This window comes from Ovis aries, chromosome 6 (genome assembly GCF_016772045.2).
Source record: "Ovis aries strain OAR_USU_Benz2616 breed Rambouillet chromosome 6, ARS-UI_Ramb_v3.0, whole genome shotgun sequence".
NCBI classification, from domain to species: domain Eukaryota; kingdom Metazoa; phylum Chordata; class Mammalia; order Artiodactyla; family Bovidae; genus Ovis; species Ovis aries.
Genome location: NC_056059.1, coordinates 81,490,942 through 82,067,657, shown reverse-complemented (window position 1 = coordinate 82,067,657; position 576,716 = coordinate 81,490,942). Strand labels below are relative to the sequence as shown.

The window sequence follows — 576,716 nt, the reverse complement described above, 5'->3', positions numbered from 1 at the left end:
GCTGATGGACATCTAGGTTGTTTCCATGTCCTGGCTATTATAAAAATTGCTGCAATGAACATTGGGGTACATGTGTCTCTTTCAATTCTGATTTCCTCGGTGTGTACGCCCAGCAGTGGGATTGCTGGGTCATATGGCAGTGTCATTTGCAATTTTTTAAGGAATCTCCACACTGTTTTCCATAGTGGCTATACTAGTTTGCATTCCCACCAACAGTGTAGGAGGGTTCCCTTTTCTCCGCACCCTCTCCAGCCTTTTCCAGTCCTGTGGCCATTGCTGAGTTTTCCAAATTTGCTGGCATATTGAGTGCAGCACTTTCACAGCATCATCTTTCAGGATTTGAAACGGCTCAACTGGAATTCCATCACCTCCACTAGCTTTGTTCATAGTGATGCTTTCTAAGGCCCACTTGACTTCATATTCCAAGATGTCTGGCTCTAGATTAGTGATCACGTTATCATGATTATCTGGGTCCTGAAGATCTTTTTTGTACAGTTCTTCTTTGTATTCTTGCCACCTCTTCTTAATATCTTCTGCCTCTGTTAGGTCCATTCCATTTCTATCCTTTATCGAGCCCATCTTTGCATGAAATGTTCTCTTGGTATCTCTAATGTTCTTAAAGTGATCTCTACTCTTTCCCATTCTGTTGTTTTCCTCTATTTCTTTGCATTGATCCCTGAAGAAGGCTTTCTTATCTCTCCTTGCTATTCTTTGGAACTCTGCATTCAGATGCTTATATCTTTCCTTTCTCCTTTGCTTTTTGCCTCTCTTCTCTCCACAGCTATATATAAGCCCTCCCCAGACAGCCATATTGCTTTTTTGCATTTCTTTTCCGGGGGATGGTCTTGATCCCTGTCTCCTGTACAGTGTCACGAACCTCATGCCATAGTTCATCAGGCACTCTCTCAGATCTAGGCCCTTAAATCTATTTCTCACTTCCACTGTATAATCATAAGGGATCTGATTTAGGTCATACCTGAATGGTCTATAATCTTATTTAGAGCATTGAAAACAGTCACCAAAAAATAAGAGTTTAAAAGGGGATAAACAGAAATATACTCTGCTAAACTATGACCAACCTAGACAACATATTCAAAAGCAGAGACATTACTTTGCCAACAAAGGTCCATCTAGTCAAGGCTATGGTCTTTCCAGTGGTTATTTATGGATGTGAGAGTTGGACTATAAAGAAAGCTGAGTGCTGAAGAATTCAAGCTTTTGAACTGTGGTGTTGGAGAAGACTCTTGAGAGTCCTTTGGACTGCAAGGAGATCCAACCAGGCCATTCTAAAGGAGATCAGCCCTGGGTGTTCTTTGGAAGGACTGATGCTAAAGCTGAAACTCCAATACTTTGGCCACCTCATGCAAAGAGTTGACTCATTGGAAAAGATTCTAATGCTGGGAGGGATTGAGGGCAGGAGGAGAAGGGAACGACAGTGGATGAGATGGCTGGATGACATCATCAACTCGATGCACATGAGTTTGAATGAACTCAGGGAGTTGGTGATGGACACGAAGGCCTGGAGTACTGCGATTCATAGGGTCACAAAGAGTCGGACATGACTGGGTGACTGAACTGACTGAAACTGATTTCATATTTTTAACCTTTGTATTTATTATTTATTGTTTTATTTCACTATTTTTAAATCTGAATTTTCTCATCTGTTCCTAGTCAAATTTCATTTCTGATACAAAGGCAGAAATGAAGGATTTATGTTGAGTTGGATATATTGGTTGCACCACTGTTGATTTGTAAGACTCTGTGTGTTCATATGTGCATGTGTGAGTGAGTGAATGTGCATGTGTGTGCGCTTGTGAAGAGAGGGGAGGGGTAGAGAAGACAAAACATATCAAGACATTATCTCAAGGAATTATGAAAACAATGAAAATTTACATTTATAAATCATTGTCTTCCAATACAATTATGGACCACAAGAAGGAAACCACCTAGAAGTCATGAATTAATGCTTGGTTTAACTAGATTTTTTTTAAATTATCTGTCATTCTGCACTCCTATCCATAGACCATAACAACTGACAATGATGTTAATGTTAGGTTTTTTATATCATTTTATTCCTATCTTTTTGCTATGATTAACTATGTAGAAATTTACTTGTAGCGTCATTTCCAAATTTCCTTTCATCTTTAAACTAGTTTTTAAATCAAAATAAAAGTAAATATTACTAATCTTCCATATCAGCAGAAATCTCAGTTCCAATACATATAGCTATATAAAATGCTTGTAGACCAACCTGAAAAGAAATATCTGAAATCTTTAGTTTTTCATAATAACCTTCAAAAAGAGAATAAGCTGTTCAGCATGCTAGGTCAACCTATATCATCAAAGTCAAATCATTGCTTTCTAATCCAAGTGTAGATATTAATGATTGATGTGTTATCATCATGTACTATGAAAAATTATTATTTACATTTCAAAGTTTAAAAAATAGTTTTCATAAAATTTTCATATTGTCTATCAATAGATAATAAATGGAATATGGTTATAATAAGACTGAAAAAGCTTATTCAGTGTTTTCATACTTTTAAATGCTATTTTTTAAAAGTTATTCAAAGTGTTGTTGAAGCCTTCAGTTGTGCAACATATATTTAACTCTTCCTTATTGTATGAATTGACTTTAGACCATCACATAATCCTTTAAGTGTGCATATCAAGATATTAACCCATGCTGCTTTGGTAAATCCCAATTCTAAGCTCTTTGAAGAAAAGAAAATTATGTTTCTTGTGGTCTCAAATGCTGGTTATAGTCAGTATTTTTCTTCAAATCTGTAGTAAAGAAAAATATAATTAATTGTCAGTTGTCACTTTTGATGAACTCAGCTGTCAAATAATTTCCAATAAGCAGTAGCAAGTGCCAAAAAATTGGTTTTGTGAAAATTCTTTTGATGATTTACAATTCTTGAAACATTGTGTTATAAGTCGTCAAGCTGCTGAAAATCTGTCAGTGCCACAGAGTGTGATTGTATCAACAAATAGAATTTTAGTTTTAAAAGAGAAACAAAGTTCATCTCTAATCACATTATAAGTGTTAGAATTTAGGTCAAATGATTTTGTAAAATTATACAGTTAATGATACAGCCAAGAAAAACGCTATTTCATTCATTTTTTTTACACCGCTGCATCACAAATTTAACTATTTTCAATAATATAAACTTCTAGACCTCCACTTTCTATAAAAACTCCAATAAATGTATGAATCACTGACCAAAAAAAAAAAAGATAGAATAGAGTTAGAACCTTGAACTGATTTCTTTGTTTTATTTTTCAGAAATAATTCTGATTTCAAACCGAAAGATAGATTAAAGAGAACAATGTAAACAGAAGCCATGTAAAATGTTCAATAAATTGCTTACAATTAAAAAAAAACACATTATTTAAGGATTTGTTTTTACAGCCCATGTGAATAAATCATATAAATGATTGGTATACTTCCAAATGCTGTTCCTACCTATAAAAAACTGAGATTAGAGACTACATAAAGTATGTTCTTTGAGGGAAAAGATTTCTTATCTACCTTGGAAAATGGCATTAGGCAATTTTATTTTTCACTCTTTGCCGATTGATTTGTGTCAGTACTCTGACATTTACACAACTGTGAACTGATCAATAGAAGTTTAATTATTTTGCATTATATTTGTATATAGTTTGTATGTTGTTGTTGTTCAGTCACTAAATCGTGCCTGACACTTTGTAACCCCAATGATTACAACATGCCAGCCTTGCCTGTCCTTCACTATCTCTCGGAGTTTGCTCAAACTCATGTCCATTGAGTTGGTGATGCAATCCAACTATCTCATCCTCTGTTGCCTCCTTCTCCTGCTACTGCTATTATTTTGCACTATTAATAATTAAGAAACCTATTCTGAAACAATCATTGATATGCAATTGATACAATCTATTGATTTTGCTGTTTTTGTTATTGCCAGTAAAGCCCAAGTTACTTGGATATTTTTTACCATTACATTTTTATCCTACACTGTAAGTAGTGATGCATAGCAGATAACGTGAAGCGTGAAGTCGCTCAGTCGTGTCCAACTATTTGCAACTCCATGGACTGTAGCCTACCAGGTTCCTCAGTCCATGGGATTGTCCAGGCAGTAGTACTGGAGTGGATTGCCATTTCCTTGTAAAATGATATTAAATCAATGTGACTTGTTAGCAGTAATTGCAACTTCAAATGCTCTCTGAATGGACTGTCATATCTTTCCGTAAAACTGAGACTATTGCCATTTCAGAAAACTTATTTTACATTAGAATAAATATATATTGTATATTTAATGATTGTTTTCAACTTGGCCTTTTCAAACTAACCTATAGCACCTTCCAGAAGAGAGTTAACTGGTGGTACGTAACAGAGTAGTACATCTATTCTAAGAATGAATGCAGTGTTCCTTTTGGGGGCATCAAGTTTAGTCAGTGCCAATTTTGAAATAATTTTATATTAAAACTACAATAATATAACATCCGTTTGGAAATATTTTCATGTTTTATATTCAGTTCAGTTCAGTTCAGTCATTCAGTCATGTCCGACTCTTTGTGACCCCATGAACCACAGCACGCCAGGCCTCCCTGTCCATCACCAACTCCTAATTTCAAAAAATGTATTTTGCCCACTAAGGATACTTAGGACATGCCTTCAAGACAGCAGAAAGTAAGCATTCCTTCTCTTCTATCTAAGCAATTACTTCAGTGAAAGTATTTGAGAAAGTGTTAGTCACTCAATTGTGTCCAACTCTTTACAATCCCATGGACTGTAGCCCGCCAGGCTCCTCTGTCCATTGAATTCTCCAGGCAAGAATATTGGAGTGGGTTACTATTCCTTTCCCCAGGGGATCTTCCTGACTCAATGATTGAACCTAGGTCTCCTGCATTTCAGGCAGATTCTTTACCATCTGAGCCACCAGGGAAGTTCCAGTATTTGAGAAACATTGTAGTATTATAATCTCAGAGCCCCAGTAGTCTTAGGATTTATAGTAAAATTTTCTCCCAAATTGATCACCAGAAAACTTTACATGGCATAGGAATATTAAAAGTAGACACTGGCAGAACTTTCAAGGAAGACAGCAGCATTTCTCCTAATTCCTACATTTTTATGAAAATAGATATTCTAAAATTAGGAAAAAACTGCATCTGTAATATAAGCCAGGAAAATCTGTTAGACAATATTATACTGAACACAGTATTGAAAGAAATGTGAAATTGAGACATTTTACTTCTTATGAAATAGAACATATTAAGAGTAGAAGAGAATGATGAAAAGCAGGGATACCCAGTAGTTCAGAGAAAAGGAGAGACTGAGCCAGAGCTTAATGAGGTTTCCCCATGACTTGAAAATTCTGTCAGGAGGAAGCACAGACATCACTGGGCCTTGAAACCCATGCAAATGGCCATGTTAGAGAAGAAAATATACTCTTTTTGCATAGAAGTGAACATGTTTATTGTGACTGTCTGAAAATCTACCATCATCCACACTCTATTTTAGCCATTCTAAAATGGAATGGAATGGAAACTATGGTTTATCTCAATATCAAGCACACTGTTGGGAAAAGTGCTGAGGATTTCAACTCAGGGGAAGCTCACTACAACTGATTAGCAATGTGGCCATTGGGAAACTTGCATGATACCACTACACCAGTGGTGCGGCTACCAATGCAGCTGTTGGAACAATGCTGGAAAATGACACCACGTGATCCTTGCGTGGATTTTACGATTTTGACTTAAATTATTAGACTTCTAGGACTTTCTCAATCTAAAATATTTTTTTTTTCATTTTTTTCTTCTAAACATTGCCTTATTGCTATACTTTGTAAGGTACTTTACTCTTTGTTTTAGGTCTTTTTAGGATTTTTTCTTTTTTTTTTTCTTACTACTTTTTTTACATTCACTAACTTGTATGGTGGTGCTGGTGAGAAAGAACCTGACTGCCAATATAGGAGACATAAGAGAATCATGTTCTAACCCTGAGTGGGGAAGACCCCTGGAGAAGGGCATGTCAATCCACTCCAATATTCTTACCTGGAGAAACCCATGGACAGAAGAGCCTCTCAGGCTATAGTCCATAGGGTCTCAAAGAGTTGGATGAAACTGAAGTGGCTTAGCAAACACACAGCACACACACAACTTGTATTGAGCTGTGGATCTCTTAATTATTAATGTTTCACCTGGCACTCAGTAGGGAGAGGCAATTTGAAAAGTTGGATCTTCTATTTTGAAAAAACAAAAAAACAAAAACAAACTGTTTTCAATTTGAGTCTTGCTTTTTCTCAGTTCCCCCTATTCTTTCTTTCTAGAAAGCTAACTTAGTTTTTTGAGCTCCTCATTCTATCCTTTATGCCTCCTAACTTCCTTCACATTCTTTTTAATCACTGTGTGCTGGACAAGACGTTTCCTTCTGTTTTGTCATTACTATTTCAATCCTCTACTTGACCACAGACATAGAAATAACTAAAAGAACAGCTAAAAATTTGTACTCAAATAATAATTTATTATATTTTGATCACCTTTTTATTTTGATCACTTTTAACAATTAAAGATATTGCTTAAATATGTATCTTGAGAGTAAGTTCCTGTCTCTTAATTTGCCTCTGATTACCCTGTATAAAGTACATGCATACACACTTAGTTTAAGTAATCTGAACATACAAACTATGCAGATGTTATTATCACATAACAATTGCAGATTCCAGTTATCACATTTTTAATGTTGAGAAATTACCATCCTCAGCATCCTGTCCCCTGCTTCTATGCTAGATAGACTGTATAAAAGAGTAGTAGACTTAGAAGTAAATTAGTTTTTCCTATTTGTTCATGAACAATGCTTCTTTTGATTTTCTTTCTCTCTTCTCTTTCATCTTCTTTATTTTCCCTCTTTTTGTTAACTTGTAAAAAGAATAGAATAGGCTTTAGACAGAAAAAATATAATGTGTATACATGTTTGGGAAGAGTAAAATATAATGTGTATATATATTGGATAATATATTTAGAAGATGAGATGATGTGAGCCAGTGGTCCAGGGATTTATTTAATCAGGCCAGCAGGTCTGTCTGATATATTGACTTTTTGGTTATATTTAATTTTTAATAAAATTAATTGTCAAATTTAAAAACTAAAAGAGTTCACATTTTAACTGCATTTTTACCCTTCCTTGAAATATCAGAATACCCCCCAAAAAGTCAAACTTGGGCTCATTGCCCTTTGTTCTATAAAACAAAAGTATAAACATGTTGAATAAGCATCAAATTTAGATGATTAATTTCCAGTTTTTATCAGTGTATGCTTCATTTATTTACATTGTCTACTCGGCATCTGTGCCATTCACCTCTGTAAGCCCTCACAGGTATTTCTTGGGGCCTATCTCAAGGTCTCTTTTTCTTCTTCCTTTATCTTTCTCCTTTAACTGTCACATCTATTACCAGGATTTTCCATTTCTACCCAAATTGAAACCGTCTTCTCCCACCTGGTGTATTAATTAAGATAGGCTAAATTATCAAACATCACCCAAAGCCCAGTGACTTGACACAACAGAGATTTTTTTCTTGCTCATGTAAAATAGGCTCCAGCTTTAGATATTCTGTCAGACAACTGTCCTGTGCTACAAATTAATGATTCAGGAGGCTTTAGTCTTGTGGTTGCACCATCTTAATAATTGGATTTTGTGGTTCTTTATTTTAGGTGCCAAATTGACTGGGCTAAGGGGTGCCCTGCTGCTGCTGCTAAGTCGCTGCAGTTGTGTCCGATTCTGTGCAACTCCATAGACGGCAGCCAACCAGGCTCCCCCATCCCTGGGATTCTCCAGGCAAGAACACTGTAGTGGGTTGCCATTTCCTTCTCCAAATTATGAAAGTGAAAAGTGAAAGTGAAGTCACTCATTTGTCTCTGGCTCTTAGCGACCCCATGGACTGCAGACTACCAGGCCCCTCCATCTATGGGATTTGCCAGACAAGAGTACTGGAGTGGGTTGTCATTTCCTTCTCCAAAGGGGTGCCCAGATAGCTTGTAAAAGATTCCTGAGTATGTCTGTGAAGGTGCTTCTGGAAGAGATTCTCTTGTGAATAAGTTGACTTAGTAAAGAAGATCTCCTTTATCAGTGTGGGTAGACCTCATCCAATCCTTTGAAAACCCAAATAGAAAAAAAAGACAGAGGAAGGACAGATTCTCTCTATGCTTGTGTTGGGACATCCATATTCCCCTGCCCTTGAACATCAGAGCTCCTGGTTTTCAGAACTTCATGACTTTGGATTTAATATCATTGTGCCCAGTCGCGTCTGACTCTGTGCAACCCCATGGACTATAGCCTGCCAGGCCCCTCTGTCCATGGGATTCTCCAGGCAAGAATACTAGAGTGGGTTGCCATTTCCTCCTCCATGGGATTTTCCCAACCCATGTTTCCTGCATCACCTGCATTGACATGCATATTCTGTGCCACCTGAGAAGCCCTTGATATCTTTGGTGCTGCTCTTTATCCTTCAAGATTGGATGAGGACTACAATCCCATTTTCCCTGAGTCTCCACTTTGCAGAAAGCAAACCATAGGGCTCCTGAACTTCACAATTTTTGAGCCAATCTCTCAACAAAATTTTCCTTCCATACTCTGTCTATATCCTATTATTTCTGTTTCTCTAGATAACTCTAATAACAGTCTTTTTCCATCACTAAGGTGACTTCCCTGGTGGCTCAGACAGAAAAGCATCTGTCTACAATGTGGGAGACCTGGGTTTGATCCCTGGGTCAGGAAGATCCCCTGGAGAAGGAAATGGCAATCCACTCCAGTACTATTACCTGGAAAATCCCATGGACAGAGGAGCCTGGTAGGTTATAGTCCATGGGGTTGGAAAGAGTTGGACATGACTGAGTGATTTCACTTTCACTTTTCAAGGTAAGAAAAAGATACTAGAAAATTTCAAGCTATCAATAGAAATCAAATGCATCTCCCTAGAAGGGAGATATGCACCTATATATGGCCCAGAAATAGTCAACTGCAGAAAATGGAAAATTACAGTCTTCCATGCAGATGGTGATTGCAGCCATGAAATTAAAAGATGCTTACTCCTTGGAAAGAAAGTTATGACCAACCTGGACAGCATATTAATGGTGAAGGCAATGACAACCCACTCCAGTACTCTTGCCTCGAAAAATCCCATGGATGGAGGAGCCTGGTGGGCTGCCATCTATGGGGTCACACAGAGTCAGACACAACTGAAGTGACTTAGCAGCAGACAGTATATTAAAAAGCAGAGACATTACTTGGTCAACAAAGGTCCGTCTAGTCAAAACTATGGTTTTTCCAGTGGTCATGTATGGTTGTGAGAGTTGGACTATAAAGAAAGCTGAGTGCCAAAGAATTGATGCTTTTGAACTGTGATGTTGGAGAAGACACTTGAGAGTCCCTTGGACTGCAAGGAGATCCAACCAGTCCATCCTAAAGGAGATCAGTACTGGGTGTTCATTGGTAGGGCTGATCTTGAAGCTGAAACTCCAATACTTTGGCCACCTCATGTGAAGAGCTGATTCATTTGAAAAGACCCTGATCCTAGGAAAAATTGAGGGCAGCAGGAGAAGAGGATGACAGAGGATGAGATGGTTGGATGGCATCACCGACTCAGTGGACATAGGTTTGGGTGGACTCTGGGAATTGGTGATGGACAAGGAGGTCTGGCTTGCTGAAGTTCATGGGATCGCAAAGAGTCAGGCATAACTGAGAGACTGAACTGAACTGAACTGTTGTATGACCATGACCAAGGGAAAACAGGTGAAAAAAATGATGCCTATACTCTTAGAAAACTGTATCATGCTATTCCTGGCATCCTTTAACCCTCCCTTCCACCTTCTACTATTTATTTTCTTCACAGGAACAGGAATAACACTTGAAAAGGGAAAGTTTTATTTAATAATCCCCTGGTTAAAAATTCTTTAAGGGCCTCTCATTGCTCTTTGGATAAATTCCAGTGCTTTAAAATGGATTATAAACCCTGCATGATTGCTTTCATTTTACAACACTCTTCCCATTGAATGCTATTTCCCAGCTACTCTGGACTTGTTTGATTTCTGAAACATAGGAAGTTTATTTTCACCTGAGAACTGCTGTTCTTTGTATTGATATAATTTTTACCTAATACCACCCATAACAGGGTATGTTAGAAATTTGATTTTATTATTTCCTAGTTTCTTAAAATATTTCAATGAACATTATTTTGTACATAGTAATTTCTACATTTCTTAAATTTTCTTAAGTTCAAATCTCGAATTCTAAATGATTTTACATTCTACACTTTAATTCTACATTTTAACTACCTTTAATAAGGAATCTAAAATGTGTATGCTATTAAATTCATTAATTCATTAATTTGTCCTGTCAGGCAATGATATTTTATATTTCACACCCATTATGTTCTCTGTGAAAAAGGAAATTATCATTGAAAAATAAAAAGTTTGCTAATATGATGTTTTAAATGCCTATTGGTATTTATAATTCCTCTTTTTTATTCTTTGTTAATTAAAATAAATACTTAAATACTTGGAAGGAATTTGTTTTCACATTTTTAATATCTTTGTTATTTCTGTATTAACATTTGTGTTTTTCATAGATTGTTGAAGTAAAATGAGGACTTGAATTAACTGCTGCACTTATCAGAGAGACTATTCATACCCTTAATAACAGTGATTTTGGTAAAATACTGACAATATAAATTTGATAGAAATTATCCAAAAAGTCTGAAAAGAATAAAAGAACAGTAACTATAGAAAAATAGAGATTTCTATTGCAAGATCTTTTGTTCTAAAGAGAAACAGAAATAAGATAATATGTGAAGGAGAATAGTCAACTCTCTCCTTTCTCTTTCTCTTTCTCTGTGTCTCTCTCTCTCTCTCTCTCTCTCTATATATATATATATATATATATATATGGGCTTCCCTGGTGGCTCAGTGGTAAAGAATCCTCCTGCCAATGCAGGAGATGCCTGTTTGATCTCTGGTCTGGGAAGATCCCCTGAAGAAAGAAACAGCATGCCTCTTCAGTGTTCTTGCCTGAAAAATTCCATGGAGAGAGGAACCTGGTGGGGCTACAGTCCTTGGGGTCGCAAAAGAGTCAGACATAACTTAGAAACAAACAAAAACAACATTATATAGATAGATAGATAGATAATCTCTATTTTAAGTGACTTTATAAAGTGAGGGGTTTCCCAGGTGGCGCTAGTGGTAAAGAACCCACCAGTCAGTGCAAGAGATATAAGACACATGGTTCAATCCCCAGGTTGGGAAGATCCCTGGAGGAGGGCATGACAATACCCACTCCAGCATTCTTGCCTGGAGAATTCCACGGACTGAGGAGCCTGTTGGGCTATGGTCTATGAGGTCGCAAAGAGACATGACTGAAGCAACCTAGCATGCACACACATATGAAGTGAACTTGAAATACATGGTACGTTTGCAAGCTGTATGCATTTAGACATATTTGAGTTGCAATTTGCCTTGTTGCCATAAAATAATTACACAGATGATACAGAAGGTGATAGATAAAAGGAACGAAGACAAATGTTAAGATTGAGCCAGTTTTTAATGGTGGCTCAGTGGATTGTGAGTTCAGTTTCTCTTAGATATATTTCTTAGTAAGTATTTAATTGAGCTCTATTTCACACAGGTAATTTATTGTATAACATAATAAGTAGAAATGCTCCACAAGTGCATCAAAAATGGTCCAACCAGATGAACAATACCAGTAGAAGATACAGATTTAGAGATTTATTGCAAGGAACTGGCTTATACAATTTTGAGGCTTGTCTAGGCAACTCCAGTCTCCCTAGGCCAGGCCATGAGGAAAGGCAGGCTGAAACTCCTGGGGATAAAAAATTGCTACCCACAGGTAGAATTTCTTCCTCATCAGAGAAGCCTCAACTCTGCTTTTTAAGACTTTTCAACTAACTAAATCAGGCTCATCTAGTTTATTTAGGATAATTTCCCTATTTCAAGTATATTTATTATGCACATTAATCGCATATACAAAATACTTTCAGAGTAATTGCATATATTAGCTTTTGATTTCACAATTGGGACTATAGCATAGCCAAATTGACACATCAAAAAGCCATCACTGCAGGTCAGATTATTTTTAACTGATTAAGACAATATTTTCTCTCTATAGGAAAATTTGGGAAACAAATTAATATTGTAAGGTTATTTTGACTATAAAACAGTGTAAAGCTGATGAGATGGATGAAACTGGAGCCAATTATACAGAGTGAAGTAAGCCAGAAAGAAAAAACACCAATACAGTATACTAACACATATATATGGAATTTAGGAAGATGGCAATGACGACCCTGTATGCAAGACAGGAAAAGACACAGATGTGTATAACAGACTTTTGGACTCAGAGGAGAGGAGGGTGGGATGATTTGGGAGAATGGGAATTCTAACATGTATACTATCATGTAAGAATTGAATCGACAGTCCATGTCTGACGTAGGGTGCAGCATGCTTGGGGCTGGTGCATGGGGATGACCCAGAGAGATGTTGTGGGGAGGGAGGTGGGAGGGGGTTCATGTTTGGGAACGCATGTAAGAATTAAAGATTTTAAAATTAAAAAAAAATAATAAAATAAAAAATCATAGGGATGGTGTCACAAAGAACAAGACTACTCATAATAACTATTCAGGAGAGATTCCTTTAAACTATACTAAAGTCATGGGAAATAGATGGGGAAACAGTGGAAACTGTGTCAGACTTTATTTTTCTGGGCTCCAAAATCACTACAGATGGTGACTGCACCCGTGAAATTAAAAGACGCTTACTCCTTGGAAGAAAAGTTATGACCAACCTAGATAGCATATTCAAAAGCAGAGACATTACTTTGCCAACAAAGATCTATCTAGTCAAGGCCATGATTTTCCAGTGGTCATGTATGGATGCGAGAGTTGGACTGTGAAGAAAGCTGAGAGCCGCAGAATTGATGCTTTTGAACTGTGGTTTTGTAGAAGACTCTTGAGAGTCCCTTGGACTGCAAGGAGATCCAACAGTCCATTCTGAAGGAGATCAGCTCTGGGATTTCTTTGGAAGGAATGATGCTAAAGCTGAAACTTGAGTACTTTGGCCACCTCATGCGAAGAGTTGACTCATTGGAAAAGACTCTGATGCTGGGAAGGATTGGGGAGGGAGGAGAAGGGGACGACAGAGGATGAGATGGCTGGACGGCATCACTGACTCAATGGACGTGAGTCTGAGTGAACTCCGGGAGTTGGTGATGGACAGGGAGGCCTGGCATGCTGCGAATCATGGGGTCGCAAACAGTCAGACACAACTGAGCGACTGAACTGAACTGAACTGAACTGAAAGTCTCACTGACATGGTTCTTTTCCTTTCCTTCCTTTCTTTGATAGTGATGTTACCTTCCTCCTCCTCCTCTTTGTCTCCTCTTTCACCTTCTCTTTCTCCTCCTTGTCCTCCTGCATCTTCTCTTCCACAATTTAATGAGTAGAGCATGAATTTTGTGCTAGTATATGTTTTTTAGTACCTATCACAATAAATTAGAAAATAAGTGGTTAAAAGTATATCATTATAAAGAGTACTTCCTTGATGATGGCTTGAATCATACTTTGGGATTCTTCATGATCACTTGGGAGATGGCCCTATTTCTATTACTATCCTCTTTGTTAGAGTGAACTTTTCTGTAAATGGCTAAATCAATATTTTCTTTTTGAAAATCTTGGCATCCTTTCATATCTTAAAGAAATGCCTTAAAATATGAATATTTATAAGCAAATAATTATCTTAGTAAATTTGTATGCAAAATTAATTTCACAGCTGGGAAAATGTCTTTAAGAGGGCATTTTTATAAGAAACATCAAAATATTCATTACAAAGTAGATTTTTCTACTTATTCAACAAGCCCTACAGGAACAATGTTGGTAATAATAATACTCAGTAATTAAAGCTATTTAACATGATGATCCAGGTACTTTGCTAAGGTCTACACATTCCTCACTTTATGGAATCTTAACATCTCACATTGTCAATAAGCAATTTCAGATAAAATAGTAAAAATTTTAACACACACACACATTAAAAACATTTATAGGGCTATACTGAGTCCAGTTAAGTTTCAGAGATGAAATGTATCTTCTATTATTTTCCCCATTTATATAGAAAGGCACTGAAGCACAGAGGTAGTGAAAAAAATTAAAAACCTCAAGTTTTATATATTTAAAATATGTTCAAATTAGATATATTCTAAATCTAACAGCAGACTCAAATTTTTCACATTATCCAGGACCAAGTTCCACTCAAGGCAAGATATATTTTATTGTCTCTTGTCCCAAAAATCGTAGTTCCAATAACAAGATGACTTTACTGCTAATTTATCTTGGTAACTTAGTCCTAAATACAAAATTTTTGTAATCTGGATTCCAATAGAGCTACATTTCTTATACTTTAATTCAACTCATTTCAGCATATCAATATTTTTTACTTGATCTCAATTAAGCTTAAATTTTCCAAATTAAATGTGTATATGAAGAAGATTCATATAATCAAAAATAGCTTAGAAAATGTGAGTTTTTTCACATTTACAGCAACAAATAAAAACACTTTTTGAATGTATTTTATTGAAATATAGTTGATTTACAAAGTGTTCATTTCTGCTGTACAGTACATTTAGCTTTATTATATATATATATTCATTTTCATATTCTATTTTATTATGATTTATACAGGAAATTGAATATAATTCCCTGTGCTACAGAGTAGGATCTTGTTGTTTATCCATCTTACATATACTAGTTTGCATCTGCTAATCCCAGACCCCTAATCCATCCCTTCCACAGCATTCTCCCTTTGACAAGTCTGTTCTCTCTGTGAATCTGTTTCTGTTTCATAGATAAATTCATTTCTGTCATATTTCAAGTTCCACATATAAGTGACATACAATATTTGTATTTCTGTTTCTGACTTACTTCACCTAATATGATAATCTCTAGGTCTATCCATGTTGTTGCAAATGACATTATTTATGTCTTTTTTATGGCTGAGTAGTAGGTCAGTCTAGTCAAGGCTATGTATTTTCCTGTGATCATGTACCGATGTGAGAGTTGGACTGTGAAGAAGGCTGAGCGCTGAAGAACTGATGCTTTTAAACTGTGGTGTTGGAGAAGACTCTTGAGAGTCCCTTGGACTGCAAGGAGATCCAACCAGTCCATTCTGAAGGAGATCAACCCTGGGATTTCTTTGGAAGGAATGATGCTAAAGCTGAAGCTCCAGTCCTTTGGCCACCTCATGCGAAGAGCTGACTCATTGGAAAAGACTCTGACGCTGGGAGGGATTGGAGGCAGGAGGAGAAGGGGACGACCGAGGATGAGATGGCTGGATGGCATCACGGACTCGATGGATGTGAGTCTGAGTGATCTCCGGGAGTTGGTGATGGACAGGGAGGCCTGGCGTGCTGCGATTCATGGGGTCACAAAGATTCGGACGCGACTGAGCGACTGAACTGAACTGAACTGAACTGAGTATCCCATTGTGTGTGTGTGTATACTTGTGTGTGTGTGTGTGTGTGTGTGTGTCACATGCAATATATATATGTCACACCTTCTTTAACCAGGAATCTGTCCATGGACACTTAGGTAGTTTCTATGTTTTGACTGTTTTTGACTGTTACCAATAGTGCCGCTAGGAACATAGGGGTACATTTATCCTTTTGAATTATATTTTGCAGGGATATATGCCTAGGAGTGGGATTGCTGGATCATATGGCATGGCAACTTTATTGTTAGTTTTTTGAGGAACTTCCATACTGTTTTCCATAGTGCAAAAGTACTTTTGAACAAGCAACTAGGGAATAAGAATGAATCCATATCACAAATGATGCATTTGTCCTCTTTATCTCTAATTTTAATGTGTGTTAATGCCTTTGATAAGTAGTGAAAATATGTTTTTCTTTGGATTTAGTAGTAAAGAAAATAATCGCTTTAATTTTTTAAAAATTAAGAAAAATCTGCTCCATTATTTTCAAATGTATCAGCACTTCAGATTTTCTATAGCTAGGAAAAAATATTTGAACCTTAAAGTTGTAGGGGATTAACATAATATAGAATTCTATTTCTTATAATACCAAAATTGTTATATATACCTTGAGACACACAGTGAAATGCTATCAAATTAAAACTAAAGATTTTATCAAGAGGTCAAAATTATCACTAGATTGACCTGGTGGAATCAACCAAATCTTCCACAGCCTAACTGGCTCATAGTGTTTGAAATGTGAAAAGATATGATTGATTAAAAAATTAACTTCAGATAATACAGGAGCAAATAAATTAGTAATAAGAAATGTCATCTAAAATAGCAAAACCCCTTACAAAAGCATACAACTTAGCATTAAGTCATCTTGAAAGGACAATTCAAGTTTCAGAAACTGGGTATCCTATAAAAGGCTAATAAGGTTCCATTTTGTAATATGGATAAAAGCAAAATACGTTCTCAATACTTTCAGAGAATAACTCACCAATGGAAGTGTACTGGTTCAGGTAAAGGATGTCTCTTCAACAGAAGAAAATCATTAAGTATCATAGCCCATAGAAATACGTCACTCCTCTATTCTTAATATCACAAATGATACTCAAGACTTGACCAGCAGCAAAGCAATTTGCTGAGCCTAAAGGTTTTATGTTATGTGGCAGGAGCTGAAAGTCTTGAGTCTTAAGGAGAAGATAAGATGATTCCTGCTATGGTGAGAATAATAAATTAAAATATGTGTCTAGACAAAGCTTAAAACATCTTGTAGAGAAGGTTGGTAATAATATTTATCTTTAATGATGAGAACAGATAACTTCTTCAGTTACATAGCCCATGCTTCATTAGGCAAGTTGTTAAGACTCTTTGATATTTGAGATACATCTGAAAAGAGAAAATAGATTCAAATCTTCTAAAATAAGAAGTGTTTTTCAGTAAACTATAGTTCTCATTCAACTGAATGAGATGAATTTAATGATGAGTCCTTACTCTCAGGGAATTCATAGTCTAGTGTAGAAAACAGTCTAATGACAAAAATTCTAAGGCTCAAATAACTTATAAATTTTAAATTCTCTCTCTAGTCACTAAATCGTGTCCAACTCTTGCAATCCCATGGACTGTAGCCTGCCAGGCTCCTCTAACCTTTGGAATTCTCTAGACAAGATTACTAGAGTGAGTTGCCATTTCCTTCTACAGGGGATCTTCCTGACCCAGGAATTGAACCCGGGTCTCTTGTATTGCAGGCAGATTCTTTACCAACTGAGCTATATTTTACATTAGCATATATAAAAACATCTGTCTTCATATTATATATTTAAATGCTCTACATATCAGAGACCAATAGGCTATAGCTCACAAGCTAAATTGAGCCCTCCAGTTGTTTTTGTAAATACAGTTTTATTGGAACACAGCCATGCTCAACCATTTATGTTTTGTTTATGATTGCTCTTGTGTCCAGTGACAAATTTTAGATGTTGTAACAGAGACCCAATAACCTGAAAAACCTAACATATTTACAATTTTTCACTTTACAGAAAAATTGTGCCAACTTATGCTGTAGATTATGACTATAAATAATAAGGTATAAACCAAGAATATTTAAAACTCTTCTGTTTTTCAAGAAAGATCCTCAAAGCCAGTCAAAGCCAGTGGGAAACAGATAAACTGGTCTTAGGAAATATTTTAAGGGATCACAATGATTAAATTATATGTGGTTTTTATTTTGAATCAGCAAAGGCCATCAGAAAGTATTTAAAAAGTAGTACAGAAAACCAAGTTTTCTACAAATAGAATGAAAAAAATTAGTTCCATGTATGATTCCTCTATTAAAAGTAGTTCTTATTAGATAACAGTTTTGTTAGTTTGAATGTGCTTCTGCAAAATTTCTATATATCTCACTAACAAAATTAGGAACAAAATGAACAAAGTAGTTACTAATTGTCTGAATTCACCATTTTCAACAGAGTGATGATTCTTAATGCATGTCCTTTTGATGTATGTATATGTGTTCAAGGGAGTTTTCTATAATTAAGTGATTTATCAAACTGAAAGAGAAAATAAGCAAAAGGTATTTGAGATTGTCATTCACTGTATCACCTCTAAGGAGTTCAATAGGGATCAGAGTGATTCATTCTACAATGAATAGTCAAATGAATGAATCTCTAATGTCAGTGACATAGAAGGTCATTGCAAATGAGGTGGAGAATGCTTAGTAGGAGGTTATTATGGACAGGTTCTTGGGAAATGTTAAGTTTGTGCTCAGATAAGCAACTCTTCATAATTGCCACATTGTGTCACATAATTGTCACAAAAATACTGTTTTCCCCACCAAGTGTCTATTTCTTTTAACTGTTATATTTATAAATTCTCCCAGTTAGTTAATATTTATTAAGTAATTAGTAAAGAATTGTATCACACATGGAAGAATGAAAAACAAAAATCATAGAATTCAATAAAACATTACATTCTTCTGAATCCAACTTTGTTTACATTGAATTATATTTCAGTTGGAAGAGGGCATTGAGGAGATGGGACAATTGGTTGACCCATAAACTGGATTGAGGCAACTGGAGGCTCCTTACCCACCCCCTGCACCTGTCCCTGAAATGTTCTTTCTGCCCACTATTCCCATACTGGGAGCCACTTCAAGGATGCAGCTCTGAGAGAGTACTGTGTTACTGAGATGATCCAGACTGTATAAATGATCAAATTTCATTATGATTTTTAAAAAAGCACTTAAAACGCTGTGGATGGGTGCAGAGATGTACTCATTGTGCAGTTGCACAAGAGAAGCCTCCTATGTGAGCTCTCTGCTTATTAAGTCTGCCACCTATCAATTCGGAGTGATCTGCTTCTTTCTTCATCTCTTCTTGCCCTTATGGGGACAGTTTTGAATTTTACCTGAACTCCCAAGGCTTCAAACAACTGTTGTTGAACCAGTCAGGAGACTGAAGGAATGAGTCTTGGGGAAAGAGGCATCTTTGGAGGAAATCTCAGGATGGCCTTCCATCTCAGCCTATGGAGAAGTGGCACATGTGTCAGATGCTTGTGAACTTCTGCATGACAACATTTGATTGAGAAACTGCACATGGGATACTCCAGCAAAATAAAGAAACACAACTGGTTGTCACAGGGAGCTGTCCTCTACAATGGACAGTTCCCTCAGTCACTGATGCCAACTAGAGGCTGACTCTAGAGTTAGATTGTAGGAAGGGCCAAGGTTAGAGAAGGACATGAGGATGTCCACTACTGTTAGCAGACAAGGTACAAAAACAGGATAATAAATTGGAAACTTTAGCATGGTTGCCTTTTTTGCAAAGCTAGGAGAGTCTAAACCACTGTGAATTAAGATCCAAATGCATGTGACAAAGATTGATTGGAATGTTAAGAGGGGGAATCCCTGGGAAAGTATAGAGAAAGAAGAGGATGTTGTGATTGACAGTGAAACAAATGAAATGCTTGGTGCCATCCAACCCCTAATAAAAGAGAAAGCAAAAGCACAGGAACAACAATCCCAGCCAGTAGAGTAGTCCCTGATTCAAGAAAAGTTCTTAATGAGAGAATATATGCCTGCTGAACTTACTGACATAGCTGCCAAGTTCCAACAAAAGGCCAGAGAAAGTATCCAGAAATGCAGCTATGGGATTCAAGAAGTGATGGCATTCTCCTGACCAAGCAGGAGGCAGGAAAAATGAGCAACATCACCACATACCCTGCCCTCCTGTAGCTCCTGCATGATGATTAAGTGGTTCAAGAGACTCATTCCCTTATCAGTTGGGCTACTATATCCTATAGAGAGGCTTGGCTCAATGACAGAGACATACTGGACACTGGAAATCTATATAGGAACTGCAACCAATCCTTCAGTTCACTTCAGTCACTCAGTCATGTCCAACTTTTCGTGAGCTCATGGACTGCAGCACACCAGGCCTCCCTGTCCATCACCAACTCCCAGAGTTTACTCAAACTCATGTCCATTGTGTTGGTAAAGCCATCCAGGCAACTCATCTTCTGTTGTCCCCTTCTCCTCCCATCTCAATCTTTCCCAGGATCAAGGTTTTCCCCAATGAGTCAGTTTTTCATATCAGGAGGCCAAAGTATTGGAGTATCAGCTTCAGCATCAGTGCTTCCAATGAATATTCAGGACTGATTTCCTTTAGGATGGCCTGGCTGGATTTCCTTGCAGTCCAAGGAACACTGTAGAGTCTTCTCCAACACCACAGTTCCAAAGCATCAATTATTTGGCACTCAGCTTTCTTTATAGTCCAACTCTCATATCCATACATGACTACTGGAAAAACGATAGCTTTGACTAGACAGACCTTTGTTGGCCAAGCAATGTCTCTGCCTTTTAATATGCTATCTACTTTGGTCATAGCTTTTCTTCCAAGGAGCAAGCATCTTTTAATTTCATGGCTTCATTCAGCATCTACAGTGATTTTGGAGCCCCCCCAAAAAAGACTTTCACTGTTTCCCCATCTATTTGCCATGAAATGATGGGACCAGATGTCATGATCTTACTTTTCTGAATGTTGAGTTCTGAATATTGAGTTCATTCAAATAATATATCCATTTGAATGCAGCATTCCAAAGAATAGCAAGGAGAGATAAGAAAGCCTTCCTAGTGATCAATGCAAAGAAATAGAAGAAAACAGTAGAATAAGAAAGACTAGAGATATCTTCAAGAAAATCAGAGATACCAAGGGAACATTTCATGCACAGATGGGCACAATAAAGGACAGAAATGATAAAGACCTAACAGAAGCAGAAGATATTAAGAAGAACTGGAAAGAATACATAGAAGAACTATACAAAAAAGATCTTCACAACCCAGATAATCACAATGGTGTGATCACTCACCTAGAGCCAGAAATCCTGGAATGTGAAATCAAATGGGCCTTAGGAAGCATCACTACGAACAAAGCTAATGGAGGTGATGGAATTCCAGTTGAGCTATATCAAATCCTGAAAGATGATGCTGTGAAAGCACTGCACTCAATATGCCAGCAAATTTGGAGGACTCCGCAGTGGCCACAGGACTGGAAAAGGTCATTTTCATTCTAATCCCAAGAAAGCCAATGCCTAAGAATGTTCAAACTGCTGCATAATTGCACTCATCTCATACACTAGTAAAATAATACTCAAAACTCTCCAAGCCAGGTTTCCAGATGTTCAAGCTGGATTTAGAAAAGGCAGAGGAAAAGAGATCAAATTGCCAGCATCCATTGGATCATCAAAAAAAGCATGAGAGTTCCAGAAAAAATCTACTTCTCCTTTATTCACTGTGCTAAAGCCTTTGATTCTGTTCATAACCACAAACTTTGGAAAATTCTTAGAGAGATGCGAATACCAGACCACCTCACCTTCCTCTTGAGATATCTGTATGCAGGTCAAGAAGCAACAATTAGAACTGGACATGGAACAGCAGACTGTTCCAAATAGGGAACTGAGTACAAGGCTGTATATTGTCACCCTGCTTATTTCACTTATATACAGAGTATGTCATCAGAAACCCTTGGCTGGATGAGGCACAAGCTGGAATCAAGCTTGCTGGGGGAAATATCAATAACCTCAGATATGCAGAGGACATCACCCTTATGGCAGAAAGTGAAGAGCCTCTTGATGAAAATTAAAAAGAGTGAAAACAAATTCTAAGAAAGTTTGGCAAGAGGTCCGCCATCCACACCCATCCTTGAAGGCCCTGATAGAGTCACATTCACTTGCATCAATGAAAGCCAAGATATTCTAGGCCCTACCCAGTACCTAATGTGAGACATTGATATCCATGCTGAGCCAAGTCATGGGACACAACATTTATGATGCTGGGAAGTCCATAGCTGATCTAGGGAAAAGTAACAAATCCCAGAAGAGGTACAGGCTGTGGGAAAGACCTGAAACAAACAGGAAGCACAAGAAGCCCAAGGCCATCCCAGCTTATTTGCTTGTGTTCTCCAGGGCTTTCCCTATTTGCTCTGCTTGCTTTGACAGCAAACTACCTAATTTTGATGTCCTATATATTAAAACTTCTTTTTTTTCCTTTGGATTTCAAAATCACAATTATGAATTAAAATGTTAAACATGTGGTACATGTTTTATTAGAAACCAAACCTTAGAAACATCCCTTTATTCAGCAATTTCAAACATGGTTATGATTAACCTAGTAAATGTTGCTTGTATTGTCATAGCCAGAAGGATCATTTTTAAATAGTTATCATACTGCTACTTCAGTATTCAATATTTCTTAAATATTTTACTATCATGTGGGAACAACTATTTATTATTTTTTCCTATGTAGGCTGATTAGCATGAAGGTGACAGGAAATTTATTTCAGAGATGGTTCTTTATAGACTACATTTTATTCATGTGAGATAGCGCTCTTAAATTGTGTGTCTTACTCAAGGGTCAGTATGAAATGCTTCATGTAAAATTACTAAAGCACTTTTAGAAGCCTTGAAATTGATTGAATCATAAATATATGAGGAACCTCAGTTCGTAAAACATCGGTGGACTGTTAAATCTATAAGGATTCAAACTTTGACTGTGTCTGTGCTAATTAGGGCTGTCCATGATAACCAAATGCAATTCTAGCTTGTTTTCCTGAGAATGCAAGATGTCTCAGCACTACAGAAGAAATAATGTAAAACATACTAGTGTTTAATTAGTAAAATATAGCATAATCATAATATAAATTATCTGATTTTTTATTCTCTGCAGCAGTATAGAATACATGTTTAATTTTGAAATTTAAAAATATCATGAAATATAGACACAACAGATATTCAGAGACAATAAAATATTTTCCCAAAGAAATAGAATTTGCATCAAAGCTCCTCTTAACATGCGACTGTGTTTCATATTGTTGTTGTTCAGTTGCTAAGTCATGTCTGACTCTGCAACCCCATGGACTGCAGCATGCCAGGCTTCCTTGTTCTTCACTATCTCCTGGAGTTTGGTCAGACTCATGTCCATTGTGTCAGTGATATCATTCAACCATCTCATCTTTTGTTGCCTCCTTCTGCTCCTGCCCTCAATCTTTCCCAACATCAGGGTCTTTTCCAGTGAGTCAGCTCTTTGCATCAGGTGGCCAAAATGTTGGAGCTTCTGCTTCAGTATCAGTCCTTCCAGTGAATGTTCAAAGTTGATCTCCCTGCTGTCCAAGGGACTTTCATATATAAAGCTTCTAGTAAAATCTAGTATGATACAATGGTAATTTAAAATACTATCATATAACAAATATAATGCAATATAATATATTTAATACTATGCAATAACCAAAACTATTTGAAGAATAGTATTCCTGCAGATGGGAAAGGCAAGCTTTTTACCACAAAGAAAGTAGAAATGCTGCAACTGTCATAGAGTACAGCATGAAGCCTTTATAACTTTTCCTGGAATCCAGGGAGCTGATGAACCTCTCTGATTCTATGAAAGGAAGGAAGAATAACAGCTGAATAGTTAGAGGCAGCTTGTGTTCATTGTTATAGCTGCTAAGAAGGAAAAAAGAATTGCTTGGTGTTTTAGGTAGAAAAACTAGTTTCTGTTATAGCTCACAGGTAGGTACAAAATATTTCTACAGTTTTTATCTATGTGGCCTTCCCAGGCCATGATATACGCAAGACTCTCCCAAGTTACTGAGCTCAAATAACCCTACAATAGTTCTAAGTGAATTGGATTGACAAGTTGTCTGAAGCCATAGTAATAAACATATTCCTAATACATCTATAAACTATAACAAAATGACCATTAATGTTATTTTAAATGCTCTATATGTTTGTGTCAAGAATACAGTCTCAGATAGTGACTTTTATTGTTATAATTTTATGCCTATCATTTGCTAATTTTAATATTAACATTAGTGAATGTTAAAAATGAGGGAGGTTCCAGCTAGTTTCTGATTGAGAGGCTGAATGAAATTCATTCACTAGAGCAATCAAATATATTTACACAAATCCCTCAGGCCATAGATTCATGAATTTAAAAAAAGTATATTAGTATAATATGTCGAAACATTTGATATATATAGGCATTCAAATAAATTGAAGATACATTTTATATGCTGCTACATGTTATAAATTGGATAAGAGATACTGGTTTGTAATATTTTTCTCAAGATGATGATAAATGAGGGAAGATTCTTCTTAGAATCTGTCTGTACCATCTGAACAAGACCATCATCTTCTTGATTGATATACTGAATTTTCTGCAATGAATAATGATTGATGCCTACCAAATTATTGTTCCACAGGAAGTACGTTTGGCAGCCAAAAACTATACAACCCAGCTTCATAAATATATCCCATAGTCTTATAAAGATGAAAGTAGCAACAGTTTAATGAAAAATGCTAAATATCATGGAATCAATGAAGCTTCAATCCAAAATGTCAACTAGAAAAAAGAACACTTTGAGTTCAAAACCAAAAAAGTACAATTAAAACTAACCTTGCATTTTGGTATGTAGATTTCTCGAAATATCAACTTAATACCCTTTTAAAACCATTTCAAGTGAAAGTAACAGAACATCTGAAAACCATGCTGAAAATTTGTAAGATGCCACGCAAAAGCCAAATATATAAAGAATTTTTTCATAATAACATATCTGTGGGTTAACAATCTCCAGTTTAGTGTGACAGAGAAATATCTAAGAAGTATGTTAAAATCTGGGCCTATAATCCAGGGTTAGTGATTAACTTGGTCAACAATGGAACTTAGCAAAAAAAAAAAAAAAAACTAGTTATTCCAGTGCAATGAATCTATAGATCAGAATTTTTAAAAGTATCTGTTACTGATAATATATACTCATGAAAAATATTTGAGTAAGTAAAAATAAAATTACAAGATATTAACCTAAATTTTCCTTACATTGACTAAGAGACAGGAATAGAGTCTGTTAGGTCACATCAAGCAAAATGGGTTAAACTCAGCAGGATTCTCATCCTACTCTACCAAGTTGCTGCTGTTGTTGTTCAGTCACCAAGCTGTGTCCAACTCTTTGCAATCCCATGGACTGCAGCATGCCAGGCTTCCCTGTCTCTTACCATCTCCAGAAGTTTGCCCAGGTTCATGTCCATTGCATCGGTGATGTCATGCAGCCATCTCATTCTCTGATGCCCCCTTTTCTTTCTGCCTTTAATCTTTCCCAGCATCAGGGACTTTTCCAAAGAGTCATCTGTTCGCATCAGATGACCAAAACACTGGAGTTTCAGCTTCAGCATCAGTCCTTCCAACGAGTGCTCAGCGTTGATTTTCCTTAAGATTAACTGATTTGACTCCTTACTGTTCAAGGGATTTTCAGGAGTCTTCTCCAGCACCACAGTTTGAAAGCATCAATTCTTTGGGGTTCTGCCTTCATTACAGCCCAGCTCCCACAACTCTACATGACCACTGGGAAGACCATACCCTTGACTATATGGATCTGTGTTGGCAGAATAATGTCTCCGCTTTTCAACACACTGTCTACGTTTGTCATAGTTTTCCTATTGAGAAGCAATCATCTATTTCATGGCTGCAGTCACCATCTGCAGTGATCTTAAAGACCAAGAAGAAGAAATCTGTCACTGCTTCCACATTTTCCCCTCTATCTGCCATGAAGTAATGTAGCCAGATGCCAAGATCTTAGTTTTGTTTTTTAATATTTATCTTTAAGCCAGCTTTTTCACTCTCCTCCTTCACTCTGATCAAGGGGCTCTTTATTCCTTTTCACTTTCTGCCATTAGAGTGGTATCATTCTCATATCTGAGGCTGTTGATGTTTCTCCCACCTGATTACAGCTTGTAACTCATCCAGGCAGCATTTCTCATGATGTGCACAGCATATAGGTTAAACAAACAGGGTGACAACAGACAGCCCTGTCATACTCCTTTCTCAAGTTGCTATGATCACCTTAAAGGATAAAGAGAAAAGTTACACAAGTAACACAGAGGAAACCATTCATCTGTGCTTCCTTCCCACAAAGAAGTCAGATTATATATGAATAGAGAGATAGGAAAAACAAACAAGATAAACTAAAACAACCAAAAAAGTCAAAAGGAAAATTCATATAATTAAAACCAGAAGTCAGTTAGTGGCAAGGAGGAACAACCGTATGCACCTGACCAGTGTACCATTGATCCCATTGCAAAGCCAGGAAGCAGATAATGTACTTTCCTTGAAGTCAGGTCTAAGTAAACCAGGCTAGCAAATTACAAATTTTCTGAAGCAACTTCAAAGGAAATTTTTTCAAGGTGTAAAAAATCAGAATCAACGTTTCTGGGTCTACCTCAGGCCAAGTAGAAATTTAACTTGAGCTCTGCTGGTCCTATAAACAGACATGCCTACACATGTGTGGAGGGTCTGTGAGTCAAATGCCTAGCTTCTTTATGTTATGTGTCCCATGGAAACCTCAACCAAAGATAAGAGTTAGTCAAAGCTTAGAAGGTTGAACCTAGGCAGTAGTGTAATACTGGAAAAGATACACTGAATGTCTTAATATATTCTGAATGTCTTCAATATATTCTGGAGTCAGATAATATCCTGGAGAGCTCTGATGGAATTCACTCAGTGAAGCTTTTTATCCATCACATATTTACTGCATGACGTGTATTTTTCAGGCACCAGAGCAGGTACTAGAAATGCACCAGCAAATTTTTTAAGAGTATCTACTCTGAAGAAGCTTGAGGGGCACATACAGTTATAAACTTTATATATATATATATATATACACACACTGATTTTTATATTTATATATATATATATATATATATATATATATTGGAGAAGGCAATGGCAACCCACTCCAGTACTCTTGCCTGGAAAATCCCAAGGACTGAGGAGCCTGGAAGGCTGCAGTCCATGAGGTCGCCAGGAGTCGGACACGACTGAGCAACTTCAATTTCACTTTTCACTTTGATGCATTGGAGAAGGAAATGGCAACCCACTCCAGTGTTCTTGCCTGGAGAATCCCAGGGACAGGGTAGCCTGGTGAGCTGCCATCTCTGGGGTCGCACAGAGTTGGACACGACTGAAGCTACTTAGCAGCATTTATATATATACTGATTTTTAAAAATCAGATATATATATATATATATATATATGTTCAGGTAGTAATCAGGTAGTAATAATTTCTATAAAAGAACATAAAGCAGGATGAAAGGATAGATTAGTGATTTGGTGATTAGAATAAAGTTGACTTGAAATGCTTTTGGAAGAATTGACAGTTGAACAGGACTTCAGTTTATTTAGACAGAGAGGGGGAAAAAAGCAAAGGATTGCAGTGCAGAATTTGTTAGGGGGAGAATGAATGATGCAGCCAAGAGCCTGATGGTAAAGAAGCTCTTAGTCCACTGCAGAGAATTTGGAGTTTGATCTTAGATAGGAAGATTAAAATCAATGGAAGAAGACAAGAACTAATGACAAAATGAGATCAAATCAGCACTGCTTTAAAACATGATTAAGAGAGATTGAGGCCTTTCATGGAGAAAAAAAGTAGTGCAATGTTGGTCTCTGGGATGATGTTTTCTGGAATCATACTATGAATTTGCCGCTCAACAGACATGACTGAGTGACTTCACTTTCACTTTTCACTTTCATGCATTGGAGAAGGAAATGGCAACCCACTCCAGTGTTCTTGCCTGGAGAATCCCAGGGACGGGGGAGCCTGGTGGGTTGCCATCTATGGGGTCGCGCAGAGTCGGACACGACTGAAGCGACTTAGCAGCAGCAGCAGCTGTGTCATTGGGTAGGTTATTCTAACTCATTGATCTCACCTATAGAGTTAGGATAATAACAGTTTATTATAAACAGTAAGGGGCTCAAGATTTCTAATGTTTTACTAGGCATATATTAAGCATTATATTAGTGCTATTTTACATACTGTTATTGCTTATTTACTAACTTTTTAAAAAGTTTTGGTATGAAATGATATTCTTAAGACAATTTATTCATAGTTTCAGGTGATCGAATATAAAGCAAAGGCTAATATTATCTATAAGATTCAACTCTGGTTTTAGCTTTATCCACATCCATAAAACTTTTAGTTTTAAAATCTATAAAACAAGACCTCTCAGCAGTTTCTGCATCCAGTGAAGAATTATAAAGAGTTAAGACACAGCAGATAGTTCTCTCAATATGAAAACATATCAGATACACAAGTAGTATACAGTAGCACAGTTCTCCTAGCCAAAAGCTTGGAACAACCCAAATGTCCAACAACAAAATGAATTAACAAAATGTGTATAGTCATATGAGGAAATACCCAGACATGAAAAGTATTGAAGTATTGACACATTATGGATCGACATGAATGAAACTTGAAAATATGGTTCCAAGTGAAAGAAGCCAAAAGTAAAATATATAATTTAATGTACATTAAACATACAGACTGGATAAACCTATAGAGAAAAAAAAAAGCAGATTAGTGGTTGGCAGTGGCTGGAGGAAAAGAGAATGGGTAGTGACCATTTAATGCGTGTGAGGTTTCCTTTAAGGGATGAAATAATTTAAAAGTAGAGAGAGGGAATGGTTGCACAACATTTGGAATGTACTGAATACCACTGAATTGTACACTAAAATGGTTAAATTCAGGTTATATATATTTTACCAAATAAAAAGTCTTAGAATGTACAATACAAAAGTCAGATTTAAGTTGTTGTTTAGAAAAAATAAATTTTTTAAAATCAGGAACTATGATTGGTAACTATTGGGGCAGAAATAACTGGCTATATGTAACAAGAAACTGTGCCTTGACAAGAAGTAGCAACTCAAGACATTCAGGGTCAAGCACAAAACTTTCATAACTGTGAATTTTGAAACAAATTTCTGGATGTCAAGAGATTTAGCTGGAGGTCATATTAAAGAGTCAGAAATAAAATTAAAAAGAAATTGGCCAACTTAAAGGAGTGGCAGAGAGGACATAGCATTAACCAGAGTGTAATAGAGGGAGAAATAGAGAATACTCTTGTTATGGGCTGAATATGATTATACAGTGGAGGTGACAAATAGACTCTAGGGATGATATCTGATAGACAGAGTACATAAAGAACTATGGATGAAGGTTCATAACATTGTACAGGAGGTGGTGACTGAAACCATCCGAAAGTAAAAGAAGTGCAGGGAGGCAAAGTAGTTGTCTGAGGAGGCCTTACTTAGCTAAGAAAAGAAGAGAAGCGAAAGGCAAAGGAGAAAGGGAAAGACATACCCAACTGAATGCAGAGTTCCAGAGAAGAGCAAGGAGAGATAAGAAGCCCTTCTTAAATGAACAATGCTAAGAAATGGAGGAAAACAGTACAATGGGAAAGACTAGAGATCTCTTCAAGATTAAAGATATCAGGGGAATATTTCATGTAGGGATGGGCACAATAAAGGACAGAAACAGTATGTACCTAACAGAGCAGAAAAGATTAAGAAGAAGTGGCAGGAATACACAGAAGAACTATATGAAAAGGGTTTTAATTACTCGGATAACTACAATGGTGTGGTCATTCACCTAGAACTAGACATCTGTGAGTGTAATGTCAAGTTGTCCTTAGGAAGTAGTACTACAAACAATCTAATAGAGGTGATGGAATTCCAGTTGAGCTATTTCAAATCCAAAAAGATGCTGCTGTTCAAGTGCTGGACTCAATATGCTAGAAAATTTGGAAGACTCAGCAGTGGCCACAGGACTGGTAAAGGTCAGTTTTCATTCCGATCCCAAAGAAGATCAATGCCAAAGAAAGTTCAAGCTACCATATTATTGCACTCATTTCACATGTTAGCAAGGTTATGTTCAAAATCCTGCAAGTTAGGCTTCCGTCGTACATGAACCAAGAAATTCCAGATGTACAAGATGGATTTAGAAAAGGGAGAGGAACCAGAGATAAAATTGCCAAGATTCATTGGATCATTGAGAAACCAAGGGAATTCCAGAAACATATCTATTAATACCTCTGCTTCATTGACCACTAAGCCTTTTACTATGTGGATCACAACAAACTGAAAAATTCTCAGAGATGGGAGTATCAAATTACCTAACCTGTCTACTGAGAAACTATGCTTGTCAATAAGCAACAATTAAAACCAGACATGGAAAAATGAACTAGTTCAAAATTGAGAAAAGAGAATGACAAGTCTGTATATCGTTAGCTGGTTTATTTAACTTTATTGCAGAGTACTTCATGCACAATGTCAGGCTGGATGATTCACAAGCTGGAATCAAGATTGCCAGGAGAAATATCAATAACCTCAGATATGCAGATGATACCACTCTAATGGCAGGAAGTGAAGAGGAACTAAAAAAACTCTTGAAAAGGATAAAAGAAGAGAGTGAAAAAGCTGGCTTAAAACTCGACATTCAAAAAATTAAGATCATCACATCCAGTCCCATCACTTTGTGACAAATACAAGGAGAAAAAGTGAAAACAGTGACAGATTTGATTTTCTTCGCCTCCAAAATTACTTCTGATGCTGACTGCAGCCAAGAAATTAAGACACTTGCTCCATGACATGAAAGCTATGCCAAACCTAGACAGTGTATTTAAAAGGAGAAACATCATTTACCCAACAAACATTCATATAGTCAAAACTATGGTTTTTCCACAAGTCATGTATGGATGTAAGAGTTGGATTATAAAGACTGAACATCAAAAACTTGATGCTTTCAAATTGTGGAACTGGAGGAGATGCTTGAGACTCCCTTGGACTGCAAGAAGATCAAATCAGTCAATCCTACAGGAAATCAACCTGGATATTCATTGGAAGGACTGGTGCTAAAGCTCTAATACTTTGGCCACCTGATAAGAAGAGCCAACTCATTGGAAAAGACTCTGATGCTGGGAAAGATTGAGAGCAGGAGGAGAAGGGGCCAACAGAGAATGAGATGGTTGGATAGCATGACAAACACAGTGGACACGAGTTTGAGCAAACTCCAGAGGTAGTGAAGAACAAGGAAGCCTGGCATGTTGCAGTTCATGGGATGCAAAGAGTGTCTTAGCGAATGAACAAGAGCAGCAGAGGTTGAGGCTGCAATAGCCACAAGTTTTGTGTCAAAGTCAAGGCATTTCTTGGCAAATCAACTTCCTTAATGCTCTAGGGAGCTATGCTCAGTTCAGTTCAATTCAGTCGCTCAGTTGTGTCCGACTCTTTGAGACCCCGTGAATCGCAGCACGCCAGGCCTCCCTGTTCATCACCATCTCCCACAGTTCACTCAGACTCACGTTCATCGAGTCCGTGATGCCATCCAGACATCTCATCCTCGGTCATCCCCTTCTCCTCCTGCCCCCAATCCCTCCCAGCATCAGAGTTTTTTCCAATGAGTCAACTCTTCGCATGAGGGGGCCAAAGTACTGGAGCTTCAGCTTCAGCATCATTCCTTCCAAAGAAATCCCAGGGCTGATCTCCTTCAGAATGGACTGGTTGGATCTCCTTGCAGTCCAAGGGACTCTCAAGAGTCTTCTGCAACACCACAGTTCAAAAGCATCAATTCTTCAGCACTCAGCTTTCTTCACAGTCCAACTCTCACATCCATATATGACCACAGGAAAAACCATAGCCTTAACTAGATGGACCTTAGTCAGCAAAATAATGTCTCTGCTTTTGAATATGCTATCTAGGTTGGTCATAACTTTTCTTCCAAGGAGTAAGTGTCTTTTAATTTCATGGCTGCAGTCACCATCTGCAGTGATTCTGGAGCCCCCCAAAATAAAGTCTGACAGTTTCCACTGTTTCCGCATCTATTTCCCATGAAGTGATGGGACCGGAAGCTATGATCTTCGTTTTCTGAATGTTGAGCTTTAGGCCAACTTTTTCGCTCTCATCTTTCACTTTCATCAAGAGGCTTTTTAGGTCCTCTTCACTTTCTGCCATAAGGGTGGTGTCATCTGCATATCTGAGGTTATTGATACTTCTCCAGGCAATCTTGATTCCAGCTTGTGCTTCTTCCACCCCAGCGTTTCTCATGATTTACTCAGCATAGAAGTTAAATAAGCAGGGTGACAATATACAGCCTTGACATACTCCTTTTCCTATTTGGAACCAGTCTGTTGTTCCATGTCCAGTTCTAACTGTTGCTTCCTAACCTGCATACAGGTTTCTCAAAAGGCAGGTCAGATGGTCTGGTATTCCCATCTCTTTCAGAATTTTCCACAGTTTATTGCAATCCACACAGTCAAAGGCTTTGGCATAGTCAATAAAGCAGAAATAGACGTTTTTCTGGAAATGTCTTGCTTTTTCCATGATCTAGCGGATGTTGGCAATTTGATCTCTGGTTCCTCTGCCTTTTCTAAAACCAGCTTGAACATCTGGAAGTTGATGGTTCACGTACTGCTGAAGCCTGGCTTGGAGAATTTGAGCATTACTTTATTAGCATGTGAGATGAGTGCAATTGTGCGGTAGTTTGAACATTCTTTGGCATTGCCTTTCTTTGGGATTGGAATGAAAATTGACCTTTTCCAGTCCTGTGGCCACTGCTGAGCTATACTCATTGGGATAAATTTCTGCTATTCTCTGAATTTTCTTAATTCTCCAAAAGCTATGAATGAACCTGAAATCTGGTGGAGATTTTCCTGATCATTTCATTATTCATCTCTTTCGATGATTTTCCAAGCACCTAACTTGCCATTTCATTTCATTCCATTTCATTCCTGCTTACAGTATATGCAGTGGTTTCTGTTTTCCTGATGAAACATTCTACATTTAAAATGTCTAAGTTTAACATTTGTTAAGTATGTATTTCAGACATAATATATTTTTGCTATTGCAAATGTGAATATTTTCATGAATATTTTGAGTTGCAAGTCTAGGTCTTCCAATATACAAAAACATGCAGAATTTGACTTATTGATAAAACAAGTACTTATTAAAACAATGGGTAAATCATACAATTTCTGTCAGAAAAGTCTCGCTTCCCTAATCAATTCCATTAAGTACATTAATATAGCTATTTATTGTGCTCTCTAACTTCTGAGTATTGAGATAGCAATGGAAGAGAGATTATAAATATAAATAAATACATGCACACACACATATATGTACATATATATGTATATACACATACATACATAAAGCACAGGTTTGTAACCATGTGAAAATTTTGACAGAACATGTCATAATGTGCTCACTTTAACAAATCTTACAGGGACTTTATGATCACAGGGCTCTCAGTGTCTCATTCTTTTATCAATCATCTCTATGTTTGCTTCTTTAGAAATTTTTGTGTTTTCTGTTCTACGGCAATGCCTCACTGGTGGATGAAAGGTATTCCTTTTTATTGCAAAAGGGAAAACAGGTTATTGTGAAAGGAGAGTTTAGAAAAGAAAATGAGGACCAGAAGTAGGTTGCTGTTAGGAAATGGTACATGTAAAGTTGAGGGTCTGGACGATTATTCTCTTCAAATTATTCATGCCAACATACTTTCTGTAAAACCAGAGGTTTATTTCAGCTTTGAAGACTATTGCTATAACAGCAGATATTCTCTACCATCTTTGCCTCCAAAATTAGAGGTTCTTGGAGACTTAATAATTATAATTTAACATGATATAGGTTTTTCTATTTCATATAACAACCATAAAATATTTGTGATTTTTTACTACATGAATGAATGTGCTTGTGTGCTTACCATGGAGTAACATTCATTTAATATGGTTTATTCTCCATCATAATGCCATAATTTAAACATGTTGAGGGTAGCTATTGTATCTTAGAAGCTATTCTGCCTTTTGACTCTTCTATATGTTTGTTAATATTAAATACTATTTATTAGTCATTTACTGTAAGATGACATTATCATTATCATAAATGAAAGACATGTAAGTGAACTAGGTTCACTCATGAAGTACTGAGGCCAGTGATTTAATCTATTGCAAAGTGTCTAGTGTTCATTCCAAGTACACAGATCTATTGATCTCATTCTCAAACAGCCTTTCTATCTATCATCAAAAAACACCATTCCACTCCTATCCAAAGAAAAAAATATGGGTGGACAGTTTCAACCACTACAGTACAGAAGAAAGTACATTATAAAAATAATAAGTGATGACATCTTCTATTATCTGCTGCTGCTAAATCTCTTTAGTTGTGTCCAACTGTGCGACCCCATAGACGGCAGCCGACCAGGCTCCCCCATCCCTGAGATTCTCTAGGCAAGAATACTGGAGTGGGTTGCCATTTCCTTCTATGATCTAACATTTGCTAAATAGTAAATTGAACTCTTAACAAAAATTACCTAACAATACTCAGAATACACATACGAAATCTATATTATTTTCTTCATGTTCGTTATCGATGGGTTGTAGATTAGATCATTTCAGTACCTTATACAAAGTTCCACATTTATTCATTGCACAAACTCAGTCGACTTTATTACAGGTTCCAGTTTGTTGCCACCACTAACTCTAGTCTTCTCATGTAAATTCTTCCAATAAGAGAATCCGCTTTCTCTCTCCATCATGTACAGCTTCACATAGACTAGTGTGTTTATTATCTATCCCACAGTTCAAATATATGTGCTGAATTTTGTCACTCTTGGATGTTACTACATTATTTCATACTGGCTAGAATATCCATTTCACATCCAAATCCCAAATATGACCCAGATAAATTCTGTTTTTTCTTTAAAAGCTAATATAAAATCCCCACTCTTAGTCACTCTGTATTGTCACTCAATACAGAGAAGTCACTCTGTAATAACTTCCCCCCTTAATCGTTGGCATGTTCTGTATAAATCAGATGTAGCCTATATTGCATTCTTTTATCAAAGTAGGTTCTAATATAAATGGATGTATTAATCCAACTCCATTAATTTCTATTAATGATACAATTATATTGAATTTTACTTTGTAGCTTCTATTTACCAAAATTTCCTTTGCATTAATTTTCTGAATATTTGCTTTTTATTCATTTCTACTTCCTAAGGTGTGTGTCTATATGTGTGTATGTTTGTCCTTCATTAATTTCAAAATTATATTTATTTTATTCTATTTACTTGATTGAATATAAAATTTTGACATTATATTTAACTGAATAATTTCAAAACAGCTAATATTTCTATTCTGTCCCTAAGCAATAAGAGTAGTGCAGATATTCCTATATTCTCCAAGGCACTATTGATTATTAATTTTAATAACCAGTAATAAATAGTACTTATCATTATATTTGGAGAAGGCAATGGCACCCCACTCCAATGCTCTTGCCTAGAAAATCCCATGGATGGAGGAGCCTGGCAGGCTGCAGTCCATGGGGTGGCTATGAGTTGGACCCGACTGATCGACTTCACTTTCGCTTTTCACTTTCATGTATTGGAGAAGGAAACGGCAACCCACTCCAGTGTTCTTGCCTGGAGAATCCCAGGGACGGGAGAGCCAGGTTGGCTGCCGTCTATGGGGTGGCACAGAGTTGTACATGACTGAAGCGACTTAGCAGCAGCAGCATAATTATATTACTACTACTAAAACTCATAGTAAAAAACTAGATTTAGAAAACATCTTATTTATTTATTTACCCTTTTTGTATGCCATCCTTCTTTTTGTCTTTGATTCTCTTCTTGCAGACAGATATCCCTTAGTGCTTTATTCAAAGAAGATCAGAGATTTAAAAATTTTATTAGTTTTTGTAAATCTGATAATTCACCCTTCTTTTCAATAAAAGCTTAATTCATAACAGAATTCTGGGCCGACTCCTATCTTCAGACACTTCTGGTCCCTGTTGGTCATGATAAGCCTGCAGTTAGTCAGAAATTTTCATTTTAGGAATTCTGTTTCCTCCATATGATAATATATATATATATGTATATATATATATATATATATATATATTAACTTTGATGTCATGAAGATTTACTGCTCTGTATTCTGCCATGCGTTTGGTTTCATTACCTCTGATTTGAATTAGAAATGATTTTTCAGCATAAGAGTTTGTCTTTTCTCTATAATAAAATTATTTCAGTCCGTATAGTTTTCAAATAAGCCTCTTTTCCATTTTTCCTCTTTCTTGAATTCCTATAAAGTGTAAGTTAAAATGTTTATTTATAGATACCTTATCTTCTTATGTTATATTTTGGTAATTTTCCAAAGGAGATCTTTATGAGAATGAAGTATTTTTTCTGTAAAGATAGTTCATTCTTTTATCTATTTTTAAATAACTGTTTTTCATTTCTAGAATTTTAATTTGATATGTTTTCCTTTCAAATCTTTTTTCCACAGACCATCTTATTTTTGTTTAATTGATTTTTTAACAGATACAGATTGACTGTCTATTCTCTGGGGTGAACTGGAAAGGCTCTTGTAGGTCTTCATAGAACCTTTCAACTTCAGCTTCTTCAGCATTACTGGTTGGGGCATAGACTTGGATTACTGTGATATTGAATGGTTTCCTTGGAAACAAACAGTGATCATTCTGTCGTTTTTGAGAATGCATCCAAGTACTGCATTTCAGACTCTTTTGTTGACCATGATGGCTACTCCATTTTTTCTAAGGGCTTCCTGCCTGCAGTAGTAGATATAATGGTCATCTGAGTTAATTTCACCCATTCCAGTCCATTTTAGCTCACTAGTTCCTAGAATGTCGACATTCATTCTTGCCATCTCCTATTTGACCGCTTCCAATTTGCCTTAATTCATGGACCTGACATTCCAGGTTTTTATGCAATATTGCTCTTTACAGCATTGGACCTTGCTTGTATCACCAGTCACATCCACAGTTGGGTATTGTTTTTGCTTTGGCTCCATCCCTTCATTCATTCTGGAGTTATTTCTTCACTAATTCCAATAGCATATTGGGCACCTACTGACCTGGAGAGTTCCTCTTTCAGTATCCTATCATTTTGCCTTTTCATGCTGTTCATGGGGTTCTCAAGGAAAGAATATTGAAGTGCTTTGCCATTCCCTTCCCCAGTGGACCACATTCTGTCAGACCTGTCCACCATGCCCACCTGTTTTGGGTAGCCCCACAGGGCATGTCTTAGTTTCATTGAGTTAGACAAGGCTGTGGTCCTAGTGTGATTAAAAACAGGACCTTTTAGAACTAACACCCCCCAAAAATGTCCTTTTCATTATAAGGGACTGGAATGCAAAAGTAGGAAGTCAAAAAACTCCTGGATTAACAGGCAAATTTGGCCTTGGAAAACGGAATGAAGCAGGGCAAAGACTAATAGAGTTTAGCCAAGAAAATGCACTGGTCATAGCAAACACCCTCTTCCAACAACACAAGAGAAACTCTACACATGGACATCACCAGATGGCCAACACTGAAATCAGATTGATTATATTCTTTGCAGCCAAAGATGGAGAAGCTCTATACAGTCAACAAAAACAAGACCAGGAGCTGACTGTGGCTCAGATCATGAACTCCTTATTGCCAAATTCAGACTTAAATTGAAGAAAGTAGGGAACACCGCTAAACCATTCAGGTATGACCTAAATCAAATCCCTTATGATTATACAGTGGAAATGAGAAATAGATTTAAGGGCCTCGATCTGATAGAGAGAGTGCCTGATGAACTATGGATGGAGGTTCATGACATTGTACAGGAGACAGAGATCAAGAAGACCCAATGGAAAAGAAATCAAGAAAGCAAAATGGCTGTCTGGGAGGCCTTACAAATAGCTCTGAAAAGAAGAGAAGTGAAAAGCAAAGGAGAAAAGGAAAGATATAAGCATCTGAATGCAGAGATCCAAAGAATAGGAAGGAGAGATAAGAAAGCCTTCCTCAACGATCAACGCAAAGAAATAGAGGAAAAGAACAGAATGGGAAAGACTAGAGATCTCTTCAAGAAAATTAGAGATACCAAGGGAACATTTCATGCAATGATGGGCTCGATAAAGGACAGAAAAGGTATGGACCTAACAGAAGCAGAAGATATTAAGAAGAGGTGGCAAGAATACACAGAAGAACTGCACAAAAAGATCCTCAAAACCAAGATAATCCCAATGGTGTGATCACTCACCTAGAGCCGAACATCCTGGAATGTGAAGTCAAGTGGGCCTTAGAAAACATCACTATGAACAAAGCTATTGGAGGTGATGGAATTCCAGTTGAGCTATTTCAAATCCTGAAAGATAATGCTGTGAAAGTGCTGCACTCAAAACACCAGCAAATTTGGAAAACGCAGCAGTGGCCACAGGACTGGAAAAGGTCAGTTTTCATTCCAATCCCATAGAAAGGCAATGCCAAAGAATGCTCAAACTTCTGCACAATTTCACTCATCTTACATGCTAGTAAAGTAATGCTCAAAATTCTCCAAGCCAGGCTTCAGCAATATGTGAACCGTGAACTTCCAAATGTTCAACCTGGTTTAAAAAAGGCAGGGGAACCAGAGATCAAATTGCCAACATCCACTGGATCAAGGGAAAAGCAAGAGAGTTCCAGAAAAACATCTATTTCTGCTTTATTGACTATGCCAAAGCCTTTGACTGTGTGGATCACAATAAACTGTGGAAAATTCTGAAAGAGATGGGAATACCAGACCACCTGACCTGCCTCTTGAGAAACCTATATACAAGTCAAGAAGCAACAGTTAGAACTGGACATGGAACAACAGACTGGTTCCAAATAGGAAAAGGAGTACGTCAAGGCTGTATATTGTTACCCTGCGTATTTAACTTCTATGCAGAGTACATCCTGAGAAACGCTCGGCTGGAAGAAGCACAAGCTAGAATCAAGATTGCCGGGAGAAATATCAATAACCTCAGATATGCAGATGACACCAGCCTTTTGGCAGAAAGTGAAGAGGACCTAAAAAGCCTCCTGATGAAAGTGAAAGTGGAGAGCGAAAAGTTGGCTTAAAGCTCGACATTCAGAAAACGAAGATCACGGCATCTGGTCCCATCACTTCATGGGAAATAGATGGGAAACAGTGGAAACAGTGTCAGACTTTTTTTTTGGGGGGGGGGGATGCTCCAAAATCACTGCAGATGGTGACTGCAGCCATGAAATTAAAAGATGCTTACTCCTTGGAAGAACAGCTATGACCAACCTAGACAGCATATTAAAAAGCAGAGATATTACTTTGCCAACAAAGGTCCATCTGGTCAAGGCTATGGTTTTTCCAGTGGTCATGTTTGGATGTGAGAGTTGGACTGTGAATGAAGAAAGCTGAGCACCAAAGAACCGATGCTTTTGAACTATGCTGTTGGAGAAGACTCCTGAGCGTCCCTTGGATTGCAAGGAGATCCAACCAGTCCTTTCTGAAAGAGATCAGCCCTGGGATTTCTTTGGAGGGAATGATGCTAAAGCTGAAACTCCAATACTCTGACCACCTCATGAGAAGAGTTGACTCATTGGAAAAGACTCTGATACTGGGAAGGATTGGGGAGGGAGGAGAAGGGGACGACAGAGAATGAGATGGCTGGATGGCATCACTGACTCAATGGACATGAGTCTGAGTGAACTCTGGTAGTTGGTGATGGACAGGGAGGCCTGGTGTGCTGTGATTCATGGGGTCGCAAAGAGTCGGACACAAGCGACTGAGCAACTGAACTGAACTCAACTGTCTCAGTTTACCTTACTGACCAAGGTTTCCTATTGGTGTGTGTTAATTTTCTTCATCATAACAGAAGCAGATTTCCCTGTAGCTCAAATGGTAAAAAAAAAAAAAAAAAAAAAAAAATCTGCCTGCAATGCAGGTGACCAGGGCTCTATCCCTGGGTCAGAGAGATCCTTGGAGAAGGGAACTGCAGTCCACTCCAGTATTCTTGCCTGAAGTGTCCCATGGACAGAGAAGCCTGGTGGGCTATAGTCCTTGGGGTCCCAAAGAGCTGGACATGACAGAGCAACTAACATACACACAGAAAGAACAATCTTTTCAAATTTTATTTTTCTGTCTGTGTCTTATGTATTAAAGATACCAAAAAAGTATATTTTCTTAAAAAAATGTATCAGTTAGTGACTAAACATCATTCAGTCTGAATACAAAAGAAATTAATAGCATGAAACTAAAGTCACAAGAACTGATGATGCTTTGGAACTGTGGTATTGGAGACATTCTTGAGCATCCCTTGGACTGCAAGGAGATCCAACCATCCTAAAAGAAATCAGTCTTGAATATTCATTGGAAGGACTGATGCTGAAGCTGAAACTCTAATACTTTGGCCACCTGATGCAAAGAACTGACTCATTTGAAAAGACCCTGATGCTGGGAAAGACTGAAGGCAGGAGGAGAAGGAGATGACAGAGGATGAGATGGTTTTATGGCATCACTGACTCAAGCTGTGGGAATTGGTGATGGACAGGGAAGCCTGGCGTGCTGCAGTCCATGGGACTGCAAAGAGTTGGACATGACTGAGCTACTGAACTGAACTGAAAGTCACAAGAACCCATGATATATGTTGCAAATGTTATTAACTAAATAATATTGAAATAAATAGGCTTAAATTAGAAGTCAAAATTCTGCCATATTTTTAATCTGTGTTTTCTCTCATACAAATAGAGAAAATATACTTGCATTAAAGCCTCACAGTTAAATTATTTTTCAGGTAGAGTGGTTTTGTTCTCTCAAGCTCTCATGCAAATATTTGTTTCTCAAGAAAGCCATTATCTGCTACTCTCTAATAAAAAAACAATAAGCTTTTATTGAAGGGAAAAGAAAATTCGTAAAGTAGCAGGTAAATTCTAGGTACATTAATTATAAAAACAGTTCTAAATGTTAATCTATGTGCAAAACAAGATTCAAAAATTAAACTTCTCTTTCATACGCTTAATGGTAGAATAATACAAGATGTTAGGAGGATATCACACTGTTGCTCATAAAGTCCCCCCAAAAAAGGATGACATTTCTACATTTTAGGTCATTTAAAACATTTGTCATAGACAAAGGAGACAGGGATCTTATTTAAATATTTTATTTTTGCTATAGAAAAGGCTTCCTTCATAGTTCAGTTGGTAAAAAAAAAAAAAAAAATCTGCCTGCAATGCAGGAGACCCTGGTTCGACTCCTGGGTCAAGAAGATCCTCTAGAGAAGAAAATAGCAACCCAGTCCAGTATTCTTGCCTGGAGAACCCCATGGACAGAGGAGCCTGGCAGGCTACAGTCCATAGGATTGCAAGTCGGACAGGACTTAGCAACCAAACCACCACAATGTAGGCATGTTTGCAACACGGTAATAAGAGCTGTGCTGAAATTCTTTATAGGAAATCCATCCATCTAGAGAAGAACTGGATCCTCTGCTATAAAGATGGGAATTTAAATTCAAAGAAGTTTTTTTATCATAATAATTTCAGAGAAATTATGATACAAATTTCAGAGGACTTGTGACACAAATACTGTATCATATTAAAAATCTGATATTTTAAATAAGCAGGTTTTATTTTAGACCCAGAGGGAGTTTAATTACAAAATTATTTGATTTGATTTTAATACAGAGAAGCTATTAGATGAGTTCCACATGTAATTTAATCTAAAACCACAATATATCTTATTTAAAGAAAATAATTAGGCATTATACTCTTTGCACTATAATGAGTATTTAACTTAGAAAATCTATCAAATTCTCTCTCTCTCTTTCTCTCATTGCTTCATGTAACTAGAAAATTAAAGAGTTCCTCCTCTAAGATATAAATATAACAAATTTGCATAAAATTAGGAACCACTTCAAGTATGAAACTGAAACTGTTAGTTGCTCAGTTGTGTTGGACTCTTTGTGACCCCATGGACTATAGCCCACCAGGCTCCTCTATCCATGAAATTCCCCAGGCCAGATTACTGGAGTTGGTTCCCATTCCCTTCTCCAGGGGATCTTCCAGATCGAGAGATTGAACCCAGGTCTCCTGCATTGCAGGCAGATACTTTACCATCTCAGTCACCAAGGAAGCCATTTCAGGTATGGACAAAATAAATAATTGCCCTGGATTACTGTCATAGCTCAAACTCTTGGGCCAGGTTTCATCATTCACTCACTATTACCACTATAGACTTTGGGGAATTTCACATTTTCCCTCAGTTTTCTCATCTATATAAGGGTACCCATAGAAATGGGTACATTCAGTTAGGAGAAATACTGAAAGAGAGAGACAGACAGACAGACAGACAGAGACCATTTCTTCTAATGCCTGGTCCAAAGCAATCACTCAAATATCTTTGTTATATTTCATCAAATGATCATTCAGTTCACTTCAGTTCAGTTCAGTCGCTCAGTCGCGTCCCACTCTTTGCGACCCTATGAAACACAGCACCCCAGCCCCCCTGTCCACCACCAACTCCTGGAGATCACTCAGACTCACATCCATCGAGTCAGTGATGCCATCCAGCCATCTCATCCTCGGTGGTCCCCTTTTCCTCCCTCCCCCAATCCCTCCAAGCATCACAGTCTTTTCCAATGAGTCAACTGTTCCAATGAGGTGGCTAAAGTACTGGAGTTTCAGCTTCAGCAGCATTCCCTCCAAAGAAATCCCAGGGCTGATCTCTTTCAGAAAGGACTGGTTGGATCTCCTTGCAGTCCAAGGGACTCTCAAGAGTCTTCTCCAACACCACAGTTCAAACGCATCAGTTCTTCATTGCTCAGCTTTCTTCACAGTCCAACTCTCACATCCAAACATGACCACTGGAAAAACCATAGCCTTGACTACATGGACCTTTGTTGGCAAAGCAACATCTCTGCTTTTCAATATACTATCTAGGTTGGTCATAACTTTTCTTCCAAGGAGTAAGCGTCTTTTAATTTCATGGCTGCAGTCACCATCTGCAGTGATTCTGGAGCCCCAAAAAATAAAGTCTGACACTGTTTCCACCGTTTCCCCATCTATTGCCCATTAAGTGATGGGACCAGATGCCATGATCTTCGTTTCCTGAATGTTGAGCTTTAAGTCAACATTTTCACTCTCCACTTTCACTTTCATCAGGAGGCTTTTTAGGTCCTCTTCACTTTCTGCCATAAGGGTGGTGTCATCTGCATATCTGAGGTTATTGATATTTCTCCCGGCAATCTTGATTCTAGCTTGTGCTTCTTCCAGCCGAGCGTTTCTCATGATGTACTCTGCATATAAGTTAAATAAGCAGGGTGACAATATACAGCCTTGACGGACTCCATTTCCTATTTGGAACGAGTCTGTTGTTCCATGTCCAGTTCTAACTGTTGCTTCCTGACCTACATATAGGTTTCTCAAGAGGCAAGTCAGGTGCTCTGATATTCCCATCTCTTTCAGAATTTTCCACAGTTTATTGTGATCCACACAGTCAAAGGCTTTGGCATAGTCAATAAAGCAGAAATAGATGTTTTTCTGGAACTCTCTTGCTTTTTCCATGATCCAGCAGACGTTGTCAATTTGATCTCTGGTTCCTCTGCCTTTTCTAAAACCAGGTTGAACATTTGGAAGTTCACGGTTCACGTATTGCTGAAGCCTGGCTTGGAGAATTTTGAGCATTACTTTACTAGCATATGAGATGAGTGTAGTTGTGCAGTAGTTTGAGCATTCTTTGGCATTGCCTTTTTTGGGGGGATTCGAATGAAAACTGATCTTTTCCAGTTGTTTAAATTATTGTTCTGTGAAGAAATTAATGGATTTTCAGATTCAGCATTGTGAAGGAATACATTTTTATATACATAAGGTCCAATTCAAATTTCTTTATTTTTTAGGTAGAAATACATTAATAAACATCAGTAATTTTCCTGTAACCTGAGTAACTTACTTCTGAGAGCTATAGCTAAGGGATTAGTCATTCATTTGGTCGGTACTTATTGAAACAATTGCTTGCTTAAATTTCTTGTGTGCCAGGTCCTGGTCTGATCCTGACGATACAGTGGAGACCAAAACATTTTAAACACCTGCCATGATAGAGCTTATATTATTAGAAAGGGAGAGTGGATAGAGAAAAATATGTTATTAGTATATACAGATGTACACACATACACATACATAATTTTTTACTATATCCATTATGTACATCTATTTTAGACAGTTAAAATGTAGAAAAGTAATTGCATAGAGAGTATTCAAAAGTGAGGAGATAAATTAATTTAATAGTGTAATCAGAAGAATTCTGACCCAAATGAAATGAGAGAGAAAGCCATAAGAATATAATGAGGGAGAGCTGGTAGAGTGATGACTGAGTCTAGCTGTCTGACTGCCTAGTTACATGAATTGCATTAGTACACAAATGCAAAAAGTTATTGCCTGGAAAATCCCATGGCTGGAGAAGCCTGGAGGGCTACAGTCCATAGTGTTGCTAAAAGTCAGACATGACTGAGCGACTTCACTTTCACTTTCATTTTCATGCGCCACAGAAGGAAATGGCAACCCACTCCAGTGTTCTTGCCTGGAGATTGCCAGGAACCCAGGAGCCTGGTGGGCTGCCATCTATGGGGTCGCACAGAGTCGGACATGACTGAAGCGACTTAGCAGCAGCAGCAGCAGCATTGTAGGTGAAAAAAGTAGGTGAGTTTGTTTTGTGTTTTTTTTTCCCCTGGTCGAGCTTGGCCTTGTTTCTTTTAACTCTAAAAACCTACCATTTTATAGATAAAGGAGATTATATTATTGAGCACATCGATTCTTCTGTCCTGCTTCTGAACCTCATATGAGAAGTAAATAATTCTCAGAAACCTTGTGAGCTTTGTTTGCCCAGTTTTATAGACAGAGTTCGATAGAGAAAGGGAAACTGAATGGTCTAAGGTCACATTGGAAATCTGAATGAGACTGTCATTACAACCTGAGTGTATCTGCAGACAAGCCTGTGTCCAAAACAGGAGCCCGTGTACATCCATGTGTCAGTTGTAATCACTGTGTTTTAACTACAGAAGGCACTTTTAACTAAAGTAATTTCACGCAAGTCAAAAGAAAATCACATTTCCTGATAAAAAGTATGAATGATATAAAAAAATGTTTTAAAATTCATTCAGAATTGATTTTAAGAGAATTGTATCAAATTACAGTGAGTGAGTAAAAGTTGCCCAGTTGAGTCTGACTGCAACTCCATGGTCTGTAGCCCACCAGGCACCTCTATCCATAGAATTCTCTAGGCAAGAATACTAGAATGGGTTGCAATTTCCTTCTCCAACTGATCTTCCCAACCGAGGGATTGAACCCAGGTCTCCCACATTACAGGGGGATTCTTTACCAGCTGAGCCACCAGGGAAGCCCAGCCACTAAGGCAAGCTATCAAATTAGAATTAAGCCGCACACACACAAAAAAGAGAAAAATGCACTTTTTTATACACTCAGTCAGCCAGCATTGTTCATTTTCCACATTATAATTTTAAGTTCTGAGCAGGATTCAAGCTTGAGTCAAAGCAGGAAAGATATTCTAGGAACAGTTGTGGCAGGTGGTCTGGGACCACTCATCCTTAGCAAAAACAGAGCCAGCCAGGGAGTTAGACTCAAGATTTTATCTCTGGTTCCTCTCCCTTTTCTAAATCCATCTTGTACATCTGGAATTTCTTGGTTCATGTACAACGGAAGCCTAACTTGCAGGATTTTGAACATAACCTTGCTAACATGTGAAATGAGTGCAATAATATGGTAGCTTGAACTTTCTTTGGCATTGATCTTCTTTCGATGCATGAGACAAGGTGCTCAGGGCTGCTGCACTGGGATGACCCTGAGGGATGGGATGGGGAGGGAGGTCAGAGTGGGATTCAGGACGGGGAACACATGTACACCCACGGCTGATTCATGTCAGTGTATGGCAAAAACCACCACAATGTTGTAAAGTAATTAGCCTCCAATTAAAATAAACTAATTAATTTAAAAAAAGAAAGAGACACATGTATCCCATTGTTAGTTGCAGCACTATTTACAATAGCTAGAACATGGAAGCAACCTAGATGCAATTACTTTTGAAGTAAATGCGGAGATCCAGTGGTTCCTTCATTGACTTACCCTTGCTGCACTATCAAACTCATGCCACATTTCTATTCCCATACATTTCTACATTCGCCATGTCCAAGTTGTCATTAAAATCATCAAAATGTCATTAAAATATTTTAATGACAGTCGGAGATCTCAGTCGTGTCCAACTCTTTGCAATCCCATGGATTGTAGACTACCAGGCTCCTCCATCCATGGGATTTTCCAGGCAAAAGTACTTGAGTGGGTTGCCATTGCCTTCTCCCGAAGATCTTCCTGACCCAGGGATCAAACCCGGGGCTCCCACATTGTAGGCAGACACTTTTACCATCTGAGCCACCAGGGAAGTCCCTAAAATATTTTAAATGGCAATTAAACTTAACAAATGTAAAGCAAAAAAAATGCACATAGCTTTACAATTTAGTGTTTTGGATGGTAAAGAATCTGCCTGCAATTCAGGAGACCCAGGTTCAATCCCTGGGTCAGGAAGACCCACTGGAGAAGGGAATGGGAGCCTGGTGGATTATAGTCCATGGGGACACAAAGAGTCTGAGTTACTAACACTAACACTTTACAATTTGCAAGATTATTTTAGAGTGATAAGCCTGCAAAGGTGGCAGAAAATTATTTAAGAAGTCAGCAAGGAAACCAGAGATTAAAAGATTTTACAGTGTTAAAAACTACTGAGATATCAATATAGAAAGGATATTTTTTTCAAATCTCATCATGTTCAGTGACAAAAAGGCAATGATGATGAACCTAGAAGTAAAATCTTCAGGAGGAGTTGTAGCTGCATTTTACAGATTGGAATTTGTATGGAGAATACATATCTACAAGGCAGTAGGGTTAATTAGTATAGACAATTCTCTTAAAAAGTTTGGCTTTAAAGATAATGAAAGAATGTGGCAGTTGGGATGGAAGCAATTGTATTCTTAAGATTTGGGAAGCTTAAATGCATCCAAGTGCCATTAAAGAAGGATCTAATAAATTGGGAAAGTGGCAAAAAACAAAAAGGGATGATCGATATTGTATAGTGCCCGAGAAAGCTGTAGGCAATGGAGTTGGTCTGAGAAGTCATTGAGGGATCTATCCTTCCATTTCAGATTAAACACTAATGGTTAAGATCACAGACTCTGGAATCAGATAGCCTTTGTGAAAATACATAACCTCTTAGTTCTAGGCAGCCTTGAGCAATTTAGTTCACCATTCTGTAGCTCAGTTTCCTCATCTGAAAAATACACAAAGATACTAATTTCACAAGATTGTTGTAAGGGTTACATAAATAGATATTTGTAAAGTCCTTAGAATAATATACTTTCACTTTAGAATAATACATAACACACATTAAGCATTTATTAGTCTTTGTCATTATTGTCATCTCATTAAGTACCTTTCAATTACTTGCACTGGCAAAACTCAGTACTTCAAATTAATAACTACTGTTTAGAGATAAGTGGATAAAAGTATGTTGTCATGTGAAATGTGTGGCAAATGAGCTAAAGTTTGCCTTACTTCTCCCTCACAAAACTAGTACAAATCAGAACAAAACAAGCAGTTTAATACAAAGGTAGTTTAATAGGCAGACAGTCAACTCCAGCCCTCATTTTTGACCTCTCCTCCTATAAAATGTGTATTTCCAAAAATAATTTACTCTTTGTGATTTGTAAGATGAATTTATATAAAAATTAAGAGATGCGTTATACACTGAGGTTTAATTTGTTTTGAAGGAGCTTAGTGTAGTGATAGAATCATGCATTTCTCATCCAATAGATGGTGACTTTGGTCACTTGTTACCTTGAGACACTGAGCAAATTACTGAAAGCCCTTAGTCTCTACTTCTTCACTTACAAAACTAATGTGAAAATACATGTGAAGTCCTTAATAGAGAACTTAGAACATTTTATGTGCTCAATAATGTTAACTGAGGTTAGCTTGTATTAATTCATTGGCAAAGTTTTAATGAATAGACACTGTAAAATATAACTAAATAACATCTGCATTTGAATATAAAAGGAATTCAAATAATATGATACTCTTTGCAAATAACAGGCACATAATAGTTGTGGAATAAATGGCAATGGAAATACAATGTCACCACATAAAATTTTCCCAGTGACTTTCTGAAATATAATCCATTAGATATGCTTGAAAAAATTAAAGCTCAGAAAGAAAACCTTATCACTGATTAACTTCATAGATCATGTGCATTTCTCCTAAATGCATTTTTAATTTATTCAAGTTTTTGAAACATTATATACTTGTCTACCCTTTTTCATTTGCAAAGAAAAACTAAAATTTCCTCTTGTAATATTTCCTCAGACCAATCATTATATAAACATAAAAAAACAGAAAAATATTCAAATATTAATATCTACATTTTCTATTATCAAAATAATATAATGCCACTTGAACTTATTACCACATTAATTTCTTCAGCTCTCAAAGAAAACTCAATCTTTGAACTATACAGTAAGATACAAAGATGTGCATTATTTATAATTAAGGTGAACATTTCAAAATAAATGGTCTCAAAGTTTCTCATAAAATTTAAAAGGCTGTGGTTTTGTAATAATATAAAAATTTATAACAATAGTAAAATAATATAATTTATTTGTAACAACCTGATTTTTCTTAAGTTTTAAATGTATCCATTAAGGCAGGTTTTAAAATTTCTAGCACTGGGTATCCTCAAAACTCAGGTTAAAAAATTCGTATTTGTTAGCTCAGTTGTGGCACTAGCCTGAGAGATAAGACTCTCTGTAGTCTCTTTCTGCTGGGAGATTTAATAATATTTATGGATTCTCACTAGGTTGAATTTTGCCAGTTCTACCTTAAAATATCTGTTAAATGAATCTCTCTACTCCCTAATTGTAGTCTCACTGTCATTGCCCTCTTTACAGATTACAAAGTGAAGTCTTTCAGTCATGTCCAACTCTTTGTGTTCCCATGGACTGTAGCCTATCAGGCTCTTCCATCTACGGAATTTCCAGGCAAGTGTACTGGAGTGGGTTGCCATTTCCTTCTTCAGGGGTTCTTCCCAACCAAAGGATTGAACCCTGGTCTCTCACATTGCAGGCAGACAATTTACCCTCTAAGCTACCGGGGAAGCCTAAAGTATATTGCCCTCTTTCCTTCCATATAATTTCTCAAAACAATAACATCAGCAAACAAACCAGCAAACAACCAACCAACAAACAACAACAAAAATAAAAGCAGTGAATTTATCATAAGGACACAAGGATACAATACTGAATACAAAGAAAAGGATTCAGCCAGTCCTTGGGAACAGGAAGTGAAAATGTAAAGAGATTCCAGGAAGAACATTTTCTCTTCCCTCTTCCTCTTATGTCCCTATTTGTTTATCACATTCTTCTCTCTTTCCAACATCTCACTTCCTCTTCCCTCTCTCCCTCTCACTCATACTGCTCTCTCTTTCTTTCCCTGTCTCCTCTCTAGCCAGCATAATATTAGTAGCTTACAGTGATCCAGGATTTCCCCTGGTTTACATGTTAAAGACCCATCTGCACAAGGAGGCTTCTCAAGCACAATAAATTTACAAGAAAATCTGATTGTTGTCTTGATCCAGGTAGATACGTTGGATCCAATTATTTTTGGTCAAGGAGCAGCATCATTTGTGTCATTTACCAAAGACCATGCTGGGGCAGACATGTAACCCCAGGGAAAGAGGATGAGTTTCCCAAGAGGGCAGTGTTATTATGAATAACACAAGGAACCCACTATTGTCTCACAGCATGGTATCTTTATCCAAAACCTTTGCATTTTAGCTGAAACCCAATTTTGTTTTTTTGGTATTTTTTATGGCTTAAAAAACTCTAAAAATCCTTTAGTACTCACAGTTTTTAAGTCATAAGTTATAGGGCTTTAGAAAGCCCTGAGATCCTGTTTCCACGTTATCCTGACTTTATAGTGGATGTAGGATTTAAATTCATTCTTTAACTTCTAGGCTAATCCTTTGCATTCTTGCCACATTATTTCTTGACATAACTATATCAACTCTTATTAGATAACTGGCAAGCTTAAAAATATCTCTGTTGAATGAGATCATATTCTCCGCCTTTAATTTTCATTTTATTGCAATAGAAATATACAACTTTATTGCATCATTTTCTCAAAGGATTTTAAAGTATCTTAAAATCCTAATCTTTCCAGTCACATTCTGAAAACATGTGGCTAGTGTTATTTGTTCATTATTTCACTTTCAGCTTGCATGTGATCCAGAGAATAAATTGTTTTATTAAAGCTCCACATTGATTCTTTGGCCATAGCTAGAAACAAAAGAGCTGACACTAATTAATCAATAGACAAATTTTCAGATGTCTCTGTTAATACATACACTGCTAAAGGAATAATTCCAAAGGCAACAGTATTTAGTAGTATGCCACCATATACATACTAAATTTTGTATGTATATGTCTGGGTTTCTTTTCAGAATCCCACTTACAGCTGAATTTCTGAACAGTTTGATAATGAGGTAATGTTCTTTATTGGCAGTCACAGTTAAAAAAGAGTTTTCAAAGACTGAATATTTCATAGAAAAATTTTGGCAAAGATTGGCTAAAAATAAATACAGTTTTCAAATGATATTATACTTTTGAGAATTTAATTATATGCATACTTCAATGTACAGTTTGAGCGTATAATAGCCACTGATAATACCTAACAGAAGCAGAAGATATTAAGAAGAGGTGGCAATACACAGAAGAACTGTACAAAAAGATCTTCACAACCCAGATGATAATGATGGTGTGATCACTCAAATAGAGCAGATATCCTGGAATGTGAAGTCAAGTGGGCCTTAAATGTATCACTATGAACAAAGCTAGTGGAGGTGATGGAATACCAGTTGAGCTATTTCAAATCCTGAATGATGATGCTGTGAAAGTGCTGCACTCAATATACCATCAAATTTGGAAAAATCAGCAGTGGCCACAGGACTGGAAAAGGTCAGTTTTCATTCCAATCCCAATGAAACACAATGCCAAAGAATGCTTAAACTACTGCACAATTGCACTCATCTCACATGCTAGTAAAGTAATGCTCAAAATTCTCCAAGCCAGGCTTCAACAATACATGAACCGTGAACTTCCAGATGTTCTGGTTGGTTTTAGAAAAGGCAGAGGAACCAGAGATCCAATTGCCAACATCTGTTGCATTATTGAAAAAGCAAGAGAGTTCTAGAAAAACATCTATTTCTGCTTTATTGACTATGCCAAAGCCTTTGACTGTGTGGATCATCACAAACTGTGGAAAATTCTGAAAGAGGTGGGAACACCAGAACATCTGACCTGCCTCTTGAGAAATCTGTATGTAGGTCAGGAAGCAACAGTTAGAACTGGACACTGACAGCAGACTGGTTCCAAATAGGAAAAGGAGTACATCAAGGCTGTATATTGTCACCCTGCTTATTTAACTTCTATGCAGAGTACAACATGAGAAATGCTGGGCTGGATGAAGCACAAGCTGGAATCAAGATTGCCAGGAAAAATATCAATAACCTCAGATATGCATATGACACCACACTTATGACAGAAAGTGAAGAGGAACTAAAAATCCTCTTGATGAAAGTGAAAGAGGAGAGTGAAAAAGTTGACTTAAAGCTCAACATTCAGAAAACGAAGATCATGGCATCTGGTCCCATCACTTCATGGGAAATAAATGGGGAAACAGTGGAAATAGTGACAGACTTTATATTTCAGGGCTCCAAAATTACTCTAGAAGGTGATTGCAGCCTTGAAATTAAAAGATGCTTCCTCCTTAGAAGGAAAGTCATGGCTAACCTAGACAGCACATTAAAAAGCAGAGATATTGCTTTGCCAACAAAGATCTGTCTAGTCAAGGCTATGGTTTTTCCAGTAGTCATATATACATGTGAGAGTTAGATTATAAAGAAATCTGAGCCCCAAAGAATTGATCCTTTAGAGCTGTGGTCATGGAGAAGACTCTTGAGATTTCCTTGGACTGCAAGGAGATTCAACCAGTCCACCCTAAAGAAGATCAGTCCTGAGTGTTCATTGTAAGGATTGATGTTGAAGCTGAAACTCCAATACTTTGGCCACCTGATACGAATACCTGACTCATTGGAAAAGACACTGATGCTGGGAAAGATTGAAGGCGGGAGGAGAAGAGGACATCAGAGGATGAGGTGATTGGATGGCATCACTGACTCGATGGACATGAGTTTGGATAAACTCTGGGAGCTGGCGGTGGACAGGGAGGCATAGTGTGCTGCAATCCTGGGTTCACAAAGATTTGAGTATGACTGAGTGACTGAACTGAACTGAACTCAATATCCATTGAAATCCCTCAATATGCCAGGATATGAGTTGTTATAGTAGTTGTCTTTTACTATAAAATAGTAAAAGAATCACAGCCTGCCTTCAAGTATGCTACATTAGTAATTAGTGAATTTACAATTTGATTTATGGGGTATGTTTTTAGGTGGAATTTGCAAAAGATACAAATTAAACTTTTTCAGCTTGGGTGGAAAAAGATCCCAAATGCATTTGATAGCACTCATTACTATATTCAGGCTTCCCTGGTGGCTCAGATGAGGTGGCTTAGATGAAAAAGAATCTGCCTGCAATGCAGAAGACCTGGTTTCCATTTCTGGGTTTAGAAGATCTCTGCAGGAGGGTATGGCAACCCACTCCAGTATTCTCCATGGGAGAATCCCCATGGACAGAGTACCTGGAAGGCTACAGGCCACGGTGTCACAAAGAGTCAGACATGACTGAGCAACTAAGCACACTCACACATTACTATATTTACTACCATTTTTGCTGTTGCTCTCTTCTTGGAGTAAATGTTTGTTTTCCTTGTTGATTTGATACCGAAAAATTATCAATTGAAATAAGAAAACACCACTAACAACAAAAAAGTCTTCTCATTATCGTTCCCCACACAAAGCCTGGATGTATCTAGCATTCATTTGCAATATCCTGTGTTCTGGATATCATTTGCAATATCCACTCCAGTATTCTTGGGATTCCCTGGTGGCTCAGAAGGTAAAGAATCCACCTGCAATGCAGTAGACCTGAGTTCAGTCCCTGGGTTGGGGGATCTGCTGGAGGAGGGCAAGACAACCCACTCCAGTATTCTTGCCTGAAGAATCCCCATGGACAAAGGAGCCTGGCAGGCTACTATCCATGGGATCCCAAAGACAGAGAATGTTGGAAAATGCATTAGTCATATACTTTATTGTGCATTTCTTGATTATAAATATCACTCTCATGTCATTTGAAATCATAGTTTATAGATATTATTCTAATACAATATGATAAATATATACAGATATATATTTATACAGATATATATACAATATGATAAATATATAACTACATATAAATGTTTATAATGGATGATGCTGATATGTATAACAAGTTTAAAATCAATTTTCTCAGATTATATGATTATTTTTACTTATATAGATATTTAATATGACATTTAAAATGAAAATATTTATTATATATAAGAAATAAATTTAACATGCAGTTGAATGGATTGACTTATTGATATAAGCTTATTTCCAGTGGAAGAGGCAAATAATTTTCACAAAAAAAAGAGTGAATTTTAATGAGTATTCAAGTGAAAGTGAAAGTGAAGTCGCTCAGCCATGTCCGACTCTTTGTGACCCCATGGACTGTAGCCTACCAGGCTCCTCTGTCCATGGGATTTCCCAGGCAATATTCCTGGAGTGGATTCCCATTTCCTTCTCCAGGGGATCTCCCAACCCAGGGATTGAACCCGGGCCTCCTGCATTGTAGACAGACGCTTTACCATCTGAGCCACCAGGGAAGTTCAAAATGAGTATTAAAAACAGTGACCAATTAACATACTTAAATCTATAGCATCTAAGACAATTTAAACATCTGTTTTTTTCAATTCTATGTGACGTTTAAGTTTCTGCATTTTTAATCATCTCTTGATCCAACATGGCAAATATTGAAAAAAAAATATTCTATGTATCTCTTTGACTCTATAGATTTACATAAAGTAAAAAGAGAAAGGATAATTAATTTCACTCTTTGTCTTAAACATTTTAAGAATTTTTTGAGGTGTAATTCATATGCCATAAATTTGAACGGGTATGTATACAGTTCAGTGTTTGCAGGAACTTCCTGTACAATGTTGAAAAGTATCAAAAGCAGGCATATTACTCTTTTTCTTGGTCTTATAAGGAAAACAATCTTTCACCATTGTGTGTGACATGAACTGTAAGTTTTATGTAGACACTCTTTATGATGTTGATGAAATTCCTTTATATTCCTAATCTGTTGAATTATTAGGAAAGAAAGCTTGGATTTTGTCAAGTTATGTTCCTAAATCTGTTGAGGAAACGTGGTATATTGCATTAAATGATATTCAAAAATTAAAACAACCTTGCTTCGCCTAAAATAAATTCCACTTGGTAGTGGTTAATAATAATTTCTACATATCACTAGACTTCACTTGCTATTACTTTGTTAAAAATTTTTGCATCTATATTCAGCAAAGACATTTGCCTGATTTTATTTCTCTCTTTTTTTTCTTTCTCTTTTTCTTTTTTTCTTTCTTTCTTTATCTGTCTGGCTTTCTTGTTAGAATAAAACTTGCCTTACAGAATGAGAAAGTATTTCTTCTTTCTCAATACTTTGTGAAGGATTAGTTTCATTTCTTCCTTAAATGGTTGATAAAATTTACCAGTGAATGGTATTTTTTTAAGAAGTGAATGGTATTTTTCAGGACAGCAAATAAACCAATTACATTAGAGCTAAGATAAAGTAGCAAGTGGAGAAGGCAATGGCAACCCACTCCAGTACTCTTGCCTGGCAAATCCCATGGACTGAGGAGCCTGGTAGGCTGCAGTCCTTGGGGTCGCTAGGAGTCGGACACGACTGAACGATTTCGCTTTCACTTTTCACTTTCATGCATTGGAGAAGGAAATGGCAACCCCACTCCAGTGTTCTTGCCTGGAGAATTCCAGGGATGGGGGAGCCTGGAGGGCTGCCATCTCTGGGGTCGCGCAGAGTCGGACACGACTGAAGCGACTTAGCAGCAGCAGCAGCAGCAGCAAAGTAGCAAGTATCTGAAATGGCATTAAAGACAGTTATTAGGGAGCTCATTTTAATTGAATTAAAACCTTCAGAAAATAACTATTACATCACCCCAAGTAACTTCTAGTTCTGATAATGTGCACCACAGAAATAAAAAATGCCTTTTATAAGAGTTGTGTATTATTGTTCACATCATGTTATGTGTGGTGTGTGTGTGTGCATAGAAATGTGTACTTTATACAAATTATATCATCTTTTTCGTGACCATGAAGAGTTGTAAAACCCACAGATTCTCCTCCTCACTACAAGATACTTCATGTACGCCTTCTGTGTCTCCATTGTAATGTTCTTATATTTGCTAATTCTTTAAATTTTTATTCATTATTTTATGGAGTCTCATTTTCACTAGATATCTGCCATACATCCCTAAAGAAATTTAATATAGTTCACTTGATTCATTATAACTTTTTTTATAACTTTTTTTTCATATTATGAAAAGTATGTAGTGTAATATATTTTTAAGGATGGATAAGGCAAGAAATGTTTCAAACATTAGAGTTTCTGTTCAGCCCTAAAAATTATGACTAAATCAGAAATCCAGTACTGCTGTATGTTTATTACAAAAGATAAAACTGAACTTCATTATTTAAGATATTGCAGGGTGTATCAACAAATGATACATGTGCTACAATAGTATTCTCACAAATTTAAGACTTCTCAATTTTATGCTAAATAATAGCTCAGAAGCCTTTTTTATAATGTGCTTCCTTAGTAACATTCCTCAAGTCTTCAGAATTACAGCTTCAGTATCAGAACAAATTTCTTCACTCTTGGACCCCCAGTTTTGCTAAATATGCATGATCATCAAAATCTTCTTAAATTACAGATAACTTTACTGCTTCTGCAGTAGTTAAGGGAGTCACTATACTTGCAAAATTATTCTAAACCTACAGATTTTAATGCTCTAAGAACGGACATAAAAGATATTTTCTCCTACATATTAGGGAGAGAACCTCCTCCTGTTTAAAATTACAAATATATACCCTTGATTCTCACAAGCTCTAGGTCTCATTTTCTCAACTGAAAGTTCTTCACACAGATTTGTCTTTGAAACCTCACTTCTACTGTAGATTTTGAATAAGCCTGTAGAATAAGCCTTTCTGTAACACTTACTTGATGCTAATAATAAAAGTAGCTTCAATTTGTTTAGTGCCAAATATATACAAAGCAAAATTTTTCAAGGCTTGCAATTGTAATGAAGAGTGGGCTATGAAAGAAAGAAAGAAAAGCAAAATTTCTTTTAACATTTATTCAGTTTCATGCAACGTAGTAAATGCTTACAATATATTAATGTTGCCAAATTCTCACCACCACCTTTTGAGTTAGAGATAATTAATCTCATTTTAGAGTTGAATAAACTGAAACTCAGAAAGGTTAATTGCTTTGCACAAAGTAACAAAGCTAATATAGAAGAACAAAAATGTAAACTTGAGTCTCACTAATACATAAATCTCTCAGCCTTCTTGCTCGCACATCGATGCTCCTCCTGATTAGAGTGCTATATTAAAAGAAGAAGTAATAATTTTTATGATCTTTTTTCTTAAGGTTTCCAGTTTTATTCTACATAAAGCACCCATTTTTAGCCTTGACTTCCTGTAGTAATTATTATGGCCACCCAGTTCCCCCAAAAAATCACACATACTCTTCCTAGTGGGACTCATAAGTTTTAATCTTTTTAAACATTTTAACATGGAGAACTTTTCAATTACAGTATAATGAATCACGATGCATTCATCACCCAGTTCCAAAAAGCATCAATATTTGTGATAAATATTTTTGTTTAATCTATGCTTCCAGCCACTCCTCACTATCTCATTCAATTTTTCAGATAAAATTTACATAAATTAAAATATATATGTTAAATATATATTTTTGATAAATGGATATTTATTCCACATTTCCTATAAAAATATAGAATAGTTCCATTAGACCAGATATTTCCTCATGCTCCTGCCAATCATTTGCTCTCAACTCCAGAGATAACTATAGTTCTGATTTTTTAACCATATATTAGTATGTCAGTCTTTTCCTTTCTAGAACTTCATATATATGGAATCACATCGATGAACTAGTCTCTGTCCAGATTCCTTATCTCATCTCAATGTCAGTGAGGTTCATCCACATTGTTGTGTGTATCAATAATTTGGGCTGTTGTTTTTGGCTTTTTGGTATAATATTGAGGCATGATATGAATATTTCCTTTAGTTGCTAAGTCTTGCCCAACTCTTTTTGTGACCCCATGGGCTGCTGTAGGCCATCAGGCTCCTTTGTCCATGAGATTTTCCAGATAAGAATACTGGAGTGGGTTGCCGTTTCTATCTCCAGGGGATCTTCCAGACCCAGGGATCAAACCTGTACCTTCTGCTCTGGCAGGTGGATTTTCTACCACTGAGCCACCAGGGAAGCCCAACAGTTGCATGATATGAATATTCCACATGTAATTTATCAATTTGATGATTGGCATTACTGTTATGTATAGTTCTTGGCTGTTTCTATAACGTTTGGGAAAAAAATATTTCTGTAGACAACTGTACTTTTGTTGTTGTTGTTAGATATCTGGAAATGAGATTGCTGGATTAAATGTTTGAAGTGAAGTGAAGTGAAGTGAAGTCACTCAGTCGTGTCTGACTCTTTGCGACCCCGTGGACTGTAGCCTACCAGGCTTCTCCATCCATGGGATTCTCCAGGCAAGAATACTGGAGTGGGTTACCATTTCCTTCTCCAGGGAATCTTCCCAACCCAGAGATCGAACCCGTGCCTCCCGCATTGGAGGCAGACACTTTAACCTCTGAGCCACCAGGGATTAATGTTTCCTTTTTAGTATTTCCAAACCTCTGTTTCCAAAGTGATGATACCATTAACATTCCCAGCTCCCTGTCTTTACTGACATTTGACTCCTGTCAGCCTTTATCAGTTTAGCCTCTTTGGTGGATATCTAGCAATATCTCATTGTAATTTTAATTTGTAGTATTTCTCTGATGCTAATGATAGAAGATCATGAAGATATTATTGTGGTTTTTATTCTCAAAGCTTTATCATTTTACTCTTAACAGTTAAGGTTATTATCTACCTTGAATTAATTTATGTGTATTGTGTAAGACAAGGGTTATCGTTGATTTCATTTCCACTTGGGTACATCCAGTGAGTCCAGCACCACTTGTTAAAAAGATCCATATAAGGGTAAATTTATGGTTTCTCACAGCTCAACTTAAAAAAAGAATGAACAAAGTGAGTATTGTAAGTTAAGTTTTATTGGGAGCCAAATGAAGACTGCACCCTGGAAGACAGCATCTCAGGTAGCTCTGAGAAACTGTTCCAAAGAGGCAGGGGGTGAAGGTCAGTATATATGTGATTTTGGTAAAAGGGGAATAGATGTATTCAAGCACACACACAAACACACACATATATATTGCTATTCTTCTGAAGCTTTTGCTAGTCACAAGAAACAGTAATCACCGTGAAGAATGTTAGTAATTTTCTAGATATGAGGAGATATAAGAATGAGGCTTATAAAATTAGCTCCAGGAAATATCTATCTGAAGACTTGTCCTGCCAGTTTTAGTCCCAAACACAAAGTGCCTGCTTCTGCTCTCCACCCTGAACTCTTTTCAGAGGGTGTTGAAAATCAGCAACTGCAGGAGCACGTGATTTAATTCTTGTAGAGGTAGATGGTAAGTGCCCATGAAAGTGAAAGTAAAAGTGAAGTCTCGCTCAGTCGTGTCCGACTCCTTGTGACCCCATGGACTGTAGCCTACCAGGTTCCTCCCTCCATGGGATTCTCCAGGCAAGAGTACTAGAGTGGGTTGCCATTTCTTTCCCCAGGGGATCTTCCCGGCCCAGGGATTGAACCCTGGTCTCCTGCATTCCAGGCAGACACTTTAACCTCTGAGCCACCATGGTAAGTGCCAATTTGTAGTTGACACAAATCACTAACACTATCATTGCTTTACAATCTATTTTTAAGATAATTCCACACTTTCTTTTTGCCTTTATCACTGAACTGCTTTCTATAATTTTTGCTCTTTATTGTAGTGATGATAATTAACACCTTCTATAAACACAATGTGTGTTTCAAGTTAGGGACTTCCCTGGTGACTCAGACAGCAAAGAATCTGCCTGCATTGCAGGAGTCTTGGGTTTGATACCCGAGTCAGGAAGATCCCTCTGGAGAAGGAAATGACAATCCACTCCAGTAATCTTGCCTGAAGAATTCCATGGACAGAGAAGCCTGGTGGGCCCCAGTATTTACTATTTAGAGTAAAAATTATATTACTCTGCATGAAATACAGGAATCTTGCAAATGGTTCTTGTACACTGTATATTGTGTGATTTACGTTATATATCTATGGCGTCAAATAATGTCATAAACTTCAAGGTAGTGCTACTTTTCAAATAATTAACTTTAAATAATCATATATATTTTTTAAGAGTTATATTTTATTTGGCAGGAATTTTTTAGGACTTCAAGCCTGGGAGGTAGCATCTCAAATAACCATGAGAGAATTGCTCTGAGGAGGCAAGAGGGGAGCTAGGATATATAGAATTTTTGCAACAAAGACTAGGCATTGGGAACATAAAAAAATTACTGTTAATTAAAGAAAGCCAGATCTGTCTAGTTGAGGAATTTAATTCTTTTCTATATATGGGAAGACACAAGAGTCTATGCTCACTGAAATCATTTCTCTGAAATGTTCCTCAGCTATCTGGGGCTGGTATCCTGTGTCTTTCACATCCTTAGTTTCCTCAGAGCTCACTCTAGGGAGTGGCTATAATCTGATGGCTGTTAAATGGCAAGTATTTTTCTTCCTGAATTCCCTCAGGGCTTAACAGCTCACCATAAGCTATAGCTACAACTGTGGATGACTGTGACACCTTTTGTTTATTGATATGGCAAGAAATATTCCATTTCTTAGATCCTCTTCTTGGTCTGGAATTTGGCCAATATTTGGGAGATATTTCATGACCAATTTTTGTCCCATGTTGCTGGGAGGCTTATACCAAATCAGGCAAAAATTCATGTTGATATGCAACTCCAGGTGTTAGTTTCCAGATTAGGCCCTGTTGATAATTAAAGGTTCTCTGGATGGATCCTCTCTCTTACTAGTGGTCAGTTATGCTCCAGGAGATATTTCCCCTTATTGCTCTTTTCCATACCTAGCATCACACTATTATAATTATTCAATGGATTTATTAATGTGATGTTTCCTTAAAATGTTTAACCATCAGTTTTGTTGGAGGCCTGATTGCATATCCAGTACTATAAGAGAAAACAACCTTATAAAATAGACAGGATATAAGTAGGTAATGATATTGACAAAGTCATAGCACATCAGGAAAACACAATTCATAAATAATTCAGGAAAAAGAATGAATTTAAAAAAACGATTAATATAGCTAGTTGTAATTCAGTTGCATTAAACCATCAAGTCCACAGGAGAGCCAGCTGGAGAAGCCAAATTCTGGAAGGATCAGGTAGAGAGAAAAAAGATAAATATTTCATCTTTGTTTATAAAGGTATATTTTATCAACATGTTTTAGGTCATAGCATAAGAGGAAATTTTTTTTCTGGAAAGCAAAGATTAAAGCTAGTGTATTTTTCAAAAAGTCATAAAGTTATAAACTATACTCATTAGTTCATTCAGTCACAGGTAATTAATTCCTGTTGATTTCAATGAAGTAAGCAGGTTTTCCATTAGTTCTGTCATTTGTTACCCAGTTCAGTGCTATTATCTAAAGGCTATATTTAGAAACTTATATTTATTTTTTTTAAGTAGTTTTTATGAGTCTTCTTGAAAATCTTCATTTTGTAAAAACATCGGTATAAAATAATGATTGAAAGGACAAAACTTAAAAAAGCATGGTTAAAGATTTGAGTACAATACAATTAGTAGGAAACTTGGATATTTCTGGACGTATAACATTTTAAGTTAATAACTAGAACAACCACTGATAATATATAGTATTAACAGTGACAGACTTCATTTGCTTAGGGTACAAAATCACTGCAGATGGTGACTGCAGCCATGAAATTAAAAGACACTTGCTCCTTGGAAGAAAAGCTAGACAAACCTAGACAGCATGTTAAAAGAGCAGAGACATTACTTTGAAGACAAAGATCCATCTAGCCAAAGCTATGGTTTTTCCAGTAGTCATGTATGGATGTTAGAGTTGGACCATAAAGAAAGCTGAGCACAGAAGAATTGATGCTTTTGAACTGTGGTATTGTATAAGACTCTTGATAGTCCCTTGGAAGGCAAGGAGATCAAATCAGTCCATCCTAAAGGAAATCAGTCCTGCATATTCATTGGAAGGACTGATGTTAAAGCTGAAATGCCAATACTTTGGCCACCTGATGTGAATAACTGACTCATTGGAAAAGACACTGATGATGAGAAAGACTGAAGGCAGGAGGAGAAGGGGACGTCAGAGGATAAGATGGTTGGATGGCATCACCGACTTGATGGACATAAGTTTGAGTAAGCTTCAGGAGTTGGTAATGGATAGGGAAGCCTGGAGTGCTGCAGTTCGTGGAGTCACAAAGAGTCAGACATGACTGAGCGACTGAACTGAACTGAACTGAACTGAATGGAATATACTGTCAGGGCTATTCTTGGTCTTTGGTTTGGTTTCACCATATTTATTGATGTACAATTAATATACAAAACAGCTCATGCTTAAGATATACAATCTCATAAGCTTTGACATGTGTGTACTCATGAAACCATTAAGAAAATCAACATAATAAACATGTCCAACACTTCCACAGGTTTCCTTTTGCTCTTTAGTATTTCTACAGTCATATGTGCTGCCATCTCCAGACAACCTTTGATCTTCTTGTGACTATAGAAGTCTCACTATACATTTTAAAAAATTTTGTATAAAAGAATTCATACAGAATTTTCTATATTGTTCGGCTTCTCACTGAAACTGTTATTTTAATATTCATCCACATTGCTCTATATATCAATTTTATTTTATCATTCTTATGTTATACTGAGTAGCATTCTATTGTTTGACCAATCCATTTTTGGTGGGTGTTAGAGCTGTTCCAAGTTTTTGGCTATGGCAAATAACATATGTGTCAAACCTAGGATTATTTTAATTGATTTTTTTTTCTTTTTTCAATGGGCAAATTTTTCTGCTTTTGGGGTGCATGATAATTTTTTATTATATGGTACACATTGTATGTTTGTCCTTGTTGGATGATGGATAATTTTGTATTCCTATAAATACTGAGCTTTCTTCCAGGGTACAATTAACTTACTCAAAACCATTTGATCTTCGTGGATATTGTCTTTAAACTTTATTAGGTGGAAGCAGATCAGTGTTTAGAGTAGTGTTAATTTTACAAATCATTAAGTAAGATCTTTTTTAGTAGTCCATCTGTTTCTTCATGAATTATGAGGTTTTCCACACTGTTTCTTTTTACAACAAACACCATTCTTTACTGTGAAATTTTCAGGTTGCTATTTCTAATCATTTTTGGTGATTCTTTCTCTGAACTTAGGTATTTTCCGTGTACATACTCACCACTTAGTATTATGCAGACACTGCAGAAATCCAGACCTCTCCCTCTCTCTCTCTCCTCCTTCTCCTCCTCCTTTCTTGTGCTATGCACTGTGAACTTTGGCTGTCTTAGCCTCCTAGGCTCCCAGACCCCTCTCCTCTCCTGAGAGATAGTTGAATTCTGCCTTCGGTTATGTTTTCCAGACAGTACTCTGAGACAGTTATGTGGCACATCTTATTTCTTTCCCATCGCTCGGAGATTACATTGCTGGGTGTTATTGTTTCATTTATTTTGTCTGGATATTTGTTGTTTTGGATGGGAAAGTAAATCTGGTCCCTTTTGCTCCATCATGGCTGAAAATAAAATTGGCTTTTATTTACTCACATTTAACACCTGTACCTTTTTATTTGTATTGAAGCTACCATCTGAAGGTATTTTCCTTCATCCTGAGTTATTTCCTTAACATTTTTTGTATACAAATTTGAATACAATGAATTCTGTCAGTTTTGGTTTACAATAAAATGTTTTTCTCCTATCATTTTTGAATGCTTATTTTTCTAGATATCACATTCCCATTGATAATAGCTTTTGTTTAGCACATTGGACTGATTGTTCTGTTGTAGTTTAAACCCATTTTTTTTCTAATAAGTCAGCAGTTATTTTAATTCCTTTTTGTGTGTTTGTGATGGATCATTTCTTCTGCCTCTTTTAGTTTTTTTATCTTTATCTTTTGATATCCATAGTTTTGCAGTGATGTGATTTTTTTAAAGTATGTGCATCTGTAGTTTATGTTTTGTCTTCAGATTTATGAGTTTGGGGCTATATTTCTGAATAATTTTCTGCCCCATTCTTGTTCTCCTTTCTCATAATACTTCAATTACATATTTTTCAGAGTACTTAATATTTATATTATTCAAATTGGATATTTTCAACTGATTTATCTCCAAGTTCACTGATGTTTTCATGTACAGCTTCCTATTTTTTATTAATTTCATTATTTAAAATCTTTATTTCAGCTATACTTCTTAGGCTCACTGTATTGATTTGGGTCTTTTTTATAGTTCTATTTCTTTATTGATTTCTCATCTTATTATACATGAGTGTATTTTCCTCTAATGCATTAAACATATTTTAATAGCTATTTTACTCATAGGCTGCTAATTTTAATATACTGATAATTTCATGAAGATTTTCTAATGGCTACATTTTTTCCTGTATAAATTCTATATTTTAATGTTCTTTGAATTTTCATTGTTTCTGACTAGATATTATGTTTATATTTATATTTATTCATGTCATTGTAGAGATTCTATATTTTCTTATAATTCTATTCAGAGGGTTGATTTTTTTTTTTTTTTCCAGGCAGGTATTTCACTTGGCTGAACTCAAATCATGTCCCCCTTATATGGGCAGCAACTGAAACAGTAACCTAAATCTTTCACATTTGAGTTACTACCTTTTGAGAGTTTTCCTTATTTTCTTCTTTGAAAAATTTAGTGTTTTATTAGGATTCTTGCAGTTTTTAAACATTCTTTGTTCCCATCTTCTATCCAAATCCCTCTTTTCAGAGTTTCCTCCATAAATTTTCAAATATGTCCCCAACCCCAAACTCTGTTCTCTGACACATTTCTATCTTATATTTCTATCTGCAGGAGGGTTAGAATTAAACTTCAAAATCTTGGACTCCATATATCTTTAAAATATTTATTTGCATAAAAACTACTCTACATAGTTTTGTAAAGTAATCAGACTTAAGATAAGAAATAAGAAAATATCCTAACTTGTTACTAATCTCTTGCAATCATTTCCTTTTCTCCCAAACCTTTTGAGCGCCCCTCATTTAGTGAGGACACAAATCAGTGCTATTTATTATAAAATATTTCCAAGATCAATTGAACTAAGATGTACCTGTCAACCTTTTCCCTGAAAAACAATTACATGCCATGTTCAGTTCACTTCAGTCCCTCAGTCATGTCCAACTCTGTGATGACATGGACTGCATCATGCCAGTCTTCCCTGTCCATCACCAACTCCCAGAGCTTACTTAAATTCATGTCCATCAAGTCAGGGATGCCAACCAAACATCTCATCATCTGTCATCCCTTCTCTTCCTGCCTTCACACTTTCCCAGCTTCAAGGTCTTTTCCAGTGAGTCATTTCTTGGCATCAGGTAGCCAAAGTATTGGAGTTTCAGCTTCAACATCAGTCCTTCCAACAAATATGCAGGACTGATTTCCTTTAGGATTGACTGGTTGGACCTCATTGTAGTCCAAGGAACTCTCAAGAGTCTTCTCCAACACCACAGTCCAAAAGCATCAGTTTTCAGTGCCCAGCTTTCTTTATGGTCCAACCCTCACATCCATACATGACTACTGGAAAATGTGTAGCCTTGACTAGAGGAACCTTTGTTGGCAATGTAATGTCTCTGCTTTTCGATATGCTGTATAATTTGGTCAAAGCTTTTCTTCAAAGAAACAAGAGTTTTAATTTCATGGCTGCAGTCACCATCTGCAGTAAATTTGGACCTCAAGAAAATGAAGTTTGTCACTGTTTCCACTGTTTTCCCATCTATTTGCCATGAAGTGATGGGACCAGATGCCATGATCTTCATTTTTTGAATGTTGACTTTTAAGCCAACTTTTCACTCCATTATTTCACTTTCTTCAAGAAGTTCTTCTGTTTCTCTTCACTTTCTGCCATATGGGTGGTGTAATCTGCATATCCGAGGTTATTGATATTTCTCTCAGCAATCTTGATTCCAGCTTGTGCTTCACTGAACCTGGCATTTCACATGATGTACTCTGTATATAATTTAAATGAGCAAGGTGACAATATACTGCCTTGATATACCTCTTTCCCAATTTGGAACTAGTCTACTGTTCCATGTCCAGTTCTAAGAGTTTTTTCTTGACCTACATACAGATTTCTCAAGAGGCAGGTCAGGTGGCCTGATAGTCCCATTTTTTGAAGAATTTTCCACAGTTTGTGGTGATCCACACACTCAAAGGCTTTGGCGTTGTCAATAAAGCAGAAGTAGATGTGTTTCTGGAATTATCTTGCTTTTTCTTTGATCCAGCAGATCTCTGGTTTGATCTCTGGTTCCTCTGCCCTTTCTGAATTCAGCTTGAACATGGGCAAGTTTTCAGTTCACGTGTTCTTGACATGTTGCTTGGAGAATTTTGAGCATTACTTTGGTAGCCTGTGAAGAAGTGAAGTGAAGTCGCTCAGTCGTGTCCGACTCTTTGCAACCCCATGGACTGTACCCTACCAGGCTTCTCAGTCTATGGGATTTTCCAGGCAAGAGTGCTAGAGTGGGGTGCCATTTCCTTCTCCAGGGGATCTTCCCAACCCAGGGATTTAACCTCCGTCTCCCGCATTGCAGGCAGTCGCCTTACCCTCTGAGCCAACAGGGTAGCGTGTGAGAATAGTGCAATTGTGTAGTAGTTGGAACATTCCTTGCCACGCCTTTCTTTGGAATTTGTATAAAAACTGACCTATTCTAGTCCTGTGGCCACGGCTGAGTTTTCCAAATTTGTTGGCATATTGAGGGAAGCACTTTCACAGCATCATCTTTTAGGATTTGAAATAACACAACTGGAATTTCATCACCTCCACTAGCTTCATTTGTAGTGATGCTTCTTGGCGCACTTGATTTCTTATTCCAGGATGTCTGGTTCTAGGTGAGTGATCATACCACCCTGGTAATCTGGATCATGAAGATCCTTTTTGTATAGTTCTTCTGTGTATCCTTGTCACCTCTTCTTAATATCTTCTGCTTCTGTTAGGTCCATACCATTTCTGTCCTTTATTGCACCCAATTTGCACGAAATATTCCCTTGGTACCTCTAATTTTCTTGAACAGATCTCTAGTCTTTCCCATTCTTTTTTTTTTTTTTCCCTCTATTTCTTTACACTGGTCACTGAGGAAGGCTTTCTTATCTCTCCTTGCTCTTCTTTGGAACTCTGCATTCAGATGGGTATATATTTCCCTTTCTCATTTGACTTCAGCTTCTCTTCTTTTCTCAGCTATTTGTAAGGCCTTCTCAGACAACCATTTTGCCTTATTGCATTTCTTTCTGAGGGTGATGATCTTGATCACTGCCCAGTGGAAGTGATGAGAAGCCCAGTCTGTTGGAAACAGGGACATCAAAAGCAAATTCAGCAGAAAGTTCATGCAGCTCAGTCTCAGATTTCAGAAGACTTTCAGTTAAGATCAACAAGCTACAAAATGCACTGCTAGTTCAATGAGAATACATAAAACTGCACCTGATCATGGAAAATATATATCACTCACCCTTAGATGGACACTTCTATCAGGACTCTGACACTTGAGACTAGCAAGAGAGGGAGGCCCAATGCCCCTTGCAGTGCCAGTTCAGCAGGAAGTAGCCAGAGAGACCTCACTGCCCATACTTTTAAAGAATTGGACCTTGCATCTCTTGAGGGGGTAATATTAGGTAGCTAGAATAGGAAAAATGAGTCCAAAATGGTGGTGGCTAAAAGACAAAGAAAGGGAAAAGCCTGCAATAATGGAACAAAAGAAAATCCATGGACCAGGTCAGAATCAGGTAAAACAAACAAGTCCCCTTCCTGGCTAGCCCAGTTTGCAAAGGTCAGGCTCAGAATGGCAGAGTAGAAGGACATGAGCTCATTTTTTCCTGCAAGAACTCCAAAATTGAAACTCACTGCTGAACCATGTTGGATCCCAAGAGCAACGGAGAAGTCCCAACAGGACGGTAGGAAGGGAGAAATCACATTTAGAACAAAACCCCATACTTGCCAGAAATGTTCAGGGGGCTGAAACAAAACCTTGTGTGCACCAAGACTCATAGTCCCCACAGAGACTAAGCCAGATCTACCTTTGAGTGTTTTCGTGTCTCCTGTGGAGGAACTGGTCAGCAGTGGACTTTTGTGAGGACAGGGGCTCTGGCTGTAGCAGACTTTTACTGTGCAACACGTGGCATAAACCCTCCTGAAGGAGGTCGCCATTTGCTCCACCAGAGAGCCGCCAAGCAGATGACCCACAACCTGCAGAACAATTATACCAAAGAAATTCTCACACTGTTAAGAAGCTTCTAGGGCCCACAACAGATTTCCCAACCTGGCGATCTGGCAAAAGGACTGAGAACCCCCAGGGAACTTGACTTTGGAGGCCAGTGGGATGCCATGTACCTGATTTTATAGGTTCACATAAATGCAACTAACTTTGGTTAGGAACATTTTCCAACATGTAATGGAAACTTTTTGCTCCACCTATTTGCTTGAATGAGTCACTTCCCTTTAAAACTTTCTTTAGTTGACTTTTTCTAGGAATATTTCTTCAAATTATCCAACTTTTATAAAAAATTGAGTTTGGGTCCCTTCTTTTATGGACTTTTATGTTATTTCTTCCTTTCTTTTAAGCCATTTATTGCACTGTAATATATTGGTTGGTTTAACTTGTCTTTCTGATAAATCAAATTCCCTGAGGTCAAGCACTGAATGTTTATTTCTAAATTCTCATCAATTAGCATATTATTTTTGAAAAGCAGGTTCTTAAATCAGTTTATGTAATTAAATTGAATTTTTACTATGTAGAATAATGTCATCTGTTTTATCATTTCTCCTTATATTTTTTTAGGTCAGTGGGAATATATGACTATTTGGACACTTTCAGGCTTGATACCAAGGGAACATTTCTTGCAAAGATTAGCACAATAAAGAGGAGAAATGGTATGGACGTAACTGAACCAGAACATGCTAAGATGAGGTGGCAAGAATACATAAAACAAAAATGCTAAAAAGACTTTAATAACCCAGATAACCACGATGGTGTGATCACTTAACTAGAGTCAGACATTCTGAAGTGCTAAGTCAAGTGGGCCATAGGAAGCATTGCTATGAACAAAGCTAGTGCAGGTGATGGAATTCCAGTTTACCTATGTCAAATCTTAAAAGATGATGCTGTGAAAGTGCTGCACTCGATATGCCAGCAAATCAGGAAAACTCAGCCGTGGACATAGGACTGGAAAAGGTCTATTTTCATTCCAATCCCAAAGAAAGGCAATGTCAAAGAATGTTCAATTTCAGTTCAGTCAGTCATGTCCAACTCTTTGTGACCCCATGGACTGCAGCATGCCAGGTTTCTTTGTCCATCACCAACTCCTGGACTTACTCAAACTCATGTCCACTGAGTCGCTGATGCCATCCAGCCATCTCATCCTCTGTCGTCCTCTTCTCCTCCTGCCTTCAATCATTCCCAACATCAGGGTCTTTTCAAATGAGTCAGAACTTTGCATCAGGTGACCAAAATACTGGTGTTTCAGCTTTAGCATCAGTCCTTCCAAGGAACTCAGGACTGATCTCCTTTAGGGTGGACTGGTTGGACCTCCTTGCAGTCCAAGGGACTCTGAAGACCTTCTGCAACACCACAGTTCAAAGGCATCAATTCTTCAGCATTCAGCTTTCTTTATAGTCCAACTCTCACATTCATGCATGACTACTGGAAAAACCATAGCCTGACTAGATGGACCTTTGTTGGCAAAGTAATATCTCTGCTTTTTAATATGCTGTCTAGGTTGGTCATAGCTTTTCTTCTTTTAATCTCATGGCTGAAGTCACCATCTGCAGTGATTTTGAAGCCCCCCAAAATAAAGTTTGTCACTGTTTCCACTGTTTCCCCAACTATTTGACATAAAGTGATGGGATCAGATTCCATTAACTTAGTTTTCTAAATGTTAAGTTTTAGGCCAAATTTTTCGCTCTCCTCTTTCACTTTTATCAAGAGGCTCTTCAGGTCTTCTCTGCATTCTGCAGTAAGGGTGGTGTCATCTGCAAATGTGAGGTTATTGATATTTCTCCTGGCAATCTTGATTCCAGCTTACGCTTCATCCAGACCAGCGTTTCTCATGATGTACTCTGCATGTAAGTTAAATAAGCAGGATGACAATATATAGCCTTGATGTTCTCCTTTTCCTATGTGGAAACAGTCTGCTGTTCTATGTCCAGTTCTAACTGTTGCTTCTTGACCTGAATACAGATTTCTCAAGAAGCAGGTGAGGTGGTCTGGTATTCCCAATTTGTTAAAAATTTTCCACATTTTGTGGGAATCCAGAGTCAAAGGGTTTGGCATAGTTCAAAAAGGAGAAATATATGTTTTTCTGGAACTATCTGGCTTTTTCAATAATCCAGTGGGTGTTGGCAATTTGATCTCTTGTTCCTCTGCCTTTTCTAAAACCACCTGGAGCATTGGGAAGTCCACAGTTCACGTGTTGCTTAAGCCTGGCTTGGAGAATTTTGAGCATTACTTTACTAGAGTGTGAGATGAGTGAAATTATGTGGTAGTCAGAGAATTCTTTGGCATTGCTTTTCCTCAGATTGGAATTTAAACTGACCTTTTCAAGTCCTGTGGCCACTGCTATGTTTTCCAAATTTGCTGACATATTGAGTGCAACACTTTCACAGCATCATCTTTTAGGATTTAGAATAGCTCAACTGCTATTTGAAATAGCTCAACTTCATCACCTCCACTGGCTTTGTTCACAGTGATACTTCCTAAGGCCCACTTGCCTTCACATTCCAGGATGTCTGTCTCTAGATGAGTGATCACAACATCATGATTATCTGGGTCGTGAAGATTTTTTTGTATAGTTCCTCTGTGTATTCTTGCACCTCTTCTTAATATATTCTGCTTCTGTTAGGTCCATACCATTTCTGTCCTTTATTGAGCCCGCCTTTATGTGAAATTCTCCCTTGGTACCTCTAATTTTCTTGAAGAGATCTCTAGTCTTTCCCATTCTATTGTGTTCCTCTATTCCTTTGCACTGATCACTGAGGAAGGCTTTCTTATCTCCCCTTGCTATTCTTTGAAACTCTGCATTCAAATGGGTATATCTTTCCTTTTCTCTTTTGCTTTTCACTTCTCTTCTTTTCTCAGCTATTTGAAAGGCTTCCTCAGACAGCCATTTTCCTCTTTTGCATTTTTTTTCCCCTTGGGGATTATATTGAGTCCTGCCTCCTGTACAATGTCATGAACTTTCGTCCATAGTTCTACAGGCACTCTGTCTATCAGATCTATTCCCTTGAATCTATTTCTCACTTTCACTGTATAATCATAAGGGATTTGATTTAGGTCATAAATGGCACCTTACTCCAGTACTCTTGCCTGGAAAATTAATGGATGGAGGAACCTAGTGGGCTACAGCCCATGGAGTCGCAAAATTTGGACACGACTGAGCAACTTCACTTTGAATGGTCTAGTGGTTTTCCTACTTTCTTCAACTTAAGTCTGAATTTGGCAATAAGAATTTCACTATTCAAGCCACGGTCAGCTCCCAGTCTCGTTTTTGCTGACTGTATAGAGCCTCTCCATCTTATACAAAGAATATAATCAATCTGATTTCAGCATTGACCATCTGGTGATGCCCATATGTAGTGTCTTCTCTTGTGTTGTTGGAAAAAGGTGTTTGCTATGACCTGTGCATTCTCTTTGCAGTGTGTCTCTTCATTCTTCCTGGAGTTATTTCTCCACTGATCTCCAGTAGCATATTGGGCACCTACCACCCTGGGGAGTTCATCTTTCAGTGTCCTATCTTTTTGTCTTTTCCTACTGTTCATGGGGTTCTCAAGGCAAGAATACTGAAGCAGTTTGAAGTGGTCCCTTCTTGAATGGACCACATTTTCTCAGAACTCTCCACCGTGACCTGTCCATTTTGGGTGGCCCTATATGCTGCTGCTGCTGCTGCTACTAAGTCGCTTCAGTCATGTCCGACTCTGTGCAACCCCATAGATGGCAGCCCACCAGGCTCCCCCATCCCTGGGATTCTCCAGGCAAGAACTCTGGCCCTACATGGCATGGCTCATATTTTCATTGAGTTAGACACAGCTGTGTTGCACTGGAGTGGTGGTTGTGAGGTGCTGGAGTGACTGTAAGGAGATACCCCATGCCCAAGTGCAAAGAAGAAACCCCAGCAAGATGGTACGAGGGGAAAATTCACATTTGGAATCAAACCCCATTCCCACCAGGGATGCTCACAGGGATGCTCAAACAAACCTTTTGCACACCAGGACCCAGGGACCCCACAGACCCCAGGGACCCCCCACTGTATTTGAGCATCTCCTGTGGAGGTATGGGTCAGCAGTGGACTGCCACAGGGATGGGGCTCTGGGTGCTGCAGACTTGGGTATGGCATAAGCCCTCTTGGAGGAGGTTGCCATTAATCCCACCATAGAGCTACCAGAACTTAAACAGGACTGGGAAATAGACTTTTGGAGGGCACAAACAGAATCTTATGTGTACCAGGACCCAGGAGAAAGGAGCAATGACCCCACAAAAGACTAACCCAGACTTGCCCAGGAATGTCCAAGAGTCTCCAGTGGAGGCGTTGGGTCGATAGTGGCCTGTTGCAAGATTAGGGTCAGTGAGTGTAGCAGTACATGCATGGGTCTTTTGAAGGACGTCACCACTATCTTCATTACCTTCACCATAGTTTGGATCCAGGTAAATAACAGGGAGAGAACACAGCCCTACCCATCACAGAAAATTGGACTAAAGATTTACTGAACATGGCCCTGCCCATCAGAACAAGAAGGCAGGAAATAACATAAAAGTACATAAAAGAGGGGGCCCAAACTCAATTTTCAGTTACTTTTATTTTCTAAATAATTCCCTTACAATTATACAGAAGTGAGAAATAGATTTAAGGGACTAGATCTGATAGACAGAGTCCCTGATGAAATATAAACAAAGGTTTATGACATTATACAGGGAACAGGGATCAAGACCATCCCCAAGAAAAATAAATGTAAAAAAGCAAAATGGCTGTTTGAGGAGGCCTTACAAATAACTGAGAAGAGAAGTGAAAAGCAAAGGAGAAAAGGAAATATATACCCATTTAAATGCAGAGTTCCAAAAAATAGAAAGCAGAGATAAGAAAACCTTCCTCAGTGATCAGTGCAAAGAAATAGAGGAAAACAATATAGTAGGAAAGATCAGCGATCTCTTCAAGAAAATTAGAGATACAGAGGGAGCATTTTTTGCAAAGATGGGCACAATAAAGGACAGATATGGTTTGGCTCTAACAGAAGCAGAGATAATAAAAAGAGGTACAAGAATACATAGAAGAACTATACAAAAAAGATCTTCAGGACCCAGATAATCATGATGATGTGATCACTCACCTAGAGACAGACATCTTGGAATAATAAGTCAAGTGGGCCTTAAGAAGCATCACTATGAACAAAGCTAGTGGAGGTGATGGAATTCCAGTTGAGCTATTTCAAATCCTGAAAGATGATGCTGTGAAAGTGCTGCGCTCGATATGCCAGCAAATTTGGAAAACTCGGCAGTGGCCATGGGACTTGAAAAGGTCAGTTTTCATTCTAATCTGAAAGAAAGGCAATGCCAAAGAATGCTCAAACTACCACACAGTTGCACTCATCTCACACACTAGCAAAGTAATGCTCAAAATTCTCCAAGGCAGGCTTCAACAGTACCTGAACAGTGAACTTCCAGATGTTCAAGCTGGTTTTAGAAAAGGCAGAGGAACCAGAGATCAAACTGACAACATCCACAGGATCATTGAAAAAGCAAGAGAGTTCCAGAAAATCATCTACTTTTGCTTTATTGACTATGCCAAAGCCTTTGACTGCGTGAATCACAATAAGAGTATATGCAGAGTGTATCATGCTAAATGCTGGGCTGGATGAAGCACAAACTGGAATCAAGATTGCTGGGAGAAATATCAATAACCTCAGATATGCAGATGACACTACCCTTATGGCAGAAAGCAAAGAAGAACTAAAGAGCTTCTTGATGAAAGTGAAAGAGGAGAGTGAAAAATTTGGCTTAAAACTAAACTTCAGAAAATGAAAATCAAGGCATCTGGTCCCATCACTTAATGGCAAATAGATGGAAAAACAATGGAAACAGTGATAGACTTTATTTTGGGGGCTCCAAAATCACTGCAGATGGTGACTACAGCCATGAAATTAAAAGATACTTGCTCCTTGGAAGAAAAGTTATGACCAATCTAGACAGCATATTAAAAGCCAGAGACATTACTTTACCAAAAAAGTCCATCTTGTCAAAGCTATGGTTTTTCCAGTAGTCATATATGGATGTGAGAATTGTACTATAAAGAAAACTGAGCCTCGAAGAATTGATGCTTTTGAGTTGAACAGGACTGAGTGACAACTGAACTGAACTGATGCTTCCCTTCGTAAATGTATTTCTTTTTACTGTTCTTCATCCCAAAATACTGAAGCAATATAGTGTAGTGCTTTACATTCTTAGTTAATTCAAGTTTTTACTTCATTATAGTAGAATTCAAAAAAAAATAATGAAACCTACCCACATGGTTTATTTTTAAAATTGCAAGTGAACATTGTCCTCCTTGGACCAGTCTGTATTCTTTTTAGGTAATATGAACACTTATATGTTTAGATCTTTAAAACTGCATGAGCATTAATTTCATGTATTTCTTCAGTAGTGTAAAAATCAATTAAAATATTTCATCTGGCTTTATATTTTGATTAAAGCAATACTTTTTGCTCATTTTTAAAGTTAAATCAGGAGTTTTGCCTTCCTTTGAAATGCAAAATTATAACTATATACAAGACATCAATAATATAGAAAGTCATGAATACATTTTTTGCCAACAATTTATTCTAAGTATTTTGTTTAAACAGACTCGTGTTCAATATAATTGTTAAATTGAGTATTATTTGCTTTTGCTCCTTACAAAATGTTTACATATTATCAAATTTTCTAGTAACTAGTAAAAGTTTTTCATTTGAAGCAAAAGAACATAAATACTGAGGATCACTTTCTGCTATAGGCTGAAAGTTTGTGCACCCAGAATTTCAAATGTTGAAATCTTAACCCCCAGTGTGATGGTATTAGGCGATACCACCTCTGAGAGTTGATTAGGTCAAGAGAGCAGAGCCTTATGGATGGAATTAGTGCCTTTGTAACAGAGATCCAAAGGCATCTCTTGTCCCTTATGTGATGTTAGGATACAGCTATCTATGAAGCAGGAAGAAAATCCTTACTAGACCGTGCATCTGCTGGCACCTTCATCTTGGACTTCTCAGCCTCCAGAACTGTGAGAAGTAAATTGCTTTGTTGTAAGCCACCCAGTGTATGGTATAAGTTAGAACAGCCTGAACACTTTCCATCTGGAAAAAAAGAACATTTGTTGACAGGAGGAAAAAATAATAAGAAAACCAGGAACCATAAAATAATGCCAAAGAAGGAAAGATAAATATTGATATCAGAGAACCGATTCAACAAATATAGACTAAGAGATATTTAATTATATTTTTAATCTGATTTTTAAAATTATACTCCTATATGTTCACATGTACTCCCTAAATAGAGTTGTAAATCACCTTCACAATCCAGTTTTTGAACATTAAAGAGGATTGGAACAGTGGAAATAAAGGGATAAAAAGCATTTTCATAGTCTTTAAAGCTTTGTCTTATTATGAATCATCTGAATAGCTACCATTTTGGAGGACACTCTACTGTCTGCTGAGATCACTGTTGTTTTGTTGCCTAAAACATGGCTAGCAGGTGGTAAAGATGAGGAAAGGACAGAAAATGGAACATGTGCCTCTTGAGAGGAAATGGCTTGCACTAGCTAGTTCTAAAAATTGTTAAATGGCAATTCTGCAATATGTTGTGTTAGAAATTGATAGCCAGCTCTTCAATGCCCTAAAAAAAATCAAATACATCACCAAGAAGCTGTAAGAACTGGTGTTTTTATTCGCTACAACACTAAGCTAGTAATATTTAATAATAATTAATGTTATTACTGAGAACCTTTCACTCTCAAAAGCTGTATAAATTGGCAAGGTGGGTTAGTGACCCATATCTCATTTTTGTTATATATGGAGACCCTATAAAATGACACATTCAGTTCCTCCCTGAGTCAACTCAGCTTTTCACTTTAATGTAAATAAAATTGCTTACTTTGATGCTTACTGAGGGTTCTCCTTTGAACGATTCTTTAAATACTCAATTGCTGTCTAATGTCATGGATATTTTTTTTTCCTGCTCAGGAATTCCTCCAGCAAGGCTGACTTTGACTCTGAGTTAAAGCTTATTTAAAGTAGAAATTAATCAAACTGCTACTTCATGGACAGTGATATCAAAATGTCTTAAAAAGAGTGATAAAAACAGATGGAAAATCGAATTCCAGTGGTCACCATTGTTTCATATTGTCAATCAGTAAATCAATTGCTCCATGTACTTCATCATCCAGGATATTTTTTACTACTATCGTCTTACTCAGAGTTAAATTTTTAATCATAAAAATTTTAAATGTAATATGTTTTGGGTAAAAGTTTGACAAAGGATACAACAGTAACTGTAAGATGTCTTCCATCAGCAAAATTTTCTGTGTGGTATTATAAAGAGAGTAAATATTAAGGAAAACATGGATTTGGTTTACAAACCTCTATTGGAAAGATCTTTAATAGCTCTCAGGTGTTAGGTACTCAAAAAATAGTCATTAGATGCCTATCATGTGCCAGGACTCTTATATTAATATTTGCTCTCAGAATTTGACAGCAAACAATGATGTGTTTTCTTTAAATTACAAAGTCTCAGTTCCACCTGGTTCTTGAACCAATTTTTTTCTTTTCTTTTCTTTTGTTTAGTTGCATCACATGGCTTATGGGATCCTAGTTCCCTAACGAGGGATGAGAATACTGAATCTCATCCCATGGCCCTGGCAAGTGAGAATACTGAATCGTAACCCCTGGACTGGCAGGGAATTCCACTGAAGCAATTTCTGAACAGGCTTGTTGATTAGTATATGGTTTTAGCAGGAGATAGTATCTGAAATAAACTTAACTCTAGTTATCATAGTGTACCTCTCTTCTCACTATGAGCCACTGTGCTCAGTGTATTCTAGTAAGTTCACTGTGTTCTTTATTTGTCCTTGACATGATCTTTTTATTTTGATGATTTTGTTCCTAACTGGGGTTAGAGTCTTCCCTGGTGTCTTGGATGGTAAAGAATCCGCCTACAATGCAGGAGACCCTGGTTCAGTCCCTGAGTTGGGAAGATCGTTTTTGGAGAAGGAAATGGCTATCCAATCCAGTATTCTTGCCTGGAGAATTCCAAGGACAGAGGAGCCTGGTGGACTACAGTCCATGAGGTTGCAAAGATTAGGACATGACTGAGTGACTGAGCACAGGGGTTAGAGTCTAATCCTAAATTTTAGCCTATCGTTTTCATCTCTGATTTAGAAAACCTCCCTGGCCAAACCTGATAGTTGGTTCACCCAGAATTAAGATCTATCTGATTCTGAAAATCATTACTGCCTAGGCAATTTGACCACTTACTACAATGGCTTGCTTACCTTTCTGACTCTTACTTCTATTTTGGATAGAGCTCATATTCATCTAAATCATTTAAAGCAAACATTGTCAAACTAAGGTATGAAGTCTAAATCTAACTCTCCCTGTTTTTATGAATAAAGTTTTCTGTAGCACAGCCACACCCATTTATTCACATGTGAGTGTTTTCATGCTACAGTAGAATACTTGAGTAGTATGGACCCCAAAGCTGGAATTATTTTTGTCTGACTTTTTACAGAAAAGTTAGCTGAGCCTTGCTTTAAGGCTTCTATTTAACAGTTGTTGTCTGTGAACATAACCTTTCTGACAAGAGATTAGCATTTTTACTACCAATCTAAACATTTTCTTTGTTTTACCTGCCTAATGTCTTCCTGTAGTTCCAAAATATCTCCAGAAAAGCTTGCCTGACATATAACATTAAATTATCTCCTTATTGTTCACTGTGTAATGTTTTCTGATAGGTACTCACAGGCATGATGATGGTAAGAACAGTGAGGTCCACAGAGAGACCTCACTACTCTTTTCATAGGAATTAATCCTATTTCTTTCATTTCTCAGTGAAATAGAAACCATAAAATCTAATTAGCTAATCATATTAGACTAATAAATATTCTAACAGAAATAACTTTGTTCCTTTTGTTACCCTCTTTAGTTTGGTTTCTTTTTTGTTCTTTTTTCCTAAACAGAGTTGACTTGAAATTGAAGATTCTAGAATTTGGACCTGAGAAGTCATAGATAAAGGGCTTAGGTATTAGAAACCAATGAGACTAGGTTTGGCTCCCAGCTCCCCTGCTAGTATCTGTAAATATATTATCATACTACATTCTTAAATGGTAAATTACTAAAAATAATTTCAAATAGATAAATAGAATGTTTTCTATGTGATCCATAACTTGGGCTTCAGGGAGGCTATTCAGCTTTTAGTTTACATTTTCCAAAGCTTATCTGAAAAACATGATTTTATATTTTAAATACACACACAAATAGATTTCATATACATAACATTTCAAAGGCTGTAAATCATCAGAACACACTTGCCATAATCTGTAACATTAATATTGACCAGCGCCACAGGGCCTGGCACAGTGTATGTATCAAAAATAACAAATACTTTAAATTTTCCAGAGAGTCCATTTCTTTCATTATTCCATGAATTTGTCACTGGTTTTCTCTGAGTTTTGTCTTCTGTTTTCTCACCCTTCAAGCCAGTGTTCATAAATGTTGTCTCGCCAACTCAACCTATGTGAGAGTCAATTCAGAGCTCAGAGAATCTAAGCAAGCCAAGTATAAAAAGTAATATTGATTCTTCAGCATCACTATTTTCTCAATTGTATATTGCTACATCTCTCTCATTCTCTAGGTCTAAATTCTGAAGATTAGATCTAAATCAAGTATAGATTTAAGTTTGTTTTTATCTTTCTTCTCTTTGGTGTAATATCTCTTTGGATATACAGCCAAGTGGATAAAACAGATGAACAACCAAACAAGCAAAAGTAACTTTTGGCCATGGCCTGATAATTACTTTCCCTTTGAGTAGAACTGGACTATCTCCTTTCCTGTTAAATTTCACCAATCTCCTTACTTCAATTAATATGGGCACAGCAATACAGAATATATTGAATCAAAGCATTTTATCAATTTCAAGACAAATTAATTCCTACAATATCTCTGGAATTGGAGATTTATCTTAATGTAAATGGAATCATAGTCTAGCATTGTGGCATAGTTTGAAAATATGTTTTAATTTCCTGGTGTTACATAAAATAATTCCGTAGTTTACAATCAATGGTATCTTAGAACTGAATACATGTATGTATATGTGTATGACAATTTTTGGCCAAGTCCTATAGAATGTAAACTTTGTAATGAGACTGAACCCTATGTCTCTAGCATACTTGGCACTTACTAACTATTCTATATCATTAGTAAAATGATTAAATAAATGCTACCCATAGTAACATATGTGTATGCATGTGGTCTCTTTGGAATGCCAATACCTGTACTTGAATAGTCTAGTAAATCTTGGAACGTGTTCCAACCTCTGCATCTTAAGAATATAGGCAAGTCTCCAAAGCTGAGTATGAACAGAGGAAACTAAGGTCAGTCTATAAATTCTAGGCTTAAAATTTTTTGTGTGTGTGAAAATGAGAGAAATCTTCAGCTAGCTAAATTTGGATCTGCCAAGAATTTTGCTGAGAAGTATGATCAGTATTATCAGGAAGCTTATGTATAATGTCTAATAGCAGTTGTATGAAAAGTACTCTGTTGTAAGTTACCACATTTGGTTAATAGGGCAAAAGTGTCTTTTTTTTTTTCTTTTTCTCTGGCTTCCATTTATCATTAGTCTTCATAAAGAACATATCTTAATTCATAAATTTATGTGTTGATGTGTGTTGCAGGCTGAATAACTGTCTCCCCAAGATATCAACACATGAATCCCCAGAATATGAATATGTTACCTTATATAGTAAAAGGATCTTTGCAGATATTATTAGTTAAGAACTTTGAGATGTGGCTATTGCTTGGATTATTTGGGTAGGTTAAATGTCATTACAAGAGTCTATGTAAGTAGGCAGAGGGAAATTTAACTACAGAAGAAGCATGTCAGAGAACAAAGAGATAACATGATAAGGGAAGCAGAGATTGCAGTGATGCTGCCACAATCCAAGGGATATAAGTGTCCCTCAAGGATATTCTTCCTTGGAACCTCCAGAAGGAACCAGCCCTGCAGGCAACTTTACTTTAATCTTATAAATCTCATTTCAGACATCTGACCTCCAGAACTGTAAGAGAATAAACTGGTGCTGTTTCAAGCCACTAAATTTATGACAATTCTTTATAGCAGCAACAAGTAAACTAATACAACATGCTACAAAGTTTTGTTGTTAGCCCTCTTCCAGTTCTATTTACCCCTGGAAGATTCCATCCTCACCTGAACTTGTAGCCACCATCTATAAGCAGTTGATGCCTACCTTCTGTCTGTGGCATCTCCACCTTGGTTTCACACAAACAATTTTAGCACTAAAGTCCCAAATGGAGATTATCTTTCACTATGTCAATGCCATCCTCTGTATTTTTTTTCAGTGGCTGGCACAATTCTAGGATGTTTGAGTCAGTGTTTCTTCAAAAATCACTTTTAATTAAGCACCAATCTAGGATGTCACATCTTCAGGTTCTTATTGATGGTCTTTTTGCAGGTCTACACCTACTGTTAGCTCTTAAAAACAATTTTACAGTAAAAGCTGTGAGCAGAGATTGTATTCTTCTATGAGAGTAAAAGTGGGACTCTTCTTCAGAAAAATTCTTGACTAAACCTTATTTTCCATAGAATAACATTGGGTTTTAGAATTTTGAATACCAGAAAGGCACAGAACCCCCCACTCAGTCTTTGTTTCCAGTCTCTACATGTAAGAGATGTGTTTCTAGGAAGGCTAATATAAACTTTCAGAAAAGTAGAAAATGTATAGCCTCCCTGAGATAGAGATTCCCTGACTGTAAGTCAAATCATTGTTTCAGTTCATTCATTGAGTTCCTTTGTATGTGCTAAGTCGCTTCAGACATGTCCACCTCTTTGCGAGACTATGTACTATAGCCCACCAGGCTCCTCTGTCTATGGGATTCTCCAGACAAGAATATTGGAGTGGGTTGCCATTCCCTTCTTCAAGGGATCTTCCAGACACAAGGATCAAACCTTGGGTCTCTTACACTGCAGGCAGATTCTTTACCCTCTGAGCCACTAGGGAAGCCCCATTGCATTTCTAAACAATCTCAAACATCTAAAATCCCCATATTCTTTCATGATTGTTTAGAATATTCCAAATTTTTCATTTCAGTTCTTTAATTTTTAAGATGATGCATCAGCAAGTTCAAAAACTAAAAAAAGCAAGTGGTTAGCCCTGTATGTTCTTTCTTGCCTGTGGTCCAGGGGCCACTTCACTTAATCTTGACCTATTCTAATTATTTCCTAATTATATCCTGTTGTATCTCACCTATAACCTGGACAGTTTTGTATTTTTACTTTAAGTTTGTAACTCTGACCCTCAGACTATAACTCAGACTCAGTGCTTTCACTTTACTTGGTTTAAGTAGAATTGTTTTAGCTCTTTAAGATTTAATTTTGAGTGGCAGATCACTTGGCTGGCATGTTTGAGTCTCTTTCAGTTCTTGGCATATGCACTTTAGAAACAAGATTTGTTTTAAAAATAATATAACATTCCATGTGAACTGACAACGATAAGAAAGGGATCACCTGGACATGTCCCATCTGTAACAGAAATTCATGCCTCTAATGTATTTTTAGGAACTACTGATAATTTTTCAAAACTTCTATAAGTTTGGGTCATTTGATTGGAAGATTTGGCATTGTTTACAAAAAGTGATTTTCCTGTTGATCACGAGGAACATAGAAAGAATGTATTCAGCAGTCACTTTTTTCTTTAATTTTTTTATTATTAGAAGAAAAGAGAAATGAAGTACTGTGACTCAGTAAATTTGTACCTGTTATTGAAAAGGATTTGATGGCATTACCTGTTTGGCTTCGCCTCTGACCTTCAGTATATCCTAGTTCCAGTAGTCTTTCTCTAAAAATGAATAAAACTGAAGCACAGAATTTCAAGGAAGAGCTTGAGGCCTCAAGGGATAGGCTTGTATACAGATTAGCATGACTGAAAGTTGAACAAAGGGGCAGCCCCAAGCTTACTGCTGACCTTTTCCCTTCACTCGGTGGCATTTATATGAGCTTAGACTGCAAGTATTCCAGAGATGGCAGAAAGCAGATTTGGACACAGTTCAAGCTATACTGATTCTTTTCTGCTCCAAAGAAATTAGCAAGTTATGTTTTTCTTTTTTCCCTGACCCCTGACATAACAACAACAACAACAACAAAACACACACACACAGGAAAAAGAAAAAAAGAACTGTCTCAAGGTAAATATGGGAAACTAAAGATACATTATAAATTCTATATTGGCAAATAAAAATCTAGTTTTTGATGATAAGCTACAAGCAGTTAAGTTAATTTGAATTTAACCCTCTTCATTTTATAAAAGAGAAATTCCTTATGGAAAATTCTAGGAAAAAAAAAAAATTAAGAAACACCAGAACAAAAACTATTAAATGAAAGCCACCTTTACATTCAGTGATGATGTTTCCAATGAAACTCAATTATTAAGAGACCTTTCCATACAAGTATTGTAGTTCTATAATATAAAGTGTGAAAGTGTTAGTTGCTCAGTAGTGCCTGACTCTTTGCAAATCCATGAACTTAAGCCTGCTAGGCTCCTCTTTCCATGGATTTATCCTAGCAAGAGTACTAGAAAGGGTGGCCATTCCTTTCTCCTGGGGGCCTTCCTGACCCAGGGATCAAATCTGTGTCTCCTGCGTTGCAGGCAGATTCTTTATTGTCTGAGCCACTAATATAATGTTAATAGTAGCAAAATTAACATATCAAGAGTTAGTCATATGCTACCATTTGTGTTGAAGTCATTAATTTCTGGACTCACTAGCAATTATTTTTAAGTCTTCAAGTTTTCAACAAATGTTTGTATTAGAGCAAAATTAAATTATACACAAATATACAGATATCATAACACATACATTCACTCACACACAGAGTCATTATTCTTGATGCATGACAGAAAAACATGGAAACCTCTATAGTAGATGCCACTGATTCCCTGTCCTACATTTTTTCACCTTGACTGAGTTCTGCAGCAGTTTTAAGATCTTTCCTTTTGTCTTCTGAGGACTGTTTTTATTAATTTATTTTTAATCACTCGATTGAGATATGTTTGACATATAAAAACCTGTACATATTTAATGCTTGCAACACCTTCAGTTTAGGAATAAATACATACCCATGAAATCATCAAAGATGACTGTCAATGCCATAGATACGTCCATTACTTTGCAAAGTTTCCTCCCATCCCCTAGATGATGATGATGATGATGATGATTTTGTATGTGCATCACAGTGAGAATGTTTAACATAAGATCTACCATCTTAGTAAACTTTAAGAATATAATACAGTATTGTTGAAGACTTTAGTGGTATATAAGAATGTACTTGGACACAGTTAGGAACAACTTGTAAATTTTAGGGAGTTAATTTCTCTCTGTTAACACTGAAGCAATGGGAAATGGAATTGTCAATGAATAATAATATTTTCCTTCCCTGAAGGGATGATTCGGAGCCTGTTTTCCGGAGGGTCCTTAGGGGGTTAAGTGCACGTAGCTTCCAGCAATAATGTCATTAACCCAGGCTTCTCTTTCCTGCCTCTCACTTTCTTATCTGCACTTTCTGATCCTCTCTCATGCATTCTGTACTCAAGTACTTGTCTTGTGTTTAGAGCCATCCAAACTTGACATAGGCTGCCCTGCTAGCCCAGATGGTAAAAAAATCTTCCTGCAGTGCAGGAGACTCATGTTTGATCCTTGGGTCGGGAAGATCCCCTGGAGAAGGAAATGGTAACAGCTCCAGTATTCTCGCCTGAAGAATTCCACGGACAGAGGAGCCTGGCAGGCTATAGTCCATAGGATCGAAAAGAAAATGGACATGCCTGAGGGACTATTACTCACAAAACTTGACATAATGGAACAGGGCAAAGACAATTTGTTCATTTAAGTTACCTCTGTTGCTGAAACAATCAATAATAGAAAATCTGGTAAAATTGAATTCTGGCAGGACTGCAAGATGACCATAATAGATTGACTGATTTTCAATTTAATTGTTTTACATATGCAGATTCAAAAGTGTTCTATGTAGAATACCTCTACATTCAAACTAAAATTACTTTACGTTAAATACACATTCATGTTCAGCGATGTAGAGTAACTACTCACTAAAAAATAACTGGAGATTCCCTCCAATTAATTTTAACAGGATTTCAATGGTTCATATTTGTAAGTTTTCAAAAAAAGGGAAAATAATCTTAGAAAATATACTTCTGACTCATAACTAATATTTATTGAAAACATGTGTTCTTGGTTTAATCTTCAAAGTTATTCAACTATCTCCAATGAATTCTGTTCAGAGTAAATTTTATTTTTAGTTTCTCTCTTCTTGCCATAGAGGATAAAGCACTTTCCTAAGGCAGGGCAGGTGAGGGGGGACAAAAAACTGAGGTGATCCATACACCTGCCTTGAAATACATTTTTCATTAATTCTTTATATTAGTTTTGGATATTTATTATATCCACAACACGAGATCACTTACAGCATATGAGAGTCAGATTGTGCTGTTGGGATTGCCCACAGCCCAGCTCATTTGAGTAACTGTTAAGTAGTGTAACACCCATACTTTTTATTGGCTAATGCTATAAGGTGGCATCTGTCATTGGCATCCACATATAAACTCACCATTGCTATAGCATCTGTTCCATCACACAGTGTTCTATTTCTGTGTCTCGCACATCTAACTAGAGAACAAACAGGCTATTTTAAAATAGGTTGCCAGTGTTTCTAAATGAGAACTCAAATCGCCTATGCAAGAAATGTATGTGACAGGACAGGAATAAACTATGATGTGTGACTTTAAAAAATATTTCAAAATGAGTCAATTGATTTGTTTATATTTAAAGTTTAAGATTCTAAATTAAGTAATTGGAGAACGGGTTTATCATCTTTTATATCAGTTTTTTTTAATATGTGTAACAGCTTTTATTTTGGATTGAAATAGGATAAAAATGTGATGAATCTTTTTGAAACTTGGTAGATTCAACATAGTTAATTCTCTGTGCCAAATACTTCTGAAACACAGTGAATTAGAAATGAAACTTGAATTCATCTCTGTATTCATCCATTCATTCAAGAAATGTTGATGGATCATACTATGTGCTGGGACATGGATATAAAATAGTATTTTCAAGAAAACAGTGACAAAAGTGCCTGGTTTCAGGCAGCATATCATTCTAGAAGAGGAAGTCAGAGAAATAAGAAAAATAAAAGAGTTAATATATATCAAATGGCCATGTGAAGGGAAATAAAGGAGGATGTGGGGATGAAACTTAAAAAACTGACCTGCTGGTAAGTTTCTAATTCATTGGAAAACTGTTTCTCAAGTGCAATTGATCATTGAAATCAAAGATTAAAGATAAATATAGTCATTTTTTCCATTTAGAAAAGATGATTAGAAAACATCTTGAATGGTTACAGTTTTAGTGCTATCCTGGCAAAATCTAGTTAGAGAAATCATTCCTAAGAATCAAAATACACATGACTCTGCAATCCAAAAGCAGAGTGTAAAAGTATGTCAAATATCTCAAACAGGCCAATCCCTACGAAAGCTTTCTGTTGTGCTTCAATGCAAGCATTATATTTTGATGTAAACCGTATACATAGCTTACAGGACTTAATGGAGAAAAGCATGTTTTCTTTGTTTAAGAAGTGCAGCATAAATTATTACCATGATGTTAAATTATTCCTCTTACTACTTTACAAATATTTGAGAACATTTTGCATGAGATAAAATATGTCTAAATATAAATGAAAGCCACTCAATGTGTGAAAGGTAGCAGCATCTCGCGGCACATGGTGTGTCGCTCAAGAAACGGCATGACAAAATTCCATTTAGTTATGCAGCATTCATTTCAAACTAAGTAAATATGCCAGAGAACAAGAGCTTTCAGTTTGTGTTGTTGTCCACTGAATGTAAAACACTGTCATTGTTTTCTTATGTGTGTATTTTAACTAAACAGTAGGGCTAAAAATAGTTCTTATAGAACATATATCATGTAATCAAGGAATAATGTTATAGGTAAAGCAAAAAAATTAAATAACATTATATTAAGCCATAGGGAATGTATTCTCTGAAACAATAAATTGGTAAGTGAATCAATCAACGGAAATATTTGAGCAAATGCCACCTCTTACTATAATGTTTAGATATGATCTTTTCTTTCAGCAGGGTTATAATGTAGTTATAAAGAAGCAAAGTACATTAACATAATGGGGAAATACTAGAGAGATAATAACAGGTATTATATTTAGGACTGAATCTGCATACTCTCTGATGGTGTGTGTATATCCTTGTAGTAGTCATTAAGGGTCCAGAGTCAAAAGTCATGGATTCTACCACTGCATTTCATAACAGGGTAATTTTGAGTTTCATCTCTAAATAATCTAATATATAAAAGAGAAATCAAATATATGAAAGAGAAATGAGGCTTCCTGGTAGCTCAGCTGGTAAAGAATCTGCTTGCAAGGCAGGATTCCCAGTTTGATTCCTCGGGTACTCCTGGGGTATCTTTTGATTCCTAGGGGTCTGACTGTTTGTGACTCTATGGACTGTAGCCCTCCAGACTCTTCTGTTTATGGGATTTCCCAGACAAGAATACTGGAGTGGGCTGTCATGTCCTTCCCCATGTGTTCTTTCTGACCCAGGGATTAAACCCTCATCTCTTATATCTCCTCCATTTGTAGGTGGGTTCTTTACCACTAACCGCCTGGGAAGCCCCAACATGTTGTATTATCCAGGACAGATTAATTTAAAAAGCAAACCACTAAAACTCACTAGTTTTATGGAACTAGTTTATTTTTCACTTAAGAAAGGGACAGACCCTCATGGGAGTCCTGCTCTACGTAGTCATCGGGACTCCCTGAATCCTTCCAAACGGTGGTCTTGCTTGAAGGATTTAGGTCCTCTAAATCCTTGAATTTCTCTCCATTCAGTCAATTGATGGTAAGAGCATAGCCTGGGCATTGAGAACTCAGGAAAAGTGAAAGTAAAAGTCACTCAATCGCATCCCACTCTCTGCAATCCCATGGACTATACAGTCCATGGTATTCTCCAGGCCAGAATACAGGAGTGGGTAGCCGTTCCCCAACCCAGGGATCAAACCCAGGTCTCCCACATTGAGGGCGGATTCTTTACCAGCTGAGTCACAAGGGAAGCTCCTGACTGTTGGATTGGGTAGCCTACCTATCCCTTCTCCAGCTGATCCCTTCAGGGATCAAATTGGGGTCTCCTGCATTGTACATGGATTCTTTACCAACTGAGCTATCAGGGAAGCCCAAGAACACAGGGGAAAGTGTTTATTGTTTGTTCCCAAAAGGAGAGCTAATTACTTCTTATTCAATTAGCTGGACCTAAGTCAAGTGGCCATGCATCACTGAAAAGGAGCCTGGAAAATATAGTCCAGTTGTGTAAGGAGGAAGAAAGTTAAAACAGAGAAAATATGTTCAAAGATACATTTCACACTAGATATAAATAGATAGTATTAATACAAAGAAAATTTATTCAAAAGAATATACACATTAGAAAGAATAATAACATATATAAATAGTATAAAGAAAACATAAAACATGCAATGTCATCAATGCTATTGTTCTTATTTTTGTATCTTTATTAAAAGAAATACAAAAATTGTCATTATTATAAAAAAGTTTTTCAGTAGACATCATCAGGGCACTGTCTTCATAACAAAATATTCTATCTTCTATTAAAGTATTACCTTGAGTTGAATTTCATATTTTCTGGTTTGCTACCCACTCACAGAGTATAGCAATGTAGACCATGGCATTTGGATAATGGGATTATTTTTAATCATTTATTTTTTTCCATGTTCTCTTAGTGAATAATTCTGGTTCATTATGTCCTCATTCAAAAATGCAATATGTGTATGCATCTGTGTGATTTCTATTTATTGAAAACTTTCCTTTCTTACTAATTAGAAATAATGAGAACTTAAAATGAGGTTCTTCTTTTAATTTAAGGCAGAAGTGTTATGAAAATAGCAACTTGCTACCTGGAATTATATGGAAGCATCAGTGATAAAAGCAAGATTTACAATAAAATAATGTTCTTTAAAGATGATGTAGTAGTTGTTAGGATAGCCAGAATGAATTCAAACATCACATACAAATTTGACTTACGGTTGTTATTTAGTTCTCAGTCATGTCTGACTCTTTAGTGACCCCATGACATGTACCCCTCCAGGTTCCTCTGTCCATGGGATTCTCCAGGCAAGACTACTGGAGTGGATTGCCATTTCTTTCTCCAGGGGATCTTCTCAACCCAGGGATCGAACCTAGGTTTCCTGCATTGGCAGGAAGGTTGTTTACCACTGAGCCAGGGACTGTGGCCTATAACGACCCATGAAAAATCAGTCAACAGTCCTATGCCCTAAACATTAATGAAGTAACAGTAACAGTAGTAGTAATAATATAATAAAACAACTACATTAAAATCACTCTGACACAGAAGACTCCTCAAACACATGATTCATTAGGAAGATCTACGAAATACTGCACAGAATTACTATTGATTGCATTCAGTAATTAAAACTAAATAACTATTGGTTTTATATCAAAAATGTTAATTTTCAGTGTAGGCTGATGCTATAATGACAGGGCCTGGTTAAAGCAGTGTCTTAATAGTATTTTTCCCTCTTCATCCCCTATGACAATTTAGAATAAAACAAGTATTTTCAAGAAAATTTCAGGTTGACAATTAAATACTAACAGTTTGAATAGCTAAAAGTTTTGAAATTTTGCTCACTAAATATTGCCATTTTATTTTTTCTTTATTTTTGAAAAAATTTATTGGGATATAATTGGGGTATAATTTAAAATGTTTTAGTTTCAGTTGTGCAGTTAAATGAACCTCTTATACATATATATATACATGCATATATATATACACATATATACACACATATACACATATATACATATACATATGTACACATATATATGTATTTATACATATATATATACATATGTATATGTATATATATTCACTCTTTTTAGCTTCTTTTCCTATATAGGCCATTACAGAATATTAATAGAGTATTGATCCTTTTAATGTATTGTTAGATTAGGTTTGTTAGAAATTTGCTCAGTATTTTTGCATCTATGTCATTATTGATATTGACCTACAATTTTCATTTTTTGTGGTATCTATCAAGGGAAAAGACTCTGTTGCTGGGAAGGATTGGGGGCAGGAGGAGAAGGGGACGACCGACAATGAGATGGCTGGATGGCATCACTGACTTGATGGATGTGAGTCTGAGTGAACTCGGAGTTGGTGATGGACAGGGAGGCCTGGCATGCTGTGATTCATGGGGTCGCAAAGAGTCAGACACGACTGAGAGACTGAACTGAACTGATATGTATTTGGTTTTGGTATCAAGGTGATGGTGGCCTCATAGAATGAGTTGGAGAGTGTTCCCTGCAGTTTTACGAAAGTTTCAGAGGGGCTAAGTGTTAACTCTTCTCTAAATGTTTGATAGAATTCACCTTTGAAGCCACCTGGTTCTGGATATTTGTTTATTGGGAGATTTTTTTTTTTAATTTTTATTTTTACTTGTATTGTAAAGTAAAATAAAGTAAAAATAAAAATTAAAAAAAACACATGTACCCCAATGTTCATCGCAGCACTGTTTATAATAGCCAGGACATGCAAACTACCTAGATGTCCATCAGCAGATGAATGGATAAGAAAGCTGTGGTACATATACACAATGAAGTATTACTCAGCCATTATTGGGAGACTTTTAATCACAGTTTCAATTTCATCACTTGTGATTGACCTGTTCATATTTTATGTTTTTTCCTGATTCAGTCTTGGAAGTTTGTGACTTTCTGAGAATTTGTCCATTTCTTCTAGGTTGTCCATTTTATTGGCATGCAGTTTCATATAGTAATCTCTTATGATCCTTTATATTCTTGTGGTGCCTGCTGCAATTTCTTTCATTTATAATTTTATTGATTTGAATCATTTCCTTTTTATTCTTGATGGTTTGGAAAAAAGTTTATCAATTTTGTTTATCCTCTCAAAGAACCAGAATTTAGGATCTTTGCTGCTGTTTACTTCATCTCTATTTTATTTCTGCTCTGATCTTTATGAGCTCTTTCCTTCTATTACCTTTGGGTTTTGTTTGTTAGTCTTTGTCTAGTTGCTTTAGGTGAAAGAATACACGGTTTATTTGAGATTTTTCTTGTTTCCTGAGGTAAAACTGTATTGCTATAAATTTCCTTCTTAGAACTTAGAACTGCTTTTGCTGTGACCATTATATTTTGGATTATTGTGTTTTCATTATCACTTGTTTCTAGGGTATTTTTAAAATTTTCTCTTTATTTCTTCAGTGATCCATTGATCATTTGTAATATATTGTTTAACCTCCATGTGCTTGAATTTTTTTACAGTTTTTTTTTTCTTTTCCTGTAATTGATTTCCAATAGCATAGCATTGTGGTGGGAAAAGATATTTAATATGACTTTAAATTTCTTAAATTTACTGAGGCTTGATTTGTAGTACATCTTAGGTCACAAATATAGAGAATGTTCCATGTGTACTTGAGAAGAAAGAGTATAATATTACCATTCCACAATGGATGGGCTATGCCAATCTTTTGTTTTGTTTTTTAATCTCTTGGATGCCCTGAGCAGCACATGGGATCTTAATTCCCTACCTGGGAATGAATCTTTACCCCCTGCACTGGCAGCGTGGAGTTTTAACTACTGGATCACCAAGGCAATCTCTATGTCAGTCTTTTAATTACATCCAATGAGATCTAAATATAATGATGATTTGAAACACATTACTAATTTAAAAGAAACAATCAACAAGTACAATACTGTATAGTCATTACTTCTTTAGATTATGTTTAATCCTAATTCCTCCATAGTTTTATTCAAATGTATCCTTTTTATATAAGAGGTAGATAAATGTACTAGTGAAAGGAGTTATAGGAAAGAAGCTGTTTGACTCAAGAACCTTATCCATCTTAGGAAAGAATCCATATGGAAGTGAGGATCAGGAAATTAATTTCCTTCAAACCATCTGAGCTTGTATCTTATAACCCCAGGCTACGTGTACCCCAGTTGGAAAACAAATGGTCTAAGAAGACTGCCTGAAAACTGGGGACAGTCCATAGAGAGTTTGAATATGCAGACTGATACTGGTGGCTTGCTTAGTCCCCCTTTTTTTGGAGGGGGAGTCATATGTCAGAGAAAGCATGCAAGAGTGTCCTGTGTAAAGAGTAGAAGTTCCACATCCTGGATAGACAGAGTCACACTTAATTTTCTATTTGCTGAGCATTTTCTGACATTTTGATGTTTGTATGTGCACAGTAGAATGGACTTATACATTGTGTATTTTATAGTTTTAATTAATTAATATAATACTCAGTTCAGTTCAGTTCACTTCAGTCTCTCCGTCGTGTCTGACTCTTTGCGATCCCATGAATCACAGCACACCAGGTCTCCCTGTCCATCACCAACTCCCGGAGTTCACTCAGACACATGTCCATTGAGTCCGTGATGCCATCCAGCCATCTCATTCTCTGTCATCCCCTTCTCCTCCTGCCCCCAATCCCTCCCAGCATCACAGTCTTTTCCAATGAGTCAACTCTTCGCATGAGGTGGCCAAAGGACTGGAGTTTCAGCTTTAGCATCATTCCTTCCAAAGAAATCCCAGGACTGATCTCCTTCAGAATGGACTGATTGGATCTCCTTGCAGTCCAAGGGACTCACAAAATAGCAAACTGGCCTAAAAAGATTTCTTCTAAGTAAGATTAATAATTCAAACATGAGCAAATATCAGAACATGGAAGAACTGATACTTATCAGTCAGGTTCAATCTTCTGGTTGGCCACCTCACATGACAAAAGCTTTGATGGTCTAAATAATATGACAAAAAATTTGCAAAACACTTCTAAATCATCAAAAAGACCGTTTTAAGTATAAACATAAGTCTATAATTATAAAATAAATTTAATTATTTATACATATCTGTATTTTGTGATGGTTTACAATATAGTATATTTTGAATCAGTAAAGAAGTATGTATAAGCAATTTTAAAACAAATATGTTGAGGATATTTGTCCAAAATTATTTTAATGGTGGGTTGTATTGTCAAAAAACTTTTAGGGACTAACTGTCTAGAGAAAGCTCTAGTGTTAAATTTTCTGTATGATAGAAAGAACAATAGCTTAGTACCTACTTATTTAGAAATTGTGTCGGCATTATTTCTTCTACATTTTTCACTGAAAGACAAATAGAAGAAACAGTGGGATTCTGGGGATAGTCAATAACCAGTAATGCTTAAGATAACATAATTGTGCTACTCTATATGTATAAATAGCATAAATAATACTTTGAATTTCAAATGATTCATACATAAATAACTAAAGACAATGATTTGCTTGAACAATAGAACATAAAGATTGGGAGAGGTACATAATTAAACACAATTTTCTTTAAGGATGAGTCATTTCCTCACACCATCTTAGCTAATGTAAGTTCCAACAGAACTTCCAAAATATTTCAGTCATGAGCTGAATACATCTTTGTCTTAAGCTGATATTCCACAGAGAAGCAGGGGCCTCTGAGGAAACAAACAAATCTTCACCAGTTTTACAAGTTGACTTTGGCTATATTCATCAACTCTTTCAAAGATACAGAGTTTACACTTGAGAATTTTTTATGTCTGTGTCCTATAGCTCTGGTGTTCAGAGCTAAGGATAACATAACCATCAATTTATTTGCTTCAGGGTAACAAATATGGAACAATTAATATTTTCTTTTCACTGCTGATCAAATTATAGAAACTTTATTTCTGTAAGATGCATGATCTGAAATACCGCTGTGCTTTAATATAATCCATAGGTACCTAAAATGTCTTCTAATTGAGTTTCTTATTTCAGATCTGACAACTACAGTTCTGACAGAAAGAACAGAAAGAAAGTGCTTTATAACTTTATAACTCAAAGTAAAATTCACACAACTTAGAACACCTAAATACCTGAAAAAGACCCAAAATGAATAAATTAATTTGTCTGCACTTATTAGCAATTCCCAAACTAGGGTGTATGTGAACAGACCGGACTATAAGGTTGAAGCTGAAACTAACTTAAAAACAATGAAAAATTCAATTCCAGAAATGGCTATAAGAAAGAATTGTAAAAATGGATTTCTACTAGGCATTGAGCTGCTTTAGCCACACTTGCAGTCAGTTACAGTAATTTTATTAGCAGTTGTGTGCAAATTTGAATATTAATTATACACATGCACTGTTTCGTTAGAATTTAATGGATATCTTTCTAAAATACATTATTAACTAAAAATTAACTGCTTTTTGCTTTTTTAAGTAAAATTTGAGATGATTTCAATTTCTTATAGGGATCTAACCCAGGTCTCCTGTGTTATAGTCAAACACTTTACCCTCTGAGCCAGCAGGGAAGCCCAACTAAAACAAGGTTCATTTTTTCTTCTCTGCTTTTTACTTTTGGCTTCTATTTAAAATTGATACTCAGGATACCATCAAACATTTTTCAATAAGCTAAAAGGAAAAATGTATTCCACTCAAAACAAATATAAACCAAGGTCCAAGTATTAATGCAGGTTTTGATTTTTAGATTTACTCTTTGATATTACAGTTATTTAGCTATTCTTCCAAAATATAACTCATTAAATATTGTTTAGCAGAAGAAGACAAGAAAAAGTAAAGAGTAGAGAGAAAGCACATCATGTTTTTATTAATAAAATCTGTGTTATTTTAATATATTTTTGTGTTGCGTGATTGAAAAACGTTAGGTCTTCTAAATGCAAAGATACTTATAAATTGGCATCATTTTCAGAATTTTGCAAGTACATACAGAGGAGTCCAGCAAGCTACAATCATGGAGTCACAAGAGTCAGACATGACTTAGTGCCTAAATAACAACAATAATACCAAGATCTTAAGAGTTTGAAAACATTCCTAACACATCCAAAGATATATGAATTAGACATAATTCTAACACAGCAATTATCACAATATCCCCAAGTTTATTTATGAAAATATATTCCTATGAATAAGAAGGCTAAGACCATTTTGAAAAATCAATTTAACTCAATTCATAGTTTTAATATATATGCTCCTCAGATATTAGCAGACATTAGGCAACAAAACTTACTAGTGCATGTTTCCTGCCACTAGAGACTTTATATGGTGCAACCAAATCTAAATGCTACCTTAAAAGTAACACAGAAATTCAATAATAAAATTTCAAGAAGAGAGTCATTCATTCTTCAAGGTTGTGGCCTACTGGTAAATAATTGAATAAGTGACAAATGTGTGCAGATCATTATAAAATGAGAAGAGTTCACAGGCAGGGAAGCCAGAAGGATATTGCATTCAATCACATCACTAAGTTCACCTATATTTTGTCATTTCCTCTTATATTTCCATCCTTTAAAATGTTTTCAAAATCATTTTCAAGCATTCTTATTTGGAAGGTAATTTTTTATAAAAGAACATTCATGAACCAACACTTTCCTTAACCAACAACATTAAATAGTTTTCCTTATATTCAGTTTGAGTATCTTAAATTTCAATAAAATAATTTAAGCTCCACATATTTATTTAAATAACATTATATTTGGTCCAATGTATGATTTTATTTTATGCTTTCTGGGGGTTCCTTTCCATTCCATCTTTGTTTTACTAACATTTCTTTCTTCAGCGATTTAAAACTTAAGGTGCTAATTTCAATTCAATGAAAAAATTTTGACAAAAATAAACTCAAGGTATAGTAATATTAAAATTAAACTGTGTTTAGTCTCTCTAACTCATTTTCCTTACTTTTCTTCCTTGACATTTTCCTCAGTTCATATTTATCTTGAAGTCACAAGCAACATGTTTAAAAAATAGATTTGTCTTTTAAGACCATGAGATTGCAACACGACTTAGTGACGGAAAAACAACAAAAACAAACAAAAAGGTCTACATTTACCATTTGTATTATTCTTCCTATGTGACTGCTATCATTCAATAGTTATCATATAATTACTTAAGTGAGTGAAGTGAAGTCGCTCAGTTGTGTCCGACTCTTTGCGACCCCATGGACTGTAGCCTACCAGGCTCCTCAGTGCATGGAATTTTCCAGGCAGGAGTACTGGAGTGGGTTGCCATTTCCTTCTCCAGGGGATCTTCCATATAATTACTTATCTTTTCCTTAAACCTATGTTTTCCCTGAATAACTGTCCTGTTCTTTCTACCTATCAGTAAAATACCTCCAAAAAATTTGTGAATTATATTACTCTTCTCCTTGCACTAAAATGTATCTGGCATTCTATCAGTTTTATCTTCTGAAAGAAATCTTTCTTCTTGGAACTTGTAAAAATAAGGTAGCTAATTAATTTTTTCACCTGTTGATTTATGATTCAACTATCTTGGGCCTCTTATTTATCATTAAGCCACTTGTCTATCTTTCAACAAAATTTTCTGTTGTCTCTTTTCCTGTTCGCTTGCTCATTATGACTTTGTGTTTCTTTTTTTTAATCTCTGTATAAGTAATTTTAGTAGAGCTTTAGAAGTAATCTAAAGCAGATATATGCTATCTATCTGCTACCTTTATACAATGCACAACTTCATTGGAATTTTTAATTTGACTTTAAGCAAATCTGGGAGCTGTAAAAGTTTATTCACATGGAATTAAGGGTACATGAATATTTCATGCAGTTGTTTTGTAGTTTTTAAAAGTAGTTTTAATGCCAAATTTAGGTTTCAGAAATCCTATTAAGATGTTTGATCTATATCATGGAGCTCTTGAATTTTCATAGTGCTGTATTTCTACATGATAATGAAAGTTTTAACCCACTTGAAACAATTAGAAAATTCCAAGTGGGAAGATGGACTTCAATTAAAATTCCTAATACAAAATAATTAAGATAGTTGATTTTTGCTTTTGTAGTGCTTTGCCCACAAATAAATATGAATATTTCCATAGTGTGCATGGAGAAACTAAGTCATAATCCTATGCTCACATGTATGATGATGTTTAAAAAGAGACCTGGTTTCCCTTTTCCTCAGACCAACCACCTGACATTTCAAAAGATAAGAAGTACTGCTCAGCTTGAATGAACTCAAAAATATCTCTGCACAGGTATTTGAACTCATCTTTTGAAATGTCAGTATGGGACAAAGTGATATGATTTACTCATTCAGGTACTGGAATATGTATTGAGAGTATAAAATTTTTTTAAAAGAATTGAAGAATGTATTTTGAATAATCAAGGAAGTAAACCTTTGTGTGACTATTACTTCATTAAAATAGTTATCTATTATTATAATACTTAAAGTTTAAATAGAGGAAAGTTATTGTAGAATTTGTACATCGAGATATTCATATAATTTTCTAAAAATTTTCCTACAAGTATACTTTTATATTTCATATTCTAGTGACTATTTCACTTGCTGTTTTGTCTACATGTTGAATATAATTTTTAATAGAGATTTATTATACAATCACCTATAATTTATCTTGTATTTGTTGAATAAGTTGGAGGTGCAGTGGGAGTGGCTTTAAACTACATATCTTTAAAAATTAATGATAAACATAGCATAGCATATGGCTCAACAATTACATTCATGAGCATTTACTCCAAAGATGTAAAACTTATTTTCACACAGGAACTTGTAAACGAATTTTCACAGCAGCTTTATTTGTTGCGGCCCAAACCTGGAAACTACTCATCTGTCCTTCAATGACTGAATGGTTAAAGAAACTGTGGTATATCCATACCACAGAATAGTACTAAGCATTCAAAAGGAATGAGCTATTGAAATACTAACAACTTGGATGAATCTCAGGGAAATGATGCCAAATGAATAAATATACCTATTTTCATATTTTTATTAATTTTGATTTAATAAACAAATTCAGTCTTAAGAGTAAAAACTATTGATGAATTCTAAACCAAGGTTTTGATTTGTGATTTATGCTCCTGCTTAGTCCTTTCGGTGAGTCATCTGCTTTCTCAGAGGCTATCGGTACTGACAGTTAAGCCTATTTTCAATTTTAGCCAAAAAGGCCTGATAGTATCTTTAGAGTAATCAACTAGTTTTACTACAAACTATCACGAACATTTCCATATTTACCTTATGTTCTTTTGTCACTTTAAAATAGATAGTAATAGGTATTATTCTTCATAGCTTAATGTTTTTATAAAAGTTTATAAAACTAACATGAAGGAAATGTGAAGGAACACAGTTACTTCAAAAGTTGGCTCCATTTAGAGCCAATATAACTAGGGAAAGCTCTTGAGGGATTTTTTTGAGTTATGTTTTTTTCAGAATCGTGGCATAAATTGGCTGAAGAAAATGACTTTGGGAATATTCTCCTAGGCTGAAAGAATGCCCACCTTAGCTGAAAAAAAAAAAAAAAAAGGAAGTTTAGGTGCTTGAAAAAGGGAAAGATGAAGCGGAGTAGAAAGAAGGAAGCCAGCAAAATAGACACACAGAAAACATATGATGAAAAGTATAGCTCTATAGAAATTTTGTGATATTTCAGACCATAAAAATTTAGGACCTTGAAGTAAAATACCAATTTTATATTGATTCTGTGAAAAATCATTACTTTTCACATATTTTAAGAAAATTAGCTATTCAAAGCCACACATTTTGTAGCACAGTTAGAGTGATGTTGCCAATAGTGAAGCAAGTTCAGTTCAGTTCAGTTGCTCAGTTATGTCCAACTCTTTGAGACCCCATAGACTGCAGCACGCCAGGCCTCCCTGTCCATCACCAACTCCCAGAGTTTACTCAAGCTCATGTCCATTGAGTCGGTGATGCCATCCAATCATCTCATCCTCTGTCATCCCCTTCTCCTCCCACCTTCAATCTTTCCCAGCATCAGGGTCTTTTCAAATGAGTCAGTTCTTGCATCAGGTGGCAAAAGTATTGGAGCTTCATCTTCAGCATCAGTCCTTTCAATGAATATTCAGGACTGATTTCCTTTAGGATGGACTAGAGTATGAGAGTGAGTCCTTGAGGTATCAATACCCATTTTACCTAGGAGCCTCTTCCATGGACAGTAAACAAAAGCCTGGTTGCAAAGGTACCCCTTATTTACTTCTGCTATTGAGCAAATATATCAAGTTCCCCCCAGTAAACTATAGCTAGTTATATTATAAAATCTCCTTGCAGTCCAAGGGACTCTCAAAAGTATTCGCCAATACCACAGTTCAAAAGCATCAATTCTTCGGCACTCAGCTTTCTTTATAGTTTAGCTCTCACAGCCATACACAACTACTAGAAAAACCATAGCTTTGACTAGATGCACATCTGTTGGCAAAGTAATGTCTCTGCTTTTTAATATGCTGTCTAAGTTGGTCAACTTTTTTTCCAAGGAGCGAACATCTTTTAATTTCATAGCTGCTGTCACCATCTGCAATGAATTTGGAGCCCCCCAAAATAAAGCCTGTCACTGTTCCCACTGTTCCCCCATCTATTTCCCATGAAGTGATGGGACCAGATGCCATGATCTTAGTTTTCTGAATGTTGAGCTTTATGCCAACATTTTCGCTCTTCTCTTTTACTTTCATCAAGAGGCTCTTTAGTTCTTCTTCACATTCTGCCATAGGGTGGTGTCATCTGCATATAAGGTATTGATCCTGGCAATCTAGATTCCAGCTTGTGTTTCATCCAGCTCAGCATGTCTCATGATATACTCTGCATATAAGTTAAATCAGCAGAGTGACAAAATACACCCTTGACCTACTCCTTTCCTTATTTGGAACCAGTCTGTTGTTCCATGTCCAGTTCTAACCTCTAATGAAGTAAACCAGGTAGAAAGAAAAGAGGAACAAAACTGCCATCAACCAAGTGGGGGCTCTGGAGATTCAGTCAGGAAATACATTGAAACAGCTTGCATCATGGAAATTATGCCTTTCAGAATTCTCAGAATACTTGGAAATATTGTGGACATGCCAGAGAATAATTAAATCAAACAAATGATCATCCTTAACTAGAATAGAATAGGGGTAGGGGCTAACTGAAATAACTTTATTATATAATTTATGGTATTGTAGTATACATTTATTCATTATCACCATCTTTCAATTATTTTCTATTCCTGTTTCTCCTCTTTTATTTTTTCTTTCTGTGTGTGTGTTCATGTGTGTGTGTATATAAGTGCATATACATTTTCTTCTGGAATGTATTACTTTAATTTTTCACTTGTTACATAGTAGTAAATGCTATTTGTACAAAATACAAAATTAAAAGGTAGAAATTATCTCACCAGTCATATACAAATATCATTAATGGGACATACCGTATCATATTGAAAAAATACTTTGTATATGCCTTTATAATTTCAACTATACTATCTTTTTGATGTGCATAGATATTCTTCCAATCATTTAAATGGTTCCATAGTATTTTATTATACAGATGCATTTAGCTTTTTTTATTGAATGTAGTTTTTAAATTTTTATACATTAAGAATAACTTTGTTTAATCTTTTATTCCATTTAAATTAATATATTTCCTTAAATTTTAAGAAGTATAATTGTTGAATGTAAAGCTACCCAGATTTTAAAGGCCACAGTAAAATTGTGTAACCATCCTATAAAAGATATTCTGGATTCACTTCTCACCAGTAAAGCATGAGAGTGAGTACTTGAGGTTATCAATACCCATTTCACCTAGGAGCCTCTTCCATGGACAGTCAACAAGAGCCTGGTTGCAGAGGTACCCCTTATTTACTTCTGCTATTGACCAAATACATCAATTTCCCCCTAGTAAACTATAGCTAGTTATATTATAAAATATGTTCTCATATGAGTGGATTATTATGAATTTAAATTCAGTATATGCATTGAATTTAATAAAAACATTTCTCTGAATATGAAAAATAATACAGCTTATTTTTCACATATCAGCAAAGACTTTTGGAGTCCAGAAGGTAATTAGAAAAGTGGAATTTTCAATCTTGTAACTTTCCTGAGCACATCTTTCCTACTTCTTCAGCCCCCGAGAGTCCTTGTTATTTCAGCATCTATGTCTTCATATGACGCCAGTTATCCAAGATGCTGGAGGCAATCAGTGTGGGTCCTCGTCGACTTCAGCAGCCCCGGCTTCCCTAGTACACTGAAGTCTGGGTACTTGTAGCACATTGATACAGGGACCTTAGAGAAAAAGCCAACCACCAACAAAAAGAATTGGTAGCTCTTTGGAATCACTATAATTTATTTCAATATCTTGTTCCTTATTCTTCATTACAAGACCCTCTGTTGACACTCAAAAATACTGGAAAATTTTCTGTTCTCCACGTTCATTTTTCTATGGGAAAATAATGAGCACTGATTATTATTTGAACCTGTATAATAAGTGAAGTTTCTGAAGAGCGATGATTTAATGTAGTGCTAAGAAAAGAAATAACATATATTTACACTTTAATGAATTAAAATACTATTAATTCCTTTCAAAAACTAAACACTCAACTGATAATCAAAGAGATTTAAATAATATTAATCTTGTTAGATAAAAATTTGGGTCACTAATAGAGAAAAGAGATTCTAGGACCTTAAAAAAATCTTAAAAAAATAATAAAAATTGCTCTTATGTTAATTAAATTAAAATATAACATAAAATACTGAATATATTAGCATTAATTTGGTTGTGAATTTCAAGAGATACTATTCATTGCCTAAATACATTTTAATCAAGCTTTATCTTTGGAATCAAAATAACTGACATCACCATATATCTACCCTTTTCAGGAATTCATGGATCTGAAAAAGCAACTTCATTAGAGTATCTTATAGTTTCATTAGAGTTTCTAATATGTTTCTAAATCTTAGAATATGTTTATAAATCTTATAATTTCATACTTAAAATCTACCAAGGGTTAAATTTTACTTTGCCTTTTTCCCCCCAAATTGTCCAAAGAAATGATGTAGCTAAGTGATAAAAATATTTTAAAGATTATGTAAAAAATTGCTAAGATTACATAATATTTTAGGAAACACATTCTTTGGTTTATGAAATTTTGTTTAGATTATTTTTATAAACACTGCTGCTTGTGTTTTCTACCAATTACATGAGCTTCCTGCCATTTGGCAAAGATGGCATATCTCAGTCTTCTTATTTTCTTGATTTGGTCCATTCTCTCCACTGTACACATACAAGTTGTATATATGTTTTTCTGTACATGAGACAGTCTTTTTCTCCACGTAGTGCTCATTTAGGATCCTTCCTTTCTTGTTTTCTCTTATTTATCTATCTGACCTATTTGGTTAATTCATTTTAGATTCAAATAAACCTGAAAACTGGAATATTTTTATATATTAATTGTTTCCATTAATGCAAAATTCATGGGTAGTCGTCTTTTTTCCCTGATCAAATGGTTATCAAATTGATATGACATTACATTTTTCTCACACAGAGTCAGTGCCGTGAGTTAAAATTTCCACATCTTACCAGTTGTTAGACTGCCTAGGTTGCTTACCTCATTCTGTTAGTTTTGACATCATCAACATGGGACTAACATAGGCATGATGGAGTGTTAGTATTAAGTAAAATAGTTAATGCAAAACATCACATGATGCTTTATCATAATAAATTATCAGTAAATACTAGCAAGTCTAATTATTTCTGTTGTTCTACCTTGAATTCAGTGAAGATATATTCAGGTTTATTAATACATTGAATTTAACTATAGAACCTTCACCTATAGTAACTATAGGCTTCACTAGCTCAGTTGGTAAAAATTCAGCCGGCAATGCAGGAGGTTCCTGTTTGATTCCTGGGTCACGAAGATCCACTGGTAAAGGGATAGTCTACCCACTCCAATATTCTTGGGCTTCCCTGGTGGCTCAGCTGGTAAAGAATCCACCTGCAAGGGAGGAGACCTGGGTTCCATCTCTGGGTTGCGAAGATCCCATGGAGAAGAGAAAGGCTGTTCACTCCAGTATTCTGGCCTGGAGAATTCCATGGACTGTATTGTCCATGGGGTCACAAAGTATCAGATGCGACTTTCAGTTTCAGGCAATTCCAAAGAATGCTCAAACTACTGCACAATTACACTCATCTCACACACTAGTAAAGTGATGCTTAAAATCTTCCAAGCCAGGATTCAGCAATATGTGAACTGTGAACTTCCAGATGTTCAAGCTGGTTTTAGAAAAAGCAGAGGAACCATAGATCAAATTGCCAACATCTGCTGGATCATCGAAAAAGCAAGAGAGTTCCAGAAAAACATCTATTTCTGCTTTATTGACTATGCCAAAGCCTTTGACTGTGTGGATCACAATAAACTGTGGAAAATTCTGAGAGAGATGGGAATACCAGACCACCTGACCTGCCTCTTGAGAAACCTATATGCAGGTCAGGAAGCAGCGATTAGAACTGGGAACAACAGACTGGTTCTAAATAGGAAAAGCAGTACGTCAAGGCTGTACATTGTCACCCTGCTTATTTAACTTCTATGCAGAGTACATCATGAGAAACGCTGGACTGGAAGAAACACAAGCTGGAATCACTATTGCCGAGAGAAATATCAATAACCTCAGATATGCAGATGACACCACCCTTATGGCAGAAAGTGAAGAAGAACTAAAGAGCCTCTTGATGAAACTGAAAGTGGAGAGTGAAAAAGTTGGCTTAAAGCTGAACATTCAGAAAATGAAGATCATGGCATCCGGTCCCATCACTTCATGGGAAATAGATGGGAAACAGTGAAAACAGTGTCAGATTTTATTTTTTTGGGCTCCAAAATCACTGCAGATGGTGATTGCACCCGTGAAATTAAAAGACGCTTACTCCTTGGAAGGAAAGTTATGACCAACCTAGATAGTATATTCTAAAGCAGAGACATTACTTTGCCAACAAAGGTCCATCTAGTCAACGCTATGCTTTTTCCAGTGGTCATGTATGGATGTGAGAGTTGGACTCTGAAGAAAGCTGAGCACCAAAGAATTGATGCTTTTGAACTGTGGTGTTGGAGAAGACTCTGAGAGTCCCTTGGACTGCAAGGACACCCAACCAGTCCATCCTAAAAGAGATTAGTCCTGTGTCCTGTGTGTTCATTGGAAGGACTGATGTTGAAGCTGAAACTCCAGTACTTTGGCCATCTGATGCAGAGAGCTGACTCATTGGAAAAGACCCTGATGCTGGGAAAGATTGAGGGCAGGAGGAGAAGGGGACAACAGAGAATAAGATGGTTGGATGGCATCACTGACTCAATGGACATGGGTTTGTGTGGACTCCTGGAGTTGGTGATGAACTGGGAGGCCTGGCGTGCTGCGGCTCATGGGGTCGCAAAGAGTCAGACACAACTGAGCGACTGAACTGAACTGAACTGAACCACTCAGCATGTCACGTTAAGGTAATTTTGGACATCTTTTCTTTTTTTGTTGTTTTCATGAAAGCTCAGAACAAAAGCCAGATCCAAGCAGGGATCTGGGTTGATATCAGTTACCTTCACAATATAGAGGCCATAGCAGTTATCCAGAACAATGAGAAATACAAATATCATTGCCATTTTGTGCAAAGCAGTAGTATGAAGTAAAAAAACAAACAAACAAAACTAAACTAATTTTCATGCAATGTCATCATTCAGTGTAAGCATGCTGAATATTTCTAACGGAAGAATTCCAACACATGGTCAAATATAAGATTTCCTTTGAGATTGAGGCCCAAGACAAAGCACTCTTATTGTCTTCTCTGATTAACCTTCATTAGACAAAAAAATGGCTTTCATTTCTGTCACTGGGGTTCATGTTACAGCTGTTCATTCTTTCAAAGATATGTAATAAATATTATTAAACAACCATGAGAATGATGGCTGCTATTTAAGATAGAGAATGAAAAGACTTTGCATTCTCTATTTTTAGCCCCTTAAGGAGAAGATAGCACAATTCCCACCTTAGGGAACAGTGTCCCAGGTTTTCTTTGGCATACCTAGTCTAAACTCTCTTTATCCCAATATATATATTGAATATATAAGTTAGATAATTTATAAATTATAATATATGTTAGATAATTTATTCCAGTTTTTCATTCAGGAAGTATTGCCACTGTGTTGACTGATATAAAACATAAGCTATGGATACTTGGGGGAGGAAAACCAAATCATTTCTTTCTTAGAAGAGAAAACATCAGTCTTGAATGCCTGACTCTCCTCAGACACTGAGTAGGGTTTTACATGAGAGATGTGTGTGAGGGGAAGTGGTGGGGGAAGTGTTAAACATTTTTAGGAGGTGAAACTTCTGTAGAATGGAGTGCCAGATGTAAAAGCAGAGAAGTATGAGACATCTTAGGGAATACTGAATTGAGAATTTTAGTGTAAAAAAAAATAGAAAGTTTGTTTAAGCTCTTTGGAGTAGAAGGTTTTCAAAGAAAGGCTGAATAAATTTGGTAATTTTGCAGTCAAAGGTAAATAATTGGAGATAGATGAACAGAGTAGTAACAGAAATGCCGAGAACAGAGGAAGAGAAGAGAACTTGAAGATCTTCTCCAAATCCCTCATTTTACTGGATACAAGTCCTGAAGAAGTAAAACAAGCTCAAAGGCCCATTAAAGTGCCTATGTTTCACATACAGCATTATTATGTGTTCATAGACTTTAGATAACTTCCTTGATAGTCTGTTTGGATATTTTTAAATGGCTCAACTATAAATTTAGGGGGAGGAGCTTACATTTTGAGTGGTCTTCAAATAAAACATCCACTTTAACTTTGCATCTCACTGTGAAGCTTTTGGCCCAACTGAAAGACTGATTTACTGACATTCCTCTAAATTTGCTTCAATCATTTGGAGCACGTTTTAATAGAAAGAAGCTGCTTTTAGATTTCTGGTGCCAAAACATTTCAGGGGAAAAAATAAAGATGAGCATCCACCTCTTTTCAAAATTGCATCACTGCCACTTTATTCTTTCATTTTTATTTCAAATATTTAAACAAAAACCAAATGTCATCAGCTAATCATTATGAGAAATTTATTGTGAATACAAACAAGGCGCTGGATATTAAAATTATTAAAGTTGATGAGCAGACCTGCCTTTTTTGGGTGTGGGTGAAAATCTAGTCTTTACAGTAGTTACTACGCACCAAATTAAATGAGATACCTTTCATTCTAAAATCACACTTTTTTGTAGAAGTTTTATTTGCAGTCTTTTTTTTTAATGCTAGTATACTAGAACTGCCCTTCAGATGGACCTCTTTGAAAAAAAAAAAGAATGAGAAAATTGAAGAAAAATAAAACAAGAGTAGACATAATAGAGATGAAATATGGAAAGTTGATTGTTTTCAACAGTTTTTCTAAATTATTTCTCAATGCAGCAGAACACAAGAAATTAAAATAATTTTAATTTAAAATATCCTGAAATTAATTTCACTGGAATTTCATATATCTGCATATCATATAATTTCTAAAACATAAAACATTCCATCAGTGAGATTGAGGAATTAAATCATCACTTCTTAAAGTATGCGACAATTCTCAATCGCCAAATTCCTTGACTCCCTGAAATCTCAGTCGTAGCTGCCTTCTCTGTGTTTGGACAGTCTGCCGTTTACTTAGAAGAAAACGTTGACAAATTATCTTATTCCAGCCGCCAAAGTATTGAAAGAATAGAGCGGGTTAGTAGCAGTAAGCGGTTAAAGGGTGTTAAATAAACTAGCCACAGACTCGCACAGCTTAGGAATGCTGGGCGGTGTAACAAGGTTGTTAATGCCACAAGCCTGAGGTGGGCAGCAGGCAGTCGGCCAAACCCACGGCCCCGCTCCTCTGAAGGCTGCCTGCTGAATTGGGGCTGGTTTCCCTCAGCCTCCCGGGAGCCCAGGTCTTGGCAGGCGTCATCAGGAGAATTCTTCGCCCTAATTATCCGCGGAGGAAGACTCGCCTCTCCGGACACTGTTAAGGAGCACTCACCGCGGCAGCCGCCCTCACCGCGGCAGCCGCCAGATTACTTCCCTCCGCGGGTGTGGGACTCCGTTTAAGCAGCTCACACTTACAGTAGACTCTCACTGGTGAGGCTGCGAGCAGCCGAGGGAGGGGGAGCCGGGAGGAGGAGGAGGGAGAAGGGTGGTAGGCGCAGAGCGGGAGGCTGAGGAGACGCCGGAGCTCCAGACTCAGCAGGAGCGCGCTGTGGCGGTGCAGTTCCGAGCTCGCCAGCCTGGCCGCGCACACACCGCCTCTTCCCCGAGCCGCGGGAGCCTCCGGGCTCCGGGCCGCCGCTGCCGCCGGTCCCTCCCTCGTCAGTGCTCAGCCCTGAGCTCTTTCCTTCTGCTGGCGTCTTTGAACTCTCCGGATCTTTTCCTCCGCTCGCCTTGCTTGTCTTTCTTTCTCCTACCCTGTTGCCCCCCCCCCCCCCCAACATCTTCCTTTTTCCTTAGCCACCCTGCTTTTTTCTCCTCTTTTTATCGAGAATTTCTTCTTAAGATGACTTGTCGTCTTCACCTTCGCCCATTTCAGCCCTGAAGACTGAAAAGGAGCTTTTATCTCCCCCTCCTCTCCCTCCAGTGGCATTTCAAAGACCTCCATCCTTAAAAGTCTATAAAGAGGCACAGAACGGGACGCGGGACCTTCTCGACACCCTCGAGTCCAGTCCCGAACTACACTGTCCGCCGTCACTAGTATTTCATTTAACCCCAGTGGAGAGGAGGGTGTGGGGCTCTGGAAGCAAACTTCAGCCGTACGAGAAGCCCCGCGGTCCCCGCAAAGGGGCGAGCCGCGGGCCCGAAGGTGAAGGAGCCTACCGGGAACGGGGAGGAACCGCGAGCCTCTCTCGCCCCCTCCGCGAGGCGAGAGCTGTGGACTGAGCGGCGCGGGACAGCGGCGGCGGAGGCGGCGAGGACAAGATGTGGGGCTCGGGGCCCCGGGGTGCGGGACGCCGGCGGCCCCCCAGCACCCCTGCGTCCCTGGCCGGCTGCTCCTCCGCACCTCGCAGGGCGCCCCTCTGGACCTGCGTTTTCCTGTGCGCCGCGCTCCGGACCCTCCTGGCCAGCCCCAGCAACGAAGGTAAAGCCGTGGGGGTGGGGACCGCTGCGACCCGGGGCGGAGGAGCGAGGCGGGGCCTGGCCGCGCGGGTCCTGGCGAGCTAGACGCGGCCGCCGCGGCCGAAATAGCACCCCTCTTTCGGAACTAACATGGGTCGTCCGCTCTCGCTAGCCTTTTCCCTCCGGTTCTCAGCCGTCTCCACGCGTATTGTTTGACTTTAGCCGCGGAGCGCTCGGCGCGGAACCTGGCTGTGGACCTAGGCTGACTGAGGGGGCTGGGAAGTTGGAAGCCAGGAGGATAGAAGGCTCCGAGACCCGCGCCGGGAGGCTGGGTGCGGCTGGGTCCCAGTTGAAGCGCGTGGGGAAGTGGCGTTTCGGGCTTTAAAGAGTGGGGACTGTTTGAAGCGCAGTGACGGGGATCTCGGGAGCGGTGGGGCTTTTAGAAACCGTTATTTGGGGCTGGGGCTGGGGAACGTGGTGGGGGTGGCTGGATGCTTTTATTTTGGGGTAAAGTGCCTTCTGGGAGCTGCTATTTAGGACATCGCCAGCTGCTATTCTAGGGTGGGTGGTAAGAGCTTTTATTTCTCGCCGGAGGGGGGATGGAGAAGGACGGACAGCGCCTCACACCGTGGAGGTGTGCCGCACTTTGGGGGTCGTATGATCACCCAGACGAAATGGAAGTCTGGAAGGTGGGATGCCGCGGGAGGCGGAGGGTTCGGGGGAGGGGAATGTCGCCGCTTGGAAGGTGATGCTGGAACCCACCGAATCGGGTCTCCCCCACGTTTCCGAAAGGGAAAAGCTCCGCTCAGAATCCTAGAGTCCCCAGCTCTCTCCCCTATTCCTTATCCCGCGCTCCGGACCGAGAAGACTGTCCCTGCCTTGCACCCGGAGAGGAGGGCCGGCACGGGAGCGGCACCTGAGCCGCGCTCCTGGCTCCCGGATCTAGGCTCAAACCGCTCCGCTCGCCGCCCTCGGCCTCCGGGTCAGCTCCGCCACATTCGCTCTTCTCCCGCGCCCGGACCGCGCAGCCCTCCAAGGTGGGGGCAGCATCTTAGATCCCATGTAGGTTACGAGAAGATGGGGTCTGGGTGGTCAGCTCCACCACGAAAACATCAAAAACCTTCCCACCTCGGCGGGAAGGTTGGGGTTTCGATTTGGAGCCCTGGGTGCCTCGAGTGAGGCACAGAACCTTAAAAATGCCCTTACATTCGTGGAGCATGGGACGCGGGACCAGAAAGATGAAGCAGCAGCGGCGGAGTCGTGTGTGTCCTCGTGACTTGCACGGGTCGTGTCTTGGCTGTAGGGGAAGGGGCTGAGCTGGTCTCGGAGCGCTGCCAGCTTCCTAGGAACCGTGTGAAAAACAGGAAGGATCAATACTCCTCTCCGCACCCCATGAGCTGTCTTTACCCTCCAAATTTGTTTTTAGAAATCTGATTTAGGGGTTATATGTAGCTCGATCTATCTGTCCATCTATCTATCTGCCTACCTACACGTCTGCTTACCTGCCTACAATACCCCATGCTTAACACAAGCAGTCTGCATTTTTAACCTCCCTGGTAAAGTTGAAAAAGTGTTTTCTGAAGTCGTGTCCTTTTTTTAGTATGTTAGAAGTCCGGAGAATTATGACAGGGTTAGGAGTCCTTTTATGAACTGTCTTACTCTATTGAAAGGGGCAACCTGGTTTGGATTTAAAGAGTGATAGTAGTATCATTTTATTCTTTCGTGTGTTCCCGTTATGTTTCTTTCTTCCTTTTTTCCCCTGGGTATTATGAGGGAAAGGGCTTATGCAGAGGTGTGAAGGAGTAGTAGCTCTTGGCTAGAGAAAGGGAAGAAATGAAGTCTCAGGGAGGGTGGCGCTAAATGGGAATAAGGGTCCAGACTACGGAGAGAAGAGGTAAAAGGAAATGGAGGGAAGCAGGGAAGTAGAATAGGTCTCCTGTGGTGTTGTAAGAAGACCTGGAGTCTTGTGGAAGGTAGACTGGCTGACATCACGGACTTAATACCCACAGGTTGTGCTGTCCTTACCTAGCGAGTGGAACAGTAAAATTTGGGCTTCAGTGAGATGAGGATTGTAGGGGTCTAACCAACAGTGAGTGGTACTTTACCAGCCAGTGTTCTGAAAACAGTAGAAATAAAAGCATGTCTGTTGTTTGGGGCACATTTTGTAACTACACTATTTTACATAATTAGAAATAAAATGTTACAATTTTACATGTACATATATATGTGTATGTATTTGTATATTTCATCTGCTTCATCCCTTCTCTGCCCAACAGTTTTCTGTTAGTGTTATGCCAGACTTCTTATTAATATGTTCTTTTTGTTTCTCCATGATACTGCTAGTCTAATCAAAGAACAAGAATATAAGATATTTATAACAGCAATTTATTTATTTAAAGATTCAGATTGGAGTTTTCAAGTTTGCCTTTGATTGTTTTTGAAGGAACTTTGAAAGAAAGATTTTATGTATGCACTAACGCTTTTAAAAACTTGTTCTATACTTTGCTTTCTGCAACCTATAGATGCTTTGTGACTTCTCAGACTGTAGTGTATCTATCCATTATATATGTGTATGTTATTAATGCTCCCGTTATGCGATGAAAAGAAATCAAGTCAGGTAGAAATAAATGGAAGTTTACTTTTATAATTGGTACTCAGTCATGTTTAATATTTAAGTTTGGTTGACATAAATAAACAAAATTGAACAAAAAAAGTCAAATTTATATCTAGAATCTTGGACTGATATGAAATAAATGTTAAAATACACTGGGTAATAGAAATAAGAGGAAAATTTACCCTTTAGCCTGAACTCTATGATAGGGTAAATATATCTTTAGTTGTCTTACTACACATTTTAGGCATGAATACATATGGAAGAAGCCTTTGAGCTACAGTATAACACACACGACTTTTATTGTAGAATAATGCAGAGGCATATAAAAGGCAAAACATTTCTCTAAGATTGATCAGGCAGGACAAATATTAGCAAGTGTATCAACAAGTGAAAAATTTAATAGATTTAGTAAGTAAAGGAAGCGTGTCCACTGTTATGAATATTAGAGGTGGCCCTGAACTTATTCAGTAACTGCCACTTTTTGCTGTTGAGAGATATATTTGTAAACAAGCATTATTTGACAAGTGCTTTTCGCAGCAGGGATTCTTGGCCAATTACTGCTGAACAGCTCTGCATTGAAAATGATTCACCCGCAGTGAATCAAGCTTGATTCATTGAAGCTACAGTTAGTAATGTCCCAGTAAAGTGCTTCTGACAGTTGTCAGCAGTTTGTATTTGAAAAGTCCAGTTTCTTGTCTCTGAATGTTTTGTATGTTTGAGGAAGTGGGATGGAGGGACTCTGAGGGAGAAAAAAAAAAAAAACACCACATGAGGGGAAAAATTGAGGAGGGGTGCTGAACTGTTTGAAAAACAGTCATAAAATTGTAGATGCTTTCAGTGGAAATAAAGAAAAGGAAGAAAGTTTGTTTTAGGGTTTTTTCTTGGTTTATAATAGGACCAGGCCCATAAAACGATTGGACGACATAATAGATTTGTAAAACTAAATGGCTTTGTTGTGTGGCCTTGTCATCCGGTTGTAATTCATTTCCTTTTAGATAAAGAGGCAGGACCCCACAGAAAAACGACAGTAAAATTATTCCCTCACCAGGATGCTACTGAAGGAAAAAAGAGCCATTACCCCTGTTTGAATCGTAGATTGTTGGAACTAGGAAGGCACCGTGTAGAGTTTTGGCTTTTTGCTTTATAAACCTTGAATAGGGAGCAGAAGGTTGGGTCTTGAAATTTTAAGCCTTTTTTTGAGGTAGACAAAGATCTTCTTGGGTGTCAGGGTGACATGTAAGAGGATTTCATATCCTCATATAAGGCGGGGAAAAGGTTGAACAATTTCTGCATTTCTAATGGTTGCTCTCCTTTGATTGAAACTATTTTTATTAAAATATTGTCATTTGTAAATATTATTAGTTCTTTATCTAAGTCCACATAGGATATAGATAGTATGGGAAGAGGATTCTTTTTTTTTTTTTTAATGCTTAGAAATGTGTTAGTTGCCATTATTTTATATTATTAACATTCTGCTTTACAAAATGTGATCCTTTGGCGTTTTCTACATGAAATATCAAAATGAGATGATATAGCTATTTATAGACAAAACAATCCCAAAACATTTAATTAAACATTAGACTTTATTCATTGTTGCTACTGCAGAGAAAATGTCAGTTCTTTAGTTATTTTCACTACAGTTTTGTTGATTGACTTGACCACTTAAATCTCCTTTGTTTGGTGTGCTTTTTTTAGGTATTTTCTTGAGTGACCAATTTATTTCTCTTTCATTTAGAAGAAACCTTTTTACCTTTGACTATAAAAATAGGATATGATGTACATGATTAACGATAACAAAACATGATTAACATGATAACATGATTAACAAAAATAACGATAGTTATTTTACCTTTTATGAGTCAAATGTTCTTTTTCAAAAAATATGTTCTTATTATCTTAAAGAAAAAACTGTTGTAAAAATTGATTCTTTATGCTTTATTTTTTCAAATTAAATTAGCAGATATATTTTATTTTATTAAAGAATAACTTAAACTTAAGTTAGCAAAGGTATGTAATCATTCAAAGATGATTATGATATTTTTAACAATCTTAAAATAACTTTTACTATAGTTTTCACGAAGCAACAAAATTAACTGAAGTTCCAATATTCAGCCTTGCTTGTAAATCATTAAAAATTGATTGCAGTCTTTGTCCTTTTGTTTTCTTTCCAGAAACAGTGATATTAACTATAAAAGCAGTATGAGAAATGTAAATTGTTACAATAGAGATTCAGTGATTCTTGCTGTTCTAGTATCTCTGGCGGGTAGGTGTTTATAGAGAGTAGTTCCTACTGTTATGTTTTACTGGGTAAATGCATATTTAGTTATTTAATCAAAATGTATATAATCAGTTGGATTGGTAGTGATTTCTTCAAAGGTGTTATCCTAATCTATTGTATGCATAAACACTCCTAATGGTATTTTTAATTGACACTAAAAAATGTATCATATATTCTATCACAGACTAAATGGTACACTTACGTTTCTATAAATGTTTACAAAGTTTGCTTAAAAAATAATTTTATTTTTTAAAAATAAATAGATTTAATAAATAAGTAAATAAATAGATTTAAAGGTTCATATTTTTACAAAAAGTTTAACAAAATGTAACTTTCAAATAATAAACCAAATAAATTTATTCAGTAAGATATATTTAATATAAGAATGAATAACTGGAGATTCTCTGATCTGTTCATAACACTTTTGAAAGTATTATTATATAGGAATTAGAAAACTGGAAGGTTGGATAGTTATTCACTGTGAAAATCTTAACTGAATTGTTAGTTCTACTGAAAATGTTTAAATCAAAATATAAATGACCCATTTTTAAGTATTTGTTTTTTAACTTCCAAAATAGCATGAATACTTAGGGGTTCTCCCTTTATCATATGTTCACTTTTCCTGTTTTAGGTTCTGACTCTCTAGACGTTTGTTTGTTCAGAGTTAGTGAAATAGGTTTTAAAGTGTTTGAACAAGAAAAAAATTGACTTTTGAATAAGAAAAATGATTTAAGAATTTTAAATCCAAATTTTGGACAACAGCTCATTTTTTTATAATATATTTTGGTAACATAGACAAGGTGTTGTAACAGAGAACTTTTCACAAAAATAGTACGGTCTGATGTCATAAATTGTACTAGAAATAGCTATTTATAGATCAAACTACAAACAGTGGTACAGGTATTCCTGAGTATTAAAATTCAGTTGGAATTTACATTTTTCTTTTGACACTGGAGTTTCAGGTGTATAGGTTTTGTTCATTTCCCTCATTCTAATCACATAAAATAAGCAAAGGCTTTAATTTAAAGTTCATATTAAAACAACAGTAGAAAACACTTAATTGAATGATTTAAAACGTAATTCTAGTCAACGAATTTCATGAGAAATAGAGATTTTAAAATTCCCTTTAACTTACTTCATTATCATCTTAAAAATTTCTTAGCCTGTATAATGTTATTGTAAAGCAAAAAGTAAATAAAAAGAAACACTGCAAGGTACATAAGAACTGTCTGGTGAAACGTAGGGATTTATGATCTTTCATTTTTTTCCCCAAAGTTCAAGTTTGTCATCTAGTATCTCTAATGAGAATTCCATGTGTTGCAAAACTGTAATTTAGTAAGTGCACTACTTGGAGTTTTTGAAAACTCGGTGGCTTAGCATGATGAGTTTTATTACCAGCTGCCATTTTTTGTTGGTATAATTTTTAATGATTTTTTTAATCTTTAGCAACTTAAAGAAAACATAAAGAGACCTTTCTGTCATTTAAAACATGCTCAAAAATCCTTTTTAAAAATGTGTGTGACTTTTGTTTTTAGGATCTCATTGACAAGCTTTATTCTAGGTTGTTTTTCCTGTAGATTCCATAACCTTTAGTCTCTGGTCAGTTTGTGTGGTACTTTAATAATATCATCTAAACTATTTCTTAAACTCTTGGAATATACAAAACTTCATTGATCAGAAGTTGACCCTCAGTCATGCATTCCAGTGATTCAATGTTCATGGCTTTATTGCTATACATTTATCAAGCAGAGTGCAGATACTTGGCCTGATGATTGTGGTTTGTGCACATGGACTACTTATGGGGTATGTGTTAAGATTGTGGTGAAGCTTTTCAAAAGAAAGGGTAGGGAGGGATGTCAAGATGGTATCACTATGAGCTTGATATTAATAAAAGTACTTGGGTTTTATTTTTTATAACACTAAAAAATACCATAATTGCATGCAAACACACACACAGACAGACAAATATACATTCTATTTTGACATTTGCTTTACTGACTCTGAATATATAAACCCCAGCCTCATGGAAAAAAGAAATAACTTTGGTTCATTTTATTTCATTCATTTAGTTCTGTTTCTTTTATTTCTCTGTAAGTTCCACAGTTTTGTTGAGTCATTCCAAATACTTGTGGCATTAAACACCCCACAGATGAAATAATTGGGATTAAAGTGTTTGTGATGATTCTAATTCTGTTACAGTTGCTGGACTATTGCCCAGGCTGTCTTCTTCATCCATCACACACATCTTTGGTTCTAACTAACTGGGCTCCTAACTTTGTTAAGTAAATGATCTTGTTAAAAAAAAAAAAAGAAATCAAAGAGCCAAAACCAGAGGGTTGAAATGTTTTGCATATGCTTTGTGAGAAAATGTTCCTACTTGGAAACATGTTTCCGGCTAAGTATTGGAAGATTTAGAGAAAATACAGTCTGTTCTTTTACTCAGAGATGGGTAGTGTCTTTTATCTTCTATGATAATTTCACACTCTTTTCATCTGTCACATCTCCTTTTTCCCTTTCCCACTCTGTTTCTCTTTCTTTATCTCATTTTCCTCCTTTCTTTTTTTCTCTCTCCCTCTTTCCTTCCCTCCTCCCCTGTCAGATACTCCATTTATGCAAAGTCAGAGCAAAATAAGGGAGTATTAGCTCATCCGTGCCTGTGAGTTCCAATACCTCCAAGGAAGTAGGGGTGATCAGACAATATAGTCTTCTGTTAAATAAATCATGGGACACAGTCGTTAATGTTAAAGAGTAGATTGTAGCAAACCAAGTTGTGTATTTTTTACAGGACTCTTAAGTCAGAAGTACAGTAGTTAAGGGTATCGGTCAGTTTTGTGCTACTGCTACAGTCTATAAGGTTGCAAAGAGTTGGACATGTTCTTTGGGAGGAATGATGCTAAAGCTGAAACTCCAGTACTCTGGCCCCTCAGGAGAAGAGTTGACTCATTGGAAAAGACTCTGATGCTGGGAGGGATTGGGGGCAGGAGGAAAAGGGGACGACCGAGGATGAGATGGCTGAATGACATCACCAACTCGATGGACGTGAGTCTGAGTGAACTCCAGGAGTTGGTGATGGACAGGGAGGCCTGGCGTGCTGCGATTCATGGGGTCACAAAGAGTTGGACACGACTGAGCGACTGAACTGAACTGAAGCAACTAACACACACACACACAGCTCAATTAATTATTTTGCACTGACTGCCTCTTCCTGTTCAAAAATGCTTGTTAATGTCTTTTCTGTGGAAAGACAAACTCAGCAGGTAGACCGGGCTGGCACCAGTTCAGCACAGCAGTCCACAGCAGGCCCTCTCTGTGAGCCAAGCTGTAGCTTTTACCCAGAGCCCTGGCCTGTGTGCTGACTGGACAGGTGGGCCCACTGGTCCATTTTTTGGAAGATGACAGAGATCTTGCTTCTCTCTACACCCTAGGCAGTGTATTGAGGCTCCTAAAGGAGGAACAACCAGCCTTCTGAGAAAAGTGGAAAATACTTGGGAACTGCTATGTGTGAAGGATTTTAAACATCATATTTGATTTTTCTGGAAGTAGGGGTGGAAGTAGAAACAAAAGAACCATTTAATATTGCAGGTTTGCAGTCACCTTTTTTTATTTATTCATTTTATTCAAGCCTGAAAAATGAAGCAGGGAAAGGATTAAATGGCATGGACTTAAAGAAAAATAAATGAAAAGATAAAACAAAACCAAACTTCTGGCTTTGAAATCCAAAAAGAAACTAGTTTTGTTTTGGGATTTTGTTTTTTGTATCTTGTTGGTTGCTTTTTTTTTTTTTTTAAATCTCCATCATTTCCCGTCTGAATTCTATGGACACTTATTTTCTTCTTCTTCTTCTTATTTTTTAGTCTCAGTTCATTAATCTACAGTATGGTACTGCTTCACATAATTGTTGTGGAGAATAGACAGACAGAGATAATTTTCTAATTGGTGAGCAGTACACATGTGCAAGTTGTGGGAATGTGGCTGGTTAGAATGCTGCAGAGTCCATATATGTTAATGCTTTTCTTGCCAGGAAAGCGGTAGAATATAGGGAACATCTAGAGCAGCAGTTTAATGGATTTAAGTTTATACTGTATGAGGAATCATCCTTAAGGAAAGGAGTACAAAAAATGTTAGTTCTGCAAATGTAGCAGAAATATGGACTTAATGAATACTTTGCTGGTCTCAGTGACATGGAAGTGACCCATGTCATTGAGGGCCCTGTAACTTAATTTTAATGAACTTTAGAGTAACTACTTCTCACCAGGTAGTACAAAATTGGAACATGTGAAGACCATGAAACAAGCCCTACTATGTGTGAGTGTTCTTGAATCATCCATGTCAGATTCCACATACTAAAAATTAAATGTTAACACTTAATTTTCACTTGTGAAAATAATGTGCAGAGTATGTATGTTGCCTAGTAAAATTCCTAGAGCAAAACAGGTATACAACAAATGTTAATCCCTTTGGTTTCCCCACTCCTAAATGTGAGCTATTTGAGATAAGTTTCCAGAATCTCAGATTAGTGTCTTCCTTGCATTGGAATGGAATCTGGGACAGGAAAACAATCTAGTAAAAGGAACTGCATATGCAGATTTTCCATAGATCTAAAAATCGGTCACATGATGTCCTAATTTTCAGCTGGTTTGCTAATTATGTAATATTGAATACTGGGATTTGGTTAGGAAGCAAAGCAAAAATCATCAGTTCAGAGATCATGGTTGTAAATGTTGCCTTTTACCTGATTATTCCTCAAGGAGAGGTCAGATTTTTTTTTTTTTTTTTTACATTTCTTCTTTTTAAAATTTTGAACTTACTTATTTTTAATTGAAGGATAAATGCTTTACAGAATTGTGTTAGTTTCTGCCAAACATCAACATGTTTCTTACTAGCCACGGATGTATCAAGAGATATCTTCAAATGTTTAGATATTTACTACTAGCATAAAAAGTTATAGTATTTAATATAATATATAATGTATGTTTTAAGTGACCTTTAGGATGCTATGCAAGTGGATAATTGAGAGACTTAAATACTTAAAAGTTTCCTGAAACATGTCTGACACTATAGTTTGCCACCTCTATTTTGGTTTGAAATATATAATTTTCTGATCTGTTTGATTATACTCAGAGTTTAAAATACTACTTGAAAACACTACCTTTCACATATTCATAAAGGTTTTACTACAATTCTGTGAAGACTTATCTTTTTTATATAGGTAACATGAGCAGATATAAGAAAGTTTAGGATGCATTTTGGAAAGTTTAGGATGTATTTTGATCTCCTTATGAAAAGTATATGTGTATCTGCATGCATGAGTACACCCACCTATATAAAATAATTATAGTTAACATTATTGGTATACCACATACCAAACATTGTTTAAGTGGTTTATGTGAATTCTGATTTATTTTCCTCATGACAAGCCTAGTAAATATGTATTTTAATATTATTATTATTCCTATTGTACACATGAGGAAACTGAAACAGAGAACAGTTAAATAACTTGCCCAAGGTTACAAATCCAAAAGTGGTAGAAAGAGATGCAGTAGAAAGAGAAAGAGACGTGAGTTCGATCCCTGGGTGGGGAAGATCCCTTGGAGGAAAGCGAGGCAACCCACTCCAGTATTCTTGCCTGGAGAATCCCATGGACAGAGGTGCCTGGTGTCACAGAGTTGGACACAACTGAAGTGACTTAGCATGCTGGAAATCTGCATTCAAACCCAGACAGTCCAACTCCAGTTCTGCTCTTGTTGACTCCCCTTAAAAAGGGGAGTCTATTGATGATACCCAGTGACTCTTGCCCTCACCATCCAAATAATGGCCCATATCACAGACAGTGGGAAGTAGAGTAAAGGTTCATACAAAAATTCACATGGAGTCCTGAGGCTGTTTGTTCACATGTTCAGTCATCCTTCTAATTCCACCCCCTGCCGCCCCACTAAATACTTGATCTTGTCATCAGACTCTTAAGCACTGATTGACCCCGATGTTGACATCTCCTCTCCATTGCCCACTAGCACAAGGGAAAGATCCCTTCCTCCACATTGAGTGAGTGAGTGAAGTTGCTCAGTCGTGTCCGACTCTTTGCGACCGCATGGACTGTAGCGTACCAGGCTCCTCCCTCCATGGGATTCTCCAGGCAAGAGTACTGGAATGGGTTGCCATTTCCTTCTCCAGGCGATCTTCCCAACCCAGGGATTGAACCAGGGTCTCCCGCATTCCAGGCAGACACTTTAACCTCTGAGCTACCAGGGACTCTTTTTTATTTTAGGCCACGTATTTTTTAGTTTTTAAATTTTTTTCTCTTACTTCCTTGTGTAAGCAGCCCAATTCTCAAACCCCAGACCAGGCTGCACTTTAGACCTAACTCTGTATACCTGTAATCCCATTCAGAAACTCTCCCGACAGCTTTTTTCCCTCCTTGTATACATAGCAATATTAAATATTTTATAATTAGTTTTCTATAGTTTATGTTATTAAAATGCTTTATAGTTCACAAAATGTGTTAACCTACCTCATTCCATGAGAATCTCATAAAAAATCCTGTAGGATAGGTTAGATAAATCATTCCTATAAACAAAGGAACTGAAACAAGATAATTTGATCTAGTAAACAATTAGAACCAATTTAAAAGCCAGAGTCTCATAACTGCAGAATTCAGCATTCCACTTTAAGAGGGAGTGGGGCAGGCTGGTTTAAGAGTTCACTTTCATCAAGAGGCTTTTTAGTTCCTCTTCTTCAATTTCTGCCATAAAGGTGGTGTCATCTGCATATCTGAGGTTATTGATATTTCTCCCGGCAGTCTTGATTCCAGTTTGTGCTTCATCCAGCCCAGTGTTTCCCATGATGTACTCTGCATATAAGTTAAATAAGCAGGGGGACAATATATGGCCTTGACGTACTCCTTTTCCTATTTGGAACCAGTCTGTTGTTCCATGTCCTGTTCTAACTGTTGCTTCCTGACCTGCATATAGGTTTCTCAAGAGGAAGATCAGGTGCTCTGATATTCCCATCTCTTTCAGAATTTTCCACAGTTTATTGTGATCCACACAGTCAAAAGCTTTGGCATATTCAATAAAGCAGAAGTAGATGTTTTTCTGGAACTCTCTTGCTTTTTCCATGATCCAGTGGATGTTGGCAATTTGATCTCTGGTTCCTCTGCCTTTTCTAAAACCAACTTGAACATCTAGAAGTTCATGGTTCACGTATTGCTGAAGCCTGGCTTGGAAAATTTTGAGCATTACTTTACTAGCGTGTGAGATGAGTGCAGTTGTGCTCTATGTTAGTTAGTACTGTCTAATATTTATTGTAAATGGAAATACCACAAGAGAAGCACTTGATTTTAGCTCAGTTACTCTAGCAGCCCTTATTTACTCCTTGGGTAAAGCCTTCAGCATCTCTTCAGTGTCCTCAGGATAAAATCTAAAGTCCTTGAGCCTGAGTTCACAGCTCTCAGTAACTTGTTCCTGGCCCACCTCTCCTGGCACTTCGTCCAAGTCCTTGCACTCCAGGCTCCTTTGGGGGAGCCAGGCTCTCAGTGCAGTTGGGTTCTGGGTGCCCAGTAGGAAACATTTCCTTCCCCAACCTAGGTAACCTTGGTCTTTATGCCTAATTGTAAATTATAAAGCGTTCTTTATAACAAACCCTGGGTCAGGAAGATCACCTGGACAAGGACATGGCAACCTACTTGAATATTCTTGCCTGGGAAAACCCATGGACAGAGAAGCCTGGGGGTCTGCAGTCCAAGGGGTCTCAAAGAGTATGACAGGACTGAGCAAGTAACACTTCACACTTTCACACAGGAAATAACTAGGATATTTCCAGTGGTCACTATCTCTTTATGTTGTAACCAACGACTGTTTTTCACCCTCTTTCTTATGACAAATTTTTAGAATTACTATGACGAGCCACAGTCAACCAACATAAAAACAACTTTTTCAGCTTTAAGAATGACTTATCTTACCTTTAGAAAAATGGTTAATGTAAACCATCTGTTTCTTAATCATTTAAATTTTTGGGGAGGGCATGAAATTTACTGTCATTTGTTTTAGAGTTCTGGATAATTTAAACTGTCACTTTATGAAGCACTTTAGATTTTCAACTTGGTAGGAATTCTTAAGATTGCAGGGAAAGGAGTAGTAAAATGCATACCATCAACTATGTGAACTGAATAACTTTAAAAATAGATTTATAAGTATAGCTTAGTTAATGTTTAGTTAGTGTGTCTAATTGTAACCAGGGTCTATTTAGGATATTTAATTGTCTATCCCCCTTGAACATTTTTTTTTATTTACTCTAAAAATTCTAATTAATATATCAGAAGTGTCGATGGGTTAATATTGTATTCTACTGAGCTATGAATTCTTTGAACTGAATTTTTCTTCTAGATGGTAGGAATAATAATAACTGCTCTGAAAACTATTACCACATAATCTCCTTTAATTCTCACAACAACCCCATGAGTTGGCAGTTATTATTTCAGTTTACTGTGAGATTGGGTTGGGAAGAAATTAAGTAAATTGTCTTGGGTCCTACAACAAATAAATTGATAGGAAATAAATCAAGTGTGTTTGATGTGGAAGCTCTTAGTTGCACCCACAATCTAGAGATTCTGTTTAGTTCAGTTCAGTTCAGTCACTAAGTCGTGTCTGACTCTTTGAGACCCCATGGACTGCAGCATGCCAATCCTCCCTGTCCATCACCAACTCCCGCGATTTACTCTAACTCATGTCCATTATCAGTGATGCCATCCAAACGTCATCCTCTGTCGGCCCCTTTTCCTCCTGCCTTCAACCTTTCTCAGCATCAGGGTCTTTTCCAATGAGTCAGTTCTTCACATCAGGTGGCCAAAGTATTGGAGTTTCAGCTTCAGCATCAGTCCTTCCAATGAGTATTCAGGATTGATTTCCTTTAGGATAGACTGTTTGGATCTCCTTGCAGTCCAAGAAACTCTCAAGAGTTTTCTCCAACACTACAGTTCAAAAGCAACGATTCTTCGGTGCTCAGCTTTCTTTATAGTCCAACTCTCGTATCCATACATGACTACTGGAAAAATCATAGCTTTGACTAGATGGACCTTTGTTGGCAAAGTAATGTCTCTGCTTTTTAATATGCTGTCTATGTTGGTCATAACTTTTCTTCCAAGGAGGAAGCGTCTTTAAATTTCATGGCTGCTGTCACCATCTACAATTATTTTGGAGCCCCCCGAAATAAAGTCTGTCACTGTTCCCACTGTTTCCCCATCTATTTGCCATGAAGCGATGGTACCATATGCCATGATCTTAGTTTTCTGAATGTTGAGCTTTAAGCCAACTTTTTCATTCTTTTCACTTTCATCAAGAAGGTGTTTAGTTCTTCTTTTTCTGCCATAAGGGTAGTGTCATCTGCATATCTGAGGTTATTAATATTTCTCCCAGCGATCTTGATCCAGCTGTACTTCATCCAGACCAGTGTTTCTCATGATTACTGTGCCTATAAGTTAAATAAACAGGGTGACAAAAAAGCCTTGACATACTCCTTTTCCTATTTGGATCCAGTCTGTTGTTCCATGTCCAGTTCTAATTGTTGCTTCCTGACCTGCATACAGATTTCTCAAGAGGCAGGTAAGGTGGTCTGGTATTCCTATCTCTTTAAGAATTTCCCACAGTTTGTTGTAGTCCATGCAGTCAAAGGCTTTGGCATAGTCAATAAAGCAGAAGTAGATGTCATTCTGGAACTCTCTTGCTTTTTCGATGCGCCAGCGGATGTTGGAAATTTGATCTCTGGTTTCTCTGCCTTTTCTAAATCCAGCTTGAACATCTGGAATTTCAAGGTTCACATACTGTTGAAGTCTGGCTTGGAGAATTTTGAGCATTACTTTACTAGTGTTTGAGATGAGTGCAATTGTGCCGTAGTTTGAGCATTCTTTGGCATTGCCTTTCTTTGGAATTGGAATGAAAACTGACCTTTTCCAGTCCTGTGGCCACTGCTGAGTTTTCCAAATGTGCTGGCATGTTGAGTGCAGTGCTTTCTCAGCATCATCTTTTAGGATTTGAAATAGCTCAACTGGAATTCCATCACCTCCAGTAGCTTTGTTCCTAGTTCCTACAGCCCACTTGACTTGGCATTCCATGATGTCTGGCTCTAGATTTGTGATCACACCATCGTGATTATCTGGGTCATTAAGATCTTTTTTGTGCAGTTCTTCTGTGTATTCTTGCCACCTCTTCCTAATATCTTCTGCTTCTGTTAGGTCCACACCATTTCTGACCTTGATTGTGCCCCTCTTTGCATGAAATGTTCTCTTGGTATCTCTCATTTTCTTGAAGAGATATCTAGACTTTCCCATTCTGTTGTTTTCCTCTATTTCTTTGCATTGATCGCTGAGGAAGTCTCTCTTATCTCTTCTTGCTATTCTTTGGAACTCTGCATTATGATGCTTGTATCTTTCCTTTTCTCCTTTGCCTTTTGCTTCTCTTCTATTCACAGCTATTTGTAAGCCCTCCTCAGACAACCATTTTGCCCTTTTGCATTACTTTTCCTTTGTGGTGGTCTTGATCCCTGCCTCCTGTACAATGTCATGAACCTCTGACCATAGTTCTTCAGGCACTCTGTCTATCAGATCTAATCCCTTGAATCTATTTGTTACTTCCACTGTATAATCGTAAGGGATTGACTTAGTTCATACCTGAATGATCTAGTGATTTTCTCTACTTTCTTCAATTTAAGTCTGAATTTGTCAATAAGAAGTTCATGGTCCATGCCACAGTCAGTTCCTGGTCTTGTTTTTGCTGACTGTGTAGAATTTCTCCATCTTTGGCTGCAAAAAAATATAATCAATCTGATTTCGGTATTGACCATCTAGTGATGTTCATGTGTAGAGTCTTATCTTACGTATATTTAGCTAAATATGCCTAAATACTGCAATTTGTATTTTTATGCATACCATCATTCAAGGAAGGGATCATATTTTAGTACAAAACTACAAGTTTATAAAAAATCAATTAATGTAAGAATAATATGAGCAAAGTATATGGAGACATGGAAAACTTACATCAAGAAAATCTCAATATTGTCAATGCTAAAGCAGTTAAATAGAAAACAAACATGTTTTAAGGTATGGCGGTTTCATTTTCTGGCAGAAAATGTATCATTTCATCAGGAAAAAGCAGTTTTTTTTCCTGACTCTGGATTTTGAGAGAAGCTGGTCACAGTGTTGTTTATGTTTGGGGTATTGAACAATTCCATGAACAATAATTCTTAAAAATTTTCAAAATACCTGAAACTGATTTTCATCTAATAGGTTCTTATGTAAGTCATTGTTGAAACCCAAGGGCAAAATATTGAAAGTGATTTTCAAATTTCTTTTTTTTTAATAGCTGCAGAATTTCTCATTCAAAAGAAGTAATTGTGGAAGCCCAATACATGAAGCAGATAACAACAGAGTTGTCGGGTTTCCTGACTCTGTTTTTAGCTCTTCGCTCCCTTCATCTGCTTGTGCCTCTGAGACATCTCTTTAGAACCACAGGAGCCATTGTGGGCTCACTGTGAAAACCACTGTGTTAAAATAAAAAAGAATGTTGTATATAAGATCAGTGTGCTGTGATTCTGACTTACAGCTTTCTAACAATCTTTCTAAAAAAATAAGTTATAATGTCTGCTTTGAACCAATGGTTCCTAACCCAGAGGCACTCATTGGAGCCAACCTCAAAACATGGTTAAATATGTCATGCCTGGAACCTCCTATGCTCACTAAATCAAACTTCATTAAAGCAAATCCTGTGGAAATCTGGATGTTTAGAACATGAGAATTTATATATATGAATTTTAGAATATATGTATATATATATACTTCAGAAAATGCTATATAATTGGTTTCTATTATTAATCTCTAAAAGGAACATATGAAAATATGCTCAGACTAAAGGTCATTATATTATTATCAGATAACACTGTCTACAATAAGGACATGTGAAATGTTAGAGAATTGACATAATAAATATCAAAGTTGAAAATTATTCTAACTGTGGTTTGGCACAAAGTCAGTGATAGAACCATTGATATCAGAACTGATCCCCAAACTGTATACTTTGATTAATATTTCCCCTTTACATTCCTAAATAATATTGCCTTCCTTTTGAATGTGTTCATATAAATCCCTGAATGCCAAATGTTAATTCTGATGATTAAACCATAAGAGAGTCTGAATTGCAGGATACAGCAGGATTATTTCATAGGTAGTATAAATTCAAGCTAGTGTCTATCCTCAGGGCTAAGCAACTGGAAGGTTGAATAATCAGCAAGATACTTCCTGTTTTATGCACTGATGTAACCCCAAGTAAAAAGTTAAGTGAAAGTTTTGGTCATACCTGACTCTTTGCATCCCCATGGACTGTAGCCAGCCAGGCTCCTCTGTCCATGCGATTCTCCAAGCAAGAATACTAAATTGGGTAGCCATTCACTTTTGTGGAAGATCTTCCCAATCCAAGGATCAAACCTGGGTCTCTTGAATTGCAGACAGATTCTTTACCATCTGAGCCTCAAGGGAAGTATCCCCAAGGATGAGAACATTTCTTAGTACTTACATAGATGCTTAATAATATTTGTGAAAAAATGAATGCTCATTCATTTCAGCTGTCCATAGAACTTGTATAGAAGTTAAAGCAGTGAACTAGACTTCTTCCTATTTATATATTATTTGCATTACATATAATTAGGTTGAAAATAATAAATCTCTTCAACAGTGACTTAAAATTTAGAGGGTTAAAAAATGTTTGAGGAAGAGGTTTCAGGGTAGATGTCTGGTGTTTGGGTTCAGTGGCTTAATGATATCAGGATAGGAATCATTATGTCTTTTTTCACTTTACTAACAAACATATTGCCTCATGGTTGACAGAAGGTCGGTGCACCTCCAAGCATCACATCCAGTTCAGAACAAGAGGAAGTGAAAGAGAAGAGTCAAGAATCATCTCAGCTGCACTATTCCTTCAGCTAAGACAACAAAACTTTTCCAAAAACTGACAAGAGAAATTTCAGACCTATGTAACAAGGCCCCGCATTTCAGTGGAGGCTAAGATTATAGAAACATGAGGACTGTTATTTGCTAAGGCCAGTCATGACCCATTTTCTGGTGGACATATTACCACTCCAAACACAAGTGGGATTCTAATACCAGGGAAGGAGAAAGGATGTGAGTAATTAATGGGCATAAAATAACATCTGATAAAATACCTTTATCTTATTTTATTTTAGTTATCTTTTTCTTTTTTATATACACATTGTAAAAGGAGAAGTAGTCAACTACTAGGGTTATATTTTGACGAAAAATACATTTTAGGCACCAGATTAACTAGACAAGAATTATTGCTACTAGATCATCAATCTTAGTACTTGTAAAGGTACATAATTTATTGTATTTTTAAGAAATGATTTAAAATTGCTTTCCTGCTGTAATAAGTCTTGCTAGTTATTTTGAAATTGATAATTAAAGCTGGATACTAAAATGTTTATGTTAAGCCACCTAAAATTATTGGACACAATATTTGCTTTGCTTCTTTCTGTATTGCTTTATATTTTGACTTGTTTTTGAAAACAGATTATTATCCAAGGGTTTATTGTAATATATAAATATATATATATATGTATTATTTTCATTTTAGATAACAAAATTTTATTGTGTAGGGTTTACATCAGAATTCAGTTTTAACCAAGCCACGAGACTGACAGGGGGATAATGACTCAAGTTGCCAGCAAAAATTCGAGCCGCTTTTCATTTCACAATAAGACTGTTGGGCCATAGAATTGTTTGTGAATTTTTGAAATGCCATCATCACCTTAAAATTCAGACTGAATTTATGCAGATTTCTCTCTGTTTTAAGACATGTTCAGATCTAATCATCTTATCCTACCCTGAAGGCTAGAAAGCTAATTATTATATAGATTGTTTTGCAGTTTGGTATACTTTAGTCAAACATTAGGAGTAATTAGGGACTGGGGTAAGGATTCATTCCAAATGAGTCAGCTTTGCATACATTTTCCATTTTATGTATGCTTTTTAATATTTAATACAAAGGTATATTTTGACAAACTTATACCCTGTTTTGTCCCAATGGCATGCTTAAAGCATAATGAATAATAAAATAAAAATTAAGAAGACAGGATTCATCTTACCCTTTTGCTTTCCAAGATCTTACACCTTGTTTGTGGTAATTTGATACTAAATTGTGATTTTTCCAGGAAAACTAATGTCTGCTGTTTATACTAATAGATCTGAGGATTTCTATCTTATATACAGTGCCACTAGAGCATTATGAGAGATGCTGGTTTCTGTAACATGTTATTAAAAATTCATTGATTTAGTAAAAGTCATTGAATATATAGAAATTAAGAATTTCAAAAGAGGGAACTTTTGAACTCAGTAAGTCAGATATTGGGGTAGATGTGATCAGAAGTAAGAAAAAGAGCTCTGGAGTTAGATAGATTTAGATTCTGGTCATCATCTGATTACAGTGCAGGAGACACCAGAGACATAGGAGGTGTGACTTCTATCCCTGGGTCGGGAAGATCCTCTGGAGGAGGAAATGGCAACCACTCCAGTGACCTTAGACCCCTGCCCTGTTTAGCTTTCCTCAACTTCAGTTTCCTTATTTGTAAAGTGGGGAAAATAGCATACCAAGGGATCATTATTAGGGGTAAGTAATACAATGATTATTAATTACAGAAACTTATAATTTTATTAGTATTAGTCACTGATATTACAACTATGAGAGTTGAAACCCTGAAAGTAAAATCACTTCTACAAGCTCACAGAGTTGCAAACCAAAACCATAGGACTGATGAGTATTCTCTGTGCAGTGAACCATTCTCAAAGTGAATTTGAATGTGTGGGTTTATTTCAAATGTTGAAGATTCTTAAAATAGATTCACCTCTTTTCATTTTGTTCTTTTTGCCTCTTTCTGTTCATTTTGTTTCAAAATATTTTTCATCATCATAAACAAAGAAGTTTTAGCCACTGTTCTTTGAAAACTAAGCAGTAGTACAGTCATACTATGAAGCATACAACCCTGAAGAAGAAGAAATCAATCAGAAACACACACTAAAGGTTTTAAATTGTTAATATACTCTAAAATGATAAACTCAGGGAAATGGCAAAGAGGGATTGAAAGTTCATATCCATAAGTTAGTCCATACAGAGTGTTTAGGCAAAGGTAACTCTGAAATCCACTGACAGCAAAATTATGACTAATGAACAGTCTGCTCCCTTCACAGGATACACAGCGTGAAAAGAGGAAAACCATATGGTTTTCAGCGGCTACCTTGTCAGGTGCAGTAACCAAACTTGTCTAATTTTACATATTGCTTTTATTCTAAAAATTAAACTCAAACTAGATGACATAACAGGCTTGGAATCTGTCATAATGCAGAATACACTCACTTAATTCCATTCTAAATGTATGTAAATAATATACGAAGCTCTTTCTTATTGCTCATAGTCAACAATGAGTTAATAAGATTTAGAAAGACAAAAAAACATCTTCTTTGATATCAATTCAAAGATAATCTGATAGTTTAAAATATCGCTGTAATTCTTTAAGTCAAATATCTTTAAGTCGGAAGTACTGAGACATGACAGAAGAAGAACAGACTTTTGGAATAAGAGAGACTAAAGTTTGCCTCCAGTTTCTGCTACTTAGCAGTTGTGTGTGAGGATGTCTTCCTCTGCAAATTACAGCAAATCAGTTCCCACTGGATTAAACAACAAATCTGATTATTTCCCATATAACAGAAAGTCCTAAGAGAGGCAGACTTCAAATTTAGGTGGATTAGCAACTCTGAATATAATCTGGACCAGATACTTCTCATCCCTTTGCTCTTCCAACCCTAATCTATAGGCTCTGCTCTCCTGCTGACTTTTAGATGGCTGCATCAGTTCCAGGAAATAAACCCATATCCAGCTGCTTTTAAGGCAGCCCAGAGTGTCCCTTTCTTATGTTTTCTTCATAAAAGCTCCTTTTACTTGTAGATCACCTTCACAGTTCATTGGACAGAACTGAATCAATAGTAAGACCACATAATTGGAACTGAAATAAGTGCAGCATTGCTAAAGTGTGGAAAGAGAAAGAGGGAAAAGCTTGATTGAAACTAGAGAAGAAAATAGAGACCAATTATTCTGGAAGAACTTATATTAAAAACAATAAGACACAACTACAGGGTTTGAAGTAGGAGAGTGGAATGACCACATTGGTGGCTTAGAAAGGTCTTTCTAGATGCAGTGTTTTGTAGACATTTTCAAGGATTGTGCCTCTCTGCTGAGAAACCAGTTAGGAGGTTTCTCAAGTTAAAATTATGGCAAGGATTTGACTGGACTGGTTCTGCTGGGAAATGAAATAGAGCAGGCAGTTCAGAGTTATATGCAGGATAGAGTTAGCATTGGTAGGGTTTGGTTACTGATTCAATATGGGGGCTATAAGTGAAGGAAGGCAAAGGTGACTCACAGATTTTTGGATGGAAGAGCTGATTCTATGTCATTGCATTCCCTGAAATAGAGACCATGGGAGGAGGACCTTTTATTGTATGTGCAGGGAAGATACTTTGTTCATCTGGGGCCAGGTTGAATTCAGAATGACCACAAGTCATGAATGTATTAATAACTAATTGATAGTTTTACAAGTTGATTGGACTTTCAGGAGAGAAAGAGATGAAAAAAATATATGGATTTGGATGGTTTTTAATATTTACAACTGAAGACATGGAAGTTCATCCCTCCTTTATAGGGATCCTTACATAGGGATGTGTGCTAATATCACCACTAAAACCAACAAACAAAAATGAAAGATCCTAGCCATTCTCCATCCTGAATAGTCTGATTCAGGATGTATGGACTGGTGCCAAGACATTCGTTCTTTACAAAAGGTTCTTTTTTATTCTCATTTTAAGTCTTAGTCAAGAATCATTGACTCAGGCTTAAATTTTGGAGAAGGAAATGGCAACCCACTCCAGTATTCTTGCCTGGAGAATCCTGTGGACAGAGGAGCCTGGCAGGCTACAGTCCATCGAGTCACAAAGAGTTGGACACGACTGAGCAACTAAACAGCAGCAGCAAGAATCATTGATATAGAGTGATAAGACAGTCTATAAAAATAGAGTATTGATCAAAGCCAAGATTTGAAGGATTGATAGAAGAAGTAGTTTATCATGGAAACATGTAGCCAGAGAAGTAAAAGAAAACTGAAGAAATACATTGTCACTGAAGATGAAAGGTGAGAGAGTATCCGTGGGGAGTCATGACCATATCCTACCAAAACATAAGGGATATTAGTAACCCAGAGCTATATGGTTATCACAGTCTTCAAAACCAATCTTCTAGATTGTAAGATTTCTCACAAGCAGTGTTTCATTGCCATGGTTCCTGTACGAATAGATTCATTTATAACTAGTGTTTTATTTCATGGCTTTTGGGTGTCCTGGGAGACAGGTGGCTGTAATCAAGGTATTAGGTGTCCAGGCTCTAAGTGAGGAACTTGATTATGGAAAGCCAGAAGCAAGACTCATGGTCTGTCATGAAGGCCTCAGGATTGCCTTATGTTTTCTTCCTTGATTTCCCTGCTAGGATTCTGAATGAGACTTCAAGCTGTCAGTCTTCTGTTGAGGTTCATGCATTTGCATGCACAGACATGTTGATTCTTTCCATCTCCAAGGACTGCAGACTGCCAGGATCCTCTGTCCATAGAATTTGCCAGGAAAGAAATACTGGAGTGTGTTGCCATTTCTAACTCCAGGGTATCTTCCTGGTGCAGGGTTCGAATCTGCATCTCTGTGTCTCCTGTATTGGTAGACTGTTCCTTTACCACTTGCACAAACTGGGAAGCCTTTTAGGTTTGTGGAGGTCATTAAATAAAAGAATATGGATAGATATAGATATGTCTTATATATACATGATAAAGTAGAGTGCATGATATATTAGTTCAGTTCAGTTACTCAGTCGTGTCTGACTCTTTGTGACCACATGGACTGCAGCATGCCAGGCTTCCCAGTCCATCATCAACTCCCAGAGCTTACTCAAACTCATGTCCATTGTGTCGGTGATGCCATCCAACCATCTCATCCTCTGTCGCCCCCTTCTCCTCCTGCCTTCAACTTTTCCCAGCATCAGGTACTTTTCAAATGAGTCAGTTCTTTGCATCAGGTGGCCAAAATATTGGAGTTTCAGCGTCAGCATCAGTCCTTTCAGTGGATATTTGGGACTGATTTCCTTTAGGATTGACTGGTTGGATCTCCTTGCAGTCCAAGGGACTCTCAAAAGTCTTCTCCAACACCACAGTTCAAAGGCATCAATTCTTTGGCAGTCAGCTTTCTTTATAGTCCAAATCTCATATCCATACATGACTACTGGAAAAACCATAGCTTTGACTAGATGGACATTTGTTGGCAAAGTAATGTCTCTGCTTTTTAATATGCTGTCTAGGTTGGTCATAACTTTTCTTCCAAGGAGCAAGGGTCTTTTAATTTCATGGCTGCAGTCACTGTCGACATTCATTTTGGAGCCCCCCAAAAATAAAGTGTCACTGTTCCCACTGTTTCCCATCTATTTCCCATGAAGTGATGGGACCAGATGCCATGATGTTAGTTTTCAAAATGTTGAGTTTTAAGTCAACTTTTTCACTCTCCTCTTTCACTTTCATCAAGAGGCTCTTTAGTTCTTTTTCTGCCATAAGGGTAGTTTCATCTGCATATCTGAGGATATTGATATTTCTTCTGGCAATCTTGATTCCAGCTTGTGCTTTACCCAGCCCAGCATTTCGCATGATGTGTTCTGCATGTATGTTAAATAAGCAGGGTGACAATATACAGACTTGACGTACTCCTTTTCCTATTTGGAACCAGTCTGTTGTTCCATGTCCAGTTCTAACTGTTGCTTCTTGATCTGCATACAGATTTCTCAGGAGGCAGGTCAGGTGGTCTGCTATTCCCATCTCTTTCAAAATTTTCTGCAGTTTGTTGTGCAGAAAAACCTACTACACAGTCAAACCTGATTTATAGTAAACACTGAATAAGTTCCTTTTTTCATATTCTTCCTTCCTTTTTTCATAAAAAAGATTACATAATTACATTGCTCATGATTGTAAAAGGAATGAATATTCTCTCATTCACTGTTGAAATACAGTTATAAAGTCTTGCTTTCAAGCAAAGATGCCAGAAACTATGTAACAACCTGAAACCTAAAAAATAATTCTTACCAAATTTACAAATTTGTTTTCTAATGGGAAACACATGTCCTCTTTCTCTGCACTCCTTTTGCCAACTGTTCTTTGTTCCCTGCAGCAGTTGTCAAATTATAAAATTTAACCCAGAAGCAAGAAATCACATCTGTGCTGAATGGGACCTTAGAGACAGACTGGACAGCTGTATATCTGGGGTTTATTCCCACAAATTTGTTAAGTGTGCTGTAATTGAATTCAGTAGCTTTTCTGATATTGTTAAATGAAAATCAATAAGAAGGTATCCATCAGAACTCTACTGTGTTCAATGGGACTTTGATTCAATGCCTTTAGAGAAAGAAAATGTCATGCTACCTGCTACTAATCCAAAGTATTTTCTTCACACTGTGGTGGAAGTCTGACCACTATTGTAATTGTGTTTCTTTGTTAATGTGAATCATAGAAAAAATAGAAACAATGTAAGAAAGATTAAGAATATGCCTTTTGGCTCTCCTTTTACCTTCTTGTCATCAAGGAATCACACATTCCTTCAAAGCATTACCCATGGGTGGTGATGGGACCAAGTGTCCTTGAGCTGTCTTTTGACTCTTCAAAGCCCTAAAACACCTTCTGTTCAAGGTAATATTTTCCTGGAAAATCCAATTTTTTTTCTTTTTGTGACTAATATTAGAAAGATATTAAGGAGGAATCAACAGAGTCAGAGTGATACACAGCAAGTTATAAATATTTGTAACTTAAAACCATTAAAGAGCATGTTTGAATAATCAATTCCAATTACTCCTTAATTTTTAGAATGTGTGACTTTGAAGCCTTAGGATTCTTTTTATGCATAGTCCATTTTACATCTTATGCCTTCCCTTGTCTTTTTTGAATCCTAACAAAAAGAATGGACTAGCAAGTCTCTAGCTTTTCTGAATGTCAGTTCTTTAAGAGCTTTTCTCTGTTTGTTCAGGAAAGCATTAAAATCATTAGTGTGTAGTAATAAAATTAAAACATACCTAATATTAGTTTGAATTAGTTTCTATTATAATCTGTTATTTAGTGAGCCAGTTAACCGATTTTTACTTACTAAGAAGTTCCTATATTCTTGAGTCTTTGTTTTTCCTGTAATAGCTTTAGGTATTTGCAGTAGACTGAATACTTACTAACCTCTGTAGAGTTATTTCTCTTGGAGAATCAGTCTTCTTAGTTACTGATTAGAGTACCAACAAATATGCTCATCTTCATTTTAAATGTACGGTGACTGAGGGAAAATGACCTTAAAGACTCTCTCAGTTTGATGGTGTGCTTTTATTGTAAAATCTAAATAACAGAATAAAAACATTTTCCATAAAATTTCCGATATCTAATTAATGTCCTTCAGAGTAAATGTGGTATCAAACATTTCCTCTAATTATATTCATTAGTGGTTTCTCCTGGACAAATTTTAATTAAGTTGTACAGTGAAGATCAATACTCATTGTGTATTCATTGCAATTTACAACAAGCATATATACTGTTCAGAGCAATTTAATTACTGTAATTGTAGTACAGAAGATACTTAGTGACTGTGCTCTGTTACTGCCAAACCCTTTTTTAATAAATTCAGTAATGAAATTGGAAAAAGAAATTCTGAAAGTTCACATTTATATATATACTATGTCTAAACTGGTATTATGTGAGTAGCTTGAGTAATGGAGGATATAGAAGCATTGATAATATTAGTGGCATAAAACTTTTTCATGCATACCATCATGAACGTTCAGAAATTATTAGAATGTAAATAATTACACTTATAATAATTGTTACATTGGTTACTAAAATAATTTAGAAGTATTGGGTATTCATAATGCTCTTTTTTTTCTCTAAATAAGGCTATGATTTTTATTGTTTTCGTTTCCCTAGATAGGAGTAGTATTTTGATTCATAAGGAATTCTTCCAAATATGTTAGCTTCTGTTAATGAAGGTCATGCCACTGATGTATTGTGCAAGGAACTGTGGAAGTGGACATTTTATGGTAACACCATAGGTGTATACTAGGGTCTCTCAGCTTTGGTATTGGTGAAATTTGAGCTAGATAAGACTTTCTTGGAGGGTGGGAGAATTTTGCTGTGCATTGAAGGATGCTTAGTCAGTTGCATGCCTGGCTTCTTCAGAACCATGAGATGCCAGTAGCAAATACTCCCCTACTTCCCAGTTTTGACAATCAAAAATATCTCGAGGCATTATTAGATACTTGTGTTGAGAACCACTGGTGTGTGTTGATTCAGCCACACCCTCCTGATCTGTTTTGTGTATTCCATGATTTGGAGAATAGAATTTGGTTTTAATGAAATATTCAGTAATATTACCACACCCACATTTAAAAAAAGGAGAATCAGAGATGGTTTCCTGGGAAGGCAGTTTCTAAAATATGTTTTGAAGTACAAATGAAGAGTTAGCGGTTCACAAAGGGAGAAGGGTATTTGAGAGAGCTAAAGCAGCATGTGCAAAACTTGGAGGTATGCAAAAACTCTCATACTCTCTATCTGTATCTATCTTTCTATCTAACTGTATGTAGATCTAATTTTTTTTTGTAGATCTAATTTTATAGTTATTTTCCTTGAGGCATCAAATCCCAATTTACTCTGCATTATATGAACAAAATTATAATATAGTAGTCTGCAGGTAATTACCTAAAACACCTAATTTTTCTTTTTTCCCCTCAATTTCCAGTTCAGTAAAAATGGTATATGTAAATGTGTGTTTTGCATTATGAATTTTATGAAATCATCTGTTTCTAGGAGGAAAGCAATTTTAGGCAGCACTGAAAAGTGACATGCAGGTATTTCCCATAAACATCCTAGTCTGTTTATTTGAAGAAAATCTTCTGACAAGACCAACAAAAGAAAGGCAATATACATTCCTATTGTAGTTATTTTCATGTATTCAGTAACACATTCCAATATTGAAAACTCCCAATAAATGATATTAGCAGCAGAGCTATTATTTTGAGGTCATTCATTTATTTTCATATATGTATATTTTCTAAACCACAAAGAGTAGAAACAATCATTTTGATTAAGGTTAATTCAAATGAGAGTAACTAAATTTTAGACATCTGGAATTGTGTTGATAATAATGAATATTTCAAGATGCACATATTAAGTTTACAAAGCATGCTATGTTTCTCATGGCAGGCTAGTTAGGAATCCTAGAATTCCTATGCACATTCCTTTGTCATCACAGAATTAAGTTCAGTTTAGCTGCCATCACAGTAGAACACCTTCAGTTTGCTCGTTTGCTCCACTTTAGTCCAAACAGATATGCTACTGCTCAGTATCAAAGGTGAATAAAATGACTCATAAAGAAGAATAAACAGAACAATTTAGGTTCTGCACTCCCCTGATATTTTGTCATGTCTAGACACAGCCCTAGTGACCCAGAAAAGATTAAAATGAGGACAAGGACATTTAAGTTTAATGTAGCCTAATTCCCATAGAAACCAGAAGAGCCAACAGTAGAGTTAAAAGAAAAAAAATTCAAATCTACCTGAAAAATTAGATTTAGTGGGGTGACTGAAAGGTTTGCAAGGTGAGAGGGTGGTGGAATATTTTGGGTTTGTTTGGTTTTGGTTTTGTTGTTTTAAAACAATAGTTTTTTTGGTTGGGTCAATTTTCTAAGAAATAATTATTCTGCAAATTATATAAATAATTTAGGGAAAAAAACCTTATTGTATATAGGTTCAAGTTAATACAAACATTCTGTAGACATGCATTTTTATTGTTAAAGAGCTCAGAACTTAATGAAAATAGACAGGTGTATGTTACAGTATTGAGTATATATCTGTGTTTTTTAAGGTTTTTGCATTTTTTTAAATTTTGTGTTGATAATTTAATATAGACGATTACCTTTGTGTGTAACATACGTATGCTTGCATATGTAAAATGGAATAAAACAATGGATAATAAGAGTTGTTGTTGTTTTGTTGTTAAGCTGTGTCCAATTCTTATGATCCACGGACTTTAGCCACCAGGCTCTTCTGTTCATAGAATTTTCTAGGCAAGAATACTGGAATGGTCTGCCATTTTCCTTCTCATGCTGCTGCTGCTGCTAAGTCACTTCAGTCATGTCCAACTCTGTGCGACCTTCTCATAATAAAGGCTAAATGCACATAATTTCTATAGGATATCGGAACTTTCCGTTTCTGTTATGATCCAGATTTCCTTGGTCATAATAGTTTATGTTCTCTTGTACAATTTTATAACGCATTTCTCAGTCTATCAGTTGTTAAACCCTTAGTACCCTAGGCTTACCCTTGCAGATAATATTATCTTTTTATTTCTTTCTTTTCTGAGTATTTTTTCAATTTTAATTGGAGGTTAATTGTTTTATAATATTGTATTGATTTCTGTTTTACAACAGTATGAATCAGCCACAAGTATACATATATCCCCTCCCTCTTGAGACTCCCTCCCACTCCCACCATGAACCATTTTTTTTAGAATTGTAGACATTACAAGATACTGACTCTTGAATGCAGTGTAAGGAAGCTTCAGTAGCTCTGACCACGGTTAACCTAGTTGTTTCTTTTGGGTGAGCTACCATCCTCATTCAAAGTGGTTCAGCTGCAAAGCATGCCAGGTAGATCCTTTTATTTTAGGTATAATATATTTGAAAGATAATGCTCCATCATCTAGGTCTAAAACATTTGACTACATTGACACCATTTGTTCAATCTGACTTTCTGCGACTTTATGTACTGCAATGCGCCAGGCTTTCCTGTCTTTCCCTATCTCCTGGAGTTTGCTCAGACTCATGTACATTGAGTCGATGGTGCCATCCAACCATCTCATCCTCTGTCATACCCTTATCCTCCTGCCCTCAGTCTTTCCCAGCATCAGTGTCTTTTCCAGTGAGTCGGCTCTTTGCATCAGGTGGCCAAAGTATTGGAGCTTCAGCATCAGTCCTTCAAATGAATTTTCGGGTTGATTTCCTTCAGGATTGACTGATTTGATCCCCTTGCTGTCCAAGGGATTCTCAAGAGTCTTCTCCAACACCACAGTTCAAAAGCCTTCTTTATGGTCCAATTCTCATCCATATGTCCAATCTATACACGACTACTGGAAAAATCAAAACTACTTTAATTTCATAGGGATAGGTGATGAACCTGTTAAAATATAAACTCCTTGAGTATCTTTGTATGTATGTGTGCATGTGTGTGTGAATGTGAGTTTGTGAGTGTGTGTGGGTGCATGTGCATGTACATACTCTTACATTCCTTCCTTTTGCATTGATGACTTCTGTCTTGGGACCACAAATATTTTAAGGCACTCTGCCATAATTGAGATATGCCTTTCAAAATGTAGCCAACAGTTTTATAAGAAACACATTTTGGGTTATGGTTGTATATAAGTAGAAAGTATCTTTGGGAATGCAACAGGCACTTAACTATAGCAACAACCTTGAGAACTGCTACAATTTTCTAAGCTTGGTAAAGTGTCTGTAGATTTATTTCTTAATTAAATTTGCAATTTGGATTACAGATTTTGGTTAATATCACAAAAATGTTACAAGCTTGGGAATAGTTTATTGCTGTTTAATGTAAATTATTTGTTAATTGCTTCATAACAACTTTCCAGAAGAAAATAGAGTATACTTAGCTGCAGTTTTATGGCTGCAGCTTAATCCCAAGACCTACAGTCTTTAAAAAAAAGGGACATGGTCCTTCTGGGTTTCCTGTGGACCTTTCATTTTATTCTTTTTTTTTTATCATTAACTCTTTTCCTTTATTCTTGTTTGACCAAAAAAAAAAAACCCATTTAGGGTAATGACTTGTTTATATGATTTTGCTGTAATTGTTCTCCAAATAGTTATTCAAAATTGCTTGTTCTCTTGCATCCTAATAATGCTTTCTTTAAACTGTCACTCTTGTATTCATTATAATGAATGCTGAATCTACTTTCAGTTATGGAAACAATATGTGCTTTTAATAACTTTATGAAAATAGTGATGTATTTTCATATAATTCACACAGTTTTGTGTTCTTTCTCTTTTAGTGAATTTGTTGGATTCACGGACTGTCATGGGGGACTTGGGATGGATTGCTTTTCCAAAAAATGGGGTAAGTCTTTCTGAAATTTTCCCAAAGCTTAAACCACTTGAATAGACATCATCTTAAATATTGTATAGTTGTATTCTCTGTACATTCTTGTCATTAAGAAAAAAGGAGCGTATATGTGAAGAAGGAGGAGACTTCAAATTAAGTCTGATTGGGGAAAGCAGGGAAATTGGGAAGAGATTTTAATGAATGAAGAACAAATGCATTATTTTCCTCTCTGAATGTTTCTCCATAAAAAATGTGAAGGTTTTCAGCATTCAGGAGAGTAGGTTGAAGGAACCAACATATTTTTAGAATTGATTTATTGAAAAAGAAAAAAATAAATGAGAAAATAGATTTGCTGCAACATGCCCTTAGCTTGTTTGTATTGACTAGGAAGTAAAAGTTGATGTGTCAATGATCAGTGTTGAATTAAACACTTGGAACAGTTTATTATGATTCATTCACTACATTATGGAATTATAATATTATAAGAAATTCCTTTAAATTCCATTGTTATTAAAAAATTACTCAGAATATTGTCAGTCATCATTCAAAGGTTTTCTTTTAATTCTTGAATTTTTCTCTATTGAGAACTTTCAGAAAAGATGCTCACTGGAAGATTTTTATAATCCACCATTGTTTTAATTAGTAAATTATTGTATGGTGTACATTAAAAATAAAGTCTTTGGGGTGAAAATTAGGTAAGGTGTTTTAAAATATAAACATATTGATAATACTTATAATGCTAACCATCTTAAAACATATATTATGTTTGTGACATAAAATCATTGTATTACACAGAAAGAATTAACTGTATTGTGTGACTGTTATATTGAAAACAATCTAGACTTTGATGAAATATTTTTATTACTTAATGACTTTAATATTTAAACAATTTGAATACTTAAAACAATTATATAGTGTATACATGAATATATTTTTAAAATTATGCATACTAATAATATTTCATATGACCTTGAAGGTTAATTTCAATCTAATTAAGGAATCAAATATCATAACACATCTGCTTATAACAACCAAAATAACCAAAACTTAAAATCTTTTTCCACTTGATGAATATACCAGATATGTGTATTTGTCCTTCATTTAGAACATTCAGTTCAGTTCAGTCATGTATGACTCTTTGCGACCCCATGGACTGCATGCAGCACATTAGAACATTTTTGTGGAAATAGGACGTGTGTGCTAAGTCACTTCAGTCATGCCTGACTCTTTCAGACTCTGTGGTCGATAGCCCTCCAGGTTGCTCTGTCCATGGGATTCTCCAGGCAAGACTACTGGAGTGGGTTGCCATGCCCTTCTCCAGGGGAGAAGGGTCTTCCTGACCCATGGATTGAACCTGAATCTCCTGAGGCTCCTGCATTGCAGGTAGATTGTTTACAACTAAGCCACTGGGGAAGCCCTGGAAATAGGACAAGTAGTATTAATTGTTCTAGTGCCTAATAATACACACGTAAACATCCTCATCTCTGTGTGTTTTTTTCTTTTTTCATTAAGTTGGTATTTCTTTTTGGTTGTTAAATAATATAGTTATATTTAGAGGTATAATATAAATAAAGTAATACAAGTAGATTGTTATGATATTAAAACATGAAGGTAAACCATGATATTAAAACATGAAGGTAAACCATGTGAAAAAAAAATTCTTATTCAATTTGTAATTGAACATAAAAACACTCAGTTTTGTATTCAATATAGCCAGTGCCAACATAAAGGTATATATTCACTTAATCTGTCTTTTATCTTTCTTATGTTCTTCCTTTCACCATTTTTTTCTTCCTTCTTCCCCTCACTGGCCACCTCTGAGTTATTTTCTTTCTTTCATTTTTAAGTACACCTCCTATACAGGAAGATCTCTAGCTAACATCCATATATGAGAACCTGTAAATATATTTTGTTCTCTATATTTTTCAAATATCAAAAATGATTTATTACATAAATATTTTGAATTGCCCTTTCTGAGAAGAGGCTGACATATTGGGAAGAAGTTATTTTTTTTTAAACCCTCGGAAAATATGTCATATTCTCTTTGAATTTAGTTTTGTATTTCTCATACTTCCATTCGGTAGTTATTCAAAAAAGTTTGGACAGAGTGTAACTGTGAGGGTAAATCTGATGTTGTAGTTGTTGTTGCAGCTAGATAGTTTTAGGGAAATGACTCAGTTTTAAGTATGATTTCTGTATAAAGCACAATTGATTTCTTAATAAAAACATACCTTTTGTATGGGGAATGAGCTATTTCCAGTCATTCTAAAAAGCTCATCCTTACTTTTTGTTTCTATTATAATTGTTAGTATATTGTTAATTTTGTTCAGAGTTTTTTGAACAGTATTTTTTTCAAAACGCTTGTAATTTTTTGAGTGGTTTCTTTTGAAACCACTGACTAATATAACCATGCTGCTAATGCCTGGTGTTAATATTGAAGAAAAAGAAATTAAATTAGAAAAACTTAGTAAAATGTGCACTTATCCAAGTATAAGGAATGTGTGTCAAACCGAGGTGTTACATTTTGTGTTAAACTCACCCAAATGCAAATTGAAGAAACTTTTAAAATTATATTTTAAAGAGAATAAGCATAAAAGTGCAAGCAATTCCAATAAAATTTTGCAAGAGTAATATAGATATGCAAACTAGCAAAATTCTTTAGTAAAGATATCTGAAAATTTTCTCTTCCATAAAAGCCATGAGAAAAACTGAAAAGTATTATAAGAATCAACTTTTCAGGACTCTGGAAATTTACCAAGCTCTTGGAGTAGTTCTGAGAACAGTCAAGAGAAGGACTAAATCTTGGTAGAACCACAAGTTTGTGGCATTTTAAGGTACCCTGTGCTCTTTCCTGCCTCTTCAACTCTTTAAAGTAGTCTTGGAAAAAACAAAACAAAGCAACAATCTGCCATCAGGGTGAAAATGGTAGTCTGACAGGTACTAGAGTGGAGTGAGTCAGGCAAGATACTCTTCAAACACTTGATCTCGAGAATTGTCATTATATATAGTCCAATCACACCCTAAAAGAATACTCTCCTGAGACTGTCTTGGCTAGAGTTCCTCCAGTCTCAAAGCCTTTACTTTACTAAGTAAAGAAGAATATTCTGGATTTTTTTTCTAGAACATTTTCCTGAACTTCATACCTTAGGAAAGAATATTTTATTCTTTTATTTTTAAACTAATCAAAATAGTAATTTAAATGTAGGCCTGAGAACTGGACAGGTAACTTAGAATAAACACTTATTCATCCCTGTAGTCATGTACACATTCCATACACTTCTTAGAAACCATCAGTGCACCTGTTGTACTCTCTCTTTTTTTTTTTAAGCTTTTAGAGTTCTTATGACAAGCTCATATTTACCATTGCACAGTGTTTCTGAAACTTGGCTCAGTTCCTGGCATATCATAGAACTTCAATAAATATTTTTTAGAAGGGTAATATTTTTTTAATTTATGAAATGGGTCATACATTCCTAATATGTAGTTCTACATGTAGATTAAATAAGTGTGACAGAAAGTAGAACTGGGCAGTGTTGGCACCCAGTACACATCCTTTCTTTGACCTTCTGTTGCATTTCTATTCTCATACTGAGATCTGCCAGTCCATCAGGTTTTTATGTTTCTTTGTTTTTGACTCTATCTGTATAGATTTATTGTCAGCATGTAGAGATTGGGAGATTTCATGTAAAATCTGAATTTCCAACTTTTCTGTTTAGTTGGAAGCTTCAGAAAGCCAGGGCTGGCAGATTTCCGTGACCTCTTCCGCCCAAAGTTGACCAAAGGCTGCTGTTGGAAGACTAAGCAAATTCTTCTGTTTGACTCAGTTTCCACCTGCTTCTCTTCAATTATTTAAGCTGATAATCTGCAGTATTCACATTATCATGGAGTCATTTTTCAATATTGCACAAACATTGAGATTTTATTTTGTTTCAGGAGGGACTTTATTTTTTTTTTTAAATTTTTCTCTTTGTTATATGCTGAGAGAGTTTCTTCCTAGTTTTGTTTGAGTACTTCACCTTAGGGCACATCTTTTGAATTTTGGCTTCAGCTTGTACTTTGTAATCACAGTGTATGAGCTAGACTCTGTGTGTGTGTGTTGTGTGTGTGTGTGTTCTGTATGTGTGTGTGTCTTCTGCCTTACAGTAGTAATTTGGAGTCTCTTTCCCTTTTTCTTTCCTTTTTTTTTTTTTTTCGATACATGTCCAGAGGTACTTTGTTATAGAAAAGTTAACTTTTATGCAAATTCGCTGTATTCATTCATTCAGCAGATATATACTAGGCCCTTACCTTGTGGCTAGAACTCTTCTAGGCACAAACTATCAAACTATGTGTGCCTGTCTTAATTTGTACCTGGTTTGGTTAGTTAGTTATAGTAGTTGTTTAGTTTTGTTAGTAGGTTATATATGTATACATACTAGAGTTATTAATAGTTATGGAAGTGAGAATGAGTCAGAGCCTAACTTTTCTTCTCTACTATAACCAGGGTTATCATGGTGAAGATAGTGAGGGGTGGAGGGGAAGAAAAGAAAAAGTCCCTGACACCATGGAGCTCCGTGTGGCATTATTATTTTGAGAATGATTTATCAGAGTGTTAGAGCAATGTGATAAGTGAAATGTTTTCTATTCTTTTCTCTCTATACTTGTACAGAAGTGGCAGAAAGGTTGCAGTTTTTGCCCAAGGTCATTCAAGTAGTTTGTGACACAGCTGGGAGGAATATGTTATGTGTTTGGCACATGTGATAACGTCATTCTTTCTCACTGTCTTGCCATAAAAAATACTTTTATTAAGTACATAAATTTATTTGATACTAACAATGGCAATGTAAAAAGAGATATTTAGTATTTTTTGCAGATGGAAAAAATGAGGTGGATTAAGTGTAAGTGACTTGTCCAAGGGTATTCAGTTGGAAAGAGATTGAGGCCATTTTAAACCCAGGTCTTCCAGGATACTGACACTCCTACCAGGAGAACTCTTCCAAACAGTTAGGTCTCCAGACACATAAGTAGGTTCTGGATAGTTCTTAGACTTCTAGTTTATATAAAAGAGGAGTTGGTGCTGAAGAGAAAATTCACCTCACCCATGGTGGATTCATGTTGATGTATGGCAAAACCAATACAATATTGTAAAGTAATTAGCCTCCAATTTAAATAAATAAATTTAAATTAAAAAAAAGAGACAGTTTTAAATGCGCTAGAGAGTGTCACATGCTATTTAGTTCAGTTGTCGCTCAGTCAGTCATGTCCGACTCTTTGTGACCCCGTGGACTGCAGCACGCCAGGCCTCCCTGTCCATCAACAACTCCCTGAGTTTACTCAAACTCATGTCCATTGAGTTGGTGATGCCATCCAGCCATCTTATCCTCTGTCATCCCCTTCTCTTCCTGCGTTCAATCTTTCCCAGCATCAGGGTCTTTTCAAATGAGTCAGTTCTTCAAATCAGGTGGCCAAAGTGTCGGAGTTTCAGCTTCAGCATTAGTCCTTCCAGTGAGCACCCAGGACTGATCTCCTTTACGATGGATTGGTTGGATCTCCTTGCAGTCTAAGGGACTCTGAAGAGTCTTCTCAACCCAACAGTTCAAAAGCACCAATTCTTTGGCACTCCGCTTTTTTATAGTTCAGCTCCCACACCCATACATGACTACTGGAAAAACCATAGCTTTGACTAGATGGACATCTGTTGGCAAAGTAATGTCTCTGCTTTTTAATATGCTATCTAGGTTGGTCGTAGCTTTTCTTCCAAGGAGCAAGTGTCTTTTAATTTCATGGCTGCATTCACCATCTGCATTTATTTGGGAGTACCCAAAAATAAAGTCTCTCATTATTAATTGGTATTAATAGATCATAATACATTTGAAAAAATGTATAACACATGTTCATGCTATGTCATTGCAACCACATGGACTGTAGCCCAACAGGCTGCTCTGTCCATGGAATTTCCCCAGCAAGAATACTGGATTGGGTTGCCATTCCCTTCTCCAGGGTATCCTCCTAACCCAGGGATCAAACCTGGGTCTTCCACATCCCAGGTGTACCTGTAATTCCCTATGAATTTTGGGGACCTGGGAGAATATCAGCTTTCCTGTCTGTTAAGCAGGGATGAGTGGCTATTATGTCATCTATCTAGCAGTGTTGTTGTAGGATAAGATAGGATAATGTACCCAAATGGACCATGTCATCCCTCAGCCACTAAAAAAAATAGAAAACATAATAGTTTATTAAAAAGTTACTTCTGTATTCCTGTTTTCAGGACAGAACCAGAAAGCAGTAGTTAAAAGGAACAGCCACGCAGCTCTCTCTTTGGCATTTGAGAGTTCAATGAAATAAGTAATTTGTCAGAGTTTTCATACCTTAGCTTCCAAATGTAGGAATCAGTACTCCATTTCACTTTGAATAAAATAAGCAGAGGATTTGTAATTTTTTTTTTTTCCTGGAACTGGTCTTTGATTGTAGACAGAAAAAGAAAAGAAACAAGCACAACATGGGCTGACTTCTGGCTTAACTGATGTAAAATATCAATGCATTTGTTTGCATTTGTTGCTGCTGTTGTTTAGTTGCTATGTCATGTCTGACTATTTGTGACCCAATGGACTGTAGCCCACCAGGCTCCTCTGTCCATGGGATTTTCCAGACAAGAATACCAGAGTGGGTTGCCATTTCTTTCTCCAGGGTATCTTCCCAACCCAGGGTTCGAACCTGTGTCTCCTGTATTGGCAGGTGGATTCTTTACTGCTGAACCACCGTGGAAGCACCAGAATATGCATCAGTTCAGTTCAGTTGCTCAGTCGTGTGCGACTCTTTGCGACGCCAGGAATCGCAGCACGCCAGGCCTCCCTGTCCATCACCAACTCCCGGAGTTCACTCAGACTCACGTCCATCGAGTCAGTGATGCCATCCAGCCATCTCATCCTCGGTCGTCCCTTTCTCATCCTGCCCCCAATCCCTCGCAGCATCAGAGTCTTTTCCAATGAGTCAACTCTTCGCATGAGGTGGCCAAAGTACTGGAGTTTCAGCTTTAGCATTATTCCTTCCAAAGAAATCCCAGGGCTGATCTCCTTCAGAATGGACTGGTTGGATCTCCTTGCAGTCCAAGGGACTCTCAAGAGTCTTTTCCAACACCACAGTTCAAACGCATCAATTCTTTGACACTCAGCTTTCTTCACAGTCCAACTCTCACATCCATACATGACCACAGGAAAAGCCATAGTCTTGACTAGATGGACCTTAGTCAGCAAAGTAATGTCTCTGCTTTTGAATATACTATCTAGGTTGGTCATAACTTTTCTTCCAAGGAGTAAGCGTCTTTTAATTTCATGCCTGCAATTACCATCTGCAGTGATTTTGGAGCCCCAAAAAATAAAGTCTGACACTGTTTCCACTGTTTCCCCATCTATTTCCCATGAAGTGATGGGACCGGATGCCATGATCTTCATTTTCTGAATGTTGAGCTTTAGGCCAACTTTTTCACTCTCCACCTTCACTTTCATCAAGAGGCTTTTTAGTTCCTCTTTACCTTCTGCCATAAGGGTGGTGTCATCTGCATATCTGAGGTTATTGATATTTCTCCCGGCAATCTTGATTCTAGCTTGTGTTTCTTCCAGTCCAGCGTTTCTCATGATGTACTCTGCATATAAGTTAAATAAGCAGAGTGACAATATACAAGCCTGATGTACTCCTTTTCCTATTTGGAACCAGTCTGTTGTTCCATGTCCAGTTCTAACTGCTGCTTCCTGACCTGCATATAGATTTCTCAAGAGGCAGGTCAGGTAGTCTGGTATTCCCATTTCTCTCAGAATTTTCCACAGTTTATTGTGGTCCACACAGTCAAAGGCTTTGGCATAGTCAGTAAAGCAGAAGTAGATGTTTTTCTGGAACTCTCTTGCTTTTTCCATGATCCAGCATATTTACTCTCAGTTCTAGATTTCACTGCTTATTTGAGTACATATTTTTTCCTACATAGCACCTTTTGTTAGCATTTTATATTGAGGTTCTCAAGGAAATGGCAACCCACTCCAGTACTCTTGCCTGGAAAATCCCATGGATGGAGGAGCCTGGTAGGCTGCAGTCCATGGGGTCGCTGAGGGTCAGACACAACTGAACGACTTCAGTTTCACTTTTCACTTTCATGCATTGGCGAAGGAAATGTCAACCCACTCCAGCGTTCTTGCCTGGAGAATCCAGGGACGGGGAGCCTGGTGGGCTGCCGTCTAAGGGGTCGCACAGAGTCGGACATGACTGAAGTGACTTAGCAGGTAGCAAACGTTTTCAGTCTCAACCCATTAGAACATAATTCTAAATGTAATACTAATATTAAGATCAGGACTAAGGAATCAGGAATAATAAAGAGGTGTTGAGAATTAATTGATTTTATGATCGACTCTATTGTCATCCCTCTATTTTTGAATGTTTTTAATAAGATTTTGTCTTAAATACTTGTTATTTTTGAGCCATTTCCCTTATTTAAAAATTTAATATACTTAGTTTTAGATTTGCATAAAAAATGAGCAAAATGTATGGAGAATTTCTATACACAACCTCAATATTCCCCTCACCCTTTCCCCACTATTATTAGCATGTTGCATTAAGTATGTTTTGTTACAATTGACCAGCCAAATGTTGATACGTTATTATTAGCTAAAGGTAATGGTTTATGGTTTATATTAAAGTTCACTCTATTGTACATTCTGTTGTTATTGTTCAGGGGCTCAGTCATGCCCAACTCTTTGTGATCCCATGGAACATAAATTCTGTGGGTTTTAGCAAATAGTCTACAACATGAGTTTACCATGCAGGATCATACAGAACATTCACTGTTCTCTCTGTATACACTCTGAAGATGTACCTTCCTTATAATTACATTAGCATTATTTTGTTCACCTTCTGGAACGTTTAATATTGATTAATCTATATAGTCTAAGCATGTGTGTAAATAGCATTGTTTCCTGGAAAATTTTAGTGTTTCCAAAACATATTTTTACAAGAATTAAACGAATGGTTATTGTGTTTGTTTATGGATTATGCACTTAAGTCTCAGAAATTCCACTATTGCTCTTTTTCCATCTGTTGTTTTTACAGTAGATTACAGAATACACCTGCCTCCTTGCTTTGGTGGAAAGTCTTTTCCCCACTGAGTTCTCTGTACTTCCTGTACACACAATGGGCAAGCCATCATATTCTCATGGGTATCACCTATGAATCTTATTGCAGTTTCCACTTTTGTATTTACTCGTGTCGTCTTCCATTCAAAGAGGATAAACATTCTTTTGGAAATCTTTTCTTGTGCTGATTTTAAGGGTTATTAGGATCATTCAGAATAATTGATTCGTTTTAGAGAAATTTCAGAATATTGACTTAAATTATATTGGTACTAAAATGGAGATAGATTAATCCTCTCTGCCTAGGGCAGAAAGAACAAGCAGTAGTCCTTCATAGAGTCACTTCAAAATCAAGGTGTATGGCTTTTCTTGTTTTAATGTCTCTTTGTTCTGTTTTCTGATTTCTCTGAGACAGAGAGCCTGTGTATTTACTTCTAAAGTTGAAAATAACTTGTTTAGATTATTAAAAAATGGACTGTGAATCTGTTGTTAGTATTTTATCTGGATTCTCCTGAATCAAGAGAAAAACTGGATATTCCGTCCTGACACTCGGATTTTGATTTAAAAAAATTTGGTTTGTGCATTATTTCTTCTCCTCAAACTTGAAGGAGAAGGATGAGGAAAAGTATTTGAACAGTGCGAATCTCAAATATTTTGGTTATGATCAGGGTGAGTTTTGCCAGAACCTTGTTTTGGCTTTGCTTTCTACCAAAGGAGAAGAAAGATAATGACAAGCATTGAGGCCCACACTGAGTGTGGGGAGGCTAATAAAGATGATAATAATGCTGAAGTGGAAAAAAAGAGCACATTAATGGATATAGAAAAGCTCTTTATTTGGGCAGTGATAGAAAAGAATTCTAAAGGGAATGGATATTATACTATATAATGCAAATGCCAGTATAATGAAGAACAGTCCTGTTCCAGAGTAGCTTTGTATTCATTATTTTTTAGAAAAATAAAAAGCATACCCCACCCGTAAGGTAATTAAGATAAATAATTTAAGGAATTCAAGATAGTCATTAAGCGTACACTGAAGTTTAGATGAAGCACAATTTCACATGTAGATTTCCCACATGGAAACTTAGTAATTATGAATAAAGTTTTTTTTTTTTAATGTCCCGCTCTGGTTTGGCATATGAAACAAATGTATTACGTCTTTGATATATACAATTATATTGAATAAATCAGCAGTAGTCACAGTGTACTCCTGCAAGTAAGATTGTGATGGTTGTTTTATTTTTGATGGATTTATTTTTAATATAAATTTATTTATTTTAAATGGAGGTTAATTACTTTACAATATTGTATTGATTTTGCCATACATCAACATGAATCCACCACAGGTATACACGTGTTCCTCATCCTGAACCCCCCTCTGTCTTCCCTCCCCATACCATCCCTCTGGGTCGTCCCAGTGCACCAGCCCCAAGCATCCAGTACCATGCATCAAACCTGGACTGGCAATTCATTTCATATATCATATTATACATGTTTCAATGCCATTCTCCCAAATCATCCCACTCTCTCCCTCTCCCACAGAGTCCAAAAGACTGTTCTATACATCTGTGTCTCTTTGCTGTCTTGCATACAGGGTTATCATTAGCATTTTTCTAAATTCCATATATATGCATTAGTATACTATATTGGTGTTTTTCTTTCTGGCTTACTTCACTCTGTATAATCGGCTCCAGTTTCATCCACCTCATTAGAACTGATTCAAATGTATTCTTTTTAATGGCTGAGTAATACTGCATGGTGTATATGTACCACAGCTTTCTTATCCATTCATCTGCTGATGGACATCTAGGTTGCTTCCATGTCCTGGCTATTATAAGCAGTGCTGCGATGAACATTGGGGTACACGTGTCTCTTTCAATTCTGTGGGATTGCTGGGTCATAAGGCAGTTCTATTTCCAGGTTTTTAAGGAATCTCCACACTGTTCTCCATAGTGGTTGTACTAGTTTGCATTCCCACCAGCAGTGTAAGAGGGTTCCCTTTTCTCCACACCCTCTCCGACATTTATTGCTTGTAGACTTTTGGATAGCAGCCGTTCTGACTGGCGTGAAATGGTACCTCATCGTGGTTTTGATTTGCATTTCTCAACATCATGAGTGATGTTGAGCATTTTTTCATGTGTAGATTCAGCCATCTGTATGTCTTCTTTGGAGAAATGTCTATTTAGTTTTTTTGGCCCATTTTTTGATTGGGCTGTTTATTTTTCTGGAATTGAGCTGCAGGAGTTGCTTGTATATTTTTGAGATTAGTTGTTTGTCAGCTGCTTCATTTGCTATTATTTTCTCCCATTCTGAAGGCTGTCTTTTCACCTTGCTTATAGTTTCCTTTGTTGTGCAGAAGCTTTTAAGTTTAATTAGGTCCCATTTGTTTGTTTTTGCTTTTATTTCCAATATTCTGGGAGGTGGGTCATAGAGGATCCTACTGTGATGTATGTCGGAGAGTGTTTTGCCTATGTTCTCTTGTAGGAGTTTTATAGTTTCCGGTCTTACATTTAGATCTTTAATCCATTTTGAGTTTATTTTTGTGTATGGTGTTAGAAGGTGTTCTAGTTTCATTCTTTTACAAGTGGTTGTCCAGTTTTCCCAGCACCATTTGTTAAAGAGATTGTCTTTAATCCATTGTATATTCTTGCCTCCTTTGTCAAAAATAAGGTGCCCATAGGTGTGTGGATTTATCTCTGGGGTTTCTGTTTTGTTCCATTGATCATATTTCTGTCTTTGTGCCAGTACCATATTGTCTTGATGACTGTGGCTTTGTAGTAGAGCCTGAAGTCAGGCAGGTTGATTCCTCCAGTTCCATTCTTCTTTCTCAAGATTGCTTTGTCTATTCAAGGTTTTTTTTTTTTTTTTTGTATTTCCATACAAATTGATGCTTGTTTCAGTTGTTTAGTAGATGTTCTGTTTGTACGTTTAAAGTCGTTATGTGTGTGTGTGGTGAGTTGTTCAGTCATGTCTGACTCTTTGAGACCCCGTGGATTGTAGCCCGCCAGGCTTCTATGTTCATGGGATTCTCCAGGCAAGAATACTGAAGTGGGTTGCCATGCCCTTCTCCAGTAAAGTCACTGTAAAACAGTGCAAATATTTTCTTCTTTACAGGCTCTCAAAACACTTTCAGATTATAGGAAAACTCAACAAATATAAACTGGAAATGACCTTTATTCATAATACCCTCTTGTTAATCCTTTCTTTTTACCCTAACTGCAGTAGGCTAGATAAAGACCTCATAGCCTTCAAACTGCAGTTTCAAGTCTTACTTCCTTGGGAAACTGTGGTTCAAAGGCTAACTAATCATTCCTCCATTAGCTGATTGATCATGCTGCAAAATTATTTTTGCCTCCATCCCAACCCCTATCTGGGCTTCCCTGATGGCTCAAATGGTAAAGAATCTGCCTACAGTGCAGGAGACCTGGGTTTGATCCCTGGGTCGGGAAGATCCAGTATTGCCTGGAGAATTCCATGGAGAGAGGAGCCTGGCAGCCAGGCTGCAGTTCATGGGGCCTGGAAGAGTTGGATACAACTGAGCGACGTACATTTTCACTTCAATCCTTATCTATTTTTCCTCCAGATCACAATGTATGCAGCTGTGTTATCCATACTCATCACCTTGGCTAGCTTTCTATCCAAACACTTAATTCTTCTGATCCATTTCTTTTGGATGATGTTTTCTACTGTTCTGTCTAATAAGCAGGGAACATAAATCTGAACCTGGAGTAGGAAATGGCGACCACTCCAGTATTCTTGCCTGGGAAGCCTCATGGACAGAGGAGCCTGGTGGCTATAGTCCTTGTGGTCGGAAAGAGTAGGACAGGACTGAGCACCTACACACACACACACACACACACACATGCACACACGCACACACGCACACACACACGGAGTTTCAGATTATTGCTAAAGTTGTATATAGCTTACAGTTAGCTTGACTGTGATATGAGACAGCTGTGCACACAGCTGTATCAAACAGTCATTTCCTAGTATTATTCCTTCCTGCTTTATATTGGGTCCACATATTTTACTTTTCCCCACCATGTATATGGAGATTTCTGGTCATCGATTTAGAGGTTTCTCTGTGAAATGATGTGCTCCAAATCTGAACCTATGATCATTTTTCTTTTGAAAGAAAACTCTGTTCTAATTGATATGTGCTCCATTTTCTATATGTGACTATAATGATTTTTTCTTTACTCTCATCTTCCCATTCATTAATGAAGATATTAAATAAAACTGGGCTTTGGAAAGGTCCCCAAGGCCCAAGTACCAGTTACGTTCCAAGTGGTTTGATTGCTGTTTATCATGACTTTTTTTTTTCCCTACCCATTCTTCAGCTGTTTTCAATTCATGTGACAGTGCTCCCATGCAAGTCAATTTGAATTAATTTTGCAAGCAAAATGCTTTATGGTTCTGAGTACATAATCTGCCTCTCCCACAGAGAAAAAAATATACTGTAATCATCCAGCATTCCTGTTGATTATTTCCATTAAAGGCAGCAGGGGGAGAGAGAATGCTCAAGACTCCTCTCTCATTTGAAGTTTTTTGAGGTCTTTGCTATTCATTACCTTATTCTCTCTCACTTTTTTTCCTTTGTGCCATTCAGTGCTTGTACTAATGCAGAAAATGATGGTCCAAACTGTTCAGCCTGACATCTCTGTCTTCTGGAGCATGAGGCTGCTATCTTTTTGATCCTACATCCCACCACTCTTCCCTCCATATGATCTGACTTCTCTCTTTTTAACTCCCCAAAGGATTAATGTAAATTTGTACCTCTTGAATGGATTACTTTCAGTATTCCATCTTTCACTCTCCATATAGCCCATATTAATGCTAGTAATTTTTCCAAGCCCAGTTTAAGTTATACAACATGAAGCTTTCTATTACCACCTGCAAAGGTGATCACTTTCTAGTCTGTCAGAATTCAGCCCGTCCCATGTATTGAATACACTGAAAATTAGATATTTGCAGTGTTACCAGTGTTTGAATATGACTGTTTTAAGCTTCTCTAGTGTAAAGACCTTTCTGTTGTTACTTGAAGTGTGCTGTCCTATGTCTTAAATATATATTCACATTAACAGTATTAGTCACTGACAGATACATAACTAGGAATGAATCTGTGGGAAGCAGTGGTCATTCAGACCCAGAAGGCTGTAGATTTTTGTCTAAAATAGAACAGTAAAAAAAGACATCAAGGTTTGGATTTAGATAGTCTTATTTATTTGGTGTTTTCAGCTTGAACCAAGAATACTTTATTTTTATTATACGGCTAATTTTGCTATTGCTATTTAGTTGCTAAGTCATGCCTGACTCTTTGTGACCCCATGGACTGTAGCCTGCTAGGCTCCTCTGTCCATGGGATTTCCCAGGCAAGAATACTGGAGTGGGTTGCCATTTCTTTCTCCAGGTGATCTTCCTGATCCAGGGATCGAACCTATATCTCCTGCTTGGCAGGTGGATTCTTACCACTATGCCACCTGGGCAGCTACAACTAATTTCACCAAAAGACTGTTATGTGCTAAACAGATTACATTGATACACAGGACTCACTTCCTTTCTTCAACTATCAGTGGATAAGTTTGAATGATATTTCTTAGAGCTATGAAATAGAGCCTGCAGAAACTTTCTGGGGCCCTCTCTGTATTGAATTCAATCCTAATTACTAACTTGTCATATGTATTTGCCTACTTAAAGGCATAATGGTTAACATGGAGACTTTGAAATCAGCTACTCTAGATTCATATTCTGATACCACCCCTCACTACCTAATGTGTAGCAAGTTAATCTCTCTGCATCTCTCTTTCCTAATATATAAATTATGTGTAATATTGCCTACTGAACAACCTTCTCTTAACGTTTAGAATGAGACAACAATGTGATGCTTAGCACAATGCCTGGTTAACTCAAAGAACCCAAGATCAATTTGAATAGCTGGAAAAATGAAAGAAAAGGATTGGGAATGCCTTCATGAGCTAGGAAGTGGTTGCCCCCTTTCTTTGGTTCCTACTTTTGACTAGGCATTTGTTCATTCTTCTCTCAGCACACCAGATTTCTTTGCTTCACTCCCACATGGCCTTTGAGATCTTCCCTGGTAGCTCAATTGGTAAACAATCTGCCTGCACTATAGGAGACCCTGGTTCTATTCCTGGGTCAGGAAGATCCCCTGGAGAAGGGATATGCTACCCACCCACCCAGTGTTCTTGGGCTTCGCTGATGACTCAGATGGTAAAGAATCTGCCTGCAATGTGGGAGACCTGGGTTCGATCCCTTGTTTGGGAAGATCCCCTGGAGGAGGGCTTGGAAACCCACTCTAGTATTCTTGCCTGAGAATCCCCATGGACTGGGGAGCCTGGTGGGTTACAGTCCATGGGGTTGTAAAGAATTGGACACAACTGAGCAACTAAACACACACATGACTTTCACCCAATTTCAAATTTGAAGGACCAGCTCAGTCTGACTGGGAATGTTCTAAATTGCATATAGAAAGATTTTGATCAGTGCTATTCAGTTCTGTCAACCATCACTGATTCAGATAAAACCAGCTGGTTTGAGTAAGAAGAGTAAAATCATACAGTATTAGTAGAGTTGTAGCTGTTGACCATCTCTGCTATAAGTGTGTGTATGCTCAGTTACTCAGTTGTGTCTGACTCTTTGCAACCCCATGGACTGTAGCCCACCAAGCTCCTCTGTCCATGGAATTTTCCAGGAAGAATACTGGAGTGGATTTCAATTTTTTATTCCAGGGGATCTTCCCGATCTAGGGCTCGAACCTACATCTCTTGTACCTGCTGCATTGGCAGGAGATTTTTTTTTTTTTTTAACCACTAAGCCACATGGGAAGCCTCTCCTATGAGGAAAGAAGCTTAAAAGAAAATGAAAATGTTGGTGTCATCTCAGTTAGTGTCTCTTGGACATTCTGATAAGGAAGCATCTCCCCAAGTATTAAGTTGTTTTTGCACATAAAATTTATTTAGTTATAAAAATAATTAATAATGTGAACTATTTTATTCAAAAAATCTGCAGTGAAATTAGTTGTTTCAGTACATAATTTCCATCATGTTTCTGAAACCTGATTTCTACATGCACATGAATTTTACCCAGTATTCAGTAATATTATTTGAGTGGTCTGTTTGCTTTCAGTGTTCTTTCATACTCATATTTCATTGATCTATTTGACTTATTTAAAATCTTATTATTATATGTCCCACTATTCTTTTATTCTAAACTTCATTGTAACCAGTGATTCTACATCTTTGGTTATCATCATTCTGTTCTGTAACACAAATGTCACTGTGCCTCCATGCTACTTTCTGGTATACATCTAGTTATTATGAGTAAGAAGACTAATAACATCCTGTTAGCTCATCGTTTCCTTAGAGGCCAAGAAAATCACCCTCGTGTATGCTGACCTGGTTGTGAGAGTCCCTACGCTGCATTGTAAGCCAAGTCTCTTGCTTAGAAGCAAGTTACAGATACAAAAATATGGAAACAAATGAGGAGGGCAGTCTTTACTAATGAGTAATAGTCTTTACAGTCTTTGACATCAATTAATGCTTTTCTTATGTGGGATTGCCTTCTGTGATTTCAACACTTCTAAAGTGTTATTTGGAATATTTAATGACAGGTTATGAATCTGAACTTACTCAGAAAACATGTTCCAATTCAATGTTATTTCTTAATACTTGATCAAGAGCATAGACAACGGAAATGTACATATGCTTCATGAATCCTTCATGTATTCCACTGCACATTGTATACATCCGGACAGGACAGCTGCCAGAACTGTTGGAGAAGTTTCATTTTAAACAGAGTTTTGTGCAGTTGGGCACGTGTGAACTTTTAATTGATTATAACATGCAAATATGTAATAAGCTGAAGAATCACAGGCTGTGCATTGACTACAAATTATTTAAATAATGGAGGATTATTCAGTTTGTGTCACAAATAGTTCCAGTCTGCACAGTTAAAGGCCAAATGATGAGTATAATCCTGAAAGATAAAGTCATTTCATTAAACAAGCTTCCCTGGCTTACTGTTTGCGTTATTTTGATGCCAGATTGAATAATAGGATTTTTAAAGGTAATTTAACAGTGATAGTATATTGCATTTTTATCATCTTAGAATTTTGGAATTCTTTTACATTTGTAAAATATACAGATTGAAGTAATTATAATAAAAATACCATACAATTTCGGTGCTAATGTCAGGAAAATTAAAGTGGTTTCAAAAAGTGTTATTAATATGGAGGGTGAGAAGTAGCCATAATGTCATCACAGGTTGATAGTATTTTCTTGCTAGCCAATCATCAGTAATTTTCATGGAAGCTTTATTCATTAGTGCCCCTAAATTTATTCCTGAAATATACATTTAGTATGTACAGTGTATTTTTTGAAAGTAGAAATGAACATGCAGATACATTGTCATATATGCTGTCAGTAAAACTTTGAAATTAGGATCTTTCATGGAACCTCTTTGCATCATCAGGTGGAAAATTAAAGACTTAGCTAAGAAAAATAATAAACCATGAGATTTTATAGTTGAAGTTCTTCATGTTATTTGACAAATATGATCAATATTTCCAATATAGCTAAAAGTTATTTTTTAAATGAGTTGTTTTTTTAAAAAATGAATTCATATAGTATAAGACTATTAAAATTTCCACCATACAAAGAACAGCACTAAAAATGAAAACAGTAATGATAGCAGCATGAGTTAAAATTGCAACTTGTTTCAAACCTTAGTTACCCCAGTTTATACATTCATTAAATAAGAATTGTTTATATTGTTGCTTTTGTTCAGTCGTTAAGTCATGCATGAACTGCACAAACTAGGCTTCTCTATTCTTCACTATCTCCTCTTTGAGAGTTGGCTCAAATTGATGTCAGCCGAGTTGGTGATGCCATCCAAGAGTCTCATCCTCTGCTGCCCTCTTCTCCTCCTGCCCTCAATCTTTCCCAGTATCAGGGTCTTTTCCAGAGTCAGCTCTTTGCATTAGGTGGCCAAAGTATTAGAGCTTCAGCTTTAGGATCAGTCCTTCCAACGGATATTCAGAGTTGATTTCCTTTAGGATTGACTGACTTGATCTCCTTGCGGTACAAGGGACTCTCAAGAGTCTTCTCCAGCACCACAGTTCAAAAGCGTCAGTTCTTCAATACTCAACCTTCATGGTCCAGTTCTCACATCTGTACATGACTAGTGGAAAAACCATAGCTTTGACTAAACAGACCTTTGTTGCCAAAGTGAGGTCTCTGCTTTTTAATATACATGTAGATTTTTCATAGATTTCCTTCCAAGAATCAAGCATCTTTTAATTCCATGGCTGCAGTCACTTTTTACAGTGATTTTGAACTGCAAGAAAATAAAATCTGCTGTTGTTTTCAGTTATTTTTTTTTTCCTTTTTAATTGCCATGAAGTGATGGGACCATATACCATGATCTTAGTTTTTTGATGTTCAGTTTTAAACCAAGTTTTTCACTCTTCTCTTTCACCAGCATCAAGAGGCTCTTTAGTTCCTCTTCACTTCTGTCATTAGAGTGGTATCAGCTGCATATCTGAGGTTGTTGATATTTCTCCTGGCTGTCTTGATTCCAGCTTGTGATTCATCCATCTTGGCATTTCACATGATATACTCTATTAATATTAAATAAGCAGGGTGACAATTAAAGCCCACCCTGAGGGCTCTACTCCCTTGACTGTATCTCCTGAAGGCCCTACTTCCCAATACCATCACCTCAGGATTTCAACTTCCAGAAATACAAGCTGGAATTAGAAAAGGCAGAGTAATCAGAGACCAAATCACCAACATTCACTGGATCACATAGAAAACAAGGGAATTTCGGAAAAACATCTACTTCTGCTTCATTGACTACACTAAAGTCTTTGACTGTGTGGATCACGACAAACCTTGGAAAGTTCTTAAAGAGATGGAAGTACTAGACCACTTTACCTTTCTCCTGAGGAACCTGTATGCAGATCAAGATTCAACCGTTAGAACCTTACATGAACAACTGACTGGTTCCAAATTGGGAAGGGAGTACGTCAAGGCTGAAGAAGGGCTGACTCCTTGATTGATGCGTTTTCTCCCAAGTTTATATTTACTTTAGTAGATGGAGTACATAATGCCGGGAGAAATATCAATAACCTCAGATATGCAGATGACACCACCCTTATGGCAGAAAGTGAAGAGGAACTAAAAAGCCTCTTGATGAAACTGAAAGTAGAGAGTGAAAAAGTTGGCCTAAAGCTCAACATTCAGAAAATGAAGATCATGGCATCCGGTCCCATCACTTCATGGGAAATAGATGGGGAAACAGTAGAAACAGTGTCAGACTTTATTTTTTTTGGGCTCCAAAATCACTGCAGATGGTGATTGCAGTCATGAAATTAAAAGACACTTACTCCTTGGAAGAAAAGTTAATGACCAACCTAGATAGTATATTCAAAAGCAGAGACATTACTTTGCCGACTAAGGTCCATCTAGTCAAGGCTATGGTTTTTCCTGTGGTCATGTCTGGATGTGAGAGTTGGACTGTGAAGAAGTCTGAGCGCAGAAGAATTGATGCTTTTCAACTGTGGTGTTGGAGAAGACTCTTGAGAGTCCCATGGACTGCAAGGAGATCCAACCAGTCCATTCTGAAGGAGATCATCCCTGGGATTTCTTTGGAAGGAATGATGCTAAAGCTGAAACTCCAGTACTCTGGCCACCTCATTGGAAGAGTTGACTCATTGGAAAAAACTCTTATGCTGGGAGAGATTGAGGACAGGAGGAGAAGGGGACGACCGAGGATGAGATGGCTGGATGGCATCACTGACTCGATGGATGTGAGTCTGAGTGAACTCCGGGAGTTGGTGATGGACAGGGAGGCCTGGCGTGCTGCGATTCATGGGGTTGCAAAGAGTCGGACACGGCTGAGTGACTGAACTGAACGAATAGATTATCTGAAACAGAAAATGCATATGTCAATGCATAGGTTACGCCAAAAGGATTCTATACCCAAGTAAGTTTCAAAAATATTAAATGAAATAGAATTAAGCATATTTCTCTACTTTTTGCACTATACTAAACCTTTAGAAATTAATGATCATGCACGTCTCCTAAATAATTTGATCAGAAAGCATTTTACTCATTATAAGAATGAACATCTTTATGAAGAATGTTCAGCGGAACACAATTTAGGAAAAAACAGTTTTTAAAAGAAATTTTTAAAAAACATATCTGGATGCTGTGATAACAGAAATAAGAATAAAGAAATATGTGTTTCCCCTTTGTCATAATGGTTTATGGAACATTGCTTAAGAACCACTTCCTTGTGTATGATGAAATTATAAGGGACCATAATAACAACTAGCTAGTTTGTCACTGGACATTGCAGCCTATACATAGTTTTTGGATGGGCCACATTAGACTTATTCTCCATTCTTATTGTGCAGACTAGATGACCTAGACATGCAAGCCATGGTTGGAGAGAACTTCAAATCTGCTCTTTCTGAATGTCAGAGAAATTCCATTTCACTTACATAAATGAGAAACAAAATAATTTATTTATCTTATGCTCTAATTATGCATCAATACAATGTCGTCTGTTACTGCATGGTAGAGTAGAGAATGTAGCCATATAAAAATCCCACAGTTTTACTGAATAAATGTTTTCTAAAAAATTGGAGTAACTTTTCCGTCAACTTGAGCATCGCATGTGCACAAATGGACTTTCTAAATAACATTTAGATTCAAAATTATGTGATTTTGCATATAACTTTGAAATCACGCTTTTGAACTTAATTTCTTGACTAGTTTATCTGTTCATTGTTTTGTCCAACAAATAGATATCCATCAAACTAGAATGCCTAGAATTACACTGGACACTCCGGATACAAAGTTACAAGATTTTCATTGACTTTTTGGAAAACAGCGGCTATAGCTGGAACCAAATACATAAAGAAGTTCAGATCTTGTAATGAAAATTTTTACAATGAAATTTGAACTCCAAATTCAATCCATAACATTTAAATATTCTGTCAAAATAATGAAGTAGCTAATAGTGATGTTTTCTGTGGACTCTGGTAAGCAATTTATATATTTGATGATGTGTTAGTCTTCTACTACGATATTTATAAAACCTCAGAGGTTCAAAAGTGTTTTTCATTATTGCAATAAATTCATGTTTTATTTCTCCATTGCCAGTGACAAATTTAAATGTCAAGGCTTGTTTGACATAATGCCTGTTTTCCAAATGTAAATTGATACTCAAAGTGTGACTTAGATATATGTTAATGTTTATTAAAATATTTTCTTTTAATAGATATTAAAATAACTGCTAATATACCCGCATATTGCAATCTGGATGTTATCTGTGTCAGTTGGTGATACCAAAATTAGATTTGCTTATTTTTAACCATAAATTAAATCAGTTGTTATATTGTTAATGATTTCTTATCATGTAGATACAACCACAGAGACAAGCAGATTTTTAAATTTAGCTCATTTTTGCAATGGCCTCCTTTTGTGAATTAGGTCAAGTCGGTCAATTACTAAATCTTTCTAGAGATGAAAAAAATTGATATACCTCATAGAAGAACTGGGAGAGAAATATAAGCACTGTTTAAATGCTTGATATCTTAATATTTCTGATTGTCATAGCTGATGTCACTTGATGATTGGAGGAGATTAGTTCAACTCCTTTGTTACATACTATATGATTACCTCTGCACATGATAGCAGGAGCATATGGAACATATGAAAATCCTTCATAGATGTGTGTTTTCTACACACTCAGGTAAAAAAGCAATTAATCATCTTGTATTACATAATATTATATATATGTTATATTAAAAATGTGGATAATTCTTAAAGAGATGAGAATACCAGACCACCTTACCTGCCTCATGAGAAATCTGTATGCAGGTCAAGAAGCAACAGTTAGAACTGGACGTGGAACAACAGACTGGTTCCAGATTGGGAAAGGAATACATCAAGGCTATATATTGTCACCCTGCTCATTTGACTTATATGCAGACTACATCATGCAAAATGCCAGGCTGGATGAAGAACAAGCTGGAATCAAGATTTCTGGGAGAAATATCAATAACCTCAGATATTCAGATGACACCACCCTTATGGCAGAAAGTGAGGAAGAGCTAAAGATCCTCTTGATAATGCAAAAGAACAGAGTGAAAAAGTTGGCTTAAAACTCAACATTCAGAAAACTAAGACCAAGGCATCTGGCCCCATCACTTCATAGGAAATAGATGGGAAACAATGGAAACAGTGAGAGACTTTATTTGGGGGGGGGGGCGCTCCAAAATCACTGCAGATGGTGAATGCAGCCAATGCAATTAAAAGACCCTTGCTCCTTGGAAGAAAAGTCATGTCCAACCTATAGAGCATATTAAAAAGCAGAGACATTACTTTGCCAACAAAGGTACACCTAGTTAAAGCTATGGTGTTTCCAGTAGTCATGTATGGATGTGAGAGTTGGACTATAAAGAAAGCTGACCGCCAAAGAATTGATGCTTTTGAATTGTGGTGTTGGATAAGACTCTTGAGAGTCCCTTGGACTAAAGGGAGATCAAACCAGTCAATCCCTAAAGGAAACCAGTCCTGAATATTCTTTGGAAGGACTGATGCTGAAGCTGAAACTCCAATACTTTGGCCACCTGGCATGAGGAAATGACTCATTTGAAAAGATCCTGATGCTGGGAAAGTTTGAAGGCAGGAAGAGAAATGGATGACAGAGGATGAGATGGATGGATGGCATCACCAATTCAATGGATTTGAATTTGAGCAAGCTTCAGGAGTTGGTGATGGACAGGGAAGCCTGGTGTGCTGCAGTCCATGAGGTTGCAAGGAGTGGGACAGGACTGAGCGACTGAACTGAATTGAATCATCTTATATACTGTATATGGTAGATTGGCAGTTTCAGAAAAAAAATAGACCCACCAGTACAATAATTCTCTTCATGTGGCTTTTTTTCTATTATCTCAGTCTATTGTTAGTTACATTTAGTAGATTTCCCTGTATAACACTGCTCTATATCTCTCTTTTCCATTCAGTGATTTATATAGGAGTTCATATAGTATAGACCTTAATATCATAAAGGAACATCCTGTTTTCTTAGTTCAGTTCAGTCACTCAGACATGTTGTTAGTTATCTAAATGTTAAATATCCTTAGTACCACAGTTAATAAAAATAATCATGTGCAATAAATACTGAACTTTGCAGTGGTCATTTCATCTGTAATTTTCTCTTTTTTACAGAATTTGTTTATAAATGTCTGTTTATGAAGTTTCTTCCTTTACACATGAAATTATTTTCAATACTTTGTGTCTTTAAAGACATCTGTTGTTGTTGTTTAGTTGCTTAGTCATGTCCGATTATTGCAGACCAATGGGGTGTAGCCTTTCCATGGGATTTTCTTGGCTAACAATATTGGAGTGGGTTGGTATTTCCTCCTCCAAGGGATCATCCCTACCCATGGATCTAACTGGATTTCTCCTGCATTGGAGGCAGATTCTTTATTCTGTTGAGCCACCTGGGAAGCCCCCTTAAAGACATATACCTTAAAATTTGTTAGAATGTTGTGAGAGAGGTAAAACCAGGGTTAATTTTGTTAGGATTTTAAAAGGAAATTCACTGATTAGTAACAGTAAGTGAAAATTCTTACCCCCATCTTTAGTCAGCAAGTCACGTATCCATTAATGGGTGGCAGCCACATTCTGCATTAAATTTGTGAATCACTAACCTAAAAGACTGGAGAAGGCAATGGCACCCCACTCCAGTACTCTTGCCTGGAAAATCCCATGGATGGAGGAGCCTGGTGGGCTGTCGTCCATGGGGTCACTAAGAGTCAGAAACGACTGAGCAACTTCACCTTCACTTTTCACTTTCATGCATTGGAAAAGGAAATGGCAACCCACTCCAGTGTCCTTGCCTGGAGAATCCCAGGGACAGGGGAGCCTGGTGGGCTGCCATCTGTGGGGTCGCACAGAGTCAGACACAACTGAAGCGAATTAGCATCAGCAGCAGCAACCTAAAAGACATTGAATAATGACACATCAACCTAAAAGCATTCACTTTTTGGTTTTGGAATATCAAACACAAGAAAAGACTCTACACAGGGACATCACCAGATGGTCAACACCAAAATCAGATTGATTATATTATTTGCAGCCAAAGGAGGAGAAGCTCTATACAATCAACAAAAAATAGACCAGGAGCTGACGGTGGCTCAGATCATAAACTCCTTATTGCCAAATTCAGACTTAAATTGAACAGGTAGGGAAAACTGCTAGACCATTCAGGTATGACCTAAATCAAATCCCTTATGATTATACAGTGGAAGTGAGAAATAGATTTAAAGGTCTAGATCTGATAGATAAGAGTGCCTGATGAACTATGGAATGAGGTTCGTGACATTGTACAGGAGACAGGGATCAAGACCATCCCCATGGAAAAGAAATGCAAAAAAGCAAAATGGCTGTCTGGGGAGGCCTTACAAATAGCTGTGAGGAGAAGAGAAGTGAAAAGCAAAGGAGAAAAGGAAAGATTATAAGCATCTGAATGCAGAGTTCCAAAGAATAGCAAGAAGAGATAAGAAAGCCTTCTTCAGCGATCAATGCAAAGAAATAGAGGAAAACAACAGAATGGGAAAGACTAGAGATCTCTTCAAGAAAATCAGAGATACCAAGGGAACATTTCATGCAAAGATGGGCTCAATAAAGGACAGAAATGGTATGGACCTAACTGAAGCAGAAGATATTAAGAAGAGGCAGCAAGAATACACGGAAGAACTGTACAAAAAAGATCTTCACGGCCCAGATAATCATGATGATGTGATCACTAATCTAGAGCCAGACATCTTGGAATGTGAAGTCAAGTGGGCCTTAGAAAGCATCACTACGAACAAAGCTAATGGAGGTGATGGAATTCCAGTTGAGCTGTTTCAAATCCTGAAAGATGATGCTGTGAAAGTGCTGCACTCAATATGCCAGCAAACTTGGAAAACTCAGCAGTGGCCACAGGACTGGAAAAGGTCAGTTTTCATTCCAATCCCAAAGAAAGGCAATGCCAAAGAATGCTCAAACTACTGCACAATTGCACTCATCTCACATGCTAGTAAAGTAATGCTCAAAATTCTGCACGCCAGGCTTCAGCAATACATGAACTGTGAACTCCCTGATGTTCAAGCTGGTTTTAGAAAAGGCAGAGGAACCAGAGATCAAATTGCCAACATCCGCTGGATCATGGGAAAAGCTAGGGAGTTCCAGAAGAAAACATCTATTTCTGCTTTATTGGCTATGCCAAAACCTTTGACTGTGTGGATCACAATAAACTGTGGAAAATTCTGAAAGAGATGGGCATACTAGAACACCTAACCTGCCTCTTGAGAAATCTGTGTGCAGGTCAGGAAGCAACAGTTAGAACTGGACATGGAACAACAGACTGGTTCCAAATAGGAAAAGGAGCACGTCAAGGCTGTATATTGTCACCCTGCTTAATTAACTTATATGCAGAGTACATCATGAGAAACGCTGGACTGGAAGAAGCACAAGCTGGAATCAAGATTTCTGGGAAAAATACCAATAACCTTAGATATGCAGATGACACCACCCTTATGGCAGAAGGTGAAGAGGAGCTAAAAAGCCTCTTGATGAAAGTGAAAGAGGAGAGTGAAAAAGTTGGCCTAAAGCTCAACATTCAGAAAATGAAGATCATGGCATCCGGTCCCATCAGTTCATGGGAAATAGATGGGGAAACAGTAGAAACAGTGTCAGACTTTATTTTTTTGGGCTCCAGAATCACCGCAGATGGTGACTGCAGCCATGAAATTAAAAGACGCTTACTCCTTGGAAGAAAAGTTATGACCAACCTAGATAGTATATTCTAAAGCAGAGACGTTACTTTGCCTACTAAGGTCCATCTAGTCAAGGCTATGGTTCTTCCAGTGGTCATGTATGGATGTGAGAGTTGGACTGTGAAGAAGGCTGAGTGCCAAAGAATTGATGCTTTTGAACTGTGGTGTTGGAGAAGACTCTTGAGAGTCCCTTGGACTGCAAGGAGATCCAACCAGTCCATTCTGAAGGAGATCAGCCCTGGGATTTCTTTGGAAGGAATGATGCTGAAGCTGAAACTCCAGTACTTTGGGCACCTCATTGAAAGAGTTGACTCATTGGAAAAGATTTTGATGCTGGGAGGGACTGGGGGCAGGAGGAGAAAGGGACGACCGAGGATGGGATCGCTGGATGGCATCACTGACTCGATGGATGTGAGTCTGAGTGAACTCCGGGAGATGGTGATGGACAGGGAGACCTGGCGTGCTGCGATTCATAGGGTCACAAAGAGTTGGACACAGCTGAGCGACTGAACTGAACTGAACTGAACCTAAAAGCATTCACTGTTTGGTTTTGGAATATCACCAAAATTATTTTTATATTTGAAAGAATTCAATAATTTTTTTATTATTTTGTAATTGTTTTAGCTCTTTCTCTTTCACTTTTCCTGAAGCATACAATTATTTTCATTTTACCTCTATGTATTATTTGACCAAATTGTTTTCCCAGTTTCTGATCGGTATCATAATTAGTAAATGTGAAATGTGAGATTAGTTGCTAGATCATAGAGATTTTTTTTTTCCGTTAAACATTAGCACTAATGGTGCAAAAATATGCATTTTTAGCATTTTCTAGTTTTACTTGAAAGTAAGCAATTTTATCAAATCAAGCCTTAAACTTTCATTGCTAATTATAATAGTTGCCATAGTGCTATTTAGCACATGGTTGTTAAAACACATAATTCATTTGTTTCTAAGAGCAAGATTCTTTGTATTCAAAATCTTTGATGTGAGTTCATTAAGAATTTTTTGTTTTATTTTTCTGTCACTCATAATAATAGACACAATCCATTATATAAGACAGAAGTATACTCACCAAGCAGTCACTATGAAGCTATTGACCTCATAGTCTTTCTTTTTATTGAAGTAGAGTTGATTTATAATACTGTGTTAATTTCAGGTGTATAGCAAAGTAATTGTTTTTTTTTTTCAGGCTATATTTCATAATATGTTATTACAAGATACTAGATATAATTCTCTGTACTATACAAGTAAACTCTGTTGCTTATCTATTTTATGTATAGTAGTTTGTATCTGTAAATTCCACATTCCTAATTTTTCCCTCCCTCCTTCTTCCCTTTGGTAATCATAAGTTTCTTTTCTATGTCTGTGAATCTATTTCTGTTCTATATGTAGATTCATTTGTATTGTTTTTAGCTTCCACATATATGTGATGTTACATGCTGTTTGTCTTTGTATGACTTCACTCTGTTTAATATTCCCTAGGTCCATCTGTTTTTGTTGCACGTGACTATATTTCATTCTTTTCTATGGCTTAGTAGTATTCCATTGTGTGTGTGTGTACTACATTTTCTTTAGCCAGTTGTCTGTTGACGGCCACTTGGATTGTTTCCATGTCTTGGCTGCTGTAGATAATGCTGCTCTGAACATTGAGGTGCATGTGTCTTTTCAAATTAGAGTTTACACTTTTTTTCTGACTATATACCTAGGAGTGAGGTTGTTGGTTCACATGGTAGTTCTATGTTTAATTTTTTGAGAAGCTGTTTTCCATATTGATTGCACCAATTTACATTCCCACGAACAGTATAGAAGGATTCCCTTTCTCCGCTCCCTCTCCAACATTTATTACTTGTAGACTTTTTGATCATGACCATTCTTACCTTATTGTGCTTTTGATTTGCATTTGTCTAATAGTTAGCGACATTCAGCATCTTTCCATATGCTTTTTGGCCATCTGTATGTCATCTTTGGAGAAATGCCTATTTAGATTTGCCGACTTTTTGATTGAGTTGTTTGTTTTTGCTGTTGAGTTATATGAGTTGTTTATATATTTTGAATATCAACCTCTTGTTTGTTGCATCATTTGAAAATATTTTCTCCTATTCCAGAAGTTGTGTTTTCATTTTGTTGATTTTTATTTTGCAAAAGTTCTTAAGTTTGCTTAAGGTCGATTTATTTATTTTACTGAGCTCAGAGTTTTTATGTCTAAGTCTCCGTGGAGTGGCTCTTCTCGATATACACAGAATTCCAAAATCCTAGAGCCTTCTGCTTCATATGGATATCTTGAAAGGTTAAAGAGACAATATTTCCTTTCCAGCACTTATTGTAAACCTGAAATTGTGTTATATTAATTTTATGATTGTATGCCTCCTATGACAGTATGTTAAGTATGTCTCTGTGTGTGCTAAGTTGCTGCAGTCATATCTGACTCTTTGCAACTGCATGGGCTGTAGTCCAGGTTTATCTGTCCAGGGAATTCTCCAGGCAAGATACTGGAGTGGGTCACCATGCCCTTTTCCAGGGAATCTTCCCAACCCAGGGATTGAACCTAGGTTTTCCGTACTGCAGATGGATTGTTTAGCATCTGAGCCAGCAGGGAAGCCCAAGAATACTGGAGTGGATAGCATATTCCTTCTCCAGGATATCTTCCCCAAACCAGGAATCGAACTCTGATCTCCTGCATTGCAGGAGGATTCTTTACCAGCTGAATTATGAGTGAAGCCTGATATTGTTGTGTATTAGTTATTATTACATATTTTGATATCATTTTGTGAGACTTAAGGCCTAGGAGCCCAACTTATTTTAATTAAAAGGCTTTTGTATTAAAAGAAGTATAAAGTAGAAAAAAGCTTTTTACTTGGAATATGATTTCTAAGATTTATATCTAGGTTAGTTACAAGTTATATGGGAGAGCTACCTTTCCATAAGCTAAAGTGACTAAACCCATGTTATGCAAATCATTTGGTAATAAATTGTCATATAATTACTCTATGGCCTTAAAATTAAATCTTAATACACTGTCTAACAGTTCTCAGCTTTGCTGAGTTTCTGCACGACACACCAGTCACTCTGTTCTTGTTAATAATTTAAGTTACATGAACTTGAAGTTCAAATACTGTGCATAGTTTACCTCAGAAGCCAGACCAGGTGCATTCTGTAAGGCATCATTCATTCTTTCTTTTTTATAGATAAAACCTAACATGCATCTCCTAGAATTATGCAAAGGCTATGCCTCTCATCAACCAATTCATCAACTGATGAGTTTTAAAAATTAAGTCTAAAGCATTCCCTAAATCAAAACCCATAAACTACCTGTTATTATCACTATTATTTTATTAAAATAGAATTCCAATACCAAAAATAATGAGAAGCACATGATCCTCAAATTAATAATCCATTAAATTGAACAAATTGGGTTTTGTGAAATACCTCAGCATTTTTCTCATTTCTTTAAGAATTAGTGAAGATTTTGTCATGGTCCATTGGGCTGCTGTTTGGACATGATACAAAATTTGTACTTTCATTTACAGACTGGAGCACTTGACTTCTTATCCAGGGTTTTAAAACTCTTCCATGTTTCCTGAAACTTGAATGTAAACTCACCCAGGTCCATATGTGAACATATAAGCAAATTAGAGTGCAAATATTTATCAAGAAAACCTTTCATTGCTGTGGTGCTTACCATTATTTCTAAATCAGTGTGTGTACCCAGTGTATGTACCCAGTCTAGTTGGTAGATTTAGTAAAAAAAAAAAACTTTACTTAGTTTACAGTTCATCTTTGAAGAGTATACTAAATTAAATACTGTTTAGGGTTGACTCTAACCAACTCCAGCCAACACCATAGGCCACTTTCATTTCATACCAATATATGTATAACTATTCGAGTACTGAAATATTATGTTAATTTTCATTTTTATTAATAAAAAAGTTACACAGACCAGCAGATAGGAGATTTTGAGTGATCATACATTCTGTATAACTGTCAGAGACAAAATGTAAAGAAAATAGATTGAAAAATTTAAAAATTAAAGTGTAACATATCTTTACTAAAATGGTAGTTGTTTTCTCACAGGAAAAAGAATGAATGAGATTCAAATACTGTGAAGGATATCATATTAATTTAATTATTAATATTTTTCAATGGACATTGTGCATTTAGATTATAATTGAGTCAAAGGGAACACATTTTTAAAATCCAGCTCAATTTTTTTCTTTGTATTTCTAAATCTGAAGTCTGGACCTCATCTGGGCCTCATTCAGTGCAGTTCAATCACTCAGTCATGTCTGACTCTTTGCGACCTCATGGACTGTAGCACACCAGGCCTCCCTGTCCATCACCAACTCCTGAGCCTACACAAACTCACGTCCATTATGTCAGTGATGCCATCTAACTATCTCATCCTCTGTTGTCCTCTTTTCCTCGTGCCTTCAATCTTTCCCAGCATCAGGGTCTTTTCCAATGAGTCAGCTTTCCGCATCAGGTAGTCAAAGTATTAGAGTTTCAGCATCAGCATCAGTCCTTCCAATGAATATTCAGGACTGAGTTCGTTTAGGATGGACTGGTTGGATCTCCTTACAGTCTAAGGGACTCTCAAGAGTCTTCTCTAACACCACAGTTCAAAAGCATGAATTCTTGGGCACTCAGCTTTCTTTATAGTCCAACTCTCACATCCATACATGACTATTGGAAAAACTGTAGCTCTGATTAGATGGACCTTTGTTGGTAAAGTAATGTCTCTGCTTTTTAATAGGTTGTCTAGGTTGGTCATAATTTTTCTTCCAAGGGGCAAGCATCTTTTAATTTCAGGGCTGCAGTCACCATCTGTAGTGATTTTGGAGCCCCCAAATATAAAGTCTCTCACTGTTTCCATTGTTTCCCCATCTATTTGCTGTGAAGTGATGGGGCCAGATGCCATGATCTTAGTTTTCTGAATGTTGAGTTTTAAGCCAACATTTTTACTCTCCTCTTTCACTTTCATCAAGAGGTTCTTTAGTTCTTCTTCGCTTTCTGACATCAGGGTGGTGTCATCTGAATATCTGAGGTTACTGATATTTCTCCCAGAAATCTTGATTCCAGCTTGTTCTTCATCCAGCCTGGCATTTTTCATGATGTACTCTGTGTATAAATTAAATAAGCAGGGTGACAATATACAGCCTTGACGTACTACTTTCCCAATCTGGAACCAGTCTGTTGTTCCATGTCCAGTTCTAACTGTTGCTTCTTGACCTGCATACAGATTTCTCATGAGGCAGGTAAGGTGGTCTGGTATTCCCATATCTTTTAAGAATTTTCCACAGTTTGTTGTGATCCACACAGTCAAAGGGTTTGGCATTGTCAATAAAGCAAAAGTAGATGTTTTTTTGAACTCTTTTGCTGGGCCTCATACTAAGACAAATATAGGCTTGAACATTTTATTTAGCTTTCTAGAATGTCAGAATGTCTGCCAGAGGCAATCTCAAAGAGGAAATTTAAGAATTTAAATATGTTTAAAATTCTCCAGTGAAAAAAACAGTATATACACACAGACATACACACACACACATATAGCTATATATCTAATGGTGATAAGAGATATTCCTCATAAAAATTGAGTTGAAACTCCTCAGAAGTGGGCCTGGGATATTGGAGAAAGCATTTCAGTCAGATGACAGAAGAACAGGTTGCATCATGAAAGCAAGGTTTGCTGTTTAAGTTTTCTTAGTGCAGATGGTTTTCTACTTGGAGGATTTGAAAAGAAGAATCTATTTGACAAGTATACTGCGGACTCAAGTACTTTGCTGAAGGATCCAAAAGATCAGTATATAGTACTGTTCTCTCAAAGAACTTTGTGTTTAATTTGAGGAAAAAAGCACACTATAAATATCTATGAATTGGTGTTTTATAGTCAGCTACATTTATTGGACATTTTTACAGAAATCTGGCTAGAAGTTATACTTACCCAAGACAGGCTATTATGTGATGAGAGGGTCAAGAGCAATGACTCTGAAGTAATGGTGTCAGAATCATAGTTCCATAATTCATTAACTTTCCTAGTTTTCCCTTCTAAATAATAATCACCTCCTCATTGGACTGTAGTGAGTATAACATATGTTAAAGCATGCAAAATATTTAAGAAAGTTCTAGACATGTTTTTAGTTCTCCATAAATTTTAAATGATGATTATTATTTCATATTTTTGAAATATATGTTTCTGGGTCTCTGGATTCTGTAGGTCATGTATACTACTCAAGAAGTCAGCATTTTTAATAAACCAACAGAGGTGGTAATGATGTAGTTGATGAATAAATCAGTGTTTGAGAACCTCTGTTGTAGGTCATTTAAATTGATACAAAGAATAAGAGAAAGTAGGAACTGGACAGTAATATTTTCAAATAAAACAAGAAAAATGAAGATACTTATAAATACACATAGTTTAGAAGGAAATGAAGAGAAAAATAAAAATTGAGTAGGTTTTACATAGAGAAATATTTAGCTAAGGCATATTATTTATGTAAGAATGACCCTATTAAGTCAAATAGGAATTCTGTGTATATATATACTTCAGAAAACCTGACGAATATATACACACATATATTCACACACACATATATATATGCATATACACACACGCCTATATACACACACATATACATACCTAAATGAGACTCAGTGCATCTCTTGTTGAATGTTTAATTCTGTGAGCTTTAAGGTATCTTAGCTAAGGAGAGGAGAAGGCAATGGCCACCCACTCCAGTACTCTTGCCTGGAAAATTCCATGGACGGAGGCGCCTGGTAGGCTGCAGTCCATGGCGCTAAGAATTGGACACGACTGAGTGACTTCACTTTCACTTTTCACTTTCATGCATTGGAGAAAGAAATATCAACCCACTCCAGTGTTCTTGCCTGGGAAACCCCAGGGACGGGGGAGCCTGGTGGGCTGCTGTCTATGGGGTCTCACAGAGTTGGACATGACTGAAGTGACTTAGCAGTAGCAGCAGCTAAGGAGAAAAATGAGTTAAAAAATGAGTTAAGATGCTTTAACTAGAAAATAATTACCTTAGTCATTATTTCTTTTTCATTTAAAGGTACATTTCTAAAACCAGGCTGCAAAAATAAATTCAGTTATTTAATATCAATATAAGTTTTGTAGTTCTATATTCTTTATGGTTACTGGTTCTACTTAAGTAGAATTTTGTATTCTATTATAAATACCAAGGCATTTAATGGCTTTCCTCTCACAAAGATAATCTTGATTTTTTAAAAATGCTTAAATATATCTAATAATTGATAAATGTTGAAAGAATTTTGACCTCTCAAATATAACTTGTAATCACCTTTAAAGACATAGTTTTTTAGTTATGTATAAGACATTAAGCTGTTTATAATACATCAGTGCAAATGCCTCTGAAGTTAGGCATTATCAACAGGTGTACATATGAAAACATCTTGCAGGTTGCCAATGTGATCAGTTACTTTTTTCAGGGCCCCTTTGTGGCAAGCTTGTGTGACTAGGATGACTATATATTTAACTCATTTATTAGTTGTACTCCATTATGCATGGAATATCTCAATATAGGAATACATTTTTCTTCTTAGGTATATAAGTGTATACTTTACCACTGAATGTGAGAAAAACATAGAGTGTCAAATTGAGGGCATATCAGTTGTTCCTTAAATATCATTGCAGAAATGAGGTGTGTCAGTAGTAAGGCTATATGAAACCATAAAGTAAATACTTAGAGAAATATCATAAAGAAAATGTTTCTGATTTAATGATGCTACAAGGTGGTCAGCTCTAAATTTTTGTAAAAATTAATAAATTAAAAATATACTGAGATTTTCAACTAAAGCAAGATATTTAATTATGAATATTGAGATCCATAAGGGCTTCCCAGGTGGCTGAGTGGTAAAGAATCCACCTGCCATTGCACGAGACGTGGATTCAATCCCTGGGTCAGGAAGATCCCCTGGAGTAGGAAATGGCAACCCACTCAAGTATTCTTGCCTAAAAAATTCAATGGACAGGGGAGCCTGGTGGTCTAGAGTCCATGGGGTGCCAAAGAGCTGGACATGACTGAGCAACTGAACGTTGAGATCTAGACAACTGTTTTATTTGCTTTTAGAAAATTTCCACTATGTATTACTTTGTTACATTTTGTAACAATTACTTTTCTAGTATTTTTCTTTGGATATATATGATGTCCTTTTAGAGCTGAAATTAAATATAAAAAATTAGACTCTACTTCTTGTTGGATATATATTAAAGAGCTTTTCTATTTAATGTTACAACTTGCCTTCTTCATTTGTGCCAAGTGAGCTGGACTATATGAACTGGAGTCATTATGGCTCATATACTTCTTTCTGGGGGATAAGTGAAAGATAATCTCGGTCCCAATGTTTGAACTTAACATTTAGTTCAACTAGTTAGATCTTATCAAGATAGAAATTTCAGCTACCATACATTATAACTTTAACATTCCATTTTATGTGAACAGAAAAGAAACTGGTTAGAGCAAATCTCAACATCGCCTGAATAAATCTTGCTTTTGTGCGAGTCACTAAAGTTTTTAAATGTTATGTTTTTGCCACGAAATACAATTTTGCAGTCTTCTGAGGCTTCCATGGGCTTGTCAACTGTCACTTTTTTGTGATAATTATGGAGAGAAATACACAGATAAATGAAATTCACAGTGATTTGGGCAGCCCCCCTATTTCACTAGATTCAATTCTCTTCACTATAAAACCTTTCCTGGAGCTGCCAAGTCTTAACAACATTTGACAGAATTGAGTTTAACCTTTTCTTTCTTTCCTTGCCATCTTCTGGTGAGAGTTATTATTGAGAGGAAAAAAATAGTGGCCAGAGCAAAAGGCTGGCAACATTTCAAGGTTGACATGCCAAGTGTTCTTTGACTAAGTTGCTTTTAGAAGAGAGAGGGAGAAATAACTCACTCAAAAGTTCTTTCAGTTCCATTGCTGTACATCCCTGCAAACAACTGACTAAAGCAAAGAGTCAGTCAAATGCTTTTGGAATTTCCATTCATTCATTCATTTTTCATTCATTCATTCTTACATATAAACAATGATACATATTGAATTTGTACATTTCTCCATGAATAATTCTAAATAGTGAGGATATGCTGATAATTGAGAACAGGTTTCTTTGTCATAAAATGAATCCATTGGAGAAGGATGCATAAATGTAAACTGGCAAGAGAATATAAATTAGGCATTATGAAAAATTTGTCAGTGGGGAAGAGTCAAAATTTAAGCCATTATACAGTATCCCAGTAAGTTCCTACCCCTAAGTAATTATCAGTCAACACCTTAATTGAATTTCCCAAAATATGTTCTGTGTATTTCTACAGAATGCTCAGGTGTGTTATAAATAAGAGAGTTCTCTGGCAATAAAAGCATGGAGAGTAGTATAACATATAAAGCTAAATAAGATAATTTATTGCATAGCTTTACTATAATGGTGTGAATACTATACAGATTTATTTTATATATGTGTGTACAGTTCTCAAAGCTTTCAATATTATCTTAAAAACAGATAGATACAGAAGGAAGAGCCTCAGAGTTGTCTTGCAAATAAACACTTGCACTCCAGAAAATACATAATGGGATTCTAGTTGCATCTTTGTTGTTTAATCACTGAGTCATGTCTGGCTCTTTTAGACCTCTGGAACTGCAGCATGCCAGGCTTCCCTGTCCTTCACTGTCTCCTGTTGTTTACTCAGGCTCATGTCCATTGAGTCAATGATGCCATCCAGCCATCTTATCCTCTGATGCCCCCTTTTCCTTCTGCCTAAAATCGTTCCCAGCATCAGGGACTTTTCCAATGAGTTGTCTGTTTGAATCAGATGACCAAAATACTGTAGCTTCATCTTCAGCATTGGTCCTTCCAAAGAATATTCAGGGTTAATTGTGTGTAAGATTGACTGATTTGATCTCCTTGCTGTCTCAAGAGTCTTGTCCAGTACCATAATTTGAAAGCATTAAATCTTTGGCACTCAGCCTACTTTATGGGCCAGCTGTCATATCTGTACATGACTACTGGAAAAACATACCTTTGACTAGATGGACCTTTGTTGGCTAAGTGATGTCTCTGCTTTTTAAGATGCTGTCTAGGTTTGTCAAAGCTTTTCTTCCAAGGAGTAAGTGTATTTTAATTTCAAGGCTGCAGTAACCATCTGCACTGATTTTGGAGCCCAGGAAAATAAAACTGTCACTGTTTTCACTTTTTCCCCTTCAATTTGCCATGAAATTATGGGACTGTATGCCACGATCTTAGTATTTTGAATGTTAAATTTTAAGCCAGCTTTTTCACTCTTTTTCACCCTTATCAAGAGGCTCCTTACTTCCTCTTTGCTTTCTGCCATAAGAGTGGTATCATCTGCATATCTGAGGTTGTTGATGTTTCTCTCAGAAATCTTGATTACAGCTTGTGAGTCATCCATCCCAGGATTTCACATGATGTACTCTAAATATAAGTTAAATAAGCAAGGTGACAATATACAGTCTTGATATACTCCTTCCCTAATTTTGAATCAGTCCATTGTTCCATGTCCAGTTCTAACTGTTGCTTCTTGTCCTGCTCACAAGTTTTTCAGGAGACAGGTAAGATAGTCTGGTATTCCAATCGCTTTAAGAATTTTCCACAGTTTGTTGTGATCCATGCAGTCAAAGGCTTTAGCATAGTCAGTGAAGCAGAAATAGATGTTTTTCTGGAATTCTTGCTTTTTCTGTGGTCCAGCGGATGTTGGCAATTTGATCCCTGTCCTCTGCCTTTTCTAAATCCAGCTTGTACATCTGGAAGTTCTTGGTTCATGAACAACAGAAGCCTAGCTTGAAGAATTTTGAGCATTTCCTTGCTGTCACATCACAATGAGTGTAAGTGTATGGTAGTTTGAATATTTTAGTATTGCCTTTCTTTGGGATTGGAATGAAAACTGACCTTTTCCAGTCCTGTAGCTACTGCTGAGTTTTCAAATTTGCTGGCAATATTGGGTGCAGCACTTTAACAGCATCATCTTTTAGGATTTGAAATAGCTCAGCTGGAATTCGATCACCTCCACTAGCTTTGTTGTGCTGCTTCCTAAGGTCCCACTTGGCTTTGCACTCAGGGATATTTGGTTCTAGGTGAGTGATCACACCACTGTGGTTACCTGGATCATTAAGATCTGTTTTGTATAGTTCTGTGTATTCTTGCCACCTCTTCTTAATATCTTCTACGTCTGTTAGGTCCATACCATTTCTATCCTTTATTGTGCCCATCTTTGCATTAAATATAGGTTCTGACTACATTTTATTCAGTCTTTCTCTGCATTCTTCAAATTGCATCGTTTTTATTGATCTAGACTCATGAATTTAGTGTATTCTTCCTGTTCAATTGTACTTTTAGCACCATATGATTATATGGGTGTAATAAAACATAATTCATAGTAGTTTTGTTTATATTTAAAGTAAAGATAAGTGTTTCACTGTATTTAAAATTTTCATGTCCCTGTCATCATTATGTATTTGAGATCTTTATATAAATGAATGAATATTAACTTTTGTATAATGGTATATAGTAAGAATATAACATATTTTATTCATTCTTAGTGATGACAGTGGTTTCAAATGTTTGGCCAGTACAACGTTGGAATTATTATCTTGGCATATCTATCTCTAGTCATATGTGAAATTCCTAGTTTAAAAACTGTTAAATTTATCATGTATTGCCAAACAGCTCCATAAATTTGGCTACCAATGTATTCTCCCTTCAGCAGCATGGATGAGTTCCTGTTTCCTGTAACCTTTCTAAAACTTGATTCCGTATGTGCCTACATTTTCCCAAATAAACACACATTTAAATTACAAAAAGTATCCCGTGTTCAGTAAGCTGCCAAAAGTAAAATAGGGAAATATTATCAAAGAGTCTGAGATTTCCAAGAGTAGGGACTATGTATTAATATCTCATTGTGAAATTAAAAAAAAAAAAAGTATTTCCTAAAAAATAAATAAATAAATAAAATTTAAAAAAAAAAGAAGTATATTTAATTTACAATGTTGTGTTAGTTTCAGGTGTACAATGAATAATCAGTTATATATGTATACACACTATATAGTAGATAATATTAGAATAGATAACTAATATGGACCCACTATATAGAGCAGGGAATGCTACTCAGTACTCTGTAATGGCCTATATGGGAAAAGAATCTAAATAAAAGTGGACATATGTGATGATGAGAAACTGATAAGCCTGGTGTGCTGCAATCCATGGGGTCGCGGAGAATCGTACGTGACTTGACGACTGAACAACAACAAATGTATATGTATGTACATGTATCAGTTTGATACCTATTAGTTGTATAGCAAACAGAACAATCAAAGGAAGTCAGTGACAGTGACCTTCTGCAATTATGGATATATCCTTTATCATATTCAGAGTCCTGTTTATAGAAGTATCAAATATTAATAAGATCCTTTAGGCTATAATTCTGAATTTAATTAATATAGTTCCTCTCTATATAGAAAATTTATATTTCTGTACTATAACTAGACTTACCTGATGTCTGTATTTCCTATGTTTTTGTTTCCTCTTACTTGTATACTGGCAAAAGGGATTGTGTTGATAAGGAGAGAAAAAGGCAATTAAAAACTTGGTTCAATTTTAAGATTAAAACCCCAGTGCAAAATTAATTTCACTGTTCATGCAAAAAAGCAAAATGGCTGTCTGGGGAGGCCTTACAAATAGCTGTGAGGAGAAGAGAAGAGAAGTGAAAAGCAAAGGAGAAAAGGAAAGATATAAGCATCTGAATGCAGAGTTCCAAAGAATAGCAAGAAGAGATAAGAAAACCTTCTTCAGCGATCAATGCAAAGAAATAGAGGAAAACAACAGAATGGGAAAGACTAGAGATCTCTTCAAGAAAATCAGAGATACCAAGGGAACGTTTCATGCAAAGATGGGCTCGATAAAGGACAGAAATGGTATGGACCTAACTGTAGCAGAAGATATTAAGAAGAGGTGGCAAGAATACACGGAAGAACTGTACAAAGAAGATCTTCACGGCCCAGATAATCATGATGATGTGATCACTAATCTAGAGCCATACATCTTGGAATGTGAAGTCAAGTGGGCCTTAGAAAGCATCACTACGAACAAAGCTAATGGAGGTGATGGAATTCCAGTTGAGCTGTTTCAAATCCTGAAAGATGATGCTGTGAAAGTGCTGCACTCAATATGCCAGCAAACTTGGAAAACTCAGCAGTGGCCACAGGACTGGAAAAGGTCAGTTTTCATTCCAATCCCAAAGAAAGGCAATGCCAAAGAATGCTCAAACTACTGCACAATTGCACTCATCTCACATGCTAGTAAAGTAATGCTCAAAATTCTGCACGCCAGGCTTCAGCAATACATGAACTGTGAACTCCCTGATGTTCAAGCTGGTTTTAGAAAAGGCAGAGGAACCAGAGATCAAATTGCCAACATCCGCTGGATCATGGGAAAAGCTAGGGAGTTCCAGAAGAAAACATCTATTTCTGCTTTATTGGCTATGCCAAAACCTTTGACTGTGTGGATCACAATAAACTGTGGAAAATTCTGAAAGAGATGGGAATACCAGACCCCCTGACCTGCCTCTTGAGAAATCTGTGTGCAGGTCAGGAAGCAACAGTTTGAATTGGACATGGAACAACAGACTGGTTCCAAATAGGAAAAGGAGTACATCAAGCCTGTATATTGTCACCCTGCTTAATTAACTTATATGCAGAGTACATCATGAGAAACGCTGGACTGGAAGAAGCACAAGCTGGAATCAAGATTGCTGGGAAAAATACCAATAACCTCAGATATGCAGATGACACCACCCTTATGGCAGAAAGTGAAGAGAAGCTAAAAAGCCTCTTGATGAAAGTGAAAGAGGAGAATGAAAAAGTTGGCTTAAAGCTCAACATTCAGAAAATGAAGATCATGGCATCTGGTCCCATCACTTCATGGGAAATAGATGGGGAAACAGTGTCAGACTTTATTTTTGGGGGCTCCAAAATCACCGCAGATGGTGATTGCAGTCATGAAATTAAAAGACGCTTACTCCTTGGAAGAAAAGTTATGACCATCCTAGATAGCATATTCAAAAGCAGAGACATTACTTTGCCGACTAAGGTCCATCTAATCAAGGCTATGGTTTTTCCATTGGTCATGTATGGATGTGAGAGTTGGACTGTGAAGAAGGCTGAGCACTGAAGAATTGATGCTTTTGAACTTTGGTGTTGGAGAGGACTCTTGAGAGTCCCATGGACTGCAAGGAGATCCAACCAGTCCATTCTAAAGGAGATCAGCCCTGGGATTTCTTTGGAAGGAATGATGCTGAAGCTGAAACTCCAGTACTTTGGCCACCTCATTGGAAGAGTTGACTCATTGGAAAATATTTTGATGCTGGGAGGGACTGGGGGCAGGAGGAGAAAGGGACGACCGAGGATGAGATGGCTGGATGGCATCACTGACTCGATGGAATTGAGTCTAAGTGAACTCTGGGAGTTGGTGATGGACAGGGAGGCCTGGCATGCTGCGATTCATGGGGTCGTAAAGAGTTGGACACGATTGAGCGACTGAACTGAACTGAACTGAACATAGGGAAAATCGCCTCAAGATGATTAATGGTTAATATAGAAGATACAGGGAAAATACTGGCAGAAGATCCAAGTAGGATGAACAAATATGAAATTTATGTTTCCTTCTGCTGTAATTTCACTAATGCTTTAAAGGTTTTTACAGACATTGTCTAGAATTCTTAGCATTCTCAGTAAAAATCGATTTTACAGGAATTCTCAAATTAAAAATTCATTAGTAAAATACAATAAAATATTTAGATTGAGTTGATAGAAAAATTTTATAAGTATGTCAATCACTATCTTCAACTAGCAAACGTTGTTATATTAATAAAAACTCTACAATTTAATGTAGGCCAGAGTTAAATTTGTTTTAAACTAATGATCAAAAACATGTAAAAATGAATGCTAAAAAATTGGAATTGTCATTTTAGAACTATCAAAAGACACTCAAAATTTTCATATTAAGTTTTTACTAAAGAGTATACTTTTAGTTAAGTAGCTGTTTTTTGTTGAAAGAAGAGGTTTGGCCAGAAAAGGCCCAACAAATACAAAGGAAGAAATTTCAGTAGATCCATGGCTGTTTCTTCTTTTACTTCCATCTGAAAGAGAGCAGCCCTGGGGTTCTGAAAAATAAAGCTGTTCCATATGGAAGTTCCAGCTTCTGACTGTACAGTAAAGTAACTATAGACACCCTCCATTTCTACAGCGTCCTTAATACCACTGTGGCAAGTGGACGCTGTGAACTTTAATCCATATGATGACAATATAATCACTTAAACTTGAATAAACTCAAAGCTCCAATGTGGCTGTTTCCCAACGAAAAGTGAGATGGAGGTTTGTGTTGAATAGCCAGTGATTACAAGAACATGATTAACGTGAGGCATGGAGTTGATTATGGGTGCTGTTTGTAAAGCCTGCACCAGAAATGTTTCTGTTGAAAAATGAGGGTGGTATAAAGACCAGAACCACAGACAACATTATGTTTTCTGGTATATGTTTTAGGCTGGATAAATCATCCAGTGTTGCAAATGGTTTACTGAAATCTTTTTTCCTTTAAAAACAATTTTTTTTTTGCCAGAATAGTAAGTGTATATTGTATCTATTTTGCCTACAACATTAAGTGCACTAAAGGTTAATCTATTTTCATTAAACTCAGTCCCAAGGGAAACAGTTTTTTCCCTCATATACCTAAACTTTAATATTGCTTCAAAAAGAAGGCATCCTCATAGAATATTTTGCTATCTGTAACAGGACAGTATTTATATTGAAGAGAATAGTAATGCCACTCTAAAATTTTAAGTGTTATTGAGACCATTCTCTAACATCTCATAATGACTGTTAGGAAGGAATTCTTCACTGTGAGTCTGTGTGTGAGTGTCTGTATCAGTGCCTGTGTGTGTGTGTCCACTGTGAAACCCTGAAACATAGGAGAAACATATGACTCCTTAGATCTTAAAATCTCCGTGGTAAATGTATAACACTCTTGCTAATGCAAGTTTGTAAATTGAGATCACAGTCATCTTTTTGTAAAGATATGAACTCACAGACTAGGTGAGCTTACGCAAGAGTACACAAAAGATTATTTATATTACTACAGTTTTACAAGTTATCAAATGTTGGACTATTTCTTGGTGTAACAGGACAGAAAATATACAGGGTAAGATACTATCTGGAGAAGGCAATGGCAACCCACTCCAGTACTCTTGCCTGGAAGATCCCATGGACAGAGGAGCCTGGTCGGCTGCGGTCCATGGGGCCGCTAAGAGTTGGACATGACTGAGTGACTTCACTTTCATTTTTAACTTTCATGCATTGGAGAAGGAAATGGCAACCCACTCCAATGTCCTTGCCTGGAGAATCCCAGGGACGGCGGAGCCTGGTAGGCTGCCGTCTGTGGGGTCGCACAGAGTCAGACATGACTGAAGTGACTTAGCAGCAGCAGCAGCAGCAACAGCAGCAAGATACTATCACATAAAAATGGAAGCGTCTCAATATATTGTATAAAATGGAGCTAAACTAGATCAGTGGCTTATAAATCCATTTCTAACAGCTTTTAAAAATATTTTACATGGCACAAATCACAAACATGCCATATTTAATGGGAGACTTTGAGTTTATTAATTTGCTGGTTTTGGGCATACATATTCATGTAGCTCATTCTGCCTTTTAAAATTATTATTGACCAATTGACGTTTGAATTTGTTTTTGTAAGTAGATTTTTCAAGAAAAAATCCAATTATAAACTTGAGGTATTCAGATATCTTTTATTATTTTATATAATGTGAAACTGTTCAATATATATCTTCTTAAAACTGGAATGACAAATATAGAAGCAGTCATGATATATACTTTTTATTTTTTGTTTTTAGACCATATTCATTACAGTATTTTATAAGTAATACCTTTTTGTTTAAGTGATAAACTTCTCTGTGAATGCTTATCTGATATTTTGCTTTTGCTTTTTGCAATCTCTAGTTCATTTCTTGTGCACTTGGATATTTTTTAAAGAATAAGTGAAGAAGGACTTCTCTGGTGGCCCAGTGGTTAAGACTTCACCTTTTAGTACAGAGCGCAGGTTTGATTCCTGGTTGGGGAGTTAAATCCCACATGCCTTGTGGCCAAAATGCATAAAACAGAAGCAGTATTGTAACAAATTCAATAAAGACTTTAAAAATGATCCACATTAAAAAAAAACTTTAAAAAAGAATAAATGAAGAAAGAATCCATATGTTTTCTTTCCTTTTTGGAAAAAAAATGCTGACTGCAACATTAGAAAAAATATGAATTGTTTTTCCAGGTGAAAAAAAATCTCTTCAAGATTCTTATTTAGTGTTGTAGACAGATGCTCAATTGTCTATAAATTTCCATCTGAAAATATCCATATAAACTTGAAAGTTTTCAACTCTATCTTTCTCAAGTGATTTTGTTTCACAAATTGAATTTGAGCCCATAAATATTTGTACTATTCTGTGGGCAATAAAGTAATTGACTACAGCTTTATTTCATACATAGAAAATTAATTGAGTCATTTCTAGCAATATTGTTATTTCATACTCATGAATTTTAAAGATGTTTTAAACAACAAAAACACCTATTTGATGCAATCTTTTTTCCGCTAACATATTATTGAGGAAATGTAACAAGATTATTAATTCAAATGATTTTCACTGAAAGTTGATACATTTTGTCATATTTATTTTACTAAAAAGCCATAGCTTTTAGATTTAATTTCTGAAAAAGAAACTAAAACTACAAATATCTTTCTTTTAAAACCATCTTGTCCTGGTGATTATGCATAAAAACTGATATGTTTCTGTTGCTCAATGGACTTGTGTTGTCTTGATAAAAACTTACTAAACTGAGCAAGGAAAGATGGGCGCTAGAATTCCACAACAAAGGCCCACAGTTTTATGTTATGAAAATGTAAATACCTAGTTCATCAGGTAATGAAAAATTTTCTCTTATAATGGTTAGTATTACTTCATGTGCAACTATATTTTATTCATTAGAATTTTAACCCTTCTAAAAGAGAAGAAATTAATATCAGAGAGCTCTGATCTGAGACGTTAATTTGGCACTAAAAACATATCAGTCTTTCTAGATCTGTTTACTCCTCTGAAAAATGATGTGATTGTGTTCTGTATGATTATGTCATATATACAGTGCATAATGAGAAAATTAATATTCTCAAATGTAGGTTGACTAGCTGTAGCTCTGATCTGTTGTTTCTATATTATAATATAGCTTTGAGGTTTTCACACATACCATAATTATCTTTTAATTATAATAAAGTTTCTTTTAAAGCATTGTATTATCTCCCAAGTAAAAATTTGGTTTTCTACTTGACTCTCGCTGTTTAAGCATTTGGGCAGCCACTGGACAGGCAGGAGGCTTAGGGACTCATATGTGTGTCCAGCATGCACTGGCCTTAATAATACAGTGTTTCTTTTTAATGATGAATGGCTTCTAGTGGATGGTAACACATCAGAGGTAGTAAGAACAGACAAAAAAGTCTGTCCCAATAATAATAGAATTCTCAACTTTTTATTTTTACCATTAATAATGATCCTAAGTCTCTTATTCTGTGAGAATTTTTCTATCCTATTTTCTCTCAGAAGAAATGTCCTGGGTTGAATGTATTAGGTAGTGGCAGATATCTGCATGCACACAGAGATAAATGAGCTCAGTTGTACATCCAACAGGAAGGAAAAAAGTAATGATTTTACATAAGCAGAGCAAGTCTTATAAAATGTTATGATGAATAATATTTTTTGTTGTTTAGTTGCTAAGTCATGTCTGACACTTGCAGCCCCATGTACTGTGGCCCACCAGGCTTCTCTGTCCTTAGGATTTCCCAGGCAAGAATACTGGAGTGGGTTGCCATTTCCTTCTCCAGAGGATCTTCCTGACCCAAGGGTTGAACCTGTGTCTCATACATTGGCAGGTGGATTATTTACCACTGGAGGCACCAGGGAAGCCCAGGAAGAATATTAGTAATCACTTATCATAATGAGAAACTGAGGAAATAAGAAAATGAGAAAGTAAGCAATTCATTTATGTTCTTACTTGAGTATATTTTACCTAATATTAATCAGTATAGCAAAATTGAAAAAATGCAATAATCTAAAAAATCTGATATTAAAAGAATAAATTATTATAAAAACACAGAGAAACAAAAGATCACTGGTTTGTTTGAAATTTCTCATTTTCCGTGTGGTATTTCATCTAAGTTTTGAAAGAGCAGGAAGCTTCCAGAAATTCTAGACTTTAGGTAAACTTATGACGCAGTAGCAATTGGAATGTATTGATCACTAGTTAAAAGGGGTAAAATGCCAGAATTATGAATTTGAGCACAGAGTCAAACCATTTCCCAGGCACTTTCTAAGATCTTGGATAGGTGCTACTGTTTTAAAAGCAGCAGTTAATTAGTATTATGAGGTCAGGATATCTTCAGTGATGTTAGCAAACATACTGCACATAAAAGAAAAAAATAATAAATGATATCTAACAGTTTTTTGAACAAAATGAGAAGCCTAGAATTAATTTCTCATGGAGCATTTCAAAATGCATTGTACAGAATGTTGTGATATTAAAGGATAATGGACAGTTCAGTTCAGTCGCTCAGGCGTGTCTGACTCTTTTGACCCCATGGACTGCTGCACGCCAGGCTTCCCTGTCCATTACCAACTCCTGGAGCTTACTCAAACTCACGTCCATTGAGTCAGTGATGCCATCCTACCATCTCATCCTCTGTCATCCCCTTTTCCTCCCATGTTCAGTCTTTCCCAGCATCAGGGTCTTATCCAATGAGTCAGCTCTCCGCATCAGGTGACCAAAGTATTGGAGTTTCAGCCTCAGCATCAGCCCTTCCAATGAATATTCAGAACTAATTTCCTTTAGAATGGACTGGTTGGATCTCCTTGCAGTCCAAGGCACCCTCAAGAGTCTTTTCCAATACCACAGTTCAAAAGCATCAATTCTTTGGCGGTCAGCTTTCTTTATAGTCCAACTCTCACATCCATACATGAGTACCGGAAAAACCATAGTTTTGACTAGATGGACCTTTGTTGGTAAAGTAATGTCTCTGCTTTTAATATGCTGTCTAGTTTGCTCATAGCTTTTCTTCCAATGAGCAGGTGTCTTTTAATTTCATGGCTGCGGTCATGAACTGCAGTGATTTTGGAGCCCCTCAAAATAAAGTCTGCCACTGTTTCTACTGTTTCCCCATCTATTTGCCATAAATTGATGGGACAAGATTAGTTTTCTGACTGCTGAGTTTTAGGACAGTTAACACTATATTCAAAGAAGCATTTATATGATAAACAAGGTCTTGTTGCAAAGTTGTGCTTTGGACATTGCAGAGTAAAGCTGGAAGTAGTAGACACGTAGCTATGTTTTAACATTGCTCTGCCATATAAAATGATTAAGATGTTCGTGTTATGCTCCGAGCCCGTATCTCCGAACCGACCGAGAGAGCAAGTCCACCACAGTATTGCAAACGCAAGAAGGGAGTTTGTTTATTCCTAGCGCACTAGGGCCCAAGTCTCATCCCACACAAGGGAATCTGACAAGAGCCGCGAACAAAGGAGTATGGAGGCTTATATACAGGCAGTTCTTTGTCTCAGTTACAGGAGTAGCTGGCGTTACATGATTGGCCAGGCAGGATGAGCGCATATCCTGTCTCTTTCCGGTAAACATGACTCAGGTCCTAGAGACCGTCGTTTGGTCTCTAACAGTTCGCAATATTGTTTGACCAAAAAGGAAAGAAGGTACAGTGCCAGTAACTGATATGCTACCTCCTAGGCTTTTTATCTGTATCGAATTATGAAAAAGGTGAGGGAGTGAAGAATAAAAACTGAATATGTTAAAACATTTTATACTAAAATATCTAATTAATCTATACTAAGCTCTTAAGTTATAACTGGGAAAATATAATGCTAAAGAAAGCTAGTTCTACAGGTTAATATACAATACTAAACTGAAAGTAGTTGTATGATTAAAATAAAAATAATGTCTTAAATTCCTAGAAGTTTTCACTGAAGACTAACTTTCAAAAATATGAGCTTATAAACATTCCTTTATTTGAATTTATAAAGTTCAGACAATTTACAGAGAACAAAATTTACTTTTGTTCAGAGTAAAACAAAAAGCAAATCATATAATCATTTATTTACCATGTTTGGATTATTTCAAATTTCATATTAACATATGTCTGAACTTAGAAGGAATATATATATGTTTGATATTAATTCATTCATTATAAAATATTCACTGAGTTTCCTACCCTGTGTCGTATGGTATCATATTCTGAGATATAGCAGAGAAAAAGAGAATTGTGTCTTTACTTTCATATCTGTTTCAGAGTATTAATATAGAGAGGGAAAGAAAGGAAAGATAGAAGGGAGAAAGGAAGAAAAAAATTAGTTATAGTTAAATCATGTATGAAAGAAAATGTCAATTTAGTTTCAACAAAGTGGAGTAAAATTAATGTAGTGAATCGAGGAATCCCACACACAAATCCAGACTTCATGGACAGACATGCTAATAAGAAGGCAGAGGCACGGACAGGGGATGGACAGAGGAGATGCTCAGGGTAGTATTTTGTGAGCTTGAGAAATATGGTCTTTAATTTTTCTCATTTCTAAAGTAAACAATGGAAGTAGATCTTTTAAGGCCACTTATGATGTTTTATCGGAGAAGGCAATGGCACCCCACTCCAGTACTCTTGCCTGGAAAATCCCATGGACGGAGGAGCCTGGTGGGCTGCAGTCCATGGGGTCGCTGAGGATTGGACACGACTCAGTGACTTCACTTTCACTTTTCACTTTCATGCATTGGAGAAGGAAATGGCAACCCACTCCAGTGTTCTTGCCTGGAGAGTCCCAGGGATGGGGGAGCCTGGTGGGCTGCCGTCTAGGGGTCGCGCAGAGTCGGACACGACTGAAGCGACTTAGCAGCAGCAGCAGCAGCATGATGTTTTATACTGGATATTAGATGACTGGGATAGAGTTTCAGTTCTCATTTTAGATTATGTAACCAGTATGCTGCTGGGGAGCCTGCCTGGGGACTCTCCCGTCCCTGGGACTCTCCAGGCAAGAACACTGGAGTGGGTTGCCATTTCCTTCTCCAATGCACGAAAGTGAAAAGTCGAAGTGAAGTCGCTCAGTCGTGTCTGACTCTTAGCGACCCCATGGACTGCAGCCCACCAGGCTGCTCCGTCCATGGGATTTTCCAGGCAAGAGTACTGGAATGGGGTGCCATTGCCTTCTCCTGTAACCAGTATACCAGTAGTTAATTCTTGATTTATGCATCGAGATACTGTAAAAGCAGGGACTAATTCTAGGACTTCAGGCTGATAATCTTTCCTTTATACAAGACCAATTAAGTATGTATATTAACTAGTGTTTCTGATCACTGTACTTTAGCCTCAGTAAATTAATCTCTATGTAGAAACATATAAACACACAATAATGACAACAGAACTAAATACCAGGCGTCCCCATAACCTGAAAGGTCAAAATGTCTCTGTTCACTTGATGATTCTTCATGTGTATTTGGGGACATAATATAAGGGGAGACTTAATCTAGGCTAAGTGTCCTGAGTCACTGTTTTAAACTGTGAATGCACACAAGGTGTTGTACAGACTAGGGGCTTGGAAATGAAATAAATACTAAAAATATAGGAGATAGTATGAGCTTGGGGGAAGAAATCAAATAGGGCTGTGAGAAGCAGGCAGGGAGAAAACAGCTCTTAATAGCTTGCATAGGAAAAGTTGGTAACTCCATGATATACATATGGATATGAAACCCAGTCCTTTTTTTTCCCACTTCTCTGATGAATGTGGCTGACTTTTGATGCCTGGCCAAACATGGGATTAGAATGAAACTGATTTGTTTTCAGAGGCCAGTGGGGAAAGAAGCAAGCCCAAGAGTTTGAGAGAGAAATTAAGCTAGCTCAAACTGGTTGTGTAATCAGTTCTTTAATATTAAGTCAAAGAAATAGGAATGAGGGAAAAGCAAACACAGAGAAAAGTCTAGGCTTAGAGGGTGGGGTTTGAGGAGTAGTGGGACCTGAAGAATAAAACTAAACCCACTAAATTATGTGCAGTGACGACGTGTCCAAACTGCCCAGGCACCTCACTTACAGTAATTAACAAACACTTTTATTATGCTATGGAATCATAGGAATTCCAACAAAATTACACTGAAAATATTGTATTTTCTGTCTATGCTCTTCTTTAAATTATGGTAATTTGTTGACATGACATTTGCAAAAGTGTCTAGGAATATACCTGTTGTGATCTTAAGTTCTTGGAGACTGTTACTTTCTCTTCATCCACTTGTTTCTTCTTTGTAAATAAGATATTTGCTGAGGATAGCAAGATGTCTTCTTTGTATTAAAAAGGGAAGACTACTTCAAAGAATTCAGCATTTTATTTCAGCTAGCCAATCCAAAATAAAGGAAATATTTTTGTTTGTTTCTTAGTGTATTTGTCTAGATAGGAGCAGCTATTTATTGGAAATGCATCTGTAGTACCTTTTTGAGTCTCTGAATGGCTTATGGCCATAATTATTTAAATGAAATTACTCCTATTCATTCATTAGAAATAGAAAATGTGAGCCTTCATTTATATTTTGGACACTTGAAAAGAAAGAAAAATAAAATCCCACCATGATATATTCTAACATCAGAGAAAATTACAGTTTTTCTCTTCTTAATTGAGAATATTCAGAGGAGTAACATTCTTAAGTACATACTTAGAAATTATCACCCAAAGCAGTACCTATTAAGCTGTCTTGTCAAGTGCTGCTTGGCTTGCACTTTTAATAATATTTGTGGTACCTTGGACTTTGTACAGACAAAGACTGTTAATTTCTTGCCCTATTATCTTTCAAAATGCAAGATATTATTCCTTTTTCTTGTCCAGTCTTTTGATTTGCTAGCAGGGCCCTGTTGGACTATATGATGCATAAATAGGTCTTTTATAAATGATTCAAGGCCAGGGATTAGAAATATGTTTGTGATTTGCATTGGAGAACTCTTAAAAAATAAGAGAATCTAAAACAGAGATAATGAGGCATTTTGGTTTTCCTTTTTCAGGGAAGAGCTTTTTAATGAAGGAAATAAATTTAATCTTCTTACAATAAATTAATCATTTTTGTTATTTTCATTTGGTTAGTTGAGATGTTTTTTCCATGAAATATTAAGCATGACATTTAGTAACCATTTATAATAAATAACACTGATACCTGGATGACTTCATGAAGAAACTGTAAGTAGTTTAATGAGAGACAAAGCTGATTAAGAAAATCAGAAGCAAAGTACAATTTATATGCATTTTGAGAGGGGGCGAAAGTGAGATTAAATAAATGAACTAAGGTTACATGTAACACTCTAATGTAAATGTTGTTAGGTAAGATATAGTCTTGATGTCTGTCTTGTGATTTGAATGAGCTCATTAGTTTTCCCTCATTAACACCTTTTACTTCTGTCTTTCTGATGGCAGCTAGAATTCTGAGAGGGGCCATCTAAGGTATACGATTTATGTGCATCCCTTGTGATGCCATTTTTCACATCTGTGTCAGTTGAACAGAATCAAGCAATAACGCTCCATTTAATTTCATGTCTAAAGAAATGAGGTTCTATGAAGTTTATTATCTATAATACTTAATGTCTGAAATCACATTTTGGATTTATTAAAAGTCATGTACGGTTTCATTGCTCTGTGTGTTTCAGGATAATTTTTAAAGATTTTAAACAAAATTCCATGTACTTTTATTCCCACAGATTCTAGACAGGTTTAAAATATTTTGCTATAATAAAATCTTTGTGAAGAATAAAAATCTGACTTACACTATATAAAATGTGGTACGGTTCAGTGACATTCTCAAAACTGTAGTGATGATAATTTACTAGGAGAGAGAGGTTTAGATCTCTTATTTGACTGAACGGTATTTTGAAAGCTATATAAATCATACTTAATTTTTCTACATCCTGTATATATTCATAACTTTTAAGGTCATTGTGTAGTTCTCAGGTTATGTATAACAAAATATCAGTTAGTATTTGAAATGACAAGGTTCTCCATATTACTAGTCTATAATTTGTATATCTTTATTTTCTTTCTGTCTCTAGGTTTATATTTGTGGGTACATGTATAAATAAACCCTTCATAACACAATTTGGGGGCTTTCCCTGGTACCTCAAGGTTTCCCTGGTGGCTCAGGTGGTAAAGCATCTGCCTGCAATGTGGGAGACCTGGGTTCGATCCCTGGGTGGGGAAGATCCCCTGGAGAGGGAAATGGCAACCCACTCCAGTACTCTTGCCTGGAAAATACCAGGGATAGAGGAGCCTTGTAGGCTACAGTCCATGGGGTCGCAAAGAGTCGGACACGACTGAGCGACTTAACTTCAACTTCACTCCCTGGTACCTCAGGTGTTAAAGAATCTGCCTGCAATGCAGGAGACCCGGGTTCCATTCCTGGGTCGGAAATATCTGCTGGAGAAGGAATAGTCTACCTCTTCAGTATTCTTGGGCTTCCTTGGCTCAGTTGGTAAAGAATCCACCTGCAATGCGGAAGACTTGGGTTAGATCCCTGGGTTGGGAAGATCCCCTGGAGAAGGGAATGGCTACCCACTGCAGTATTCTGGCCTGGAGAATTCTACATGGAATCACAAAGAATCGGACGTGGCTGAATGACTTTCAACACAGTTTTAAAAGAGTCCTACCAGATTGGTTCAATGAAATAGTTTTTATTTTTTTATTTATTTTTCAATGAAATGGACTATTTTAAACTAATGAATATTCTTTCAAGTTTTATTACATTGTTGTGTTGTTTGAGAGTTGAATGTGGATTCAGTCATTATGTTTTTCTCCCTTCTTTTCTTCATTTGCTCCTTTTTTCTCATTGTTATAGTTTTTAAAAATTCTATTTCCTTTTCTACAAACTTTCTTCCAAATGTGCATATTTTCCTTTCACTGCTTCTTGTTTAATCATATCCCACATTGAATTTTATTTTTACTCAGAAATACATGAATTTTTCTTGAGAATATATTCACATGTGTTCACACCTGAGTTACATTTGAGACAATGACTGCTATATTGCTGATTTATTTAACTTGAAAAGAGAAATTATTTTAAAAAATTTTTATCGTATATCTCCTTTCAGTACTGTATATTGAGGCTGCAGAAATTTTACATCTGAATTAATTTTCTTTTATTTTGCTGGTTATTTTCTAACCATCTTTTTACTTTTTTGTTTTTCTGTTTTACATTCTACAGTGGGAAGAGATTGGTGAAGTTGATGAAAATTATGCGCCTATCCATACATACCAAGTATGCAAAGTTATGGAACAGAACCAGAATAACTGGCTTTTGACCAGTTGGATCTCCAACGAAGGTGCTTCCAGAATCTTCATAGAACTCAAATTTACTCTGCGGGACTGCAACAGTCTTCCTGGAGGACTGGGGACCTGCAAGGAGACTTTCAACATGTATTACTTTGAGTCAGATAACGAGAATGGGAGAAACATCAAGGAAAACCAGTACATCAAAATTGATACCATTGCCGCTGATGAAAGCTTTACAGAACTTGATCTTGGTGACCGTGTCATGAAACTAAATACAGAGGTCAGAGATGTAGGACCTCTAAGCAAAAAGGGATTTTATCTTGCTTTTCAAGATGTGGGTGCTTGCATTGCTCTTGTTTCAGTGCGAGTGTACTATAAAAAATGCCCTTCTGTGGTACGACATTTAGCTGTCTTCCCTGACACAATTACTGGAGCTGATTCTTCACAGTTACTTGAAGTGGCCGGCTCCTGTGTCAACCACTCTGTGACAGACGAACCACCCAAAATGCACTGCAGCGCTGAAGGGGAGTGGCTGGTACCCATTGGGAAATGCATGTGCAAGGCAGGATATGAAGAGAAAAACGGCACCTGTCAAGGTAAGAGTTTGCCTGCAGATCTGCAGGGGCTGTCTGCTTCTGCTGGATCATGTATATGTAGATCTTCCAGTGATTATGAGCAAATGACCTTTTACTTTGCTAATTTATGGAGATTATTTCTCTTCAAGTTTGATTCTCTCCTCTCGGAATTTTAGAACTTCTGGCAATGATGAAAGATTTGAAGTTATATTCTACTGGATATACATAATTAGTACTCAGAGTGTGTCTTACTTGCAGTGTAGTATTTCATATTCATTTTGCTTCAGAACTTTTATTTTTGAACAACTCACATCAGGGGATTATTTCTTTGTTTATCTGCTGCTCTATCATGACTCTGTCTCTCTGAAGAGAAAAATGATACTCTTGTTACATGAAATTCAAATGTAAACTTTGATGAAACTTTTGGCATGCTTTTAACTGCCTTTTAAAAATTCTTTAGGTATAAGTTCCTCCATATGAACTTCACTGGACAGGTGTGGAAAGTGACAGGACTTAGTTTACCATGTTGTGTGCATATAATAGCTATTATGTACTTGCTTTTAAGAATTTACAGGTTAACTTCAAATGCATAATAAGTAGTGCCCAAGAAAGTAACTGTTTGGAGATAGAACCAATACAGAAAGGTCATTTCAAAGCAGTTTGCACATGGATTATTTTTTCTGTTTTAATTTTTCTTTTAAATTGAAACTTGAAAAAAAATAAATTGAAACTTGATCATGCATGCTTCTATTTCATTTGAAAATACTCTTATTTTGTCCACAGTGTGGTGACTTGCCCTTTAAAACTTGGATCTTCCTCAGTGGCTTCATGAAACAGGATAGCACTTTATGTCAAAGTCAGGAACAGCTTATGAGGAAGAAAACACATTTTCCTTTCAGGGAAAAAATTAATCCTTATGAACCCAAACTTGTTTTCACCATGATATGCACAGACCAAATAGGTAATGAGAGTTAATGTGTCTTAACTGAAGAGAAAATCAAATACCGAGAAGTCCCCTATGCCCATTGATAGCTTCAGGTACAATTTATTTTCTAAATTCAGTGTGTAATGTGGATCACCCTTGCTCAGGTTTCTTCAGGCTTGACTGTAGATTGACTGTAGATCCAGGGAAACAACACTAATCTGTAAATCATACTGACGTTGCTTATTTATCTCTAGAAATGCATTGCACCACATTTGTATCACTTCACGTTTGTATACCATCTACAATCAAGTGCATGATCATTTCTCCATGTAATCTACAGCTTGCTATTCCTTTATATATAAATTTTTATTAAATAAAAATTATGTTTCAGATATGCCTTTAAGTTTGTTAAGGAAATTAATCAGATTCTATTTAGGGTTGAATTTAAAGGAAAGTTTTAACTAACATTACCTTAACTTCTCTTTTTGAGCAACCTTCTTGGCCTGGGTGAAGATATATGTAACTGTAGAATCAGCAGTGGAAGTTAAACATAATCCATTGAATACATTGCATTGTTTTCCCTAAAATGCTTATAAAATCTTATTTCTAAGAATTTGTTTACCAGTATTATACGGCAGCATGCTCTATTTGATTATCTATTTATATCATATCCGTGAATGATATGTGGTAACTTAAGTTCAGAACATAATGATCTTTGTCTTCATCCAGACTGGTACAGGGTATAAAGGACCTTTGCATTCAGAGGATAATTTTTTATTGTTGGTGGGATTAAAATATTCTGCAGGTGCTTATCATGAAAATACCTGGGTGAAGTAGTATCCTGACAGGATGCTTTTAGTGCATGCATCCACTGCATCTTTCTCCTCTCATACTCTTAGTAGTTGAGGAGTAGAGGCCTGAGAGAAAAAGGAGAGGCCACTTGGTAGAAACTTAACTCAACTGGATTCTGTCTTAACGTGCTTGTTACCCTACTCTGGTAGGAGGATCGAAAGCAGTGGGGTCATGAAAGCAGTAGACTACGCAGCCCCAGAAGATGTTCTACACAATGTAGTCTGTGCGAATAGTGCCTCTTGAGATTTTCCCAGGTACCAATGATATGTGGCCATTCTATGAGGAATTTCAAACATTTATTCTGTAAATAATTTTACTGAGTGAGTAACTAAATGTTGAAGATTTGTCTTGGAAAATCAGGGTGTCACAGATGGTCCCATATAAATAAATATATGTGTTTAAACCTATTCATAATATGTATGTGCAAATCTAAATGTATGAGTGTGTGTGTGTCATATAAAATTCCACTATAACTCTTTCTTCAATTTTAATGTGCTATCCACAAACCTCTAAGTGGGGATCTTGTTGTTTTAGAAATATCCTTGGTAGGTCAGAAATCTAAGAATCGTTCTTGACATATCCTTCCTGCTCACTTCCCAGTTTCAATACCTCACAAAGTATTTATAAATTTCCCACATAGCTCTCATAAAATCATCCACTTCTCTCTGTTTCCTTTTTCCTCCAATCTGTAAGCATGTCTTGTTGGAAACTTTATTTTTAAATAATGAATAGCTTTTTATATAGTTTCGGTTTTTGAGCCCTGTGAGTGTGTCACCTCTACAAAAATACAAATCTGGTAGTTGTACAAACCCATCCTCCCCGTCCCTGCCTACTTCCAAGACACTTAAAGTACTTCAATAGTTACCTTTTTTTTTTTTTTTTATAAGGATGAACTGGGAAATTGTATTTGACAGAAACATTACTACTGTATTTAAAATGGATAACTAATAAGGAAATAAGGATCTACTGTATAACACAAGAAACTCTACTCACTACTCTATAATGGCCTGTATGGGAAAAGAATCTAAAAAAGTGTGCATATATATGTATATGCAATAACTAATTCACTTTGTGTACGCTTGAAACTAACTCAACATTGCAAATCAACTCTACTCGAATGTATATGTATGTGTATATATGTCTCTGTGTATATATATATACACACACACACATAATTGTCTCCTTCAAATAAAGTTTATAAAATAGCCTAAGGTCCTGCATGGCTTTGCTCTTATTAGCTTTCTCAGTTCAGTTCAGTACAGTTGCTCAGTCGTGTTTGACTCTTTACGATCCCAGGAATTGCAGCATGCCAGGCTTCCCTGTCCATCACCAACCCCTGGGGCTTACTCAAACTCATGTCCATGGAGTCAGTGATGCCATCCAACCGTCTCATCTTCTGTTGTCCCCTTATTCTCCTGCCTTCAATCTTTCCCAGCATCAGGGTCTTTTCCAGTGAGTCAACTCTTCCCATCATGTGGCCAAAGTATTGGAGTTTCAGGATCATCATCAGCCCTTCCAGTGAATATTCAGGACTGATTTCCTTTAGGATTGACTGGTTGGATCTCCTTGCAGTCCAGGGGACTCTCAAGAGTCTTCTCCAACACCACAGTTCAAAAGTTAGTTATCTATTTTATAAATACTATGTTAAAATTATTATTTTTAAATAAGTAATTTTGTTTACCTTTGTATGTACCTGTAGGAAACATCATTGGTCACAAAATTGACAAACGTCTTTTAAATTACTCTTTACTTAGTCCTAAAATTCTCAGGCCAAATTTTCAAAGTTTCAAATATTAAATGATATATGATTGGCATATGATATATTAACTGTTATAGACATCATTTTAGTGATTTTTGTAGACTTCAAAGTATCACATGCTAAAATGTGTTTATAAATATAGCCTTATTACATAGTTACATTTAATTACTTGGTTTCTTTGATAATCAAAATATGTTGTGATTTATAAGGCTATAAATATAAGAAGCTAAAGTTGAGTAAACCTATTGTAATGATTATCATATATTAAGATTTACTAGGAGGTGACAAGGTAGTTGCTGTCATATCATTTTCATGTGACCTGATACACATGGAGGGCATGATAGACCTGACCCACAGTCTCTTAGCAACTAAACCTTCAAGAAGGAGAATGCTAGGCAGCTCATTAACATATGGCTTCAACCCAGAAGACAACTAATCTATAGCAGATCATGATCTATCATCTCCATGTCTCCTTATTTAACTTCCTTTATAAGAATTTAACTACCTTTTCCATAATTATCTGATTTTAACAAGGTAATATATGCTGGTTTGTGTTATCAGCTTAAAATACAGAGTCCATTTATTTTTTGATGGCTTACTTGTATGCCTGAATTTTCTATAATAAACTGCCTTAAGTATTCAAATTTATTTTTTGAAATACTCTTTATTTTTAGGTACTAATAATATATTAAATCCATTTATAAAAGCATGTTTTCATACTTATTATTTATTATTATTTCTGAGGAAATGCTATTTTTCCCTTAAGAGTCATGTGAAATTTTTTTTTTAGTACAAAATTGTTAGTAAAAGCCCATTTTGGAAGTTTCTGCTTTTTATTGAAGTGAATATGTTTGACAGAAGTAATTGAGTTCACATGAATCAAATGTTGCCTGCTGAGTTCTCTTGTGATTATGTTGCTGACTTACTCAGATGCAAGGCAAGACCACTAATCTTCATCAGTTGTTAGTGGAATGAAGTAGTAATTTGAAATTACCCCTAGATAATTATAGTTTCACTTATATCAAATGGAGGAAAGAGATTTAGATTGTGGGTCACTGCCAAAACCAGTGAGTGAAGAAGGTATATAGTGCATGCTCAAATACAGGGTAAGGGGGGTTACATGCCAAGGGCTGTGGAGAAAAAGCACTTATTAATTGTCCAACTGGGAAATGATTGCACAGCAAGGAAATGTAGTGAAAATACTGAGCTCAAGAAGGAGCCTTGATTCAAAAACAGTAAAGATACTGCAGGGAGTAGTATGTCGATCATTCAGACTTCTGGTGCATATTTATGTTTGAAACAAAATTGGCTGGAAATATAGAGTGTTAGGTGTTCATGTAATTATGCATTGGAGAGCCTAGTTATTTTTAATTAGGCATGTTACCAAAAAGCGTCAAAGGGGTTGAACTTTGGTCCTATTTGGTATGCTCTTTTATGCAACAAAGGAAACTAATTTTGATTTAAAAAATTTAACAAAAGACTGTGATTTTGAAATCACAGAGTGATTGGTGTCAGTGGTGTGTGAATCCGTGTGTGTGTGTGTGTGTGTCCTATTGCTGTGAACCACCACTAAGACAAATAAGTGATTAAGTCATTTCATCTATTTGCAGATATTGCACATGAGAATAATAGATTTTCTTTTTACCTCCTCACTTGAATACATTGGACTAATTCTGTTAAATGTTATGGCTTTTTAGGTTAATATTATGTTTAATATTAAAATGGTAGTGTGCTTTTTTTCCCCCCTGAATCAAGGTTTCAAAACACTGGTACTATTGGTATTTGGGACCAAATACTAGTTGTTTTGGGGGATCCTGTTCACATAGGACATTTACCAGCTTCCTGGCTTCCCTGGTGGTTCAAATGGAAACTAATTCTCCTGCAGTGCAGGAGTCCTGGGTTTGATCCTTGGGTTGGGAAGAGTCCCTGGAGAAAGGAACAACTACCCAACCCAGTATTCTGGCCTGGAGAATTCCACGGACTGTATAGTCCTTGGGATTGCAAAGAGTTGGACATGACTGATCAACTTTCACTTTGGCCTCTCAGTCCCTAGATTAAGTACTAATCTAGTACTCCGCTCCTGATTTTTAGTAGCCCAAAATGCCTCCATGTATTGCCAAATGTTCTTTGGGGCAAAATCTCTCTTAGTTGAGAACCACTAACTGAAATATATTCCCTCTGCCTATATTAATAGATGTGCTACTGAAACTAAATATATTTATAGATTAGTTACCTATGCAAAAGCGGACAATTTTCTAAAGAATGAAAGAAGTGTGCATTTCTTAAAATGGGTGTATGTTTGGAAACTTGCCTAATTTAACTTGAATATAGAGACATGGATTATCTGGAAACGTGCTGCTGGTGAGAGGCAACGTACTCTATAGTTTCTTAAGCACGCAGATTCTGGACCAGAATACCTGGATTCAAATCTTGCCGCTTCCATTTATCAGTTATATAACCAATGTCCAAGTTATCAGATCTCTTTATTCCTTGTTTTCCTCATCTGTTAATAGCTACCTCATAGCAATGCTATTAGACCTTATATGAAAATTACTTAGAATAGTGCTTAGAAAACAGTGCTTATTGAATAAACATTATCTATGTCTTACTCTCTCATTAAAAGTAAAATTATTTACAGGAATATGTGTCTGTCTATTGGAAAATACGTGGTAGCTTCGACTTAGAAAAGTTCTCTAGTTTACTTAAACTAGAGAGTATATCCTTGAATAGTATCATTTATCAAAGGATGATCCTACATTTTTATTAAGTGGTCAAAACTGTGTAAATATATTGTAACCTCCTTTATGAAAGATTTGCTCTCCCATTTGATATTATCACTCATTCTTTAAGTTATCGTACTAGGCACTGTAGTCTGTGTATACAGTTCCTGTATCCTGCAAATGCAGACAGATAGCTTACAAACATACATATGGACTCACACCTGCAGTCACAACTTATGTGAGTTGTTACTGGCAGGGTGAGTGTGCAAGGTTAGAAGGTGGTAAGAAAATGTTTCTCTAAAAGGGTGATGTTTAATGTAGAGGTGGGAAAAAAAGCTGTATGAAGAGGACAGGGTACAGCTTAACAAGCAGAAGAAATCTTTCAGTGCAGAGATCTATCATATTATATTAATTTTGGATATAGCTCTTTTCTTTCTACAATTATATTAAAATGTATTTGTGTATTAAAATCTGAGAATAAAAGGGATTCTACTCCCTGAAATTACCTGCTAAAAGAGGCTATTTATATACATATTATACTTACCTTAAAGACAGAGAAATGCTAATAATACCTAGGGTCAAATAGATGCATATCAAATATGAAACAACTCAGTTTATTTCTGAGTAATACTGGTGAATGGCAGCTTGCAAATTATTATACCAATTGAAAGAATAACATCCTTTTTTTTTTAAGAACTTAATGTTTCACTGGTTCAGCAGTTGTTGGTAACTTGTGAATCTTCAATTATATGTACATAGTTAAAAAAGACAGAGATTTGGCTATAAAGGAAAGGACATACATGAAGCAAAAACTCCATAATCCCTCCTAGACAAACTTCTGATCTTGATTTTGCATTCCTACTTTCTCACTCATACAAGGAGTATACTAGGCAAAGTCTTGAGTCTCCCTTTCCTATCCCATATTTAGAATAAATATAAAAAATTGATGCTATACCTCAGATTTGCAGTAATAGTAATAAATACTTTGTACATTTTATTTTGAGTCAGTCTCTAGAAAGTCTTATGATGATAGCACATTCCATATTGTTATTGTGCAAAGGAATTTTAGTATTATTGATCAGGAGCTCCATTATGACCTGTTGGATGGAAAATTGTTATATTTATGTTCAAGTGGTTCATACAAAAAAAAAATCTCTTGATAAAAAGTATTTGTTTAAATGATGTTCATTGAATAGACTACTTTTGTTATAATAAATTAATATAGAAATACATAGGATTAATACAGAAATACAGACATAAATTAATATGGAAAGATAATTCTGAAAAAAATGTTTAATGATAAAGGCTTTATATATTGCCATATATCTGAATTGTTATATTCAGAACTGATTTAAATTCTGTAATTTAAATAATGTGCTGGGAAACCAAAAGATAGTCCTTCTGTTTTATTATTATTATTATTATTTTTTATCCAGATAGGAGCAGAAGGATTTTCTCCAAGTTTGATAACAGCATAGCTGTTATCAAATCAGTATAGCTGTCATGGGAAAAGTTGTTTGTACAGGAAAATTTAATGTTAAAAACTCACAGAATGTGATTTAACAAATACCTCTGTGTTCTTAGATTCTTAAGAGCAAAAAATTAAAAAAGAAATGAATACAAATGATAAGAAACAAAGTAGCCAACACTAGCATAAAATCATTAAGTAGACTTAAAACCTCAAAAGTGATCTGAAATGACCAGGAGATTTTTGCATGCACTAAATAGAGAACTTTGGGTTTGAAGGTGATGCAGCTCTCAGTTCAAATCTCATACTTCCATTTGGTAGTTATGTGACTGCAGCCAAATACAAAATCATATTGAGTCCAACTTTCCTCCTAGGTGTAATGTTAAATAGTACAAAAGGGACCTGTAGAGATAACCTTTTTATATAGATTGTAATTATATAACTTTTGACAGTTTTAGACCTAATGAAAATTTCCTTTTTTCTTTCTGCTAATTACTTCTTGACCTTGGAATGCCATATTAAATATCAATGCATTCTACTGTTGTCATCAGTAAAAAATGTTGGCAAATTAGGAGAAAAATCAAACCACAGCAAACTAGAGAAAAAGGCACAAAATGGCACTGATGTCCAATTCATTCCAATTTATGAATTACATTTTTGGAGTGCTTTTTTTTTTAAAATTGGCTTATAGAAGTTATTCACATGATTTAACATTTCCTCCCACTGAAGAGATTATTGGGACCAGCTTTTATCTAATTCTTCTCTTCTATACACTTTTACAGTGCAACACAATAATTTTAATAATTTGAAACCATATTATTGCTGGGCAAACCTATAAGAGATTCTTATTCCATTGTGTGGTGCTGGCCAGAGCCGCAGTATTCTTTTCTAAGCTCCTTAGGTGACTGTAACGTTGGCCCAGATTAAGGAGTATGATGATAGTTTGGATTAAGTTTTGGTGGCTTTTAGTGTTTTGTGTTGGAGAAGGCAATGGCACCCCACTCCAGTACTCTTGCCTGGAAAATCCCATGGATGGAGGAGCCTGGTGGGCTGCAGTCCATGGGGTCGCTAAGAGTCGGACACGACTGAGCGACTTCACTTTGACTTTTCACTTTCATGCATTGGAGAAGGAAATGGTAACCCACTCCAGTATTCTTGCCTAGAGAATCCCAGGGATGAGGGAGCCTGGTGGGCTGCCGTCTATGGGGTCGCACAGAGTCGGACACTACTGAAGCGACTTAGCAGCAGCAGTGTTTTGTGTAAATTTGTACTTTAAAACCTCATCCAGGGAAGGCCACAGATTTTGATTCCCGAAGACCAGTTTCTCTGTGCACCCCCACCCCATGAAGAGGTCCTACACTCATAGACCTCTTTGACTCTCCTTGTGTACATGGCAGTCTTTTACCCAGTGTCTTTTTTTTTTTTTTTCTGTATTCCAGTAAAAAATTATTTATATAAACAGGTGACAGGAAGGATTTGGCTTATAGGTTATACCTTACCAATTGTCTAACTTATACCCAAATATACTGCTGTTCAGTCGTTCAGTCATGCCCCAGCTCCAGCACACCAGGCTTCCCTATCTTTCCCTATATCCTGTAGTTTGCTCAGACTCATGTCCATTGTGTTGATGATGCCATCCAACCATCTCATCCTCTGTCACCCACTTTTTCTCCTGACCTCAGTATTACTCAGCATCAGGGTCTTTTCCAATGAGTAGGCTCTTTGTATCAGGCGGCCGAAGTATTGGAGCTTCAGCTTTTGCATCAGTCCTTCTGATGAATATACAGGGTTGATTTTTGTTAGGATTGAACCTGTATAAACAACACAGAAATGATAAGCATCATATTAATGCTTTGTCTCATTCTATCTAACTTTTCAGTCTCCTCTGTTTCTCCTCCTCCTCCTCGTCCTCAGTGCCTTCTTAAGAGACTCTGAAGGGCTTCCCATTTGACACAAGGTTATGGTCTTTTTTCCTGGACCCTGGAATGTCACAAGACAAGTCTACAGTTTCCCACACACATCCTTAGCCCTTCTGGCCTGAAGAGAGGCAGGATAGGATCAGCATTAAAGGCAGCACTCCATGCTTTAACTCCATCTTTTCTGCCGCCTGTGGATTTCTTTTCCCAGATTTACAAATTTATTGCTGTCTTAAAATTTCCCCGCATTAAAACAAAGCATAGCAAATTAGTCCTGCCAAGTGGCAAACCAAGCAATTTAGTAACAAGTTTGATATCCCAGAGAAAATAATCCATGAATTATGGGAGTATAATGCCTCGCCACCTGTAGGACCCTTCTCTTGGATTTTAAGCATTGTGAGATTTTTAGAGCATTAGAAGAGGCAGCATGGAAGCAGAAAATGATTGGCTAAGAGATCTGGATTTCCTTACAAGGCTAGCAGGTCATACTTTGTAGGGTAAGGTGGACTGACTAAAGCTGGGTTGTAAGATACTGGTTGCTGTATGTTAGGTTTCTCACAAGTGCAGGCTGATTTAGGTTCAGATTTGCGAAATGTGCTTGGCTGCTGTGTTGTCCTCTGTTTTGTGGGTCCCGGTATATAAATTGACTGTGTGTGTGTGTGTGTGTGTGTGTGTGTGTGTGTGTGCATGCTCAGTTGTGTCCAACTCTTTGCAGCCCCACTGACTGTAGCCCATCAGGCTTCTTTGTCCATGGAATTTTCCAGGCAAGAATACTGGTGTGGGTTGCCATTTCCTACTCCAGGGGAATCTTCCCAACTCAAGAATAGAAGCCATGTCTCTTGTGTCTCCTTCAGTGGCAGGAAGATTCTTTACCATTGCCTCACCTGGGAAGCCCCAAACTTTGTTCCAGTTAATTTAGGAATTCTAGATGTTTGTACCTAGACCGTTTCCAGCTTTACTTAGAACTTCATGTTGTTGGAACCAGAAGACTTGGGTGAACTTGGAAACTCTTAAGTTTCAGTCTGTATTTCTCTAAGTATCCAATACCCAAAAATAAAGGTTTTAATGTTGAAAAATTATTACTGACCTATAGGAAGCTAAAATTAGTGAAAGATATATAGATCCCAGTCTGAAACACTCTCTACCTATCAGATGCAAAATTCATTGGTATTAATTTTATCATAACTTAAAAGCAATTCCTTTTTTGCAAATATACATTTCACTTATGTTTTAGTCAACACATTTTATTTTAGTAAAGTGTTAACAGCTGAAAAAAAATCAAATGGACATTTACCAAGTAAAGTACCTTTTGAAATGAGAATTGACATTTTAACATGGAAATGGATAGAGAAAAGGATATCTTTTACTTTCCTTCTTCTGCTTGTTTCTTTAGAATTAAAATGATTTACAGAACACTGGGAAATAATTTTTCCATTTCTGTACATTCTTTCCACATTCCTTTATCAGAAGTCTTTCAAACTTCTTCAAAAATAAATATTAAAAAAATAATTTCAAGGAAAGGACATCATGGCTTTGAGAAAGGAGTATAAAAAAATTTCTGAAATTTGGAAAACAGAAACTAGTAGTCATATTGTTTTGTTTAAAACAATTTCAGCATCAAGCATACTGAATGTTACCTGCAAAATTTACTTTTCATGTCATTACCCACCTTGGTAATTGTAATAAATATTTCAACCTGAATAAAGAAAACAAAGGATAGGAATTTAGAAGTGCTATGTTAATATGCTATTTGTTGAAATAAAAATAGTCATATTTTTTCACAGTACTAAAAATGGAGCCATAATACTGATGTTAATCTTCCTATATTTATAAACTCTTTATTATACCACAATAACTAAAACAAAATTATCCCTTTGCAGAAAAAAAGAACTTTAATTTGGGAACGACAAAGTTTAAAAGAACTTTAAAGTGGGAACGACATATTTAAATTTTAGCACATCCAGTGACATTACTTTAGCTAATCAGGATTTAACTTATTAATTGTAAATTTTATGATCATCAGTAAAGTGGTAAATTTTGGTCCAGAGGTTGGAAGTAGGGAGAATATTAACCTGCCTAGTACCACATAGCCACCACATTTTAAACTTGACTTTAGAATGGTATGTTAATTTCAGATTCTCCATTCTACTGTTGTACTTTGAACAGTATGTAAACACCATTAACCACAAATTGATTTGTAGTTTGTAACCACATGTAGCATCCATTGTAATCCTAAGTAAAAATCTCTGATTCTTAACACCATATTTCTATTACAACTAATACATTAAATATTTTCTGCTGTACATGTTTAGATTTATGTAGTATACCTCTTGTATGGATTAGCCTTGAAAAATCTACTTAAACTACTTTGGAGGGTTGCACAGAGAGCTGACTGTCTCTAAGCAACTAATAAGATACTTAGTTTAATTTGTAGGTATCAATCTGTCTAATTGATTTATTTATATATCTAGTTTATACTACTCACAGGAAAAAAGATTAAGTATGCTGTTTACCTAAACAGTATAATTTATTGCCTTTAAATTAGATTGTATATTAGTTCAGAGGGACATGCCTATTGTTATAAAGCAGGAAGGCATGGAGTCACTAGCCCCAGCATAGTTTTTCTCTAAAATTGTATCACTCATTAGCTTTTACATTAAAAATATGAATTATAGCTATTCATGGTCTCATAATTGGTTTTCTTTATGGAAATGCTTTTGTATCCTTTATTATTTCTGGTCATGGATGTAGATCACATCTTATCCTCTAGTATTTGATTCTCTTTGTTGTTTAAATCTTTGTCTTCATTTATGGCTGACCAGTAGGGTTCATCCTTAAGAACTCAAGTGATTTGTTGATGTGCTTTGATCTTTTCTGAGCTTGAAGATATCCTACTCATTCAAGTGCTGTTGATATATAGTTTTTTAAAAAGAAAAGGAAAGGGAAGAAAGAAGAGCCACAGTTTGGGGGAAGTAACAATTAGAGCAAATGATAATTTGACTGATGGATAACTCCATTTCTTTGATGGAATTGTTAGCAGGAATCAGACATAGAGAATGAACGCTCCACAGTTCCTGCTGTGTGATTGTGCAGGACCCTAATAATACACTGCTCTGTATGCATAACGGCTTTTCCTCTGATGAATTCTAAGTGCTGGGGAAAGGATTCTGTTTGGACGTTTCTTAAATAAAGAACAGGAGTATCAAAATTTTATTTTCCATTTTATGGATTGAGAAGTAACGTGATGTGATTTCCCCCAAATTTCCCAGTATTCTCTCACGCTTCCCTCTATGGCACTAACTCTAGTTTTGCACCTCACAATCAGGGAATAACATATTCACTGGCTCCTATGTAAGATTTCCCCTTGTTCACCTAGTCCCAGTATTTTCCAATGCTAAAAGCTTCTTTTTTTAGAACCAGGCTGACCCGTATTATTTATTTATTTAAAATTCTCTTTAGAAGGTTTTGTGTGTCATCTGTTTTTGCTCTTTTGGTTCAAGCATGATTTAATATGTCAACACTGGTTTGCTTAACTGGCTTTGATTGTCTTCCATACTTTACTCAGAATGAGGCAGTCTCTTTTCAAGCATGTTGCTGCCCAGATAAATGAAATGTCACAACAGTGAGGTCTCCTTGTTTTATGACAGCAGTAGCTTTTTCTCAGACACAGTCAGTGGCTGGAGAGAGAGGGTGGTGAGGGCATTTACACAGTAATAATAGAACCCACTTAAGTCAGCCTTCCCTCTTTGGACCCAAGCAGACAAGCAGGAACAGATAAAGCACTTAAACTTAGGGTAACTTCACTCTTAATTCAGGTGAAAATGAAGTTAAATCCAATATAGAAACTTTTCCCTCACTATGGACAAAAGGAAAAAAATCTGTTAGTAGTTGCCTCAAAATAATACTCAAGGATAGCCCTTATTTTTATGCTTTGATTTCTTCCATGCTTTATTGCTAGGCCCTGAGATGTTATTGTTCTCAGTACATAAAGTTAGAAACTAATCTACAGGGAAAAAAAAAAGTTTTCACAATAAAGGTATTGTTTATGATTTTGAAACCTGAATTAGATTTTAAAGATTGGAGGCTCACGAAGCTTAGTACTTGGCACAGAGCAAATCCTCAGTACATGCTAGTTAGCTCTAAAAGTTGAAAGTGGTTTCAATGAAAAATAACCCTAGGCAAAGTGCTGAAGTTTTCCTTGTTTGTTTGTGCTTTTGAACTAATGTTTGCTTAAGTTGCTTTCATCACCCTGGGATTTCGGCCTAACCTTCTAGGAGACTTGCAACCCTGGGAGATGGGAGCACTCTGTCCAGTCTGCGTTGGGACAGCTTCTCAGGTCAGGGCCTGTAAAGACTGAGGAGGTTTCTGAGTGTGAGTGTATGTGAGTGTAAATGTGAACTTTTAAATTTCAATTTAAGAGAGAAATAAACTGGGCCAACCAAGCCTGTGGCAAGGAATTAAATGTATGTTAAAGGAATGGAGGAGGGCACAATAACCCACTCCAGTATTCTTGCCTAGAGAATCTTGGAGCCTGGGAGGTTACAGTCCATAAGGTTGCAAAGAGTTGGACACGACTGAAGTGACTTTGCATGCATGCACAGGAACGGAGAGTCCATTAATAATAAACTTTGATTACGGACTGAAAGAAGAAGAAATTAATCATTCAGGAGACAGAGGCAAAAAAAAAAATCTGAATCTTAGAAAAATCTGATGAAAGTGAAAGTCTTAATCAAGGACAACCTGCGTCATCAAGGGGAAGACGGGCCAGAACAATCCCATGACCAGATCTCAAAAGACAAATTATTTTTGTCTGAGGTCAGAAGATAATGGAATGCAAACTGAGGGAAAAAACAAAACAAAACAAAACAAAACCTTGTTCCTAGAAAATAACAAAAGTTGGCCAAAGAGAATATTTTGACTTTCAAGTCTGTGTGAAAAGCAGTAATATACTAGAAATAATAGAGATTCCAAGAAATAAGGCCAATAAATGACAAATGACAAAAAGTGACAATAAATGACAATTCTGAATGCCAGAATTGTCAGAGTATCTTAAATGGGGTGGTAAGGAAGAAGAAGGGTTGACACGTGTGCAGAGACCTGCTGTGTGCTGGTACCATTAAATGTTTTATTCACATTCTCTGTTTTAAGCTTGACGGCATCCTGTAAGCCATAGTTTCTGGGGTAACTGAAGCACAGAGAGGTTAGTTTTAACTAAAACTAGAAAGTGGCAAACTGGCATTTTAATCTAGGTGTGTTTGTTTCAAATCGGTCTTTCCCGCTTTCTTTTATGTTCTCCATTAAAATGCTTTTGAACTGTTTAATTTTGTCGCCCTGACTCAAATCCCTTGTGGGCTAATCTCACATCTATGTGAGCAGCCCTGCACTGTATATCAGAGGCAGAGGCACCCTGGAGAGACCTAGTAGCCACCAGAGTCCCCTGGAGGAGATTCTTGCCCCCATATTCACACCTCAAACAGAGGACACGGAAAGGCATTCTGAGGAAGAAGGATTTATAGCAACAGGGAATAGAGCAAATAAAGCAAAGCAAAACTGAGTGAGAAAAGTGAGAGAAACTTGTAAGAGCATGAAGCTCTGACCTTGGAGAGTAGAGGCCCTATAATCAGGAACCAAACTAGACTTGATTACATATTTTCTATGTGAATATTGATGAGATGGTTAGATAGCATCACCGACTCAGAGGACATGCATTTGAGCAAACTCCAGGGGATATAGTGGAGGACAGAGGAACCTGGAGTGCTGCAGTTCATGGGATGCCAAAGAATCTGACGTGACTGAGTGACTAAACAACAACGACATGTGAATATTCAAATAGGTGGAAGAAAAACTTTTTGGAATAAGCCTAATGTATGGGCTTCCCTTGTAGCTCAGTCGGTAAAGAATTTGCCTGCAGTGCAGGAGACCCAGGTTCGATCCCTGGGTTGGGAAGATCCCCTGGAGAAGGAAATGGCAACCCACTCCAGTATCCTTCCCTGGAAAATCTCATGGACAGAGGAACCTGGTGGATTGCAGTCCATGGGGTCGCAAAGAGTTGGGCACAACTGAGCGACTAACACACACATGCGCTGAGAGTGAGAGATTGGGTTGTGAGAGTGAGAGGTTGAGAACTATAGATGCATTTTTGACTTTTGCTTTTTGGATACTTGTGCATGTGAATTACTTTGCCTTTTGTCTGCTCTCATAAGTAGTATAGAAAACTTTTTTCTCTTTGTTTTAGCCTTTGGAGTAAAGGGCTTCCCTGGTGGTTCAGATGGTCAAAGATTCTGCCAGCAATGCAAGACACCTGAGTTTGATCCCTGGGTTGGGAGGATCCCCTGGAGAAGGGAATGGCAACCCACTCCAGTATTCTTGCCTGGAGAATTCCATGGACATAGGAGCCTGGTGGGCTGCAATCCATGGGATCATAAAAGAGAATACGACTGAGTGACTAATACCTACTTGAAATAAAGGATCGTTTTATTGAAGTTTTGTTTGTTTTGCTGCTTTTATTTCATCTGGGGATGGATTAGGGAAGGAAAAACAATGAAACTATGCTGTATAATGTGAGTGTGGAGATTTTGTAAGGATTCAGGCTTGGGGAAAACCTCTGCACATCAAGGACCTGTGTAACCTTTGAATTTCTACATCCACAGAGAAGAAACTAAATGATTCTCTGCCTCCCCACCACTTCTGATATTACACAGTTTTCAGGTAAAAGGATTCTTACTGGACACTTCCATTTTGAAGTATATTCATGTCTTTCTTGATTGTTGGAAGTTGAAATAAAATGAAATACAGAACAAATGCAATATAAAAATTTTAAAATGACCAAACATATATTCATAAACAAAATAGTACAATTAAAGTAATTGTTATGCCTCTGTTGGCCTATCTAAATTAAACAGTGAGCCTGATAATAAAGGCAAAATGTCCTTATGTTCTAATAGGTGAAACAGAAATGTTCTGGGAAAAAATAGTATCTATTCTTACATTTTTGGACCCCACTAAATGCCAAATATATAGAAGCAATATAACTTCGACAGATAAAGACCAAAATGTAGGGGATAATGTTCCTTTTCTCTATTTTTGTCCAATTGGTTTCTAGTTTATAACATAGTTTTTAAATGCTTCTTAGAGCTTGTTGATTTATAAATGCTAGGTATATCAAATGTTTTATATTTTCTGTATAGAAAGGTCAGATGCACAACTAAATATAATTGTGATCTCCAGTAATTCTCACTAATCCCCGACCTTTCCAGCGAGGTTTTTCTTTGGTCCTAGAGACCAAAAGATTTGTCTTTGTATTTGTATTCTGTCATTTCAGCTTCTTTGCTACTAAAGTGAATGTATCCTGTTTAAACTCAGGAAAGTACTGACTACATTAGCTCTGTAGTTAATTAAAACACACTTGAAACATATTTTTTTTCTCACTGGAGTGGAATTTGACCTTGAAAAACTCTGAGGCCCAACTCTCAGACAAGATTTATGATTTTTCCTCCAATTCTTAATTATATTTTTCTAATACAGGCTGCTCTGTTGTGTATTGTTTGTTTGGTTTTACTTATGACTAGTTCTACTTATATCCTCTCTTAATTTCCTTTTTTTCCCCTTCCATAATAGGTTTTTCTATTACAAATTTATTTCCTTCATTTAAATACCTTTACTCTTTGAGAAGCTGTTAATTCCTGAAGATAAAGGTATTTTGGCTTTGTTATTTCTTTTGCCTTACTCTTCCAAAAAAGGATGTTTAGTTTTGTTAAGAGTATTATTGTGATATGTAAAGACATAGCCTGACAAACATTTGTTAAGTGTGTGTAGGAATTTTTCTGTACAATAAATCCATCCTTTCTGTTCTATCATTAGAAATGGTGATAATCTTGTTGATGATATTAAGATAATAATGATAACATGCCCAGCACTTCTATAGCAAATTTTACGTGGTACAGAGTCTACTGAATACTGTTTATTTATTACATAATTTGTTCCACAAGCCTTATGAATCATGTATGGGTTTTAAGTTTTATGGAAAAACAAGCAGACATAGAGAGTTTATGTAACAAGGGTAACAGTCAGTAAGTAGTGGAGTTGGATGAATGCCCAGGCCATTTGTTTCAGTCTCTGCTTTAACTTCTATACCACACACTGGTAGTGGAGAGACCAGCACACTTATTTTACAAGCATTGGTTTTATTGTCTCTCTTAAATTTTCTTTGATTTTTCTCATCAAGAGATAACCAGTTCAAAAGAGTAAAGAACATCTGTGTAATTATCACATGATTGATAAATAGGTAAATAGACTAACTAATAATATTCTCTTAGGATGTCGTTTTGATTAAAAATATCAGGAATACTTACTTGATAATTTTCTCTCAAACGGGAATAGTTCAAATGCAAAGAATTTCCATCAGGAATGACATTGACATATTGCAAACTGTTAAAATAAACATACACTTATGAACTAAGAGAGCAGCATTTTCACTTAGAAGTATATTTATATAAAGCTAGTAGAAATTCTTTTCTACTAGATACTCAGCTTCTGCTCACATGTAGTATCTCTTGTCCACCACTCCCCCTAATTTTAAAGGTACAGTAGAGAAAAGGTTCATGTGTATAGGTATGCTTTATCACTTTGGAGCATTTTTTGGAGGGGAGGAGCCTCATGGGCTGCCGTCTATGGGGTCGCACAGAGTTGGACATGACTGAAGCAACTTAGTAGCAGCAGCAACAAGGAAGCTGTGTGTTTCACTTAAAAATCTAAAAAGATCTTTTTTCTGTTATCAAACTTTTGAAAGAAATGTATTTATTTATTTTTTATTTTTTAAAATTTTTATTTTTACTTTACTTTACAATACTGTATTGGTTTTGCCGTACATTGACATGAATCCGCCACGGGTGTACATGAGTTCCCAATCCTGAACCCCCCTCTCACCTCCCACCCCATATCATCTCTCTGGATCATTCCCGTGCACCAGCCCCAAGTATCCTGTATCCTGTGTCGAACATAGACTGGCGATTCGTTTCTTACATGATAGTATACGTGTTTCAATGCCATTCTCCCAAATCATCCCACCCTCTCCCTCAGAGTCCAAAAGTCCATTCTATACATCTGTGTCTCTTTTGCTGTCTTGAGACAGCAAAAGAAATTTTTTTTTTTAAATAGGGATTTAAAACGTTGTTATTTTAATTTTAAACTACAGCTAAATAACTTGGATAATATGATGAAAACAAAGATTGGCATTTTTAGTTGAAGATAATTTATCTCTTCTCAGGCATCACTTTGACTGTCTATCCAACAGTGATTTAATCACAAAGAATGAGGTATTATATTTTGAATACATTCATAGGAGTTTATTTTTGAAGAAAACTTTCCCACTATAAATTTTAGTTATACCTTGTCCATTTAATTCATTTTATTATTTTAAGAGGAAAGGGGAATTTCTTCAATGCAGTAGTCAAAGGACTGGATTTAAACTATAGGAATTTACTGAGTCTAGTTGGCTTGGTCATATATAGATATTTTAGCTAAATAATTTTTTACCAAATTAATATGTGTTGTTAATATTCTATATAATTTACTCTGTAAGTAAATAGCCTATTTATACTTAGCATATTTTATTTTTATGCTATATATCTTATACATTACATTATGTCTATAATCTGCATTTTTGAAAATGCGTGATATTAAAATATTATTTTATTTTTTATTATTTTATGTAAAAAGTAACACAATATTTTTCATTTCACAAAATAAAACTTTACATGTTCTGAAGGGTGATAACCGTAAACCATAGGGAAAAGTGCTGGACCACATTCAAATTAGCCTTATTGTTCTATAATATCTTACTGGAGTAAAGGTTAATTAGTACCATAGGCGATATGCATTATTCATCACTGCAATCAGGCTTTTATTCTGCTGGGTCTTTATCATCTGCAAATTGTTGTTCTTCTTATAGCAAAACCTTGATAAACTATTGTCATATTTAATTTCACTTAACTATATTGGTGATACATACATTAGTTCATGTACTTTAAATATTCTGAAGATGTCATTCCCATCTAAAAAAAATCGGAAGATTGGAGACTAATGTCCTCTTTTGTCGGAGGACATAAACTTTGAAGACAAGGAACATAAATTATTGTTGCATATTCTGGGTTCTTTTTTTAACTTTTAATTCATTTTTTTCTGTATCCTGTAGAGAAAGCTTTAATAATATCATGATTAGTGGGAAGAATTTCTCATTAAATACTGATTTTTAAAATAAAATTTCCTCTTATATTTAGAAAATTAATTTCCTCTCTCTCAGCAGAATATAAACTCCCTGAGACCAGGGACTTTGTATAAAAGTACACATAGATCAATGACTGACTTTTACCTTAAAAGGTATTTTTAAATGACTTTAATGAAGATGTGTGTAGATTTGCAATTAAAAATATGTCTGTACACATAACAGTTTAGTAGCACTTTTCAGTTCAGTTCAGTCGCTCAATCATGTCTGACTCTTTGCAACTCCATGGACTGCAGCACGCCAGGCTTCCCTGTCCATCACCAGGAAGGAACACCTTGCCTCAGTTTTAGTTCCTGCATTTCCCCTCCTTTTATATAAAGGAGACAAGGCAGGTGGAGAGTGGAGGTAGTTCAAAGAAAAAAATGATGATCCGTTATGTAATTCAAAGCTGTAGAATCAATGGAAAGTCATCTAGCAAATCTAGAATTTCTAGTCATCTAGAAATCCAGGATGATGATGGTGGGAGGCTTAGTGTGTGATGAAAGCCCTCTTCCAGATGTAGAGTGTGATTTGTCCTTGTTTCCTCATGTGATGCAAAGGACCAGAAACCTCCTTTTAATAAGGTATTAATGCCATTAATGGGGGCTTCCCCAGTAGTGTTAGTTGTAAAGAACCTGTCTGCCAGTGCAGGAGACTTAAAGAGATGTGAGTTCAATCCCTGGGCTGGGAGGATCCCCTGGAGGAGGGCATGGCAACCCACTCCAGTACTCTTGCCTGGAGAATCCCATGGACGAGGAGCCTGGCAGACTACAGTCCATAGAGTCGCAAAGAATTGGACATGACTGAGAGTCCCTTGGACTGCAAGGAGATCCAACCAGTCCATCCTAAAAGAGATCAGTCCTGGGTGTGCATTGGAAGGACTGATGCTAAAGCTGAAACTCCAATACTTTGGCCACCTCATCCGAAGAGTTGACTCATTGGAAAAGACCCTGATGCTGGGAGGGATTGGGGGCAGGAGGAGAAGGGGATGACAGAGGATGAGACGGCTGGATGGTATCACCAACGCGATGGACGTGAGTTTGGGTGAACTCCAGGAGTTGGTGATGGACAGGGAGGCCTGGTGTGCTGTGATTCAAGGGGCCGCAAAGAGTCGGACACGACTGAGCGACTGAACTGAACTGAACTGAACTGAAGCAACTTAGCATGCTGGTACACTATCCCGTTAATGACGACTCTACTCTCATGATTTAAACACCTCCCAAAGGCTCCACCTACAAATACTATCATCTATGATGGTTAGGATTCCAACATATGAATTAGGGGAGGGGGCACAAACATTTAGACTACAGCAAAAAGTTATATGAGTATGTTCTAAATCTGAGTACTGGCAAAACATGCATGTTCTCTAGGTCTACTTATGCACTTTTTTCCAAGTAAACTTTTATGGAGATTTAGTTTAGTTAAATATTAATTGGGGCTTCCCGGGTAGCGCTAGTGGTCAAGAATCTGCCTACCAAAATGCAGTTTCTATCACATTTCAAGATACCAAATAACGTAATTGTTCCCCTCATTCAGCTGTGTTTTCTAGTTTAAGGTCTCATTGAGGATCATGTTAGTATAGTGTTTGATTATATCCAAAAATATGCTCTTACTGGTGTTAATAGTAAGCTTTAGTATTTCAAACTAATATGGAATTCTTTACATAAGAAAGCTGTAATTATAGTTTCAGGAATAATGCTAGAATGAGTAAAAGCCAACATTAAGGGCACTTTATGTAGTTTTTCTTTCATATTTTCTTTAGCTTGTTGCCAAATTGTTGCCTAAGTTTTAATACTAAATATAGGCCATGTATTTTTTGGTAAACTTCAAAGACCTGGTTTTCTGATGTATCTGTATTGTTATCTTTTTTATAAAAACATTCAAAAAACGTACATATTTTTCATTGCAAACAGTAAAATCTAAATAAAACTATAATTTACATACAGTTTTTTTTTTTTACAAGTGGAAGCCTTTTCAAATTTGCACTATGTTAATTGATATCAACATTCTGCACTGAACAGATATTAGTGGCTCAGATCATCCAGGGCATATGTGGATGAGGCAGTCATCTCAGCTGAGTCTCTGTTTCATTCTACTTACTGGGACTGCCCAGGTGAACTGCCACTGTCCCCAGCTCCTTCCGCTGATGATGGCAGAGAGTCTGAACGCTGAGTTTCTGGTTTTTCAGTCTCCTCCTCCACCAGTGATGTTTGTTACTGACCTTTCCATGGGAGAAAGGGGAGAGGAGAAAACCACAGTTATGATTTTTCTGAGTGTAAAAGTTTGGAAGTAACAAGTCTGCTTGTTATATGAGTTATGTATATATTACCAAACAACAACAACAACAACAACTGGGGGTTGGAGTGGAGTTATTTTAGGAAGATTTTTGTTGGAGAAAATCATAAATAATTCCCAAAGAGTTAAACATTTAGGATGGGTGTGGAGATTAGATTAAAGATAGTGTTAGAGAGTTAGAAATTAGATATACATATAGGTACATTGATATACAGAGATATCTCAAGAAGTAACCCATTTTGTGTAATTAAACTTATTTATAATTAGCATCGGAGAAGGCAGTGGCAACCCACTCCAGTACTCAACTGGAAAATCCCATGGACGGAGGAGCCTGGTAGGCTGCAGTCCATGGGGTCGCAAAGAGTCTTACTGAGCGACTTCACTTTCACTTTTTACTTTCATGCATTGGAGAAGGAAATGGCAATCCACTCCAGTGTTGTTGCTTGGAGAATCCCAGGGATGCGGGAGCCTGGTGGGCTGCCATCTATGGGGTCGCACAGAGTTGGACATGACTGAAGTGACTTAACAGAAGCAGCAGCAGCAGCAGCATAATGAGTATACATTTAATTATTCAATGAATATTGATTGGGCATAGTTAAGTACTAGATATTCCACTACAGGAGATATAAGATGAACAAAGAACAAAACGTACCCAAATTCATGGAAATTATTTCCAGTATAATTGGTAACATACCACTCTGGTGTGAGAGAAATGTGAAGGGATTTTTTTACAGGTACACTTCAGTTTTGACCCTAAAGTATGTATTTTCCCTTTGACCTTTTTTCTTTCATAAAGAAATTGTGGCTGGATTTCTATTGACATTTTAGAGTCTAGGTAGTTGTATTTCTTCATTTATAATGTAATGTTTTTGTCTAAAACAAAGTCTACTTTTTAAAACAATCTATTCTATTTCAAATTAAAATACAAATAATAGTATACATGCAGAATTTGCTTAAAACTTTCAGGCAAAGGAATGATAAATAAATTGGGCTTACATTATAGTAACTTAAATTAACTGACTGTGGAAAGACTTTTCCTGCTGTAGTCTCTAAACACCACTCTCTTATGAGCTTCAAGACGCATAGTAACTTCATGTGCTACAGTCATATGTATATGATATAGCAGACTTTTTAATATAATAAAATGATGTCATTGTCACTGATTTATAAAAGTCTTTGAAGGGAACTGCCTAATTATTTCATGCATGAGCATAGCTTAAAGTATTAAAGAAGATACCTTGCAAATACTGAGGTACAGTAGATTAAAATGGTATTTTAAAATAAGAATTCTCACAAATTTTGAGATACAATATATATTCAGTTAATAAAATTTTACTCTTAAGTAAATATATTAAAATTATGATGATTAACAAGTTAAACTGAAGTCTGTGCTCAGTCAATAAAATAAAATAATTAAAAATTAGCCTTACCTTCAGATATGATTTTTAGCAAATGTTTTCTTGATTAGAAATAAAATAGACATGCAAACATTCTATTAGCAACAGCGTTAGAAAGATTTCTATGTGGTCAAGAAAAATAAGATTTATTTTCATATTTCTGTGGCATGTAAAATTTATCTCTTTCGGTGTGGGAAGAGAATGTCATTCAAACTGATGGACTGGGAACGAAGTGGCAAGGGACTGAACATTTGCATCAAGTATGAAGTCAAGACCTAAACTCCCAGTGGTGTTACTCCAAATGCCTTCCTGTCCTAACTTCACGAATGTTTCGTGTGTATCTAGGGTGAGAGATCTCCCAAGTGAATAGAGTTATCGAGTAAGTGACAATTTTTAGTAGAAAATAAAGAAAATATGTCAAAGTCTGTGGTAACAGGACATTTTAGTTCCTTAGTTTTATTTTTTACATTCAGTTACATGAATAGTTTATGGATGACACTTAATATTGGATGAATAACTATACAGATAGCTTCTTCAGGTGAATGATAATGACACACTCTATGTACCACATACTTTGTACTTGTCTTATTGTTATACTTTGCCATTTTTTACCACATGGATGGAGAGCTCTGCCGTGGGGCTGTTGCTAGAAAACGTTTAGACCACAGTTGGAAAATGGCAAGCCCTTGATTAATTTTGTAAAGTTACTTTTAATAGAGTTCTCATTATCTTAAGATACTGGCAATGAGATTGCTATTGAGTTTTTAATAGGGTCATGTATTTAGAACTATGTCTGCTTATAGACTAGATTCTTTTCTTTTATAGGGTGAGGGGAAGGAGAAGTGGTATAATTCATGTGAGGAAATAGACCATTATAATATTAAATAAAATGCTTTCATCCTTTTGCAGAGACTTTTATGGGGGAAACTTTGAGACCCTGAATAGATTTTCAAATTAATAATTTCACAGTGTAGTAGAATATTCAGAAGAACTAACATCTCCATGTTGAGTTGGTGGAAGTAGTAGGTGGAGAGACTAGATGATTTCTCTGTCATAGAGTTGTTGAGGAGTGGGGTTTGGCAGCCCCTCACTCCTACCCCTCTAGCTACTTTGGATGTCTACTCAGCTTGGTAGTAGTTCATACATTTAGATTTCTGACCATGCAAGGTATTAAGCAGTAGAGATGCTGTAAAATATGGCCTGCTCAGTTTCACTGGGAAATAATTCATCTTGTGATTTGTGTTCATCTTCTCTCTCTGATCTGCTTACTTGTTCTAGTTTGTATGTGCTTTATGTTGATTGCTGTCTCCTGAAAGTTTTCAGTTCTTTATATTGCTTTCCTGGATTTATCCTTTTCTATCACTAATGATGGTCTTTTCACAATTTAGATTTTCTTTTTTAGGAACAGTGTTATCAAGATGATGCCCATGTACCAGGCTCTTTGCCTTGTCCCTAAATGTGAAACACTGTTCCATAAAACTAGGGATTTTAAGTGTTAGAATTTCCCTAACTCTGAAAATGAACTGAAGGTGGGATGCTAGAGAATTCATCTGAAGATTAAGGGGATTTATAGGAAATGTCAATTGGGATGGACTTTCACAGAAACAGTATCTCTGGAGCTTTACTGGAGGGTTTTGCCATGGTGTTCAGTACTTTCTGAGAAAATGATTTTTAATGGCTGGATAATATTCCAAAATATGTGTATATTTTAGACTGCTCTTTCTTTTGGAATAAAATTTTAATAAACCTACTGTAACAATTATTTTACTGTGTTTCTAATTTTTCTTTTAATTTGGAGCTTTAAGAGTATGAATGTATTTGAGTATTTTCAAAGTTTTGAAATATATTCAAATCCACCTTACAGGATTGTTGTGGTAATTATTATTACACAAATAATAAGTGAGAGTGAAGGACACACTATTTTACTTTTCTTTATTTCTACTTTTTTACACACACATGCTTGTCATACTCCATGTATATAAGCTGAGAGAAGCTCTGCCAGAAAATAGATTAATAGCCACAATAGTTATATAAGCTTTTTTATAACTTTTATATAGCTTTTAGCTAGTATAAGTCACAGAAGTTATGTTTATTGATTTCTGTCACCTTTCATTGTTACTAAAGTGATACAAGTTGATAAGCATGGCTTTTGGACTGTCTGAATTTTTAAAATTTAAATCCTAAGTACATCTAATAGCTTCCTAGCATGAAACATCCCAATAATATGTGAAATAAAGGGATGTCTCATGCTTGGAAGCTATTAGATGTGGTTAGGATTTAAATTAAAATATCAAGATTTAATTCTTTTTCTAGTCCATATGTTTATCTCTAGAATGCCTGCTGTTGAGGTTGAGTGACATATTAAAGTGATAAAATAACTAAAGTAAGTGTGATGACATTATCATAAATAATAAAATTATTATATCCATAAGTATGTACTTGAAAATTAATTTCAGAATGGTTTTGGGAGAAAAGTCTTCTGAAGGCAAAAGAAATTCTTTGTACTCTTGGTTTGAGCATAGAAGCAATATCATTATTTAGGGATGAGGTTTAAAGAGAAGCATGAGAAATTCATCACCCAGTCAGTAAAATCAAACAGAAAACATACTGCAAGGTACAGAACTAAGTTTCATATTTATCCTTATTGAATAATTATTTATTTCCTTCACGCCTTAAAAACTTATTTTCTTTAAAGTCCTAAAAATGGGTCACATTTAACTCATGAAAAATGATTCACACTTTATTTTGGAATATTGGATATAAAATTCACTAAAATCATCAGTAGGAATACAAGTTATTTCTAAAGATTAGTTCAGCTACTGGACCAGAAAAAAGGTCAGAGAAATAAGCATATCCTAACCATATCATATCAATATGTGCTTCAATTGTAGTATATTTATAAATTCAAAAATATTTAGTGATGAAGTTGGTATAAAAAGCAGAAATTATATTAATTAGAGAGTCATATTTCTAACATTGGATATAAATAACATGATTTCAGAAGGCTTGTTTTACTTTATTGATTTTACAATATAGAAATGATGTTTGGGAAGGTAATCTAACTTTGGACACAAATATTGAAATAATATTATGCAACTGTAAAACCAGAATTATGGCTACATAGAGAAATAAAACAAAAAAAAAAAGAAAGAAAAACTAAAGCAAAAAAGAACTAAAATAAAACACTAATACAAACTCCTTGTGACTAAAATACATATTTGTAGTGAAAAACAAAAAATACTTAAGACCTCAAAAATCAACTAAGTTGAAAAGTGAGTTCTTATAAGTGCTACAGTTTAAAACAGGGAAGTAAAGATTGGAAACAAATAGTAAAAATGCTTTTTGAGACACATACCTCTCTTTACATCCCTTGAAGTTATTCATTTTTTCAGTCCTGTTTAAGCCTTGGTGCTTAATAAGAAAAAGTAAAGGAGTTGATGTATTGACAGTTTCATTCACCATCTCCTGTCAGTTGCATGAGATATCTCCAAAATAATACTATAATAGTATTATTCAAATTGTATTAAATCTATTTTAAACCCATTGATTTAGAGCATTTAGGCAATATAAAATTCTTGAATTGCTTTACTTGTCAGTAAGCCATACTTTGCATTTACTTGCTAAGTGGAACATATTACTTGCAAGTGGGCCACACTGTGCATTTTAATCACTAAGGGATTATTTTTAGTTATTTTAAGATAAAGTTCCTACTCATATTTTCCCCCTTCCACTACTCCAGTAAATCTTCCTGTTTTATTTCTGGTCCTCCCTTAACACTTTCTCTCATGAAGAAATGGTTTTAGAAAGAAAATTTCCCTTGAAGAGTAGAGGAGGGAAAAAAGGAAAGTGAAGAAAAGGGGAAGGGAAAAGAGGTGGGAGAGAGGAAGGGAAAGGGGACAAGAGAATGAAATTGATGAAGGTTGTGGTCTTCCTTATTTCTGGTCATATCACAGTCTTTTCAGAAGTCATGACATTCTATCACTGCTTCTTTCTTTCATTCCTACTCCCTTTTCCTAAATAAATATGGATCATAAATTCCAGTTATTATTAAAATATGATAAAATAACTGAATTTGATGAACTTTCTTTGTATTAGTTTTAACTGAAGAAATTATGGCATAGTAACATATTGAAAGTAAAATTCATACAATGGTTTAAAATACACATAAGTGTATACGTGCTCAGTCACTAAGTCATGTCTGACTCTTTTGCAACCCCATGTACTGTAGCCTCCCAGTCTCTGTCCGTGAGATTTTCCAGGCAAGAATACTGGAGCAGGTTGCCATTTCCTTCTCCAGGGGATCATAGACATTTAAATGCTGCATGCTGCTGCTGCTGCTGCTGCTGCTAAGTCACTTCAGTCGTGTCTGACTCTGTGCGACCCCAGAAATGGGAGCCCACCAGGCTCCCCCATCCCTGGGATTCACAAGGCAAGAATGCTGGAGTGGGTTGCCATTTCCTTCTCCAGTGCATGAAAGTGAAAAGTGAAAGTGAAGTCGCTCAGTCGTGTCCGACTCTTCGTGACCCCATGGACTGCAGCCTACCAGGCTCCTCTACCCATGGGATTTTCCAGGCAAGAGTGCTGGAGTGGGATGCCATTGCCTTCTCCAAATGCTGCCTAGGAATACTATGAAAGCATATGATGGATTACTCATCATTAGCTATGTGTTTCACCTGAGAAGGTGTTAGGCTGTTTGTTCTTTAGCTGATCTTCATCCTTAAACAATGGCCTTTGTTATCTTAGAGCAGTGAAACTTAAATAATTTATATGGGTTATTCTGAAAAGGCGATCTAAGATATTAGTTTATTTCAAGGCTTGGGAAAGTGGGATCAAGAGAACATTCATATACATATGTGTATGAGGGTAGACTGGAGGGATATAGCCCAGGGCTGCTGCAGCCAAACATAGCAAATCTAAGACTATATGACTGGATTCATAAAGCTAGGTGCTGCCTCTTGAATGGCAGTAACTCCATGATTCATTAGTGCTGCAATGAGATTGGAGAAATTGGTTGATACTTCTGACTTTAAAGTTTTCTGGATCTTAAAACTATATAAGTTGCCTAAGGCACTGATGCTGATGTAGTCTGAAATTAAGGATACTGGTGGAGGTTCAGTCTTAAACCATCCTCTGTTAGGGAATGAAGCATATCTTGAGAGTAGGGAAGAAGCTGGATTCATGGAACATTTAAGCTGCAGTCTTGCCAAATGGTCTGGCTTGTTTTCTGGTCTGTATTGTGTACTTTTAGGCCTACCCCAGACTGAATGGAAATTTCTCATACACACACACACACACACACACACACACACACACAGACTCATTTAGTAAATACTCTGTTGATGACTTGGAAATTTGGGGTTGTATATATTTTGGTTAGTTAGACAGGGAACTTTCTACAGCATGGAATATTTTGACATTTTGCCAAATGTTTGATTAAACTCTACACTTAAATTTTTTAATTAAAAAAATTAAACTTTTAAAATTAAACCCCACTAGGACTAGAAGTTGAAGATGTGGCAAACAAGGATTGGAAATGTATACTAAATTAACTTCCACATGACTGTGTCAATTTTGAGTTCAAATGATAAAATTTCTATGCATATTAAAGATAAAGACATTTAAAAACATTTACTTGTATATTCCAATAAGGGAATTATTTAAGGTGACATTTTTTTTTCTTTTGTGTGTGTACTGTATTCCCATTGTCATCCATATATTGAATAGGAAAATAATGTATATCTTTAATCAGCAAAATCATTCTGTTTTCATTGCTTATCATTTACCTGATCCCAATTAAAGTTGTCCCAGAAATACTTATATCCTCTAAGGAATTGAATTTGAAACCTCAAATACAACATTGTTTTAATAACTTAAGAGGAGGAAAAATTACACTTAAGTTTTGTTATATTAGCACATTAAAATTTCTCTTTATGATCCTTAAATTATACTTCTTAACTTGCAATGGTACATTTTTCCCTCTTCGTTATAAATCATTCCTTTAAAAGGACATTTCGAAAATAGTTGGGCTAATTCCTATATAACAAAAATAAACATTGAAATTCATGACAGAAAAACAATTAATTTCACCTTTACAATATATTTACTGCATTTGGCTTTATAAATATTTTGGGAGGAGTTTAAAAACTTTAAAAAGTACTTATTTGAATATAATGAGACTAATTTGAATATTTTTGTTTTACTTTATTTAACATTGTAATAATATTGTAATAGTTTCACTGGCTATTAATCTTTCTTCAAAGTATATATCTGTGATATACATTTATGGCAGTTTCATGTTCACTTAGAAGTTTGCATGTTTGCACAGTTATTCTCTGAAATAAAATTGGTGAGTTGAATGCTGCTTTTCAAACATATAAACATTTTGGCTCTTTTTTATATTTAGAAAAATTAAGAAAAATTGTTTTTTTAAAATGTACATTATGATATAGGAAAATAATCATATTTAGTATTAGAATATATGTTGAATCTCAATGACTAACGTAGTAAATTAAAGCTGATGGTCACTAAAGAAACCCTTCTCATGATCTTAAATGTAATATATTTATAAGATTAAAAAAAATTCAAAGGATAGATTTATTTTCATTCATTACTCATAAGAAACAGTAATTTTTTTTAACAAATGAATATATTTTAGGATATAATTCCTATTGATATGTTATTTCTGCTTTTTAAGACAGGTACTTTGCTGAAATAATTATTCCTCTGTAAATTGAATGACAGTCATCCCAGATCTTCTGTTTCTATTTTCCTTGAGGTGGAATAAAACACAATATTGAAGCATGATGATTAGATATTAAATAAAAATAGGCATATATAGTGTTGTGCTAAGTCACTTCAGTCATGTCTGACTCTTTATAACCCTATGGACTGTGGCCCACTAGGCTCCTCTAAGAAATTCTCCAGACAAGGATACTGAGTAGGTTGCCATTTCCTTCTCCAAGATTTAGTGTTAGCAATGAATAAAAATAATTCCTATTTAGTATTTAGTTGGTATTTAAAACATTATTGTGGTCCGAATATAATTTATAATTCATTTCAGTTCAATTCAGTTGCTTAGTCTTGTCCCACCCTTTGCGACCCCATGAGTCGCAACACGCCAGGCTTACTTGTCCATTACCAACTCCGGGAGATGACTCAAACTCATGTCCATTGAGTCAGTGATGCCATCCAGCCATCTCATCTTCTGTCCTTCCCTTCTCCTCCTGCCCCCAATCCTTCCCAGCATCATGATCTTTTCCATTGAGTCAACTCTTCCAATGAGGTGGCCAAAGTATCGGAGTATCAGCCTTAGCATCATTCCTTCCAAAAAACACCTAGGACTGATCTCCTTCAGAATGGAGTGGTTGGATCTCCTTGCAGTCCAAGGGACTCTCAAGAGTCTTCTCCAATACCACAGTTCAAACGCATCAATTCTTCGACACTCACCTTTCTTCACAGTCCAACTCTCACATCCATACATGACCACAGGAAAACCCATAGCCTTGACTGGACGGACCTTTGTTGGCAAAGTAATGCCCTGCTATTTAATACGCTATCTAGGTTGGTCATAACTTTCCTTCCAAGGAGTAAAGTGAAAGAAAGTGAAAGTGAAGTCGCTCGAAAGTGAAAGTGAAGTCGCTCAGTCGTGTCCTACTCTTTGCATGGACTGTAGCCTACTAGGCTCCTCCGTCCATGGGATTCTCCAGGCAACAATACTGGAGTGGATTGCCATTTCCTTCTCCAGGGGATCTTCCCAATCCAGGGATCGAACCAGGGTCTCCCACATAGCAGGCAGATGCTTTAACCTCTCAGCCACCAGGGAAGCCCAAAGAATGAAGTGAAAGTGTTAGTCACTCAGGCATATCCGAATCTGTGATCCCATGGACTGTAGCCCACCAGGCTCCTCTGTCCAAGGAATTCTCCAGACAAGAATACTAGAGTGGATCGCCATGTCCTGATCCAGGGGATCTTCCTGACCCAGGAGTTGAAGCTGAGAATCCTGATTAAGCGTCTTTTAATTTCATGGCTGCAATCACCATCTGCAGTGATTTTGGAGCCCCCCAAAATAAAGTGTAATACTGTTTCCACTGTTTCCCCTTCTATTTCCCATGAAGTGATGGGGCCAGATGCCATGATTTTAGTTTTCTGAATGTTGAGCTTTAAGCCAACATTTTCATTCTCCTCTTTCACTTTCATCAAGAGGCTTTTTAGTTCTTCTTCACTTTCTGCCATAAGGGTGGTGTCATCTGCATATCTGAGGTTATTGATATTTCTCCCAGCAATCTTGATTCCAGCTTGTGCTTCTTTCAGCCCTGCGTTTCTCATGATGTACTCTGCATATAAGTTAAATAAGCAGGGTGACAACATACAGCCTTGACGTACTCCTTTTCCTATTTGGAACCAGTCTGTTGTTCCATGTCTGGTTCTAACTGTTGTTTCCTGACCTGCATATAGGTTTCTCAAGAGTCAGGTAAGGTGGTCTGGTATTTCCATCTCTTTCAGAATTTTCCAGTTTATTGTGATCCACAGAGTCAACGGCTTTGGAATAAAGCAGAAATAGATGTTTTTCTGGAATTCTCTTGCTGTTTCCATGATCCAGTGGATGTTGGCAGTTTGATCTCTGGTTCCTCTGCCTTTTCTAAAAGCAGCTTGAACATCTGAAAGTTCGTGGTTCACGTATTGCTGAAGCCTGGCTTGGAGAATTTTGAGCATTACTTTATTACCATGTGAAATGAGTGCAATTGTGCGGTAGTTTGAGCATTCTTTGGCATTGCCTTTCTTTGGGATTGGAATGAAAACTGACCTTTTCCAGTCCTGTGGCCACCGCTGAGGTTTCCAAATTTGCTGGCATATTGAGTGCAGCACTTTCACAGCATCATCTTTCAGGATTTGAAAGAGCTCACCTGGAATTCCATCACCTCCACTCGCTTTGTTCATCGTGATGCTTTCTAAGGCCCATTTGACTTCACATTCCAGGATGTCTGGCTTTAGGTGAGTGATCACACCATAGTGATTATCTTGGTCGTGAAGATGTTTTTTGTACAGTTCTTCTGTGTATTCTTGCCACCTCTTCTTAATATCTTCTGCTTCTGTTAGGTCCATACCATTTCTGTCCTTTATTGAGCCCATCTTTGCATGAAATGTTCCCTTGGTATCTCTAATTTTCTTGAAGGGATCTCTAGTCTTTCCCATTCTATTGTTTTCCTCTTATTTCTTTGCAATGATCACTGAGGAAGGCTTTCTTATCTCCTCTTGCTATTCTTTGGAACTCTGCATTCAGATGCTCATATCTTTCCTTTTCTCCTTTGCTTTTCGCTTCTCTTCTTTTCACAGCTATTTGTAAGGCCTCCATAGACAGCCATTTTCCATTTTTGCATTTCTTTTCCATGGGGATGGTCTTGATCCCTGTCTCCTGTACAGTGTTCCGAACCTCCATCCATAGTTCATCAGGCACTCTATCAGATGTAGTCCCTTAAATCAATTTCTCACTTCCACTGTATAATCATAAGGGATTTTATTTAGGTCATACTTGAATGTTCTAGTGGTTTTCCCTACTTTCTTCAATTTCAGCCTGAATTTGGCAATAAAGAGTTCATGATCTGAGCTAGAGTCAGCTCCTGGTCTTTTTGCTGACTGTGGAGAGCTTCTCCATCTTTTGCTGCAAAGAATATAATCATATATAAATAAGTAATTACTTGACATCTTAGATATATCATGATTAAATCTAATTTTTCATAACACAAGACAGAATTTTCCATATTTGTTTTAGTCACTCAGTTGTGTCTGCTTCTTTGTGATCCCATCGACTGTAGCCTGCTAGGTCCCTCTGTCCAGGGTATTCTCCCAGAAATAATATTGGAGTAGTTGCCATTCCTTTTTCCAGTGGATTTCCCAACCCAGGGATTGAACTCAGGTCTCCTGCATTGTAGGCAGATTCTTTACTGTCTGAGCCACCATATATGGGGATTATTAAATCAAGCACAATATTTTGGTAGTTATAACTGTGTTTGGAAACTAAGATTATGGCATCCGGTCCCATCACTTCATGGCAAATAGTTGGGCAAATAGTGGAAACCGTGGCTGACTTTATTTTTCTGGGCTCCAAAGTCACTGTAGATGGTGATTGCAGCAATGAAATTAAAAGAGACTTACTCCTTGGAAGGAAAGTTAAGACCAAACTAGACTGCATATTAGAAAGCAGAGACATTACTTTGTCAACAAAGGTCTGTCTAGTAAAGGCTATGGTTTTTCCAGTGGTCATGTATGCATGTGAGAGTTGGACTATAAAGAAAGCTGAGCACCAAAGAATTGATGCTTTTGAACTGTGGTGTTGGAGAAGACTCTTGAGAGTCCCTTGAACTGCAAGGAGATCCAACTAGTCTATCCTAAAGGAAATCAGTCCTGAATATTCATTGGAAGGACTGATGCTGAAGCTGAAACTTCAATACTTTGGCAACCTGATGCGAAGAGCTGACTCATTTGAATAGACCCTGATGCTGGGAAATGTTGCGGGCAGGAGGAGAAGGGGATGACAGAGGATAAGATGGTTGAATGGCATCACCGACTCAGTGAACATGGGTTTTGGTGGATTCCAGGACTTGGTGATGCACAGGGAGGCCTGGTGTGCTGCAGTTCATTGGGTTGCAAGGAGTCAGACATGACTGAGCAACTGAACTGTACTGAACTGTGTTAGGGGTTCCAAAAGTTTTGTATTCAAGCTGAGTAAGTCTATAAAATGTTTCTATGCTTATCCTTTAGTAACTGTTCTTAGACTCACACCTTAAAGAATACTTTACTCTCCCAATAAGATTTTCTCTAGCAAAATTTGAAGGTTGTTTGAAAAAGACACTCGTCACTTGGAAGTAATATCACACTTTCTCTAGAGCTAATAAAAAGATTGTGGAGTCAGGAGTACAGATTTTTATCTTACAAAGAGATGGTATTTTCTTGAAATATAGAATACTTGTGATTAAAAATAGAAATATATTTTCAGCAATGATTATTTGTGATTATAAGTAGATTTCCATTGTTTTTGTGCCAAGTCTTTGAAGTATGAAAACTGGCCAGTACTGAATGACACCTATGAAAAGCCATCAAAAAGGAGGATTAATTTATCAGTTAGCAGAGGATGAGAACAAACTATAAATGTAAGTCGAAAGAATAGGACAGCTTCATGTGATGAGAACATAAATTATAAGTGATTCCCCCTGTCTACCTTCACCATAGAAACTTTCACTGATACAAATTTTGTATTTCACTATGGATAAGTGGAATATACTACTCAAACTCTGGTTAATATGCACAATCATAGTCTATATTTAGTGCTGCTTGCAAAATATGCTTGTAAACATATACATCCAGATGTTACATGCTGCCTTTTGTAGGAATCACTTTAAAGCATGTTGCATTTTTATTTCATTCAATTTAGATCGCAGACTATCCTACACCAAAAATAGTATGCCTATCATCAATTTGTACTTGAACATTTACTTCCTATCAGAGCCTTTCTCTTTGTCTTTTTCCCTTAATAGGTTAGAAAATCAGAGAACCTAAATTCTGATGTTTTCCATATTAGCTTACATGTGGCAGTATGTCAGCTGTTTAAAATCTAAGTTTTTGCTATGATGATGTGTCAGTTTTAGATATGGTCATTTCAAGACCAAATATTAAAATTTAAAAAAGGAACATGCAGCATGCTTGGGGCTGGTGCATGGGGATGACCCAGAAAGATGTTATGGGGAGGGAGGTGGGAGGGGGGTTCATGTTTGGGAATGCATGTAAGAATTAAAGATTTTAAATTTAAAAAATAAAAAACTAAAATTAAAAAAAAAAAAAAGGAACATAAATGTTCTGTTGTAAGCTTGTTGACTGAAGGAAGTAGGGAGTTCCTAAGAGCTTCACTTTTGGTGGTGAATATTCTACCAAGTTAACCCATTATGCCTCATATATTCAAATACTTTTAACCACCAAAATGTTTCAATAAATGCAAACATATTATAATTATCTATAATAAAGCAAAAATTTTTTTTTCTTTTGCTTTCATAGCACAGTAGAAATCATATTTTCAAACTTCTGTTACTTGCCAGAGTTTAATGAATGCACAAATAGAAAAATGGACTGAGAGTGGGTGAGTGGGTGTAGTCAATGCATAACTCTTTTACATTAAGTATGTTTTACTAAGAGGATGATTATTCATAAATATGCATTCCTGAAATTCCCATTAAAAATGAACCTGCATGATACTAAATAAATGAGTAAAGGAATTACTCCCAAATAAAGAAGTGTTTAGAGTCTGTGTTCCCAAACCATCACTGTATATTTTAAGTGGTCTTTTATGTAGGTCACTGTTTTGATAGGAAAAACAATTCATAATCACTAGTGAGCCATCAACTGCATTTTACTCCCATTAAAGATATGAATGGTATAACACAGACACTCCCTGCAAATCACAGAAACAGGCCTTGATAACTGGCAGATGTCTGTAGCCACCTAAGAGCTTTAGGGCCCATACACTCAGCACTGCTACTCTGAATTAAATTGAAGTAGCACTATTTTGCCTCTCTGGATTTTCATCATTTTTTTTTTTTAAAGGAATGACATAAAAAAGTAGATGGGTGGGTAGAGAGATGGCATGAAACTGATTTAGGAAATGCTTCACCATTTACATGGCAGCTTTAGTTTCTAAAACTGTTTGTTTTTAAACAAACATTTAAAAAAATAAATAAAAGATGTTCTGTTATAGAACAGTGTTTCAGAGAAGTTGTCTTAGTTTCTTGGAATGGGTTTTTGTGGAACCCCTGAAGTGTTGCTATGTGCATTGCAACTGGATATGATGAGTGTTAAGTGATGTGCTGCATAATATCTGTATACATCTGCCAGAGAGAATTGTGTGTTTAATATACACTGCAATTTAATCCATTTAGACTGTTATTATATTATGACATGTACATTGAACATCTTTGTTGCATGAATGGAATCGCTAAACAGGAAAAGCAGACCCTATTGTTTTCCATGTTACACAGTCATGATAAAATAGGGGCAGAAAACTCTTAATTACCATATTTCCATGTTGTAAAAGTAGGGCCCCCACAGAAGTCTCTTTGTAATGCAAAGGATAGAGAAATTATGAAAGACAACTTTGAAAGGATATTTTGAAGAAAAATTAAGGAAATAACCTAAGAATTGGCTCAATTGAACATTACAGTGTTTCTGACATAATCAAATTTGAAGTAAAGATCATGTAGGGCAAAAAAAAAAAAAAAAAACAAGATAAAAATAGGCTGCTAGTTATTGTTACCAAAATACAATAGGAAATAATTTTTCATAATTTATTTGAAATTATTAATTACAGACTATTGTTAATTTGAATTAATCTCTTATTTGTATTCTGCTCAATTTTATTTCTATTTTAAATCAGTCTTTTAAGAATGTTTTGGCTGTATTTTCACTGTCAAATGTACATTTATTGTATATGTGCATTAATTACTGTTTAAAATTCAGTTAACTTTAAAAATTATCTTGTTCTTTTAAAAAGTTATTATTTTCTGCTATACTAATTCTTTTGTCTTTCATATATGCAAGTTTTCTAAAGTTGGTGTCAGTGAAGTATTACTTAAAGTATTAATTATGAAAATAACATAGCTATAGATTCCTACATTTTTAGAAATGGAAAGTTACCAAATATATTGAAGTAGATAATTTGTATTCTGAGCAAAGTGACAATTACAAAAGGCCATATTAGAAATCCATTATTATATTTTTCTGAAACATAATTATAAGTTTAGGAGCCTTTTACTTATATAGGAGTAGAAGTTGATAATTAAGTGCATTATAAAGAGGGTTATTGAAATAAAATTAGGTTGAGTATCAGTTCAGTTCAGTCGCTCAGTTGCGTCCAACTCTTTGCGACCCCATGAATCGCAGCATGCCAGGCCTCCCTGTCCATCACCAACTCTCGGAATTCACTCAAACTCACATCCATCGAGTCAGTGATGCCATCCAAACATCTCATCCTCTGTAGTCCCCTTCTTCTCCTGCCCCCAATCCCTCCCAGCATCAGAGTCTTTTCCAATGAGTCAACTCTTTGCATGAGGTGGCCAAAGTACTGGAGTTTCAGCTTTAGCATCATTCCTTCCAAAGAACACCCAGGGCTGATCTCCTTTAGAATGGACTGGTTGGATCTCCTTGCAGTCCAAGGGACTCTCAAGAGTCTTCTCCAACACCACAGTTCAAAAGCATCTATTTTTCGGTGTTCAGCTTTCTTCACAGTCCAACTCTCACATCGATACATGACCACTGGAAAAACCATAGCCTTGACTAGACAGACATTTGTAGGCAATGTAATATCTCTGCTCTTCAATATGCTATGTAGGTTGCTCATAACTTTTCTGCCAAGAAGTAAGCATCTTTTAATTTCATGGCTGCGATCACCATCTGCAGTGATTTTAGATCCCCCCAAAATAAAGTATGACACTGTTTCCATTGTTTCCCCTTCTATTTCTGATGAAGTGATGGGACCAGATGCCATAATCTTTGTTTTCTGAATGTTGAGCTTTAAGTCAACTTTTTCACTCTTCTCTTTCACTTTCATCAAGAGGTTTTTTAGTTCTTCTTCACTTTCTGCCATAAGGGTGGTGTCATCTGCATATCTGAGGTTATTGATATTTCTTCCAGCAATCTTGATTCCAGCTTGTGCTTCTTCCAGCCCAGCATTTCTCATGATGTACTCTGCATATAAGTTAAATAAGCAGAGTGACAATATACAGCCTTGACGTACTCCTTTCCCTATGTGGAACCAGTCTGTTGTTCCATGTCCAGTTCTAACTGTTGCTTCCTGGCCTACATATAGGTTTCTCAAGAGGCACGTCAGGTGGTCTGGTATTCTCATTTCTTGAAGAACTTTCCACAGTTTATTGTGATCCACATGGTCAAAAGTTTTGGCATAGTCAATAAAGAAGAAATAGAAGTTTTTCTGGAATTCTCTTGCTTTTCCATGATCCAACGGATATTGGCAATTTGATCTCTGGTTCTTCTGTTGAGTATGCTGCTGCTGCTGCTGCTAAGTCACTTCAGTTGTGTCCTACTCTGTGCGACCTTATAGACGGAAACCCACAAGATTCCCCCGTCCCTGGGATTCTCCAGGCAAGAACACTGGAGTGGGTTGCCATTTCCTTCTCCAATGCATGAAAGTGAAAAGTGAAAGTAAATTCGCTCGGTCGTGTCCGACTCTTCGCGACCCCATGGACTGCAGCCTACCAGACTCCTCCCTCCATGGAATTTTCCAGGCAAGAGTACTGGAGTGGGGTGCCATTGCTTTCTCTGCTGTTGAGTATACTGGACACCACATTTAAAGTGCTGTTTTCTCAAAATAGCTTAATGCCTATGAAAACAACCCAAAATATCTAGTCTTTTTTTCTTATCATAGTGTGAAATCTAGTTTCAGGGAGAAACTGATTGCATTTTTCCTCCCCTTACACTTGAGGAAATTAAGGTATACCTTGAAGTTCCAGAAACAATCAAGGTTATTTTGAGAGAACACAAAAGGTCTTCGACATCTGTAAGAAAATCATTTGAGAAACAAGGCCTTAAAAGTTAAAATATAAACTTTAGTGACTTAGTGCCAATGTAATCTAAAACATAAACCCAAAAGTGTCCCTACCTGGTAGTAGTAGGAACTTTAGAACTGAGTTACATTAATTTCCCTAAATTATCATTGAAATTAAACCCCCCAAACTGTTACATTGAAATTATGGACTCCCAAGCTTATTTGATGACAGTGGAGAAATACCACCTTACCTTTCTGTAGCATAATTCCTTTGTCTAACGTGTCTGATTCTTTCAAAAAATGATGGCCAGTGACCATCAAACTTGACTCAAAATTCCAAACAATCAAAAGAATCAAGAGCTCTCTTGTATTCAGTTGAAGGTACTGACTTTTTGATGACCACCTAACTAAATCACAGATATTGATCAGGTTAATTATGACCATTGTCAAACTGAATGGCCACCAGAAATGTCTTGTGATATTACTCTCTGGTGGGAGTCAAGAGAAATATTATTGTATTGAGAGCAACAAAGCCATTCTTTTTAGACCCTTTTATCTCCAATTTGTTAGAATATCAATCTTCCTTAAAAATTATTTCCTAGAATGGTTTTTTCTTCCAACCTTTTGTGGTTCATTCTGCCCTGTCGTTTCCAAGAAATACACCACAGATCAATACATGTATTTGGCTTTTAACGTAATGGAGGTGCACGGACTTCATGATGAGTTGAGACATTGAAGCAGTTTAAATCAATGCAATGTGTCTTAATTTCAGTGACCTAATGATCCTGTTGCTCTCGTTTTCTGCTGTTATACAATGCATGTATGTATATACTTATAAGAAATTAAAAGTTGACCATGTGATTAATGAGCCTCTCAAACAGCCTAAATTCAGAAACACACCTGCCCACTAAGGCATGCCATTCCTCAGCACATTGTACTTAGTCTACCCCCTGCCTGACCTTGCTATTAATGAGGCATCCCAGCAGAGGGACAGTGGTCACTACCCTTATCTTTTGTTTTGAATAATTTTCTAAAGAGAAATTTGCTTCACACCTAAATAAGCTTTGGCACCTGGAATAAAGTGCTCTGTATTCAGGCCTGAAACCTGGGTTTAAGTCCCAGCAATCACTCTACAATTGCCAATACTCTACAATTATTTTCTTTGTTTGTAAAAAGGAAATAAGGATAGATTCCCAAATGGATTCTTTCCTACTGTGCTCAATATATAAAGGTGTTCAATGAAAAACTACACACACATACACATGCACCACACACACATACATATCTAAAATGAAGACTAATAAAAGAATCAATTGGGACACAGGACACACATGAAAAATAATATTTTGTTTTTCCATTTTCCATTTCATTTTTGCAAATCAATTTTGGGAAATTTAAATATACATCAAATGTAACTTGATGTAGATGTGATCTGTTATCATTATCAATAAATGCATTTATAACTACACTTATACAAAGCTAGTGGAGGAAGATGGAAATAGATTTTCTAAGTGACACAGTTAAAGAAGAATTTTGGCTTGGAATTTTTAGAATCATTTCAGTAATTAATCAAGATGTGAGAACACTGCTATGTTTCTCTTTAAGCTCACATTACCCAGGTCTTTACAGCTCCTTTGCTCTTTATTCCTCTCTGAAGCTCCAGATGATTGTTAGAATTCTGTTGCATCTTTACTTTCCTCCTTGAAATCTTCTTGACTGTCTCTGCCTTTCACCTCCTCATCAAACCTTCTTGTGTATTAGTTATCTCTGGTTTTTGGCCTGTGTATACGACATTTCTCTATCTCTCTGCCAAGTGGGTAAATATTTTATAAGATAATCTGTATATATATATGAATTTGTTTTCGTGATTTTATTTTTCTCTGTTCTCCTTATTGTAGTAATCTAAGTGCCTAGACCAAAGGCTATGTGTATATGTGCTAAGTTGCTATTTGACTCTTTGTGATTCTATGGACTGTAGCCTGCCAGGCTTCTTTGTCCATGGGATTCTGCAGGCAAGAATACTGGAGTGGATTGCCATGCCCTCCTGCAGGGTATTTTCCCGACCCGGAGATTGAACTGGTGTTGCTTATGTCTCCTGCATTGGCAAGTGGGTTCTTTACCGTTAGTGCCACCTGGGAAGCCCAAATCAAAGGGTAGCTCATCATAGAAACTAAAATATTTGCTGAATGAATGGTGATAATAATAATTAGAAATTTAATATTTATTAAATAATTATGAGTCAGAATTGATAGAAGTATTGGAGTGAGTGAGTGAAAGTCGCTCAGTTGTGTCCGACTCTTTGCAACGCCATGGGCTGTATAGGCCTGGAATTCTCCAGGCCGGAATACTGGAATGGGTAGCCTTTCCCTTCTCCAGGGGGTCTTCCCAACTCAGGGATCGAACCAAGGTCTCCTGCATTGCAGGTGGATTCTTTACCAGCTGAGCCACAAGGGAAGCCCAAGAATACTAGAGTGGGTAGCCTATCCCTTCTCCAGGGGATCTTCCCAACCCAAAAATTGAAACAGGGTCTCCTGCATTGCAGGCAGATTCTTTACCATTTGAGCTATCAGGGAGCTAACTTTAATTTTTCCATGATATTAGTTATAGATCATTTGTGCTTCATATTGATCCCCAATATATAATTCTTCAAACATTCATAACAGAGTTTATGAGAATGGGATGTATAATTACAGAATGAGAGAAAGCCTATATACCCCAGTATATATAGTCTATGAGATATGTTCTGCCAAAATCTTTATTACCATGACACTTTCCCAAATCTGTTTTCATTTTTATCGCCAATAGTCAAGCCTGGAATAGTCCATATAAATTTTAATGTGTTGATACACATGCCCTGTTTTTGGAATCTATTTCTAAGATTTATCACAACTCACACAAGAAGAAACTACAGGAAATGAAATCTGCAGTTGCCCAAATACAGAAAACAAACAGGATTTCTATTAGCAATTTTTTTGATAGAGAAAATGAAGGAAAGTTCCATATGGAGTTGGAACACAGAATGCTGTATGATTACTAACCTTAGTAGTTGAGATATGCATGCATGAATGCTCAGTCACTTAGTTGTGTTCAACTCTTTGTGATCCCATGGACTGTATTCTGCCAGGTTTCTCTGTCCATGGGATTGTCCAGGCAAGCATACTGGGGTGAATTGCCATTTCTTCCTCCAAAGGATCTTCCTGATGCAGGGATTGAACCCGAGTCTCCTATATTGGCAGGTGAATTCTTTGCCACTGAATATTTATTTAGGCCTTAGCTAATGCAAAGGCACAAAAGTGGAACTAGTTGTTTTTGTGGGCTAAACTTACCATAGGGCTTTTATTGGTAGTTAAAATGGAGCTGAGAGTTGAAGTTAGAAGCTTATTTGCTAAATTTTACCCATACTCTGAAAATAGAATTAGAGATAAGAATATAAATTAATATTCTTGTATTAATACTGGAAGTCCTCAAAATCCTCTAAATTATAGAAAATTGTTCCTGTGATACTTGGATAACACATATGTACGTAATTGCACATATGTATATACTTGAATGAATTATTTCTATCAAACTCAAATATATTGCTGATAGAAATACAGCTTAATCCTTCTAATTCAGTATTTCTCTTTGGCCTGAACTTGTTAGATGTTTATTTTTGTGGAGAGGTAAAATTATATTGGACACACTGAGGCTGTTTCTAATCCCGCTGAGTACTCCTCTGAGTGTTCTCGGCATGTGGCTGGACTTCCACTAGTGAGAGGGTGAATTGTCCCCAGCTTAGCCCTGCCATTCATGAACATTTTATTGACATCATAACAGTTCTTGCAGGATCTCTTGAGGCTGATCCATTTAATGTGACTGGTGGTAAAATAGCACAAATCCACACTTGGGCATCAAATTGGCTTTATGCTTTTTCAAAACTGATATGTCAGTAGAAAGATGTGTTTCATAGGAGAAATGGCTGCTAATATCTAGAGTACAAGTCCTTCTGACATTGTAAAATATCAATAGGATTTGGTGAAGTCTGCACCCATTCATCAGCATCAGGGTGTTCTTTTAATTCCATTTTTAAAAACTGTAGTTGGATTTGGTTTAAGAAAGGTAGTTATTTGAAAAACAACATCCTGAAATTTTGGCAAGTTGTTAACATCTTTTCCATATTTTTTTTGGATTATTTGATCAAAGTTTGTGAAAAATAAAAAAATAGTTTTTAAATAAATACAATGTGAAAACATCAAATTAAAAGCATTATCTCCAGATGTTATTCATTTTTTTAAATTTGATAGTCTGAATATAGCATATATCTCTTTGTTAGCATTAATCTGTCCTCATGGTTTTGAGTTTAAAAGAAGCATGCTAAATAATCAATTACTGTCAGTTGTCAGAATATTTGATTGATCCCTTAAGAGCTTGATGAAGTAGTCCAACTTTGAACAGTGTGTCAAAATAGCATACTATGTGAAATTTAAAATAAAACAAATCTTGTTTGCTTTGAAAAAACAGGTGATCAAGTTCCTCTTAACTTTTTGTTTTGCATTGACAGCCATAGACAGATAGGTGGGCATTTTTTTTTTTAGGGTGAATTTAGGATCTATGAACAATGGTATATATTTAAAACACTATTTTCAAATCAGTGCTTTGGATTACGGTGATGTGTACAAATAAAGCCTTCGGACATTTCTTCCCAGTGGATCCTGAGCTCATGCTGCTAAGTCGCTTCAGTCGTGTCCAACTCTGTGCGACCCCAGAGATGGCAGCCCACCAGGCTTCCCCATCCCTGGGATTCTCCAGGCAAGAACACTGCCTTTGCTTTTTCATTCTGAGTCTGTGAAACCTGCACGCATGTGTCCGCTGCTGTTGAAGATGCACTCAGGAAAAAATGGTTGAGTCACAGAGTATGTTCAGTATTTTAGAAGGATATAGGAGGACACTGACAAAAATAGACACCTTTGTGTTAATGGGAATGAATTCATGTTGGGACATAAATAGGCAAAGCATAAAAACAATCTGTATATTAAATTTAACTTCGCTGAAGTGGACAAAAGCAATTAAAAAAAAAAAAGATCTATTTTTTGTGGTAAAGAAGGAAAGTGGTGACATTTTGTACCTAAGTGTGAATTTCTCCCCACCTCTGAAATGTGAGCACGTGTAGAAGCATACATACATTTTATTAAATTTTAAAAATATCTTTAAAATTTATTAACACTGAGAGTCCAGAGATCCAGGATACCTACATAACCTTGGTTATGTAACCTTGGTTATTATATAACCAAGCCTTAAAACAATTGTTGACATGAGGTAAATTCTCACTAAATATTGACTGTATGAAAAATAATCAGATGATTCATGTAGTTGTCCTTAAAAGGCTAGAACTTTTTATCAAATAAAAAGAAAACTCAACATGGAAATATATTTAGTGATTGAGGAATCTGTTGATCGTACATAGGGGGATAGTTTATTGTTTAAATGTAGACCAAGTGCCAGCACTGACTGGAAAAAACTAGTATAGAGCTTAAGAAGGAATTAAATCTAGAGTATGTTTTTATTTTAATTATCTACATATTTGTGTTACCACTGTTTTTTTGTCCAACTATCAGAGTTTCCTCAAAGACAATTTTTTTCATGTATATTGCCTAAAGTATGTTATTAAATTTAAATAAAAATTAATTTGCACATTCTCACCTCATGCGAAGAGTTGACTCATTGGAAAAGACCCTGATGATAGGAGGGATTGGAGGCAGGAGGACAAGGGGATGACAGAGGATGCGATGGCTGGATGGCATCACTGACTCAATGGACTTGAGTTTAAGTAAATTCCTGGAGCTGGTGATGGACAGGGAGGCCTGGCGTGCTGCGATGCATGGGGTTGCAAAGAGTCGGACACGACTGAGCGACTGAACTGAACTGAACTGAACTGAATAGTCATTATTTGGTGAATAAAATGGAGATAACTGTGGTTGATATCACAACCAGTATAGCCAAAATGACAGACAACTGAGTAAAGAAATCTAATAAAATTGATGAAAATAGTAAAATGGAAATCATATGGATGTTATATTTTAATATACATCCTTACATGAGATTTCAAGTGAGCGTATGTGTCTTTGGGATTTGCAGAAGTGCAAATTTCAGAGATTTTTTTTCCCCCCTCATTTTCCTGGCATCTTCAAAGGATATATTACATTAGATGCACAGGGATAAAAGAAGAGTACTTTTTGAAATGAAATTGAAATTGAAACATTGAAATTCCTAGGTACATAATAATTTTTCTCATGTACCAAAGACAACATCTTTTGATAAGAGATACTCTTACTGAAAATGTAATGAAACTCACTGAGGATTTTTTCTTTTTTAAACATATACTTGCTTTCATAGCTTCTCAGAAATGTACCTGATATATAAAGTAAAATTTCACTGGAGTTTTATTTTAGGATGGTGCATATTTCCATATTACTGAAAGATTTTCCATTTGGGGAACAACACGTTATTTACATTTTTAGGCAGCTGTGAGTCTCTTTTATAATTGATTTCAAAACTTTCAAGTTCCTATATCTGAACGCTTGATTCATGCACTGCAATATTTATACAGCCAGAGAGATTAAGGGAGACGGCCTAGTCTTTCACAAATATTTATTTAGCACTTTATGCAAGGTACTGTGATCCACATTTCTTCCCATGCAGTATTTAGAAATGAATTTCAGCTTATTCTTTTACCAGGTATTTGGCCTGAGCCCCAGATTGACTGGACACAAATCAGAAACTAAATGTAGAGATAAACTGAGGATTACTAAAGATTCTTCTTGAAGTAACTAGAACTTCAGTGATGTACAATGTGATACACTAATAATTCCTGGAAATGCAACTATTGAAAAAAAGAAGTTTAGAAAGAAACAGGACAGTAGGGGTAGGAATCAATATAAAGTAACAATTATTAAAGATATAACTCTTGAAAGTTTGCCTGTTTAGATCAAATGACTTTTCAATGCTGGAAAAAGTCTCTAAAGGCAAGAAGGTGGCTTGAACATCCCATTGATTAATTTACTCATTCATAGTCTTATGACAATTTACCTATTTGACTTTTTTATTTAAGTTTTTAATGTAAATTTGTAGTGTAGTAGAACACAGATTTTAAAATGCCAGCTCATCCTTAAATGCATTATTGAGATTTTTAAACCTACTACATATCCTCAGAAAACAAAATCTATTAATAGAATACCTAATATTAATTTGAGTCATTTACCGATTATTATTTTCACCTTTTCTACAACCACATGTTTTTACTACATCAACAATGGATAAATGTCCTTGAAGCAGGTGATACCTGGAACTGTGCAAACAAGCAAATAAGCATTACATCCCTGAATAATAAAGTGATTATCTTATGTTCGTATACCTTGGGAACTTTATTGATTTTGGATGGATTCCTATTGGTTATTTCTTAAAATATGATTTTCCTGTTAATTTTGAAACCTATTTATTCAGATAAAAATAAGTTTGGCTTGTGCTTTGCTGTATAACAAATCTAGAAATATAATGTGAAAGAAAAAACATGTGGAGAAAATCCTTGAACATGATTAGTATTTTTAGAGAATCTTAAATAATGTTGTGATCTGACACTAAAGGACTCTCCACTTTCACGAGTATTTTTGTCTCTTAGTGTGAGTTAATCACTAAATTGCCTTTGTGTGATGAGTTGAAATTGGTCCTTTCTTCCTCATCACTGCCTAAGACATCTCACCTCCCACTTCTTAAAGAGGTCGGGGCACAGGCCTCTTCCTGAATCCTAAATGGGATTTGTCAGTCAAGCGTAGCAAAATCTAATCTCATCCAAAGAAAAAGAAGAAAACGGACCAGAAAATGATCTGATTTTCCGATTTCATGGCCAAGGTTACCCTGGGAAGTGATGAAAGTGGCATTTAAAGTCCGTAACTAAGGTGGTATGCCAAATTTAGCAGTAATAACGGATAAACTGTAAGGAAGGATACTGCTTTAACAATTTTACAGTTGCTAAGTGTGAAAATTGTAATGTGGTCAAGCTCCAGGAATCCATGGCAGTCAGTTCAAAGAACTGGAACAATGCTCAACTAGAAAACATTCTTTGCTCCTGTAATTTAAATACTGATGAAGTCAGCGTCTGCTGTTCCGACACTGGGCCACAGGGCTGAACAGCTTCATTAGTGATCTTGGTGTTTTGATCCCCCCTGCTCTGAAAGAAAATATAGCATCACTACCGAGATAGGTAGAAATGTACCGAGGCCTGAATCATTGCTTAGCTTGTTTAAGATGAGCATCATTTACAGTGTTGTGTGTTGCAGTTCCACTAGTTTGTAGGAGGAAAAGAAAATTGCCAGAATATCCTTGCAAGTACAGACTGGATAAATATTTTATTACAATTTTTAATATGTAGTTTATTAACCACTAGCTTCTGATGTTCAGAATAATAATTTTACTATCTGCACGAGAGTATCTACGTTCTTAGGACTCTGAAACTGCAATCAGAATCAATCAGTATCAGTATGAATGAAAATAAGGAACACTACTTTGGTTGTTTAGTATTGATTGTTGTTTGTGCAATATGTATATCACAGAAATGTTAAACTTCTATTAAAATGCAACATGCCATAACACATGCCTGACATAAATAAAAATGTAAGCATTGTATAGAACACACACATTTAGAAGTTATGAGAGTAGTGATAATTCAGTATAGACATCCATAAACAGTAAATCATTAAAAAAAAGAATATGTTTCTTATCTTGTTCTTTTCCCTACCATATTCTCTCTGATTAAAGAGATTTGATTGCTATTTATATAGGATAAACATATATCCCGTTTCCTGGAACTGTTGTGGTTTACACTGTTGCCTCAGGGTACTTGTTTAAAATGATTTCTTTCGCTCTTAAAAGGGAACTGGTTTAGATAATAAATTATATGCTCACTCCTCACCTTTTATATAGCATTCACACATAAGTAGCAGTTGCCTTTTCTGAGAGTAAATGTTAACGTATTGTGTAACATAGTAGGAATCTGCACATCACAGCTGTTTTAAAATGGCTGTTACTTTTGAATTGATTCGTTCATGTTGCACTCAGGAGAGTTTTTAGTAGTCATTCGTTTTAATAGGAACTTAAAAATTACTGGTTATGGGTGTCAGAAAATAATATCTGTTTCGATCATTATAGGTCACAGAACATATACTCAGGGCCTCAAACATTTTTCAAATGTTATTAAACTATTAATCAAGAGAAATATCCATTTTCACATGTCAAAATGGATTAATATCAACAGTTTCTTGTACTTCCGCACTGATACAATGACTGGAATGAAGAAAAATAGGAGCATCGCTCTCTCTCACCACCCATGAAACAAAAATCTTGAAGAATTCGCAACTTGTGTCTGAAAGTAACTTTTATTTTTTTCTTTCCATATGTTTCATTAAATTCAGTAAAGCACATAAAAACAAAAATTTAACAATGATTGTTGTTGAAATATTCATCTGTTATGTTTTGAGAAAAGTTTTAATAATTCTTGTGTATTTGTTTTAAATATCAAATGTTTTACACTTATGACATTTATCTATTAACACTAGCTCTATGTAGTCATATACACAGTCTTAAATGCTTTGGTATACTTAGTTTTATAAATAAATATAAAGTCTGCCTTTGGGGCTTCTGAGCAGTATAGTTCAAAGACACCTTAGGGGATTATTTCTAGCCCTTACAAGAAAGGGGATTATTTCAATTTTTATGTGTCTAAACCTAATACTCCTGTTTTCAAAGTTTGGGCATATATATGATTTTTTAAACTTAATTATTTTTATGTACAAATTAAAAATAACCTTGATCTAGTTGGCCTATTCATCTCTTCTGTAGCAAGACATACTTTAAACAGGAAATTTAATTCAATTTCTTGTCTCTTCTGTTTTCTTTATGGTTTGAGGGTTGTCCTAGAGATGACAGTGTACATCTCTTTCATATTAAAATAAAGTATTTGTTACTTTAACCTTCTTTCCAGAAAAAAAGATCACCTTACAACACTTAGAACTGCTACTCTTTTCCAAACCGAAGCCATTGCTGTCTTTTTATTTTAATTGATTCTGTATTTCAGACAACACACACTCTTATGGTTATATAAATATTAACTTAAATTTGCCATATCCTTACATATTTTGCTATTTGTCATCATTCTTGCATCTAAGTCCTTTCATTTATAATCATAATCCTGCTGCCAGAGGAATATCTTTTAAAATGCCTTACGACCTGGGTCTACTGGCAATAATTTTTCTCAGTTTGTTTGTTTGAAAATCACCTTGAATATTGAGAGTGTTTTTGCTAATTCTGAATTTCAGCTTTCCAGAATTTTCCTCCAGACTTGCTGATGTCATTCCATTTTCTTCTTGCTTCCATGGTTTCTGTTGAAAATTCAGTTGTTAGTGTACTTTTTCTCATTCATGTTTGAGAATGCATGTAAGAATTAAAGATTTTAAAATTTAAAAAATAAAAAATAAATAAAAATAAAAATAAAAAAAAGAAATTTTCCACACACACAAAAAATAAAAGTAATCTGATAGTTTTCTTTGACTGCTATTCAGATTTATTTTTATCTTGACTTTCTGCATTTTTACTTGGTATATACATAGAGAACTGTAAAAGATCTGCTATTTTTAATTCATTTTCAAGCCAATATAATTACCTTGCCAGAGTTTCATGGATACTGGTAGAAGACAGGATACTCTCAGGTCAGAGACAAAGGACTTTATTATCCACTGCATCACCATTAGCTAGACTGTTAGCATGATTCCAATTCCCTGAGCCTTAAATCCCAGATAGAGAAGCAAACTGCCAGGTAACACCTGCACAGTCAGTGGGTTGCATTTCATGTGAATATCATTGTATTGATGGAACATGAGAGTTTATAGCTGTAGCTTTGTTCCACTGGAACATACAGAAAAGCCTCTTTCTGCGCTAGTGTGAGGCACTTACTCTGTTATCCAAGGATGTTTGCTAGACAAACATCTAAAGTCAGTCTTGAACAAAGCCAGTCAGTGCTTCTGCTTGTAAGACATACAAAAACATGAAGCATAGACAGTAATCTCCCTAAATGTATTACCTTATATTTTCTTGCTCAAAATTAATAAACTTTGTTGAAGTTATGGTTTCAAAATGTCATTCGTCATGTTTGTAAATTTCTTAGCCCTTTTATTCAACATTGCTTCTGAATCATCCTGTTTTTCCTCCCTTCTTCTGATTCTACTTCAAAGTATATTAGTACTTGCCAGGGTGTTATGTTTGTCTCATACCTTGTCTTCTACATTTCCCATTCTTCTCTTTTTTCAGTCTGGAATTTTTTCTGTTAACTTATGTTCCAGTCCATTGACTCTTTCTTCTACTTTGTCTAATTTACTGTCACCCCATCCAGTTAAGTTCCTAGTTTTATTAAACTTTAGCATTTTAAAATAAAATTTCCACAATTCTATGAAAAATCTTTCTCTTCTATTTTCTTTTTGAACATATAGTGTTTTCTATAGCTATTTATAAATAATTACAGTTATTTAATATCCATATCTGCTAATATCAACACTGTAGTCCCCACAAATCATTTGATATTTTTTGTTGTTTAGGGCTTTATGATTCATATTATCCTGTTTTATAGTCCTGATTATTTTTGATTATGTATTGTATATTTTGTTGTTGTTTAGTCACTAAGTTATGTCCAACAGTTTTGCAACCCTATGGACTGTAGTCTGGCAGGCTCCTTTGTTCATGGGATTTCCTAGGCAAGAATACAGGAGTAGATCTCCATTTCCTTCTCCATTTCCTTTATTTGCAAAACTGAGCAATTGTTTGATTTTATTCATATTGTCTTGCAGTCCTGGTTATTTTTGATCATGTATATTTTGGGTTATCCTTGATGACTCAATGGTAAAGAATTCAACTGCAATGCAGGATATGCAGGAGACACAGTTTTGATCCCTGCCTGGGGGGATCCCCTGGAGAAGGAAATTGCAACCCACTCCAGTATTCTTGCATAGAGAATCCCATGGAAAGAGGAGCCTGGCAGGCTACAGTCCATGGGGTCACAAAGAGTCAGACACGACTGAGCAACTGAGCTTGATTATTTGATTTAAAGGATGAAAGTATTTTCCTCTACAGAGAACTGTTTGCTTTTGACCCAGGTTTTATGGTCCTAGTATGTAAGATCTCAGTCCATTTTCAGAAATTGAGGTAATCTGAAGCTGAGCAGAATTCTGTATGAGAATGTCCCTTACTTAACCTAGATTGAGGCTTTCAAGTTCACTTTCCAGTATAATACTATTTTCCTGGGATCCCTCAGCCCCTGTTTTTGGGTCGCTCTAGATTCCAATTTCTCTTTTCGTAAGCCTATGTGACTATCAAAAAGACAACTTTACCTTTCAGTTAGGGGATCAAAATTACTCCTAGGGACAGTATCCCCATACATCAAGAGATATTCTTGAGTATTTTGTTCAGTTTTTTAAACTTTTTCTAAGAGGGAAAATTGACCTAAATTATCTATTTCATCATAATTAAAAGGAACTCCAATAGTATTTTAAATCTGTTTTCTCTTACTCAGAACATTGTATTTACTACAACAATAGGAGAAAAATTAATGTATTATGAACTATTTTAGTCCATGAAATATGTCAAAGAGCCCAGTCAGTGTATATTGACTGACCTTTTGCAAAACAACTTCCCTGTCTCATTTGCTCTTTTTTTATTACCTCCTTTCTTTTGTTCACTTCACCAGAATAATAGCAATAAAGTCATTCTTGTTCTTTATTTTTTCTCCACTTGCCTATGAATCGTCATTATTTTGTCCAATTGATGTATAGGTAATTGCAGGTAGCAGAGAAGTCCCAGGATATGACAAGTCAAATTTATCCCAGAATGCCTTCATCACTGCCATCTGTTTACTCCTGTGTGTTTGTAAGGCACTCTTCCCCCCACTCCACAAACACCTACACAGACTTCTTTCTCTGCTTCTTTCTCTGCGTTGATTCATCACACCAGGCATTTGTGAGCATCTGTTATTACAGTTTTCACGGTGGTGAACGCTATATTTAAGGTTGCAGTGACATTTCCATTACAGAACTGTTGCTTCCAGTCACATGGGGACTTAAGAATGATTATTCTGTTAGGGAAGAGGTTGAAATTTTTCAATAAATGCATTATGCTGACAGGTTACTTTGCAAGTTGGGAAACATAGATTTGAATCAGTAAAATATTTTAAAAGTGTTGCCTCCTAAAAATAACATTCCTTCTGGTGACTGAAAGTTGCTTAGTTGTATCTGACTCTTTGTGACTCCATGAGCTTTTAAGTCCATGGAATTCTCTAGGCCAGAATACTGGAGTTGGTTGTGGTTCCCTTTTTTAGAGGATCTTCCCAACCCAGGGATCAAACCCAGGTCTCCTGCAGCGCAGGTGGATTCTTTACCAGCTAAGCCACCAAGGAAGCCTTTTGGCGATTGGTAGAAGCTTAATGATTGATTTTAATAATAATGTTGTTGTTTGTATTTTGTAGAATTAGACTTTAAGGATCTTGAAGTTCTTAGACATTTTTTTTTTTCTTACTATCCAGATAAAACTAGGCGAATCAGTGCTTTAAGGGTACTTTAGTGTCATGGATTTAGACTTTCACTTGCTAACCTTGAACACAGTCAGAAACCTGCCATTATAAATCACTTTTGCAAATCAGTGGGCAGGTATCTGCAGGTATGTTTCAGTCAGGAGATATTGCACTACAGAGCAAATGAAGAAATGCAGTTTTGTATTTGTTAAAATCAAAGAAGAACCCTTAAAAATAGCTTGTTTATTTTAATTCAGGAAAAAAATGTATACACAAAGAGCTGTATCACTTTAAAAGCAATACCAAGCATGCCCCCTTTTAACCACAACCCTCAGTTTTCCATGTAGCTCTTCTTGATGCCTTTTATTATGTTCAAACTAGAAGGAAATATTAAGGATCTTCCCTATAGTTTATATGGTAAATAATCTGCTTGAAATATAGGAGACCCAGGTTTGATCCCTGGGTTGGGAAGATCCTCTGGAGAAGGAAACAGCAACCCATTCCAGAATTCTTGCCTGGAGAATCCCATGGACAGAGGAGCCTGGTGGGCTACAGAAGGAAATATTAATGATGGGATACATAAATATTTGTTCAGTGGACAGTATAGCTGCAACTTGATTAATTTTTAAATTCTCTAAGCACCTGGACCATGAATGTGTGTGTGATTCATGGCAGCCAGAAATGAGCATCCTAACACTCCCAAGACTCTTGAGAGTCCCTTGGATTGCAAGGAGATCCAATCAGTCCATTCTGAAGGAGATCAACCCTGGGATTTCTTTGGAAGGAATGATACGAAAGCTGAAACTCCAGTACTTTGGCCACCTCATACAAAGAGTTGACTCATTGGAAAAGACTTTGATGCTGGGAGGGATTAGGGGCAGGAGGAGAAGGGAACGACCGAGGATGAGATGGCTGGATGGCATCACTGACTCGATGGACGTGAGTCTGAGTGAACTCCGGGAGCTGGTGATGGACAGGGAGGCCTGACGTGCTGCGATTCATGGGGTTGCAAAGAGTCGGACACAACTGAGTGACTGAACTGAACTGAACTGAACACTCCCAAACTCTCACTCGTCTCCACTTATTCATAAAATGAAAAATGAAAGAGTAAAATAATTTAAAATGTTTGCTTAAGTGATTTTTGGGAGGATGGGGTTATTCAAATGAAGCATGTTGGCCTGATCTCACTCAGGCCTCATTTATTTATTATTTACAAATGTTGATTCCTAATTTCAATTTGCAGCTCTGAGTTTGGTGGCTATGACAGGAACCTGATGTTTCAGGAGGCTATGAATATTTACTATGTGGTCCCCACAGACACCTCTGTTAAAGTGCCTCTGCTGCTGGTGCTGAGTCGCTTCAGTCGTGTCCAACTCTGTGTGACCCCATAGAAGGCAGCCCACCAGGCTCCCCATCCCTGAGATTCTCCAGGCAGGAAAACTGGAGTGGGCTTCCATTTCCTTCTCCAGTGGATGAAAGTGAAAAGTGAAAGTGAAATCACTCAGTCGTGTCCGACTCTTAGCGACCCCATGGACTGCAGCCTACCAGGCTCCTCTGTCCATGGGATTTTCCAGGCAAGAGTACTGGAGTGGGGTGCCATTGCTCTAGGTAAGGTGAATGCGGCATTCTACCATTCCAGTCCTGCTCTACCATGAATTGACTGAGTAGATATGTCAAATTGTAACTTTTGTCTTGAGACTGTTGTTATGTTGTTGCCAACAGGTTTTTCTGTTCCAGACCCTGTGAGTTGGTCCTAGCAAATGAAATCCTTGGCCTCACATGCAAGGTTGTGTGCAATCTATAAAAAAAAGTAGTAGCTTATCTATGTTGCAATGTAACATCTTTTGTCAAATGGAAAACACCTAGTATTAAAAATATTTTATTATTTCCTTTTTCACCTTTTTAATCACAATCACTAAGTCTGAGCTCTGAAATTCATGGTTTTGTGCTTTCTAGTTTATGCATATCCTCTTGTGTCAAATTTTTTTGCTACTAGTTATCTTCTATAAACCTCATCTCCCTTTAAGACTTGTAGATCTAAGAAATGATTGATACCAATTTGTTTTATTTTTGATAAGCATTATTCAAGCCCAGGCATCGTGGATTGATCCCATCTTTCTTCTTTGAGATGTATTAGTCAAAACAGTGATCTTTGTAGTTATCTGGCCAGAAGTAGTGGGTTACTTTGGAAAAATGGAAATCCCATCTGTTTGGAAGCTACCAGATACATGGGTACTACCTTCTATAAGTGATTCCATTTGAAATCCTATCCAAATTGTATAAGCAGGGAGAATAGAAATGAGAAAAAAATAAATGAAGAGAAAGTAACAGAAAGTAACTTATTAAAGAATTACAAATGCCTGGTTCTTTAACATCGTATCGCTTTCAATTAGAAGTACCAATATTACCAAGGCAGGAAAAAAAAAAATTCTTGGTAAAACTGTGATTCTTTGATGACAAATATGTTAATAGGAACAATAGCACCTGCATAGATTTATGCCTACAAAATTTTTTCCATCATAACCAAACTTTCTATTTTTGTCTGAATGTTATTTTCCTTAAAAGTAGAAAAAGAAAGATTGAATGAAAGGAGGAAAGAAAGGGAAGATTGAAGGAGAGATATTGGTGCCAGAGGAGAAAGGACAAGGAGAACAGGAAGAGAGGGAAAGGGGAAAGGACGAGGGCTAGAGAAAGAGAGAGAGAGGAATGTAGTTGTTCTCTCATTGTTGTCTCAGGCTCAAGTCATTTTCAAAGTCTTTCCTTGCTGAGAAGTCTTCCTTTCCTGACTGAACAGAAATCAGCAACCAAACCTCACACACTTCAGTGTGTTTAGTGACTAAAACTTGAAAAGAATTTTTCCCTGGAAGTGACTGCTATCTGCTTCTAGCATTGGATGGGTTTGAGGCTTAGAAGCTCATACCATTACAAAGACAAAAAGAATAAGGAGAAAAAAGACATCCAAGAGAGATAACTGGATTAAGCACCCTTGACTTTCTGTCCTGCAATGTGGAAATCTGAGGAGCCTCAGTGAAACCAAGCAGGTGTTAAATATATTACTGCAGTATTTTAATTATTGTATGATTAGTAATGTAAGAGGAACCTGCCAACTTAATTCATGTTTGCAAGAATCTTTTGCAATGCTTCTCTTAAAAAAAAAAGAAAATGAACCTGTTGACCTGCTTTTTGTTTTACCATACTTTTTCAGATTCTCAACATATTAAACACGCACTGAAAAGAAATTCTAGGCACCAAACTCAGGGCAGAGTCAGCGGTTCAGAGAGGACAGAAATGATTGTTTTTTGAACTGTAGAATTGTCAGTGATGAAGTTAGACCAGTGTTAGAATGCATTTATTCATGTGAAGTGTGCAAGACAACTTGATTCTTTTGAAAAGAAATAACTTTTTATGATCATATTTCTTCCCACTGGAAAATAGAATTTTTAAGAAAATTACTCAGGCTTTGAGATTATATTCTTTGGTCTATACAGTGAAATACAGTGTTATCACATCTTGTTACTACTCAATCCTTTATGACATTATGATAAGTCTCTGCATGTTGCTGACATTTGTTTCACTATGATTAATTTCATGCATGGTGCTGATTTTGTCAGTATCTTCTTCCTGTCAGTTCAGTTCAGTTCAGTCACTCAGTCGTATCTGACTCTTTGCAACTCCATGAACTGCAGCACGCCAGGCCTCCTTGTCCATCACCAGCTCCTGGAGTTCATCCAGACCCATGTCCACTGAGTCTGTGATGCCATCCAGCCATCTCACCCTCTGTCATCTCCTTCTTCTCCTGCCTTCAATCTTTCCCAGCATCAGGGTCTTTTCAAAAGTTAGCTCTTCACATCAGGTGGCCAAGTATTGGAGTTTCTGCTTCAGCATCAGTCCTTCCAATGAATATTCAGGACTGATTCCCTTTAGGATGGACTGGTTGGATCTCTTTGCAGTCCAAGGGACTCTCAACAGTCTTCTGTGATACCATAGTTCAAAAGCATCAATTCTTCGGTGCTCAGCTTTCTTTATAGTCCAGCTCTCACAGGCGTACATGACCACTGGAAAAACCATAGCCTTAACTAGACAGACCATTGTTGACAAAGTAATGTCTCTGGCTTTTCAATATGTTGTCTAGGTTGGTTATAACTTTCCTTCCAAGAAGTAAGTGTCTTTTAATATCATGGCTGCAGTCACCATCTGCAGTGATTTTGGAGCCCAGAAAAATAAAGTCAGCCACTGTTTCCACTGTTACCCCATCTATTTGCCATAAAGTGATGGGACCGGATGCCATGATCTTCGTTTTCTGAATGTTGAGCTTTAAGCCAACTTTTTCATTCTCCTCTTTTACCTAATTTAGTGCTTCTTCAAGAGGCTCTTTAGTGCTTCTTCACTTTCTGCCATAAGGGTGGTATCATCTGCATATCTGGAGTTATTGATATTTCTCCCGGCAATCTTGATTCCAGCCTGTGCTTCCTCCAACCCAGTCTTTCTCATGATGTACTCTGCATATAAGTTAAATAAGCAGAGTGACAATAAATAGGCTTGACGTACTCCTTTTCCTATTTGGAACCAGTCTGTTGTTCCATGTCCAGTTCTAATTGTTGCTTCCTGACCTGCATACAGATTTCTCAAGAGGCCAGTCAGGTGGTCTGGTATTCCCATCTCTTGAAGAATTTTCCACAGTTTATTGTGATTCACACAGTCAAAGGCTTTGGCATAGTCAACAAAGCAGACTTAGATTTTTTTTCTGGAACTCTCTTGCTTTTTTGATGATCCAGCGGATGTTGTTAATTTGATCTCTTGTTCCTCTGCCTTTTCTAAAACCAGCTTGAACATCAGGAAGTTCATGGTTCACATATTACTGAAGCCTATCTTGGAGATTTTAAGCATCACTTTTCTAGAGTGTGAGATGAGTGCAATTGTGCAGTAGTTTGAGCATTCTTTGGCATTGCCTTTCTTTGGGATTAGAATGAAAACTGACATTTTCCAGTTCTGTGGCCTCTGCTGAGGTTTCCAAATTTGCTGGCATATTGAGTGCAGCACTTTCACAGCATCATCTTTCAGGATTTGAAAGAGCTCAACTGGAATTCCATCACCTCCACTAGCTTTGTTGGTAGTGATGCTTACTAAGGCCCATTTGACTTCACATTCCAGGATGTCCGGCTTTAGGTGAGTGATCATACCATCATGCTTATCTGGGTTATGAAAATCTTTTTTGTACAGTTCTTTTATGTATTCTTGCCACTCTTCTTAATATCTTCTGCTTCTGTTAGGTTCATACCATTTTTGTCTTTATTGAACCCATCTTTGCATGAAATGTTCCCTTGGTATCTCTAATTTTCTTGAAGAGATCTCTAGTCTTTCCCATTCAATTGGTTTCCTCTATTTCTTTGCATTGATCGCTGAGGAAGGCTTTCTTATCTCTTCTTGCTATTCTTTGGAACTCTGCATTCAAATGGGTATATCTTTCCTTTTCTCCTTTGTTTTTCACTTCCCTTCTTTTCAAAGCTATTTGTAAGCCCTTCTCAGACAGCCATTTTCCATTTTTGCATTTCTTTTTCTTGGGGATGGTCTTGATCCCTGTCTTCTGTACAGTGTCACAAATCTCCATCCATAGTTCATCAGGCACTCTGTCTATCAGATCTAGTTCCTTAAATCAATTTCTCACTTCCTCTGTATAATCATAAGGGATTTGATTTAGGTCATACCTGAATGGTCTAGTGGTTTTCTGCACCTTCTTCAGTTTCAGTCTGAATTTGGCAAAAAGGAGTTCATGATCTTAGCCACAGTCAGCTCCAGGTAGAGCTTCTCCATCTTTGACTGCAAAGAAAATAATCAATGTGATTTTGGTGTCGACCATCTGGTGATGCCCATGTGTAGAAGTCTTCTCTTCTGTTGTTGGAAGAGGGTGTTTGCTATGACCAGTGCGTTTTCTTGGCAGAACTCTGTTAGCTTTTGCCCTGCTTCATTCTGTATTCCAAGGCCAAATTTGCCTGTTACTCCAGGTGTTTCTTGACTTCCTACTTTTGCATTCCAGTATCCTATAATGAAAAGGACATGTTTTCGGGGTGTTCTAGAAGGTCTTCATAGAATCGTTTAACTTTAGCTTCTTCAGCATTACTGGTTGGGGCATAGACTTGGATTATCATAATATTGAATGATTTGCATTGCAAACGAACAGAGATCATCCTGTCATTTTTGAGATTGCATCGAAGTACTGCATTTCAGACTCTTGTTGACTATGATGGCTACCCCACTTCTTCTAAGGGATTCCTGCCTACAGTTCTCCTCTCCGTAGAACACCCTTATTGAACAATCACATTATGTAATTGCCTATTTTCCATAAATTTTAAATTGCAGGAATGCTCTCAGGTTAAAATAGTTTTTCAAAAGCACTTATTGAAAAAAATACAGTGATCACATGTGAATTTTATTGTATAATATGGTACAACAGTATTTAGCTTACTATTTGGTATATTATATGATTGTAAAATGGAATGAAAGGTGTGGTCATCATTAACATAATACACAATAACAATGAAAGTGTGAAACATTAGCAAAGGGAGTCAGGTTTTGAAAACAGTATGCTTTCAAGAAACTTTCTTGAAAAGTTAGAAAGCTTAATGTAAAGCCTCCTTGTATCTTCCAAAACTCTTTATGATATCATTTATTTCAATTCTTTTCAGTGTTCTCCTGATCAAATTTAAGCTGTTTTCACACTTTTGGAGCAGTTGTTAGAGCATGCAATTCCCTTCATCTATGTACTGTGCAATTTTAACAAACTACTATTGAGCATGATTATAGGAGCAAATAAAATTATAACTATGTTTATTTCTTATTCTGCCTAAAAATCATTAGCAAAGGGTCATTTTTGTCATACTCAGACATTATTTCTGTCTTTTATGCTGAAACATTAAACACCTATGTTCATTCCCTTATTAAAATTATATTTGAATAAATGCTTTCCCCCATCTTTCTTATTTCTCCTCCATTTCCTACTTCTTATTTTTCTTTTTCTCTTCACTTTTAAAGAATTTTATTTATATTTTAAAGGAACTTCTAGGATAACATCTTTGACCCATTCCTAGATAGAATAATTATGGAAAAGAAGGAACCAAGTACCATCATCCATAATTAATCCTATCAGAACTGTGGTTTTATTTATTCTCTTAATAAAAGAGAATAAATTTTTAATCTTTCCTTAGACCCATGGTCACTTCAGCCATGCTGTAAGCACCTAGTAGGAGTGACAAGAAATGCTCTTTGTTAATGCCATTTGTACACTTCCTGCGATCCCCTGGAGTAGCAAATGACTATTACTTCTAGGAGAAATATACTATTATCCTTATTTAGAACTTTGAGACAAATTTATTTGTGGGTTCTGAGGTATAACAAATATGTAGAAAGCTCCATATTTAACATGATACAAGTGAGATGTGGTTCTAAAGTAAAAGAAGCACTGAACCCTAATGTAGACTGTAAGCCTGAATGTATTTTGTAGGTTTTTATTTTTGGACATTCTTAAAATTTGGGAATGTATCCTATAGGGTAGGTAAACATTCTCTTGCAGATACTACCAAGTTTCGGGGAGCTAGTGCCAGAAGATAGAGCACAGTTTTGCTATCTGAAAGAAACTTGGATTTTTCTGTCGTGTATTTTCACTAAATATCTCCTACTTATCATATTGTTATATAATAACTCCAAGATTTAATGATGGATCTTAGTTTTATTCCTTAAATTTAAGATGATAATGTTCCAATTTAAATATAAGCATGTGGTAAATTGAGTTACAGAGAATCGTTTGGAAAATAAGTGGTCCATATCCCAGTTTCTTATAACTGAAAATAAATTGTGGTTCACTACTTTCCTTTATTTCGACCATAGGGAAAATATAGATATTCATTCTCTCTCGTGTGAAAAATATGCTCCAATTTTTGAATCCCAAGAGTTTTATGTAAAAAATGTGTCCCTTTAAGTCATAGTCTGACCCAATTAGAATATGAAAATGATTAATTTACTTACCATTTAAAGCATGTAAAACTGGGTTGTCATCACAGAAACATCCTTCTAAAATATGCACCAGTTTTATATATCATGAGAAATCAAGTATAGAATACTTGAAACCAAACTTCATTAATTTCAGTTTTCATTTTCCTTTGGGTGCCATGCATTGCTATTAAACTGGGATACAAATGTAAGGTTTTTATAGATTTCTTCTTCTAAAACATCTACTATGTGAACAGTTGATTTAAATCTTTTATATTTTATATATCTTTTTATTCAAATTGTAAGAAATGTCTCATTTTATGTGGATGAAATTGTTGAATTAAGTTTATGCACCTTGGAGTTGTCTGTAGCTTGATTCAAAGCCAAATTTAATTTATTTCACCAACATTTAAAATATAATTCAGCAGCTTTGCAACGATTTAAGTAAAATTTGTGTCTCAAAAAGTAGAGTAAAATTGACTGTTCAAAAAACTGTTGTGTTAATCTTTCTTGTGTGTGTGAGAAAATTGCTTTTATCTCAGTTAATTAGTAAAATATATATGGTTTCATTCATATGATATCTCAGTAAGAATGGAACTTCTATAATATGGAATAGGGAATTTGTTTTCCTTGAAAATCTTGTCAGATGCAGGAGTTTTCTTGCCAGTCAGTATGGAGTCAATTACAAGAGATTTTGATGCCTGTCATACTTCACAAAAGTTAAATGAACTGGAAGAAGTCAGATCACAGTGATACATTGTTATCTATTGCTTCAAAAGAGATTAGGAGAAGGCAGTTCTTACCCCAAACATTGTGGGACAGATATAGATTCTAAGTAATAGAAGTATACCATGTTACTCAACAGGGGCAAAAAATGCAAATAATAATTCATATATCAATGTATTGTTTAAGAATTAAGTATGTTAAAAGTCCAGTCCCATGACTTCATGGCAAATAGATGGGGAAACTATGGAAATACGGACAGACTTTATTTTTGGGGGCTCCAAAATCACTGCAGATGGTAATTGCAGCCATGAAATTAAAAGATGCTTGCTCCTTGGAAGAAAAGCTATGACCAACATAGACAGTATATTAAAAAGCAGAGACATTACTTTGTTGACAAAGATCCATATAGTCAAAACTATGGTTTTTCCAGTAGTCGTGTATGGATGTGAGAGTTGGACCGTAAAGAAGGCTGAGCGCCGAATAATTGATGTTTTTGAACTGTAGTGCTGGAGAAGATTCTTGTGAGTCTCTTGGACTGCAAGGAGATCAAACCAGTCAATTGTAAAGGAAACCAATCCTGAATATTCATTGGAAGGACTGATGCTGAAGCTAAAGCTCAGCATCAAATGGCTTTTAATTTCATGGCTGCAGTCACCATCTGCGGTGATTTTGGAACCCAATAAAATAAAGTCTGTCCGTGTTTCCATAGTGTCCCTATCTATTTGCCATGCAGTGATAGGACTGGATGCCATGATGTTCATTGATAATGGAAGCAGTGCATTTAGAACTCTCTTGGGATTTCCTTGGTGATCCAGTGGTTAAGAATCTGCCTTGCAATGCAGGGCACACAGGTGCTCCTGATCAAGGAACTAAGTTCCCACAAGCTACGGAGCAACTAAGCCCATGTGGCACAACTAGAGTCTGTGTGCACAGCAGAAGATCTTGCACATGACACAGTGAAGATTCCATGTCCTGCTACTAAGACCCAATGCAGCTAAATAAATAAATTCTTTTTTTTTTTTAAAGTTGTCCTACTGCTGCTGCTGCTGCTGCTAAGTCACTTCAGTCGTGTCCGACTCTGTGCGACCCCATAGACAGCAGCCCACCAGGCTCTCCCATCCCTGGGATTCTCTAGGCAAGAATACTGGAGTGGGTTGCCATTAGTTTTGTCTTATAAAGGTTTTGAAAATTAGAAATTTTGAATATTTTCTTCTATAAGGTATATGCAAAAGCCTATTTACCATGATATAGAAATACACATCTACAAAGTAATATGAACACAGAATGAGAACAAAAATTTACCTGTTTAAAACTGTATGTCTCATCTTAGGACAGAGCATGCAGTATATCACAGCTTTTAAGTGACATGCTCAACTTTTTTTGATAAATTACTGAAAATGTTGATGAATTGCTTCATGACTAACATAATCTTTGTCATATTTTGGTTTGTGATTTTCTAAGCATTTTCATGTTTTAATAATTCTCTGTACTAGCTATTTTATCATGTGTATATGTAAAGTAAAATCCTAATGATTAGTTCAGTTAGACTGACTTTTCTGGCCAAAATGTTATTTGCTATTTTTCGACTCTTTTTCTGTAAACCAGATTTTGTTGACATTTTCCCTAAATCAGTCATACCTTTTTTCTTTCATTGGACCTAATGATTTATCCTATCTAGAATATAGATACAGTTTAGTTCTGTGATATTATTAGTATTATTTAAACCCTCAACCCATTATTAAACAATGGAATCTTTAACATACTCCCTGACATTTCACATGTACTAAATTTTCCTGTAACTTAAAAAAAGAAAATTTTAATAGTTTGAATAAATTACACAATAATTAATAATAAATATATGGCCTAAGAAATTTATAATACTAGCTTTGATAGGCTAAGGAATTGGATGGATATCCATAGTCTAAATAGACATGGTCAATAAATGAATTTATCTGTTTCTCAAAAATCAGAAATTGAATTTTCCTGAACATCTTTTCTGTGACATAATCATCTTCAAAATTATTCAACTCTGGGAAAATGGCCACCCTTCTATTCTGCATGCAATTTTAACCTCACTATTGCATCCTCCATGTCCTGCAATTTAGTACATTCTCTCTTATCATTATCTCTCATAGATAAACGTCTTTCATCATGACAAGGAGAGCAGAGCATATTATCCAAGATTGAGGTGGCTTCATTAACAATTAAATATTAGTAGAATAAGGAGAAAAGATAGAATAAAACAAATCCATTACTTGATATTAGTTCAGATGTAGAAATTCACATTTATCATTTAAAAATCATTTTGATGAGTTTTTATTTAAAAATTAGTATTTTAACATTCCCTTTCCAAATTCATGTTTACTAGTGCAATTTTCTGGAGAATGCAATGGCACCCCACTCCAGTACTCTTGCCTGGAAAATCCCATGGACGGAGGAGCCTAGAAGCTTGCAGTCCATGGGGTTGCTGATGATCGGACACGACTGAGTGACTTCACTTTCACTTTTCACGTTCATTCATCGGAGAAGGAAATGGCAACCCACTCCAGTGTTCTTGCCTGGAGAATCCCAGGGGTGGGGGAGCCTGGTGGGCTGCCATCTGTGGGGTTGCACAGAGTCGGACACGACTGAAGTGACTTAGCAGCAGCAGCAGTGCAATTTTCCAGGCTTCCCTGGGAGCTCAGCTGGTAAAGAATCCACCTGCAATTCAGGTAGAACCCGGTTCAATTCCTGGGTCAGGAAGACCCCCTAGAGAATGAATAGGCTACCCACTTCAGTATTTTGCTTGGAGACTCCCCATGGACAGAGGTGCCTTGCCAACTATAGTCCATGGGATCACAAAGAGGAGGTCATGATTGAGTGACTAAGCACAACACAGCACAGTGTGATTTACCATGGAAGTATCTGTGGTGTTTGAGTTCTGCCTCACAGCAAGGGCAAATTATTTCCTAGCACTGAACAAAAGAACATAACTAAATAAATTCAGATTTTTGAATATTTTACAATATATCATAAGAAACATAATTACCGACTTTGTCTTGGTGCCATTTCCATTGAAATAAAAACTAGAATTAAGGACAAACTTTCTGTTATAAACTTAAGAGTCTGTATGACCAGGTTGTCGCCTACAGTGGTCTCTCTTCCAGGAAACATAGGTCTATTTAAGAAAGTTTTATTTTAATTGATGTGATGATGTAGCTCTTATGTAGAATAATCTCTCTTCAAAGATATGAATATTGCATCTATAGTAGAAACATGGGCTTCCTTAGTGGCTCAGTGATAAAGAATCTACCTTTATGCTGGAGACCCAGGTTCGATTCCTGGGTTGGGAAGATCCCTTGGAGGAGGGCATGGCAACCCACACCAGTATTCTTGACTGGAGAATTCCATGGTCAGAGGAGCCTGGTGGGCTACAGTCCATAGGGTTGCACAGAGTTGGACATGACTGGAGGGATTCAGCAGCAGCAGCAGCAATAGAAACACTTCTTTCAGAGTCTCAGTCAACCTGTGTGATTTATCTGAGATCATGTTTCAGATTGTTGGCAGAAAATTATTCATAAAGTAAATAATATGGTTGTACTTGGAATAACATTGGTATTTCTACCTTGAATGACATCATCAGTTGCTTTATTACTAGGATACATGAACAATCTGAAAGTATCAGAAGGGGAAACACTTTTTTTTTTTCAGGAAGCTTTCTTTTATTCTTTGCTCTGCACACAATGTCTTTAGGTGTCAGCTCCTCATCGGTAAAATGACAGGTCTGGTTTGAGACATATCTAAGGTTTCTTTTTTTAAAATATAAATTTATTTATTTTAATTGGAGGTTAATTACTTTACAATGTTGTATTGGTTTTGCCATACATCAACATGAAACCACCACAGGTATACACGTGTTCCCCATTCTGAACCACCCTCCCTCCTCCCTCCCTGTACCATCCCTCTGGGTCGTCCCAGTGCACCAGCCCCAAGCGTCCAGTATCATGCATCAAACCTGGGCTGGCGATTTATTTCATATATGATATTATACATGTTTCAATGCCATTATCCCAAATCATCCCACCCTCTTCCTCTCCCACAGAGTCCAAAAGTCTGTTCTATACATCTGTGTCTCTTTTGCTATCTCACATACAGGGTTATTGTTAGCATCTTTCTAAATTCCATATATATGCGTTAGTATACTGTATTGGTGTTTTTCTTCCTGGCTTACTTCACTCTGTATAATCGGCTCCAGTTTCATCCATCTCATCAGAACTGATTCAAATGAATTCATTTTAATAGCTGAGTAATACTCCATTGTGTATATGTACCACAGCTTTCTTATCCATTCATCTGTTGATGGACATCTAGGTTGTTTCCATGTCCTGGCTATTATAAGCAGTGTTGTGATGAACATTGGGGTACACGTGTCTCTTTCGATTCTGGTTTCCTCGGTGTGTATGCCCAGCAGTGGGATTGCTGGGTCATAAGGCAGTTCTATTTCCAGTTTTTAAGGAATCTCCACACTGTTCTCCATAGTTGACTGTACTAGTTTGCATTCCTACCAACAGTGTAAGAGGGTTCCCTTTTCTCCACACCCTCTCCAGCATTTATTGCTTGTAGACTTTTGGATCACAGCCATTCTGACTGGCATGAAATGGTACCTCATTGTGGTAATGATTTGCATTTCTCTGATAATGAGTGATGTTGAGCATCTTTTCATGTGTTTTTTAGCCATCTGTATGTCTTCTTTGGAGAAGTATCTGTTTAGTTCTTTGGCCCATTTTTTTGATTGGGTCATTTATTTTTCTGGAGTTGAGCTGCATAAGTTGCTTGTATATTTTTGAGATTAGTTGTTTATCAATTGCTTCATTTGCTGTTATTTTCTCCCACTCTAAAGGCTGTCTTTTCACCTTGCTTATAGTTTCCTTTGTTGTGCAGAAGCTTTTAATTTTAATTAGGTCTCATTTGTTTATTTTTGCTTTTATTTCCAGTATTCTGGGAGGTGGATCATAGAGGATCCTGCTGTGATTTATGTCGGAGAGTGTTTTGCCTATGTTCTCCTCTAGGAGTTTTATAGTTTCTGGTCTTACATTTAGATCTTTAATCCATTTTGAGTTTATTTTTGTGTATGGTGTTAGAAAGTGTTCTAGTTTCATTTTTAGGAAAAAAAATATAAAAGATAAAAAAAGGGGAAACACTTTGTAAGTTTTCATTTTTTTTTCTTCTTACACTTTAATAGAATTTCAAAGTGATAAAATAATGTCCCTTCAGAACCCTTGTACACTGTTAGCAGGAATGTAAACTGGTACAGTCATTAAGGGTAACAGTATGGAGGTTCCTTAGGAAATGAAAAATAGAATTACCATATGATCCAGTAATCCTGCTTCTGAGTAGCCAAATCACTATCTCAATGATACAGTTTATTCCCATGTTGCTTGCAGCACTGGTCATGATAGCCAAGGTAAGAAAACTACCTAAGTGTTCATGAATGCATAAATAAGTGTTATGTGTATATATAAAGGAATATTATTCACCTTTAAAAAAGAATGAAATTTGGACATCTGCAACAACATGCATGAATTGGGAGGTCATTACACTAAGTGAAATAAGACAGAGAAAGAGAGATATGACATGGTATCACTTATATATATGGAGTCTTAAAAAAAAAGTTAAACTCATCAAAACAGTAGAATGGTGGTTTCCAGGAAAGAAGGAAAAAGGGAAAAGTTGGTAAAATGAAATAAACTTACAGTTATGAATAGAGGATCTAATGTAGAGCATAGTAACTGTAAGTGATATCACTACTTTATATAATTGAAATGTACTAAAAGAGCAGGTCTTAAGAGTTCTCACTCCCCCCAAAGGGTAACTATGTGAAGTAATAGATATTAATTAACTTGTGTTAGAATCCTTTCACAACATATACGTATATCAAATCATCAGGTAGTAAAGGTATTGCCATTTTGTCAATTGTATCTTAATACAGCTGAAAAAAAAGAGAATGCTTCATTTTATTTTAGCAGTGTATTATTGCAGATTAACTGAAAACAGAAGATTTTCTAAATTAACTTAAACCTATGTAAACAATTTTTACCCAAATGTTTTGAATTTATTTTTGTAAGCAAATTAGTTTACAAATATCAGGCATATGGACAGTATCAGTGTGATTATTATATTATTGAGCTTTTATTTTTATTTAAAAAATCTAAATAATAGATATATTTTCATAAATGTAAATAAAATATAACTTTTGATTTCACCCCAAATTTACAATTATTTCCAAAGAAGTTCAAACAGAGCTTATTAATTTCTTAAATTAACTTTCACAGATTAATAGAAAATGCAATACTTAGTTGGGCATTTGAGCCACTTATGTTTATTGAGTAAATTAAGCATGTTTGGGTATAAGCACTTTGTGTGAATTATTGTAATTTCATTACTGATCTTTCTAGAGACACTTCTTAAATGAGGTAAAGCTGAATGTCAGATCAGAACCACTCATTCTTTCTTAGCTAAATTACTCTCTGTTGCTTTAAGGAAAACTCTGACATCTCAATTATACGGTCGATTATCACAGTTTTAGATGTAACACTCTGCCCCTCATCAAATACTAGAAATATTTGATAATATTTGAAAATACTAGCTAATGCATTGCTACCTTATCAGATAGTAGTATTGGAAAGACAAAAACCTAAGTTCTATTTCGTGTACTTCTCATGTATAACTTGGAGAGGTGCATTTAATCATGCCAATCCAGATTTTCTAAATATTTAAATAAGGATGAAATATTCATCCTGCCTACCTTGTTTAATTATGATAAAATGAGGGAGTCTTATAACTTTAAAAATCTGTGTACAAGTAAAACTAATGCGAATGTGAAAGTGAAAGTCACGTCTGACTCTGTGATCTCATGGACTATACAGCCCATGGAATTGTCTAGGCTGGAGTACTGGAGTGGGTAGCCTTTCCCTTGTTCAGGGTATCTTCCCAACCCAGGGACAGAACCCAGGTCTCCTGTATTGCAGGCAGATTCTTTACCAGCTGAGCCACGAGGAAAGCCTAAGAATACTGGTGTGAGAAGCCTATCTCTTCTCCAGTGGATCTTCCCGACCCAGGCAATTCAGGCAAATTCTTTACCAACTGAGCTATCAGGGAAGCCCAAACTAATGCAAATCATCTTCCAAACGGAAATATAATATCATGTATAAGTTGATTTTTCAGTTCAGTTCAGTCACTTAGTCGTGTCTGACTCTTTGCGACCTCATGAATTGCAGCACGCCAGGCCTCCCTGTCCATCACCAACTCCCAGAGTTCACCCAAACCCATGTCCACTGAGTCAGTGATGCCATCCAGCCATCTCATCTATCGTCACCTTCTTCTGCCCCCAATCTCTCCCAGCATCAGAGTCTTTTCCAATGAGTCAACTCTTTGCATGAGGTGGCCAAAGTATTGGAGTTTCAGCTTTAGCATCATTCCTTCCAAAGAGCACCTAGGACTGATCTCCTTTAGAATGGACTGGTTGGATCTCCTTGCAGTCCATGGGACTTTCAAAAGTCTTCTCCAACACCACACTTCAAAAGCATCAATTCTTTGGCATTCAGCTTTCTTCACAGTCCAACTCTCACATCCATACATGACTACTGAAGAAACTATAGCCTTGACTAGACAGACCTTTGTTGGCAAAGTTATGTCTCTGCTTTTTAATATGCTATCTATGTTGATCATAACTTTTCTTCCAAGGAGTAAGCGTCTTTTAATTTCATGGCTGCAATCACCATCTGCAGTGATTTTGGAGCTCCCAAAAATAAAAGTCTGACACTGTTTCCACTGTTTCCCCATCTATTTGCCATGAAGTGATGGGACCAGATGCCATGATCTTCGTTTTCTGAATGTTGAGCTTTAAGTCAATGTTTTCACTCTCCTCTTTCACTTTCATCAAGAGGCATTTTAGTTCCTCTTCACTTTCTGCGTTAAATTTTCCAAGAAGCAAATTTTCCAAGGATAAAGAGCTCAGGAGTTATCTGATCTTGGGTACTTTTACAGAATCATTTGTCTCACTATTGATTTTGTATTTATAATGAGGATCTGAATTAGAATAATTGAGATTGTACTGAGAAGAGGTTGATGTTACTAACACAAGAAGTTCTGAAGAGGAACTTAACTGAGTATATGAAACAAAGTAAGGAAAGGTCAAAATGCCCCCCTTTTTAAAACTTATGAGGATGGTAGTAAAGTTGTACTCTTGACCAAAATGAGGTAGACAAAAGCACTAGACAATTGAGAATTGGAAAGAATAAATTATAACTGATAAATGACTATTAAGATGATGAAGGTGTAAGAAATAAAAGTCCTTCTTAAAGAGTCCATTACAAAAGTATGCCTGAAACTGGAAAAGTTTAAGATCTGACAGAATGAGTTTATAAAGTATGTATGTAGAAGTTGCACTTGTTTCATTAACTATGAAATTTTTAGGTAGGTAGTGCATGTGAAAGAGAAAGACCAATGACAGATGCAAAGAAAAATAAAAGCTATAAAGGAAAAAAAGGTGTTAGAAGAATTTATTGATGCTCTTAAAGGGTTAACCCTAAGTCCAGAAGACTGGAAAAAGAAAGGAATTTCGAAGTGATGGAGTTAATGAAAAGTATAAAAGTTCAATAGTGTAAAGCTAGTTAGAATTTGTCTATAATGCTGAAAATTTCACTTTGAGGAAAAGATGGCAATGGATTTTACCTAACTGAAATGAAGATGATAATATTACTAAAATATCATTTACTTAAGAAAATATTTAAATAAGGCTCTTTCCATAGAGAATAATGATAGTCTAAGTGTCTTGAAGAAGCTTTCACCACTTCATGGGAGACTTAAAAAAACACATTAAGCTTCATTGCTAATGAATCAATTGAAAATAAGTAGAAAGCTTTTCAACCTTTTAAAATGCCATCTTTATAGAAAATATTTAATTTATGCAGAATTTTAAGAGAAATCCAGTAGCTTTATTTTAATGGCTTATTCTTGTGTTTAGCCAACATATATTTATTAATCACTACTTTGTGTCAGTTACTCAAGTTTGTTTACTTTTCTCCTGTTTCATAGCGATAGTGAAGAGGAAGACTAGAAGAGTAAACCAATACATATACACTTCTGAGCTATTTGATAAGTGCTATGAAGGGAAAGGAAAACAGGAGGAATTATTTCACCCTGAGACACCGAAGAAGGCCTCATTGAAGAGATGATATTTAAGTTCAGACTTCAAATATGACACAGAGGTTGATTTGCCCTATAAAGAAAACTGTATATAGTTGGCATAATTTAGACAATACTATGTACAGGCTTAAGGGTCCATTAGAATTAGCTTTTGCTGCATAGAAATGAACAGTTCAAAGGCCTAAATGAGTTTCATTGCTTAAATAAGTGAACTTGTTTTTGTCTTATACAAAAAAAGCCTGAGACTGATTTGTCACCTCTTTGTCATCAGGTGCCAAGATCCTTGTCATTACACTAAGCCATCCTGCTTGTATTGCTTTCCTTCTTCTTTTAATTTTTATTGGAATATAGTTGATTACAATACTGTGTTAGTTTCAGGTATATAGCAGAGCAAGTCAATTATACATATACATATATCCACGCTTTGTTAGATTATTTTTTCATATTGGCCATTACAGACTACTGAGTAGATTTCCTTATGCTATACAATAGGTTCTATTAGTGATCGGTTTTACATACAATAGTGAATATATGTCAATCCCAATCTCCCAATTTATTTCCCCCTTTCTCCCCTGGAAACCATAAGTTTGTTTTCTACATCTGTGACTCTGTTTCCATCTTGTAAGTAAGTTCATTTGTACTATTTTTTTAGATTCCACATATGACTGATATGATATTCATCTTTCTCTGTTTTACTTCATTCAGTATGACAGTCTCTAGGTTCATCCATATTGCTGCAAATGACATTATTTTGTTTCTTTTATGGCCGAGCAATATTTTATTGTATAGACACGCACATACACACACACAGACACACACACATATTTAAATATATATATATATATATATATACACACACACACACACACACACACACACACACACACACACACACACAAACCACATCTTCTTTATCCTCTTCTTTGTTGTTAGATATTTAGGTTGCTTCCATGGTTTGGCCATTGTAAATAGTGCTGCAGTGAACAAATAGTGCTGAGTAAACTTTGGGGTAGATCTATCTTTTTGAATTATGGTTTTCTCCAAATTAATACCCAGGAGTGGCATTTCTGTATCCTATGGTAATTCTATATTTAATTTTTGAGGAATCTGCATACTGTTCTCCATAACGTTTGTACCAACATGTATTCCCACCAACAGTGTAGGAAGATTCCCTTCTCTCCACACCCTCTCCAGCATTAACTGTTTGTAGAATTTTTGATGGGTTTGAGACCCATGTAAGTTGATACTTCATTGTTGTTTTGATTTGCATTTCTCTAATAATTAGTGATGTTGAACATCTTTTCATGTGCTTTTTGACCATCTGTATATCTTTGGAGAAATGTCAGTTTACATATTCTGCCCATTTTATGATTGAGCTTTTTTTTTTTAATATTGAATTTTCATTCTTAAAGAACTTCGAGTCTAATCTTCTAAGACCTCTGGATTACCAACCATCAGACATACATTTAAGCCAGGCAGAAGGAGGCAAGGGCTGAAAGAAAAGAAATATGGCTTCCAATTAAGTAAGCCTTTTTAAAGCATTTTCTTGAAATTACCACACAATTTATGCTTTCAACTATTGAATTCTCCCCACCTTGGTTCTGTGAGAAGAGCTGATATATATGTGGCTTTAGAGCTGGGCACACTTTACACCCAATGTATGGATTCTGTTCCTAAAATGAAAGGAGAGAATGTTTAGGGAACAGAGAGCTGTCTGTGTTCACCATGCTACTATTCAGTTGAGTTTCAGTTCAGTCTCTCAGTCGTGTCCACCTCTTTGTGACACCATGAAATGCAGCACGCCAGGCTTCCCTGTCCATCCCTAACTCCCGGAGTTTACTCAAATTCACGTGCATTAGGTCGATGATGCCATCCAACCATTTCATCCTCTGTCGTCCCCTTCACCTCCCTCCTTCAGTCTTTCCCAGCATCAAAGTCTTTTCAAATGAGTCAGCTCTTCACATCAGGTGGCCAAAGTATTGGAGTTTCAGCTTCAGCATCAGTCCTTCAAATGAATATTTAAGACTGATTTCCTTTAGGATGTACTGGTTGGATCTCCTTGCTGTCCAAGAGACTCTCAAGAGTCTTTTCCAACACCACAGTTCAAAAGCATCAATTCTTTAGCACTCAGCTTTCTTTAGAGTCCAGTTCTCACATCCATACATGACTACTGGGAAAACCATACCTTTGACTAGATTGACCTTTGTTGGCAAAAATGTAATGTCTCTGCTTTTTAATTAGCTGTCTAAGTTGGTCATAACTTTTCATCCAAGGAACAAGTGTCTTTAATCTCACAGCTGCAGTAACTATTGCATGCTACCATTATACATTGTGATTAATACACTAAGGGCTGAGCCTTAGAGGTTTGGTTATTTATATAAAGTCAGATACTGAAGACAATCACTGAAATTGTGATTGTATATCAATCTATCATTTAGAAGTTACCTTATAACCATTTCAACTTTCTATTGAGATAAACTGTTATCCTAATATAGTCTCTCAATTTAAGCTGAATTTCTGCTATTTATTCAGCAACTTATACATCCTTGGACTGCAAGGTGATCCAACCAGTCCATCCTAAAGGAGATCAGTCCTGGGTGTTCATTGGAAGGACTGATGCTAAAGCTGAAACTTCAATACTTTGGCCACCTCATGCGAACAGTTGACTCATTCGAAAAGAACCTGATTCTGGGAAGGATTGGGGGCAGGAGGAGAAGGGGACGACAGAGGATGGGATGGCTGGATGGCATCACCAACTCAATGGACAGGAGTTTGAGTGAACTCCAGAGGTTGATGATGGACTGGGAGGCCTGGCATGCTTCAGTTCATGGGATTGTGGAGAGTCGGACACAACTGAGCGACTGAACTGAACTGAACTATACATCATCTCCTGGATTTCTGTCCTACCATCCACTAAAAGAATACTTAGTTCTTTGTTGACCACATTATTCCTTTGCTCACCTGTACAAACACTGTTCAGTTCAGTTCAGTTCAGTCACTCAGTCGTGTACGCAGCACGCCAGGCCTCCCTGTCCATCACCAACTCCCAGAGTTCACTCAAACTCCTGTCCAATGAGTTGGTGATACCATCCAGCCATCTTATCCTCTATCGTCCCCTTCTCCTCCTGCCACCAATCCCTCCCAGCATCAGGGTCTTTTCCAATGAGTCAACTCTTCGCATGAGGTGGCCAAAGTATGGAGTTTCAGCTTTAGCATCAGTCCTTCCAAAGAACACCCAGGGCTGATCTCCTTTAGAATGGACTGGTTGGATCTCCTTGCAGTCCAAGGGACTCTTAAGAGTCTTCTCCAACACCACAGTTCAAAAGCATCAATTCTTCGGCACTCAGCTTTCTTCACAGTCCAACTCTCATATCCATACATGACCACAGGAAAAACCATAGCCTTGACTAGACAGACCTTTGTTGACAAAGTAATGTCTCTGCTTTTTATTTATTTATTTATTTTTTAAATTTTATTTTTACTTTATTTTACTTTACAATACTGTATTGGTTTTGCCATACACTGACATGAATCCACCACGGGTGTATACAAGCTCCCAATCCTGAATCCCCCTCCCACCTCCCACCCCATATCATCTCTCTGGATCATCCCCATACACCAGCCCCAAGCATCCTGTATCCTGTATCGAACATAGACTGGCACTTCGTTTCTTACATGATAGTATACATGTTTCAATGCCATTCTCCCGAATAATCCCAGCCTCTCCCTCTCCCTCAGAGTCCAAAAGTCCATTCTATACATCTGTGTCTCTTTTGCTGTCTTGCATACAGGGTCATCATTACCATCTTTCTAAATTCCGTATATATGTGTCAGTATAGTGTATCAGTGTTTTTCTTTCTGGCTTACTTCACTCTGTATAATCGGCTCCAGTTTCATCCATCTCATTAGAACTGATTTAAATGTATTCTTTTTAATGGCTGAGTAATACTCCATTGTGTATATGTACCACATCTTTCTTATCCATTCATCTGCTGATGGACATCTAGGTTGTTTCCATGTCTTGGCTATTATAAATAGTGCTGTGATGAACATTGGGGTCCATGTGTCTCTTTCAATTCTGGTTTCCTTGGTGTGAATGCCCAGCAGTGGGATTGCTGGGTCATAAGGCAGCTCTATTTGCAATTTTTTAAGGAATCTCTACACTGTTCTCCATAGTGGCTGTGCTAGTTTGCATTCCTACCAACAGTGTAAGAGGGTTCCCTTTTCTCCACATCCTGTCCAGCATTTATTGCTTGTAGACTTTTGGATTGCAGCCATTCTGACTGGTGTGAAATGGTACCTCATTGTGGTAATGATTTGCATTTCTCTGATAATGAGTGATGTTGAGCATCTTTTCATGTGTTTGTTAGCCATCTGTATGTCTTCTTTGGAGAAATGCCTATTTAGTTCTTTGGCCCATTTTTTGATTGGGTCGTTTATTTTTCTGGAGTTGAGCTGGATAAGTTGCTTGTATATTTTTGAGATTAGTTGTTTGTCAGTTGCTTCATTTGCTATTGTTTTCTCCCATTCAGAAGGCTGTCTTTTCACCTTACTTATAGTTTCCTTTGTTGTGCAGAAGCTTTTACTTTTAATTAGATCCCATTTGTTTATTTTTGCTTTTATTTCCAGAATTCTGGGAGGTGGATCATAGAGGATCCTGCTGTGATTTATGTCTGAGAGTGTTTTGCCTATGTTCTCCTCTAGGAGTTTTATAGTTTCTGGTCTTACATTTAGATCTTTAATCCATTTTGAGTTTATTTTTGTGTGCGGTGTTAGAAAGTGATGTAGTTTCATTCTTTTACAAGTGGTTGACCAGTTTTCCCAGCACCACTTGTTAAAGAGATTGTCTTTACTCCATTGTATATTCTTGCCTCCTTTGTTGAAGATAAGGTGCCCATAGGTGTGTGTCTCTGCTTTTTAATATGCTATCTGGAAACACAGACACAAATGCACGTGTTTGCACATGCACAAAAAATGGCTCTGTATTTTCCGCCAGTTGATTTTTAAATTTGTATTGTTTTCACAGGCCTTCATCATCATATTTAGAAGCAACTCTTTCCAGTAGCAACCACTAACTCTATGGTCTGTCGTTCTGTTTCTTTTACCTCTTTTAAGATTTTGCTTTTTTTTTTTTTTTTTTTCCTGTTGGTAGGAATGAGGCTAATTCTAACTGCTGTATAAATTTTCTCTAACTGGCTAAATTTCCTGTTTGACCACTTCCAATTTGCCTTGATTCGTGGACCTAACATTCCAGGATCCTATGCAACATTGCTGTTTACAGCATCGGACCTTGCTTCTATCACCAGTCCCATCCACAACTGAGTGTTGTTTTTGCTTTGGCTCTGTCTCTTCACTCTTTCTGGAGTTATTTCTCCACTGGTCTCCGGTAGCATATTGGGCACCTACCAACCTGGGGAGTTCATCTTTCAGTGTACTGTCTTTTTGCCTTTTCATACTGTTCATGGTGTTCTCAAGGCAAGAAAATTGAAGTGGTTTGCGATTCTCTTCTCCAGTGGACCACATTCTGTCAGACCTCTGCAACATGAGCTGTCCATCTTGGATGGCCCAACACAGCATGGCTTAGTTTCATTGAGTTAAACAAGACTGTGGTCCATGTGATCAGATTGGCTAGTTGTCTGTGATTCTGGTTTCAGTCTGTCTGCCCTCTGATGCCCTCTCTCAGTGCCTAACTTCTTGCTTCGGTTTCACTTACCGTGGATGTGGGGAATCTCTTCACAGCTGCTCCAGCAAAGCGCAGCTGCTGCATCTTGCCTTGAACATGGGGGAGCTCCTCTCGGCCCTTGCCCCTGACCTCTGGCGTGGGGTAGCTCCTCTCAGCCACTGCCCATGACCTTTGACATGCTGGTAGCTCCTCTCAGGTGCCACAGCTGACCTTGCACGTGGGATAGTGCCTCTCATGGTAGTAAAGTGATGCTTAAAATTCTCCAAGACAGGCTTCAGCAATACGTGAACTGTGAACTTCCAGATGTTCAAGCTGGTTTTAGAAAAGGCAGAGGAATCAGAGATCAAATTGCCAACATTGTTGCATCATCGGAAAAGCAAGAGAGTTCCAGAAAAACATCTGTTTCTCCCTTATTGACTATGCCAAAGCCCTTGGCTGTGCGGATCACAAGAAACTGTGGAAGATTCTGAAAGAGATGGGAATACAGAGCACCTGACCTGCCTCTTGAGAAACCTCTATGCAGGTCAGGAAGCAACAGTTAGAACTGGACATGGAACAAAAGACTGGTTTCAAATAGGGAAAGGAGTATGTCAAGGCTGTATATTGTCACTCTGCTTATTTAACTTATATGCAGAGTACACCATGAGAACCTCTGGGCTAGAGGATGCACAAGCTGGAATCAAGATTGCCAGGAGAAATATCAATAACCTCAGATATGCAGATGATACCACCCTTATGGCAGAAAGTGAAGAGGAACCTAAAAGCCTCTTGATGAAACTGAAAGAGGAGAGTGAAAAAGTTGACTTAAAGCTCAACATTCAGAAAACTAACATTATGGCATCCGGTCCCATCACTTTATGGCAAATAGATGGGGAAACAGTGGCTGACTTTATTTTTCTGGGCTCCAAAATCACTGCAGATGGTGATTGCTGCCATGAAATTAAAAGATGCTTACTCCTTGGAAGGAAAGTTAGGACCTACCTAGACAGCATATTAAAAAGCAGAGACATTACTTTGCCAACAAAGGTCCGTCTAGTCAAGGCTATGGTTTTCCAGTGGCCATGTATGGATGTGAGCGTTGGACTATAAAAAAAAGCTGAGTGCCGAAGAGTTGATGCTTTTGAACTGAGGTGTTGGAGGAGAGTCTTGAGAGTCCCTTGTACCTCAAGGAGATCCAACTAGTCTATCCTAAAGGAAATAAGTCCTGAATATTCATTGGAAGGTATGATGCTGAAGCTGAAACTCCAGTACTTTGGCTACCTCATGCAAAGAGCTGACTCATTTGAAAAGACCCTGATGCTGGGAATGATTGATGGAAGAAGGAGAAGGGGATGACAGAGGATGAGATGTTTGGATGGTATCACCAACTCAAATGACATGGGTTTGGGTGGACTCCAGAAGTTGGTGATGGACAAGGAGGCCTGGCGTGCTGTGATTCATGGTGTTCAAAGGGTCAGACATGACTGAGCAACTCAGCTGAGCTGTACTGGCTAAATTTCTCTTGGGTTTTCTTCCTTGCAACAGTTTATACTAATTACGTTAATTTTATTTTTAAAAACTTTATGATAGACTTTTCCCCCCAATTAAAATATAAGGCATATGAAACTAGAGTTATTTTGTTATGCATTTTCTGTTTCATCTGGCTCCTGCCACAAAAGCAATACTTAGTTTTGTTTTAATTGTTTATATTTTAATTGCTTTCTTAATTATCTTCTTTTTATGGAAGTGTTAATCTTGAATATCAGTGTTTCTAGATTTGTATGATTATAATGTCATTTTGAATTAGAAAAGTTTGCTTTCTGATGGTAGAGTTTAGTTAGTTAATAATACTTAACCAGAAATGTGTAACAATGGATCACTGACTTCTTTGGAAAAATTTTGTATTTACCATCACTATATTCATGTAACATATGGAGTTTAAACTGAGTATATTTTAGAAGAGTAAGGTTAATATATGTCCTTATCATAGTTCCAGTTTAACATGTGCCAGCACACTTGTGTAATTCAAAGGCTGGAAAATTCTTGCCTCGACAGAAATTTGTTAAGCCATGATATCTATTAATAAGCTGTTATATACATTCATTGTGTATGTATGTGGCATATGTACAATGAGAATTGTTAATATTTCTAGTGAAAAGACCAAGTATACTTAAACACAATCTTTTCTGTTTCTCTGGTTATCTATTTGAAGAGTGTGCATAACTTAATATGCTATATCTGTGTTTGTATGTAATCATTATATAAATGCTTGTCAATTTTATGTCAGTTGACTTAAAGTTGATGTCAATGTATCAATGTAGTTATTATTTCCTATACAACTAATTGGGAAATGGTATGCTTTGAAAAGCTATTTCAAACATTGGAGCAGTGCTTGAGTATTAGAGAGGTTATGCGTTTCTACACGTGTGCTTATTAGCATTCTTCAAATGTTTTCAATAATATTTATTGAGCACCTATTTTGTGTCCAGTGTTTTTCTAGTCACTTTTATTATGTCATATTATATAGTGCTTTAATTAAAAAAAAAACATATTGCTCAGGAAACTATTTTTGAAGTTGTGAGATGGTTTAATTAAAAATATTTTTTTAAACACTAAGACATCAGAAATCACTCTTACAGTTACCTGATTACTTTCTTAGACCCATCACTTGCTTAACTGTTTATCACTGACATTGTAGCCAAGAGGTTAATTGTAATTGCCCAGTCACCTGGACTACCCTATATTTGAAGTAGAGTTCCTCTGCTGCGTTGGGCTCAACAGTATATTATTTCCAAACATTAGTGCCAGGATGCTCTTTAAATCGGCTGTGGAACTGGGAAAGAAGTGATTTACGTGCTCGATTTAGTGCTTCTTTTGCTGTCTGCTTCAGGCCACTTTCCTGTGAATAGCAGAATGTGAACAGATTAAAATTCAGATGCAACCAAAGTGGAAAAAATAGTGTGAAACAAAAGGAAATGATAATAATTCATGTCTTGCATATTTGTTGACAAGGGTATAGTATGTAAATCACTGGGTGTCCTGAATTAGTTATTTCCCTCTTGAGAATTTTAAATTAAACATTAAAAGGTGGGTTTTGATGAATGGATGTCTATACAGATTAAATTTTCTACATTTTTTTTAAGCAACCGTGGAAATCAAAGACTTTTTACTTCTTCTAAAGGATAAAAGGAAGTTAGAGGAGAGGCGACTTAACCAAATTGCTTAAGGGTGCATAAAATGTACTTGAGGAGAATAATTACTCTAAGATAGTATTTTTTAACCTTAGCAAAAATTAGTGCCAAAATTAAAGCACACTGTCATTTTTTTCTTTATCCAATTTGGATTAATTAGACTGAATCTGGAGGCTGCTCATTTCTTCTGTGGTGTTTTGGCTTACAACACCTGTGTTTTTTTAGTCAATGTGCAATGCTTAACTATGTTCCCCTTTTTATAAATATATTTGCAAAAGTCCACAGCAAGATTATATCTCATAATGTAAGAAATAGCTTAGGAAAAGATTTTGGCCATGCCATTTACTGGTCTAATGATTTGTTTCAAGCTTACTATAGCTTAAGCTTCCACCAACATAATAAAACAGACAAGCAGATAATACTAAACACTTGAGTATTTATTTAATTTACTAAAATGTTTAAAAATAAAGATTCCCAGAACTTTCATCCCAGCACATCCTAGTGCTAGCAGAGTTACTACTCAAATTTTCATGCCAAACCCTTGGCATTATTGATTGAAAATATAGGTCTGATTTTATAAAGAAATTGTTTTCTTCCTAAATTGTTATCATAGGAAAACTGAAGCTTCACTCCTCCTGAATCTTAACCCTTTCTAAAAGTAAACACTGTCTTCTAGTTTTGTCTTTTGTATGCACGTGTATGTTGTGTGTAGTTGTCTGTGTGTGGTGGGGGAAGTCTGTGGGTTTGTGGGTCTCTATGTTTCTCCAATCCAGTATATAATTTTATTTCCTTAGTTTTATGAAATTTAAGTAGCTAGCTGGAAAATATTTATATATAATTTTACAACTATTTTCCCACCATAATAATTTTTCATGTTTGATGAATAAAGATCAAATTTATTTAATTTCAGTATATCATTTCACTATAAATTTGTCTCCTTTTTTACTATTGCGAGGAATAGCACAGTTAACATCTTAATACGTGGCTCTTGGCATATTTGTGAGTGTTTCTTTAAGAGATATATAGAGGCAGATACTGCTAAATTTCTCTTCAAAGTGTGCTTGTCCTTAGCATTATATACAAATTTTATTTTTGTCACTTGCTCAACAAGTGTCAGTAATATCAGTATTTTAAATGGTTGCAGTCTGATACCTGTGAGTTGGTAGCTAAAACATACTTTCCCATGTACAGATAAGAATGAACATATTTTATATTTGGTGGCAGTAGAGGTTTTTACTACTCTGAAATTCCTGTTAGTATATTTTGAAAATTTATTATCTGGATCAATTGCATTTATCTTTTCAAAGATAAAGTATAAGATAAGCAGAAATAAAATGACAGAGATCCGCATTTTCCTAAGAAAGTTGAAGTGAGGCAGAACTTTGATTTGATGTCATTGTCATTTATGTGATGTGATCTACAAATATGCAAGATTATAAATTTCATTGCAAATTGATATTATAGATCACACTAATTATATTCTCCTAAATGATTTTGAACTATTACAGATATATTTTCTAACAAACAATGGAAATTCACTAAGGCAAGAAGCACGTCACAATTAACTTGTCTTATTTTAGGTTTTATAGGATGTAAGTTTCTGTAAGGTGTACATCTCTAATAAAACAGGAAGAATTATTCTGAGAGCATTATCAGTTCAATTCAGTCGCTGAGTCATGTCCGACTCTTTGCGACCCTATGGACTGCAGCACTCCAGGCGTCCCTGTCCAGCACCAACTCCCAGAGTCTACTCAAACTAATGTTCATAGAGTTGGTGATGCCATCCAACCATCTCATCCTCTGTGGTCCCCTTCTCCTTTCGCTTTCAATCTTTCCCAGCATCAGGGTCTTTTCAAGTGAGTCAGTTCTTTACATCAGGTGGCCAAAATATTGTAGTTTCAGCTTCGGCATCAGTCCCAATGAATATTCAGGACTGATTTCCTTTAGGATGGACTGGTTGCATCTCTTTGCTGTCCAAGGGACTCTCAAGAGTCTTCTACAACACCACAGTGCAAAAGCATCAACTCTTTGGCACTCAGCTTTCTTTATACTCCAACTCTCACATCCATACATGACTACCGGGAAAACCATAACTTTGACTAGACGGACCTTTGTTGACAAAGTAATGTCTCTGCTTTTAATATGCTATCTAGATTGTTCATAACTTTTCTTCCAAGGAGTAAGCATCTTTTAATTTCATGGCTGCAGTCACCATCTGCAGTAATTTTGGAGCCCCCCAAAATAAAGTTTGTCACTGTTTCCACTGTTTTCCCCTTTATTTGCCATGAAGCGATGGGATCAGATGCCATGATGTTAGTTTTCTGAATGTTGAGCTTTAAGCCAACTTTTTCAATTTCCTCTTTCAGTTTCATCAAGAGGCTCTTTAGTTCTTCTTTGCTTTTTGTCATAAGGGTGGTGTCATCTGCATATCTGAGGTTATTGATATTTCTCCCAGCAATCTTGATTCCATCTTGCACTTCATCCAGCCTGGCATTTCACATGATGTGCTCTGCATATAAGTTAAATAAGCAGGGTGACAGTATACAGCCTTGACATACTCCTTTCCCTATTTGGAACAAGTCTGTAGTTCCATGTCCAGTTCTAACTGTTGCTTTCTGACTTGCATACATATTTCTCAAGAGGCAGGTCAGGTGGTCTGGTATTCCCATCTCTTGAAGAATTTTCCACAGTTTCTTGTGATCCACACAGTCAAAGGCTTTGACATAGTCAATAAGGCAGAAATAGATGTTTTTCTGGAACTCTCTGCTTTTTTGATGATCCAGCGGATGTTGGCAATTTGATCTCTGGTTCCTCTGCCTTTTCTAAAACCAGCTTGAACATCTGGAAGTTTATGGCTCATGTACTGTTGAAACATAGTTTGGAGAATTTTGAACATTACTAGCGTGTGAGATGAGTGCAATTGTGCGGTAGTTTGAGCGTTCTTGGCATTGCCTTTCTTTGGGATTGAGGGCAAGAGTCGAAGGGGACAGCAGAGGATGAGATGACTGGATGGCATCACTGACTCGATGCACGTGAGTTTGGGTGAACTCCAGGAGTTGATGATAGACAGGGAGGCCTGGCGTGCTGCGATTCATGGGGTGGCAAAGAGTCCGACACGACTGAGCGACTGAACTGAATTGAACTGAACTTCTTTGGCATTGGAATGAAAACTAACCTTTTCCATTCCTGTTACAATAGGTAGGTTGTTTCAGCACTCTTTCCTCTCTTGCCACTTAATTATAGTCAGTGCAAAGGAAAACTAAACCCTAAACTACTTGAAAGTTAATACTTTGTCCTGTTGTTTGTGGTCCTGGAGCTTAGAATAGTGATGTCTGATCATGGGTTTCTAGTATGTCTGAGAGAGTTATAGTTCTCTCCCTTTTTATTTGTACCTTTGTTACATTCAGATTTGTCCTACTTCTGACAGTTTATCAGATAGCAATATTTTGATAAATGAGAGAATAATAACTATCATCAGTTGAATTTTTACTATATGGCACATAATTGGGCCAGATATTGGTGATTTCATAATAAAATTGAATGAGGTAGATAGCAGTAGTATATTTTTATCATACTTTATATGAAGAAACTGAAATTCTCAGAGGATAATTTGTCCACTAAATGGCAAAATCAAGTTAAAGAAAGTATTACTCATCTCTATAACCTCATTGTTTAAGATAGTAGTCAGCTAGCAAGAGATTTTCAAAACATCTTTGTTTGAGAGAAAGATATATAAGAGCAGATTCAGAAAAATGCTATGGCACTTGTTCAAAGGAAAGAAATAAAGAAATTTGACATGCTATAACTGATAATTCTTGCAGTATTCCTTCAATGGTACATTCATGGTTTATTCATGCCAAGGTTCTTCTCTTTGAGAAAACAATGAGTCTATATGTTTTAGTAAGGTCATTGAGTTTTTATTTCTTTATGTTTTTCATTTGAGGAAGTCTGTACTTTTAAATGTGAACACTTTAAGGCAGATCACTGCTCTTTAGAGTATAGTAAATAGCTTTTCAGTGGTTCCAAAGGGTGCAGTAGGTTACTTGAATGGCCCACAGATGTGTATCTATACAGTTTAAGAGCAGGAGGAGACTTGTAGCAAATAGATCAATAACTTCTGTAGATAGGAGAAAGAATATATCATATAAAAATCTTTCTTAAAATATGAAAAGCTATATATTAGATTCATAATAGATTTGAAATCTGTCTTTCTAAATTTTGTCATTATCATTTCATTCCCTGGGACAAAATAATCAAAAACATGTGAATGAATGGATGAGTGAAATTATATTAAATTGTTTCTCTTTCTCAGACACAGTCATAAAGGTGACTTTTAATATAAGTCATAGCATTACCTGCCAAATTCCACTTCACTATTATACTTGTTTGAAGACATGTCTAGTTAATAGTCATTTAATAGATGGAAAATTGCAAAAGTAAGGTTTAAAAAAATCTATTGACTTCAAATACAGGTTCTTCTTAAAGCTCAGGATACATACTGTGGGACTCTACATGGAACTTAGGAGATAACATGGTATGGCAGTTTCCTTAAGGAAGGAAAAAGAAACTGACAGTGCCTCATAAAAAGATGTGACGTTTATATGATGTCTATCATTGTGGAACAGAGTAGATCTTTGTTGGATGGATTAGATATTTGTAAACACAAAATTCAGGTGCCCTTCCTTTGCTTTGTAAGAATAGTTAGTAACTCGGTAATATTTACTTATGTCTACAGTATTTCAACTGCCATACAATGTGTTCTTTTTCTTGGGAAAATATTTGTGTGAGTCCTTGAAAAACTTCCTTATTGACATGGAAAATTGCCAAGATTTTATTCAGAATTAAACACATTAGCATTTCTACTCCATTTATTCTAAGGGATTCTTGACCACAGTAGTAGATAATTAAGTTCATCCATTCCCATTCATTATAGTTCACTGATTCCTAAGAGGTTGATGTTCATTCCTGCCATCTTCTGCTTGACCATATCCAATTTACCTTAATTCTTGGACCTAACGTTCCAAGTTCCTATGCAGTATTGTTCTTTACAGCCTCAGGTTTTACTTTCACCACCAGGCATATCTATAACTGAGCATCGTTTCTGCTTTGGCCCCATAGCTTCTTTCTGGAGCTATTAGCAATTGTCCCCTGCTCTTCCCCAGTAGTGTATCAGATATCTTCTGACCTGGGGGGCTCATCTTCTGGTGTCATATCTGTTTGCCTTTTCATACTGTTTGTGGGGTTCTCACAGCAGGAAAACTGAAGCAGTGGCTCAGCTATATATGCTGAGTGTGCTATATATGCGTCAGCAAATATTTAACCCTTTATTTACAGGTCATTTTCTGATATTCTATTTGGATAATCCAAGTAAAGCTTGATTGGCTTCAACCATATATACATATGTATACATATGTATACGTATATGTGTATATATACACATATACAACAAAGCTTTGATCTCCTAGGAACTTATAGTTTGGAGAGAAAATAAGATACAGAAATACTTTCAAAACTGAGTGATGTGACAGGTAGTATATAAATGTACATACCACAAATAACATAGAAGTAGCTCTCTGGTATAAAAATATAAAGCAATAATAACAGATATGTGTGTGTGTGTGTGTGTGTGTGTGTGCATGTGCCCATGTGCAGTCATGTCTGACTGTGTGATTCCATGTACTGTAGCCTGTCAGGCTTCTCTGCCCTTGAAATTTTCCAGGCAAGAATACTGGAGTGAGTTGCCATTGCCTCCTCCAGGGGATCTTCCCAACCCAGGGATTGAGCTCGTTCTCCTGCATCTCCTGCATTGTGGGTGGATAGGGCTTCCATAGGGGAAGCCCAAAGAATATGGTGGTTTAACATTTGAAACAATCACATCTTTGTCCATCTAGTCTTCTTTTGGTAAGACAACAAAGTACAACACAATATCTATTTTGCTGTCTATACTTTGTCTCTAACCCCTTTCTCTTTGGACAGTGTCACTTAAAAACATTTTATCTTTTAAAAGATTTTATTCATACCTATTTCAGTTTCACTTCTCTAAATTTTCTTTGACAGTAGCACTCCAGTTGTTTGATAGACTTCCTGAAGTACTGTTGTTGTTGTTTAGTTGTTCAGTCATGTCTGACTCATTGAGATCCCATGAACTGCAGCATGTCAGGCATCCCTGTCCTTCACTATCTCCCAGAGTTTGCTCAAACTCATGTCAATTGAGATGGGGATTCCATCCAACCATAGTCCCCTTCATCACCTGCTTTCAATCTTTCCCAGCATCAGGGTGTTTACTAATGAATCAGCTGTACATATCAGGCGACCAAAATGTTGGAGCTTCAGCTTCAGCATCAGTCCTTCCAGTGATTAGTCAGGACTGATTTCCTTTAGGATGGACTTCTTGTATCTCCTTGTAGTCCAAGGGACTCTCAAGAGTCTTCTCCAACACCACAGTTCAAGTGCATCAGTTCTTCAGAACTTAGCCTTCTTTATGGTTCAACTCTCACATCCATACATGACTAATGGGAAAAACATAGCTTTGACTATACAGATCTTTGTTGGCATTATAATGTCTCTACTTTTTAATTTTCTGTCTATGTTTGCCAAAGTTTTTCTTCCAAGGAGCAGGTGTCTTTTAATTTCACGACTGCAGTCACCATCTACAGTGATTTTGGAGCCCAGAAAAATAAAGTCTGTCACTGTTTCCATTGTTTCCCCATCTATTTGCCATGAAGTGATGGGACCAGAAACCATCTTAGTTTTTTGAATGTTGAGTTTTAAGCCAACTTTTTCACGCTCCTCTTTCACTTTCATCAAGAGGCTCTTTAGTTCTTTTTCACTTTCTACTATAAGGGTGCTGTTGTCTGCATATCTGAGGTTATTGATTTTTCTCCAGGCACTCTTGATTCTAGCTTGTGCTTCATCCAGCCTGGCATTTCACATGATACACTCTGCATATAAGTTTAATAAGCAGGGTGACAATATACAGCCTTGATGTACCCCTTTCCCAATTTTGAAGCAGTCTACTATTCCATGTCGAGTTCTAACTGTTGTTTCTTGACCTGCATACAGATTTCTCAGGAGGCAGGTAAGGTGGTCTGGTATTCCTGTCTCTTTAAGAATTTTCCGAAGTTTGTTGTGCTGCAAATAATATAATCAGTCTGATTTCAGTATTGACCACATGATGATGTCCACATATAGTGTCATCTCTTGTGTTGTTGGAAGAGTGTGTTTGCTGTGACTAGTGTGTTCTCTTGGCATAAATCTATTAGCCTTTGTCCTGCTTCATTTTGTACTCCTAGGCCATGCTTGCCTGTTACTCCAGGTATCTCTTGACTTCCTACTTTTACATTCCAGTCCCTTATGATGAAAAGGGTTTTTTTTTTGTGTGTGTGTGTGTGTGTGTGTGTGTGTGTGTGTGTGTGTGTGTTAGTTCTAGAAGATCTTGTAGGTCTTCATATTCAGTTAAATGTTCATATTCAGATCTTCATCGCTAGTGGTTGCAGCATAGTGCTTACCCATCAAAAGTATAATGAAAGAAAAAAATACAGTGAAAGCAATGTAGACTGCAGTAAAATATTTTATGTATTTACAGTTGTACTTGGAAGGGGAGACCAAGTTGTTTACCTAGTCAATCATTTTGAATTATATCTAGGCGTTTCATAGTTCAATATTTGCTCTGACGTTTTCTAATATTTTTGTCATACTGGCTTAATCACCTTCAAAACATCTACCATTTCTCCCCTTATTTGTTCTAGGTTAAAGAAAAGACACCTTTGAACCTGAAAACTTGCCTCTAGGTATCCTGTGTATTAACCCTCTTACTCAGTAGCTTTCTTTTTCTCAAGAGGAGGTAGATGCAACTAAAAAAATCAAGAGGAATCTGAAAATTCATCAGAGTTATTTGGAACATCTTTTTTTTTTAAAAAAAAAATCTCTGTAAAGCCTCAGTCCCACATTAATAGCTTCTGGTCTTTGATATCCAAACTATTTCATAAAGGAAAATATTGTACAGCATCAGATTTATAAGCTCAACTTAAAACTGTTTTTCTGTTTTTTTTCATTTGGTTATAAAGTATGGTTTTCATCATATAGCAGAACAACTTTGTTTCTGTTAAAACACATTTTTTATCCAGCTAGGTGGATATCCTGCCACATACTCTTTACAAAGGAGGACAAAGAACTGTAGGAAAACTAGCCAGTCTTCTCCACTACAAAAGCAAAAGGAAGTGAAATATCAGGCCAAGTGAAAATGTATTCCTGATCTTTGTTTTCATACTTTGTTCCTTTAAAGCTCAAGCTCCAGGTCATTGTGACAATGTATGATATCAGTTTATTTTACATGAAGAACCAGGGGACCGAGAAAAAATATTCAGTAGTCATTTTATGCTTTTTATTACTTTTGTGGGCTCTGATATATAATACATACCACATAATATAATTTCTCCTATATTACATTTGTTTGTTATTTGTTATTAGTCATTCAGCCATGTCCGATTCTTTGTGACCTCACAGATTTTAGCCCAACAGTCTGCTCTGTCCATGGGAAGTCTCCAGGCAAGAATACTGGAGTGCGTTGCCATGTCCTACTCCAGAGGATCTTCCCAACCCAGGGATTAAACCCAGGTCTCCCGCATTGCAGGCAAATTCTTTACCGTCTGAACCACCATCATGTTATAATAAATATTATACTACATAATATGTCATGATTGTATTAAATATGCTTCAATTATATACTTTGTGTTAGTGTAACTACTGATATTCTTTGATTAAATATTAAGAATAGAAAAGACAGAGTATGAAAAAAATTAAATTCACTAAATGATCCTAAATTAGCAGCCACCTGATAATGCTTTTCTTTTATATCCTTTGCCTCTTTGTCTTAATCATGCTTTTTTTAGACTCCCTTAATAGACTCCTCTCAATTCCCAGGGTATCACTTATAGTAAGTGATTTAACATAAAATGTGGGATGTGTGAGACCACCTTATTCATACAGTTGTATAATTTATATTGAATCATTTCAATTGCAGTGAATTATGAGAATAGAAAATTTAAATGAAGATTTAAAGAAGGACCGATTGCACAGGGTAAGGAAAGCGTTCTTGGTAGAGGACAGTGGTGTGATATGAACAGCCAGATGTCAGTCATGAAGTAAGTAGGGCCTCTGCTGGTTCCCGTACACTAACTCAAACTCTTACATTTACATAAAGGAACCACAGAGGTTTCTGCAATGTAAATATTGGATGAGCTGGATGATACTTTAAGTCTGTTCTTCACGAACCACAGAGCTCAGGTGATATGTTATTAAAGTCTCCATACTCTGGAAAACTAATTTTCATGCAGAGATGATTTGGAGAAGGGTCAAGATTGCTCTTTTAATTTTATTTGAATACAGAGAAGTCTTTTGCTTACCAGTATGAAAGATAGATGAAAATGATGAGGAAAGTAAAGTAGGTGTTGACTTTGAATAAGTCAACTGCAATTATTGAAAATATGTCTGTTTGCATAGTTACAATACAATTATCAATTACTCAGAAAAGCCCAAAAGACTGGGTTGAAGACCAGAAAATTCTTGTTCTGCAGTATTCATAAAGAATTGGGACAAAAAAGAACCAGACCTTATTTGGAAGATACAGAAAACATTAGAGGCAGTGCTGGGACAGAGGTCAGATTTTTCAACATCCCTAGCCTTGAGAGGGAGAAGGCAATGACACCCCACTCCAGTACTTTTGCCTGAAAATCCCATGGATGGAGAAGCCTGGCAGGCTGCAGTCCATGGGGTCGCTAGAGTCCGGCACGGCTGAGCGACTTCACTTTCACTTTCACTTTTCATTTTCATGCACTGGAGAAGGAAATGGCAATCCACTCCAGTGTTCTTGCCTGGAGAATCCCAGGGACGAGGGAGCCTGGTGGGCTGCCATCTATTGGGTCGCACAGACTCTACATGACTGAAGCGACTTAGCAGCAGCAGCAGCAGCAGCAGCAGCCTTGAGAACCCCATGAACAGCATGAAAAGGCATAATGATAGGATACTGAAAGAGGAACTCCCCGGGTCATTAGGTGCCCAATATGCTACTGGAGATGAGTGGAGAAATAATTCCGGAAAGAATGAAGGGATGGAGTCAAAGCAAAAACAATATCCAGCTGTGGATATGACTGGTGATAGAAGCAAGGTCCGATGCTGTAAAGAGCAATATTGCATAGGAACCTGGAATGTCAGATCCATGAATCAAGACAAATTGAAAGTGGTCGAACAAGAGATGGCAAGAGTGAATGTCGACATTCTAGGAATCAGCAAACTAAAATGGACTGGAATGGGTGAATTTAACTCACATGACCATTATATCTACTACTGTGGGCAGGAATCCCTCAGAAGAAATGGAGTAGCCATCATGGTCAACAAAAGAGTCCAAAATGCAGTACTTGGATGCAATCTCAAAACGACAGAATGATCTCTGTTCATTTCCAAGGCAAACCATTCAATATCACAGTACTCCAAGTCTATGCCCTAACCAGTAACGCTGAAAAAGCTGAAGTTGAACGATTCTATGAAGACCTACAAGACCTTTTAGAACTAACACCCCAAAAAGATGTCCTTTTCAATATAGAGGACTGGAATGCAAAAGTAGGAAGTCAAGAAACACCTGGAGTAACAGGCAAATGTGGCCTTGGAATGTGGAATGAAGCAGGGCAAAGATTAATAGAGTTTTGCCAAGAAAATGCACTGGTCATAGCAAACACCCTCTTCCAACAACACAAGAGAAGTCTCTACACATGAACATCACCAGATCGTCAACACCGAAATTGGATTGATTATATTCTTTGCAGCCAAAGATGGAGAAGCTCTATACAGTCAACAAAAACAAGACCAGGAGCTGACTGTGACTCAGATCAGGAACTCCTTATTACCAAATTCAGACTCAAATTGAAGAAAGTAGGAAAACCACTAGATCATTCAGGTATGACCTAAATCAAATCCTTTATGATTATACAGTGGAAGTGAGAAATAGATTTAAGGGCCTCGATCTGATAGATAGAGTGTCTGATGAACTATGGAATGAGGTTCATGGCATTGTACAGGAGACAGGGATCAAGACCATCCCCATGGAAAAGAAATGCAAAAAAGCAAAATGGCTGTCTGGGGAGGCCTTGCGAATAGCTATGAAAAGACGAGAAGCGAAAAGCAAAGGAGAAAACGAAAGATATAATCATCTGAATGCAGAGTTCCAAAGATAGCAAGAAGAGATAAGAAAGCCTTCTTCAATGATCAATGCAAAGAAATAGAGGAAAAGAACAGAATGGGAAAACTAGAGATCACTTCAAGAAAATTAGAGATACCAAGGGAACATTTCAAGTGCAGGCAGCTGTGACCAAGGCCAGGGGCTGCGGATGGGAGGAGCCACCCCGTGCCTGAGGTCAGGAGCAGCGGCCGGGAGGAGCCACCCTATGCCCCAGGCCAGGGGCAGCTGCCAGGAGGAACCAGCCCATGTCCAAGGAGTGGTGGCTGCACAGGCGCAGGAGGGCCTAGAGGAACTATCCCACTTTGAAAGTAAAGAAGAGCGAGGTGAGGAGATACCTCTCATCCAAAGTAAGGAGCAGCAGCTGCACTTTGCTGGAGCAGCCGTGAAGAGATACCCCAAACCCAAGATAAGAGAAACCCAAGATGGTAGGTGTTGCAAGAGGGTGTCAGAGGGCAGACACACTGAAATCATACTCACAGAAAACTAGTCAGTCTAATCACACTAGGACTACAGCCTTGTCTAACTCAATGAAACTAAGCCATCCCCTTGGGGCAACCCAAGACAGGCAGGTCATGGTGGAGAGGGAGACAGGGATCAAGACCATCCCCATGGGAAAGAAATGCAAAAAAGCAAAATGACTGTCTGGGGAGGCCTTACAAATAGCTGTGAAAAGAAGAGAAAGAAAAAGCAAAGGAGAAAAGAAAAGATATAAGCATCTGAATGCAGAGTTTCAAAAAATAGCAAGAAGAGATAAGAAAGCCTTCTTCAGCAATCAGTGCAAAGAAATAGAGGAAAAGAACAGAATGGGAAAGACTAGAGATCTCTGCAAGATAATTAGAGATACCAAGGGAACATTTCATGCAAAGATGGGCTCGATAAAGGACAGAAATGGTATGGACCTAATAGAAGCAGAAGATATTAAGAGGTGGCAAGAATACACAGAAGAACTGTACAAAAAAAGATCTTCACGACCAAGATAATCACTATGGTGTGATCACTCATCTAGAGCCAGACATCCTGGGATGTGAAGTCAAGTGGGCCTTAAAAAGCATCACTACCCAAAGCAGTGGAGGTGATGGAATTCCAGTTGAGCTATTTCAAATCCTGAAAGATGATGCTGTGAAAGTGTTGCACTCAATATGCCAGCAAGTTTGGAAAACTCAGCAGTGGCCACAGGACTGGAAAAGGTCAGTTTCCATTCCAATCCCAAAGAAAGGCAATGCCAAAGAATGCTCAAACTACCACAAAATTGCACTCATCTCACATGCTAGTAACTGCTATTGCTAAGTCACTTCAGTCGTGTCTGACTCTGTGTGACCCCATAGACGGCAGCGCATCAGGCTCCCCCGTCCCTGGGATTCTCCAGGGAAGAACGCTTGAGTGGGTTGCCATTTCCTTCTCCAATGAATGAAAATTAAATGTGAAAGTGAAGTTGCTCAGTTGTGCCGACTCTTAGTGACCCCATGGACTGCAGCCTACCAGGCTCCTCCATCCATGGGATTTTCCAGGCAAGAGTACTGGAGTGGGGTGCCATTGCCTTCTCCGCACATGCTAGTAAAGTAATGCTCAAAATTCTCCAAGCCAGGCTTCAGCAATACGTGAACTGTGAACTTCGTGATGTTCAAGCTGGTTTGAGAAAAGGCAGAGGAACCAGAGATCAAATTGCCAACATCCGCTGGATCGTGGAAAAAGCAAGAGAGTTCCAGAAAACATCTATTTCTCCTTTATTGACTATGCAAAAGCCTTTGACTGTGTGGATCACATAAACTGCGGAAAATTCTGAAAGAGATGGTAATACCAGACCACCTGACCTGCCTCTTGAGAAATCTGTATGTAGGTCAGGAAGAAACAGTTAGAACTGGACGTGGAACAACTGACTGGTTCCACATAGGAAAAGGAGTCCTTCAAGGCTGTATATTGTCACCCTGCTTATTTAACTTATATGCAGAGTACATCATGAGAAATGCTGGACTGGAAGAAACACAAGCTGGTATCAAGATTGCTAGGAGAAATAACAGTAACCTCAGGTATGCAGATGACACCACCCTTATGGCAGAAGGTGAAGAGGAACTAAAAGCCTCCTGATGAAAGTGAAAAAGGAGAGTGAAAAAGTTGGCTTAAAGCTCAACATTCAGAAAATGAAGATCATGGCATCCGGTCCTATCACTTCATGGGAAATAGATGGGAAACAGTGGAAACAGTGTCAGACTTTATTTTTTGGGGCTCCAAAATCACTGCAGATGGTGATTGCAGCCATGAAATTAAAGACGCTTACTCCTTGGAAGAAAAGTTATGACCAACCTAGATAGCATATTGAAGAGCAGAGACATTACTTTGCCAACAAAGGTCCATGTAGTCAAGGCTATGGTTTTTCCATTGGTCATGTATGGATGTGACAGTTGGACTGTGAAGAAAGCTGAGCACTGAAGAATTGATGCGTTTGAACTGTGGTGTTGGAGAAGACTCTTGAGAGTCCCTTGGACTCAAGGAGATCCAACCAGTCCATTCTGAAAGAGATCAGCCCTTGGATTATTTGGAGCAAATGATGCTAAAGCTGAAACTCCAGTACTCTGGCCACCTCATGTGTCGAGTTGACTCATTGGAAAAGACTCTGATGCTGGGAGGGACTGGGGGCAGGTGATGAAGGGGACGACCAAGGATGAGATGGCTGGATGGCATCTCTGACTTGATGGACGTGAGTCTGAGTGAACTCTGGGAGTTGGTGATGGACAGGGAGGCCTGGCGTGCTGCGATTCATGGGGTCGCAAAGTCGGACACAGCTGTGTGACTGGACTGAACTGAACTAAGCAAATATAAATCAGTTAGTGAGGTTTAGACCATTTTCTGTTGGTTTGAATTACAAAGATGGGGGTTTTGAAAGTTATACCTACTTTTTAAATAAAAAGAATTTTCAGGAAATTTAAAATAAGGGAAAAATTAAGTTACATAATGATTTCAGAATCAGAGCTTCACAACAAGCTCTGGTAGCTCTAAATCTAACAAGCACAGACAGTGGGCTAAGACCTGTTGTTGAACTTGCTGCAGGCTACAGGTACTTTATAATGTGTTTATAGCAGGGAATGGGAAAATGGATTCGTCAGGGTGGAATGGTAGCTGGACACACATAGAAGAGGAAGAGAAATATTTACTTTTGCTTCCCTCTTGGGCAAACCTAAGGAACAGTGACTCAAATGATTAGGACCAGAACAGTTTAGGTTTGCCTTTTCTGTGAGACTTAGTTCACAAACACAGCTTTCTTTAATTTGGTTAGAAACTTAAAAATAAAAAAGTAAATGTAAATGTTGGAAGAAAATGTAGGATATGAAACAAAAACTTAAACATTTCAAGTTTCAACTTTTGCTTTTACTCTCAAAGAGAACATGATAACTATAATCAGTTCAGTTCAGTTCAGTCGCTGTCGTGTCCAACTCTTTCCAGCCCCATGAATCACAGCACACCAGGCCTCCCTGTCCATCGCCAACTCCCGGAGTTTACACAAACTCATGTCCATCGGGTCGGTGTTGCCATCCAGCCATCTCATCCTTTGTCCTCCCCTTCTCCTCCTGCCCCCAGTCCCACCCAGCATCAGGGTCTTTTCCAGTGAATCAACTCTTCACATGAGGTGGCCAAAATATTGAAGTTTCAGTTTTAGCATCAGTCCTTCCAATGAACAGCCAAAACTGGTCTCCTTTAGGATGGGCTGGTTGGATCTCCTTGCAGTCCAAGAACTCTCAAGAGTCTTCTCCAATACCACAGTTCAAAAGCAGCAATTCCTCCGTGCTCAGCTTTCTTCACAGTCCAACTCTCACATCTATACATGGCCACTGGAAAAACCACAGCCTTGACTAGACGGACCTTTGTTGGCAAAGTAATGTCTCTGCTTTTGAATATACTGTCTAGGTTGGTCATAAGTTTCCTTCCAAGGAGTAAGCGTCTTTTAATTTCATGGCTGCTATCACTATCTGCAGTGATTCTGGAGCCTCCCAAAAGTAAAGCTTGACACTGTTTCCACTGTTTCCCTATCTATTTCCCATGAGAACTATAATATATAACCCTAAATTATGTGATTGAAATTTTCTAAGAGAGTAAAACTTACATGTGCTCACCAAAAATAAATTTTTAAAGGTATGCATTGGAGATCTTGTGAGAGTTACTTTAAAAAATAAAATTTACTATAGAAAGAATGATCTGGAAAGCCCAGTGTAGAGCAATGCCACATTTAGAAGATCAGTGGTAGGAGGGCATGTGAGATAACTATTACCCCTGGACAGTTACTGTCTTCAGGGGCAATGGTGCACTTTGCTAGAGCTAAAAGCTAAAGGAACTATGAAGAGAGATTGAGGATGCAGGAGATTTTGCTGATAATTTAAGGTAGTCTAAGAATCACAGTGGTAGGTTTTCAGATGTTCCAGAAGTGAGGGAGATGGGATCTCTAAAAGGCAGGATGTACATAGTTACAGAGAGAAGACAATTCATGAGTTAATAGATAAAATGGTAGGTGAAGTATGGTAATATATAACACAAGATTTAAAATGTAGTAGGCACTCTATAGGAATTTCACAGGTGGCACTGGTGATAAAGAACCTTCCCACCAATGCAGGAGACAAAAGAGACATGTGTTTGATTCCTGAGTCAGGAAGATCCTCTGGAAGAAGGCATGGCAACCCACTCCAGTATTCTTGCCTGGAAAATTTAACAGACAGAGGAGCCTGGCAGGCTGCAGTCCATGGGGCTGCAAAGAATGGGACACAACTAAGCAACTGAGCACACACACACACACAAACACACACACAACTCACACACACTCAATAAGTGTCATTTTAACTTTATTATATGGATAAACATAAAAAGTGGTTTCTAACTGAAATTTTTTATTCTCATGACAAACTCATAATACATATTAACATGATTTAAAAGACTAGACAAAAATTAATTATTGATATACCTTTCCAAAATTTTTGAATGGTGTAACAGTTGATTCAGTCAATGCCCTGTTTCTAGGCATAGTTTTAAATATCTTAAAGCAAACATACAAAATATGTGACATATTTAAAAGTGCTCAGAAATCTTCATGTGAAGTATTCATCCAAAATACACAATTTGTCAAAACTGGGAATGATTCCATTTAAACTCTAGTTTATATACCTAATATGAATGAGGAAGAGTTTATTAAAAAAACACAGACTTACCTACTACTTGTGTGCTTAAATAAATGAAAATCTATCAAGAATATTTAGTTTCTCCTTAAGAATAACACTTGTAATTTCTTTTTGCTTCAGATGAGAGCCGTAAAATGTGGGTAGAACAAGCACACATGACATAAATCATCAAAATAAGTTCTCCCAAATGTCATGTTTCTTAACCACAAATTGCTGTAACTGTTTAAACCACATCATAATTTGAGAATCCCTCTTTCTGTACAGGCTCAGTGCCAGATTTGCATGGCAAGCTTGATCACAGGACTGAAGACTCAGTTCTAGTAAACTGTCGCAAATCTGCCTTTTGAAAAGTCAGGATTTATTCCCACCAGGTTTCACCAGCAGATTGATTTTTAAGTTTTTCATGCAGGATAGAGTTTGAAAAAAGGGTATTTATTTTTCATACTTATGATATGTTGATGTTTAAGTGATTATTTGTAAGTTCTGTATAAAACACTACAGTCTTCATATTTAAAATGTTTTCTCAAAGTTTATTGAATTAACATAGTTCAAGACATTTATTTCTTATACTCATTTTCTTAACATTTATTTCTCTGTATGTTTACCTATTACTGGCAATGCCATTCTTACTGATACATAAACTATTATGTATTTATAGTAACTAGTGTTAATGGTGAATTTAGTACATTTTTAGAAAGAAGCTTTAGTACAGTTTTAGTGCATTTAGTATATTTGTAGTAAGAAAAAACCCAAGACAACAAAGAGAAGACTCTACACATGGACATCACCAGATGGTCAATACCAAAATCAGATTGATTATATTCTTGGCAGCCAAAGATGGAGAAGCTCTATACAGTCAGCAAAAACAAGACTGGGAGCTGACTATAAATCAGATCATGAACTGCTTATTGCAAAATTCAGACTCAAATGGAAGAAAGTAGGGAAAACCGCTAGACCGGGTATGAGTGAATTAAATCAAATCTCTTACTGTTGTACAGTGGAAGTGAGAAATAGATTTAAGGGATTAGATCCAGTAGCCATAGTGCCTGAAGAACTATGAACGGAAGTTCGTAACAATGTACAGGAGGCAGTGATCAAGACCATCCCCAAGAAAAAGAAATGCAAAAGGTGAAAGTGTTGTCTGAAGAGGCCTTACAAATAGCTGTGAAAAGAAAATAAGCTAAAGGCAAAGGAGAAATGGAAAGACATATCCATTTGAATGCAGAGTTCCAAAGAATAGAAAGGACAGGTAAGAAAGCCTTCCTAGTGATCAATGCAAAGAAACAGGAAAACTATAAAATGAGAAAGGCTAGAGATCTCTTCAAGAAAATCAGAAATACTAAGGGAATATTTCATGCAAAGATGGGCTCAATAAAGGACAGACATGGCATGGACCTAACGGAAGCAGAAGATATTAAGAAGAGATGGCAAGAATACACAGAAGAACTATACAAAAAAAGATCTTCATGACCCAGATAACCACAATGGTGTGATCACTCACCTAGAGCCAGACATCCTGGAATATGAAGTTGAATGGGCCTTAGCAAGCATCACTACCAACAAAGCTAGTGGAGGTGATGGAGTTCCAGTTGAGCTATTTCAAATCCTGAAAGATGATGCTATTAAAGTGCTGCAATCAATAGGCCAGCAAATTTGGAAAACTCAGCAGTGGCCACAGGACTGGAAAAGGTCAGTTTTCATTAAAATCCCAAAGAAAGGCAATGCCAAAGAATGTTAAAACTACCACACAATTGCACTCATCTCACATACTAGCAAAGTAATGCCCAAAATTCTCCAAGGCAGGCTTCAACAGTACATGAACTGTGAACTTTCAGATGTACAACCTGGATTTCGAAAAGGCAAGGGAAGCAGAGATCAAATTGCCAAAATCTGTTGGGTCATCGAAAAAACGAGAATTCCAGAAATACATCCACTTCTGCTTTATTGACTATTCCAAAGCCTTGGACTGTGTGAATCACAACAAACTGGAAAATTCTTCAAGAGATAGGAATACCAGACCACCTTACCTGCCTCCTGAGAAATCTGAATGCAGGTCAAAAAGGAACAGTTACAGACTAGCCCCAAATTGGGAAACGAGTACGTCAAGGCTGTCACCCTGCTTTTTAACTTATATGCAGAGTACATCATGTGAAATGCTGGGCTGGATGAAGTGCAAGCTGGAAGGAATCAAGATTGCCGGGGGAAATATCAATAACCTCAGCTACGCAGATGTCACCACCCTTATGGCAGAAAGTGATGGAAGAACCAAAGAGCCTCTTGATGAAAGTGAAAAAGGAAAGTGGAAATGTTGGCTTAAAATTCAATATTCAGAAAACTAAGATCATGACATCCAGTCTCATCACTTCATGGCAAATAGATGGGGAAACAATGGAAACATTAACAGAATTTATTTGCTTGGGTGTTCAAATCACTGCAGATGGTGATTGCAGCCATGAAATTAAAAGACATTTGCTGCTTGGAAGAACAGCTTTGACAAACCCAGACAGCATATTAAAAAGCAGAGACATTTTTTTGCTAACAAAGGTCCATCCTAGTCAAAGCTAGGATTTTTCCAATAGTCATGAATAAATGTGGACTCTATGAATAAAGCTGAGTGCCGAAGAATCGATGCTTCTGAACTGTGCTGTTAGAGGAGACACTTGAGAGTCCCTTGAACTGCAAGGAGATCCAACCAGTCCATCATAAAGGAAATCAATCCTGAATATTCATTGGAAAGATTGTTGCTGAAGCTGAAAATCCAGTATTTTGGCTACCTGATGTGAAGAACTGATTCATTTGAAAAGACTCTGATGGTGGGAAAGACTGAAAGCAGGAGGGGAAGGGAATGACAGAGGATGAGCTGGCTGGATGTCATTACCAACTCGGTGAACATGAATTTGAGTAAGCTCCAGGAGTGCTGGGAAGCCTGGCTTGCTGCAGTCCATGGGGTTGCAGAAGGTCATACACAACTGAGTGACTGAACTGAACTAAGTAAGAAGCTTTAAATATCATGATATAATGAGTATTTTTGAAAAGTTGATTTTGAATTTTTCCCTGTTGATTTTTAGCATCATTTTTGATAAAAATGCCATAATGAGCTGGAAATGATTTATGTTTTATAGAGGAAAAAGTGAAAATGCTCCCCTAGACAATGTATTACTTATTTCTGACTGTCTTTGAATTAAAAAAAAAAAAAAGATGGAAGGTACAAAACTAAATGGCACTTTGTTCAACCAAGTATGGGTTTTCTTTCAGAAACCAAAAGGAGCAGTGGAGAGGGAAAGTGAGGCTGAGTTTCTTCTTGGGAAAGAAGGCTGACAGAACCAGAACTTTTCAAGAATAAAGATCCAGAAATCCTTTAAGGATAAGGATAGTAGTAGTTTGGGGAACAAAGTTATCAGTGAGCATAATGGGGTCTGAATGTCAGCTTTGTTCTTGGTTATGTTCCAGGGGTACGGTTTACTTTTAAATGTAAAATGGAGATGATATTATTTATTTACCTTGAATTTCTTGGGAATTTTAACTGAAGAAATGAAGTTAAAATACATCTTAGTAAATTGCCCAGAACTTTGATGTCATACTAATTAGTAAATATAAAGCTGAATGCTATGCTTTGAGTCTCTTGGCAATATCTTTGTATCCTAAGCACCCAACCAAAGACAATCAACACCATGCAGAATTTTGTGTATTGGATGCTACGTGTAGAGGATCATCTTCTTTTCTTCATGCACACTCTTCCCAATAGAGATTATATTCAGTCCCGTGGTCTTAAATACTCTTAAATTCAGCCCAGACTTATCTTTCAAACTCTAGATCCATCTATTTGGCTGTATGGTTGATATCTCCCCTAGAATGTCTCATCTTTCTCGAGTGTAATATGTCCCAAATTGAATTTCCCATATTCCCCTGAAAACCCTCAGCATCTGCAAACTTCTCTATATCAGATGAGAGCAGTTTCACCTTTCCAGTCCCTCAAATCATGCTTTACTTCTTTCTTTATCTTATTTCCCACATCCAGTTAGTCTGAGAATGCCGTTTTCTCTACTTTGAATTATATGCAGCATCCAGTGGTTTCACATTACTTCTACTGCCGCCCTGGACCAAGCCAACATCATCCTTCTGATTGGCTGCAGTAGTAGCCTCTTAACTCTTGCTTCCTATCTTATTCATCCTAAGTGTTGTACTGTGTCATTTCTCTGAGTAAAAGGGAAAGTTTTTACAATAGCCTTCAAAGCCCTTTGTGCCTACCATCCATTTGACCACAACCCCTAATATACTTACTTTTGCTAACTCTGTCCCAGCTACTCCTCCTCTTATAAGGCCACTAATTCCATCAGGAGGGCCTCATCCTCATGATCTCATCTACTTAGTTACCTTCACATTGGAATTTGGGGCATTAGCATATGAATTTTGAGGGCACAAAAAACACTTAGTCCATAACAAATGCTTCCATTTCAATATCAGTTTTGTATGTTTTATGCTGAAAAAATGTCAATGTGTAATATGTTCATGATGTTAAAAAACAAAAAGAAAGAAAGAAGGAAAGAAAGAGAAGCAACACAAAATGTGAAGTTCTATAACACACTGCACATGCTTTCCTCAGCCTCTATCATCTGTAACTTTTAGGTTAGTCATTCATAATATTCAAATTGTAGTTTCTTTGAAGAAAATGTTTCCCTAAAATTGTAATTGGTGCCTCAAGCATGGTGCCTCTGCTCTCACCAGAATAATGGTGAGAAAGCTTAGCAATGTTACCAGACACATCCATGCTGAACTTCTAGATTCTTTACTTACTGGCTGCTTGTAAGAACTTAGGCACCTTGTACCTGTAATTTGGAATTAGAGGTTAAAGCGTCTGCCTGCAATGCAGGAGACCTGGGTTCGATCCCTGGGTCGGGAAGATCCGCTGGAGAAGGAAATGGCAACCCACTCCAGTATTCTTGCATGGAGAACCCCATGGATGGAGGAGCGTGGTGGGCTACAGTCCACGGGGTCACAAAGAGTTGGACACGACTGAGCGACTTCACTTTCACTTTCTTCACTTTTCATAGTATTATTGTCCTAATTAAATTATCTGGATCTGTGTAGAGTTCCACTCACTGACTGGCACTAGTGGACATGCTGAATATGTCAGTTTGTTTTATTAGTATGGGTACTGTAATTATTGTTTCTATGTCATATAATTATAAAAGAGAGTGTTTAGTGAGATGGTGATAGAATGGTAATCATAAAGTGACAGTGGAGAAGAATATGCTTTAAAACATAATCTAATTTGGATTAAGATTATAATCTAGTCTAAATTTCCATATTACAAAATAAAGAACCTTGAGATCAGCCATTTAGTTATTGTCTTTCTGGCTTACTTTTTCTTCATGCTCTGGCTTCTGAAAAAAACAAGAAAAACAGCCAAGACCCTTTCTGGTTTTGAAATTGAGATAGAGTCGGACACAACTGAGCGACTTCCCTTTCACTTTTCACGTTCATGCATTGGAGAAGGAAATGGCAACCCACTCCAGTGTTCTTGCCTGGAGAATCCCAGGGATGGGGGAGCCTGGTGAGCTGCCGTCTATGGGGTCACACAGAGTCGGACACGACTGAAGTGACTTAGCAGCAGCAGCAGCAGCAGCAGGATAGCTAGTGAAGTGAAGTCGCTCAGTCGTGTCCGACTCTTTGTGACCCCGTGGACTGTAGCCTGCCAGGCTCCTCTGTCCATGAGATTCTCCAGACAAGAATACTGGAGTGGGTTGCCATTTCCTTCTCCAGGGGATCTTCCCAAACCAGGGATCAAACCTGGGTCTCCTGCATTGCAGGCAGATGCTTTGTCCTCTGAGCCACCAAGGAAGCCCCTAAGACATAAAAATAAACTGTGGCAGTGATTGAGAAATTCTGTAGCACTGATCACATTAAGAAGAAAAAAATATGTGTGCTAAACATAGATAAATGAAAATAGTGTAATATATAATGCTATGAAATGTTTTTCAGATTTTGCCTGCTTGAAGTTTCTAGAACTAAGGTATATTATTAAAGGACAATCTTTTCCAACTGATTTTGGGAATGCATCATTTTCTATTCTGTGAATAAAGAGCTGTGCCCCTAATGTTGACATCTGAAATTATTTAATTCGAGACCCAGCAGGACAGTTGAACACTGAAAATCAGGGGCAAATAGATGGCTGCTTTTGCCAAATTAACTGCACTAGCCAGTTGCTTTTGCTAATTCATAGACTTTCAGTTGAAAAAGTCAGCATTTCTTAGATATGGCTTGAACATTCGAAAAATGCTTGATCCAGTTGAATTCTCAGTGTATAATTTGGAGAACATTGTGAACAGCTGTATGTCTTATGTATCCTTTATACTTCTTTCATTGTATTCATGTTCATATAAACTAGCTGTGGCCTAGATCCAAGCACACTTCCTCACAAATAATCAGGGAAAATTTTAAATGTTTTTTTTTGTTTTAATACAAATTATGATTTTCAAACACTCAAGTTGATATCTATATGCTTTCTAAAAAACTGCATTATTACTATTTTATTAAGCTCAAATTGTAATCAATTTGAAGAGTAGTTCTCTGACAGGACTGAGGAGTAAGTTTTCCTTTGTTATAGGTGTTGCTTGACTTTTAAGGAGAAAATTATCGCTAATTCATTTATACTACATATGTGGTTTATTCTTTATTTCAAAAGAGTACGTACTTAATCTGTACTTTTTCATCGAATCAAGGGAAATATAATTTTGTTACACAGGTTTTATTATTTTCTGAGTTAGTTGACTGAGATGTAATGCCCAGTGGTACAAGGCAAAGTGTTCATAATGGAAAGCACTGTTTTTATCTTAGCTGTCAAGGTAAAGACCCTGGGCCAGACCTTGCATATACTTTCAAAATAAATACTGTATTTTAGTCTGTTCATTTTAACAATATAAACACTACTTTTTAACTTAAAGAAGTATTATCTTCTTTAATACTCTTTTTAATCCTTTATTAAAATTTTAAATTAATTTTATACAATTTTTAATGAAGTGGGAAATATATAACCAAATATCAAAGATTTTGCATATTTAAACTCTCGTACATATCCTACCACACTGTTACTGAAGCATACTATTTGGGAGAACAAAATGATCAACATCTTATCCATTGAAATTATAGAAATACCAAAAAGTCCAGTGGATTAGTAATTAAAATACAACTTTAAAACTATCTATAGCACTTGTTTATTGGAGCAGAATCCAATTAATCAGAAATTAAAGGGAAATTATAATCTTTGCTTTGAAAGATACCATGGATTTTGTTATTTTCAATAAATGTCCATCCTATATAGACAGGTTTTAAAAGTCTTTGAAGAGTTGCTGATGTTCTATAGCTTTTATTTTAGTGGAGATTCAGTTAGTTAAATGCAAAATGGTCATTTTGCTATTTACAACTCTACACAGTTTGGGGGTCATATGTCTGTCCGTTTCAAACTCCCAAAGGGCTTCATGGGTTTATTACTATATCTCAAGCATGTCCATGTTGCCAAAATGGAGAGATATATTATCATATCACTGCATAATGTCTTTTCATGAATAATACACAGGACTCTTGGTATTTAAACTTGTGAAACTGAAATTAGTTTAGAATAACAGTTTAATCTTAGAAAACCATATCCTGGTTAAGGGATAATTTTAATTGAGTAATAATTTAATCAGCATAATTTACTTGAGGATTAAAAATATTCCATCCCAGTTTATTTAGTATATAGATTTTATCTCTACATAGTTCTTCAGTATATTTCAAATTTTAAATATTTTAATGTTGCTAGCTATTAGTTATGAAGTATATAAGTTCTAAAATTAGAAATAAAATAAGATGTGATATTGGTACATAATACATTTTTTACTAAATATGAGGATACTCTGTTCTATTGTGACCTCTAGAGGAGGTGCCTTACCCTAGACTATGAGAGGAAGTTAAGTTCAGTATTAGTATTGATCACTGACCCTACATGACATGGTACTTCTATAAATGAATAGATTAGGAAACATAAAAATCTGAAAGTAATACAATCCTAAACAATTTCTAAAGTCACACAGCTATATTTTATTTACAATGTATAACATAAAATATATTGTATAAATATATCATATAATTTTATATAATTATATTATAATTTATAATAATATATGTGGATACATCTTACTGAAAGACAAGCTTTTTGTTTACATACACATTTAGACATACTCATAGGATGTGTATAACACATACATAGTGCTATAAGATTGTTTAGACTACTAGACAATCATACTCATCTTCCATACTAGTAAGGTTATGCTCAAAATCCTTCAAGCTAGATCTCAGCAGTACATGAACTGAGAACTTCCAGCTATTCAAGCTGGTTTTAGAAAAGGCAGAGAAACTAGAGATCAAATTGCCAGCATTTGCTGGATCATAGAAAAATCAAGGAAACTTCAGAAAAACATCATTTGTTGTTTCACTGACTACATAGGGCCTTTGGCTGTGTGGATCGTAATAAACTGTGGAAAACACTGAAAGAGATGGGAATACCAGACCATCTTGCCTATCTCTTGAGAACCGTATATGTGGGTCAAGAAGCAACAATTAGAACCTTATATGAAACAAAGGACTGGTTCAAAATTGAGAAAGGAGTATGACAAGGCTGTTTATCATCACCTTGTTTATTTAACTTATATGCTGAGTACATCATGCGAAATGCCAAGCTGGAAGAGTTACTAACTGGAATCAAAATTGATAGGAGAAATATCAACAACCTCAGATATGTAGATGATACCATTTTAATGGCAGAAAGTGAAGAGGAAGTAAAGAGCCTCTTGTTGATGATGAAAGAGGAGAGTGAAAAAGCTGCCTTAACTTAATATTAAAAAAACCTAAGATCATGGTATCTGATCCCATCACTTCATTCAAAATAGAAGGGGAAAAGGTGGAAGCAGTGACAGGTTTCTTTTTCCTGGGCTCTAAAATCACTGAGGACAGTGACTGCAGCCATGAAATTAGAAGACGATTGCTTCTTGGCAGGAAAGCTATGACAAACCTAGATAGCATATTAAAAAATAAAGACATCACTTTGCCTGGAAATGTCAGTATAGTCAAGGCTATGGTCTTTCCAGTAATCATGTACGGATTTGAGAGTTGGACTGTAAAGAAAGCTGAATGTTGAAGAATTGATGCTTTCGAACTGTGGTTCTGGAGAAGACTCTTGGGAGTCCCTTGGACTGCAAGGAAATCAAACCAGTCAAACCTAAAGGAAATCAGCCCTGAATATGCATTGGAAGAACTGATGCTGAAGCTGAAACTCCAATACTTTGGCCACTTGATGTGAAGTGCCAACTCACTGGAAAATATCCTAGTGCTAGGAAATACTGAAGGCAATAAGTGAAGGGGAATATAGATGATGAGATAGTTGGATGGCATCACTGATTCAATGGACATGAACTTGGGCAAACTCTGGGAGAGGTTAAGAGACAGGGAGGCCTGGTATGCTGCAGTCCGTGGAGTGGCACAGAGTCAGAGATGACTTGGCAACTGAACAACAGCACACCAGAAGATTCTATTTTTATTTTATTTTTTAATTGTCATTTTGAGTGTCTTTTAAAAATGTGTGCTAGGTTATGCTAGCAGTAAAGAACTCACCTGCCAGTGCAGGAAACTTAAGTGGTGCAGGTTCAATCCCTAGGTCAGAAATATCCCCTGGGAAATACATAACAACCCACTCCAGTATTCTTGTCTGGAGAATCCCAAGAACAGAGAAGCCTGAAGGGCTATGGTCCATAGGATTGCAAAGAGTTGGACATGACTGAATGATTTAACACACAAGTATGTGCCAGTCAACATATAAACATTAGCCACATTACTGAGTTATTTAATGACATAATGGCAGTTATTAGGTTTTACTTATATTTATATGTCCAGTACCATTTATGACACATAGGCTTGGTTTACTGCATATATTGATTGAGTGAATATGTAAAGGATATATAGCAATTTATTTTATTCTTTATTTATGAATATAGATATTTCTTTGAGCTTCTGTCTATATTTGGTGAGTAAATTATATACATACATACATATTTATATACTATATATAGAGAAATTCAAAGTATTTATCAACAGTATTTTATTTTTCTCTGGTATTTTTTTCAGTATTCCAATTAGCTCTATTGCTTTCAGTCATTGAAAGTTATTTACAAACTTAATTCTAAATTAGGATCTTTCTCATGTTTCTCTTTGTAAGTATTCAAGAACTGTTATGTAGTTTAAAATCTTATTTTAATGTAGGTTCAATTTTAATGTAGGTTTTTTATACTGAATGTGAATTTCAAATGTAAGAATAAATCTGCTATTATTGTTAAATTTTGATGTAAATGTTATTGGAAATACTTTGAGTTGTAATTTTCTTCTAGCATGTTGTTTTATGCTCTTTTTCTTAACACATCTCTTAAATTTTGCCTGAACTATCTTGTGGACACTTTATTTTTAAAAATCTATTTAAATAGCAAATTTGACATAGCTTATATCCTCTGAAAATTTACATATCAAAGAACTGTGGTAAAAACCTTGTTCATAGTGATTTTCTGTCTTTCTTAATAAAGTATAATGGGATAAATCCAATATGTTTTGAACTTTACTTGTATCTTAAACTCTACAGACAGGAGTTTGTGCATTTTTATTCCCATTGCCTTTTATATATATTTAAATAATCTATTTTAATTCTAAAAGAGATAATTCTAATATTATAAATTATTAAAACAATATATTTTACATTAATTTAAATTGTTTTTCTTGGTTCCCATGTTTATTGAGTATTGACTTTGACTTGCAAAATGGATTCACTTAAGAATCCCAACAGTGATGAATCTTTAAGACTGAAATATTTTGGAAACATTACAAGGAATTTAATTGAGAAGAGTTGAAAAAATCCTAGCTTATCAACTATCCATTTTTGGTAATTTTGAAGATTGAAAGAATTCCTAATCAGACTAGGCAGCACCTGTTCACACTTTTAACAATTGACAGCCTTTATTCATTTGAATTGGAGGAGGAAATGACAACCCACTTCAGTATTCTTGCCTGGAACATCCCATGGACAGAGGAGCCTGGTGGGTTACAGTCCATGGGATTGCAAAGAGTCAGACATGACTGAGTGTGCACGTGCACACCACACCCACTCACAGTCATTTGAATATTGATGATTTGCATCTTATGTTTAAATCTCAAAACTGTATTTTAATTGATATCTATAACATCCTTGTTTTTAAACTGATATCTATGAGAGTCAGTGTTGGTAGTTTGTGCAAAACTTCTAAAGTAGTGAGCAAGGTTGTAATACTATACTTTTTTACTTGCCAGAACTTAATATTTAGACAATTCTCATTAACAAGCTATTTTTAAGTTCCTGCTGTACCATTTAGACCCTGAGAAAGAAACATACCATTTATACCCATAAATACTGATGAATCTGTACTCAGTACAAAGAACTATGCTTCATATGATGAAAACCAAATGAACAGTTTTCAGTCTCCAGAATGTTTATATGAGTTGGGAGCCGATGAGAAAATCTACACATAAAATTTTGTCAAAATAGTTTCTATCTTCCATAAAAGAAACACTAAGCAAATAGTTCAAAGGTCTAAAGGATGTATAAGAAAACATGTAATCATGGATTTAGCACAAGCATCTTAGGAAACATAGAACTTAAAATGAGCAAGGAAGCACTGACAGAATAGGAACTTTAAAACTAGTTTCCATTCCTCCAGAGGACTGCTAAGATAGCCTCATGAAAATGTTAACATGGGGTGTGTTTCTTTGGTCTTGTTCCTTGTTCAACTTGAATGGACTTGCATAGTATTTTCAAATATTTAGGTAATGTACAAGAGTTCTATGAAACAACATTGCTCCAGAAGCTTCCTTTGTTTTGAATGAATTATATCAAGTTGTAATTTAGAAAAATTTTACTTCTTACCTAAATAATTTTTGTTGAATATTGTCAAGATTAAAAGGTAAAAAGTAAATTTTACTTTTTTGGACTATTATTTATTTTCTGTCTCCTAAATGTGTTGTTGCTTCAGAATATAAAGTAGAATTTTTTTTTTCTCACCACCACACAGATATTCCCTGCCACAGTGCTTGGCAGAAAGAGCACCCTCAAAAAATAAATACACACAGAGTCTTCCAGATGTGTTCAGATTAAATACAAGTCTTTTATCAAGGACTACAAGCTTGTTGTACCACCCCTGTTCTCTCAATTTATACTTCTTGTCTTTTGACCTGGAATGCTTTTCCTTCAGTATTCAAAGGCAGATAAAGAAGTTTCTCAAGTTCTGGACATTGCAAGTCAGTTAGTATTGATGGACATAGAGAGTGTGATAGGAGATTACATTTAAAGGGTTTCTTAAATATTGTCTGGAAACTTGTAGGCTGTGCTGGCATTTTGTAATAAAATTAATAGGAGTTTCCCAAAAGAGGATATGGTCAAATGCCATGGAGAAGTATGGCATCCAGAGGGCTACGTTCCTAACAAAGGAAGTGGCCGTGTTGTGGAATGTGTCAACATGTGACTTAGAATGAGGAACTTGTGATGCACGTGTGGAAAAATGATTTATGAAGTTATGTTCCACATGGAAACCAAACTGTTTGCTATTTAATTGCTATGGGGAGAAATGAAGTCAAGCAAGATTGACTGTGTTTAGCTATGCGTTTTGTTTTTGCTTCACTTTGTTTCCATTAAATAGTTCTGGAAAGTGTATCAGGCTCCAGATAATGACAAAGGGAGGGAGGGAGGAGAAAGCGTGAGACCAAGAGAAAGAGAGAGAGGGAGACTGAGAGAGAGAGGGGGATTGAGAGTACCCCTGATTTTGTAAAAGGGATAGTAGACACTTGGAAGATGACTCTAAGAGAGAGTACAGATGGGTCTCCAATTCAAATGAGCACATATATATATATATATATATTTTTTTTTTTTTTTGCTAAGAGCAAAGACATGTGTTGTTGTGCAGTCATGCCCAACTCTTTGCAACCCCATGGACTGTAGCCTGCCAGGCTCCTCTGTCCACTGATTCTCCAGGCAAGAATATTGGAGTGGGTAGCCATCCTTTTCTCCAGGGGATCTTTCCGACCCAGGGATAGAACCAGGTCTCCAGCATTGTAGATAGATTCTTTACCATCTGAGGCACCAGGCAAGCTCCCAAGAGCAAAGATACACGTCCCTTTTAATAGGAAGAAAGATCCAAGTGCATATAGATTTGGAGATTTGGTGGTAGACAAGTAAGAAATTTCCTCTCTGATGACTTCTAGTTCCCCAGCACACATGCATGTACCATGAGATTCACAAAGGAATAGAGCTTGTAAGGAATTAGAAGAAAGAACAGCTCCAAAATACTCATGCTGATCCTGAGGACTGATGCTAACTAAATAAATAATACCAAGATTGAAGGCAGGAGGAGAAGGGGACAACAGAGGGTGAGATGATTGGATGACATCGTCGACTCAATGAATGTGAGTTTGGGCAATGTCCAGTAGATAGTGAAGGACAGGGAAGCCTGGCATGCTACAGTCAATGGATTGCAAAGATTTGGAGATGACTAAGCTATTGAACAACAAGAAGATTGTGTAGCAACATTGCATGTCCCACTTGGATTCAGAGCCATGATTTGATAATGGATAATTAATGATTTTTTGATATTTTTTCTTGGAATGCATTGAACCCTACAGTTTTCCTCCCTATACTTCTATTTGGATTTCTTTAGCCACCTCTAATTAAATAATACTTTAAACATAATTACTGTCTCCCCAAATACATTTCATATCTAGTGTTCTCTGTCTGAGAAAATGGCACCAGTATTGCCTGTGAAGTTTAAGCCAAACACCTTAGAGTCATTGTTAGGATTTTTCACTTGTAACATCTGATCTATTAAATGTATCATGAAATGTTGCTGATTTTCCCTCATATTCATCTCCTGAATTTACCTACTCTTATCTATCACCACTCTTGTGGTGATAAGAGTGATTGGAACCACTCTTGTCTGTTTCCAGAACAATGCAACAGAAACAAAAGGGCCAAATGCCTCCATGCATGCTCCTTGTCAATCCATTGCCCATGCTAGAGAGAAATGATCTCTTACACACTACTTTGATCTTACTATTAACATTTCCCTGCTTACAACATTATAATTACCTGTTACTACCCATTAATTAAAAGTTCCAAATATTAGAAACCATAATGTGTTTCTGACCTGGTATCCTCTTCCTTAACATCACCTCTGTCTTTGTTCCCACTATCTCCCTGATCAACTTTTTAGTGTTTTCCATCCCCCTACTTGTTTTCCTCTCCCTTGAAAAGATTTTGCCCTCTAAGGCACTGCAGTACTCCTCCTCAAACTGGATAATTTTCCTATCTTTTACGTATCCGTGGAGACAGCTTCCTGAAGGAAGTGTTCTTTGGTATTCCAGTCTAAATAAGGTGTCCATATTTACTTCCCTGCTCTTTCTCTTTCCTGCATAATCATATTTACAGTTATACATGCAGTGGCTTTAATACTCATAAATGCAGGGCCACATCTATCTTTTTCACCTTGTACCCTAGTGGTAAGCAAAATTTCTGACTCACCACCTGCTGAAAGCATTTTGTTCAGCTTCTCTACTGAAGAGAAGGATATGATTTTCTACTTTTTATTTACATCTATATCATTTCCTATCTCCTAACTTCCCATGGAGGATTGAAAAGCAGCGTTATATATGATATTATATAAAGTTTTTAAATTAAAAGGAATTCATTAAAAAGAAATGACTTTTGTTTCATGAATGATAAATGAGCCCCAAATATGCAGAATGTGTGGATTGACAGTTCATGTCTTTGAAAGAAAATTATGTTTGAAGTGAGAATGGTTTTACTGAAAAGGATAAAAGAAGAAAAATTGGATAACTTAGCTAAGAATGGTACTGGCTGCTACAGCAATCCTATTATAAGAAAAATAATATTTTAAATCTTCTCCTAATCATTTAACTACAAGAATGTCCCTAATACTATCAAAAAGCTCTTCTTATCTTTCAAATACCTTCACATTCACTCTGAATTTGTAAGAGCATTAGGTTTTACTATCGCTATAATTAGATCTACTGAAAAATACCTTCTCATTTTTCATTTTTGTCAATTCCTGATTATTCATGGTGATGGCAGAAAGCCTTAGCATGGATTACTAAAACCCCAGATCATTTATAGCACATGAAAATTAGCCCTAGTTCATTATGTCTATCAGAATTTCCATGGAAATACAAATTTACCTTTAAGCTTTAGCAAATGTTCATTGACTCTTGAATAAATTCTCTTGAGTATATATAGTGGATTTTCAGAATAGGAAAAAAAAAACCATAAATAGTTGATTAGCTTTAAGTTAACTAAGCTCCAAAAAGTAATCAAACCATCAGTTTTATGGTTTTCACGTGGTTCATAGTGGACAATCGGAATATTGAATTTGGCTTTATTACCCATTGAGAAGAAAGAGAAAGGTAAAAGCTTAGGGAATACAGAATAAGGGAACTTAGCTTGTTAACATTTACTTACCTGACCACTAACTTAACAAAAATATCAGAGATTTTCTTCATGTGATTCTGAGTAGTTCAGTTACATTTTTCTTGCCATGTCATTCACTCAGGTGTGTGTTACATAACAATATGTGAATACTTTCTGTAGTAACACTGTGATAAGTATTGTAAATGCAAAATTGAATAAGGCACATTTTTCTCCTTTATAGAGCATTATAATTTTTGTGATATAAACATGACTGATACCAGAATAGATGAATGTTGGATCAGTAAGGATCTCAATGAAAATTTCTAAAATGGAGTAAAAGTGGGAAAAACAAAAACCCTGAAGTCTGAATCCTCTTGATATTAGTATAATACAAATTAATAATAATGTGAATGATATACTAGCTCAATCATGCATTCTCTCCATTCTAAGAATTTTGTGAAGGTTTTAGCATTCCCTGATGGCTAAGTGTGTAAAGAACCCACCTGTAGTGCAGGAAACACAGATGTGAATTCAGTTCCTGGGTCGGGAAGATCCCCTGGAGGAGGAAATGGCAACGCACTGCAGTGTTCTTGCCTGAAAAATCCCATGGACAGAGGAGCCTGGTGGACTGCAATCCAAAGGGTCCCAAAGAGTTGGATACGACTGAGTGACTAAGCACACAGTTAATTTACTTATTAATTCAACAACAAAACTTTGAGCAACTATTGTGTATCATGCTGTTCTCTGAGCATAGTTGAAATTTTGTTTTTCTTCAACATAAGTTGTTCTAATAATAGCATAAATGAAAGTTATATTCAAAGCACTTTGTTTTAAATACATATGACCATCTTTATATTTCTTGTAGCATAAGAATCATTATAAATATATTCCAATATGTTTGATTTAAATACTTTAAATAAATATTTGATTATCTGGATGAATAGCCTGTTATTTACGATTCAGAAACTTATGAAAAAATTTTGAAATTAATGAAAGGATGGTGTTACATGAAATCTATGTATACTAGTCAAAATAATGACATTATTCACAAAGCAAACACTGCATCTGTTCGAGGGAAAAGCTTAGTCTCTTATTTCTTTTGACAGTGTGCAGACCTGGGTTCTTCAAAGCCTCACCTCACAGCCAGAGCTGCAGCAAATGTCCACCTCACAGTTACACCCATGAGGAAGCTTCAACCTCTTGTGTCTGTGAAAAGGATTATTTCAGGAGGGAGTCTGATCCACCCACAATGGCATGCACAAGTAAGGAAAATCCATGGATCTTTGGTGATGCTAACTTTCACCAGTTTGAAGAAATAGCATGATGGAGCCTGTTACATTCTATTACCGTTTTCCCCGAAACAGGCATAATGTTTAATTTGCCAATATAGGATTTCACCAGAATCCAATCTTCTTGAGTAAACATTAAGAAATCCAAGTCTCTTTTATCATTTACAGTGGCAAGAATCCGTTTTCCCTTATTTCAAGTTCAACATCTGGACCACAAATAAATTTTTTTTTCTTTATGATTTATTTGAGTGCTCGTGGTAGCCAAACGTGACTTTGACAAATCCATTCCCCTGTTCCTAGTAAACTGTTTTTATTTTTCTTCCTCTTCTTCCAAGCCAACTTTCTGATCACAAAAATATCCAGTACATGATACTTCTATCTTCTTGTAACCTGCCCCACTAAGCTGCGAAGACCAATGAGAAGGTCATTTATAAGACAGGAAACACTACACGAACATGGAGTGCTGCGGGTTGGCAAATCAAATTTAAGAGTCAAATATAAAACCAGTTGTCAACTAAGATTTTCAAGTGGTTGTGTTTTTTAAACAATGAGCATACTTAACTATTATTAAGTATATGGTCAGATAATCTTAGATGAATAATGAACATTTTATTCCAACATTTGCAGTGGATACTTCCATATCTATCAGTATTTTGGTGTTTTTGTTTTTCTACTGTGCCACATATTTCTGAGAAGGAAACAAATTTACATGTTATTTTGCTTGATAACAGTACTTCTTTAGTTTTTCTGTCTTTGTCTCTATAGCAAATCAAACAAAAACAAATGAAAGGGAAGAATAGTGAATCCCAACTCCCCTTACCATTCATTTTCCGTGATGTCCCATTTTGTACTCTTTTAGATCCCTGTAGGTTGTAGTTGCCTTCAAAGATGAAGACAATTTTTTTTGAAATTTAGTACTCTCTGGTATCATATATAAAGATATACGATTTCTTTACTTAAATAATCACAACTGAAATTTTATCTGAATTTCAGTGCCTGAATTTCATAATGTCAGTGAAATGTATATGCATTGTTTCTCAAATCATTGATATTAACTTTATAGTGTTAAAGATCATTCTTTATCACATTCTGATACTTTTATGGGTTAGATGGTTACTAACTATAAACAATTCCTCTTCACATAAGTAAATGACATTATTGTATACCTTTCTTAAGAGGATACATTTGAATGGAGGAGATACAAAGTGAGATTGAATGTGATGTATCTTGGTTGCAGTGGAAATTGCTTCAATTATTCAAAGCAAAATAAAACCCAAATAGTGGGGGGAGATGTTGGCTAGACTGTACTTTGGTGAATTAGAGAAAATCATATCTTGACTTTTTTCAATTTCATCAATTTTATAGGTATTCTTTTCTTTAAGTAGTCCAACCACGATCAGTCTCTTTCTCAGCATGAATATGAGCCTCCCATTCTGTAAAATTACTAGGTTTGGGAATGGGTGAGACCCCATGCTCTGGTGTCAATGACTGCTTAGCTCTTGTTTAGGACCTGAGGTTTATATTTTCTCTGTATCCAGGTGTGTGCATTTCTACTACTATGTCTCAGAGGAACACTCATTTGTATGCATTTCTCAAAATAGACAGGGAGTCCTGTAGAAGATCTTTCTAATAAATTGTGTGTGAGTGTGTGTATTCTGTTCTTAGTTGCATTCATAATACCACAAATACCACATATGGTGATACCCTAGATCAGATGAGATCACTTGATTTCTGTCTGTTTGGCTCTTTGGAATTAAATTTATGATTCAACTCCTTTTAATATTTTTTCTGGTACTCTGGAACACCAAATGCTACAAACCTAGAGGAAAAGAAAAAAAATTCAGATTCTAATGAATCTGTTCAAATTGAGGGTGCCTCTCACAGCTCTACTTGGGTTCATACATCATGTCTATTAGCAGGACGGCAGAATTTCATTACCTTATTTTTTTGGTGCGTGTCAGTCTAAGTCTTCACTGATTACCTCTTCTTTAGAGCTTCCCTTGTATATATGAGTTTCATTTTGACTTTGAGAGCCATATGTGCCCCCACTCACATGCTGAGGGGCTATTGGTAGCAGAGTCAGAAGAAGAGTTAGACCATGATACAGTTTTACAGATTTAGAGGAAAGATGGAAACTGTGGGTATAGTTAAGTTGGCAGGAAAAAAACTCAGAATTTTGATATCTTCTGAAGTAGACCTAATCCAAGTATACTTTACCTTTTTCTCACAAAGTAACCTGTAATATTTTGATCTCAAATTACATTTTTGCCATAATTTTCCACTATTAGAAAAGTTAAAGGCAATAGTAAAAAGAGTTGTATTTCCATCTTAAGTATTTGTTTCAATTTAAAAGTGACTTTTATATTGGAGTGTGTGAGATTGTATGGGAATATTCACAGGATTCAACCACAACTACAGCAAAGGTAGATATTTTTTAATCAAAACTGGTAATTTTTACATTATGGAGTTCTTTAAGTGATGTTTTATGAATACTAGGTAACTTTCTTACTACTTTTAAATTTAGTCCTCAGAAGTCATGGCTTAGTAAATGTTAGGTAGAAATTAATATTTACTTCTATGTTTAGAACAGACAGCACATATTAAGATAACTAAGCTGTCATCCTGAGTAGGTTAATTTACGCCTATGAACCATTCATAGTCCATTTTATTCCCTATTGGGACATTGTTGCTAAGTAATTCTGAAACAAATCTAAATGTGTTTTCTCTTCAAGAACATCTGATTATATAATATTAACAGTTGACTGAAGCTGTAAGTCGGAGTATCTAAAAATCTACTCTAGAGTCAGACAATATGCAGTTAATTCTTTTACAGACACTATTTTTTTAGAGCATTTTTAGGTTCAGAACAAAATTAAGAGGACGATACAGAGATTCCCCATATATCTCTCATCTGCACACATTCATAGCTTGTCTCATTATCAGCACCCCCCACCAGAGTAATGCATTGGTTACAATTGGTAGGTAACCAATTTTAGTTCTCTTTAGTCTGCTATTTCAGAAATACAGTATTATACACGTGGATAGCATTTGCTATTTATATATAAATTTATTATGCTGATTTTTAAAGGTCTGAACACATTCATTCTTCTTAATTGTGTTTTGGAGAATTATTTTTAAAGTAAGTTTCAGATTTTCAGTTAAGTAAAGTGCACAGTTTTGCCGAACCACAATGTTAAAACCATATCAAAGTATGCAAAATTTTATTATAGTTTGTAATTTTGATCAACTGCTTAAATTCTTGTGGTTTTTTTTTTTTTTTTTTTTTGGTCATATGAGGGAGGTTCCAAATTCTGTTGGTGGCTTATCAGTAGATATGCAACTTCCTTTGAGATAAACTAAGGCTGTTTTTGTTTTTCCTTTTTAATTTCTGTAGAATTTGTAGTCAAGAGCCAGACTAATAAATCCTCTTTCTACCTGTACTCATTGCTTAGTAAATCCTTCATGTTTAATTCCTAGCTTTCAGGGAACAAGTATCGTTGAGGACTTAATCACGTCAATTCCCAAGGAGAATTTTTCTTTGGACTTGCCAAAGAACCTGCCACTATTTGAATACATAATTTTATCTACATTTTTTTGCATGCGTAGTTTTATTCCATAATTATTTATGTATACACTAAGCAAAACATCATCTTTAATTGAACTCGTTACACTGCCAAGATAAGTCATTTCTATAGTATTTAAACCCTACTATTGTCCCGAGAAAACTATAACCAGATTTTTCAAAGATTATTACAAATTGATAATTCTTGCATTCTGCCCTGCTTAAAACAATGATTGCAAAGCTATTTTTTTTCTTCAGACCAGAAATTTGTGTAGTAAGCAATGCCTAATTTTATCGTCTCAAAATTTGTTTTTTTCACTTTACTTTGCAAACCAGGACCCCCCTCAGCTCCTCGGAATGCCATCTCAAATGTTAATGAAACTAGTGTCTTTCTGGAATGGATTCCTCCTGCTGACACTGGTGGAAGGAAAGATGTGTCATATTATATTGCATGCAAGAAGTGCAACTCCCATGCAGGTGTGTGTGACGAGTGTGGCGGTCATGTCAGGTACCTCCCCCAGCAAATCGGCCTGAAAAACACCTCTGTCATGGTGGTGGATCTGCTCGCTCACACAAACTATACCTTTGAGATTGAGGCAGTGAATGGAGTGTCCGACTTGAGCCCAGGAGCCCGGCAGTATGTGTCTGTAAATGTAACCACAAATCAAGCAGGTAAGTGTGATGTCCAACCAAATCATGTACCTTAGGACAAGCTCTGTCAGTTATCTCCCCAGCTCAGGGCTAAGTTGCCTGAGACGTGAAAAAGAACTTCCCATTATCCAGAGGGTTAGGACTTAGAGTAGAATGAATACACCTTGAGAATTTTTTTTTGTAAGTTTTAGGCTAATAAAAGCTAAAGTTTCATAGCAGACACATCTATGGACAGAAAACAAAAGATAGATTTTAGTTGAATTTTTTCATTAAAAAATATATATTTATGGCTCAAATCCATTTGTGAAAAATATTTTATCTCATAATTTTGAACAGTGCAATTATAGCTCAGATCTACATTTTTGTGTTATTCACTTCAAGTTTTTTCTTTAATTCATTAAGGTAGCATGTAATCAGGCACGTTTATTAGTTTGGCACCACATCTGAATTTTCTTTGCATATTAAAATAAGGTTTTCTTATTATTTCTATTATTATTATTATTATAAATGCATAAAACAACTTTTCTTTGATAAATCCATTTATCAAAATTGCAATAACTGTGAGCTGTTGTACAACAACCATACATATGAAAATATATCTGCATTCCATATGAAGAACTTGGAAATATTAAGGAGTAGGGAAAATAGTGCTGCTTGAATGATTAATTCCCCTAAAATTTCCCCTCAAATACTTAATTTTAAGTAAATCAATATAGAGCAGTTCTTCTCTGGTAAACTGAAAATCAAGCTATGGCTTGATTAATAACTCATCCTATTATGTGGCAAGAACCATTCAAAGCCTATGAGTAGCTTATCACTGGTTTTTGTCAATAACAGGTGCCTGTGTAGAAAGGGGCTTTACATGTAATGCTCTTTCTCTTCCTTGGCCTCAGCTCTTAGTTCATGGGAATAAATTGGTCTCCTTTTAAGTACCTCAGGTGGACTTTGCTTGGTGAGGACTTCCTTGCCAGTAGAGCTCACAGTGTGATAGGATGTGTTTGACTGAATTAGGTCAGACTTAATTCCTGTAATGTTAGTATAAGTTTGTAGGTAGTGGAATGATCTGATTGACAAGAAAATGTTGTTTGTAATCAAGTTTTGGTCAAAATGATTTGAATTATTGGATGTGTCAGGTAAATGAAGTGGTTATCTCTTGAGAATAAGAAAAACATGTGTCATTGGGTTCATAGTTGTTTTTGACTGATAAGACTGAGAGAAACATTCAAAAGTAACCCAGAGGATACAAAGATATTTGAATTATTCACTGAGCATCATTCTAAGCACTCATGTTCTCATCCATGTGGAATGTATCCATAGCATGTTTTTTATTCCATGACAAAAAAAAAAAGCACTGTACACCAATATGCCACTTTCCTCAGTAATTTTTTTTATATTTTACTCCATTTTGTCCTTAACCTAAGGTTGAACTAATAAAAGTGCTAAGAAGAGGTAGACGAAATTAGAGAAAATTAGGTTTTCCTTCAGTATAGACTCAGCTTAATGTACTAGAGTACATTAATTTTTCATCACAGTTTCTAGATGCCACAAGTGCTCTGTGAATGTGAACTGTCTTCTCACATCAGAAAAATACTGGGATTAAACTTTTGCTTTCAGCCTTCATATGCAATATCTTTCAAGCTTACTTGGTTCTACATGTGAATCTTCCATTAACATACTGAGAGCATACTGAACAATCATTAAGAATTGTAGTCCCCTGGTAGCATATTATTTAAGCTTGTATAATCTTCTTTGAATGATGTTTATCTGATGAACTAGATAACTGTTTTTTAAATGAAATTATTAATAAATATTTGCTCCAGGTGTTTTTTACTTACTGGCCTTTTAGGACTGCACAGTATGCTTTTTGATCTACAAATACTTTAAATATCAAGAAAGAGTATTTTTTATCTGACTATTCAAGGCATGGCTATCATATAAAACAAACATTTGTATTCAGAGCAGACACTTTGTTGACTTTTGATTTGGTGTTTTCCCCCAAGTTTTCAGAGTGTACATACTGTAAAATCCTTACAAACCTACCAAAAAATAAAAAATAAAAACAACATAGAGATTTTCTCAGTGTCTGACATTTCAGACCAACTAAATAACAATTTCACAAAAATTATTGATTTCAAGTAACTCTTAGATTTAATGCCACGGTGCTGGACATTTATCAAGTACCAACATTATAGAAAGTGGGTTACAGTAGTTGGTTTTAATGTCTGAATATTTTCTCAGCCTTAAATTACAGAAAGTTATCTGTACCATAAGTGGTTTTTATACAAAACTTCTTTTAACAGATTTCAACTTTAGTTTCAATCTCTATGGAGTGTTTTTTGAGAAATGGATTTATTTCTTAATCTGTTTCAAATTTATAATTTGTTCTGTCATTTTCTGATTGATTTATATTAGTGACATCAATGTGATATATGAGCAGCCCAGATTCAAAATTATGTTCAACTCATACAAGAAAAAAAATAGTAATTTTTTCAAGATAAGAATCATACGTTAATCTAGAAACTGAAATTGATTAGGTAACCCTGGCTCATCAGTCTATAAAAAGAAATAATGATTTTATGCTGAGGATAGTGATTAAATGATTAATTTATGGGTGTTTACACAGCATTTAAGACATTTTTCCAGCTATTAAATCATTGTGGAGTCTAGCATTTTGCTTTTGTGAGAAGTCATCTGAATTCAAATGATACTTTTTTGCATGTAAATTAATAGTCAAGTCAAAAGATGAAGTTTTAAGGACAGCTAAATACTACAATTAGTTGGACTTTATGGGATGGGCCTTGTAGAATTCAACAAATAGTACTGAGATTGACAAAGAATTGCAAAGTTGTTGTAGGAATTATCATGGTCAAGAAATATAAACACACATGAAGTGGGAAGACTTGAGGGTGGGAAAAGTAATTTACAAAAAGGTAAAGGAATATTGTGTGTGAGAAGGGGAAATGATAGGAAAAAATTTGAATACATAAATTATATAAAGAACATTAACGGTCGAATTGCAAAGTGGATAAAATCATAGATAATACAAACCATGCTTTATTAAGCTCAAACTTAGAAAAAGAATAAACTTCATGGAGCTCCTCAAGTTTTCTAGTGATTTGGAAAAATTGATGTATAAAATTTTTTTTTACAGAAAATGCATTTAGATTATTTACATAACAACGCTTCTATTGTTCATTCCTATTGTATTATCATTTATTTTGTCTTACTAGTTAGGTCATCAAAAATATAACTGCTAGATAGATGGATAGGTAGATGGAGAGTGATATGTCAACATAGTATCAAAATTAAAAATCCCATTGAAAACAGTTATGTTGAAAGTTTCACTATCAGCTCACAAAAGAGTGTGCATTTATCATATTCCTCTATAAACTTATTTTTTAGGGTTTTACTTTAAAATAATTTTGCACTGGGCATACTTTATAAAAAACTAAATCATGATACTTTTAATATATACAAATGTATATTTTATCCTCAGAACAAAAAGCTCATCCCAACTAAAAAACCAAAAGTATTCATACCTTAATAAGCCCAGGTACAGAATGTTAATTCTGAACTAAAATAGATCAAATTTTAATTGTTTTAAATTTAATTGTCTTCGACTTTTTCATCAGAGGGCTAGATTAACATGATATGAGTTACAAATTGTAACAAACATTTTGGAGGGAATGTCCCAACCTATCCCAGACTATCAGAAATATCACTAAGAAAGGTGATTCCTTTATTTTGAAAGGTTTTATTTCTTGATTCTTCCAAAGGTATCTGGGGGCATGGTAATTCCATTTCATCAGTTACTTTCAGTTTGATGCAGTTCCCATAGTTGTTCAGAATGGTGTCTTACAGTATGTGGCGATGCCCGGGGTTGAAACTAAATTATGCAGTAGAGTCGGAAATTTAAGAGAATGCTGATGGTAAAAGCACACAAGTGGTTCTGAGAAGAGGGAAACAAATAGTTTTTGTTGATCTCTGTTTATTGAGATGTTGAAAAATAAGTCCATTGTCACTTGCTTGATCATTACTATAATTCTGAGAGTCTTTTTTGACTTTCTTCTGTGGAGAGAGCTTACTGGCTATCTTTGTAATCAATTCAGTTCAGTTGAGTCACTCAGTTGTGTCCGACTCTTTGCGACCCAATGAATCACAGCATGCCAGGTCTCCCTGTTCATCACCAACTCCCAGAGTTCACTCAAACTCACGTCCATCGAGTCAGTGATGCCATCCAACCATCTCATCCTATGTCATCCCCTTCTCTTCCTGCCCCCAATCCCTCCCAGCATCAGAGACTTTTCCAATGAGTCAACTCTTTGCATGAGGTGGCCAAAGTACTGGAGTTTCAGCTTTTAGCATCAGGCCTTCCAAAGAACACCAGGACTGATCTCTTTTAAAATGGACTGTTTGGATCTCCTTGCAGTCCAAGGGACTCTGAAGAGTCTTCTCCAGCACCACAGTTCAAAAACATCAATTCTTCGGCGCTCAGCTTTCTTCACAGTCCAACTCACACATCCATACATGACTACTGGAAAAACCATAGCCTTGACTAGATGGACCTTTGTTGGCAAAGTAATGTCTCTGCTTTTCAATATGCTATCTAGGTTGGTCATAACTTTCCTTCCAAGGAGTAGTGTCTTTTAATTTCATGGCTTCAATCACCATCTGCAGTGATTTTGGAGCCCCCAAAAATAAAGTCTGACATTGTTTCCACTGTTTCCCCTTCTATTTCCCATGAAGTGATGGGGCCAGATGCCATGATCTTCGTTTTCTGAATGTTGAGCTTTAAGCCAACTTTTTCACTCTCCTCTTTCACTTTCATCAAGAGGCTTTTTAGTTTCTCTTCACTCTCTGCCATAAGGGTGGTGTCATCTGCATATCTGAGGTTGGTGATATTTCTCCTAGCAATCTTGATTCCAGCTTGTGCTTCTTCCAGCCCAGCGTTTCTCGTGATGTACTCTGCATAGAAGTTAAATAAGCAGGGTGACAATATACAGCCTTGACGTACTCTTTTTCCTATTTGGAGCCAGTCTGTTGTTCCATGTCCAGTTCTAACTGTTGCTTCCTGACCTGCATATAGATTTCTCAAGAGGCAGGTCAGGTGGTCTGTATTCCCATCTCTTTCAGAATTTTCCACAGTTTGTTGTGATCCACACAGTCAAAGGTTTTGCATGATCAATAAAGCATAAATAGATGTTTTTCTGGAACTCTCTTGCTTTTTCCATGATCCAGCGGATGTTGGCAATTTGATCTCCGGTTCCTCTGCCTTTTCTCAAACCAGCTTGAACATCAGGAAGTTCATGGTTCATGTATTACTGAAGCCTGGCTTGGAGAATTTTGAGCATTAATTTACTAGCTTGTGAGATGAGTGCAATTGTTTGTCTTCTATATAGACTAAACAAGATAATTTAAATTTGCATGTAGGTAATACTCAATTTTTGTACTTTATATATTTTTTATGGTGGCACTAACTGCTGTATTCCCCCACAGATCCACTAGGTGTGTGTGTTTACTCTTTTGGTGGGAGGAAGGGTAAAAAGAGGAAGCTCTATGTTTTAGTTTAGTTTGGTCATTACTGTAGTTTCACAGCTTTTACTGCATGGGGCTCAGAGACAAAGAAATTGTTTATAGTTGAAGAGAAATCTTCCAAGTATACACCTATGACTGGTGAAATAAAGAATTGAATGGAGGCATCAATGAGCCAGTTGTAATGTGGGCTCAGGACAAAATCTCATTCATCACATTACCATCATAGCCTCCACTCATCATGGTTTCTTAGGGGTATTTTGGATCCACAGAGATTAGTGTTAGCTCTATAATCTGTTAAATGTATATTCTATATCCTAGTTTCTAAATCTAAATTTATATCTTGAAATCTAAAATTTGCAATCCGGGTGGTAACCGCCCCCCCCCCCCCACTTATCTAGAAATGCCCAGAGATTTCTCTCAGATAAGCTGAAAAGGAAATGTACAATATTAATATATGTTACTATTGTACAGTCCTCCATAAGGACAGTCAGTTTTCTCTTTATTTAATAAGGTAAATGAACTTACTCAGGTCTGGGTGTTGGTGAGACACCATGACTAACTAGGTCACTGAATTTTGATTTGTATTTCTTAGACCTTGATATCAGTAGTGGTATAGATGAGAGGGTCCATTATTTCAGTTGCTTAATGCCTTGGTGCTAGACTTTTTACCATTCACATTTTCGCCTATTATGAAATTCATGTCCACTTTCTTTCTAGTGGTAAAGTGCTACCAGTTGGTCTCTGCCATATCTGATCCCTAAGAAATTAAGAAATCATTTCACTTCATCATCAACTTCTGTGTTCTCATGAAAAGAGAAATTTTAGAGATTTTGGTTATAAAAGTGGCACTGTTTTCTTCAATTTATTTCTTATAATTACAGTGAAAAACATGTCTTCTGAGTCCTTTCTGAAGTTGTAATTAGTGGATAGTTTCATGGGTCTTGGCAAATAAATATATTTCAGTGTTCCTATTTTAGTAGGGCATTTAATTCCTTCTTCATTAAAACAAGGAATTCCTAGTATCTGAACTATAAAAACATAGTTCACCTTTCAAATCCAGATCTTGGTCAACTAATTGAACAAGCATTTAGCATTTGTGCTAGCTAGCTACCTAGAGAAGCACATTGGATCTCTAATCATGCATTTATACCAGCTTGAATTAAATTGTTTCTCACTCTTCTGTAAGAAACACATAAAATCCATTTTCACACACATAATCCATATGCTTCTGCATATTTAAGTTATAGAGTTTTGTGAGACATATTCAGGAAGTTTTTTTCCCCAGCATTGACTGCATAATTGACTCCCAAGAGGATGTTGGGATCTTGAGTTCAGATGGAGTAAATAAGTTTGAGCAAAAAGACAAATACTTCCTTTTATCACTTAATGATCTTAGATAAGGTATTGAAGACATCAAGGAATAGCTTCCTCAGCCAGGTGTGGAAGAACTTAATGGTAGTAAGAGAGACTCAGTAAGTTTTAGAAGCTGAGAATATTTTCAGTCATCTGTTTTCTCCCCCATATCCACAGTCCAATGCTCAGGATTTCATGTTTTCCAATCAGTGGCTTCATTTTCTCATAAGGCAAGGCAATAAATCCATAATTTTAGCAGTTCAGGAATTCTGTGGTCTAAGACTTGGTTTTTGATGCACAGTTCTGTCATCCTAAGAGGACATGAGATATTTATAGCATGAAGACTCTGATCATCTCAATATGAATTGAACAGAGAAATTTAAACTTTGAGACACTAATTTTACCTTTTTAAATTCTGCAGTGCAACCAAACTCATCCTGTCCCGCCTATATTTCTTGTTTTTTTCTCATGCTTTTATAGTACTCAGTGAAACTGAAAGTCGCTCCGTTGCATCCAGCTCTTTGCAACCCTATAGACTATAGCTCACAAGGCTCCTCTGTCTATGGAATTCTCCAGGCAAAAAAATGGCATGGATTGCCATAACCTTCTCTGGGGCATTTTCCTGACCCAGGGGTGATCCCAGGTCTCTCTCGTTGCAGGCAGATTCTTTACCTACTGAGCCACCATGGGCAAGACTAAAGCAGATGAAATTTGGTCACCAAAAATATCTTCAAGAATCCCTTTATTTGCAGTGATCAGAGGTGGTAAGACACAGCCACTATATGTCTGCTGTTGTTAGATTAAAACTAGCAACATCCTTTAAAAACTACATAGGTTCTTGCTACACTGAAATTTAACCAGTCAAATCACAGGTCCAAACTCCCATTCTTTTAAAAGACTTTTGCCTGCACACTTCTCTTTTGGGAACGTTTTTTAGGTTTTAATGTCAATTTTCTTAGTTGTAAACAAAATTTACTCTAAGTGGTTTAAACAGAAGAGGCCTGCAATAAAGGGTATTAAGCGGCTTATACAATCATTGAGAAAAATAGTTTCAAAGATAAGGGCTAAGTTTCAGGAGAAATGCCCAGTACTCTACCACAGATCTGGCTTAATGAAGCAAAACATGGCTACTGCAGCTGTCAAGCAATAAATGACAGGCACTTAACCTTATTGCAATTGTTGTTGCCATTAGTAGCATACTACTTCAGAATCTCAAGCTTGAAACTGCTGAAAAATCTTCAGATTTGCCGCCATATTAAAACTATGATATCCATGAATTTGTTCAATTTGAATTAAAATTTCTGCCTGTAGTTAACCCAGTTACCTCCATTATTCTGAAGAAATATGTTTTTTCAAGTAAGATTTGTCCATCCTATCTTTCTCTCTCACTTCCTCTTCCATTCTTGCCTCCTGCTCTTTCTTCTTTCCCCCTCCATCCTTCCTTTCTTCACTCTTTCCTTCCATTGTTCTTTCTTTCCTTTGTTCTGTATTTTCTTTTTACTTCAGATGATGAGAGTTAATGATATCTCTTAACTCAAACATGGCACATTACCATGTTTGAACTATGCAAGGTCCTCCTGTGGTTTATATATTGATATTTTTTATGTACTGCTTTTATCCTAAATCCATTTGCCATTTTCCTAAACAGTACCCTTTACATGGATTGCTTATTTCTCTGCATAAGTATTCTTATTAAAAATTTATTTAGTATTGTATGCATAGGTTTTTAATTTCACGTAAATATTATATTATATATTAGTCACTCAGTCATTTCCGACTTTTTGCGACCTCATGGACTGTAGCCCGCCGGCTCCTCTGTCCATGGGATTCTCTAGGCAAAAATACTGGAGTGGGTTGCCATTTCCTCCTCCAGGGAATTTCATGTAATAGTTATATTAAATGTCTCATTCTGACAACTAATTTTTTTCACCATAATAAAAATGTTTTCTAGATCCACTTAATGTTGTTTTTGCCATCCAGTGAGCTTTCATACATCCACTGCACTTTACATACCAGTTCACCAGGGACAGAGACCCAGATCCTCTGACTACCCAATTTGTGAGCATTCTGTATGCAATTTAAAGCCTTAATGTAGTGATTTTCACTCAGTTAATATCTATAAAACAGAGTAATGCATAGTACATAATAGTGAGTGAAGTCGCTCAGTCGTGTCTGACTCTTTGCGACCCCATGGACTGTAGCCTATCAGGCTCCTCCATCCATGGGATTTTCCAGGCAAGAGTGCTGAAGTGGATTGCCATTTCCTTCTCTAGGAGATCTTCCCGACCCAGGAATTGAACCCAGGTCTCCCGCATTGCAGGCAGACATTGATAAATGTTACTATAGTAGTTTATATAAAACTTTTCAACAGTGTGAGTTCATGGAAAAGTTTCTCAGGTGATGCTAGTGGTGAAGAACCCACCTGTCAATACAGAAGACATAAAAGACATGGGTTCGATCCTTGGGTCAAGAAGATCCCCTGGGGGAGGGCATTTCAGCCCACTCCAGTGTTCTTACCTGGAGGATCCCATGGACAGAAAAGCCTGGTGGGCTACAGTCTATAGGGTCACAAAGAGTTGAACACAACTGAAGTGACTTAACATGTACACACAGATGAGATAGATAAGCCTTTCCAGGTGTCTCAGTAGTAAAGAATCCATCTGCCAGTGCAGGAGAAGCAGGAGACGCAGATTCTCTCTCTGGGTTGGGAAGATCCCCTGGAGAAGGAAATAACAACCCACTCAAGTATTCTCGGGGCTCAAGTATTCTTTGGGGCTTCCCCGGTGGCTCAGATGGTAAAGCGTCTGTCTGCAATGCAGGAGACCCGTGTTTGATCCCTGGGTTGGAAAGATCCCCTGGAGAAGGCGATGGCATCCCACTCCAGTACTCTTGCCTGGAAAATCCCATGGACGGAAAAGCCTGGTAGGCTGCAGTCCATGGGGTCACGAGAGTCGGACACGACTGAGCGACCTCACTTTCACTTTTCACTTTCTTTCAAGTATTCTTACCTGGAAAATCCCATGGACAGTGGAGCCTGGCAGGCTGCAGTTAATGGGGTCACAAAGAGTTGGACACAACTTAGCGCCTGAATATACACATGAGATAAATAGGTTTTAGACTTTATGAGTATTGTATAGACAAACTCACTGGTGAAGTAAAATGGAAGAGAAAAATAAAGTGAAAAATAACATAGAATCAGTGATGCCTCAGGTAACAACAACCAAAAAAACCTACTTCAAGCTTATAGGAATAAATAATGAAATTTATTTTTTCCAATGATGACTCTCTCTTCAATGATTTCTTAAAATACTGAGTTTTATATTAGCATTGAAATTTTTCAAATTCAGTAAAATACCTAGAACAATTAACATAAGGAAATAAGCAGAGAAACAGCATCAAAGTAAGAGCAGTACTTTGTATATAGGAAACAGTCACATGATTTTTGTTTTTATCAAAATGTATTTGGACAAAGACAAAATTTTTAGCTACATTATTTCTATTAAAAGATGAATATTGATTTGTCAGTTCTTGAAGTTTCTAACGAAGACTATCTAGAGACAAAAAAATAATGTTTTCTGTAATTACGTATCATGAATATCTCTTCATTGGTGTCATATTGATCTTCTGTGACCAGGTTAATGTACTCATTATGGCTACCAACAAAAATCCTTTAATTTTACTGACTGCAACTGCCCATTTGCATTGAAACTTGGCTTAAGTGAGGCACACATTCTGAGCTTTTCCTATGCTTATTTCTGCTTGGAAAACACAGTTCAAAGATGAGACACTAATGTAATGAATTTGTCCATATTTCATTTCTGGTTTATTTAATAAGGATTAGCAGATGGGGGTGGAATATTTTTAGAAATCATCAAAATACTTCTTTTGGTTCACTGGCAAGAATCTTTCTAGAGACTCCTCTGGTTTCTAAAAAGACACTTCAGGGACTTCTGTTCCCTCTCTTTCTTTGATCTACTGTGGTAACAATGACAAAGATGATCGATGATGGCTAGCATGTTTCAGTGCTTACAGTGTGCATATTGCTATGCAAAGAACTTTATTTGCTTTTTCTTATTTAATTCTAGCAATATCTTCATGACATAATATTATTATTCCCATTTTTAGGATGAAGAAACTGAAGTTTAAAGATGTGAAGTGATTTGCCCAAGGTCACAAATCTAGTAAGTGAGGGAATAGGAATCTAAACCAGGAAATTCTAACTCTAGAGCTAGTGTGCTTAAATCACTAGTCAGTATTGCTATTTCCTCTGCTCGAAGCCTGTTTCTTATTAGTCATCATTGTCCTAGATAGCTCAGTCTTCAGATCTGCTTAAATCACTGTTTCCTTAAGAAAAGTTTTCCCTGCTCTACAGTTTGGGCTTTCCTCTCTAATGTAACCTGGAGTACACGCAATATAAGTATGTGCTTTCTTATCTATTTTCTGGAATCTCCCCCTGGGAATCATAATAGTGCCTAGAACCTGTGTTTCTTAAGATATTTTTTAGAAAAATAAGTTGAATTGTTTATTATTCTAATTAATGTTGTAATTTCAGTTATTGGTGTGATGTGTAATATGTTTACATTCTTTTTGGAATTCTTCAAATGCCAAAATTTTTGCTTTCTTATTTATGTTGGATGCATCTCCCCATCCCATCTCTTTTAAATTAAGGACCCAGACACAGAGTCCTGATTGTAATACACAGGTTTAGGTGTTCCAAAACTCTGAAATAAGACATTATTATTTAAAGTCTACTGCCTAGCTGACTTTCCTACTTTCTTAATCTCTCTTTCTTTAGACACTCTATAATCTTGACAGAAAGATTCACTGTGAATGGCTGAACTCATTCCAGAGAGAAATTTTGTATAATGAATACTATGCTGCTTAAGAGCAATGCATAGTCTTTTCAATCTATAGTGTATTTATGGACTCATGGACTGCACAGCCTGGATTTTTGATTCATTGTATCCAAGGGAGGGTCCAAAAATATGCATTTTTTAACACACACACACACATCCTGCTGCAGGGTGTTCAGCCCACATTTGAGAAAAATTACGCTTGTAGGAGGTTGATATTTGTTTCATGTTCCTCCTCTCTAGTGAGATGGTAACACCTTTTAATCTGAATTCCTTGATGTCGCTTTTCTAAAAAGCTCTTTAGAAAATACCTGCTGACATTCTATATATACACCAGCAATGATTTTGTTAATACTATTCTCTTTCTCACTAATGTAGGTACCCTATTCTGCTTACTATTCACTTGGAAGCTTTTAAACTAGCTTTGTGTAATTCTTATTGTAAACTCACTCCCTATTTAGCAGAATAGTGCTCAAAAATCCATTTCCAATGTGAACTATTCTCATGGTTGAGTACAGAATTGTAGCAACTCAGCATTTGAAATGTTCACTGATTCATCCCATTGGCATGTATGCTAAGAACTTATTTGCATAAACATGGATATTATAAATTAATATGGATAACATATCAGTTTGTTTTAAACCTCTCTGAAGTGCTCTTGCTCTCAAGAGTAAGAGCTCCTGCTTCCTTGTGAACAAAGTTGTGAAAGCATTGACAGTGACCTGATGTAGCATAAGCATGAAGACACAGATATGAAATCATGTTTAAGTCAAGCATATGCATGAGTCCTCTATTAGGTTCTAAATGAAGTTTACTTAGAATACTAAAACTTTTTTTGCACAGAGTGCTGAAATGACTTGTTCATGTGATTTTTCTGAAATTGACTGCCATTCATTCAAACATTATTTATTCAACACCCTCTGCATTAATTATACTTTATTGAGCATTCTGAAAGATATAAAAGCAGTTTAAAAAGTCTATCCTACTCCAACCCTAGAAGTGTATTTTTCCTCAGAAGAAGTAAAGAATTGCAGAATAAAGTCTAATAAAATAAAACAAGAGAATTAATGATCGCTTGGCTATTAAGCTCAGCAGCAATAGCATCAAATATGAATTGACTTATTGACTTCACATTTTTCTCTGTATTTTGCTTCCTTTATCTCATATACGTATCTATAGAGGCATTTATTCAAATCCACTTAGTATATATGGTTGCATTTATTTGAAAAAAAAGATACACTATTTTGTAACTGCCCTTATATCTATTTTAATAGACATGCCTAGTTTGGTGAACATAATGCCAGCATAATCAATCTGTGTTGATAATGACCTATTATTGAATGATATAGTAACACAAAATGAACTGAGAAAAAAGTATCTTAAGATTTTTGACTATTGGGAGTATTTTAATTTACTCTGTTACATCTAATTTTATTAATATTTGACAGTCCATTTAATGCTTTATTGGAATTCAGTCAGAGCAAATTACTGATTTTGTAGCTTGGCACAAAGACACCAATATCTTCTTTGTCAAAACAAGCATCAAGCTTGAGGAATTTATTTGAAGATGTGAAATATTTTCCATTAAAATTACTTTGAGTGCTGGCTTTTGATCTCACTTTTTATAAATTTCTTCCATTAGTAAGAAAAGAGAGGCTAGTTTGTTGAATTTTCAAGCCTGAAAGGCCTGAGGATATGACCTGTACTGCAAACCGATGCTTAAACTGCATCTCAAGCAATGATTTCCCTTAGGCTTGTGGTATGAACCAAAAACAAATACAATATTATTCCAACCAACGTATCTCTCTGCTTTTATTATATCTATGTATTTAAAGTATATGAATTTAGAGGATGTCTTTCTATTTTTTTAAACAATCATTATTTTTCCCTAATGAAGTAGCAAATGACATTTAAAGGTGAAAAAATTCATTATTTTATAAATTACTAAAGTTTCAGGCTATAACTTCTGTCATCAGCCATCTGCCCATATTAATAAGACCTCACTTGTTATTGCTTACGCTTAATTAACCCTTTATATGGTGAGATATAGAAAGATATAGTTGTCTTTCAGACGAGTCCTTGGTAGACAGTAAATCAGTAGTGTTTTAAAGTTATTACTGGTAGTAATGGACATGGTGGTAGTAGTTTAGTGGTATACAGTATTCCCCCCTTACCTGCGGAGAATGCATTCCACAACCCCCAGTAGATACCTAAACCCTTGGATAGTATGGAGCCCTGTACAGATATACTGTGTTTTTCCTATATGTACATGTCTATGATAAAATTTAATTCATAAATTAGGCATAGTAAGAGATTAATGGCAATAACTCTTAATAATAGAACAGTTATAACAAAATACTATGTTATATCAATATAAACTCTCTCTTAAAATATCTTATTGTACTGTACAAATCTTTCATTCTTTGTGGTGATATGAGATGATAAAATGCCTTTTGATGAGATAAAATGAATGACCTAGGCATTGTGATGTGGCATTAGGCTGCTATTAACCTTCTGATGACCTAGCCGAAGGAAGATCATCTGCCTTAAGTAGTCCTGGATCATATAGCATTAAAGATGTGGATTTCTGGATGTCAAGAGCAGAGGATGTCAATGGTTAGAAATCCTAGGTGGGATGGAGCAGGTCGGTGCAAGATTTTATTAATATCACACTACTCGGAACAGTGGGAAATTAAAAATTTATGAAATGTTAATTTCTGGAATTTTCCATTTAATGTCTTTGAACTGATGTTGACTAGGGGTGTCTGAAACCATGAAAAGTGAAAATGTAGGAAAGGTTGTGGGGTGGATACTACTCTATTTTTGTTTTGGTTAACTTTACACCATTAAATTTTATGTATAAGGATAAAGGGCTTCCTTGGAGTGAAGATAAAGGATTCAAAGAGTAAATGAATAATTTTAAACATTTTCCAATAAGATGTTAATATTGATACTTTTCCTGCATGCTCAGTCATGTCCAATTGGTACACTTAGAGGGAGCTAAACAGTCAGTTTTAAACGGGATTTAAGTTTATTTTTCCATGGATTTGGACTGGAAATATTAGTGACTTGCCTCCTGAAACTATGAAATCACACACTTATATAATTGGTAGGTATCATGTAGTTTATATTTTTTTCCTCTACTTTCTAAAGCACTATCATTATTTCTAGTACTACCATTACTTTTCCTTTACAGAAAAAAAAAAAAAATCTAACACTGTATGTCACTATGCTGCTTTTGGTGAAGATAGTATTCATAAGCTTGGTTATTACAAGATAGCAAAGAAAATAAATGTTATATTAAGCATTTAGAAAATCCCTTGCAGGCTTCTTTAGTTACCTCCACATAAGATGAGGTTATTCAGCTCAACACTGTATGAACTTTGAAAAGGACTAACCATACTGTCTTGAAAAAAAAAACAAAAAACCTGTTATTTTGTTAGAAAGTCACATCAGTGATGCAACTAGACTCTAGTTTAACAGCATGCTTTCCCTTAATTTTATTATTTGTTTTTGTTTTAGTAATATCAATAGTTTTTTTATATTTAATCAGAATTTATTTAAATTTTTTAAATTTTAAATTATTATTTTTTCTTTCTTTCTTTATTATTATTATTTTATTTTACTTTACAATATTGTATTGGTTTTTCCACACATCAACATGAATCCGCCATGGGTGTATGCTTGTTCCCAATCCCGAACCCCCTTCCCCCCTTCCCCCTGCCACACCATCCCTCTGAATCATCCCAGTGCACCAGCCAAAAGCATCCTGCACCCTGCATCGAACCTAGACTGGTGATTTGTTTCTTATGTGATATTATACATGTTTCAATACCATTCTCCCAAATCATCCCACCCTCTCCCTCTCCCTCAGAGTCCAAAAGTCCGTTCTATACATCTGTGTCTCTTTTGCTGTCTCGCATACAGGGTTATCCTTACCATCTTTCTAAATTCCATATATATGCATTAGTAAACTGTATTGGTGTTTTTCTTTCGGGCTTACTTCACTCTGTGTAATCGGCTCCAGTTTCATCCACCTCATTAGAATTGATTCAAATGTATTCTTTTTAATGGCTAATACTCCATTGTGTATATGTACCACAGTTTTCTTATCCATTCATCTCTGATGGACATCTAGGTTGCTTCCATGTCCTGGCTATTATAAACAGTGCTGCGATGAACATTGGGGTACACGTGTCTGTTTCAATTCTGATTTCCTCGGTGTGTATGCCCAGCAGTGGGATTGCTGGGTCATAAGGCAGTTCTATTTCCAGTTTTTTAAGGAATCTCCACACTGTTCTCCATAGTGGCTGTACTAGTTTGCATTCCCACCAACAGTGTAAGAGGGTTCCCTTTTCTCCACACCCTCTCCAGCATTTATTGCTTATAGACTTTTGGATCACAGCCATTCTGACTGGCGTGAAATGGTACCTCATCGTGGTTTTGATTTGCATTTCTCTGATAATGAGTGATGTTGAGCATCTTTTCATGTGTTTGTTAGCCATCTGTATGTCTTCTTTGGAGAAATGTCTATTTAGTTCTTTGGCTGTTTTGTTTTTTTTGTTTTTTTTGTTTTTTTTTTTTTGATTGGGCCATTTATTTTTCTGGAATTGAGCTGCAGGAGTTGCTTGTATATTTTTGAGATTAGTTGTTTGTCAGTTGCTTCATTTGCTATTATTTTCTCCCATTCTGAAGGCTGTCTTTTCACCTTGCTTATAGTTTCCTTTGTTGTGCAGAAGCTTTTAAGTTTAATTAGATCCCATTTGTTTATTTTTGCTTTTATTTCCAATATTCTGGGAGGTGGGTCATAGAGGATCCTTCTGTGAGTTATGTCAGAGAGTGTTTTGCCTATGTTCTCTAGGAGTTTTATAGTTTCTGGTCTTACGTTTAGATCTTTAATCCATTTTGAGTTTATTTTTGTGTATGATGTTAGAAAGTAATCTAGTTTCAGAAGTTTTGGCCACAGCAATCAGAGCAGAAAAAGAAATAAAAGGAATCCAAATTGGAAAACAAGAAGTAAAACTCTCACTGTTTGCAGATGACATGATCCTCTACATAGAAAACCCTAAAGACTCTACCAGAAAAGTACTAGAGCTAAACAATGAATATAGTAAAGTTGCAGGATATAAAATCAACACACAGAAATCCCTTGCATTCCTTTACACTAATGATGAGAAAATAGAAAAAGAAATTAAGGAAACGATCCATTCACCATTGCGACAAAAATAATAAAATACTTAGGAATATATCTACCTAAAGAAACTAAAGACCTAGTTATAGAAAACTATAAAATACTGGTGAAAGAAATCGAAGAGGACACTAATAGATGGAGAAATATACCATGTTCATATATTGGAAGAATCAATATAGTGAAAATGAGTATACTACCCAAAGCAATCTACAGATTCAATGCAATCCCTATCAAGCTACCAGTGGTATTTTTCACAGAGCTAGAACAAATAATTTCACAGTTTGTATGGAAATACAAAAAACCTCGAATAGCTAAAGCAGTCTTGAGAAAGAAGAATGGAACTGGAGGAATCAACCTGCCTGACTTCAGGCTCTACTACAAAGCCACAGTCATCAAGACAGTATGGTACTGGCACAAAGACAGAAATATAGATCAATGGAACAAAATAGAAAACCCAGAGATAAATCCACACACCTATGGACACCTTATCTTCGACAAAGGAGGCAAGAATATACAATGGATTAAAGACAATCTCTTTAACAAGTGGTGCTGGGAAGAAAGGTCAACCACTTGTAAAAGAATGAAACTATTTTAAATTCTTAATTGAATATTCCTTAAACTTACTTTAATACACTGACAATAATGATAATGATGGTTATAGCAAAAACACATATCACTAGGTGCCAATTTCTAGTTTTATAGAGATATGTTAACTAAATTTTCTAGCAAAATATCTAAAATATTTTTGGTAAAATTGAAGATAGAGGCAGGGTTTGCCTTTTATCCCTGAATCTGATCCTCTTTACCAAATAGCTATTAAATAGCCTTTACATTCTTCACATTCATCCAGTCCTGACCTTTTGTATTGAAAAACTCAAGGTATTTCAGATTTTCTCTAATCCAACTATGGCTTTGGTATTTTAAATATCCTATACAAGAGTTTAATTATCCTATATATGAAATACATCATATATGTATTTTTTCTTACATAATATTTTCTAAAATACAAAAAACCAAAGGCATCACCCAGTATCTTATTTTCTTCTCACACTAGCTCATTGAACTATGTAACTTGTATCCCTATTTTACACATTATTTCCTATGTTAACAGATTATGTATTTAAACTCATAGTTGTTTGGCTCTACAGCAACCAGAAGGCTGCAGATAACATAAATTCAACTAGAATGCACTTAAGCAGTGCAGGGAATATATTTTATCATTGAAAAGCACAAGTTTTAGAAACTATTTTATCATGGATCTCACTCCATGTCTCTGAGATTTTTAGAGCCTGATCCTCCTCTTGGTCTGTTTTGACTCAAAATGGAATTATCTTATGGTAGCAAAATGGCTGAAGCAATTCCAGACATTAGTTGTGTATAACACACCGTACAAGAAGGAAAGAAAATTTCTCTTCCTCAATTTATCAGCTAAAAGTCCTAGACTTCAAGTGGAAAGACAGAATGAGAGAGAGATACCACAGAATCCATCACTGTGATGAGGGGTTGGGAATAGACAGGCTGGCTCATTCCCCATGGGCTCCCCTAAGGATGTCCTCAGGGTCCTTATCACTAACCCAGATGTAGAGTCAGTCCCATCAAAACTCTTAAGAAAACTGTAGCACAGTAAAGGGTAGATAGATGGATTTGAGGAATAAAACTTAGTTTTTTTATATACACCAATGAAAGTGAAAGTGCAGTCACTCAGTCGTGTCCTACTCTTTGTGACGCCATGAACTGTAGCCTACCAGGCTTCTCCATCCATGGCATTCTCCAGGCAAGAATACTGGAGTGGGTTACCATTCCCTTCTCCATATACACCCATATGAACCCATAATTCAGTTATGTCCAACCCATTCCATTGCTAACACTTTGATTAAACCACTGTTATTTTAAATGATTATTATAGTCTCCTCATGAATGCCTTTGCTTACCCTTAGACTTCCCGAGTTTATTTTCTGCAAAACAGCCACAGATATCTCTGTAAAATACATCAAATGATACCAGTTCCCAGCTCAGAATTTTCTCATGACTCCTTGTATCTTTCTCAGAGTAAATGACACTGACCTGAAGGATCTATAGGATCTTTCTTTGCCTATAGGATCTTTCTTTGGCTGACATCATCTCCCTGTACTTTCTCATTTACTCACTTTACCAGGTATGCTTGCCTCCTTGTTAATCATTGAAATTTCCATGTATGTTTACATCTCAGGACTTTTCTTCTTCCTATTACTTATACCTGGAACCATCTTCTCCAAAATTACTATATGTCTTCCTACTTTAGCATTGTTGTTGTTGTTCAATTGTTAAGTAGTGTCCAACTTTTGAAACCCCATGGACTGCATGCAGCACACCAGGCTTCTCTGTCTTTCACAATTTCCCAGAGTTTGGTCAACTCATGTCCATTGAGTTAGTGATGCTATTTAACCATCTTATCCTCTGTTGTCCCCTCCTTTTGCCTTCAGTCTTTCTCAGCATCAGGGTCTTTTCCAGTGAGTAGGCTCTTTGTATCAGGTGGCCAAGATATTGAAGCTTCAGCATCAGTCTTTCCAATGAATATTCAGGACTGATTTCCTTTAGGTTTGACTGATTTGATCTCCATGCAGTCCAAGGGACTCTCAGGAGTTTTTACCAGCACCATAGTTCAAAAGTATCAATTCTTCAGAACTCAGCCTTACTTATGGTCCAACTCTCACATCATACATGAGTACTGAAAAAAACATAACTTTGACTCTATTACCTTTGTGGGCAAAGTGATGTCTCAGCTCTTTAATACACTGTCTAGGTTTGTCATAGCTTTTCTTCCAAGGCCTCATAAATGCCTTTTGCATAAATATCTCTTCAGAAATGTTTCCTGGCCATCCTATTTATAAATGTGTGCTTATGCTAGTTCACATGCACCTGCACTCACACACGTCCTTCATCTTGACCTTTCTTATCCCACTTACCAGTTTTATTTATTTTTTGCACACAACATAGCTCTTTCTAACACTATGTAATTGGCTTTGTGTATCTTTTTTGTTTCACCCTGAGAATGTAAGTTCTATCAAGTGCAGGAATATTACTACTCTTTCTTGCCAAGAAATGCACGTGCATGTAGAAAGAATTTGATAATTATTTGTTGGAAGAATGAGTGAAGGAACAAATGACTGAAAATCTTTTTACAAATAGGTATTGTCTTAGAATACCTGCTTGGACTTAGAATAGGTATTCTAATAGAATACCTATTTGTACCTATTGGACTTCCCTTGTAGCTCAGTTGGTAAAGAGTCTACCTGCAATGCAGGAGACCTGGGTTCAATTCCTGAGTCAGGAATATTCCCTGAGAAGGAAATGGCAATCCACTTTACTTTTCTTCCCTGGAGAATCCCATGAACAGAGGAGCCTGTCAGGCTACAGGCTATGGGATCACGAGAGTCAGACACAATTGAGCTGCTAAGCATATTGTCTTAGAAAATTCCAGACTGCTGTTTATACAGCAAAAGAGTTACATCTTTCTGATTCTCAAACCTGCATTAAAAGATGTCATTTGATTGGCTTATAGCATGGAACGCCACATAGGAGACACCCCCTAGATCCCTGTTACCTTTACTTTGTTTGGGTAGCTCCTACTCAATATTTATTTCTCAGCTAAGATGACTCCTTTCAAGAAGCTGTCTTTAAATCGACAAATCTGAGATAGGTGTTTCACTTCGGTGTTCTGAAACACTTATCACTCTCACGCAAGTATGCTTTCATTTCCTTTCTTATTTATTTACCTCTCTGTACTATATGCTCCTTGTTGTTGTTGTTTAGTTGCTAAGTCATGTCCAACTCTTTACGATCCCATGGACAGTACTCTGCCAGGCTTCTCTGCCATAGGATTTCCCAGGGAAGAATACTGGTGTGGGTTGCCATTTCCTTTTCCACGGGATCTTCCCTGACCTAGGGATTGATCCACCTCATTTCAGTTCAGTTCAGTCGCTCAGTTGTGTCTGACTCTTCGTGAACCCATGAATTGCAGCACGCCAGGTCCATCACCAACTCCTGGAGTTCACTCAAACTCATGTCCACTGGCTTGGTGATGCCATCTAGTCATCTCATCCTCTGTCATTCATTCCTCCTCCTGCCCCCAGTCCCTCCCAGCATCAGAGTCTTTTCCAATGAGTCAACTCTTCTAGGGCATGAGGTGGCCCAAAGTATTGGAATTTCAGCCTTAGCATCAGTCCTTCCAAAGAACACCCAGGACTGATCTCCTTTAGGATGGACTTGTTGGATCTCCTTGCAATCCAAGGGACTCTCAAGAGTCTTCTCTGACACCACAGTTTAAAAGCGATAATTCTTCGGCATTCAGCTTTCTTCAGAGTCCAACTCTCACATCCATACATGACCACTGGAAAAACCATAGCCTTGACTAGATGGACCTTTGTTGGCAAAGTAATATCTCTGCTTTTCAATATGCTGTCTAGGTTGGTCATAACTTTCCTTCCAAGAAGTAAGCATCTTTTAATTTCATGGCTGCAATCACCATCTGCAGTGATTTTGGAGCCCAGAAAAATAAAGTCTGACACTTTCCACTGTTTCCGCATCTATTTCCCATGATCCACCTGGGAAGCCCATAAGCTCCTTAAAGGCAGAAATTATGTATGTTTATCTATGACTCAAGTCTCACTGATTAGTATAGTTCTAACATACAGCAGGTACTCATAAATGATTAAATAAATAATGAAATTAATCAAAATGTTATTAATTTTCAAAAATCAGGTTATTTTTGTAAGTATTTTATTAATAGAGAACTGATCTCCTCTCAGTACTAATACCAATTCATCCTGACTCTTCAGGAGCCCCAAAACAATTTTTATTTCCAGATGAAATTACCCTAATTTTGCCAGCATTACTATTTGATCATAATCTATGTTTTAAATAATATTGCCTGTTTTTTTCCTTAAAATAAGAAAATACTTCTTCAATTGTACATTAATCCACTTGAGAATTTAATTATTTCAAAATTTGTTACATCAAAATCATTATTAGATAAAACTATCACAGCTTTTGGTTTTTCAGTTCTTGTATGATTGTAAATTGTTATTTATTTAGATTAAGTTAATAGAATGTCTTAAAAGTTCCTGGTTGTCTTTTGTGTTGCCCTATCAGTTCCTGGAGGCAAATTTCACATATCTTCTCTATTTTCTTCTTCTTCTTTTTTTTAATTTCTAGGCATGCTAGTCATTTTACATTGGTTCTGAATAGAAGAAAAGTTGTAGCAAAGAATCTATGTGTGGAAAGACAGATGATTTTTGAGACTTAATTATTTAAAATGAACAAAATTGAACCCCAACCAATGCACATTTGCAAACCTCCTAAACTGTACATTTATAATGAGTTATTACTTTATTTAGTATATGCCTGGATTTTCTTTCTTATTTTTCATGATACTCTGAAACTACAATTTTTTTGGTTTTCTTAGAATAGGTGAAAGGCAGTGTGGGGTCTCTAAGTAAATTCCCATTTCATATTGTTATTATCTTAATGGATATGGAGTTTTCAGATGAAGGAAAACAAATAGAATAATGAATAATTTGCTTAACCTTAATTGCTGAGAAAAATTTATAGACTTTAAACTTCAAAATCAAGAAGCATTTTTCATTATTTGCTAAATCATCTTTAATGTTTACATTTTAAGAGTTGTGACCATTGCTTTTTATTCCATTTAGGATCTCTGTACATATCAGCAACAATATTAATACCAAAAATATTCCTGCCCCTGCCAAGAGAAATCTATTTGTGTAAAATAAAAAATGAAATGACAAAAGAAAAATTCTACAAAGACTTGTATATGATTTATATTGTAGGTGACTTTTTGACAACATTTGACAAGATTTATATTTAACTGAATGGATTTAATGAGGACAGTAGAAAGTTAAATAATTGTCAAAGGCTACTTAATACTTGGAAGATTTTATGCTGCGATGTGGATGTCTGAAATCCCTATTCAGCGCTCTTCACAGTTAACCTTGTGCATTCTTTGATGTTCTTTCTTTTTAATAGTGCAAACACTGGTATAAAGAGCTTCTTATTACTTCAAAGATTCTTTATGAATAGCAGTGATATTTCTCATAACTTTTGTTATGAGAAACTCATGACTGTGACATATTCAGAAGGAAAATCCAGTTTAAGTAAAAGAATTTTCTTCACTGGTATCATTGAAACTATGAACTTCATGCCTAACATAAGATTATGAGATAGATATCATAAAGTTTTGTCTTGTGAATGTCATTACTAAATGCCCAAGGGAAGCGTATTTTGTCCTGAATGGTCTTCCAAATAAAAAGCTGCTAGGGGTGTAGAATCCGTGAGATTCTCAACACATCCGTGAGAACACGTACATTGCAAGTGGCAGAGAGAGTTTGCTGCTGCTGCTGCTAAGTCACTTCAGTCGTGTCTGACTCTGTGCGACCCCAGAGACGGCAGCCCACCAGGCTCCCCCGTCCCTGGGATTCTCCAGGCAAGAACACTGGAGTGGGTTGCCATTTCCTTCTCCAATGCATGAAAGTGAAAAGTGAAAGTGAAGTCGCTCAGTCGTGTCCAACTGTTAGCTACCCCATGGACTGCAGCCTACCAGGCTCCTCTGTCCATGGGATTTTCCAGGCAAGAGTACTGGAGTGGGGTGCCATTGCCTTCTCCAAGAGAAAGTTTATCTTCTTTTGAAAAAAAAAAAAAAAGCTGTTACCAATACTGTTTAGTTTCAATGCAAATATAAATTATATGCCTATGTTTGCATTCATAATATAACTTCTTTGTCGGGTACTAGATTAAACATTAGTAACAGCTTCAGCAATAAAAATACAAACATATCTCTGTGTACTATACACTGTTCTCCTGGGAAAATATTTAAAAATATATTATTTACTTAAAAATGATGGCTACTAAGTACAGTTTTATATTCTCAAGATTGCATTAATTATCATAAATTTTTTAGAGATGCGGCTAAAGAGTTTGTTTCCTTCTGTCTGTATGAAGACGTAGAAATTTCTGTTTAAGCTTCCAGGTCCTAGAATAAAAATAATAGCTATAATAGAATATAAAAACACTTAAAGCTCCTTCCATTAAGAGATGAAAGCTCTTTTTCCAACTGTTCAATCTGGGTGGGCTTATGATGTTCCTTGTAATAGAATGTAAGAGAATTGAGGTGTAAATTCTTTAGCCCAGAGCTCTAAAGACTGGTAGCTCCATACCCCACCTCTTGAAACCCTGAGATCATACTTTGCTGAGGAAGCCTGCTCTAGCCTTCTGGAAGATGAAAAAGCCTTGAGAGTTTGGGCTCCAGCTTTCCCATAAGAAACCCTAGACTTGAGAACGAGGATGTCTGGGACAAGCCTAGTGTCCAGACATTCTATGAGATGAATGCAGCCATGTGACTAAATCCAGACAAGACCTGCAGAAGTATCACCCAGCCAATGCCTAGACTTGTGGAAATAGTAAATAATGGTTGAGCTAAGTTGCCTAATTTGGGGGCTCTTTCCTTACAGAAACTGGAAATTAATAAAATAGCTAGCATCTGTGGTATACTTCAAAATGCCTTGAAATGCTCTGAATACATAATGAATGTCACTTCATTATCACCTTCATCATTCCTCATTTACTGAGAAAATTTTTCACATAAAAAAATTGAATCCACTTACATAGAATTATGTGTGCTCCGTCACTTCAGTTGTGTTTGACTCTTTGTAACCCTGTAGATGGTAGCCCAACAGGCTCTTCTGTCCATGGAACTCTCCAGGCAAGAATATTGGAGTTGGTTGCTGTTTACTCCTCCAGGGAATCTTCCCCATCCAGGGATCAAACCCATATGTTTTATGTCTCCTGCATTGGCATGTGGGTTCTTTACCGCCAGTGCCACCAGTAGAGAAATCAGAATTTGAATCCAGGTAATTTTGTTTTAGGAGCATTATATTAACAACTATCCATATATTCATTCTCAAAAGATGATTTAGAAATCAACCTAGATGATTTATTCTAAAATTACAACAGACCAAACTTCTCCAGTAGCCATTTTATGTATGAATTGTACTGTTTATCTATTTGTCTATCAGTCTATCTACCTGATACCTGGTTTCCCTGAAGTTCAGTTGGTAAAGAATCTGCCTGCAATACAGAAGACCCAGGTTGGATTCCAGGCCTGGGAAGATCAGCTGGAGAAAGGATATGATAGTTCAGTTCAGTTGCTCAGTCGTGTCCAACTCTTTGCGACCCCATGAATTGCAGCACGCCAGGCCTCCCTGTTCATCACCATCTCACGGAGTTCACTCAGACTTACGTCCATCGAGTCCGTGAAGCCATCCAGCCATCTCATCCTCGGTCATCCCCTTCTCCTCCTGCCCCAATCCCTCCCAGCATCAGAGTCTTTTCCAATGAGTCACCTCTATGCATGAGGTGGCCAAAGTACTGGAGCTTCAGCTTTAGCATCATTCCTTCCAAAGAAATCCCAGGGTTGATCTCCTTCAGAATGGATTGGTTGGATCTCGTTGCAGTCCAAGGGACTTTCAAGAGTCTTTTCCAGCACCACAGTTCAAAAGCATCAATTCTTCGGCACTCAGCCTTCTTCACAGATCAACTCTCACATCCATACATGACCACTGGAAAAACCATAGCCTTGACTAGACAGACCTTAGTCGGCGAAGTAACGTCTCTGCTTTTGAATATACTATCTAGGTTGGTCATAACTTTCCTTCCAAGGAGTAAGCGTCTTTTAATTTCATGGCTGCAGTCACCATCTGCAGTGATTTTGGAGCCTCCCCCCAAAAAAGTCTGACACTGTTTCCACTGTTTCCCATCTATTTCCCATGAAGTGATGGGACCAGATGCCATGATCTTTGTTTTCTGAATGTTGAGCTTTAAGCCAACTTTTTCACTCTCCTCTTTCACTTTCATCAAGAGGCTTTTTAGCTCCTCTTCACTTTCTGCCATAAGGCTGGTGTCATCTGCATATCTGAGGTTATTGATATTTCTCCCAGCAATCTTGAGTCCAGCTTGTGTTTCTTTCAGTCCAGCGTTTCTCATGATGTACTCTGCATATAAGTTAAATAAGCAGGGTGACAATATACAGCCTTGACGTACTCCTTTTCCTATTTGGAACCAGTCTGTTGTTCCATGTCCAGTTCTAACTGTTGCTTCCTGACCTGCATACAGATTTATCAAGAGGCAGGTTAGGTGGTCTGGTATTCCCATCTCTTTCAGAATTTTCCACAGTTTGTTGTGATCCACACAGTCAAAGGCTTTGGCATAGTCAATAAAGCAGAAATAGATGTTTTTCTGGAACTCTCTTGCTTTTTCCATGATCCAGCGGATGTTGGCAATTTGATCGCTGGTTTCTCTACCTTTTCTAAAACCAGGTTGAGCATCAGGGAGTTCACGGTTCACGTATTGCTGAAGCCTGGCTTGGAGAATTTTAAGCATTACTTTACTAGCATGTGAGATGAGTGCGATTGTGCAGTAGTTTGAGCATTCCTTGGCATTGCCTTTCTTTGGAATTAGAATGAAAACTGACCTTTTCCAGTCCTGTGGCCACTGCTGAGTTTTCCAAATTTGTTGGCATATTGAGCGCAGCACTTTCACAGCATCATCTTTCAGGATTTGAAATAGCTCAACTGGAATTCCATCACCTCCACTAGCTTTGTTCATAGTGACACTTTCTAAGGCCCACTTGACTTCACATTCCAAGATGTCTGGCTCTAGTTTAGTGATCACATCATAATGATTATCCAGGTCATGAAGATCTTTTTTGTGCAGTTCTTCCATGTATTCTTGCCACCTCTTCTTAATATCTTCTGCTTCTGTTAGGTCCAGACCATTTCTGTCCTTTATCGAGCCCATCTTTGCATGAAATGTTCCCTTTGTATCTCTGATTTTCTTGAAGAGATCTCTAGTCTTTCCCATTCTGTTGTTTTCCTCTATTTCTTTGCATTAATTGCTGAAGAAGGCTTTCTTAACTGTTCTTGCTATTCTTTGGAAAAGGATATGCTACCCACTCCAATATTCTTGGGCTTTCCTTGTGGCTCAGCTGGTAAAGAATCTGCCCACAATGCGGGAGACCTGGGTTCAATCCCTAGGTTTCGAAGATCCCCTGGAGAAGGGGAAGGCTACCCAGTCTGGTATTCTGGCTTGGAGAATTCCATAGACTATCCATAGTGTCAGGAAGAGTTCAACATGACTGAGCAACTTTCATTTTCACTTTTCTTTCTGTCTACCATTCTTTCCATCAACTTCATTATGCCCATGTCCATTCCTCCCATAATAGGCATGCTCTACTTGGTTAACTGCATAATTATTCAATATCAGTTACATTCTGTCACTTTATCTCTGTAAGCCTAGCCCAAGTTTTTTTATTAAAATATATCTACTTGGCTTTTATCATATAGTTCCTCTATCTGACCATTGATCTTGAAAAGTCATTATTTTAACAGTTATTAAATATATTCCAGTGAGTGAAGTCACTCAGTTGTGTCTTTGCGATCCCATGGACTGTAGTCTACCAGGCTTCTCTGTCCATGGGATTTTCCAAGCAAGAGTACTGGAGTGGGTTGCCATTTCCTTCTCCAGGGGATCTTCTTGACCCAGGGATTGAACCCAGGTCTCTTGCATTGCAGGCAGACGCTTTACCCTCTGAGCCATCAGGGAAGCTCAATATATTCCAGGCACAAGGCTAAATAATTTACATTCTGTAGTCATTTAATTCTCTAAAATCCTACATGGAATCTTCATTTGAAGCTAAGAAAAATGAAGCCCATGGTGTTTAAGAGTTATTCACTACTATGGTTATTGATGAAACTCAGATTTATTTGTATCATGTCTGGCTATCTTTATTCACATCAATTCATATTTGGAAATAAAAATATATTATAAAAATATGCTTTTATAATTTGACTGTATAATATTAAAATTCTACATAGATAAATATAACTCTATACCCATATATACTTAATTTTGCTAAACATATTTTATCACCAGAATAAATGTACCTATCTGTAAATGTGTTATTTTAAAAATTAAAACATATTTATTCACTTTCAAGACATTAACATTACAACAAACAGTAAAACTGGAAAGGTCAAAAAACCATTATTTACGAATTTCTCAGGCTGAAGTTCAAGGTAATTCTTTACAGAGGGTAGATTATTTTAAAATAGGATTTGGTGGGGTTTTCTATTGACAATAGTAGTTCTCAATAAAAACCCCTTTTCTCTTTAGTTACCAAACAAGTAATTTATGCTGACTTGAATATCTGAATATTTTAGAATCAGCAAATACATTCTTAGTTGATCCTTCTATTTCAAAATACTTAATTCCTTAGATTTCTTTTATAAAAGTAACACAGTCCTCAATGTTGGTTCTAATAGAGTTAGTGTTTCTTTCATCCCCATTCTAATAAAGAATAGATTGAAAATGCTTAGGTAGATAAATTTGGGGTTTTATTTTTCCTATGTTTGGAAAATTTTGTAATGGTAAATAACATTATGCTGTATATTTTCCTCTTATCCTGCATGTGAGAAGTTACAAAAAGATTTGCAGATAATCATGTCTTAGAAGTAAGCCATAAATGACTAATTAAGATCACTGACTTGATTCCCTTATTACAAGCAAAAACCTTATCTCCAGTTAGTCGTTCATACTTACATTGAGCAGTTGATGATATTTATAAGTTGATTTGTAAGTATATGAAAATACCTATAAATATAAGAAGTATGAAAATACCCAGAAAGTAGTGATTTTTCCATGATATATCACAATTGAGGAATATTTGGAAAGTAGTTTTCTATAAATTAGTGTTAATTTTTTAATTGCTATTTTGTTTTTCCTTTGGTTTTCATTGTAGTGATGGAGTATGAAAATTGGCAAGTATAAGATCACAAAATTTGAGTTGGAGCCCATTTGTAAGATATAATATTTCTCTTAATTTATTTCTAGATCCAATCTGAATTAGGAATTAAAATATTGAACATGATTATTATATTCCTAGGATATCCATGGTACATAGTTGGCCCCTATTTAATCTCCAACAGCAAGAAACACAATAATTCAGATTTCTGATTATGCTTATCACTTACCTTGATTGCTGGAATAGAATGTAAAATGTAACTGATTCCTAGTCTCTTGAAAAACCAGATGTGAAAATTCACATGCATTTCCATTGTATGGCCTACACACTTAAAATTAATGAAAGAGAAAGACTTCTTTGATACTTAAGAGAGTAAATTCATATTAATGAATATAGTAAAACTTATTGATGGTGACATTAATCTAATATTCTAAGTGGAACAAAATGGGCATAAATAAGTATTATCAGTGAATGGCTAATTGAATGATTGAACAAATTCATGTATATATGATATTTACATTAACCTCATTTCTATTAATACATTTAGTCAATTATTGGAGAAGGAAATGGCAACCCACTCCAGTGTTCTTGCCTGGAGAATCTCAGGGACGGGGAAACCTGGTGGGCTGCCATCTATAGGGTCGCACAGAGTTGGATATGACTGAAGCGACTTAGCAGCAGCAGTCTATAATTTTGATACCTACTATTAGAAAGACCTTATTCTAGGCAGTATTCAAAATAGAGAAATCATAATTACTGTCTTCAGTGAGTTGTTCTATCACTCAGTCATGTCCAACTTTTTGAGTATGGCAGGCCTCCCTGGCTTTCACTACCTCCTGGAGTTTGCTCAAATTCATGTCCATTCAGTCGATGATACCATCCAGTCATCTCATCCTCTGTTGTCCCCTTGTCTTCCTGCCTTCAGTCTTTCCCAGCATCAAGATCTTTTCCAATGAGTTGGCTCTTCGTATGAGGTGGCCAAAGTATTGGAGCTTCAGCTTCAGAATCAGTCCTTCCAATGAATATTCAGGTTCTTCTGTGGGTATAGAGTATAAAATGAGTAATTATATACATATATATACTTATATACACACATGCAAGTAACTATAAGATAAAGTTAAAAGTAGGTCTGTTAAGGAGATTAGTAAATCATTGTGGACTTTCAGAAGAAATAGTAATTATTTCCAGATAATAGGATAAAATATCTCCTTATTTCATGAAATACTGTTTGAATAAGGTCATGAAATGTAGGTAGAATTTGGACATATTGAGGCTCTGAAAACATGCTAGACTGTGGAGAAGCATATTGAGTAAAAGCAGAGAAGTATTGTAAAAGATGCATGTGAAGAACTTCAGGTGGTCCAGTTTGATTGTGAAGTATGTAGAGCAGTGGGTTTATAAGTTTGGAAAGATAAGCTGGTGCATGATTTTGGAAAGCTTTGATACCAGAGTAAGAAGATTTAATTTTCTATGTATTAAAGAGCCATTAACATTTCTTCATATGATATTAAATTCATTCCTTCAAATTTTTGAGATAAAATAATTGAAAATAAAATTTATAAATGTGAAAAATTATTAGAAGTTTATATAGTCATTTATCATGTTATCGGTACCTCCTTCAAGAAGATTTTTCTTAAGCAACCTTCCTTATAATGAATCTAAATAGCATACATTTGTATGTTACATTGGCATCTCACATAATCTAGGACCCTGATGCAATAGATATAGCGTTGGTTAAAGTATCTACATTTTTAATAATTATACCTACTAATTCTGATGTAGTAGGTGCTAAGCTATGCTTAGAAAACCACTATTTTACGCCATGAGACTCCTCGTTAAACAGAAAAACAATCCATTGTAGAAAAGCACATTGATTTGAAATTATGAGTTCTTGTGTCTTCTTCTGGGATATACATTTAGAAATGAGTATTAACAAATATTAGTTTACAGGGGCTTCCCTAGTTGCTCAGACAGTAAAACAATCAGCCTGCAATGTGGGAGACCTGGGTTCGATCCCTGGGTTGGGAAGATCTCCTCGAGGAGGGCAGGGAAACCCACTCCAGTATTCTTGCCTGGAGAATCCCCATGGACAGAGTCTCCTGACAGGCTACAGTCCATGGGGTCACACAGAGTCGGACACGACTGAGTAACTGTGCACACATTAGTTTACATATAGAATATATTCTCAAATCAAAGAGAAATCGATTTTAGCAGAGGAAGAAATAAAGGGTAATGTTATTATTTATGTAATATATAAATTATAAAGTTTTTACTGTGTTTTCATAAATTCAACCATTCAGTTCTTATAATGACTCTATATATAGGTATCATGTTTTATTCATTTAACAGATGAGGACACTGAGTTTAGAGAACTTGCCTAAGTCACATGTTAAATCCAGTACACAAGCCAGGCAGGCTGATACCATACTCCATTCCATTAACCAAAGCAAGATGCAGTCTCCAGTGTGGTCCTCCCTCTTCCATTCTTACAGGAGAAATAAATATGGTATGTTTATTTCAGTTCACAGATGAAAGTACATGTAGCTTATTAAAATAAGTTTAATAGTAGTATTAGTGTATTCTGGAGGTCAGTTCTAAGATTATCATTTCTCTCCAGTCTTTGTTGGTTACACTGACTTACATTATACTTTAATAAGACAATGATATTTATCATGTGAATGATATTTATTGCTACAGTGAGATAGCAAATAAACTCTTTGGGTTATGCATTTTCATGTCCTAAGCAGTTTAATCAGATTGAGAGGAACAAAGTAATGATTTCATGTATATCAGTGTGCTTCCATTGCTTGGAATGGAAAGGACATTTTCATTTACTACAAATCAAGTTAGAGAATGTGGGTAGGTAGGTGGCGTATTATAAATCAACTAATAATGTATGTTTATTTTACATGCTTTTGTCCTCCCATAGCTGATGTACTTCAGTGGAATCATATTTGACTAATATAATTGTTTTTATGCACCTTTTATGTTGACTAAATTTTTAAATAAAGATTTCCAAGACCCATTAATTACTTGGTTCCCTTCAAGCTCTCCCATCAGAAGTTAAGCAGCATACGTGGTTAGTTAAAAACGCAGTGTTCTTGTGACACACTAATCAGCATTAACATTTCATCAGTGATTCTAAAACAAAGTGCATGTTTTTCCTTTTTACTGGTCTTTAATAAATTAGAGAAAACAGAACAGCTACCACAGTATGTTTCAGTTCAGTTTAGTTCAGTTCAGTCGCTCAGTTGTGTCCAACTCGTTGTGACCCCATGAATTGCAGCATGCCAGGCCTCCCTGTCCATCACCAATTCCCGGAATTCACACAAACTCATGTCCATTGAGTCGGTGATGCCATCCAGCCATCTCATCCTCGGTCGTCCCCTTCTCCTCCTGCCCCAATACCTTCCAGCATCAGAGTCTTTTCCAATGAGTCACCTCTTCTCATGTAGTGGCCAAAGTATTATAGTTTCAGCTTTACCATCAGTCCTTCAAATGAACACCCAGGACTGATCTCCTTTAGAATGGATTGATTGGATCTCCTTGCAATCCAAGGGACTCTCAAGAGTCTTCTCCAACACCACAGTTCAAAAGCATCAATTCTTCAGCATTCAGCTTTCTTCATAGTCCAACTTTCACATCTATACATGACCACTGGAAAAACCATAGCCTTGATTAGATGGACCTTTGTTGGCAAAGTAATATCTCTGCTTTTGAATATGCTATCTAGTTTGGTCATAACTTTTCTTCCAAGGAGTAGCATCTTTTAATTTCATGGCTGCAATCACCATCTGCAGTGATTTTGGAGCCCCCCAAAATAAAGTCTGACATTGTTTCCACTGTTTCCCCTTCTATTTCCCATGAAGTGATGGGACCAGGTGCCAGGATCTTCATTTTCTGAATGTTGGGCTTTAAGCCAACTTTTTCACTCTCCTTTTCACTTTCATCAAGAGGCTTTTTATTTTCTCTTCACTTTCTGCCATAAGGGTGGTGTCATCTGCATATCTGAGGTTATTGATATTTCTCCCGGCAATCTTGATTCCAGCCCAGCGTTTCTCGTGATGTACTCTGCATATAAGTTAAATAAGCAGGGTATTTTATGCTACTGTTCCCTCCTTTCCTATTCCCATGAAGGGAAAGATACTTGAAGAGCAGGAGAAAGCAGGATTCAAAAACAGAACCATAGAAACTAATGCTGTGAAATATGCCAGGGTGGGCACAGGCAGTAAAGACCAGCCTCTGCTATAGTAACTCCCTTGGCTGTCTTCTGAGAGTCTCTTTCTTTCAGTGCCAGACTGGCAGAGAACTGTTCAGCCATTCACTCTTCATTGTCCCTATTTTCAAGCAAATTTGCATAGTAGTTATCCATACTGATTCATGGTTTTCCTTTTAACAAGTTTCTTTCTCCTCCCAACTTTCCTTTGACAGCCTTTACTAAGTTGAGTAGGAAAAATAATGCCCTTCTGAATGGCCCTGAAATCTGATCTTTCCTTGAATAGGAGGGAAGGAAGTCTTTCCAAATTCAATTCATAAAAATAAAGATGTAGATTTTTTTTAAACCATATGTGGTCTTTAAACAGAACAAATCCTAGACTGTTAGACTGAGTTAACATTTGTCTAATGGGCGTCTGACATTGATCTGAGCTTCTAAATACACACTGGAAAGATTTTACATTTGATGAATTACCTTTCTTCCATGTTTGCAGAGGGTCCCTTGAACATTACATAGGACCAACACTTTTCATGATGCAGAATTTCTTCTTTGTCTTTCAGAATTTTCTTCCTGTCTAGTATTCAGTTATTTCAATACATATGAATATATAATATTTTCCTTTTTGGTCATAATTAATTTCTTAATCTCTTTTTTAACCATAAAATTTATATATCTTTATTTGCAACACTTCCATTGCTGCCATACTTTAACAGTCAAATACATGAGATTAAAATGTTCTTGATATATTTTATAATTATGCAAATGCCCAGGAAATATGAGCAACAATTAGCAAGCCAATGACTTCTACTTAAATGATTGCCCACAACTGCTATTGCTGAGAGAAGTTAGTTCTATGTCCACATCAAGTTCTTGAGTCACAATTACATGACCAAAGTTAGCTTGATAGAAAAAGCAATGATGTGATCACCTAATTCTATCTCTGTCTTATTCTTTTTTTCTCTACATGGAAACCTCAGCTAAATTTTTTCTCAATTATCAAAAATTTTTGAGTCACCTTGGTGAAATTTTGCTTTAAAAATACAGTTACAGCATCTTTACACTTATCTGTTTAAAAAATCTAGCATCTGAAGTGTTTTCGATGTGATAGAAAAGCCATACAGTTTTATGTCTGCTGTTCACAGTAAACTGAATTTAGGTATTATTCTGTAAATTTAATAATTTTTTCTCAAGTAGCTGATTATTTCTAAAGGATTCTGTGCCTTTCCAGGACAGTTTTATTTGATCTAAAGTGTTGGCAGAGGATTAAAAATCTTAACATTAATTCATTTTTGCATATTTTGGAAAGAAAGGTAGATAACAGATTGAACAGGAGTGTTTAAAATCTCATACTTAGTAGGTGTAGAATTTTACCCTGCTAAATAATTTTTACACATCAAACCACTTAGGAGTATTTCTCCACTATTTTGTTAGTATTTTAAAGTAAATATAATTTTTCATGTCTGCTGATACAGTACAATTAGAAAAATAGCTTACATTATGAGTATTATGAAATGATTAACCATGAAACACACTTTTGCAGATCTGTGTTCATTTAACTTATAATACATCCATGGAAAGAAAAGACATCTGAAACGACAGCACGTTTCTTCCATTATGGTTCAAAGATTATTCTCATTTATTACCACAAACTTTCTCCTTTAAATTATTCTAAATTTCTAGAACCATTGTTTATATGCAGAAAGACTGAAGAAATAAGTTCCTAAAAACTGTTGTTCAGTGAAAATGGAAAACATAGGAAGGAAAAAGAAAAATGAACATCCTAGCAAAACTTTTCCATTTCTGGAGGTAATTTTTCCTTCTCCTTATTTAAAAATATTAAGTGTTTTACTAAAAATACATAAATGCTAAATAAAACACAGAATTAATATGGTGCAACAGCTGGTCTGTCTTATGAATCATTTAAGCACTCTAATTTCCTCCTTGCTTCAGCTATACTTTCTAATTTGAAGACAACTATTAGTCATTTTAGTTTCTTTGTTTGCATTCACAGAAAATGACACTGTTTAAAAATTGTTTTAAATGAATTCATAAGCACTAAAACTTTGCTCTTTAATTTTTAATTTATGCGATCTCACAGCCATGGAGTATTGATTTCTTTTGCTTTATTTTGTTTTTTAGCTGAGCAAGATAGTATACATTGATTGTTTTAAGCAGTGGTCTGTCTCTGTCACAAGTTTACTTGGAATGGCTACCCCTTCCCTCCCTGTGCAACTGTGTGTGTATGTGTTGTGTGTGTGTGTATTTGTGAAGTAATAAAGAATATTGCAGATAAGTTTTCTGACATAACTTGGCAATTAAAATTTTTCATGAATTACATTTTCACTAACTTTAAGAATGGGAATATTAATTTACTTGATATTTATAACAAAAATTCAAAATTTTGTGTGGAAAAAATTTATATTAATCTCTTTAAATAATTGTACAGTGATTATGAATTTTAACTGCTGCCACACTAAGCAGCAACTACTGAAGTGGTTAAAAAACATATATAAAATATACATAAACAAGAACAACAGCATTTTGAAATGAAAACACATGAAACTTTTCAATAAGATTTTGCTTTTTCCTCTCCATAGCCCATTATCCTAATGAGTAAAATATTTCACTGAGTCTATTTCTCCACCTACTCAAACCTCATCTTTACCTGTACAGCAATTTTAAAGAAAGGAAATATGAGCTTTAACTATCAAAAGAATGTGACTTTGTGATAGATATGTTAATTAGCTTTACTGTGGTGATCAAAACATGAAGCATACATGTATCAAAACTTCACATTTTACACTTTGAATATATACAGTTTTTATCTGTCAATCATGTTTCAGTAAAGCTGAGAAAATATCACTAAGTTAAAAAATAAAATGACTGTTGGAAATTTACAGAAGAAAATTATAATAATTAAACTAGAATTAAAAACAACCCTCCTGTACCCCAATGTTCATCGCAGCACTGTTTATAATAGCCAGGACATGGAAACAACCTAGATGTCCATCAGCAGATGAATGGATAAGAAAGCTGTGGTACATATACACAATGGAGTATTACTCAGCCATTAAAAAGAATTCATTTGAATCAGTTCTGATGAGATGGATGAAACTGGAGCCGATTATACAGAGTGAAGTAAGCCGTATACTAACACATATATATGTTTTAAAAGCTGATGCAAGACATATAACGGACTGATTTGAGAGAATGACATTCTAACATGTATACTATCATGTGAATTGAATCGCCAGTCTATGTCTGACGCAGGATGAATGACCCAGAAAGATGTTATAAAAAAAACAACCCTCCTTGCAGCAGTCTTCTGAATGTCTTGTGTGTACTTCCTCTTATGGACACCTTCTGTTCCTGCTCACATTCATGAATCCTTCCTTCTAAATGACAACAAAACACAATCAGTCATAAACATCTGACATTGCTGATTTATACGTATATGACCACAATGTCAGCCCTACTTTAAGATGATTCCAGAAATCTTGCTAGACAGGGGGAAAATGAAATCTCATGTTAAAAGCCCTTGAATGTGGTTATGAAAAGTTGCCATCATTTTAATAATACTTTTGATAAAATAGTTTTTAGCCATGCTCAGATGGGAATACCAGACCACCTAACCTGCCTCTTGATAAATCTGTATGCAGGTCAGGAAGCAACAGTTAGAACTGGACATGGAACAACAGACTTGTTCCAAATAGGAAAAGGAGTACGTCAAGGTTGTATATTGTCACCCTGCTTATTTAACTTATATGCGGAGTTCCCTGGTGGCTCAGATGGTAAAGAGTCTGCCTGCAATGTGGGAGACTCAGGTTTGATTCCTGGGTCGGGAAGATCCCCTGGAGAAGGAAATGGCAATCCACTCCAGTATTCTTGCCTGGAAAATCCCATGGACAGAGGAGCCTGATAGGCTACAGTCCATGGAGTTGCAAAGAGTCGGGCATGACTGAGCAACTTCACTTTTCATGAGAAACGCTGGACTGGAAGAAACACAAGCTGGAATCAAGATTGCTGGGAGAAATATAAATAACCTCAGATATGCAGATGACACCAGCCTTATGGCAGAAAGTGAAGAGGAGCTAAAAAGCCTCTTGATGAAAGTGAAAGAGGAGAGTGAAAAAGTTGGCTTAAAGCTCAACATTCAGAAAACGAAGATCATGGCATCTGGTCCCATCACTTCATGGGAAATAGATGGGGAAACAGTGGAAATGGTGTCAGACTTTAGTTTTGGGGGCTCCAGAATCACTGCAGATGGTGACTGCAGCCATGAAATTAAAAGACGCTTACTCCTTGGAAGAAAAGTTATGACCAACTTAGATAGTATATTCAAAAGCAGAGACATTACTTTGCTGACTAAGGTCCATCTAATCAAGGCTATGGTTTTTCCAGTGGTCATGTATGGATGTGAGAGTTGGACTGTGAAGAAGGCTGAGCACCGAAGAATTGATGCTTTTGAACTGTGGTGTTGGAGAAGACTCTTGAGAGTCCCTTGGACTGCAAGAAGATCCAACCAGTCCATTCTGAAGGAGATCAACCCTGGGATTTCTTTGGAAGGAATGATGCTAAAGCTGAAGCTCCAGTACTTTGGCCACCTCACGCAAAGAGTTGACTCATTGGAAAAGACTCTGATGCTGGGAGGGATTGGGGGCAGGAGGAGAAGGGGTCGACCGAGGATGAGATGGCTGGATGGCATCATGGACTCGATGGACGTGAGTCTGAGTGAACTCCGTGAGATGGTGATGGACAGGGAGGCCTGGCGTGCTGCGATTCATGGGGTCGCAAAGAGTCAGACACGACTGAGCAACTGAAGTGAACTGAGGAGTGTATTTTATTTTATTTTTATTTTTATTGTTTAATATATATTATTTCATATTTCATAACTATAAATTCAGTTGTTATAAAAGTGCCATTCTGTTGTTTGAATGTCATGGTGGTGGTGGTTTAGTCACTAAGTTGTGTCTGACTCTTGCAACCCCATGGACTGTAGCCCACCAGGCTCCTCTGTCCATAGGATTTTCCAGGCAAGAATACTGGAGTGGATTGCCATTTCCTTCTCCAGGGGATCTTCCCAACCTAGGAATTGAACCCAGGTCTCTGGCACTGCAGGAAGATTCTTTACCAACTGAGCTATGAGGGAAGCCCTATTTAGGTGTAATAATTGCAATTTTAAATATGCCTTTTGTGTAACTTTGAATTAACATGCCTAGTGTATATATAGAGATAGATAGATAGATGGTGATTTGAATATACTTGGGATTATATTCTAAAGACAATTGTAGTTTTTCTTTTTTTTTTTTCAATTTTGCTTAAAAATTTTTTTAACTACTGTTGCCTTTTGGATAGTCAGTATATGTAATGCAAAATATGTCACAGAAACAAGCTATTTTTCACTCAGAGGTGATTGAAGCCATCTGTTCTATTAGCCAGACTTTATCATGGAAAAATGGGCACTTCTGAACAGCCTCTAGGGTGCTTCACAAGTCTTTGAAGTACCATTAGAAGAGCTGTGATGAGGAATAAGGTTTCACTGTTCATGCTCCAGGCATTAGTCAAAACAGTCTCATGCATGAATACCCTTTTGAGACTTATAAAGTTATACTGAAAGAGGCAAAGCACTGCTCTTCTTTCCATTTTAAGAGAGGACAGAGGAGGAAAAACCAATGTAGGATTTGTACTGATGGATTCTTTGCTACAGTTACTCTCAGGTTGTTACAGAGTATTACACTATGCTCTGAGTTTAGAAAGTGAACCAATTATTTGGAAAAATAATGGGGAAATCAGTATGTAGCTAACTTCCTTCAGTCAAGAAAAATGAACTGATTTTTTAGTATGTCACTTTCATTTTTTAATCCAAGGATTGGTCCAGTATTTTAATTACTGACTCCAATTTTAATGATTTAATTTGTAATTAGAAAAAGATGTTATTTGTAATATTTCGCCTAATCACACATTTTCCATTCTGTCTTGAATGTTCAAGTGAAACAGGTGACTGTTAGATTTTACATTGGTGTAAATGTCTGCCCTTCCATGTGGAGTACTGTCTATGGATCTCGGTTTATTGGTCTCTGAAAAGTATAGTTATAGAAGTGTTCTGTGTTCCACTTTGTAATTGTAAAACAATTCAAAGAAACAAAATATACATAAAGTGATTTAAGATGCTAGAAGCCTGAAACAGAAATTTTCCTCTCTTTAGGTTAAATTCTCTTTCACTTTAGGAAAAAGAGCACTAAAATTTCTGTGGTTAAATTCTGACTCCTCTTCCTTCTCTCTTACCATCTTCCCAGAAGAAATCATGATAATGATATTATTTGCATGTGTTTTTATACTTTTACTAAAACTAGGCATTAATATAAAAATCCATACTTTATTTTTAATATATATTTGTTTATGGCTGTGTCAAGTCTTAATTGTAACTCACAGTGTCAGTAGTTGCCTCGTGGCATGTGGGATCTTAGTTCCCTGACCAGGGCTTGAATGCGCATCCCCTGCATTGGAAGGCAGATTCGTAACCAGTAGAAACCAGTCCCAAAATCTGTACTTCAAAATGTGATGTATCATTACTTTTTCACACCTTGCTTTCAATGGCACCCCATTCCAGTACTCTTTCCTGGAAAATTCCATGGATGGAGGAGCCTGATAGGCTATATAGTCCATGGGGTCGCTAAGTGTCGGGCACGACTGAACGACTTCACTTTCGCTTTTCACTTTCATACATTGGAGAAGGAAATGACAACCCACTCCAGTGTTCTTGCCTGGAGAATCCCAGAGACAGAGGAGCCTAGTGGGCTGCCGTCTATGGGGTCGCACAGAGTCGGACATGACTGAAGCGACTTAGCAGCAGAGTAATTTTAATTTCACAGCAAAATTGAAAGGAATGTATAATGATCTTCCTACTCCCATGCATGTGCCACTTCCCCTGTATCAACTTCCCCTGCCGTCGTTTTACTTTTGTTGTAACTAATGAACCCGCTATGACACATGGTATTCGTCCAAAGTCCATAGTCTGTCTTAAGGTTCACTCTTGATGTTGTACATTCTAACATCTTGTTTTGTAGTGCTTTTGAGACTTGTCTACGTTGATATCTGTATTCATTTGCTACAGCTGACCTAACAAAGTACCACTAATAGAAGAAATTTATTGTCTCATGGTCATGAAGCCTAAGATTCCAAAACCAAGTCATTGACCAGGTCATGCTCCCTCTGAAGCCACAAGGGAAGAATCAGTTCTAGATTCTGGTAGTTTTTTTGGTTGGGGGCAGTATGGCCCCATTATTCATCAGAGGTTCTCCCTATGTATGTTAATGTCTTATTTCTCATTTTTATAAGGACATTGTCATTTTGGACTAGGGACAGTCCTGGTGACCATATTTCTAAAGAAGGTAACATTCACAGGTTCTGGGTTTCAGAAATTCACCATTTTTGGAATAGCTATAATAATGCCTACATATGAACTTTACTGAATATAAATGCTATATGATTATACTACAGTATAACCATTCTTTCACTGAAGAATAGTTTGATTTTGTCAACTTTGTTTTCTGTTATAATCACTGTACGTATCTTCTTCTGCCTAGAGTTTTGTCCTGCCAGAGATAGAATTAAAATTCTTGTATTTTAAGTTTTCTCCTGTTTTTAAGTTTTAAAGTGTGCTAAGGTATATACATTCAAAAATGTGAATCAATGCAAAGGGCCTTTTCCCCCAGACTCCCTCTAGTATAATTTGGATGTTAAATGTATCTATTTTTGTTTTAATTGCATTTTTATGGATTTTTTTTAAAGAGTACTAAAACTTTTTATATGATTCTGGGCATTTAGGTTTATTATATGAATAGCCTAGTAATTTTAAAACCATTTGTTATGTTGAAATATACCTTTTAAAATTTATATTCACTAGATAGAAAGTTTTTGGTTTTAACTCACACGTATCTCTTTTATTAAACTGTAATTGTCTGTTTAAAATTTTGTTACACATTATTTTTTATTTTCAAGTTTGGAATTATCAGTCTTTTCTGTATTGTTTGCAATTTCTGTGTCAACTTAAAAAACCCTTTCCTGGTGTGTGCTGGAAAAATATTCTCATATGTTTTCATCTCAAAATATGTATTTGTATTTTCAAATAATTTAATTTGTCTATAATTTGCTTTCTGATATATTATGATCCTGGGATCATTTAACACAATGACTTGCTTTCTCATGTCATTTAAAAATAATTGTCATTTTTTATGGGCTTTTAATAATGACTCTGTAATATATAGCACATTTGTATATACATGACTCTTTTCCTAAACGTGTAATTGTGTTTCTTTTTTTATATAATTACAATGGAATAATTATCACTTTGTAATATATACATAATGTTTGTATCCTCTTTCTATTTTGGTGGTTGGGGCAATGGGGTGATTGTGGATTTTCTCTGCATTTGTAGTAGGTTGACGATTATTTTTGTTATTTCTCGATACATTTTTGTTGTTCTGTAGAGTAGCCTGTTATCAGTGTACATTGTAGTTTATTTATAGACTGTCTTCTTTCTTCTTGAAAGTCTTGAATTTTTTGTCATTGTGTTCTTAAACTTTTCATGTGACAAGAAACTAATATTGAGGTTATTTTCTTTAATAGTTCTTAGAACACAGTTGTTGAAATGGGGAGATACGATGGTCACCTATTTTGGAAATCAGGCATCATTGTCTCTTGAACTCTTGCCTTCTGGCTCTTCCTGCCACCTTCTTTTGGAACTTCTTTAGAAAATGCTAATTTTTCTCAAGTATTCCATGTCTTTTTTCTCTTACAAGTTAATTGTTAATATTTGTCATTTTGTTGTATTTCCTCAGATCTATCGTCTAGAATTTTCTTTGCCATTTCTTTGCCAAAGAAAAATTTATTCAGAGAATACTATAAATTCCTAGCAACTTTTCACATCACGTTCTGTACAATCCTGTACTTTTTGCAAGTCAATGGAATCCTCCATAGCAGAGAATTCAACATTTGTAACTCTTTGTGTTGGCAAGGGATAGATTATGAAGGCACAGTTTTGACTTAGGTTGTCTGATTAAAAATAATAGTTAGTAAGATTCAGCAGTCTTCTAGCTTTTGTCAATTTTTGCTCAAAGAGAAACTAACAAAACTTTGTCGTCCTCAAGTACAGCCTTCAGAATTAGAATGTGTGTGTATATATATATATGTATATATATGTATATGTCTATATGTTCTCCTTTTTCTATCTATCTCATAGATGTCTCCTCCAAAACTACCTTTTCAGAGAAATCACTAAGACAAAAGGAACAGTACATTTATTTGACCTTGATCATAATGATGGTTGCAGAATCTTGAATTCAGTAGCACTTATTTATTTTCAGAATTACATAGAATATCTAAGTGAATATCATAATCTCCACCAATGAACATATATCTAATTAGAGACTATTTTCATATCTAACTGGTGTATTACCCCCATGCATAGTTTTAATCCATTATTTGCAAGGTAAACAAAGTAAGCTTTTAAAAATGCGCACTTGGCACTATCACTCTTCATTGCCCCTGTTTAGCTCACTAGCCTCCTTTCTCATTCTCCAAACTTATAACTTGTGCTGCTGCCATATTGAGACATCATATGCTCTTAAACACACACACACACATACACACACAGTGTGTTCTTGCTATCTATAACATACTTCCCTACACTCCCTCAGATGGCTAATTTTTGGAGATTATTCATATCTTGATTTATGAGTCATTTTCTTTGATAAAACTCACCTGATTTTCAAAGTCAGGAAGAAGTACTCTCCTTACGTTTACCAGTGGTACACTATTCCACCAGGGTACTATCTTCCACAGTGCAGCATTGCAGTAGCTTCTGTTACTTGCCTGTATTCCTCTCTAGAGTCTAAACTCAGTGGGATCAATGATTGTGTCTTCTTGTGTATTGCTGTAGTGTCCTAGTACTTTACTCATCTACATTCCTAATATATTGTGGGAAAATACTTATTAAATAACTACATAAATAATGAATAAAGATTTTACTGTCATTATAACATTCTTTGCCAAATATACATGTTTGACGTATACTTCTAAATGCTGTATAAAATAAGTCACACTAAGACAATAAAGTTGATAATGATAATATATTAAAAAAGTAATAAATAACTGATACAGCTTAAATAATCAACAAATGTATTCATCGAATGCCCTATAAGCCATGTTGAGAAGTTTGCTCTTTTAGTAAAACTAATCTGAATATGTTAAATGAGGGTTGATGTAAAATGAGTTTTGTTTTACTGATATCCCTTTGACAGCTTGGTATCTAAGGAAGGGGCATAAGTTAGGGTATTACAGGATCCAAGAAGACATGTTAGATGTTACTGGCTGGATGGTCATGGTAGCAAAGAAGGTGGCATGTTTTGAATGTATTTAATAGAAGATTGAAGGATTTTCATTCCTTGAGCTACTAGAAAAACTGATGGAAGAAATTGCCAGTCTTGTTTCTGTAGCTGTTACCCTTATGTGGATTTGAAGTAGTGGATATGAAGCACAACTATTTGAACTAAGATTAATATTTTTATACAAGAACATTCATCCTTTTGTTAGTTTGAGTGATGAATACAGTGAGTATATTCAGACAACGAGAAGGTTACTGAGTGCATGAATCATCTTCCAGGATACAGGAAAAAATGCTAAAATTTTAGATGGCACAACTAACTTCTCTTAAATTTTCAGATTATGGCTAGAGTACAGAGATAATCTTTTGTGTGGTGAATTGAACTGCTTGTAATAAAAAATGATGAATCTTTGCTTATCATATAGTATTTCATTTTTATGTCTAATTCTCTATGGAATAGCAAAATTTTGGTCTACTAAGCAGCAGTTTCAGATGTAGTGAACTTTCTTGATAAATTTGCTTGAGAATATTCACAATCTTGTTGTCATGTTCACTATCCAGGAAGCTGTGTGATCATAAATTTTCTTATAAAGCAGTAATATATGAAGGCCTCTTGCTATTCAATACTTATTATAAACTGACTCTTCCATCTGATTATGAACACTCCTCTGCATTGATAAGTAGATTGAGTAGGTAGCACTTCTGGTTTTAAAATGTTAATGTATTTATTCATTCAGTAATGAACTCTATAGCTACATAATGCATTAAAAGAAGAAAATCTGAACTATTCTGAATAATTTGTATATGAATTTAAAATGTGATATATATATATATATATCACAATTTAAATCATCAATCTAAATGGTAAACTCTGAAGTATTTTTAAAAATATTGATTTAAAGTTACTACATCTTTGGTTGTTGATATTCTGTAAACATATATGTCCAAAATATGGGAAGGGAAATAAGGAACATTTGTGAAGTAGGAAAAAATCCAATGAAAATACTTTATTAGAAGTATAGTATACATTCTAAAATAGAAAAATTGCCAAATGTATACAACTTTTCTAAAATCCATTAATATCTGTTTGCTTGTTTTTCTTTATTAGTTCAACAAAGTAAAAATGTGTTAAATGACTAATCAAAACAAAAATTAAGAATAGAGATCTATATTATAGTTATTGATGTGCAAAAGAAATGTCTAAAGATGGAATAATTTAAAGCTTTTGAGAAAACCAACACATATACTCCTAAAAGCACCCTAGCAATTTTTTTTTCTATAAATAATGATGAGGTAGCCAATGAAGCAATAGAGCAGAACTACCATGAAAGAAGTTAAATATGGGCTACCGTGGCAAGGAGAACAAGCTCTTTAAATGTGTTCCTGACCCAAAATGAGAAAGTAAATCTGTTGGTTATGCACTAACCATTTTAGCTAAACTCATGAGAATTAAACTGATACATGTGATATTTCTAGACCTGAGATAAAAACAACCCGGAAACAAGAAAAAACATGATGACAACAACAAAAACAGAATGGCTTTGAATGCTATGTCGACTCGAACTGTCACTTCACCTGTCTAAAATTCATACCTCTGTTTTGGAATACCAAAACAATGTGCAGATTCTGTAGCTATAATAAAAAGACCATATCTGTAAGTCTCCAATCAGGGTGCTGTGCATAGTAAGCATTTATAGAGCTTTGATTTCCTCTTTTCTACTGAGAATTTATGAAGACCAAATAAAATTATTCAAATAGACGCTCCCAGTATCTACAGTAATAATATTATATTGGGCACTACTATATAATAGGCGTTGGCTAGATTAGATAAATATGATATCTTTAATCTTTGTAACACCTTAAAAACAGGCGTTATCTTGATTTTATAGAGATGAAAAGAGGTTCAGAATGGGTATATTTTCCCTAAATTACTCAGCTAGAAAGTGGCAGAACTGAAATTTAAGCTTGTTTGTGCTATTCTAATGCTAAAATTCCTTTCACTATGATATATAGCCTCATTGCTGGTGGCAATATTACAGGTCCTTATTTAAGCATACAAGTCAACCATGAAAGTCTTCAAATAAGAGTAAACAACCAATTACTAAGTGATGTTTACTGTTTTAGTACAGTACAAGGCTATACAAAACCTACACACGTACATGTGTATTCCTCACTGTCCCCAAGTCCTCCCTACACCCCACTCATATGAAAAGTCTACAAACATAAACTTTTGCTAGGGGAAATAAACTCCTAAATTTCTTTCAATGGAATTCCACCATATTATAATTAGCTTTGTTATCCTTGTGCTGAAACCCAGCAAAAAAAGCTTGTTTTTGCCAGATTGCTTCCTGTCAAGAGCCTACCACCTGGAGGCGTAAGAGGGAGACAGGAAGAAGGGGAATTATCCTTCTTATTTGCTTCTTGTTTCAAGCATTTCTTCTCTAGTACTTTGTCTCCACAAAAGCAGTTGGTTTCAGGCTCCAATCTTGTAGGCATTCCAGAACCAGCCTCATCATACCCCTTCAGAGGGTCTTCTTCAAACTACTGAGGTACTAGTAGCAGCCAGCCTTCTTGGTTCTGATATCCCCAGTTTTCTGTCTCTGATGGAGGGATAATAGCTGCTTTTGTAGGATCTACCAGTGAAATACATCAGTATTTCCTTTTATCTATTTCAGTATTACAACCCCAGTATAAACAACTCCCTATGTTAAGTTCCCTCTGTTGAAATATCTAGTATGGTTTCTATTTTTCTAATTTGACCCCAGCTAATACAGTTGTAATAGTTTGTGCAGATAAAATTCATGTACATTTTAGAAAAACTTGATCAGTTTTATGTAATTCAGGTTGAAAGATTTATACATGGATACATTAAAAAAAAAAAAAAACAACCCCTAATGAAAAGCAGACACAACTATGAAGTGCAATAGCTCAGTCTAGACAAGTTGAAAATAACTAGGGCAAACCCCAGGATACTGCAGCAGAACCTTCTCATCCACTACACCTGACATTTCAGATTTACTCTTCTAAAAAGCAAGTCACTGAGGTGTTTGAAGTTTCTAACATTGTTCTCTGAAAGGAACTGTTGGAAAATATAGTTTGTTCAATAGGGACTTTAAAGAATTTCTAACTTCTGAAGTTCACTGTATAAACGTTCCTGATCTGGTGAACTCAGTAGAGATCTGAGACTTGAGAGTTGTCATCCCTAGTGTTAGACAGTGACTGTGTGACTACAGACAAGTCACTTATCCTCCTCTGCACCTCAGTTCTTCTCACCCTATGGGGCATTGCCAAATAACAATGATTTTCTACGCAATGCGAGGTGACTGTAAAATTTCTTGTGGCCGTCTCTAAGAAAATATATGACTGTGGTAGGCATAATTGTACTCTGCTTTATTGCTTCTAGAAATTCAAAATTTAAAAAAATGTAGCATGTTATATATGTAGTATTAATAACTGAAATCATTTAAATGTGTGAGTATGCATGCATGTGATAAACCTAGTTCCTCCACACATAGACACACACGCACACACTGACTGGTGCATAGGGCAATGGTAACTTAAAGATTTTTGTAGTCATTTCTTTAGTCAGATACATGGAAATTTTTTCAAGCTGAATGACATTGGAAATTTTCTTTAGGAATTTTTACTTAGCCTATTTATCCATTATATGAAATAATATATATTATCTAACTCATGTGGTTATATAAGAACTTAAATGAGGTAGTTCATGTAAAATGCCTAGGAGAGTAATGACTTAGCAGTGAAAGCTTACCACCTATGTATTATAATAAAAAGATCATATGTCTGAAGTTACCTTACACAATGATAAAACCCGTAAGTTCAACTGAGTTGGTTAAGCAGTGAGTTTTCTTGATAGTTACTTTATTTGACTTAGACAATATTTCTGAATTGGAGATATTTTTTCCACTCTTGCAGCTTGATTTCCCAAATGTTCCGAACTACTATTTTTTTCTTAATATTTTTTTGCAGAACCTTTCAAAACAGTGTTTATAAGTAACATACATTGTTTTCTTTTTGAGTTGTCCTGTCTTCCATAAATGGATGTACCTTAAATACTCTTCTGTGACATGCAAATTCATTTTTCTCCTCCTCCCTCTCTCCCTTCCTTTTTCTTTTCCTATCCATGGAATTCTCTAGGCCAGAATACTGGAGTGGGTAGCCTTTTCCTTCTCCAGAGAATCTTCCCAACGCAGGTATTGAACCCAAGTCTCCCACACTGCAGGCGGATTCTTTACCAGCTGAGCCACAAGAGAAGCCAAAGAATACTGGAGTGGGTAGCCTATCCCTTCTCCAGCAGATCTTCCCAACCCAGGAATCAAACGGGGGTCTCCTGAATTGCAGGCAGATTCTTTACCAAATGTACTATTAGGGAAGCCCTTAATTACTCTTCTGTGACAGTCAAATTCATTTTTTTCCTCCTCCCTCTCTCCCTCCCTTTTTTCTTTCCTCCTTCTATTTCTTACTTTTTTCTTTTTTCCCTCCTATCTCTTTATCTTTTACCTCTTAATGCCGGAGTAAGCATTACTTCATACATATGTTTACCTACTGGTATAGATTTCTCCAGGTATGTACATTCTAAATTCAAAATATTCTGTAAACTTACTTTTCAAAAAGCTTGTGGTTTTATAAGTAAATTATGGAAGGATGAAATTGGTTATTTTTCTTACACTGTTAATAAGTTCTGTTTAAATTCTTTTTAATTTTGCAAATTTGATGAATGCTGCTTTAATTTACCTGAAACTAAGCACTTTTTTCGTGTTTATTGGTCATTTGCATTTTTCTTCATTTAATTACTCTATATTATTTGCTTTTAAAATATAGTAATAAGTGCCCTAATGATATTATATAATATGGAAACTTGAAGCTATTAGAAAATTAATAAGCAGGTATATTGACCAGCATTATTAATCTCAAAGTTATTAACTTTGTGTATCTTATAAACCTCAAAAATATTAACATATATATGTATATACACACAATGGATATATTTCTGATAGTTAAATTGTAGAAGCAATAAGTCACTCAGAGAAAAATGGCATTTGGTTGAACAATTAACAGAGGCCTGCACAGACAAGGACAGACAGAAGCCCCAGGACTGTTTACTTCTACTAAGCTTGATGAGTCATGCACCTGCTATCCATGTGATTCTCTTATCTTCCTTCCCAACTACCACCTTCCCCAAACACACCCGCAGAGAGATGGCTCCTGAAACCAGGCTTTGCCTTTACCTGTATCTCTCCCCCTCTCTTTCCTTCCAAACATATAGAATCCTCCATATGGTAGTACCCTTTAAAGATATCCCTTGCTTTGCATATGTCTGAGTGAGTAATAGACCTTTGAATTATAATTACTAGATTTGAAGATGACTTTTGCCATCCAATAGCTTTAAAAGGGAGGGCTCAAAGCCTTTGTGTGGATCACAATAAACTGTGGAAAATTCTGGAAGAGATGGGAATACCAGACCACCTGACCGGCCTATTAAGAAATCTATATGCAGGTCAGGAAGCAACAGTTAGAACTGGACATGGAACAACAGACTGGTTTCAAATAGGAAAAGGAGTACGACAAGGCTGTATATTGTCACCCTGCTTATTTAACTTATATGTACATCATGAGTACATCATAAGAAACGCTGGACTGGAAGAAACACAAGCTAGAATCAAGATTGCCAGGAGAAATATCAATAACCTCAGATATGCAGATGACACCACCCTTATGGCAGAAAGTAAAGAGGAGCTAAAAATCGTCTTGATGAAAGTGAAAAGGAGAGTGAAAAAGTTGGCTTAAAGCTCAACATTTAGAAAATGAAGATCATGGCATCCGGTCCCATCACTTCATGGGAAATAGAAGGGGAAACAGTGTCAGACTTTATTTTTGGGGGCTCCAAAATCACTGCAGATGGTGACTGCAGCCATGAAATTAGAAGACGCTTACTTCTTGGAAGAAAAGTTATGACCAACCTAGATAGCATATTCAAAAGCAGAGACATTACTTTGCTGACTAAGGTCCATCTAGTCAAGGCTATGGTTTTGCCAGTGGTCATGTATAGATGTGAGAGTTGGACTGTGAAGAAGGCTGAGCACCGAAGAATTGATGCTTTTGAACTGTGGTGTTGGACAAGACTTTTGAGAGTCCCTTGGACTGCAAGGAGATCCAACCAATCCATTCTGAAGGAGATCAGCCCTGGGATTTCTTTGGAAGGAATGATGCTGAAGCTGAAGCTCTAGTACTTTGGCCACCTCATGCGAAGAGTTGACTCATTGCAAAAGACTCTGTTGCTGGGAGAGATTGGGGGCAGGAGGAGAAGGGGACGACCGAGGATGAGATGGCTGGATGGCCTCACGGACTCGATGGACGTGAGTCTAAGTGAATTCCGGGAGTTGGTGATGGACAGGGAGGCCTGGCGTGCTGTGATTCATGGGGTCGCAAAGAGTGGGACACAACTGAGCGACTAAACTGAACTGAACTGAACTGCAGATGTAGCATTGCTCAGAATTTGACCTTAACTTTAATAAATCTCAAAAAATTAGTATAGGACATAAAAATGTTGAAATACTACAGAAAGAATTTGTAGTATTTTTTTATATTATGAAGTAGTGGAAATAAATTGGTATCTCTTCTTAACAAAGACAGAAATTTCTACTCTATGTTTGTTTTTATTCATGATGATTTCGGATAAACTTTAATAAACTATACAAAAACTAAATTCATATTTTCCATAATGTTATTTTCTGCATAAATAGTACTAAAATTCTATAGACATCATACTAATGTTCAGTATTTATCCAGATCTCAGGATCATCTCTGGAATCTCATCTTTCATTATAAAGTTCCCCCATTAGTATATTTCTTAAATATATTTATTAAAGAAACTTTTAATGAATGAAGAGAATACATTTGTTTGATAACATCTATGCAGATTTTTACAAATATTCATGTTGATTATGTGCAAAACCGCATGAAGTTAATGTAAGGTTGCTGAAATTAGAAATAACTTTGTTCAGATAATCATTTAAAGAATTGTTAAGAAATAAAAAACTCTATAATTCATTTTAAATATCTGTATAAATAAATATTTATTCACAAAGACTCCATGAGAGAATGTCTCATGATATTAGTGGTGTTTCCAAAAACAAAGATTATTTATTTTTTGATAACTAAGATATAAGCAAATAGCACAGCCTATAAGCATTACAAAATCACAAATGAAATAAAGTATAATTAATACCAAAGTTACACACATGACAAAAACTCTAGCAAAACTGACCAAAAAACATAAGCATATTTTCTATTTATAAACATCAGGGGAATCTATTTTATCTGAATCAATTAAATACAGATAATCCCAAGCATTTAGCTTTCCTTTTGGTAAATGAAAACATAAAAGAAAATAGAATAAATATAACCATGCTGTGTACAGAATAAACTATGTCACTGGACTTGCTAGTAAATCAGAACAGCTTTTGAAAAAGATCGTGAATCATCAATTGAAACTGCTAATATGACAAATTAAAACACCTTATTATCTGATTTTATGGTTGCTTAATCATTGATTCGTATACATTTTCTTCCTAACTCAAGTGCTTTTATGTCACTTAATGTCAGTATATTATAATTCTGCCTAGATTTAAGAAGGAGTTTTCAACCAGCTCTTGCAAGATAAGAACTCACAGACTATCAAGAATTTTAAACAGTGATTATGTCTCATAGGAGGAAAAAAAAAACCAACACAACTTTTCAGTGTTGAACAAAGATTGTGCAAATTTAACTTAGACACAAATAAAACATGCACTGACTAATGTAAACTTCCTGTTACATAGGAAATCTAGGCAATATCACAGTGCTCAATATCTGGGTAACCTGTAAAAATGTAAAGTAGTTTTTACATGTCTGAATGCTTAAGACATTTCAAGTTTTCCTGCCTTGTCTGGGACACAATTGTTATAATACAGTGTAGTACTGTCGGTGGTTATGCATGTGGATTCTGAACCATGATTCTATGGGTTTGACCAAATCCAATGTTATTTGTAGCATCTCTTTGACTCAGTATTCCTGTCTGTAAAATAGAAATGGTGATTATGAGGTGTCAGTCTCATAAGTAGATGTTTTATCTGGAGTTCCCTCTCTCTCTCTATGATCCAACAAATGTTGGCAATTTGATCTCTGATTCCTCTGCCTCTTTGAAATCCAGCTTGTACATCTGGAATTTCTCAGTTCATGTACTGTTGAAGCCTAGCTTGAAGGACTTTGAGCATAATCTTGTAACCTGTGAAATGAGTGCAATTGTGTGGTAGTCTGAACATTCTTTGGTGTTGCCCTTCTTTGGGTCTGGAGTGCAAACGGATCTTTTCCAGTCCTGTGGCCTCTGCTGAGTTTTCCAAATTTCCTGACATATGGAGTGCAGCACTTTAATAGCATTTCTTTTAGGATTTGAAATAGCTCAGCTGGAATTCCATCACCTCCACTAACTTTGTTCATAGTGATGCTTCCTAAGGCCCACTTGACTTCACACATGGGATGCCTGACTAGGTGAGTATCACACCATCATGGTTATCTGGGTCAGTGAGATCTCTTTAGTTTATTTCTTCTGTGTATTCTTGCCACCTGTTCTTAATATCTTCTGTTTCTGTTAGGACCATACAGTTTCTGTCCTTTATTCTGCCCATCCTTACAGCAGATGTCCCCTTGGGTATCTCTAATTTTCTTGAAGAATTCTCTAGTCTTTCCCATCTATTGTTTTCCTCTGTGTCTTTGCATTGTTCATTTAAGAAGGCCTTCTTATCCTTCCTTGATATTCTCTGGAACTCTGCATTAAGTTGGGTGGATATTTTTCCCTTTCTCTCTTGTTTCATCAGCTGTTTTTAAAGCTTCCTCATACAACTACTTTGCCTTTTTGCATTTATTTTTCATGGGGATGGTTTTGATCACTGCCTGCTGTACAGTGTTTTGAACCTTTGTCCATAGTTCTTCAGGCACTCTGTCTATCAGATCTAATACCTTGAATATATTCTTCACCTCCAGTGTGTAATAAGAAAGGATTTGATTTAGATCATACCTGCATGGCCTAGCGGTTTTCCCTACTTTCTTCAATTGCAGCTTAAACTTTGCAATATGGAGCTCTAGATTGTCTGTAATACTTATACAGTAAAAATGCTATGTAAATTTTGTCAGTGCATGACAAATTTAAGTTTTGCTCTTTGAGGCTTTCTGGATTTTTTCCCCCAACATTTTCTGACTGGTTGGTTGAATCTGTGAATGTAGAACCCACACATGGATATGGACAGGGAGGGCTGACTGTACAGCTTGTATAATTCCATATACTGAATTCACTGAAACATACTAAATTGTTAGATAACTGTTACAAATCTCACAACTACACTAAAGCCTTTGCTGTGTAGATCAAAACAAACTGTGGAAAATTCTTAAAGTGATGGGGACCACCATACCTGTCTCCTGAGAAACCTGTATGAGAGTCTAGAAGCAACAGTTAGAACCAGACATGGAACAACTGTCTGGCTCAAAATTCGGAAAGTAAGACAAGGCTGTGTATCATACCCTGCTTATTTAAATTATGTGCAGAGTACGTCATGCGAAGTGCTGGGTTGGAAGAATCACAAGCTGGAGTCAACACTGCCAGGAGAAATATCAACAACCTCAGATATGCAGATGATACCACTCTAATGGCAGAAAGTCAACAGGAACTAAAGAGTGGCTTGATGAGAATGAAAGAACTGAGTGAAAAGCTGACTTGATTTGGGACCTGGGTTCGATCCTTGGGTTGGGAAGATCTCCTGGACAAGGAAAGGCAAAGTAATAATTAATCACAAGGGCCTACTGATTCATTTCAATTATGTATTTTTAAAACCTCTCATCTCTGTTACCATGCCAGCCTAGATAAGGGTGCTGCAACCTTACTGGAAGATGTCAACAACCAACAATAATTGAGTGCTACTCTCACCTGTAAAGTACAAGCCCCTTAATATGCACACAGAGATCTTGACCCTTTCCCAACCTGTGCTTCTTGTCTCATATTCATTCACTGTGTTATCAACACATTTCATGCCAACCATCCACAGTTTTCTGTGTAACGCTGGGAGCAACATGTAAAAATTCTGGAGGCCAATGGTAAAGATATATATCACAGAAATAAACTCAGAATTCTAGTTGAGGAGGTGAAAGGAAATTTTAAACAAACAAACAACAACAACAAAAAAAGTTGAGATGGCTTATATTTGAATGTGGCTGTGATCACTGATTTACAGTTATCCCTCTGGATATGTAGAGGATAGGTTCCAAGAATCCTTCTCAAATACCAAAATCCACAGATGCTCAAATCCCTTATATAAAGTGGTGTAGTATTTGCATGTAACCCAAAAACATCATCCCATATACACTAGATCATCTCTGTAGTTGCTATTCATCACTAAGTCCTGTTTGACTCTTTGTAACTCTGTGGACTGCAGCACACAAGTCTCCTCTGTCCTCAAATTTCTTCCGGAGTTTGCTCAAATTCATGTTCATTGAGTCTGTGATGGTATCTAACCATCTCATCCTCTGTAACCCCCTTCTTCTACTGTCTTCAGTAATTCCCAGAATCAGGGTCTTTTTCAATAAGTTGGCTCTTCACATTAGTTGGCCAGAGTACTGGAGCTTCAGCTTCAGCATTAGTCTTCCAGTGAATATTCAAGGTTTATCTCTGTTAAGATAGATCTACTGGTTTGATCTCTGCAGTCCAGGTGACTCTCAGGAGCCTTTCCAGCACCACAGTTTGAAGGCATCGTTTTTTTTTTTTTTTTTTTTTGCATTTTGCCTTTATTATGGTCCAGCTTTCACAACCTTATATGGCCACTGGGAAGACCATAGTCTTGACTAGCCAGACCTTGTTGGCAGAGTAATGTTTGTGCTCTTAAAATCACATTCTAGGTTTGTCATCGCTTTCCTGAGAAGAGACATTTATCTTATGATTTCATGGCTGCAGTCACCACCCATAGTGATTTTGGAGCCCGGGAAGAGGAAATCTGTCACTACTTCCACCTTTTCCCCTTCTATCTGCCACGCAGTAATGGGACTGAATGCCATGATGTTAGTTTTTGTTTGGTTTTTTTTTTTTTTAATATTTAGTCTTAACCTATCTCTCTCACTCTCCTCCTTCACCCTCATCAAGAAGCTTTTTAGTGCTTCTTTGCTTTCTGCCATTAGAGTGCTTTGATCCACATATCTGAGGTTGTTGATGTTTCTCCTGCCTATCTTAATTTCAGCTTGTAACTCATTCAGCCTAGAATTTCTCATGATGTGTTGAGTGTAAAAGTTAAATAAACATGGTGACAGCAGACAGCTGTGTTATATTCCTTTCTCAATCTTGAAAGAGTCAGTTGTTCTTTTTTTTTAAGCATGCATCATAATTTTATTTTCATTAAAAATATTTTTAGTTACTGTTTGAAGAATTAAACATTGGCATTTTTTTTCTTTTCTTTTTTTTTTGAGTTCCCAATCCTGAACCCCCCTCCCACCTCCCACCCCATATCATCTCTCTGGATCATCCCTGTGCACCAGCCCCAAGCATTCTGTATCCTGTATTGAACATAGACTGGCGATTCATTTCTTACATGATAGTATACATGTTTCAATGCCATTCTCCCAAATCATCCCACCCTCTCCCTCTCCTTCAGAATTCAAAAGTCCATTCTATACATCTGTGTCTCTTGCTATCTAGCATACAGGGTTATCCTTACCATCTTTCTAAATTCCATATATATATCCATTAGTATACTGTATTGGTGTTTTTCTTTCTGGCTTACTTCACTCTGTATAATCGGCTCCAGTTTCATCCATCTCATTAGAACTGATTCAAATGTATTCTTTTTAATGGCTGAGTAATACTCCATTGTGTATATGTACCACAGCTTTCTTATCCATTCATCTGCTGATGGACATCTAGGTTGTTTCCATGTCCTGGCTATTATAAACAGTGCTGCAGTGAACATTGGGGTACACGTGTCTCTTTCAATTCTGGTTTCCTCGGTGTGTATGCTCAGCAGTGGGATTGCTGGGTCATAAGGCAGTTCTATTTCCAGTTTTTTAAGGAATCTCCACACTGTTCTCCATAGTGGCTGTACTACTTTGCATTCCCACCAACAGTGTAAAAGGGTTCCCTTTTCTCCACACCCTCTCCAGCATTTATTGTTTGCAGACTTTTGGATTGCACCCATTCTGCCTAGTGTGAAATGGTACGTCATTGTGGTCTTGATTTGCATTTCTCTGATAATGAGTGACGTTGAGCATCTTTTCATGTGTTTGTTGGCCATCTGTATGTCTTCTTTGGAGAAATGTCTATTTAGTTCTTTGGCCCATTTTTTGATTGGGTCGTTTATTTTTCTGGAATTGAGCTGCAGGATCCTCTATGATCCACCTCCCAGAATACTGGAAATAAAAGCAAAAATAAACAAACGGGATCTAATTAAAAGTAAAAGCTTCTGCACAACAAAGGAAACTATAAGCAATGTGAAAAGACAGCCTTCTGAATGGGAGAAAATAATAGCAAATGAAGCAACTGACAAACAACTAATCTCAAGAGTCAGTTGTTCTATACAGAGTTCTAACTGTTGCTTCTTGACCCACATACAGATTTCTCAGGAGACAGGTAAGATGGTCTGTTACTCCCATCTCTCTAAGAGCTTTCCGTAGTTTGACATGATCCACACAGTCAAAGGCTTTAGCATAGTTGATGAAAGAGAGAGAGATGTTTTTCTGAAATTCTCTTGCTTTCTCTATAATCCAGTGAATGTTGGCAATTTGATCTCTAGTTCCTCTTTCTTTTCCAAACCCATCTTGGACACCTGGAATTTTTTGGTTCACATAATGCTGAAGCCTAGCATGCAAGATTTTAAGCACGATCTTTCTAGCATGGGAGATGAGTGCAGTTGTCTGATCATTAGCACATTATTTGGTACTACCCTTTCTGGGGATTGGGATGAGGATTGGCCTTTTCCAGCCCTGTGGCCTCTGCTGGGTCTTCCAGAGTTGCTGACATAATGGGAGATGGTGAAGGACAAGGAGGTCTGGTATGCTGCAGCCCATGGGGTCGCAGTCAACCATGACTGGGCAACTGAACAATAGCAACAATGATCAGCTTCCCAAGTGGCACTTGGTAAAGTACCCAAATGCCAGTGCAGGAGATGTAAGAGACACGAGTTCGATCACTGGATTGGGAAGATGCCCTGGAGTGGGGCATGAAATCCTACTCCAGTATTCTTACCTGGAAAATTCATGGACAGAGGAGCCTGGAAAGCTACAGATGATAGGGTCACAAAGAGTTGGACATGACTGAAGTGACTTAACATGCAACCATGCGTAGGTAGCATGATATCCTTGAGCATTTCAACAGGGTAGATACTCATTTTCTTATTATAAATGGGGGATATTATGGGGTGGTGATTATAGGGTTTGAGTTTGAGCAGTGTTGGCATTGTAAGTCCCTTGGAAAAAGAAAAACAACTTATTTAAGAAATGGCAAAGCACTCAGTCACCTTTTTTTTTTTTTTTTGACTATCCATCTTGTATGACCCTGCACCTTTCTTCCCATGTTAGACATCCTACATACTTTGGCAGAGATATTTTCCTGCTGCACACTTTCATGAGGATATTTCCTGTGCCTCCAATACAATTGAATATCAGCATGACCTCTAAAGTCCTTGATGTTTCGGTCCTAGCATGAGTATTTAAGTTTATTATATAAACACTTGTTACACAGTCATTATAATGACCCCCTAGTTTACTGCCTTTTGCTGTTTCGCACATTTGAGTCTGTAGATGTTTACCTTGGTTAAATTTCCTTTCCCTGGTATTTCCTATCTATTCATAGCCTATCATTCAAGTCCCAGCCAAATGTATTATCCACCAGGTCATTGTGATCTCTGTCTCTGTAATTCCTATAAATTGTCTTCTTGATTTGAACAATATTGCCTTCAGGCACTGCCAGCACCAACAATAGCTGTGTTAGCAAGAACAATCCAAACGTTTCTGGAGTGATTCTCATGTACTATTGCTTGCATTGAGATTAGGGGTGAAAAATTATAATCGACTGGTCACTGTTTTCAAGAATTCTAAATCTATTTGAAGACACTGAATGTAAACCGAAGATAAAATATTAATAACAACAACAATACCAACTATCCTAATTGTAATATCAGTGATACAGCATTAATCTGGTTTTCAACACTTATTTAACTTCTTTTTCTGCCCTTGCCCACCATACATATCCTTTATAACAGGAGTTCCCAACCTCCAGGATTTAATGTTTGATGATCTGAGATAGAGCTGATGTAGTAATAATAGAAATAAAGTGTGTAATAAATGCAGTGTGTTTAAATCATCCCCAAAATTTCCCCCTTCCCTGGGTCTGTGGAAAAATTCCATGAAACTTATCCCCGGGGCCAAAAAGCCTGGCTGCTTTATAATATCAAATATCACTGAGAATAATATAGCTTTTTCTTAACTCATAATCTTTATACTTATATTCCTTCAACCCAAATGGTCCTTGGTGCTTTTATCCAACAGGAAAATTTCCACTTCAAGTTTTAGCCCATATATTTCATTATTTGGGGCTCCCCAGGTGGCTCAGTGGTAAAGAATTCACCTACCAGTGTGGGAGATATAGGAGACATGAGTTCGATCCCTGGGGTCAGGAAGATCCCCTGGAGAAGGGAATGGCCACCCATTCCACTAGTCTTGCCTGGAAAATCCCATGGACAGAGGAGCCTGGCAGGCTACAGTCCATGTGGTCACAAAAAGTCAGACACGACTGAGTGACTGAGTACACATGCATTTCATTGTTAAATCTTTTCATATGTTCTTCAACTCCACATAACTATTTGCTGTCTTATTTTTGTTTTTATGGCCTTCAGCTCATATTTTAGAAGAAAAATGTTGGAGGGCATTCCAAGCAAGATGAAAATATGAAAACATATGCATAATATATATGTATTCACATTTACATTTACATCATTATTCATGTTTATATATATATATATATAATATAAAGAAGTAAATGAGCTTAACTGAATAGTTTTACTGATAGAATTCACATAGGCAAAAATAGATGGAAAATATGGATGTGAGACTTTTCTAATAATCTGAGTTTAGTGGAACATTTTGAGTTATTGGAATGATTATTCTTGGTAACTCTTGTTCATTAAATAAATAGGTTTATGATAAATTGATAGCATTTTAAATGTAAGCATCAAAAGAGAACTGACTTGTGGATGTTGCCCACTGCTGTTTTCCCAGCAATTAAGATAGTGCCTGCCACATGGTAGTCTCTCTGCAAGTATTTAATTAAATGGAAGAATGATCCTACTATGGTGTTTTATGAACAGATAAATACTGTTTTTAATTCTAAAACTAGAGGACTTCATTTCTGACACATTTTTTTTAAAAAATGCAGCGTGAAGCCTTTGAAATTTGATAGGACACCACAGGAGAGTAAAGGGAAATGGATGCTTAAATTTTAGCTCTGTAAATTCATGATTTTTTAATAAAGTGATTTTAATGTTACATTAATATGGGAACAACTCTCTGCGACTTTGTGAGACAGGTGAGAGAGAGAGATATAATCTCAGTTTTACAGATAAGTATACTGAGGCACTGATAGGATTTCTGACCTCACTACATTTTGAAAGAACTTGAGCTGAATTCCAGATTTTGGAATCAGATTTTGTAATTGAAACAATAGGTTTGTAATCCTATGAATGAGTCTGTAGTTAGTGGAACTGATAATTTTTCTTCTGTATCAGAAATTTGGGTCATTCCCTAATTATTGGGGATTTCAAAACCTGCATTCTTACTTGGCACATCTTGTAAAATAAAATCAATTTTACTTTAGTATTTAATGAAAATGAATAGACTTTCATTGCTGCTTATGCATTGTCCAAAATATGATGTATCTTATTTAATAAATTGAAGAAACAAATGCCTAATGGTAATATTTGATAACAGACACTCTTAAGACCCATTTGGAAAGTTTCCTATAACTTGTTAAGAAGGATGGCCACTGAGGACAATAAACAATAGACTCTGATTGTCAGGAAGCCAAAAGTTCTTTTTGAGGATCTATAACCCTGTATAAGAGCTTTATTTGCTTTCTTTGCAACAATATTGTGAACTGAAATTATGGGATAAGTTTGAGAAAAGTGTTTTTGTACTGCATGGGTGGAGAGGAAAAGTGAAAGTAAAATAAATTATAACAGTGGTAATAAGTTTTTCCTATTAGAAGACACTGCTTTTTATGTTTTATCTTGTTTACACATTCATGAAATGCCCCTTTTACTTTATTTAGGCACACTTACAGAAATTAGCACATCATTCATAAATTCCTGGCAGTGAACAGTGTAAAAAGAGATTCCTTTCTTCCCCTACCATGTTATTGTGATGGAAATATACAGATCAAAAGCCTGCTACCATTTATTCCTGCGAGGATAAAAAGAAAAGAAATGAGTACTAAATTATGGGGGAAAAGCAACCTTTGGCATTATGTCGTTGATCACAAAGTCATTAAACTTTTCAGTCCCAATAGGTAGGAGTTAGTTAAGGTAGATAAGCTCCTATCTAAATAGTCGTTAATTATGGTTGTAGTAATTCTTGTATTAGTATAGTCTCATGGTGACTTTGCTGTTTAAAAAATATACATTTTAAATACATACAGTTCATCTGAATCTAAGAATTTCTCACAGAATATTCATATTCAGAAATGGAAAAAAAAACCCTATCTCATATTAGTCAATTTTTGAAACACATGCAGTGCCAGATTATCTTTGTTTTATCAGAATCTGTGAATTGTTACTTCCCTTATTCTCTGTGAGGATGATTTAGTCATAAGGAGATATAATCACTGGATCCTGTAAGTAAAATGGAGTTTTAAAATACATGGAAAAGGGTCAAGATTTAACATGAATGTGCCCCCAAGAAACTGTTTATCACTAAAGATATAAAGATTAATTACACTTTTGGAGCTTGTTTAACACTGCTTTCATAGACCTTGAAGCAGTTGGTCAGGAAATATGGAAACATTTGTCCAAAGAAATGCAGTGCTGTCTGAAGAATATAGATTATTCAGTCAAAACTGTTTATATGTAGTTTCAGATTTCCCACATTAATTTCATCAGAAATTGAACAATTTCTCCCTCAAAAGATGAAGCTGCCACAAATGACCTACACTTTCTATAGATAAAGGAGAAAGTAAGACAGTCTCATCTTAAACTGTTTAGTTCACCTAACAAATATGACTTGAACTTAAATACAGTTATTTCATCATTAACTGTTGTTATCTTTGTCCACTGAGAATTTTATAATGTTCACCATCAGGTAAGGAAAAGGTTTGAATTCAATTCTAGTATTATAATGAATTTTTAGGACCCCAGAATTGGAAAAACAATAATTTAAAAATTTACAGAATAGGTAATTTTTGTTAATGCAGGCATTTAATTGGACTGGTGTTCAAGACACATGACTGTGTCAGAGCTTATCTGGTTAGTTCAGGATGGACTCTTTTCCTTTCAGTGCTTCATTGCTATGCTTATGTAATAGTTTAAAAGTGTCAGAGGAAATAATAGAAGTAGTCTGCTGTAATATTTTGATTTCTTAGTTTCTCCTACACTTTATAAAATTATCTATTGAAAATGAGAAAGACCATATAAATGCTATTGGGACTATTATGGCTTTAAGCCATACTTCTTAAATTTAATACTGCAGATATTATCCTTGGCCCCTGTCAGTGAGGTCTAATCAATGCAAATGCTTCCACTCTGGGCAGAGAAACCGCTACGACGGGATGAAAATCATGTACCAATCCTAAACTCCTATTACACAAATCTTAAATTCTCAAATTCTCAGTGACAATAAGTTGGGTTTTAATGTATGCTAATAAAACATTCATGAAATTGCCTGGGGTGTATATTTAACTTGTGACCAGTTGTTAGTCAGAATTTGATTATTATAAGTGATTTGCTCTTTCTTTTATGTGGTTATTATATGTAATATTGGCTGTCAATGGTAACTTTCTTTATTCACATGTACTATAGTTTGCACACAGGGAATATAATGGAGGAAATATAGGAATCTATATTTTTGTGTGCTTTATTTTAATCGCTATATCTTACCAAGACATTGTGTCTGCTTGGAGCATTTTCTGGAAGAAGCTGAGAAAGTCACATAAATTGTTCCTGAAGAGCCCTGAATTGAGTACTTTGTGGTCATATAAAAAATAGTCAACATTTTGGTTTCAGCATTGAAATTTGTTAGTGAGAATGGTTGCAACATAATGTGAGGCAACAATTCTATGATTGTGATATATCTATATCTATCACAGTTTCTTTATCCATGTATTTATTGATGAACACTTATGTTGTGCCATATCTTGGCTACTGTAAACTGCTGCGATAAAATTGGGTGCATATATCTTTTTGAATTAGTGTTTTTGTTCTCTTCAGGTAAATACTCAGAACTGAAATTGCTGGATTATGTGGAAGTTCTACTTTTAAGTGGTTTGAGGGACCTTCATAATGTTTGCAATGCCTGCTGTACTGATTTGCATCGCCACCAAGTATGCATGTGTTCCCTTTTCTACATATTCTCACCAACACCTGCTATTTCTTGTCTTTTTGATAACAGCCATTCTGACAATGTGAGAGGAAATCTCACTGTGGTTTTGATTTGCATTTCCTTGATTAGTGATGTTGAACATCTTTTCATGTGCCTACTAGCCGCATAGCCAAAACAATCTTGAGAAAGAAAAACCTGGAGGTAAAAATACTCCCTGATTTTAAACTGTACTACAAAGCTATAGTAATCAAACACATAAATCAATGTAACAGAATAGAGAGCCCAGAAATAAACCCATGTTCATATGTTCAATTAATCCACAACAAAGGAAGCAAAAATATACAATGGGGAAAAGACAGTCTCTTCAGTAAATGACGTTGGGAAAACGTAAAAGAATGAAGCTAAACCACTTGTCACACAACATGCAAAAATAAGCTGAAAATGGGTTAAAGTCTTAAAATGTAAGAATTGAAACCATATAACTCCTAGAAGAAAATATGGGTGGTATGCTGTTTGACACTGATCTAAGCTGTCTTTTCTTGGATGTATCTCTTCAGGCAATGGCAACAAAAGAAAAAATGAACAAATGGGAATACATCAAGTTTAAAATAACATTTGGATTCTGTTTTTACAGATTAAGGGACATGTTTGTATTATTGAAGACATTTTTTAAGTCCCTGCCAAAATATAGAAAACAGTGTGATAGTATTAGTAATGAACTAAGAAAAATCTATTTGTCTTAAATTGTACTCAGTATTTCTTTATTTTGCTCTAGGTTAGATACTTAAGAACCTTCATGTGATTCTTGGGGATTAATGAGTAAAAATTATTATATACAGACATGTATATGTTGTTGTTGTTAGTCACTCAGTCATGCCCGGCTGAGTGACTAACATTTTATTGCATACTTTAAAAATTAACTTTACTAAATACCTTGTTATATATAAAAGCAGCAGATGATATATATTTAGACTCATATATCTGGCTTTAAATTCTAATTCCATTACTTATGAACTCTTAGTACTTAAAACACAGATGCACTACATATATTTAGGTACATATTTATGCATACCTGTGTGCTCAGTTGTGTTCGACTCTTTGCAACCCTGTGGACTGTAGCCTGCCAGTCTCCTCTGACCATGGGATGTCCAGGCAAGAATAGTGGAGCGTGTTGCCATTTCCTACTCCAGCAGATCTTCCTGATCAGGAATCTACATCTCCTGTGCATTACGAGTGGATTCTTTACCTCTGAACTACCAGGGTTATAAATATATTTATCATATATAAGTTCATGAATTTATTTAGTATTTTTACCTACTTTCTCACAAAATAAGACACAATCTGTTCCAGTCAGGTAGAATAGCACTTGTAGGAAGTAATAAGTCCATTGCCACTGGACTAATGGCAAATGAATAAAGGAAAATGATGATGAATTTAATTGAAACGGATACTCAACCCAGCAACCTATGGATAGTTAAGATGATTCTCAATGAGGGTAAATGAAATATTCTAACTTTTGTTTCCACTAATTAACTAAAGCTGTTCACTATAAAAAGGTACAAATGAACATTGCTTCCAGTAATTTTGAATGATTTTATTGGATCACAAATTGCTCTGGCCTGTTTTGCTTCTTTATCTCTGATAATTTTCTGCATTTACAAACATCATGTTTATTAGTCTACTCTGTATAACTAATGTCTTTGAAAAGTGCATTAAAATTATATTTATCACAATAGTCAGTAATTTTCACCTATCCCAAATTCTCTTTTAATTCACAAGCATAGGTCTTGCTTATTTCATTTTTGTGCATAGATAGAATCAAACTTGTAATGTCATGAAGACTCTTTTCAAGTTTATTCCCTTATAGCTTTTAAATAAAAGTTCACATGTAAGTAAAATAGCATTTATCAGTTTTACCCATATACTTGAAAAACAAAGATTTTGTTATATTTTTAATGATGTTATTACATCTTCACTATTTACAAAAATATCCTGTAACAGTTTCCCATTTCATTGACTTCTTGCTTGATTAATTTTTCTTTATTGGGCATGTGCTTGTTCTTTTTGTAGTTACAGAAGATACAAAGATAAATGAGGCCACTCACTGTACTCAACAGTTATATAGTTTCAGTTCAGTCCAGTTCAGTCATGCAGCCATGTACAACTCTTTGTGACTCTACGGACTGCAGCTCGACAGGCCTCCCTGTGCATCACCAACTCTCAGAGTTTACTAAAACTCATGTCCATTCAGTCGGTGATGCCATCCAACCATCTCATCCTCTGTCATCCCCTGCTCCTCCTGCCTTCAATCTTTCCCAGCATCAGGGTCTTTTCCAATGAGTCAGTTCTTTGCAAAAAGTGGCCAAAGTATTGGAGTTTCAGCTTAGGCATCAGTCCTTCCAATGAATATTTAGGACTGATTTCCTTTAGGATGAACAGGTTGGATCTCCTTGCAGTCCAAGGGACTCTCAAGAGCCTTCTCCAACACCACAGTTCAAAAGCATCAATTCTTCAGCTCTCATCCTTCTTTATAGTCCAACTCTCACATCCATACATAGCTTTGACGAAACAGACTTTATTGGCAAAGTAATGTCTCTGGCTTTTTAATATGCTCTCTAGGATGGTCATTACTTTTCTTCTAAAAAGCAAGCATCTTTTAATTTCATGGCTGAAGTCACCATCTGCAGTGATTTTGGAGGCCAAGAAAATAAAGTCTGCCACTGTTTCCATTGTTTCCCCATGTATTTGCCATGAAGTGATGGGACCAGATGCCATGATCTTAATTTTCTGAATGTTGAGTTTTAAGCCAATTTTTTCACTCTCATCTTTCACTTTTATCAAGAACCTCTTTAATTCTTCTTCGCTTTTTGTCATAAGGGTGGTATCATCTGCATATCTGAGGTTATTGATATTTCTCCCAGCAATCTTGATTTCAACTTGTGCTTCATCCAGCCCAGCGTTTTTCATGATGTACTCTGCATAAAAGTTAAATAAGCATGGTGATGTACTCCTTTTCCTATTTGGAACCATTCTGTTGTTCCATGCCCATTTATAACTGTTGGTTCCTGACCTGCATACAGATTTCTCAAGAGGCAGGTCAGGTGGTCTGTATTCCCATCTCTTTCAGAATTTTCCACGGTTTAGTTGTGATCTACAGTCAAAGGCTTTGGCATATTCAGTAAAGTAGAAGTAGATGTTTTTCTGGAACTCTCTAGCTTTTTCCATGATCCAACATATGTTGGCAATTTGATCTCTGGTTCCTCTGCCTTTTCTAAATCCAGCTTGAACATCAGAAAGTTCATGGGTCACATACGGTTGAAACCTGGCTTGGAGAATTTTGAGCATTTCTTTACTAGCATGTGAAATGAGTTCAACTGTGTGGTAGTTTGAATATTCTTTGGCATTGCCTTTCTTTGGAATGGGATTGGGTTGAAAACTGACCTTTTCCAGTCCTGTGGCCACTGCTGTTTTCCAAATTTGCTGGCATGTTGAGTGTAGCGCTTTCACAGCATCATCTTTCAGGATTTGAGATAGCTCAACTGGAATTCCATCACCTCCACTAGCTTTGTTCATAGTGATGCTTTCTAAGGCCCACTTGACTTCACATTCCAGGATGTCTGGCTCTAGGTGAGTGATCACACTATCATGGTTATCTGGATCAGGAAACTCTTTTTTGTACAATTGTTCTATGTATTCTTGCCACCTCTTCCTAATATCTTCTGCTTCTGTTAGGTCCAGACCATTTCTGTCCTTTATTGTGCCCATCTTTGCATGAAAATGTTCCCTTGGTGTCTCTAATTTTCTTGAAGAGATCTCTAGTCTTTCCCATTCTGTTGTTTTCCTCTATTTCTTTGCATTGATCACTGAGGAAGACTTTCTAATCTCTCCTTGCTATTCTTTGGTACTCTACTTCCAAATAGGTATATTTTTCCTTTTCTCCTTTGCCTTTCGCTTCTCTTCTCATCACAGATATTTGTAAAGCCTCCTCAGACAACCATTTTACTATTTTGCATTTCTTTTTCTTGGAGATGGTCTTGATCACTGCCTCCTGTAGAATGTCACAAACCTTCATCTGTAGTTCTTCAGGCACTCTGTCTAATCCCTTGAATTTATTTCTCACTTCCACTATATAATCATATGTATTTGATTTATATCATACTTGCATGGTCTAGTGGTTTTCCCTACTTTCTTCGGTTTAAGCCTGAATTTGGCAATAAGGTTCATGATCTGAACCACAGTCAGCTCCTGGTCTTGTTTTTCCTGATTGTATAGAGCTTCTCCATCTTTGGCTGCAAAGAATATAATCAATCTGATTTTGGTATTAACCAAGTGATGTCCATGTGTAGAGTCATTTCTTGCGTTGTTGGAAGAGCATGTTTGCTGTGACCAGTGTGTTCTCTTGGCAAAACGCTATTAGCCTTCACCCTGCTTGATTCTATACTCCAAGGCCAAATTTACCTGTTACTCCATGTATTTCGTGACTTCCTACTGTTGCATTCTAGTCCCCTATAACGAAAAGGAAATCTATTTTGGGTTTTAGTTCTAGAAGGTCTTGTAGGTCTTTGTAGAACCATTCAACTTCAGCTTCTTCAGCATTACTGGTTGGGGCATAGACTTGGATTGCTGTGACATTGAATTGTTTGCCTTGGAAATGAACAGAGATCATTCTGTCCTTAATAGATTCTGAGACGAATGGTCTAACTTTCTATGTCTGTTATAACTAATTTTCCCAAACTATTTTCAATTTTATGATCACTCACCTAATGTGGAGCTGTTGAATGCAACAGTGACATCACTAGTCTCTGACATATTAGTTTTTCAGTAATTAAATTAGGAAAAGAGAACAGGAAGAAGAGGGTTGAAAAATTTCTCTGTTGGTCACTCTCAAAAAAAAAAAAAATGACCCCACATGCAAGTTCGGTATTAGCTGAAATTTCTCACCACTTGGAGAATATGTGGTTGGAGTCACTAAAATTGGTCCCATGGTGAGCTGAAGAATTGAGTATCTGATAATGTTACTAACTTGGAACAGAATGTCTTGATTTGGATTTTGTCTGGACTTTAAAAGGCTGAGTAGCTTTAATCATTAATCTTGTATTTACTCAGTGCCTGTCATGTTGCTGCTAGCAATTATGCTATTTAAAGGTACTGTAATTGTGATGTATATGAGGCCAGCTGATAAGCACTACTCAAGCCTCTCTGGTTGTTTTGTAGCCATAATTTTAATATCTTATTTCTATGGGCACAACTTCAGATTTTATTAATAAAAGAATCTTGTCAATGGCCCCAGAGGGAGTATATTTAAGAAAGAAGATGTGATGGCCTTGAACTTTAATGTTATAACAAATCTAATCTGGTTCTTTAAATAGTCAATAAGTATATAGCTTACTATCATGATCTTTGTGGAAATAAATAATCCCTATTTTTATATGACTATTAATATATACAATTGAGACCAGCACCTAGATAGCATATTCAAAAGCAGAGACATTACTTTGCCAACTAAGGTGCGTCTAGTCAAGGCTACGGTTTTTCCTGTGGTCATGTATGGATGTGAGATTTGGACTGTGAAGAAGGCTGAGTGCCGAAGAATTGATGCTTTTGAACTGTGGTGTTGGAGAAGACTCTTGAGAGTCCTTTAGACTGCAAAGACATCCAGCCGGTCCATTCTGAAGGAGATCAGCCCTGGGATTTCTTTGGAAGGAATGATGCTAAAGCTGAAACTCCAGTACTTTGGCCACCTCATGCGAAGAGTTGACTCATTGCAAAAGACTCTGATGCTGAGAGGGATTGAGGGCAGGAGTAGAAGGGGACGACAGAGGATGAGATGGCTGGATGGCATCACTGACTCGATGGACGTGAGTCTGAGTGAACTCTGGGAGTTGGTGATGGACAGGGAGGCCTGGCGTGCTGCAGTTCATGGGGTCGCAAAGAGTTGGACACGACTGAGCGACTGAACTGAACTGAACTGAAGGAAGTAGAAAAAAAATAGTTTTTTAATATTTATGATGTGTTTATTTTGCTTTTCAAAGTGCTAGATCAGATTTGTTTATATTATAAAAACCTTGAAGTAATTAAGAATTGAATTAAAGTTACCACTTAATGGTTTTATATCTGTCTCTGGCTTATTCTGTGGTTAACAAGACTTTACATAATGTCGATTTCTAAGAAAAAAATTAATTTTCCTTTTATAAAAAGACATGAATTATGAGACTATTTTTTATTGACCTAATAACTATTTATCTGTCTATAAAACTAATGGCCAAAAAATGAAAAATAAAAAAAAATAAAACTAATGGCCTTACCCTATACTTGAGGTGTAATATTGATAAATGATATTGAAATTATACATAGGACTATATTCCCTTGGATATAATGTATATTAAGAATACTGTGTTGATTAACGCTTTCCAGCTGTGCCTATCACTTGCTATATATAACCCCACTTTATTTTGAAAGGATACTGTAAAAATTATTTAAACTCTGTTTCTTATTAAGTGGGTACTGTGGTTAAGATTAAATAGCCATTGATAATAATGCCACTTTGTGTACTAAAAGTTCTATTATAAGGTAATAAGATGGAATGGAAAACAAATTCTGTAAGAGTTTATTTGGTGTGGGATTAATTCATAAAGAGGCATGTATCATTTTACACATTGTTACATTTAATATTTGTTTTGTAATCTGCATGATTGTTTCAGAAAAATGTTGACTATAAATGCCAGTGATATAGTTCTTTATTTTTATTGTTGCCATTTTCTTTTCTAATTAGCATCATTGAGCATATGACTTCAAAATGGTATTTGAAGCATATGGTTAATACTATTAAGCCAGATCACATCAAAATTACTTCTTTGCAATTAAGTTGCTTTTATTTCCCACTGAAAACAATTAATTTTCAGTATCTTGTAAGTTTCCAAGTCTTTTAAAAAAAGCAAACCATACCTAATGGGACATTTCACATCATAGGTACTTTTTATTAAAAAGGATATTGTTTCCCTATAACTACTGACATCTAAAGCTAGGGTTTTTTTTGGAATGGTCCTTTCTAAACTTCACTGAGATCATATATCAAAAGATCCACTTGCACGCTTTTAAGATGGAGTGATTGTAGGTTTTGTCTGAATGAGCAGATTGAAATTTTATTTTGAGCAAGAAACCTCAAAAATGCTTTTCTTTGGAAGAGACCATGTATACCAGGTGTAGTGAAAATACACTAGTTATTTTTCTTGGTCTGGTGGTATCAGATGACAACTAAATACAGCACTAAATATATATGAAGTATAGAATAAATGTATATATATACATTAATATAATTTATATAATATATAGAATATGAGATATGTGATATAATACTCAATGGCCATGTATATACTTTTAAAATATCTGTCCACTTTTCCATTTTGACAGTTTCTAATTGTCAATACAATACAAAGACAAAAATATCAAGTCTGTAACTAGGATTGTAGTCATTAAATTTTATATTTATTTCAGTCTGTATAAACAGCAAAGAAGTAATTATCCATATAGAGTATTTATCAAAGCCACTAAATATGAATTATGTAAAAAATTATGAAAATAGATTTTTATCTATAAAATATATTAAAATATTCCCCCAAATTATAACTTTTGAAATGATTTATTACCCTTTTCTAACTAATTCACATTTTGATAAATGTCTTAGAGGGTCATTGGGCACATATACGTTTCATTTCAAACACACAAATGTACATATACTTTAATGTGTTTGTTGCATGTGTTCTAAGTGGCTTCAGTCATGTTTGACTCTTTGAGACTAGAAAGATCCTATGTAACATAATATGCCAGACTCCTCTATCCATGGGATACTCCAGGCAAGAATACTGGAGTGGGTTGCTATGCCCTCCTCCAGGGGTTCATTCCAACCTAAGGGATGGAGCCATATCTCTTAGCTTCCTGCATTGGCAGGTGGGTTCTTACCACTAGTGCCACCTAGGTGTATAACTGATATATAATAAACTTCGCATAAAGTGTACAATTTGATAAGATTTTGCATATCTGCATACTTGGGAAACATTAGTGCAAATAAGACAGTGCTTATATCCATTTCTCCCAACACATTTACTCATGTCCCTTATTAATCCAACCAAAAAAAAATACATATTGTTAATGTCATTTGTGTAAAACTCTAAAAATTGCAAACAAATCTATTGTAATAGAATGTGAGTGATTGTTTATTCACCTCTTTACTTATCAATATTTGCATGTGCATAGTCTATGGGGTCGCACAGAGTCGGACACGACTGAAGCGACTTAGCAGTAGCAGCAGTATCATCCAGAAACCGTCCCCAAAACTAGCAGACAGTACTGAAAGAGGGCACAAGAATTTTCAGATTTTATAGAGATTATAGTCTGGTTGGACTAAAACAGATTACATATGAATGTACAAACACATCAATTTACAAAGTATTAATAGAATGTTTCTATTTATATTTTCCCAACCTATTAAGAAACAGTACACAAATGAAGAAAGGCAAATATTGTATAAGACAGCAAGATAGCAAGGTAATAAGAATGAGCTAAAGGTTTAAGAAGGCAACAGTTTACTTAAACAACACTGATCCAGCTTGTAGCTTAAGGTTTCCAAGTTTATATAATTTTGTTAAAAGAACTGATTCCAGTATGGTTTCCTTTAATACTTCCCAAAATTACTGAAAAAATGATTCAGTTAAATTGTTCATTGAAAACAGGGAATCCTTGGCCCCAGTCTTATCTCCTGAGTCAGAATTTCCTGGAGTGAAGACTAATAATCTGTGTTTTTAAGAAAAACTGGCCCAGACTCATCTGGTTAAGAAGAATAACCTAAATATGATGAATTGTGTGTGGAAGAGAGGAGTGGTAGGTTTCAGCCAGCAGATATTGACTTTGATATCCATTGGCCAGATTTTGCCAATGGAATTAATTGTAAGATGCATGTTTTTTAAAGCTGGTGTATAAATGAACACATGACTTGTGTGGAGGGACTTTTGGAGGCAAGTAAAAGAAGCTCCATCTGAAGAACTTTTAACATTTTCATGGACTGTCACAGACTGAAAATATATCCATCAGTTCAATTCAGTCAGTCAGTCGTGTCCGACTCTTTGTAATCCCATGGACTGCAGCATGCCAGGCTTCCCTGTCCATCACCACCCAGAGCTTGCTCAAACTCGTGTCCATCGAGTCGGAGATGCCATCCAACCCTCTTATCCTCTGTCATCCCCTTCTCCTCATGCCTTAAATCTTTCCCAGTTTTTTTCCAGTATATATCCATATTATCTTATTTATCTTTCTCAATGCTTTAAGATTACAATTTTATGTGAATAGGTCAAATGCATAGAGATGTATTATTAAAAAAAAAAAAAAAACAAATACAAGTAACCAATACTTGAGACTTTCCAGGTGTCTCAGCAGCAGATGCAGGAGATACCCAGGAGCCTTGGGGTTGGGAAAGTCCCCTGGAGGAGGACATGGTAGCCCACTCCAGTATTCTTGCCTGGATAATCCTAAAGACAGAGGAGCTTGGCGGGCTACAGTCCACAGGGTCCCACAGAGTTGAATACGACTGAATCCACTTAGCAGGCATACACATACAGTACCTGATACCGTTATACAGAATCAGATTGCAGTCTGGTAAAAAGTTAAAAAAAAAGTTCGTATCAGTGTTCCAATTTTAAAGATAGAATAAACAGTCATAGCTGTTAGGTTACTTAAACAAGGTCACTCAGCTGGGAAATGGCTGATTGCCAAAGAATTTGAAGCCAATTCTGCTTAATTTCAAAGCTGTCTATACCAGGGCACTCTTTCCTATCTGAGAACACTAAACTAGGTTCTGTATTTGAAAACTTAGGATGAGATGCTCTTTTACATAACAGATAGCAGACTTTTGTTTTATCATTGCTTGTGCCACTGAGATGTTAAAGATTTCTACATTATATAAGTATCAGTAAATCAAACAGACACAGATTGGCAATTCTTTAATCATTAGAAATATATACTGAAAATAAAGTAAATGGGTGGCAGAAGGTGGGAGCCACTGTTGAAGTTGGAGATTACAGATAAGTTAAAGAGGCTAGAATAACTTGTGTGGTAGCTGATTAGAGTTAGTAGCATCAGTGTATATTCATGTTTAGCTTTATATATATATACATATATCATATATATATATGTATATACACAAATAACTATAGCTACATTTAGAAATGTTCATAGATATACACAGGTTAACATACATGCATTTATTTCCTGGCTTTGTCATCTGAGAGGGCCAAGAAACAAAACCCCAGTAGCAAAGAGCACACTTATAATCCAGACAGTGGTGTCCAGTAGAATTCTCCAATGTTGGAAACCAGTATTCCTAGGAGAAATGACTTATTCTAGGATTGAGGACAGTAAATGAAACAAGATGAGCCTGAAGCATCTGGTCTTTCAATGCCAAGGGGTAAGAAAGTGATGTAGAATACAGACAGAAAACCCATAATGATAGAGGTATGTCAAAAAGACATAGAAGCCAACTGAAAGAGTAATCAATGACCAAAACTTTAACAATTTGAATAAAAAATAAAGTATTAGATTATAAGTAAAGTATTAAAAAATCCATGTGTCTGTACTCCACAAGAATATAAATAAATGATGAAGCAAACACATAGGGTTGAATAGATAATAATTTGGGCAGATACTCCACCCTCAAGAAGGTAGACCATTGCTCCACCTTCCTTAAGTGTGGGCTGCATATAGTCACTTTCTTCCATGCATATGGAAAACTGGGAAAAGAATAACTTTACTGTGAAGAAATCTAATGCTACCTCTGTCAGATGATCAAAGTTAACCTAATACTGACAAGTTATGCCTATACCCTTGATAGGATGTCATGGAAAAAGCACTTTACCTCTGTACCTTCCTCCACAAATAACTTACATCTCAAGCCTAATCATGAGAAAAACATCATATTCATCCCAGCTGAGAGATACTTTACAAAATACCTGACCAATATGCCTCAGCACTGTCAAAGTCATCAGATCAAGCAGTTTGAGAAAATATTATAGCCCAGAGGAGCCTGAGGATATGTGATGACTAAATGTAATATGGTGTGCTGAGTGGGATCCTGGGAAAGAAAAAGAATAATAAGTATACCTAGGGAAGTTGGAATAAAATATGAACTTTAATAATAATGTATCAATATTGGTTCATTAATTGTGGTATATCTACTATACTGTTGTTTCTTTTTAAAAAATGTTTATGAGTTAAGCTAATTTACAATGTTGTGTTTCTGTTGTACAGCAGAGTGAATCAGTTATACATATACGTACATCCACTTTTTTTTAGGATGTTTCTGAAACATCCTAAAACGATAATAGAAGACATTCAGTGTGGGATACATGGAATCTCTCAGTACTACCTTAATAATCTTTCTATAAATATAAAATCATTCTCGATTTAAGTTTTTTAAATTCAATTAGGTGAATTAGGGAAATGTTACTGTGTAAAAGATAAACATCTTGCTTATTATACTGATATTAAAAGTTCACTACTAATATGTAAGATAGAGTCAATTCATTTCAGTTCAATCGCTCAGTCATGTCCGACTCTTTGCTACCCCATGAATCGCAGCACACCAGCCCTCCCCGTCCATCACCAACACCCAGAGTTTGCTCAAACTCATGTCCATCGAGTCGGTGATGCCATCCAGCCATCTCATCCTCTGTCAGCCCCTTCTCCTTCTGCCCCCAATTCCTCTAAGCATCAGCTCTTCGCGTGAGGTGGCCAAAGTATTGAAGTTTCAGCTTCAGCATCAGTCCTTCCAATGAACACACAGGACTGATCTCCTTTAGAATGGACTGGTTGGATCTCCTTGTAGTCCAAGGGACTCTCAAAAGTCTTCTCCGATACCACAGTTCAAAAGCATCAATTCTTCGGCACTCAGCTTTCTTCACAGTCTAACTCTCACATCCATACATGACCAATGGAAAAACCATAGCTTTGTCTAGACGGACCTTTGTTGGCAAAGTAATATCTCTGCTTTTTAATATGCTATCTAGGTTGGTCATAATTTTCCTAACAAGGAATAAGTGTCTTTTAATTTCATGGCTGCAGTCACCATCTGCCGTGATTTTGGAGCCCCCAAAAATAAAGTCTGACACTGTTTCCACTGTTTCCCCATCTGTTTCCCATGTAGAGATGGGACCAGATGCCATGATCTTTGTTTTCTGAATGTTGAGCTTTAAGCCAACTTTTTCACTCTCCTCTTTCACTTTCATCAAGAGGCTTTTTAGTTCCTCTTCACTTTCTGCCATAAGGGTGGTGTCATCTGCATATCTAAGGTTATTGATGTTTCTCCCACAATCTTGATTCCAGCTTGTGCTTCTTCCAGCCCGGCGTTTCTCATGATGTACTCTGCATAGAAGTTAAATAAGCAGGGTGACAATATACAGCCTTGGCGTACTCCTTTTCTTATTTGGAACCAGTCTGTTGTTCCATGTCCAGTTGTAACTGTTGCTTCCTGACCTGCATATAGGTTTCTCGAGAGGCAGGTCAAGTGGTCTGGTATTCTTAGAAGCAATTTGGAATTTTTCCGCATATCCATAAGGTAAAACTTAGAATCTGTGCAAATTATCTTGTTCTAGTCCACTTTATTTCTCTGGTATTATTGTTCTCCTTTCACTGTGCTGTGCTGTGTTTAATCGCTCAGTCATGTCCAACTCTTTGCAACCCCATGGACTAGCCTGCCAGGATCCTCACTCCATGGGGATTCTCCAGGCAAAAATACAAGTGGGTTGCCATGCCCTCCTCCAGGAGATCTTCCCAATCCAGGTATCGAACCCAGGTCTCTTGCATTGCATTTACTGTCTGAGACACCAGGGAAGCCCTAGTAAGGTAATATTTATCATTTAACATCATCCAGCAAATTTTACAGGCATTAATGCTCTGTGCCATCATTCTCAGTTTGTTCCAGGCTTACTCAATAAAAGGTCAAGTGGATAAAGAATGAACAACAGGTAAGGGAGATAAATGAAATAAATTAAACATGTCCCGATGCTGACAAATCTTGTTACAGTTTTTTAATATACGTATTATCTCTAAAATACTTTGCAGTAGGGTAAGAGTGCTGCAGTTTACAATTTGCACATCATCATCATGCCTGAGGAGCTGTCAGTGTCCCTACTTTGATCAGCTTTACCCAAATGATGAAGAGGTCATCTCTTCACCGATCAAGTTATTCTTGAACTACTCTGAGCTGAGAGGTGGTCTCCTCTACTCCTTCCATTCTGAATCATGATTTAAAGGGCACTCGTTAGCCTCTGAGACAACCAAGTATGGAAAATAATGGTGTTTATTAAATCAAACAGTCTTTGAAAGCCATATGGTTTATGCTTAACTTTGATGGATGTAAGTAAATAACAAAGAATTCCATTTCAGGATGATTATGTCTGTGTTGATATTTATTTGATAGCTTCACTTTAAAATGGTTATTTATTTTATTGAAGAATGGATTATTTTAAATAAAATGCAAGTTCCCAACTCATAGGATCCTAGTATACACATGTAAGATGAGATAAACTTGGTTTTGAATGATACTTGATGATGTATGTATTTCTCATTCATTCATGCATGTATCCATTCAACAAATATTTCTGAAATATCTATACACCAATTAATTTTCTGGTGCTGGTAATATAGCAATGAGCTATATCAAACTAATCCCTGCCTTCATGGAGCATGCATATTAAATGCAGTTTTGAATAGAAAGTTGGCAACACCATCAGTTCTTTAAGTGAAAACTGAAACCTATCTATAAAACTACATCAACTAAAATGAGAATGTCTGCAATGTGGTGAAATGAGTGAAGAACTTTAAAGACAGTTTTTGGATCTTTACTAAAGTATAATGAAACACATATGTAGTGGTAATGGGACAGTGAGTGTAGTTTATGTGATTCATAAAGATACACACTATCGAACAAAGTATATTTAAAAAAAATTCTATTATCTTCCTGAATTTTCTCTTCCTGTTTCTACATCAGTAAATTTGCTGCTTTGCTGCAAACACTATGATGAACTAGGGGGCCTATAGTTTGTTCTTCCTTCTTTCCCTGTATTCTGGATGGTTTGTCCATAGTACCAAAGATGGCATGACTTTCCCTCATGAGGGAATCGATAGGGACTTTGAACTTATTCCAGAATGTGACTGTGAGAACCACCAGTCAGTAAATTTGCTGCTTTGCTGCAAACACTATGATGAACTAGGGGACCTATAGTTTGCTCTTCCTGCATTCCCTGTATTCTGGATGGTTTGTCCACAGTACCGAAGATGGAATGACTTTTCCTTCATGAGGGAATCAAAAGGGACTTTGAACTTATTCCAGAATGTGACTGTGAGAACCACCAGTCAAGTAGAGGATTTACATGAAAGTAAATAAATTTCTATTTAAAACTACTTTTAAACAATTTTGGCCTTGTACACACACTTTGTGTTCTGTAGTGTGTATGTGTGCTCAGTCGCTCAGTCCTGTCTGACTCTTTTTGACGCTATGGACTGTAGCCCACCAGGCTCCTCTGTCCATGGAATTTTCCAGGCAACAATACTAGATATAGGTTGCCATTTCCTACTCCAGGGGATCGTCCCAACCCAGGGATTGAACCCGTGTCTTTTGCATCTTCTGCATTGGCAAGAGGATTCTTTATCACTAGTGCCACTTGAGAAGTCAAGGCAAGATACTGGAGTGGGTTGCCATTTCCTTCTCCAGGGGATCTTCCAGACCCAGGATCAAACTCAGGTCTCCTGCCTTTTGGGCAGATTCTTCATCATCTGAGCCAGCAGGGAAGGCCCAAAATGAAAGTTGCTCAGTCGCTCAGTTGTCTCTGACTCTTTGTGAACCCCTGGACTATAGCCCACCAGATCTTCTGTCCATGGAGTCATCGAGGGTAGCCATTTCCTTCTCTAGGGGGATCTTCACAACCCAGATCTTCTGTATTGGAGACAAGATTATTTACCATCCAAGCCGCCAGAGTCCGGAAAGTTTATGGAGCTGGACAGAGGGAGGGGACATGTATAAACCTATGACTGATTCTTATTGATGTTTGACAGAAAAACAACAAAATTCTGTAAAACAATTAGCCCCAATTAAAATATATATATTTTAAAAAGAATAGAAGATAAAACTGAAATTATATGTTTTCTGAATTTGAACACCACAAAGCCTATGATTAAAAGAATAAAAGTACGTATATTATCAAAGTCAGTATAACCTATGGGTTTATAAGACACTAGACAGTTACCAGACTTTGCTCTTACAGATAGTTGTTTCTATTTTAATTTTATTGAAAGATATGTCACTTTTAATAGATAAGTTTGCTGATACAATATAATACATAATAAAAAATAAAAGTTTCCTCTGTATTTGATTTTTTACCACCACTCATTTACTCCATACATATTTATTGGCCCATCCTCTGTCCAGGTGCTGTTAGAGCTAGGATTCAGCAACGAATGAGAATAACAATATCACTGCCCTCATAAAAATTATACTCTACTTGAGAGGATTGAAAAAAGCAAATAGGAATAAGGAAGAATTCATATAGAAATAAGATATGAATATCAGATGGTAGAAGTGCAAGAAATAGAAGAAAAATTGTGAAGATCAGAGGATGTGGCAAGATAAGGGGGGCTAAGGGAGAGAGCAAACAGGAAAGGTCTCAGTGAGAAATCCAGAAGAGGGAGTGAGTTCTGGAGTCAGAGCAAGAAGCACCTCTGAATAAGAGGATGCAGATAGAAAATCCTTAGGCAGGAGTGTGTCAGAAGTGCCTGGGGCAGCCAGCCTAGAGAAGGAAATTGCAACCCACTCCAGTATTCTTGCCTGGAGAATTCCATGGAAAGAAGAACTTGTTGGGCTACAGTCCATGGGGTTGGACACAACCGAGCAGCTAACACTATGTAGGAGTGTGTCAGAAGCGCCTGGGGCAACCAGCCTGGGTGGAGCTCCTGAAAAAGTAGCAAGCGGTAGTGAGGTCAAAGAAGATGCAGAGAGCCAGGCCGTACTGATGCTTGTGTGTTTTTCCACATTTGGGTTTTACTCTGCAGTGAGACACAGAGGTGCAGAGGAATGACATGGTCTCACTTCCATTTTTAAATGATGAGCCTCTTCCCATCCCCTTTTTACACTAGCGTGGAGACCTGCAAATAGTTCTAAACTTTGTTCTTGCTGTCTGTTGCTCAAAATGGTACCTCTGATTTGATTACATTTTCTGAGGAGTGGAAAAGATAGTTAAACATGACAAATTACAGTGCATTATTTTGACTGAATACTGCTGGAAATTAAAATAGAAATACTATGCATCCATATGTATATGTATATAACATATAGGGCTTCCCTGGTAGCTCAGCAGTGAATAATCTGCCTGCCATTGCACAAGACAGAGGAGACCAGAGTCTGCTGCTTGAGTCGGGAAGATCCCTTTGAGAAGGAAATGGCGACCCACTGCAGTATTCTTGTTTGGGAAATACCATGGTCAGAGGGGCCTGATGGGCTGTAGTCCATGGGGTCACAAAGAATTAGACACAACTTAGAGACTAAAACAACAACAACAATATAACATATATATTATTATTTCTTTTTGTTAGCTGCTCAGTCGTGTTTGACTCTTTGTGATCCCATGGACTATATGTAGCCCACCAGGCTCCTCTATCCATAGAATTCTCAGGCAAGAATACAGGAGTGGGTTGCCATTTACTTATCCAGGGTATTGTCCCAACCCAGGAATCAAATCTGAGTCCTCCTACATTGCATGAAGATTATTTACCATCTGAGACACAAGGGAAGCCAAACATATATCTATCTATCTATCTATCTATCTATCTATCTTTCTATATATCTAAATTTTAATCTCAGTTCAGTTCAGTTCAGTTCAGTTCAGTCACTCAGTCATGTCTGACTCTTTGTGACCCCATGAATCACAGCACGCCAGGCCTCCCTGTCCATCACCATCTCCCGGAGTTCACTCAGACTCACGTCCATCGAGTCCGTGGTCGTCCTGGGTCATCCCCTTCTCCTCCTGCCCCCAATTTCTCCCAGCATCAGAGTCTTTTCTGATGAGTCAACTCTTCGCTTGAGGTGTCCAAAGTACTGGAGTTTCAGCTTTAGCATCATTCCTTCCAAAGAAATCCCAGGGTTGATCTCCTTCAGAATGGGCTGGTTGGATCTCCTTGCAGTCCAAGGGACTCTCAAGAGTCTTCTCCAACACCACAGTTCAAACGCATCAATTCTTCGGTGCTCAGCCTTCTTCACAGTCCAACTCTCACATCCATACATGACCACTGGAAAACCATAGCCTTGACTAGACGGACCTTAGTCGGCAAAGTAATGTCTCTGCTTTTGAATATGCAATTTAGGTTGGTCATAACTTTTCTTCCAAGGAGTAAGCATCTTTTATTCCATGGCTGCTGTCACCATCTGCAGTGATTTTGGAGCCCCAAAAAATAAAGTCTGGCACTGTTTCTACTGTTTCCCCATCTATTTCCCATGAAGTGATGGGACCAGATGCCATGATCTTCTTTTTCTGAATGTTGAGCTTTAAGCCAACTTTTTCACTCTCCTCTTTCACTTTCTTCAAGAGGCTTTTTAGCTCCTCTTCACTTTCTGCCATAAGGCTGGTGTCATCTGCATATCTGAGGTTATTTATATTTCTCCCAGCAATCTTGATTCCAGCTTGTGCTTCTTCCAGTCCAGCATTTCTCATGATGTACTCTGCATAGAAGTTAATTAAGCAGGGTGACGATATACAGCCTTGATGTACTCCTTTTCCTATTTGGAACCAGTCTGTTGTTCCATGTCCAGTTCTAACTGTTGCTTCCTGGCCTGCATACAGATTTTTCAAGAGGCAGGTCAGGTGTTCTGATATTCCCATCTCTTTCAGAATTTTCCATAGTTTATTGTGATCCACACAGTCAAAGGCTTTGGCATAGTCAATAAAGCAGAAAGAGATGTTTTTCTGGAATTCTCTTGCTTTTTCCATGATCCAGCAGATGTTGGCAATTTGATCTCTGGTTCCTCTGCCTTTTAGAAATCCAGCTTGAACATCAGGGAATTCACGGTTCACGTATTGCTGAAGTCTGGCTTGGAGAATTTTGAGCATTACTTTACTAGCATGTGAGATGAGTGCAATTGTGCGGTAGTTTGAATATTCTTTGTCATTGCCTTTCTTTGGAATTGGAATGAAAACTGACCTTTTCCAGTCCTGTGCCACTGCTGAGTTTTCCAAACTTGCTGGCATATTGAGTGCAGCACTTTCACAGCATCATCTTTCAGGATTTGAAACAGCTCAACTGGAATTACATCACCTCCACTAGCTTTGTTCGTAGTGATACTTTCTAAGGCCCACTTGACTTCACATTCCAGGATGTCTGGCTCTAGATTAGTGATCACATCATCGTGATTATCTGGGTTGTTAAGATCCTTTTTGTACAGTTCTTCCATGTATTCTTGCCACCTCTTCTTAATATCTTCTGCTTCTGTTAGGTCCAGACCATTTCTGTCCTATATTGAGCCCGTCTTTGCATGAAATGTTCCCTTGGTATCTCTAATTTTCTTGAAGAGATCTCTAGTGTTTCCCAATCTGTTGTTTTCCTCTATTTCTTTGCATTGATCGCTGAAGAAGGCTTTCTTATCTCTTCTTGCTATTCTTTGGAACTCTGCATTCAGATGCTTATGTTTTTCACATAAGGCTATACACTACCACAGGGCTATCGCATAGTGGTTATACATTACTCACTTTAGCTGACATCTTTTCCATCTTATTACATCTACATTATAAATATATAAAATATGTATTATTTCTCTGTCTCTACACTTACATACACTCATGATGTGTGTGTGTGTGTGTATGTATATATATGCCTCCCAGGTGGCACTAGTGGTAAAGAACCTGCGTGCCCATGATAATTTCTTGCTTTGTCTTCTATAAAATCTGAAACCTACAAAAATAAAGGATATCTACATCAAGAAGATTATGTTAGCACCTCTTTATGGTGTCAAACCCAGAGTCTATGCAAATCTCATCAGATTGATAAAAAATGGATGCCGAGTCAAATATTCAAATATGTGGGAGTTCAAAATACTCAGAAAGTAGTATTTTTTTCTATTTTTATCAGATAAATAGTCATTTAATAGACACTGGCAAATAATGATGAGCATCATAAGCAATTATGATTTCTAATGAAGTATTTGAGAAAAATGAATATGAAAGGAAATGCTTCTTCTATTTGCTGTTGCTTTATATATACACGTATTTAAGCATAGTTTTAAGAAAGACCTCCACTATATTTAATATATGAAATTTCAATGATTATAGGACTCATATGACTTAAAAAATAAGAAATTATGAACGTCTTAATGTTATAAAAATATGGTAATAGGGATAACCATGTATGTGTTAGTGTTATGGAATATGTTATCGAGTCCATGAATTTTAGAAACAGAACAGACATAAGATCATTAAAAACATCTTTATTCTATAAAAAGAAGATATTTTATGTATCTAAAGTTTATAGAGAAAATGTGGACTAAGATTCTGTGTGACTATAATTTTATTATAGAAATTTCTCTCTAGTTGATTTATATTTTTAAAACACTTCTAAATCTATAAAAACTTGTATATAAACAATAACTGTTTCCAGGTAAAATGCAAAGTTAAGTGTTTGGTATATTATATTACATTCAAGTGTGCCAATATACATGATAGACAGGTGTAATTTTAAGGCTCTGTTAATCATGCTACTCTCCATTTTTCAGCCCCCTCTCCAGTCACCAATGTGAAAAAGGGGAAGATTGCTAAGAACAGCATCTCCTTGTCTTGGCAAGAGCCAGATCGTCCCAATGGAATCATCCTGGAGTATGAAATCAAATATTTTGAAAAGGTGGGACTAACAGAATAAAAAATGTCCTTTCTTCCTTTTTCATTTTAATTTTAGCAACTGTAGTTATCCAATTTGTAGAGAAGCATTTTACAATTTTAGGTGTAAATCCATGACAGTTGATTTACAGTCATGATTATGAAGGCCAGACATTTATAGGGAGTGCTTTATGTGTGTTCTGTTGCTGCCAAATAGTTCACGCTGCCGGAATACTGCAATGTAATCTACTATCAGCTTCACTAGGCTTCACAGCATTGAAAGATAAAGTCACAGAACATTTTCAAAGTGTCCCAAATGATGAAGCTGTTAACCTTCAGTAGTGACTGCAGTGTACTATAGGGAAAAACACATTCTCATGGCCAGTAACTCTGCATAATACCTATTCTATTTGGAAGTATCAGCAGGTAGCGTGTATATATATATACCTTATAATTTTAGAAAACCTATGACAAAAGTCTAACACTGTAGCATAAAATTTATTTTTAAATTTGAGGGCATAAAATCGGAAGTATATGCTTCACATTCCTTATAGTTTCTTGATTTCCTTCTTCTTCCCTGAGTTGTTCTTTTGCCATAATAGTTGTTGAAATCTAAAAGCAATAATCATTCCTCTTTCTCTTTTCTGAATCCATGACCAAGTAAACTATTAATAAAGGAATAAACAGGTAGAAACTAAAGATGCACTTATAATTTCTAAAGCTGAGCTGGTGTATTTGGCTTAGATATATTATGTTAGATTAGATTTTCTAACCTCCACCGCCATTTTACAGTAAATTCCCTGCATATGAACCTTTAAATTGCAATCATTCGAAGATGTGAACGTGCCCTTGTACGTCAGCTGTTATACTGTACTACTGTACTTTTCAAAGTAATAGTACTGTAAGATTAAAATGTTTTATTTTTGTGTTTGTTTCTTATGTATTATTTGTATGAAAGGTATTATAATCTCATTATGGTACAATACCATGTAGTTGATTTGTGTTAGGTACCTAGGCTAAATTTGTGTGTTAGTCACTCAGTCATGTCTGACTTTGCAACCCCGTGGACTGTAGCCTGCCAGGCTCCTCTATCCTTGGAATTCTCTGGGCAAGAATACTGGAGTGGGTGGCTATTTCCCTCTCCATGGGATCTTCCCTACTCAAGGATCAAACCCAGGTCTCCTGCATTGCAGCAGATTTTTTACTGTGTGAGCCAATGGGGAAACCCTAGGCTAAATTTATTTGACTTAAAAACAAATACAACTTACAAACGGGCTGTCAAAATGGAACTTATTTGTATGTAGGAGACGTACTGTATTGTGATTTTTGTACAGACTAGATCTGAATGACATGCACTGTTTAGAACAGCTTGAGTTCTAATAGAACAAGGATAAAAATAGATGAGTATTCAAACCAGACTCTAAGAGGTGGGTTGGAGACCCTGGCACATAATTATATGTCCTATGGAAGCAGGAGTAGAAAAGATTGCTGACATAATGCTGAGAAGCAGATCCCAAAAGGGAAGGAAGACCACACTTATCCAACTGTTTCTCATAAACTCCCAGAGACATCGCTCCTCTCTTAGGGAAGAATGAGGAGGGTGGAAGTTTAAAAACTCACTTTGCAATACCTAAGAAATTGTCCAAGCTAGGATGCTAGAATTAAGAAGGAGAATAAGTGTTTTCCTTATACTAATGCAAAAGTATCACGAGAAATACTGATCTCCTGTTAATGAAAGTTAAAGTTGGAATTCCACATATATGATAGATAAACATTATAAGTAAATGCATTGAAATACATTGAAGTAGTTCATAGCATTTTTTGCTTCTTTCATCATGGATTCATTTTTTTTGATTATCTTTTGTTTCTGTGTAAAGATACAACAGAGAATGAAACATAGAGTTTATGTGGGGTAAATGGGGCTATCTACATATTTTTTCCTAGGTTTTGGATGTCTCTACAATGTTCATATATTGATTTTATAAATAGTTAAATAACTCAATTATTATTTTGGAAGTCATTGTCTAAGAATGACTTATTGATAGCATTAAATGTAGCTAAGTAGATTATTAGGGACCATAAATGAAGATATTGATAAGATATTTCAGAAAAAAAATATTATCAAATAACATTATTCACCAAGAATGTTCTAAGAAAATACTTTGATACAAAGCAATATTGTAAATAAAGTGTATAGTGTTTACTGAAAAAAATAGAGTAAATCAAGTAAAATGTTACAACATTACTATACATATACTTCAGTGATTCCTGTTTCTCTGGGAGTCATGGTTCAAACTGAATTGCTGATGCTAGAAGTCTACAAACACATGCTGTATTCAAAAATAATTTGTTAAATTTAGTTTTACATTTCCTTTTTCAAGTTTTTATAAACTTTATTACTGCATACTAATTCAAAGCTAGGCAAATACATGAATTTATGAATTCTTTTGTAAACATTTTAAGTTCCCAGATTTTTATTGTAATTAAAGTTGATTTTTAAAATAAATTTGGAGAAGGAAATGGCAACCCGCTCCGGTATTCTTGCCTGGAGAATCCCATCGACAGAGGAGCCTGGTGGGCTACAGTCCACAGGGTCGCAAAGAGTCAGGCACGACTGAGCAACTTCACTTCACTTTCACTTTAAAGTAAGTTGAGATTCATACTGACACTTTAGAATAGCTATACACCAAAAAAACCTACATAATTGAATAGGGGTTTCCCTGATAGCTCAGCTGGTAAAGAATCTGCCTGCAATGCAGGAGACCCTGGTTTGTTTCCTGGATCAGGAAGATCCTCTGGAGAAGGGATAGGCTACCCACTCCAATATTCTCGGGCTTCCCTGGTAGCTCCATTGGTAAAGAATCTGCCCACAATACAGGAGACCTGGGTTTGATCCCTGGGTTGGGAAAATCCCCTAGGGGAGGGAATGGCTACCCATTCCAGTATTCTGGCCTGGAGAATTCCATGGATTGTTATAGTCTATGGGGTTGCATATAGTCTATATACCTGAATATACATATCATAGATGTAATAAAGTTTTTCAGCAGGAACAGTAAACGTTTGACTATTATTTATTTTCCTGCCTGGCTTTTCTTTACCTGAAACAACTATTCATAGCTGAACCTATGAGTTTAGTGGGTTTTGTTTGTTTATCTTTGTTTTGTCTTTAAGGAAATTATCCCCATTTTTTCCCATTACGGGCGACCTTTGATTGTTTTAACACTTGCTTCTCAGCATATGCATGAGTCTCATATACATGATATTCCTTCAGTTCAGTTCAGTTCAGTTCAGTCACTCAGTCATGTCCGACTCTTTGCGACCCCATGAATTTCAGCATGCCAGGCCTCCCTGTCCATCACCAGCTCCTGGAGTTCACCCAAACTCATGTCCATCGAGTCGGTGATGCCATCCAGCGATCTCATCCTCTGTCGTACCCTTCTCCTCCTGTCCCTAATTCCTCCCAGCATCAGAGTCTTTTCCAATTATGCAACTTTTTGTATGAGGTGGCCAAAGTATTGGAGTTTCAACTTTAGCATCAGTCTTTCCAAAGAACACCCAGGACTGATCTCCTTTAGAATGGACTTGTTGGATCTCCTTGCAGTCCAAGGGACTCTCAAGAGTCTTCTCCAAAACCACAGTTCAAAAGCATCAATTCTTAGACACTCAGCTTTCTTCACAGTCCAACTCTCACTTCCATATATGACCACTGGAAAACCATAGCCTTCACTAGACGTACCTTTGTCAGCAAAGTAATGTCTCTGCTTTTGAATATGCTATCTAGGTTGGTAATAACTTTCCTTCCAAGGAGTAAGCATCTTTTAATTTCATGGCTGCAGTCACCATCTGCAGTGATTTTGGAGCCCCCCAAAATAAAGTCTGACTCTGTTTCCACTGTTTCATCATCTATTTCCCATGAAGTGATGGGACCAGATGCCATGATCTTAGTTTTCTGAATGTTGAGATTTAAGAGCAAGGATTTATCTTTTTTGTTTGTTTGTTTCATTTAAGCTGCTGCTTTCGTTAAAACAAAGAATTATTCAACAGGTGGTAGGGCATAGCCCTTGTCTGTTAATATTTATTCTAATTAATCATATCCATGTTGTGGAAATATTTTTGTTATAGGCCATTTTATGTAATATTTGTTTCAGTAAGATTTGACTTTATGCTTAGTGTTTTATATTTAATGCTGTGTTAATACATTCTATTATCTGCACAACTCAAAGTAAGAAAAAAATTATTTTGGAGAAAAAGATTTCTATTCACATATTCAAGAAATGAATAAAAGTCACCTACCTACATGCTTTAAAAGCAGCAAAAACCCTTATATATTATTTTGGGGAAGTTATCATTATCTTTTGGTCAGTTTTTATGGAGAAGATATTAATTCCCAAACTGTTGCCAAGTAAAATTTTTGAGCATATCAATAAAATACACAAAAAAGTTTTGTTTTTTTAACACTTTCAAAAGGGAAAAAAAAAAAAAAAGGATAATGAGCTTTGATACCATGTACTGAGGTGGGGGTCCTGATAGGTTGCCAGGGCTTATTTTGAATCTTCAGAATGATACCACCATTTTATTGGATGGCTTTTGGCCAGACACAGGTGGCAGAGCTTTCCAGGGCTCACACACTTGCCAGCTGGCATTTCTGCCTATGATTGCCCTGCTCTAATAGAGGTCATTGGGCCTTTCTGTTCTTGCATGGTGATGGGCCCATTGCCACCTCTTAATTAAAGACAGAGGCAAAGGGAAGCTGCCCTTTGGCAGGGTGTTTGCCAGCTGGCTCCTTCTGCAAAGGCTGTCCCCTTGCTGCCTATGAACAATGTTTGCTAAGCAGCTGGGGAACATAGCTCATTTGCTCAGCTGGGACATAAAGGCAGCAAAAGCCACTGCCCCGACCAAGGACTTGACACTTGGTCGTGGGTATTGAAGATGTGTACATAGTTTGTAATATGGTGGAAATTCTGAGTATGATTTAAAGAAGTGGAACAGAAGCAAATTTTAGAAGATACTTAAATGGTTTAAAATGTATATTTCTGGGTTTTGATCCCTTAGTATAAGCTTCACTAAGTCCCTTTGATAACCTACTCAACCAACTCAGAGAGACAGTGTACAGTTAGATCTGTGATGAGAAACCACTGAGATATGCATAATCTTAATAGATAATCAGATGGAATGTTGTATAATTTTGTTCAAGTGACTGCAGATTATACTTTATTTCAAGAAATAGCATTCCAGTTTCCTTGAGTGTTTTTTTTTTTCTTTTTTGATGAAATTATCAATTTCTATTTTTTTAATACCTAGAAGTTACAATCATATAAGATTTTTTTTTCTTTTGAGTAGAAGAATTTGCCATCATGTTATAGGGGCAAATAAAAGCTATAATTCTCAGAAGGTTGTGCTAGGTGTTGTGTATATTATCTCTATCTCTGTGTCCTCACAAAGCTCTTAATAAATAATTTCATCCTATTCTTAAGAAGAAAAAAACTTAGGTTGCGTTGCATACTCACATTTACACACATACTTTAGTTAATAATGGCTAGAATTCTAACCCTGATGTTCCTATGCTTTTTTTCATTGGAAAGAACGTCTTACTTTAATACAAATGTTTGTACTTCATGTAAAAATCCTAATTATATCAAATATAAGAGAATCTTTAGTTTTGTCTAGATTTTTTTCACCAACTCAAATTCCCTTCAAACAAATTACAAATAATAGTGAATATATATTTCTTACTGAATATTTCTGATTCAATCACAGCCAAGTTGTAAGGTATATTATTGAGAAAGTCTTGCCCACTCAGTCACAAACTTGAGTATACCCAGAACATCAGAAACTGCAATAGTTTATAGAAGCTATTTACCCCTTTTTAAAGGAACACATTAAGAAATTGTCTACTTTTTTACTGCTCTACCTCTAGCGCATAGAAGAGGTACTAGAGTAGACAAGAGGAGATTTTAAATATTTGTGAGGGAAAATGGCTAACATTACTAGGTAAAGTTTATAGAATTTAATTATCTACTTTAAATTCTTAGCAAAATTGTAAAAAAAAAATTCCTAGACACTTTAAAGATTAGGCATTTGAATTGATATGTTCATTAAAAAATAAAGATAAATTGTTTATGTAGAGTAAATCAGAAAAACCCATTTGGATTAGAATTTAAACCATATTTACCTGTAAAGAAATTTAGATATACTTAACCCTAAGAAAATTTTATATGTTTTAATGCATTAAATGAAGAATGGTGAACTACTTTAAGAGAAACATGTTTATACATTGTATGTTTTATTTTTGGTAGCATAGAACTTGGTTAGAAGTTGACTTTGATGTGTCAAATTAGAAAAAAAATGTTATTACAATAAAACTTGTCTTACATGCTTTAACATGCATTGTCTGTTTCATCCTTACATCTCTGTTGAGGATATCCAAGTACCAGTTTCGACCCCAATTTTTTTTTCCTGTCAAAATACCAAATTTATTTATTTTAATTGGACATTAATTACTTTACAATATTGTATTGGTTTTGCCGTACATCAACATGAATCTGCCACAGGTATACACGTGTTCCCCATCCTGAACCCCCCTCCCTCGTCCCTCCCTGTACCATCCCTCTGGGTCATCTCAGTGCACCAGCCCCAAGCATCCAGTATCATGCCTTGAACCTGGACTGGCGATTCATTTCATATATGATATTATACATGTTTCAATGCCATTCTCCCAAATCATCCCACCCTCTCCCTCTCCCACAGAGTCCAAAAGACTGTTCTATACATCTGTGTCTCTTTTGCTGTCTCGCATACAGGGTTATTACCATCGACCCCAATTTTACAGATAAGGAAATTAAGGATAAAAATAAAAATGGGTTTTTTGTACTTTAACACCTGATTTCAGTGTCCATATTAAAGATACAGCAAACTTCAAGGGACAATGAGTGTGGTTTGCATTTGTTTTGTGTGTTCATAGATAACATCAAATAATAACCATATTAATATCATCATCCAAATGATAAGTCTGGAGTAGGGAATTCCCAAACTCCCTATTGAATTTGGCATATTCTTCTCAAGAGTACTTGAGAAGTAAATATTTATATATATTCATGTTTTCAATTGTTTTCTCATTTAGAAAAAATAAATCCTTTACATGTTGGTCCCCTTAGATCATTTTTAAAAAATACATTTTTCTGCTTGTAAAGACAAAATTCACTGAAATATTTAGGAAACAATGATCTATAGTAATTAACCAGTTATTGTAACTAAAGATAAATTTTTAAAAAGGAATAAAAATGTTCTAACTATAACCTATCTTTAATCCATCCTATAATATCAATCATAAATGTAATACATTTCCTTAAGGAAAAAACAAGTTTAGCCAAGAATCACACATAAAAATATAAAGGAAGAGAAAGTTCAAAACAGGAACTTTGTTTTAAATCTTTATAGATCTAACATTTTTTATTCAGCATAGTAAACTTCAGAGATAAGATGTTGGAGAAGACTCGTGAGAGTCCCTTGGACTGCAAGGAGATCCAACCAATCCATTCTGAAGGAAATCAGTCCTAGGTGTTCTTTGGAAGGAATGATGCTAAAGCTGAAACTCCAATACTTTGGCCACCTCATGCGAAGAGTTGACTCATTGGAAGACTCTGATGCTGGAAGGGATTGGGGGCAGGAGGAGAAGGGGACAACAGAGATGAGATGGCTGGATGGCATCACCAACTCGACGGACGTGAGTTTAAGTGAATTCCGGGAGCTGGTGATGGACAGGGAGGCCTGGCATGCTGCGATTCATGGGGTAACAAAGAGTTGGACATGACTGAGCAACTGAACTGAACTGAACTGATAGATGGTTTGTCTAGAATTTTGTTACTAGTCAAATTAGGAATACTTCCTCTTTGTTTCACTTTCTAGAACTATCTTTCCAGTGATTTTTTCCTTACCTCTTCCATCTCTATTCACTAGTAACCTAGCCCAAACACATAAAAGTTAAAAACTAGAAAGTTATGTAAAAGGAAAAAAAAAAAAAAACAACTTTGCTTATTTGCATTTTTTCTTTAAAATTCAGTTTCAACATAGTGAACTGAAATTAAATTTCTCCAGTGAAGTACTCATTCCTTCTCCCAACACGTGAATATAATTAGAAATCAAATTCACTAAAGATAAAAGATACATGTCTTATCTGACAGTACATCGGACATTGTCTCCTTTCTCTGTAAACAAGCATCATGTTAGATGCACTCTAATAAGTCATTTATGAGAAAAACAAGCACACAATTAGCAATACTAAAATAGAGTCTGCAAAATAGTGTATCTTTAAAAAAATATTTTTTTTAAGTTTACATATCTATTTCTGCTCAGGGCGAGTGGTAGATGGGGGGAAAACACATCCACCATCTTTGAGTTATAGAAAATAGCATTCTGTATAACTAGCACTCCTAGGTTATGTGGGATTTTTTTTCTCTAAAATCATCATATTTACATTAATATCAAATCTGTTAGTTTCTGAATCTTTTTCTCATTTCTGATTCTAAGTTTTGTCATCATTAATAATTCATATGTTGTCTTCTCTTTTATTTTATCTACATGTGTGATCCAAGGACCAAGAGACCAGCTATACAATTATCAAATCTAAAGAGACATCTATAACTGCAGAAGGCTTGAAACCAGCTTCGGTGTATGTCTTCCAAATTCGAGCACGCACGGCAGCAGGCTATGGTGTCTTCAGTCGAAGATTTGAGTTTGAAACCATCCCAGTGTGTAAGTCATTTTAATTACTGTCAACTCATGCCTCTCTAATGGTTACCAGAAAAGAGTCAGTGGATCAATACTCTCCCTGGGCATTCTGTCAGTCTCCTGCTTCTCCTCTGTCTCCCAGGCATGACCCCTTCAGGTAGGAAGCATCTGTCATGCTATTATGGTAGGTGAGCGGGTTAACACACGTTGGTCCCCACTCCTCATTGCATTTGGTCTACAGGGAGATGAAACATCAGGGGATGCTTAAGAACTGTTTAAACCTTGCTTTTAAAGACTCTTTCCACTGCTGCCATACTTTATTGAATTATTGCCATTTACTTTTTACTTGTTTTATTGAACTACCTTACTAAGCTTCGTCTTTCTATGAAAATTCCACAGGGAATTTTCTTTAGTATTGAGTTTGGCAAGAAAATGGTGCTTTCAGGAACCAGTCTGATTGTTTAAAAAAATCAAAATCAAAATCTCTGGCAGCACCTCTGAGTGGATGGTCTGGAAATATTTCTGTAAAAACCTTTCTTGTGCTTTTTTCCCCCCATAAAATAGTAAAAATAGCGGAAAGCTTTTTCTTTAAAGTCAAGTAAAATATTTAGATTTACTTGTACTAGAGCACACATTAAAAGCAGACTTAGCAGAAGGCAATAATTTATTATATTTATAGATGAAAGAAAAGACACTACTAAAGTCTTGTTAGGAAGAAAATAACAGAAGCATTGTGAAATGTCAAATATGTGTAAATGTATATGTTTGAACATATGTAATACACATATATATATATTTAAAGTCAAGTTATGTAAGAATTAGTGATTGTAAAATCAAGAATATAAGACGCATATTTCCTTCCTCTGAATACCAATGTAATGAGAGCATAGTTATCAGATTTACTTTGAAATGATTTTTTTTTTCATTTCATCTGTAATTTAATTCCCTATTGCCATGTAGCATATTGACACTTTGGAGAGGAGGGAGTACCCGTAATTCTTTCTATCACATCTAGAGAGAAGCTTTTTCTCCAACCACAAGAAAATAAGGAGTAGGAAAAAAAAAAGATTCTATAAGAAACAGAAAGTAGACTCTTTCAAATGTTAAGGGTATTGAAGATGCCATGTAAAGTAGCACCATACTCAGAGTGTAAGTTGCAGCCTAGTACAATTCAGCAGTGGAAAAACTAGAAGGAAGGAAGCAACACAACACATGAAGCCACAGAGGGAAATAATATGGTCACAAAGCATGAAATGAAAGACCTGTTGTCAGAAAGGGAAATGATGATTAGGAGAATCATTAAATTTAAATTTTTGTAAATCTATATATTACAAATCTTAAGAAAATGAAGATATACTTCTGCTTAAAGCATGTTTAACTGAATTATCTAGAAGATAATTTTTATTACTTTAACAGTAACTTTCTAAATATTGCTTCACTTGATTTTATATAGATTAGGGTCCCATGATGGAAAAAAGATAAATTACTTTATTTCCATTCAAGGACAGTCCCTTGTCTGAAGTTTAACTGACATATTGAAATTTAAACATGTGATACTGTTTAGAAAAGTTTTAAAATATGTTTGACATGAATAGATGTAATTAGAAAATTTCCATAATATTGGCAATTAATTAATTATTTACTCTTGTACCTTGAACACTGATCTGGATTTATGAGGAAACATGTGTTACATACTCTCAGTTCAGTTCAGTTTAGCCACTCAGTCGTGTCCAACTCTTTGCGATCCCCTGAATCAGAGACCGCCAGGCCTCCCTGTCCATCACCAACTCCCGGAGTTTACCCAAACTCATGTCCATCGAGTCAGTGACTCTGACCACCCTCAAAGGCCTTGTTTCTATTTATGCTTATGTGGTTTACCAACTCTGGGAACAAAGCCGTAGGGTACATTGTGTTTCACAGTATGCTCTAGTGCTCAGACAACTCTAAAAATGAAAACCGTCACTTTAAAAAATTACAAAATTATATTTAGTTTTAAGAGATTGGCATGTTCAGCAATTAGTTTTTCTTTAGACTATTTGTTAAACTCCTCCTTTTTTTTTTGTATATTAGTTTCCAGGATGCCAATACCCATCAATCTGATCATTGAGACAAACAATATGAGGTCATTTTCCATACAGTTTTACAGAGTCTCACCTGAAATTGTCTTCTTTTAAATTTTTCCTACATAATCTCTGGAGGGAAAGAAATGTCACACTAATGTTTTTATTACAAAATCAAATTTTAGTGTTTTTATTACTAGATAATGAAACTCTTTTAGGGATGTATTCTGTACTCCCTCTTAACTTCAGTGTGGAATTTTTTTTTTACTTGAGTACTTGTACGTGTATATGCAAGCATTTTAAGAATGATTTTTTCTTTGTATCAAGTATCTGTTATATACCAATCCCCTTTGGCCTTCATGTAGAAAGCTGTATACAATTCAGCAAGAATTTGTTGAGCCTCTACTATATGTTGGCTTTGCTAGACTCTAGAGAAATTAACATGAGTAATACATGAAACTTCTCTGGAGGGGATAAAAGTACACTCTAATTCTGAAAATTAGAATGTTTGTGTCAAGAACCACTTTAGAGTAGTGTGAGTGTGTTCAATCACTCATTCATGTCTGACTCTTTGCAACACCATGGACTGTAGCCCACCAGGCTCCTCTGTCCATGGAATTTTCCAGGCAAGAATACTGGAGCAGGCTGCCATTTACTACTCCGGGGGATCTTCCCAACCCAGGGATCAAACCTGCATCTCTTTGCTCATTGGCAGGCCATTCTTTATGACTAGTGTCACCTGGGAGGCCTGCCATATAATAGTTTTGTTCATTATTTTTAAAATTGTTATTAACTCCCTACACATCAAAAGATATAGTTAATATAAAACTTCATTTCAACTTCTATAGCATTTGTGTTATATGCCATTCATTTGACAACTATTTGTGTACTATTTTGTGAAAACACTTCAGTTGTTTTGCTGAGGAATTTTTTACTTGATATTATAATTTAATTCTTCACATACTAATGTATTATTTCAAAAACAGTCTTCAAATACAACATTGCAGGATATATGGTATCTTCCCTGGTGTCTCAAACAGTTAAGAATCTGCCTGCAGTATAGGAGACCTGGATTCAATTTCTGAATCAGGAAGATCCCCTGGAGAAGGGAATGGCAACTCATTCCAGTATTCTTGCCTGGAGAATTTCATAGACAGAGGAGGCTGGTAGGCTACAGTCCAGGGGTAGCAAAGTGTCAGACACAACTGAGTGACTTCCCCACATCAGTTCAGTTCAGTCGCTCAGTCATGTCTGACTCCTTGTGACCCCATAAATCACAGTATGCCAGGCCTCCCTGTCCATCACCAACTCACAGAGTTGCAATCCAGCCATCTCATCCTCTGTTCTCCCCTTCTCCTCCTGCCCCCAATCCCTGCCTGCATCAGAGTCTTTTCTAATAAGTCAACTCTTCACATGAGGTGGCCAAAGTATTAGAGTTTCAGCTTCAGCATCAGTCCTTCCAGTGAACAACCAGGACTGATCTCCTTTAGGATGGACTGCTTGGATCTCCTTGCAGTTCAAGGGACTCTTAAGAGTCTTCTCCAACACCACAGTTCAAAAGCATCAATACTTCAGCGATCAGATTTCTTCACAGTCCAACTCTCACATCCATACATGACCACTGAGAAAACCATAGCCTTGACTAGATAGACCTTAGTTGGCAAAGTAATATCTCTGCTTTTCAATATGCTATCTAGGTTGGTCATAACTTTTCTTCCAAGGAGTAAGCATCTTTTAATTTCATGGCTGCAGTCACCATCTGCCGTCATTTTGTAGCCCAAAAAATAAAGTCTGACACTGTTTCCACTGTTTCCCCATCTATTTGCTATGAAATGATGGGACCAGATACCATGATCTTCTTTTCTGAATGTTGAGCTTTAAGCCAAATTTTTCACTCTCCTCTTTCACTTTCGTCAAGAGGCTTTTTAGTTCCTCACACTTTCTGCCATAAGGGTGGTGTCATCTGCATATCTGAGGTTATTGATATTTCTCCTGGCAATCTTGATTCCAGCTTGTGCTTCTTCCACCCCAGCGTTTCTCATGATGTACTCTGCATAGAAGTTAAATAAGCAGGGTGACAATATACAGCCTTGACGTACTCCTTTTCCTATTTGGAGCCAGTCTGTTGTTCCATGTCCAGTTCTAACTGTTGCTTCCTGACCTGCATATAGGTTTCTCAAGAGGAAGGTCAGGTGGTCTGGTATTCCCATCTTTCTCAGAATTTTCCACAGTTTATTGTGATCCACACAGTCAAAGGCTTTGGCATAGTCAATGAAGCAGAAATAGATGTTTTCTGGAACTCTCTTGCTTTTTCCATGATCCAGCGGATGTTGGCAATTTAATCTATGGTTCCTCTGCCTTTTCTAAAACCAGCTTGAACATCTGGAAATTCGTGGTTCGCATATTGCTGAAACCTGGCTTCGATAATTTTGAGCATTACTTTACTAGTGTGTGAGATGAGTGCAATTGTGTGGTAGTTTGAGCATTCTTTGGCATTGCCTTTCCTTGGGATTGGAATGAAAACTGACCTTTCCCATTCCTGTGGCCACTGCTGTTTTCCAAATTTGCTGGCATATTGCAAAGGAGAAAAAGAAAGATATCAGCATCTGAATGCAGAGTTCCAAAGAATAGCAAGGAGAGATAAGAAAACCTTCCTCAGTGATCAATGCAAAGAAATAAAGGAAAACAACAGAATGGGAAAGACCAGAGATCTTTTCAAGAATATTAGAGACACCAAGGGAACATTTCATGCAAAGATGGGCTCAATATAGGACAGAAATGCTATGAACCTAACAGAAGCAGAAGATATTAACAAGAGATGGCAAGAATACACAGAAATGTACAAAAACAAGCTTCATGACCAAGATAATCATGATGGGATGATCACTCACCTAGAGCCAGACATCTTGGAATGTGAAGTCAAGTGGGCCTTAGAAAGCATCACTACGAACAAAGCTAGTGGAGGTGATGGAATTCCAGTTGAGCTATTTCAAATCCTAACTTCCACACATATGTATAGTAAATGTTGGACCTGTTTACAGACTTAGTTTAAATTAGTAATATCAGTAATTTTAAGTATAAGAATTTGTTGCCCCCAAGAGAAATTATCTGTTTAGGCTTGTAGGTAGTGGAGAAGCAGCCTGTAAGTAAATGAAATTTTCCCTCTGAAGGGAGATCTTTAGAGGTCAGTGTCTTGGAAGAGACAGGAAGAATTATAACAGTGGAGTTACATAAAGCAACAGAAGGATATGGAGTTATATTTAACCATGGAATTTAGAATTGATTAGGCTTTTTTATGTATAAAGTTTAACATTTCTAAAATGTGGGAGGTGGGAACAGATTAGTCTACAGAAAATAATGAGGAAGACTCATTATGAGCATGACTTTGTAAGGAAGTTAAAGAGAGCTCTTTAACACTTTGCAAAATTATAATATAACTAGGATATTGGAATTAATGAAGTCTTATATTTCCTTGTACTCCTTTGTATGTGAGTGTGCAGACATGTGTGCATTAAGTTATGTACAATCTGGTCACTTGTAAGGGTTTGTGTAGCTACCATCACAGTCAAGTTATCGAATAGTATTAACCTCACAAGGATCTCTCTTGTTGCCCTATTATAACCACAACCACCATCTTCAGGAACAACTCTTGTCCAATAAGTAATCTCTGGCAACCACCAATTTCTCTAAAAAGAATTTATTTATTTACTTGGCTACACCAGGTCTCAGTTGTGAAACAGGATTTTCGTTGCGTCATGAGAAATCTTTCATTGTAGTGCATGGCTGCTTTAGTTGTGGCACCACAAAGCTTCATTGCCCATCCCAGCATGTGGGGTCTTAGTTCGCCAGCCAGAGATCAAACCCACTACCCCTGCATTGCCAGGCAGATTCTTAACCACTGGACCATCAGAGACATCCCAGAGCCATAAATTTCTAAATATACATTTCTAAAATTTTGACGTTTTAAAAATGTTTTGAAAATGGAATCATACAGTACATTCTCTTTGAGTTTGGAATTTTTTCTCATTCAGTCTAATTCCCCGTAGATTCACCCAGGTTGTGCATATAAAGTCTGTTCCTTTTCATTGTTGAGCAGTATTCCATGATATTCATTGGGAGGACTGATGGTGAATCTGAAACTCCAGTAATTTGGTCATCTGATGGGAAGAACTGACTGCTTGGAAAAGACTCTGTTCCTAGGAAGACAGGAAGAGAAGGGGATTACAGAGGATGAGATGATTGGATGATATCACCGACTTCAATGGACATGAATTTTAGCAAGTTCCAGGAGTTGATGATGGGCAGGGAAGCCTGGCATGCTGCAGTCCATGGGCTCGAAAATAGTCAGAACAACTGAGTGACTGAACTGAACTGATTCCATGATAAATATGTACCATAGTTTCTTTAAACATTCACCTATTGAAAGATATCTGGGCTGATACCAGTTTTTGCTATTAAGTTTTGCTATTAACATAAAAATGCTATGAACATTCATGTATATATTTTTGTCTCAACCTAAACTTTTATTTCCCTGGGATAACTATCTAAGAGTACAGTTACTGGAGTTGTATGGTAATTGCATGTTTATTTTCATAAGAAACTGCCAAACTTTTTTCTAAAGTGGATGTGTCATTTTATATGCCCACCACCAGTGTATGAGTCATCAATTTCTCCACATTATTATCAACATTTTATATTGTCACTATTTTATTTTGTCATTTTTGGACAGGTGGGTAGCAATATCTCATTGTTGATTTAATTGAAATCTGTAACAACCAATGATGGTCCAGATCTTTTCATGTGCTTATTTGTCTGCCATGATGCTTTAAATTTCCCTACTAATTCCTGTGTACTCATTACAAATGAAAAGTTATACCTTTGATCAGCTTATCCTGATCAAGAAAGTTAATAGATATTTATTTATGTGTGAGAAAATCCTAAATTCTCAGCCTGACCTTAGAAAACCCTTGTAATCTGTCTCTAACAAATCTCTAGCCTCAGTGATTAAACTCAGTGATTCATATATATTGCAGTTTATCTAGAGAATATTTATGTAACATGGATTTGCAACCAGAAGTGAGGAAGCAAAATAAGGGAACACAACACAATTTCTCAATAAATGCTATCTTAAAGTTTCCAGAGATGATGCAAGTATAAAATAATTAGCAAAAAGAAACATTATTATTTACTAAAGAACATTAATTTTCATAATTAACATCCTTTTAATAGTAATATGTTTCATTGCTGCAAAATTTGCTTTTAAGCATTCCCAAAACATTCCTCCAATATTTTTCGAGAACTACATTATTAACCAACTAATTCTTAATAAACATATATAAGAAAATAGGCAGTATTAATGACTAAAACCCATTCATGTCTTTAAATACTAAAATTTTAACAGTATGTAAAAGGATAATCATAAATCATTCTGTGCTTACCATTTTTTGACCACTGATAGAGAATGAACAATTACGAAGGCATTGACAGTATCCTATAAATTCTGTGTATTTTCAATTTAGTTGATGTATTTGGGAATACTATTGATGCTGTCAGGGCAAACAAAGGAATAAATAATAAAAGTTTTAATAAATTATCTCAAGTTAATTTGAGATAACTCAATTAATCAGTGCAAATTAAATAATCAATACTTAGAGCCCATCAAGAAACATAAAAAAATACTGCAAGCTTTTAAAAAATAAATGAAAATATATTTTAAAAATTCTTCCTCACAGCTCCTTTGCTAAAGTTTTCGTTATACAAAAAGATATTATTTCAGTGGGCAGTAGATATAAACATGTAAATGTTTGTGATTTGACATTACTTGCAAAGTATTTTCATAAAATGTGCTAATTTAAATATTTTTTTAAAAAATTTTGACATGCTATTAATACTTGTTTTAATGCAAAATACTCTCCCATATTTTAGCACATTAAGTTAGACTTCTTGGAAATTACTAAAACTGAAACATTTCATATATCTCAGCACCCATTTTTTCCCTCAAAATTAGTACTTTCGTTAGTCTGAAATTAAAAATCCTGTTTTTATCTTTATTTCTGATTAATCACACCTATTTCTGCCACTATCTTATCTCTCAGTGTCCCGCACTGACACATTGAGACCAGAAGGACTTGTTAGAGTCAGATTAGGAGGGCTATTGAATGCCATTCTAATTTGAGACTATTTTTCCATAGGCAGTGGGTACCTATTAACATTTTGTTTGGAGAAACATGATCAAAGTGATATTTTTAGATGTTTCATGTGCGTATCTAGAAGTCAAAGGGAGCACTTAAAGGACCCATGAACCATACTCCAGCGAATTTGAATCAAAACACCTATGAACCATACTACAGCAACTTTGATCAAATAGGTGAATAGTTAACGAAAAAAAAAAAGTAATATATGGGGAGAAACATAGAAGAGAAACAAAACATATTTGGTAATTAAGACTAAGTAGGAGTCAAGAAAAATTCAGTTCTACTTAAAGCAGAAAGAGACAAAACTAGTCTAGTTTGTTAGATTTATTTAGGTTTGTTTATTTACATATGCTGTGCTTAATCACTCAGTCCTGTCCAACTCTTTGAGACCCCACGGTCTGCAGCCCACCAGGCTACTCTGTCCATGGGGATTCTCCAGGCAAGAACGCTGGAGTGGGTTTCCATGCCCTTCTCCTGGGGATCTCCTCAACCCAGGGATTATACATAGGTCTCCCACACTGCAGGTGGATTCTTTACCATTTGAGCCACTAGGGAAGCCCGTTTATTTAGATACTATTTTTAAATGCCTTTGAGGGTGGATGTGATTTAAGAGTCAATTTTTATTTTTATTTATTTATTTTCGGATATGCTGTCTTCGTTGCTATGTGCACTTTTCTCTAGTTACAGCAAGTGGAGGCTACCCTGTAGTTGCAGTAAGTGCACTTCTCATTGGGGTGGCTTCTTTTGTTGCAAAGCATGGGCGTGAGGGCACATGAGCTTTAATAGCTGCAGCATGTGGACTCAGTAGTTGCAGCTCCCAGGCTTTAGATCACAGGCTCAATAGTTGCAGCCGACAGGCTCTGTCACTCCGTGGCATGTGGTATCCTTTCAGATCAGGGATTGAACCTGTATCTTCTGCATTGATAGGTGGAGTCTTTACCACTGAGCCCCCCAGGGAAGCCCAAGAATCAATTTTTTAAACATGTTTATTTTTATGTGAAAATAAAATCCAAATAAATGGAAACTTTTTTTTAATAGAATGATCCTTTGACGAGAAATAAGAGTTGGAGATATAAATGTGGGACTCTTCAGCTTATGTTGTTCAGTCACTCTGTCATATCTGACTCAACTTTTAGTTAACTGATACCATGAGCAAAGATATATCTATGAGAGACAGGAAGAAAAAGAGGTAAGATGGAAAGAGACAGAAAGAAAGAAGTGAGAAGGATAAAGAACCAGCATTCATCAAGAATTGTTCACACGTAAAATATGGGAAGAGCATCAGTAGAACTGACGAAGCAGTATTTCACAGCGGGAGAAAGAGAAATCAGCTCATCTCATGTATAGAAACCAAGAGGAGAAGAGTTTTAAAGATGGAGTGTATGGTCAACAAGATCAAATACCTCATTATAGTGTATGGTAGGGTAAAAGGGGGATTACCTGATGATTCAGATGGTAAAGAATATGCCTGCAATGTAGGAGACCTGGGTTTAATCCCTGGGTCAGAAGATCCCCTGGAGAAGGAAATGGCAACCCACTCCAGTGTTCTTGCCTGTAGAATTTCATGGACAGAGGAGTCTGGTGGGCTGCATAGTCCATGGGGTCACAAAGATTCGGACATGACTGAGTGACTAACACTTTGACTTTTACTTTGTGAAGTAAATGGAGAGTTGCTCATTGCATTTCACAGATATCATATTATCAGATATCATATCATGCACAGAACTCAAAGGCAGAAGAAGAAAAGTTTCAGAAAAAATTAATAATGTTGGTTCTTAGAAGATGTTGTTTTTCAGTCACTAATTCATGTCCTGTTCTTTGCGACCCCATGGACTGCAGTTTGCCAGGCTTCCCTGTCCTTCACCATCTCCCAGAACTTGCTCAGACTCCTGTGTGTCGAATCAGTGAGGCTGGTTCTAAATGAGTCAGTCAGAATGTTGAAAAATAGAAGAGAATAAGAATGATGGATAAAACAGGAGATAATATGTATATATTATATCTCCTGTTTAAATAAGGCTGGCAATAGTTGAAACACTATGCTAAGAGTTATCTCTAAGCAAAGAAAAAATAATAGTAATAATGATCTTTGGAAATTATCCCTCTCTGGGGATTAATGAAATGAGACTTTACAAGGTTAAATAATTTGCCTTAATCCATATGTATAGTAAATGCTGGAGCTGTTTTCAGACTCAATTTAAATTAATAATGTCAGTAAATTTAGGTATAAGAATTTGTTGTCCCCAAGAGAAATTATCTCATAGGCTTGTAGATAGCAAAGAAGCAGACTGTAAGGAAATGAAAATTTTCCCCCAGAGGGAGATTTTAAAGATCAGTGCCTTGGAAGAGACAGGAAAAGTTCAAACAGTGGAGGTAGGTAAAGCAAATGAAAGGTATGCTATTATATTTAACCATGGAATTCAGACTTGATCAGTCTTTTTTATCTATAAAATTTAACATTTCTAAAATGTAGGCAGTGGGAATGGATTATTCTACTGAGAAAATGAGGAAGACTCATTATGACCATGACTTTGTAAGGAAATTAAAGAAAGGATCAAAAGCTTTAAAGTCCAAATGAAATAACATTGAGATTATTTAGACCAAGTCTTCATGGTTTTCTCAAGAAACAGTGCCACCTGCCTAAAGCAGATTTAAAGAATTGAGGAATAAAAAAGTAATTTGAATTCAAAGATTAATAAAGCTAATCTTGGGGGAGGCTACTACCTATGCTGGTGGGGTAGCTTTGCCCTACCACATTTCTACTGCTCACTGGTAATAAATTCTTTACCATGCATCTCAGTATCACAGGACAGGAAAAAGCAGGGTAAAGAGACTTTGTATTGCAACTGTTGTTATCCAAGAAAAGGGAGAAGAAGAGTACTATCTAACTATCTAATTATGTCTATATTCCTCTTATTATGGTAATTATATAATTAAAATATAAAATATTTCATCTAAATACATGTATTAAAAAATATCATGTAAATAAACCTAATCTTAATGTAGACTTAAAATTCTAAATGATACTGTTATTTTTGAAAATGTGGTCCCAATAATGGAGGTATAGTTAGTGATGATATTCTCCTTGAAATACTGACTTTTAAAATTATATTGATAATAGTGATATCATATGAGGTCATAGCCTCATCATTTTGGACATTTCAACTGATGTCTCTAAGAAAAAGTTCTATCTAAGATAATGAGGCATTTTTTTCCTGGAGAACAGACACATGCAAACTCTAAAAATATCAAATCTCATATGCTTATTATCTCCTATTTAGGTGTTTGAAATTAAAGACTAAGTTCCAATTTTTTTTTCTTGCAAGCCTAAGATTGCTAAATGAATACTATGTGAACAATGACATTCATTTTTTATGATGACAAAAAAATAATCAGTGACTTGGTTGGTCTTCCAAATTTCCATTTGGAAAATAAATATTTTCTCCTAAAATGTCTTTTCAATTACACATGGTTGAGAAAGAGATATTAGGGGAAAATCTCAGCCAAGTGTGGGTGAATTGCTTAAACTGTGCATTGATTACTGACTATTAAGCAGCTCTTATTTGAATGCATATGATCACTTTAACCACAGGCTCCATTTTCTCTGTCTTCTATCAGCAGTTGCAGCATCCAGCGATCAAAGCCAGATTCCTATAATTGCTGTGTCTGTGACAGTGGGAGTCATTTTGTTGGCAGTGGTTATCGGCTTCCTCCTCAGTGGAAGGTAAGACAGGAAGCTGTGCTTCTGAACTTTTGCAGCTGATCTCTGCCTTACCTTGATCTGACCGTTTGACTGTTAATCACATCCCAAAACAAATCAGGCAAGTGATATATCATTAGATAGCCTCTATGTAGAATATATTTCTTAAGCTTTACCTTGTCTGTATGAGTTCTTTTAAGCACACAATTTCTCTTTTCCAGGTGTATTCTCTTCACACGAATAGTATTAACTTGTTATTATTTATTATGTTGTTAATATAACCATATCTTTTCCTGATATAGTTTATTTTAACCTGAGGTTTATTTTTTCATTTTAAAAGTATTTGTCAATATATCCTCTCAAAGGTTTCAGTTTTAGTGTTTAGGAAGGCCTGTGTCTGTGCTTATTATTTGAGAAGAATAAGACTAATAATTTCAGTTTAGCCAGCGTTCTCTCCTAACAGGGTGATGGATACAAAGTAGACACTCTGACAAACAGCATTTTGAGAAATAACCATCCCATTTTTAAGACTGCATTTAAATTCAGCTTCTGAATGATTTCAACCTGAATATGTCAATCAGAGTATATAGTGAATTTTATTGAATGTTATATCAATATATACATTAATATGTGCATTAAATATCTACATTTTTCACTTTGAACAAAGAGGCAGAGCCCCCCAACAAGAGCTCATGAGGAAGGTGTCTCCTGACATTGATCAAAGCATAATCAATCTTTCTAAAAATATAAATAAAAGCATGAGTGTGTTCTATTCCTGCAACAAACATATTTCCATTTTTAATCCAGGCCATTGTTAGAAGGGATATTCAGTAATGAGACCTGTTCATTTGAAAATGCTCTGATGTTAGACTATTACAGAAAACCTGATAAGTCTTCATGAAAGTATTAAACCTAAAGAAATATTTGAAAATATAATATGATTCAAAAAAGTCAAGAAATCATTCATATTGATTTTGTACTGTTTTACTCATTTACTTTTGACTCTTCGGCACCTATTCAACTGATAAATGTATAGAATTAGGCATTTTCTGCATATTGTATTATGAAAAGATTTATGACTACATCTTTAAATTATAGTCAAGACACTTTATTTTCATAAAATAAATTTCATAAACATTGTTACTTTCTTTGAACATCCTTTTTCTTTCCCCAGAATTCTCTTTCTTCTAGTTATTGTTCATTTAAAAGTGTTCAAAGTTTTCTTACGAAATTGTTGCTTACTTTTACTATTAGAATAGCAGTAATTCACTTTCAGAATTGCTAGCTGGGAAGCAGTCTGGGTTCTATTGAGGACTGCCAGCCCTGCTCACGCCAGAGCCTGGCTGGATTGTGACCCAATGATCTATTTTCTCTGAAGTCACTTATGGAGCATGCTCTACTTTTGTCCTTGCTTTCTGGAAGAGAAGCTAATTCCACTAGTCTTGTCATAAAAACTTTGCTCAGATTTTGATCAAGTAAGGTAATTGAATTGAGTAAATTGTAACTACCAAAACAACTATGATGATATAATCTGTTTTTTCTACCCAAAAGGGTGGTTGACTATCATACATTTGCAGAGCTGGTTTGTGATATCAGTTATTTACTTGTGACTGAGATACTGGTTAGCCTCTTCCTTTCCAGTAAATCCAGAAGCGTTACTCATTTATAGGCACATGGGGATCATAAGAAGATATTATTTGTCTAGTCTACTGAATAAAAATGGAGGAAAGGGGCAAGGTCTAGGGACCAATACGTTTGTGTGTTTGAAGATTTATTAAGGAACAGATAAAATATAAGAAACATTTTACTGTAGACTTACAGTTTATCTATGTAACCTAAGTATTGTTAATTTGAATTTACTGATGACATTCAGCTAGGTATCTTCGCTGACCTATATATGAACCAAACACTGTCCCCCGCCCCCATTTTTTCCTTAATATATATAAAACTGAATTAAAAGCAATTCACTTTGTTACATCTGCAGCATTAGACAAAGTGAGAGAAGTTTCAGTATACCTACTGTTTGGTACCTGAAGAACAGTATAGCTTTAGCGTGCATGCACACATGTACACAAATTCCATATGCATCAGAAACTATCATACAAGAATAACTAAATTTTACTGTCTAGAAATATCTAGTGTATTTCTCAGTTGAATTAAAATGATATCTACCCCTAAGAAGAGAAGCTTAATTTTCAGCATTATTAAACCCAACTTTGATAATTTTGGATCTAGTGTATTGCAGAAATATATTACTTTTTAAAAAATATCAGCAATTATAATTTGGGCACTGTTCATTCATATTAATTCTTTTTAATTACACACACTGTGATGTTGAGACTAGGAATTTGCAGGTTAAAGGAAAACACACTTTACTAAAAATTAATCTGAGATTTATATTTCTTTACCAGCAAATTTTTGGCATGAAACTTTAATTGCTTCATTTTGTTGGATGTGCATTCTTGAATTTCAGGGAGCGTTTGTCTTATGATAGAAATATCTCTTGGTATTTTATTTTACTTTTCATGAACTTAAACAGACTTATTTAGAAGTTAAATGATACGAGTCTAACGGGACTTTTCCTATCCATTCAAGGCAATTTTTGTTGGGACTAAGAAAGTCTTATCTACCTTGTAGTACCTGGAGTATACTGAATTAATAAAATTTAGTCAAATAAAAGAAAAACTAAATGAAGAAATGTGGACAAAACCTAACAAAAATTTGGGGAATTATCTTTAAAGCACTAGCAAATTACTGAAAAAATTCTGTACTAGGAATGATCGAGGACACTGACATTGAATTATACATATTTCCCCTTGTGCTAAAATATGATTGATAAACACACAAAACTGTAATATCATTTAGACTCCAGCCTCACTTTGAACTTATTCTCTTTGATCACCTTTTAATTTCCTGAATATTTTATAAACCAGATATTTGCTCCTGGTTAAAATGTCTTTTAAATTACAAATAATTTTAACTTCTCAGTGGTGATATAGACTTAAATTTGATATATTGCAAATATATTACTGTTATCTGTATGTAATATTCACTGAAGTTTATATCATCATTTGGGCCTGGGAAAATGTATGTCTTGAAGGTACACCAGTCAGTTCAGTTTAGTTGTTCAGTTGTGTCTGACTCTTTGTAACCCTGTAGACTGCAGCCCCACCAGGCTTCCCTGTCCATCACCAACTCCCAGAGCTTACCCAGACTCATGTCCATTGAGTCAGTGATGCCATCCAACAATCTCATTCTCTGTCATCCCCTTCAGGGTCTTTGCCAATGTCAGTTCTTTACATCAGGTGGCCAAAGTATTGAAGTTTCAGAGTTAAATAAAAGAGTTTTAAATCAAAATTATTTTTTTCATGGTATTTTTTTTCTTTTGGAAAAAATGGTGGTATTCATAATTTCATAATTTCAAGAAGTATTTGACATTTTATTAAATGCCTGTCATAATTCTTATGTTAGGAAATACAATGGCTTAATGCTAAAATATGCTGGATCTAGAAACTTTTCTTCAAGCTCCTTTGTAGCCAAATAAGATAATTGTATAGACATTTTGAATGCAGCTATTTAGTTCAGACAAGTGCCAGAGCTCTGCCCACATTTTATATAAAAGCACAATAGCTTCTGAAATCAATCCTTTTTATAGGGTATGAAGTATTCTAAAACCTTCAGAGAAGCATCTTTGCCTAGTGGAAGTAACACAATAATAATATTGATAACAGTAAGTTTAATATTTTCTAGATGAATGACATATGACCTGCTAGTAGGCACTGTTCCAAGGACTTCAAATGTAATATGTCACAACTCTGTATCTCATTATTAGCTCTATCTCTAATTTATACTTCATAAAAGTTATCTCCTTGATGTTTCTTGAAAATTGTAAAAATAGCCAAGCTGTAAGGCTTTTGCACTGGCTCTTGTTACTGTCTAAAACTCTTTTGCCCCAGAAAGAAACAGGACTTTCTCCTTTCTTTGTTTAACCTCATTCTCTCAATTGAGTTTTCTAAAATAATGGCCCATGATTTCTTCCTCTGTGCATCAGATCTTCCTTACCCTGATTTGCCCCATTACAGTGCCCATTGCCATTATAATATATATATATATATATATATATATATATATATTAATATTTGTGTGTATATTTTGTCTTCCCTGGTGGCTCAGTCAGTGAAGAGTCTGCCTGCAATGCAGAAGAAAGTGTGTATATTTGTATCTGTTTGGTTTATTTTCTGTCTCCCATCCTTGAATATAAGCTTCAGAATGACAGAGATTTTTATCTGCAAGTTCTCTCACCTTAGAACAATGTCTAGAATATAAATTATATAGTTAGTTGATAAGGGCCTGGGTCTTGAGCACAGCTCTAACTCTAAGATCCTTACTCTTCACTATTTAACTTTCCTATGACTTATATCTTTCAACTATATGATTTTGGCGAAACTCTGAACTCTTATATGTGAAGCCAGTGGGTTTCTACTGCTAAAGATAATCGTATTAACATTTAAAACTTTTTAAACTGATATAATATGAATAAAATAACCCTTAGAAATTAATCTCTGTGATATCTTGACCCTAAAGTAAATTAAAGAACATACTGGGTTTGCAACTTCCCTGGTGGTGCAGTGGATAAAAATCCACCTACCAATGGCAGGGAAATGGTTTTGATCCCTGGTCTGGAAAGATCCCACATGCTGCAGAGCAGGTAAGCCCGTGCACCACAGCTACTGAGCCCATGCTCTAGACCCTGTGAGCCCCAACTGCTGAAGCCCATGTGCTCCAGAGCCTGACCTCTGCAATAAGAGAAGCCATTGCAATGAGAAGTCTGTGCACTGCAGCAAAGAGAAGCCCCTGCTCACTGCAACTAAAGAAACCCATGCAAAAGTAAAGAAGACACAGTGTAGCCAAAATAAATAATTAACTAGTAAGAAAAGAAGATATTGGGTTATAGTGAATTTTCCCTTCATTATACACTTGAAAATTATACACGGTAAACTATGTCTGTTCTAGAATCATACATATCAAATGTCACCACCCCCATAGCCATTCCTGGTTTTGTGAAAGCTAGTTAATTTCACTTTTGTTTTTACTCAAAACTTAAGTTCATCATTTTATATGTGTCTGCTCTGATAGAAATGTGTTTATGTTGAACACAGATTCTGGTGTTCAGTTAAGTTCAGTTCAGTCACTCAGTCATGTCCAACTCTTTGCAACCCCATGAATCTCAGCACGCCAGGCCTCCTTGTCCATCACCAACTCCCAGAGTTCACTCAGACTCACGTCCATCGAGTCCGTGATGCCATCCAGCCATCTCATCCTCTGTCGTCCCCTTCGCCTCCTGCCCCCAATCTCTCCCAGCATCAGTCTTTTCCAATGAGTCAACTCTTCTCATGAGGTGGCCAAAGTACTGGAGTTTCAGCTTTAGTATCATTCCTTCCAAAGAACACCCAGGACTGATCTCCTTTAGAATGCACTAGTTGGATCTCCTTGCAGTCCAAGGGACTCTCAAGAGTCTTCTCCAACACTACAGTTCAAAAGCATCAATTCTTCGGCACTCAGCTTTTTTTACAGTCTAACTCTCACATCCATACATGACCACTGGAAAAACCATAGCCTTGACTAGACAGACCTTTGTTGGCAAAGTAATGTCTCTGCTTTTGAATATGCTATCTAGGTTGGTCATAACTTTTCTTCCAAGGGGTAAGCATCTTTTAATTTCATGGCTGCAGTCACCATCTGCAGTGATTCTGGAGCCCAAAAAAATAAAGTCTGACAGTTTCCACCGTTTCCCCATCTATTTCCCATGAAGTGATTCTGGTGTTGGTTGTCAGTAAATATCCAATGACTGAACGACTGGCAAAGTGAAGCCAGAGTTTGAGACTCTTGAAAACATGCTTTAAACTAGCTTTTCAGCATTATCACTATATGTGTTTTAGACCTCAGTTCCTTTGGTTGCATATTACAGAAGCCAAATTCAAAGTGGTTATCAAAACGATAATTGTAGATCATATAGATAAAAAGTTCCAGAGATTTTTTAAGAATTGAAAGTACAGACACTTGTAGATCCAAATTGTAAAATATTGCCTGCTATGCAATTGAAGATCCATGATTCAGGAATGCTCTGGCACTATTATGGTATTTAAAGGCACTGATCAAAATGAGCTTATTTAGGTAGAGCCCAAGGGCTCTGATATATACTGAGAGATAGATTGAAGGAGGAATATCTATCCAGAGGAGACAGAGAAGGAGTGGTCCATGAGGAGGCAGGAGACCAGATGATCGTTGGATTCCTAAAGTAGGACTAGTCACCAACTTGAATCCAGCCCCCATGTTAGAGCTCTTGACCTGCATCTTCACAGGTGGCACAGGCTCTGACAGGAACCTGACACACAGCCCCACAGAGTAAATCAATTGATAACACTGAGACCTTAACTAAGAGCAGTATGGGAAGGCATACTGCATGGCAGTACATTTAGAGCTCATGCCTGAATCTGAAGTAGAGTCAATCTCAGACAAAGCACGTGACCAAAGAATGAAGAGAGAGGCTCTCACCCAGTGTCTTTTTTCATATCCCCCACTTCATCTTTCAATATGTAAGCCTCACTCACATGTCAAGACTCACATCAACTGTTTGTTCTCCCATAAAACCTTCCTCAATTCCTTTAGCCAAAGTATTCTCTCCTCTGCTTAAGTCTCAACAATGCACCCGTATTTTTCATGGAATGTAATGCTTTCAACCACAAGTTATAGTAAATATGTTCTCTCTTCTGCACGCCAGTAAGTATTTAGAGGATAAAGACCTGTGTGGCTCTCCCGCATAACCTAATTGAATGAATGACTCATAAATCATGGAATTAAAGATAAATTGGGCATCAATCTCTATTTGAAGTGCTTTGTCTCATTTTCCCCTATTAAGATTCATTAAGTTTGGAAAATTTAAAAAAAAATGTTAGTAACACTGACATAAGCACAATAAAATACCTAAACCATAAGTGTGCTTTCTTCCCAAGTAATGAAACTTTTGGTGTCATCCAGAAAATAAATGCAATGATGTCAAGAAGTATTGCATAGGAATTAAGAAATCTTCACTAGCTTGCATTATTTATTTGACATCTGGACATGCTAATGCCAGTATGGTGACATAACTGGTGATATCAAGCAGTGTTCAGTTTTATAAATGATAATATAACATCAACATGATTGTGCTTCTCTCTCAGTCTCCTTAAGTTATGGTCACCATGCATCTGTTGATATATTTGGCACATTAACAACTAGGATTATGTACTTTCAGAGCTTGATAAGCTTTGATAAAAGTAAGTATTAAACAAAATATTTTAATCAGATATCATTTTATTTTAAAATAATTGCAAATAGACAAATATTTGTAATCACATGCAATCACTGATTTTAGAAAAGAGCTCATTAAAAAAATTCAACATTTTATGAATTAGCAATAGATGTGACATTATAAAACTCTAATAAATCCAAGCATGTGTATTGATTTAATATCTGGGAGTTGTTATCCCTTCTTTCTCATGATTACATGCTTTTTTCTTCAAAGGCTCTGAATCAAAGATAATTAGAGACCAGATCATAATTTATTAATAACAGACAAATGGGGATCAGGGCACAATAGTGCCAGAAAGACTGGGAGCATAGCAACAACTAATTGCCCACTGTGGGAAGTTAATCATCCTAGGAAACTGAACCCAAGAGGGTTACTGGCTCAATTGCTCAAAGTTATTGAATATCCCACCTGCGACTTTTCACAGATCAAGCATGTAAACATCACTGCAACTCTCAGGAAGTTATACTGAGGCAAACGTTTGAAAGGAAAACCTCTCTTCATGGTACTGGAGGCAAGTTAATCTCATTGATTTGCAAAGATGAAAATTATTTTAGCAAGAATCGAGAGGTTCATATTTCAAGTACTATGAAACACAAGACAGGTCAAAAGCCTAACCACAAGAGCCAAATACACTTTTTTTTTTTTTAAATCTCTGTTTGCCTGATGCTCCGTTTCTATGAGAACATGATCCCCATCTGAAAGAGCGAGCATGCTATCATACCAGAAGATGCTGGGCTCTGGAAGAAAACCCTTCTAGGTTTCTGGGAATCTCACCACATCTTTCAGAGTCCATGATAGCACAGGCTTTCATAGCAGCCTGAGAGCCAGCTCTGCAGACAAAATCAATAGCACTGCCCTATGCCAAAGGGTAGACCATCTATTCAACAAAAAATTCAGTTAATTTCCTGAGCCATGTCTAGGAATATACTTATTGCTGAGAAGTGAAGCAAATGAACAATAAAATGTTCCAAATGATTTTAAATGCCAGGATAAAGCTACATTTGTTCAAGACCTGTGCTCTTTTTTAAAACTTGTGTGAACCTGGAAAGTAATAAATGTTTCTAATGGGGTAGCAACTCAGATTCGAACAGCTGAATTCTTATATTATGCTGTGTGGAAGTGTTGAATTCAGATCTGTCCGATGGCCGTGATGGTTATAATGCAACAATACATGCTATATCCCAGTTATCTTTCTTACCAAATTCTTTTAATGATCCCTCACCCCCTGCTTCTTTCTTATTTCTTACTCTACTAACTTCCTAATTTCACAGTAAAATGACAAACTTTTCTGTATCCAATCTTTGGCATACATTTGCTGTCAATAGTCTATAAGCATTTTCCACTTTCTTGGAGTCATCAGTATTGCAGATAACAATGTTAGAATTATGTTTTATTATTATTTTATGTTTAATTATATGCTTGCAATGATTATTTGTGTAAAGACTTATCTTTTGTTCCTGTTCTTGTGGTCTGCTGCTGAGTTGCACATCTCTGTAATGGTCATGAGTTCTCTTGAGACAGGGTCGATTGAAAGGCAAGTCAGATCATTGAGTTTTTTGTTCTTATTTTTGTTTTTGCTTTCTTTACACACCACCTCTTTCATCCTGATTGGCAAAATATCATCAAATTGGCAAACTGAGACATCTATGTGTTGATTAGTGGAAAAAAGCTTCTTTGTTTCTTAGGGGATTTTTTTTGCCATTCTTAGACTAACTACGTAAATCCTATTCCCTTGTATCTCACAAACACCACTTCTCCACCTCCAAGAACTCTCCACTGACGCTGAGAAATCCTAGTGTTGCTTTCACATTCTTACACCTATTTTACATGATTTTCCTGAGGCAAATTTAATAGACATTGATTTGAACTGATTCTATTCATTGATGATGTACACATTTTGCCAACATTAAAAAATCTTATCTGTGGAGTTCAGTTCTGGTCGTATAATTTTGATTGTTTAATACTTTAACTTGTTGAAACTTGGCTCAATGCTTCCCCTGTTTAATGCAAAGATCGCTCTTTTTCAAAGTATAGAGATGTAGAACACAGGAATGTAAAAGATAATCATAACATACAATCACAGAGCAAAGAATTGAACAAATATCTTTAAAATATGTAAGAATATAAATTAAGTGAAATATTTTCTATACTAATATGAATTGAATTTTTGCCTAGATATAATAGAATTTACACCAGTCCTCATTGCTAAAGTTATTTCTGCGATCTCCATATGTGCCAGCAACACTATGCTACATTTTTAAGGATACCAAGTGTTCCAACAGATATTAAATTTGTAGAATTTTTCTGATGTTCTTAATTTGCTGCAAGTAAAATTATCTGGAAAATGCCAATCTGTAGGTCCAGCCTTCCTCAGAAAATTTTAAGATACAATTTAACCACTCAAATGCCTCACTTCTATCTCATCATGCCAAAGATAATATAAAATCTGTTATCAAACTAGCATGAGTTTAATGTTTATGTGATAAGTGATGTTAAACATTGTTTATATACACAGTTTGATGACACAAGTATATGATCAATCAGAATTCTAAATTTCCATGACTTTGTATGTTTTCTAATACATAAGGACCTCTTGATATATTTTGACATTGGTATCTGACTTTCTCTGACTCCTTCTAGTCTAGCTGTTTCAAACGTACTTTACTTATAATGGTCTGCTAGATTCACCTAAATGACTCTTTTAGTCATTTAGACGGAGAAGGCAATGGCAACCCACTCCAGTACTCTTTCCTGAAAAATCCCATGGATGGAGGAGCCTGGTAGGCTTCGGTCCATAGGGTCACTAAGAGTCGGACACGACTGAGCGATTTCACTTTCACTTTTCATTTTCATGCATTGGAGAAGGAAATGGCAACCCACTCCAGTGTTCTTGCCTGGAGAATCCCAGGGACGGGGGAGCCTGGTGGGCTGCCATCTCTGGGGTCGCACAGAGTCGAACACGACTGAAGCGACTTAGCAGTAACAGCAGCAGCAGTCATTTAGAATATAAAGGGACAGGACAAACTGAACCTTTCCTTGAGTCCTAATGATTTATAAAAAATCATTCCAAACCTGTGATAGTGTATACTGTCACTCACTAAGAGGGAAATAGCTACCTTGAAATTGAAGTTGATGTCAGTTTTACCATCCAATATTTTTTTTTACCCAAGTCCTGAGGCTTCTAACTCCTCATCCAAGAAATTGAAGTGGAAGTCCTGTATATCTCAAGTATCTGTCTGAGCCTATGCAGTTTGGCCCATTGCCAGGGTGACTGGGTCCTGCTCGTGTGTCTCCAACTCTTTGAAACTAACCTTACTCTAAGAGTGGAGAAGGAAATGGCAACCCACTCCAGTGTTCTTGCCTGGAGAATCCCATGGATGGAGGAACCTGGTAGGCTACAGTCCATAGTGTCGCAAAGAGTCCAGCACGACTGAGTGACTTCTCTCTCTCTCTCTCAGAGAATTCTTAAATAGCCCAGCTTGGAAGTCTATTAGGGGTCACCTCAGTACATTGGACTGATTCAAAATTGAGAAAAGAGTTCATCAAGGCTGTATATTGTCACCCTGCTTATTTAACTTATATGCAGAGTACATCATGCAAAATGCAGGGCTAGATGAATCACAAGCTGGAATCAAGATTGCCAGGAGAAATATCAACAAACTCAGATATGCACGTGATAACATTCTAAAGCAGAAAGTGCAGAGAAACTAAAGAGCCTCTTGATGAAGGTAAAAGAGGAGACTGAATGAGCTGACTTAAAACTCAACATTCAAAAAACTAAGATCATGGCACCTAGTCCCATCATTTCATAGCAAATAGATAAAGGAAAAATAGAAACAGTGACAGATTTTATTTTGGGGGGCTCCAAAATCACTGCAGACGGTGACTGCAGTCACAAAATTAAGAGACTTTTACTCCTTGGAAAAAAAATATGACAAACCTTGATAGCCCATTAAAAAGCAGACACATCACTTTACCCATAATGGTCCGTATAGTCAAAGCTATGATTTTTCCAGTAGTCATGTATGGATGTGAGAATTGGACCTTAAAGCTGAGCACCTAAGAATTGATTATTTCAAATTATGGTGCTAGAGATGACCCCCGAGAGTCCTTTGGACAGCAAGAAGATCAGCCAGTCAAACCAGTCAATCCTAAAGGAAATCAACCCTGAATATTCTTTGAAAGGACTGATGCTGATGTGTCAGTATTTTGGCCATCTGATGCAAAGAGCCAACTCATTGAAAAAGACCCTGATGCTGGGAAAGATTGAGGCCAGGAGGAGGAAGCAACAGAGGTTGAGGTGGTTGGATGGCATCACCAACTCAATGGACGTGAGTTTCAGCAAACTCTGGGAGATACTGCAGTCCATGGGGTGCAAAGAGTCAACTTAATGACTGAACAATATATGCATATTTGAATTCAGAATGTATAGTTTTATTTCCTTTTTTCTTTGATTAAAATTATAATATTAAAATTTCCTGTGTGGTTGGGACTATTTAAAAAATAAAAAATTATTGCTTCTTTGACATTCTAGTATCTAATTTTTCCCATATATTTTTCTTTTTGTTTTGTTTGTTTTCTTTTGTTGTGTTGGTTTAGGGGAAGGGAGTTGCTGTTTTATCTCTAGTATTCTTAGAACACATTTGTATAATTCAAATTAAGGGACAGTGAATATGCATATTTTAAAGATGTTGATACTTATTGATAAATGGCCCTTCTAAAACATTGTACCAATTATCATTCCCCCCAACAGTGCATGAAATTGCCTGATGGCTCACAAACTAGTTAGTCTAGGAGAAAAATAGGTCTGTGTTTTTAATTGCATTTTTATATTATTTTTGAGATTTAATAGGATCATTTATATATTTGCAATGAGTATATTCATTAGTTATTTTACTGGCTATTTTATAAATTATGTGTACATGCTCTTTACCCATTTAGCCTAGTGAGATCTTAGCTTTTCATATAGTGAAAATATATCATTAGAAGTAGTGAAATTTGCTTGCTTTTTAATAATATTAATTTTGCATGAGGTACAAAAAATATAAATTTTATGAGCATCTAAATTGATATTCTCTATAGACTAATGTAAGTACCAGCACTGTTTATCACCCTCTCCTTATTCTGTTTTAGGTCTCTACATGTAACATTTACTAAAAAATGTATCTGTGTCGATATTCCTTTATCTATACTACCTCTAGACTATCAAACCTATTCTTCTAGTTTATATCAGGATCATATTACTTTAAATATTATAATTTAGCAAGATTTATCAATATTTGTTCAGGAAAATTCATATTGGGAAATTACATATGGTCACAATTATAAATATTTGACAAGTATTTTGCATGCACATACATGCACACACATATATGTGTATATGCCCTTGCATGTGTATAAAGCAAATATCATTATTAACTGCTGTTATATATGGGTATAATGCATTAATATAGTTAACATTTGTCACTGTTGTATTTACTTTTAAACAGAACTACCATAATATATGATTTGGAAACTACTGACTAGTACTAATAGGCCAAGTATATATTTACATGGCATTTGAATAGTTTGATATGAAAATGAGCACTTAGCTTTCTTCTAAATCATTCTCATAATTAATTCAATTCTCATCATTTTTATGACAAAATACACACATTCCTTATGTTTTTATAATTTCAGCGTACTTCCCCAGATACTTTAATTATTTGTGAGTGATGTAATTAAACTGAAAGATTAGTCCTAGTTTTTCTACCCAACAAATTTAATAATGATAAGTGTGATTCAACTTTGGAAAATTATTTGACAGGCACAATGCAGAGAGCTAAATAAATTAGAACTTAAATATTTGACTTATTTCTTTGACTAATCTCTTTCCTTTTTTGGACCCATTCATATTTTTAATTAACATTACACTTTCATTAAGACAAAGGAGTGTTTAAAGTAAATGTTACTATCACAAAACTATCCTTAAAATTTTCTTTTTTTTTTTTTGGCTGGCTGGCAAAATTAGCATCACTTTCTTTGCAACTTTGCTTCCCTTTGCTTTTTCCTTTCTACTTCTCTCAAAATAAAATCTAAAATAGGTAAGCACAATCAAGTTAGTGATGACAATGGTACACTCCTCTCAAACAACCCTTGAATATAGACTTGATTCAGCTGTGAAATGATTGGGAAGAAGTTTAGGGGAAGGAGCTTGTAGAAACTTTCAGTTTCTAGAAATGGAGGTGTTGATGTTTGCTCATGGAGGTATCATCCTACAAGAGAAACACATGATTCAGTAATGTGTGCATGCATGCATGTTAAGTCACTTCAGTTCTGTCTGACTCTTTGCAACCCCATGGACTGAAGGCCACCAGGCTTCTTGGTCCATGGGATTCTACAGCCTGGGAAGCCCTCAGTATTTTGTATATCAACACTGTTCTTGTGCCAGAACAAAGCTAAGATATGATAAAGGAATCAGTCACCAACACATGAAACTGAGACTTAAAAGCAGACAGTGGTGTGTAAAAGCTTTACAGTGAAAAAAAGGGAAGGTTTCAGGTATGCCCTGATTGGAGATTTTGGCCTGAGATAGCCTGAGGTGGGCTAACAGGAAGTAAGTCATCCCATGTGATTGATTAGGCTTCCTCTGTTGTTCAGTGGCTCAGTTATGTACAACTCTTTGTGACCCCATGGACTGCAGCATGCCAGGCTTCTGTCCTTTGCTATATCTCAGAGTTTGCTTAAACTTGTGTCCATTGAATCGATACCATCCAACTATCTCATCCTCTGTCACCTCTTTCCCCTCCTTTCCTCAATCTTTCCCAGAATCAGGGTCTTTTCCAACAAGTTGGCTCTTCTCATCAGTGGCCCAAGTATTGGAGCTTCAGGTTCAGATAAGTCCTTCCAGTGAATATTCAGGGTTGATTTCCTTTGGGGTTTACTGGTTTGATCTCCTTGCTGTCCAAGAGACTCTAGAGAATCTTTTCCAGCACCACATTTTGAAAGCATCAACTCTTCAACGCTCAGCCTTCTTTATGGTCCAGCTCTGACATCCATACGTGACAACTAGCAAAACCATTGCTTTGACTATACGGACCTTTGTGGACAAAGCAATGTCTCTTCTTTTTAATAGGCCGTCTAGGTTTGTCTTAGCTTTTCTTCTAAGGAGCTTGTACTCAGTCATGTCTGACTCTTTGCGACCCCATGGACTGTAGCCTGCCAGACTTCTCTGTCCATGGGGATTCTCCAGGCAAGAATACTGGAGTAGGCTGCCATTTCCTCCTCCAGGGGTTCCAAGCAGAAAGTGTCTTTTGATTTCATGGCTGCAGTCACCATCTGCAGTGATTTTACAGCCCAAGAAAATAAAGTCTCTCACTGTTTCCATTGTTTCTCCATCTATTTGCCATGAAATGTTGGAACTGGATACCTGTATACAAATATACAGTGTATGCTGATATACCACTGGCATTTGGTTACGTAAATTTGAATAATGTTTAACTGAGTAGGTTCAATCATGTCCAACTCTTTGAAACCCTATTGGCTGTAAGCTGCCCAGCTCCTCTGTCCATGGGATTCTTCAGGCAAGAACACTGGAGTGGGTTGCCAGTTCCTTCTCCAGGGGATCTTTGGAATGAAACCCATGTTTCCAGCCTCTCCTGCATTGCAGGCAGATTCCTTATTGCTAGCCACCAGGGAAGCCCTGTTAAAACTTAAATGATGAAATGTATGAAAAAGTGAACAGTTTGATTTTCCCATTCAAAATATCACACTGGTCAAATTTTACCAAAAGTACTTCAAGGATCATGTAACCTCTTTTGTTAAGGGTGTATGTGCTCAGTCACTTTAGTCATGTCTGATTCTTTGTGACCTTATGGGATTTAGCCTGCCAGGTTCCTCTGGCCATGGGATTCTCCAGGCAAGAATACTAGAGTGGGTTGCCATTTGCTTCTCCAGGGGATCTTCCCAACCCAGAGCTTGAATCAGAGTCTCTTGGGGCTCCTGCATTGTCAGGGGGATTCTTTACCACTATGCCACTTAGTAAGCCCTTTATCTTTACTGTGAGGGTTACACAAATATTGTTAGAGAAATTGTGAGTTTGAGCTGGACCTGGAATGTTATGGTCTTCTTGACAGACAGGAACCTGGGGACAGGAGCTGATGAAAAAAAGGCGAAGAAAAGAAGGACGCAGGGGACCCAAGTCTCTAGTGGAACAAGGGCACTTTATTCATGGCAGCGTGTGCTTATATATTGTTATACAAGAAAGCTTTAGGCAGAAAAGTAAAGTTGAGTAAAAAACACCAAAACCAGACACATAACAACAGTAACTAAGGGAATAACAATAGTCATAAGGCCATAACAACAGTAACTAGGGGAAGAACAATCATCACAGGGCCAGAAGACAATCCATGTATTGGAAATAGGAACATGACTAAGTAGTTTTATAGAAAAGTAAAAAGTTACAGAAAGGAATCCATGGATGTGTTCCACCTCATGATCTCAGTCCTGAGAACTGCATGCAGCTCTGCTTGTTCCTGTTTTCCAGGAACTGATAAGGAACAGAGGGGCCTTGAGAAACAGAAAATAACATATAGGATTCCTAAAAATTAAACATTCCCTGACACTAGAAGATGAAGAGAACTTTTAAGAATTTACCAGGAGAGTATGTAATGGAGAGGGAATATGAACATGAATGTACTTGGCATGCTGTAGGCACTGTGACTCTTTAGACCAGTCAGCAAGGCCTCCCAAAAGTTCTGCCTGAGACTTTCCTTAGCCTCCTGATCTTTCCTTCCTGTCTTTTTAATGGCATGACTTATCATATGTAAATTAATATACATATATTTGTATATATGAAGTACATACATATAACTAAAAATGTGTATGTATAGTTCTATTTTACTCTAGCTCAGGATCACTTCAAAGAGAAAATGTTTTACAGCAAAATATTCATCTTTTCTTGAAGGCTTTCCTGAAAAGTCTGGAGAAAACTGAGCTTTACTTTTACATAACTTTGTATAAATCTGTGAGTCAATAGCTCAGGGGGCAAAATGAAGTCACTGAATAATTTTGCAGTTTTGTATTTTGAGATGTTATTACTTTGAGACGGTAACTAGTATTGGAATATAGAGGTGCAAAATATCTGTCATTATTCATTAATCTTACATTTGACAAAAGCCTGTAAATGTAAATGTTAGGAAAGGAAAACTTGTGGTTTAAAAAAAAAGATATGAAATTTACAGTTACTTAACAAACTAGCCTTGTGTGTAGATAATAGAAATCAGTACTGTAAACAATTTGTAGGAGAATTATTTAAAGGAGTTATCAGAGAACAAATTGTTTTTGAGCACCTTCAGGTACTTTAGAAGATTTTATTAATATGTAGACTCTTAATATGCTAATTACAAACCTTTTCTTTTGTATTAATTAAGTGAATTCCCCTAAGACTGTTTTAAGACCCATCATTCAATACAGCAAGTATTTGTTACATACCTACTGTGTCAGTGATTGTCAAACTGGGAAAAGGAAACTAATAGGTTTTGAAAAATAATAATGCTTTCATCCCACAGTCAAAGTGTTTTAATTTTTATTGTTCTGGGGTGAGGCCTGGGCATTGTGTTTTGTTTTTTCTATTTTCCAAAACTCCATTGTTGACTCTAACCTATAGCCAAGTTTAGAATCATTATATAATGTGAGCAGAAAATGTTTTTTATATAATGTCTTATTCTTAAATCATAGCACATGGATTCTTAGTAAATATTTGGAGATAATGAGAATGATAATGTTTGCTGTACAAATAATTTACAAGAGGTATTTGATGAATTTCATTTTGAGTCTCCAAATGTATACTGGAATAAGTAAACTGAATCTAACATGTTCAAAAACCTTTGCTACTTTCATCAGTTCTTTTACCTGTGGCATTCATAGACAAGCTAATTTCATAATGATCTCTCTGACCCAATAGAATGAGTAAAAGAAATGCAGTGAATCATCATTAAAGTACAGCTTGGGAAATAAAACCAGTTGAAGTATAGTCTAAAGATAACTTGCCTCAAGTTTTCTTTCTGCTTTTGAAGCCAAATCTAGCCTCTGTCCTCTGACAGCAAATTAAGTCTCAGAGATAGAGTTTTGGGTTAAGTAGAAAAGAATTTCTTTATTGCTTTCCAAGGCAAAGGATACCTTGGTGGGCTAATGCCTTCAGAACTATGTGTCCTGACCTGGAGGGTTAGTGAGTTTTATAGCAGTGGTTCAAACAGGATGTGATCAGCTCATGGAGATTCTTCTGATGTGTTGGTGGTGAAGTAAGTGGGAGCCAGAATCAAAACCTTCTGGTTCCAGCTGGTCTGGGGTCTATGTGCTGGCGTGCAGCAAACCATTAACTTCTGCCACCTGTTGGGGGTTCAGTATCTGCCTGAGTGCATGCTAAGTCACTTCAGTCATGCCCTACTCTTTGTTACCCTGTGGACTATAGCCTACCTGGCTCCTCTAACCATGGGATTTTTTAGTCAAGAATGCTGGAGTAGGTTGCCATTGCTGCCTTCAGAGGATCTTCCTGACCCAGGGATCAAATCTGCATCTCCTGTATTACAGGCAGATTCTTTACCAGCTCAGACAGTAAAGAATCTGCCTGCAATTCAGGAGACCTGGGTTCAAAATGGATTTGGAATGTTGGGGAAGTTTGTAATTTCCTTGGGTCTGTCTCATCACAACAAAAATTTGAAGCAACAGATGTACCAGTGTTACAACCCCATGTAATTTCCTCGGTAGAATCAGTGTTACAGCTCAGTTTTCTTTAGAAAGCAAAGGAAAATACATCCTCGAGGCATGAGGGTGAGCTGACCCAAAAGACTTGAAGAAAAGAGAAAACCCTCACCCCCACCCTGGCCTAATTTTGGCTCCTCTTTTTATGTTTTATTTTCTCCTACCCCTGAGCCTGCCCTATGTAAATTGGGCTAGCCAAGAGGGCTGTTTCTTTTACCTGAGGTTCTCGCTCCCATCCTAGGACCTTCCTCTGTTCTATTTTCATGGGCTTTTCCCTTTTTTGTCTTTTAGCCACCGCCATTCTGGAGTCCTTTTTCCTATTCTAAGTACCTAACATGAAGATCCCCTGAAGAAGGAAATGGCAACCCACTCCAGTATTCTTGCCTGGAGAATACCATAAACAGAGGAGCCTAGCAGGCTACAGCCTGTGGGGTCACAAAGAATGGGACATAACTGAGGGATGACACACTTTCTTTACTGACTGAGCCATCTGGGAAGGCTTCTTCTGCTGCTGCTGCTGCTAAGTCGCTTCAGTCGTGTCCGACTCTGTGCGACCCCATAGACGGCAGCCCACCAGGCTCCCCCGTCCCTGGGATTCTCCAGGCAAGAACACTGGAGTGGGTTGCCATTTCCTTCTCCAACACATGAAAGTGAAAAGTGAAAGTGAAGTTGCTCAGTTGTGTCCGATTCTTAGTGACCCCATGGACTGCAGCCTACCAGGCTCCTCCGTCCATGGGATTTTCCAGGCAAGAGTACTGGAGTGGGGTTCTACTACCTTCAGTATCTATAAAACACAGAAAAAAATTTTGTGTTTTCAGTATCTGCAAATGTCTCAAGTATATTGTTATCTATATCCTTTGACGGGGAACCAGTACCTTGCCCCAAGGCTACCCTGTTGTTTCTTATTTAAAGAAAGAAAGTGAAGTCGCTCAGTCATGTCCAACTCTTTGCGACCCCATGGACACCAGGCTCCTCTGTCCATGGGATTTGCTAGACAAGAGTACTGGAGTGGGTTGCCATTTCCTTCTCCAGGGAACTTCCTGACCCAGGGATCGAACCCAGGTCTCCCACATTGTAGATAGACGTGTACCGTCTGAGTGACCAGTGAAGTCTTATCTCCATAATGCCTCCCTTAGCATAATTGAATCTGCTTGTTGAAACTCAGGGAAGGTCAGGGAGACTGAATGAACCCTATTTCCCATAATCAAAAAAATGACACTATAAACATGCCCAGGAGCCCCATAGGGTCCTGATAGGTATTACTTTCACGTAGTTTGATGTTCCTGGTCCTAATAATTGTCTTTAGAGTAAGAAATGAGATTAGTTCCTGATTCCAAAGTTAAAGTGAATTTGTTTATTTTTGCCCTTTTGACAAAGGATGGCTGCATATGAGACACTTAAATTTGTAGGATTTGGGGGGTGTTTTTATTTTAGAAATCCTTGATTATGTATGACTTATTTAAGGTTTACCTGAGTCACTTATATGATTTTGTTGGGGGAGTTTCCAATTTCCTTGGTTTTGTCTGGTTGCAACAAAAATTTGAAGCCACGGACGGAGCAGTGTTACAGCCCTCAGACGGACTGGTGCTATAGCTCCATGTTACAGCTCAGTTTTATTTAGAAAGTAAAGGAAAACACATCCTTGAGGCATGAGGGCATGCTGACCCAAAAAAAGTGAAGAAAAGAGAAGCCCCCAGCCCAATTTTGGCTCCTCTTTTCATATTTTTTTTTCTCCTTCCCCTGGGCCTGCCCTATGTAAACTGGGCTAGCCAGGAAGGCTGATTGTTTTACCTGAGGTCCTCACTCTTCCTTGGACCTTCCTTTGTTCTATTTTTGCAGGCTTTTCCCTTCCTTGTCTTTTTAGCCACCACCATTCTGGACTACTTTTTTCTCTTCTACCTAACAATTTAATATTAGTTTTATACATGCATTTGAGTAATATAGTAGAATTGTATCACTGAGTATTTTTTATGGCACCCTTTGTTTAATACTTTGAAACAAACTGTGGCATATTTTGCTATAATAAAGGCTAGACTCAGAAAAGGGCAATTTAGTTGTTGTATGTAACTTATTGTGAACAGAATGTATCTAATGTTTTTAATCTGGTAGGTAGCTGTTAGTGAAGGAAGAGAGAAAGGTTCGTAACTGGATTCCCCATGCAAATGTATTTAAATTTTCAACAGAGGGAGAGGAAGCTGAGAGTAGAAGAGGGATAAAAATGAAAAGAGCTGGAAGATATGAAAGAAGACATTGTGCTTCCAGTACAACCTGATGCAGTAACTGGTGCCCACATCCTACCTCCACAACTCGTTATGAGTGCCATCTTGGAAAAGTGGTTCCCTGTGTCAATTAAAAAAAGATGTACAACTTGAGAGTTGCCAGTTAAGTTTTATTTGGGGCAAACTGAGGACTGCAGCCCAGGAGACAGCATCTCAGATAGCTCTGAGAGACTGCTCCATAGCAGCAGTGGGGGATAGTCAATATGTAAGGTTTTGGTGAAAGGAGAGTTCAGTACCATTTTACAAAAGGTTTTTGTTAGTCATGAGGATCTGATGTCACCATGAAGGGATTTAGTGCTTCTCTAAATATGAGGAGATGAAAGGACTGAGATCATAAAACCTGTTCCTAAAAACATCTAGCTACCCTGCTTATTTAACTTATATGCAGAGTACATCATGAGAAATGCTGGACTGGAAGAAACACAAGCTGGAATCAAGATTGCCAGGAGAAATATCAATAACCTCAGATATGCAGATGACACCACCTTTAGGGCAGAAAGTGAAGAGGAACGCAAAAGCCTCTTGATGAAAGTGAAAGAGGAGAATAAAAAGGTTGGCTTAAAGCTCAACATTCAGAAGATCATGGCATCTGGTCCCATCACTTCATGGGAATTAGATGGGGAAACAGTGGAAAGTGTCAGACTTTATGTTTTTGGGCTCCAGAATCACAGCAGATGGTGACTGCAGCCATGAAATTAAAAGATGCTTACTCCTTGGAAGAAAAGTTATGACCAACCTAGATACCATATTCAAAAGCAGAGACATTACTTTGTCCGTCTAGTCAAGGCTATGGTTTTTCCTGTGGTCATGTATGGATGTGAGAGTTGGACTGTGAAGAAGGCTGAGCACTGAAGAATTGATGCTTTTGAACTGTGGTGTTGGAGAAGACTCTTGAGAGCCCCTTGGACTACAAGGAGATCCAACCAGTCCATTCTGAAGGAGATCAGCCCTGGGATTTCTTTGGAAGGAATGATGCTAAAGCTGAAACTCCAGTACTTTGGCCACCTCCTGCAAAGAGTTGACTCATTGGAAAAACTCTGATGCTGGGAGGGATTGGGGGCAGGAGTAGAAAGGGACGTCAGAGGATGAGATGGCTGGATGGCATCACTGACTCGATGAATGTGAGTCTGAGTGAACTCTGTGAGTTGGTGATGGACACGGTGGCCTGGCGTGCTACGATACATGGGGTCGCAAAGAGACGGACAGGACTGAACGACTGAACTGAACTGAACTGATCTAAAGACCTGTCCCACCAGCTTCCCTGGAGCAGAGTATCTCACTCCATCCTGAACTCCCTCAGGGATTGTTGAAGGTCAACAGCTATAGCGGCATGGGCTTCAATCATCATAGAGGCAGATGGCAAATGCCTTTGTTGTTCAGTCAGTGCTCTTGGTAAGTGCCAAATTGTAGTTTACGGGGCTCCCTTGTGGTCATAAATCCAACCATACTTCCGGGGCATTTCATGACCATTTTTTCCCACTTTGCTGGGAAGGCTTGTTCCCAGTTCTGAAGGTTTTTTCATAGGCCACTCAATGTGCTATTACTGGACTAGGTCTTAATAGCCAAAGATCTCTGGACACCTGACTTCAAGTTATGGTCCAGAAAAGTATTCCCTTTGTTGCACCTTCCCATATCTAGAGATACAGTGTTACAATCATTGATCATGTATCAAGCTATACATTTGATCAACTGTTTCAGGTCTAGTCATCATTTTCATTGGAGGCTGAGTCATACAGTAAGTAATACAAGAAATAATAATCTTGTGAAACAAGCAAAATACAAATGGTATAGTTAATAACATTAGGGGAATTCAGTTCAGTTCAGTTCAGTTCAGTTCAGTCGCTCAGTCATGCCAGACTCTTTCAAACCCAATGAACTGCAGCACGTCAGACTTCCCTGTCCATCACCAACTCCCGGAGTCCACCCAAACTCATGTCCATTGAGTCAGTGATGCCATCCAACCACCTCATCCTCTGTCATCCCCTTATCCTTCTGCTTTCAACCTTTCCCAGCATCAGAGTCTTTTCCAATGAGTCAGCTCTTCACATCAGGTAGCCAAAGTATTGGAGTTTCAGCTTCAACATCAGTCCTTCCAACGAACACCCAGGTCTGATCTCCTTTAGGAAGGACTGGTTGGACCTCCTTGTAGACCTAGGAACTCTCAAGAGTCTTCTCCAACACCACAGTTCAAAAGCATCAATTGTTCAGCACTCAGCTTTTTTTATAGTCCAACTCTCATATCCATACATGACCACTGGAAAAACTATAGCCTTGACTAGACAGACCTTTGTTGACAAAGTAAAGTCTCTGCTTTTTAATATGCTATCTAGGTTGGACATAACGTTCCTTCCAAGGAGTAAGCAATTTTTAATTTAATGTCTGCAATCACCATCTACAGTGATTTTGCAGCCCAGAAAAACAAAGTCTGACACTGTTTCCACTGTTTCGCATCTATTTCCCATGAAGTGATGGGACCAGATGCCATGATCTTAGTTTTCTGAATGTTAAACTTTAAGCCAACTTTTTCAGTCTCCTCTTTCACTTTCATCAAGAGGCTTTTTAGTTTCTCTTCACTTTCTGCCATCAGGGTAGTGTCATCTGCATATCTGAGGTTATTGACATTTCCCCTGGCAATCTTGATTCCAGCTTGTGCTTCTTCCACCCCAGTGTTTCTCATGATGTACTCTGCATATAAGTTAAATAAGCAGGGTAACAATATACAGCCTTGACGTACTCCTTTTCCTATTTGGAACCAGTCTGTTGTTCCATGTCCAGTTCTAACTGTTGCTTCCTGACCTGCATGCAGGTTTCTCGAGAGGCAGGTCAGGTGGTCTGGCATTCCCATCTCTTTCAGAATTGTCCACAGTTTATTGTGATCCACACAGTCAAAGGCTTTGGCATAGTCAAAAAAGCAGAAATAGATGTTTTTCTGGAACTCTCTTGCTTTTTCTGTGATCCAGCAAATGTTGGCAATTTGATCTCTGGTTCCTCTGCCTTTTCTAAAACCAGCTTGAACAATTGGAAGCTCATGGTTCACGTATGGCTAAAGCCTGGCCTGGAGAGCATCTCTTTACTAGCGTGTGAGATGAGTGCAATTGTGCGGTAGTTTGATCATTCTTTGGCATTACCTTTCCATAGGATTGGAATGAAAACTGACCTTTTCCATTCCTGTGGCCACTGCTGAGTTTTCCAAATTTGCTGGCATATTGAGTGCAGCACTTCACCGCATCATCGTTCAGGATTTGAAATAGCTTAACTGGAATTCCATCACCTCCACTAGCTTTGTTCATAATGATGCTTCCTGAGGCCCACTTGGCTTTACATTCCAGGATATCTGGCTCTAGCTGAATGTAAGTGATCAAAACATTGTGATTATCTGTGTCATGAAGATCTTTTTTGTACAGTTCTGTGTATTCTTTGCCACCTCTTCTTAATATCTTGTGCTTCGGTTAGGTCCAGACCATTTCAGTATTGGTGTACAAAATTGGTATATATTTCTGTATTTCTGTAAAGAAATACCATTTCTTTATTGAGCCCATCATTGCTTAAAATGTTCCCTTGGTATCTCTAATGTTCTTGAAGAGATCTCTAGTCTTTCCCATTCTTTTGTTTCCTCTAGTTCTTTGCATTGATCACTGAGGAAGGATTTCTTATCTCTCCTTGCTGTTCTTTGGAACTCTGCACTCAAATGGGTATATCTTTCCTTATCTCCTTTGCTTTTTGCTTCTCTACTTTTTATAGCTATTTGTAAGGCCTCCTCAGACAGCTATTTTGCTTTTTGCATTTATTTTTCTTGGGGATGGTCTTGATTCCTATCTTCTGTACCAGTGGAATTAAAAGTAAATATTTTAGCTATGTGCCTCCCACACTAAACCAGTTTTTTTTTTTTTAAAGATCTTCAAAACTAGGGAATGTTTCACTTAAAGCAGAAATATGATTTTTCATGTGGTTCATCAAATGTGTTACACTAAAGGATTTATCAGGTACGAAAGCATAGCATTTATGTTGAATTATACCACAGATATTCCCTGAGATGCTGTAAGGTGTCAAGGGTCTTACAGTTGTGTTTCACTGCCTTTCTCATCATTGAAATCTCAGAATTCAATAGACTAATAGTCCAGTTGCTATCATTTAAAGTTTATGAAAGTTGTTAAGGCTTCAATATGGCCAATTACATTTACATCTACTAAGCCCATTGAAGGCGCGCGCACACACACACACACACACACACACACACACACACACACACACACACACACACAGCTTCTAAATGGTTATACCAGTAGAATACAGATCTTTTTGACCCATTGGGATCATACCAATGGTATATTGATTTGGGTTACCTTTCATTTGTTAACATGTAAGACCTTGAATTCATGGGAATCCCAGGCTACACCTTCGTATCTAACCATGCAGATGTCAAGGCCATATATTAGTGCCACAAGTCCAATTAGTTACACACCAATCACTCTCACTAAAGGAAATAATAGGTATAGTTTATGAAGCACCCAACCTTGTCTCATAATTACCAGCTTGATCATTTTTTATGATTTAACTGTTTCTAACACAGAGGAGCTGTTGTACTTAAATGACCATCAGTCAGTTCAGTCAATTAGTCGTACTGACTCTTTGTGACCCCATGAATCACAGCATGCCAGGCCTCCCTGTCCATCACCAACTCCTGGGGCCTATCCAAACTCATATCCATGAGTCAGTGATGCCATCCAGCCATCTCAACTCTGTTGTCATCTTCTCCTCCTGCCCCCATCCCTCCCAGCATCAGGGTGTTTTACAATGAGTCACTCTTCGCAAGAGGTGGCAGAAGTATTGGAGTTTCAGCTTTAGCCTCAGTCCTTCCAATGAACACCCAGGACTGATCTCCTTTAGGATGGACTGGTTGGACCTCCTTGCAGGCCAAGGGACTCTCAAGAGTCTTCTCCAACACCACAGTTCAAAAGCATCAGTTCTTCTGCACTCAGCTTTCTTCACAGTCTAATTCTCACATCCATACATGACCAATGGAAAAACCATAGCCTTCACTAGATGGACCTTTGTTGTCAAAGTAATGTCTCTGCTTTTGAATATACTATCAAAGTTGGTCATAATGTTCCTTCCAAGGAGTAAGCGTCTTTTAATTTCATGGCTGCAGTCACCATCTACAGTGATTTTGGAGCCCCCCAAAATAAAGTCTGACACTGTTTCCACTGTTTCCCCATCTATTTCGCATGAAGTGATGGGACCAGATGCCATGATCTTCATTTTCTGAATGTTGAACTTTAAGCCAACTTTTTCACTCTCCTCTTTCACTTTCATTAAGAGGCTTTTAGGTTCCTCTTCACTTTCTGGCATAAGGGTGGTGTCATCTGCATATCTGAGGTTATTGATGTTTCTCCTGGCAATCTTGATTCCAGCTTGTGTTTCTTCCAGTCCAGCGTTTCTCATGATGTACTCTGCATATAAGTTAAATAAGCAGGGTGACAATATTTAGCCTTAACATGCTCCTTTTCCTATTTGGAACCAGTCTGTTTCTCCATGTCCAGTTCTAACTGTTGCTTCCTGACCTGCATACAGGTTTCTCAAGACGCAGGTCAGGTGGTCTGGTATTCCCATCTCTTTCAGAATTTTCCATAGTTTGTTGTGATCCACACAGTCAAAGGCTTTGGCATAGCCAATAAAGCAGAAAGAGATGTTTTTCTGAAACTCTCTTGCTTTTTCCATGATCCAGCGGATGTTGACAATTTGATCTCTGGTTCCTATGCCTTTTCTAAAACCAGCTTGGACATCTGGAAGTTCACAGTTCATATATTGCTGAAACCTGGCCTGGAGAATTTTGAATATCTCTTTACTAGTGTGTGAGATGAATGCAATTGTGTGGTAGTTTGAGCATTCTTTGCATTGCCTTGCTTTGGGATTGGAATGAAAACTGACCTTTTCCAGTCCTGTGGCCACTGCTGATTTTTCCAAATTTGATGGCATATTGAGTGCAGCACTTTCACAGCATCAGGATTTGAAATAGCTCACCTGGTATTCCATCACCTCCACTAGCTTTGTTTGTAGTGATGTTTTCTAAGGCCACTTGACTTCACATTCCAGAATGTCTGGCTCTAGATAAGTGATCACACCATCGTGATTATCTGTGTCATGAAGCTCTTTTTTTGTACAGTTCTTTTGTGTATTCTTGCCACCTCTTCTTAATATCTTCTGTTTCTGTTAGGTCCATACCATTTCTGTCCTTTATCGAGCCCATCTTTGCATGAAATGATATCCTTTGATATTTGTAATTTTCTTGAAGAGATCTCTAGTCTTTCCCATCTTTTGTTTCCTCTATTTCTTTACATTGATTGCTGAGGAAGGCTTTCTTATCTCTGTTTACTATTCTTTGGACCTATACATTCAGATGCTTATATCTTTACTTTTCTCCTCTGCTTTTCACTTCTTTTCTTTTCACAGCTATTTGTAAGTTCTCCTTAGACAGCCATTTTGCTTTTTTACATTTCTTTTCCATGGGGATGGTCTTGATCCCTGTCTCTTGTAGACATCACAAACCTTTGTCCATAGTTCCGCAGGCAGTCTGTCTATCAGATCTAGCCCCTTAAATCTATTTCTCACTTCCACTATATAATCATAAGGGGTTTGATTTAGGTCTTACCTGAACGGTCTAGTGATTTTCCCTACTTTCTTCAATTTAAGTCTGAATTTGGCAATAAGGAGTTCATGATCTGAGCCACTTTCAGCTCCCATCTTGTTTTTCCTGACTGTATAGAGCTTCTCCAAGTCTATGCCCCAATCAGTAATGCTGAAGAAGCTGAAGGTGAATGGTTTTATGAAGACCTACAAGACCTTTTAGAACTAACACCCAAAAAAGATGTCCTTTTCATTATAGGGGACTGGAATGCAAAAGTAGGAAGTCAAGAAACACCTGGAGTAACAGGCAAATTTGGCTTTGGAATGTGGAATGAAGCAGGGCAAAGACTAATAGAGTTTTGCCAAGAAAATGCACTGGTCATAGCAAACACCCTCTTCCAACAACATAAGAGAAGACTGTACACATGGACATCACCAGATGGTCAACACCGAAATTGGATTGATTATATTCTTTGCAGCCAAAGATGGAGAACCTCTATACAATCAACCCGGAGCTGACTGTGGCTAAGATCATGAACTCCTTATTACCAAATTCAGACTCAAATTGAAGAAAGTAGGGAAAACCGCTAGACCATTCAGGTATTACCTAAATCAAATCCTTTATGATTATACAGTGACAGTGAGAAATAGGTTTAAGGGCCTAGATCTGATAGACAGAGTGCCTGATGAACTATGGAATGAAGTTCGTGACATTGTACAGGAGACAGGGATCAAGAGCATCCCCATGGAAAAGAAGTGCAAAAAAGCAAAATGGCTGTCTGGGGAGGCCTTACAAATAGCTGTGAAGAGAGGCAAAAAAACAAAGGAGAAAAGGAAAGATATAGGCATCTAAATGCAGAGTTCCAAAGAATAGCAAGAAGAGATAAGAAAGCCTTCTTCAGCAATCAATGCAAAGAAATAGACGAAAACAACAGATTGGGAAAGACTAGAGATCTCTTCAAGAAAATTAGAGATACCAAGGGAACATTTCATGCAAAGATGGGCTCGGTAAAGGACAGAAATGGTATGGACCTAACAGAAGCAGAAGATATTAAGAAGAGGTGGCCGAATACACTGAAGAACTATACAAAAAAGATCTTCACGACCCAGATAGTCATGATGATGTGATCACTAATCTAGAGCCAGACATCTTGGAATGTGAAGTCTAGTGGGCCTTAGAAAGCATCACTACGAGCAAAGCTAGTGGAGGTGATAGAATTCCAATTGAGCTGTTTCAAACCCTGAAAGATGATGATATGAAAGTGCTGCACTCAATATGCCAGCAAATTTGGAAAACTCAGCAGTGGCCACAGGACTGGAAAAGGTCAGTTTTCATTCCAATTGCAAAGAAAGGCAATGCCAAAGAATGCTCAAACTACTGCACAATTGTACTCATCTCACATGCTAGTAAAGTAATGCTCAAAATCCTCAAGCCAGGCTTCAGCAATACGTGAACCGTGAACTCTGTGATGTTCAAGCTGGTTTTAGAAAAGGCAGAGGAACCAGAGATCAAATTGCCAATGTCCGCTGGATCATGGAAAAGCAAGAGAGTTCCAGAAAAACATCTATTTCTGCTTTTTTGACTATGCCAAAGCCTTTGACTGTGTGGATCACAATAAACTGTGGAAAATTCTGAAAGAGATGGGAATGCCAGACCACCTGACCTGCCTCTCGAGAAACCTGCATGCAGGTCAGGAAGCAACAATTAGAACTGGACATGGGACAACAGACTGGTTCCAAATAGGAAAAGGAGTACCTCAAGGCTATATATTGTCACCCTGCTTGTTTAACTTCTATGCAGAGTACATCATGAGAAACGCTGGACTGGAAGAAACACAAGCTGGAATCAAGATTGCCGGGAGAAATATCAATAACCTCAGATATGCAGATGACACCACCCTTATGGCAGAAAGTGAAGAGGAACTAAAAAGCCTCTTGATGAAAGTGAAATAGGAGAGCGAAAAAATTGGCCTAAAGCTCAACATTCAGAAAACGAAGATCATGGCATCCGGTCCCATCACTTCATGGGAAATAGATGGGAAACAGTAGAAACAGTGTCAGACTTTATTTTGGGGGGCTCCAGAATCACTGCGGATGGTGACTGCAGCCATGAAATTAAAAGACGCTTACTCCTTGGAAGAAAAGCTATGACCAACCTAGATAGCATATTTAAAAGCAGAGACATTACTTTGCCGACTAAGGTCAGTCTAGTCAAGGCTATTGTTTTTCCATTGGTCATGTATGGATGTGAGAGTTGGACTCTGAAGAAGGCTGAGTGCGGAAGAATTGTTGCTTTTGAACTGTGGTGTTGGAGAAGACTCTTCAGAGTCCCTTGGACTTCAAGGAGACCCAACCAGTCCATTCTGAAAGAGATCAACCCTGGGATTTCTTTGGAAGGAATGATGCTAAAGCTGAAACTCCAGTACTTTGGCCACCTCACGCCAAGACGTGACTCTTTGGAAAAAACTCTGATGCTGGGAGGGATTGGGGGCAGGAGGAGAAGGGGACGACCGAGGATGAGATGGCTGGATGGCATCACGAACTCGATGGACATGAGTCTGTGTGAACTCCGGGAGATGGTGATGAACAGGGAGGCCTGGCATGCTGCCATTCATGGGGTCTCAAAGTGTTGGACACAACTGAGCGACTGATCTAATCTGATCTGATAGAGCTTCTCCATCTTTGGCTGCAAAGAATATAATCAATCTGATTTTGGTGTTGACCATCTGGTGATGTCCAAGTGTAGAGTCCTGTGTTAACCAGGTAGATCCACCACATATCTGTGGGAGTTTTCCTTTTAATAGATGAATCATTAATTTTTGTTGAGACATAGGTCATCACTCCACTGGAGTTGGAATGACTGTAGGAGAGTACTTAAATATATGGCCAGCATCAGAGCAGGTGTTATTAATTGGCCAGGTAAGAGGTCCCCATCCAGTAATATGAATGAATAGAACAGGTTGAACATTCATCTAAAATAAATTTCCTAGGGTGTATCCAGTCAGAGCCCTAACATACAGAAATCCACCAAGGTAACCCAGAAATATTGGACCTAGGTAATGGCCACAACCCAACAATTGGATTGAGTTTTAAACTAGCTATTGAGTTTTAAACTAATCATTTCCCTGATAGAAAACATTTAATTGATAGGGAATAAGTCCAAGGAATCAAGAAAATGTTATAAATAGTCACACAATTCAGATCAGCATCTTGGGCAAGCTGTCTACTTCAGATGTTTTCTTCTTCTCATCCTAGTGTAGTGTAGTTTCCTCTGTTTGAGCATTGTTTTAAGGTGAGTTTGAGGTCAGCAGGCCTCTCTATAGACCAGTCCAGCTTTGAAATTAGGAGTTAATTCAAGAATCAATTTCCATTTGGTTTCATTGGGCATGAGCTAGTTAAGAGTACTTGATAGAAAGGTCCTTCCATCCAGGTTGGAGACAGTTCCTTAAATTATGTCTTCTTCCAGTCTTGGTTACAGGTCATGCGTGAGGCATCTGATCTTCATCCAAAGCCAGATTACTGAGACAAGCTTCAGAAACATCCCTAGAGTGTCCTTTAATAATTCAATTAAATTTTATATTAATATACCCTAACAGCAAAGAACTATCCAGGAAATGAGTCTTAGTAGATACAGACCTCCATTAACAAACTGGGATTTAACATTCATTGAAACATCTTTTTCTCCCTAAAATCACAGTCATTTTTACCTAATATGACCAAATTAAGACTTGTTTGTAATATAGGCCTGGTCTCAATAATCTTGGCCTGATGATTTATAATTGATCATAGACTTTTTTCTTTGCTGAGACTTTTATAAAGTCTCTGACGGAACTTTTAAAATAAAACCTTTAGGGATAGGAAAGTCATGCCAAAGGCTTATCATAGATTTTGCCTAACAGATATAAGAAAATTCTTCACTTCTTAAGGTCTCCAAAATTCCTTGAGATTTCTGTACCTGTTAGTGAGATAACCTTCCTAACTTATCTGATAAAGTTCCTGGAAACTAAGAGCTTCCAATGGCAGGAGGGCTCAGATAGAAAAGATAAATGTTTCAGTTTGTTTATAAAATATAATTTTATGAAATTACCATCATAGTTTAAGAGAAGGTATTTTCTTAAACCTGGAAAACAAAGATTCAACCCTGTAATTTTTCAGATAGAAACCATAAATGTTTATAAGCATATTTGCCTGTTCATTCATATTCGTTAATTTTTGTGAAGTCATCAGGTTTTCCATTAGAATCCTTACCTAGTTCAGAAACTGGTATTTATCCAAAATTCTTTTCTATAAATCTTCTTTAAGAGGAAGCATATTTGTGAAACTTGGTTCATGTTTTGACAATATTTTGAGATAGTAACTAGAATTATGACTGATAACTTTGTACCCAAATATACCAGAATTTTAGGAACTTCATATAGTTTCTAGGATATCTATATTAGTAACATTAACCATACAATATAATCTGAGACTTATTCCTCACTTGAAAATATTTCCCCTGTAATTCTGTTTACAAAATGAACCTAATTAGTGTAATATCTCTCTTGGGATGTTTCAGGGGCCCTCTGAAGCATCCCACAGTTAGCTAGAAATCTTCATTAGAATGATTTAGGAAGTTTTGTCAACAAATGTCAAAAAGTTTAGAACACTCAGTCAGATAGGGTTATGGGTCATTGTGAAACAATAGCTATTTACTTAGCCAAAGTAATAATAAAGGATTCTCAAACAGATCATTTAAGAGATACAGAAACTTAAATCTATTATCAGACTGTTCAATATCTGAAAAAAAGATGTCCTCTAAATGAAAGTAAAGCTGAATTCAAGTTTTTGCACCAGCTTACTTTATTTAAAAGGTAACCTTAACTTTGTTTTAAACTTATTTTAAACCATATACAAAACTCTTTTCTCATGGTTCACTTCCATAAACCTTATCGCTTACTATATCCATTACTTTGTTCTTCCATCCTAGAAAACCACCTGTAAGTCAGGTTTACTTCCTTTTCCCTTCACAAAATGCAATTCCATTCCTCATAACTTCTTCACTGAAAGCACACTTCCTACTTTCCTTAAGCAATCAAGAACTGACTTTTATATTAGCATTTTGTAGATAGGTGAGCATAAATATCAGTGATAACTTCTAAAACCTTTGTTTTCTCAGAGAGAACATTTTAGGATTGCACCAAACATCATTTATTTTTTATCTCAAATCTCTTTAGTTTCTTTGTAAGAGGAAATTAGTGTTTAGTAGTAAATGTTTCAAAATCTTATTTTAATTAAAAATGACTTAGCTATTCAATAGACTTCCAACACTTAGTTTAACACAACCTTTAGAAGTTCAAGTTACCCCAATCTAGAGAGACTATTTTAGACACATATTCCTAAAAAGCATAATTATTTTTAATAGAGTTGATCTGAAGGCTCATATCTCATTTACATTTTTTAGAAGTTTCTTTACTCGAGGTAATTTCCTTGCTGACAAACTTGTAACAGATATAATAACATTTAATTTATATTAAAGCTAGGTACAATGAAAATGTAGCTTCCCTTGTAGCTCAGTTGGTAAAGAATCTGCCTGCAATGCAGGAGACCTGGGTTTGATTCCTAGGTCAGGAATATCTCCTGGAGAAGAAAATACAACCCACTCCAGTATCTTGCCTTAGAGAATCCCATGGTCAGAGGAGCAGGCTACAGTCCATGGGGTCGCAAGAGTCGGACAAGACTTAGTGACTAAACCACCACCACAATGATAATATTCTGCTTAATGTTAATTATTCTTAGATATGTCTACATTAGTTAGATCGACAAACAAACATTAATATCGAGTATTTAATTCTGAATATTTCCCAATTTGCATGAACCTGAAATTCATTTAGATTAATTTCTCTTGTGTTTAAAATTATTTGATTTGTAAGTGCTTACCGTTTTTATTTTTTAAGGCCAAAGAGATTAGAGCTCATTTATGAACTGATCTCAGCAATCAGCAATATTATCCAAAAAAAAGACACACACTGAGACATACATATATCCAAACAGACGCAACAAGAGATCCTATAGCTTTGTTTTCCAAACTTAGTTATGAATCAGATATCACAAAATGAAAGTCAATAGTTGTAAACAAATGGATGGAATAAGATTTTAAAAGGCTTCCCCTACCTTTTTTTTCCTTTTGGTTTCAGGAATTAGAAAACGACTACATAAGTGATCCAGAGAGCTCTGGTCTAAAGGTATCAGTTCAGTTCAGTTCAGTTGCTCAGTCGTGTCTGACTTTTTGCGACCCCATGAATCGCAGCACTCCAGGCCTCCCTGTTCATCACCAACTCCCAGAGTTCACTCAGACTCACGTCCATCAAGTCAGTGATGCCATCCAGCTATCTCATCCTCAGTCGTCCCCTTTTCCCCCTGCCCCCAATCCCTCCCAGCATCAGAGTCTTTTACAATGAGTCACGTCTTCGCATGAGGTGGCCAAAGTACTGGAGCTTCACCTTTAGCATCATTCCTTCCAAAGAAATCCCAGGGTTGATCTCCTTCAGAATGGACTGGTTGGATCTCCTTGTAGTCCAAGGGACTCTCAAGAGTCTTCTCCAATACCACAGTTCAAACGCATCAATTCTTCGGCACTCAGCCTTCTTCACAGTCCAACTCTCACATCCATACATAACCACAGGAAAAACCATAGCCTTGACTAGACTGACCTTAGTCGGCAAAGTAATGTCTCTGCTTTTGAATATGCTATCTAGGTTGGTCATAACTTTTCTTCCAAGGAGTAAGCGTCTTTTAATTTCATGGCTGCAGTCACCATCCGCAGTGATTCTGGAGCCCCCCAAAATAAAGTCTGACACTGTTTCCACTGTTTCCCCATCTATTTCCCATGAAGTGATGGGACCAGATGCCATGATCTTCATTTTCTGAATGTTGAACTTTAAGCCAACTTTTTCACTCTCCTCTTTCACTTTCATCAAGAGGCTTTTAGGTTCCTCTTCACTTTCTGCCCTAAAGGTGGTGTCATCTGCATATCTGAGGTTATTGATATTTCTCCCGGCAATCTTGATTCCAGCTTGTGTTTCTTCCAGTCCAGCGTTTCTCATGATGTACTCTGCATATAAGTTAAACAAGCAGGGTGACGATATATAGCCTTGAGGTACTCCTTTTCCTATTTGGAACCAGTCTGTTGTCCCATGTCCAGTTCTAACTGTTGCTTCCTGACCTGCATGCAGGTTTCTCGAGAGGCAGGTCAGGTGGTCTGGCATTCCCATCTCTTTCAGAATTTTCCATAGTTTATTGTGATCCACACAGTCAAAGGCTTTGGCATAGTCAATAAAGCAGAAAGAGATGTTTTTCTGGAACTCTCTTGCTTTTTCCATGATCCAGCGGATGTTGACAATTTGATCTCTGGTTCCTCTGCCTTTTCTAAAACCAGCTTGAACATCAGGGAGTTCACGGTTCACATATTACTGAAGCCTGGCTTGGAGAATTTTGAGCATTACTTTGCTAGCATGTGAGATGAGTACAATTGTGCAGTAGTTTGAGCATTCTTTGGCTTTGCCTTTCTTTGGAATTGGAATGAAAACTGACCTTTTCCAGTCCTGTGGCCACTGCTGAGTTTTCCAAATTTGATGGCATATTGAATGCAGCACTTTCACAGCAGCATCATTTAGGATTTGAAACAGCTCAACTGGAATTCCATCACCTCCATTAGCTTTGTTTGTAGTGATGTTTTCTAAGGCCCACTTGACTTCACATTCCAAGATGTCTGGCTCTAGATTAGTGATCACATCATCATGACTATCTGGGTCGTGAAGATCTTTTTTGTACAGTTCTTCCGTGTATTCTTACCACCTCGTCTTAATATCTTCTGCTTCTGTTAGGTCCATACCATTTCTGTCCTTTATCGAGCCCATCTTTGCATGAAATGTTCCCTTGGTATCTGTAATTTTCTTGAAGAGATCTCTAGTCTTTCCCAATCTGTTGTTTTCATCTATTTCTTTGCATTGATTGCTGAAGAAGGCTTTCTTATCTCTTCTTGCTATTCTTTGGAACTCTGCTTTCAGATGCTTATATCTTTCTTTTTCTTCTTTGCTTTTCTCCTCTCTTCTTTTCATAGCTTTTTGTAAGGCCTCCCCAGACAGCCATTTTGCTTTTTTGCATTTCTTTTCCATGGGAGTTATTTCCTCAAGGCAAGCATTCTTAAAGAAAATTTTTTTCTTGAATCTTTCTCTGGAATCTAAAGAATATTGTGACCACATTGTCAAAAATCATTTTTTCTGTAATCATAGTTTTATAGCCAAAATTTAAATCAGATAGTAGTCAACTTGGCCCTGATAACAAGGACGGATTGGTCCCAGCAGGGACTGTCCCTCTGGGAAAATACTAGCCTTAGTTTTATCAGCGTCAGGCTATTGATTACAGTAGGAAGTCGTGAACATAAGGGAACTTCAGTTCATTTTCTATCCTATGTCAATAAAGACTTAATATTTTTAGGCTATTTTTCTTTGCATTGGATCATAGCTATAGATTGACCAGTCAAAAAAATATATTTTTTTTCCCCCAAGGAGTTCCCAGGTGGAGTGTTCGAACCTTAGAGTGAGTAATTCCCATATTAGCTCTAGGGGTTTGTACTAGTTATCTGTGCGCTCAAACCGAACCAACAAAACCAAACCGAACAAATAAAACCGAACCGAACCAGAACTTCACCAGTCAGAAGTCATGTTCCAAATGAAACAAAAGGCAAAGAGATGCCCAGAAATCAAAAGGCAAGTGGCAAGAGTGCCCAAAAGAGTGGTAAAGTGATGCTCAGAAATCAAAAGCCAAGTGGCTTAAAAGCCAAACGTGACTTCCCAGTTCCACTAGACCTGTGACCTGGCAGAGTCAGTACTAGCAGCTGTTTTAGGTTCTGATATAGTTTCAAGCAATTTCTTGTTGGTTTCCTGCAAAGAAATTACTCTATCATTTACTCTTCTAGAGCTTCTAGATACCAGTGAAGGTAAGCGTAGCCAGCCTTTTCTAATTGTGCATGCAAAAATATCAATTTTGAAATATCAAAAGCAACCCAATTTGGCCATTTTAGGTTGAGATCTCTTTCAGTATTATTTCTCCAGTTAACTAGGTACTTGTATGTATGAGCTCTGTTACATATTGTACATGAATCTGGCTGGAGTGTTAGTCAGAGACTGGCTTTCTGACACCCCTTTGTTTTTGTTTTTGAGGATTCTGTTTCTCATTTTAAGCTGAATTTGTCAGGGATAAAAATCACTAGTGAACTTGTGTAGTGGGCCCATGTGCTGCTTGTGAGCTTAACTCCTCCAGGAGTCACCCCAGAGTCGTTTCAGCTCATTTTACGTGTCAGATTCTGCCTCCAGCAATCTAAGATTGCTGTAGCTGCTCAGGTCACTGAATGGCCAGTTCTTATGTGCGGCCCCTGGGCGAGCAAGTATTTTAATTAATGAGTGGTTTTCCCTATGGGACCACTGTATGGAATGAGGACTAGACCTCCACCACTCCCGTAAATTTCTCAATCACCCTAGAAAACTGAAACTGGCCAGGAGAAGTCATGACCCTTTTCTTCAGAGCAAATGCTCATGTATTTTCCTCACTTTTATCCTGACGAATTCTGTAATGGCAGTCAAAATGAGGAAAAGTCTCAAATCAGCCTGTTACTTAACCACTCAGTGAAGACCATTCAGTCCCCTCCAACAGACCGAACTCAGCATCTTTCAGCTGAGCCCCAAGTATTCCTCAATTTTTTTTCCAATCGAGCCCCACTGCCCAGTACCTGGGAAGAGGCTGCAGTTTTCATTTTGCCCCACATGAAACTTAATTTGCAACTCTCAAGTTGTACATCTTTTTTTAGTCGACACCTGTCTCTGACTTCCAGAATTCTTTACTTTAGTATGAATATTACCATAGGATTTTTCAGGCTTGAAACAGGAAACACAAGGAGAAAGCAAGTGTGTTGGAAAGAGAGAGTCCTGTTGTGTGTTTCTCCTTTACTTTCACACTACTCCCACAGTCCCAACACTTCTAATACTAGATGTCTGGGGTTATATTTTCCACACCAAGCAATTCCCTGTGAAGTTCCCTGAGTGTCCTGAATTCAACTCAGTTTGATACTAAACAGAGTTAGCACAGACCCCACAGGTTAAGGGCTCAGTCTCAGGCTCTCCCTTACTTCTGACACATACATCAATACTAGGTCCCCAGGTTACTCATAGCTTCTCTGTGTCTAGGCCACAAATCAAAGGTTCCCATGATTCCCCTCCTTAGATTAGATTATTTGCTAAAACAGCTCACAGAATTCTGGGACACACCTACTTATATTTACCAGTTGATTATATAATAAAAGATTTGGTAAAAGATACAGATAGACAGGTGAAGAGATACATAGGAAGAGGTCAACTGCAGGAACATCTCTCCCATGGAGTTGCAGTATTCCAGCCTTCCAGTTTATGGGTGTATTTTGGGGATTTTTGTGGAGGTTTTACTATGTAGGCATAATGAATCATTAACTCCATTTCCAATCCCTCTCCCCTCCCTCGAGAAAGAGAGGTAAGGCTGTAAATTTGACATTTCTAATCAGGATTTGTTCTTTCTGGAAACCAACCCACCAAGAAGTCACCTAATTAGAACCAAAGATACTCTTATCACCCATAAAATTGGAAGAGGGTTAAGAGCTTTGTGTCAGAATCCAGAATTAAAAACCAAATATTAGAAGAAGAGCTGCTCCTAGAACACTTATTATTTAGGAAATCACAAGCATTTTAGGCACGCAAGTCAGGAACTGGAAGTTAGTACAAAAGATTCCCCTAGTGCCTCTATATAGCAAAGGTTCTAGGAGTTCCTTGTCAGGAACCAGGAGCTGATATATGCTGGTGTATGTATATATATATATATATATAGCTTCCCAGATGGCACTAGTGGTAAAGAACCCACCTGCCAATGCATGCAACATAAGAGAAGCTGGTTGGATCCCTGGATGAGGTAGATTCCTCTGGAGGAGGACATGGCAACCCACTCCAGTATTCTTGCCTGGAGAATCCCATAGACAGAGGAGCATAACGGGCTACAGTCCATAGAGTTGCAGAGAGTTGGACATGACTGAAGTGACTCCACACACACACATATTTCGTATTATTTCAAGATGTGAAGTGTGCCAGGTTTATAACTTGATTAGGTAAGACTAACATCCACTGGTGTTTCAAAACTCACCTCTCACCTACCTGGGAGTAGTGCTTGGCTAGGACAGGTGCTTTTTCCGTAGTAATTTTATTTATTTATTTTATTTTTGACTGAGCTGGGTCTTCATTGCACGTGGGCTTTCTCTAGTTGCAGTGACTGGGGGCTCCTCTTCATTGCAGAGCCTGGTTTCTCTTTTTGTGGAGCACAGGTTCTAGGGCACACTGGCTTCAGTAGTTGCAGCACGTGGGCTCAGTCATTGTGGCTCCCCGGCTCTAGAACACAAGCTCAATCACTGAAGCACATGAGCTTAGTTGCTTTGTGGCATGTGGGATCTTCCTGGATCAGGGATCAAACTGCTATTCCGTGCATTGGCAGGCAGATTCCTCACCACTGAGCCACCAGGGGAGTCCTAGGACAGTTTTTGGTGAGGGATCCTAAGGTGTAATATCGAGACAGCTATTGCTATTGATGAGGGATTAGAAGATTTTTAGTAGGAAGGAAGCCGACTACTGGAAAATATTTTAAAATTACTGCATAAAACTATGTCCTATTATAATTTCCTTACAAAATGACTAGAGAATAGTGATTGATTTACACATATAATTTGATGAATGTGTTGTACATGTGTGTTTCCCCTAAGAGTTACTCATAAACACACATGCACATGTCTCTTTCTAGCCATTTTACATTACTTTCTCTTGGAGGGGGAATAATTTTCTGTCTTTTTGTCAAGTATGGGGACTGAGGTGCAGGGTTTGGGAACCATATGTCTTATCATTATGCTTCTTATCTATTTCCCAGTTTTTGCAAAAAATGTTTTCAGTTTAGTCTAGTTTCATCAGGAAATCAATAATGAATCTAAGAAGGGTGACAGTAAGACACAGATGCAAAAAGGACTGCAGTATGAGGTTTTTGTGAGAAATGTATAAAACAACATTGTCAGTGTTAACTGAACAATATCCTAAATTTCTTTTATTGTAAATATGTTACATATTTAAGTTATTTTTAGCATTTTAAAACTGATGTGGTGCAAATGACAGTATATTGTGATAAGCATTATAATTGGAATTATTTGAATTCTTTGCTTTTCTTAAAATTAAGTGAAATTACCACAAAATTGAAATCAGAGAGAACTAAAATTATCTCATAAAAATGCAAGTTCATGAAATGCTCAAATACAGTAACTCTTAAAGATTTTGTATGCCTTTTTGTCATCATTTTGTTTCTCTGCACACTAATTTTTAACCTAATGTTTAAAAAATTTAATATTATACTGTATTAATTTCATTCCTTCATAAACTCCACAAATAGATTTTGTTAACTGCAAGATATTTATGTGTTGGTCGTTGGCTCCTTTAAAGTCTATAGCCAGCCTCATGCATATTGTTTGCTCCTGACTTTTTGCCATAAGACCATGTTATTAAAATAATATCAGTTTAAACATTTTTTAAGTGCTGACTGTGAACCCAGGACAGCGCAGAAAGCTTTGCATATATAATCAAACTCATTCTTCAAAGCAATCCTGTGTGATGTAGTTTCTATTATTTGTCTCATTTACATCAGTGACTAGTTTACCAAAAGCTATACATTTATTAGTGAATACATTGGGGATTGCTGCTAATTTAACTACAAACTCCATGATCTTAATCATTTTGCTACACAATCAAAAGGTAAGGACATTTTTGTCACTCTTAATAAGTTTCAGAGGGTTGTTTTCTAAAGTATTGGTGGTACTTTTTCATTGTGACCTTTGAGGGCACTAATTACACTCTCTTCTCCAGTACTAAGTTCCATCATTTTTGTTGTTGTCATTGTTTTATTTAAAATGGGTAAATTAAGTAACTTTTTCATTTCCTCTTTTTTAAAGTAAACTGAAAATACTTTCTATTTAATTAAAATACTTTGGTGGAATTGCTTTCTGCCTCTCTCATTTATCTTTTAGGATCGTTGTGTTTTTCTTATCCACTTGTATGATCTCTTGTTTAAGAATTTAAGTCATCATTTATCCACAGCCTTTAGTCTTGCACTCTGATCTAATATCTTTGAGGATTTCTTCCTTAGCCTTATAATCACCTTTCTTCAGCAGACGGGAGGTTATCTTACATTGACACACTTAGTACATTTATTGATCAACTCTGTGTAAGACCTGGCTAAAGTAATTTCATTTGGATCTTCTTTGGGTCTGGAAAGCTTCCCTTATCACATGTTAATCTTCAGAAGGACAAATCAAAATATCTTGTTAAAACAAAGATCTACCATTTTATATTAAGTCTAGAAAGGCTAAACTATTTTAAACTTGGATAATAATGATCTTGTTATAGCTGCATGCAGTTACTTACAGACTCCAGGTGCTAAAATCTGATGGGAATGCAGATGGACTCTGTGTTGAAGCATAGCTCATGTAAATTAGATTGGCTGCTATTTCTAGCATATTTTGGTTTCTGTTTCTAAATTATTTCTGAGACTTGTAAGCGTTTTTAACCTGTACTTTGAGTATTTATTGATTAAGGAAAGAACATGTTTTTTATACCATCTGGTGCTGAAGTGTTACTGTGACAGCATCCTCAGAGTTTATTTAAAATGAGTAATTTGAGGGATTACTATTCCACTTCAGATATTTATAGAAAAGGAGCTTCAGTTTTAATTTTCTTAATGATATATTAATGTACAGTCTGCTCTGATCACTATACCCTCAGTAAATTTATTCCGTGGAAATGATTTTTTAAATTACACTGGCCATCTATATTTATGTGAGTTGGTCTGAATGGAACTAGATGTTTAGTTATGTTATAAATGGAAATACTTAGTATGGTAGTAGTATCTGGATCATGAAAAAAATAAATTTCTCTGAGATAATGAGAATCTATTCTATCACTTTGATTATATTACTAAGAGCAATAGCTACTACTTTTCTCCCAAAGCATACAATGTGCCAGACACTGATCTAACTGAATACATATTTTCTCTCACTTTATTTTCACAAAACCTATAAGATAGAATCCATTATTATCCCTATTTTATGCCTGTAATCTGAAACACAAATAGGTTAACTAGGGTATTTAAATAAATATGCCATCTTAAAACAAGTCAAAGAAAATATCAGTACCAAATCTAAAACAATGACAGAAAAAAACATAAGTATGAGTGTTTGATTTTACATGATTTCAGGTTTTTGATTAAACTTCTTAAAAACTATAAACTTGAAGTCTAATGATAAGTAATATAATTTATATTCCTCAGAAGTAAAATTTGCAGTGTTATAATGAAGTGTGTGTGAGTATGTGCATGCATATGTACTAATTTGTAAGAAAAAAGTGTTATTATCTTCTTTCAAATGAAGAGGACCAAATAAAATGCTATTATTTTTGAAATCATGAGTGTAGTTTCTGAGTCTTAGAGCACTGATCAAGCATTAAACAAATCCTTATAGATAATGACCAATCACAGCCCAGTTCTTGCTTTTCTAAGTACAATTCTATATGAGTTTATAAACTCTGCACACTCAACTAGAAAAATATTTATACTTTGTTAGAGATGACATCACCTTTTTTTAACTGTTAAAAAACAATTGTGAAAATTTTCCACAATCTAATATTATTTATTGATTTGGAAATGTACTATTCAAAATTAACACATATATGCAAATGCTCCATATTAATAACTGTTAATAAGTTGAGATAATTGTGCCATTAGTGGCTCAGTCATGTCCAGCCCTTTGCAACCCCATGGACTGTAGCCCACCAAGCTTCTCTGTCCGTGCGATTCTCCATGGACTGTAACCTGCCAGGCTCCTCTGTCCATGTGATTCTCCAGGCAAGAATACTGGAGTGGGTAGCCATTCCCTTCTCCAGGGGATCTTCCCAACCCAGGGATTGAACCCAGGTCTCTTGCATTGCAGGCAGATTCTTTACCATCTGACCCACCAGGGAAGCCCAATTGTGCCATTAGGTAATATCAATTACAGTGAAACTACTTATATGCCATTCATTATGATTAAACTGTGAGGGGGAAAAGAAAAAAAGATCAAGGAATCATCCTCATCTCACAAAACTAATAGTTTAAAATAAAAGGAAAGCAGACTTTCTTTAAAGTACCAGATAAATGTTTTAGGCTTTTCAGGCCACTTATTCTCTGTTACAACTACCTAAGTCTGTCGTGACAGCAAGCAGGACTCCTGAGTGTGGCTATGTTCCAATGACGCTGTATTTACTGATATAAATGGTATGCTAGATTTGGCCTATGGGCTATATAGTTTGCCACTCCTAAATATGAGTACTTATATAAACAGAAGCAATAGGAGAGTTGCCATATCAAAGATATCAAAGACATTAATAAAATAAATGTAATTTTAAGGAAGTATATCAAGATTTGCCAAAGTATTGTACAGATGCTTTATATGCTCTTATAAATATTTTAATAATTTGATATATTGAACTTTGACTTTTAATATCTCTACAGTGAAAATAATTATTTGGCATATTTTTTAAAATACAAAGAATCAAATTGGAAATAAATGTCACGCTGCCATTTTAGTGACAGCCAAATTCTCAGATACTTAGTAATGGGAAAAATTAAAGTACTATCAGTGCTCCAAAGAAACTATATGGAACTTTGCTTAATTTTCCTTTGAGAAATGTCCATTGGAATTTGATTTAGAAATACTTGTCTAATTTTGTTAGCATTTCCAAATATATTGGATGTTTATATTGTATTTTCTTTTCCTTATTTGATATAAAATGAGTAGATATATTTCATAATTAAAGTTCAAAATAAACAGAGTTTAGATAAAAGTCTTGGCCTGCTGTTATGTGGTATCATTATTGAGCTCATCCCACAGTTGTCCTGAAATCACTCTAAGGACAGTTTATAAAAACTGGAAGTAAATGCATTGAAACACTATATAACTTTTGTGTTCTATTCTGCCAGTAATTTACGTGGTTTTTAACAATAAAATACATTATATTAAACAATTTACTTGGTATTTTCTGGATTTTTGTTTTACTATGAATATGTGGAAAATTAAAAGAATATTGAATCTTGCAATATCCAGAAAAGTGCATGTATTATATATATAGGTTGATTTTTTATATATAGCAATAGCTCTGTGAATATATTATAGAGATGCATTTTTAAAATCTGAAATGTAAATTAAATGGTCACTTTCCATAAATGATTTGTGAAGTCATGTAAGCATAGCATTGTCAATAGTCTGTGATAAATGATGCCGCTGCTATAAGAAATCAGTGGGTCAAATAAGCAAGGCATTATTCTCCATCTTAAATTTGTAGGTTCTACTCAAAAAATTTATTTACAAGGCTGTTTAGAATGTCTTTTGAATATAAATTTAGCAGGCATTTCTGAGGAAAGATATATTCAAATGGGCTTATAGGTTTATTTGTTTGTCTGTTTTAATTGGATAATCAAATACATTGACTCATTATATTTCCTATCAAATAAGCTCTTTAAGTATAATAAAAAGAACAATTTAATACAGCGTGGTATTTCTTAAATCCATAAAATGCTTCTTAATTTGAAGGGCATTGTGGAAAAATTAATTGTATGCCTGTAGGAATTTTTGCTTTTAAAAAGCAAAACAGACACCTGTCTGAATTGGTCGTGTCTTTATGCTGTATCGAGGGAGTGGGATCTCTTCCTTATCTTGGGCTCTCTTGTTTGCTTTTCAGTTGCTGCGATTGTGGCTGTGGAAGGGCTTCTTCCCTGTGCGCTGTTGCCCATCCAAGCCTAATATGGTTAGTGTTCCCCTCCTGCTTTCACTCCTATGTGCTGTCCCACCTATATGTATTATCGTCAGCATCCTTTTTTATTTTTTTCATTTGTGTACATTTTCGTAGTTAGTGCACCAGTTACAGTTTAAAAGAAGAGTAGAATGAAACTGTTCCAGAAAGAATCTTGAGTGATTTCACTACGTATACTTTTAAATAAAATATCCGTAAAGTGTATCACCCCTATGTCAAGCATTCATACTTCTCTTCCAAGGCTTTTGCTGTGGTCCTGATTTAAACCAGGGAGTTGTAAGATTTTAACATCTGTTTTACATTTAACATGTCACTGTTTATGTTGTTCCATTAAGATTAAAACCATATTATACATGGAAATAGAATGCTACTTCTGTCAAGGTGAAGTCACTTTTTCTGTCTCCCAGAACCATGAAATGAACATAAGTGGGGTATTCTGTTTTAATAATCATTGTGGATATATGTTGCATTGGAAAACAGAACCACATTTAATTTTAAACGGCTAACTTAATAGTTTAAGCTTGAATTATTTCAGATATTATAAGTGATATTGCTAATTTGGTACCAGTGAAGTAAAAAGCATCCATATTTTGGGGGTCAGTGTCCGAATGGGATAGTCTTAATTATTTACAAATACAAATCTTAAATATATCTGGGTTATAGCAGTAAACTTGTAGGCTAGAACATAAGAACAATGAACTCTCTTTACAGATTTAGAGAGTGCTGTGTGCTCAGTCATTCAGTCGTGTCTGATTCTTTGAGACCTCATCAACTGTAACCTGCCAGGCTCCTCTTTCCCTGAGATTTTCCAGGCAAGAATACTGGAGTGGGTTGCCATTTCCTGCTCCAGGGGATTTAGAGGGACTCCTACACAATAGTGAGCTACCTTGTAAAAACTACCAGATAATTTCTGTCTAAGGAGTCTGAATCGCTCCACTACTATACTGAGCTATTATTTGTAGGCAAAATTTGCCAAGAAAAGAACTGAAATACATTTTAGAGAATTAGAGTGTTGTCTTGGGCCTTTAAAATAGTTACTTTTATTTCTAGGTGTAAATTAATTTTTGTTGATTCAAAAAACTGTGGTGTGATTGAGTGTGTGTAGATGTGAGAAGTGGTGGAAGAGGTACCAATGATCTTCTGAGAACAAGAGAGTGTAAACACAGACTGATAAGATTCTTTGATCTTTTTTAAATCTTGTGAAATGTTTTTATTTGAAAAAAAATTAAAGTTAATATGAAAGTACAGATTTGTTCCTGTGATTTCAGTGACAGACCAAAAACAAAAAAAAAAAAAAAACCCTGAAATCTGGTTGACAGTGGCTGAAGTATAATATAAATGGCTTGAAACTGTGATTTTATTTTTTTTTACTGCTCTATAAAAAACTTAAAAATGGTCACTGAGTTGCTTATTCTAACTTGACTCTCAAATACGGATATTATAAGAGATAAAATCATCACTGAAGCAGAATAGAATTTACATCTTGGAGAAAAAAAAAAAAATGACATCCAGACATACCTTGAACTAAACCTCAAAGATATCTTAATGGGTATATGAACGTTAATGAAGCCATGACTCAGAAAAGTATTGGTGAAAACTAACTTTAGCTGGATTTAAATTGCTTGATATTTTAAAAAATAGTATCTTTTTCTACTGTATAGTTGACTTCAGGGAGTTTGTAAAATGAACAAATAATAGAGGAAAAGTGGAAAGCTGGAACACTTCCTTCACAAGGAACACAACAGGAAACCTAAGAAAATACGTTTTATTTCCTAAATCTTCCCTTTTTTTCCTAATGTCACTAATTTTAACTCAATCGGTATGTTTGTGTGTGTGCATTTATATTTGTGTATGCATGTGCATTTAAGTGTGTCTGTAGCACCAAAAACAGAAGTTATTTAGCCACAAATGGGCTTAGGTACCCAAAAATGATAACAGTTTGGGTGCAAATATTTATGGAAGAGCCATAATTTTTTAATGCATTCTTAGTAAAACAAAACAAAATAAAGCAAAAGAAACAAACTTTAATTGAGTTTACATAAATTAGACAACCAGAAATTTATTCAAAATTATTGTTTGGGGGGAATGGAAGCTAAATATGTTTTTATTCTCTGATTTCTCAACTTTCATTTCACAATTTCTGGTCAGTATAAGGTTTCAGTTAAAGATAATGTTTCTTTAGATTAAAGCCTTGGGAAAAAAACAACTTTAGATAGTGGAAATTAGGACTGAAAAGAATTTTCCTACTAGAATCAGTAAAATACTGTGAAACCTTGACCCAAAATCTTGTCTCTTAATTTTGTTCGTATAATCGTATTAGGATTTGTCAATTACCACATAAATAATTTCCAAGGATCATTCTGTCATCATTTGTGAACAGACATATTTACAATTACAGGACAGAAGTTGGACATTTTGAGATTTTGGAATCTTGTTTTTGGTTTTTTTTTTTCATTTCTGAAAGACTAGGCATGAGTATGTGTGCTTGGTTTTGACCTTAATATAATGCAATGCTTATACATGAAAATTGCCAATTGTAAATATCCTGGCTTTTCAAATTATTTTAATATACCTTATGGAAATCTTAGGGTCTGAAAGACATAATTTCAACATCATTCATCTAGATCCTTGGTTTTGCAATTCAGATTTATTAAATTTTCTCCAGGGCTATGGAGTTCTGAGTTTTACTATTGTAGTTCCCATGACAAAAACATGCTCCATTATTTTGCAAATGCTAATTACATTTTGCTGTCTTGATCTCAAATTATTTTTTGTCACTCTAGTTGCTTACTTTGTTGTGAAATTGGGAAACATAGGCATAATGTTAATTTTTATAATATTCTTCTTGCTTTGATTAAAATCTACCCAGTTGTGGATGATATTTCTGTATTATGTTCTAATGAAACTCAGATGCCTAAATTTTAAGCACTCTATCCCCAAGACTGCTTACATTTTTAACAGAAGTATTTTTTTTTTTTTAATCACAGCTGGCTTAGGATTCTAGTCCTCCCACCCTACATCCAATCTATTTTTATAGGCATCCAATATTGAATTGATAATCTTCAATGTAAATGATATATTAATATGTGAAATTTCTAAAATAAAGTTATTATTCACTCCTTGATATTCACTTTTGTCTATGAATACAAAAACATATATATATGTGTGTGTATATAAAACATCATGCTTATTATAAGTTCTGAAATATCCCATAGTCCCCAGTTGGCTTTTTCTTACATTTCTTGAATTCAAACACATTAGATTATTCTCTTCATTTATTAGGTTTCAAGCTTTCCAATGCTTTTGTGCACTTACTACTTCTGAGGGGTGTGCATGACAAGGAAAATGGAGTTCACTATTCTGAAAATAGAGATGTTAAATTCTTATTTTGTTGATTTACTTACTCTGATTTTTAGGAAGTCATCCTCATTCTTTTAGAAATTATTATTGCTTATTTTTAATAATATTTAAAATCAGAAGTATAAGGGATAAACTCTTCTTTCATAATTCAGAAAATAAAACTGAAATAAAACATATTTTTCTGACAAAAATGGTTGTGAATTACATTGAAACATTATTTTCTTAAATGTTTCAAGGAACTATTTTTCTTTAGTTTAATTAACTGAAAGTTTCTTGACATTTGAAGTGAACAAGGTTTTCTTTTTACATACATTTCACTGATTATTTCATTCATTTACAACAGATTTCTGCTCGGGAGATATGTGGAAATACTATTCTATCTTATAGTTAGGAAAAATACATAGAGAATAAAAATCATCCCTTATAATTCTAGACCCTCATTTAATGTGCTCATGGCAGGCAAGTGTGAGGTTTTTCCACACAATAGATAATATATTAATTTCCAGTTGAAGGCTTGCTATATAAAATGTAACTATAAACTGCTCCCAAACCCATTTTTATAATACCTGTGGCATCTCAGACCATAGGAGATATTAAATGAGACTACTCTAATTGAGAAAATCATTGGTCATATGAGCTAGTTCATTTATCCATGAATTATTTTAAAAATTAGTAGGATATTTCCTACTCTCGCATTAGAACACAATTTGTTGAAAACAGGGAGACACAATCCTTACTTGTCATACTTTAGAAAGTATATTTCATGTCAGAATTCTAAGGTAATTAAAATTTAACTCAGTAATGAAAAGGCAATGATTCATCTTTGAATTCTTTAAAATATTTCAGATTATTCATGTCTTCCCACTATTACTAATTCTGGAAGGACTTGAAGAGCTTATTAATGAAACAAATTACAAATTCATATACACTGCATTATTTTAAAAGTGTTGTTTATAAGTTTTTTCTTTGTCTTTTAGGATATAGAAATTAAAAATTATATACAAGGCACAAAAAAAGACATAAGTCCACTTCTCACATTGCCGTTAGTCGTAAGGAGGTTAGTACGCTTGGTAGAATGTGAGATGGGAACACAGCTATGTTTGCTATATTTCTGTAGTATAATCATTACTCTCATTTCCTGTGTAGGAAAAGCATGTTTCCCAAAATGAGTATATTTTCTTTTAAAAGTGTATCTGGTAATTTTCAGTAAATGATAATACATGAGTTACAGTTTTGTGTAACTTATATTATCTGTAAGGAAATCAAAATCCCGTACCTCGTATACAAATGCTAGCAGGACCGCCTATATATCCAGTATCCCATTTTACTGCATTTGCACTCACATTCTTATACATCTGTGGTCCTCAAAAATAAAGCAATCTATTTTAAGTATTTATTAACTATTATTAATAATAAGTTAATATTCACATTCTTCTTTATTTTATGGGTGATGAGTTACCTGAGCTCTTATTAAAACTACTTTTTTCAGTTAAGAGAGAAACTTGAAGTGAAAAGGTCAAACTATTTTCCCACAAAATTGTAACTTTTTTTTTTAAGATGCCAGCAATAAAATTTTAAACACAACATTATGCAGTGGCTGAGGTCGTTATTATGTCAGAGCAAGAGTGTGTACATATATGAAGAAATGTGTTTTGAAAAGAGGATACAATACAAAGAACTTTTCTATAAGCAAGACATACTGACTCTAATGTTTGCTAAAACATTTCCTTTTGAATATTTTTACTGGTAAAGCATTTCTTAATCCATCTGGACAACAGAGCAGCTGTAGGCATGTCCATTTCTGAGCCAGGTACTGCATATGCTCACTCTTTCAAAAATATCAAAATGCAGAACCATTACTTCTTTTACCATTGCTTCCTCCCCACCATATTTAGAATTAAGGAAGGAAAAAGAGTGTTTATTCAGTGTTCATTTCAAGAAAAATCTGATTTTGTGGAGGTTATTGTGGAGTAAGGATCTACAATCTCCTTTTGCTCTTTCGTTCACTCATCTCTCCTCATTGTCCATCATGGTGTCATTTAGAAAGTTCTGATTCTGTTCTTCACTTGGTACTCTTTGAGGGCTTTACATTCCTACCTTTAATTTATTATCTAATCCTCAATTTACATCTGAGAAATAAATTAGTCATTAGTACCTCCATCCATTCATAAAGATTATTATTTACTATTCCATGTCTATGGAAGTTTCAAATATCCAAATTTAGAATTAATGGCTTGGTCTGTTTTTAAAAGCAACATTAATATCATCAAGTTATATTATTAAATCTTTAGGATAGATATGGGAAATTAGATTGATCTCCAAATTAACCATGAAATCACTTATATATTATATAGAAAGCGTGACTCAAAGCCTTTTAATAAATTTCATTAATGAGTATAAACTATGCCTACATTTAATGCGATTTCTCATGCCCCCTCTAGTACTAAAATAATACCATTTTCTAGAAGAAGATATGTATAAATGGGTAGAGGATGATTCCTCTAATTATATTAAGATATTTTCAGCACAATGATATCAAAATCCGTTAAAATTGTGATTGAAGCAAAATGAAGAAACTGTTTCTTTTCTGTTCAGAAAGAAAAAAGGTTCCAGAAGATGACAGTTGTAATTTATATATGGACAGGCATACTTACTGACTGTGTCTGATGGGTTACAATGATGTATCTGGACAAGGTACAGAAAATGATACTGAATGAACAGGCTTCCTGCAGTGCTTTGTCAGTGAGGCTGAACCACTGCTTGAGTGCAGTCTCTGCCAGCTGCACTTTTACTTGCTGTATCTTGTTGAGGTTTGTTTTAATGGTGCTTTGGGGGTTTCCAGAACTTAATTTTATATGTTAATGTGACATGCAGCCATATATGTTATAGAACTCCAGAGAAGCCCATAGTCAAAAATAACTCCTTCCTATTGCCCTCCTAACTCTCACCCTAGGTATTAAAATGTTAACTGCTCCTCAACAAGATATTCCCAAATCATTTTTAAGATTAGATCCAAAGTTTTATTTCCATTTTCATATAAGGAATTTGTATGACACTTAAATATTCATGAGACTTATTTAATGATAAAGACTATTAGAGGATACAAGTTTCAAAGTTTAATTTTTTTCTGAACGTAGGAGAGCTGAAGGTGGGATGGATGTTTGTTTTCTAATGTAAACTGCAAGAACTTGTATACTTTTTAAGTCTCTTTAGAATTCCTCTAATGAAGTTTTCTGTCAGTGTTATTTATATAACGTAAATCTCAGGATGATTTCTCACAATTGTATGTAGAATATTGTTAAAAATAAAAAATAGTATCACTACCTTCTGTGTAAAGGCACATACATCAATTGAAAGAAGAATGTAATACCTAAAATTATGAACAATATTAAAATAACTTAAATATCAGCTTGAATAGATCAACTGTTACTTCAGGATGATATCATATATTTATTTTTTCTCTCCATTTCACTGTTGTGAAGTGATTCAAGATGTCTTGCATCTACGTGTTTTGAATACTATTTGAAAGGCCACAGATCGCCATTGTGTGATGCTCCTCACCTAAGAACACTACATGTATTAAGCACATTATTTCAAGTTTATTCAAATTTTGCTAACTGTAATTTACTAATAAACTGCTAGTTCTTTAACATGATAAAATTAAGATAACTATATTTTTCATCAAAAATGGCACAAAAACAGGTTTTGTAATCTATTTTGTATACTATGTGTAATTATACACTAGGAAAGATAGAGAATACAATAGGTTTTATTTTTACATCTAAATATACACATATTTAAGAAACATTTTAGAATATGAAACCAGGAACAGTCCCTCAGTGCATGTCAGCTGGCCACTTCCCTTACATTCAATAGTAGTTTTCAGTCAACTTTTTAATGAAAATATTTTGTCAACCTGACATTTCAGCTGTATTTTCTTTATGCAGAAATAAATGAAATTTTGTTCTTGATAAACAATTTTTTTCTAAGAATTTGTAAATAATAAATTCACCTCCTTAGGAATTTCACTAAAAGCAGTTAAAATATTTTTATTTTGGTCAATTGTTTTAATGTTATATTGTTGTTCATGTACTTTAGTATTCATCAGCCTATTCTCTCTCAAACACTTGTCATTATGTAGACTCAATCAGAATATCATCCACTCGTTCATTTATTCATTTCATCAGCGTGACACATATTTTTGGTGCCAAGTCCGATCTAGGTGCCAAGTGACTTGAGAAATTTGTAGATGAACAGTAGTTGCTGCTATTTAAGAAACTAACAATAAAACATGAGAACCATAAAATATTCTCAAATGACTATGTTGTATTGTCGACTGGGAATCTCACCATGAGAGGAATACTGAAAACTACTGGGTTCATAGTGAGGAAGATTGAAATAAGCAGTGGTAATGGGGGGGAAAAAAACATAAGGCAACAATTGAACTGGACTTGGATTAATTGGAGATTGTTAAGAAGAGCATGCTAAGTGTAGGAACCAGTATATAGGAACATATGGAAGCATGGAGAAGTATCCTGGAGATGAGGTAGGAAGTGTGCATTGGGGCTACATTTAGGAATCTTTACATTTTTATTGAAATGTTTTCAGGAGAGAGGTAACATAATAGCAGGGTACTTTATTTATGGTAATGTGGCTATAGCCATGTCTAGTATAGTTCAGGAAAGCAGTTATAGAATGCAAGGGCATCAGTTCAGAGGCACTGATAGTAATCCAAATGAAAAAATAACAAGGCTTTAATTGAAGAAGGGGTAGAACTAATGAGATGGACGAGATGGACCATAAGATTTTATGTTATATAATGCTTGGAATTTGAGAACACATTTATTGTGAGGTACACAAGCATAGGGCTTTGATCTTAAGGTACTAAGCCATGGAAGTGTTATTGAGAGGAAAAGAAGGCAGCAGATCAAGATTGAAAGTAAAGAGAAAGATACTGTTGTTGTTGTTTTTTTCCCCAAATCTTTTGAGTGGAATGCCTGGGGAATGTTCCTATAAAGTAAATCTACAAGGAATAAAAATATAACTCTTGAAAGGATAAAATCAGAGGGATAGAGATTAATTTAAATTGATGGAAATGGATAGATCTACAGTAGAGAACCAGAGAAGCCTGGGCAGAGGACATTGGGAATTGTCCATATAAATGAAAAGAGCAGTAAGAAATATCAGAAAAGGAATAGTTAGGGATTTCAATTAATCATGGATTAAAAATTAAGAAAAAGTCTTTGGATTTAGAGATGAATATGTCATCAGTGAACATTAGAGGGGAAGCTTTTTGTAAGTAATAAGAGCAGGTCTAAAATGACTTACAAATTAGTAAGAAGAGAAAAACAGGAGAGACCAAGAATTGGGGAGTGGAGCTGAGAGGGTTTGCAAACCTTGGGAACTTGACAGTGATCTCTGAGTGGGTGCAAGGGGAAAAGAGTCAGCAGAAAAACTAAAAACTCCAAAACAAGAGGAAAAAAAAATTTAAAAATGATAATGTAAGGTGCTGAAAGGAGGAGACTATTGAATCAGAGGCATATTGGGACAGCTCATCTGAAAAAGGCAGGCAGGGGCCTCAGAGGTGGTAAAAAAAAGTAAAAGAGGAAGGCAACAGAGAAGTGTCTGGTGTGTGGTGTATGGTGAAGTGATGTTTAAAAATAGATTTGGAGAGCTTCAGACTTCTCAGTGGAATCTGGGCAGAAATAAGGGATATTGGCTGCGGAAATACGATTCATCCAAGAGTATTGGTGTTCCATCCTGCTGGTGTGAAAATCACTTAAGATTGCAGTCATTTCAATTGTGTTGTGTGCTTCTGGGCTTGACGTGATTCACCGCTTGGGAGATGTGGCTAATGTTGGCTCACTCTATTCCAGGCGGTGTGGTTACAGCAAAGCCAAACAAGACCCGGAAGAGGAAAAGATGCATTTTCATAATGGGCACAGTAAGCAAACTGTTAAAAAAAAAATCAAAATAAAGCAAAGTAGGGGAGACTTTATTGTTACTTTGGCTTCTTTTCAGGCAAAGATTTGTAAAAACTGACCAAAAATATTGTGTTAAAAAGTGTGTTTTGGTACATTGCTGGGCTTGCAGTGTTGCTGGCTGACCCTGGGCAATAATGTAATGGTTTTTTCAGTTCTTTAAAGCAAACTCTCTTATAATAATGAAAACAAAAACTTATTGCTTTATAAAAAGTTGTTATATATCAAACTGTATTTCCAGCCAATTCTAATTCCTAGCAATAGTCACTAGAAATATATCATTAGATAAAACCACCAGAATAAATGAATAAATTTTTCCTTTTTTTTTCTACCATTTTGGCAGGAATTTCCCTGAGCAGATCCTGTAACAGCAACCTTGGTTCAAATGACTTGAAAAAAACTATACTTTAAAGAAATACAGAAAATCAAGTTTTATTCATGAGCTTTAAAAATTAGCCTAAATGGGTTCTAATTTTATTATTATAATATGTTCATTTTTAGATAAAGAGTACAGTGTGAGTTGATTTGCCAAGTAAATGACAAAAAGAGTGGGGTTTTTTGTTTGTTTGTTTTTGTCATTCTGCCATATCAAAATCATAAAAGAATTTTTGAGTCCATTTTTAGTCCTATCTTGTTTAATGTTATTTATTCTCAAAAGAATCATTGAAGATAATATTGGTAGTCTTTAAAATGTAATGAAACTGAGGCTCATAGAATATGAGAGACTTGTATAATGCCCTGCAGTAAAAAATAGAGTGAATTTCTTTTTTTCTTTTGACTTCTATAACAGTCATAGGACCAAAGCACCAGAAAATTTGTTTTAAATTATTTTTATAAGAACTAAATCATCTGTGATGAGGTTTTAAGTAAAGCATAATAGAACAAACCGACGACTAAGCCAATAGCATTTCATTGTTCAATTTGGTAAGCAAAAGTGTCTTAGTTTGCCTCAGAGACTGACTCCCTGAACATTACTGCTAAAAGATGTATTTATTCAAATATGTCCTCACATATGCACTTCATGTGCATGCCAGAAATCCAGATTTCTACAGTTATAAAAGTGAGATAGTTGTACAAATGACTCTTATAACTCAGGAGAAGAGTCTGTCCTTGCACCTCTGCCACTTGTAGAAATTACAGATGTAAGCCATAGTTGCACGTTAATAACATTTGTAATTTCACTCATCCATCACCAGTACTTCTATTTTAATGCCCGTTTATTTTTGCAGTTAAACTGCCAGGAGTAAGAACTTATATTGATCCACATACCTATGAGGACCCCAATCAAGCTGTCCATGAATTTGCCAAGGAGATAGAAGCTTCATGCATCACCATTGAAAGAGTTATTGGAGCAGGTAAGACAGTGTGTTTAATTCGGACTTTTAACGTGTTTATATTATAGAATGTAATATATCAATATTCTGATCTAACTCAAGATGTTTTTAATCTTCTGTAATTGTCTTGCTTTCGAAGTGATATGTAATTGATCATATTTTACTACTACCCTCTACATAGCTCATAGTTAAACCTGCAAATGTCTAGCTTATGAAAAAAATAAACCAGCAAAAATAAATATTCAAACATGGTGTTTTACTATCTACTATTTATTATATTTCATACATATGTAATTTGTAATGCCCAGAAAGATTTACAAAATTCAAGTATCCAATTATTTTGTGTATGGATCATCTCTTCATTAAGATTGTTTCCTTTTTGTCCTGCTATGATCTTTTCTTATTTTCTCATTAATGTCACTGCTAGAGTAGAAAGCAAAGGAAGAAGGAAGTGGTTTTCAGTCAGTTGCTTTTGGTTTCTTTCTAATGTTTCCATTAAGGTTTCTATATGTAAGACAGATGAAACTAATAACCCCCAAGTGTTTCATGGTCACCCATAGGTGTTTTTTCCCTATGGACCATTAATGTCTTTCAGCAATGACAAGGAAATTTGGACTCCCATTTAATTTTGTTTTGTCTAAACCTTACTATTCTAAGAGAACTTCAGATTACTATTTTAGAGTAAAAATGTTTAATGAGTTTATGTGTTTTCTGCATCTTTATCACAAGGTGAATTTGGTGAAGTTTGTAGTGGACGTTTGAAACTTCCAGGAAAGAGAGAATTACCTGTGGCGATAAAAACCCTTAAAGTAGGCTATACTGAGAAACAGCGCAGAGATTTCCTAGGGGAAGCAAGTATCATGGGGCAGTTTGACCATCCTAACATCATCCACTTAGAGGGTGTCGTGACCAAAAGTAAGTACAGTGGCAAACTATGCATGTGTGTGTGACCATAAATATCTGAATTTCTTCTACTAGGTTATTGTTAATTTCAGGATACATAGAACTCTGGGCATGATAATTCTAAGAGTTTCTCTGATATTCATAATATGTGTCCTATACTTCAGTGGGTTCTTGTCAAAGCTGATCTTCAATGTACCTGAATTTCTGTTTATTATTTTAAACATATGTATTAACTCAATTACTATGAATTCAGCACCAGAGAAAATGTATCCAGATAAAAGAAACAGTAAAAGTATCATTTTTTTTTCCTCTTGGCTCTTTCACTTTTTATCCTAATGAAATATTAACTTCAAAGTTTCGATTGAGGCATTGAAGTTCAACATTTAATAGGATTACTGTAACCGTAGGTGCCTGCCACCTTTTAAGTGGCTCTTTATAGCCAGCTGTATTTCTTTTATTCCTTTTTTTGGTTGAGATATTTTAATAGTTCTAAAGAAAGCAATAGCCTCAGAAGACTGGGAACATTCCTTAAGACTAATTATTTTGTTAAAGCAAATCCTGTTTTTACTCAAAAATAGCTAAAATTTCACATCTGTCAAATTCTTGTTAATTTCTTGTAAATACAGTTGTGTGTTGAGTGTTCCAATATAAGGATTTCAAATAATTTTTCAGTCATCCAGTAAAGAAAGTAGTTATGTGACACATGACTGACACCTTTATTTTCTTTTAATCCATTTTTTCTTTGCCATTTTTATGTATTCTCTTTCCTTTCCTTATTCCTCATACCCTTCATACCACTTGTAAAATCATCTGAAACATTTGGCAAGGAGCACTCTAAACTTTTCTTAAACATTGGTTCAACTTCTGTTTGCTATTAATCCAGTTTTAAATGATACATGCCAAATATGCATAGCAGCAATGTATGTTCAATAAGTGTTCTTATCCTACAAAGTAATGTAATTGATTGGATATCCATTTCTACCATTTTGCTTTTAAATATGGAAAACAAAACAAAAACAACAGCAGCAATAAATATGGCTTTTTCACAATAAAGAGGAACAACAGAAACAGAAAAAAAGTATCTGATTTATTACCAGTTAATTCTCAAATCATGATTCATTCACAGTAGGTCACAGATGAAAACACAAAAGAAAAAGATCTTAGCTAAGAGTATCATGTTGATGCTTGACAGAGCTTTTGAATCAGCCTGTTTTGCTGGAAGATTGTTTTTCTCTATGAATCAGAGAGATACACATCTCCAGTAAGAATGCCTGTAGAGGAACGTAACACAGAAATAAAATTACCTGCAGACATGTGGGTTTCTTCAAACTTAGATGTGTTTCTTTCCTCCACTTGATGCCTAAAAAAAGGTAAGGGGCAGGGGCAAGAGGCAAATGAGAGATAAATAAAATAATTTTTTTGAAGGAATAAAAAGATTTTACAAAAATCATGTCCTATGATGAATGGGGAGGGATATATTAAGTTAGAATGTGATGTGAGGGAGAGTGTCAAAGGGCCAGTAAAATGAAATCAGAACTTGAACAGGGCTATATTCTGTCTGAGAGGAAGGACTTTGGAAGGACATTAGTGATAGCATATACCGGGATAGATGCTGTGGAAACAGGAGTTAACAGTGATTGAGTAATCATTTGCTATGCAAAAAAGGTATTATCTATTGTAAAACATACTTCTTAATGACAGTCACAGTATAATAGTATACAAAATCTTTGATTTATTTTATGTCTTCTTTTCATCCTTAATATAACTGTTAAATTTCACTTCCTCAAATAAACACTGACCATGACTTCCTCAAGGGTATATGTGAAACTAATGGCTATATATAGGCAGCCAATCTACCCTGTAATGAGTTAAGCTGTAATGTGCAGAAGAATGTCAGATCACTATTATGATCACAGAAGGCAGTACTGCATAATGATCAAGAACATGGACTATGGATCTATCCACTAAATTTTAATTTTGCTTCTGCCATGAACTACTATGTGGCTTTGCACAAGTTAGTAATACATTCAGAACCTGAGTTTCCTCATTAATGACATGGGATAAGAATGCCTCATAGTGATGTTGTGAAGGTGACTTGAATTAATACAAGTAACGTTTAAATGGGCATGACACAGAGCAGGTAATTAATAAACACATGGTTATTACTTTTCCATTCATCTCTCTTCTTGTGCTCTGAAATTCTCCATATCCATGTCACTACTAATCCATTTTAATTGATATGTTAACCCTGCCTACATTGCCTCTTTCTCTGAAACCTAACTACCTTTGCATTTCCTTCAAAACCTTATTCAAATTCCATCAGCACCTCCACAAAATAATTCCTCATCACTTAACCCTGAAATAATCTCTCATTCTTTTGCTGCTAAGTTACTTCAGTTGTGTCTGACTCTGTGTGACCCCATAGACGGCAGCCCATTAGGCTCCTCTGTCCCTGGGATTCTCCAGGCAAGAATACTGGAGTGGTTGCTATTTCCTTCTCCATCCTTCTTTTGAACACTGTGCTAATGTAAGGATTTTTGTAAATTTCTGCAGTATTCCTTACTTTGTCCAAACCTCTTACTCAGAACTTTCATTTATTTTTTTCTCTTGCATATATATTTTTAGCTCCCTGGCTAAAAATATTTGCTCCTTGAAGAAGCAGAAACATCCTAATTATTATGTAAACCCATTACACTTAAACTTGAACTAATCCATGCCACTTTAGTTAAAACTTTGAGCCTCAATGTCACACAAAAGAAAAAATCATGCCTACCTTATAAAAATTTTATGCAGATGAAATTAAGATATGTTTGTGTGTGTGAATAAAACTGAAGATAATTGTATTAGTGAATAAGCATTTATTTTAATCTATTTAAATAAATGCATCAGATAATAATAGTGTTAGTCACTCAATTGTGTCCAACTCTTTGAGAGACAGACTCCACTGTCCATGGAATTCTCCAGGCAAGAATACTGGAGTGGGTTGCTATTCCCTTCCCAGGGGATCTTCCCAACTCAGGGATTGAACCCAGGTTTCCTGCACTGCAGGCAGATTCTTTACCATCTGAGATATCAGGGAAACCCTCAGATAATACTAGACCAGATCCAAAAATTATTAAAGCTAACATTCACCTACTTTTAAAGACCCTTAATTTATTACAGAACTTGTTTTATGTGAATGGTCCTGGCTGAGACAATAAAAGACAACTAAACTTCTCAAAGTAAGACAAGTGAATTTGTCATATACTATTTTATATGCATTTGAGACCTTTGTTTTTGGAAGCAAATGTCATCATCAACAAATGATCATCTTTAAATTCTGTAAAGTCTAGTTTAAAAAACCAGGACTGTGGTTGAAAATACAGACTTAACATTTCCAGTCTTCTAATCGAATATTCTCTTTGATGTTGCTGCCATGAAGCTACACATATAGGTGTAAAGCAAAATGTAAACATTTAAAATATTTCTTTGTCTTATTTGTTCTATATGAGTTGAAACTGTTTCCCCCTAATAAATGTAGCTCTTGATGTTCAACCTAGAAAGTCTTCAACTTGTTTTTAATTTACCATGTTGCAACTCACTTTATTTGTGTCCTTAATTTCATGCTCTCTGATCTGATGCTAATTTATTCAGCAATTATTCTCAACCTGCAGCACACAGATAATGAGACATAAGTGCAACTAAATCTTGTGATTTTTCTGATTGAAGCAAAGGTGGGGAGCCTGAGGTAGCACTGCTCAGGGTGGTGCCATCCTGAACCTTCTTTCCTGTATTACTACCCCACCTGCTAGAAACATGGGCCCTCATTCAGATTCCTTCTGTGATTTGTTGTTAAACAGGCTACATCATAAACAGATATATATTCTACAGAGGCTTTATGACAAATGATGTAAAAACCCATAGTTCTTGGCTTAATTGACTCATTCACAATGCAAGATGCTTTAATATAATGTACATGGAGCCAGCTTTTACTATTTAAATAGATTCAGGAAACAAAATTTAAGAGGGAAATTATAATTTATCCACTCTAGCATTCTTGGTTCTCTAAGATTTATTTTTCTCACCCCTGGAAGTATTATCAAAATTGAATAAATATTTCAATTAAGTCTTAGTTGTGTGTGTGTGTATGTGTGTGTGTGTGTGTGTGTGTGAGTTAGTCGCTCAGTCATGTCTGACTCTTTGTGATCCCATAAACTGTTTCCTGGCTGTCCATAAAATTCTCCAGGCAAGAATATTGGAGTAGGTTGCCTGCCATTAGGGGATCTTCCCGACCCAGGGGTCAACCCCAGTCACCCACGTTGTAGGCAGATTCTGTACTGTCTGAGCCACCAGGGAAGCCAGTTATATTTTAGTTCTCCTGTAAAATTAATAAATTTAAACAAAATGCTAGAGAACAATGAAAGAAATGTTTCCTTATTTTTCTTTCTGTGTCTGAGGAGATAGCACATTCAATGACAATTAATTATTTAAATTATAGGACAATTTTGACTTATTATATAAATTTGTAATTATCTTTCAAATATAGGATATTATATCCTATAAAGTCATTTTTATTTTATAGGTCCTTATTATATATTGCCCAGGGCTATTCCAACAGTCTTCAAACTAGTCTTTCCATTTTGGTATTTTCCAATGGACATTAGTCCATTCCATACATTTTACAAAATCACTTTTCTCTCCTGCTTCATCACCAGGAGCAAACAAATCAAGCAGAATACATATATTTTGATTCTTGATATAATTTGATCATATCTCCATTAATATTCTATTTATTTTCTAGAAATCTCTACCTAGTTCTTGTTTTTCCCCTTGGCGATACTTCATTCAGCCATAGTATGTTCTCTCCATTTTCCTCAGCTCTACTTGACCTTTAAGATTATTCAAATATGACATTCTCCATGAGACCAGCATGCTTTATCTTAATTTTTCCTTCTGTCCTCACTGTCTGCCTTGCATAGAGTAAGCTACTCAATAATGTTGAATAGCTGAGTAAAGGAAAGCATCTGAGCTCTACATTTGCTTTATTTTGCTCACCTGCAGGTTGCTAGATCAGGACTTCCCCAATGGCTCAGTAAATAAAGAATCCACCTGCAATAAAAGAGATGCAGGTTCAATCCCTGGGTTGGAAAGATATCCTGGAGGAGTAAATGGCAACCCACTCCAGTATTCTTGCGTGAAAAATCCTATGGACAGAGGAGCATGGCAGGCTACAGTCTGTAGGGTTGCAAAGAGTCAGACAGCTGAGCAACTGAGCACACATGCACCTGTTTCTTGATCGGTACTCAGCGCATATAGGATTCCATGTTTTTGCTGAATGAATGAATTCTCAGCCAGAGACAATCTTACAGATCCTAGTTGCATTTACTGCTGCCCATTATATCATAGTTATCTCTCTGTACATATATTATTATATTACATGATGAACTTTTTGAAATTGATAGGTGATTCTGTACAGTGCCTCTAGTGTCTGTTATACGACCATACACACTAGGTAATATTAACCCTTTTTTTGAAAAAGACAGGATTGATTAAGCTTCCCTGATGGCTCAGTGGTAAAGAATCTGCCAATGCAAGAGACATGAGTTCAGTCCTCGATATGAGATGATCCCACATGCCACGGGACAACTAAGTCCATGTGGCACAACTACTAATCTGTGCTCTAGAGCCTGAGAGCTAGGCTGAAACTGTACACCCTAGAGCATGTCCTCCACAAGAGAAGCCATTGAAATGAGAAGCTCATACATCGCAATTAGAGAGTAATCCCCACTCACTGAGAACTCAACTAGAGAAAAACCTGTGCAGCAACAAATCCCAGCACAACCAAAAATAAATCAATAAAATAAGTTAAAAAATGAATAATAATATTAAATGACTCAATGACTAAATTGCAGTTATCTAAAAAGTTTATATGAGTTAAAGTGATATAAAGTTTATATTTTAATTTAAATAACTTTGTTCTGTCAAACCATGAGTGTTTTAGGGAAAAAGTTAAAAGGCATACAAAGGAAGTGCATGAGGATCTTTTCACAAGACCTTGCATATAGCAGTTATATCCACTACACACACACATATTTCAGAGCTAAAGACACACATAAGTTCAAAGTATAGGATGTTGTTGCTGTTTAGCTACTAAGTCACGTCTGACTCTTTAGAGACCTCATGGACTGTAGCCCCCCAGGCTCCTCTGTCCATGAAATTTCCCAGGGAAGAATACTGGAGTGGGTTTCCATTTCATTCTCCAGGGGATCTTCCTAATCCAAGGATATAACCACTACTGATCATTAACATTACTTTAAGAATGTGGTATGTTAATACTTTTTACATATTATCTCCTTTAATGTGCACAACAATGCTATCCTGAAGATAATATTTGTTCTCAACTTACAGATAGGAAAATTTAACCTTAAAGAGGTGAAATACCTTATCTGATATCATAAATATAACATAGGACAATACCAGATTTAAAAATTATTCTACATGACTCCAAACTCCAAACTCTTAAGCAGTGTACATTACTAACTTCATATATCATTATTCACTATACACATGACAAGAAACATTTATTTATTCAAAAGGTATTAATTGACCACCTACTAAATGTCTGTCCTTGTTAATCAGTAGGATACAGTGGAGATTAAACAAACTGATTTCCTGCCTTTATGGAGCTTACCTTTGAGTTGGGGAGACAGAAACTAATTGAACAAATACATTTACAATACATTAAATGAAAAAGGAAGCGCTAAATTAGGAGATTATGGATTGTTTCTATTGAGAGTTGGTTTCTATTTTAGAGAAAGATCTGACTAATAATGCTTGAATAAATGGAAGGTGTGGGCCTTACAGATATCCGAGGATAGTGTAGTGTAGAAAGAAGGACCTGCAAGGCTTGAATGGAACTTGCATAGAATGCTCAAGAGACCACAGGGCCAATGTTGCTACAATGGAATGAATGAGAGGAATCTGGTAAGAGCTTAATTTGAAAATGTAATAGGAGCTTAGATGGTGTGTGAACACTTTGGTCCCTGCAAAGACTGTGTCTTAATCTGAGCTTTGAAGCCATGATGTGATGGAATCTTATTTCTACTTTAATAGGATTAATCAGGATGCTGTGTTGAATAAAGATGGTAGAAGTCAGTGTTGAAATGGAAAGAGAGTGAGGAGACGACTGTCATTCACATCTCTTAGGGTTAGATCACGGTAGTAATCTAACAAGATGGTGAGTAGTAGTTGAATTCTATAGATGTTTTGAAGGCAACCACAGGAAAGCTTCTTATGAATTAGATGTGGAATGTGAGATAAAGAGAAGAATCGATGGTAATTTTAAATTACTGTTGTCCTGAGTCCCTTAAAGAAAAGAATTGCCATTTATGGGGAAAGCCACAGGAGGAGCAAGACTGTGGTTGGTAAATCAGTAGTTCCATTGTGGACAAGTTACTTTTGAGAGGCTTATAAGCATCCAGTTGTATAAGATTGGACTCTGAAAGTATAAATGAAGATGTTTGCAGTATGAGTATGCTTCGATTTTACATCTTCCGTTTCACAAAAGGAAACAATTCAATGAGCCATTATCAGGATAAACCATGATGGAAATAAACAAATTTAACACTGAATTAGAATGGATCCCAGACATATTATTCTATTACATCTTCAAATTAAGCTCTTACCAGACTCCTCTCATTCATTCCCTGTCCTTTCATGAATGTTCTTTGCAAGTTTCAAGCCTTGCAGGTTCTTCTGTCTACAATATGCTACCTCCAGAGACTTGTTTTGCATTATGAGGACATAGAGAGAGGTATAATAAGTAAACAAAATATTTATTAGATATTTACAAGTGCTGTCTCTGCTGCTGCTGCTGCTAAGTTGCTTCAGTCGTGTCCAACTCTGTGTGACCCCATAGATGACAGCCCACCAGGCTCGTCTGTCCCTGGGATTCTCCAGGCAAGAATACTGCAGTAGGTTGCCATTTCCTTCTCCAATGCATGCATGCATGCTAAGTCGCTTCAGTCATGTCTGACTCTGTGCAACCCTATGGACAGCAGCCCACCAGGCTCCTCTGTCCATAGGATTCTCTAGGGAAGAATACTGGAGTGGGTTGCCATTTCCTTCTCCAAAAGCTGTCTCTGATAAAATCTAAATCTTACTCACCAGAAAGATAGATACCTGTAGAAAGAGAGATTTCCTGGCTCAAGGATTGACTATTAGTAAATCAAACTTTGTGATTTAAAGTCAATTTCATTATTAATAAAAGAAAGCTGTCACAATTTTAATTTAGATTTCCCAGCTCCTGTGCAAAGTTGATCATCTCTGAGTTCACAAGAAATTATCCACCTTCACTAATGTCAGGGAAGTTCTAATTCATTTTTAACTTGATAAATGAGTATCTAGTGAAAAAGTTTATATCAATGTAAACAATCTGAAATAAAAGAGGGTATTATGGAAAGCTTGAAATTTCTACTTAATAGAAACATTTAGCTTTTCCATGCTCCTGTCTCAGGTAAGGTATAGAGCTTTATGATTTTATAATCTTTCCCAAAATTAAAATTACATAATTTTATAAGTGGAATTAAAATAATCTCAGTGCCCTGCTAAGTTTTGATTACCCCATACGATCTCTTCCCTTCCCACTCCACTGCTTAATAAGCATTATCTATTCCTACTACAAGCACAAGATCCCATTTTCTGGTTGACCATTAATAATTGAATCGTGATATTTGTTATTCCAAGCTTCCCTTGGAATAAAAAATAAAAGTAATTTCAAGAAGCTACAAATATTAATGTACTAAGTGGAATACCAGCCAAATACATAGAATGTCATAGCAAGATAAAGCTACAGATATAGAAATATAATAATATGCTCAGACAGTCGTGTCCAACTCTTTGCCACCCCATGGACTGTAGCCCACCAGAATCCCCTGTCCATGGGATTTTCCATGCCAGAATACTGGAATGGGTTGCCATTTCCTTCTTCAGAGGATTTTCCCTACCCAAGGATTGAACCTCTGTCTTTTGCATTGCAGGCAGATTCTTTACCGACTGCACCACTATAAAAATAGGCTTACTTTTAATTATTTACAAATCTTGTAAAATGTTTCTAAGAGAAGCCAAGTGACAGCTGTTTTCCAATGAATTATGATGTTTCTAAATTAAATGCTCCCTTATGTCCTTAAGTGGTACCACGTGTTTCCTGATACACTCGTGGTTTCAGAAAAGCAGATTAGTATCAATGCAAATAAAAGAATAAGCCCAGATTTAGCTACAACTCTTGTTATGTGGCCTGTTTCAGTGTTTCTCAAAATATAATGTGCCTCTGAAGATATTGCTACAATGCAGAATCTGTTTACATAGATTGGTTTGGGATCTGAGATTTTGCATTTATAACAAGCTCTCTCTTGGGTGATAGCTATGCCACTTGTCAAGGGCCATGCTCTGAAAAACAAGGGCTAAGTCAACATTCCCCAAAGTTTGTTTAACCTAATTTTGAGATAGCTTATGAAAAGAGACTGCTTTACCGGAAATGATGTGTTCTCTCCTTTCTTGAATTTTGATGGACATGAGCAACAAAAAAACATCAGTAAGGCAGCAGATGAAGTTTTGTTTTATTGTGGCAAGAGAAATCCACATATCATGATATCTACCCTATTAAAATTTTAGGTGCGGATTACACAGTGCAGTTTTGTTCATTGTAACCACAATGTGGTATGGCTAATTTCTAGAAACTTCTTGTCTTGCGTAACTGAAACTACATACCCGTGAAATAGAAATCCCTCTTTTCCCTTCCCAAGGCACTGGCAGCCACCATTCTGCTTTATTTTTCTATGGGTTTGAACACTTTAGATTCTTCACATAAGTTTTATAGAACCTAAGACCTATCCACTTCACTATTGAACACTTCTGAATGCTTAGAGCATCCATAAGTAATGATCGTATGTAAGAATGTTATTTATTGATAGCAACTGAATTCCCACTGGATCTACCATTAATGTATGAGGTGGATTATGTGGCACAGTCATTATTATCAAACTTAATATAACACAAAAGACTATCTTTTAAGTTTTAAAATGAAATTTAAAATTTAAAATAAATTTGTAAATTATAGGCATCATATTGTGGAGGGAAGGAAAACAGCTTTCATAGTCAGGTAGACCTGAATTTGATTCGCAGCTTTGTTTTTTATAACTTTCACTAATCAACTCAGGTAATATATTCAATCTTTTTAAGCCACACTTTTCTCTCTGAAAAGAGTCATTTGCAATATCAGGGTTATAGATTCTTGGTGACAGTTAAAATTAATATCGTGACTTGTAAGAAGTGGGTACTCAATAAATCAATAAACTGTAGCTGTTTTATGATTATCAATACAAAATGATAAAATATGACCTAGGCAAGTTCCTCAAATAACTGTTTCTATTACTTCTTAGACTCTGCCTGAACTGGGTCCTTAGTAAATAACATAAAGTAATATAAAAACTCCACATTCAGATTAAAATCATGTTTTAACATGCTTTATGAGCTCTTTTTATATTGATATTTTATAATATGCTTTCAAAATTATTGGTAAATCTACTCTTTGTCTGTACTTCAATTGGATAATGGAAAATGATTTATACCATTTTATTGAGTTTACAATGGTTAAAGTAAGCCACATTAATTATTGCTATGTCATCTTTGCAGGCTAGCAGGAACTGAGACAAAACATAAGCCAAACTAAATATAATTATCATTAAAATGGCTCAAACATAAAAAATAATCAGATGGTTTGTGAATTTTCTTATTCTTGTCAACAAAAGAAGGTCGTGTTTATTTGCAAATATGCATTTTTATTGCTTTCCCCCCATTTTCTGATGGAGAAGGCAATCGCAAGCCACTCCAGTACTCTTGCCTGGAGAATCCCAGGGACGGCGGAGCCTGGTAGGCTGCCATTTATGGGGTCGTACAGAGTTGGACACATCTGAAGTGATTTAGCAGCAGCAGCAGCATTTTTTGAAATATGAAAGTCATTTTAGGTCCCTATCATATTTTTCAAATAACATTTTTGCTATTGAAAATACAACCTACACTGTCATAAATAATGTATCTGAATTTTAAAATTAGGTGATGAGCCCCAGAAAAACCTTATAGGAGAGGCACCAGGTGCCTATCTCCCTAAAAAAGTAACCATTTTTTTGTTTCCAAATATATGCTATTTAATAACAGTAAGTTTTATGATCAGTTCATTCTCTTTAGATTGTGAATTCTTTCATCTAAGCTCAGTGAACTTGGGTTGAATTTAAGGAACAAATTTGCCTAAGAAAGAGATTTTTTACATAGGCATTTATCCAACTCCTGCTCAGGAGACCTTGGGAGAGCAGTAATAAATATTTATACTAACCCATAACTGTAAGAAGAGGATCTAAAAAATTAGAGGATAGATGCAAAGAAGAAATTCTAGAAAAACAGAACAGAAGGAAACTGAAGTTTGTGTAGTGGTAATATAGGGGAGGTACTGTAATCATCAAAGATTTGGGGTAGAGGAGGTAAATGTAAATATTGACAAAGTCTTCACTTTGATGGACAAGGCATCTGCTCACATGGTAGGGACTGAGAAGTGCTGATGAAGGAAAGCTTCAATTATGTCCCTTGGATATCTGCTGGAACTCAGTTCTTCCAATTCCAATTAAACTCTGACAACTCCCTCAGCAGATTTCTGTAAATGAAAGTCAAAGAGCTTCACAGGGCAGATTCCTGGAAACACAGGCTGATTCCTAAAAATGTAGACCTTTGTCTAGTTTGATCAGAGCTGGTGTTCAGTAAGTACACACACTTTGGTGCTAATACCTATAAATTTTTTAAATACTTCCATATTGTTTGATAAAAAGCTGAAGACAGGGTTACCTGCACGTCCCTTTTGTATCCCTACTCCGCTTCATCTCCGAGTACTTCTGAATTCCTAAAATCAGACAGATGAAGGAGTGATTTCTGGTATAGCACGACGTTTCAATATTCCTGCATTGTGGCTGGTGGAACTTTGGACGTGTGGGGCCCTGTGCCAAAACAGTTATTATTTAATTCTGGACTTTTGAAAGAAAAAGGGATTCAACATTAATGAAAGTCAGAAATAAGCCCTAGGATATAACAATGAGGCCAAAGGACCCAAAGCAGAATTTTGTCTATTTAGTAATTTGTCTGAGGTCGATTGAATGGGTGTGACAGTGCCATTAAAATGAAGTTAATCTGGGAGCGAAAAACAGACTCATTTGAAAAGACTCTGATGCCGGGAAAGATTGAAGGCAGGAGGAGAATGGGATGACAGAGGATGAGATGGTTGGATGGCATCACCAACTCAATGGAGATGAGTTTGAGTAGACTCCAGGAGTTAGTAATGGACAAGGAGGCCTGGCGGGCTGTGGTCTATGGGGTCATGAAGAGTCAGACACGACTGAGCAACTTAAACTGAACTGAACTGAATCTGGGAGCATATCTCAATTCATGAGCTTAGATTACAGTAATCCTAAGGAGAAAAAGCATTTATAATCTTTTTTGTTTGTTTATTGTCATGGCCATTTACAAATACAACATGAGTCACTCATTTTTTTGTTTTTTTGTTTTTCTGGCATTGTATTTCCAGTCATTTAAAAAATTGGTGTTCCCCAACTCATCTCCTGTCACTACCTGAATTATAAAGGAAAATCCAGGCCTCTAGCCGTGTTTGAAGTTGACAAGCTCTTTCATGACAAAATACAAGCTACCTCTTCTTCCTGAAGTCCCTGTCACCTTTTGTTACAAAGGTGACACTTTCAAAGTTCAAGTCAAATGACATCTCTAATACATATTTTCTACATATGGGATGTTTTACCTAACATAGGTATACTACAAATATATGATAAATTATTTTAGGCAAACTCTTTTTTATAACTTTTACAAACTTTAAAAAGGAGGAGAGAAATCAATCTGCCTTTATAGTATTACTTGTCACATTCCATTCAGAGAATAGTATTCTGAAGTGTTTTAACAGAACATAATTATCTGAGTAAGAAATTAGAATGAACTACTGGTGGCTCAGTGGTAAAGAAACCACTTGCAATGCAGGAGAAACATGTTCAATCCCAAAGTCGGGAAGATACCCTGGAGGAGGGCACAGCAACCCATTCCCGTATCGTTGCCTGGAGAATCCCATGGACCGAGGAGACTGACAGGCCTCAGTCCATAGTGTCACAAGAAGTGAGATACGACTGAACTGACTTAGTACATGCACATACACCATATTACACTAAATAGTGAGTGTTAAGTGATTTTTGAATGAAAACTCCTTTTTCTTCCTAGTTGTTTCTTTTCTGTATGTAATTACCTTTTTATATCTGTTTGTACTTCAAGGTAATGTTGATTGAATAAATTTAAAAGTTCTAATTCTGTGACCTGAATGAATCACTTCTCAAGTAAAATACAGGTACCTTTCTGGAAAATGCCATTAAGTTAATTATAGTGCATTTTCATAATTGATAGGCCCCATTTCCCTTATTATATAAAAAGTTAACTAATAGACATATAAGATAGAATTTTTCTACCATAAGATCTTTTTCCACTTAACCTCAGTATAATTTAGCACTAAAACTGTATATAGCATACATTTATTAAATAATAAAGGGGCATGTTTTAAAATATAATGAGGTTAATGTGGAGTGATAAAACTAGCAACCTTGTTTTAGGTATTTTTTCATATAGCAAATATTTTTGATCTTATATTTTTCATCTTATATCACAGACATATAATTTTATGAGGGTAAAATGTGATCTATTCTCTTGTTCAAATTACATCTAGCAATGACATTTATGCACAAAGTTGATAAAGTTTATAAAATAATGATATATAGTAAATTTAAATTCTAAGTGATGGGCACATATTGGATTAGCAATATGACTTAGGGGATACTCACAATAACTCTGTGAGGCAGGTGCCATTAGTGTCCCCATTTTGGAGGTGAGAAAACTGAGGTACACAGATGAGAACTGATTTGCTTAAGATCATATGATAGTAATTGATTTATCTGGGATACAAAGCCAAGCAGTGTGGCTTCAGAGTCTGTCCAGCTACAGTTTTATATCAGATGTGAAAAGAGGAGGACCTCATCCATCAGAACAATGATTACAAAAGATGTTTCCAGATAGCAAGAAGAACTAGAACAGGGTTTTGAGGGATGGAAAAATTTGGATTGATAGAGAGTGTAGGTATGTGGCATAGAAGGAAAAGAGAGGTATCCAAAAGTAAACGTATTACAAGAACATGGAAATAAAGTTGGGAAAATGCAACATACATTCCAAGGATCATCAGTAGGGCAGTTAGACTGGATGAAAGTTTTTATTTAGAACTCTTGAGAAATCTGTATGCAGGTCAGGAAGCAACAGTTAGAACTGGACATGGAACAGCAGACTGGTTCCAAATTGCCAACATCTGATGGATCATAGAAAAAGTAAGAGAGTTCCAGAAAAACATCTATTTCTGCTTTATTGACCATGCCAAAGCCTTTGACCATGTGGATCACAACAAACTGCGGAAAATTCTGAAAGAGATAGGAATACCAGACCACCTGACCTGCCTCTTGAGAAACCTATATGCAGGTCAAGAAGCAACAGTTAGAACTGGACATGGAACAACAGACTGGTTCCAAATAGGAAAAGGAATATGTTAAGGCTGTATATTGTCACCCTGTTTATTTAACTTCTATGCGGAGTACATCATGAGAAACGCTGGGCTGGAGGAAGCACAGGCTGGAATCAGGATTGCTGGGAGAAATATCAATAACTCAGTATGCAGATGACACCACCCTTCTGGCAAAAAGTGAAGAAGAATTAAAGTGTCTCTTGATGAAGGTGAAAGAGGAGAGTGAAAAAATCGGCTTAAAGCTCCACATTCAGAAAACTAAGATCATGGCATCCAGTCCCATCACTTAATGGCAAATATATGGGGAAACAGTGTCAGACTTTATTTTTCTGGGCTCCAAAATCACTGCAGATGGTGATGAAATTAAAAGACACTTACTCCTTGGAAGGAAAGTTCTGACCAATCTAGACAGCATATTGAAAAGCAGAGACATAACTTTGTCAACTATGGATGTAAGAGATTGGACATAATAAGAATTAAAGATTTTAAGAGCTGGAAAACAACCTAGCTCCGAAGAATTGCTGCTTTTGAACTGTGGTGTTGGAGAAGACTCTTGAGAGTCCCTTGGACTGCAAGGAGATCCAACCAGTCCATCCTAAATGAGATCAGACCTGGGCGTTTATTGGAAGGACTGATATTGAGGCTGAAACCCCCATACTTTGGCCACTTCATTTGAAAAGACCCTGATGTTGGGAAATATTGAAGGCAGGAGAAGAAGGGGACGACAAAGGATGAGATGGTTACATGGCATAACCGACTCACTGGACATGAGTTTGGGTAAACTCTGAGAGTTGCTGATGGACAGGGAGGATTGGCATGCTACAGTTCATGGGGTTGCAAAGAGTCGGATATGACTGAGTGACTGAACTAACTTCTGGGAAAGATGAATGTGTTTGCTGGATATTGTTATTTGGCACTTCATATCATTACCTCTATTAAAATGAAATTCATTCTTAAACTCATTTTCTACATAAATGGACTTTGATATTGAATTTTTTTTAATATCATAAATGTCAATCTTTATCATTCTTGTGATACTATCTTCTCACTGACCCCATTTAGTATATACTAAGATATCATCATGCCAGGAATTTACCCACTACTCAAAGACGACTGTTTTATATATATATATATATATATATATATAATTTGCACACAATAATAAAAACTTCCAGGTACAGGTGGTACTACTGATAAAGAACTTGCCTGCCAACTCCGGTGGACACAAGAGACATAAGTTTGATCCCTAGGTCGGGAAGATCCTTTGGAGGAGGGCATGGCAATCCAGTCCAGTATTCTTGCCTGGAGAATCTCATGGAGAGAGGAGCCTGGTGAGCTATAGGGATGCAAAAGAGCTGGACATGACAAAAGCGACTTAGCATGCAAACTTTTCCTAGATAAGACTACAGAATAAAAAAGCAGCAGTTTATACCACTGTGCTCTTTTCAGGTAAACCGGTGATGATCGTTACAGAGTATATGGAAAATGGCTCTTTAGATACATTTTTAAAGGTAAGATTTTATATAAATGGCAACCATTGGAAGTGTTATTTATATACTGACTGTGATGTTGAAGGAGAAATCCAGTCACCTTAAAGCTAAATTTTAAATAGAAATATTTGGAGTCAGGATAATTGTACTCCAAAAATTAATGTTGGCTTGTAAATTGGCTTGAAACTTATACAAGTCCAAATTACATGTCTCTAGGGTTTTATTTAATGTATGTTAATGTACCTCCCCAAAAAACCATAAAGGAGGGAAGCTTCGAAGGAAGGAGTATAGGAATGAAGGAAAGGAAAAAAAGAGAATCTTTTATAAGTATTTAACTTTCTCTAAAGTAAGTTAAACAGAGAAATACAAATATTATATGGTATTGCTTATATGTGGAATGTAAAAAATGGTACAAATGAGCTTGTTTACAAAACAGAAATAGTGTCACAGATGTAGAAAACAAACTTATGGTCACCAGAGGGGGGTAAGGGGGATAAATTTTCAGATTGAAATTGATGATATAGATGCTATTATATATAAAATAGATAACTAATGAATATCTACTGTATGGAACAGAAAACTCTACTCAATACTCTGTAATGGCCTATTGGGAAAAGAATCTAAAAAATAAACTGCTGCCTGTAAAAAAAACAAGTACATAAATTCTAGTATCTCAGCAAGTAACTGGCCCTGATTTCACATTTCAGTCTCTTTAATAAAAGTTTTGGATTGCTTTAAAAAAAAAAAAAAGGGTAGATATATGTATATGTATAACTGGTTCACTTTACACCTGAAACTAATACAAGATTGTAAATCAATTACAATGAAAAAATTTTTAAAAGGAATATAAGTATTTAACTCTCTCAAAATACGTAATATCAGGCAGAACAGGGAAAATGTCTATAAAATCCATGAAAGTCATATACTAACGAAAGAGTTAAACAGACTTATAACTCCCCTGCAGGCCAGCCACTACTTGTACTTCTGTATTTGAAGAATCATTGTGTGATAATAGATGGTAGTCAATGTTGTTAGACCTTCTGGGTTTTAGGAAAAGAATTTACTATGCAAGTTTCCAAATATTAAAGGTTGGCTACTCATTTTATTAGTATAGTATGTACTGAACAGTGTAACATGTGTGCAGGCCTGGTTAAACCTGTAGACTGGCAACTTTCATTTTCAAATGGCAACAGCTGTCATTGATTAGAAAAGTGAAGCAACAGTGGCATTAGTTACCGTCATAAGAATATGACAGGGGTCCAGTGGTATGGCAAACTTCTCTTCCAGTCTCCAGCCTCTACCAGACTCTGCTGCCAAATTTCTTGTACATATATTTAAGTTTATCAGCCCCTTAAGGTCACATCATTCCTTTTTTTCAAAATAAGCATCAGTTGAGCCTTATTCGGTGTGTCTGCACCAAATCCAGTGCACGCAAGCCTCCCAGAAATACTAACATTCTCCTGGTTATTGCTCAGTCCCTCCCTCCCTCATCTGCTACCACAGAATCTCACTTATTTCCTCTAGCCATTTCTTTACTGCAATATGCCTATCCAAACAGCTTCTTTTAAATCACTTCTAAAATGTGCAGTGTTAACCCAAGGCAGGCACTAAATTGGAGTGATGAAAACACTCTTCTAATGAATAAGAAAGGAATCACAATGCAGAAAAGAGTAGCAATACATAAGATTTTGATCCAGGGTTTTCAAAGCCTTCATCTGCTTTCACCAAGTAGAGGACACTTTGTATACACTTGGTAACTGATACAGTTTTCAAGTTTACTGTCTATTGCTTAATTTTTTCCATTCTCCTTCAGATAGAAACTGCAATGTGAATTTGGTAGTAGTATGTATTAATTTAAGGATTGAAGGAAGATCCTTATATATCTTTCCCCAGTGATAGGTATTGCAGGACTAATATTTCTGTATAATCTTTACAGAAAAATGATGGGCAGTTCACTGTGATCCAGCTGGTTGGCATGCTGAGAGGCATTGCTGCAGGAATGAAATACCTTTCCGACATGGGCTACGTGCATAGAGACCTTGCTGCCAGAAACATCTTAATCAACAGTAACCTTGTGTGCAAAGTGTCTGACTTTGGGCTTTCCAGGGTACTGGAAGATGATCCTGAGGCAGCCTACACCACAAGGGTAAGATCTAACAGAATGCCTTCTGAAATACTACACTGGAGACATTGAATATTTAAAGATTTTAAAAGAAATGGCCAAAAGAAAAAGAAGTTCCTCCAATATAGGAAGAAAGAGGGAAGAAACAGAGAGGGTGGATAAAAAAGTCCAAATAATTTCCTTGTTAGATGTCAGAAAATTCAAATATTAAACTTAGATAAGCTAAGTATTCACGTAATGAGTCTTAACTGTTTATTTTTCTCTACAGTTACTTAAAAAGTTTCGGTTCAGAGTGGATACAACTGATAGAAATCATATAGAGTATTAAATGTAAAAGTTAAAGAATGTCCTGTATTAAAAGTAATAAATATATACATATATTAACATATAATATATGTATGCATGTAATATGTGCTCATATTACATATCTGAATATATTAATATGCTTTGTATGTGAATATATAAACATGTATAGCATTTCAGTCAGTCAGTCAGTCAGTTCAGTCGCTCAGTCGTTTCTGATTCTTTGCGACCCCATGAATCGCAGTACACCAGGCCTCCCTGTCCATCACCACCTCCCAGAGTTCACCCAAACTCATGTCCATCTAGTCAGTGATGCCATCCAACCATCTCATCCTCTGTCGTCCCCTTCTCCTCCTGCCCGCAACCCCTCCCAGCATCAGGGTCTTTTCCAATGAGTCAACTCTTCGCATGAGGTGGCCAAAGTATTGGAGTTTCAGCTTCAGCATCAGTCCTTCTAGCATAAACCCTATACCATAGTTTTTTCATGTATGAAACAAATACAGACATATCTAAAGCTGCCTTCTAAATATTCACATGGTAGGGAATAAAAGAGCTATTCCTTCAGAAAGTTTTGATTTACTGGAGGTATTTTAATGCCTAATTGCTTTTCTTTTATACTATGTAAACTGTTAAGCCCACTTCTATGGAAAATTGGTCACTAAATCATATTGTCAAAATGAGCATAAATCAACACCCTTTTCCAGCAAAGTAATTGCTTCCTGAATCATTGTAATACAATTGACAGTTCTTTCTGTAGAAAACTATGGGTAATGATGGAGCAGAATTTCCTGGGCAGTCTATGTACTGTATTTCTTGAGTTTTAATATCTTATAATAAACTAAATTTGTTCTAAATCTTTTGAACGTCATCAAAACATCCTCAATGTTTAAACATCTTAGGAAAGCAGGAATTTATCATTATATCTTTTTCACTGTACAATGTGGTTAACTTTTGTTTCGATACAGAATACTTTTGACATCACTTATGCTAAATGTTCACATTTTCTAATTTAATTCAGTGTTTTTAAAATTACTTGTTTTAGTCTATTTTATATTGTAAGGCTATTTTTTTTCATTGTGTTGTGATTTATGGATCATTAAGGATCTCACTATGCTGAAGATCAAGAGTAACTTACCTAAGCAAACAAAACTTTCCGTTGGTCAGCCTAATAAATCAATAAACTAATTGGTGGGATTTCTTCTAGACCTAATTATTATTGTCATTATTTCTGTTAAGTGAAACCTCAAGTAGGGATTCTCCTGGGATTAGAGTTACACTTAATAAACTTGGCCTAAACAAGACTGAGTTTATAGAAAAATCTGTTCCCAGTATGGTTGGTTGGTGTTTTGCTGCTAAGTCACTTCAGTTGTTCCCAACTCTGTGCAACCCCATAGACAGCAGCCCACCAGGCTCCCCCGACCCTGGGATTCTCCAGGCAAGAACACTGGAGTGGGTTGCCATTTCCTTCTCCATGTTGGTGTCTTGGTTTTTAATAAATGTATAAAGTGAATTTGTCAAAGTCTGTGTAATGTGTCATGCTAGTGGAGAAGGAGGGGGAAGGAAGCCAAAGATGAGGCCCTCAAGATTTACTCCTCTGGAATGGTGTATGGTTACACTTTGTGGAAAACCCATATACTGAAAGATGAGCCGGTGAGGGAACTTCAGATAATACTGATATACAATATGATGGTCAGAGGACCAGGAGAAAACTTCTAGGCTGAAGTTTAAAATAATCAACAAATTGCAATTTGAAGAGAAATCATAAGGGCTTCCTTATTAGCTCAGAAGGTAAATAATCTGGCTGCCATGCAGACCTGGGTTCAATCCCTGGATCAGGAAGATCCCTTGGAGAATGGCAACCCACTCTAGTATTCTTGCCTGGAGAATTCCATGGACAGAGGTGTCTGGTGGGCTGCTATACCACATGCAGTCACAACAAGTCAGACACGACTGAATTTATGTATACATATATTATATATATATATATAAACACATATATTATTATGCATACATGTGTGTATGTATACATATATTATATAATAATACATATGATAAAATATATAATAGTAATATAGGCCATCCCAATGCCACATAGTCGGCCTAATGCTGTGATCTTGCCTATGAATATTTTATTTAAAAAGTATGTTTCAGAAGAGTCTTCTTAAAGTGGTATTATCATGTTTTTAAGGAGCAAATAATTCAAAATTAGCTTGAATAATTCAAAGTAACGTTAACTCACAGAAATTTCAGTCATTACATGAAATTGTTGTTTCTTCATATGTGTTGAAAGTTTGGTTCATAAAGAGCAATTTAAGTCCTATTTTCTTCTAGTAGGTAAATTAAATTTTTTTCATCATGCAAAACAGGAAAACATATTTTATTTTCTTCCAAAAAATATTTAAAACCCACATTTTTCTCTCTCTCAGTCTCTATTTTAAGGTATATTTGCTTATAGATGAAATATTTGATTGCATGGATTTTCCTTCTTTTAAAACTTAAGAGAAAAGAGTTTACACTGAAATGGGTGAGATATAAAATTGTCTATTTTGTAAACTAAGAGAAAACTTACCAAATGTCATGTAAAAACCCAAACTTGATAACCTTGTGAGTGTTCCCCCATAATCTAATTTTAATAATTTTTAATTTGGTTGACTCTAATTTAGATACTTGCCTTTTACTTTTAAAACTAAGCAGTTTGATCAAATACACACAGAAGTATGACAATAAAAAATAGAAGTCTAAAAGAAATTGCACAGTGTCAAGGGAAAGTATATCTGAGGTTTTGTTTTTTTTTAATATATCTGATTTTCATGCTTGTCTTACTAACTTTGAAACTTCTCAGGATTGCATTCAGCAATCAAGAATTTCTATTCAGTCCTTATATTAAAGGAAAAAGTGATACCCTGGGAATTTGAGTCCTTTACTTTCTGTTAGCGAGTCATGAAAGTATACCTTATTGATTTGCCTTACTGCCTGCTTTCCCCACTTAAAGTTGCCATCCTGATACTGTAATTGAGATGTGGGTCCTGTATGTGTTCCAGCAGTCAGACAGAATTTAAACTAGAAGCCTTCTGGACAGCCAATTAGTAGTCAGTCTACAAGTGCTTATGGGCTTGAGATACGTGAAAGGAGACTGCATGCTGTCAAACAGATTCACTTAAAAATGCTACATCTCTTTCTACATCTTTTCAGTGAGGCAGAAGTATCCCTAGATACATTTGAAATATGTGGGAATTTTTTTTATTCTTTTTCGATTTTAGGGAGGCAAAATTCCAATCAGATGGACTGCCCCAGAAGCTATAGCTTTCCGAAAGTTTACTTCTGCAAGTGATGTCTGGAGCTATGGAATCGTGATGTGGGAGGTTGTATCTTATGGAGAAAGACCCTACTGGGAGATGACCAACCAAGATGTAAGTACAAAACTAGTCCCCTTAAAATTTGAAATGAGATACAGTTCTCTGAGTCATGCGATTTTTATACACACACACACAAACACACATACACATACAAATGTATATGTGTATATATACGTGTATTTCTGAAAATGACAGGTGCTTAAAAAAGTGAAATGCTCTTTGTTTAATCTCTGGTCTGTTTTGTTGTTATTAAGATCCTTTATACAAAACCTCAAAATAAGTTAGCACAAAGGAAAGCAAGTTATTGTTATAGAAAAGCTTAGTCCCTTGCCAGGACAGTTCTAGCTATACTATCATGATGTTTCACTCATTTCATGTCAGTATCATTTTCAAAAATGAAGAAAGAGCCATCAAAGAATGAATACTGACAGGCTAGTTTTTATGACATGCGCTTGATAAAAGGAGCTAATACTCCATATGAAAAGGATGAATGTTATTGATTTAACAGTGGATGCTCTTAGAGAATAAAAAGAAATAATCTCTGTTTCTTTACATTTAAAAATATAGGAAGAGTTATATTGTCTGTTTAATTTTGAAAAAGAAAAAAAGAGCTGTTTTTTTCCCATATGGGGAAATAATTCAAGCTTAGAATCCTGGAATTAAAGACCCCAGAAAAGAATCTTCTATTCAGGTTCAGAATGATGCTTGACACATGACTCTCTGGTCTTTGCCTTTGTAATTTTCCATTGTTATTATTCAGTACAGCCCTTTCTATTTTGAATCACATTGAAATTTGATATTTTTATTCAAATAAACAATTATAAAAACTTAAATTATTTATTAAGTCTTTACTGTATCAAAAACAAAAACAATACTGTATGCCATATACTGTTTTAAATGATTTAACAACTAATAGCTCATTACTTCTTTGTAGAAAAAAACAGTATAATGAACAAGCTTAGCTCAATAAATCACCATGATGATTTAAAACATTTCTTTTTTTCCCCAATTATTTCTTTTATCCATGCTTTCTAAAGTCTCCCTCTCCTACGCCTTTAGGGATTATTATACCGGTACTGTAGCTCTCCAGCTGCATTTTGGTGAATCAGCAGTACCATGCTAGTAATTAAGATTCACCTTCAGATAAAAAAAAAAATCCAAGTCCAGTCCAAATCAGAGTCAATCCTACATCCACTTCACGGTGCATTCTATAATGACAGGGTCAGCCTGACACCCGGTAGCGAGATTGGGAAGGAAGAAATGTCAGATTTTTGCCTTCCTGTCTGAGAGATCCTTGTATTCCAGCTGATGTCTGAGAATTCCCACACTTACTGCCTGCTCCCCACCTCACAGCCTCTTATGATGCCTCACACATGTCTGCTTCACCAGAGGACAGCACATTCTTGTTGGTTGTTCTACCAGTGTCCCCTCTTTTAGATACTATTGCAGGCTGTCCTGGGCTTCCATGGTAGTTCAGCTGGTAAAGAATCCGCCTGAATGCAGGAGAACACGGTTCAATTCCTGGGTCAGGAAGATCTGCTGGAGAAGGAATAGATAGACTACCCATTCCAGTATTCTTGGGCTTTCCTATTGGCTCAGCTGGTAAAGAATCCCTCTTCAGTACTGTCCTAGCCACCCTGCCTCCTTCAGATTCCCTAGATGAGAAGCCAAGGTTGCCTTTTGGCATTCCCAAGAAATATTTAACAGCATTTTTCTTGGATAGCAATAGGAAATTAAGCTGATTGATTCCTGCCTCTCACAAGCATACTGCCAGGCCATGATTCTCCCTTTCTTTTTATCATCTACAGCTGCTACAACTAGTTTTCTTTGTGCCCTGTTTGCTTGACTTAGTCAAGCAAAGAAGGGATGCTAACTTTTATGTTTCCCTAAATTTGAGAGAAAATATCATCTACTGTCATCAACTTTATGATTTTAGGGCCAGGACTGTGGCCAAAGTGATGAAATCATTGCACGTCTAGCTATCCATCAGAGGGATATTATCCGTTTCCCAGTTAATACACTGGAGAGATTAAATGACTTTCTTTAGGCCACAAAAATATGACAAGTTATGCCAGAAATTTCAGCTTGGCTCTCCAAAATTTTATACCTAACCTCCACACTGTTTCCAATTGAATCAGTCTTCTAATTGAATATAAAATATTCAATTCAGTATGTAATAATTACTATGGATTAATCTAGTCTAGACAGAGACCAGACCTATTTTGCTATTTGCTACACTCTCCAGATAAATGCCTAATGCTAACTTGAAACATATGGTTTGGCTTCGGACTTCTCTCAAGGCTCATTTCAATGCCACTGTTTCCTTTAGTCTTTATGAAAGTATTTCATTCTGTCATGCCAGTAAGACTGCTCCATTCTCTCGAGGAAAACATTTATCCCTATTTGGTGTTATAACTCCTTCTCACTCTTGAGATATATTTAATTCTGATTTGTCACTCGAAGTTATTTTTAGTCCTTCCCAAACATGTCAACATTCAGAAAATTAAGATCATGGCATCCGGCCCCATCACTTCATGGCAAATAGATGGGGAAACAGTGGAAACAGCGTCAGACTTTATTTTTCTGGGCTCCAAAATCACTGCAGATGATGACTGCAGCCATGAAATTAAAAGACGCTTACTCCTTGGAAGGAAAGTTATGACCAACCTAGACACCATATTAAAAAGCAGAGACATTACTTTGCCAACAAAGGTCCATCTAGTCAAGGCTATGGTTTTCCAGTGGTCATGTATGGATGTGGGAGTTGGCCTATAAAGAAAGCTGAGCAGCAAAGAACTGATGCATTTAAACTGTGGTGTTGGAGAAGACTCTTGAGAGTCCCTTGACGCAAGGAGATCCAACCAGTCCATCCTAAAGGAGATCAGTCCTGATGTTGAGGCTGAAACCCCCATACTTTGGCCACCTGATGAAAAGAGCTGACTCATTTGAAAACATCTTGATGCTGGGAAAGATTGAGGGCAGGAGGAGAATGGGATGACAGAGGATGAGGTGGTTGGATGGCATCACTGACTCGATGGACATGGGTTTGGGTGGACTCCATGAGTTGGTGATGGACAGGGAGGCCTGGCGTGCTGCAGTTCATGGGGTCGCAAAGAGTTGGACACAACTGAGCAACTGAACTGAACTGAACTGAACTGAAATATGTGTATAATATATGTAGCATTATTATCCACATTATTGACCATTCTGCCTGACATAACTTTATCTGTCACAAATATGATAAATCAAAGTAGAATATAATGTTAAGTGGAAGCTCATATGTGTTTCTGCTAATCTGGACTGGGCTTGCTCATGCTCATGTGGACTGGTTGATATATACTTGTACACCTTGGCTCTGTTCCACATGCCCCTCATCTTCTATCAGAGACCAGCAGGCTAGCCTAGATATGAGCTCATTTGCCGTGTGACTGAAGGGTGAGAATAAACCCAATTGCACTTCAGCCTGCACATTCCATTGTCCAATCCCATAACCAGAGGATCAGTCCAGTTCCCATAATCAGCTTATTGTGAATGGACAAACTAAATTTACATGGAAAAGGAGATAGAAACAAAGAGGTGTGAAGGATTGGGAATGAATATTTTTCCTGTTTTCAGCCATTAGAGAGTCTTGATAGTTTTTCAGGTAACTTAAAACTATTTCAAAGATACAAGGAAGTGCTAATGTAATATTTCCAGAACACAATAAAAATAAAAGCTAATATTTTGGCTTTGGTTGGGTTTTCTAAGAACCTACAGAAAATTACTATACAATTAAAGATCTTTCTAAAATGTCTGCCTTTAATAGAATGTCCCACACATGTTTTGCATTTTCTCAGCAAGCTAAATATTACATTTGGTATGCCTCAATTTCTTATCAAAATTTATATCCAAGAAACATGACAGATCTACTGTATTTGAAAATCATGATCACTGAATATTTCTTTTGAAAAATGTTTCTCAGAAAGCAAAATAAAAGTACTCATTTGTCAGTTTTAAATGATCTTTTCTATCATCTCTGCATTCTAGACATTGTCTGATCCTAAAAGGGCTTTGCTACCATGAAAATGTTACATTACCAAGACATGCAGAATAATATAACTCTCTCAGAGGAGCCCTTCTGCTGTGTCAGGGAGACAGAATGCTGCAGCAGGTTTCTTTTGATTTAGGATTGCCTCCATCATCACAGAGAAAAGCCATGACAACATATAATAAAAATCAACTAAGATGATGAATATGATTTTAGGTAAATATCAGACCATGAACTCTGATTCAAGTTTGGGAAGCTAAGATTATATCCTGTTGTCAGTAGAAGCTTCCTTATTTACAACAAACATTTTGAATGTCAACATTCTTCAGAACCTAAAAGAAACAAAATAAGAGGACATGTGTTGCATTTTTATATTTAGTGACAATCTCCTTTACTCATTGGGAAAGACCCTGATACTGGGAGAGATTGAAGGCAAGAGGAGAAGGGAGCAAAAGAGGATGAGATGGTTGGATGGCCACATCAACTCAATGGACATGAGTCTGAGCAAACTCAGGGGGTTAATGAAGGACAGGGAATCCTGGAGCACTGCAGTCCATGGGGTTGCAAAGAGTTGGACATGAATTAGCGACTGAAAAACAAAATGAATACATAGTGTATACTAAGCGCATAATTTATAAAGTGTTCTAAAAACTTATTTAAGCAATACATTTTTAAAATTTTTAAGCATTCAAGTTTTCTTTTAATTTTTATTTATTTTTTTATTTTTTTATTTAAATTTTATTTTTACTTTATTTTATTTTACAATACTGTATTGGTTTTGGCATACATTGACATGAATCCGCCACGGGTATACATGATCTCCCAAACATGAACCCCCCTCCCACCTCCCATCCCACATCATCCCTCCGGATCATCCCCATGAACCATTGGAGGCTAATTGCCTTAAAATATTGTGGTGTTTTTTGCCATACATCAACATGAATCAGCCATGGGTGTGGGTACACGTTTGTCCCACCATCCTGAACCCCTCTCCCACCTCCCTCCCCACCCCAAACTCTGGATTGTCCCAGGGCACCAGCTTTGAGTGCCCTGCTTCATGCATCAAACTTTCACTGGTCATCTATTTTACATATGGCAATATACATGTTCCAATGCTATTCTCTCATTCAGATTTCTAATGCCATTTCTGTTAGCCTAAATCATACCTTTAAGGTGGCAAATATCTTTGACTCCAAAAGGATGTGCACTCACCTTGTACTAGATGTGCCTGCCTTTCTCTTTCAATTTTTTTGTTTGTTTATTTCAGTTCCTGATGGGATAGAATGATGTGTGTATATGTACACAGCATTGCTGAAGTTTTTAATGGCAAAACAAAAAAGAACAGTTTATGGTAACATACAGCATACTGTAATTAACTGAAGTATTAGGAGTTTAGTTCTCACCCAAATACTCCAAATTACCAAGATTTAACAAATTACCAATGATTTGAGCAAATTATTCTTGGTCTCAATGAGTCTACTGGACAAATGATTATTGGTCTAAGGATAATGCTGCCATTGGATGCAAGTAGTTAGTTAGGGACTGGTAGGTAACTTCATGGAAATTCTTACCCTTTGGGAAAAAGTGAGACATAAACAAATATCAGTCTAAAATTTCTATACCTTGCTTCTTAAAAACAACTAAAACAAAAATCTTAAATTGAAAGAATAGAATAATCTTTGATTCGATAACTCTTGGTCAGCTTCAGTGATTATAAAGGAAATGGACTTGAGCAGATTTCTAAGATCTTTCTAATCTCTGGAATTCTCTAAAATTGATGTATGAAGAAAAAGGCATACTTGATACTTTTTAAATAGCTCTTGGAAACAGGGAACAAATACTAGGGAAAAAATTAGTCTATATGAAACTATTTCTATGGCATTTGAGATAACTTCCAGGAATGTATTATTAAACTCCAGTCACTTTGGAGGAGCTTCGTATCTATCAAGGACTCATCTGTGAAGGTTCAAGTAAATAACAAGCAACATAAGCATTCACAGTCTATGTAGAACCTAATTCTTCAGAGCTCATGCTGATGCTTGAAGTTTCCCTACCAATTTCCTACCACTCACTTATCCAGCCTAAACTTTCACATCTCCTGTGATGAAGAATGCACTATCTTTCAAAATAGCTCATTTTAATTCTAGATATTAATTTTTTTCTTATGGTGGAAGAAGTCTGACTTTTCCCAACCCAGGGATTGAACTTGGGTCTCCCACATTGTAGCAGACGCTTTACCGTCTGAGCCACCAGGGAAGTCCCAGTAATATCCATACCTGTCCCAAATTATTTTCTGGGGAGGTAATAATTTCTCATTTCAGTAGAATGACTCAGTGCTTAGATAGAAAGATCTACATATTGCATGCCAGAGAGACTTAGATGTGAGTCTTCCCACAGCCACTTGTTACTTGTGTGAATGTGTGCAGTGGTTAACCTTCTGGAATGTCACATGTTTCACTTATAAAATGTGTATTAATTCTTATTTTGCAGATATGTGTTAAAAATGAGTGCAGATAATATACATATATTTTACGTCTTAGTACCTATGATATCCCTAGTTCAGTGGACATAAACTTGGGCAAACTCCAGGAGTTGGTAAGGGACAGGGAATCCTGGTGTGCTGCAGTCCATGAGATTGCAAAGAGTCAGAGACGACTTGACGACTGAACAACAACAATCTATGATGTAATGCCTGGACTAGTTTAGATCCTCCAAGAAGCCTATGTCAAGAGGGAATTCCATATACATTGTATTATTAAAGGGAATGCTTGTGAGGAAAAAGAGGAAGGGATGAGAGGAAGCTGGGAGAGATGTCAGACTGTGATGCAAATCTGGTCCCAGATAGAGATAAGATAAAGGATGGTGCAGGCCAGCATCTGAGACCAAAGTGTACTTCTAAGAGAGGTTGCTAAAGCTGCCAAGGAGTCCCCAAGCCAACATCGGCTGTTGTAGGAGTCTCATAGGAATGTGTCTATCTTATCAGTACCATGTTCAGTAATTGACTGGGAGTAATCTATGCAAGGGCTTTCCTGATAGCTCAGTTGGTAAAAAAAAAAAGAAAAAAAAATCCACCTGCAATGCAGGAGATGCTGGTTTGAATTCTGGGTCAGGAAGATCCGTTGGAGAAGGGATACACTCCCCATTCCAGTATTCTTGGGCTTCCCTTGTGGCTCATCTGGTAAAGAATCTGCCTGTAATGCGGGAGACCTGGGTTCAATCCCTGGGTTAGGAAGAGCCTCTGGAGAAGGGAAAGCCACTCCAGTATTCTGGCCTAGAGACTTCCGTGGACTATATAATCCAAGGGATCACAAAGAGTCAAACATGACTGAGCAACTTTCACTTTCAATCTATACAAACCATGGCCTTGGTATAAACATGATGATGAATTTTAGAGGTGTTAGGGTTCAGATCTATAGGTCAGTTACCATGCCTGCAGATGAAGATATGTGAGACAGATTTCTGTGGTTGCCATGCTCCACTTTTTTTGCAACACAAAGCAACTTTTCCACACAAGTTCCAGAAGCATCTGTTCCATGATTCTGTATGCTTTTCTTTCTGAAGGAAAATTCAGAAAAAGCCAATTATGAACCAAACTGTAGCCCCTCAGCTGATCTCAGGACCTCATATAGTTCTTAACCTCTCCCTCCTCCAGCATCCATTCTGACTTCCCATCACCAACAACCTGGCAAATCATGGTGGTTTAACTGGTAGGCTGAATCAATCTTTCATTCTTGGAGGTAAGCATTTTCTGTTCACAGTTGTTATAAAGAAGTAACAAGAGAGCCCCTTAGAGTTTTACCTTGGGTCCACACAAATTTCTCCTTGCCCCAACTGTGTGAAAGCAGTTCAAATACTTCCTGCTCTTCAGTATCAATAACCTTGGCCATCATGGTGAAAGACACCTCTTCTCTTGTGCTTATACCTGGTCACAGGTAGTGCAGAGTGCCCTGGGTCACATCTATAACCTGTTGTCACCTGACAAGAGTCACTGGGAATAAAGAACAATGTAGAAATTTCTGATTCAATACATAAAACTGCATCCCGAAGAGTGACACCTAATCCTATCAAAATGTTGCCTCCATGTTTGTGCTTCAGTGGTGCCTTTAAAAGTCTTCCAGCATTCTGTGAGGTTTGTTGCTTCTGGATAATGAACTGTGTATAGTGGTTACTGGAACCAGCACATAACAGAGAATTTTCAGAACATTTCCACCTGAATGAGATTGTGTTGGTAGCTTGCGGCTGACATAGAGGGAGTGTTTATATCAGATAAGTACAAAAATATTTGATTCATTATATTCTTTGCAGGCAAAGATGGAGAAGCTCTATACAGTCAGTAAAAACAAGACCTCCAGCTTATTGTGGCTCAAATCATGAGCTCCTTATGCAAAATTCAGACTTAAATTTTAAAAAGTAGGTGAAACCACTAGGCCATTCGGGAGTTTGGAGTGTTAGTCGCTCAATTATGTCCGACTCTTTGTGATCCCACAGACTGTAGCCTGCCAGGCTCTTCAGTCCAGGCTCTTGCCTGGAATCCCCAGGCAAGAATACTGGAGTGGGTTGCCATTCCCTTCTCCAGAGGATCTTCCCGACCCAGGTACTGAACCTGGTCTGCATTGCAGGCAGATTCTTTATTATCTGAGCAACAGTGAAGTTCCAGTCCCAGTTGAGTTCAGTCGCTCAGTCATGTCTGACTCTTTGTGACCCTATGAATTGCAGCACACCAGGCCTCCCTGTCCATCACCATCTCCCGGAGTTCACTCAAACTCAAGTCCATCGAGTCGGTGATGCCATCCAGCCATCTCATCCTCTGTCGTCCCCTTCTCCTCCTGCCCCGAATCCCTCCCAGCATCAGAGTCTTTTCCAAAGAGTCAACTCTTCGCATGAGGTGGCCAAAGTACTGGAGTTTCAGCTTTAGCATCATTCCTTCCAAAGAACACCCAGGTATGACCTAAATCAAATCCCTTACAATTAAACAGTGGAAGTGACAAGTAGATTCAAAGGATTAGATCTGATAGACAGAGTGCCTGAAGAACTATGGTTGGAAGTTCATAACATTGTACAGGAGGCGGTGATCAAACCATTCCCAAGAAAAAGAAATGCAAAACAGCAAAGTGGTTGTCTGATGAGGCTTAAAATAGCTCAAGAAAAGAAGAGAAGTGAAAGGCAAAGGAGAAAGGGAAAGATATAACTAACTGAATGCAAAGTTCCAGAGAATAGCACAGAGAGATAAGAAAGCCTTCTTAAATGAACAATACAAAGAAACAGGAAGACAATAGAATAAAAAAGACTAGAGGTCTCTTCAAGAAAATGGGAGATACTGAGGGAACATTTCATGGAAAGATGGGCTCAATAAAGGACAGAAATGGTATGGACCTGACAGAAGTAGAAGAGATTAAGAAAAGGTGGGAAGAATACATAGAAGAACTATACAAAAATAGTCTTAATGACCCAGTTAACCACAATTGTGTGGTCACTCACCTAGAGCCACACATCCTGGAGTATGAAGTCAAGTGGACCTTAGGAAGCATTACTATGAACAAAGCTAGTCGAGGTGATGGAATTCCAGATGAGCTATTTCAAATCCTAAAAGATGATGCTGTTAAATTGTTGCACTCAATATGCTAGAAAATTTGGAAAACTCAGCAGTGGTTACAGGACTGGAAAAGGTCAGTTTTCATTTCAATCCAAAAGAAGGGCACTGCCAAAGAATATTCAAACTACTGGACAGTTGCATGCATTTTGCATGCTAGTAAGGTTAGGCTCAAAATTCTTCAATACAGACTTCAACAGTACATGAACCAAAAACTACCAGATGTTCAAACTAGATTTAGAAAGGGCAGAGGAACCAGAGATCAAATTGCCAACATCCATTGTATCATAGAAAAAGCAAGGAAACTAAAAGAAAAAAAAAAAAAACCTTCTGCTTCATTGACTATGTGAAAGCCTTTGTTGTGGATCACAACAAACTGTGGAAAATTCTTAAAGAGTTGAAATATCAGACCACCTTACCTGTCTCCTGAGAAACCTGCGTTCAGGACAAGAAATGACAATTAGAACTGGACTTGGAAAAACTGACTGATTCAAAATTGGGAAAGGAGTATTTCAAGGTTGTATATTGTCACCCTGCATATTTAACTTCTATGCAGAGACATCATGTGAAATGCCAGGCTGAACAAAGTGAAGTGAAGAGTGAAGATTACCGGGAGAAAAAGCAACAATCTCAGATATGTAGATGATACCACTCTAATGGCAAAAGTGAAGAGGAACCAAAGAGCCTCTGGATGAAGGTGAAAGAGGAGAGTGTAAAAGCTGGCTTAAAACTCAACATTCAAAAATCTAAGATCATGTCATCTGGTACCATCACTTCATCACAAACAGAAGGGGAAAAAGTGAAAACAGTGGCAGATTTTATTTTCTTAGGCTTCGAAATCATTACACACTGACTGCAGCCATGAAATTTTTTTTAAAAGAGCTTGCTCCTTTCAAGAAAAGCAATGACAAACTTAGTGTATTACAAAGCAGAGACATTATTTTGTCAACAAAGGTGCTTACTGTCAAGCCTATGGTTTCTCCAGTAGTCATGTATGGATATGAAAGTTGGACCATGAAGAAAGACTGAACGCTGAAGAGTTAATGTTTTCAAATTGTGGTACTGGTGAAGAGTCCCTTGGACAGCAAGAAGATCAAACCAGTCGCTGCTGAAGGAAATCAACCGTGAATATTCATTGGAAGGACTGATGCTGAACCTGAAGCTCCAGTACTTTGGCCACCTGATGTGAAGAGCCGACTCATTGGAAAAGACCCAGATTCTGGGAAAGATTGAAGGCAAAAAGAGAAGGTGACAGAGGATGAGATGGTTAGATAGCATTACTGACTCAATGGACATGAATTTGAGATAATGAAGGACAGGGAAGCCTGGCATGCTGCAGTTCATGGTGTTGCAAAGAGTCAGATACGACTTAGCAACTGAACGACAACAACAAAGCAATGTTATAAATTCCCCTCAAGAAGAGAAAGTTGTTAAATATTTACCAGCATATCCTTGTATGTGTGAAGCCCACAGATCCTTTATTATGATGTGGATATTCTCGATACGTGATATGTTAGGTGTGAGTTCATGTTTGTGGATCAGGCATTCCAACCTGTAAATACTAGTTAGAGCTCTGTGGGTAGCAAAACAAACCATACCCAGAACGGGTATATGTACGTGAAAGATGAAGCCCTGATACTGCATGATGGAAAGGACCCAACAGAGTCACCACCAGGTAATTACTGCCTTATCATAATAGTGCTCAGTGTTGGGATTTATGTATTGGAAGGGGAGGTAGAATTCTTTAAATTGTGTTCAGACTATTGATTTACATGTCAGTGCCAAGAAAATGCATAGCATATGACAATATTTAGGATATAGAAGTCTGAAATGGTGCCAGGTTGTCTGTAAAAATTCTGGCTGTCTTTTTTTTATTTTTTATCTTTTCATTTGTTCATCTCAACCATGTATATTAAGAAATATAATGATAATAACAAAGTCAATTCATTAGATTATGATTCATTGGCCATACATTGTAAATTTTAATTCTGCTACATAGACATTATTAGAGAATAACCATTGTCCTTATAAACAATGTGGAGTCTTATAATAAGCAAATTAATAACTGAACTTTCATAAATATAGAAGTGCAAATGGCACTTTTAATTTTTACTATTCATTTATTTGAATAGTTTCTCAGGATTGATTTAGCACTTTTTTTCATTTGTAAATTTTTGATTAGTACTATTTCTTATTTGTTGTTTTATTATTTTACTTCTCAATACTGAGTAAAATTTTAAAACACTAGATATGTTAACTGTATGTTATAATTTTTTTAATATTTTCTACTATGATGTGCCTTTTAACTTTTTGTATTGTTTTTGAGTCAACTAAAGCAGTAGATGACTCTCAGAGTCCTTGAGTTCTTTTTATTTCTTTGCCTGAACTTAGCTATTGGTGCTTCTCAGGAACCTTAATTTTGTGTCCTTCCCAGGGAGCTTTAAACTACACCCGACTTCAAGCTGTGACCAAGTGCTGATGACCCTCACATTCATATTATCAGCCTAAATATCTCCTGTACTCTAACCAGATTCCTGCAAATTGCCATCTACAGTTGCCTAAACTTTAAATAAAACAAGCTCCAAATTATACCTGTCAACATTTCCCACCCCCATAAATGTTCTTTCCTAAAATTAACAGCAAAAATCAACCAGCATGAAAGGCTTGAACTTGTTTTCTCTCAAAAATTTTCTCTACTAGCCCCTCTACCCATGTGTTATAAATGTCTCTGAAATCTGCCATTTTATCTTCCTCCATCTGCCCCTGCTTTTGTTCAGATGCCGTTTCCTTTATAATTAGAAGACTGATTTCTCTCCAACCTTTCAAAATTGTCTTTACAAACTCTATATTCTAATCCTATTTTTTCTAATTATCAGGTCAAATCTAAAGTGTTTATTGAAACAAATACTTAACAATCGTTAAGAAAATATTCAAATAGGATTTGAGAAAAATGCTCATCATTATTGGTTTTTTATATAAATATTGGTTTAAATATTAGAATTTAAATAATTGAATAACATATATATTATTGTTTGATAACATAAACAGTTCTCTTCTGGAGTTAGATATTTTGATGGCAGCAGCAACATTAAGAATGTTTTTGTTAAAAAAAAAAAACACCTCACAATTAGACTGATACTCATATATGTGGTTGCATTTAAAATCAATGATGTTTGTAATGCTGACAGTACTAAACAGTCATTCCAAATTCCCGACTGAAAACAGTAGATGATAATAAACAGCCAGACCTTAATATTATTAAATGATACATGAGACAGTTATACTAATTTAGCCTTTGACTTATCCATCATTTGCCATCCCAAAGTCTGTTTAGAAGTAAAAATGTGCTTCTATTATTTTAAAAAATGTGGTTCTACACATAATTTTTCATTAAAAAGACATTAAATTTTCAGAGAAATCACTAAAAAAGTTAATCTCTATTTGATTCCAGAATGTGAGGATAAATAAAGCATGAACTATTTACTTTTATGTCAATTAATTTTATAAATCACTCTTTATCAAGATTTTAGGTAAAAATGATTACCATTTATTTTCTTTATCATAAGTGAGGAAAGCCTATCTTATGTTGTATGATAGCCTATTATTTCTTTTCATTGTATTTTGCAGTGAAAAGAGTAATGGAGGGTGTTAGAGGCAGCGATGCTGGTTATTACTGCAAGAGTAAGAGTAAGGATGCAAGCTGAGCAGTGGGAAATTTCTCAAACTCTTCTGTATTTAATCTGTGGCATTGGGGTACCCGTTCTCTTTCACTTTATGCAGGTGATTAAAGCCGTAGAGGAAGGCTACCGTCTGCCAAGCCCCATGGACTGCCCTGCTGCTCTTTACCAATTAATGCTGGATTGCTGGCAGAAAGATCGAAATAGCAGGCCCAAGTTCGAAGAAATTGTCAACATGTTGGACAAGCTGATCCGTAACCCAAGTAGCTTGAAGACACTGGTTAATGCATCAAGCAGGTACAAGGCCAGACTGGGGAGATTTTTCTGAATATTGCAAATTCAGATTAAAGCCACAGATATCAATTTAATGAAATTATTTTTGTACACATACTAGCCTATGAACCTATATTACACTAATTTATTTGAATATGGTTTTTGCATAATGTTTTTTACATGAATGAAATATAAACAATTAAATTATATTTGAAAACACCTATACCTAATCTAATAGTGTAATCTACCAGTTTCAGATAAATGTTAACTGTAGTCAAATTCAGGTAATATTTTTTAAAAATCCCCAAATATATGTACTCTCCAGTGCTTTGAACCCCACATAGCTTTGGATGGGGAAATAATATTATAAGATCACAAGAAAAAGCCAGTTAATCACTGATAAAATTTTAAATCAGAAATATATAACAATTACTCTTGATTTCCTTAGCTAGATTTCTCAACCTGTCATATTCTATAAACATCAACAACTTCTTAAGAGACTCTTTCCCCTTATACAGTTGAGTATAGATATTTGAATAATCATTTATTGTGTAGTTTGAACAAGACTTGAAACTAATAAATGAGTAATCTTGTGAAAAAAACTTGTGTGAGCAAATGAGCATTTTTTAAATTTTTCTGAATGCATGTAAATGCATTTAAACAATGTTACCTTATATATAGAATTCTTAACTTGTTTACTTGAAAAATTACAAATTGTCCTCTCAAAAAGTACATCATTTTGATTATATACTAAGAAATATACCAGATTATTATTTTCATTATATATAAGGCAGTTATTGTTCTCTACAAGAAAAGGTATCCTGCTGGTAGCTGAATTGACTGCCCATAGTATGAGCCAAATGAGAAACAATTTATTGATAAAGTTACATAAGCTCTGTGACTCTGGTATAAACATTTGTTTACTAGACAAAGAGTCATTTTTAAATACAAATGAGGAATGAATCTTCAAACTCTGTTCAGGCATCATTAGCTTTCTGTGATAGCAAATGGAGAATGCATCTTAGAGATCACTCCTTATGTTATTCCCAAAATAACTGCTTTTAATTTGTTTTTTGTCATCTAAAATATTGTGTTTCTCTCTAGTTGTTTGAATTATGTTATCACAAATTGATGTAAGGAAAAGGAAATCATAAAGAGAAATTTTAAGTTCTAAATTGTATTAATTTCAACATCATCATTACAGGTTGAGAGCAGTTGAAAAATTTCCAACAAAATTTCATACTACTTTATATATGTATTACATAGAATTCAACTTGCTAGATTTCATTTTAACAGATTTAGCTTAAGACTCTATGGCCAACCCTCTGCATGGGTGGATGCAGAGGGCTGACTCTACTACCTCATTTTATAAGAAACTTGAGCATCCATGGATTTGGGTATTAACTGGGTGGAGGGCTGGTCCTGCAATCCATCAGCTGCAGATAATAGGGGGAGGGCTGTATCATTCTCTACCTGATTTTTTTAAAATTTAAATTTATTTATTTTAATTGGAGGCTAATTATTTTACAGTATTGTATTGGTTTTGCCGTACATCAACATGAATCTGCCACAGGTGTACACGTGTTCCCAATCCTGAACCCCCTTCCCACCTCCCTCCCCAACCATCCCTCTGGGTCATCCCAATGCACCAGCCCCAAGCATCCTGTATCCTGCATCAAACCTAGACTGGCGATTCATTTCTTATATGATACTATACATGTTTCAATGCCATTCTCCCAAATCATCCCACCCTCTCCCTCTCCCACAGAGTCCAAAAGACTGTTCTATACATCTGTGTCTCTTTTGCTGTCTCGCATACAGGGTTATCGTTACCATCTTTCTAAATTCCATATATATGTGTTAGTATACTGTATTGGTATTTTTCTTTCTGCCTTACTTCATTCTGTATAATCACCTCCAGTTTCATCCACCTCATTAGAACTGATTTTTTATTCATTCATCTACAAGTCTTGGTTCTCGAAGATGTTAGTTCCTGATTCACTGTCTCTTTCTCTCTGTTCCCACACATGTCACAAAATTAGATGAATTGAGTAACCATGTAGATGATATTCAGATATTTCTCAATGGTCTCTAACCTACTTTGGACTTTTTTTCATAGTCATATTCTAGACTTTGCTATTACCCCAAATTGCATCTCTTCTATTATCACAATTTCAAGATCCTGTTCTCCAAATTCAACAAATCTTTGACTCTACTATTTATTGACTACAAATTACTACAATGTGTCTATTTATTCATCCAATAAATATTCATGTGTGTGTTCTCTCTCAGGCTGTGGGCTAGGAGCTGAGTATGCAGAAATGAGCAACAAACTCTTGCAGGAGAGAGAGATGAAATAAAAAGTTAAAAAAAAACTTTAGTTTTAGAGTGGAGAGTGAGAGTAAAATTTAGCAGAATAACTATAAGCTAATGTGCTTGTGCAGATAAGACATGATGATGTCTTGAAGTAATTTGGTGGCAGAGAGAAGTGGTCAGATTTGCAATATATTGAAAGTAGAATAGATAAGAAACACAATTATAGATTGTGAAGGGACTAAAGACAAGGAAGGAGCAGTTGTATGATAGATGATAAGAAGGAGGGCTTCAGGAAGAACTGGATGTGTAGAAGATGAGTAGTGTGGTGTTGGACATGTTGTGATTAGAATCCCAAGATCTATGGAGTCATGAAGTAGACATGTGAATATATGAGTGACTTAGGCAGGAGATAAAAATCAGAGAAAAATAGATGCTGTTTGAAGCATGCAAGTGGGTAAAACTCCCCAAAGTTAAGTTATAGCCTGAGTAGATAAGATGTAGGCCCATGTCCTGGCTCCCTCCAAATTTTAAAGTCAAACAGAAGAACAAGCAAAGGAGATTGAAGAGAAGCATGCCATGTTATAGAAGCCACAAAAGAAAGAATAGTGATTAAAAAAAGGTTGAGATAAGGTAAGATTACAAGGGGAAGATGGTAGTAGTGGTGATTGTTGAATGTTTCTGAGAGGTTAGTCATCTGACCTACTGGAAAATCTTCACACATTTTGACATAATTGAGATCATTATTCACTTTAACCAGAGAAATTTTTATATAATTTCTGGTTTGGAAGAAACTACACCAAAGTAGGTTGAAGTATAAATGGGATGTGAGAAAGTACAGAGAACATGGGTGGAAAGAAAGGTATTTGTCCTGTACTAATGGCTGAAATGTACTGAAGTAAAGTCCCACTGATGGACATTTAAATTGCTTTTGATGTTTCTTTAGCAAAAATGTGTGCCTGTATTTTTTACTAGTTTCCTGATTATTTCCTTAGGATACATTTCTAGAAATCATCATAATCATTTCATATATTATTGGTCAAGGAGCATAAATTTAATATAGTTAAGAGCATCACATATTTTGATTAATTCTATTTTGTTTTCTCACGTATTAATATTAAGCGTTACATATTGCTTTCCAGTTCTACTACTCCTAGGTGAATTAACAAGCACTCCTATGTAAGAGCATAAAATAAAGGATAACTAATTTCTGGTCTTCTAGGAAATAAGATTAAATGAGTACAAGTTTCTCTAGCGAAGGCTAGAAGCAATTGACTTTACACAAATTATCCTGCATCTCTCTATTTGGTAGCATTTTCTGTATTTTATAAACAAAACTACAGTAGGAAATAAATACATCTAAATTACTAACATGGAATTTTTATCTAATGTTTTGTATTATAGAAAATTCAGTTATCAAACCATTATAAGTCATTGTTAACTATGGATAGAAAAAATCTGAATAGGCTGATTTTTGTATTGTTTTTCAAATTTATTTTCTTCCTTGTTAGCATTTGTATATTTTTCTCCCATAAATATACTTATAAACTCAAAGATCCATTGGTAATGAGTTAATATTACAATAAAAATTTTTAATATTTGTGTTTCTTGTGTTTCAGAGTATCTAATTTATTGTCAGAACATGGCTCACTGGGATCTGGGGCCTACAGATCAGTAGGTGAATGGCTAGAAGCAATCAAAATGGGCCGATATACAGAGATTTTCATGGAAAATGGATACAGTTCAATGGACGCTGTGGCTCAGGTGACCTTGGAGTGAGTAATTTTTCTGATAATTTTTACATAATTGATGGGGCGAGAAAAATTGTTCAGAGACCAATCTGGATGAGATCAAGGGAAATCAGTTAACCTTTGTCCGTGTGTGGCAGCTTTCAAGGAAGTGTCTTCATTTATAGCCTGTATTGTTAACAACTGCATGATTAATGCTACTTGTAGCCAGTATCTTCGCTTCTTTGCTTCAAACAAATAGCATTTGAGTATTTGATTGATTGGAATAACATCTTGGCAAAATACTGGTACTTTGTGTTGTGGAAAAGATGTTTTCTTGACCAAGTTTTTCTACTGATACTTCTGTTATATGAATGTAAATACAAAACAAACTGTAAGCACAATTGGTGCTGCTAGCCGTATAACAACAAAACATACTCTTAAGTTTCGGCTTTGATGAATACCCAGATAACAACAGCTTAAACAAAGCTTCCTGGGCAGGAATCTCATCCCGTTTACTCTATAAGTGGTGCATCTTATATTCTTACAATCCAAGGATATATTAGATCCTGCCTCGATTTTTGTTATTTAGTACAATCTCAGTGGAAACCAATTGTGCCCTCTTCTGTTTGCACGTTTAACATAAAATCTATCAAATCTTATTATGTAAAAATCACTAGAGTTAAAAATTGAATTCTTTAAGGTTGTAAGTTGTTTGTATTTTATTATATACTCTGTACGTGTAATTATTTTAGCCTAATATTTGTAATTTGTGAAAACTAACTGTTGTTATGGTGGTTACATCTGGATTACATTAACAAAAATGATGTTTTAACCTATGAATATAATAATAACAGTTCAAATTGCCTACACATTCAAAGGTTAAAATATTGTTGTAAGTTTTAAAGCATGGTAGAACTTTCTAAAGCACTAAACCACAGTCTTTTTTCCATTACATCACATAATATGAACACTGAGCACGTGGTTCTCACCATTTCTACTCTGGCATTCTCTGGTTCATTGAACTCACTGCCTATCCACAGAAAAGGTAACAGGGTACCATCACTGATCACCAATTAATGTCACTTTCTCAGAATTTCTCTTCTTCATAACTATAACTAAAAGGACCTAAAATCACCACTCAGCTAGCTATCTTAATTTATTGAATATCACTCTCACCATCACCACTAGATCATATCTAGTTGAGAGGACATATACTTTGCCCATTATTTCTTTGGACACTTGAAAAACTCATTAGTACTATATTTGAAATAGTAAACAAAAAACTTTATTGATAATTTAAAACTATTTTTACATGATTGCTATTTAATTTTTCAGTAAAAATGGTCATTTTAATTTATTAAAGTCATTTGTCATTTTATATTAAAATGATACTGTAGGTATTTCTTCTACCCAATGTCAGATTACTTGTAAATATGTAATAAAACTATTTGCATTAAACCATGTCTCTCTTTTTATTAAAATAGCACATATATGTGTATATATTTACATCCACTACTTTTTTGTCTCTCCTTAACAGAATAGTTATAATCACTAATAATGGCTTTTGCATTAATTCCTCTGTTTTACTTTCATTGGGGCCCCCAAATGCTATAAATATGTTAAATATTTTACATTATGGTTTCACTTTTTATTATGTGTAATAATTCCTTTCTGTTTACTTTTCTGTTTTCCCTTCTGTTTCAAAACTCTCTTATTTTGTATGTTTTCTTTCAAGACTTAATAGCTTCTTCTCTCATCTTGTGATGGTCTGAAACTCGCTTCTATTTTCCTATATTTTTGTCTGGTCAAATCTCTACATGGCTCAGTTTCTTCCCTCTCTGTTGCTTTGATAGCATGTTGCCTTCTGTATTGCCTCCTTTCATATATTTTATGTTTTAATTTATTTACTCTGACCTAAGAATAAGGTGAAATTAAGAGATTTACCAATCTTCCTGTTCAGAGAATGTTGGTCTCAGTGTGTCAATTGCTTCAGTTTCCTGGGACTATAAATACCACATTCCTTACGAGGAACTGAGCCAGCCAAACTTAAACTTAAGTGAAGCCGATTTATTGGAGAGTCCAACGCATATCTTCTTGTTTATTGTATTTTGACCACATTTTCCCCCTATTAGTAAGACCGTATTTATCAAAATGTTATGTTAAATAACTCACAGAAGAATGAGTAATCAGTTACTTGTTTGGTCAAGAATGTAAAAAAAAAAATTATATGTTCATTTTGCTTGCTCTTGACCACAAAAAAAAAAAAAAAAAAAAAAAAGGCCAGTCATTATTAAAGACTATGGCAAAAGGAACTAAAATATTAGTAAAGACAAAGACAAACTCTTAAATAGTTAAAGATTTACTTTCTACATGGTTTTTGTTGTTGTTTAGTCACTAGGCCCATGTCTAAATAATAATGTTATATAGCCTGTATAAGCTATAATAAAATAAAATATACCAGTATTATTGCCAGCATATAATTTTGAAACTGAGAACTGGAAGAATATATTCATACTTATAAGAAATGCTTAGAAAAAGTTAAAATTAATTAATATAAAACAAAAGACCAAACTGCCATATATATACATAAGAAAAATATATTATTAATATAATTTGTGCCATCAAATTTGTTCTCATGATGGATTTTGAATAAGGAAGTAGAAACAATTATAATTTTTCAGAACCACGTACTTTAGTGAAAATTTCCTTCATAGAAGTTTAATTTTATTTATGGTTTTTTGGCCAGCACATATATGTAAGGCTTGATGTGGAATAGAAATGAAATATTTTAAGAACTTAGAGTTAAAATGTATTAAACAAAAGTGGCTTCCACCTTCAGATGTTTCTGTCTGCTATTCTCTGTGCCTAAACTTGGCTGTTCTGTATGCGGTACTCATATGACAACAATTGTTGTAGCAGCAATGATACAATCTGTACTATGGTGTTTAACTGCAGGGAGTTATGGTCTACAGTGGGATCTGTGAGCTTGAGGTGAGTTGTACATTGAATCCAAATACTGGAATTAAGGACAGTATCACAGCTGTTTTTTAAACTTCTTGTCAGATCAGTACTGTCAACTTTGATTATTCAGAAAATGAATAAAATCCAGTAAACTTTCTTATACCAATCGTGTATAAGCTGAAACAATTCCTATTTACTTATTTATTTATTAAATTGAGGTCTTAAAATATTAAAATTAAGTGTCACAAATCTAGAGCCAAAATTTGTGCCCACTAACTCAAATGGAGAATTCCATGGACTGTATGGTCCATGGGGTTGCAAAGAGTCGGACATGACTAAGCGACTTTCACTTTTACTTTCAACTCAAAGTTAACTTATGATAAAATCATTGAACTGAACTGAACTGAGAGTCATTATGCATAATTTATTATATGCCTAAAGAATACATATGAGTATATACTATCCTCCGTGTTCTGCGTAAGCTAAAACATCCAGTGTAAGCCTCACAACTCGATGGACATGAGTTTGAGTGAACTCCGGGAGTTGGTGGTGGACAGGGAGGCCTAGCCTGCTGCAATTCATGGGTTGCAAAGAGTCAGTCAGACACGACTGAGTGACTGAACTGAACTGAACTGAAATGAACCCTCACAAGGTCTCATCCATTGAAAATTATAGCCAGGTCATGGTTAAGTCCTCCCTTGCCAAGATATATGTATACCTTGTACAGTACATATATAATGATTATCAGGATTCTTTGAAGTGACCAAAAAAATCCCAAATATACAATTGTATCATAAAACTGTGACAATAAGAATAAACACTGACATTTAGTGAATGTTCATTAACCTCTCTTCTCCCTTCTCCTATCCAGCCTGTGTTGGTGGGGCTAACTACCAGTGACATGGCTAAAAGATGTGTAAAGCAGAAGGGAGAAGAATGTAAGGGAACGTTTCCTCTACCAGTGGATAAATTACATCCTGAAAAATCAAGAGCTGGCTCCAACATCAACTAAACCTCTTGTTTAGTTTCTACTTTTCATTCTGCCATTTAACACCATAATACCAGTGTTTTCCATTATTTTATATCAAGAAATAACATTTGAAAAAAAGATTGGAATGTTGTCACAACAAGGGCAATTCATTATATTTACAGCTTTTCTAAAACTAATCATGTTTTGTTGACAAAATTAAAACTTTTTTATGTAACAATATTAGTCGATCATGTTTAGATTCATAAGCCTATGCTGAAATTTAGTTTATCATCATTAAGTTGGCTTTGGGTATTACTTAAGATTACACATGGTCATGATAAAATTAGTATCATATATATAAAGGAGACACACCTAAAACTTTCCCTTGCTACAAAAACTCCTATATAAATAAAATGAGTAAAATAACACATTTTCAAGTATTTTTTTCAAAAATAGTTATAGAGTAGCACCTTTATCATGTAATGGAAAATACTTTTATTTTTATCAAATTTCTTACATTATTACTGTTAAATAGACCATTTAACAGGTGCTTTATGAAGTAAAATGGAAATTATTGGAAATCACAAAAATGTGAGACAAAGCTACATGAAGGAAAATACCATAATGTATTTATCAATATTGGAATAAAGTTACTTAAAGTTTATAGGAAACATTTTCCTAATACCTTTTTAATTCTCATTTGTAATTTTAGTAGGAAAATACTAAATGGAATTTTTAAAGAAATAACTTTTCTCCTGAGAACAGATTTAACTGCATGAATAATCTTGGTTTTCCCCACATTTTTAAAATCACATTGTATAAATGTACATTGCATGCATTATAATCATGCTACTTTCTAAATCTCTGCACATTAATTTGACAGCTTTTGAAATGACAGGTCAGACCTCAAAAACAGCATTCTATTAAAGACATATAATTTATGGCAGTATGTAAAACTGAGTGCTGTATTTTCATAATTCCATTTATCCCATGGAAAGAGGTGTAGATAGAGGTGGGAGGTGAAATGTAAGAAGAGAGAGAAGGATAGAGAATTTCACTGGTCTGAAATTCTGTATGAATATTAAGGGATTATCAGGTCATAAGATGACCATAAATAAAATTTTATGCTTGGGAAAATTTAAACAAATTTAACTTAACATCTAGATATATTAAATGTTCTGAAAAAGGTCAGGTTTTATTTGCCTATAAACACAAACTCTGTAACTGTATTAATCAAATACAATTCCTTAAAATATTCATTCTTTAGCATGATATAGATGTCATGAAAAATGTAAATTCCCAAAGCACTGAACCAGATTCTTTCTTGTGGTTATTTGCAGAGAATAAAGTTATATTTACATATATTAACAGATTAAGACTGTATTTAAGACTGCCATATGGATTCTTCAGCTTAAGTATATATATATTGAATCATACTTTCAAACCTTTGTCAGGATCACATGTAGCTTTATAAAGCATATGATTAAAACATATGTTTTAAACTTTATTAAAGTTCTAATTATTTACATTCTCTAGTAGAGATTGACTGCTTTCAGGTTAAGAAATTTTATCCCCTTTTCTCCTGACTTAAGTCCAAAAGTTGGTAGTGAGCACCCATAAATTGTCTTCATAATTCATAATGTTACATGTGGAAATATGACAGTGTTAATTAGCCCATAACTAGACTGGATTACCATAGATTCAGTCAAATAATCATGTGTTTTGTTTCCTTCATTAGATATCTTCTTTGTGTTGGAATTCTGGATATTTGATGTTATATATACAGATTTCTCATTTCACAGATTAAAAAACGTTTGCATGTAATTTAAAGTTCTTTGCTCAATATTATATCTCAGAGAAATGAGAAATTCTTTTCTCATCCATAAAAGGAAATTAACAAAAATCTATGTCATGTTGCTTATATATTTTTCTAGCGTATAGGAAGAGGACATCTTGTTACCTATTTTATTATATTTATTGCAATGCTTCTTAACCAGGAGAGATTTTTCCACTCAAGGGACACTTTGCAATGTCTGGAGACATTTTGTCTTGTTACGACATCCAGTATTTCTGGTATTTAGTGGGACCAGGTAAGGCATGCTGGTAGATGTCCTTCAATGCACAAGATAGCCCCTACAAACAAAGAATTATCCAGCCTGTAATGTTAATAGGGGTGGGGCAAGGCTCAGAAACCCTGATTTAATTGAAAAAAGACAAGATTAAACTCAAATCTCTTTTGTTCCTATGTTAGTCTGCCATTAGCTGCTTTACAATCTATTCATGACTAGTGAAAGTCATTCAGTCATGTCCGACTCTTTGCGACCCCATGGTCTATACAGTTCATGGGATTCTTCAGGCCAGAATACTCGAGTGGGTAGCCATTCTCTTCTCCAGGAGATCTTCCCAACACAAGAATCAAACCCAGGTCTCCCCTCATTGCAGGCGGATTCTTTACCAGTTGAGCCACCAAAGAAGCCCATTCATAATTAACAATAGTGATTTTGTTTAAACCGAAATTTTACTAGTTTTTAAGTTTTGTTGATGATTGTCTTCCTTGCCTCGTTATTCTTAATTTTATTATACTCTGGTGTCTTGTAGCTATAATAATTTCTAAATTAAATGTTTCACATTTACATTCAAAGAAAGAAATATTTCCACCATAAGTGTTCATTGCTTTTTCTTTAGCTATTTGCCATCTGCTTAAACTCTCGTAAGAAATCAACAAAACATAAAAAGAAAAAGATACCTAATGTATTACTTGCTGGTGCTACTAAGTCGCTTCAACTCTACTGCTCAATTGTGTCCAGCTCCTTGTGACCCCATGGACCAACTGTAGCCCACCAGGCTCCTCTGTCCATGGGATTCTCCAGACAAGACTACTGGAGTGGGCTTCCCTCTTCCAGGGTATCTTCCTGACCCAGGGATCAAATCCATATCTCTTAGATAAATAATATTTCCAATACTAATACACATAGAGCTTAAAGTACCCATTTACTCAATTTCTACCTTCTGACAATTAAGAGATTTTTGAGTGTCCAAAACTATTCAGTTTTACCTATAATTCCAGTGCAATTGAATCCAATTATAAAGAATTCTAAGACAGTCCGAAACTAGTACCTTTACCAAATGCAAAAATATTCTCCTTTTAGCATAATGCATTAAGCAGAGTAATTATCTAAAGAAATCTAACATGGCAAACATTTTAAAATCTTGTTATTGAAAAATCTTGAATCGCTAATGCTCAGTTTTTTAATTATTAACATTCTTATTTGTCAAACATATCTGAATTATTATATTTGTCAAATGCATATTTTGGGAAAATAGAACTCCTGGATATCCTGTGAAATAATATTTAAAAACCATGAGCTCTGGCTTTGAATGCCATAATATGCTATTAGTTTGGGAATCTAAACATTTGTAAGTTTATTTTGAATAATAAGTTTGTTAAAAAGAAATAATATAAAAATGTCTTTTGAAAAGATGTCTTGATAGCGTGTAATCTTCAGAATGCTCTAAATGCCAATAGAACCAAGATATATTTGATGAAGGAAGAAACCTGTGCTACTATGGATTCCAAGTAAAAAATAAAATATTTTAAGCATTATCAGAGCAATGTAGTGATGATTATCCCCTGAAGATACCCAATATATAAAATGATTGTGCTGACTTGATTCATTTGAATAGTTTGGTCTTCGACTGCTTAGCTATGAAATTTTTTAAAGTATATTTTATTCTTACTTCTTTTAGTGAAATAAAAAGTGCTTGTTCATGTTGTAGGTCTACATTTTCAAAACCATGCAATGAAATTGTACCCTTTAATTTAAATATTTATTGTAAACGTGCAAATTTGTTTTTTCCCTGCTCTGTGCCATCTGAAAAATCATCCAAAAGGGGAGGGCAAGTATTATATATATATATATATATATATATATATATATATAACTTCTTGTTGTAAATATTTTTTGACTGCAAATAGATTTTAAGGTACAATTTTAGAGCCTGCATTTGAAAATTGGACCCCATATATCTAAATTGGGACTGTAACCTAATTAGCTTCTGCAAAAGGTTTGCCTCTTTGCCAACATGAGGTATTGTGCTGTGCTACAAACTGAGTCAATACATACATCCAATGTGTGCTTTCTTCATGCAGGGATTTGAGACGGCTTGGAGTGACTCTTGTTGGTCACCAGAAGAAGATTATGAACAGCCTTCAAGAAATGAAGGTGCAGCTGGTCAACGGGATGGTGCCATTGTAACTTCAGTTTATTGTCACTTCGTCAAGTGAATGACTCTGCACTTTGTAAACAAGCTCTGAGATTTATTTTAACAAAAAACAAAGGGGAAAAAGGGAAAACTCAATGATTTTTAAACATTAAGAGAGCATTTGTTTCAGCCACAAAATTTGTAATCAGTGTTTTACTAAAATCTCTTTCTCTTCCTCTTGGTGTCTTCATTTTTCATGAAGCAAATATAACCTGCATGGAATAAGAACATGAAGTTTAAACACTATCTTGTATTACAACAACAAAATCCTTCTCCCTACTTAATACAAAATTTTATACATGAAATATATAACTATATATAGCACCTTTTTAGACTGAATGAAGGCAGCCCCTTTCAAAACTTCCAGGAATCTACTTGAAAGGAAAGTTTGATAGCCATCTGTAGGCTAACAAAAGCTGCAATTTACTGACGTTTACTTCAAGTCTTAATTGTCTACATAAGTGTATTGAAGAGCAATATGGTTAGATAATTTCTAAATAGATCTCTTCTTTTGTAATTTTAAATGCTGTTACACAGCGTTAAGTTATAGAAACTAGTGTATAAACATGTTGCTTGATCAAGACAAGTACAATACAGGGTGTATATTTATTTTTCTGTGTTATAAAGTTTACTTTTAGTTGCTCTTCTAGATACTACTAGGTAATAAATGTGTATATACTGTATAATTTGCTGTATACCCAGGAATCAATTTAAGTTGGAGCTTTGTGTGTGTGTGGCTTGCTTGTGTGTATTACCATTCAGCTTTCATTGTTAATAATATTTTAATTTTAGCAACATTCAGGAACAAGCATTCCAGGGTATATTAGAAATAGGAGAAATAGGGAAGCAGTAAAACAAAATCTAACACAAGCTTGTGTCTTTTTTCCTCTCATGTATCCAAAAGCTACTAAATCTCTCTATTCAGTAACAGGAAATGTCTATAAGACTAAATCCCCTTTGGTGTTTTAAAAACATTTTGTGATATCTGTGACAATGCAGTTCTTCTAGCCATTAATCTTGCACCCCTGTAAGAAATTTCACCTTTCTGAGTCCCAGAAAATATCTTGTCAAGCAAAGTTGACACCAAAGGGCACATTTTCAGCAGGATGTAGAAGGATTTAACTGTGCAGACTTCTGTTAATATTGTTAAATCCAGCACATAGCACCAAGCATTACTCCTAAGTGTTAATCCTTTGTAACCATTTCCTTTGTAGCCTGGCTCTAGAAATTTTGATATTAAAGCAGAAATGGAATGATGTCAAATACATCCATATTTTTTTTTTCCTTTTAGAATTTTCTCTATGGCAAGACTTGACCAGTTTTATTTGTTGATGGCTGCTTTATCCTTTGGTAATTTTATCTTGTATTCAGTTACATTGAATTGATCTTGAGGAGCCAATCTAATGTGCTATTCAATTGGCCTTATTAAGAAATATAAAATGTCCTATGTACATGCTATGTACCAAACTTGGTGAAGAGTGATATTTGTGCTGTAATACAAATTAAACCATTTATTAGAACCTGAACAAAACTGAGCTCCTTGGTGAAATAACCAAGTTCTTTTGTATTATTATACTTTATAAATCATGAAATGACATGATTATTCAAGAAGCACAGCATTTAAACAAAATACAGACTACTTCAGATTGTCAAAAGCAATAGTGTATTGGAGTAGCCTGGATTTGTGACATCCATAAGGAACATACTTGCATTATATTGTCAGTATTCCCTCTCTCTTTCCCAAACACCTGTTTCAGTCAAACGTTAGCATGTATAGGAATAAATTCTTCCTTTTACCCTACCCACCTTCACTTAAGTAGCTCTTTGCTAAAAAACATACGGAGAAAAAGGGAGAGAGTTTTAAACAATTTCAAATGATATATTGAGTCCTGTCAAATAGGGCTATAATACTTTATAGGTATATACTGTACCATGGGTCCACACAGACTATGCTTAATTATTTTAGTTTAGTGAAATTTCTGAAGAAACTAGAGATGGATACAACTTTGTCTTGATGAAATCACAAGTAAGCAAGCATCACTTTTATGACAGATGCATTTGTTCATTTCAGGAAAAATAGTAAACTAATTCCTTTAGTACAAAATAATCAGAGATTATGTTGCGCTTACTGAATTTTGTAAAACCAACCTAATCTAAGTGATAAAGTAACAATTGAGAGACTTCAAGTAAGAATAGATTTGTTTATTTATAAGGTAAACTACCATAAAATTAAATTTGATGGACTGGCCACAGTTACTTATACATAGCAAATATATTTAAATTGTTACAGCTTTATGTGTTCAAAGATGATTGCAAGGTCAGGATGGAGTGTATCTAAGTGATTGGAATTTGACATTTTAATGAAGGTTTTCTCTTTTTCATAAGAAAATATTTTAAATTAATTTTAATTAAATTTGTTTGCTTCTTTTGCCACCTTGATGTATATTTTCAAAAGTAAATTGAGATGAAAGTTAAATAAACACATAGCTTTCATCCCTATCTCACTTTGGTTGAGATTTTCTAAGGAATGTCAATATGATTTTATATGATGTACTTCTCCTTAAAAAAGAGGAAATAATTTATTTCTAAAATATTTGTTCACCACTGGATATGTCACCAATTGGGAAGTGCCAATCTCATCTATAAATGTGAGAAGTGGAACAAGGAGAGAAGCAGCTTTTGTGAAATACAGTGAGGCAGTAACCCAGGGCAAGGTTTGACAAATCTTGATTGTGTGATTTCTTATCCTTTTGGTTAGTATTGTCACCCAGCAGACAACCAAAAGTAAAACACAGATTCAGTAATTTTAGTACATGAGATAGATTTGTCAAATTAAACATAATGTTATTTTAATAATAGCAATACCTTTAGACCATAAGTCTTTCTCAGTATTTAACTTTGAAAAAGGTGTACAAGCAGAAAATAATTTTCAACTTACTGATATCTATTGAAGTCACTCAATGACTACTTTTATCAGTCATAATTTGTTTTCTAATCTTGCCATTTGCTCGCATGTAAAAATGACATACTCAGTTTCTCTACTTGACCGTTGAAAATGTATGCATTGTATGTTAAAAGGTAAAATTTTTGATTGTCCCATTTAAAAAAATTTAATGTGCCTGTGTTTTATTTCTTGTGTTTTAATCACCAAGTCAGTATTCTGAAGTTGTAGAATTATTCTGAAGTTGTAGTAGTAAAAATTATATTCTAACATTCTATCTAAACTTACATGTGATCAGTATTCTTAGTTTTAGAGTTGCCAAAACAATACAGAACAACCTTAACTCAGTTTGTAAGAGTTCTAACCAGTGCGCAATGGTGAAGAAGTAGTTTCCTATCTCAAGTTTAAATGGAAAATTAATATCATTGAGCACTTAATTTGTTTGCATGTCTGCTATTTAATCTCCAAGTGAAAGTTAAAAGATTTTTTTAAAAAACACAACTCCCATGTAAAATGGGCTCTCAGAAGCACAAGCAGAGATACTTACCTATGGAAGACATTTTTTTTACTATAATCGTGCATTGGATGGCAAATGCCAGTTGAGTCAGATGTTAGAAATTTACTAGATTATGATGTTCCATAGTAGAATAAGACTCTTTTCTCATTTTGTTCTTTCTAAAAATAAGAAAAAAGAAGGCTAAGTATGATAGCAAACTGTCTTTGCTTATGTCCTGCCAGATGTGTAACCTCAAAATAAAAGTAGGTACAATAAGATGATGATGATGATAATGAATAAACAAAGTGCTAGTTTTATTTGGAATTAATAACTAGAATAAGTCATCATTTTTTCAACTCTGTAGCACAGCTGGTTACATTGAATATTTTCTCTATTATGCTGTTAATTATATAGTAATGTATCAAAGAAGAAATAGATAAGAACTTTCTTTTCATTTCTTGTTGATTTATGAAAAAGTCTTTTTACACATAGATGATTGAATGTTCTTGTTCAGAATAACCACATAATTATTGCTTAGGAAAAGACACCAATTCTTTTTTAAAAAGAGTCTTTTATAATAATCAGAATCAAATGTCATTTGTTTCTTCTAAATGTAAATGAAAAAAGTTGATGGTGGTAAAATACGTCATGTTTATTCAGGATGGGCTGTCTTAATAGTAGAAGTCTCAGTGGTCAACATATTTGTTCTTCTTTAGACTGCTGTTAGCTTTACAATTAATTATTTTTAAAAAGTGTGTAAATTTAATTTATAATAGTCTGAGAAATAAAACTTAGACTCAGTCATTTGTTAATATGTTTATTTTAATGTTTTAGTTTCAGGCAGATTATAAGCAACTGTATAGATTTATTTTATTCTGTGTTAGGCACTGGGATTGCTCAAATCCATGCCTCAGCATTAATTCAAGGAAGAACTAGCATTTCTGTATTTTTTTTTCTCCATTTGAAGTTCTCTGTGCGTTTGGTTTGTGTACATGTTTTTTGTAGTGTAAGATACAAAATTTTATATTTTTTCAGAAAATAAAAAACCCTTTGAATACAGTTAATTCCAATTGTCATGCTTAACCCTCCCCCAAAAGACTTTAAACTTGCAGTCTTTGTATAATGATTTCAGTTCTTTCTGATAAACATGTTGGGATTTCTTATGCTAAATATTAAAATGCAATCAGCATCCATTCCCTCAAAGACATATTCATGAATCTTTGCATTCAAATATATTTTGCAACTAGAGTTTGACACTGAGATTATTGTACATGAACATAATTATGTGAAACCTAATTAGAAGTTTGTGACAGTGTTATACAACTGTACTTAAAAAAAAGGCAGAAAACTGTGTACTATTTGAAAAAAGACTTTGATGCCTTTCTCATCAGCAAGCATGTGCTTATGGCATAGGGTGGAGGGGTTGCATTCTTACAGGACTGTCATTAAATGCAAATGCTCTCTTCTTCTCTGTGTATTGTATCATACTGGTCTCCCTCTGTAACGAGCATAGCAAACAATCTACTGTATTCAAGGGAATGAATCATATTTGTATTTGGTTTGCATTTACATTCATAAAAGGTAACATCACCATGCCTGTGGAAATAATCCCTAACCCTTTTGCCTGTGCAAAAAAAAAAAAAAAAAAAAATCACTATGATAAGGGATAACATTTGATATTTGCTTTACTCTCATGTGAAGACTATGAGTACTTTCTCAGCAAGTAGTCTAGTCTTGTTCTTGCTGTGCTACAGAGGTATAAAGATCTTGTGATAAAAGAAATTTTCCCTCAAGTAGACACTCTTATCCAGGTTGAAGTGATGGGGTGGTGATGGAAAGTCTAATTAGCATATAATAAGAATGCACTATTTTGTATTAAAAATTTTTACTTACCTTTAAGGTACATGTTATTGTCTCTGCTTTACTGATAAGGAAACAATGACTCAAACCAGTTAAGAAATTACCCAAGGTATGACTTCTCTTCAAAGACAGGATGGAACCCACATTTATTTGAGACCAAACCCATGTACTGATAGTTTCTACCACACTATTCTGATTCCACATTGTGCCATGTACATAATGGATTAATTTAAGCCAACCTGCTAATTTAACTGATGCCAGAACTAAAGGTTAGTGATAAAAAATAAATAAAGAAAAAGAAAAAATAATGTTCACACTTTTCGAAGCAAAATGTAAACCTTGGCTGGAAACCAAATGAATCTGATGGGTTACATTTCTAATATACTCAGTTTTTAGAATAAGCTAGACCTTGGGAGTCAAAAAACTTCTTGTTTCTCCTTATTTGTGATTCTTCCACTGAGTAGTAACAATCTAATTCAGTGTATTTTTCTAATATATGTTTTTTTCACCTACAAGCTTAGGAAATTGTAATAAATATATTATACTAAATTCCATCTATGATATCTGAACTTCCCTATAAAACATTGAAGTCTACGGGTGATTTACTGCCAAATTGTTACAACCAAAAGTAAAATAAGTTGATATTTCTGAAAATCCACAATAGCCAAATTTAGAAGAGTTTTATATAAAATATTAAATGCATTTGCTTGAACTTAGCACCTAAGATAAAGTTGGCAGAAATGCTAAAATATAAATGGCTGTTTTCATAGCAATAGTTTTTAAACCATCCCTCCAATTTTTAATAGCTATGACAAATACAAATATGTTGGGATTATTAATTTCAATTAGAGGTTTCTTAGTAATCCTAAATTTCCAGAAAGTAAAACTCTTCATTCAATGCTCACAACACTTCTTTGAGACATTCATTCTGTTTCACTTTTGATCAAAGGCAGAAATGGAGCCTTTGCAAGGTTAAGTGATTTTAATCCAGATCACATAATATATCCCTTCTCTCTTTTAAAGTTAACCTCTTTGCCCCTGAATTTCAGATGATGCTCTCCTGCATATTTTTTGAATCTGTTCCATCCATTGGTCCTGCTCTTGAATATCCTTAGCTGCCAGTCTCGCTGACTCCTTTTACTTCATCTTCTATGTCACTGTAAGGGAGCACATAACACTGTGGTTGTCTGGAGCCAGCATGTTATAACCCGATCTGTCACTTAATAATTGTGTGAACTCAGGCAAATCATTTCATCTCCCTGCCTTCAGGTATCTCAACTATTAATGAGGAAATAACTGTTAAAATAACCTAAGAATATTGAAATAGAGAGTGAATGTAGTATCTGTTACACAATAATGCTTCAGTAAATATTATGCATCTTTATATATCCTACCCTATAATCCCTTCACTATCAAGACATATGAGAATAACCTTAACTTTCTTACCTCTTCCTCTAATTTCACTGTGATTGTTGCTTTCATTCAATATTTGTTTTAAGCTAATATTATCAAAACTTTCAAGCATATAAAATTTGATAAAAGTTTAATAAATTCACTTACCATGTAAACTAGCTTCACTTATTATAAACTCAATGTCTATCTTGTTTTGTATGTAACTTCACTATCTCTCTCCTATATTAAAAAAAAGGAAGCATGGAAGTTATATCATTTCATAAATATTTCAGTGTGCAGGTCTACAATAAAGAGATTATTTTAAATATATAATCATAATATTATTATCATACCTAAAGTTTCATAACATTTTCAAATATCCAATCAGTATTCCCATTTTTTCATACCTTTTACTTACAGTTTCCTTAACTATAAGTCAGTATCCAAATGTTCCCTTTGTTTCCTGTAAGTTGGCAGTTGGACTTACAGATTGAGGAGAATCAAACTCAGATTTGATTTTTTTAAAGAATGCATCATAGATTTCATGTGCTTGTATTACTACAGTTTTTTGCATTTTCATACCATTCATGAGGGTCTTTAGGCAAGAATAATGGAGTAGGTTGCCATTTCCTCCTCCAGTGCACCAAATTTTGTCAGAACTCGTCATAGTCAATAAGAGTCTGAAACGCAGTACTTGGGTACAAACTCAAAAATAACAGAATTCAACATCCTAGTAATTGAAGTCTATACCCCAACCAATGTTGCTGAAGAAGGTGAAAGTTGGCTGATTCTATGAAGACCTACCAGACTTTCCAGAACTAACACTAAAAAAGTGGTCCTCCTCATCATAAGGGACTGGAATGCAAAAGTAGGAAGTCAAGAGAGACATGGAGTAATAGGCAAATTTGATCTTGGAATACAAAATAAAGCAGGTCAAAGGCTAGCAGAGTTTTGAAAAGAAAACATGCTTCTTATTGCAAACACCCTTTTCTAACAACACAAGAGATGACTCTCTACATGGGCATCACCAGACGGTCAATATCAAAATCAGATTATTGTGTTCTTTGCACCCAAATTTGGGGAAGACTACATGTCAGCAAAAACATGACCTGGAGCTGATTATGGCTCAGATAATTAACTCCTTATTGCAAATCAGGCTTAAACTGAAGAAAGTAGGGAAACCAATAGGCCATTGAGGTATGACCTAAATCAAATCCCTTGTGATTATACAGTGGAAGCGAGGAATAGCTTCAAGGGAATGGATCTGGTAGACAGAGTGCCTGAAGAACTATGGATGGAGGCTTGCAACATTGTACAGAAGGCAGTGACCAAAACCATCCCCAAGAAAAAGAAATGCAAGAAGGGAAAGTACTTGCCTGAGGAGACTTTACAAATAGCTGAGGAGAGAAGAGAAGTGAAAAGCAAGAAGGAAAGGGAAAAGAACACCCAACTAACTGCAGAATTCCGGAGAATAGCAAGGAGAGACAAAAAAGCCTTCTTCAATGAACAATGCAAAGAGATAGAGGAAAACAGTAGAATGGAAAAGACTAGATGTCTCTTCAAGAAAATTGGAGATATCAAGGGAGCATTTCATGCAGGGGTGGGCAGACTAAAGGACAGAAGTGGTAAAGATCTAACAGAAACAGAAGATATTAAGAAGAGATGGCAAGAATATGCAGAACTGTACAAAAAAAGGACTTAATAATGCAGAACCATGATGGTGTGGTCACTAACTTAGAGCCAGACATCCTGGAGTGTGAAGTTAATGGGCCTTAGGAAGTTTTACTATGAACAAAGGTAGTGGAGGTGATGGAGTTCCAGCTGAGCTATTTCAAATCCTAAAAGATGATGCAGTTAAAGTGCTGCACTCAGTATGTCAGCAAACTTGGAAAATGCAACAGTGGCCACAGGACTGGAAAAGGTCAGTTTTAATTCCAATCCCAATGAAGAGCAATGCCAAAGAATATGCAAACTACTGTACAGTTGAGCTCATTTCACAAGCTAGCAAGGTTATGCTCAAAACACTCAACTGAAGCTTCAGCAGTACGTGAACATCTTCCAGATGTATGAGCTAGGTTTAGAAGAGGCAGAAGAACCAGAGGTCAAATTTTCAAAATTCGTTGAATCATGGAGAAATCAAAGGAGTTCCAGTAAAACAACTACTTCTGCTTCATTGATAACATTAAAGCATTTGACTGTGTGGATCACAACAAACTGTGGAACATTTTTAGAGATGGGAGTACCAGACCACCTTACCTATCTCCTGAGAAACCTGTATGAAGGTCAAGAAACAACAGTTCAAACAGAACATGTAACAATGGACTGGTTCAAAATTGGGAAAGGCTATATATTTTCAACCTGCTTATTTAATTTGCATGCAGAGTATATCATGGGGAAAGCAGGCCTGGATGAATCACAAGCTGGAATCAAGATTTCAGGGAGAAATATAAAAAAACTCAGATATGCAGATGATACCACTCGAATGGCAGAAAGTGAAAAGGAACTAAAGAGCCTCTTCATGAGTGAAGGAGAAGAATGAAAAAGCTGGCTTGAAACAACATTCAAAAAACTAAGATCATAGCATTCGGTCCCATTGTATGTGCATGCTAAGTAACTTCAGTTGTTTCTCACTCTGTGACTGATGGACTGTAGCCCACCAGGCTCCTCTGTTCATGGGATTCTCCAGGCCAGAATACTGGACTAGGTTGCTATTTTCTACTCCATTCAGCCCCATCACTTCTTGGCAAACAGAAGAGGGAAAAAATGGAAAGAGTGACAGACTTTTTTTCCCCATTGGGCTTCAAAATCACTGTCCCTGTGAATGATGACTGCAGTCATGAAATTAAAATCACTTGTTCCTTAGGAGGAAAACTATGACAAACCTAGACAGCATATTAAAAAACAAAAACATCACTTTGCCAACAAAGGTCCATATAGTCAAAGTTATAGTTTTTCCAGTAGTCATGTACAGATGTGAGAGCTGAACCAAAAAGAAGTTTCAGCACTGAAAAATGGATGCTTTTGAATTGTGGTGCTAGAGAAGACTCTTAAGAGTCCCTTGGATTGCAAGGAGATCAAAGCAATCAATCCTAAAGGAAATCAACCCTGAATATTTGCTGGAAGGACTGTTGCTTAAGCTACAATAGTTTGGCCACTTGATGTGAAGAGTCAACTCCTTAGAAAATACTCTGATGCTGGGAAAGATGGAGGGCAGGAGGAGAAGGGGGTGACAGGGGATGCCATTGTTGGATGGCATCATCAACTGAATGGACACGAGTTTGAGCAAACTCCAACAGATAGTGAAGGACAGGGAAGCCCAATGTGCTGTAGTCCATGGGGTTACAAAGAGTCAGATTATTTTCATCATTCTTTCTCCATGTAATTGCTCAATACCTGTATACAGATTAATTTTCCTTCATTAATATTTGATTCTTCTGAGCTAAAGTTAGCATAGATAAAGCAGAATAGTGTATTAGTGTTGTTTTTCCTGTCATTATTTAAAAGTGATCAAGTGCTCAAACATCCCCCCTATGGCCCTTGGGCCTGATGCAATATTTTACTGACATTCTTTCCTCAACCCTTCTATTCTTATCTTGAGTAATGTCACAAAAATATTAAGACCTTTTTTATTTCATGTCCAACTTAAGTACCCTCCCTTTTTTGGCATCTAAGATCTCAGTATTTCTTGTTTGTTTACATTTCTAGCTAATTATTTTCAATCCTTTCCACTACATTTTATTATTCTACCTTCCTTTTATTAATAATTACTGAAATTATGAGTACTCTTCCCATCTCATGCAGTGTGCTTTCCCTTAAAATTTGTATCAACCCACAAGTCTTCAGTTTTAACATATATGAGAATGGCTTTCCATTCTAAATCTCCAGTACCAGTATTTCTCCAAAAATATAGCTCCATGTAGATAAATTTTTACTAAATCCAGTTGACTGCAATGTGTGCCTTTAAAATCAGCATATCCCAAACTGACTTCCTTACCTTCAACACACCTTATATCTTATTCCATACTCACACTAGAAGATAACCTCCTAATGTACAGTTAACAAAGTAGATATCTAAAATGTATGTTTTAAATTTTCTTTACCTTCACTTCCATCCAAAACTTGTAAAATTCTATTAGTTTCACATTAAATATATTTCTCAGATATATTACCAGCAAATATGGAAAAATAAGAAAAAAGTCAAACATAACAATGAGTAGGACACATAGCCTAGAAAATTAAATACACTCCTAAATATGTGAGCATGGAATCCTTTTAGCTGGTAGTAATTATTACTACTACTACTACATGATAATTGCAAGAGTGTATTGTCATCTGTGAAAACATGTCTCAAGTTAACCATAAGAATGCTATGTTTTCTCAACCATTGTTACTATAGGCAAGCAATGACAAGACCATATCCACTCTGGGTTTACACTGCCTCAGTGCATTGTATCTGAATAATGATCCATCTATATGCATGCTTACTTTTTCTGGGAACCAATGCAATAGCACAATTACAATGCAGCCTCATGCAGTCAGATGGTCCCTAAGACAGATAAGAATGAATTACTCAAATCCATTCTCTTTGAAATATGTATCATATGTTATTATTTTCTGATACTTAAGATACGGCCCTAAAATAAGAAGTTGCTGAATAAGATGTTAAAAGTTACTACCCTGGCAAATGTGTCATCCAATATTAAAAGTTATAGAGTTCTTCAAATATTCTTAGCCAAGGAAGGCAATGATATTCTGAGAAAAAGAAACATGTAACAAGTAGCTATTGATGGAGTGAGCATCTTATTAGAAATGAGCCCATCAGCACAATGCATCGACCCTAAGGAACTGAGGGGAAAACGCCAAGGCCAGAAAATAAGACTGAAAATCTAGAAAACATTCTGCATGTGCATGCCCTGCCCTACCCCCAATACACACACATTTTGCTAACCTCTAAGAATACTATCTTTTAGATGGAAAAGAGAACTATAAAGATAGAAGTGCATATGTATAGGACTTAGAAAAGTAAAGAATACATGAAATGAAGAAAAAACATATGGTAATTTTGCATAGATATTTCTGAAAAAAAATGACCTAGAACCAAAGTTCTTAAAAGAGATATTATTAACCTTTTTAATATTGTTTAATACTTATGAAGGATAGCCTCAGGGAAGTTGGAAAAATTGCATAACTTGGAATTTGGAAAGGAGAACTCACAATCATCATTAAATTCTTTTTTTTTTTTTTGAAAATTTTTATTTTTATTTATTTATTTTTTATTTATTTATTTATTTTTTTAATTTTAAAATCTTTAATTCTTACATGCATTCCCAAACATGGAGCTACTACCATAAAATCTTTAAAATCATGACTCAGTCATGGAATATCCTCTAGTCAGTGACATCTTGTATTGGTAAGCAAGCAATTCATGATAGAGCTTTCCTACTATTTTCATTATTTTTCCAAAGGAGATATTACTTTAGGAGATTAACTTCTTGTGTCTCATGGTCAGTAGATAAAATACATTGATGGTGATAGCTTCATAATGTAGTGGAATCTAAAGATAACATCAATTGATTTCTATTTTGTTATGAACTAAATGGAAAACTAAGCAATAGAAAAATTGTACTATGTATCTAAAACTATGGTATTATCATAGAGAACAGCTTTAAAAAAAATAGTAAGGAGTCATCCAACTAATAAATTATATGTATGCGAAATGTAATAAGCTTGCTTTCACAACAGGATTTTTAGCACAAGTTTATCGGCTTAAACCTAAACTCAAGCTTGTCCCTAGCTGCTGGCATCATATGCCTGGATTACTATAATGGCTATCATTCACATGCCTTTTACCTTAAGTGTCATTCCTATTTTTAGACTAGCATTAATATTTTGGCTGATCAGGTAAGTTTTAATTATCTATAGAAATCCCATTTCCCAAACTCATTTATTCATCTTCTCATTTATTTAAGTACCTTTTATGATAGGCACTCATGATCCAGAACATGGGCTCTGGGGTTCTATAGACATAGTGTAAAATCTGGCTTCCTCACTTGCTAGCTATATGACCTTGGGAAAGTTGATGTGTACATCTATGCCTCAGCCTCTTCATCTGCAGTAAATACTTGCTGTTGTTGTTGTGTAGACACTAAATCGTGTCCATCTCTGACACCATATGGACTGTAGCTTGCCAGGCCCCTCTGTACATGGGATTTCCCAGGCAAGAATACTGGAATGGGTTGCCATTTCCTTTTCCAGGGGATCTTCCCGATCCAGGGATTGAACTTGTGTCTCCTGCATTGACAGGCAGATTCTGTATCACTGAGCCATATAGACAATAATAAATTTACTTTGAGTATTTCACTCATCTCACACTCTCTGTTCTTGTCACATAGATCTGCAAGTTACTGTCTACCCCAGGATATTTATATTAATACATGCTAATTCCTACACCAGAAACACTCCTTCCCCAAAACTTTGCATGGCTTATTATTCTTATTCTTAAGGACTCTGACTAAATGTCTGCTGAGTTACTCAGCTTGTCTAAAAGTATCACACCATGCCCCATCTTTTTCAAAACACCTTGTAAATATGTACTTATTTTGGTTGCTTATTTCATTATTATTTTTCTTTCCCCCTGGAACATAAGCTCAATAAAAGTAGAAATCTGGTCTCTTTCGGTGACTGCTGTATCCTTACCATCCAGCACAGTTCTTAGAACATCATTGACACAGCCTGAGTCATCAACTCTTCCTCTAGAAGGCTGCCCCAAAGCCTAGTCAAGATGTGTTTATTTCTTACCAGCTTTTGAAGCAAAGTAAGCCCTCATAGCGCTACACATGATGTAGTCCAATGAATGTTAGGCTTTCTACAATAATGATAATCTTCCCTCAATACAGAAGTGCAAGCTAAATGATAGAGTAATGGAAAGGATGTTTTTCCAATGGTGTTTCCAAGAAAATGGAATAATTGTGGAATCTTTTCAGAGACTAAAGCAGGAACATAGGGAAAGGAGGTAAGTGGTAATTGTATTCAACTGTTGCTGCTGAGGTTATTGTTATTTTTGCTTTTATTTCATGGATAAGATTCATGACCTCAAGAAGCTATGACCTATCGAGTGAGACATAGCAGTAAAGAAATTAAGTACATTAAAGCATAATGTGCACATGAAGTTTTAGGAATAAATAAAAAATAATCAATCTCTGATGATGAAGAAAAGGCTTCTTTATGGAGTTTACATCCTAGAGATGTATTATCTGGTAGGGTGGCCCCACCCAAGCGTGGCTATTTAACTTTAAATTTGAATTAATTAAAATTAAAAATTTAGTTCTTCAATCTCACTAGCCATATTTCAAGTGGCTAGTAGTTATCCTAAGAGATATTGCAGATATGGAATAAGCCTATCATTGCAGAAAGTTCTATTTAACAACACTAATCTGGAGAACAGACAGTCTCACATGTTATTCTGGGAAAAGAGTGCCTTAGAGAGGGCAAGAGTAGAAAGTCCAAAAAACCAGTTAGGATAGAGATGTAGTAAGTGAAGTAGAAAAGAAATGCTTAAATCAAGGGCATAGTGGTAGTTGTGGGTGCTAATAGAAAGCACCTGTCTGTACCAGCTCTTAGTTGCAGCATGTGGGATATAGTTCCCTGACCAGGATTGAACCCCAGACTCCCTGCATTGGGAGCACAGAGTCTTTGTCAAGGAACCACCAGGGAAGTTCCAGGAAAGACTTAATTTTAAAAACATTAAAGAGATAGAATTGATAGGACACATGGATGGATTGATGTCATTTGTTTAGGAAAACAGCAGAATGAGTCCAAAATTTCTGGCTTGCGTAAAGTGCTACTTCCCATGATGAAAATGAATATATCATGTTTCATCCTACAGATCAGGGTGAGCTTCAACAAATCTAGTCTTGTTCTATTCTTGATAATTTCTCTGACCAAAAACAGAGACCAACTTTCACTTCTTGTCTGCAGGCCCCTGGATCTCAGCTCTGAGCTCAGTGACTGTTCAAATATGAAAACACTCATTTCCACACAAATATGCATCACCTTGCCATGCAGGGCAGTTACAGTCTATATCTGGAAAAGAACCATTTCTCTGAAAAATAAGCAACACAATTTTTATTGACACAGTGCTGACTCAGAGAGGCATGGACATCAATCTACATTATCAAAAGAACACTAGGCTTAAAAGTGCAAAAACCCATGATTACCTCAAAGATTTCATCTCACAGTTGGTTTGTTTTCTATGTACCTCTGAAAGCTGTGGTACATATACACAATAGAATATTACTCAGCCATTGAAAAGAATACATTTGAATCAGTTCTAATGAGGTAGATGAAACTGGAGCTGATTATACAGAGTGAAGTAAGCCAGAAAGAAAAACATCAATACAGTATACTAACACATATATATGGAATTTAGGAAGATGGTAATGATAACCCTGTATGTGAGACAGCAAAAGAGACACAGATGTATAAAACAGACTCTTGGACTCTGTGGAAGAGGGAGAGGGTGGGATGATTTGGGAGAATGGCATTGAAACATGTATAGTATCATATAAGAAACAAATTGCCAGTCTAGGTTCAATGCAGGATACAGGATACTTGGGGCTGGTGCACTGGGATGACCCAGAGAGATGGTATGGGGAGGGAGGTGGGAGGGAGTTCAGGATTGGGAACTCATGTACACACATGGCAGATTCATGTTGATGTATGGCAAAACCAATACAGTATTGTAAAGTAAAATAAAGTAAAATTTTAAAAAAAGAAACGCAAAAAAAATTGAAATTAAAAAAAAAGAAAGAAACTGAGATATCCTTACAATTTTCTTAAAAAAAAAAAGAGAGAGAAAAAAAATTCAATAAAAGGTGGGTGGATGGAGGGATTATGTTCTTCTTTATTTGGAACCACAGTTTTGAAATTATACTTTCATTTCCCCAGCTTCTAGAATTCCCATTAATATCTTGGGAATTCCATTCAAGATTTTGCAATTCCTATAATCAAATTACTAGGAGAGAGATGCTTCTGTGCTCAGTCGCTCAGTCTTGTCCAACTCTTGTTACCCCATGGACTGTAGCCTGCCAGGCTACTCCATCCATGGAATTTTCCAGGCAAGAATACTGGAATGGATTGCCATTTTCTCCTCCAGGGGATCTTCCCAACCCAGGGATCGAACCCATGTTTCTTGCATCTCCTGCAATGGTAGGCAGTTTCTTTACCACTGAGCCATGTGGGAAGCCCATCAAATTACTATACCACTGAAGAATGATTGAAGGGTACAGTAGGTGTTCTAGCTGTTCATCTCCATCCCTATCTTAATATACATTCCCTGAAAGAAGTTCCTGAGGTAACATTTTACTAGATTCATTTGTGAGATGGCGCTGCAAAGCAAGAGGGAGGAAAGGGAAAGGAGGAAAAGACAAAATAATGATGCTGTAGAAACCAAAGGCTCCATTTCCACCAGGACCTCTGGGAAGCTTTGACAATGCCTCTTAAAAATGAGCCTCTCGCGGAAAGGCTGCCGATTTGCTCACGACGATTGAAAGTCACCTTTAGGTGCTTCAACATTCAGGAGCTTTCATGCTACACTTGAGCACAGGCTTTGTGAGTTCTTGTGGCTTCAGCAATGGCCCAGAAGCAGAAAAGGAGAGCTATTCAACACACATCAGGTAGGTGTTTTTCCACATGTCTAGACTATTTACTTCAGCTATAGATAAAAATCAGAGTCAGACTAAGGAACATGACAGGACACCATGAGCGTTTACTTCATGGAGTCCAGGCTCTTTCACTGCTCAGATTTACTCAAGCTTCATAGTAATCCTACACCTCAAGACAGAGCCAGCTTTCCTGGCTCGTGACCAGTGCAGTCCTGTAAAGCCCATGCTCAGTAAGGCTTGGTACTTGAAGTTTAATGCTTTGCAGTTGTCATTTTAAAATTCTGGAAAATGTTAGCTTTGTCCTAGTGTTTTATAAATGAAAGCTAACAGAACAATGAAGCATGGGGGTGAGGGTGTTGGTGTGGGCCGATGGCAAGGAGAGTACTTGAATCCTCAGCTCCTGCACTGTCCTACCTCTGAACACCTCCCTGGGAAGGGTCCTAGGCTGCTACTCCTCTTCCACTAGCCCCACAAGTGCCCAGTTTCCATGACCCACTCTGGCCTTAGACCACTGCTACCAGCCCTCCTTTTCCCATAGCAACTATGTCACACCAATGTCGGGGAAGGCCTATATTACTCCCCTGTTTGACCCTGGAAGCAGCCTGGGCACAGGTGCAGGCAGGATTGGTACTGGGCTGCAGTCCCCACCATGTCTCATACTTGATCATGACAGTTGCAGTCCTGGTCCTGGCCAGCAGCAGTGTGGCAGGTGACTAGGCAGAGATAAGCCTCTAGCCCGTGTAAAACCTTGATACTCTGTGTTTTCCAACAAGGAGGGTGCAGTCTCTTGAAGTTCACTCATTCATCATGGATTGGGGTTGTGAGTCCTTGGAAAAGAGAAATTGACTCCCCCACCCTCATTCTCTACCTGCCCTCCATAGTGTGTTGGTCCTGTCGCTGGCAGAAGGACAAGTCTGACAACCTAAAGACCTTTTGTGTTGAGTTGAGGGGACATCCTGGGCACCTGTGAAGATGTACAATCTCCCTGGGGGGAGGGGGGACCTCCTTACTGGAAGGAACATGACATTTAGTAGCTAACTTAAAAACCTCTGACTGGTCAAGAAAGAGACTAGAAAGAGGAAGGAAAAAGGTTTTTGTTTTTTTTTTAACAATATTTTAGTATCTTTGTGGGAACACGGTTTATTTACAGTGTGTTTGTTTCTCAGTTGCTCAGTAGTGTCCAACTCTTTGTGACCCCAATCATAAGTTCCTCTGTCTATGAGATTTCCCAGGCAACAATACTGGAGTGGGGTGTCATTTCCTTCTCCAAGGAATCTTCCTGACCCAAGGATCCAGTCCAAGTCTTTTGGGTCTTCTGAGTTAGGAGATGAAATTTTTCCCACAAGCACCACCTGGGAAGTCCCATATATGTACATGACCTACATGGGGAGGGAAGCTTAAAAAAGAGTGGCTATCATGGCAAATAGATGTGGAAACAGTGGCTGACTTTATTTTTCTTGGCTCCAAAATCACTGCAGATGGTAACTGCAGCCATGAAATTAAAAGACACTTACTTCTTGGAAGGAAAGTTATGACCAACCTAGATAGCATATTAAAAAGCAGAGACATTACTTTGCCAACAAAGGTCCATCTAGTCAAGGCTATGGCTTTTCCAGTGATCATGTATGGACGTGAGAGTTAGACTGTGAAGAAAGCTGAACACTGAAGAATTGATGCTTTTGAACTGTGGTGTTGGAGAAGACTCTTGAGAGTCTCTTGGACTGCAAGGAGATCCAACTAGTCCATTCTAAAGGAGATCAGTCCTGGGTGTTCATTGGTAGGACTGATGTTGAAGCTGAAACATCAATACTTTGGCCACCTGATGGGAAGAGCTGACTCATTTGAAAACACCCTGATGCTGGGAAAGATTGAGGGCAGGAGGAGAAGGGAACGACAGAGGATGAGATGGTTGGATGGCATCACCGACTCAATGGACATGGGTTTGGGTGGACTCCAGGAGTTGGTGATGGACAGGGAGGCCTGGCGTGCTGCGGTTCACAGAGTCACAGGGTCAGATACGACTGAGCGACTGAACTGAACTGATATATATATCCACTCAATATAGAGTTTTGAGTTCTCTGCACCATACAAGAAAAATTATTTTAATATATTTTAGTGTCTTTAACAACATGTTCTTTCTGGTTTTTGAAGAAGGGGTTTTGCTTTTTCATTTGGCCCCACAAATCATGTAACCAGCTCTGTTACAGGGAAGCAGGAAACAATAATTTCTTAAATATATATATATATATATAATGCACAAGAAAAAAGTTGTGGCAACTATACCTGAAGCCCTAAAGGACAATCATTTTCACCCTCCTCAACCACCCACTCTAGTTTTCCTCCACTCTTCACCAGCAGGGCAACAGTCAAGTCTGGCTCACCTGACGAGGGTATCCACTGCCAGCCTGAGTGGGTCTGGATCCTCGATTGCCTTGGTCTATTCACATTCTAGTTGCTGCAACAGCCTGCTCAAAAGACAGAAGCCTGAGAAAAATCCCTAGTGACTTCTTTAAGTCTGACACAATTTTCTTTGTCTCCATTATGTAAGAGCAATCATAGCTCCTCATGATAATGAGGGTCAGTTATACCCATCAATGTGATAATTCACTTGTCTGTTGGTTCAGTAACCAAAGCTCAGGTTCAGTAGAGGAACCTTTTCCTTTCAGGCCCAAACCAGTACGTTCAACACAGAGGAGCCTAAGAAACAAACAGAAAATGTACATTCTGTATGTTGTTCAATGTATTAATAGTTTGCTAGGGCTGCTAGCCAGAATACTGGAGTAGGTAGCCTTTCCCTTCTCCGGGGGATCTTCCCAACCCAGGGATTGAACCCAGGTCTCCCACATTGCAGGTGGATTCTTTACCAACTGAACTATCAGGAATAATCAGGGTAAGTGAACCCATATTTGGTGTAGCTTTGAAAGGGGAAAAGCTGTCTGAAGGAATTAGCTTTTTTATCAAGTGGTTGGTCTGATATCAAGCATTAACTGCCATAAAAGCAACAGCTCACTTGGCCTTGTAGAGAGGATGATACTCTTGGGCCCTGTCACCATGACTACTCCACTCATGAGCCCATTGAGTGAGCACTGGAAAAGCCACCGATTAGGCTAGCTGACCTCTACCAGGTATGTCATCATGTGAACCTGGGTTTTGAATCTATCTTCTGCATCAGATGCTCTGTGGTAGGTATTAGTATAAAACACAAAGATTCTCTGATCGTGTGCTCATCCTCATATACTCCCAAATTAGACTTCTTTTGATGTACTTGCCTCTAACTTTCCAAATTGCCCTTCCAGGTCTCTGTTCCACTAGCTTGTGTCTATGTATATTGTTACCAAGCCACTTTCCTCTTTCCAAATATACAGGCAAGTTTTCTTCTCACAGTATTAGTGTAATATAGCTATAGTTAATGCAGTAGCAAATTTTAGCTAATGCTGACACAACAAGCTAAACAATTGTGAAAAAACACTCCCAATTCTCTTCAGTTACCAACTAGTCATGGGGATCCAACTCCTTGAGTCATAACTGTGAGCTTAAAGAGGGACATTAGTGTACCCCACACAGGCTAATGCAGGGGACTATGCCATCACTTCATGAAACTGACTTAGGTCCTCTGGGTATGCTGGTACTTGATCCAAGATATTCCTTTTCTATTGTACTTTGGGTTATTACTATATCCACTGAAAGTGAAAGTTGCTCAGTCATGTCTGACCCTTTCCTACCCCATGGACTACTCCATGGAATTCTCCAGGCCATAATGGGGTGGGTACCCTTTTCCTTCTCCAGGAGATCTTCCCAATCCAGGGATCAAACCCAGGGATCAAACCCAGGTCTCCTGGATTGCAGGCGGATTCTTTACCATCTGAGCCACAAGGGAATACCCACTGGACCTAATGAATATATAGAACTAATAACACCAGGATGCTCTATTAAGTCATGAAGTCACTTATTATCAGTCTCTACTCCTGCCCAGTGGTGTATCACACCAATCAAATGCACAAATGCACCAATCAAATTAGAATGACTGTACAACCCAGTGTTTTCACTTTGCCTATACTTTACCCCAAATCAGCTCAGAAGAGAATCTTAATTGTGGTGTTGCAGCGGGCCACTTCCCACTAGCAATGGGATCTGTGTTACATTCTGATGATGAGAAACTGCAGCGGTTACATGTGTCTGATCACTGAAGAACTCACTAAACTTCCATATTCATGAAAGGCTTTAATGAAGCTGAAAGATTTTGTATAGAGCAGTAGAAATAAAATTCAAATAAGCATATGGAGCCCAAGAAACTTCTAGGCACAGCTCTCCAAAATCCTTTTCAGTCACACAGATACTCTTCAACTCAGGATCAGGGCTGGGGACCGAACTGAGATGCACAGCTAAAGGTGAGCAGTGGGTAGCTCAGAAAAACTTCATTTGCCACTCCCCATAGCTGGTATTACTGCCCAAACCATCCATGCCCCTCCCCACTCCCTCATCTCCATCCATGGAAAAACTCTTCCACAAAACCAGTCCCTGGTGCCAAAAAGATTGGGGACCACCACTCTGGACTGTTAACTACCAAGACATATATGATGGAGAGCTACCATAGAGAGCTCTATTCAGAAGAGCTAGAGCAAATGTTCCCAAGAGGGTCTTTTATGCCCCACTGGACATGCATACACATTAGCTGCTGGCCTTCCCATGTGGCACTATCCCTGGGTTGGGAAGATCTGTGGAGGAGGGTATGGCAATGCACTCCCATAGTCTTGCCTGGAGAATCTCATGGACAGAGGAGCCTGGTGGGCTATAGTCCATAGCACCACAAAGAGTTGGACATAACTGAAATAACTTAGCATGCACACATGCACAAGTCAGCTGCTAATTGCTTTCACCAAGTCATCAATCTACACATCCCTAAATAACGTGAGAAAGGTGGCTCAGGCTGCTGGGGGAGCCTCATATTAAATGGGTAATTATAAATGACTAGCCTGCCTATCTCCTCCTTACTGTGCACTAGAGTCAGTATCAGATTTCCAGTCATCCCCCAAAACAAGGCAGATAAGCAGTTTAGCTTCAAGATAACTTTATCTTAGAGTGTCCTAGTTCCAGAACCTCATTCTGAATGGTTGCTGACTAGGAATGCTTTGCTTTTAGCTTCTTGGTTTGTGGGGTTTTCTCCAAAGTATAGCTTGGGTCAAAGTCATAGCTGCAGGTCATTTATTTATGAGACTCATAGAAATCAGCAGCCAGTTAGCAGGGAAAATAAAACAGGAAAAGAATACTGAACATCAGGGTGGGTGCATTATTGAGGTTTCCATGCAATCACTGAGAAGTGTTAAAAACTGCCATTGTTGGGACACCTGTTCAGTCATGCTGATATTTGTCAAGGATTGCCCCTGGGGGTGTTAATAACTTCCTCCTCTTAGGCTGCATGGGTGTGCAGATAGAGCAGCCAATGATGGCTCTGAAGAAGGCCATGGCCTTAGAGATGGTCTTATGTAGAAATATTCCAGGAATTTTGAGAGTGTGTTGTAAAACACAGTCATCATTAAAATCCATAAATTGATAATTAAGTTATATTAAAAATGAAGTAATTAATACTCAAAATCCATCTTGTCCTAATTATTTTCTATTACCTACCCTCTTGTGATTATTTATCTATTATCTGTATAGTAGAATACTAATATAATGGAGTGCTACTGCATACCTCTTCCCAGAAGTGTGTTCAATAGCTCATGCTGGAGCTTGAAATTGTCCATGGTGGAAATATTTATACCAGGGAAATTAGCAAATGCTACAAATCAGGGCATGATTCCTGCTCTCTCTCCTGCCTCCACTAGGGCCAGTCCACCCTCCATGGCAGAAAGGTGAAGATAAATTGCTAGATCCTTGAGATGGGAAGCTATTACAGTAAGATGGAATTGTCTAACCCAAGGGGTTGAAACAAGAGGTCAATCCAGGATACATCACACTGGTAGTTAAAATAATCTACTCTTCTCCCCAGCCTTCCAGATTTTATTCCCAAATGGTAGTGAGTAGGAAAGTTATGTTGAAGCTGAAACTCCAATAATTTGGCCACCTGATGCAAAGAGCTGACTTATTTGAAAAGATCCTGATGCTGGGAAAGACTGAAGGTGGGAGGAGAAGGGAACGACAGAGGATGTGATGGTTGGATGGCATCACCGACTCAATGGACATGGGCGTGGGTAGACTCCAGGAGTTGGTGATGGACAGGGAGGCTGGAGTGCTGCGGTTCATGGGGTTGCAAAGAGTTGGACACGACTGAGCAACTGAACTGAACTGAGGAAAGTTAGCTCCTCTCGAATCTGCATAGGCATCCCAAGCCACCTGACATAAATATTATCAGAAGTAGAAATATTTGATTTAGTGATTTTCAAAGTGAAGAATTTCAGGCTGAAAGTTCAGGGAATAAAGAGCCCAGGTTATGGCTGAGCCACTATCCCACAGCATTCAATTTGAAATGATAAACAAATGAGTAAAAAGAAAATAATATGTGGTTAAATATCTTATAAATCCATTCAAAGGTTAAAGAGTAGTGGCTGAAAATTGTGTTGGGTAATGAATATTACATTTGAATCATACATTCACAAGACAGAAGGGATTTTACACTCAAAGGATAGAATAAAGATCAATAGTGCACTCTCAAAGAAACCTCCTCAGTTAGAAGCTCTCATAGTAACAACTATCATTACCTAAGCCCTCCCTCATATCACACCCACACTCATTTTCTCTCTCTCATGTACACATTTTGACAACAACAACATTCTTAGAATGGTTTAATAAAGAATAATAAGTCACATTTAAGTGTTTGCTCTGTGTTAGGAAACCTTTTATGTGCTTCGTGTATATTTTCTTTCTCAGTAATTTGAAAATTTAAATCATTCTTACATTTCAGATGTAATGCCTTTGGGAAACCAAAGCACAAAGAATTTAACTAGGAAACAACACATATTAAGTGGTAGAGTCATGAAATTATTCTGGGAAACTTTTTCTTCATCTTCTCAATCTGAGATATGCTGTTACTTAAAGGCATGACTTACCTTGCAGCCATATCAAATGGTAGGTGATTTTACACGTACAGGACCTGTAAACATCAAGACATCTTCCTTTCTTCTCATAGCTCTTCCAGACCACTCTGGTCCCCTGCTCTTTAAGCTAAAATCTTACTCCACTTGAAGCCGATGACAACAGATCATACTGTCTACTCCCTTTCTTGGTTGTGGTCCATGCAAGCCTTCCTATCAGTTCTCATTGCTTGACAGTTCTAATACTATAACTCCTTATTACACTTTGGTGATTTCAAATTAGAGCTTGGTAGCACAGAGTATTTTTGTTCAAATTACTTAAAAAGGTCTCATCTCTGTATGAATTTTAATAGAAGCTACTCTTTAAATTAATCTTCAGGCAGATCAATTTAAATAGGAGTCTTTTCCTTCAGTCTGAGACCAGCCTCCATCCAGAGCCCAGGCCTAGAAGTACAGTCCAGACTAGAGTTCAGCCTGCCAAAGGTTTAGTACAAGACTGTCCCAAGCAAATGATTTCTCAATTTAAATTTCTTTTAAATTTCATATTTTCATAATTGTCCTTGATTTTACCTCCACTCTACCTCTACCACCAACTCCCAGACTCATACCATGAATGCTATTACGCATAATGGCATGGCATTCAGAAGGCTACCAAAATCAGCCCCTTCTCTGACTACCATCTCTAATATTTCCAAATCACTTTCCTTGCCCATTGTCATAACTTTTCAACTTTCAATTCTTTAATGGTCTCATTTTCACTTTCAGTTACCATCCCCAGATTTCTTTTTACAACTTAGATGCCATAATCTATCATTATAATCATATAATCACATTTGTAGTTTGCCCCAATTCCCTCTGTATTCCTCAATCAACAAAACTGAAACCTACTTAATTTTACTATGTGTCTTTTAATTGCCAGTAGAATGAGATTAGGGAATATTAGGCCACTGTTGATGGAATCACTTTACATTTAGCATCACAAATTTCAAGTGGATGCCTAGCAATCTTATTGCATTTGTCCAATTAATTCACTCTCTTTCCTTTACCTATTTAAAGATTAGTTTTCACCAGAAATAAGCTCCTATCTCTACAACATCATCAATTCTGTCATTCTATTAAGCCATTTTCATAAAGATCAAACAAGCTGTAATGTCCTCCATAAATGACCATTGATTTCTCAACTCTCCATTTCTCTATATCTTAATGCAGCAAAAAATTTAAAAGTGATTTTGCACAATAACTGCCCTATTTTCCCAACGCACATGCACTCTTTTAGCCACTCCAATTATGCTGATTCTGCCAGTTTCATTAATAATATTGAGTTCCATATTGACAAAATGCAATGGTCAATTTTAATCTTCCTCTTAGCCTCTGAGATATCAAAATCTTCTTCCTGAAACACCTATGCTCTTAGCTTCTGAAACAGATTCATAGTTCTTTTTTTTTCTCTTAATTTTTGTTTTTACTTTACAATACTGTATTGGTTTTGCCATACATTGACATGAATCTGTCACGGGTGTACATGAGTTCCCAATCCTGAACCCTCATCCCACCTCCCACCCCATATCATCTCTCTGGATCATTCCAGTGCACCAGCCCCAACCATCCTGTATCCTGTATCGAACATAGACTGGCAATTCATTTCTTACATGATAGTATACATGTTTCAGTGCCATTCTCCAAAATCATCCCACCCTCTCCCTCTCCCTCAGAGTCCAAAAGTCCGTTCTATACATCTGTGTCTCTTTTGCTATCTCGCATACAGGGTTGTTGTTACCATCTTTCTAAATTCCATATATATGTGTGTTAGTATACTTTATTGGTCTTCTGACAGTTCTTTATCCATGCCCAATCTACACCAGAATACTGGAGTAGATAGCCATTCCCTTCTTGAGCAGATCTTCACAACCCAGGAATTGAACTGGGGTCTCCTGCATTGCAGGTGGATTCTTTACCAGCTGAGCTACCAGGGAAGCCTAAATCCACACCCCAGTTGATAACAATAAATGATTTCTATATAACTATGCCACTATCTCTAAAGCATATTCTTTCACACCTAAAGTCTTGGTTACATACATACGTACTCAACTGTCTTCATGATATTTCCTGGATGTCTAAAAAGTATTGTAATTTTGACATGTTGAAAACAAATTTTCATCCTTGTGCTCCAAAGCCTGCTTCTCTTCTTTCTTCTTGCTCCACATTAAAAATAGATTCCAAATTTGACCACCTCTCATCACTTCTATTTCTACTATATAAGATAAAAATACCACCTACCTGATCTTCTTGCTTCTCTTCTTACTCCCCTAAGTAAAATCTTAAAAAGATAACACCTGCCCATTAAAAAAATAAATTGAATCATGTTAGCCTGCTGCTCAAACTCTACAATAGTCCTCTGTTCCAAAATCCAACTTTTAAACATGTGTGACAGAGCTCTAATTAGTTGTTATCGTTGCTGTTCAGTTGCTAAGTCATGTCCAACTCTATGCAACCCCACAGACTGCAGGACACCAGGCTCCTCTGTCCTCCACTATCTCCCAGCTTGCTCAAATTCATGTCCATTGATTCAGTGATCTATCTAGCCATCTCACTCTCTGTCACCCTCTTCTCCTTTGCCCTCAATCTTTTCCAGCATCAGGGTCTTTTCCAATAAGCAAGCTCTGCGCACTGGTGGCCAAACTTTTGAGCTTCAGCATCAGTCCTTTCAGTGAATATTCAGGGTTGATTTCCTTTAGGATTGACTGGTTTGATCTCCTTGCAATCCAAGGGACTCTCAAAAGTCTTCTCAAGCACCACAATTCAAACCATCAATTCTTTGGTGCTCAGCATTCATTATGGTCCAACTCTCACATCTGCATATGACTACTGGAAAAACCATAGCTTTGACTATACAGACCTTTGTTGGCAAAGTGATATCTCTGCTTTTTAATACACTTTCTAGGATTGTCATAGTGTTGCTTCCAAGGAGAGAGTGTGTTTTAATTTCATGGTTGTAGTCACTGTCTGCAGTGATTTTGGAGTCCAAGAAAATAAAATCTGTCACTGTTTCCACTTTTCACCAACCTATTTGCCATGAAGTGATGGGACCAGATGCCATGATTTTCATTTTTTTAATGTTGTGTTTCAACATTTCACCATTTTAGCTTTTTTACTCTCTTCTTTCACCTGCATAGAGGCTCTGTAGTTCCTCTTCACTTTCTGCCATTAGAGTGGTATTATCAGCATATCTACAGCTGCTGATATTTCTCCTAGCAATCTTGATTGACTTGTGATTCATTCAGCCTAGCATTTCACATGATATGCTCTGCATATTAGTTAAATAAACAGGTGACAGTATATAGCCTTGTCATACTCCTTTCTCAATTTTGAACCAGTCTGTTGTTCCATGTCTGGTTTTAACTGTTGCTTCTTGACCAGCATACAGGTTTCTCAGGAGACAGGTAAGATGGTCTGGTACTCCCATCTCTTCAAGAATTTTCTATAGTTTGTTGTGATCCACACAAAGGCTTTAGCATAGTATATGAAGCCAAAGTAGTTGCTTTTCTGGAACTCCCTTGCTCTCTCCATGATCCAATATATGTTGGCAATTTGAAATCTCGTTCCTCCGCATCTTTGATACCTAGGTTATATATCTGGAAGTTGTAAGTTCATGTACTGTTGAAGGCTAGTTTGAAGGATTTTGAGCATGATTTTGCTAGTATGTGAAATGAGTATGATTGTGTGGCAGTTTGAACATTCCTTGGCACTGCCCTTCTTTGGGATTGGAATGAAAACTGACATTCTCCAGTCTTGTGGCCACTGCTGAGTTTTCCAAATACACTGGCATATTGAGTGCAACATTTTAACAGTGTAATCTTTTAGAATTTGAAACAGCTCAGCTGGAATTCCATTACCTCCACTAGCTTTGTTCATAGTAATGCTTCCTAAGGCCTACTTGACTTCATACTCCAGGATGTCTGGCTCTAGGCGAGTGAACACATCATCATGGTTATCTGGGTCATTAAGACCTTTTTTGTGTCATTCTTCTGTGTATTCTTGCCGCATCTTAGTCTCCTCTGCTTCTTTGAAGACTTTATAAATTCTTTCCTTTATTGTGCCCATCCTTGCATGAAAGTTACTTTGATATCTCCAATTTTCTTGAAGAGATCTTTAGTTTTACACATTCTATTGCTTTGCCCTATTTTGTTATCTCTCCTAGCTATTTCCTGGAACTCTGCATCCAGTTGGGTATATCTTTCCCTTTCTCTTATAAGAGTATAGCTTAAATAATTCTCTGATTCTCTCTCTTACATTTGTGTGTGTTTTGCTTTTCCTCTCATTCACTTAATCCTAGTCACACTGACCTGTTCTTACTGCCATACTTTAAGCATCCTAATTTTCTTGAATGGCTTTCTGTTCTCTCTGCTGGACTACTCTTCCCCACAGTTATATCCAGGATTCTCTTTCTTCCTCGTTTCTGCTCAAACATTCCCTCTCATGTCCCCACTCCACATGAATCTTTTTTACTCTACTTGATTTACCATAACAGAATTCTTTACTACCTAAATTCAGATATGTATATATATTTTGTGCCTATTGTCTGTTTCAGCTACTAGATGCAAAGCTTTTGGAACAAAGATTGTATCTGCTTTGCTTATTGCTATGATCTCCATATCTACCTAACACATGTGTGTGTGCTCAGCCACTCAACTGTGTCTGATTCTTTGTGTGACTCCATAGACTGCAACCTGCCATGCTCCTCTGTCCATGGGATTTTCCACCCAAGATTACTGGAGTGGGTTGCCATTTCCTCCTCCAGGGAATCTTCCCAACCCAAAGATCAAATCTTTGTCTCTTGCATTGGCAAAGCAGATATTTTACCACTGAACCACCTGGAAAGTCCAAATACCTGATACACAAGTTTTCAAAGAGAGAAGAGATTGATTGATAAGATATCATTTAGGAAGGAGAAGGGTGATTTAGATAGTGTTGAATTATACACAAAAAAGAAACATTTAATTTTTATCAATGAATGAGAAAACAATTAGGTAAGAAGAATGACAGTATTTACCACATTTGTCTTATTTTATTGTAATCATGTACTTTGATCTCTATGTATCTGCCTAAAATTTAATGTCTAGAGTGCACCGAATGGTATTTATGCTTAGCATTCATCTCAACTACAGAACTCTGTGCCTGAAGGAGAAACCAACTGCTCTGTAAAAACCTATTGAATGAGTGGCTTAACAAAAGGTCTTGGACTCAACCAGTTTAGGAGGTGAGAACAGTCATTAGGATAAACCTAGGGAAATAAGAAGTATCATTTACACAGTAGTCTGCTTTAGAACATTTATTTTGCCTGAGGAAAATAAATGCTTCTGGAGAATTAAACTTATTTGGTGAAAATTATGCCATTTCCCATACATTATCACTATAATGAATATGAACCTATTTGCAAGTCTCTCAGAGAACTAAGAAAAAAAAATTAGTGAAGTGATGGGTGTAAGGAACTTTGCCTTAATCTGATAAATGCCAGCAACATAGTTTTAAATGCTTTTATTGTAACAGAAATTATAATGGACAAAAGGATAAAGTCTGTTTCATAAACATCCACTGATGTACTGAGATAAATGCTCCCTCCATTACTCAATACTGCAAGTACCTGATTAGCACAGCAATAAAAATTGATTGACACTGTTTTGGATGTTTATGTCTTTGAGCAAATGTAACAGACTTTTCCTATTAGAAATAAGTGTTTCCAGAAATGCAGTCAGAAGTTTGAAATTAAGAGTGTACATGTTCACTGTAGGAAGAAAGAGAATGTGGCAGGGGGAGGAGAGAGACAAAATATTTACAGAATACAAAAATCTGAAACAGCTTTATTTTTCTGTCCTCCATCTACCTGAATAATCATGTCCCCAACTCTCTAATGATCAAGACTGGACTGAAGTTCAGCAACATCTGTTATTTTGGCAGTCAGTGAATAGTCAAATAAATCAACACCATTTCATAATTTATTCTATAGATCTCTGGCTTTGTACCAGAATACTTAACACTGACATCACTTCTTCATTTTCTTTTTCTCTCAGCATTAGTTTTTTGTATCTGCTCTTTCATTTATTTCCCTTCACCTCTGTGCCCTGCATCTTGTCTCTTTCACTTTCCCTTTTCCTCTCTCTGGTCTCCTTGTTCTCTTGTACAATACTATCCTATACCATGTAATTAGTAACAGGTAGTATTGACTAGAAAAGAATTTATTTCATCAAATGATACTCGTGGTTTCTTATTGTTACAAATAAGTAACCATAAAAATATACTGGGTTAAATAACAGTGTTTGCAAAATTGGGAAAAAAAGAAAAAACCAAACCTAAAAGCATTGTTCAAATCATAATTCCTTAAATATTGAAACTAGCATGCTTAGAGCACAGACAATTGTCTGATAAATTTTGTGTACTATATCATATCTTACTTGTTTTTCTATCTGAGTACTTACAGTAGTTCAGAACAGCTAGTAGTTTGAATGTGTTCAATATTAAAACATGGTTAATATTTTATAAGAAAGCTATTGCTTTTGCCTTGAAATTTTTTATTATTTGAAAGTTATTGTCTTTTCTATATTATTTAGGAAGTTTTCCTATGCTGTAAGTGCATTTCATCTAGAAGACACTTTTTAATAATAAAATATCCTTTGGCTTTTAGAGCAACAGCCAGTGGAAAATAATTGCTTATACAAAGTTTGTTAAACTTAACTTCTCTAGACTGGAACTATTCCTTTATTGAAAGGCAACTTGACCTTAATAATATAAGATCAATAATATTATGTTTTTCATCATTCTATACCTTTACAAAGAAAGAAATATGTTTGGAAAGAAAGCTATTTGTAGTAAAAAGTAAACAACTTTTTAAATGATGTTTTTATATTTAAAAAAATAAAAGTATTTTACAATTTTTTAAAGAATATAATTTTAGTCAATATTATCATAAAATGCAAAAAGCCCAAATTGAAAAGAAAAATGTGTGAATTCCTTATACCTACCTCTCCCCACATACAGAGATGTTAATATTTAAAATAAATGCTAAAATATGAATCTGCAGTGAAAATGTTGCTGTAATGAAGAGCTTTCTTATAACTATCTTTTCAGAATAAACACTTCTAGTTTCTGCCTGTTACACGTGGAAGAAACTATAATGTTGGGTGATAAATAAAATGAAGTGCAAGTCAGAGAAACTAAGCCAGGATGAGATGAAAAGAGAAAAGAAAAGGCAATGAACTCAGCTTTAGGAAATGTGTCTGCACGGTTCAATGACAAACACAGTTATCACCTCCTTGTAGCATATTACTCTTCCCTGGTGGCTCAAATGGTAAGGTGTCTGTCTACAGTGAGGGAGACCTGGGTTTAAGCCCTGGGTTGGGAAGATTCCCTGGAGAAGGAAATGGCAATCCACTCCAGGACTATTGCCTGGAAAATCCCATGGACAGAAGAGCCGGGTAGATTACAGCCCATGGGGTCGCAAAGAGTCGGACACGACTGAGCGACTTCACTTTTACTTTCTATAGTATATTGCGTTCATCTTTTATGTGTAAAACTGAATAAATGGTATTGGACTTAGGACATTTAAACTATTTGTTCAGTTGCTTCACTTGTGTCCAACTCTGTGAGCTGTAGTCTGCCAGGCTCCACTGTTGATAGGCTTCTCCAAGCCAAGACTAATGGAGTGAGTTGCCATGAACCTTCTCCAGTGGATCTTCCCAACCCAAGGATTGAACCTTTGGGATCTCCTGCATCTTCCTCATCACAGGCAGATTCTTTACTGCTGAGCCACCCAGGAAGGCCCCATTTAAACTATAATCAATCACTATATATTGTGGGTGTGTGTGTGTCATAGAGGGTTTTACTTGAAAGGTTGACAAAATGAAGAGAGATCCAAATCCTCACAGACCATGTAGTTAAAATATTACTTAAAAAAATATTATTTTGGTGGGGGGAAACAAGAGTACAGATAGTACCACAAAGTATAAAATAATGCAAAAACCAGCTTATATGAACATGTTGACTATTGACGATGTCACTATTAAGAATATAATGAAATTAGTTTTGAGGTATTTTCTAATGCAGGCTGAACATTTAAAAAATGAAAAAAAAAAACTATAGACATATGAATTCAGTATTGACTCAATCTATTCTATTCATAGTCTGATAAATTAACTGATATTTAAAATGGCTACATTATATTCACAAAATATCCAAGGTCAAGGTTAGTATTTTAAGTTCTAAAACAACATGTTTACAGTGGCCCAAAGCTGCATATGATAAAACTACTTCTGGAAAATGTAGTTAACATGGGCCTAGCTATATTTTTATTAACTCTAAACTTACTTCTAGATGAAAAATAAGCTGTCTACTCTTAAAATTTCACTAATTTCCACCAATTTCATTTTCAGGATACTAACAGAACTTTATAATAAAACACTTCCAACATGAAAATGTACATAAGAAAGATTATTTTTAAAAAAAGTTTAAAATAAAACCTGCTATCAGTTTAAAAAAAGAATTCACTTAAAAATTAGTTGAAAAAAATACACCTAGAGTACCATTCCAAAAAAAAACTTTTTATGACTTCAGTGACACATTATTTTTAAGCAATAGCAGTATTAAACACCTCTATATGTTTCAAAATACTGTTGACAATTTGCTTTTTTTTTTTTTAACATTGCATTAGGTGCCATTGAAGAGACTCTTGTTCTCTGAGAGCCAGTTTCCTTGTTATCGCAGGAGATACTGTCAGGCAGGACAATTATAATTGTGTAGGCAGTGCTGAATTACTGTGAAACCAAATACTGCTGAAGTCTGACGGGACCTCCTGTCGCTCAGGGTGACAGTTACACGTCTAAAGAGTCACTCCAATCAGTCACAGTTACTAAGCTGCTTTTCAGTGTACCAGATTCATCCTGAGGTCCTTCTCCCTTCGGCCCTTTCAGGTTAGTTGCACCCCAGGCATTGGCACTTGAGTAGCATTAGACTCATTGTTCACAGGTGGAAGAGGTTCCTTCTCTTCTCTCCCAACTCTTCTCTGCATAGATTTCTCTTCCTCTAAGGATGATATGTCCCAGTCGTCATCATCCACATCTGTACACTTTAAATCTTTTAGTTCTTTTTTGATGAACACGTCAGCAACATTAATCCCACCACCTGGCTTATTCCCTGCCCTTTTTCTAGTTCCGCCTGTGACCGGAGAGCGTGGACTGGCAGCAGCTGAACACCATCGATGCGGACAAGGTGGCTGGCTCCGTGGACGTGCTCATGCTGCAGGAGAACATCACCTTCTGCAAGCTGGAGGACGAGAAATATCCAAGCTTCCAGTCGTGGGTGGACAAGGTGCTGCTAAAGCTCATCCGCCTGGAGCAGCTCACGCACCTCTCAGCTGTATGACCTGGAGGAGCGGCTGTCCTCAAGCCTGGCTGGGGGCGAGCAGAGCAAGAAGCTCCTCCCCAAGCAAGCGGGCAAGATCAAGCCACTCAAGGAAGAGTGTAAACTCAGAAAGAAGTTGATCTCTGCTGCTGCTGCTGCTAAGTTGCTTCAGTCATGTCTGACTCTGTGCGACCCCATAGACGGCAGCCCACCAGGCTCCCCTGTCCCTGGGATTCTCCAGGCAAGAACACTGGAGTGGGTTGCCGTTTCCTTCTCCAATGCATGAAAGTGAAAAGTGAAAGTGAATTTTCTCAGTCGTGTCCGACTCCTAGCGACTCCATGGACTGCAGCCCACCAGGCTCCTCCGTCCATGGGATTTTCCAGGCAAGAGTACTGGATTGGGGTGCCATTGAGAAGAGCAAGAAGCTCCTCACCAAGCAAGTGGGCAAGATCAAGCTGCTCAAGGAAGAGTGTAAACGCAGGAAGAAGTTGATCTCTACCCAGCAGCAAATGATAGAGGCCAGTGCCATTTTTGTGACAAGGCCTTTATGAGCCAAGCTTTCCTACAAAGTCATATTCAGTGCTGCCACCCTGAAGAGTCACATCTTGAGTATAAGACAAGGGCACAGGTGGACAAGCTCCAAAGTGAGATCAACATGTTGAAGGAGCAGCTGCAGCTCACCAAGTCTCAGCTAGAGGCAGCACAGCATGTGCACGCAGTCAAGTTCTCTAAGGAATATGAAATGCAGAAAACAAAAAAGGAAGAATTTTTGAAGTTATTTGATAGGTGGAAAGAAGAAGAAAAGAGAAACTAGTTGATTAAATGGAAAAAGTCAAAGAAATGTTTATGAAGGAGTTTAAAGGACTGACTTCTAAGAACTCAACATTAGAATATCAATTGTTGGAAATCAAGAAGCCCAATATGCAGATCAAGCCTAACACAGGCATGCTAAAAGATGCACATGAGTTTAAAGAAGAACATCCTCAGCATCCCCATGATTTCCAAAATGTGATGCAGCTATTTGACAGTCAGGAAAGCAAGTGGACAGTTCACGTTCAGGCTCTTCCTCAAGAACACAAGAAAGAAAAGAGCTGGCTCCTGTCACATAGAGAGAAACTTCGAACCTCAATGATATATGATCAAAATACATGTAATGTCTTCTACAAGAAAAGGATAGAAGAGCTAGGACAGAGATTCCAGGAGCAGAACAAGCTGATCATCACTCAGAGACAGCAGATTAAAGAGTTCACCACTAAATCATTAAACGGTGACAGTGAACCCAAAGAGAATTTTTTAACCTGGCAGACTTTTGAATCTAAGCCAACTGCCCCAATGGTATCTATGAATGCCCCAGTCCCCCAGACACTGGATGCAAAGTCAAGTCTAACAATGGCACATGTAAGGGAAAATGAACAGAAATTAAATGACAACTAGATACATACAAGGAAAACTGAAGAATAAGCCTTCCCTCACCAAGGAAATAACTGTTTTGGAGCAGAATTTGGTGGAGAAACTGGAAATCTTGGGGATTAATACAAATATACTTGGTATTCCGAGTGATCACTTGAATAGAGGGCTAAGCACTGTGGACTGAGAATATCCACTGGAAATGGAAATGACAACCAACTTCAGTATTCTTGCCTGGGAAATCCCATGGACAGAGGAGCCCAGGGGGCTACAGTCTATGAGATCACAAAGAGTTGGACATCACTTAACGAATAAACAACAACAGCAGCAGTACCATTTGAGTTTGATTGTTAATCTAAGATCAAAAATGTTAAACACAGGAACTTTCTTTGTCTCCATGTACCAATTTCTCCAAACTATTCTGTAGAAGTAGGTATTAATCCTATAGTTTTGCTTCATCACAATTTCTTGCTTTAACTATTATTTTTGTTTGTTTTTAGTAACAAAGAGTGAATTTACCAGATTTTCTTTGATATATTACCTATGATGATCTTATGATCTGTTCTTATTTAATAGAGCAGTTACTTTGGGCTTAAGTAATCCCAGAAAGACAGTGCATACCTTTGGGCTAATAGTTAATGTTCCTTCTATAGTCAACAAGAGTCTGAAATGCAGTATTTGGGTGCAATCTCCAAAATGACAGAATGATCTCTGCTTGTTTCCAAGGCAAATCATGCAATATCACAGTAATCCAAGTCTATGCCCTGACCAGTAAAGCTGAAGAAGCTGAAGTTAAATGGTTCTATGAAGACCTACAAGACCTTCTAGAATTAATACCCCACCAAAGATGTCCTTTTCATTATAGGGCACTGGAATGCAAAAGTAGAAAGTCAAGAAATACCTGGAGTAACAGGCAAATTTGGCTTGGAGTACAGAATGAAGTAGGGCAAAGACTAACAGAGTTTTGCCAACAAAATGCACTGGTCTTAGCACACACCCTCTTCCAACAACAAAAGAGAAGACTCTACACATGGACATCACAAGATGGTCAATACCGAAATCAGATTGATTATACTCTTTGCAGCCAAAGATGGAGAAGCTTTATACAATCAGCAAGAATAAGACTGGGAGCTGACTATAGCTCAGATCATGAAATCCTTATTGCCAAATGCATACTTAAATTGAAGAAAGTAGGGAAAACCACTAGACCATTCAGGTATGACCTAAATCAAACCCCTTATGACTATACAGTGGAAGTGAAAAGTAGATTCAAGGGATTATACCTGAAAGACAGAGTGCCTGAAGAACTATGGACGGAGGTTCATGACATTGTACAAGAGGCAGTGATCAAGATCATCCCCAAGAAAAGGAAAACAAGAGGCAAAATGGTTGTCTGAGGAGGCCTTACAAATAGCTGTGAAAAGAAAAGTGAAAGGAAAAAGAGAAAAGGAAAGATAAACCCATTTGAATGGAGAGTTCTAAAGAATAGCAAGGAGAGATAAGAAACTCTTCCACACTGATCAATGCAAAGAAATAGAGGAAAACAATAGATTGGGAAAGACTAGAGATCTCTTCAAGAAAATTAGAGATATCAAGGGAATTTTTCATGCAAAGATCAGCACAATAAAGGACAGAAGTGGTAATGGTATGGACAAACAGAAGCAGAAGATATTAAGAAGAGATGGCAAGAATACACAGAAGAACTATACAAAAAAGACCTTCATGACCCAGATAACCACGATAGTGTGATCACTCACCTAGAGCCAGACATCCTGGAATGTGAAGTCAAGTAGGCCTGAGGAAGGATCGCTATGAACAAAGCTAGTGGAGGTGATGGAATTCCAGTTGAGCTATTTCAAATCCTAAAAGATGATGCTGTTAATGTGCTGCACTCAATATGCCAACAAATTTGGAAAATTCAGCAGTGGCCACAGGACTGGAAAAGGACAGCTTTCACTCAAATCCCTAAGAAAGGCAATGCCAAAGAATGCTCAAACTACCACACAATTGCACTCATATCACATGCTAGCAAAGTAATGCACAATAGTCTCCAAGCCAGGCTTCAACAGTACATGAACTGTGAACTCCCTGATGTTCAAGCTGGATTTAGAAAAGGCAGACAAACCAGAGATCCAGTTGCCAGCATTCATTGGTTCATCAAAACAGCAAGAGAGTTACAGAAAAACATCTACTTCTGCTTTATAGACTATGCCAAACCTTTGACTGTGTGGACCACAACAAACTGGAAAATTCTGAAAGAGATGGGAATACCAGAACACCTGACCTGCCTCCTGAGAAATCTCTATGCAGGTTAAGAAACAACAGTTAAAACTGGACATGGAACAACAGACTGGTTCCAAATAGGGAAACAGTACTTCAAGGCTGTATATGCAGAGTACATCAAGTGAAATGCCAGGCTGGATGAAGCACAAGCTGGAATCAAGATTGCCAGAAGTAATATCACTAACCTCAGATATGCAGATGACAACACTCTTATGGCAAAAAGCAAAGAAGAACTAAAGAGCCTCTTGATGAAAGTGAAAGAAGAAAGTGAAAAAGTTGGCTTAAAACTCAACATTCAGAAAACTAATATTATGCCATATGTTCCCATCACTTCATGGCAAATAGATGGGGAAACAGTGGAAACAGTGACAGACTATATTTTCCAGCTCCAAAATCACTGCAGATGGTGACTGCAGCCATGAAATTTAAACAGGCTTGCTCCTTGGAAGAAAAGCTATAATAAACCTTGATAGCATATAAAAAAGCAGAGGCATTACTTTGCCAACAAAGGTCCGTCTAGACAAAGCTATGGTTTTTCCAGTAGTCATGTATAGATGTGAGAGTTGGACTATAAAGAAAGTTGAGCAGCAAAGAACTGATGCTTTTGAACTGTGGTATTGAAGAAGACTCTTGAGAGTCACTTGGACAGCAAGGAGACCCAGCCAGTCTATCCTAAAGGAAATCTGTCCTGAATACTCATTGGAAGTACTGATGCTAAAGCTGAATCTCCAATATTTTGGCCACCTGATTTGAAGAATTTACTAATCTGAAAACACCCTGATGATGAGAAAGACTGAAGGTGGGAGGAGAAGGGGATGACAGAGGATGAGATGGTTGGATGGTATCACTGATTCAATGGACATGAGTTTGAGTAAACCCCAGGAGTTGGTGAACCGTGAACTTCCAGATGTTCAGGCTGGTTTCAGAAAAGGCAGAGGAACCAAAGATCAAATTGCCAACATCTGCTGGATCATCAAAAAAGCAAGACAGTTCCAGAAAAACATCTATTTCTGCTTTATTGACTATGCCAAAGTCTTTGACTGTGTGGATCACAATAAACTGGAAAATTCTGAAAGAGATGGGAATACCAGACCACCTGACCTTCCTCTTGAGAAACCTATATGCAGTTCAGGAAGCAACACTTAGAACTGGACATGGGACAATAGACTGGTTCCAAATAGGAAAAGGAGTACGTCAAGGCTGTATATTGTCACCCTGCTTATTTAACTTCTATGCAGAGTACATCATGAGAAATGCTGGGGTGGAAGAAGCACAAGCTGGAATCAAGATTGCCTGGAGAAATATCAATAACCTCAGATATGCAGATGACACCACCCTTATGGCAGAAAGTGAAGAGGAACTAAAAAGCCTCTTGATGAAAGTGAAAGAGGAGAGTGAAAAAGTTGGCTTAAACCTCAACATTCAGAAAACGAAGATCATGGCATCTGGTCCAATCACTTCATGGCAAGTGTATGGGGAAACAGTGGAAACAGTGTCAGACGTTAATTTTGGGGGCTCCAAAATCACTGCAGATGGTGACTACAGCCATGAAATTAAAAGATGCTTACTCCTTGGAAGGAAAGTTATGACCAACCTAGATAGTATATTCAAAAGCAGAGACATTACTTTGCCAACAAAGGTCTGTCTAGTCAAGGCTATGGTTTCTCCCAGTGGTCATGTATGGATGTGAGAGTTGGACTGTGAAGAAGGCTGAGTGCCGAAGAATTGATGCTTTTGAATGGTAGTTTTGGAGAAGACTCTTGAGAGTCCCTTGGACTGTAAGGAGATCCAACCAGTCCATTCTGAAGGAGATCAGCCCTGGGATTTCTTTGGAGGAAATGATGCTGAAGCTGAAACTCCAGTACTTTGGCCACCTCATGTGAAGAGTTGACTCATTGGAAAAGACTTTGATGCTAGGAGGGATTAGGGGCAGGAGGAGCAGGGGATGACAGAGGATGAGATGGCTGGATGGCATCACTGACTCAATGGACATGAGTTTGAGTGAACTACAGGAGTTGGTGATGGACAGGGAGGCCTGGTATACTGCGATTCATGGGGTCACAAAGAGTCGGACACAACTGATCAACTGAATTGAACTGAACTGAAGGAGGCCTTGGTGCTGCAGTCCATGGGGTTGCAAAGATTTGAACATGACTGAGCAGCTGAACTGAACTAAAATGAACTATAATCTTCTGTGTACCCTCAGTTTCTTTTCTGAATTAATAGAGGAAGACAAAAAGATGTGATTTCTTCTTAACATTGTATAACTTCATATAATAATTTATAAAGAAATCCAGAAATATTTACATGATTTCGGGTCAGTTTCTGAATAATATGGCCTAATGTCATCATGCTTTAAAAATTGTGTATTTCAATCAGTCTCATAGTTACAACTCAGGAATGATACAGACAAAATGCTTTGGTAATTTCTTATTATATTAAGATTTTGTATCAGATATTAGAGTAAAACATAAAGAACTGATATAATTTAAATTATATATATATATATATATATATATATATAGTTAGATTAGCCCGCATTCCTCTAATTACTATCATCCTTTGTCCAGTAAAATCAAAGAGAAAATTCAATCAAAAGGAACATTCTCTGGAGTATAATTCATAATAAAATCTATTTTTCTGTTTCTATCTTAAAGAAAAAAAGCATAGCCACAGAAGATGAGATATTCAAGTCTACTTACTGGAACGCAGTAATAGAATAAGCATGGAAACCAGATTAAAAAAGCTTTTAAAACTATAGTCATTTTTCTTCATTATTTTTTAATGTAATACCAAGGAATAGATTTAGTTTTCGCAATGGTGAATTATTAAAACTAAGGGAAGTTAAAGTTCTCTTCTTGATAATGGGTGTGTGTATTCTCTTCAGCAAAATGAGTCAGACTCTGCTGCAATTTCTCCAGGTACACACCAACTTTGAAGGACCAGGTAGGTTGCTTCAGTGATTTTTCCTATTCTTTTTTCATCCTATGTGCACCCTGTCTCTTTTCCTTTTTGTTTTTCTTTGGTTTTTGTCTCTATGGCATTGTTATTTTTATTAAATGGTACTATATAAAAAGTTATACTTTTAAAAACTTAAGAAAGTCAACTGAGGAATGTTAATTGGAAGGACTGATGCTGAAGCTCCAGTACTTTGGTGACCTGATGCAAAGAGGTGAGTCACTGGAAAAGACCCTAATACTGGGAAAGAATGAAGGCAAAAGGAGTAGGGGGTGACAGAGAATGAGATGGTTAGATAGCATGACAGACATGTGAATTTGAGCAATCTCCAAGAGATAGTGGAGGAGAGAGGAGGCTGTGATGCTGTAGCCCACAGTCACAGAATCAGAAATGACTTAGCAACTGAAAAACAACCACAACTAAAATGTAATATTGATTTTGAAGCAAGTAGAGAAAGTGAAAGAAGGTGTTAGTCGTTCAGTCATGTCTGACTCTTTGTGACCCCATGGATCATAGCCAGCCAGGCTCCTCTGTTCTATGTGAGAATACTGGAATTGGTAGCCATTCCCTTCTCCAGGGGATCTTCCTGACCCAAGGATGCAATCTGTGTCTCTTGGTCTCTTGCATTGGCAGGCAGATACTTTACTGTCTGAGCCACCAGGGAAGCACATAAATAAAGAATAGTGTTTCAAATAAATGTAAAATATATAAAGCACTAAGGATATTAAGTATTTGGAGAAGTAGAAATCTGACAACACATGTTCTTGAAGGAAAAGGAACTATTTGCTCTAATCACATTTTTAAGTTTATACAAAAGAAGATGAAAATAAATATTCCAAAGATCTTGCTCTTAACAATCTTGGGGTAAATATGTAATAATAGAAGAGTTAAATCCCCCAGGGACACTCCTCAAGGAATGGAGGGAAAGAGCCTGTGAACAAGGGTGCCCCAGGCTCCATGTGGCATCTACCCACTGAACCCCAGCTTTCTGTTTCTTTGGACTCTTCCAGTAGTAAACTAAGACATTGCTAGCACTCTTAAACTTTGTTCTTTGTATTATCCTTGTTGATGGATAATGTTAATTGGCATTTTGTTTTTGTTGACAGTACATTCTTTACCATATTTTTTACTTCAAATTTTTACAAAAACATAGAATTTAATTTTTTATTTTTATTTATCTATAACATGATTTTTTTCCCCTGACACATCCTGAGAGCTCAAAAATGTCCAGAAACGCACTCTTAAAAGAAACTTATAATATGAATACCACACATCTTATTGAAGCCTAAATCTTAAATATTTAAACTAATTATCAATCTGATTTTCAAATAAACCTGCCTATCTATACATTCATAGATTCTATTTTGAAGGTTATCAAATTTCTGTCTGGTGAGTAAGTCTGGCAGTTACATCTATGCCTCTCAAATCGTCTCACAACTATGGACTTTTACAGGACTGTCACAAAACCAGTAAAAAGTGACCTCGGGGATGTGAAAGAAAGGACACTTCAAAATCTTTCTAAGGAAATGATCTTAGGACACTTGAATTGGGGTATATAAGAAGGCATATCACAAGTTGTTTGATAAAATAACTCCAGTGAAATGTCTATACTTTTACAGCTGAACACTTTGTACTTGTTTGTTAACAAGCAGTGGGAAAGCCTGATGGTTCAGTGGGTAGAGAATCTGCCTGCAATGCAGGAGAGACAGGAGACATGGGTTCAATCCTTGGGTTGGGGAGATCCCTTGGAGGAGGAAATGGCAATCCACTCCAGTATTCGTGCCTGAAAAATCCTATGGACAAAGGAGCCTGGCAGGCTGCAGCCTAACATGTGGCAAAGATTGGACATGACTGAGTGACTAAGCACATACACACACAGCAGATCATTCTGGAAGAGCAAAACCACAAATCCTGACTCAAGTAATTTTTTAAAAAAACTGAATCTCAGAAACTTCTAATGATAAATAAAGAAGATTTTGTAAAACAAACAAACAAAAAAGACAACTTTATCACTCACTATAAATAGCCTTGCCAAGTTCTTCTGTTTATTTAGTTTAGCTTTTAATATTTTTTTCATTTTTGCTATATCAAAATAAGACATTATGATTACTAAGGTTCTTAGCAGCTAGAAAACATAATTTTTTTCACTTGTGTAGAATATAGAGCAGCAAATGTTACCATTTGTATTATGCATGCTTAATTTTTCATATACTTAGAGTAAATTCACTCTTGCTCAAAGTGTATTATCTATTTTTTCTAGAAATTCATTATTTAAGCATATATTTATGGAACCTATTGGAAATGATGTGATAAGATGATAGGGAAAAGATAGCATTAGTGAAATTTTATCTAACCCTTAGATCATTAGTAAAAAAAGAGTAGAAACTTCTTTCATTTAGTATACACTGTGTTTTAACTTACTGAGTAGTATATTTTTCTTTGAATAAACTGCCATACAGAGGTTTTATCTTTATTTAGAGGATCTTTAAAAGTCTTCCTCAATTTTCTGTAATTATTTTCCCTGGTTTTGCCTCTTTCTTTTTTTTACCAACAGTATATTAATTCAGTTCTCATGGCCTAAAACATGCACTATGTTTTTAAAATCTTTTTATTTTGTACTAGAGTATAGCTGATTAAAAATGTTGTGATAGTTTCAGGTGAACAGGGAAGGGAATCAGTGATACATATACTTGGAACCATTTTCCCCAAACTCTCCTCCCAGCCAGATTGCCACATAATAGTGAGCAGAGTGGAACATACACTATTATAAAAGCTTTCAGGCAAAGTATTTGCCTTTCATCTTTTCTATTTCAAGTCTGTCATTCAGCCACTGAATAAACCTCTAAACATTGCTCTTATGATGTCAAAAAGTTTAACATCACATACAAATAAATTACTGCTTAAGAAAAAGAGTCGGACACCTCAGAGACTGCACTGAATAAAGAAGAAGCATTCAAGATCCTTGCCATTTAACTTTAATTTATCATTCTTTTCTTTTCTCCTTTTAAATCTTCTAATACATATTTTTTAGCTATTTAGTCATACTAGATGGTCTTTTGTTATATTTTGTATGTATTTCCACCTGCCCATAAGGTTGCCATTGCTTGTAAGCATTATCTTCTCTTTGGCTTCCCTTGTGGTTAGATGGTAAAGAAACCATGATCCTTGGGTCAGGAACATCCCCTGGAGAAGGAAATGGCAACCCACTGAAGTATTCTTGCAAGGGGGAAAATCCTATGGACATAGGAGCCTGATGGACTATTGTCTATGGGGTCCCAAAAGAGTCAGATATGACTTGCTGACTAAACAATAATCATCTTTTCATTCCTAAAACTGAAGTAATAAGGCCTTGTAGACTATGCTAAAGCATTTGACTGTGTGTATCACAACAATCTGTGGAAAATTCTTCAAGAGATGGGAATACCGGACCACCTTACCTGTCTCCTGAAAAAGCATGTTTGCAGGTCAAGAATCAATAATTAGAACTGGATATGGAAAAATGGACTGGTTCAAAATTGAGAAAGGAGTGTTTCAAGGTGTATATTGTCACCTTCCTTATTTAACTTCTATGCAGAGTACATCATGTGAAATGCCAGGCTGGATGAATCACAAACTGGAATCAAGATTGCAGAAGGAACTATCAACCTCGGATATGCAGATGATACCACTCCAATGGCAGAAAGTGAAGAGCAACTAAAGGGCCTCTTGACGAGGGTGAAGGGGAGAGTGGAAAAATTGGCTTAAAACTCAACATTCTAAAACTAAGATCATGGCATCTGGTCCCAGCACTTCAAGACAAATAGAAGAGTAAGAAGTGGAAACAGTGAGAGATTTTCTTTTCTTGGTCTCAAAAATCACTGCAGACAGTGACTGCAGCCATGAAATTAAAAACACTTGTTCCTTGGAAGGAAGGCTATGATAAACCTACACGGTGGATTCAAAAACAGAGATATCACTTTGCCAGAAATGTCTATATAGTCTAAGCTGTGGTGTTTCCAGCAGTCATATACAGATATAAGAGCTGGAACAGAAGAATTGAAACTTTCAAAATGTGATGCTGGAGAAGATTTTTGAGAGTCCCTTGGATGGCAAAGAGATAAAACCATCAGTCCTAAAGAAGGAATTCAAACTTGAACAGTCATTTGAATGATTGATACTAAAGCTGAAGCTCCAATATTTTGGTCACCTGATTCAAAGAGTCAACACATTGGAAAAGACCCTGATGCTGGGAAAGATTGAGGGCAGGAGGAGAAGGGGGCAACAGAAGATTAGATGGTTGGATAGAATCACCAATTAAATGAACATGAGTTTGAGCAAATTCAAGAAGATACTGAATGACAGGGAAGCCTGGTGTGCTATGGTCCATGGGGTTGGGTCATGGAGAGTCAGACATGACTTAGTAACTGAACGGCAATAGGTCTAAATCTGATTGGATGCCCTTACCTCATACTGCAGAAAGAAAAGAGATATAGTTATTAAGGACTTACCACTAACATATTTACTGACCTAAACTTTCTTTATTCCATTCATTTCATTAACTATGGTGTTCCAGTTCAGTTCAGTTCAGTTGCCCAGTCATGTCCGACTCTTTGTAACCCCATGAATAGCAGCACGCCAAGCCTCCCTGTCCATCACCAACTCCCAGAGTTCACCCAGACTCACATCCATCGAGTCGGTGATGCCATCCAGCCATCTCATCCTCTGTCGTACCCTTCTCCTCCTGCCTCCAATCCCTCCCAGCATTAGAGTCTTCTCCAATGAGTCAACTCTTTGCATGAGGTGGCCAAAGTACTGGAGTTTCAGCTTTAGCATCATTCCTTCCAAAGAAATCCCAGGGCTGATCTTCTTCAGAATGGACTGGTTGGATCTCCTTGCAGTCCAAGACACTCTCAAGAGTCTTCTCCAAAAGCACAGTTCAAAAGCATCAATTCTTTGGCTCTCAGCCTTCTTCAGAGTCCAACTCTCACATCCATACATGGCCACAGGAAAAACCATAGCCTTGACTAGAATGACCTTAGTCAGCAAAGTAATGTCTCTGCTTTTGAATATACTATCTAGGTTGGTCATAACTTTTCTTCCAAGGAGTAAGCGTCTTTGAATTTCATGGCTGCAGTCACCATCTGCAGTGATTCTGGAGCCAAAAAAAAATAAAGTCTTGACACTGTTTCCACTGTTTCCCAATCTATTTCCCATGAAGTGATGGGACCGGATGCCATGATTTTCGTTTTCTGAATGTTGAGCTTTAAGCCAACTTTTTCACTCTCCACTTTCACTTTCATCAAGAGGCTTTTTAGTCCCTCTTCACTTTCTGCCATAAGGGTGGTGTCATCTGCATATCTGAGGTTATTGATATTTCTCCCAGCAATCTTGATTCCAACTTGTGCTTCTTTCAGCCCAGCATTTCTCATGATGTACTCTGCATGTAAGTTAAATAAACAGGGTGACAATACATAGCCTCGAGGTACTCCTTTTCCTATTTGGAACCACTTTGTTGTTCCATGCCCAGTTCTAAGTGTTGCTTCTTGACCTGCATATATGTTTCTCAAGAGGAAGGTCAGGTGGTCTGGTATTCCCATCTCTTTCAGAATTTTCCACAGTTTATTGTGATCCACACAGTCAACGACTTTGGCATAGTCAATAAAGCAGAAATAGATGTTTTTCTGGAACTGTCTTGCTTTTTTGATGATCCGGCAGATGTTGGCAATTTGATCTCTGGTTCCTCTGACTTTTCTAAAACCAGCTTGTATATCTGGAAGTTTAGGTTCCTATATAAATCCAATCCCTCTCTGTACTCTAGAGTTCACTCTTTTTCACCTTCTCAAGGTCTTTGCATCAAAGTCATTCCCTTTCTTGTCTGAATAGTAAATTTCTTCCTCTTTACAGTATCATTATATCAGTGTGAAAAATGGAATCCATTTCCAGCACACAAAGTTTGCAAAGTTTTTCTCAATACATTAATTTATTTCAATGAAGCACATGATGATTGCTGTCAACTGAAAAGAAAAATAAACAGGCATATAGCATATTTTAAATTCAGAGAGATTATTATTATATAGAATAAGTGAATAATTATGTGGCATATACACCACAAAATTCTGTCATATAATAAAAAGGTTAATGTTGACATAGAATTTTCTGATCATAAAAAGAATAAAGTGAAAGAAAGTGAAGTTGCTCAGTTGTGTTCGACTCTTTGCAACCCCATGGACTATAGCCTACCAGTCGCCTCCATCCATGGAATTTTCCAAGCAAGAGTACTGGAATAGGTTGCCATTTCCTTCTCCAGAAGATCTTCCCAACTCAGGGATCAAACCCAGGACTCCTGCATAGCAGGCAGACGCTTTACCATCTGAGCCATCAGTGAAGCTCATGTAGCATTTAATGGCTAGTGTGAAAAAAATGAGATCAGTTCAATTTGCCAAGCTGACTTTCTTACATACCTTTTGAAAGAACTATTTTACTTAATAACACAATGATATTCCTAGTAAAATAATTTTATTCACCTGAGTGAAATTCTCAAGTGAACTTGAATGTTTACAAGGAGGAAATATATAGTGAATTCTCAACCAGACCTCTATGTTCTAAACATCTGGAGGGTAATCCATGCCCAAGGATAAAAGGTTCAACCTTTAAATTAACAAGTGATAAAGGTAAAAGCATGATTCACATATAAATGCAAAATAGCCATCGGTCAAAGATTTTATTTTACTCGGTAATTGATAAGGACACAGTAAGATGCTAAAACTGGTTTAAAAGATGTGTAAGAATAGAAATGTACAGAAGCAACCAGGAATACCAAAATAAACTTACTAATACATACAAGATTGCTAAGTATAAAAAATAAATTAAAAGATGATATTTGGAATTCTATCTTACACTTGGGGGGTTGGGGTGGAAATCAATTGCATCTCCACCAGACATAATTATCTGTGTGAACAAAAAGGACTTGAATCTTCCAAGTTAACTTCCTTTTGTACAAAGTTGTATACCAGATCAGTAAAGACAGTGAAAGGTATACAATCCCAAAGAAGCAGGTTGTCCCCCAAGTGCCCACTAGCAACACCTAGCATTCCACAGAGAGAGTACCTAGTAATCATTTATTCACTTCAAAGTTTTTCACATTTTTTTCTAATACGAATATGTTCCACAAGGAGGAAGCATAGAGAGCCTTATTATGGAAGATTACAAGGTAATCAGATCTGGGGTTTCCTGATTTTAAAGCCCAAATGAGACTTCCCTAGTGGCTCAGTGGTAAAGAATCCAACTGCAAACAGGGGGCCCAGGAGACGGGGGTTTGATCTCTGAGTCTGGAAGATCCCCTGGAGGAGGAAATAGCAACCTACTCCAGTGTTCTTGCCTGGGAAATCCCATGGACAGAGAAGCCTGGTGGGCTACAGTCCAGGGGGTTGCAAAGAGTCTGACATGACTGAGCACACACACGCAGAAATCAGAAATCCAGTTCAGATTTCTGAACTGGAACTTTCTTGATGATCCTTCTACTTCTGTTTAAATACATGCTAACAGAAATATATATTAAAAATTGACATTATAATTAAAATATAACAAAACCCCTCAATTTTAGTGGACAGTGTTACTAATTTTTAATGTAAAGTTATCTGGTCCCATCACTTTCTGGCAAATAGATGGGGAAACAGTGGAAACAGTGATAGACTTCATTTTGGGGGGCTCCAAAATCACTGCAGATGGTGACTGCAGCCATGAAATTAAAAGATGCTTGCTCCTTGGAAGAAAAGCTATGACCCACCTAGACAGCATATTAAAAAGCAGAGACATTATTTTGCCAACAAAGGTCCATCTAGTCAAAACTATGGTTTTCCCCATAGTCATGTATGGGTGTGAGAGTTGGACTCTAAAGAAAGCTGAGTACCAAAGAATTGATGCTTTTGAACTGTGGTGTTGGAGAAGACTCTTGAGAGTCTCTTGGGCTGCAAGGAGATCCAACCAGTCCATCCTAAAGGATATCAGTCCTGAATATCTATTGGAAGGACTGATGCTGAAGCTGAAACTGCAATACTTTGGCCACCTGATGCGAAGAACTGTCTCATTTGAAAACACCCTGACACTGGGAAAGATTGAAGGTAGGAGAAGGGGATGACAGAGAATAAGATGATTGAATGGCATCACAGATGCAATGGACATGAGTTTGAGTAAATTCAAGAAGTTGGTGATGGACAGAGAGGCCTGGCATGCTGCAGTCCATGGAGTCACAAAGAGTTGGACATGACTGAGCAACTGAATTGAACTGAACTGAATACTTACTTTACATTAAAAATACTTACTTTACATTAAAATTAATGACAAGCGTTACTACATTATTACATTAAAAATAAGCAAACATTATTTATGGATATATAGAAAAGTCCATAATAACTCTTGTCATCATATTTGTTTTGATATCTTCAAATCTTGAAAACATTAATTTAAATCACAAACAGTACAGATAATAAGACCTAATTTTACTCAGAAATCAGGTGTTTTTTAAAATCTATTTCTTTTAATACTTTTCTGATCTGAATCCAGTAAGAGAAATCTGAAAAAGTTTTATAATAAAAAAGAGAATAATTATTATTTCAGTTTTTCAAAAATTATGTCATTCATCTTCATTCCAGCTGAGAACTCTATACTCTTTTCCATGGATTTTCTTTTCAAGTCAAAGAGAAACCTTTCATTCTACTTCCCTTTTTGCCTTTTCTAGTAATGTGAACCCTTTCACTGGGCATTAACCTCCCTGAAACCATTAAGCCCTTTGTATTAATTCACACTGAAAAAGCCCAGACGGTTCACTGGTGAAAGGGTCCATATCTGTGTTGTATTGTTTCTCCACCAGGATTATTAATACTGTAGGAAAATTGCTCACAAAGGCATTCTCCTCCTTACTGCATGCTAATAAGCTGCTTATGCTAAGCAGGTGTCTGCAATTGTTGTGCTGCTAAGAGGGGTACACACATAGATCCGGGGGATAAACAGGTGAATCTGCTTTAGCTGAGTCATTTACATGTCTCTATAAAATATGTATGACCAAATTTACATATCAATGTAAATAGCAATAGTTAGATATTTCTTTTGGCTCATCCTGAGAGATAAAAGTAAGAAAGATACTAGGGATTTAGAAAGATTATCCTGAAATTCTCATTAAAGCTATACAATACAGGTGCAAAAGTAAAATGCATACAGATTTAAAAAAAAGTATCCTAAGCATTTTGAACTCTGAAGCCACTCAAAATTTCTCCCAGGAGCACACACATAATGTGTTTGAATGCTGGGTCATCACTTTGAAAAAGTTCAGGCACAAATTACTTGAAAATTTTAAGATTGACATAAAATTGGTAGCAGTATTAGATGCTATTCTATAAGATTCAGACTTTGGCTTTTTTCTTTAGATTGCACAGGATTTTTACTATACTCTTGGCCTGAGAGATACCAAAATTCCTCTCCAGAATTGGAGAAGTGATTATAAACAGGGACTGGGCTTTTTAACTTGGATGTACAGAGAGCAATATACTCTCACTCAGTACTTTATGCTAAAGCTTGTGAGAAATGCTGCATCTTCGACGACTCTTCCCCAGACCTAAGAATCATGATTTCCATTTAACAAGATGCCCAGGTGATCCATATGCACATTAAAGTTTGAGAATCACTGCTTTAAAGACATTCACACCTTCTGTCTCCAATGACTTCAACTTCATCCTTCATGGAATGAGTTCTGAATGCTGAGACACTGCAATGTTATCACAATCTATTATAATATGAAAAAAAATTCTCAAACAAAAATAATTAGTAATAATGAAAAACTATGGCTCAATACTACTGCCATATTGATTTTACTAAAAGATACGCTAGATGATCTTGCTGCTTGACTATGTATAATAGTTTCTAATATGTCTCTAAAATAAAATCCAGTCCCTGGCAAACAAGGCCTAAAATGATGAGGGCACCACCCAAACATGTCACAATCAAACATAAATTCTGTTCTCTAGGCATAAAAGAAATCAATCCTGAATATTCACTGGGAGTACTGATGTTGAAGCTGAAACTCCAATACTCTGGCTATTTGATGCAAAGAGCTGACTCATTAGAAAAGACCCTGATACTGGGAAAGACTGAAGGCAGGAGGAGAAGGGGACAACAGAGGACCAAATGGTTGCATGGCATCACTGACTCAATGGATATGAGTTTAAGCAAGTTCAGGAAGTTGGTGATGGACAGGGAAGCTTAATGTCCATGAGGTGGCAAAGAGTCTAACATGACTGAGCTATTGAACAACAACAACAAGGCATATGGTAGACATTTGGAATTTTTGGAACTCACGTTATCTTTTTTTGCCTCTGCTTTGCTTATATAAACACTCTTCTGGCTGGAATGCAAGGTCCACCTCTGTCCCTCTTTTTCCATCTGATAAGCCTTTTACCAAGTGTATGCACTGTGAAGCCCTGACTACAGACTCTACTTACTATAAACTTTTATTTATATTTCTATGAGAACCTCCTTTGGAACTCCAATATATATATTAATATACATGTATATGTTCAAATCTGATTCACATTATAGAGACAAAGACAGGAGAGTTATTCATCTTTACGTCCCTATGCCATAGATAGTGGACTCTAATGTATTAAAGAATGCATGAAAGAATAAAAGACTATTCCAAAGCTTCCAGTTTTTTATATTCATGTTTAGTCTTGGAATAGCATACCATGACAATTAGAAGTTCAAGTTTAGTATTTACCTCATTAATAAAGAATCTGAATATTACTTTGAAAGAATAAACTATCTCTGCTTCCTCACTCTTTTTTGTTTAGTCTCTAAGTCATATCCAACTCTTTGTGACCCCATGGACTATAGCCTGCCAGGCTCCTCTGTACATGGGATTTCCCCAGCAAGAATACTGGAGTGGCTTGCAATTTCCTTCTCCAGGGTATCTTCCCTAACCTGGGATTGAACCCGAATCTTCTGCATTGCAGGAGCATTCTTTACCACTGAGCCACCAGGGAAGCCCACCCCAGTCTTAGAGCCAAAAAAAAAAAAAAAAAAGAGAGAGAGCGAGAGAGAGAACAGAGAGAGGAAAAAAATGCATATTGTTTACATCACCATCTCTTATCGGTAGAAGAAGGATTGGGAAGTCTATCAAGATAGAGTATTTAGTACCATCCCACTTCTGGTTTCTGTTATTCATAAAAGACCTAATACTTGCATAAGCAATATAGTTATTAAAAGGAAAACCTAAGTCTATTTACTGAAAAAGGAAAAGAATTGGTGGTTAAAACCCTTTTAAGCACTCTTTCAACCTTGGTATTATATCATTCTATAATGAACTGTGGTGCTGGAGAAAACTCTTGAGAGTCCCTTGGACTACAAGGAGATACAACCAGACCATCCTAAAGGAGACCAGTCCTGGGTGTTCATTGGGAGGCCTGATGCTGAGGCTGAAACTCCAATACTTTGGCCACCTCATACTAAGTGCTGACTCATTGGAAAAGACCCTGATATTGGGAGGGATTGGGGACAGGCGGAGAAGGGGATGAAAGAGGATGTGATGGCTGGATGGCATCACCGACTCGATGCACATGAGTTTGGGTAAACTCAGGGAGTTGGTGATAGACAGGGAGGCCTGGTGTGCTGTGATTCATGGGGTAGCAAAGAGTTGGACACAACTGAATGACTGAACTGAACTGAACTGATAATGAAATTTAGGTAAGCAAGCTGCTTTGCATAAACAGAATAAATACAAAGAAAATTAAAAAGTAATGCTTATGTGACAAACAATTAAAGTCATTTATTTCTATAATATTTTAGAAATACTGGTTTAGACACAGTTTTCAGTATTTCATGACAAACTATGTTATTACAGTTGTCTATATCTAGTTACATTAGTACTGGCCCAATGTAAAACTCTTATGTATAATTCAGATTTTGAGATAAAACAATGGGATTTCTGCTGTTTCTTGGAACGTTTAAGTCTTCACTTCAGCCTCATAGTCATTTTACATCTAAAATGCCTTCTATTTCCTTTAATAGACTCCCCGATTGTTATATTTACTTTGGTATTTGTTAATGAGTCAATTATTTATTGATTGCTTACAAGCAAAGGAAAATGGGTTGGATATGGAGTATAGATTTTACATACACATATTAAAAGTGAGAACAAAACCTGGAGAAGGAAGTTGATGGTAGATGAAAATACGCAGAATAAATATTCCATGCAGGTCTGAATTTCACAAGCATTCCTTTCTAATTAAAGAAATGATGCTTGATGGAAGCTGGCTTATCTGTCTCCATGGCTCTAATACTAAGTATGGTTCTAAGTTGTGAATCTGATAATTATTTTTATCTGTATTTCTGACAAAGTAACAGCTGTTATTTTCAACCATTGATTTTCTCTATTTACTCCATTTCTTCTGTTTTTTTCATTTCTTCTTACTAAATTTCATATTAAATGAATCCCAGAACTTCTCAAGCTGTTTTTTCATCTCTCAAGTTTTTTGTTTTTCTTTCTTCAGAATGTTTAACTGGAGTAATTTAATTGTGGTAGCATTTATTCTTAAATGGGATAGTTCTTCATATTGATCTTCTAGCATCTTCATTTGTTTTCTGGGCACAGCAGTCTTCATTAGAAATGATATTTTTCCTTTCTTAGGTCTAAAAATAACAACATATTCACTGTAGTCTCTTCTGTTTTTTTTTTTTCCCATATGAGTGAAAGTCTCTTCATTATTTCTGAGACTCCCACACATTTTTATAGCATTTTATTGAAATATAATTGCTTTACAATGTTGTGTATAGTTCCTGCTGTACCGCAAAGTGAATCAACTGCATACAGGTATCTCCTCTTTTTTGCACTTCCTTCCCATTTAGGACACCACAAAGCACTGAGTAGAGTTCCCTGTGCTATAGAGTAGGTTCTCAAGGTTTTCATTAGTTATCTATTTTATACATGTGCTGTGCCTCATTGCTCAGTCATGTCTGACTCCTTGTGACCCCATGGACTGCAGCCCGCCAGGCTTCTCTGTCCACGGGAATTCTCCAGGCAAGAATACTGGAGTGGGTTGCCATGCCCTCCTTCACGGGATCTTCCTGACCCAGGAATCAAACTGGTATCTCCTGCATTGCAGGTGGATTCTTTTACCACGTGAGCTACCAGGGAAGCCCATTTTATACATTGTAGTATATATAATCAATCTCATTCAGTGATTAAGTCTTCATACTTCCACTACAGCAGGTACATGCTGAAACCCTGGTTAGGGTACTAAGATCCCACATGCCACCAAGCATGGAAAAAAAGATAAAAACATTTTTTTAAGTACTTAAAAATGTCCCATACATGTTAACTTTAAAGCTATGATCGAATTTATTTATTAATCATCTCCTTGAGTTATACTTTACTGTTTGTTGATTATTTGTGCTTATTTTTTGAGGTCTGTTTTTTCCAAGTTGAAAATCAAGTTCTGCATCACAGTTATCTTCTGGGCCTGTTTACATTGCTCCTGGGCTGTAGAAACGCTAGCAAAACATGTAGTTTGGGAACAGTTGAGGGTAATAGTTGGCATTTTCAGGGATAATAAGCACTATAGTTTCTGCTTCTTTTTCTAAACCTTCTTTTGATTCATAGATAGTTCCCTTTCTTGTTTTAAGATCTGTTTTGAATTCAATTGCATATTAGCAAAACCTATGTTTTCTATGGGCTTTCTTGGGGATGCTTGGTGTTTCATCAAACACTTGAAATAGCACACAGGTATTTAGACTGACTCCGTCTTAAAACTAGAAGTACATATCATTTTAAATTGTCCTTGAGAAATAATTTGTATTTTATAGTCAAGACCAAAATGAAGTCAAAGTGTCTTCTTTTAGTAATGCACAGAAGTTAGAAGCACAGAGTAAATATTATCAAAATATATTTCATAATATGTGTGTATGTCTGTATATATTTTATTTTTTAAATTTTTTTAAATTTTTATTTTTACTTTATTTTGCTTTACAATACTGTATTGGTTTTGCCATACATTGACAAGAATCAGCCACGGGTGTACATGAGTTCCCAGTCCTGAACCCCTCCCCCACCTCCCACCCCATATCATCTCTCTGGATCATCCCTGTGCACCAGCCCCAAGCATCCTATATCCTGTATTGAACCTAGACTGGCGGTTTGTTTCTTACCTGATAGTATACATGTTTCAATGCCATTCTCCCAAATCATCCCACCCTCTCTCTCTCCCACAGAGTCTAAAAGTCCATTCTATACATCTGGGTCTCTTTTGCTGTCTCGTACAGAGGGTTATCATTACCATCTTTCTAAATTCCATATATACGTGTTAGTATACTGTATTGGTGTTTGTCTTTCGGGCTTACTTCACTCTGTATAATCGGCTCCAGTTTCATCCACCTCATTAGAACTGATTCAAATGTATTCTTTTTAATGGCTGATTAATACTCCATCGTGTATATGTACCACAGCTTTCTTATCCATTCATCTGCTGATGGACATCTAGGTTGTTTCCATGTCCTGGCTATTATAAACAGTGCTGCGATGAACATTGGGGTACATGTGTCTCTTTCAATTCTGGTTTCCTCGGTGTGTATGCCCAGCAGTGGGATTGTTGGATCATAAGGCAGTTCTATTTGCAATTTTTTAAAGGAATCTCCACACTGTTCTCCATAGTGGCTGTACTAGTTTGCATTCCCACCAACAGTATAAGAGGGTTCCCTTTTCTCCACACCCTCTCCAGCATTTATTGCTTGTAGACTTTTGGATTGCTGCCATTCTGACTGGTATGAAATGGTACCTCATTGTTGTTTTGATTTGCATTTCTCTGATAATGAGTGATGTTGAGCATCTTTTCATGTGTTTGTTAGCCATCTGTATGTCTTCTTTGGAGAAATGTCTATTTAGTTCTTTAACCCATTTTTTGATTGGGTCATTTATTTTTCTGGACTTGAGCTGCATAAGTTGCTTGTATATTTTTGAGATTAGTTGTTTGTCAGTTGCTTCATTTGCTATTATTTTCTCCCATTCAGAAGGCTGTCTTTTCACCTTGCTTATCATTTCCTTTGTTGTGCAGAAGCCTTTAATTTTAATTAGATCCCATTTGTTCATTTTTGCTTTTATTTCCAGTATTCTGGGAGGTGGATCATAGAGGATCCTGCTGTGATGTATGTTGGAGAGTGTTTTGCCTATGTTCTCCTCTAGGAGTTTTTATAGTTTCTGGTCTTACATTTAGATCTTTAATCCATTTTGAGTTTATTTTTGTGCATGGCATGAGAAAGTGATCTAGTTTCATTCTTTTACAAGTGGTTGACCAGTTTTCCCAGCACCACTTGTTAAAGAGATTGTCTTTAATCCATTGTATATTCTTGCCTTCTTTGTCGAAGATAAGGTGTCCATAGGTGTGTGGATTTATCTCTGGGCTTTCTATTTTGTTCCATTGATCTATATTTCTGTCTTTGTGCCAGTACCATACTGTCTTGATGACTGTGGCTTTGTAGTAGAGCCTGAACTCAGGCAGGTTGATTTCTCCAGTTCCATTCTTCTTTCTCAAGATTGCTTTGGCTATTCGAGGTTTTTTGCATTTCCATACAAATCTTGAAATTATTTGTTCCAGCTCTGTGAAAAATACCGCTGGTAGCTTGATAGGGATTGCATTGAATCTATAGATTGCTTTGGGTAGTATACTCATTTTCACTATACTGATTCTTCCAATCCATGAACATGGTATATTTCTCCATCTACTAGTGTCCTCTTTGATTTATTTCATCAGTGTTTTATAGTTTTCTATATATAGGTCTTTAGTTTCTTTAGGTAGGTATATTCCTAAGTATTTTAATCTTTTCGTTGCTATGGTAAATGGAATTATTTCCTTAATTTCTTTTTCTACTTTCTCATTATTAGTGTATAGGAATGCAAGGGATTTCTGTGTGTTGATTTTATATCCTGCAACTTTACTATATTCATTGATTAGCTCTAGTAATTTTCTGGTGGCGTCTTTAGGGTCTTCTATGTAAAGGATCATGTCATCTGCAAACAGTGAGAGTTTTACTTCTTTTCCAGTTTGGATTCCTTTTATTTCTTTTTCTGCTCTGATTGCTGTGGCCAAAACTTCCAGAACTATGTTGAATAGTAGCGGTGAAAGTGGGCACCCTTGTCTTGTCCCTGACTTTAGGGGAAATGCTTTCCATTTTTCACCATTGAGAATAATGTTTGGTATGGGTTTGTCATATATAGCTTTTATTATGTTGAGGTATGTTCCTTCTATTCCTACTTTCTGGAGAGTTTTTATCATAAATGGATGTTGAATTTTGTCAAAGGCTTTCTCTGCATCTATTGAGATAATCATATGGCTTTTATTTTTCAATTTGTTAATGTGGTGAATTACACTGATTGACTTGCAGATATTGAAGAATCCTTGCATCCCTGGGATAAAGCCCACTTGGTCATGGTGTATGATCTTTTGATTGTGTTGTTGGATTCTGATTGCTAGAATTTTGTTAAGGATTTTTGCATCTATGTTCATCAGTGATATTGGCCTGTAGTTTTCTTTTTTTGTGGCATCTTTGTCAGGTTTTGGTATTGGGGTGATGGTGGCCTCATAGAATGAGTTTGGAAGTTTACTTTCCTCTGCAATTTTCTGGAAGAGTTTGAATAGGATAGGTGTTAGCTCTTCTCAAAATTTTTGGTAGAATTCAGCTGTGAAGCCATCTGGACCTGGGCTTTTGTTTGCTGGAAGATTTCTGATTACAGTTTCAATTTCCATGCTTGTGATGGGTCTGTTAAGGTTTTCTATTTCTTCCCGGTTCAGTTTTGGAGTGTTGTACTTTACTAAGAATTTGTCCATTTCTTCCACGTTGTCCATTTTATTGGCATATAATTGCTGATAGTAGTCTCTTATGATCCTTTGTATTTCTGTGTTGTCTGTTGTGATCGCTCCATTTTCATTTCTAATTTTATTGATTTGATTTTTCTCCCTTTGTTTCTTGATGAGTCTGGCTAATGGTTTGTCAATTTTATTTATCCTTTCAAAGAACCAGCTTTTGGCTTTGTTGACTTTTGCTATGGTCTCTTTTGTTTCTTTTGCATTTATTTCTGCCCTAATTTTTAAGATTTCTTTCCTTCTACTAACCCTGGGTTCTACATTTCTTCCTTTTCTAGTTGCTTTTGCTGTAGAGTTAGGTTACTTATTTGACTTTTTTCTTATTTCTTGAGGTATGCCTGTATTGCTATGAACTTTCCTCTTAGCACTGCTTTTATAGTGTCCCACAGGTTTTGGATTGTTGTGTTTTCATTTTCATTTGTTTCTATGCATATTTTTATTTCTTTTTTGATTTCTTCTGTGATTTGTTGGTTATTCAGCAGCGTGTTGTTCAGCCTCCATATGTTGGAATTTTTAATAGTTTTTCTCCTGTAATTGAGATCTAATCTTAATGCATTATGGTCAGAAAATATGCTTGGAATGATTTCAATTTTTTTGAATTTACCAAGGCTAGATTTATGGCCCAGGATGTGATCTATCCTGGAGAAGGTTCCGTGAGCACTTGAGAAAAAGGTGAAATTCATTGTTTTGGGGTGAAATGTCCTATAGATATCAATTAGGTCTAACTGGTCTATTGTATCATTTAAAGTTTGTGTTTCTTTGTTAATTTTCTGTTTAGTTGGTCTGTCCATAGATGTGAGTGGGGTATTAAAGTCTCCCAATATTATTGTGTTATTGTTAATTTCCCCTTTCATACTTGTTAGCATTTGTCTTACATATTGCGGTGCTGCTATGTTGGGTGCATATATATTTATAATTGTTATATCTTCTTCTTGGATTGATCCTTTAAATCATTATGTAGTGGCCTTCTTTGTCTCTTTTCACAGCCTTTGTTTTAAAGTCTATTTTATCAGATATGAGTATTGCTACTCCTGCTTTCTTTTGGTCTCTATTTGCATGGTACATCTTTTTCCAGCCCTTCACTTTAAGTCGGTATATGTCCCTTGTTTTGAGGTGGGTCTCTTGTAGGCAGCATATATAGGGGTTTTATTTTCATATCCATTCAGCCAGTCTTTGTCTTTTGGTTGGGGCATTCAACCCATTTACGTTTAAGGTAATTATTGATAAGTATGATCCCATTGCCATTTACTTTATTGTTTTGGGTTCAGGTTTATATGCCCTTTTTGTGTTTCCTGTCTAGAGAATATCCTTTAGCATTTGTTGGAGAGCTGGTTTGTTGGTGCTGAATTCTCTCAGCTTTTGCTTGTCTGTAAAGCTTTTGATTTCTCCCTCATATTTGAATGAGATCCTTGCTGGGTACAGTAATCTGGGCTGTAGGTTATTTTCTTTCATCACTTTAAGTATGTCTTGCCATTCCCTCCTGGCCTGAAGCGTTTCTATTGAAAGATCTGCAGTTATCCTTATGGGAATCCCCTTGTGTGTTATTTGTTTTTTTTCCCTTGCTGCTTTTAATATTTGTTCTTTGTGTTTGATCTTTGTTAATTTGATTAATATGTGTCTTGGGGTGTTTCATCTTGGGTTTATGCTTTTTGGAACTCTCTGGGTTTCTTGGACTTGGGTGATTATTTCCTTCCCCATTTTAAGGAAGTTTTCAACTATTATCTCCTCAAGTATTTTCTCATGGTCTTTCTTTTTGTCGTCTTCTTCTGGGACTCCTATAATTCGAATGTTGGAGCGTTTCATATTGTCCTGGAGGTCTCTGAGATTGTCCTCATTTCTTTTAATTCATTTTTCTTGTTTCCTCTCTGATTCATTTATTTCTACCATTCTATCTTCTGTTTCACTAATCCTATCTTCTGCCTCCAATATTCTACTACTTGTTGCCTCCAGAGTGTTTCTGATCTCATTTATTGCATTATTCATTATATATTGACTCTTTTGTATTTCTTCTAGGTCCTTGTTAAACCTTTCTTGCATCTTCTCAATCCTTGTCTCCAGGCTATTTATCTGTGATTCCATTTTGTTTTCAAGATTTTGGATCATTTTCACTATCATTATTCAGAATTCTTTCTCAGGTAGATTCCCTATCTCTTCCTCTTTTGTTTGGTTTGGTGGGCAACTCTCCTGTTCCTTTACCTGCTGGGTATTCCTCTGTCTCTTCATCTTGGTCATATTGCTCTTTTGGGGTGGCCTTTCTGTATTCTGGGAATTTGTGGAGTTCTCTTTATTATGGAGTTTCCTTGCTGTGGGTGGGGTTGTATCAGTGGTTTGTCATGGTTTCTTGGTTAGGGAAGCTTGTGTTGGAGTTCTGGTGGGTAGAGCTGGATTTCTTCTCTCTGGAGTGCAATGAAGTGTCCAGTAATGAGTTATAAGATATCTATGGTTTTGGAGTAACTTGAGCTGCCTGTATATTGAAGCTCAGGGGTGTGTTCCTGTGTTGCTGGAGAATTTGCATGGTATGTCTTGCTCTGGAACTTGTTGGCCCTTGGGTGGTGCTTGGATTCAGTGTAGGTATGGAGGCATTTGATGAGCTCCTATCTATTAATGTTCTCTGGATTCAAGAGTTCTATGATGTTCTCAGGATTCGGACTTAAGCCTCCTGCTTCTGGTTTTCAGCTTTAATTTTACAGTAGCCTCAAGACTTCTCCATCTATACAGCACTGATGATAAAACATCTAGGTTAAAGATGAAAAATTTCCACATTGAGGGACAACCAGAGAGGTTCACTGAGTTACATGGAGAAGAGAAGAAGGAGGGGGTAGTTAGAGGTGACTGGAATGAGATGAGGTGGGATCAAAAGAGGAGAGAGCAAGCTAGCCAGTAATCACTTCCTTATGTGAGCTTCTCAGTCTGGACTGTTCAGAGATGTTCACGGACTTATACAGGGAAGAGAAGAGGGAAGAAGTAGACAGAGGTGGCCAGGAGGATAAAAGAGGGAAATGAAAAGGACAGAGACAGATCCAGCCAGCAACCAGTTCTCTAAGTGTTCTCCACCATCTGAAACACACAGAGATTCACAGAGCTGGGTAGAGAAGAAAAGGGGAAGGGAGGAGACAGAGACAACCTGGTGGAGAAAAAGGAGAGTCCAAAGGAGGAGAGAGTGGTCAAGCCAGTAATCTCACTCTCAGGTAAAATTGGGTACTGAAGACTGGGTTTTTAAATGTACAAAATAGACAACAAATACCAAAAAGCAAAGATTAAAAATCTAGAGTAGAGGTTGGATTTTCAAAAATACAATATTAAAGAAAAGAAGAACAATTTAAAAAGTCACGAGAATTATTAAAAAACAACAACAACAACCACAAAAATATATTTATATACGGCATTACCTTTAAAAATAAGGTCTTTTTTTTTGAAAAGTGATAGTAGGTTATAAAAATTAAAATTAAAGGAGAAATAGAAGACTTAAAAATTTTAAAAAGTTTAAAAAAAAGGAGAATAAAACAAAAAGAAGAAAAAGCAATCAAACAACAACATCAACAACGACAACAAAAAAAGAGAATGGTCGTAAAAATAGTAAAGATATTTCTAGGACTTTCTCTGGTGTTGTGGGCAGTGCGGGATCACTTCCAAGGTGATTCCCTCTGTTTAGCTTCTTCTGTTTGCTGGTCTCTTCAGTGTCTTATTTCCTCCCTGACACAAGGGGGGGGCGGTGGTGGACACATTTTTTTTTTTTTTTTAGGCTAACTTGTTCAGTCGTGCTGTGGGGAGGGAGGGATGCTGCAAACAAATGACACTGGCATGTGCTGGCAGTGTCTCAGCCACGCTGGGCATGCCCATGCACACAGTGCACACCGCTCAGGCTCTACGTTGCTCCTCCGGGAACCGTCTGAGGCCGGCCCTAGGCTACATGCACCTCCCCGGTCTAAGCCGCTCAGGTTCAGCTCTTGGGTAGCCCTCAGAGATGCAGATTCGATTGGGCCTGCTTTTTGTGCCCTTCCCAGGACTGAGTAGCTCAGGTGTTTGGCGAGAATGGTTGCTCGACTTATTGCCTTTCCCTGCTGCTCAGTTTTCTGGGTGTACCGCTGGTGCTCCTTGTCAGGCAGATGGTGACTGTCCAGAACCCCAAGAAGTTTTAGTTAGCAAAGCAGCCTACTTGAAGTTTGGTAGGTAAAGTCTCTCCAGAGCTGCCATTGCCCCCTTCCAGCCTTTACGGCTCTGGCTGCCTGTCACCGGTGGGGGATGGTCTGCAGTCGGCTCTTTCTGTTCCATCCTTTGCTCTGTGCACAGTCCTGGCAGTGTCTTATGTTAGAGCTTTTTGTGTGGTAGCTATCCCACAGTCTGGTGTGCTAGCCCAAGTTAGTTTGCTCTGGTTACATTTGGGGCGTTCCAGCCCGATTCTTAAAAATCACCACAACTCACGACTCCCTGCCCAGCCCCCACTTGCTAGTGGCGGATGCAGGCGTCTGCACTGCTTCTCCACTGGGGGAGTTACCACTGGGCTCATAATCTGTTGGTTTTAATTATTTATTTATTTTTCTTCCCTGTTATGTTGCCCTCTGTGCTTCCAAGGCTCGCCACAGACTTGCCAGAGAGTGTGTTACCTGGTGTTTGGAAACTTCTCTCTTTTTAGGACTCCCTTCCTGGGATGGGACTCCCTTTCCGGGATGGAGCTCCTTCCCTACCTCCTTTGTCTCTTTTTTCATCTTTTATATTTTTCCTACCTGTTTTTGAAGACAATGATCTGCTTTTCTGGGTGCCTGATATCCTCTGCCAGCATTCAGAAGTTGTTTTGTAGAATTTGCTCAGCGTTGAAATGTTCTTTTGATGAACTTGTGGGGGAGAAAGTGGTCTCCCCCTCCTATTCCCCTGCCATTTTAGGAACACCCCCCTGTATATATTTTAAAATGATTTAAAGGTTCAGTTCAATTCAGTCACTCAGTTGTGGCCGACATTTGTGACCCCATGAATCACAGCACGCCAGGCCTCCCTGTCCATCACCAACTCCTGGAGTTCACTCAAACTCATGTCCATTGATTTGGTGATGCCATCCAGCCTTCTCATTTTCTGTCATCCCCTTCTCCTCCTACCCTCAATCCCTCCCAGCATCAGAGTCTTTTCCAATGAGTCATCTCTTTGCATGAGGTGGCCAAAGTTTGGAGTTTCAGTTTTAGCATCATTCCTTCCAATGACACCCAGAACTGATCTCCTTTAGAATGGACTGTTTGGATCTTTTTGCAGTCCAAGGGACTCTCAAAAGTCTTCTCCAAAACCACAGTTCAAAAGCATCAATTCTTTGGCTCTCAGCTTTCTCCACAGTCCAACTCTCACATCCATACATGATCACTGGAAAAACCATAGCCTTGACTAGAAGGAATTTTGTTGGCAAATTAATGTCTCTGCTTTATAATATGTTATCCAGGTTGGTCATTTAATATGCTATCTAAGTTGCCAGAAGGTTGGACATTTCTTCCAGCAATCTTGATTCCAGCATGTGCTTCTTCCAGCCCAGCATTTCTCATGATGTACTCTGTATATAAGTTAAATAAGCAGGGTGACAATATACAGCCTTGACATACTCATTTTCCAATTTGGAACTAGTCTGTTCCATGTCCAGTTCTAACTGTTGCTTCGTGACCTTCATACAGGTTTCTCAAGAGGAAGGTCAGGTGGTCTGGTATTCCCACCTCTTTCAGAATTTTCCACAGTTTATTGTGATCCACACAGTCAAAGGCTTTGGCATAGTCAATAAAGTAGAAATAGATGTTTTCCTGGAACTCTCTTGCTTTTTCAATGATCCAGTGGATGTTGGTAATTTGATCTCTGGTTCCTCTGCCTTTTCTAAAACCAGTTTGAACATCTGGAAGTTCATAGTTCACTTATTGCTGAAGCCTGGCTTGGAGAATTTTGAGCATATCACTAGCATGTGAGATGAGTGCAATTGTGCAGTAGTTTGAGCATTCTTTGGCATTGCCTTTCTCTGGGATTGGAATGAAAACTGACCTTTTCCAGTCCTGTGGGCACTGCTGAGTTTTCCAAATTTGCGGGCATATTGAGTGCAGCACTTTCACAGCATCATCTTCCAGGATTTGAAATAGCTCACCTGGAATTCCATCACCTCCACTAGCTTTGTTCGTAGAGATGCTTTCTAAGGCCCACTTGACTTCACATTCCAGGATGTCTGTCTCTAGGAGAGTGATCACACCATCGTGATTTTCTTGGCAGTGAAAATCTTTTTCATATAGTTCTTCTGTGCATTCTTGCCACCTCTTCTTACTATCTTCTGCTTCTGTTAGGTCCATACAATTTATGTGCTTTATCAAGCCCATCTTTGCATGAAATGTTCCCTTGGTATCTCTAATTTTCTTGAAATGGTCGCTAGTCTTTCCTATTTTGTTGTTTTCCTCTATTTCTTTGCATTGATCACTGAGGAAGGCTTTCTTATCTCTTCTTGCTATTCTTTGGAACTCTGCATTCAGATGCTTATATCTTCCCTTTTCTCCCTTGCTTTTCACTTCTCTTCTTTTCACAGCTATTTGTAAGGCCTCCCCAGACAGCCATTTTGCTTTTTCCATTTCTTTTCCATGAGGTGGTCTTGATCCCTGTCTCCTGTACAATATCACAAACCTCCATCCATATTTCATCAGGCACTCTATATCAGATCTAGTCCCTTAAATCTATTTCTCACTTCCACTGTATAATCATAAGGAATTTGATTTAGGCCATACCTGAATGGTCTAGCGGTTTTCCATACTTTTTCAATTGCAGTCTCAATTTGTCAATAAGGAGTTCAAGATCTGAGCCACAGTCAGCTCCCAGTCTTGTTTTTGCTGACTGTATAGAGCTTCGCCATCTTTGGCTGCAAAGAATATAATCAATCTGATTTCAGTGTTGACCATCTGGTGAGGTCCGTGTGTAGAGTCTTCTCTTGTGTTGTTGGAAGAGGGTTTTTGCTATGACTAGTGCATTCTCTTGGCATAACTCTATTAGCCTTTGCCCAGCTTCATTCTGTATTTCAAGGCCAAATTTGCCTATTACACCAGGTGTTTCTTGACTCCCTACTTTTGCATTCCAGTCCCCTATAATGAAAAGGACATCTTTTTTGGGTGTTTGTTCTAAAAGGTCTTGTAGGTCTTCATAGAACCGTTCACCTTCAGCTTCTTCAGTGTTACTGGTTGGGGCATAGACTTGGATTACCGTGATATTGAATGGTTTGCATTGGAAACAAACAGAGATCATTCTGTCATTTTTGAGATTGCATCCAAGTACAGCATTTCGGACTCTTGTTGACCAGGATCGCTACTCCTTTTCTTCTAAGGGATTCTTGCCCACAGTAGTAGATATAATGGTCACATGTGTTAAATTCACCCATTCCAGTCCATTTTAGTTCACTGATTGCTAGAATGTCAATATTCTGTTTGACCACTTCCAATTTGCCGTGAGTCATGGACCTGACATTCCAGGTTCCTATGCAATATTGCTCTTTACAGCATCAGATCTTGCTTCTATCACCAGTCATATCCACAACTGGGTGTTGTTTTTGCTTTGGCTTCATCCCTTCATTCTTGCTGGAGTTATTTCTCCACTGATCTCCAGTAGCATATTGGGTACCTACAGATCTGGGGAGTTCCTCTTTCAGTAACCTATCATTTTGCCTTTTCATACTGTTCATGGGGTTCTCAAGGCAAGAATACTGAAGTGGTTTGCCATTCCCTTCTCCAGTGGACCACATTCTGTCAGACCTTTCCACCATGATTTGCCCATCTTGGGTGGCCTCACATGGCATCACTTAGTTTCACTGAATTAGACAAGTCTGTGGTCTGTGTGATCAGATTGACTAGTTTTCTTTGAATATGGTTCCAGTGTGTCTGCCCTCTGATGCCCTCTCTCAACATCTACTGTCTTACTTGGGTTTCTCTTACCTTGGATGTGGGGTTAGTGCAGGAGGGCCGAGCGGAGCTACTCCGCGTTCAGAGTCGGGAGGGGCTGCCATGAGGAAATACCCCTCATCCAAGGTGAGGAGCAGCGGCTGCACTTTGCTGGAGCAGCCGTGAAGAGATACCCCACATCTAAGATTTAAATTTTAATCTCAGGTTAAGACACCTTCACAGAAACATCTAAAATAATATTTGACCAAATATAAATATCTGGGCACTGTGGCTAGCCACATTGATACATAAAATTATTGATCAAATAATTGATCAATATCAAATGATCAAATAACAAATCCACCCTTGAACAA

At 36.5% G+C, this 576,716-nt stretch overlaps 1 protein-coding gene and 1 pseudogene across 8 annotated transcripts; both read left to right on the top strand.

Annotated features, from left to right (window-relative positions):
- Positions 1 to 105,535: 105,535 nt before the first annotated feature.
- On the top strand, positions 105,536 to 516,669 carry EPHA5 (EPH receptor A5). 8 transcript variants are annotated; one of them, XM_042251460.2, is made up of 18 exons: positions 105,536 to 106,428; positions 136,508 to 136,572; positions 188,866 to 189,529; positions 301,997 to 302,152; positions 306,078 to 306,413; positions 388,189 to 388,313; positions 396,880 to 397,039; positions 408,888 to 408,990; positions 452,814 to 452,879; positions 462,122 to 462,189; positions 463,456 to 463,581; positions 464,290 to 464,475; positions 480,548 to 480,609; positions 482,525 to 482,734; positions 486,274 to 486,423; positions 499,767 to 499,960; positions 503,869 to 504,024; positions 512,061 to 516,669. In XM_042251460.2, the coding sequence occupies exons 1-18, from the start codon at positions 106,269 to 106,271 to the stop codon at positions 512,164 to 512,166; spliced, it is 3,093 nt and encodes a 1,030-aa protein (XP_042107394.1). In that variant the 5' UTR covers positions 105,536 to 106,268; the 3' UTR covers positions 512,167 to 516,669. The 8 variants fall into 8 exon arrangements, with proteins under 8 accessions (XP_042107394.1, XP_042107393.1, XP_042107397.1 ...); XM_042251459.2 differs by having other exon boundaries at positions 408,885 to 408,990; XM_042251463.2 differs by lacking the exon at positions 306,078 to 306,413 and having other exon boundaries at positions 408,885 to 408,990.
- A 17,271-nt stretch (positions 516,670 to 533,940) lies between these two features.
- LOC101119727 (cilium assembly protein DZIP1-like) lies at positions 533,941 to 546,540 on the top strand (annotated as a pseudogene).
- The last annotated feature ends 30,176 nt before the right edge of the window (positions 546,541 to 576,716 follow it).

Coding starts and splice junctions, on each gene's coding strand:
- EPHA5 (XM_042251459.2), top strand. CDS start 106,269: ATGTGGGGCTCGGGGCCCCGGGGTGCGGGACGCCGGCGGCCCCCCAGC. Junction 452,880..462,121: donor GCCCATCCAAGCCTAATATG/GTTAGTGTTCCC, acceptor ACTCTATTCCAG/GCGGTGTGGTTACAGCAAAG. Junction 486,424..499,766: donor GGGAGATGACCAACCAAGAT/GTAAGTACAAAA, acceptor CACTTTATGCAG/GTGATTAAAGCCGTAGAGGA.